Here is a 526,416-nt window from a genome sequence, read left to right on the forward strand (position 1 = left end):
ACGACCAGTGCTGGAAGGAGCTGTTTGGAGTACTGCCTTTGTTCATAGTTAAAGTGTCATATAATTTTTTTTTCCCCCAAACCAAGCTATTTTGAGAGTGAAAGGGGGACTATTAAAAAGGCGAAAGATTTATGCGATCTGAAGAGAAACCAGAGTATTGAAAGGGGGACTATTAATAACTATGCCAGGACAAGTAGAGTAAATGGATTGTGGCCTGACAACCTGGATATAGTCACCTTATCAATAGGATAATTATTCCTCAGCGTTTCCAGAATCTCCAGGGCAGAAATGCAATGATGTTCCTCAGAAGTCCGCTACAGGGAACAGGGTGGCTCCGTGCTTTTGGGAGCTCCTGCCTAAGCGTGTCTTGCCTCCTTGTCAGGTCAATTATTTGAGTTTTGTCCTCAACAGACATGAGCAGCCTCACAAACTGCAAGTCCCCTTGGCTGCCTTTGTGTTCAATAATTCCATATCCCCTACAGCTTTTCCTTACGTGGTTTTCTTACAGCTGTAAACCCATCTGGGGGCACTGAGTCCCCCCAAATCTGGATGTGTTAACGGAGGACAAAAACCACTTTCTGGGGTTTTGCTGAGGGACCTCTAAGGTTTCTCCATCTCTAAGGCTCCATAATTCTATTATTTCTGATTTGTCTTCCTTTAAAGGGCAGGAGGAAATTAACATTTGTTAGGCTCCCAGGATGCGTCAAATATTGTGCTCTTTTTTTTTTTAGATTTTATTTATTTCAGAGAGAGAAAGAGAGAGCACAAGCAGGAGGAGTGGCAGGAAGAGGAAGAGGAGAAAGCAGGCACCCCACTGAGCAGGGAGCCCATGGGGGCTCTATCCTAGAACCCAGGCATCATGACCCGAGCGGAAGGCAGATGCTTAACAGACTGAGCCACCCAGGCGCCCCAAATATTGTGCTTTTGCCTCCATCATCTCCTCAACCCTGTGGCATTGGTACTAAGCAGTCACATCTCACAGGTAAGGAAACTGAGGCCTAGAGAGGTCACAACCCATAAGAGGCCGCGAACCAGGATTCCCTTCCGGGTCTGTAGAGCTCCAAAGCCCCTTGGTCACTTGCGCAGCAGTCTGCCTCTCTTTGTTTTTACAGGAGCACCTGCTCCAGTGCAGGAATCTCTAGCAAGTCCCTTTCCCTCCCTGGGTCTCAGTTTCCTCTTCTGGAAGCTGGGCAGAGCTAGCAATCTTGTGCTAAAGGGCTGCTCCGTGACTGGAGACATTGGGGTCCGTGGGGGTTAGTGTAGGAAGACTCTGGGTGGGGGGCCGTGATCAAGGCTTTGAAGGAAGTAAAGGGGAGTCAGAGGGAGGAGGATTATTTGATTATGTAATGGACACTAGCAAGGCTGTGAGTGCATAAAGGGGAGGGGGCCCAGGAGATGAGTAGGAGCTGCCAGTCCAATTAGGAGAGGCCAAGGGGACCCTGGTGATTACAGTCAGGTTTAAAAACTCTGACCCAACTCATACTCAGCCCACCACCGTGCACGTGGGCAGCACTGCTTCTGCCTGACGACAATAATGCTGAGAAGCGACGGCTGTTCAGCCTCACTTCGGAAAAGGGTCGAGGCCTTCTGGCTTCCAGAATCCAGGCTCCGTAAGGCCTATCGAAAGTGCTGGGCCAGAGATGCCTCCCTGGAATTTTTCCTGCTTCAACCCAGCTCCTCCGCCACACGGTGCCCTTTACCCGCACTTGGAGGCCTTTCGCTCCTGGGGAGACAGATAGCCGCTCCTCCTCTAGGGTATCTCCGGACAGGGTCACTACACACCCGCGTCGTCAACATCTCAATCGGTCCGCCCCGAATACCCGGGACGGATTTCTCAGGCGTGGGGGAGGAGGCGGGAGGCCGGCCTGCGCAGCTCGCGGGGTACAACGGCGACCCAGGCCGCGACGGCCCTCTGGGCGGGGCGAGCGCGCGGACTCCCGGGCCCCGACCGCTCCCTCCCCACGACTGCTCGCGGCGGCGGCCCGGGCCGGCGTGGGGTAGCGGACCGGCGTCGCGCGGACGGTTCGGCGGAGCGGCCGGTCGGGACCCCGCGGCGGGAGGGGAGGAAGGCTTCCGGAAGGAAGCTCACAGGGCGGCCACGCCTGGCCCGGGACGCCGGTGCCCAGCGCGGCCGTGGGCTCCCTGCGGGCTCTCTCCGGCCCGCACGGAGCGGGGCGACCCCCGGGACCGAGTACGGCTCGCTCCCTGGGTTCCGATCCCTCCCTCCGCGATCGAGTTGCTGCCCCCTCGGCCCCGCCCCGCCCCACGGCCGGCCCCGCCCCGCGGCCTCGCCATTCCCGGGCAGGCCCCGCCCCCCGCCGCGAGCCCCCCCACTCCGGCCCCGCCCCCCGTTTCCGCTGGCTGCGGCGTTGCGGGAGCGGGAGTGAGCCGGGACCCCACGTTCTCCGAGCTCGGTGAGTGCGGCCCGGGGCGGTCGGGCGGCGGGCTGGGGACCCGGGAGCGCGAGACCTTGTAGGGCTCGGGCCGGCTGTGGGCGGGCCAGGCCAGCCCGCGCCCGGGTCCCCATCGTGGGGAGCGGCTCGGGGGCGCCCCGGGGAGGGGTGACGGGAGGGCGGCAGTGGGCGAGCCGAGAGGAAGGGATGGGGTAGGCGCCGTGTGAGGACGCGGGAAGCGGCTGGGGAAGGGGTGTAATAGAGGGGCCGGGGCCCCGTAATAGAGCGAAGAGGGCTCTGCTGGGGGAGAGGCTTGGAGGAAGACCCTTTGAGAGAGGGGCTGCGGGAGAGCGGACAGCGGAATCCCGAGTGAAGGGATGGGAGGGCTGTAGGATGCATTAGAAAGGGAGAGCCCCAGAGCTGTCCAGGCTTTCTGACTGTGTGGCCCAGTGGACCGGCTTGGGGTAGTCCCTAGAGCGCCCCCAGGGGAGGTGGGGGCTCCAGCAGGGCTGGGATGCTGCCTGTGTCCCCCCCCCACACACCCCTGACCACTCCTTGGGCCACCGCTGGCAGATCGGCAGTCACAGTGACAGGGCTTTGGCACACCCCGAGTTCCAAGATGTAGTCCATCTGTGCGTCCAAGTTTGGGACTTTAAAAAACTTTCTTGTGGTTACGGGGAAAAAAAAAAAAAAAGTCCAAACAAGAAACTGGCTTGTTATGTGAGCAGAATTTATACTTATGTATCTCGGAACTGGAATCTTTGATTGTCCTCTTTTTGAAAAAGAAGATATTGACCTCTTCCCTGACTCCTCCCCAAATGCCTGTACTGTCTGGGCCAACCTGCAGCATTGGAATAATATGGGGTCGCCTGGGTTGTGTCAACCTTTCCTCCCCATCCCAAAAATGAGGATAAGAGGGCAGCAGCTCACTTCCCTTTGGTTCAGGGGAGCAAACTCATTATATGAGGGTGTCCTTCTGACCTGTAGCTGTCCTCTTCTCTGAGGTGACTCAGGTATTTCCTCCTCCAGGAAGCTTTCCTGGACTAGTGGAGAAAACTGAGGACTCATGCTCTGATCCCTGTATACCCGCCAGCTTCCCTCTCTCTACTAAAAATAGCCACAGAGAATGTTTTCTATGTATGTTCTGCTATAAAGATGTGCAGTCAGCTTGTCACCATAAGTAATGGGGAGGGGAGGCGAGGTATTATGGATAATTTCAAACAATGGACTGGACAAATCATTTATATTTAGCTAAGGAATGCAGCCAGGGAGGCAGACATTCACGGAGCTTCCTATCTTCCACCTGGTCCCGGCAGGGCTGATGCAGCTGGGCTTTGGGTTGGGGATGAGGGGGGGAATGGGACTGGGGTGGATGAAACTGGAGGGTAAATCAGCTCTGTACTTACTCATTGAAGACCTGCTGTGCGCAAGGCCCCCGAACAGCTGAAAATAGACCAGAATGGAATGGGATTTATTTTTCTTTTGGTTTGACTAAATCAGATTTTAATCTTTAAATCTATGAACAGATATTTAGCATTGCTAACAATGACCAGTGTTTATAAAGTAATTTGTAGTTGGCCAAGTGCTTTCCCTGCACATTAGCTGTATATAATTTTATTTGAGCCACACGTTCTTTTTAATTGCCTTCTTACAGATTGGAAAAATGAAGCGCAGAGAGGGTCAATGACTTCTGTGAGGTTACAGAACTGATTAGGTAGAAGAAGCAGAACTTGAACCCGTGGCTTCTGACTCCCCCCAACCCCCTCACCCCCGCCATGTGTTTTGCATTATGCTGTGCTGTCTCTGCCATTCTTCCCCACTGAGTCTGTGGAGTGCTGGGCTCTGCTCTTAGCTCTAATACCATCTGTTTGTGCAGCCCTGGGCATGTTACCTCCCCTTTTCAGCTCTGTGTTTTGGAGGGTTACTGGATTAAAACGTTTCTAGAGTCTCTTCCTGTATTAGATAATTGACCAAAAAAATGCTAATGGCAGCCAATCAGTCAAGCAATAAGTGCACCCTATTTAAAATTTTTTTAATTGTGGTATAAAACATAACAAAATGTACCATCTTAGCCGTTTTAAAATGTAGAGTTCAGTCGTGGTAAGTATACTCACGCTGTTGTGCGGAAGATCTCCAGAACTTTTTCATCCTGCAGGACTGAAACCGAAGGCCCATTAAACAGTAGCGCTCCGTTTCTTCCCCCCACCAAACCACAGTTCTCCTTAGTGTGCTTTATTGTTCTCCTACTGTGTGCTCAGTACATGTTGGCCTTGAGGAATTAGTAAGGCCAGTTGTGGAGAAGCAGCTCAGCTCAAATGGGAGGGCCTTGGGCCTGTGGTAGCTGGCTGGAGAATGGCCCTTATCCCAGCCTCCCCGTCTGTAATTCCAGTCCCTACTGCATTGTTAAGTGAGTGAGTGAGTGCGTGAGGCCTTGGGCAAGTGCCTCACCTCTTGCAGCTTTAGCTTCCTGCTTGCGAAAGGAAGATAACAATACCAAGCTCTCAGGGCTATTAGAAGGAGCAATGAGATAGCTTCGGGCCTCACACACAGCAGGTGTGCAATAAATAGTGGTTGTTATTTATAACCTAGCTGAGGAGATTAATAAGCTCAGAGCAAGAGAGGACAAGACTTCTTTTCTTCTACCATTAAAGCCCAGGCCTCGTGTGATTGTCATCCTCACTGATTAAGAGGGAATGGATCAAATCCAGGTACCCTAGCCTGGCCCTCAGCATCCTTCCTATCCATCCCCAGCCTTCCTGTCAAGCCTTATCTCCCGGCCTTCTCCCCCAGGGACCCTCAGTTCCAGCCAAACTCCTCTCCCAAGCATGCTTTGCTCATTCCTTCTCTGTCCCTGAGTTCACACAGTTCCGGTTTTCTGGAGTGCTCTTCACCACCCCAACCTCCCCCTCTTTCAAGACCCTACTCATGATTGAGTTCCTTCCTGGAGCCTTCCTGGGCCACCCATCCCCAAATCACCTCTTTTGCCTTGGAACTCCTCTGGCATTTTCTGTCTTGGCTTTTACACACTGCCCGGGGTGATTCTTTAGTGAATTCCACAAGCACCGAATGTGTCATAGTACAAGAGTCTGGTCTAAATTCCCATGATGCAAAAATGAAAAAACGTAAAGGCCCTTGTGTTCATGGGGTGTATAATGCAGGAAAGGTTAAGAAAGGGCTTCAAAAAGTGGCAATTCAAGGTATAAGGTGTGTGGCCTACGGTATTGTGGGGGTTCAGACAGGGGGATTGGTCACCGCAATTCTGGAGCAGCACCTCACGCAGCAGGTGGTGTTCGATGTGAACTTGGAAGAGTGGCTTGCAGTTCAGAAGTAAGAAGGATCAGTGTGCAGAGAGGTGCTGAGAGCGTGGGCTGAGAGATGAGTGGGTTGTGTGAAGGGAAGCAGAGGAGAAAAGCCTGGACAGGTAGACAGTGGGTCTATTGTGATGGCCGCACACGCGCAGCCCAGGAATTCCATCCGTCCACCCATCCATTCACCCATCTTTCCGTCCACGCTAAGCCGAGTGCCCACCATGTGCAGGCGCTGAGCTGCTGTTGGGGAGACAGAAGTCAACACTGGGAGGCCCGGGAACTCTGTGGGTTCTGGCATAGGGGCTGCAGAGGCAGGGCTAGGGCTAAGGAGGGAGAGTCTGGGGTCTGGGAAAGGGGAAAATCATGGTGGGGAGAGCACTGGACAGCTGTGAGGAATGGCAAGGAGAGGAGCTGGACGGGGATTGTTTTGGAGGTGGAGCAGAGGGCTGAGTCGGATGGGGCTGGTGAGGAAACAAGGAAGGGGGTTGGACTGAAGCGGATTCTAAGCTGGCTGGCTGTCGGTGGGGAGCGCCGTTTGCTGTTCACAGTGCTTACCAACATTCTCCAAGTAGATCGGAAGCCCCTTCTGGACGTGGATTGCAGCTCCTGTGTGTTCTTCCTGGCCCAGTGCTCACTGCTGAGTGGCACAGAGTGGGCACAGTGTGGACCTCTGAAATGGTCCTCAGGAAATGAATCCTGCACCTTCTGCAATGCCAGATTTGCATCCATGGCAATATGTACTTGTACAGGGGCCTTTTTCCAGAGTCACGTTCTGCCGAGAGCCAAATGTCTCCTGTATATATTTTCATTGCCCGAGTTAACTACCCTTCCAGCCTCGCTCCGGTTTTCTCTCTCCCTTGATGGCCATTTTCTGCTGCAATGTTGTAGCTCCACAAGATAACCGTGGATGTGGTGGAGGTGGGAAGAACGACATGGCCTATTCCTTTCCATCGGCCCCTCAGGTAGGGTTTGTGAGTCAGAGTCCCGTCTCAGTAAAGTTATATCGTCGTACAGATCTTGAAACTTCAGATCATTTGTCAGGGGTCGGAATTACAGATGTTAAACCCTCGATGCCAAGGGTCTACCCAGGGCTGGCATGGATAGGTTTGGCGTGGATAGGTTTAAGGTGGATACAGTACCTCTGTAACTGCCCGTAGCAGACATCACTAATCGATCACACCATCGTAACTGGGGAGCTGGGGCTCAGGTTCTGCGCGTGATTCTTCAGTCACCCACTGTTAGCGGAGTGGCATTGGCACCGCAGTTGAAACCAGTTTCAGGCGCCTTCTGTGTCTGTTGATTGAATAGATTCTCAGGAGGAGGCTGCTTCCCCAAAGGGTGGCCGTTGTTGGACACAATTCACCCTGGAGTGGCTTCCCAGCAGAGTGATGACCTAATTTTTTTTTTTTTTTTTAACCTTCCTGCAGGAATATCCTGGGATCTTCTCTTATCTGTCAGCGGCCAAGGGGTTTTGCAGGCAATTCAAAGGAACAGGTAGGTCTGGGCTGGTTGTGTGGTCTCTGAAAGTGTGTGTTAGAAACCGTCTCAAGTCTCCTGTGCCCTTAACTGTGGATTGGGGAGGGAGGGCAGAATGGGACGCTGATATTTTCTAGATGTCTCTCTGTCGTTGATCTTGACTTTGAATTGATAAGCTCCTTCAATGGGGCTTTGGGGGCTAAGGAGACAGTTATTCCCCTCCCCACTATTTCTGACTGCCAGTTGGGGTAGTGCTCTCAACTTTTTTCCTAGCCATCCTGATTACAGGGAGGAGACCTAGGGAAGTAGGAGAGGCCTATAACTTCCTGCTTCCTGTCTCCTCCCAGCAGGCTTGGGGGCCAGGGTGGAGGACCTCCCCCTAGCTGGCCAGAAAAGAATCTAGGGGAATCTGGCCAATCCTACCTATTTCTGCCCCTTCATACTGGCCCTCTGGGTGGCCCCTGGCCCTCCCCAGGATCCTAATCTCTGCTCGCAGAGGCTCCTGGGGTCTTGCCGATAGCTTCTTTTGTTCTCAGCACTTGCGCATCAAGGGCCCCCCACGCCCGCTGGAGCTAGGCAGGAGCTCTTAGGCAGGTAGGCAGCCCTGGTGGATGGGGCTGATTCAGGTTCCCTGGGGTTGCTGCTTACAGACCTGGGCCTTTTTGTGTTTTAATTTATGTGTGTTTTATCTGGCGGCTCCCTCCTGCTGGGTGATTTGTAAACCTCTCACCTTCCAAGAATTCAGCAGTGTGGGGGTGGGGAGGGGGGCAGAGGGTGGAAGGGTGGTGCTGGCTGACTGCTCACCTTGCCAGAGGATTCCTTTCTCTCTGAGTTCCGGGGGAGGTGCTAAGCTGGCCCCCAGTGGCCGGACCTCTTCTTGTCCTGCCATACTTTGCATATCATACTTAGGATGCCCGCGCTCACATTTGTCACCATCCCCAGGGAGCCTCTGTTTCAGACTCTTTATGTCTACAATGAATTTAACTGAAGTCCTATCACATCTTACTTTAAACTTCACTGATTTCACCCAGATCCTTCGAGGTAGCCCTCGTTTGCCCCCACATTACAGGGGCTGCAGCGGGTCGGGGCAGGGCCAAGACCACATCTGGAGTGGGAGGTGGGGCAGGGATTCCAGGCCGAACAGCCTGACGCCTGCAGCCCCTGCCCTTCCCACTGCAGACCTGCCGCCCCTCCTGGTGGCTCCTGAGAATTGTGCCCGGGTCGTCCTCTGGCCTGCTGCGCGGCAGGAATGCCAGAGCTCCCATTTTAAGTCTTCCCCCCTCCTCCCAGGGGCCGGGGTGGGGTGTCTGCTTTCACGTTGCAGCTCTGGGATTTGGAGCACGGCCTGCGGATGGACAGCGGCACAGGCCCGCCGGGCCCAGCAGCCTGAGCTGTAGGAGAAGTCTGGTGGGGAGCAGGCGGCAGGGAGGGGAAAGGCTGGAGGACTCAGCACCTCCTGGCCGCACGCAGGACCGCCTGGCCACACGCGGGACCGCCTGGCCTGTAGTGGAGACTCTATGGGGCCTGCTCTTGAGGGGAGTCCCGCCAGGGCAGAACATGGGGGCGAGCTTTCTGGGAGACAGATAGGTCCTGACATCACCAGTCGTTTCTGGCCAGAAGACCGTGGGGAGACCTGAGGGAGAGACCCTCCAGACAGGAAGTTTATTTTCTCCTATGGTCTTGGCCTCACAGGGCTTTGGTGTTGTCATTTCTCGTAGTGCTCTTGAGCCTCTGGGATGATGGCCAGCTCCTGGGATGGGGGGTTTCTCATGTGGCTCTGGCCTCTGCCCCTGATGGGCTTTGGGACCTTTGGCAAATGAGTTGCTTTCTTCAGGCTGGTTTCCTCACCTGCAGAATGGGGGCCCAAACAGTTCCTTTAGCTCTGACGAAGGTGGCCTCTGAGTGGGACGAGGGGGTTTTGGCTGCCAGTCCCAGGGTTTCCCAAATACGTCCTCCTCTCACAAGGGCCCTCTCTGCCTGGAGCCTAGAGGTGGATGGAGGAGGAAAGATTGAAGTTAATGATTAAACCGGAGGCCCTGATTTCTGAGGGAAGTCACTGGGGGCGAAGGTTGTTTACAGAGATGGTCTGTCAGGTTGGTAGTAGGGTCCGGCTGCCTGACTTCCGTCCCTTGCTGTGGCTCTGCTGCCGCTTTCATTTTGACTGCCTCCTACCCCTGCCTGATGCCTTTAGGAGCTAGAAAGTTCCACTGCTGTCCTCTAGCCGGATGAGTCAATAATTTCGACTTCAAGTATAGTCCCAGCATCATGAAACGAGAATATCTGCCTGGGTGTAGTCCAGCTTCCAAACCCTTTGCCTCCTCTCAAACCAGCAGCTCAACCTGAGCTGGTTGAGCCCGTGGTGAGCGGGACAGAGCCAGAAGGAGCCGCTCCGCTGGTTTGGAGCATCACCGTACGCATGCTTCAGTTTATACTCTCAGAAGTGAAATGTGAATTGTTTTCTGACTATTCATTGTTTAATACTATCTTTGCTTTTGAGTTTACCACACCCCTTCTCCCCTTGTCTTCCTTCTCACTCCCCACACAGTGGCTGGAAATGAATTGTACACTGAATACTCATTTACTTTTTGAGAGTCTTGTGACCCTTTTTATGTTCCGTGGTCAGTGTTCATTCAAATATCTGACTTTGTGATGGGGATGGGAAAGGAAAGGATGTGGATGGACAGCTGTCCAGGGGGTCTGAAGAGTCAGACGGCTCAGCAGGCCCCCTGGGAATACACCCCCTCCCCGCTTTTTTGGGGAGGCTTGACTCTCCCTGCAGGAAGGCTGAGGGTCCTGTAACCCTGGCACAGGATCTGAGTGAGTCTTGGCCTTGGCCTCAGCAGCGTAGGTCACTGCTAACCCTTACAGTTCCTTTGTGCACATTTGAAAAACTGCCCTTTCTCAGGTTAAAAAGAAAAATTAAAATGAATAAATGATTGTAAAACCTGGACAATGTCCAGCTGTGCCTGGGAAGTCTCCCGGAGCCCCTGTGGGCAGCATAGCCCAGGCTGTCTGCACCGGGATATGCGCACCACCTGCCACCCCATGGGGGCACACGTGGCCCACGGTGGCACAGTCTCCAACCACTCCCAGGGAAGGCTACGGTCGGGCTCTGAGTGGGGGCAAGGGCCTGGGGAGAGGCCTTTGAGAACAATGGCAAGGGGGAGGGAATGATGGGGGGCAGAGAGGGCTACTCTGAGCAAGGCTGGAACAAGGTGCGGCCAGGCATATGTCTGCGTGTGGGGGGGTTAGTCTGTGTGTGTTTGCCCCAGCGTGTGTGTGTGGCTGGGTGTGACTGTGTGGGTTTGTGTGGGAAGGAGTTCTCCAGCATGGTTCTGGGACTTGGGTGAGAGGCCCACCTGAGCCCTTTCAGTCCATCACCGCATACCTGTAATGTGAATGCCTCGTCCTTAGAGGGCGACCGCAGACTCAAACACAGCATCCGGCAGCCATTCCTGAGCACTCTCACTGGGCCGCCTGTCTCAGGGTGGAAACAGGCTGAGGGGCCTGCCACTCTCCGACAAGCCCTGAGGGTGGTGGCACCTGGGACAGAGGGAGCAGATTCTGCCCGAGCAGGTCCCCAGCCCCCATTTGGGCCGTGCCCTAGAAAAGGGCTCAGAGGGGCAGGGTGACTGGCTGGGTTTGAATGGAATGACATGTTGTGTTTTAGAGAAAGCGCGGTAGAGGTCTGGGCTTGCAATTTTCCACTTGTCTTAATCCTGAGAGATTCTAAACAGCTTTGTTTAAAAAACGACGTGCACATTGCAGCTGCCTGAGGGAGGAAGCGCTGTTGGGCCCCCCAGGAAGGCAATTAGGTTTGAAGCCAGAGTTTGGATCTGAATGCCGCCTGTGGGACTGGAGGTTGGGGATAGAGAGCCCTAGAGCATCCCCGAAGGCATGAGTCACTCTGAATTAGCAGCCGTTGCAAATTGGCTCCCACTTGCTGCTGGAGATGGGCAGGTGGGGAGGAACCTTCAGTTCAGGTCATCACCCACCATCCAGGCTGTGGGCACGGAGAAGGACGTGGGTTGGAACTATCTGTCTGGGCTCTTCCCTTCTCCCACAGTTGGCCAGAGAAGCTGGAGATGGTGGTGGTCAGCCTGCCTGTGTCTGTGAAGGCCCCCTTCAAGGGACCGTCGGTACCTGAAGTGCAGAGAGAATAGTATGGTACGCCATCCCATGTGGGGCAGGACTGGCTAGAACTTTCTCCGAGGACCCAAAGAGGAACCTGGGGGAGATCAGCCTGGGCCTTAAGGGAGGGGTGGGATTTCGAGAAGCAAAGGAAGGGGTTCTTTTAGGGTTTGCAGTAGTGGAGGTCTGGGTCGAGATGGGTGTGACCTGGAGATGAGCACAGGGAAGAAGGAGGGACATAGCTGGCAAGAGAGGGGGCTCCACACAGGGGTACCTTGAATGCCACCCAGAGGAGAGTCACATTCTAGGAGGCTAGCAATAGGGAGCCAGTGTTGGTCCCTGAATGGGGGAGTGACAGGCCGAAGGGGATGTTTTAGGAAAAATCATCTTGTGGCAGAATTCAGGGTGAATTTTTTTTTTTTTACATACTCTTCTTTGTTGTTGTTGCAAAAATAACAACAAATTCATTATAATAGTTGTGCCTTACATAAATTGTATAAAAGGAAAATCTCCTATAATCCTGCCCTTCAGAGATAGTCACTGTTAATACTTGGGTTTTTATTCTTTCCAGGTATGTTTATGAGTGACTGGTACCCAGCTGTCCACCTATTAACTTAACAATTTCCATAATAGAATTGTGTTACACTGACTGGCGGCTTCTTTAGCCATTTTTCCACATCAGTGCATAGAGAATGACCTCATTCTTGGGAAGAGCTGTGTGGACTTGCAGGATGAGTATGGTATTGATTGCTGATCGCCGCAGAACAAACCATCCCCAAATGTAGCAGACGAACACAGGAAACCTTTTGTTTGCTCCTGGTTCCGTGGCCTCGCCATTCCAGCCCGGCTCGGCTGGTCTCATTACCTAAGCTTGGTAATGCAGCGGCAGCCACCTGGGGCTCTGCGGGGCCCAGACAGGCTGGGAGCCTCTGCACCTGTCTGGTGATTGGTGCTCCTGCTCACTTGAGTCTGTTTTCTCCCCTCAAGGAACCTGGTCTTTCCGGTGCAAACTGGATCTCCAGGATGTCTTGGGATCTAGGCTCTGAGGTCTCACAGCGTAACATCCATCAGGTGCTTGGTCAAAGTGGGTCATAGGACTGGTTGGAACCCTGGGGCTGGGGAAAAGACTCCACCTCGTGAAGGCCCGTGTATACAGGGCTGGGAGGACAGGGATGTGCAGTCCCTTCATGTCCCCGCAAGGAAGAGAATTAGACTACTTGGGAATAGACCCCACTGGGCTTTGGGATACAGCACAGTCCTCTGCCCTTCCCAGCCCCACCCCCTTTACCATATGGGTCAACGTGGGAACCTGGCAGGGATAGGGCGCTTGACCTTGTTGGTTGACAGGTGTTGTTGGAGGTGGTGCGGGGCTCGTGCTGGCAGGGGCTTGGGGTCAACCTAGAATCTGGGCTCTGGAGCAGACAGCTTCTCGCGCTAGTGCTACCAGAGTTGTAGAAGGAGGGCTGGAAGTTCTGGAAGCTGCCAAGAGCTCGGCTGCTTAGTACCCCTTGCTGATTTTCATAGTGTCTGAAGAATGAGAGTCCCTGAGTGACAGCTCTTTAAGAAGCCAGCTGGCCACTCCAGATCCGAGCCTCGGCTGGGAATTCATTTATTCATCCACCAGCAAATACTACAGCTACAGTGCACCAGACTTTCTCCCCATCCTCTCGTAACCGCAGATGGGAAGGAAGAAGACCCGGGCCTGTATAGTTCACAGGCCTTCCTTCTCAGGCAGTGCGATGGACTTGACATTTGGACTTCCAACAGTGTATTTGTTTTGAAGGTTTTCTTATCACCTGCCACGGTAGCGCTTCTCTCCTGTGAAATGTCACAAGTGGCCAGGAGGCAGAAGGAAACAAGGGAAGAGGCAGCTCCGGGTTCTCAGTGAACCCCCCATTCTAGCTTAGATGATTCCGCAGCAGGACTGCTGGTGAAGTCCTCGTCGGCACTGATCATTCATCAAACTTACCTCTCCCCGGAGATTGTAGAGGGGACTCGATGAAATATACTTTCCTAGCACAACAATGTTCTTTGGCCTGTCATCTGCCTCATGGTTTGTGCATTCATCAAATGAGAACAAAGGCGGAGTGGGGTTTCACATTTGAAAACCCCTTGGTGTTTTATTTTCTCCCCACTGCCTCTCAGCGTCTCTTGGAAAAGAAATGTTTTGTGGCGTAAAGATTCTCTGTGAAAGTGCAGTCCACACTGTGTGGCTCGGTCTCTGGGTCATTCTTCTTCCTCCTGCTCTACCGTGCTGTGGGGACACTGACCCAGCTCGGCGAGAGAAGCGGGTGAGGAGCGTGGGGAAGGGTAAGTGGCCGCACCAGGCTTGGAGCCACCTGGATGCGTCGGGGGACCCGGGATCCCAGCACTGGGCTACTGTTGGGGGGTTAATGATGTCTGATCAGCTCACAGGGTGGACTGCGCACCAGCGTTTAGGGTTGAGGAAAAACGAGCAAAGCTTAGTCTGCAAACCTTGAGAAATCTGGGATCACAGCAAGAAAAGAGACCTCAGCAACTCCTTTTGGCTGAGGAATTGGAAAAAACTGGATGAAAGACCTTAGCCTGCTTCATCTGAGAGTTTGCTTCTTGAAGCGTATATAGAGTAGGTACCTCCCCCATAAGTGGATCCAAGAGGCCTTTCCCTGATTCTCTGCCCATCCCTCCACTCAGTTTCAGGTTCTCTGTAGATAGGAGGGTAGACACACTTCAGCATGCCCTAAGGTCATGCTATTAATTCATCAACAAACAGTTATTGACCATTTTGGTTCCTTTTCTTAATTAAACAGTTTTTTAAAAAATATTTATTTGAGATAGGGAGTGAGACAGAAAAAGTGTGAGTAGGGAGCAGAGGGAGAGGGGGAAGCTAGTTCCTTGCTCCGCAAGGAGCCCAGTATGGGGCTCAGTCCCAGGACCCAGAGATCATGATGTGAGCCAAAGGCAGGCTCTCAACCGTCTGAGCCACCCAGGTTCCCAATTTTTAAAAAATTAAAAAAAAAATTTACTTAAGTAGGCTTCACAGTCAGCGTGGAGCCCAGCATGGGGCTTGACCTCACAATCTGGAGATCAAGACCTGAGCAGAGATCTAAAGTCCAATGCTTAACTGACTGAGCCACCCAGGTGCCCCTGTGCACTTTGATTCTTTTTTTTTTTTTAAAAGATTTTATTTATTCATTTGACAGAGAGAGATCACAAGCAGGCAGAGAGGCAGGCAGAGAGAGAGGAGGAAGCAGGCTCCCTGCTGAGCAGAGATCCCAGGACCCTGAGATCATGACCCAAGCCGAAGGCAGCGGCTTAACCCACTGAGCCACCCAGGCGCCCCTGCACTTTGATTCTTTAAAGGTCTGAGATATCCCTTTTGATCTGAGTGCTCTGTGTGACTAGGGCGCGTCCATTCAAGATGGCAGCATGAGAAGATTCTAAACTCACCTCCTCTCGTAGACACAACAGATCTACAGCTACCTGGGGAAGCATTTCCCCGGAAAAAGACCTGAAAACTACTGGACTGAACTCCTTCACAATGGATAAACAGGCCACATCAAGATGGGTAGGTTAGGCAGAGGCATGGTCTTGCCAAAAATGCCACCCCTAGCATGGTGTCCCACTTGCGGGAGGGATCTCATAAATATAGAGCTTGTCCCTGTGTAGAGAGAAGTTTGTGCTCCACATCAGGTACCTTATTCCTTGGGACCTACTCCAGAGATGAGCCCCCAAAACATCTGGTTTTGAAAACCAACAGGGCATATGTCTGAAAAGAGGGAACCTTAAAGAGTGGGGGCAGTCTTAAAGGGTGCCTGTGTAGACTCACTTGTCCTGGGATAGGGCAGAAGCAGCAGTTTGAATAGCACCTAGACCATAAGTGAAAGAGGTTCATTTGCTCTTCTTGAAGTGTCTGCCAAAAGGGCAAGAGCCTGTTTGGACTCTCTCTGGGGACGGAGACCCTGGCAGGTGCCATTTTGGGTATCCTCCTTCTACCCTGTAAGTGCAGGCGCTGGTGGATGCTGTTTTGTCACTCTCCCTCTACCTTGCCCACACGAGTGGATGTCCCCTGTGCTACTTCCTGAGACCCTGCATAAGCCTGTAGGACAAAAGCCCTGCCCCCACCTGCTGTAGCCCACACAGGGGATGCCTGAGCACCTGGCTCCAGTGACCAAGGGGGATTGTGTTTCTGGGTCATACAGGTCTGAAACAATGGGAGAGACAGTTCTTGGCAGACTGCCATCCCGGCACTGCACAGACAGCAGACTGATACCACCCCCAGATATCTGATGGAAAAGGCCTATTTACCTGTCCTGGAGTTTTAGCCTGGGGCAGGCTTCGGGTTTGCCACATGAATAGGGGCTCTGGAGGTGCTGTCAGGGAATGAGGGGTACCACCTTTGAGCAGAACTTGCTACACCCCAGAAAGCTTGTTGGTACCTCTCAGAGAGGAGCCTCACATTTGGAACTATCACTGAGGGCACATCTCCAGAGTACTTGTTCAACAGGCCAGCAGGATCGTTGATTATGATCCTATAGGACTCTATATTTGCATACCTTAAAACCCCGCTGCGCTGCGTGAGGGTCTTGCTTCCAAACAGCCTGAGGCCAGGTGATGACTTAAATCCCTCTGTCTAGGAAACTGACAAATGTTGGCATACCCTCCAGAACTGAGACCCGCCTAGGAAAAATCAGGCTGCTTAGATAAGCATAAAAGATTTCGAGAGACAAACAAGAGCTAGGGCACAGTTGAACAATAAAGTTCATCTCCTACGTAAGGCCACTCCTGCAAGACTGGGAGGGAGAGCTCTTTTACCTAACGCAAAGAGCTGTTTCACCTAATGTGTAGAAACATGAAAACTTAAGCAAAATGAGGAGATAGAGAGATATGTTCCAAACAGAAGAACAAGGTGAAACCCCAGGGTGGGGGGGGGGAAACTTTAATGAAACAGAAATGAATAATTTACATGATAAAGATTTCAGAGTAATGGTGCTCACCAAACTTGGAAGAAGAATGGATAAACACAGTGAGAACTTCAACAAAGAGATGGAAAATATAAGTACCAAACAGAAATAGTAGAACTGAGGAATACAATAACTGAACTGAAGAATACACTGAAGGGTTTCAACAGCAGACTACCTGAAGCAGAAGACAGAATCAGTGAGCTGGAAGACAGGGCGGTGGAACTCACCCAAAAGAAGAGCAAAAAGAAAAAAGAATTAAAAAAAATGAAGGTAACCTAAGGGGCTTAAGGGACAACATCAAGTGGAGTAACATTCACATTATAGGAATCCCAAAAGGAGAAGAGAGAGAGAAAGAGGCAGAAAACTTAGTTGAAGAAATAATGGGTGAGAACTTCCAGTCGGTTAAGCTGCTGCCTTTGGCTCAGGTCATGAGCCTAGGGTCCTGGGATTGAGCCCCACTTTGGGCTCCCAGCTCAGCAAGGAGCCTGGTTTTCCCTCTCCCTCTGCCTGCTGCTCCCCCTCCTTATGTTCTCTCTCTGTCAAATAAGTAAGTAAGTAAGTAAATAAATAAATAAATAAAACCTTTAATAAAAAATAAAGTAAAAAAAAATACACAAAGCAAATATCAACAGACGTAAAGGGAAAAATTGACAATAATACAATAATAGTGGGGACTTTCATACCTCTCTTTGTCAATGAATAGATCTTCCAGCGGAAATCAATAAGGAAACATTGCATTGACCTTAAATAATGTTTTAGACCAAGTGAACTTAACAGATATGTGCAGAACATTCTATCCAAAAGCAGCAGAATACACAATCTTCTGAAGTGCACATAGAACATTCTCCAGGTTAGATCATATGTTAGGTCACAAAACAAGTCTCAATAAATTTAAGAAGATTAAAAAAATACTCATTAGAGAGAGAGAGAGAGAGAGAGAGAGAGAGAGAGAGACAGCACAAGCAGGGGGAGAGGCAGAGGGAGAGGGAGAAGAAGATTCCCCACTGACCTGGGAGCCTGACATGGGGCTCCATCCCAGGACCTGGAGATCATGACCTGAGCTGAAGACAGACACTTAACCAACTGAGCCACCCAGGTGCCCCAAATTTAAGAAGATTTAAATCATATCAAGCATTTTTTCCAACCACAGTGGTATAAAACTAGGAATCAATTACAAGAAGAAAGTTAGAAAAATCACAAATATATGGAGATTAAGCAACATGCTATTGAACAACCAATGGGTCAATGAAGAAATCAAAGAAGAAATAAAAAAAAATACCTTGAGACAAATGAAGATGGAGCTACAATGTAGCAGAATCTATGGGATGCAGCAAAAGTAGTTCTGAGAGGCACAGTCCTAGTGATAACTGTCTACCTCAAGAAACAAGAAAAATCTCAAATAAACAATCTAACTTTATATCTAAAGGAACTAGAAAAAAATAACAAATGAAGCCCCAAATTAGTAGAAGGAGGGAAATAATAAAGATTAGACTGAAAATAAATGAAATAAAAACTAAAAAGATATAATAGAAAAGATCAGTGAAACTAAGAGCTGATTCTTTGAAAAGATTAGCAGAGTTGACAAACTTTTAGCTAGTCTCACTAAGAAAAAAGAGAGGGCTCAAATAAATAAAATTGGAAATGAAAGAGGAGAAGTTAAACCTGATACCAAGAAATGCAAAGGATCATAAAGACTACTACAAACACTTACATGCAAACCATGTGGACAACCTAGAAGAAATGGATAAGTTCCTAGAAACATACTATCTTCCAAGACTGAATCATGAAGATGTTAAAAAAAAAATCTGAATAGCCTGGTAAGGAGATTGAATCAAAAACTTTCCAACAAACAAAAAGTCCAGGACCACAAGGCTTCCCTGGTGAATTCTATCAAACATTCAAAGAAGATTTAATACTTAACCTTTTCACAAACTCTTTCAAAAAGATGAAGAGAGGGAATGCTTCCAAACTCATTTTATGAGATCAGCATTACTCTGATATGAAAACCAGACAAGGACACCACAAAAAAAAAAAAAAGAAAATTATAGGCCAATATCCCTGATGAACAGCGATGAAAAATTCCTGGCAAAATATTAGCAAACTGAACTTAACAATATGTCAAAAGCATCATATACCATGGTCAATTGTGATTTATTCAAGAGATGCAAGGATGTTTTTCAATGGATGCAGAAAAAGCACTTGACAAATTCAACATCCATTTGTGATAAAAACTCTCAACAAAGTGGGTAGAGATGTAACATACCTCAACATGATAAAGGCCATGAGTGACAAGCCCACTGCTGACATCATACTCAATGACAAAACCTGAAAGCTTTCCCCTTAAGATCAGAAACAAGAAAAGGATGCCTACTCTTGCACTTTTATTTAACATAGTATTGGAAGTTCTAGCCAGAGCAATTGGGCAGGAAAAAGTAATAAAAGTCATCTGAATTAGAAAGGAGGAAGTAAAACTGTGACTGTTTGTGGACATGATTTTATATATAGAAAATCCTAGAGACTCCACCAAAAAACTGTTAAAACTAATATATGAAGTTGGTAAAGTTGCAGGGTACAAAACCGATATACAAAAATCTGCTTTTTTTTTTATAGACTAAGAATGAACTATCAGAAAGAGAAATTAAGAAAACAATCCCATTTCAAACTGCATCAAAAAGAACAAAGTATCTAGGATTAAATTTAACCAAGGAGGTGAAGGACTAATACACTGAAAACTATGACATTGATGAAAGAAATTGAAGACATGAATAAATGGAAAGATATTTTGTGCTCATGGATTTGAAGAATTCCTATTGTTAAAATGTCCATTTTCCAAGCATTCTACAGATTTAGTGCAAAATTCTATCAAAATTCTAGTGGTATTTTTCACAGGAATAGAACAAACAGTCCTAAGGTTTGTATGGAACCAGAAAAGATCCTAAATAGCCAAAGCAGTTCCTAGAAAGAGGAACAAAACTGGAGCTGTTACACTCCCTGATTCAAACTATACTCCAAAGCTATAGTGATCAAAACAGCATGGTATTGGCATAAAAACAGACACAGAGATCAGTAGAACAGAGCAGAGAGCCCAGAAATCAAACCATGCATATATGGTCAGTTGATTTACAACAAAGGAGTCAAGAACATACAATAAGGACAGGACAGTCTTTTCAGTAAGTGTTGGGAAAACTAGATAGCCACATGCAAAAGAATGAAATTGGACCACTGTCTTATACCATACACAAAAATCAGCTCAAAATGGATTAAAGACTTGAATATAAGACCAGAAACCATAAAGCTGCCAGAAGAAAACATAGGCTTCACATTGGTCTTAGTGAGATTTTTTTTGTATCTGAATCCAGAAGCAAAGGCAACAAAAGTAAAAATACACAAATGGGACTACATCAAATTAAAAAGCTTCTGCACAGTGAGGGAAACCATCAACAAAATAAAAGGGCAACCTGAGAGATGATATTTGCAAGTCATATATTTGATAAGGGGCTAATACCCAAAATACAGAGAGAACTCCTACAACCCAATAACAAAGGTACAACCTGATCAAGAAATGGGGACAGGAGCTAATAGACCTTTCTCCAAAGAAGACATGCAGATGGCCAACAGGCCCATGAAAAGGTGCTCGACATCTTTGGTCACTGGGGAAGTGCAAGTCAAAATCACAATGAGATATCATTTTGCACCTGTTAGAATTATCAAAAAGACAAGGAATAACAAGTGTCGGCAAGGATGTGGAGAAAAGGGAGTCCTCGTGCACTGTTGGTGCAGCCACTCTGGGAAACAGTATGGAGATTCCTCAAAAAATAAAAAATAGGACTGCCATATAATCTAGCAATTCTGCCTCTGGGTATTTATCCAAAGGAAACAACACTCATTTGAAAAGATGCATGTACCCCTATGTTCATTGCAGCATTACTTATAATAGCCAAGATATGGAAGCAAGCTAAGTGTTCATCAGTGGGTGAATGGATGAAGATGTGGTGTATACATACAATGGAACAAATGCTCAATAAAAAGATGACATCTTTACCACATTTATGACAACAAGGATGGACCTCAAGAGTATTACGATAAGTGAAATATGTAGACAAAGAAAAATACTTCGTTATTTCACTTATATCTGGAATCTAAAACACAAACAAATAACCAAACCAAACACAGATACAGAGAGAACCATTGGTTGCCAGAGGGGAAAGTGTTTGTGGGTTGAGCCCAATGGGGAAGGAGATCAAGGGTACAAACTTCTGCTTATAAAATCGGTAAGTCATGGGGTTGTAATGTACATCAGGAGAACTGTAGCCAATAACATTGTATTGCAAAATTGAAAGTTGTTAAGAAAGTAAAGCTCAAAAGTTCCTATTGCAAGAAGAAGAATTTTTGTAAATTTGTATGATGACAGATGGTAAATAGACTTTATTGGGATGATCATTTTGCAATGTGTTCAAATGTAGAATTATTATGTGGCACACCTGAAACTACTATAACGTATATCAATTATAATTCAATAAAAAAGAAAAAAACTATTTGAATAGGGTATACATGGTGGGCAGTGCATCATTAAAAAAGAAGAGTGATGGGTTGATTTAGCCGAGGTAGGGTTCTTGGCTACCGACCGTCTCCGTGTGTGTTTCCCTATCCGCCCCCCTCCCTCCCCTCCAGGGCTCAGTCCTGCAGCATCCCTGGCACCCAGGAGTGGGCTCTCATGGCCCAACAGGAAGGCAGGAGGTGGCTGGAGATGCAGCCTGAGCCCTCTCTGTCCGCCTCAAAGGAGAGGCCTGCCTGGACCCAGCTGGAGTCACAGGGCTTTATGGTGACACCTCATGTGGAACAAAAATGATGTTCCCTCACCTTCACCACCCACCTTCCTCACAGCTTATGAGCATGCCCCTGGGTGCCCTCGCAAGTTTGGGAGTAGGAGAAGGATGGCCCTCCTGTGGGGATGCCCAGGGGCCTCTGCCTTGGGTTCCAATGATGGTTCTTTGGTTCTTCGTGCCAAGAGCAGCAGCTCCATCTCTGGAACGTGTGTGTGACTTCCCCAGAGGGGCCACACTTTCCTGGCTGATGGGGCAGCTCAGGGCCGGTGCTGCCGTGCCCAGGGCTAGGTGAGCTGGTGGGTGCTTCAGGACTGGTGCGCTTGGTCTGGACGTCACAGGCTGGAAGATCGGGTAGAGGGGCCCTCTCCCTCCACAGAGCTCCCCTTCTGATGTTCCAGCTAAGCCTGAGGCACCTGGGAAGGCAGAGTCCCTGGAATTGGAGGACCCGAATCAGACACAGTTTCTTCTCCCTGGGAATACTTCTGGGGTGCTAGCCTTTGGGGTGCTCATACTGATCGGAGGACCTGCTTATGCCAAGGGAGGAAAGCCACAGCAGGGTTGTCCCCAGTTCTGGGGCATGGTTGGCATTCTGGTGTCCTGTGCCCTCACGGTGGCTGGCTCTGGTGGTGCGAGTGCTGGTCAGTCCAGGCGGAAGTACTTGCGGGAGCCGTTCTCTGTGGTCTGGGCTGGGGGAGCGGGAGAGGCTTGTGGGGGTGACTAACCTGACTCTGGGGCAAAGGAGAAGGGGAGGTCATTCTTCAGACTGCAGGGCCCATCTCCTTGGGTCTGCACCCAGGAACTAAAGCGTTAGATGCTGCCACATCGAAGACACAGTGGCATAGACCCTGCCGCCACCTGCCTTTCCCAGTGCCCAGGTTCCAGGCAGCGTTCGTGTTTCCAGAGGATGGCCCCACAGACTTCCAGACCTCTGTAGCCTCCACTGGTGTTCTCTGACAGGCAGGGTCTTTTCTAAGGGCCCCAGTCTCTGGATCTTCATTCCTTCTGAAGAGCCGAGCCCTGGATGTTCCCTTCCACCGATGCTTTGCCTGTTTTCTCATTGTCTGGCACCAGGTGGGCACTCTGATATTTTTGGAATGAATGAATATTGCATTTGTGATAGAAAAAGAAATGTATCTCTAATCTAGCCCATTTTCCTGGACACTGAGAGCACTTGCTTGATTTAAAACCATCTGTCTTCATAAACGGGTGTTAGAATGAGTTTGAAATGCCTTTGGGGGAGGAAGCAGGACTCCTAGGTCAGGAGCTTCCTACTCCAGGGCCATGGCTCTGCCGGAGCGATTCATGCTGCCTTTTCTCCTGAGAGGAGGTGGAAAGGAGGCCACTGCTTGGAAATTGCACAGTTGAGGAAACCGAGGCTGGTTTCCCCAGGATCTCCAGGCAGTTGAGCAGAGGAGGCTGGAGCCAGACTTTCTAGATTCTGACCCTGGATTCTATTTTATTCCATGCTCACACTTGCTCCCACGTTCCTCGGTTCACCCAGGGTAGCTCAGAGTTCCTAGTACTCTGTGTGTGAGGTGACCTCATAGGGCCTGGGGGGCAGCATTGTAGAAAAACAAGCACCCCAAATGAGCAGACCTGTGGGGACTTGAGAGAGGCACGCGTGGGGTTATTTTGGGTTTGGTGGGCTGGGCTCAGATCTCTCTGGCATTCCTGGCTGCTGGCCTCTCAGAATTGACCAGAATGGAAGGATGATAAAAATCGAGGCTCCAGGAATAGCTCAAGAATTTGTTCATTCTTAACCCCTGTAAAGAGGTGGCAGCCCAACCCAGAGCCCACAGTGAAGATGGGGCTGAGGGAGGGTGCTGCTATGGAGATGGGGAGAGAAGGAGAGTTCAGATAGCTTCCTCTTCCTCCCCTGGGGAGGAGGAGGGGGCAAGCCCAGTGCATGGCGCAGGGCCAATCTGATATGAGCAGGATTTACAGGCCAGAGGAATGTCCCTCCTCCTACTAGACCATCCCTGCCTCTTGAGGGGGTGGTCTCCTGGGAACTCCCACTGGCTGGGTCAGTGGGTCTAGCTCTCTTGGATCTCTGACTGCCTCTTTCTGTTTCTCTGTCCTTCTCAGACTTAGGCAGGCTTCGGGTCACCTGTGGCCTCGTATCCTCAGGGAGGCTTACCTCTTCCTCCCTTCCCCAGAGTCAGGCCCAGAGTCACTTTTGCTCTGTGTACAAGAGGGAGATGTGTCCTGATCATTTACCCTATAGAAGTTCAGGAGCTCCGTGATGCCAGGAATGTGCCATTGGCCCGAAGGAGCTAGAGTGGACATGTGAGATGGCTGTGTGTAGACATTCACATACCCTCTAGCATCGTCTGGACAGTCCGTAGTTGTGGAGGGGCAGTTGGGGCTGTAACAGGCAGAGCAGGGCAGTGGACAGAGCAGTCCACCGGGAGGCAGGAAGCCTGGCTTGTCCTGGGCCGGTCACGTTACTTTTCTAGGCCTTACAATTTTTTTTTTTTTAATCTATAAAATGAGGAGTCTCTGATCCCTGAAGTCCTTTCTGGTTTAAGAATTATCTGCTTCGGGGCGCCTGGGTGGCTCAGTGGGTTAAAGCCTCTGCCTTCAGCTCAGGTCATGATCCCAGGGTCCTGAGATCGAGCCCCGCATTGGGCTCTCTGCTCAGCGGGGAGCCTGCTTCCCTTCCTCTCTCTCTACCTGCCTCTCTGCCTGCTTGTGATCTCTGTCTGTCAAACAAATAAAAAAAAAAAAAAGAATTATCTGCTTCTGGGGGTTGCAGGGAGGAAGAACTTTCTCAGGTGGGTGCGATGTTTTTGTGCCTCTGCTCTTTGTTCCCCATGGAGTCCAAGGGTGGGCGTCAACTGGTGGCTGAAGGCTTAAGATGTCACAGCTGGGCCTCAAACCTCCTTCTGTTCTCTGGACATTCCTGCTTAGGAAAACCATAAAGTCTGATGTTAGGTCTAAAACATCAGTTGCCCTTGTCCAGGACGAGGTGATCGTCCCTTGACCTAAAAGATGAGGTCCAAGGGTTCAAGGCCTGCACCTGCCCCTGGACAGCCTCACTGCTTCCCATTTGGAGCCACTTTGCCCCTTCTGTTTCTGGAATGCCAAATTACCTGTAGCCCCTGTCCTCTCTCCCCATGCAAGTTCTCATTTCCCATTGTTTCTGCTGTGGTCTGCTTGCTTGAAACGCCCCTCCTGTCCTGCATTGTGCTTTCTCTTACCTGCATTGTTTTTAGCAAGTGGGAAAATTGGCTCAGCCATTATTTCTTTGAGCGTTTTTCAGCCCCCCGCCCCTTTCTCTTTCTAGAATTTCGGTTTCATGTACATTAGCTTCTTGGATATAGTCCTACAGGTTGCTTAATCTTCTTCAGTCTTTTTTCTTTGTGTGCTTCATTTGAGATAGTGTCTATTGTTCTGTCTTCAAGTACAGTGCTGTTTTCTTCTGCAGTGTCTAATCTGGTATTTGTTGCTTCCATCCAGTGTCTTTTTCATTTCAGATACTATTGTCTTCTCCTCTAGAAGTAGGTTTGACTCTTTTTTATATCTTTCATATCTCTTCTCATCACGTGTATGTTTCCCTCGACATTCTTGAGCAGATGGAACTTACTTACAATCTCTGTTTTTCCACCCACGTTGGCTAGTTTTGTCATCTCTGTCATTTTTGAGTCTGTTCTGTTAACTGATTTTTCTCCTGGTTGTGGGTCATGTTTTTCTGTTTCTTTGAATTATGGGTCATGGGTTATAGGTCATGTTTCTGTTTCTTTGAATGCCTGCTAATTTTCAGTTGGATGCCAGACAGTGTGAACTTAACGTTGCTGGAGTTTGTTATATTTCTTTAAAATATATTTATTCTGGCGTGCATTTAAATTGCTCGGGATCAATTTAATGTTTGAAGCTGGCCTTTCAGCTTGTTAGGGTGGATCCAGAGCAGCCTTTAGTCTAGGGCTAATTCAGCTTCACTGTTAAGACACCACCCTTCTGAGGACCCTGCCTGGCGCCCTGTGGAGAGTGGGCACTCTCCACTCTCGAAGGGGGAACGGAACTGCTTTCTGGCCCTGTGTGTGCTCCTACTGCTTTCCATTGATTCTCTTTCCGGTCTCGTGAAGCTTCACTCCACATGTGTGTGGACTCGCCAGAGAGCCAAGGGGACTCCTCTGCATATCTCTAGAGCCCCTTCTCTGTGCAGCCCCTCCTCTCTACGGTTCCACCTTGTATTCAAGCTCTGCAAACTCTGATTTTGGTCTCCTCAGTTTGGTGAGACCACTGGACTCCATTTGGACTTTCCCTTCTGTGCGACTGTGTGCAAGCCACCCCCTGGCAGGCGGCTGGGCAGTCGGAGGACTCACTCCTTTGGTTCTGTGTTCTCAAGGATTATGGTCCTGTGCTGCCTGTTGTCCCACATCTGAAGGAGTTGCTGCATATGTTCAGTTCAGTTTTCTAGCTGTCTAAAGTGGGACGGTAGAGCCAGTCAGGCCCCGTTACCTCACCATGGCAGTGAACCCAAGTCCAGTGTTTCTCGAAGACTTACCTCAGGCATCACTTCCTTCCCCACTGGGAAGGGTGTCTCTAGTCAGCAGTCCTACAAGACCCCACAAGCAGCATATCCTTGTCCTCTTAATTTTGTCTGGGCTTGTTTGTTATCTCTCTAAGTAGGCTGTCTCCCAGAATACAAAGATGAGATGATGTCATTGTTGTTACCAAAGAGAAGATAGTATTTCCCTTGTGCCTAGTCCTGTGCCTGGCATCAATAAGCAGCCCATGTTTGTTGACTGACTGAATGGATGACAAACGAAATAAGCTGTATGTTAACCATGCCGTGTGGTCGCTAAGAAGAACTGTGAGTATGGTGTTCAGACTCTCTCTGTGTTCTGCAATATTGGGTTTTGTTCATCCTGGTTGGGACACTTGGTAGATCTGAATTCATCCAGACAAGGGTGACTAGGTTGCTGGAAACCATACCACATGACAATTGGATGAAAGCTTTGGGAATGTTCACCTTGTCTGGAAATTGTTTTTATGGAGTGTGAAGGGGGACACAATTTTCTATTTATTTTATTTTAAAAATTATTTATTTATTTCACGGGGAGGGGGAGAGAGAGAGAGAAGGGGAGAGAGAATACCATGGGGGAGGGGTAGAGGGAGAGGGAGAAGCTGACCCCCAGCTAAGCAAGTGCATGGGGATAGGACCCATGGGCAGGAGGAGCTGCCAGTCATTTTCTAACATATGTGGGATTGATGTGGAAGAAGAGGGCTTAACCGTGTCATGTCCTATGGCTTCAGAGAGCCAAACCTAGGACCCATGGTTGAGGGGATTCCAGGAGCTCAGATCTGGATCCAGTTCCAGGAAGAACTTTCTAGAGCCATCCAGCAGACGAATGGGCTATCTTGGGAGGTAGCGCACTCTTCATCACTTTTGGGGTTTAAGCAAAAACTGATATTTATGAATCCTGGATTTTGCGTTTGGGATTGTAAGATTACATCTAATATTGTGTGAGATCATCTCTAAGATGGTTTTCTACTTAGTGATGCTAAATCTTACCTCTCCCTTTGAACCCCATGATTCTTCCTTTCTTGTAACTCCCAGTCCCCAACACCCCTCCCCCCACACCCCTGAATATGTGCTACTGTTTGGCGAAACTCCTCACACTCCTTCATCCTTGCCTGAAGTGGCCTTGAGACTAACTGCTCACTGCTGTGCTCGTCACCATCGTTCCGATTTCAGCCTGCCTGGCACCCCCTCGACGGGCTGGTTCCTTATGTCAGTGCCTTGTCCCATTGTCTTCTGTGTCTGGAGACACAGTGCCTTTGAGCCAGCGGATGACTCTGTTAGGCTCTTGTTCTCCCACCTGCCCACAGCTCCTCTCAGAGCTCGTGAGCATCGCTCTGAACTGACCCAGCCACTCTTGACCTGTTCGTTGCCTTGCATCTCTAAGACTGTGTCTCTTCCTCCAAGAGCCTCTCTCCTCCCTGGACGGAAAGCTCCCAGGGAGGCATGTCACCACCAGGTCTAGGATGGTATACCCTGCCTGCTATGGAGGTCCGGTTAGTAGGGGTGGCGACAAGATTCAAGAAGATTCAAGAGAATCTTCGCGCACCTGCCTTTTCCCATTTTTAATGTGGCCTCTAGGGAGCTCCAAATAAGATTCCAGCCCAAGAAGGAAGGGTGAGTATGTAGCTCAGTGGCTGGAGGGGAGTGTAGGGGCCGACTCAGAAGGGACCAAAAGCCAAGGGCCCCATCTTCTGCATCCCTGCAGCTGTTGTCCAACCTCTCCTGGAAGGAACCTTTGTCAGGTCACTGACACATCTTGGTTGTGTGCTGGGGACTCTGTGATGCCTCCCTGGGCCCCTCATTGTTTCTGCAGCAGACAGCTGTGCCCAGGGGGAGTCACAGCCAGGTAGGCTTTGGGGTAGGGCTTTATGGGAAACAGGCCCGAGATGAGAAATCATCAGTGCCCTGGCCTGACCCCAAGTGGCCTTGAGCTTCTGAGAACCTCTCCTCTTCCTTCCACTTGCTAAGGCACCCACCCATGGTCATGGACGTGAGGAGCACTCTTGAACTTGGACTTGGGTTCTCTGATCCTCTTAGCCTCCGTCAGACAAGTTTGACACGGAGATGCCTTGTTTCTTCCTCAGCAAATGGGAAGAGAGTGGCTGCACTGGGGAGCTGGGGGATGGGCTCGTTTGCAGGACTAATGCTCGAGGCTCCTGATCCCAGAGCAGCTTTCACTGCCCTGGGTGGTGTGGGCTAGCCTCTTCATCAGCAAAAGCATAGCACCCCTTGCAAATGGAGAGTCCTTTCTCCCATGGGAACAAAGGGCATTTTATCTGGAAACTGATCTGCCTGGTGGGCTGGAGCCCAGCTACATTTGGGCACACAGGGTCGGTGCCCCACCGGAAAGGGAGTTCCCGGAGAGAAGGCGCATAGCTCTGCACGTTTGCTCTGTATGTCCAGCATGGAGACAGCAACGGGCACAAAGTAGGCACTCGGGAGACATTTGACAACTGAACTTCCTCTGCATGCCAGAGGAAGGAGGCTCAGCATTCATGTGGCTGGGACCTGCAGTACCTGCCCTGTGCCATCTCACAGGTGAGGCAGGTGTGCTGCGGGGAAGGAGTGTGGCAGGCTCCTTGCTCCTAGATGGGAAATTTAAGTGTTCGGTCTCCCAGCCACCTGCTTGTCTGTTGGAGGGCTGCCAAGACAATCATAAAAACAATGATTAAAAACATACAAATTACATACATAAAAACAAACAAATTACAGCTAATATCGACAGAGTGCATTCTGTCATGATGGGTAGTATTTTGGCCTAATTCTTGAAATGCACTCACTGAAACGAGGTTTTCTGAACTTGTTCATCCTTCCCGTGGCCTTCTGCACAATTCCCTAGGGTCTGCCTTAGAACACATTTGCCCTTGATGTGAAGATAATAAAAACAGATTCACTATTCTTGTCAGTGTCTTGCATGGTAGCTGTTGTCTGCATGCTGGCGGGTGTTTATATCGGTGATCTTTGTGGTCTCTAAGTGGTTATCAGTATGGGATTCGCTCCTCTGTGCTTCTGCCGGTCGTCTGTTGGGCACTTCCCATGGGTAAGCAGATCTTTGACACCAGGGGCTCAGTGGGGCATAGTACCCGGTGTGCCCACCTGTCTCAGGACCTCAGACCTGACCCAGCTGGTTTCTCAGGCCAGGAACTCTGTGTGTGTGTCCGTCTCTGTGTCAGTCTCCTCTCAGCACTCGGGGGCCCGTGTTCTGGCACTGAAAATTGGCCTGGGCAATGCCACTGGAGAAAACATTTTGGGGTCTTCCATTTCTGTAGGGTGCCCCACTGTGAAAGCACCAAGTCATATGCCCAGGCATCATCTTCCTGTCATTTGCCCCTGACAATGACCTTGAGAAATGGCTAGAATGAGGGTTGTTTTTTTTCAGAGGAGCCTCAGAGGACTGACAGCTTATAAGTGGGGGCTGGGGACTTGTGATTTCAATCCTGGCCTTGGCTTGCCTCACCCTAAGTGTTCTGAGACTCTCTTAATCCACAGATATTTGAGGGGCTCCCCAGGCCAGGCACTGTTCTGACCCAGGGGATCCTCAAGAGCTTATATTTTGGTGGAGGAAATAGACGATAAACAAATAATTTAAGTTCTGTATTATATTGGGTGGTGACAAATGCTGTGGACAAGAGTGAAATAGGGAAGGTGGTGGGGGATAGGGAAGGGGCCAGAGATTATGGGTTAAATAGAATACTCAGAGAAGGCCTTACTGAGGAAGTGAATTTCAGCAGAGACGGAAGAAGGAGATGGAGCCGATCCTGAAGATAATCTGGGGGAGGTGCATCCCATGGCAGAAGGAACAGGATGTGCAAAGGCCCTGAGGTAGGAGTGCGTGAGGCTTGTTGAAGCCCATACAACTGGAGTGATGTAAGCAAGGGAGAGGTCATGGTACTCAGATCGTATAGGGCCTTGAAAGGTGTTTTGAGGACTTTAGCTTGTATGATGGCAAGGTGGGAGCCAGTGGGGGAATTTGATCAGGGAGAGACAGACCTGCCTTATATTTTGAAAGGGCCAGTGACTGCTATGTTGAGAGTCGACAGACAGTATGCAGTAGCAGCAGCTACAGTAGTAAGTGCTTATTTGAGTACCCGGCAGGGTCGCGTTCAATCCCCCCGACAACTGTATCTCCATCTTCCCTAGGAGGAAACCCAGACTCAGCTGGTAGAGGCAGCTGTCAGTTTAGGATGATCGGATTGCAAAGTTGGTGTTCTGGACTGTTCTCCAGTCTTCAGTGGCAAAGGGACGGATTATTTAGGATGATGGGGAGCAAATGTCCTGGCGTGGTGGTCAGGCTGCCCCCATGTCCATTCTCTGGCTACTGTCCGGTGACTAGCAGGCCGCCCAGAAGTGGGGAGGGGCAGGCTGTCTCGTTGAACTCTTGGTCGGTCATTGGTCGTTGGGTGGAGGCATGAGCAGATTGCTTCCAGATGAGGGAAGGCAGCCTGGGGAGTGGAATTCGTGCCCTGTCTCGGGATAGCAGCCTCTCAGGGCCCGAGAGGGCCCTGTGTCTTTGTGTTTGGCATATTAGACAAGCTCTGTACTTACAGACCTGGAATTTTTGCTACCGGCTGGGGCTCAGCACCCTGAGGTCGGTGGGCCGGATGCCACTGCAGATGGTCTTCCCCCGGAGCCAAAGCCTCCCTCTCTTTCTGAGTGAAGTCTAGGCCAAAGTGCCCTGTATTTTATGTCCCCCCTTTTCTTCCAAGTAGCTTAGATCACTTTCAGAATGTCACTTCCATAATCCTCTTATTTATTGCTCCCTAAGGAAGTAGGAAGATTTTTCCTTGTCTTTCAAAAAAAGTGCTGGGGCGCCAGCAGGCTCAGGCTGTAGAGTGCGCGCCTCTGGATCTCGGACACGTGAGTTTGAGCTTCACATTGGGGGTTGAGTTTGATTAATAATAATAATAACAAAAGAGTGCTGCTGGATGGAAAATTGTGGTCAGGGGGTGAGGCTGGGGTGGAGGGAGGGAGGGAACCTGGAGGCCTGGGCCCAGGCCTGGGTGCAGCCTGCCTGGAGGGGGCAGGGAGGGCAGAGCTGAGCTGAGCTGGGAAACTGGGGCTTCTGGACTTGGGGGTAGTTCCTTTTACCTTTACCGCAGGCTTTGGTGTCTAAGTTTGTGGGAAGTGGGGCTGGCCTGGGGACTTCCTGCCCTCCCCTAGTGTGTGGTCTCAGGGAGCTGAGTGAAGTGAGGGGGATTTTTTTTTTTTAAGATTATTTATTTATTTGAGAGAGAGAGAGAGAGAGAGAGAGGGCGCACAAGTTGGCAGAACAGCAGGCAGAGGGAGAGGGAGAAGCAGGCTTTCCGCTGAGCAGGGAGCCCGATGCGGAGCTTGATCCCAGGACCCTGGGATCATGACCTGAGCCGAAGGCAGCCACTTAACTGACTGGGAGAGTCTTACAAAGAGGTGTTGGAGGGAGCAGTCATATCAGCCTGGACCCTGGTCCTGGAGCTGGAGCTCAGCCTTCTACCCGCCTCCTCCCCCTGCCTTGAATACATACCACCCGCAGTGTCAGACCTCAGCAGTGGTAGGGGAGGAGGATGCATTGTGCTGCAGGATAGAAACGGACCAATTTGGGAAGGAAAGTCTCCTTCTGGGCTGCTCAGATCCCAGCGGGTTACCAGCCACAGATGCAAAGCAAACAGGCCCCTGACTTTGTTTCTATTTCAGAAACCTCACTGCGGCTGACATGCCCCTGTGGCGGACGCGATGTGGTCACAGGGCCGTGGGAGTCCAGGGAGACTCCACTCGGGGCTGCTAGCCATCTCCTCCTGTGGGGCTGGGGGAAGGGGCGCCCAGGGTGGGGGCTCTATCTAGAAAGCTGCCTCCATCAGTCTGAGTCAGAGTGGGGGAGGGGCCAGACGTTACTGGGCTTTGGGTGCTCCTGCCCTGGTGGGCCAGTCCGTGAAAATCTTCATGAAGACCCCGGGTGGCCAGGCAGCACTGTAAAGGGTGGGAGGTGGCCTGGAAACTTGGATTGCATTCCTAGGCGGTTTGGCTGACCAATCAGGGGATGAGGGCCTTCTTTCTAGTCTCTGGGCCCCCAGGATATTTCTGAGCTCAGGCTTTCACAGGTGGGTTTGAGGAGACACAGCCCAAATACAGAGACCCTCCTTGTCCCTGCCCAGCCCCCAGATGCCAGGTCCCTTCATCTGGGCCCTTCATATATGCCCGCTGTTAGGTCTGGCTTCCCCTTTCTTTCTTTCTTTTTTTTTTTTTTTTTTTAAAGATTTCATTTATTTACTTGACAGGCAGAGATCACAGGTAGGCAGAGAGGCAGGAAGAAAGAGGAAGGGAAGCAGGCTCCCTGCTGAGCAGAGAGCCCGACGTGGGGCTCAATCCCAGGACCCTGGGATCATGACCTGAGCCGAAGGCAGAGGCTTTTAACCCACTGAGCCACCCAGGCGCCCCCGGCTTCCCCTTTCTGTTAGGGCACTGGCTTCACGGTCGTCTGTGCCCTCCCAGGCTGACCGATGCTCCAGGGACCCTTAAGCCAGACCTGCAACTGGCCTCCTGCCTCCGTGTCCCTGTTCTTCATGCTCGAATTAGTTGTATTTTATTAATTTGTATATCACCTTGTTGCAGAAAAGAGGGTTCAAGCAAACCCAAACACCTGGCAATATCCCATGCTCCTCGGGCCTGGGTTCGTTTGTCCCTGACTTGCATCTCCCCGGTTGGCTAGGACTCTCGTCTGTGGTCCCCTAGTTGATGCTTCGTGATGGGGCCCCAAGGCTTTGCACGCATTCCTGCTGCTGGAAACAACACTGTGCTGTATGTCCTTTCCTTAGCCTTGATGATCCAATATAGACATCCCTTCTGTCCACCAAGTGTCCCCTGCCTCCCCATTGCTGAGGGCGCCTTTCTTACGTAACCCCGTGGCACCTTGTGCTAAAGCTGTCCAGAGGAACCAGACAGTCTCTAGCTTAGAGCCTGGTGGGATAGGCAGTGAGGAATCTGCCCTTTATACAGGAAATGCAGTGGACCATGTAAGAGGTGCTCTGTAAGTGTTTGTTGGCCTTGGAGATCTGAAAAGGCATTCATTCTGGACTCACATTTTTGTTGCTGTTTGGTTTGGTATAGAAATTCTAGGTTAGGGATTGTTGTGTGTGCAAAACATTGCTTGATTTTCTTTTTAGTTCCAGGGTTACTGTCCAAAAGCTCAATGCCATTCCCATTTTTGAAAAAGATTTTATTTATTAGAGAGCGAGCGAGCGAGCATGTGAGTGGATGGGCAGGGGAGGGGCAGAAGGAGAGGGAGAGAATCTGGAGCAGACTCCTTACTGAGGGCAGAGCTGGACCCCATGACCCTGAGATCATGGCCTGAGCTGAAACCAAGAGTCAGCCTCTCAACCAACTGAGCCACCCAGGAGTACCAGTGCCTTTCCCATCTTGATTCTTTGTGGGTAACAAAGGATTTCTCTCTCTGGGGTCGCTAACATCCTGTGTGAGGGTCGTCTTTGCCTGGTGTCACGGGACATTGCAAGTGACACACCTGAGTGCAGATACATGTCCATCCGGGACACTCGGGAACCTTTCTGTCTCGAAACACATTATCCAGCTCGGGGAAACTTTCTGGAATTACTTCATCGATGATTTCCTCCTGCTGTTTTCTTTCTTCTTTCCTCGGGAGCTCCTGGAGTTTGGACACTGAATCTCTCGGATTGGTCCTGTAATTTATTCTCTTTCTCTTTCCTCTCCTCGCCCCTTGCTGGGAGAGATCTTCAGCTTTATCATCTGAGCTTGTATTGGGGCTTTTATGTTAATGAGCATATTTTAAATTTTTAAGTGTTCTTCTGTTTTCTAAATATATCTTTTTTTTTTTTTTTTAAAATAGCGTCCAGTTTCGGTGTCATGGATGCAATATCACCCTTATTTCTCTGATGCTATTAATGATAGTTCCATTTTGGAGGGATGGATTCTCCCTTACCATTGCCTGAAAAGTGTGTATGTGTGTGTGGTTTTTCCCTCTGTCTTTCCAGTGACGGGCTTTCTCCAGAAGTCTAGTGATCCGTGGTATTCTGCTTACATCTGTGTGGCGTATTAGGTTCTGTGTGTGTGTTTGTGGGGCGTCTTGTGGACTATGGGCCTCCTGTAGGGTGACCTGGTGGGCCTGTCTCACTTAGGAACCACTAAGTTAGTATCTTAGGTGTTTTCTCTTGAGCTGTCCAGACTCTCTAGAGGAGAACCTTCTAGTAGTCTACCTGGAAAGTGTAAGGCTGACGTCCTGTGCCCAGGAACCTGACAGGGAAGAGGGCAGGGATTTGGGTCTTCTGTACCTCAGCTTAGCCTTTTCCGGCGTGGTGCCCAGCATTTCTCTGGGCTCAGTTTCCCTGGTCCGCAGACCTTCTGCTTTGCCTTCTCTAAGACTAAACCCCTGGGGTGGGGAGGGACACCGAGGAGGGGGAGGCGGTCAGGGGCTGGGCCTCTTTCTCAGGCCGACTTGCAGTCAGGCCTCCCTGGTGCTGCCGGTCTCTCAACCTTCTGGGGGTTCTGGGGTGCTAGTGCTTTAGGATTCGGGACTCCCAGGTTTCTTAAGTTAATTCACACTTGTCCTTGTGCCCTCCGGTCTCTAAAATTGTGTGGCTGTCATCTCCCCTGCTGCTGTCTTTAAAATTGTGGGTTTGGGTTTATGCCTTCAAAAGTCTCTTCACTCTTGTTTCAGTGAGTTGTGGGGGGACCCAGGTAACGGCCGTGTTCTCCCTGCGGGCCGCAGCCAAGGCGTAGTCGGCGTGTGCCGCTGCCCTACGTGTTGTTGCACACACCGGCGGGCATGTTTCTTCAGCCTTTGTGGGAAGGGAGTGCTGGGTCATCTTCTTACGTGCGCTCTTCGCAGAACCCCCAGCACCTGGACCCGTGCGACTCTCACACGAGAGCCTCCACAGTCGCTGGCCGAGCGAGTGACAGAACAAATGAATGGATCGCAAGGAGACTTGGAAACAAAAACGGAAACAGAACTACAGTTCACCCCGGTTCAAACTGTTCTGAAATGCAAGCCACTTTAATGTAACTCCACACCTGTTAAATATAAAACCATTTCACAGAGTTTATGGCTAGTGGCGGGGACAGGGTGGACTTCTCCCTCATGCTGGTTTCTTTTCTCTGGCTGCGGTGAGCATGTGTTACTCCTATAATTCTTGACGGGGAATTAAACGAGGAAGAATAAGAACGCATCTGGTTTAGAACGTGAACCTGGGTGCGTTGGAGCATAGGGACGATCTATGGCTTTTGCAACCGTTCAAGGTCACGCTGCTGCCTTGGACCTTGGTGTCTTGCTCTATAAAGCAATTGGCCGGACCAGATGCATCGAAGGTCCCCAAGCCCCTGTCCTGTGACCCCACGACTGTCTTCTCCTGCTCGGATCATGATAGCATAGGTCTCTCGTGGAAAAGAACTGCCCCCACCTCCACCCCCGCCTTTTTTTTTTGGACATAGAATGCCTTTCATCTGCCCATGTGCTCATCGGAATCTGCATTCCTTCAGAACGGAGTCTGAGCTCACCTCCTTCATGAACAGTCCTCCCCTGCTCCAGGGTAGGCCGGATTCCCTGTCCGCAGCAGCCTTTCCTGGTTTACTTTGCAGCTGGGCAGAAAGGAAAGAGCCTAGACCGTGAAGCTGGACAGTGCCAGGTTGAACATGAATTCTGTTGCTTACTCACCCTGTGACCTTGGACAGCTTACCTGGTGTCCCTGAGCTTCAGGTGCCCCCTCTTCCCAAAGGGAATTTGTAATGAGAGCTATATCATGGGGTTTACATGAGCATTGAATGGGATACATGTTTAAAAGGCCTCCGTTAACATGTGACAAAAAAATAGACCCATAACACAAGAGGCTGATGACAGCAGGAATGATCAACATTTACGTGCGTTGCCTTATTTACTCAAAAGTAGGTACTTTTATTGTTCTTATTTTTCAAATGAGGAGATGGAGCCATAAAGAAATAACTTGCCAACTGTCACAAATCAAGGCCATGGACCGTTTTGTGTTTTTTTTAAGTGTTTGTGTTCACACTTATTCCACAAATGCTGGTTTGGCGGTGATGAGAAAAATGGGCAGCTGGGGCCTAGGGAGTGCCTGGGGCCTGCGGGAGGGCAGCAGACGTGAGGTGTTTGTGTCAGGTGACAGGGAGAGTGCCTCTCAGACAGGGATCTAGAGACGTTAAGGAGTCGAGGGAGCAGTCCTCTGTGGGATTTGGGGAAGCACATTGTGGGCGTCAGGGATGGCGGCGACCACGGGAAGCCAAGCGCAAGACTGGGCTTGTTTCTTCAACTCCACGTTTCCTCTTTGAACTCCCAGATTGCCCTCTTTTCCTGTTTTGTGTCCGGTATGATACTGGATAAAGAAAGTGAGGAGCATTTTCTTAGATGATCAAGAAATATTTTTCTGTTAATTAGTACTCCTACCCGTGTGTACGTAGATCATGGGGCATAGGAACTGTACGTAGTTAGCACTCTAGGGTCGTTCTCAGTCCCTTTCCCACAGTCTCCAGGGGAAAGCAGTCTTGGGAGCACCGCTGCCCTGCAAGTCCTGCCCTCAACTCTGTACTGTAGCCTTGGTGGCCTTCTTTGAGCTCTTCACCAGGCCACACGCTCCCCTGCCCCAGGGCCTTTGCACATGTGACTCCCATCTGTTCCTTCAGGGGTCTGTCAGTTCTGCCTGCGGGGAAGCCTTCTGTGATCCCTGGCCTGGGTCAGTTCCCTTGTTCTGGGTTCTCATAGGTCTGTCCGTAGTTTCTTTCCTTCAGAGTATTCCTCTCCATTTATTTTGTTTTATTTTGTCTTATCTTTTATTTTTTTAGTTTTTAAAATAATTTATTTGAGAGGGAGAGAGGGAGAGTGAGCATGTGAGAGAGGGAGAGAGAGAGGACCAGTGAGGGAGAGGGAGAAGGAGAGGGAGAAGCAGGTTCTGTGCTGATCAGTGAACCTGACCTGGGGCTTGATCCCAGGACACTGGGATCATGACCTGAGCTGAAGGCAGATGCTTAACACACTGAACCACCCAAGCGCCCCTTCCTCTCCATTTATAACTGTATACTCACCTGAGTGGTTCTTGTACCCTGACTGTCTTTCTTCCGGGGCCATAATCTCCAGGAGGCAGAGGCCCGGGCCGCTGTAGCTCATCCCTTTCCTCCCCTGCATCCCTAGCATCTGGCATAGGATTGGCAAATTTTATCTGTAAAGGACCTGATAATAAATACCTTAGCTTCTGCAGGCTCTCCGGTGTCTGTTGGGGCTCCTCAGCTCTATCCTTACAGCACAGAAGTGGCCATAGACAATGTGTACATGACTGAGTGTGGCTGGGTTCCAGTAAAGTTTATTTATGGACACCAAAATTGGAATTTCATGTAATTTCCACATGTCGTGAAATACTATTCTGCTTTTGAGTTTTTCCAACCTTAATAAAAATGGAAAAACCCTCTTGGTTTGCGGGCTGTATAGGCAGTGGGCTGGACTGGCCGGCAGCCTCTAGTTTATTGACCTGTGACGCAGAGCGCCGGGTGACTTACAGCAGGCTCTCCGTGAGTATTTGTTGAACAAGTAGATGGCATCTTGGACAGGGTAAGAGGCAAGCAGTTTATGAGCTGCTGCCTTCCCTTGATTTACTCCATAATCTCTATCCCTTGTCAGATTCCCCGTGATCTGTTAAAATTGAAGAAGATAGCCTACTGATTCTTCTTTTAAAAAACTACCTTATTAAGATATAATTTACAAACCATAAAATTTACCCATTTAAAGTGAACAATTCAGTGGTTTTTAGCATATTCTTAGCTGTGTGACTATCATCACTATCAATCTGATAACATTTCATGCCCCGTCAAAGAAACCCCACGCCCACTGACGGTCATTCCCATCCCCCGCAAACAGCCCCACTAACATTCTTTTTTGCCTCTATAGATTGGCCCATTCTGGACATTTCATATAAACGGAATCCTATTGTAGGTGGTCATTTATGACTGGTTTTGCCTTCGCCTTGGCCTTTTTGAAGTTCGTCCTTGTCATAGCATGTGTGAGAATTTCTTTTAAGTCCGAATGATAGTCCGTTGCATGGGCATACCACATTTGGTTGTCCGTATTCATTCATTCCTCCGTTGACAGACATTTGAGTTGTCATGACCTGCTCTGGATGCTTGTGCACAGTTTTTTGTGTCAACGTATGTTTTCGTTTCTCTGGGGAAAATACCTAGGAGTGGAACTGCTGGGCCATACGGTAACTGTGTGTTGAGCTTCCTGTGGAGCTGCCAGACTGTTCTCCAAAGCAGCTCCGCCATCTTGCCCCCCAGCGAGCAGTGTGTGAGGGTTCCAGTTCCTCCACAGCTTTGAAGGTACTCCTCATTTTAAGTTTTTGACTGACTTGTCTACCGTTCGTCTTTCTGATTGGCCACTTGGTTCTGTGGTGGCCACACCTGTGGTTGTGAGATGGTGGGCTGAATCGGACACTTGGATATGTTTTGTTCTTTCTTTGGTAAGAGCAGCGCGCACGCTTCTTGGAGCACATTTGGGCAGCAAAGCCTGATGCCCGTTAGCGATGTGCTCACTGCATTTGGCCACGGCCCACTGACTCCAACAGGTCTCCAAAGACCAAGGCAGCTGCCCGAGCGAGCAGTGCTGTAGATCAGGCAGGACACAGGCCCTGGGGCTCAGAACGTGGAGCATAGCTCGCCCGTGCTGCTGCCCAGATGCTTGACCTTGGGCAGGTGCTTAGTCTCTGCAGGCCTCAGTTCTGTCCTTTTCAAGAGGGGTCCATGCCTGCATTCAGCTCTCATTCAACAGATCTTTTCTGGGCACCTCCTGTGTGGCAGGCCTAGCACGTTCCTCTGCAAGGTTATGGTGAAGATGAAACAAGGTCATGTGTGAAGTGCTGAGCATGCATGAGAATAGGACAAAACCAGCCGACAGAGCCTTCCCTTCCTGCAGTCACCACACTCCTCACTGCAACCGTCGTAACGGAATGACAGCTTCTCAGAGGAGGACGGGTCTCAGGGCTTCTCCTGCTCACGTGTGGCTTGCACTGGGTTCCAGCCCAGTCACTAGCTTCTGCTTGGACGATTCCAGTGATGAGCGCTGCCTCTGATGGCTGGGCAGCCCTGGTTTATTGGATCTGCCTTTCTGGAGCCGGCCTTTGGCCTCATCTCCGCCAGCCAAGACCAAGAGAGCGAACCTGCTCCCCCCGTCTGCATGACAACGCGGGAGTATTTGACAACAGCTTCCCCTCCATCTCTTCTCCAGTTCCACCAGCTGTCTCCCAGATAGCTTCATCTGAGACCCCGCTGCCCTGGTGGCCGCCTTTGGATACCCTCCAGCTTGTTTGTCGTTTCCTGGACTCAGCCAGAGGCTTCCCCATTGGAGATAAACACAGACTGAGTGCCTGAATGAGTTGTAAGCCTCGGAGGGTGACCAATCTTACCTTTACCAGCAGGACGGTTTTATGGAGGAAAGTACTCAAGAAGGAAAGATAACTTCATTCAAGATTATGGAAAAAATAAAATTCCAGCTCTGTGGCTCTCCCAGCTCAGTCTGGGAAGGCAGTGCAGACCACCCTTCTCATCCGGCCCCCTCCTGGGCATCGCAGGGGCCAGCTGCTCTGCTGAAAGAGATTGTGATCGAGGGTCTGACGGTTCCCCACTGTCACCCCCTGTCCTGGGGGGGCAGAGCTGTTGAAACATTTCTTGGGCTCAGTTTTATAAGCTGCTAGAGGGAGATGGTGACAAGCAGCCCGTTGATAAAGGCACTTTAGCAAAAGCAACACGAGGAAGGGAGAGGACTCAGAGCTCCATCATTTGTCTGGCTGATTTTCGGGTCCTAGGGCGTCTCTCTTCTTCTGGTGGGAGAAATCCAAATATGTTTAGCAATTCCTCTGCTGCTGCCCATGGGGGTAAAAGCCTCGTAGCCTTTGTAATCAGGAATAGTCCAGAAACCCACAACAGGCCCAGCTCTGCCCCGAGGCAGGAACAGTGACGAAACACACATTTTGGGCCTTTCCCACTTCCTTAGCCTGAGTTTTCAAAAGCCCATGCCTAATTTTTTTTTCTGTGCTCCAGGCTGATTTACATAACTTTATTCTTCTGTGGTTAGTTACTCATTCAGAAATTCCCCTGTCCATCTGTTCTGGGATTCTGAGTCAGTGGGAACAGACTATCATGGTAAATTCTGGCCTCTGCCTCCCTACCTCCTCTCTGCCCGGAGGTGGAGGCAGAAGGCGGAGGCCAAGGACCGGGACACCTGTGCAGAGTCCGTCCAGCAGATCGGAGTCCGGTTCCTCCTTCGGAGTCCGAAGGAGCACCTTGGGAGGCAGTTGCTACAGGTACTGGAACCTTGGGGCCTGAGTGCTTGCCTCCAGGCTGTTCCCTCAGGGCTTGGGAGGTGAGGGGCGACCCAGAGGTGAGAGGCAGCATAGGGCATGGCTAAGGCCCATCTCTGGTTCAGGTCCCAGCCCCGCCGCTTCCCTCTGTGGCCCTGGGCAAGTTCTTCAAGCCCTTTCTCACCTGTGAAGTGGAGATCCTAAAAGACCTGTTTCACAGGGTTATTGTGACAGTATATGAAGTGAGTTAGTGTGTGTGAAGCACCTGGAACCCACCTGGCACACGGAAGCCGCGGGCAGCTGTTAGCAGTGGTGAGGAGGAGGGCGAGGAGGATTTCTATCCTTCCTATTGGGCTACCTCATCCCTCGTTTTTTCTTAATGGAACAAAGATACCCAGTGTGTATTTATTGACAAGTATGGGAAAACTCTGGTGTGAGCTCAACTCCATGGCATTCCCCTTCAGATTCCTTAGCACTCCCTCCCTCCCGCTCCTGACCAGTGTCCTCACCACTCCCAGTCTCCGAGTGAGAACCAGCCTTCGGCTGATCGCCCAGTAACAGCAGACAATTTCATGTCCCTGCCTCAGTCTCCTCATCAGTAGCCTGTGGAAAAGCATTTACCCCTCCCTCTTCTTCTTCCCAGTGCCCTCCAGAGATGGAAAGAGGCACCAGGCACCATCTGTTAAGCATGACAGACAGGTCCCAAAGACAGAACTTTGATGGATGGTATGGGAGAGCTGGAGGGCCCAGGACCCAGGGGACCATCATCCTGCCCTCAGGAACCCTGGGCCATGGTCTGGAGGGGGTGGACATGTTGCTGAGCTCTTTCCTTGGGATACCGAGAGCACATCTGTGCCCCTTGGCTTACCCCATCGCAGAAAACGTAGGTCAGATGTTGTTTGGAGAGTTCGTCACAAATGAATGTTCTCCTAGCTCATTCTCTGACCCCTGCCTGGACAAGTGCCTATCCTTTTGCGCTCGGGATGCTCACGAAGGGGCAAAGGGCAGTTTAACACCAGAGAGAAAGCCTCAGGGACATGAATAACCATCCATCATTGCTTTCCCGTTATGCCTCAGGTGCTGCTTCCCAAGATGAGGAAAATGAGGCTCAGAGGGGCCCGTGAGCTGCCCCCTGAGGTCATGCGGTGGAATATGCCAGAGAAGGATTTCAACTCCTTTCGGGGAGGATTCTAAAGTGTGTGTTCCTTCCATGAGGGGAAACCTGATTCTGAGCCCCACGAGGCCCTGTTAGAGCCCCCAGACCTTTTCTTCTGACTTTTCTGGAGAACTGTGGTGAAACCCTTTCTCTCAGCCACATTGATGTTCGTGTGTCCTTTTTGCTGCTGGTCCCAGCCTTTCCCCCTCCTCCTTTCCCCTTCCCTGTTGCCCACCCCAGCTCCATGAAGTGTTTAACTTGAGGACCTCCCCGTTGGTGTCTGGTGACACATCCCACCGCCTCTCTGCTATCTCCCGAGATTTGAGCCATCAGCAGGTGAGAGACACGTGTGCTGGAAGGTGTGCATGACCTCGGGCTTTTGTGAGAAGTGTGGAGAGGGACATGGGGAGGTGAGATGTGGCGGCAGTGTTTGCTACCCTCTCGAGGTGTTCTCAGCTGAGAGCATGGAACCCTTGCTGTGGGGGGATGGGGGAAGCGGCTGGGTCCTGTCATCACAGGTCTGGCAGCTGGGGCCCCCGGAGTCTGTCTGTCGGCATCACCCGGCTGTGTGACCTTGGGCCCATCGTTCCCCATTCTGGGCCTTGCTGTAACATGAGGGATTTGTTTTCCTCCAAGTTCTACAACCTGAGATGTCTCCATGGGGGAATAATGGAGCCCAGCTCCCTCTTTCCTCCTTTCCCGGTTGCCTCTTAGAGGTTAAGGTTTGCTTTTCAGCTGGTGTTAATTGCAAAGCTTTAACGTGTGCTATGGCAGGGGCCAAGAGAAATTCCAGGCCATAACTTCCTGAGACATCCAGGGTGAAAAGTGTTCCGGTAAGGTCAGGTTCAAACAGGATACCCTTGGGGCCCGGGGACAGGATACAACCTTGGCAGGCTCCTTCACCTCAGGGAACACAGCTCCGTGGCTTTGGAAGCCTGCTGGTTAAACCTGGCAGGACCTGTGTTCCAGCTGCCTCATTAGTGCCCTTGTGTGGAAGAAGCCTAGCCGGCCAGCTGAGATCCAGCACCCCCTCAGCCTGGGACTCCTTGTCCCACCAGCGGCTTCTCCTTCCTTTCCAGACCACTCTTCCACCCCCTCTGCCATCCAGTCACCGTCTCTCCTCCAGCTCCACCAGCCCACGTGGCCCCTAGTGCACTTCCCAGCCTGCCGGCCTGCCTTCTTTGGTTCAGGCCTCCCATCCCCTCTTCATCCTCTCTGCTTATGGAGGTCACCCCCATCCTTTCATGTCTGGTCTTCCCTCACCTCCAGACCAGGCTGGGATAGGTCAGAGACCGAGCCTGGTGCAGGGCCAGCCCCAGGAACGCAGGGATGAAGTGGGGTGGGGGGAGGAGGAGCCTTAGTGCTGACCTTTGTCCTTGGTCACACGTCACATCAAGTAAGCCTTGTCACCTGCTTGGCGTGAGGCTGAATTCTGTGAGTGTAGCAAAGATGGGCACAGCTCACCCACCTTGGCGAGAGCAGCCCTCATGAGGGGGCAGTTGTGGAACCGTCTGGGATAAACTGAGTCCGTAAGTGGGAGGGGCTGTTTGGGCCTGTGCAACTTAGGTGACAGTCCCTGGACCTGGGTCTGGCTCCCCTCTTGCCCCAGGCTCCTTTGCAGACCTTGGGTCTGCCACAGGCCCCTCCCCGATGTTTCCTCTTAGTAGAATGAGAAGGTTGGGATGGTTGTTCCTCGAGGCCCTCCCGGCTCTGCCGAATTAACAGTCGCTGGCTGTCAGGGGCTTCCTGTATGTCCCATAGTGGGAAGCACAATGGGCCAAGCCCCACCCAGTTCTCCTGACACCAGGCAGTTGTCTTCACCCTCATCTTGCAGGTGAGGACCCTAAGGCTGAGAGCCATGGTTGCAGTCCCGCGGCCCCAAGTCAGATCCAGGCCACAGGTGGATTTTGTTTGGGCCGCCCCCTTTGGGGTTTTTGTTTGTTTATTTGAATTTAAACATGGAAGCGATTTCACAAAAATAGAGATTTGGGGCTTTTTTAGAGATGATGGGTCTGGTTACACCGAGTCTGCACTGCTCGGTGGCAACATTTGGCTGGGTCTGAGTGTCAGCCACTGCCTGCAGATGGGCCTGGGCTCTCCTGAGCCCTCCGTGGCGACCCAGCATGGGAGCGTGCTTGTAAACCCCGCTGGTGTCATTAATTAGCCTTTTCTCCCTGCCTCTGGTTAAGGATGTGATAGAACTCAGACTGTGTAGGTCACACGGCTGCTCTGTTCGAGGCGGCAGTCAGACTCCGCTCTCTCTGACTTTAAACCATGAACCATCAGCTGCTTTTCTGCGTTATTTCTGAGTCCCAGCAGGAATGTTTGGGTCCTCTGCTGGAGCTCGAGAGACCACACACAGTCAAGTCTCTAGATAAGGAAGTTGACAAGAGTTCCTCTTTCCAGAGAGGTTCGAGTCTCTAGCCCCGCCTGAGGGCACTGTTGCTGGGAGGTGGTGTTCGCTAGCTCACGTTTGAGTCCAGAGTAGAGCCCTCCCCTTGCCAGACGGTACGTCTGATCCAGTTGATTCGGTACAACCGTGTGTCATCTGTTTCCTGTTTGCTTGCACCTTGGTTTCTGTTTACTGACAGTGTGAGCCCAGGAGAGCCCACCTCCCTGCCCCTAGGAGTATTGCCAAAATGCCACACAGAGAACGTGTGGCAAATGGAGGGAGGACACAGAGAGGTCTGTTCAGACTGTGGATGCCTTGGGGTTGGTCAGGGGTCTCTAAGGGATAGGCAGGCAGGATGCTGGGCCTCTCAAACAGGGCGGGGGCTCTGAGGGGAGCCCTGGTGGAGGTTGGAGTTTCCTGCCCTTGGTGTTGGTCTGTCCAGCTGTTTCCTCCGATAGAGCATTTGGACAATGCCACGGTGACTCAACTCCCAGCATCTCCAGTGAACAATAGCAGATCTGTCCAGGGTCAGCCAGGGAGTGGCGGCTTACACCCGTCAACCTGCTTCCAGGCTCCCCGAACCGTTTCCCTACTTGCTGTTGGTGGCCCACAGTCCTTTCTGGTTGGGTTAATTTCAGGCTGTTGCTTTTTGGTTTCCCTATAGCGTGTCCTCACTCCTTCTGTGTGCACAGCTGACCAGAGCTTCGGTGGCTCTGTGCTGACCAGCTGCCTGCCTGCCATCCAAGGCAAGTGTTGCCAGACCTCCCTTACCCTTGGTTTGAGGTTCAGTGGGTTTGGCACAATTCCTCAAGGTTCTGAATCTCTACCCAGGCATTCAGGACCTGGATGAGCTTCAGATGGGAAAGACAGCTGTGTGATTCTTTAATCTCCTCCAGTGGGTAGAGGATTAAGCAATTTTTTGGTGGGTTTGTTTTCATGGATTACGATTTTTTTTCTAACAAAAGTGATTGTTTACTGAGTGTTTCTGAGTTCCTGTCACACAAGCACTTTGCATAATTTATCTAACTTAGTCCCTCTGTAGCTCTCCAAGGGATGTAGCATTTTACAGATGAGGCATCTGAGGCACTGAGATTCAAAGTCCTGTGACATGTGACTTCCTCAGGGGGATCACAGGGTGTGCGGAAGAGTATAGAAATCAGTTTGAGTACCCTGGATGGGAGACGAGTGGTTTGAAAGAAGTGGTACAGAGAGCATGCAAGAGTGAGTGGGGCCAAGGCCCTGCATTCTTGGAAGTTTATAGGAAGGCGAGGGAAACCGGTGTGGGGCTGCCACAGTGATTTGGAACCACATTCTCATCTGGTGTTTGAGCACCTGAATAAAGAGACCCTTCAAAACTGAAGTGTGATCAAAACTGGTCCACGTAGAGAATACCGAGATGTGGTGCCATTTATGTCTAGAGTTGCAAAACTGCAACACTGCTCAGAATTAGTTTCAGTAGATATTGGAAGTTTATGTCCAATGTTCATTCTGACTCAGTAATTCTGTTTTTTTGAATTTGTATGAAGGAAGTTATCATATACACATGTGTATATATGGGTATATATGTACACACATGTGAATAAGGTATCTTCATTGTAGCATTATTTGTAATAGATAGTTAGAATTGGAAACATTCCAAACGTGCAACAATAGATCAGTTATGTAAATTTTGACACGTTCATCTGATGCCCTGCTGTACAACCTTTAAAAAAAGCCATGTCTTCAGAAATTATATATGACTAAAGATAATGCTTATGAGAAAGTGTCAAGCAAATAGTGTAGGATTTAAAACCATATAGGTTGTAAATTCTAATTTTTTAAAAACATGAAGAAAAAAAGACTAAAGGAAATATACCCCAAATGCTAATGATGGTACTGATGATTAGTGAGTTTTTTTTTTTATGTTCTTTTATAGCTTCTACAATTTTTTAAAAAAAGATTTATTTATTTATTTTAGACAGGGAGAATGAATGAAAGGGGGGGGCAGAGGGAGAGCGAGGATCTCGAGCAGACAGACTCTCCACTGAATGTGGGGCCCGACATGGTGCTTTATCTCCCCGCTTTGAGATCGTGACCTGAGCTGAAACCAAAAGTCGGCTGCTTAACTAACTGACTGAGCCACCCAGGCATCCCTAAATTTTTTTTTACAATACTGTAATAGCAACAAGAACAAAAATGTCTCAGGGCATTTGTTGCATGAACGTACGCCACTGTGCCCTGCAAAGGGAGTCTCCAGCACTTTCCAGAGCGTGGCCTTCAATGTGTTTGGGGAGGTGTTCCTCTGCTTTCGAGTTCCCTCTTTCTTCTCCATCACTGTCTCCCCTCTCCAGCTCACTCCCTTAGTGGGCCATCAATTTATAACCGAAGGACGATTTTTTAGAAATATGCCTTGTGTTGTATTGGTTCTGTTTCCCGAATACTGTGACAAGAGAGACATTTTATACTTCTCTCCAAAAGAAAACCCTAATTTAAGTTTCTTTCCACTCATGCGATCCCGATTGATTTTCTCTTTGTAGTTCAGATGGCCTTTGTCAGATAGAAGAATTTTCTGCTCCTGCCTTCAACGGCCTTGGAAAGCCCAATTTCAAATGATAGGTCATTGCCAGGGCCTGTTAAGTCACACCAGTCCTGCCTGCTTTCAGCGCGGAGGAATGGGAGCGGGGGGGCGGGGGGGGGGGGCGGGGAGGGGGAAGCTTTGCCATCTTAACTGTTCTGTGGCTGATGAGAAGCTTGAAGCTGACCCCCCGGTGAGCCCAGAGAACACTTGTGATTCGAACTCAGCAACAGCCTTTTTGTTTGTGTTCTGTGGCTGTTGGTCAGGACTTAGCACGTTACCTGGCATTGAAGGCTCCCACAATTGTTGTTTGGATAAATTCTGGCCTTTGCGGCAACATTCACTCCCACCGGTGAGACTTCCTTCAAGCATAGGAGGAAACTGATGTCCTGTCATGGTTAAGAAGACAGGTTTAGGATCAGAGAGATGTAATCGTGGCTCACTAGCCCAGTGATTGGGAGCCCTGCCCCCAACTTGGAGCCTCACTTCCCTCCTCTGTCACGTGGGCATAATGCCGAAACCCCAGAGGGCTGTTACAGGAATTAAATGAGATCCTGCTTATAAAATGCTTAGTAAGGGATCAAGGAATATACAGCTAATATTAAATTAATGATACTGTTGTTTTTGGAGGACAGGTTCCCCCCATCCGGGTCTTCGTTCTTGCCCAGGGTGGAAGGTGGCTTCAGTGGTTCGTTCTCATGGGGACCCAGAGCCCTGACCACTTTCTTCACCCACAGCTTCCACCTTCAGGACCCCCTGCCACTCCTTCTGGATCTGCAGACACGAAAAGGCTGATCCCAACAGCTTTCCTGGCTACTCGCACTCCGTGGGGAATAAACTTTCAAAACACGGAAGTCCCGTTCTCAGGTCATCTTCAAGGAGGCGTTTAACGCAAAAGACTGAATTTCCACATCCCCCGAGAGAGAACGTTCCTGGCCCCGTAAGGACTCAGCTTGCCTGCGCCCCACAACCAGGCGGCTCTGGGTTTCCCACTGGTTAGGGCAAAGACAAAAAATGTTTAAGGTACAGCAGGCCATCACTGTCACCACCGGCCTATTTCTGTTGTTTGGAAAACTTTTTGATTGTGATGAGGTATGCGTAACATTGACCACTTTAAACATTTTTAAGTGTATAGTTCAGTAGTGTGTTAGGGTTCTCTGGGGAAACAGAGCCAAGGGGAGAAACATAGACACACGTGTATTTTATCCTATGATGGCCTACGATACGTGACATACATAGCACGTCCGCGGAGCTCCATCAGGAGGGATTGGCTGGGACCGTAATGGAGGCTGAGAATCCCACTGTCTGCAAGCCAGGGGTGCGGGTGGTGTAATTCCGTCCGAGTCCACAGGCCAGAGAACTAGGGGAGCCAGTAGTGCGCATGCTAGTCCAAGGATGGCGGATGAGAAGTCCCAGCTCAAGCAGTGAGGCAGGGAAAAGGGGGCGAATCCCTCCATCTTCCACCTTTTGTTCTATTCAGGCCCTCAGCAGACTGCTTGGCCTTCACCTGCACCGGGGAGGGGGGCACTCTACCGACTGTACCAATTCAGATGCTGATCTCATCTGAGACACCTCCCAGACACACCAGAAATTAGGTTTCATCTGGGCATCTGGGCCAGTCTGGGTGGCACCTGGAGTTGACCTTCACAAGTGGCGTCAAGGACATTCACGTTACCGTGTGGCCGTCACCACTGCCCGTTTCCTGAACATTGTCATTCTCCCGAACTGCAGCTGTGTACCCCTGAAACCCCAACTCCCCGCTCTCCCCTCCCCCGACCCTGGAAACCCTTGCTCTGCTTTCTGTCTATGATTTTGAGGCCTCGAGGTCACTCATGTAAGGGGTCACCCAGCCTTGGTCCTCGTGTGACCAGCTCGGTCCCTTCCTCCTGTGTCCTCATGGGTCAGCAGTGCTATAGTCTGTGTCTGAACTTCATCCCTTTTTTTTTAGGCCGAATAATACATTCCATTGTGTGGATATGCCCCATCTGTATTTATCCACTCCTCTCTGATGGACATTTGGGTTTTTTCTACCTTTTGGCTCTTGTGCCCATCATATTTTAAAGTTAAATCCCCCTGTCTTCCTTTGGAGTCCTCCCACTAGTTCCCTAGGACATGCCTCTGTGTCCTGGAAGTGATGACCGCACACCTTGGTAATAATACGTGTGTTCATAGGCTCTTTCCCTGTGCACTGGCTCCATTTATCCATTTCCCTCATCAGGCTGTAAATGCTCCGAGGCTGGGAACTGTGTTTAATAATTCTTTTTACTAGCTCCTGAGAGTCTGTTTTAGGAAGCGGTAAAGGATCTTGGTTAAGAGTGTGGGTTCTGAGGTCAGACCACAGGGGTGTATACCCTAATTCTACCACTTCTAACTTGTTATTGCACAAGTCCCTTCCCCACACTCACTTTTTCTTTAGAAATGGCGATGATGGTGATTACCACCTTGAGGGGCTGTTGCAGAAATGAAATGAGATCGACCAGGTAGAGGGTTTGGCACAGTGTCCCAGACATTAGACGCCTTTAAAAGTTAGCTTAAGAACAAATGAGGAGCTCAACATCCTTTAATGGATTAGTCGCTTTTATCCTGTTTCTTCTTGAGGTGGCTGGGTGGAGAGTAAGGTGGCTTCCGGGGTGGGTTGGGATCCCTGGGTCAGACCCGGGCAGAGTTAGACCCTGCTCACCGCCAGTCGCTCACATTTCCTCCCAGTGCCCTTGACCCCTATCAGGTGGTGTGTGCCTGGGGCTCCGGGTCTCCTTCCACGCCTCGCCTGTAGCCTCTTTTCTGAAGTGGCCGTTGAGGAGTGGGACGGACCAGGCAGCAAGGGGAGGCCTTGGGCCCCATATGGGCAATGGCTTCCTCGGGATGGTGCTGTTGGGATGGCCAGCGGGTCACATCACAGACGCTTTACTTCGCCGGCCACTGCAGAGTCAGCCGTGTGCCCATGGCCGGTCCTGCCTGGCCAGCTCGGGAAACTTGAACCCCTATCGTGGCAGAGCCAGTACCCCAGCAGGATCGGGCTGAGCCTTTGGCAGCTGCTCGAAGTGGCCTGTGGTTTCTACCCCAAGCTGATGGAGCTGGTGAAAACAGAAGTGTCTCTTTTTTTTCTTCACTTTACAAAAGTTTCCCAAATATTCACTAGATCTTCGCACAGTGTGTTCTTAGCATTAGCTTCTAGATTTGGCTTCCTGGCCAGAGATGGTGGGGGGTGGGAGGTTCTGCTTGGGGCTGATTTTCTGCTTTGGGTAGACTTCTGCCTGCAGGCGGAAGGCAGGAGCTGGGCGGGTGAAATCCGAAGGCCATCCCCCCTCAAGTCAGGTGACGGATGGGGCTTCTCAGAGGCTGGTGCTCGGGATTGGCCGTGGCCTTGGCAGAGTGGGCCCTTCCTGCTTACGGCACACACCGAGCAAGTTCTTTGCCCCTTTTACCGTCAGCTTCCTCATCGGCGAGATGAGGCTAATAATAGTGTCTTCCCTGCAGAGATGTGAGGATACAGTGAGATAATCTATAGAAAATGCTTAGTATAGTGTCTGGCACACGTGGGGTTGCTCTAAAAGCGGACGTTACTTCTATTTTTATTGGCGAACTTTATTTTTGTTGTTCCCAGCCTCCCGGCTCTCTACACCTTTTTTCTTTTTGTGGGAACTCTGATTCCTCTAGGATCTCTGCGTCCTCGAATGGCTCCCTTCTTTCCTCTGGCATCACCCACTCGGTGGCAGCGGTGGTGGGGGGAATGCTCCCATCCTGTAGCCACCGCAGATTTCAGGGGGCAGACATCAAGGTCGTGACAGTTGTCCTTGCCGAGTGGTGCCTTTGCTGTTTCTCACCTCCTCACCTCCATCAGGGCATTCTCTACCTGCTAAGATCGTGTCCTCTCCCTTTGTAATTTTCTCAACTCTTGGGGGAAAAGAGAGGAACTGAAGGTTTATGGAATCCCTTTATGGGCTGGGAGCTGCTAGACACGTTCATTATTTCATTGTCCCAATGGCCCTCGGAGCCTGCTGTTAGCGTTATTCCAGTGTTTATGGTGGAGGAAACTGAGGCACAACAAGGCTGGGCAAAGAGCCAGAGGCCACACGCAAGCAGGTGACAGTGGGGCTTGCTGGAACCTGGACTTGGGCAGCTGCAGCCATGATCTTTTCACCACGGGTGCTGGGTGGCCTGGTTGCGCCCAGCACTGGGGCCTAGCTCCCCTGCGACTCTGGGCCCCTTGCCTACCTTCTCGGAGCCTCAGTTTGTTCACCTGAAAATGGGCATAAGTGTAGCATCTAATGCTGATAAAGCCATCGCACAGTGCCTGACACTGGGCGAAGGTACAATCACGTGGGCTTTTCTGTCACAATTTGACTTCTGGTAGGTTCCTGATTCTGGGAACTCACAGAATGAGTCCTGTCCTCTGACCTCTCCTGGACAGGCCCCAAGTATTTGCTCTCAGGTATCGTGTCCCTTCCAAACCTCTCTCTGTTGGTTTTTTTTTTTTTAATTTTATTTATTTATTTGATAGATAGAGATTACAAGTAGTCAGAGAGGCAGGTAGAGAGAGGAGGAAGCAGGCTCCCCACCAAGCAGGGCGCCTGAAGTGGGGTTCGATCCCAGGACCCTGGGATCATGACCCGAGCCGAAGGCAGAGGCTTTAACCCACTGAGCCCCGCTCTCTCCATTTTTAAAAAACATTTCTTTATTGTGGCAAAGCACATATAACATAAAGTTACTCTTTTAACCATTTTCAAGCGTATAGTTTGTTGATGTTAAGTACATTCACTGTGCTGAGAATCAGTCCATCACCACCATCCAGTTCCACAACGTTTTCATCACCCCAGGCGCAAATCCTGCACCCCTGAGACCTCATCCCCCGGTCTCCCCTCCCCCCAGCCCATGGCAGCCTCGGATCTGATTTCTGTCTGTGGATTTGCCTATTCTGGACATTTTGTGTGAATCAACTCATAGCACGTGGCTTTCGTGTTTGGCTTGTTTTGGTACTTGGCACAGAATCGTCAGGGCTCACCCATGTTGCAGAGCCTATCAGAACTTCATTCCTTTTTATGGCCTAAATAGTAGTCCTTGGTGTGGATGCAGCATATTTTGTTGATCATCTGTGGCTGGACATTTGGGTTGTTCTTGCCTTTTGACTGCTGTGAGTAGACCTGCTGGGAACAGTCAGGTTTATGGGTAGACACCTGTGTTTGGTTCTTTGGAGTGTCTACCTGGGAATGCGACTGCTGGATCATATGTTAATTCTGGGTTTAATATTTTGAGGCTCTGCCGAGCTGCATTCCCCAGTGACGACCCCATTTCACATTCCCACCAGTGATATAGGAAGGTTCCAGTTCCTCCACATCCGTGCTAACCCTTGTTTCCATTAAAAAAATTTTTAAAAGTCATGACCATCCTAGCGGGTGTGCAGTGCTCCCTCCCTCCTCGTGGCTTTGATTTGCATATCCCTGATGGCCCATGGCACGGAGCATTCTCCTTCCCTTCTAACATTCCCGCTTCCCTTTTGCTCTAATTCTCAGGTCTTCCACCATCCGGCTGATGCTTTTCACAGTGTGGCCCTGTACGTCGAGATCCTGTTTAAAATGCTCAGATCCCAGGGCATCCCTTGCCTCCGGCCACGCCGGGAGCAGGGTGATGCAGGAGACTCCCACTTTGCGAGTTCCAGACCTGCTCCTTTCTCCTCTCTGCGGCATCATCCCTTCCTCCAGCTCACGGAGCTTCTAGAGTCAGGTTCTTTCAGCCCAGGCGGTCACCCTTGTTTCAGCCTGTCCTTCCCAGTCCTGGTCCACTGGCTCTTACTCTTGACCGAAGTCAGGGTGAAAACAGATCCCTTCCTGCAGGCTGGCCTGGAAGTCCCTTGTCTCACCTAAGTGCGGTCATTAATCCTCTGGGTTGTTACTGCCTTCAGCCCGGACATCCCCCGTCTCGTCCGTGGGATTATTCTGAGAGTCTTGTAAGAGCCTGTTCCCCCAACCCCAGTGACCTCTTTCCCTCTGCGTGTGACTTGAAGGCACTGTTTTGCTACTCTTGGGTGGGTTTATGGTTTCAGGCCTATTTCTGACGAAGGAATCAAAGACTGCCCCTCAGGGAAGGAATTTCAGGCATGAATGAGCAGATGGAGGAGGTATTTTGGGGGGCAGAGAGTTTGTCTCCGACCTCCAGAAACCACTCCACCATCTGCCTGTGCGCAAGGGACCCCACCCATTCTGGAAAAAGCCGTGGGCTCGTTTCCTGCTCCAGGGCCCTGTGCCGTGGGACCTGCTTTGCCCCACCAGCTCTCACCTTACAAGCAGCGGCTGTGGGTCTGCCATCTCGCTGCAGAAAGTGTTTAAAATCACGACTCATTTACTATATGAAAATACGCTGCAAAAAGATGAGGTAGCACAAAATAATAGCATAAAATGGGAGAGACTATTCCCACAGCCATCCCTCCACCTTAGTGCCCTTTCCCGGGGCGGGGGGGGGTGGGCGGCGGCGGCGGCGGCGGGATCAGGTAAAACTGGCTATGGATTCTGGATCCTTCCAGGCCTTTTATTCCAGTGCATTCTTCTTCTTCTTCTTCTTTCTTCTTTCTTTTTTCTTTTTTCTTCTTTCTTCTTTTTTCTTCCTGTTATCCAAGGGCAGTTAGGAAGAAACGCAATGGCAGCAGACTGAGTGTAGCAAACAGAATGAGTTCAGCTACACCCCAGGGTGACGCTTCTTCAAAGCTGGGCAGACGGAAGGGGCCGGCCCTCGGGGGCTCTGACTGACTCTGGTGTGCACACGTGGGGAAGGGGCTGCTGGGAAGGACGACGCTGAGTGGAGGGGTGGAGGAATCTCAGGACTCAGCAGGGACAGGTGGCAACGGAGGGCAGGAGAGGAAGGGCCATTTAGCGGCTCCACTCTCACCAGCTCTGTCCCTTTGGGTGACTCAGTTTCTGCAATTACAAACCTTGTTGGCTCCTGGGGTTGCTGGGAGCAGGGAAGGGGGGTCGGAGGTGATGCATGAGACTGCCTGCGGAGAGTGTCATGTAAGGATTAGGCCCTCCATCAGGGGCGTGTGTCAGGCACCGGGTGAGTGCTTGCCTGCCTCCCACTTTGGCGGTGTCTGCTCTGCACGGACATTTTTTCTTCCACACTGGCCTTTCTCCTTGTGGCCATAGCAGAGTTAAGTCAGCCATGTTACTAAAAATATTGATTCCCCCCACAAGCACACGGGTGTTCAGTTACGGTATGAATGAATGGGTCATGGGTCCAGGCTCTCCCCCTCTCCAGATGAGAGGGTTGTGGGCACATTAGCTGTGAATAGTCATTGACACATTAGTATGAATTAGTGTCATAGACCTTTGAAAGAGACCCAAATAATGAGCCTTCATTCTACAAATGGGGACATTTTAAGGCTTTATGGAGGAAGAAGTTGCGGGCAGTCAGTAAGGGGCCAACTGAGGCTGGAACCAGGTCTCCTGATTCTGGCTGGGGCTCTGCTGATCCAAGGGGAGCACCTAATCTCTGGGAGGGCCTGCTCACCTCTGCTTGGGGTTGCTGCTTCCAGGTGGAAAGCTGCCTGAGGCAGGAGGCTCACAGGCCAGCAGGCAGAGGGGCCTTTGGAGGGAAAGAGGGAGCTCTGGGGGACAGTAGCCATGGGGTTTGACCTGGCAGGTTTAGGGTCCTGTACCTTCCATGACAGGAGGTGAGACGTGTTTGGGGTGCTGAGATCCAGCCTGGCTTGGCCTGTGGAGCCAGGCTGGCAGCTCTGAGGGTGTGACGGCTAGCTGACGCCCGGGGGCTGGTTCTGGTGGGACATGCACTCCAATGATCAAGCCCAGCATGAGAGCATGAGAAGGGATGATGTGACTCGGAAGGGGCAGCAGTGTTTGCAAGGTGAAGAGGGACTGGCATGGGCAAGGTCAGGGGCTGGTGGTGAGGCTGTATGGGCCTGCAGAAGCAGAGGGGACTCCCTTTGGGAAGCTTTCTGTGGTCAGAGTCAGCATCTTATTTACTGACTGTTTCTCAGCGCTGATGCGGTGGCTTGCCCTAGAGTCAGAGCACCGTTTTTAAATTGTGTTAAAAAATATTTAAAGTTTTTATTTTACTCACTGGGAAGACCAGCATTTTTATTTCTTACATAGATGAATGAGCCAGGCTCCTCCTTCCTCAATCACTGGAGGATGACCAACAGGCTTTTTTGGGTGCTTTGAACATTTTCTTCTTTTTTTTTTTTTTAAACAATTTTATTTATTTATTTATTTGAGAGAGAGAGCATGAGCTGGGGAGGGGCAGAGGGAGAAGCCGGCTCCCCACTGAACAGGGAGCCTGACTCAGGGCTCAATCCTGGGACTCCTGAGACACCCGGGACCCTGGGATCATGACCAGGCCCAAGGGTCTGAGCCACTTAGGCACCCCTTGGCACATTTTTCTTGTGCCCTCTTCTTTCTGCTAGGTTCTACATCATGGAGCTGGTCACTCCCGGTCCAGGTGTGCAGGGCTGACTACTGGTTGCCCCTTGCGGGTGGCCTTCTGGCTCCTTGCCTGCTCTTATTCATGTTGGCCACTAGATGGCAGCAGAAAACGTACCAATTTCTCCTCCATGTTGATTTATTTAGGTCAAGCCCTTTGCTCTAGGTGGGTCAGCCATCTCTTCTTGGCATTTGGACTCCCAAATGCCATGTCTCACTGGTTCCAGGATGGGTACGAGGAAAGGCTGGGACAAAACTGTGGCAGCCTGATGTCTGACTGTCCCACAACATTCTTTTATTTATTTATTTATTTATATTTGACTGAAATTACAAGTAGGCAGAGAGGCAGGCGGAGAGAGAGGGGGAAGCTCTCTCAGCAGAGAGCCTGTTGTGGGGCTCGATCCCAGGACCCTGAGATCATGACCTGAGCCGAAGGCAGAGGCTTTAACCCCCTGAGCCACTGAGGCGCCCCTGTCCGACAACATTCTTGAGAAGTGGCCGTCTCAGCTCAAGTAGTCCCAGGGTTGGAAGGCTGGCTTTTCAGGAGTCCTCCCTCAGTGCGGCTGGATTCTTTGAAAAGTTCCCACTACTGGGGAAGATCTCCTTTGTCCCAGGCTGGGTCTTCGTGCCGTAAAGGGGCCGGCAGCTGAGACCCAGGGTCAGAGAAGTCCTCTTGCTCCTTGCTCAGTCCCCAGCTTGGCAGCCCGTGCACATACCGAAGGGCAGAGAGGTATTGATGGAGGGACAACAGCGGGACACCAAGGACGTGGGCCGCACTCACAGTGATATGTAGCAGTGGCTGACGTTTGCAAAGCACTGGCTTGAGCTGGGGGATGCCCTGTTGTCCGGCTGGCATTCTGCATATTACTTGACCGCTTATGTTCCAGACCATGAGGCTCTTCCTCCTCTCCCACGGTGGTCTCACTTGGTCTTCCCAAAGGTCTTACCCTGTGTGGGGCACCGGGGTATCCCCTTTTCACAGACAAGAAGACTGGGGCATGTAGAAAGGAAGGCGGTGTCCAACATGTCAAGCACGCGACCGTGCTCCGTTGCCTCCCTGTTTGTAGTGAAGCAGGCATGTGTGCTGGGGTTGGTGGGATTCAGAGACGCACTCCCTCGCTCTCAGGACCAGGATGACCATCAGAAGGCCTATCCCAGTGCTTGACAGTCACAGCCAGCACCTCTGGAAGAGGAAAGCGTGTGCAAGTGCCCCGTGGGAAGCTGGAGGGCCTAGGCTGCGAGTGAGAGACTGGGCGTCCCACCATCACATACCCCGAGCGGGAGGCAGGATGGAGGGCAGGTTGGCCTGGGAGCCGGCCCCGACTCATACCTCTTGCTGTGGGACTGCCTGGTGGCCATAGCTGTTAGAACCTTCCACGGCCATTGTACTATGGAGGCGTGGGTCACTGTGCTGGAGGCATGTGTTCTTGTGCTGGTAATCGAGCTAGCCTTTCGAGGTTCCAGCACTGCTCTGGGCTCCGCTGCAGCAAGGGGGCTTTTGCTCAGAACACCCGCCTTTCCAGCTGGGCCTTCTCAGGTATAGCACATTCCAAACTTGGCGCAGCAACAGTGGGTACAGCTTCTATGTGCCTCTCTGTCTTTTTCCCTCTCTAAGATGAGTCTTCCTGAGGTCCTAGTCCTCTGCACCCAGCCCCACTCTCTCTGGGCACAAAGCCATGTCAATGTTATCAGAACTACAGCAGTTGAGTGACAAGACTCGATGGGAAATTGGGACACTGGCCGTGCCTACCTTTCTCTGCCTGGCCACCCCAGGTTCCCCATTCCCCCTTCACTGGAGGACCTGAGGGTCTGCCTCTAGAGCCAGAGTCATTGTTCTGACTCCCTGCTCTCCCAGAGTCCTGCCTCCTGCTTCCCACCTCCCACCTGGCTTCACGTCCAGCAGGTTCTGCTGGTAGACACAGCCCCCTTGATGCCTCCGACATGCCCTGCTCTGGGCACCCCACATCTGTGCCAGCCTGGATGCGGGCCCCAAGGAAACATTACCCCCTGGGTTGCCGGTTCAAAGGCTTTTGCTTTCCAGCCAGACACCCGCCAAGGCCTGTGTCTCCAGCTCCAACATCCTGCTTGGCGTGTCCTATCCCCTGCAGCCCCCCCAGCTCCAGCTGCAGTCTCCCTGTTATGCTCCTGGCTGTAGGCTTGCTGGGGGCGGGGGGCTCCTCTCCCCTTGGCCTCTCCTCTCTATATTACGTCAGCTTCCAGCCAAATACCCCTGGGATCTGGTAAGGGAGGGCTTTTTATTAATTTTTTTTCCAGGGGAAATAATTCCACCTCTTGTCACATGGATTTCTGCATTCAGCTATGTAGGGAGCTTGACTTCCTCCCCACATCCTATCCCAGCCCCCCTGATGCTCAAAGACGGGGCAGCTTTGTTTCCTTGGACTGGGGCGGCTGTTGGTTCTGGGGCTCAGAGGAAGGTGGGGCCGGGAGTGGGGAGAGCACAGAGCTGAGAGTCAGGTGTCTGCGGCCTGGCTTCCCCTCGCTGCTGTGTGATGTGGGGCTTGGCCCTTCCCTCTCTGGGCCTCAGCTTCTTCCCCTTCCTGCACCTAGGACCACGTCTGTCATCTACAATGGTGTGGTGGCTCCGAGGTTCCCACTTTGGAATGGAGAGCTGCCTTCATCTTGGTGGTGGCCCCACCATCCTGCGCATCCTGCCCCCACCCTGGCCTGGCCCCTAGGCCTGGGGCTGGGTTTGGCAGGTGTGGCAGCGGGCAGGGACACGTGATCCCTGTGTGAGGAGAGGCTGTGTGAAGTACAGGGCTGGGCAAACCAAGGAGAGGGAGCTTTGTCTCCTTGCTGCTTGTCATTCACCATCTCCTGGGGTCGTGGGTGTTAGAGGAAGGAGCGCGTCCAGGGTGAGCAGGACAGAGGGCAGAGGCCCCGGGGTCTGCCTGTGCCACGCTCCTGTAGACCTCTCCCGGGGACCTCTGTTCTGGACTTGCCCCTCCTCGCTGGTGTCTTCTTTGGCTTTCCTCCACGTGCCTCCTTGCCTCTGCTTCCCTCCCTCTGTCCCCGTCACCATGCCCTCCTCTGGCTGCTGACCCCAGGATTCCCCATCCCCACCATCCCCTCCATCTCCATGGGCCATGCCTTTGGGAAGGCAGCAGCCTTGGGCCTCGGCCCCACCCCCTCTGTGCAGGCAAGCCTGAGGCCCAGCTCTTCCCTGGGGCCCACATCTGGCCCGAATGCTCAGTTTTCCAGGCTGTAAATTGCCTCCTGCTGCCCCTTGGCATCTTCTCAGGTTTCAGCTTCAGGAGCCTTTTTCTTTTGGGGAGTTCGGGGCAGGCCGGCTGGCGTCACGCTCCCTCCCTCCCCGCTCTGTGCCTGGCGCAGGGAGAAACCTTTGGCAGGGCTGTCCGTGATCTTCTGTCCAAGTCTTGGGTGAGCTGTGGTTTTTAGCAGGTGGCTGAGCAGGAACCAGTTTTAATTAGATTTTCCCCTTTTCTGTTCACACCTCCCCCCCTCCCCTCTTCCTGCCAGAGGCCAGCCTGCCCGTGAGTCTCCTCACCGTGCAGCCTGAGGGGCTTTCTCCCTGGGGCCTGGCCTTTGTAGCGGGCCCCTCAGGGACAAGCTGCCCAGCCCCACGCCCTCCTTGGCATACCCCTTGACAGAGTTTGGAGCCTCGGGGTCCGTAGACACAACCTTCCTCAGGGGTTCCCTCACGCCTCTGGCCCTCAGATGGATTTTCTCCTGCCAGTGCCACTGCAGTGGCAGCAGGTGACCCACCAGGGGCTCAGATCCTCATGCCCACATCAGCCCACCCAGAAGTATGGGGACCGTAGATGCAGTCAGTCCCTTCGGGCATGCCTTCACTTCCCTCCGTGTGGAATTTGCTCTCTACCATCTTTGCTCTTGGTTATCCACACCTGGGAGGGCCTGTTGTTTGGGCCCTGAAAGGGAGTCTCAGGGCAGCCACCAGGACCATCTCAGCGGGAAGAATCATCTAGACAAGTGCTATTTAAGTGTGCTCCATGGACTGTGGGGACCAGACAGGTTCCAAAATGGAAAGTAAGCATTTAGCAGTGTTTCTAGTGATAGACATGGCCGTGGCATTCCAAGTTAGTTTGGAGTTTACTGGGGGGAAGTTCATGGGAAGTCTTGGAAGCCATACCAGGCTCCTGGGATAGGACAAAGGGAAGAATGGGTTCTTGTGTGACCAGTGGAAGTTTGGGGGTGTGCTGGGAGAGAGGCTAAAGAGAAACCTGGAGCTTTATTCAGGACATTAGAAGGAAATTTGGATGTGGATTGGCTAAGGACCACGGGAGTTCAGGCTTTACTGGGGAAGGCCAAAGGGAAGCACTGGGGCTTTGTGGAGAAGGCCATGGGAAATGTTGGGGTTCACAGTAGAGGCCAAAGGAGAGGTTGGGACTCTATGCAGGAGGCCAGAGGGGAGCCAGGAGATTGAGGCAGTGAGGACCATGGGGCCTTGGGGTCCTCGCCAGAGGGGCAGTTTGGGTGTTGTTTTATGCAAGGGGATCTAAGCTCCCACAGTCTCTAACAGCCCTCAAGTATCCTGTGTCGTGACAAAGTCAAACAAAATCTCTCCCCGTGTTCACTGTGAGCTTGCCGCCCGATGCCAGAACCTTCTCTCTCCCCCGGCTCCTCCAGCTCTGTCAGCATAAGAGCAGCCGTGCCCATGCTGTGGCAGCACACGGGGGTGTCGTCACTCACAGGAGGAGGCTCCGGCCCTTTGCAGTCGGCCTCCAAATGGCTTTTCCAGCCCACTCCCCTCGTCCCCCATCATGGCTGTGACGGATGTCCCGCCTGCCTCCGGAGCATGCTGTGACAGGTCTGGCGTCCGTGCCAGCTTTCCTCTTCCTCTTGCCCCCGACTCTGCTCCTTAGAGCCTCACATGTCTTTTAGAGTCTAGCGAGAGCTCTGCTTCTTCGAGGAAGCCCCGCGTGATGCTCTATCCTCTTCTTTGCCCTTGGCTTGCCCTATGAGCGGTGATGACCCTCCTGTCTTGAGCTGACTTTTCGGTCTGCACTCATCTCCCCAGCTAGGCTGGAAAGACCCCGAAAGCAGGCTCTGTGTGGTGTCTTAGTTGCTTGGGAGACACAGGTGCAGGGGTCTAGAGGCTTTTCTCTGAGTCAAGGTGCCCGTCCTTTCTTAGCACTGCCCCCTCCTTCCCCAGCCTGTGGACCTTGCCTTTCCCCCTTGCAGGGACAGCCCCACCTCTGAACAATCCCCTCTCCTGCGTGGGCAGCGACCTATGCCTTGGACAGAAGGACACTACTCCATGCTGCTCGGCAGTGGACTCTCAACAGTCAGCCTCTTGGGAAACCCATTGGTGCCTCTGTTTTCCACCATGCCCACACCCACTCTGTCCACCTGGCCTTGCTCTGGCCCTTCCCCACGTGGCCAGCAGGTGACCAGCAAGATCGGGTGTCAGACACAATGTGAAGTGCTTAACATGGATCAGTGCTTGTGGGAAGCCTGTGTGACAGGTACATCTCGGGAATGGGGAACACGCTTCAGGGGCTGAGAGCTGGTGGCCACTCCGCCCCACTGCTTCAGGGTCGACCCCGCTCGGCCAGGGTATCCTTCGGGGGAGCCTGGTGGCTGACACACACACACATTCTCTCTCTCTCTCTCTCTCTCTCTCTCGGGCTGGCTTTTAGTTAATCATGGGGCATCCCACCCACCTGCCTATGCCCCCTCCCCTCTCAACAGCTAAGTTTCCCCTTCTTCTCTGACTGGGGGTCTCTTTCTTGGCAACCAGGTGGGGTCCAGGCAGGTCCCTGTGGTGCGGGCCGCGACTGTTCCCAGGCGGGAACCGGCTGGAGGAGGAGGGCTGCAGGGTGAAAGGTGATATGTATAAATGTAAGGCGGTGATTATTTAGTGGACAGGGACAGCTGCCTGCGGTAAAGAATGTAATCTAGTAATCCTTTTGTGAAAATCGGATCCTAGGCTCAGCATACTGCCTGAAACAGCAAAGGGCCATTCTCCCCGCACCCCCCAGATTCTTCCACACTTCCTGGCTTTCCTGCACTCGTGTGCCCTGTGGCACAGATGCGTGTGGCACACGCATGCACACAAGCCCTGGGTTCTTGCTAACATCCTTCATAACCGCAGCACGACCATCAAAATCAAGAAAGTTACACCCGCGTAACGTTGTTCAGTAAACTACAGGCCGTTCCGTCTTGCCCACTAACGTCCTTTTTCTGCTCTGGGAGCCCATGCTGCATTGAACTTCACACCTCCTTGGTCCCCTCCGGCCTGTGACCGTTCCTGAGCGTTTCTTTGACTCTCGAGGCCTGGACGCTACTGGAGCGCGCTGATACAGGGATCGGGTTTGCTGCGGGTTCTCTCGTGGTTAGAGGGAGGCGATGCATTTTTGGCAAGAACACGGCAGATGGGATGGTGTGTCCCCTGTACGTCGAGTCAAGGGGTGTGTGCTGTCAGACTCCTTCTGACCCGTGGCGTTCTCGCTGCTCATGCGGAGAAGGCGGCCCTGGCCGCATGTCTGCTCCCTGAAGTCACTGGTTTTCTTCTGGTGTTTCCTAACTCTCTTGTGCATCTCAAAGATAACTTTGAGACTCTACAGATAGCCCGTTTTTCCTCAAAACTTGGCTCACTAATTTGAGCACATCGGTGGTTCTTAGCAGTGGTAGTTCTTATGGCCGCGTTTGCCTGATGGCCCTTTCTCTTTTCCTCATTTCCTCTGCTTATTTTTTTTATTTTTAATTTTTTAAGATTTCATTAATTTATGGATTTGAGAGAGAGAGGGAGAGAGAGAGAAAGCGTGTGAGCAAGTGTGCATGTGAGGGGAGGGGCAGAGGAAGAGGGAAAGCAAGAGAATGCCAAGCGCATCCGTGCGGAGGGCAAGCCTGATGTGGGCTGGGTCTCATGATCCTGAGACCATGGCCGGAGTCCAAATGAAGAGTCGGACGCTCAGCAGCCTGAGCCACCCCGGCGCTCCTCCTCTGTGTTTATTCATCGGAATTTGTCTGTAGGAAGAGTTAGCCCTTATGCATTTATTTATTTAACCATTGAGTTATTTCCTTTATTGTTACAAACATTAATATTTATTATATTTATTTGATAAAATATGTAGCAAGTAACAAACGTATGGATACTTGCTGTGTGATAGAAGTCCTGGATATGTATTCTGTTCTACGGCAGTAGTTATTCAATAGGGTAGTTGTTTCGGGGTTCAGATTGACCCCCTTTGACTGTCAGAAGCTCTTTCGGTTTGGGTCCTGCGCCTTTTTTTTTTTTTTTTTTTTTTTTTTTTTTTTTTTTTGAGCACTTCCTTCCTTTTGGCACCCTGAGGTTCTCCAGGCTCATGTTCTGTTCCTCTTGCTCCAGCCCTGGGATTGGCCACTTCCCGCAAGAGCCCTGCTTCGTGCTGAAGTCCCCGTGCTCCTCCCCACTCCCAGGCGCACAGGGCATGCATGCCACAGCCCTGTATCCGTGGCGGGCGGTGCATCTGCTCTCTGCTCGCAGTGCGGTCCTCCACGAGGGACTGTGCTCGCCTTGTGCAAAGTGCCCACAAGTGCCAGCACTCACCTCTCGACGCTTGACATCACACCCATCTTTCATTTGCCAGTGCTCTCATTTGGAAAGTAGCTTTTCCTGTAGGTGCCTAACTCACGTTTGCTACGAGTTTTCTCCTTGTTTATACCTGGGGGCACATATAAAGGAACCCCCATCTCAGCACATTTTGCTGAGGATGTGTTGAGCTTGAGGCTGGAGAGTCCCACCTACTTACAGGGAAACTGAGTCCCAGGAAGAGAGAAGCATGCCCATCCCCCAGCATCCCAACAGTACATATACCCTGAGGTCAGGGAGGGTAGGGACCAGGTGTCCTTAGCTTCCCATCGGTCCTCTTTGCCAAAACCATCCTGTCCTGCTCTTTTCTCATTTTTCTGTCCAGATGGCTGGGGGAAGGCATGGCTGGCATCAGCCACAGTGATGTATGACCACATGGGGCTCTGAGCAGAGAGGGCTCGGACGATTAGGGGTATCAGGCTGGGAAATCGGAAATTACAGGCCTGGCACCACGACCCACAAAACCTCCCCCTGGTGCAATGTTCTGAAGTCGCCTGCGGTGGGTTTCATCAACCCAGGCACAGGGGAGGGAAGGCCTCTTGGCAGGCTGCAGAGACAGATGGGCTGTAGGCACCGCCTGGCCCTGAGAGCAAGCTACAGGGCACTGGGGCTCAGCACTGGGCCTTTGCTGTCCAGCTTCTGCTGGTATGGTCACAAGAAACTTCTCCACTTTGGGGTTGTGCTGTCTGACAAGTCAGTTCCCCTCTTATATCTCAGTCTTCTCATCTGGACGACGAGATGATGGGACCCCCTGATCTTTGCAGACTCTCTCAGCCCTAGACCTAGGACCTGGGGTCACCAGGAGAGTGGGGTTGGGGCCATGGCTGCCACAGAGGGGTGGGCAGAGCCCCACGGGCTGTCTGCCTCTAGTGATTCAGAGCCCTTGGGAGCCAGGCTGGTGCTGAGGTCAGGAAGACTTCTTGGACACAGTGGGCTCTGAAAGGGCAGGACAACTTGTCTTTCTCCACAGTTCCTTGCCATTCTGTCTGTTATTCCATCCACCCTTCTGTCTTTCCCACAGGCATTTATTGAGCACCTGCTGTATGCTAGGCTCCCTGGTGTTGCTAGGAACGCGGCGGTGAACAGACGAGGGCACCGCTTTCACGGAGGCTGTGGGCGCATCTAGAAGGACAGGCATTAATTACACTTAGAATGCTTACAGATGCCTCCACGTGCACTGCCCCCTCCCATGAGTTCACTTTTCTGTTCCCGTCACTGCCTTCTTCCTCCCCTTCCTTAGTCAGCTGCACCTGCTTTTTCTTTGGCCTTTCTTCACCTTGCCGCTGCCAAGACTGCCCTGAGATTCTGGGCTCTCTCAGGCCAGAAACTCCAAAAGCCCTAGGTCCCAACCAGGAGCGGCAGTGGCTGCTCCCGCTTTATCGGTTGTCCATGGCCGTGGCTGCGGAGTGGGGGGGTGATAGATTGTAAGCTCTGCAGGCTGACGTTTCTGGGTTTGCGTTGAGACCATGACCTTTAACTTCCTAGCTCTGTAGCTCACATGCCTTCTCCGAGACTTATCTCACCTGGAGAGTAGGTTTAACTACACTTACCTTACAGCATTTTTGGGGGGGTAGGGGTAGGAAAATGCAAGTGAAAGTACCTTCACGTGGTGCCCTGCGTGTGATAGGTGCTTGATTAAAAAGAGCTTTCTCACTTTCCTTCCCCCTCGCTCCGGCCTAGCAGCCAGATATTTTCGAGTCCTCGGTGGATGTAGGGAAGCTTGTAGGTCAGGCCCTAGCTGGAGTTGGGCGGTGGGAGGGTGGCGGCACTCCCTACCCTGAGACAAGGTGTAGACCATGAGATGGGAAGGGCCAGGGAGTCTGCCAGGGTCTGGAGAGAATGACGAGCGTCCCATGCATCCCAAAAATGAAGCGTGGTATGACAGCTGTCCGTGCATTCTCCCAGGTGTCGGGGCCAGGGAGCTGTCCCTGGGTTGGGGGATGCTACCCTGAGTTGGTGGGCCTGCCGGAGCACCCATCCTGGTGGTATGCCCACCGAAGCAGTGGGAAACGGCCCCTCCTCCACGATTGCCCTCTCCCTCACTCTGTCCCCTTGCAGAGTCTCTCTGAGTCTCCTGGGGCCCTCTCTGCCCCTGCCTGGAGAGCATCTTCGAGACCAGGGCTGTGGTGAGGGAGATGGTCTGCTCTGCCCTGTCCAGTACAATGGTCACGAGTTACATGTGGCTAGCAAGCCTTGGAAATGTGGCTAGTGTGCCTGAGGAATGGAACTTCTAATTGTACTTTTCATTAATTAAAATTTTAAATTTAAGTGGGCCCCCCCGTTGCTCGTGGTTGCCACATCGGACAGTACTGTTCTGCACCAGCAGTGTCCACTTACAACGTTGCTGCACACTGGTGGGTCACCTCTGGTGTGAGATGTGTCAGGAGTCCATGAATTGCTCTTGGTAACAAATGACTGAGCTGCATGAATGGTTTGTATATGTGTGGGGGCACGGCTTGGTGGGTGAAGGCCTGGCCCCGGGGGAGTCTGGCCTGGTCACATTTGGAGATTGAGTTACAGGGTCCGGTTGGGGGACTAGGAGGGGCGAAGCCTTGGGCCCTGATTGATCTGGGAAAAACTGCAGGAATCACAGCTCAGGTTGTCTTTAGAGGAGGGGGATGGGTGGCTACATCCTGGGGATGTTGACTAGAAGGCAGAGTCAGTTTTTTGGGTGCTGGAGGACCCCCGAGAGACCATCTAGACTAGCCTGCCCATTTTACAGATGAAGAAACTGAGGCCTATTGTACACGGGGGACCTGTCATGGACCAGGCTGTAGTTCCTCTCCTTAGAAGAATGACTCTATAAAGTAGATATTATCGTACTCATGTCTCAGATGAGGCAACCAGAGATCAAAGTCATGAAGCTTTTAGTAGAATCGGGATTGATCCCGAGTCCATTGGGAGCACACGCTTCATTTGTGATGGAATCTGCATCTGCTGACAGGTGAGCATCCACTTGTAGGTCACTGCATTGCTTTCCACCATGTTGGGATGGGGGTCAGGACTTGGGGCTCCTTCCTGCAGCCTGTGGCCTGTGGAATAGCTGGTGGGGGCTCAGGTCCCACAAGTGTGGAGGAGGCAGAACGTGTGCCGGGAGTGTGGCCCATGGCAGCGTGGGGCTGCCTGCTCCAAGGCCCAGAGTACGCAGCCATGCCATGGAGTGGCCTGCTATTTGTGGAATCTAGAGACACCTGCCCGCCTGGAGGACCAGGAGAGAAAGGGCGAGCAAGGCCAGAGGGGGGCTGAAGGCTCACATTCCACTCCTGAAGGAGAAGTGTGCAGAGGGGACCTGTCCTCTAGTTCCTTAGCTCCAGCGGGGGAAGGGCCCTCCCTCTGTCCAGCTGTTGTTCCCCCCCTTCACCCCCCGCCACTGCAGCTGTCCTGGCTCCATCAATCTCATCCAAGGCTGGCTGGAAGGAGGAGGATAAGGGAAGAGGGGGCCTCTCAGGCCTGTGCCTCCGAGGTGCTTTTGGCTCCTGCCTCTAAGGGGTGTCTCCAGTTAGACAGACCGCCCCACTGCTGGGTAAACTGTGGGCTGTGGGCAGCTCAGCTCTCAGTCTGCCGTCATGTCCCTCCAGGAGGCGGCTTCTTTATTGAGAAGAAGAGAAATAGTTAAGTTCTTCCTTTAACTCCGCTGGGGACACAGCACCTTCCTAACCTTCTCCTCGCTTGGTGCGTCTTCACTGTGCTGTAATTTTCTTTCTTTTTTTTTTTTTTTTAAGATTTTATTTATTTATTTGACAGAGAGAGATCACAAGTAGACGGAGAGGCAGGCAGAGAGAGAGGGAAGCAGGCTCCCCGCTGAGCAGAGAGCCCGATGCGGGACTCGATCCCAGGACCCTGAGATCATGACCTGAGCCGAAGGCAGCGGCTTAACCCACTGAGCCACCCAGGCGCCCCTGTGCTGTAATTTTCATGAATGAATAAATGAACGGCCCTTCGCCTACATCCAGGGCAGGCCTGAGATGAAGGGCCTGGCTGGGGCTCTGTTCCTCCTGATGGTCTGACACTGGAGGGGCTGTGTGTTCCGGGGGCAGCCTTGCAGGTATGCAACCATCAAACAACAGTAGGTTTTGTCCTCCCAGTCTGGATGGGAGGTGGAGAGATGTCAGTCCTGCAGCCAAGCGTGCACCTAGCCTTGTTCTCTCTTCTTCTCTTCTCTTTTCTTTTCTAATTTGGAAGTTTAGCTGGGTCCTTGAAAGCTGTAATGCCCTGCATTCTACTGGAGCTCAAAGGAGAGGTGAAAAGAGGAATTAATCCTTTCTTAGGCAGACCTCAGTTTGCCAGCCTACAGAATGGGGAGGAGCTTTGCCACCCTGTTTCAGTCCGATAGCTAACAGCATGATGACATAAAAAGTTGATGTGAGCTCTTTGGAAAAAAAGCTCTAGGAGAGTCACTACCCCCCAACCCCACCCCACCATTTCTTAGCTTCATCCGGTCCCAGCACAGGACTGAATGGGTGTTAGCCAAATAATATACATCAGTGCTTCCAGACCTGGCGTTGAGTTAGAAACATCTGGGGAGCTTTTTAATAATTCAGACTCCTGGGCCCCCAGCCCAGATCTTCTGAGCCTGCAACTCTGCGAGCAGGGCAGGAATCTGTATTTTGACAAGCTCTCCAGATGATTTCAGTGCAGAGTTAGGCTTGGGAAGGTCCCGCTTTCCTACCTCTGAGGAGGAATCTGGTAAACAGATAATTGTGAGTGCTGTCTTCTGCAACGTGCCTGGCTTCAAGGAGCGTTTCCCCCTGCATTCATTCATCGACTCACTCATTCAGGCAGCTGCCATTAACATTGGACGAGTGTCTGTGGCGTGTCAGGTGCGGCTCTGGGCAGAGGGGTGCAGGCAGAATTAGGTGAGGCATTCTTCCCCGAGGGAGTACACGGCCTGTGGGGGAGACAGGTGAGAACACAAGAAAGCTACCAGTTATAATAAGGCATGAAAGGTGGGGTGCTATGGATCCCCATGGAGGGCTGCTGTGTTTAGCTGGATTCAGAAACCACGGTGAAGACCTGTTCATCTGTTTCATTTTTTTCCTGCCAGAGTCACAAGCTTACTTACACCTTCTGGGCATAAGTGAACAGGAAGGGGCCTTACCAATACCCTTATTCTTACACAGGGGCAGTGGAGGCCCAGAGAGGCTGAGAGGCTTGCCTGAGGTCACCCTGCGAGCCAGGTGGTGTTGGTGTTGGGAGAGGAGCCGGGGGTGGGGAAGGTGTGCTCTTGGGAAGAGTGGGTCATGACACTGGCACTGGAGGGTGTTGTATCTGGAGTGACGTGTGGCCTCAGTCTTGGTTCCAGCCATGTGGCTGAGGTGAATCTCCTGGATTCCTAGACTTCATGTCTGCAGTAGTAGAATAACATACCCACTTCTCTGCAAGTTCTTAGAATGAGCAGTATTGTGCACCTGGTCCAGGCAAGGTGCTTCATATTCTAGCTCTTTCCTCTCCATGGTTTTATGGGTTCTCTTAAGTAAAGCTAGCATGTTTCTTTGGCCTCAACTTTCCGAGTCCTCCTCCTAGCTGGGGGTTGTCTTCCGCTCATTCCCACTGCAGGGCCAGTTCTGGGGGCTAAGTTCCAGGCTCTGCAGGAGAGCGTGCGCTATCCCTTCTTCCCCCTGCCCCCCACCCCCGCCCGGGGGAGCCAAGCCCCCAAGTGAACCCAGTACTCCCTGCACAGCCCCGTGCAAATTGCCCGAGCACTCAGAATGCCTCCCTGCTCAGTAAGGCTCCTTCATCCAAGCCTTTGTCCTTCCGCTTGACATTCAACTCTGTCAACATTTTTTCCCAATGAAGTTCTTCCTCCCCCTGCAGTCCCCAGTCTCTAGCCGGCTTCTCTAGCCAGGGACACAGTTGGATTGCAGTTGCTAGCACTTCCTGGAGATCAGGTCCCTGAAGAGCTATAAAAGTCCAGGAGTGTCTCTGGCCACCTTTCCACGTGGTTCGTGGAGCCTGGCGTGGCCAGCGCACGCTCTCGCACAGCGGTGGAGCCTGGGAGCATGCGTGCGTTCAGCTTGAAGGGAGGCTCTCTGCTGCATTACCTATGTCACCGTCTCTGGCTGCCAGCGTGCATTTCTTAAACGGATTTGCTGATTACAGGCTCCGGAGGGCTCCCCCGCCCCCCACTGGATGGAATTGGGCACCAAGCCCCAGTGGGGTGGATTTGGGTAATGGCTGGGCTGCATGCCTCCCATTCTTTTCTCACAGGAAAAAGTGCCTGGAAATAACCCTGGGGTGGGGATTGCTTACAGGAGGAGCGGCCGGCCGCCTGCTGCTGGAGTCTGTTCCGTCCCGTTGGCCCTCTGCTGCCCTTCCCTCCCCTCTCCCCTCCAGCAGATGCCACCAGCTGGGCAGGCACCAGGCTTGCAGATGCCCCTGGGGGGCTTAATGACCTGACCAGCTGGGCTGTCCTCTTCCCACCCTTGCTTGTTCCTCTGGACTGTGGCCCTGGTCCTGGGGACTCCCTCTGTGAACCTCAGGATAGGCAGCAATGAATGCCTCCCTCCCTCTTCCCGACTCCCTACCTCCACCTTTCTTTTCTTTTCTTTCTTTTTTTTTTTTTTTAAATTTTTAAAAGCAGCCAGTTTTTGGAATTGAAAAATAAAAACCCAACAATTGCGTATAAGTGAATTTCCCTGAAAATGGGATGCCTGCTGGATTTGGGTTGTGATTCTCAAGGAGGTTTCTTCCTCCTCCAGCTCTCTCTCTGGGTCCCAGGGGGATTTCACTGCAGGAAATCTCTCCCTGGGGAGTCTGAGCAGCTTGGAGAGTGTACATGAGAACGTGCATCTCGTTCTGCTCTCTGTGAGTGCTTACGGTAAGGCGGCCACCTCACAGCCCCTCGGCCCCTGGCCACCGGGAGTCGCATCTTCTGGTTGTCCACGTGGCCCTGATACTCTGCCCCTCACTCGCCTTCCCCCGGGCTTGCAGGGGGCTTGGCTTGATGCCATGGGGGTCCCCCTCCTTTTATGAGGTGCTTTGGCGGTCCCCCTGTCCTGATGCTCTGCCTCTTTGCCCAACTGGTTCCTAAGTCCCCAGCTGTGGACACGATGAAACATGTACTGAAAAGCATGAGGGATGGGACTGCTGCTGTGGCTGCTTCCGCCTGGAGGCCTTGGAGCTGGTGTCTTTCCTCAGGTGTCCAGGGCATGGGGGCTCTGAAACCATGGCTGGGCGGCAGAGCCGTGGAGGGCCACACATGTGAAGGGGGGCCCCAGGCGGTAGCCCCTCAGTGAGGAGTGCGTGTGGGGGATGAGGCTTGTGGGGGGTACCCCCCAACTCTGCAGACTGATCTATGGCGAAGCCTCTGACCCCTGCGGGACTCCCAGAAGGCCCCGAGCCAGGGGACGTTGGCCACCTAGCCCTCTTCCTCATCTGCTTTTAGAGCATGCTAAGTTGTCTTGGGGTCAGGAGCTGGCTGGGCGCTTAGAAACAAACACTGATCCTGTAACTAATGCTGTAGGACAAGAGTACAAATCAAAGGAATGAGGAGAAAAACAATGCCTCCCAAACCTGCCGCGGCGACAAATCAACCTTCCATTTTCGAGGGTGCCTTCAGTCCGTATTTACTTGCAGGCATAATTTTCCCATGATTATAGTCGTAGTGGAGATAGAATTTTGCATTCTATTTGCTTTAATATTCTACCACGAGCTACATAATCATCACAATTAGACTTTTAAGTGCCTACATAGTAATCACCGAGTATTTATCAATTTTCCCATTGTCGAACATTTAGTTGGTTCCCACTATTTTTTTGACTTGCCTCACAATGATGTAGGAAACCGCACTGATCTACAGCAATATGTTCTATACAGGGTACGTATGTGTGTGTGTCTATGAATGCGTCTCCTTTTCCTCTCTCTCCCTGCCCCTCTCTTTCTTTCTCCCCCTTTTGTATTATTATCTAGGATGAGTCAAGAAGCCAGGCATTCTTTCCTAGAGTAATGGGAGATCTCATTCCGGGCTGTTAAATGCCTGCCGGAAGTCAGGTGCCCGCAAGCTGCCGCGGGATTTAGCTCAGATCTTGGTCTAAGTCCGGCCTTAGACATGAGCCTCGGAAGTGAGTTAGGTAGCAGGCTTTTAAAGGTGGTAGCTCTGCATTTCTATTGTAGTTCTGGCTCTGAAGCCTGCTGGCCTGGGTACACGGATTTGGACGAGGCATGTTAAACTCCTTGGGTAATTCTGTAAGTGCACGCCCCCAACGGACCCCACTGAAAGTGCGAGAAATAGCTCCAGATCTTCTGCTCAGGGATCTTGTAGCCCAAAATGACCACAGGCTCCCCCGTTTAGCCATATGCAACCAAACCGTATGCAAAGCTGCCAGCTCCAAGGAGGGACACGGGCCAGGGTCTGTGACAGACCAAAGCCTGTCACCCTGTACCTGCTGGCAGATGCCACACTGGAACGTGAGCTTGGTATGGCCAGATCTTCAGTTTGCAGAGGAAGTTGGAACTTCCGAGTCTGGGGTACAATCTCCTGATTTTTCACTATTGATGACTGATTAAAAAAAAATGGGAAACATGGTACAGAGCAAACAAAACATATCTGTGGCTTAGGGTGCTGGCCTGGTAGCCCTGCTTTAATGTGAGGGGTCCGTTGTTACACTGAGCCCTTCGGGGAGGGTACGAGGAGCATAAAGCTGTCCAGTTAATACTGAGGGTGGGGAGAGGAACAGTTTGCACGTAGAACAACACCATGGAGCATGACATGATTGGATACTCCGGTGAGACAGAAGATGGGCCGTTCTGGAAGCGCCCGGGTTGGGGCGGTTGGTTCTGTCGTGAGGGTTTAGGAAATCGTCACTTACTCTCTGTACGCTGGTCAGCGATGAGACCGGCGGCTCTGTGTCTGACAGTCTGTCGTTTTCTCGTCCCTCCAGCCAGGCCGTGGCGAGGAGCTAGGACTCAAGTGAGAGCGGGCTTGAAGCACAGAGTAGGAACTGGGGAAATTGGATTAGGTGCGCGCTGAGTAAATTGCCTTTCCTCCATCTTCCCATCCGTGCAAGTGAGGAAAAATCATCCCCCTTGGGCAGTTAGCGAGTGTTTATTGTAGGCACACTGGAGGCAGAGTTGCTGGGGGCCCTCTCCCCAACCTCCCCGCCCTCCGAGAGCTGCAGAGAAGACGAAGGAGGATCTGTCTGAAGTGCTTTGAACTCCTCAGGAAGGAGAAGGGACTGAAGGACGCCAGCATGACTCCACGGTTTCCCTAGATGACAGCCTTGACGTATGAGCCTAGTGATACTTAAGAAGAACGACTTGCTAGGGAAATAAACACCCTGTGTTTTTTATTATTTATTAAAAAAACAAAACTTTTCTTCGCTGGGAGGTTTCAGATCACTGACAATGTCAGGTCCAATTTTCCTCTATTAATAATAGGTCGGTATCCTTCCCAGCTTGTGTCAGGAGCATCGGGATGTTTGTCTGGGGGAAGCTTTGGCATGTGATGACTACCCGAGGGGACGGGAACATGGTTTTGGAGAATCGAAAGGTTGTGTGGTGCCTGGGCCCGGATCTCGTGAACAGCTGTAAAGACTCGCTACCCTCTTGGTGCTGGGCGCTCTGCCAGATCCTTTATCTGAGTCCTCTCCCGTAATCTCCAGGATTGGGACGAGTGAGGGGCAGCTGTTGTGGGGGGACCCCCAGTGGTCAGGAGGGAGGGAGCTAATTGGGATATGCACTGTCTCCCGATAGGGTAGACGCTTGGAGCTTGGAACCCAGGTGAGACCTGGGCTTTGCTTCTGGGGCTTGAGAGGAACCCAGGGACCAAGAACATCATGGGGGAAGTGACGTTGGGCCAACAGGGTGGAAGGCTAGGCTAGCTGGAGGGTTTTCTGTAGGAGAAGGGCCGGGGGCCAGGGCCTCAGCCGAGGTGTGTCCTAGCTGACTTGAGGGCCTCCACGTTTGGACCTTGAGTAACTACTGTATCTGCAGTACTGAGAGTGAATTCTCCCTGTGGAGCCTCATGGCAGGCCTATGAGGGAGGGAAGAGCAGGCTTTGTTATTTCCACCTGAGTCACGTTAAATGTGATATGGCTTAAAAATGTGGGTTTTGAAGCTCGACAAACCTGGATTTAAGCGTGGTTTTCTGACCTATTTTACTGTTTTGCAGATGGACCCCAGTTGCTCCATCTGCAAAACAGGGAGATTAATACTTACCTTACGGGATGTTTGTAAGGACTAAAAGCCTAACGTAGCCCCTGGCACCTAATAGACACTGAATAATCCGTTGTGGCTATTGCTGTCAGTGAAGACCTAGGGAGGGGCTGTGTCTGACTCAAGGTCACAAAGCTGGAAGGGGGAACATATCCAGGACTCGAACCAAGGACTCTCTCGACCTCTTGTGCTGTCTTCCCCATTCTCTGTGTGTACCTGGGCCCTTTCTCTCCCTCCCTGATCAGGGGGTGCTTGGCACCATGGGCGGGCAGGTGTTACGGCTGTCCCTGCTGCTCTGTAGGGTACAGGCCGTGTCCCCGCATTCCATAAGGGTATAGGGCGCCGGCAGAGCAGCACACCGTGAGGAAAACAGAGTAGAAATATACCAGAGCTTTTTTTCACTAGGCAACTCCATTGTGACTTCCTCCTCTTCCCCACCCCTCCCTTTAGCTCCTAAAAAAAAAAAAAAAAAAAAAAAGAGAGAGAAAAGAAAAGAAAAAAGAGAAAAAAAAAGAAAGAAAAGAAAACCCACCATAGAAAAGATGAAGGGCTGTCAGCACCGGATCACAACATGGGCTCTGGGAGTTGGCGGCTTTTCAGTGCCTGCAGAGTTCCCTCCTCTTCTCGCTTGCCCCAACTTCTCGCTTTCCCAAGTCTAATTAAGGTAAGTCCAAGAGAGCTTCCCTAGAAGCAGGGGGCTCTCCACTTTCCTGAATCCCACTGGCTTCTTCCCATCAGCTGTGCTCTTGGCCATCCTCCCCTGTCCCATGAATGCTTCATCCAAGAGCTCTTGAAGTGACCGCCCTGGCCACTTGCTGGCCGCCGGGGTGCCACCTTTCCCGGAGCGCTCCTCAGGTGATGCCCACTTCTGTCCCAGAACCTTCAGTGGCTCCCTGTTACTTACCTCAAGTTCATGCCTCTAAGCATGGTGTGCAGAGATCTCCAGGATCTGACCTCAGCCTACCTTTGCTTTGTAATCCCCTGCTGTTCCCTGTACAAAGCATATGCTTCCGTTGCTCTGGCCAACTTGCTATTTCCTGAACAGGTCTGGAAATTACCTGCCTTTGGTCACGCGGTTCCTTTTGCTTGGAAAGCCCTCACCCAGTGGAATTGGGCCTGTTCTTCAAGGATTAGCTGAAGTGCCAAATGTTCTGTAGAGCACATCTTGCTCAGGACCGAGCTCCTATTTCACATGGCACACAACAGATACGGAATTCATGTAGAATTTGCTCACGCACTCTGCTGGCGTGGTGTGGCTCTCTCCCAGGGCCTCCCCAGAGCTCTGCTGTCTGCCCCTTTTCCCATAAGCCGTGGAGCATATTTACTTCTTAATTGCACATGATCTAAGTTCTTAGGCATTTTTCTTAAACTTGAAGTTCTCTTACTTTTCCCATCACTGTCTGTTTAGTTTACGAGCCCTTGAGGTTCAGGTGGAAGGAGTGTGTAGTAGAAAGAGAACTAGACTTCAGTGGCAGCTGTGAGTTCTGTTGCCAGCTCTGCCTCTGACCAGCTGTGATCTGGAGCAAGTCGCCCCCATCTCTGGGACTCAGTTCCACATGTGGAAGACAAAGGGGGGCGCCCAGCCAATCTCTAGGATTTGCGGATGGGGTTTTAAAAATGGTTATGTGTCCTATGTTGAAGCCCTAACCCCTCATTCCTGAAAATGGGACTGTATTTGGAAATAGGATCTTGAAATAGGTCATTAAGGTGGAACGAAGTCATTGGGATGGGCCCTAATCCAACAGGATGGATGTGCTTTAAGAAGAGGACATTAGGACATAGACATACACAGAGGAAGGACCATGCAAAGACACGGGAAGAAGACACTGGGCCATTTACAAGCCCAGAAGAGAGTCCTCAGGAGAAAGCAAACCTGCAGACACCTTATTTTGAACTTCTAGCTTCCAGCATAAGGAGAAAATCAATTTCTGTTGTTTAAGCCACCCACTGTGGCACTTTGTTGTGTAGCCCGAGCAAATGAGCACACCCCTTTCATGTTCACAGTGTGGTATAACCATCACCACGTCTACTTTTTCAACACCTTATGACCCGCATATTCAACCCCCTACCCATCAGCAGCACTCCTCATTTCTCCCCAGGTCAACTCTGGGCTACTGCTAACCCATGTCGTGCCTCCACGGACTAGTCCATTCTGGAAATCTCTTGTAAGTGGAGTCATACCATCTGGGGTCTTGGGTGACTGCCTTCTCATATTTAGCACAGTGCTTTCAAGGGTTATCTATGTTGTAGACTGTACAAGTGTATTGTTCCTTTTTATGACTGAATAATAACTTGTTTAGGGATGTGCCTGCCATGTTTTGCTTACCTGTTTGTCACTTGATGGGTGTTAGGGTGCTTCCAGGGTTTTGGCTGATATGACCAGTGCTATAATGAGCATCTGTGTGCAAATTTCTGTGTGGACCTGCTATGATTTTTCTTGGTTCCGTACCCAGGAGAGGAAGTGCTGGGTCATACGGTAACTCTATGTTTAACGTTTTGAGGCACTACCAAACTGTTTTCCAAAGTGGCTGCCCCCCTACCAGCAATGTGTACAGGATCATAATTTCTCCACACCCTTGCCAACACTTACTATTGTCTGTGTTGTTGTTGTTGCAATCCCAGTGGGTGGGAGATGGTGTCTCATTATGGCTTTGATCTGCATTTCTCTGATGATGAGTAATTTTGAGCATCTGTTCATGTACTTGGTTGCTATTTGTGTATCTTCCTTGGAGAAATATCTATTGATGTACTTTGCCTGTTTGGAAATTGAGTTATTTGTCTTTTAATTATTGAGTTATAAGAGTTCTTTATAGATTCTGGATAGAAGCCTCATATCAGATATGTGATCTGCAAATACTCCTTCATGTTCTCTGGGTTGTCTTTTCATTTTCTTGGTGGTGTCATTTGCAGTGTAAAAGTTTTCGATTTGGGTCAAGTCCAAATTATTTAATTTTCCTCCCATTGCTTTGGCTTTTGGTGTCCCAAGAAACCTTTGCTGAAGCCAACAGCACAAAGATTTACTCCTATGCTTTCTTCTAAGAGTTTTATAGTTTTAGTTCTTACAGTAAGTCCCTGGTCCCTTTTGAGTTAATTTTTGTGTATGGTGTGAGGTAGGGGTCCAACTTCATTTCTTTGCGTGTGGGTATAGGGCTGTCTGGCAACAGCTCCTGAAGTGGGTAGGACCTTAAGCAACACTTGGATCAGCCTGCCACCTGAAGGGAAATGTGGGGCACGACTAGCCTGGAGCCTGGTTTGGGGAGATGCTTTAGGCTGCTCTTCCCTTTCCTCTGGCAGCAGCACCAACACGCAGCTTACCTTGCTCCTCCCAAGCTTTTGGAAAGGTGTTGTTTGCATTTGCTTGCTTAATAATTGGTTCTGATGATGGTGAAGGTCAGAGCAAGAGGATGTGGGCTCCCATCATAGCAAGGGTGTCCCTGACTCGTGAACCCACTGGAACCAGGAGCAGAGAAGTAGGCCACTAGAGAGGTGTCTGGAGTCCCAGCATCCAGTTGGTGGCGCTCTTGCAGGCCTTGATCAGGCTGGGGAGGACCTGAGCTTGACCACTGAGACCGGAGGTGATAGATGTGTGGGGGGAAAAGAGAAAGGGGGCATTTTCAGCTTTTTGGATCCTTTAATCTGACTCTGCTTTACAGGCCAGAGGAGGACCATTTTCTTTCCCCTCAGCATTTTTTCAGCAGAGCAGATAGGTCCCCTGGGTAGATTTAAGGGGAGTTAGTAAGGCAGGTTATGGTTTGATCAGCTCTGGGCTGGCTGTCCCCCTGCCCTCCCAGTCCTCAGAGCGCTGTATTCCTCACCACGGAAGCTGAAGCAGGGACTGAGAACCGGGAAGCCTGCTGGATAGAGTGCCCATGGGAAGGCAGTGGGGGACACAGAGGGCACAGGCTTTCTCTTGGCAGGATGGGAATGGGGACCCTTGCTAGTAGTTGGCCGATCTCTCCAGTTGGGCCCAGCTCTCATCTCCCAGCTCATTCCCATCCTCTTCCAGGGTCCCTGGCTCCTGTCAGCACAGACCTCCATGCTTGTTTGTGTCCGCTCCACATGGGACAACTGCCTGGCACCACAAAGAGTTGTTGAGTAAACAGATGGATGGATGGAAGAATGCTTTTCTCCTGTGTGCTCAGTCTGTTCCTTTCTCCTCGTTCCTCAGTGGCCCTCTGGCTGACTTATGGAGCCCATCAGCTGTTCCAGGTCCAGCTTATGTGTCGTTTCTATGAAACGGAGCTACTGCTCCTTACCCACGTAATTGAGTATGACGATCTCTTCTCTTTATTCTCTTCCAACCTCTGCTTTGCCACTTTCACTTCACCACACTCTGGGCTGTGGTAAGATCTTCATAAGTCTTAACCTCAGAATTGAAACTCAGGCCACGAGGCTGGGACCGGGCCTTCTCGTTTTGTATTTTATCGTGTTCCTTCTCCCTGGCGCACCACCACACCTCGCATGGCGTCTTTCAGATGTTCGTCCCTCAGCAGGGTCAGCTCGGTTACAGTGCCTAGGTCAGAGCTCACTGGTGCTGGGTCTCCGCCCCCCAGCAGCGTGTTGTGCCTACACCTTTCTGTTACCCAGAGGATTTTCCTGGGTTTCACATCACCGAGTAGGAAGCATCTGCAAAGGACAGATGTCAGCGTGTGGCCTTCCCTGGCCATTGTGTATAATTTGCATATCTCTGTGTAGGAAGCATCAATGGCAGTCCGGCATTATGGAGGTATTATACTCCACTCCAGGCGGGAAGAATTGGAGCAGATAACACATCAGTGGTAATCCCTTTCTCTGCCCTGGAGGATACAGAAAAGCTCTGGTGTGAGTTGCGGCCTGTGGATATTAGAGACTCACCTGCTATGGTTGCCGTAGTGGCTGGGTTTTTCCCTCCACACTATCAGGCAGCTCTTCCCCAGCCTCCCCTCTTTGCTGTGCCCCTCTCCCCACTGGAGTTCCCAACTGGAAGAATGTCGAGCTACGGAGGGGCCTCTGGGAAAGATGGGCAGGGAGGCTCGGGCTTGGTGACTGCCGAGTCCCTAATGAGAGACAAGGGGATGGAGGAAGTGATGGTGACCCTCTGTCCCTTCAACGGATGGGGCTTTCTGTTCTTAGCACACTTTCCTATAGATTTTCACTTATGAATCTCCCAAGCATCCTGAGAGCTCTTCAGACCTCTGTTTTCAGACATGGGGTCTGTGGGGCAGAAAGGAAGGTGACTTGTTCCTGAAGTCAGTAGCAGGGAGAGGAGGCAGGTGTCCCCATGGGGTGAGGAGGCCACACCCCATGCCTTGCACACAGTGGGCACCTGAGGCATGTTCATCCAGAAAATGAATGGTGGGGACTCAGTGAAAATTGTTGACTTGAGACAAAAGTAGAGTTTTCTGGGTGTGGCTCCCAACTCAGTCTAGTCTCCTTCACTCTTTGACTCCGTTTCTTGTCCTCCTCGTAGGAGACAGTCACTCTTCCTGGCCCTTGCGCCTATTCCAGCCTGTAGAACAACCCTCAGAGTTTCTGGAAAAGGAGATGCAGAGCGTCTGCCCTGGGAGTCAGTGTGGCGTGGCGGCAGGCTGGCAAATTCTTAATGCGAAACCCTCTTCCTTGGCTCAAGGTGGAGGTTGCTAATTGATCACAGCAGTCTTTCTTCTGCATCCGACTAAATCCTTTTCAGCATGGCATGCCACGCCACCACCAGCAAAGGGCCAAAGTGGCATTTGGACGTCAAATAGCCTTTACCTCAGGTCTAGTAAAAAGAGCATTAGGCCGAGCGTCAGAAGACCTAGCTTTGAACCCCGTCCTCTTCATCTTGCTCTGGGAAACTAAGATAATCCCTGGACGTTTTGGAGCCTTGAACTTGATGGTTTCTCAGGTCCCTCACAGCTCTGAAATCCCAGGATTCTGTGGTTCCCTGGCTGGGAGGGAGAGGCTCCTCATCGTGTAGCCTGGCCACAGAGGGTAGGATTAACCTCCAGGGTCAGCAGGCTTGCAGAGCTCAGGAAATGCCTCTCTGTGATCCGTATTTGGTCCAGAGACAGGTGGTGCAGCCTGGAGGAGGGGAAGTGTGCTCATAGCCCTGGGGCTGGGGGAAGGGAGGCCTAGCTCAGCTGCCCCCTTTTTTTTTTCTCTGATGAAATGAAGATCTTCAGGCCGTGTCCTGGGTGCATTTAGATCTTTAGCAAAGAAGCTGGACCCTGTGAGTTAAGTCTCCCAAGTCATGTACTTCCCGTTAATCCCATCGCCCACCTTCTGTTGGTTGGGGGGAAGGAGAGCTGTCCGTGGGGAGTTAGCTGGGAATCAGGTTCGCTCACTCACTTTTCTGTAAACTTGGATGAGATGCCTTTCTTTTGGGCAGACACTGCTGTTTGGACTCGCATCTGGGCCTCTCTTGAGCTATTATTCCCGTACTTTCTTATTTGGTGTGTGAGTCCAGAAATATTTAGAGGGTCATGAACCTGTTTCTTTGCCATCCAGTCAAAGCAGCGTGAGGGTCATGGGGCATTTCTTCCCATTGTATAGAAGGAGCTACTGAGCCCGAAGAGAGTTGCCGGCCAAGCCGTGGTGATTGTGCAGGCTGTCCGGGAGGGAGGCGCCTCCCATTCTTGTAAGCCCTCAAGGCTGCAAGGGAACCTTAGTCTATCTGTTTGTGTATTTGTGAGGCGCCCGTGAGATTAGCCACCGAGCAGAGGTTTTATTTATGACGGCGCCTAGAATTCCCGTCCCGCTGCCATCATTGGTGTTGCCAGGCTCCCAGGGGTGTCTTCAGTCTCCCAAGTAATCTGTGTGTCGGCCGTGTTGTAGGGCAGCGGCTTGCGGAGGACAGCTCTCCAGGCGTGGGATCAGCACAGGGCTCCGACCCAGCGCAGCTTTTCTTCCCAGGTGTGGGGCAGAAGCTCCAGCAAACAGGGCTGGGAAAGGCAGTGGCTAGGGCATGGGGGTTATGGACGTCTGGGTCTGTGTTACCATCAGAATGCTCTAATTTGGTTACTTGTAATAGAGCAGCTGCAGTAACATGGCATTCTTGACTTCTCTTGATTAAAATGGTCGAAATAAGGATTTAACATGGACAAGACCCAGGACGTGAATAATATTCAAGAAGTATTAAGTGGTGTCAGCCTAATGTATAATTTTTTTCATTAACTTCCACTTAGTGGACATTTATATTTTAATTTGTCACGCGCTTGGTTCTTGAAAGCTGTCATACTGCCTTCTTTAGGCAAATGTTCCATATATTTTTATTTTTCACTAATTTGGGAAAGATTTCTTATTACTGATTAATGAGGTTTTACTAAGAATAGGATCAAAGCATTAGACTATCTAGAGCTGGAAGTTTCCTTAGAGATTATCGCATATTTTTCATTTTGGAGATGAAAAAACGACACACACGCTCACAGGTGACCAGTGGTTCCTTTTACGGAAACAGCTTTGTCCCTTCACGTGAAAGGGCTGCAGGGTGAATAAAAGGGACAGAGATGAAACTTCCAGCCTTTGATTGAGGGGCGACATACGTAGAAACGTAGTGTCTGTTGAACTCTTACGAAGTGCATGCGTCAATGGCAGCAGTACACAGATTACAAAACAAAACGTTACCAGCACCCAGAAATCACCCTCCTGCCCCCTTCCCATCACTATCCCTGGGCAAGGGTAGCCACCATCCTGATATCGAATAACATAGCTTTGTTTCTGAGCTGCACATCAGTGGAATCATATAGTGTGTGCTCTTCTGTGTCAGGCTTCTTTTCCTCAACTTTTTTCTTTTTTCCTATCTTGAGATTCACCCGTGTTGTGGATCATTTGCATTGCTGCATGGTATTCAGCCGTGGGACTGACTGGGCCATCATTGATGTAGCTGTTTTAATGCTGGTGGACATTTTGGCAGCTTCTAGACTTTGGTTGTTTTTAGTCAGACTTCTGTGCTGTACGGCTGGTACACATTTCCCATCGAAACTCAGTTTTCTATGTTGACAGTAAAGGGTGGACATGGAATGTGGGAATAGTGCACTTGCGTATGTAGTTCCTCTTTTCCAAAGTGGCTGTGTCTCAATCTGGAGTCCCGGCAGCCATGGATGAGAGTTCCGGATGGCCTGTATTTATCCCAAGGACTTGGGATTTTCTCTCATTTTTGTTTCAGCCCTTCTGGTAGACATGTGGTAGTTAGTATCTGAGCACGGCTTTTATTTGACTTTGCTGGTGACCAGTGGGGTTGAGCAGTAGGAATAGGACTTGGAGCCCACACTGGAACATCAGCTCTTCCATCAGGATGTTACTGAAGGTGAGTCCGTGAGGACGCGGAGCGACAAAGACATGTTCCAGGGGCAATAAGTCAGTGTATCCCTGCAGCCTAGCTTGGGTCAGCCTAGAGTAGGAAGACCATAACCCTTGAGGTGGGGGTTGTGTCATGTGCTTCTGCACCCGCCTTCCCCTTTGGTGGCTGGGATAGTGCCAGGCGCATAGGGCTCAGTGAAGACTCGTGCCTATCAGCCTGAGGTGCAGCTGGAGGGCACAACGGAGACAGGCTGGGGTGGCTCTGGGGGAGTAGAGCCCATGGTGGGCTGGATTTGGGGCGCGCACAGGCCCCTCCAATGTGGCTCCAAGTCCGGGGAGCTGCTGCCTGAGTGCCTACCATGAGCATGGCCACCTTGGGTGTCCTCTGCAAGCTTGCGACGGACGGACTGGGAGCTGCTGGGGACAGATGAAGCTGCAACACAATGCAATGCAAGGACCAAGGCCAACTGCACTTCCTCCAGGGGCCTTCAACTGGCATCACCCAGGTGGGGGGTGGGGGGAACCTCTACTGGGCCTGCAGAGTCCCTGTCTGGGGCAGTGTGCTTGCTTGTACTCACCACCCCCTGAGAATCATAGCGCTGGCTCCTTTGGGATCTCTGGGCCTGCTTCTGGTGCGTCGGGTTTTAGGCATGTGCTTTTGGAGAGAGTGAAGTCAACAGGGATTGTAGGCCTTTGTGGATGAAGGCACAGCCTGGGGTGATTCCTCAGTTTGGTCCTAGGGAGCCCCAGGGTGCAGGGGGAAGGGGCTGCTGTCATGTCACACATAATGCATCAGAAAACATTACAGGGGCCCAGACTTGGGAGAACCCGCAGCCCCATTTTAGCTCAGTCCCCTGCAAAGCGAGGGAGTGGGGACCATCAACCCTCCTTGACAATGAACCATTCATCTTTATCATTAAGAAATCTCCTCTCTCTATGCTGCACCAACTCCTCCCAGATGCTTCAAACCTATTTAGTTGATAAAGTCTTCATGAAATCTTCCCCTCTGGCCTTTTTCTTTCTTTATGCCTCCTTCATTTTAAAGCCAAGAGCCCGTATGCGTGCTTTCCCAGTCTGCACCTTCCGGATGCTTCAGGGGCTGGAAGAACAAACCCTGGGCTCAGCCTGAAGTTCCCCAGCATCCAGCATGCGGAGCAGAAAACAGGGACCCCAGCAATGAATCTGGGGGTGGGGTACCAGAGTCTATGAGGCCAGGAGGGGAGGAGCCTAAGAGGCGACTTAGGCTTACTGTGTCTCCCCTCCCCCACACCCCCCTGCCTCTACTCTTGGAGGGCTACCTCCAGTCTCTACCAGCAGGTGTCTCAAGAGGGGTTACAGGGATGGGGAAGAATAGGGTTTGGGTGCCGAGGATCTGAGGCATCTAGACTCTCTTCCCGGGTCAGGTCCTGCCCCTCCAGGAAGCCAAGATGGCTCCCCCATCCCCCACTTCCCTGTGTGTCTCCATCAGCAAGACCCTTGTGGAGCAAATGAGTGAATGCGAGGTGGGAAGAGGTCTGTTGCCTGGCCCGCCTCCTCTCCTGGCCGGTGCTGGCGTGCGGACAGATGAGCTCAGGTTTGGCCATGACTCAGGAGCCAGGTAGCGGAGAAACATAAGGTGGTGATCTCATGTGGCATTAAATGGAGCTGGGAACACGAAGTGTGTGCATGCTTATCTGCTCGTCATCTCTCTCCTCCTTCCAGAGCCCCTGGCAGGTGGCAGTTGGCCTGGGTGGGACTCTCTACGGATGTTGTTGAGAGGAGAAAACTGGCTCCATTTTCCCACGCTGACCATTCCAGCTTCTGGACAGGGGTGTCGGCGAGGGGCGAAGGCCCTCTGCTCGCAGGGCGCCTTTGCTCGACGGGGCTCTGCCCTTCTTTGTGGCGAGCAGAAGGTGCTCACGGTGTGTCAGGTGGTTCGGGATGCTTGGGGTAAGCGACAGCTTGGCTCTAGGCCAGGGGAAGTTAGGATGGACTCTGGCCCTCGTGGAGAGGACCTGTGGGAGGAGACTTGACTCTGGGAAGTGGGGCTGGAGTGTTCCTGCATCCTAGTGGGAAGACCTTTGGCTTAGAAATGAGAAGCTCTGATTTCTGGTGCAGACATGACTGAGTTTGGTGTCCTGGGAGAAGTCCCTATCCCTGTGTCTCAGTTTCCTCATATGTCAGGTAGCTGCGGGCATCCCTGCAGGTGTCCCTGCCCTTCCGCCTGCCCAGGGCAGTGATAAGGACCATGCAAGTTCACAGTGAGAGTCCATGGAAAGTGAAAAGTGCTGCTTAAAAGTAATATGATAGCATTATTAATAATAAATACTGTAAACACTGAGAGCCAGCGGTGTCTGTAGGGTTGTGAGTGATTACAGCTGTAGACGTAGGGGTCAAGGTCATGCATACAGAGCCTGATATTTGTGAGGTCCGTCTAGCTCTCTTAGCTCACTGGAGAAGGAAGAGGCATGGCATTAGTTTGGAGGGCCTGATAGAGGAGGCAGTTTTGAACGCTATTTGAAGGAGAAAAGAAAACTATATCAGGCAGCCTCGTGGGCAGGTGATTTCCTTGAGGCCAGAAGTAATTGGGTCTAGGAAGGTGCCCGTCCTGGAGAGGGGTGGAGATGAAGGATTCTGGGGAGCCTTGAGATGTGCTCCATGCCCTGACTTAGACTAAGCCATCCCCTTCAGCCTGATTGTGGGGTCCTTTCTTTCCTCATTTCTGGGAGGCAGTGTGGCAACGGAAGGGCTCTGACCGAGGGCTCAGGATGTCTTGGGAGAAGGGGCAAGGTGTCCTGAATCTCCTCTCTGTCATTTTCTAACTTCTTCTTCTTTTTTTTTTTTTTTAAAGATTTTACTTATTTATTTGACAGACAGAGATCACAAGTAGGCAGAGAGGGAAGCAGAGAGAGAGAGAGGCAAGCAGGCTCCTTGCTGAGCAGAGAGCCTGATGTGGGGCTCGATTCCAGGACCCTGAGATCATGACCTGAGCCGAAGGCGGAGGCTTAACCCTCTGAGCCACCCAGGAGCCCCCCATTTTCTAACTTCTGTGACCTTGAGCAAGTCCCTTTACTTCTCCAGCTTCCTTGTCCTTCATCTGGGAATCACAGTACTTGTCTCCCAGGGTTGCTGTGAGGATTGAGTGAAGCAGAGGAACAGCCCGGAAATAGAAGGTGCTCAATAAACGTCACTTAAATCTGAATTTCCCTCCCATCCATCTCAGTGACGGTGTTTGCAGGAACATTCTAGAGCCTTCTGGTACATCCTCATTTGGTCCATGCCAGGGCTTAGGATTTTCCTTCCTTTCTGTGGAGGCAGACCTTACAGTTTGTCCAGTTTCATACCAGCAAACCATATACTTGTGTCATTCCTAACCGTGTCCAGTTTGCATCCAGAAATCAGGTAGCATGGAGTTTGTATTTAATGTCCATTTTTGGGGAAAACCTCAAATTTGTAACAGAGATGCTTCCCTCCTTGGCATGAACATGGCATTCCAGGAAGCTAAGACTGAATCTGTGGGCCTATTAGCGGAGAGGAGAGCTCACTGAGTGGGGATCTGCTACCCGGAGGGAGAGGCCCTGGGCAGGCCGTTTGGCTCCTCCCAGCCTCAGCGCACATAACCTATAGAATGAGGCAGACCCATTGGTCAGGCCTTCCAACGAGTCAAGCAGGAGTGTTGGGGGAGATGACATGGACCCCAGAGTAAAGGAGAAAGGACCGCCTGGTAGTGGCACCTGCTGGGAGAACTTCCAGGTGAGGCTTCCTGGTCACCATCCCATCATTACCTGTTGGGCGAGGACGCCGAGTCAGACTCTCTCGAGTCTGTTCTGTTTCTAAAGTTCTTTGAGTCATCAAATCATGGGATCGCATCTCCACTTGGATGGCTAACAGACATCTTAATGTATCTAAAAGTACGCTTTCACTCCCTGCCTCCCCATCCCACCCCCAGCCCTGTGTCCTTTATAGAATAAGCAGGATCTGTTTCTCCTACTTCTACGGCCACAGCCTTGGTCCAAGCCACGGCCCATCCTCTCTTGCTTGGATTATTCTAATAGCTTCCCCCCTCATCTCCTCTGGTGTACTGCTGAGACCTTCCTTGGCCACCCTGCTTAAAATAGCCACCCTTCCCTCATGCCCCGTATTCCTGGTCTCCCCATCCGTCTTTATTTCCACATAGCACATCAGACATGTATTACTTCTTTCTTAATTTTCTTTCTTTATTGTCACCCCCTTTTCCTCAAATCAGAATGTGAGCCATAAGAAGGGACTTGTTTTTTCCCTTCTGGTTTTATATACTGCCATAAAGCCAGTAACTAGATCACACAACTAATCTGTGATCCTTAGAAATGGTTTGTTATCAGTCTGGGAAGTGCTATCTATGCTCTTGTCAAGTTTTTCTTGATGCCAGCCCAACCCTGTGGCTCCCTCAGCCCTGGACCTCCCATCCCTCCCTTCCCCACCAGACTCCTATCTGCGTTGTTAGTTATTCAGCCCTGGGTATCCTGTGAGCAGATCGGGCAGATAAGACTGAGAGCCTGGTTTTACGCTTCTAACCCCCTTTGCCCAGCACCGACTTAAGATGTAACAGAAGGTGAACAGTAAATTCATTATGCATGACTGGCAAGTGTTTTAATGAAACACTGTTGGCTGGTGATTAAAATTCCACCCTAGAAATGATCTAGGCCTCTAGAAGTTGTGTTGTATAGTCCCGAACAAGGGGTTAGTGACCAGATCATGGTTTGTACTTGTAGGTAGGATGTGGAAGGGCGTGGGTGATGCAGTCTCTGGGGTACATCTCTGGGAGTGCGGCAGCCGGTGATAGGTGCTCCTCGCATCTGCTTCGAGAATGGCCATGGTCCCCAGAGCATGAGGAGTGCACCTCTTTCTTTAAATTTCCTAGAGGATCGAAGCTGCTCCTTGAGATTTTAAAATACGCTGCACGGTCCCGATGGTGTCAGGTAGCTGGTTTATGGGTCCCGTCCTGCTTGTGATAACTCAGGCTAAGCTGGATAATAAACGAAAGTGGGACAGAGCTGGAGGATAAATATTGCTACAGGGCATCTCGAGCGGCACAAATCACGGGGAAAATATCTCCCAGGCTTTTCATTTCTCCTCTTCCTCCCTGGCCCTCTGGCAGCATCTGGCCGTGTAGGATACATCCATCAAGTAGCCCCGCCCATAGCCCTGGCTTCTGCTCTCTGTGCTCTACACTCTGCAGTGGAGGGAGGGAGGCAGGTTGGTCCCTGGATGCGGGTGTGGCTCTGTGGCCACGGTGGCCCAGGGGAGTCAGTGTGGACTGGGCCAGGTCTCCCGTCAGTGGCCATTCCCCGATTCCTGCTATGTAGCTTGGCAAACCTGTTTATCTCTAAAAGGAGAGAATTTTGTAATTGGTTGGTATCTGGAGTGAGCATTTGAGTCACCCAGGGAATTCAGAAGCAGCTCTCTGAGTCCCATGTTGGCATAAGGATCAGTGCCATGGGAGTCTCGTCTTCAGTGTTTTGCATAGAACCTTCCCCTTCCCCGGGCGGTGGTGGGGATGGAGGCTCCTGGTGCCCATGCCTGCTTGGAGCCACTGGCTTCAAGCCAGTTTGTCCAAATGGAGAGGTGAGACGGGTGACAGGTTAGGTGGGGGAGGGGCTGGTCTGAGTGACCCACTCCTGTACTCCAGCCGTCAGCACTGCCACTCGGTAAGGCATTCTTCAGCTTGGGCATCGTGTTTGCATTGTAATCAATGTCAACCCGCAAGTATTGATTGAGCCTGTGGGGAATTCAGAGCTGTGGAAAGCACGTAGGCACACAAAGTAACTAACTGCACGAGGCAGGCGAGTCTATTAAATCAAGTGGGTGGTCTCGGGGAAGGACCTTACCACCCATCCCGGCCCTCCCCTTGCAGACAGGTAGGCGGCATTCTCCGCTTTTGCTCTTGGACCCCATGTCCAACTTCTGCGTGTCTCCACTTCTGCTCCGCCTCTGGATCCCACTTTCCCAGTTTCAGCGCTCCCAGTGTCTCACATGAATGTCCTAATAGCTCGCTCTGTAGCCCCCCTCCAGGCGCCACCTTCTGCTGCATAGCTGAGCGGCCATGCCCATGGACCGGCTGACTGTGCCTGGTGGGTGTGGGACGCTCCCTTGTCTTGGGCGAATTAGCTTCACGGGTGGCCTCAGGTCCGGGGGAAGGCCCATACTCTGCGTGGCCTTCCAGGGCCTTCACATGGGGCTCAGCCCTGCCTCTGCAGCCCTCACGAGCGGCGCGCACCTGCCCCACAGGGCTGACGCACCTCAATTTTGCCGAGTCCTCCCAGTCTCAGGGGCGCATCTGCACCGGTGGCTCTCCCCGGGATGGGGACCCCTCCTCCTCTCTCTATCTGGCAGATTCCTGCTCACCCAGTGGACCCAGCTCGTGCCCCCACTCCCCAGTGGAAGTAGTCCCCTCCGTGTCTGTACCCCATTGGTATTCTTCCACTTGTCACATTCTTGTGTTGTTTAATGAGTTTGTTTTACCTTCAGGTTTTTGTTGGTTTCATATATCTCTCCTTCCATCTCTCTCTCTCTCTCTGTCTCTGTCTCCTCTTAAATTTTAAGCTTCTGGAGAACAGGGACTGACTATGTGTTAAACTGAGCCCTTATGTCAGTGTTTGTGGAATGAATAGAGGATAGCGGAAAAGACACTGATCGCAGAGTCAAGAAGCACAGGCTTTCCTATTCGTTCTGTTCCTGCCTCACTAGATGACCATAGATGAGTCCATTCTTAACTCTGCAAGCTCATTTTTTCTTTCATTGTCAAGAGTGTTTGCACCTGAATGACTTTTAGGCCGCCTTCCAGTTCTGACGTGCCCTGATTCTGGGTGTTAGGTGATGGAGAGAGGCCTGTGTGTCTGTCTCCACCAGCGTGTGTGTCCTGCCATGCCTAAGGCCCTCCTCGGGGTGTCTAGTTCTGGGCCCAGCACCTGGTGGTTCAGCAGTGGTGTTAACCGACGGGGCCGGGGCCTCAGGGCCTCCTGATTTGGTGGTGTAAGAGGGCTGCCTGGCTCTTGGCCTCTCATCTTTCCTTCCTTGCTTTCAGAAGAGGCGGCCAGGAGCACTCACAAGGCTCTCCCCACCAGCTTGGCACCCTGCATGACGTGATGTGTTGGGACGAGCCTCTGACTCTCATGTGTTCTGCAGACATGAGCCCTACTCAGTGAAAGGTGTTGTGTGTGATGTGCTGGAGTTGGGGCAGCATCTGGCCGAGGTGAGAGACTGGGCAGCAGGACTCCAGGACTGAAACCCAGACTGGGTGGGAGGAGCCCAAGAGTGTGGCCCGAGAGAATCCATTTCCCCAGGCCTTGAGTGCCTTGATGGTAAAAGCATCGGGACATCCAGGCTCCTGGAGGGAGGCGGGGAGACAGTGAGCCTGAGCAGGAGCGGGAAGGACGGCACCCAGGCGGGGGTGGCCCCGTGAGCCGCAGCGTGACCACCTTGGAACAGGTACGAGACAGGGTGCTGGCGGATGCCGGGAAGGTCAGAAGCCTGGGCTTGGAAAGCCGGGCTGCTCTAGCTTCCTGTCCCTCTGGGCTCATTTCCCTTAGTGCTTTGTAGACCGGCTCGGAGAGGCCCAGCCTGTCTGGCCGTGCTCATGAAAGCCAGGAGGGGGAGCAGCCCCTTCCGGCTGGTCAGCGGGCCCTCCAGTGTGAAGGCCCCTGGGTATTGGGCAGAGTCTCTCTGGCTTTTCCGGCGACTGTAGTCCTCAGTTTCTCCCTCTGTCCTGCTGTGCCCCAGCTCCGAGGCTGGGTGTGGGACCAGTACTTCACCACTGCAGGCAAAGGTGTTTATAAATAGAAAGATACTTAACACCGACCCTGGAAGCAAGCAGGGAGGGTGGCTCTGGGCAGCTGTGTTTTAAAATGAGCATTGATTTCTGGGAATCTACATGCTGAATATTAAAGAGACCCATGCTGGCTCCCCGGGCTCTGCTCAGCCCTGCGCCTGGTCCTCTCCCCTCACCGGAACACTCACTCCCCACTCTGGTTCTCATAGAGCCCCAAGAGCCACGTGCCTGGCATCTGTCTCCCTTCACCTCCAGGGGCATTCTCTGCCTGGCATGCATCTGATCATTGCCCATTTGTTCACATTCACCTCTTAGGAGGCAGGCACTGTGTAGGCTCTGTGATTCAAAGATGAACGAGAAGCACTTCCTGGTCCCCCCCGCCCCCACCAGTCTCCACATTCCACATTCTCAGCATTGAGACTCACAGAGCAGTGTGCAGGGCAAGAGTCTTAATACGGGAGCTTCAGGGAACGCTGAAGAACATGTCCAATTTTGCCTGGGGAAGGGAGGGAAGAGCGTCACAGTGAAAACAGTGTGGCGTAGAGAGGGGAGTACGTTCCACACAGGGAACAGAATGTGCAAAGGCACAAGCAGCTGGCACGGCATGTAACGGGCATCTCATCACTGGTACCTGAGTCCTGGGTATTCCCGTGGGTTGTGATGTCCATGTAATACTCCTGTTCCCTCCTGTTAGCCTCCTATGCTAGTAGAGGACCCACAGTGTCTTTGGTTGATTATACTATTTTGTCCCTGGGTCCAATCACAGTGAAAAACTTAGCTTAAAAAGAAGACCAAGTAGTTGCATAACCTCACTACCATGGAGACTTCCTTTCTTTTCGTTTAGTGACTTGCACTCCATTCTGGGATCTAGTGACAGGGGAGGAAGTTATCAGGCCAGTGTTAGAGAAAATCCCAGGAAAACTCACAACAGGTGTCCCCTCTCTACAGCATTCCATCCTCCCTGCTCCATCCCCCGACTGCCACTTGGCTGACAATTGTGCATCTTTTAGACCCCACAGAGTTCTGTCCAGTCTTCTCCAAACGGTCTACCGGAGCTTTTCTTCAGATGTTCCATGAGAACTGGCTCCATTGATGTGTTTCCGCAGCAGAATGAAATGGGCAGGACTGAGTGTTAGGAAGATGTGGGGCAGTCTTCTGAGGAGAGACCTGGGGAGGTAGGGGAGCCAGGGTCACGTCAGTGAGACAGTCACAGAGAGGTGTGGGGCACTGTGGGGAGTGGGAGATCCTGAGGAGATGGGCCACATTCCTGCCAGCATTGGGTAGCCTTGTTTAGTTACACACACATATATAACCTGATAGTGTAAACGATGATAGGTTGGCCATTTTATTTTGTATTTCCATGACTTCTAGCATTCCCAAGTTGTTGATGTTGTGTTTTTTAAAGTACGTCTTGCAGTTTGCTTGACTTTCAGGGGGCGGCAGGTGCCATGGGGAGCAGGGAGGTGGTGCCCCCATTTAGTGTTGTGGTCTGGGCTCTGCTTCAGCCTTGCCCCACTGCAGACTTCTTTCTCTCTGCCTTTATCCCCCCTCTTTTTTTTTTTTAACCTTTCGCTCCTTCTTCTTTTTCTCTCCTCTCCCTATGACGTCAGTGTAATATTTGTTGTGCTTGTTTTTCCCCGTTTGCATTTCTGTCTTCAGGGTGCCTGTTGCCCCATAGGGATCAAGAGGTTTCCGACCCTGAGTATTTCGCCAATGCCCGAAACTCAGGCCTTCAATAAACACAGGCGGTTGTCTTCCTTTCCCTGAGAGTTTAGTTGCCGTTTTCACAAAAAGGGAGATGGCTAGCGTAGAAACATTGATGCTCGGAAAGCAGTTTGTCCAGGCCAAGGGCACAGGTTGGAGAGCAGGTTATGCCTATGGGAAGGGGCAGGCAGGTGAGGTTTCTGGGCAAGTCTGTATCCACTGCAGAGGGTCTGAGGGACAGTGCTGGAGACACCCTATGGCTCCCGCAGTCCCCCTTTGTTCCCATCACACATGGGATCTGGTTGCTTGCCCTCTGATGTGGTTTCTCCTGGGAGGCTGGAGGAATGAGAGTTATTCGGTAGCTTTTCATGGCGAGGAATGTGTGATTTGAACAATGCTGGGCCCAGGATGCCCCAGATTCCTCAGTCCACGCTGGCATTAGACAGGAACTATCGGGAGCTGGAAATAGGCTGTGGGGCCCCGGGGGGCGGGCCGATTGTTTGTGGCAACCCCACCATCACCATCTCGCCTCATCCTGGAACCATGGATGCCACAGACAGGAAGGCACCTCTCAAAGTCATCTAGGAAGGAAGGGACCGTGTTGCACTCGGCCGCTCAGACTCCAGGTGGGGCCGGGTTCAGCCTGCCCAGGGTGGTAGCTGGCACCTGCTTTGGTCACCTGCCCCTGTCCTTAACAGTTCTCTTGGGAAGGCTTCCCTTTGCATTTTGAGTCCATTCCTCTCATTCTGCCTGAATGAAGCAAGATAGAGCCCATCGTCCTTTGCACAGAGCCTTCAAATGCAGGAGAGCGTGATGTTTTCCTTCTGTTTTGGAGGACCGGAGGGAGGTGGTGTCCACTTTCGAACACATGAGGCAAGACAGCTGAACAGAATTTGTAATGGATGAAATATTGGCTCAATTCGGAATTGGTTTTCTGTAGTTTAATGGGGGTAGGAAGGTACAGTTCTGTGCTGAGCTAACTTCATGCATTTTTTAAACCAACTTTCAGCGATCGAGAGAGGAATACATGAATAAAGAGTCCGTATTACTCTGTCCATTTGAGATTTCACGTCCCTCAGGAGTGGGCACTACTCTCCCAGTTTTGTAGGCAAGTAGCCTGGACCCACATTTCTAGCCAGAGTTCTGCCAGATGACCCAGGGACACATTTCACAATGCCAAGACCTGCTCTGTCTTCTCATGGCACATGTGACATTTTGGCATACTTGAGCACATTTCTGTCTCGAGGGCGAATCCTGTGTGTTTGCTTCAGCTGGGTAAACTTTCCTGACCAGGTGTGGCCCCTGCAGAAAGTAGCCAGTTCTAAACGTCATGCCTGGAAAACCTCTGTTCTCATGTCCTGCGACCCTCCTGGGCTGGACATGTCAGTACTAAAGATCCAAGTCCACGTTTCTCAAACATTGTGACTCAGTCCATGCCCGTGTGCACATGCTACATCTGAAAAAAGAAAAATGTTTCATGAAATTACCATGTGAGATACATGCCGATATTTTCTGTTTAATTTTTAAAAATACTCTTCCTGACCCACTAAACTGATTTCATAACCCACTAATGAGTAATGACCTGCCATTTGGAAAACACTGATCTTGGGAGTCACTATAGATTAAAGCAAATGGAAACAATTAGCAAGTTAGTGCATGTGGGTCATGGTCACACATCTAATATGGCTTAGATTCTTTATTTCTTGCAATTTGGTTTCTCTTTTCTTTATTGTCGTTGATGCCTTCAAAGCAGGCACCTGTCCAGGAAGCCTTGGCTTTCACGTGTCTCTTAAGGACCCTTGTCAGTCAGTATGTTAACATCATCTTTCTAAAATAAATTCAATGTTACGACACAGGTTTTTACTTAATGGGTTATTTTTCATAATAAAAGTATAAACAGAGCCCTGATTTATGAAACTGCTCATTTACTCAACAGTTTTTGTGGCGTGTTTCCAAGGTTGAATGAATGAGCAAATCCACGAGTTGGAGCCGGGGACTCAGAGGTGTCACCTTCCTGCCCTCAAGGAGCTCACCCCTGGAGGGGGTGAAAGGCTTGTGCAGGAAGTGTGTTGTGAGAAGCACCCCAGTAGACGGGCTGGCAAAGGCTCAGTCGGAGAGACTCCAGGGAGCCGGGGAGTGAGGTAGCAACCAGACCAGGAAGAGAGGAGGGCTGAGTGGGGTCTTGCGGGATGCGCGGGAGTTCGAGTCGCAGGCCTGCTAGGTTGTGGTGAAAGAAATTTGGACTAGAATCAACGAGGTTTTTAAGCTGGAGCAACATAAGCTCAATTTATTTTAGAGAGATGTTTGTGAGGACAGATGGAAAAGGCGTTCTGGAAATGGACGTGCTGGGAAGGGGCCACCAGGCAGGAGGGTTTGGTAAGAGTCTTTTGTTGGTTTTAGAAGAAGGAGGTAGTTGAGGAGCTTGGCCGAGGGAATGGCATGAAGAGAAGAAAGGGGCTGGCTTCTGCAGTGTGGGGATGGCTCAGAACTGCAGGGCAAAGAGGTAAAATAACAGAGTCTGAGGAATCGCTCTGGGTTTTTAGATCAAGTGACTAGACTGGTGGTGATACTGTTAACAGGGTAGAAAATAGCAAAGGAGGAAGAGGTAGGTAGACAGAACAGAGGAGAACAAAGTTAGATTTGGGCCTGCTGGTTTGCATTCCTGGTGGACACCCCAGTGGAGGTGTTCCAGTGCTCAGCAGCCCAGGGCAGGGCTCCTGGAGAAAGGGCACATTCTTTTCCTAGTTTGGCTGTATCCGCCTGGTCTTGTGGTCCAGGATGAATCACCTTAGCTCCGCCAAGTGGGGAAAGCAACGTTTATCTTGCCGGGCTGTTACGAGGACTGGGGAAAGGAGCTGTTGAAATCTTGTCACAAGGTAAGTACTCAGAATCTCATACCATTACTATCAGTGATCAGGGTGGGCTGAGAGGAAGGATCCAGAGCTCCCATCTCAGGTTTGCCACAGAATGACACATGTCTTTGGGCAAGTTACGTCATCAGTCTGGATTTCCTCATTTGGGGGTGGCAGGCGTGGGGCTTGATGACCCCTAACAACAATCCCAGTGTGAAAATTCTGTGATCTTCTGAATGTTGAGGGGAATAATTTACCGATACATTGGTTGATAGGATGGGGACTTGAAATTGCCAGTGTGCGGTCATGCGGTCACAACGGCGAGAAGCTAACGAGACTAACGACAGTGGGCAAACGTCTACAGTTACACCATACCTCGATTTATAAAACTGCAGGAATATTGAAGGGGGGCTCCGCTTTAGCGTGCTCGATGTGACCCCTCCGGGCAGGGCCTAGGGCTGCTCAGGGCTTTATGTTCACGGCGGTCTGATGCACAGTGGGAAGGGAGTTCAGTGCCAGGCTGCATGGATGGAAACAGAGTGTCCAGATCAGGAGCCATCACAGCCTGTAGCCCTCGCCATTTTCAGATGCCGTGAGTATGGTGTTCAGCCCATTCATTGACGGCTCTGTCGTTAATCTTTTACCTGTACCTGCTAAGTGCTGGGTGCCAAGGTGCGTGCTGGAGGCGCTGTATTATTGATCAGATGCAGTGGTCGAGGGAGGGCATTGGCAGCCCAGGACCGGCCAGAAGGAGAGCGGACGGGGCCGCAAAGACCTGGAGCTTGCTGCCAGTGTGACAGCGGGAAGAAGTGGGGATGCACTGCTTGGGAAAGGGAAGGCTCAGGGGCACACGATGCTGCCTTCTTGCTTAGGAAAGGCTGGCACCTGGCTGAGGAATCAGGCCTCTGCTTTACTGCTCCAGAGGGAAGAACTAATTCTACGAGCCAGAATAATGATGATGATGATAATTAAAAGAAATATTATCTACTATTTATTAAGTGCCAGGCACTGAATCAGGCCCTGTGCACAGATCACCGACGCTGCACACTGTTGGGCATTTATTGTACTCATGACTCAGATCAGGAAACTGAGGCGCAGGGCATTTAAGTCATTTGTCAAGAGGCAGAGCTGGGCTTTGATACTGATGGGACTGAGTTCATGGCCCTGGTCTGCCCCATACCCCATCCACGTCTCGAAGGTGGGGAGCAGAGGCGGTTGGGTGGGGCTTTTAAGGCATGGGTTTATGGGAGTTAGAGCTGCGAGATGATGGGTAGTGTCCAAGCAGAGCTAGTTGGCTGCCTTTCAGGGTCTTCCCCAGGGGGCTTCAACCGAGGGACAGAGACTGGCTTACTCTTCTTGGGCTCCCTGGCTCCTAGGACAGCCCTGGAGGGAGGGAGGCAGTGTGCCCATTTTGCAGATGGGGAAGCTGCGCTCACAGGGGCTGAGAGGCTTGCCCAAAGTCACATGGTCCCTAAAAGATAGATCTGGGACTCAGACCTGGGTCTTGTGACCCCATCTCATGTATCCTTCCCACTGCCCCACTCTGCCGTCCAACGCTTTGCAGCAGTCAGACCTTCTGTGGTTTACATCAGTCTTTTGCCTGGATTCATGCTGCCTGCTTCTCCCTGCTCCTTTGCTGAATCTGACAGGTTGCCTGGGATGTCCCTTGGGTGCCAGAGCTCAAGACTGGCCTCAAACTGAGGCCTCAAAACTGAGCTCAAAGGCAGCCAATATCCAAGCCGATGGAGCGGTGGTACCACAGTTGGTGCGCACGCACATGTGTATGTGTGTGTCCTGGAAGGGCCGTGAGGGGGGCTTGAAATCGGGGTGGGGGCTGTTCGTGATGTGGGGTAGGCTGGGATTCCTGGCAAGTTGGGGCTGGTGGAGAAGGCTGACGGATCCCGAGGGAATAGTGGTCTCTCTTCATGCCCCTTATCAGCCCTCCCCTGGGGTTCTGCTATCCCTTTCTGGAAGGCAGGCAGGGAGGGAGCAGATTAGGGAAGTTAATTACTCACATAATTCACCCAGATCAGACAGGTTTTCTGCCTAGGAGATGCTCTGCTGATGGAATGAGGAAATGGCTGTATTTGCCAGTTCTGGTTACTGACCGAGGGTATCGGAGGCTAGGGAAGCTATCGGTACAGCCTACCAGGCTCCCTGGGGAGCTGATGCCTTGTTCTTGGCCTTATGTGAGTGAGCTCATCTCTCTCTCTCTCTCTCTCTCTCTCTCCCTCCCTACCTCCCTCTCTCTCTCTCACCCTGTGGTTCACTCTCCACAACCCTGTCCGCTCCCAGCCCCCTGCCTTTTTCTGGAAGCCCTGGATCCAGCCAGAGGAGTGGGCTGGGGCTAGATGGTCAGACTTGGCTCATTCACTCAACAAGTGCTTCCTGAGTCACAGGCACGTGACTGGATGCTAAGGGGACACAGCAGGAACTGACTCGCGCTCAGCTCTCTTGCAGCTGACGGTCCATTTGCAAAGATGAGCCCTGCCCATTAGGGCTGCCCAGGCTGAGTCAAGACCACCCACGTGACTGGGATGAGGAGGGTGGGAGGGCAGGTGTGTGTCAGGGTCACGAGGAGGGGGAGACCTGTAACTGGGCCATCAACCCGAGGAGCCTCCCTGCCAGGGGAGGGGATACTGACTGAAGCCTAGTAATCAGGGCAGGCTGGTAGAGAGCTGAACAGGGCCATGGAGCCCTCCATGAGGCTGGGACAGCCACTTGGGGCCCAGGTCCATGACAGAACAGGGCACGCAAGGTCAGGACAGATGATGGCGTGCCGTTTGGAGCCGTCTCCAGGGCTGATGGTGGGAATGCTGGGTATCCACTTTGTCAGCTCGGCCGGGGAGCGGGCATATCTGAAAGTGAACAGTCCAAGGCTGTATCTTTGATGACACACGAGGGAGGGAAAGAGAAGCTTCCCCCGAGTGACCTAATCCTACATTCTGTTCTGCCTCCTCCTGCCCCCTCCCTGCGCACGTCTGTGAATATGGGCTGGGGCTGACAGAGTGGTTTTGGCAGATAGGTCCCTGCTGGAGAGGGGAGCTTTTGGCCAGGACTGTCTTCCCAGCTGGTGTGACTTCAGATTCCTGACAGAAATGTCTCAGGGTGACTTTGGTGATTACGTACACATGTGTCTTCAGGAGATGAACCAAAGGGAGCAGTGGGGGTCTTGCGCCCAAACAGTGTCTGGGCCTGGAGGGTTTTGCTGGTCGGACTTGTGGTGCTGCTTGAGTCGGGAAAGGAAGGGCTGCCAGGGGCCCTCCGAGTTCAGCACGCTTTAAGAATCCCTTGGACGTTTTATTAACAGAGGTTATCATGGTCCTGCTTCCAGAAATCCTGACTCCATGAGGCCAGGGTGGGCTCAGGAATTTGCCTTTGGTCTCAGAATGCCCAGGGATTTGGAAGTAGGTGGCCTGGGAACCTTACTGAGAGAAATGTGTTTGGAAGGGAACTTGGCACTTGGAAAGGGCACGGGACCAGGGCTGTGATCCCAGTGTGGCCCCTCAGTGACGGGCCTAGTGCAGGTCTCGTCCCCTTGGATACGGTGATGTGTGTGGCCCTTCTGCCTCCCAGGACTTCAGTGAGGGCGAAATCCTGGCTTAGGTGAAATCCCTTTGTACAGTATATACTTTTCTGTAGATTTAAGTTGCTGTCATCGCTTTTACAATTACAATAAAAATGCTGCGAGGAGTCCGCCTGGGTTGACTGAAGCCAGGGAAGGGGAGGGGAGGAGAGGAGAGAAGTGAATTGGATGATCTCCGAAGACCCATAGCTTCTGGGGTCTTTTTCCAGCCAGAAAATTCAAGGAATTGCCCTCTCCCTCCCCCTAATCCAGGTCGCGAATCTATTTCTTTACCGTGTGGGTGGCTACTTCAGTCTTGAGATTGATGGGTAGCAAGAAGAGAGATCCCCGAGCTCCCTAATTACAGCAGCTTCTGGGTCCCCTTTCCCCTTTCTCTGGTGCTGATGTTGCTTAAACTGAGCAATTAGGGCTGTGTGGCAAGCTCCCGGCACAAGTGACCCAGCCTGCCCTGGGTGGTTTTGCTGATGTCCTGCGGCATGAGGCTGGGATGGGGTTAGCCTCTACTCAGAGCTTCTGTTCTGTGTATCACTTCTCAAGCCAGCTCCTGGCTGCTGGCTGTTCCATGGAAGGGGGTGGCTTAGAGTAGGGCCTCCATGTTGCACAACGTCAGGGGACATGCTGCCCAGAGAACACAGTGTCACTCTTCCCTTGGAGGTGGGTGGTGGCAGCCCTCTCAGGAAGGGTCGCAGCCTGGAGCATCCTTGTTTTGTTGCTAAACTCTTCTGCTTCCTTTCTCCTGTGGTCTTTATTACCAGTTTGGGTGCCTGATGAGGTCACTCGAAATGTATGTGTTTTGTGAAGAATGATAATGGCAACAGTGATCACGACAAGTTTGTCCCCTGACCACACTTGGTTTAGGAATACACATGGAAGCAATAGTTCAGTAAACAAGTGTTTGTTGAGTGTGGCTGTGTGTCCTGCAGTGTGTAGAGTCACTGAGGGGGACTGGAGTCGGGGAGAGGCGTGGAGAGAGGGACCCAGTGAATAAGCCATTCTCAGATGACAGGATGCCAGCTCCCTTCATTCGGTCTGCATTTTTGGTGTCTCCTTGCAATGTCTGGTCCTGGGAGATGGGTACCGTGCTAACTCCAGCTCTGCTGGAATTTCGAGGTTGTCCGGGTGGGGCAAGGAGTTGTTTTAATGTGGAAACACAGGGGGTCATGTTCAGAAATGGAATCTGGGTGTGCCTAACACAGCTCTTGACTCACTTTCCCTGTGGCTGGTGGGTTTGAGGGTGTGGACCGGGAGTCTCCCGTCCCTCCACGGAAGGTCTGGTGGTACGCAAGGTGGCCGACACTCCCTTTCCGAGCTCTCCAGGTCAGCACTCTTAGTGAGTTAGCTGCTTCTACCTTCAGCCCGGGCCTCCGGCCCGCTGTGGCTACATGCTATAGCTGGGCCCGCAGAGCTTAAAATAGCAGTATGAGCTGGCTGCTTTGCATGTGGGGAGCCCGCCTGAGGCGTGATGGGGCAGCTGCTTGGAGTTGGGGCTCCACTGGCTCCAGCCACTGGGGTGGGGAGTACTTTTGGGGAGTTTTTTATAGGCTCAGGGATGGGGGGACAGGGGGTGGTGGGTTGGGGGCTCAGGTGTGGGTGGTGCAGAGGGGAAGCAGGGAGCTTGTCTGTCCTAAGACCTTTTAAAGGAATGCCTCGAACCTGACCACAGAGCCTCTTACCATGGAGCTCAGAGGCCTTCGGCTTGGTGTCCTGTCTGGCCTTCACCCTGGCCCTTGGTACTGCCCAGGGTTAGCCATGTAGGGCCCCATTCTGGCCTAAATGAGGGGAGAAAATGAGGCTCAGAGGTGGGGTTGAGGGTGCTGCTCTGCCTGGTCATGGTGGCAGGATCAGCACGAGAACGCAGGCATCCTGAGCCCAGTCGGGCAGGCGCTGACCACTGGGCTCCCTCACTCCCTGGCTGCCTCCTCTTGGGAAACCAAGATGGCACCCAGAGGATCGGGCAGGGGCGTCCTCCAGGCATTCCTTGGTCCAGCAAGTGCTTACTGAGTACTCGCCCCAGGGGAAGCTAGCGAGGAATGAAACAGACCCAATCCCCGCCCTCACGGAGCTTCACAGGGAGAAAGATCATAAGCAATCAGTTAACCGAAAAGTAGAGGCATACCCTGTTCAGTTGTGTCGTGCTCTGGTGCACTTTGCAGATACTGCATTTCTCACAAATTGAACGTCACGGTAGTACAGGAGCTAATTTCAGTTGTCTTTCTCTGGTGATTAGGCCACCTGTGGGACACCCCAAAAGACCAGACAGAGGGCTGCTCCATCCCTTCCCTGTGACATGTCTGGCCAGCATTCCAACTCCCACACCATAACCGTGGGACTTTTCCTACCAAGGGGGAGGACAGGACAGGGCTGGGTTTCTTCTCCTGGCCGTGGAGTTTTTTCTGGAGGGAAGGGAGCTGGGCTGTGGTTTGCTGGAGCCCATGGGCACTGGCTCTCAAGAGCCTATTAGTAAATGATAGGAAAATTTGCCAGCTGTTAAGGCATGGGTAGCCTGAAACTGGCCATGATAGGAGGATCGACACTGTGGAAATTGGCAAGGACTACAGATCATGGCTTTTCCCACCATCTGTGGTCCTTGCCAGGAGAGCTGGTTGTTACACATTTCTCAGCCCACCCCCAGCTTGTCGTCTCCCCTCTACCCGGACTGTGGCTTTGGAGGACGGGCCTCTGTTTGCTCTCATTGGGTAAAGCACATACATGTGTTCCTGCTGTGTGAAGTCAGAAAGAACGAGGGACATGCTGGCTGAGGGTGTGATGCGAGCGGGTGTTGGCCATGCTGGTGTGTTACCCAGGGTTACAACCCCAGGGTTGATGGGGCTCGTCCCCCGCTGCCACGCTGTGGGGCTTCTCTGTCACTCCTGGCTGGACCATCCCGATGCATGAGTGCTCTCTCATCTCATTCTGTCCCTTCCCTTGACCTCCTTCTGTGTACAGAGCACACCATGTGCAGGCCTCCGTAGGGGTCAGCTTTGTGCGGCAAAGTAGGTCCACTCGCTGTAAGGGAAGATCTGTAGGTTAGAAGTCAGGAGACATGGGTTCAGTCCCAACTCTGCCACTAACTCCTGTGCCTCTCACGTGCGCTTTTAAACATGAAAACCCCTTGAACTAGCTGGGTCACAGGTCTCTGCTCACTGTGTTCGGGCATCTGGGACCCCTCTCCTCTGCCCTCCTTCAGCGAGGATGGGGGCTCAGCATGCATCCCATCTTTTCTAAGAAGCCTTCCCACATAGGCCAGGGCTCCCTGGGCAAGTCCTCTGAGCACTCAGTCTGTAATCCCCACTCTGGCATGTGTGTGTGCGCTTCTGTTGCCCGCCACCCTTTCTCTTATGCTCTTTCCCCATATGGACCATTAGGTACTAAAGGTTAATGCTCCCCAGTAACACCCACAGTGGCGGGCCCAGGATGGGCATGTCAGGGGAGCTCAGGCAGTCATCAGTGATTAGTAACCAGTATAGCGTCCTTTGTGGAGTTCATATGAAGCTGGGATGGTTCCAAAGTGTGTGTGTATGGATGGCAGGTTCTGTCCATTGGATAAAGCGGTTTCCCAGGCAATGCCTCATCTGGTCCTCACAATTGTATCCAGCCCCCTGTTCACAGACGAGAAAAGGGAAATGTGCTTATTCACTCATTTAGACAATATGTACTGTGCTCAGAGAGCTATAAGCCTCTCACCCAGGTCACACCAGTAGTCAGTGCCAGAGTGAGGCCCTGGGCCCCAGCTCTTCATCCTGCCTGGCTCCCTACAGCACGAGGGTTTGTCCTGGGCTCTCCCTTTGGGAGGCAGACAAGGCTGCAGAGTCGAGTGGAGCGTGCATTCATGGAAGGATCGGGGATAAGCCAGGTTGGATGCTGGTCAGACCCAGGCTTCGGGGGTGGAGGGAGAGAGGGGCCGTGCCAGTGCTCAGTGCCTATCCCCGCTGTGTCCGGCCGACCGGCCGAGGCTGCAGGCTGGCATTTCCTCTGGCAGTGGTGTGGGGGAGGGGAAGAGCAGGTGTGCCCTGGCATCTGGCCCGACTGGGATATGAAAGCGCCCCTTGGGGCCAGAGCTTGGGGGATGAGTGACACGCAGCCACCCAGACACACTGGGCCTCGTGGAGCACAGCGCATTCTCTGAGCTCCAGGCTGGACATCCGAGCCCTCCCCTGCTTCAGGAGGTGGCCCAGTCTGGTGGGTAACCCCATAAAGGGCCTCCAGGAGGGAGGACAGATGCTAGTGATTTAGCAAGGGGAGCCTCTACCAGAAAGGCTGAGGGCAGTGTCAGGTGTGTCCAATGCATGGGTTGAGGTGAGTACGTATGGCGGAGGCAGGGGTGAGGCTTGGGGGCCATGTGGATGGTGTTGAGGGATTTGGTTAATTTGTCTTCACATTTCTGGAGTGTTCTCCACATACCAGGCTAGTTCTGTAAGAGGAACACAGGAGTGTTCATCCCCTCATTGTTGTCTTGTTGGAAGACTTCGATGCAAACAGCCATGGTACAAGACAGAGTGAGATTAGTGCCCCAAAGAGAGGTTAAGAACAGAAAGAGGGCCTCTTAGTTTGGGGGATCTGTAGGATCAGAGTTTCATTCATGGAGGATGTGACATTTGAGATGAGTCCTGACCCGCCTACTACAGACAGAGATGGGTGGGGGAGCTGTCCTGGGTGGAGCCGTCCTGGTCTCCACCAGAGTGTGGAGACATGTCCAGAGAACTGTGAGGAGCTCCTACTGTTGGGGGAATAGGGCACAGGTCAGAACTCATGGGAAAAAAGGCCCGCAAAGTACAGTGTAGAAGGTCTTAAATGGCAAGCTCGAGTGTGTGTGTTAAAGCCCCAGGGTGTAGGCAGCAGATTTGGAGCTGGTGTGAGGGGGCGGTATGGCAGCCCGGAGCCCTGTCTCTGGTCTGCGATGGTGGCAGCCTGTGGCAGGGGCCATTAGGAGGAGGACGGGAGGCAGTAAGGGCACTGTGGCAGGTGGGAGGTGGAGTGGGGCTGGCAGTCTCCAGGAGGGGAGGTCGTGACGGGGAACGTGTGTGTGTGCCAACTGCATGCTGGGCATGTGTTGGTCAAGTCTGAGTCAGGGGCCATGGCTGGGTACGCGTCACGGAAGATTGGGTTACAGCAGCTCTGCTGGGACAACCTGGCAGACTTTGGAAGCACATGCAGGACTGCAAAGAGTATGGTTCATGACCATTCTCGTCTCCGCTACTTTGGAGACAAGAAAGGTCTGGGGTGGCTGCTTCTCTGAGGGCCCTCAGTGGGAGGTACCCTGATGGACTCGGCTGCACAGATGTGGGGCCATGGGCAGAGGCAACAGAGATGCCCTGGGGTTTTGGCCGGCGCTGCTGCCTCAGTTTACCGAAGTGGCTGATGGGAGTTTGGGGACCATCAGCGGCTTCATGTACCGTGAGACTCGTGAGTCTTTCGACAGCCAGCTTCTGCCCAGTGGGGTTGCCCAAATATGCCTTCCCTCACCCATTCAGCACACAGCGTTCCCTCCTCAGCTCAGGTGGAACTCGTGCAAGCTCCCTTCCTGTGAGGGGTCAGAGCCGGCGGAATCGGGGTGTGTATCCCCCATCTTCTTTAGAGCATCCCGAGTGCTCCGCACATGCTGCTCTTCCTGACAATGGTCCTAGGCCCAGCGGAGGGATGGAGGGAAGAGAGGAGGCAGCAGGTGGCCGTTCCTCAATCGGTGGATGGGTCCCAGCTGCAGGGGCCGGCTTCGCAGGCGGGCAGGACACTGGGTCAGAGAGAGCTGGCCCAGCCGGCAAGTCAGTGCCCTCCATGGGGTGGTTCAGGAATATTGGATTTGCTGGGTCAGTGAATTTCCACTGGTGCATGGCAATAAACCTCGGGCTTCATCACACTTCCCTGTGCCTGGCGGTCTGGCCTTATCTCATGCTCCCGGAAGCCACCTGCCCTCTTTGATAAGTCCTTATAACAAATCCTTTCTTTCTCTCCGTCTCCCTGGAGTGAATGGCTCAGTGTGTGCACGTGTGAGGGTCCGGGTACATCTGTCCAGCACAATGCCTTGCACACCAGGTCCTTTTAGGGGATCTCACAGGGATGCTGATGGGGCTTAAAAGAAAGATGGTGCTGGTTGGGGACTTTGTTGGGAAAAAGGGCCTGAGAACCTAGGGTGGACAGCACCCCCGTGGGCCACCAGCCTGCGATTCCAGGGCTCGGTCTCTGCTGTTCCCTCCCACTCTGTACACCTGCTCAAAGAAAAGACTGTTGTCCTTTGGGACTGGCCATTCTTGCTCTTTGCATAAAGACTTCCCTGCTCTAAGCCAAGGTCCATTTTTCTACAGTGTGGCTCTCCCTCGCTCAAGAGCCCTGCTGAGACCCTTGCTGCTTCCCTCACGTGCTGGGAGGTGTTTAAGAGCTCCTGTGTGGGAGCCACTGTGCCAAGGGCTGGAACGCAGAGGTGACAGGCACAGCTGGTGCTCTCAAGGAGCACATAGACTCGGGCTCGGGGAGGTCAGTGAACAGGCAGTGCCGTGCTCTGATGGACTCTGGAGCTCCAAGGATGGGCCTCAGACTTCAGGAGGAGGCCACATGGGTGCCATGCGGGCAGTGAAAGTTAGCCACTCAGAGCGTGTGGGGAAAGGGAGTTCCAGATAGAGGACACAGTGACTTTGATGTGTGTTCATCTTGGTGGGCATGTAGGTGGAGGAGGGTGCAGGGGTTGGAGGTGACAAGAGGAGTGGGGGGTGGGGAAGCCCCTAAGCATCCAGGGTCATCTCTGCTCCAGCCCCACCTCCCTCCCATGTGGACTTTCTGCAAAGCTTTGTTTTTGCTGGACATGTGGACATGCCCTTCCTGGATGTCTGGGGCACTCTCTCCCTCTGGCTTTCTCTAGCCGTTTCCCCTTCCAGCAAACTCTTCCTCTTACCTCTGCCTGTCTGGTCCTGCCCATCTTTCCATTTCACAGGTGGAAATAGCAGGGCTGGAAGTTGGAAAAAGCCTTGAAGCACCAACTAGTCCAATCTCCTTGTTTTGTAGTTGAGGAGCTAGAGATCACATAGGTAGCTGGTATCCTGAGGTATTGTTGCTTAGGTGGCCTGAGGTGACCATACAACCAGAAGGTCCTTATTTGTGATCCCGGCTTGCCGTGTGCACACCCTGCGATGAGCTCCCATTCATTTGTTATCAAGTGTTAATTGAGTCCCGCTGCTGGTCAGGCGTTGTACTGGGTCCGCAGTAGTGAGAACAGACCCAGTCCCTGCTGTCCTCAGTTTGCGGTCAAGTAGGAGAATCAGGTCGCAAACTGTCACTCAAGGAAATGGGCTTTCAAACTGGGACGAGGGCTAGGCAGGAAGAGGCGAGTGATGCCGAGACTGTACCATTGATGGGCAGGGGAGCTGCAGTGTAGCCTGCAGGGGCAGCCAGCAAACTGGAATAAACTTCCTTGAAAATCTTTGCAAGAGCTCAGGGATGAGTATCAGTAGGTTGGGCAGTGAGTTGAGAAAGGGTGTTCCAGGCAGAGGGACGAGCATGGGCAAAGACTCTGAGGAGAGGCGAGTTCAGAGGGTTCACTGACAGGCGCATAATGAGCACGAGGAGAATCCTGGCCAACAGAGCTAGACAGGTAGGCTGGGGCCGGGGGTGCCAGACCTTTAGGCTGGATCAGGAATTTGGACTGCAGTAGTAAAGTAGACTCACACACACACACACACACACACACACACACACACCCCTAATCTCAGGAAAACAAGGGAGCACAGTGAGGGAGAAGACAGTGTCAGCTGCCCTGTGAAGAGGACCTTGGGGCCAGGGTGGGGCCGGGGGCTCTGTCCCAGGCTGCAGCAAGAGCCCAGGTGAGACACGGGGTAGGATGGGGTCAGGGCAGTGCCCGTGGAGACAGAAGTAGAAGGTGGCTCATTGGATAGGACTTGTGTTTGATCAGAGGGGGAGCAAGTGGCACTGGGGAATCACGCGTGAATCTTGGGTTTCGGGCATAAACAGCGGGGTGAGTGTTTGGCTGTTGATCTAGAAGGGGAGGCTAGGGCAAGGTCAGTTGGTCCAGGGCACGTGGAATTGGAGCTGCCTGGGAGGCAGCCAGTGGGGCTGCTGGATGGGAGCTGGGTACATGCACTTGGGGCTCAGAAGCTGGGACAGGCCCAGGTGAACATTTAGGGGACATCAGCAGGTGAATGGCCCTGGAACGGATGGGATGGCCAAGTGCAGGTGTGTTGGGCAGAGGAGAAGGGGGCCCAGAACTGAGGGGGAGGTGCTTACCCCTAGAATTGGAGCCACTGACTATTGTGCATTGATTATGTGTTGTATCTTTGTTCCACTGCATTGTACTTCAGTGGGGACTGGGACCGTATTTACTCTAATAATTATGCCAGTAATCATAAGAGTGCCTCAATTCCTTTGAACATTTCTGTTTTGGACATTGTGCTGTGTATGTTGTGGTTTTCACCTTTAATCTCTGTCTTCCTGCCTGGGGGAGTGTGCATTATCATCTCCATTTTGTGGTTGGGGAAACTGAGATACGGGGGGAAGTGGTTGTTCTAGGTCACCCGGCAGTTCTGGAGTCACCTGCTCCAGAAGGGGTTTGGACTCAGATCCATTTAGTCCCAGAGCCCCGAGGGTTTCCACGCCATGACTTTGCTAGAGCCCAGCCCTCCATGGCGGGGTGGGATGGCAGGTTTGGACAGGGGGCATTGATGCCATCTGAGCACACACCATGGCTTCTCACAGAACCGGGCCCCGCTGGCCCACAGCCACTCGGGCATGTGGTATGTGCTGAGTGGTGCTGGTGTTCCTGATGGCCCAAAAACACCTTCCACCTGGTTCCTCACGATCTGGAGGCCTGATGTGTAGCACTCCTGACCGGGTCATGAGCAGTACAGTTGGTCGACAGCCGTGACCCTGTCTCCTCAGAGCGAACTGCCCGCAGGGTCAGCAGCACATGCTCTGACCAGGGTGCTCACCTCACCTCTTATGTGTGGTGTGTGGACACACAGCTAAGGGACCCTTCACAGTCATGGTTTCTCAGTGGCCAGGAGTGGTCCCTGACAGGGATCCTCACAGTCAGCACTTGGGCTCTGAGACGTGACCACAGCTCTGGGGAGCTCACATGGACTAGAGTTCAGCAGGGACTCAGCTGGAGGGGGACCTGCATGGTCCTTAGAGCTCCTCTAAAAGGCGTGGCCCCCCGGGGATGGAAGGGGTCCATGCGCAGCTTGGCCTCTGTCTGGTTCCTGTTGGTTTTTCCTGTTTTCGCCCTCTTGCCTTTCCCTAGTCTTCTTCTAAAATGGCCCCTGATCCAAAGCTTCTTTATCTATCTGTCCCTTTCCTCACCGTCCCGCCCTGCTCTGTGTGTTGGGGATATGGCTGTAAACAAAATAGTTGACCTTGTGGCCTTTCCAGTCTGTTATCTGTAGTGGGGAAACTTAAATTTCCTGAGTTCCCTCGTCAGATTCTGATGGCCTCAGATACCCTGCTTTCCAGGAACAATTCCATAGATTTCTGGCTTGGGTCCCATCCTCTGGTTAATCAACTTGGGGCTTTCAGGCTCTCCTTAGAACTCAGGACTTAGGTATGGTGGTCTTCCCTTCCCCTCTACCTGCTGACACATCCTGAGTACCTATCCCATGGTGGTTCCTGTGATAGGCCCCCGGGTGGTGGGAGGTTGGGGTGGTGCAGGGACGAGGTGATTTAGACACAGTCCCTCCCTCCTTCAGGAAGCCCAGTGGCCAGAGCAGAGGCATGTGGGCAAGCTATAATTGCAGACTGAACAAACAGCTGGGGACTCAGGAGGGAGGATGAGCAAACCTCTCCCCAGAGAATGAAGTACTGGGTCACCCTTGGTATGCTGTCCTGAGCCATTCTAATGGTGGACCCTTCCTCTGCAGCCAAACCCTCTTTGCTTGGGTGTTTTCCTTACGAGTCTCAGAAATTAAACACATAAAAAAAAAAAAAAAAAGAACTACCCCTAGTTCTTTTTTTACTCTGATCTTTTCACTGGCATTGTTACTGTCCTCCCTGAATCCTGGCCAAGTATGGGAACGCATGACCTTGTAGCTGTTTAATTTCCCTGGCATAGAGCCTTGCTCTGGCCTCTGGACCCTCCTTGCCTCCTGAGCCTTCATGCACACATTGTGGGATATGGGCCCCCTGCTTAGGGACATTCTTCTCTTTTGACACCATTGGTAAATTGTTTGTTTAGCAATTAAAGCATTTTCTGTATTGCTGAAAAAGATCCCAATTTTGGAGTTTAAAAACTGGGATGGGCTAAGACTCCCTTCTCCTACAGCGGTGGTCCATCTCACATGTTCCTTAGGATAGCAAGTGCCACCTCGTGTCTAACCTAAATTCTCCGCAAGGCTGCCCCGTTTGAAGCTTAGAGGTACAGGATACCCTATGAGCCATGCATGCTGCCGATCACAGAAATATTCAGTGCAGGTCAGGAAGGGGATCTGTGTGGGCCCATGAGCTCTGATTGCGTGTGGGTGAGAGACCAAAGCTGAGAGTTCTGGCTCACGCTGCAGGCCTGAGAAACTCAGGAAGAGGCAGAGAGAGCTTGGCATTTACTCTGAGCCCACATGTCCCCGGTTGCCAGTCAGCAGAGACGTTGCATGTTGATTTCCCCTATTCACTTCTCTTTCTCCCCTCTGGGAATTCTGGATTTGCTTCACTTTTTTTTTTTTTTTTTTGGTTGTTGTTAAAAAAAAAAAAAAAAAGGCAAGGCAGCTCGGCCCTGTTCACATGCTCAGAGATCCTCAAGGGCAGGCTGTGTCTTCCAGCTCCCCTGAGCATGGCGAGTGGCTGAGGCTCAGGGGTGGGCAGGAGACATGCGGACTCAGGCCGCCTTTGCTCTCTGGTCATTACTTCTGCACCCACAATCTCAGAAACTGGGGCAACCGCAGCGGCTGATCTTCTCACCTCTCCATGCTGCAGGCCCAACTTCCTAGGGCACCGGTGTTGTCATGTGCTTCTACTGCTTGGGGAGCTCCAGGATGAAGTCCAGACTTTTCCTGTGTCATGCAAGGCCATGCCCAGTAGCTCACTTTGACTCCCAGCACCTTCTCCTGCTCCAGGCAGGCCTGGCTCCTCACTGCCCCTCAGTGTACCAAACCCACGCCTTCCGGGGTGCCCTTACACCCCTCTCTCCCTGGCCACACCCACTCCAGGGGGGATAAGGGACAGCTCTTTGCTGGTCCTGTCATGGAACTGGCTGTATCATTCTTCTTTGGGCTTCTCTATGTACAGTCTTGGAGTGGGGGCAGAAGGCTTTTTTTTTTTTTTTTTTTTTAGGTCCTTTTTTATGAAGTCCTTTTCTCTGTGACCTCTCATCAGGACACGAAATTTCAGATTCTCTGTTGTGCTTTTAGATTCTGCCTTTTAGACTGGAAGATTCCCAAGGTTGGGAACTAGGTTTTGAGTCCAGGAGAGTGAAGAAATGGACTTTGAAATCATACAGTTTACTTACCTGTGAAATGGGAATAATAACATCACTATTCTATAGGGTTGGCAGGAGGACTCAGTTGCTGTGTGTGAAGCTGGGTGCCTGGGATGTAATGAGGCCTTGCAATTCTCTGTTGTTCTTATCATCCTGATGATGACTAAGCTGGGTGCCCTGATGGGACATCACTGAACTTTGTTAATGGACTGAAGACCAGTCCTTCAATGCCCTCCCAACACGGGTGGCCAGGAGTGACCAGAACTCTTATACTGAGCAGCCTCCTCTTCTTACCTCCTCTTTCATCCTGGCCCATCAGGGCCTCCACTGCTGAGGAAATAATTACTGGCCTGAATCCACTTATAATCAGGAATGAAGGAGGAACGATCTAGGGACAAGGCAGACGCTATTCTTACTGAACAAGGTGTGAGTTGATGAAAAAAAAAGAAGAGAGAAAGAGAGAGGAAGACATTAGGAGGGGGCCAGCCTGGGAGGGCCCGTGCTGACACCGAGTCTGTCTGAGGCTAGTGACACCAGGCCCTTGAATTTGCTCAGTGATTACAGGGCTCAGATTGGTCTCGCATTTGCCAGCTCACTTTATTCTGCCGACACCTCTCGGGGGGTAGGCTCTATTAATCCCCATTTTAAAGAGGAAGAAATAGTAGCTCAGAAAGGCAAACCACCTTGTCCTTGATCATACGGCTCAACATTGAGCTCAGAGTGAAAAACAGGTCTCCTGACTCACAGTCCAGCTGGTAAACGATCTCTCCTGCATCAAAGAAGTAATGTTATGAGAACGAAGTGGCAGCCGGGAGCCCCTGGGAGCCGGTCGAGGCTGAAGAGGACAAAAGGCGTCAGCCATTCCAGTCAGGTGGCAGTGGGGTCAGTCGGGAGCCAGCCAGACACCTGCCTCTCATCTGTGGATAGCATCCAGAGGGCTGCTGTGCCCAACCAGGAGACCAAGGTGCCATGGCCATGACACTCCCTAGGTTTCACTGTTGGGCTGCCCTCTAAGTGGGGAAGGGGCTTAGAATAGTAACACCATTGCAGGTCCCTTTAAAGAAGCTGAGGGCCAGCCCCTGCTGCCTCTGAGCCAGAGAGGGTGCAGACTCCATAGAGGGCCACCCCAGCTGACCTGTGATGAGGGTCTTCAATTCGTGGGAATAAGTGTCCCTCTCTGCCTCCACCATAGCCAGTTATGTCCCTGCTCACCACCTTGGACTAGATTGTGTGTGTCTGAAGGGCAGGGAGCAGCACACCTTGTATCTGTCTCCTCAAGGGCCTGGCCCCACTCTCAGCACGTAGCAGGTGTGGAATACATGTCTGATGGGATCCAGGTTGGACATATCACACTCCTGCTCCCCAGGGAAGGCAGGAATTCTTCTATCCAGCCATCGTTGTCTAGCGCCTGCTAGAGGCCAAGCCCGGTGTTGAGTGCTGGGGTACTGAACTTCATAAATAGGAAGCCCCTCTCAGGGGCTCTCAGCACTCTCTTCCTGCTGGCAGAAAGGAGACGTGGGCTCCTCACCGCACTCCCCCCCGCCCAAGTCTTTTAGTTTTCTTTGTTTGCCAACTATGGTCGCTCCTGATCAGCTGTGCAGACTTACGCACAAGCCCAGGGGACACAGGTGCAGTGTTTTACGGCAGGGTAAAGGGCTCCTCCTGGGTGTTCCCTAGCCCCTAGCAAGAGCATTCTTCGTGCTGTTTCCCTTGACCAGCCCCTTTTGTGCAGTCCTCACGGAAGAGGACCCAACCTGGGTCCAAGAGCACTCCAACGTCACCCTTGGCACAGGCAGGATTCAGAGGGGCAAGGCAGGACACTACTTCTGCCACCTACTCTTCTTAGCTCAGCTGGGGTCCCAGCGAGCACCGCATCCCACCCGGGAACGCGGGGGCGGTGGGGGTTGGGGGGGCTCGCGCAGCTGCAGGAGTCTCGCGGAGCCGCGTGTGTGCTGGAGCGTGCGCGCGCGCGCGGAGGGGGCGGGGAGGCGCCGCGCGCCCCGCGGAGGCCCCAAGCGCCTTTCCCACACCTTGCGCCTTCCCTGCGGTCTCTTTTCCCTGCGTGCGGTAGCCAGATCCACGTGTGCAAAAGCGTGTGTGCGTGTGTGTCTGTGAGTGTGCGTGCGTGTGTAGCGGAGGGACCGTGTGCCTCGGGTCGGACTGGCCCCGTGTGCACAGGGGGCGGCGGCCAGCTCGACAGTGGCCGCGCTTCTTTCCTCCTCCTGTCCTCCCCAGCCCTCTCCTCTGGTTTCCTTGGGTCGTTGGTATCTCCAGCCATTCCCTTTCTCTCGCCGCCCCCTTTTCTCCCGTGGAAGAGACCAGCGCCTTCTGATGAAGGTTCTGGTTCACCCCCAGCTCCAGGGCCCTTGACATTTAGCGAGGGCTCCCGGCGCACCGGTATAGGCACACAGCAGAACGCTAATCCTATTAAAGATAATGTGTCATTGGGGAGGGGGAGGCTGCCCGCCCCCTGGCAGGCTCAGTGCTCATTGGTGGAATGCAAAGCAGGGGGGCGGGGCCGAGGGCCCGGGGAGAGGGCTCCAGGCGATTTCAGAGTCGGGAGTCGGGGCTGGGATTTCGCAGGGAAAGCCCAGCTGTGGCAGCTGCGGCGGATCCCTCAGCACTGCCCGCCGCGCGCCCGGGCAGCCCAGGGCCGGCGAGCAGCTAGCTCCGCAAAGTCGCCGAGCGAAAGGAGGCGGAGCGCCCGCAAAGTGGCCGGGCTCAACGCCGGGGCTGGGCAGGGAGAGGTGTGCCCGGGGACCTGGATCCTGGCGCCCTTGTGCCTCGCGTGGAGCGGCCGGTGCACCGGGAGGCGAGCTGACGCGCTGGAAAGAGAAATCAAATTGCAGCCTCCCCAAAGACGTTAAGTTACGCAGGCCAGCCAGTTCCCGGAGAGCGTTCGAGAGCGCGCGTAGAGCCGCGCCGCGCCGCACCGCAGAGCCCTCCCGGGCCAGTCGGCTGGGAGCGGGGCGCCGTCCGAGAGGCAGCGGCTCCTGAGCACGGGGTCTGGCCGGGAGTGCGCCCGGGTGCAGAGAGGGGGCGTTCAGGGTTCCGCCAGCCCACCCGCAGCCCGTGCCCGACTTGGGCGCCCCCTCCGTCCCACTCCGGGAGCGATGCCCCCCGCCTCTCGCGCCCCCCGGGAACGACGCGAGCATGGAGAAGTCGAGTAGCGAGGATTCTTCGATTCACCGGAGTCCATCTTTGGACAGCAAGGACTCGGACTTTGCCAAGCCGTCCACCTCGGGCCGCCCGTTTGGCCGCGGCTTCACGGCCGGCGCTTTCTACGGCACCGCGGGCTCCCGGGGACAGAGCCGCGCCGAGGCTGGCGTCAAGACTGACAAGTACAATGCACCCAAAGGCAGCAAGTACGTGGTGTTTTACCTGGACCTGTCCTTTGTTTTTCTCCTAGAATTTAAGAAGTGCAACATGGCCAGGGGCTGCCTCTGCTGCTTGAAGTACATGATGTTCCTCTTCAATCTGATATTCTGGGTAAGTCCTTGCGTTTAGCTAGCTCTCCTTTGCCACCTCTCCTCTTCGGGGTTTACCGTAGCGTGCTCCCCTCTTCCTCCGTGGTGCTGCATTGCCCTGCTTTCTGCACAACGGTAAGTGTGTGTGTTTTTAAAAAATCGTCCTCCCCCCCCACTCTTTCATTCATCTTTCTCTCTCCTTGGTGGCTGAATGGAGGCTCCGAATTGCCTGTCTTCCAGGAGAGACTTACTCTACTCCTCCGTGGCTGGCAAAGTTTGCCACCACCTCCTTCCCCTGGCGCAAGTGCCCCCACCGGGTAACCTGCAGAAATCGGTGTGGGGCCAGAATTTTTAACAGCTGTGACCTTGAGTGGAAGACGCACAAATGTGGATGATTTTCAAGTTTCTTCTTGTATTCTTCTGGAATATACAAGAAGACAGTATGCCCGGTTTTGGGGGCATGAGGTGGGGGCTGGGAGGGATGGCAGAGATCACTTCCTCTCCCTCCTTCAATGAGTCTTTGGAAGAGGAGAGGAGCCCCTGTCCCAAGCCGGGAGATGTGTTTGTTAGTCTGCAGATCTGCCCCTGAGTTAGGGCATGTGTGGAAAAGGAGAGTGAGGGAGGGTTGCTGCCATCGGGCGGTAGGCAGCTGCTTTTGAGGGATTGCAGTGGACTGGGCAGGGAGTGGGCTGGCCATGTGCTCCCACCATGGAACACCAGCCAGCCCTCCCAGGCTCCCAGAGCCCCAAAGACTGGAAGGGACAAAGGGAGTGCCCTGTCCTCGGTGAAGGATGATTTTCTAGAGAAGGGGTCGGTGAGTGGGGCAACTTGGAATGGCTCTCGGTTCTCTGTGCTTCTGAAGGCCATGGGCACACACGTGTGCATGTGTGCAAAAAGGAATACAAGTTTGGCAGATTTTAAAACTTCTTAAATTCCTATCTCATGGCTCCTTCGTCACGACTGCTGCCTCCGGTTTTCTTTGCCAGAGCCCCAGCGCAGTCCGCACAGATGTTTGGCTCTGCCCCACGGCCCGTCAGCCGCCCATGGTCCAGAAGAAGCGCTGGGGGCAGGAGAAAGTCATTCACAGTGAAGCTGGTTAGAAGCAGTTGTGCTTTGATGTTGAACACTTGTGTGAAGTGACCAGCTTTAACTGACAAAACTTTTTTGGGTGTGTGCGGGGGGCGGTGACTGTTCCCACAGAAGGGGATAGCTCAGGGCTGGGTGGGAAGAAGAAGGAATCTAGTCTTGGTTCTGTGTTAGCTTCTCTTGTGACCTTGGGCAAATCGCTTTATCCCTTAAGAACTGGGTTTCCTTTCCAGTCTCAAGGTAGGGGAGTGGAGGCTGTTGTGATGATGGCCTCCCTCATGTCTGATCTCATTAGTTATGGGATGTCCTTCATCCTTTCCTTCTCTCTGGGGAGGGAGCCTCCTTTCCAGCTTGGGGCGCAGGCCGCTACTTCTCTTCTGGGGAGCCCAGTTGGAGATTGTTTGAGTTGAATTTCCCTGGGTGCCTACATGGTCTGGGGCCCTGTGGGCACTGCTGTTAGGTTGTTAACCTGTCCTGTGCTGAGGGTTTTGTGGAAACTGGGGCAGAACCATTGGAATGTCAAGAATGATTTCATGGCCTCCTTGGGCCAGGTGCTCCTGGTCAGTGTCAGCCAAGTGGTGGTGGGTATTTGATGTCTATGATTTACACGAATGCTGCCTTACTCTCATCGCGGAGTTTCCCTCTCTGCCCTTCTTCGTAGTCTCAACCCACCTTTCTGCCTTGCCCCCACCTCTGCATATCTTACCACTCACTAGGAAGCCCTTGATAGAGAAGCGCTCGCAGGGCCTTGGCCAACACCTCCCACTCAGCAGCCCTCCTCCCCACCCCCACCCCGCCACCTGCTGGCCAGAGTAGGTATAGCTGCTTGTGGCTCCTTCCTTTTCCAGCTCAGTTCCTACTTAGTTTCCATCCCCCCACCCCCATACATGGCCCAGGGGTCGGTGCCCTGCACGTTGGAGGCACTCATTATAAGTTTGTGAGTGAATGAATGGATGGCCAGAGTGGTAAATCCACATCTCATTGTGTGGTAGGGATTCCCGAGTCCCGCTCCATAGGGAAGAGAAGTTAGTTCTCAAACTTGCCCGTGTCGAAGGCTCTCCTAGCAACTTAGCTGTGGGGCGACAAGCAACTCTTTTCATCTTCCCTTAAGAGCTTGGCAGAAGTTAATGAGCTGATTGATGGAGTGGCTTTCTTTTTTTGGTTATGGCGAGAGACCTTGCTGTCTCTTCCTAATTAGGAGCTACCTACCGCCACTCTTTAACCAGGCGAGGAGTCTCTCTCTCTCCAAATCTTTGACTTTTCTGATCACTTAGTATTTTCAGAATTCCCGTGACATGCTACGAGCTGGGAGACATTGGATCTCAAAGACCCAGTTCTTTAATGCTAGTCACTCGTGAGATGATGAAGTAGGAAAGGTGGAAATTTAGCAGAAGAGCAATGGAGGCTTGCACATGTAAGAGGGCCTGCTGTTGTGTCCCTGGGAGGTGGAAGGATGTAGCGGGGAGTTAGCCAGGATTCCGGCACAGGGCAGGTCACTGCGCTTTACTTGAACGAAGACGTCCTGCAGGCAGGTGCTGGGCCTGATATGAGGGAGCAGAGGGAAGAGCCAAAGCAAAAGGGTGAAGGTGTCTAGGCCAAGGGCAGGTGGGGTGGGTGATGAGGCAGGACCGCTGGGCCACTTCTTTTGCTTTCCAGTGCACACACGAAGACTGGAGGGGAGTGAGAGGGTCGGGGTGAGGAGGGATGCAGGGCTGGTCAGAGCCCAAGCCCTCTGGGACCCAGAGCAATTGTTAGGACTTAAGTAGCCGTCACTTTTTCTAGTCTCATGGCTCAGATCCCCCAAGGAGGCTTTTCTGAGGCATTAGAGTTGAACCTGAGGCCCACAATCAATAGAGATCTTCCTATAGATCCTGGAGCCTACCTGGTATTTCTCCAAAGCCACCACTGCTGCCACACCCCCCTGCCTCCTCGGAGCCCTCTGGGAGGATTCCCAGGGCCCAGGAGAGGTGCAGCTGTCACCCTGCACCCACTCACGGGCGGGAGAATCCTGGGTCCTGGCCACTGGGTGGAGCTTCTAGGGTTCTGCGTTACTGAGGGCCCGGGTGACATCACCAGGGGCCGGTGGGAGGCGGGGCTATGCGGCCAGCTCTTCTCCTCCTTACCAAGAAAAAGACAGGTGACTTACCAGCTGCTGGGCACCTGCCTGTTGGGGGCAGCCCCCTGAGGGGCCTGTATACCAGAAGTCAAACCCACACCCCAGGGTGTTCCCCCAGCAGTGGAAAACCCCGGGGCGGTTCCCTCCATCAGCTCCATCCCTGAGTCCTCCCAGGGCCGTCTGGGGGATTTCTCTAGAGAGAGGTGGAGTGAATCGGAGCCTCTCCAGGAGGGCAAAGGAGACTCAGAGCTTTAAACCCTGGGCAGGGCAGAGAGAGAGCGCAGGGGTGGGCTTTGGGTGCTGGGGGCCTGTGTCCACCTTCTCCACACAGCAGATTGTGATCCCAGCCCAGCTCCTCCCAACCCAAATCCAGCTCTTATCTGACATGGAGGGGCCAGGGGCGGGCCGGGGTTGCTGGCATAATTGCCACTCGGGATAATGGTCACTTTTCATGGTTGCCAGCAGAGCTGTCCCATCACTTCAAATCAGGGCTGGCAGAACAGTGACATTCCGGCTCCATTGGAAAGTCTATTCCTTGTGGATTGCTCTCTTAATAAAGGCCAATTAACCAAGGAGGCAGTGTTCAGTGTGTCTGCTGGAACGGGGGAAAGGTTGGGGCAGGGCTGCCGCGCCTAGGGTGCTGGGTGGATGCCCTGATTAACCTCCCCTAAGTGGGGTTAGGCCTTTGCGGCTCGGCCCCTCATAGGCTGTTCATTTGCTCTCTCCGTGCTGGCCATTTGGTTAAGGCAGTCTAGCCACAAGGGAGGCTTACGTTCGTTACTGGCTTGGCTGCATCGTGAGTTCCTCTGTGGGCTCCCTGGCTCCCCGCTGCTCCGTGGTGGCCCAGGAGCAGAGCTGGATGGCCTGGCTGTCCTACTGAGCCTGTGGGATACCTTCTGTCAGGGAATGGAAGTGGTAAGCAGGCTGAGGGGTCTGAACAGGGTCTAAATGGGTCTGGGACGTGGCCTCTCCAAGCAGGAGACTGGCCGAGCTGGGCAACAAGAGTTGGAGGCTTCCCGAAATGCTCAGGCGTGAGGCATCGGGCTGTTTCCCCAGAGCGCCCCAGCAAGTAGGCCTTCTGGGTGGGTCAGGCAGGGCTCTGCGTGGGGAGAGGGGGCTGGTGCTCTGAGACCCCAGGACGTGGCCGTGAGGGAATGCCAGCTCTGTGTTCACTTCCTTTCCAAAGCATTAAAAATTAAACTTCCATGTCTTAATATCTATTTTTAAATGATGTCGGAGCCAGCACTGGTGTCAATCAAGAGGGGGCAGGGAGGAAGAGGATAGAAAAGAGAAAGTCCCAGCTGCAACAGGGTGAGCGCTGTCCCCACCTTGAGGGAAGGGCCACAGGTCTGTCCTCCCTTTGGCTGGCCTGTCAGGGAAGAGCCCCGAAAACACCACCGACCTTTTCTGAGGATGGGGGCCTCGCCCTCCCCCTGCCATGCCTCTGTGTGCCTGGCTGCCCTTGGCTGAACTTGGCAGTGGACTCTGGGGCTTGCTGGGCTCTTGGGGTCCCAATTGAGCCCATTCACTCATGCTGCAACTATTTACTGAATGCCCGCTGCGTGTACAGGAGCCTCCAGTTGGTGAGAACAGGCTGACTGGGCTCGCGGAGGGCGGATCAGCTTTCTTAGGCCAGGAAGTCGCGGAATCGAGAGGTCATCTGGACTGTCCTCCACCAAGCATTTGAACACAGGGCTAAGGGCTACTACCCAAGGCAGGGGTTAGAGTCAGGCCATCTCCCCCTCCCCAGAATTCTAGGGAGGGACAGCAGCAGGCCTGGACCCCACCCCTGGGTGGCCTGACTTGACTTGTCCTTCCCTCTCCCCTAGCCCTGCATGGTGGCTGCCCGACGCTCCCTCTCTAGAATGTTTGCGTCCATCAGAAATAAAGGGGAAGGGGGAAAAAACTGTCTGAGTTTCCTTGTTTGGAAAAAAGACTTAGTGAATTATGTGTCTTTTTGTTTCTTCTACTGAAAGGGCTGACTGGATGCACTATGGGTACTGGGCCCTGCGTGCACTGATGGAGCGTCTGCTGTAAACCAGGCCCTTGAGCTGCTCAGAGTCCCACGGAGGAGTCAAACGAACAGTTCTAGTTCTGAGCAGTAGGTGCTCAGTTGAGTTACTTAATAGAAGTAGTTAATACTGCTTAGTAGAGAGAAGATACAGGAAGATATCAGGGCAGATTCAGTGACACCTGGATTTTGCAGGATGGGTGGGAGCTTGTGGGCTAGATGAGGGTGGGGTTCCAGGCACAGGACAAGGGTGGACAAAGACGGAGACAGGTTGATCCAGAGCCTGTGCCTGGGGAGAGCTTGTAGCTGAGGGGGAGAGACAGAGGGTCCTGTGCCCGTGAAATGGACTGAACCCAGAGAAACAATGGGTGCCATCAGTCTGGGTGGTGGCTTCCGGGTGGTGAGTGTGACGTGGCTTCTGACGACGAGGGGGCCCTCCCCTGCTGTGAAGTGTGCACCCGAAGCTGCGGGTGCTCTTGACTTTGTCCCCAGGGGTCGGAGGAAAGGGGTATTTGGTCTTTCCGGCAGTGACCACCATGACAGGCCTCGCTGTGTCACTCAGGCTGCAAGCTGTTGCTGTAGGTAATCCAGCTTACAGCCATGCCCCCGTCCTCCCCCTCCTTCCGGCCTCTCCCTTCCAGCTGCGATATGCCCGCTTATTTGGTTCCAGTTAGGAAGCTTTGAAGCTGAGCTAAACCCGTCGGGCAGAGTTAAGTCTTCTGAGCCAGCTTTGTCCCTGCTCACATTTGAAAGCTAATCTGCCAGCAGAAGTGGGGCTGGGGGGTTGGGGCAGGGACAGTACAAGTGGCACATGGTCCAGGGGATGAGCCAGTCCGCAGCCGGGGGGCACGGGACAGGATGGAGGTAGGCTGTTGCCCCCCTACTCTTTCTCTAAGTAGTCACGGGGCTTCAGGGGATACCTAAAATATCTTTTAACGTCATGAGTCAGCGGTTCCGTCTGATTGGACTCTGCCTTTTCTTCCTTTGGGCTCCAGCAAGCTTTGAAGTCTCCCAGGGGACCCGGAGAAGCCCTTGGAAGGGAAGCCTGTGGGGTTCCAAGTCTTCTCTCTTGTGTTGGGTGGCTTAGTGCACTGGGGCCCGCAGGGAGGTCCTGCTGTAGTGGGTTTTGGGGCCGGGGAAGGGGACTGACCAAGAACAGAGACATGGCTACGACCTTCAGAGCTTTCTGTCTGCTCTGAGGTTCTTCATGACGGTGTAGATTCAGATCAACCAGAGACCTTTTGTACATGCACAGAAGCCATATCCCCTTGCCTGCCTGTCCCTCCCTCCCACCTACCGACCTACTGAGTCAGAGTCTCCAGGAACAATGCCTGTGGTTTGAAGGTTGTCGTACCTCTTGGTGCCTGGATTTCTTTATGCTTGATGGTATCAAGTGTCTTCCAGGGCTGTGATGAGGCCCAGATGAGGCCGTGGATGCATTCTGTAGGAATGCTGCTTAGTTGGGCCTGCGGGATGCACAGGGAGCCCCTCTCACAGAGTCAGATGCCCAGAGGCTTGAGCAACAGTGCTGGGCAGGGCTTTGGAGCCCTGCAAGGGGCCCCACATGTCTCTTTAGGCTGGGGATTTTTCCAAATGTCTTCTGGTCTTAGGGATATGTGCTAGAAATGGGGATCCATGAAGTTTAGGAAGATCTGTTGGGATGGAGGATGGGAAGGGAAGGCGGTGGGGGAGGGGTGTGGTCTCAGCTCCCAGGGCCTGCAGTGGCACCCGCCACCCTGTACACTTACCTCCCACCTTTCTGGGCGAGGTGGCCCACACTCTGCCCCTGTTTCACTTCGTTGCTGGTGCAGTGAATTAGGTCGGCAGCAGACCGGCTGGGCCCATGGTCCTACTGCAGGGTCCCTATGGGCCTTTGGCCCTGGGTGCTGGAAGGGTGGGTCCCTCCCTCTGGCACACTCAGTGTTGGACTCTGTGGGGCAGATGGGCCTGTGACCTGAGCAGACTGACAGGGCACATGGGGTTCCAGGTCCAGGTCACTTTACTAACCAGAAAAACAGCCACTTAAAATTTTTTTAAAAATGTTGGAATACATCATATGAAATTCATGTAGTTTAAAAAATTACTTAAAGAACACATACCAACCATTCAGCTTAAGAACTAAAACACCAGGGGCACATGGGTGGCTCAGTTGTTAAGTGTCTGACTTCAGCTCAGGTCATGATCCCAGGGTCCTGGGATCAAGCCCTGCGTTGGGCTCCCTGCTCGGTGGGGAGTCTGCTTCTTCCTCTCCCATTCCCCCTGCTTGTGCTCCCGTTCTGGCTGTTTCTGTCAAAAAAATAAATAAAATCTTAAAAAAAAAAAAGAGTTAAAACACGAGCTATATCCATGAAACCTTTGCGAGCCCCTTCCTGAGCATGCCCCCAACCTGTCCTAGGGAGAGCCATTATCCTGACATTTTGTGTTTGCTATATTTCTTTGTAGTGCTTCCGCATATGTGAGCATCCTTAAACACTGTATCATCTGATTTGGCTTGGCTTGTTGTAAAACTTTTGTTACATGGAATCATCTGTTTGTTGTTTTTTAATAGAGAGCAACTGCAGATGAGAGGCGGGTGGTGGGGCAGAGAGAATGGGACGGAAGGAGAGAGAGAATCTTAAGCAGGCTCTGTCTCATGACCCTGAGATCGTGACCTGAGCCCCATATCAAGAGTCAGGCGGTTAACCGACTGAGCCACCCAGGTGCCCCTGAATTTTTTTTTTAATTCAGTATTACATTTATTGATTGGTTCACGTTGGTATGTGTGGCTGTCATGCACTTATTGTCACTGTTCCATAGAGTTCTGTTGTCATTCTTCTGATGATAAGCATTTGGATTACTTCCTTCTTTTTAAACATACTTCCACGAGTATTCCTGTACAAGGGTCTTGGTGTACTTACGCAGGGGTTTCTCTAGGACATGGCTTGTGGAAGCATCTGTGAAGGAGCAGCTTCATAACTTCCAGTTGTCAGTCATGGCTCTGCTGTGGATGACCACAACTTAATACTAAGTCTTGGTATCAGTTGGGCAAATCCTCTCATCTGATGCTTTTGCAAGAATATTTTGGCTGTTCTTGGCCTTTGGTTCTCAAAAGAGATTTATGCAAACATAAATTTTGAGATCAGTTTGTCTAGTTTCACCAAAAATCAATTGATCGATCAGTCAACCCTTCTCCCCACCCTCTGCCAGGCAAGCAGCCCTGTTGGTGGTTGGACTGGCTTTGCGTTGAGTCTATTGATCAACTTGGGGAGAATTACTATTTTTGTATTTCCATTCACGAATATCAGTTGTATTCGAGTCATGTGTTTGTATTCATGGACATGGTATACTTTGTATATGAGGCCTTCTTTAATGTCTTCTGTAAGCTGTCATAATGTTCTCCATGAAGGCCTTACATGTCTTTTGTTACCTAGAGACTTTGATCTTCCATCCTTTGACATCACGCCACCCTCCCCTCAGAGTGCAGCAGAACCCCTGTGCGCACGAGGACGGAGAAGGCAGGGCCCCAGGAGGACACCAGCAGGCCTTCTAGCCACTCCCCCTCATGGCGTGGTGGGGCTTCGTAGTTGGCCAGGCATGGCACTGGGCACTTCCCTAGTTGCTTTGTTCCCTTATCAGCTCTCCACAGCAGCTGATGAGGTATGAGCTGAGGTAGGATTTTTCATATTTTGTCTCCGAGAAGTTGGAAGCTCTGGTAGGCTAGGGATTTTGCCCCAAATCAGAACTCAAAAGCAACAGAACTGGGATCTGAAGCCAGGTTCAGAGCACCTATTCTACGACCTCTCTGGGAGGTCATCCCAATCCAGCTCCTTCCTCTGCTGACTTTAGATTGTGCTTTTCTTGGATCTGTGCTTCCAATCTGGCTCAGCACAGCCCTGTAATAACGGGATCAGAGTTACGCATACTTGGATATGACCCACTGACGATTTGTGCCTTCCCTCTGCCAGTCCCAGCGCCAAACAGAAGCGGGTTAGAAGGTGACCACTTAGTGATGATCAGGGCCTTTCTCAGATCGGTATATGGTCAGTTCTGCACAGTCTGGGTTGTTCGAGCTATTTTTGTGCAGTCAGGAGAGTACCCCAGAATGAAGACTGTTTCCTTCACAGCTTCCCAGTAGCCTGATCCTGCATATTGTGCCACTGAGTATTTCAGATTCTGCTCACCTCATCATGGCAGGGTTTACCATATGGCAGGGTTCTAACCATATGGCCCTGCTTGTAGGTTTCATATCTGGTCCCTCCACTCTGCTAGCATCTTCTAGACACTTTAAATCCTTGCAACTACCACGAATGGGCAGTGGTACGTATGTGTGGATGAGGACCCTGAGGCTAGAGGCATTGATCACCCAAGGCCGTGAGCAGGAGGAAGAGGGTGGGAGGGGCCTTTGTCTTATCACCCATGCCTCGCTTGCTCTTGCTCGTGATGGGTGCTCAGTACATGTGCGTTGGTCTGTGGGCTGACCGAAGTGCACAGGAATGCTAGGTAAGGGGGCTTGGGCAGGCTCCTAATGGGATGCCCTTTGCAGGTGATACCCTTTGATTATGATTGGGGTTTATCTAAAGGAAAGGCTCCATGCTGTGGGGGCACATACTGGCCCCCGGATGGAATATCCCACATGGCCAAACAAGACCGTGCAGCCACACGTGCTCACTGCCTTGGATGGAGGCTTTGCGACCAGCAGCCTATCACAGCAAGCCCTTGGAGGATGTCCGCCTGCACAGTGGTTCACCAGTGTGCTCTTTCCTGAATGTGTCACGTTCTCCCCGAGGGCTCTGGAGAATACTGTTGCCTCCATTACTCTAGTTCCCAGAAATGCTGCCCACTCACGGGGTTTGCTGCCCTGGCCCTTGGCTGGCCATTTTGTCTTGTGATGTGGTTCTGGGTAGGCTCGTGGTGGTCTTAACATGGTCGCTGCACGATGAGTGATGAGCGCTCGGTAAATTCCATTTGTCACCCTACGCCTCAGTTTCTCTTCCTGTTGGGGAGTTAGAAATTAAGTGGGATGGTCTGAAAATTGATTTCTGGTGTGAGGGAGAAGTGGGAAGAGCCTGTGAGAGGAAAGGCATGATTAGCTTTGTCCTCTGGCAGGAAAGGAGAGGAGGGCGCATGGATTTAATTGTGTTTCTGCCCGTGTCAGAGCCTGCAGCTGGTGTGAGGGGAGCTGCCAGCCACATTGGAGCAGAACCCGAGTGCAGTCCTGCTCGGTCATGGCAGGCTCGACCCGTGTGCCCATCCGGGGGCTCCGTGTGGTGCGTGGTCAAGTGGGATGGCCCTTCCTACTGCTTGTCCTCCCCCAGGATCAGGGCGGGGGTTGTCCTTTCAGACTTCTCCGGGCCTGAGACACCATGGTGGCAGAGGACATACACTGCTTGCCCGTCGAAGCCAGAAAGCGTGGAGTTGGGGCAGTCAGCCGGTGTCTGCCTCTGGGTGAGGAGTCCATAGGGGGCAGGGACAGTGGGGCAGGTTCCTGGGGGGCTTTAGTTCCTTTCCTTCTGCTGGTCTGGCTCTGCACTTGTGTCTTCCCCTTGGGTCGCTAAGCTGTGAGTTCTCAGAGCTCTACTGCTCTCGCCCCCTAACAGTGCGCATGGATGTGTAGACATATATGTATATGTGTGCATATGTGTGTGCACATATGTGTATAAACACACATCTGGCGTGTATATATACATGTGTATATGTGTATGACTATATAAACTTCAGAAACATTTTCATGATATGAGTGTGTGTGTGTGTATTTATATACACGGTTCACCCTTGAACAACATGGGTTTGAACTGTGTGGGTCTGTTTATAAATACATTTTTTACAGAATAGTACTATAAATGTGTTGTTTTTTTTTTAGCGTTTAGCACATTTAATTTTTTTTAAAGATTTTATTTATTTATTGGACAGAGAGATTACAAGTAGGCAGAGAGGCAGGCAGAGAGATGGGGGGAAGCAGACTCCCTGCTGAGCAGAGAGCCTGATGTGGGGCTTGATCCCAGGACCCTGAGATCATGACCTGAGCCGAAGGCAGAAACTTAACCCACTGAACCACCCAGGTGCCCTTCTCGTGATGTTAACATTTTCTTTTCTCCTACATACTTTGGTGTAAGAACACAATATATGACACATACAACATACAAAATGTGTGCTGATCCACCCTTCATGTCATTGGCAAGATTTCCAGTCAAAAGTAGGCTATTAGTAGTTAAGTTTTGGGGAAATCAAAAGTTATACTCAGTTTTTTTTTGTTTTATACATGTGTAAAATGCATTTCTATTAATAATAGCATTTTGTTCTCTATGGGTAATAGTTCTATGTAAGAAATTAATAACCACAATGTGCTATAATTAATACGCTCTGGAAAGACACAAGTATAAAAGATTTTCCTAAGAATTCTAGTAGCATATTTGAATATGCAGATTCTTGAGTGGGACAGGGGTCAGTGTGGTTCCGGGATCAGTTGTGAATTCGGTTAGATTCCCTCCGAGGGTGGGTGACCCTTGGGTGTAAGCTGGATCCCCGTTTTTAGCTTACTGTTTCCTGGATGGCTTCTGGGGCTCGTGGGTTGCGCATACCACACCCCAACTGTGGCAAACTCAAGAACACAGAGACCTGCCTTTTTATCTCTCTCGGTGACCACGGCCTGGTAGTGTTGTTTGACATTTGGGGGTGACCCACTCTGGTGGGCATCTGTTGTTTTCACCGGCCTGGCTTTCTTTTCCCTTCTCTTGCTGTCTGCAGCCCTGTGTTTCTATCTGCTGAGCTTTCAGTGTCTGTGCGGAGACAAGGTTAGCTCATGGGTTAGGAAGGAAAGCTGAGCAACAGGCCACACACAGGGACAGGAGCCAGGGCTGCTCTTGGTGTCCAGGTACCACGAGCTAATGATGACCTTGGTCATGTTGACTCTGTGTGTTTTTGGCCCCTGGGGCTCACTGCTCAGGAATTGGCTTCCCAGGACAGAGGGTCTGAGGCTGTATTTGGCCAGGGCTGAGCAAAGCACCTTGACCAATGGGACAGGGCTGTATGTACCAGGGAGGAGGGGGATTCCCCAAAAGAAAACAGGGGTGCTGACACCAAAAGAAGGGGCAAAATCAGAAATGGTAGATGTCTGCTGAAGGGTTTTGCCTCCCAAATGCCAGATGCCACTGCTGGGATTTGCTTATCCCCTGGAAGTATCCTCCCCACCTCCTGGGGAGAGAGGTCAGGAGCAGATGGGGAATGGGGAGGCTAAGACCCGCCCCCTCCTCCTGCCGCCATCCAGCAGCTTAGGCTGTGTTTGCCCAGCCACCATGACAGCCTCTGGCGCCGAGATTTGGCAGCCTTGGTGCTCCTGTGATCTGCTCTGTGCCTGGCTGGGCCATCTGGGTATGTCTGAGTTGGTCAGGGGTAGAATCCCCGGAGCCAAGACCCCTTTGGGGCATCTCGCAGCAAACCATGCGTCTCTATTCCAGTGCATCAGCCCCTTTCCACATTCCTCCATCCTGAGTCTCTGAATTCCCAAAAAGGGGATCAGCCAGTGAGTCCTGAGTTGTGTTCATGGTTCACTGACCCCACGCTATGTGTTGGAGGGGAACAAGAGCCCACTGGGTCCCTGCTCTCAAGATGCTCGCAGTCTCACTGGGAGGAGCCGATTTCTGGCCCAGAGGGATGTGAGAAGGCAGTGGAGCATGCCCGGGGGCGCCCACGTATGCAGCCGGCGTCTCCAGGTTAGTGCATCTTATAGACGTCTTGCATGTCCCAGCCGCGGGCTCCTCTTCCAGGATGCTGAGGCAGCGGGGACCGCACTGAGTAGGTGATGTCAGGGTTCCTGCGCACGGCCTCTCACAGTAGTGAGCACTTATAAACAGTACATGTTATTCCATAATCTAGTGTGTTTCCCGCTTGCCTTGGCTCCCGGGGGAGCATGCACAGTGGCAGCACCCAGTCCTTCGGGTGGGGGGCTGGGCGGGCAGGGAAGGCTGCGTGCAAGAGGCAGGACTGGAGCCGATCCTCCACAAAAGAGTGGTATTTCGACACGTGGTGAGGAGGAGGCATGGCCTTTTGGGTGTGCTGGAACACGGGGAGAAGGGGAGCCAGAGGTCAGCAGGACCTCGCGGTCAGGCTCACCGCGGCTGTGTGTACAGACCCGATGAATGAGATGAGTATGGAGGGCAAACTCGTCCTCTGACAGGTGCACGTTGGGGTGGCTGCCTCTCGGGCGCGGGAGAGGACAGTGCATCCTGAGTACCCGCCGTGGCCCAGCCCAATGCTCAGTGCTCTCCTGACCATGGAGGGCGGTGTCTGTGTGTCCTTGTCCAGCACCTGCCAACTGTCTTCTGAGCAGGGTGGGCTCGATGGAGGGGGCGGGCTCTCAGGGAGTATTTGAGGGCAGAAAGGAGAGGGCTGGAGGACCCAGAGTGTAGGAGATGTACAGCTGGGGAGAAGGCAGGCGAAGGGGTTCTGGGTGAGCAGAGGGGGGATGGGGAGGGTGGCGGAGGTGGTGGCAGGAAAAATGAGGTGATATTTGATGCCAGAGAAAGGGGCTCAGACAGGGTTTGAACCAAATCGTGGCGGGCAAGGAATGGCTCCAGCAGAGCAGTTTGCTGCTCATCGAGGACCCCTTTGATGACAGCACTTTACGTGGTACCTGGCAGAATGTTAGAGGCTGCGGGGTGGAAGGTCTGCGTAGGTAACACCCTGGGGTTTGGGGAATGTGGGGAGCCTGGCCTGGGCTGGGCAGGCGGGGGGTAGAGGGGCTCCAAGGAGATTACAGTGGCTGGTGGAAGGATCTGGAGCCTTTTGTGCTCCATCCAGTGTGGAGCAGCTCCCAGTGTGTTCTCTCTGGGAGGTCAGGTGTGCTTTGGGGCCTGATGGTGCCCCCCACCCTCGCAAGGGAGGCTTCTTCCCCTGCCTGTGGGCAAGAGCTCGTGGGATCCAAAGCAGAGTGACAGCTTGTCAGGCTGATGAGCCTGGGTTCTGGGCCAGGGCTCTGTGATGTCTGAGCCATTTGGGACACCCATCGTGACCGTTCCCTGGGGCCTAGGGGGCCTGGTGGGGAGGAGACTGGGGGACCCTCAGGAGGGCGGGGGGAAGGAACGTTGATGCTATTGGAAGAGCTGAGCGCACAAGGTGCTTGATTTGTTACCATTTATGGCAGCCAAAGAGAAGGGCGCGAGGCCCCCATCCCCTCCCCGCTCTGCCTCAAGCCCCCCTTCATCTGCCCCTTTCTCAGTCTGCCTGGTGGGAGGAGGGGAGTCTGTGTGAAAAGTGCATGTTTCATAAAAAGCCACTCTGTAGAGGGTGGCGGGTCTGAATCAGGAGCTGTAGGAGGAAGACTGACAAGATTCTCAGCGTTGCTGATTTGTTTTCTCTTAAGTGGGGCTTCTCAGAACTTGCTGGGATTGGGGGGCAGGGTGGGTTGGATGGCCCCCCCAGCAGCCTGGAAATTCTGCTGTGCCCAGCCATGGATCCTGCATTTCCTCCGCATTTCTAGAAAGGCAGAAATCCCGCTGTTCATGCAAGCCACACACTGGCGAATTCTTGTTGCACTTGGGATCAAGGGGGCAGAGTGAGAAAGAGCTGGGGATGGGTCACAAACACCCAAGTTCTGAGTTCCAGCGGGGTTGCTAACTGGCCGTGTGACCCTGGATAAGTCACTTCCTTCCTCTGGGCCTAAATGTCCACATCTGGACAGTGACAGACTTGGACCAGCCTGTCCCTAAGGTCCCTTCGGGCTCTGATATCCTATGATTTTATACATTTCTTTTGCTGCCTTTGTGTTTTCAAAGAGCTGATGATTCTTGAGATACCTTATCTTCCTTTCCCCATGGGAGCCTTGGTAGAGCGGGGGACCAAGGAGGGTTCCTTCATAGCTCACAAGTGGGGAAACTGAGGCTGGAGTGAGGGAGGACCCACTAAGCAGGGCTGGGCGTGTCCGTGGTGGGCTGGAACTCACAGTCTGAACATCACAAAACAGCCCCAGCTTCTGCTCCACCCAGAGGGTCATGTGCTGGCAGCCAGTGGCAGCTCTGCCGTGGGGCTGGGTGTGTGTGGCTGCAGGTGTTCCTGGGTTCCAGACCGAGCGTTTACTAGGGGGCTCGGACTCTGTGGACCTTGGTTTTCCTGCTCAGTGGCAGGGAGAGGCTCTCTACTGCTCCCCATTTCCTGCTTCAGGGTCATGGCTGAGTCCAAACAAGAGATGGGGACAGCCACAGCAGCTGGCTGTTTTTGCCTGCCTGCCACCCCCGCCCCCAACCGAGAGGGCTGTCACCCACTAAGCAGGTAATGAGGGGTGGGCCGCTTTATTAAGCACCCTCACCAGGGGAGAGGAGCTCAGCACCTTGTTTGACACACACAACTGTCTCGGCTCCCTTCCTATTGTTAGAAGCCTTAATTACGATTGTTCCAATTCCGCCCTCCAGCATTCATCATTAGGAAGAGCTTTCTTTTCCCTTCCTGCATTCCCCGCAATCCGCTGAACAGTGTCTTCGCTGTTCCCTTGCACTACGGTGCCTCCCACCTCTGTCTCTCCCCTCTCCACCACCTACCTCTATCTGGGGCAGTCCCCAGCACCAGCCGCCTGCCTCCCCGTCCCCCGGCCCAACCTCACAGCCCCAGCTGCCAGCCTTGGAGAAAACAAACAGCCCCCTACCCCACCCCACTGAACTCAAGGCTCCAAGCTGAGGAGGCTTTCCCTTCAAGGGGCCTCTTGATGGTGAATTCAGGAACCTGCCTGCCCCTCTGTGTGGTCATGAAGATCGGCAGGGTGGGTGTCGTCAACTGGAGAGCACGCACACATTTCCTGGGGGCTCGTTTTCTATTTTGGGGACTCTTTGCCATTGCTGGCTGTACCTCCATTTCCAGCCCAGAGCCCCTGGGTCTGTCTTTTCTCTGACTTTGTTTGAAGGACCCTTGTCTGGGGGCGGCAGTGGGGGGATAGAAAGAGCCTTGAGTAGGCGCGTGGGTTCCCCTCACAGCTGTGCCATGCCCCCCCGGGAGGATCTTTGACTTCAGTTTCTCATCTGTAGAACGGGGACACACCTCAACACATGGTTGGCCAACCTGGAGGAATTGTTAGGAGGATACCTTGAGATGGCGTTCATGAAGGTTCTCTGAAGTCTGTGAAGGGTGATGCTAATGTAGATTGTTTTTCTCTTCCTGACTCCCATCGTCCTCTGCTTCTGTTTCGGCCACCCCCTCTTTGCCTTCCTGTTTGGGAGTCCACCATCAGGCCCCATGGTGGTTTCTACCCTGAGGCTCTTCTCCATCCAGGCGGCCACCTTAGGTGTGTGGGGTGTGTGTAATCGCTAAGTACGTGATTGCAGCTCCCACAGGCTGCCTGCCGAGGCACCCCACCATGGTTGACACCCCAGCAGAGCCGACTCGCGGCTGTCCAGGAAGTGTGGCGGTGGGAGGCGGACCCCCTCTTTATCTCCAGCAGCCCCTTCCGGCCTTCCCCAACTTCTGTGGTGGATCAGTGGGGAGAAAATGAGTTGGCTGGATAAGAACCACATCTGCCTCTCCAGATACATCTAGGACTGCTCTGTCTGGCTTGGTTAGTCTCATTCCTTCTGTGGGGAGTTTACAAGATGACCTGTATCTCAAGATCCCAGAGAGCTGGTTTCATTTTCCCAGTGGCTGATTCATCAGACCCACTGTTGCCTCGCCCTTCCTGAGGGCAGCTGTGGTCTCTGCTCCCCTCCAGGGTCTGTCTTTTCTCTGGCTTTATTTGAAGGACCCTTGTCTGGGGTGGCAATGGGGGGAGTCCTGTACTGGGGATAACCTCTGGGGAGGACCTTCCCCCACTGGGCCCTAGGGCTGGTGTCTGAGCCCAGCTGGTAAGGCTGGCGCTTTGACTGACAGATATTTGAGCAAATTTGCTTGCTTGGGTTTATCTGCCCTGTGGGGATGCTCAAGCCAGGCCAGTCATCCTTAGAGGGACAAAGCCATCTGGTTTCTACTCTAACCATGGAGATGTGGAAGTAGGTTTTGGGGGCAGGGCGCTGAGCAGAGCTCTCACATTTGCCCACATCACTGGGGATGCCTACTGAGGAAATGAATGGCCCCTTTCCTTCCCCAGAGGTGTGGGGTATACCCACCCTGGGCACTCAGCCCGGTTAAGGTGAGTCTGTCTGGAGGCCAGGGGCTGGACAGGATGAGTTGGAGAACTTTCCAGCTTCAGTCCTCTCTGTGATCAGTATTTTACACTGTCTCTGAGGAAACTGAAGAACATTGTCTCCTCAGGAACGTTTACCAGAGTGTCAACAGCCTTGTTTTGCTTGTAGGGAGACTGAGCTGTGGAGAGAGAAGGTGTTACAGTGAGGGTCCCGGTCACACAGGGAATACATGAGGTTGCTTGTCTGTAGTGAAACGTACTGGAATGTGGAATGCCCAGGTGGGCATGGAAACTGATTTGTCTTAGGTGTTGTCAGGGGGTAGCCTGGCTTCGAGGCTCTGCGGATCTTTCTCTGTTTTCCCAAGAAAGTCCACTGGGGGCTGGTTTCTCCACAGAACTACAGGCAGAAGTGTGAACCTCCTTCGCCGAGGCCCTCACCTCCAGCTTGTCGACACAGACACCCACGGCCCCTTGCTTCAGTGGGCTCTGGGGTCTGTCTGGGCGCACGGCGGCTCCCAGGGCCCTTGGGAAACTCCGGGCCAGGCCACTACTCCAAGGGCCCCCTTGGGTCCTGGGTGAGGGTAGGCTGCCAGAATGGGCTTCTGAATGTGGCTGGAGAAAGGCCTGGAGAAGGAGAGGGGAATGGGCCCAAGCGCTGAGAGATACTTCTGGAAGGTCAGCTTGTTACCTTGCTATTAATGCTTAATTTGTGGGGGTGTTCTTCCTTGTCTTTCTGTTTGGTTTTCCCAAACTTGTCTTCATAATTCTCTCCCTCCTGGGTTCTCTTCATTTTGCTGTATTTTGGAGATAACTAAGCGACCTTTCCACGATGCCCCTGACCCAATGCCTCAGACATCAAGTGCTAGGACCGAGGAGGCAGGGCAGACCTGGGGAGCCCTGCTGGGGAGGCAGTCGTGGGTCTCTGTGCCGATGTCCACTGACTCAGTTGGGGGGTTGGGCTTAGCTCTTGCCTTCTAGGTGATGGGAGAAGGAATTGGGGAGCAGAAGCAACCCCACCACAGCCCGCACCTGATTTCTCCGAAGTCTGTCTGCCTCACTGAGGCCGTGGTGAGGGGCCATGGTGTGGGTGGAGGGCCTGGTGTTTGAGAGGAGAGTGAGGGGCGAGCCTTGGCTCCAGACGCTGTGCTGATGTGCAGACACGTCCCTCTCCCTTCTGCCAGGAAACTGGAAGAGGCTTTTTCCTCTGAGAGGGAAGAAGATCAGAAGCCACGGAGACTAATTTCGCTGGCTTTTAGCTGTCCCTGTCTATCTCTGTAGCCACCCTGCCCTCCTGCGCCCTGCCTTCTGCCCGGGGTTCTCTAGCTGTCTGGTTGGCTAAGTGAAAGGTGGGAGGGTGGCAAGGACATTGGTTTTACAGACAGACAGTGGGCTTGGCTCTTGGCATCAGTGTATCCTGTCTGCAGGAACCTTGCAAGGGGCTTAATTAACTCTTGGAGCCTTGACCTCCTCATCTGTAAAATGGGATAATAATAGAGCTGGTTTCTAGGTTGGCTCCAGGAGTGACAGACACACAAATGAAGAGCTTCAGCCCATTGTCTGGCAAGTGGCGGCTGCCTTCGGGTCAGGCAAGGTGTGCCTGGGCAGGTATGGCTGCTGGGGTGGGGTAGCCATGCTCCTTGGCAGGGCGATATGGGGAACATGTGTTCAGAATTAGAGTGTGGGTGCCTGGTTTGTGTTCTCAGCCCCCACTTCCTCAGCTGGGCCCACTTTCTCTAGGCTTTGTTTTGGCTCTCTCCTCAGCGGAATGAGGCGAGTCATTGTGTCCCTTCTTCTTCCCCCCAGCCTCCAGCAGGGCAGGGAGAGCTGGACAGATGAGGAATGAGCTCCCAGCCTGAGTGCTTGGAGATCTCAGCCAGAGATGGGGGAGGAAATTGAAGGTAGGCTGTTCTGTGCTTTTAGGATGCTCTCTAGGGACTCTGTGTTTAAACTAGGGTTGAAACCTCTTACTGAGCTCTCAAAAGAGGGGCCTGGAGGACACCTCTGCGGCCTGCATTAGCCAGAGACCCGGGTAGGCAGAGACCTCCCGGCTGGCCTTGCTGGTGGGGTTGAGGCAGGTCTATGGGGAGACCCAGTGTCCCAGTTCGGGCCATGGCAGAGACAAAGTGAAAGACAAAAGCAGAACCTGAGCAGGGAGGTGGGGTGTGGGGAGGAAAGGAGAAGGCACAGGGACAGCTGGTGGGGTGGGGCGGAGCGGACGCCGGCAGAGCGCCTCAGGTAGCCAGCACCAGGGACTGAGCCTTCCTGGTCCCTTCCTCTCCGCAGTGATTAAGACATCACCAGCTGCCGGTGTTCTTATCTCCACTGGCTCTCCGCTGCCAATAACAAATGCATCTGGCTAGAATCTGGGTCATTAGAAAAACAACCTGATATTTCTCTTCTTCCTTCACTCCCTGGCAATCCGTGTCCTGGAATATAGCCGGGATCCCCAAAGGAGGGGTCCAGAGGTACAGGGAGCCAGGGCAGATATTTGGCTGTCAGGCCCACTCAGCCCCATAGACAGCCATGCTCGCTGGCTGTCTGGGTTCTGTCGTGGTCAAGTGCGGGCCTTCAGTGGAGAGCGATGGGCTGGGAGCGGGGGTTTTTCAGGTGGATTTTCCTTCCCGTTGGCAGGCTGGGGGGCAGATGGCATAGTGGCTGCGGTGATGACATGAGCACAGAGTCGCAGTCGGGTTTGGAGGTGATCTAGTGAGATTCCCTAGCTGCTCCAGGCTCACTTTGTTTCCACCATGAACGATGACAGTGACGCGCAACCTTCCCCCGGGTTGTCGTGTGGGGTTGTCGGTGGGGGGTGTCCCAGCACAGCGCATGAGGAAGGATAACTCTGGCTCAGTTTGCCATCCTGATGATGTTGCCTCTGTGGAGTAGCACCTCTGGAGGGAGCTGCGTTGACTCCGCCATGGGACCCTGTGTTGGGCTGGGCACCTCACCAAGGCTGACCCGTGGGAGAACGGATGGAGAGAGGCCTGTACCTCTCGTGCTGATGGACAGGTAGCTCTCCTAAACTGAGACCTCTTTTAAGATTGTAAGGGTTTGTTTGTACATTGGATTTACGTATACAGATGAGCAGGGAGAAGTTGAGGGAAGGTGGAAAGGATGGTTTACATAAAGGGAGTAAATCAAGGAAGTTTCTGGGGCTTGGCCTGAATTCTAGTTATCTGCAGCTTCCGCTTGTGGGAGCTTACGTGTGCTGGGCCCTCTGTGGTCCCTTGTCTGATTGATTCCAGAGGCTCCCTTGCTCCTAACCACTCCACAGGCTTCCCCCGCTATCCAAAAGTAGAATCTTCCTATGAAACCTTTCACAGGCGGAAGTGGTATAAAGCGGAGAAGCAGTTACCATTGATTTATATGGAAATAATTCCTGAGCATTCCCAGATGCAAAAAATAGCCTCTTAGGCCTTTCTGATACCTTAGGACACATCTTGCCAATGGATGCACAGAATAAATGGAGATAAAGCACAGATGTTCACAGATAGAGTTCAAAGCCCTGGCAGCTTGATGCCAAGATGCTGAGTATCCCAGGGATGGACTCGGCGGGGCCCCTCTCGCGGCTCTGGGTGTGCTCTCTCTCTGGGATGGCTGGCTGCAAGACGAACCCTGAATGCCATGTTCACTTCTTCTTCTTCTTCTTTTTTGTAAAAGCGAAAAATCCTCTTTGGATTTCTTTCAGTTAGTGAAAATAGGTTCTGATGTAGGTCTTGCATAAAAGCTAAGTGGCACGCTGCGAACTTTCAAAAAATGGGATACGTAAACTGCCCTTTTTCTGTTCCAGGCTGGTAATAGACCAAGGATTGTGACTTCGGGTAAAGCTGTCAGGGTTGGGAAGGTCCTGGATGTCATTGCAGTTGTCCTCCAGTGGCGGTGGGGTGGCTGGGTGGCACCTCACTGGGAGGCTGCAGGTCTCACGGGTAGGGACCCACGTGGCAGGTGCCCCTGCCCCAGGAGCCAAGCCTCACTTTGCCCGTCCCTCCAGCAGAGGGACACACCAGACACACCCAGAGCTGTGTCACAGAGCAGCTCAGCAGGTGTCAACTGGGTGCCTCTTTGGAGTAGTCAGAGGTGACACTTTTGGTAAACCTGGGCTGTTTCCTGGGAAGTGGCTTAATGGCCATCTGCAGAAGAATCTGGTATGGAGGTGTTTTCCTGGGACTGGCAGAAGGGCCCAAGCACCGAGACTTAGCCCTGCTGTCCTGGCCTGTGGGAGCCGTTCCTGGTCTGCCTGGTGGGGCTGTCTCTGTGAGGCCAGGGTGGCCACACCAAGCCACCAGGAGAGGGGCCTCAGGTGGGAAGGGTGGGCCATTGCCGGGGTCTGCCCTTCAAAGGACAGGGCCCTTCTGGTCATAGATCTTAGAGGAGGGACACACTGGCCTTTTCCCGGGAGATCGTTTCTGACTCCAGAGCCATCCTTCACCCAGTGCTCTTTTCCGAAGATTCAAAGAGATATTTTAAGTCCCCTTTCATGGCTCTGGGACAGGAGAGCCCTGGAGACTTGGCATCAGGTTGACCTTTTGCAAGTGGAGCCGCTCTTGGTGGGTGGGGGAGGGGGGAGAGAAGCCCTGGGGACACGGGGACCTGTACATCACCCTGAACACACAGTTGGGGCTTTCTAGGGCTCTCTTGCTTGCTGGCGGTTGGAAGGATGCTCTCTTGTAGGACTGCTTCCTAGGATTTTCACTCTGTTCTTAACAGCTCTTTTCCCTTGTTTGTCAGTTCCTTTCTTCATTCGTCCAAGTACCTCCTGTGCCGGGAAAGACAAAAATGGGGCTGGAATATAGTCCCTGCCGTGTCATAGTAGACTGCCTTGACATATTGAGATATTATTTTTTATTAAAGGGAAATATTAGAGATATCTGAGCACCTAATTGAAACCTGTCTTTTGACGTGGAAAAATGTGTTGTTTAAAGACCCCTGAATGAGAGTGTATTGGAAAGAGAGTGAGCAGCTGTCTTAGGTGCTCTGTTAGGAAGACATTTCCTTAGAGCCGTGTGGGGTTCTCCACTGTCTTTTCCTGACAGTTCTTCCAATAACATTATTGAACTCCTGTGCCCAAGGCAGAGCCTGGGCTTGGCTCTGCTGAGATGCAGAGGGGAGGGGCATGGCCATGATTGCCCTGGGAAGAGGGGGATGTGTGCATGGGGATCCCCACTGCCTGCCCCTAGGGCCCTGGCGCCATCCCGGCTGAGGCCCATTTGACTTTGGTATAACTTGCCCTTCCAGAGTCAGTAGCACCAGTGGCTGGTGGGCTCCAGAGCCGTGCCTGGGCTGGACTATGGCAGTGGCAAAGGGGTGGGTGGCAAGTTCTTCCTGGGTATTTACCAGCACAAGTCTCCAAGCCTAATGCTTTCCCCTTGCCAGGCTAACAGTATCCTCCCACCCCACCCCCAGCACCCCACGGATCTGTATCTGGGAAGAGTCACAGGGGTCTTAGCTCTTGGCCACATCTCCTGAGCCTGATGCCACCAAAGTGACCCTGATGGGATCATGTGTGGGTTCCTCTGTGGTGGATGGCTCATTTTGTATCTTGGTGCCAGAGGCCCACATTCCTGCCAAGAGCATGCCGGATCCAAGGGCCCTTTCTCTAGTGGGTCCTCAAGAAATATTAATTGACCAGAGAGTCAAGTTCACCAGAGCTGGTCTCTAGGTCCTTGTTCTCCCACAATTTATAGTTCTCTTCTTAAATCATCCTCAGGCATCGTGCTGGGATGCAGGACAAACCGACTTCTCTGCACTGCGGGTTTTGTCCTACAGCCGAGAGCAGAGGGGGCCTTAATCACAGCTTTGGCTCTTCGGACCTGGGGAGCTGCTGCTGGAGAGGCACGTGGAGGCCAAGGCTGACAGATGGGTGGGGCCTGGACAGGGGAGCACGGGTCCACCTGGCGGAGATGGACCCGCAGGGACCCAGTGCCCGAGCCGCCCTCCCCCGTCTATTAACTCCCCATTAGCATGCGGCACTGGCGTTGCCTCGAACAGTTTGATTTATGCCACCGAGGTTTTGCTTACAAATTAGAAGCCGCTATTGTGCTAAGTCGGCTTTAAAATCGATGCAGAGTAATTGCAGTACACGGGTAGTTGGATGACATTAACATGAGAAATGTGCTGTCGTCGTCATCCTCGGGACAAACATGACCAATTACGGTGAAATCCCGCGCCCTTTCCCCGGCTAATTTGAACATAGCTCAGTGCCAAGTCCTCCCCTGGCATGGCCAGCCTTCAGTGGAGACATGTCCTGAGTGGATTTGTTGGGAGTGGGGCCGGGAGTGATCGAGTTGACGTCCCGTGGAGGCGTGGGGCGGGGACCCTGTCTGCTTCATTGCCTGTTCTGAACTGGCTTTCGTGGCGTGTTTTCTCTGTGGTTTGCTGCCATGATGCTTTCAGCCCGGAGCCACAGCACTAAGAAGCTTCATGGATGTGGTGTGTGTGTGTGTGTGTGTGTGTGTGTGTGTGTGTCTGTCTGTCTGTCTGTCAGTCCTGCCTTAGAGTAAAACAAAGTGCTTGTGAGGCTTGCTGGGCACTTTGCACCCCGCCTCCCTACTGGTTCCTATCGTCACTCCTGTCTCCTCACCCATAAACTGGGGAGATGGCACTGCATTCACACTGGGATCCAGTGTTGGGAAGGAGAGTGGGAGTCCGAGTGCAGGAATGCCGGAGTGTGGCTCTGCCGGTGGCAGCAGCCGTGGCTTGTTAGAATGATTTCCCGGTGACTGATGGGGCAGCCAGACCTCAGGAGGGTTCTCCGTCTTCTCTGCACAGCGGAGTTGCCCAGTGGATTTCAGGCAAAATGCCGATGCTGACTTCCGTCTTCAGAAACTTTGGTTTAATTGGGCTGAGGCATGCCCTGGACATCTGGATATTGGAAGAGCACCCCCCCCAAAAAGGATTCGCAGGTGTAACCAAGGCTGAAAACTGCTGCTTGTCCACTTCTCTATTTTCAGATGGGTGTGTGCTGCTCTAGGTAGGACCTGTACTGATCATCATTAAAGGTCTCTGGAAGAAAGAAAGGTTTTCTAACTGACAGGTAGCAAGTTCTTCCATCTAACCAGAAGCCCCAATGCTTTGCATTCTACTGCCCCCTCCTCCCTTAGCTGAGTGTGCGTACCTGACCCCTCCATCGCTCTGTCTGGCAGGTGTCAGGCAGCACTGTCCATGGTGGGAGCATCTTCTTTTTCCTGGGACTCTTGCTGACTCATAAATGGGACAGTGAGGCTTTCCACGGGGAGCGTGTCACTGAGGGTTGTCTTGCTCTCTTGGGCCGTTGTGCTTGGCACCTTCACAAACCAGTGAGGTGGCATTCAGAGTTCTCAGGGTCCATAGGGTATAGGAGGGAAAGAGCCCAGTGAGTCCAACCCTCTCTTTTTATACAAAAGGAAGCGAGGACCCAGAGAACGAAAGGCACTTGGCCTGTGGTTCAGGGCAAGTTGGGGGCAAAGGCAGGACTAGAACCCCAGGCCCAGGCTCCTAGTCACAGCTGTTTTCCTGCACCATCCCAGCCCTGCCTGGAAGGAGGTGGCCCCTGGACCCTGTGTCTGGGGAAGCTGTGCCCAAGGAGGCAGGATCCCTCCGCATGGATGGCTCCGAGCAGCCATGCGTCTGAGACAAGGCTCAGTGCCCGCTCCCTCCCAGACACACGCATTGCGCCGGATGGCCGCGTGATGGGCTGGGGGAATGACAGCTGTCGGGTCTGGTTTGACGTCAGTGCAGGCCCCCTGACAGATTCCCCAGTTCTGTCAGCTTTGCTATAGCAGCATGCTTCCTGTTTGGAGAAAGCAGGTCTGCCTGAGATCAGCCCACTGGGCGGGTGGGAGTGGCGGCTGGGGAGCAGAGTGATGGTCAAGTTTACAAGGTGGCCTTGGTGGGGTGGGGAGGGCGGTGATGCTCATCCCCGTGTGGGAGTCAGGACCTCAGAAATCATTTGCCATGGCTCAGTCCTAACTGAGTGTGAGTGTCACCTTTTCCTAGTTCTGTGCTGGGCACCCAGGAGAAGCACCCAGCCTAAAGCTGGGGACTCTTGGAAGAATGCGTTCATCTGCACCCAGAGTGAAGGGAGGAGAGTGACTTCGGGTCAGACAGGGCCTTGTCAGCCCTCCCCACTGGGAGGCCCCCCCCAGCAGTGTGGGAGTCTGGAGGCGCTGGTCAGCAGCTCTTTGCGTCCCTGCCCCTGAGGTGAGGACAGGGTGGTGGGCAGGACGGCACACCCGAGACGGGCCTGGCAGCTCCAGGCCGAGCAGCAGTCACGTGTGCGCCATGCTGGTCTGGGGGCAGTTTGCTGGCAGCTGCAGGCAAGGCAGGGCCCTGTGGGATGTTGGCCGGTGTTGCCTTCTCATGAGAAGATGAGCAATGTCTCCCTGCGCACTGCCTGACTCATGCTTGGTTCCGGAGCGTTAGAAAGGTGGGAAAACAGCCCCCTCCCCTCTACAATAACAGGAAGACAGGGGCAGAGGGATTGCTTTAAGTCTGGGCAAGCGGGGCAGAGGGGGGCTTCTTTTCCAATAGGTTATGTTCATCAGAGGGACTGGGACCTGGCCAGTCTGTAGTCCCGGTCACCAGGCAGAATCCCTGGGAAAAGTACAGAAGTTCTTTCTCGTCTGGGAGAATAAGCCTGGGTCCTGGGGACCCAGAGGGACGGTTCTTCTGTGCTCCTTCCTGCCGGGCCACATGGGCAGCCAGCTGGGAACTGGTTCTCATTTCTTCTGACCACAGTAAAGCATGACAGGCCCATCAGCACACACGGGGAGCTGGAGAGGGCTCAGAGTCACCTGTCTACCGTCTCTCCCACCACCGTCCGTGCTGGCGCGACACCAGAGCGAGGTGGAAGCTGGGGTGAAGGGGCGCAGGGGGTTGCTCTGGCCGAGGGTTGGGGGAGGAAGTCTATATGTGAGGAGGAGAAAGTGGTAGCAGGAGGGGATGGCAGGAGCAGAAGGGAGGGCTACTTCTAATTCCCAGAATCTCACATAAGGGGAGAAACTCCTTTATAGGCCAGAGAAGATAACCTTCCGTTCTTGGTGTTTAGGCTTTGAAAGGAGAAATGTTTCCAGTTTGTCCACAAGTTCAAAGATACTGGCCAGGATATTTCTTAGGGAGCAATGAACTCTTGAAAGGTCAGATCCACATGTCAACAGCCTTAGGGGGCCCGCCTCTGAATCCTCTGGTCATGAGGTCCTTAGGGGCTCACCTAGTGTCTCCTCCTCTCTGGGTAGAACACTGACCGCCCTTTACCTAGAGGTAGAGAGTCCCACGCCTTCCAGCTGTGTTCAAGTTTTAGGGCTCCCTCCTCGTTTGTGACCTTAATCCTTTCCAAGGAGCTCAGAGGTTTCCCACATGGTTGCCTTGACAGGAGAGGGGGCTGGGTCCTCCCCCCCATGATGGGCAAGATCCTAAGGGGTGGTGGGGGCCACCCAGCACTTCCCCAGTGGGTCCAGGTGGGTGACGGAGGCCAAAACGGAACCCACTTGCACGGTTCTCTGCCTGCGGACACCGTCTGTACGCCAGCAGAAAACACCACCATGGGCATAGCCACATGATGGTTTAATGGTGAAAAATTAAATGCGAGAGCTGAGGCCAGCAGTAGTTTTAACCAACACAGGGAGACTAAGAGTCCCAGAGCAGCATTAGAAGTCGTCTGCCATGCATGTGTCCTGGGTTTTTTCCGGGCCCAAATGTGTCCCCCAAGTATACACAGTCTGGGCTTCCTTGCACTGCTGGGGGAAGGTCTGACATGCTCGCTGTACGTGGTTCCCGTGGCCTGTATGCTCCTGGGTTCCCTGAGAACCCAAGGGGACAGAGCTGAGGGGACAGAGCTGTTTTCAGGGGGCAGGGGGGAGGGGTGCGGGCGAGTGGGCATGCGGCATGCTGCCACCTCCTCCCTTGTTCTCCATGTGCCCTTTGCTCCAGCCGGGCCTGTCCTTCCCACACGAGACCCCGTGAGGCAGGTCCTGCTTCCCTTGCATCTGGGGCCCGGCGCCCTGGGGGCTTCATGACCGGGAGGGATCGCGCCCTTTTGTGTGGGCCATGGTGGCCATAAGCTCGGCTTCCACCAAGTTAGACCTACCCACAGCTGCCCCTTGTGTGGTGGCTCCGTGTGCAGCAGACATCTCCCATTGCCCTTTTGCTTCTCATGCGGCCTTTCAAGGATATGACAACGGCCGGTGGGGCTTAGCAAGCGGCTACTATGTGCCAGGCACTGTGCTAAGTGCTTTATAAGCATTAAAAAAAAAAAATTCTCTCCTTACAGCTGCCTTGGGACACAGTGCCAGTACAAGCCCATTTTCTCTGTGAGGAAATGGATGCCCAGAGATGTAGGGGAACAGGGACGCACAGGTTATACCCGAGCCGTTGGGCTCTGGATGCCACACCCCGTCCTGTCCCCATCTCTCTAGCACACAGGCTTGGAAGGAGGTACGTCTGACGCTAGTGCCTGCCCAGAGCCCTGGCTGCTGGTGGGCTGCAAGCGGCACCTATTCCCAGGTGGCAGTGCCCATGTCCAGGTGGCAGTGCCCATGGCCACGTGACAGCGCTGTTCCCAGGTGGCAGCTCCTGTCCAGCACCATGTGGTAGCACCTGTGTCCAGGTGGCTGTGCCATTCCCAGGTGGCCATGCCATTCCCAGGTGGCAGCACCCATGTCCAGGTGGCAGCACCCTTCCCAGATGGCAGCATGGGTGTTTGGGTGGCCGTGCCCATGTCCAGGTGGCAGTGTCGTTCCCAGGTGGCAGCACCTATTCCAGATTGCAGTGCCCATGTCCAGGTGGCAGTGCCCGTGCCTAGGTGGCTGTACCATTCCCAGGTGGCCATGCTGTTCCTAGGTGGCAGTTCCTGTGTCCAGGTGGCTGCACTATTCCCAGGTGGCAGCACCCGTGCCCAGGTGGCAGTGTCGTTTCCAGGCGGCAGCACCTCTCAGCCTGGGCACAGCTGATGCCCAAGCAGGTTTCTTGATGAAAACTTACTCCAGTTCCCTTCTAGGATTTTCAGTGGCTACTGTAACAAGTTACCACAAATTTGGTGGTGTGAAACAGCAGAAATGTCTTCTCACACAGTTCTGGAAGTTAGAAGACTCTATCAAGGTGTTGGCAAGGCCACACTTCTCCGGAGGCTCTGGGCGAGCCCTCCTCCTTGCCTCTTCCAGCTGCCGGCGGCTGCCGGCACGCCATGGCTCATGGTTGTCTCACTCAGAGCTCTTTCTCCATGTTAGAGGACTCGGTCTCTGCTTCCACCTCCACATCACATTCTCCACGTGTCCAGTTTCCCTCCTCCTCTCTCTCGTGAGGACACTTGTAATGCATCGAAGGGCCCAAGAGTAATCCAGGAAGATCTCCCCATTTTAGGATCCCTAACCTGACCACATGTGCAAAGACCTTTTCCTGATAAGGCCATGTTCACAGGTTCTGGGGATTGGGCTGTAGACCTGTCTGTCCACTACCCGGGGCATTCTCAGGTGTAGTGAGCATGGGAGGTAGGGGTTTGTCCTGTTTCAGACCTGGGCAGAGGGGGGCAACTGCAGATCTGTACCTGCACCCCCCCGCCCCCCAAGGGGAAGCCAGTAGAACCAGGAAGGTTACTCCTACCACTCAGTCTCCTCATGCCATGGCCTCTTGGCTTGGCCCTTGAGCGTGCCTCAGACTCTGATTGTGCCCTGGGCGTGCAGCCTTGCTCTCCCTTTTCCCCTTCCATCTCTAAACTCTGGAACCTTGGGGCTGGGGGAAGCACCCATGGGTTGTCTTGCCCTGGCAATCACATTCTCCTTACCTCCGGCCCCATTGCCCTCTACAGCCTTCCTGTCTGGGGGCTTACTGGCAAGGGGCTTTCACCAGGACCTGTCTATGCAGTGACAGCTGTGGCCAAACAGAAAACATGGTGCAGAGGGCTGGATATGTGGAGTGTTTTGCCTCAAGGTTGAGCTGGGTGCAGGTTCCCTGCTGCATTTTGCTGAACTCAGAAAGAGGGGGAAGCAGGCTTGTGGTGGCATCTCTGTCCTGCCGGCCACAGCCCGGGCAGAATGCAGATGCGGCCCCTTGCTGGACTCCCAGACCCAGCCCAGCAGCCTCTGCTCTAGCAGGCAGGCCCTGTGGTATCCACTTCTATTGTGGGAACATTCGGGAGCTCTCTGCTGTGGGAGATGTTAGAGCCAGTCCTGGGCCCTGTGGGCTAGATGAGTTTGCCTCTGGAGGTTCTTGAGCAGGAGATAGGGACCTGACTGTAGGGTGTAGCTCCTTTCCTCATTCTCAGCTCATTCTCCTTCCTTCCTGCTGTTGCTGCCTCTCCCACAGCTGCCCCTGGGGACCTGCATTGGCCCCACCCCCACACTATCTGTGCCCTGCCCAGGAGTGCCCTGAGCCTGCTTGGCCTTTGGTTAGAGATGCTAGGGACCTCAGTAGAGGTGGCAGACATCACAGGTTGTCTGAGAGGGTGAATGGTTTTGTGGATTAGGAGGCAGGGTCAAGTCCCAGCTCTTTCTGTGTGTGCCCTGATGAATAATCCTGCAGCCCAGCTTCCCGGTCCCTTGTGAGCCTGACCCTGCTGTCCCTGTCTTACCATCTCTTCTCTCCCTGGCCTTCTCCTGCCGCCCACCAGGCAGCCCTGTCTGTTGCACTGTTGTGTGCACTGGGGTTTTCCCTTCAGACCCTGGAACTGAATGTTTCTAGAGAGCAGTAAGGCACTTGCCTTGCACCTGCCTCTGCAAACAGTAGGTGCCTACTGAATGCTCTTCAATGCTTTGGACTATAGTCTTCTAAAATGGGGTTGGAACAGTGGTTTCTCAGCCCTTGAGGTTTTTCCCAAGCTGCTGTGGGAACCCAAAGGGGCAGGGGTCCTACCTTGTCAACTGTTCTCCCATCTTCTCCTTCCCTCTCCAGCACATTCCTCTTCATTATTCAGCCACTGCTTCTGGTTCTCTGAGCAAGTGCCAGTTTGTTGGAAGGCTTGCTTATTCCTTGGTCACCCTAGAGAGCCCTTAAGGGTGCCATGGGGCTTCCCTGATCTTATTTGGAGGCCCTAAAACAGTAGGATCTCTGTGTACCCCTCTGTGCCTACAGATGTTGAGATGGGGTGGGACCGTGGGGTGTTCTCAGGGCCCAGCTTGACCTCCAAAAGCCTGCTGTCCCAGAGATGAAGGACACCTCAAGTTGGGGACAGTTCTTGGTCAAGAGAGTGTGCACTGGGTGTGTAAGGATTGTGGGTTTTTAAAAGTCCTTTAAATTTCTCACCGGGTAATGCCATACATTCTTTCTCTCTCTGCCCTGTGGAGCCTCTTATGCCTGCAGAAGGCAACAGGACAGCAGGTGCAGAAATGAGAGAGGCAGATGGGAGTGAAGGGGAGCAGGGACAGTCCCAGGTTCCCTGGCTCTGTGACCTAGGGTCAGGCACCTCTCCTGTCTGGGCCTTAGGATTCCCATCAGTGCCCTGACCCTTTGGATTCCTATAAGTGGAAGATTCTAGTTCTGTTGCCACCACTGCAGACATGAAACATGACTGGAGATGGGGAATGAGCAAGACCGGCACTCCTAAGCCAGGCCTCATTGTGGCCTTGGCCGGCACAGAGCCCCTGGCTTTGGCTCTGTTGCACCAGGGAGACATGCCATGGGTGAGAGCTTGGAGAGAGTTCATCAAATCCAGGCGTTATAACCTGGCCTGTCTCTACCCCATGCCAGGCCCACCCTAAAGAGGTCAACCTCAAGGGGCAAAGACAGGAGCTGGGAGGGGTGGGGCGGGTGGAAATTCACGTGGAATTGGCCAGCCTTGGTGCCAGGGCAACAGATGTTCGCTTTGGAGCCTGGATGGGGTTCGCTCCAGGCCGTGGGCGGGCGGCGCCTTCAGATGATCTCCTGGGTCAGGTTTCTTGTTGGCTCTGGGCAGGGCCTTTCACTTTGGGGGCCGTCTGGCCTCCAAGATTCCTCCCACCCCTGCCTTTCCACCCGCTGTTGCGTGCGTGCCTAGCCAGCAGAGTTGGCCGCTGCGCCCCCGGCGCTGTGAGCTCTCTGAGCTTGGGGCCGGCTCTGCTCCGGGCTGTCTCTGCCCAGGAACGCTGCTCCCCTCCACCCGGCAGCTTCCTCCTCACCCTGAATGCAGGAGCACAATCACGTGCGCCGCGGGATGGCCCTGGAAGTCTGCGGGACCTCAGCCCTAGCTTCTCCAGAAGTCACCTTCATCTGGTCATTAGGGGCACTCCTGGATCTCCCTCTTTGGCACCGTGCTTGCGGGCCTGAGGGCGGTGAGCTTCGGAAGTGAAGTGTGCACGGGCTTTCCAGCTGCCGGAATGCCCTGTGTAACCGGGTACCTGCTCCTGGCACACGTTCTCTCCAGACCCCCAGTTTCCATCATAAGCTTGCTTCTCTTTTTACCATGAGATTGATTTATTTACTTGCTTTTAAAATCCTCCCAGTAGCCAGAGGATATGAAGCCTGTGTAACTTTTTTATTCATCAAGGGACCAGAATGCTGGAGTGGACGGGTTTGGGTTGGACTGTCAGAGCTTCTGAGAACCAGAGCACGGCCTCTGCCCTGACTGCCTGCCACCTGCTCCATACCATTGGTGCCATTGGTCCAGAGAATCCTGAACTAGAAGAATTCCTTTTTTTTTTTTTAAACTTTTAAAGATTTTGTTTATTTATTTGAGAGTGAGAACACATGAGCAAGGGAGGGACAGGGAGAAGGAGAAACAGACTCCCTGCTGAGTGGGGAGCCTGATGCAGGGCTCGATCCCAGGACCCTGATATCATGACCTGAGCCAAAGGCAGAGGCTTAACCGAGTAAGCCACCCATCAAAGGGCATTAAATCAGGCTCAGATGATTCAGCTCCATCTTCTCCCCACAGCCCCCTGCATTGGATGCCCACGGCCTCCTGGGGCTGCTCGCTCCCTTGGAGGACGTGTTAGATGTAGCTAATTCTCTCGTTGGCCCTTCTCTGTCCTCCAGAGCTACCCAGAAAAGTTCCCCTTCCTCTTCTCAGGTGGTAACCACTGTCCTCTGCAGTCCGCACGCCCCTGCTGCTCCTTGTGCTTCTCAGCCACAGGAGCAGGGAGAGGAGACCTAGGGAGAGGTGCCCTGGAGTTGGTGCTGAGAACCCACATACTCAGGACCCCCCACCCCCAACTTTCCCTGTTGCTACGTAACATTGGCAGGTTGGCTCACTGACTTCTTGAGCTTCCACAGCCGCGTTAAAGTATTAATCCGATAAGCTCACAAGCTCATTAAGTTATGTCATGAAGTAGTATTTGATAAATATAAAACACATGTATGAGTTATGAAGCTAATAGAAGTAACACCCCTGGATCCACCGCCTGAACTGAAGCCAGGTCCTCGCCACTACATTGCCCCGGTCATGTCATCGTTGGTCCCCGTGTTCCCCCGGCCTCTCAAGGGGACCCGTCTCCTGACTGCCTTGGTTTGGTGGTGTTGCCACATGTGTGTGTCTCCAAGCAGCACATCTATCGTTTTGCTCGCTTTTGAGCAGTATGCGATGGCCAGGAGCTCTGTGTAGCTTTCAGTAGCTTGCCTTTCTTTGACACAGTGTTACACTTCGAAGATTCATCCTGTTGTCTGTAGCTGCAGTTCGCTCATTTTCCCCGTCTTGGTGATACTTCACCGTGCCCTGTGTGATCTGTCCTTCGTTACCTGTTTTGGCCGTCAGGGGTTCCTTCAGGCAGCCCTGGGTCTGAGCTCACAGCCGGCTTCGGAGAATGGCGGTCCCTTCCCAATAGGGCGGGGATGAATGGGGGGTGTGAGCTGTGTGTGTGTGTGTGTGTGTGTGTGTGTGTGTGTCTGGGGCTGAGACGTTCTCGCAGATCTAATTTACTGCTTTGCTTTCCCATCCCGGAGCCTCTGCCAAGTGCCTATAAAAAAGATGAAATATTTAGCTAAGATCGGGGAAGGAAGGAGTGAGGCAGTTTTCTTCATTAGCCTAGGTGTTGAGGACGTAGTTTGGGTAATTTCCTTCTGTCCCATCCCAGATCTAAATCCTGGCCATCCTTCTACATCTCCTTTGTCGTAGTCCACGGTCTGAATGAAATCATTCTGTTCCCGGAGGCAGGTGCCTTGCGTCCCTCTGAACGCCTCAGCAGCAGTTACCGTCCGGGCCGCAGTTGAGACTGCGGGACTTCCTGCCTCATCAGCGGCTTCTCTTCCCAGATGTGTCTCCTTCCCTCAGCCAGATCATCGGTCCCCTAAAGGCAGGACCCTTGTTTCCCAATCCGTGGTGCCCCCTGCAGCCCCGGGCATGGTGGTGGGCACTCACTAAATACTGTCATTAATTGCCTAATTAATTGGCCGGATCTGCTTTAGCCGCACGCGTGTCCCTGTGAGCCGGGCTATAGGCTGTGTTGTCTTTCCCATTCCTTACTCCATGCCGCCTCCCCAAATACCATTCCCAGAGCCACTTCTGGGACGTTAAGATACCTTTTTTTTTTTTTTTTAAGATTTATTTATTTTATAGAGGGGGGGGCGGGCAAAGGGAGAGAGAGAATCTCAAGCAGACTCCCTGCTGAGCATGGAGTCCAGTGATGGGCTTGATCGCACGACCCTGAGCTCATGACCTGAGCTGAGATCGAGAGTCAGACCCTTCACCGACTGTGCCATCCTGGTGCCCCTGGGAGGTTGAGAAGCCTTATGTGTGGGGCTTCTGACTTCCCTGTGTGGTGGAGGGGTGAGTTCCAGACCAGGGCTGCGGGCTGGGCAGAGCCTGGAGCAGTGTGCTCTGTTCCCAGTGCTCACTCTGCGACCAGCCGCTGTTTGCTGTGTACTGCTGTACTGCTCCGGGAGGGGTGCATTCCTGGCAGGTCCGTAGGCAAGAAAAACAGCACTGTGGTCTCCCCATTTTCTCAGGCAGCAGGGGAATGTAGTAGTGGATAAATGACCTCGAGGGTCAAAAATGTAGGCAGAGCGAATGAAGGATGGAGTGGAGCAAGGGGAGAATGAATGAGCAAGAGAGCCCATGAACAGCATGCTGTTACAGAAAGAACCCTGGCCTGGAACTTGGAGACCCAGGTTTTCCTCCTAGCCCTTTCTTTACTATTTGTTCAACATTGGGAACATTGCTTTATGTTTTCTTAGTTTCCTCACCTGTAAAATGGGGCAAAAGTATGTACTTCTGGGGTGGCCTAGAAGACAGAAAGAGATCATGTCTGTGAAAGTGCTTCCTTCCCTAGAGGTCATTTCTAATGTAACCGGGGTCTCGGGGTTGGCAAGACTGGGTGGGATGGGTGCATGCGTGTGATTGTCAGCAAGTGACCATTGCGTGCCATCTCCCAGCCTCCGGTCACTGATGGCTGTTTGCGGATAGAGAAAGTCTCCCTGGAGCTGGGTTTGCATGATAGCCAGAGTGTTGGAAACAGTTGTTTTCCCATCATGTGTGAAGGCTGATGGTTGATCGCACCTTCCCGGTTCCTGCGTGGGGCGAGCAGGTGCCTATCTAATCAACTGTGGGGGTTCAGCCTAGCTGCTGGAGCAGCATTTAACTTGGGGGAGACCAGCCAAGCCTCTCAAATAGAGACTTGCGAAGGCCATGCCTCAACTTTCAGGGGGCTGCTGAAGTCAGAGAGGAGTGGAGGGACCCGACCCAGGGTCCCCCAGCTACTTGGTTCCCATGACTTGAGGCTGTGACCTTCCCCGGGGATAAGGACACAGCCTGCTACATCTTGGTCCTTTTAGTGTCCTTGGCAAGCCCACGCTCCTGCCAGATCAGTGAGCCCGAAGGCAGAAGACCTGAGTGCAAATTCCCCATCACCGTCTCTTTAGCAGCCGCTCTGTGCCTCCGAATTGCGTTGCCTGATGTCTCTGAGCTTTGCCCTCCTCGCTGGTAGAGAGAAGACGGTAACGCCTCGAGGCGTTGATGCAATAATATTATCCTTTATCAGGAGCTTTCTAAGAATGCCGGCCACTTTGTAAACACTTCACAGACGTGGTTTCAGCAGCAAACCTGAGAGAGAGGGAGAGATGGTGTGGACCTCTGTTTTATGGAGGAGGCAGCTGCAGCTCAGAGAGGTTAGAGAACTAGTCCCAGGTCCCACAGCTGGTGATTACAGAGTTGGTTCACACCCAGCTGCTGCCTGAGCTCCTCCCTGCCCCCACATTGCTCCTCTCAGTAAATAAGATGATATGTAAAGAGCGTCTGGCATGCGGTTGGCTGGCTCTGAATCTGACCAAGCCTGTGGTATTTACTGAGAGATTAGCTGGGGCTTTCTGGGACCGGAAAAAATGGGGTGGGGGTAGAGAAAAGACTTGTAAGCCTGGGTGTGTGCTCCCCAGCCCTTGTAGGGGAATCATCTGTGCGTCCCGGCCTTGGCATATTTTTGGTAGTGGACCGATGACTCTTCTCCCAGCTCAGCAGGAGGCAGAGGGCCAGTAAATCGTGCAGGCGTACGCCTCATGCTGCAGGGTTGTAGGAAGCTCTGCGTGCTCGGATCCCATCACAGAGGTCGTCGTGGGGCACACTCTGGGTTCCTCATACTACAGGGAACATTTGAGAAGTGTCCCACAGATAAGGTATGAGATAGCAGTGTGGTGTGAGGGCTGCCATGGATGGCCCATCAGGGAGGCTTCCTGGAGCAGGTGGGACCACTCTTGAAGCGTGGATGGAGTGTGCCAGGAGAGGAAAGGGCCTGAGGCAGTGAGCTGTGTGGAGAGAGAGGGGGCATCTTGAATTGGGGCCAAGGGCTCATTGATTTATCCTGGTCAACCTTGTCTCCTTCAACGCATGTGTAGAGTATTTATGTTGACTTCACAGATAGTCCTGGGACCCTGCCTCCTCGTGGCTCACCATCAAAGACAGATAGGCTGATGCCTGCTTTGGGGAAATGTGACCTACAAAGCCCTCTGCCAAGCCACGAGCAGGAGAGAAAGTTCTGGTCCCTGCATTTGGCCTCAGAGCAGGGAGAGACCTCAGACGGGCTAACCCCCTCCTGCCAAGGACACTTCCGGAGATGGACTGCCAGAGCAGGCTGGGCTGTGTCCCACCCGAGGAAGCCTCCCCTCTGAGGGGCTTCTGGGCACGCACGTTCCTCTGTCAGGCCTCCTTGTTGGGCAGGAATTGAAAGCCTGACTGATCTCTTTGGAACAAGGCAGGCTTAGGGTTTCACTTTCTGGAAGTCTCCTCGATGTCCGGTCAAGAGAGGGTAGGGTCCATGAACCCTCCATTTCCAAAGCCAAGAGTAAGCATCAGCACCCCCTCCCCCACAGCTGTCCTGAGTCTCTACAGCCAGCAGCTGACTGCTGCGGAGGGACATTACTGCCACCATCTGTAGCCCGTCCCCTTGCACGAACTTTGCAAACAACCTTTTTAATCATGTTTACAAACTTGGCACGCGCGCTTGCCGCAGGTTGGGTTCCTGTGATGACAGAGGGCTCAGCAGTGAAGCCAGCAGGTTGGGTTTCAAACTCTCAGCTTCCCTGGGGACCCTTCCTCTGTCTTCCCACCTTCCCTCCTCTCACCAGCCGCGCCCCTCCCCCACTGCAGGAAGTCTAGGATATTCCCCTGTTTTTGGGTGATGTTTTCAGTTGACACTGTGCTTGTCTCTCTCCTGTAGGGAAGTTGCATTCTTATTTCACAAGTAAGAGAACACGGTGATTGGCCTAAGGCTGATGGATAGAGGTAGCTGAGCTGAGCTTCGAACCCACGTCCTCTGTCTGTATCCTTTGTTCTTCTCACTTTGCTGGACTCCTCAAATCCAGCCCACATGACAGCCTCCTTCCCTAGGCAGCGCTCAGGGATCCCTGTGGTTCCACCCCCCCCAGGACACGTGGGGCCAAGCACGGTCTGCAGCTGCTGGCGCGAGGGGGAGTGGGGGTGGTACTACTTTGTGCTGAATTGCGGTTTGTGGCTTGTGTTTGTTCCCACGTGCCCTTCGTGAATGTCATGGCACTACCAGGACCGGCTCCTTCCCATTGCGAGCAGGAAGACCCAGCCCCAAATGGTGCTCTTCCCAGGGAACTGTGTCAGCTCTTTATGTCTCCTGGGGAGAGCCTTGGCTGGGAGTTGGGACTGCTGGGTTGAGACCCAAAGCCAACTGTCCTTTTATGCCCTGTTCTGGGGCAAAGTCACGTGCCCTCATTTCCCTGCTTCAGGGACGGGGCTAAAGATTATTACTTCAGACCTCAGTCCCTAGCTGGGCCGTGTGTGGATGCATTGGTTGATGTCTGCTAGGGCCATTTAGAACACAGTTGCCGATGGACCAGTTGATGCTTAGCTCCTGGGGAACGTGGGACACCAATGGCCACCAGCCCCTGGGCACGTAGGCTGCACGTGTAATACCTTCGTCCCCAGGGTGTTTCCTGCTGTATTTTCTCTCTAGTGGCCTCAAAGGCCTGGTACTCCCTGAAGAAGGCCAGGAAGAGCCCGGAGAGAGGGAGGTGGGTTTCTCTGCAGTCACCCACATGGCAGGACGCGGTGGAATTAGACTGGAGGGGTCCCAGTTCATCCTGTGATCCTAGGAGCCTCCTGTTTTCCGGGCCTGTCCCCCATCATTCTGATGGGAATGCTGCCTCCCTGCCTCTGGCTTCTTGTCTGTGAAGGAGCACACTCACACACTTCCAGGAAGGGGCGCACCCCTCGCCCCCTCTTGGTTTTTGTTTTTATCCCCTATCCCTGTTCCTATGCTTATTGGGCCCGTGTTCCCATTTCCCTAACCCCTCCCTGTGGGAGGTGTGTTTGCTGTGGGAATCACCTAATCCCCGCCCCATGCCTGAGTGTGACACCCATGGGCAGGCTCCAAGAAGGAGGTAGGGGGTTCCTTTTAGCCTTTGCAGAGTAGCAGCAGTGGCTGTTAGAAATCTGTCCCCTGGCTCTGTAGAGCTTCCACTGGTCCTAAGTGGAGAGAGGTTAGCTGAAAGGTGAGCACCAGCAGCAGTGTGGCTGAGGCTGAAACCCATGTGTTCCCGTTTGTCGTCGGATGCCCTAGACTTGGCCTTGGAGGGTCATCGGGAGCTTCCAACAGCATCTGGTAGGGAGGTGTCGCAGAGGGAGAGTGGGGGAGAGGAGAACAGCTAAGAGTTTGGAAGTTTTAAAATGGCAAAAAGGCAAGAGAATCTTGATTATATTCTAGGGTGTGAAGAAGGAAGGCGTCCCCAGCATCGTAAGAACAGAGAAGAGGTCTGACCAAGTGGGGCCAGGTATTATGAAAGAGCTCCTTGTTTCCTTCTAACTTCATTGTGGAAATTTTCAGACAGGTGCAGAAATAGAATAGTGTAAGGAACCCTCATGTACCCATCACCCAGCTTCAGTGGTTTCCGGCTCCCCTCCTCGTTTTCCTTCTGGGGTGTGTTTGGATTCAGAAGGCCCCACTGCAGGCTGAGGTGTGGGTGGTGTGGACAGGGTGGGAGAGGAGCAGCCCCGGGAGGATCGTGGATAGTCCACAGGAGTCAGAGCTCTGCCCCGGGGGCATTTGCTGTAATCTCCACTCCCCAGCTCTCCTTGGTGAACAACAATGACTTTTACTAATTGAGTGCTTGCTATGTGTCAGGCTCTGTTGTAGGCTCTTTGCATGCTTTACCTCACTGAATCCTCACCACGATCCTATGTCAGCATTCCCATTTTATGCTGGCTGTGGAATGGGGGCTCAGAGAGGTTAGGTCACAGGCCCAAGCTCACACAGCTGGGCAGCAGGAAAGCAGGGGGATTTGAATCCAGGCTGCAGGCCTCCAGAGCTCTTGTTCTTGTGCGTTGTTACGCGGCCCCTCAAGGGTGTGAGGGTGGGCAAACACATCAGAATTGCTTTCTGTGTGGCCCCTGTGTGACTTTTGGGGTAGCCCAGTGTTCTGCCTGGGCAGGGGTGGGATCTCTCCTGCCCATTAAAAGGCTTGTTTTCATGCTTAAAGGGGATGGTTGATGGATCTCTTCTGTCAGATGGGCGGGTGGCATCTTCCCCCACCTGCCTGTGTCTGGGCTGGTTGGCCTCATCTGTCTGTGGCCCCGGAATGACACTTACATGGTGGGAGGTGCAGCAGGAGGGAGGCTCTGGGCTTCCTGGCATTAGCAAGGTGCCAGGTTTGTGGAATAGACACTTTCCACTGCCAGCCTTCAGAGAAGGGAGTTGGGGAGGCATCTAAGCCATAAGGCTGTGTCTGAGGATTGGGTGATGGTTTTCTTCTCTTGCCCTAGCCTGCATGGAGAGCACCCGTCTTTCCTCAGAATGTGGTGGTGGTGGGGTGTCTAGGCCACCCAGCCCGCAGGCATCTCTCCTTCCCTCTGCTCTACTCCATTAGAACTGAGCCCCTAAGTCCGAGAGAGATCACTCTGGCTTCCAGCTGCCCTTTGAAGCTTATCATGACACTGATCTGATTTTTTTTCTTGTCTCCTTGGGAGAAAAAGTTATGGTCTATTCCCCTGCTTTCCCACTGATGACCCTCAGATGGTAAGTGCCCTGCCTGTATAGCGTAGTTGGGAAGACCTCCTTTTGAACGCCACTCTGCTATTTAGCCTTGTACATTGTAGCCCGGTATCATTGGCATCTCCCTCTTTACCCTTCTCATCCCAGGACAGGTGCCCAGCATGTCGGGCCATTCGGTAGCATCCGTGGTGGCCACTGTCTCTGCTTGTAGAGCACCCAGGGGTGTGTGGTCTACACTGAATGGCTTACCTGATTTGCGTGGGGATCCTGAGAAGTAGTTATCATAGTTTCATGTTCTAATTCCAGAGCAGATGAAACTGAAGCTACGAGAGATTAAGTAACTTTCTCAAGGTGACACAGCTGGTGCCTGAGGGTGTAGGCATTTACACTCAGGGCTGTCTGGGTTGCTTGAAGTCCGGTGTTCCTAACCTCTGCCCCACACCTATCTGTACTGTACTCTGGTATTAAATACGAGCATAGTATTAACTCCTGTGATAGAATGTAGATTTGATATATTATAACAGTAACACCAAAATGGCATGGACGTTTGAGAATTGTGGCTTGCTGGCTGTTGCTGTAATTAAGTTTGTGTAAGAAGAAATATTAGTGATCAATAAGCATGAGAAGGAACGTCACTAGTCATCAAAGAAATCCAAACTGTGACGATGACACTGTGTTCTTTTTGTGTTTCTGGTGTGCCCAGATTTTCACACCGATCACTGCTAGTGTGTGAGGCAGCCCTTCAACACAGAGCTGGGGTTGGGGCAGAGGGAGTGAAGGGTCGGGAGGAGGGCAGCATAAAGTTCTGCACCCTTCGCGCTGGACAGCTTGGTAGGGAAGTATGGAGAGCCGTCCTCTGACCAGTGAGTGCACTTCGGAGAATGCACTCTGAGAAACTGATCAGAAGCGCTGTCAGATGTCGAGTGTGAGTGCGTTCATTACAGAGCAATTTGTAGTAAAGGAAAATTGGGAACAACCGGAATGTCTTACGTCAGGGGAACGGTTAGACCGAGTACAACTGGGGGTGAGCGTGTTTGGGGGATGATTACATGTGACGGGGTGGGCGGAGATGTTCTCCGTGTGGTGTACTTCGCACACTGTAAAATGGGCTCTTCGGCAAACGGCTCTGAGCACCACCTAACGCATGTAGTCTCGTCGCAACCACTGCACAAGGGGGATTCAGGTGAGGCGGGATCATTCATTGCCATGGGTATACAGCGAGTTCCAAGATGTCAGAACACGTACGTGTGTGTGTGTGTGTGTGTGTGTGTGTGTGTGTGTGTGTCTCCGCATAGGACCGGAACGGCTCCACGGAATGGAGATCAAGCAAAGGAAGGGATGGCCTGCCTTCCTTCAAGGAGGAATGGGCGGTCTGATTTGGAAACCAGGGTTGTCCTTCGGTTTCTTGCCTACAAAATGGTGATGCCAGGCGCTGGAGCTCTGACTGGTGTGCTTAGCCCAGTCCTGGTCCGCTCCGTGGGTGTGGCTCCAGGCCTGTGACAGGCCCTGACCTTGGGTGGAGGTACTGGCCTTGGGGTGTGCCCAGTGGGGCTGGGGAGGCGGTCGGCGCTGCCAGCCCGGGGCTCTGCTGTGTCACTGGGCTCAGTATAGAATGGAATGCTGCTAGTCACGGCCGTGTCCTGACCAAGAGCCGTGGAGGGCAGAGGCCTCTCCCCTGCCCCCTCCTCACGGCCTCTGCCAGGCAGCTGCATGGAGTTGGGGCTCTGCATGTGGGGGCTGCTGGCCTTGGTGAAGAGGAGAAGCCCCGGCCTCCTGAAGACCTTTCTTCTTCTGGGCAGGGAGCAGTCTGAATCGAGAGAGAGAACGTTCTGCCTCCCTCCCTCTTGCTGCCTCATTGCCCCCTCTGGTGTTACTCAGGCCACCTTCTGGGGGTCTTTCTCTCCGGTCTCCATCAGTCCCCTGGGGTGGCGTTATTATGAATTTGATCCCAACCGGACTGCTCCTCAGCAGGCCTGGAGGAGCCTGCATATGGGACACTGGCCCCAGTGCTTCCGAGCTGCATATGCAAAGCCCTGAGCTAGGGTGGGGGAGGTGAGGGGGCAGCCTGGGAGGGGGTCTGCCACCTGCCATTCCCTGCATTGGGGCAAGCGTACCTTCTGCCTCGTGGCCAGGCGCTCTGGGATTGCACCCAGCCTGCCCCTTGTCCCGGAGCTTCCTCTCCCACCCATCCTAGTGACTACAAGGGCAGCTCCTGTTCTGGGGAGGAACAGCTCCTGGGAGTGGGACATGGCCTGCTCAGGCTCCCACCGTCAGTTCTGGGGAGGGTCCCTGACAGCCAGGTGTTCTGTACCCCACTCCTTGCCTCCAGCTCCCTAGGACAGGGACGGTCCCTGCCCTTCTCTGATGCTCAGCTGCTGGGACGGGACTGCACGGGGAATGCAGTGGTCAGCAGGGCTTGCCTGTGCCCTGGGTGGAGGGGCAGGCTGCTGTGGTGGGGAGCCCCAGCTTCACCCTGAAGGTGCTGTGAGGTCTGCTGAGCTCTGCCTGGGCCTGGGCACCCAGTGACGATGCATGGGATCTCCAAGGACCCTTCGTGCTCAGTCCTTTCCTTGCAGGATTTCCAGCAGCACGGACTGTTGGGAATCGTGTGTCCCTCTGGGACGGCTGCTCCTTGTACCCTGTGTCCATCCCCTGTTGCCCCAAAGTGACATGTGAGCCTGTCCTTAGAGGTGGGGCATCCAGCAGGAACTCTGGAGGAGGATGGAGAGTCCCCGGGCCTCTTAGCACCACCTCGGAATCAGCTTTAGAAAGTCTGGGTTTGGGTGGACTGGTATTTTGGGGGATGGAGTTCAGGATGGGCCTTAAACTCCAAAGCAAATAAAGCTGACTCAGTATGGAAGCAGCGGTCAGGCCTGTGCTTCTCCCTACGTTAGTGTGTGGCAGTTGGCTTCTGCTTCTCATCTTCTGCTGGCCTAACCACCGTGTCTCCTTCTTGCTGCCCAGCATCCGTAGAGCAGCTCTTGTGGGCCAGGCATGGTGCTGGGCCTCTGCCCCCATGGCCTTGTGGAGTTCCAGTTCCAGCCCGAGGTGGCCGGGCTGCCGTTGTCCTTCCTTTTACACGTAGGTTCAGAGAAGCTAAGGAACTCGTCTGGCGTTCAGAGTAGCTCTGGGCACGGTAGCTCTGTCTGGCCGGAGGCACTCAGGTCTCCCAGAGTGGCCCCACTCCCCTCGTGCCCAGACAGCTGAGCCTTGAGCTGCGGAGACAGGGCCGACAGCTAAGCCGCTTAGTGCAGGTCCGGATCCCAGCCAAGGCAGCATCCGTCCGGGACATCTGCGAGGGGTGAAGCCTGGCTTCAGGCCTTGCCTCTGCTGTCCCCCACTCCAGCTCCCCCTCTGTTGGCCCTCCTTCGCCAGGTTTGGGTGAACATGGACACGAACGCCCCATTGCTTTCCTGGCCCCTCTGATACGAGTTCTCAGGCTGGCAGAGAGAATGGCCCTGTGGCCTCTGGTGGGTGGCAGGGATGCAGGAGGTAATTGGGCTCAAGGCCACTGTCTCTGAGAAACATTCTGTGATTGAGTTACCCCTGCCAGCCCTTAGGGGTCTCCTCTGTCCCCATATACCCTCTGGTTCTACGCTCCTGGAGCCAAAGTCTTCCTGGCCAGGCCTTGGTGGGCCAGTTGAAAGCACTCTGGCCTCTGTTTGCCATTCCTGGGCCTCAGGCAAGGCTGTGTCCTCCCAGTATGCTAAGGCTTACACCCAGCAGGGCCTGTCTGCGGCACTTCACCCTACACAGCGTACTCTGAGGAGACTGATGCTTCAGTGACGTGATATTTTACCCCAACGGTCTGCTTGGAGGCAGGGAGATTACTTTGTCTGTGGTTCAACTTTCTTGCCCCGAGCTCTTGTCTTGTCTCCATGAGACTCTGCCGGAGGGACCGTGGTCCCCATGGAGGAGTGAGTTTAGGCAGCTCTCATCCCCACCCTGGGCCTTCCTGTCTTTCCCCAAACCTTCATAGCCTTGTGACAGCCATTCCTGCAAAGAGATGTAGAGAAGTCCCACCTGCTGCTTCTTGGCACTGGCTGGGGAAGAGACCAGGGCTGGCCGGCCACAGCCCTGGAGCTGGGTGCCAGTCCTCCCAGCCCTCTGTGGAAGGAGGCACAGGGCACAGATGTGGGGGCAGGAGAGGCTGCTGCTGGTGTGTGCTGGGGCTGCGGCCAAACGCCCACCGAGGTCCACTTCGGGAGGAGGGACTCTCACACCCCCTGTGCCCCCTTGGTCCCTGTGCTGCAGACAGACAGCATCGGTGGCAGCAGGGCTCACCAGATGGTGAGCCCCCAGTGCCCCCCCCAAGGGGACCATCTGCTTGATGGTGTCTTTAGTCATGGGTGTGAGAGCCCGCATAATGAAGGAAAAAGCATGAGTGGAGCCAAATCTTGCTGGAGTTCGACAGCCGAGAAGGGAGAGTACATGGTTCACTAGGTTTGCGCCGCCCTTGACAGACTCTGGAACATTCTCCCTCTGAGAGTGGCTGGTCTCTTCCCTCTTTTTCCTGACGACAGTTGACCCAGCTTTGTCTCTCGGTATCCAGCACCATGCTCTTGGAGCTCCATGGGCCTGCTTCCGCCAAGTCTCCCTCCCTCCCAGCGCCTTTGCTTCTCCACTCCATGGCACCCAGGCTTCTGGGGCAGACACATGTGTGGGCTGCTTTGTTCCTGGGATGGAGGGAGGAGGATAGACCTCCCTGAGCCCAGGTGCCATCCATGCCCCCTTCCCACCCCTGGGAGGGGCTGCCCTCTCTGCCTCTCGCTGGCGGCGTCTGGTTCTGGAACTCAGCACCACTCTGATCGGACCGTCCTGAGGCGGCCAAGCGAGCGAGCAGATTCCTGGACCAAGGCACGTTTCTTGCACCTGCTAGCCAGTGCAACAGCCCCGGAAGGTGCCAGGCCCGTTTCCAGTTCTCGGGCTCCTGCCAAAGGGAGGTGCCTGGGGGGTGCAGGAAGGACAGACGGATGTCCTCAAAGCTGCTCCTGGGCTTCCGCCCTGAGAATGGAAAGGGAAAGTTGACTCTTGCCACAAGAAGTGTTTTCAGTTTTCTTTTTATCAAGCCACTTTCCAGTGTTGCAGAGGAGGGAACAGGTTGAATGGAAGCCTAGTTGTGTCAGAGGGAAAGGGAGTGACATAGATCAGGGTTTGCCCTCGGTTTGCCCTAGGACCATGGACAGCCTCTCTGGGCCCCTGCGGCCTCTGTGTAGGGAAAGAGCTGCCTGCTCCCCTGTTGTCCCCACTTTGCTTCCTTACAGTATGTTGGCTGCCAAAAGAGTCACAAGGGGGTGGGTGAGGGAGGCCTCGGCTGCATCTCCCAACCCCCCAAACATCCTTTGCTGATGACCCCAAGCTGCAGCAGGAGGGGCCACGACGTGTAGCCAACATCAGGATCGATTCTGTGTCTGTCTTGTGCACTTCAGTGATTGGTGGGGACGCTCTGGTTTTGTGTACTTGAGTTTCTGCTGGGCAGGCTGGGCCGTTCTCCTTAGAATCCAAGGAGCACGGAGGCTGTCCCCCTGCCCCAGTGCCCTTCCTCTTCCCAGATTCAGTGACCCCTCCTGGGACTCTGATGGGCTCAGTATAGCCAGCCTGGGGATAGGAGGACTATGTGGCAGGAGGGATTGAACCCAGGTTACCTACTGAGAACGCTCCCTGGAGTGGAGAGGGAAGAAGGCACGTGGACATTTGGCAAAATCTCCCACTTGGAAGGTCTGGGATTCTGAGTCCGTTCTCCTCTCAGCGCCAGGGAGTGGTAGCCCAGTTGTTCCAAACCCCTGTTATCTGGGTCAGTGCACCCACATCCTTTCTGACCAGGCCCTTCAATTCTGGCCTTGTAATGGCCTCATTTGGGGCAGGGCGGAACCACACTAGGATTGGTGATTCTTCTGAACAACCCTGGGGCCTTCCCGGCTCCCCTTTCCGAGTGCTGCTGGCCACCCTTGCCGGCCTGGTGTTGGGCGGCTTGCAGAGATGGCTATGGGGCTTGGTGCCGAGGCGGTCTCTGCTCCCGAGGGTGTAGGTAAAGAGGCTGAGCCCTGCTCTGCGGGAGTCCTAGGTGACATGGGGCAGCCTCCAGGATAGACTTGTCTGCGGCGTGCGTAGGGCTCCTGGGTGATGGTGGTCTGAGAAGAGCGTGGTCCCAGGGGAATACTGGGTGGAAGGAAGGGTGTGGGCTTGGCCAGAGAAAAGAAGAGGAGTGCAGGGCTCATAGAAGGTGTTTGAGAAATGTGGATTGCTTTGGACACTGATGAGTTTATTGAGAGAGCATCTTGGGAATGACTGTGGGCCTCATCTAGGACCGGCCAACGGGCAGTGGGAGAAAACAGAAACAATCTTTACCAAGGCCCATGAAATTTACTAAAGGTGGAGTCAGAGAGAGAAGATTCGTTCTTCCGGTTCCGGCTGATGGGATTTGCTGGCCCACGTACCCCTCCGGGAAAGAGCAGAGTGGCCAGTCCTCTGTCTTGTGGGGGTGTAGGTAGGTCAGCATGGAGGCAGGAGATGGGCCCAGAAGCCCTCTAGAGGTCTTTCTTGCTTCAGTTCTCTAGATCTTCAGAGCAGAGAAAGCATGGGGAGGCCTGAGAGGACATCAGGCGAAAATGACTGGCAAGGTCTCAAAGCCTCCTCAGAGACAGACTTGGCAGGGGAAGGAGACCCGGAGAGGAATGGGGTGCTCCAGTGCACAGAGAAGCACCCTGGGGTGGGGGGCACCCATGGAGCAGGTGCGGTCAACTCCATTGCCCATGGCGTTCTCTCTTCTGTTCTGGCTGGGGGGGACGGGCTGATTTGGAAGGTTCAGATCCCCCGAGCTGGCACGTCTGCGCAGCTCCTTCTGCACTGCTCCTGGAGCCGGTCCATGACGAGAGGAGGTGCTCACTGCTGTCTTCTTGTGGGCCGTCCCTGCGCTGTTTGCTTCCCGCCGCTGGCTCCCGGGCTCACAGAGAAGCCCCTTCACTCTCTTGCAGAAATCCCCCCCGGCCTCCCGCAGCCCTGCTGCCAGTGGGCTTCGGTTGCTGGAATGGGGTGGTGTGTGCAGTCAGTGCTCGCCTGCTGGCCTGGCCCCTAGAGGACGCTGGAGTAGAAGTCTCCTCTTACTGGAGTGACAGCCCGCCTGATTTCCTCCCCCTCCCAGAGCCATTCGAGCAACAGCCACTTCATTATAATCAGGGAGCAGACGGCCTCTCCTCTGACCTGCTGTCCCCAGAGATGTTGATGAGCAGTCCCTCACTGCACTCACACCTGTCGTTTCTTCTGGGGGAGTTACTCCTCTGAGGGGCTGCGGTTCTCTGTGCACACACTCTACTTACCTGTGACATTGTCCTCCTTTTTAGGCTGGGTCAAGGGCTCTTGTTCCTGGTGGGACCTTGTGGGGTGGTGGCTGGGACTGGCAGTGTGGCTGCGTGAGCCTGGGCTGTGGGCAGCCCGTCTCTGGGGAGAAGATCCCACTCTCTTTCTTTGAGTTTTGAGATGTTGGGCCCTCCTGGTTTTTCTCCTGCTGCTCTTTGTCTGTGGTTGCTTCTCACTCTGAACTCATGTCCCCGAACATTACACCTCTGGTCCATTACACCTCTGGTCCGTCCTCCCTCTTGTTCTTCCCCCTCTCCCTTGGCAAAGCTAGTCTAGCCCCTTGGTTTTAGCTGTGAAGCCCGAGAGTAACATCTCGCGTGTATAAAGTGCTTTGTGGTTTGTAGTGTATCTTTATGTATGTTACATTTGCCCTTTACGACAAGCCTGTAGAGTGGAATAGTTCCTTCATTTTTTTCTGGATGATCAAGCTTGGGCCCAGCATGCTGAAGCCACATTTGTTTGGGTTACACTTGGAGGCCACAGAGTGCATGGCCAAACCATGTCTTCTGATGCCGGCTGCACAGCCCTCCCTCACCGTGCTTCCCACCGAGTGCCAGGGTTTCTACATGCACCTTCCACCGGTTCCTCAAACCAGTTTTGTCTTCCTGCTTCAGAAGCCTTCCTTTGTCCTGTTGCTTGGCTTGGTAACAAGTTCCACCACCTGCCCAGCTCTCAGACCCAGAACTCTGCCTGCCCCCGCCCCATCTGTCCTGCACCTGTCTATTTGTACTGCCATTTCCATAGGTCCTTGGGTGCTCCTTCACTCCTTGGGTGCTCATTAGGTTCTTTTCTGATCTCCCTCGTCCCCACTTTCTCTTAGATCATTGTGTCACAACTGCTGGGTTCTTCTTCCTGGTGCCTGAGCCTTGTTAATAGCCCCCTCTCCACTTCCACGCAACATACTGCTGCTGTCACCATCCCTCAGAAATCAGCAGAGACCATGCTCCCCATCCCCATCACCAGGACCTTCTGAGCTGGAGTAACACTCTCTTAGTGACCTCAGGCACCCTGTGGACCACCACTCCCTGTCTCTGCTCTCTCTCTGTCACACAGCACCCTGGGTAGCCCCTAGGAAGCATTCAGACATCATTTCCTGTTCTGCTTCCTTCCTGTGTTGCCGTGTGACTCATGCTTTCCTTCTTGTCCATGATTCTTCCCATCCCGCTGATCTGTACACATGACAACCCCATCCCCACTCCCTTGAAGATTTGTGCTACTCCTCTTCTTCCGTGAAACCTTCCCAAGCTCCTCCAGACAGAACCTCTGAACTCCTTCCACGTTCTGTCTGTCAGCAATCCTTACTGCTTTCTCCTCGTGCTGGGTTATTTACGTGTGCCTCCAATCTTGCTGTGGGCAGAACCTCGGCTGATTTATTGGTGAAGTGAATGTGGATTCTTGTTAGTGGCTGTTTCCTGCCCACCTCCCACCTAACACACACTGTCCTCGGGGTTCACGTATGTTATGTAGTTTAATTCTCAGATCATCCCTCCGCAGAAAATCTCCTTCTCTTTATTTTGCAAACAAGGGAACAGCCCCAGAGAGGTAAGGTACTTTACTCAGAGCCTCTAAGTGTGAGTGGTGGAGCTGGGATTTGGACTCTGGATGTCGGACTCCAAAGCCTGTGTGCTTTCCTCTCACCCCGTGCCTCGTGGGGGAGCAATGTTGATTGCTTCCATGGCACGTGGGGAGGGCTTCCCGAGCTCGGTGAGTAGCTCATCTGTCCGTTTGCCATAGGGCCGGCCAGCGTGAAGGTCAAAGTGCTCCAGCTACCCTGCTTCCTTTAATGGCCCGGTGTGGTTCTGTCACCCTGGGTTTATGAGTGGCCTGGATCTTACCCATATTTTTGTCCTGTGCCACCTGCATGGTAATGAGCCCCTTGCCTTTGCCCAGGTGTAAAGCTGAATTGCCTTTTATTTGTCCTGAGATAATTTTTTTTAAGCTTCGAGGGATGCCTGAGGTTCTATTTCGGGATCTGTTGGACAGATCTGCGTCAGCTGTCTCATTGTCCTTCAGGATTTTTGCAAAGTTTGATCTAATACCCTGCAAGCTTTGTGTTTCCAGAATGAGGAGTTCGCTGCTTTTAGAATCTCCCCTCATGCCTCACCTTTTCACTTGCTTCTTGTGTGTCTGCTGTGTTGGGTGTGTGCGGGTGAGTGGCCCACCACAGTCAGGCATACTGGGGGCCGGGCTCTCATGTCCCTTCCCCAGCCCTGCCTGTCCCGGCGCAGGCCTGCCCTGGGAAGCCTTGTCTCTGCTCCCACTCCTGGGCCCAGCCTGCCCATGCCGAGGCCAGCTTCTCAGCAGTTGTGGAGGTGGCCTGTGCCAGGGTAGCTGGCTCACAGCATTGCGCCTATGACACCAGAACCCATTTCGGGTGCTGTGACGGAGCGCCTGAGGTATGCAGTGCTCGGTTGTGGGACTCCTATGCCGATCACAGGCTGCCAGGCCCAGGGACAGCCAGGTTCATGGCTGCAATGGGCACGGCGACCTGCCCCGAGAAGGGGCTTGGCGCCCAGGAGGGATTAAAGATGGTGCAAAGTGGACGGGGTGGCAGGTGGGGATGGCCTCCTGCTCCAGCCCTTGGGTTCCCTTGCCCCTTTCGGCCTTGCCTTCCCCCTCGGCTCCCTTTCTTCATCTTTCTTGCTCTCACTTGTATTTCGGGAGTCACCACAGTGACGAGTATGCTGAGAAGAGAGCCTGGGTGTTGGCTCCGTACCCTCGTGGATTCCTTAAAGAGGCTGCCGGCATATTAAGGGTCGAAGGCTGTCTTTGGAGATGGTTGTGGGGGCTTGCTGGTACGCAGAGCAGCAGCAGGGGCCCCTCCAGGACAACGGGGAGGAGAGAGCGTTCAGCGTGCACCTGCTGTGCCCCATGCCAGCAGCAGGTGTCCCGCACCTGAGAAACGAGGAGATCTGGTGCTATGCTGTCCCAGCCACGATGAATGGCACTTGCATGGGGCATTCTTCCCTTGCGGGTGTGAGTGTGCCAGCCCATATGGGGAAAGGAGGGTGCAGGTCTCTCACTAACGATGGGAAGGGTCCGAGAGGGAAGAAGGAAGTTGCTTCATCTTCCCAAAGTTTATTTCTGGTTATAAAATTAATATGTGATTGTTGGAGATGATCGGAAAGGATAGAGAGATTAAAAAAATACAGCATTAATTAAAATCACTCATAAGGCCATTTTTCAGAGATGACCACTGTTCACCTTTTGATGAGTTTTTAGGTGGGTTGGGTGAGGAGATTTTTGTTGAAAAGGACACCTTTACTTATACAGAATGGAAAGACATGGAGGCCAATGGGTTCTTAGCCCCCATCATGCCCCTGGGCTGTTGGGGCGCCCCACTCTGATAGCCACCACTAGCCGAGTTCCCCTCGGGATGGGGCAGCCACTCAGCACCACGCTTGAGTACTCCTGGGCTCAGTAGTACTCAAAGGAAAGAGGACGCTGCTCTTGGAAGTTCCTAGTTAAGGGGGGAGTGGACAGTGACTGGGACAGCAACAGGCTCATAGGACAGCTTCTGCCCCAAAGCAGAGGTTCCCAGCCGGCAGCCATGGCATCTCCTCCTGGACTTCTGGGGGGCAACCACTGTGTTGGTCCGCTCTGGATCTCTGGGTGAGTGAGGCTAAGAACTCACCTTGTAAGTTCCAATTCTGGGTGCCCGTTCTACCCTGAAGAGCTTCGTGGAGTGAGCTGGACAACGTGGGCTGTAGCGGTCCTTCTTGTCTTTAAAACCTGCACCCATGTGCCTTGCCACCTGTCCGCCAACCCCCCGAGCCTCCACACCCTCATAGGTGACATGGTTTTTACACGGTCTGGTACCGGCGTGGTCGGGGAGAGGAAGCCTTGGGCAAGGCTTCTGGGAACAGGTGAGACGAGAATGGTGTTTGGAGGGTACGACGATGGCAGTGAGATGGGGAAGCCCATTCCAGGCCAGGGAATGGCACGCAGGAATGTTCAGCCGCGGCAGGTGTGCGCTCATGACTGTGTGAGCGGGAGCTCTGCCGGGGCCAGGCAGAAATCCCAGCCCCCTGGGCTCCCCGCAGCCCCATACCCTTATATAGCCTTCTTCATGCTCCCAGAGCTCGGGTGTGGGGATGGAGCCCCTCCCCCTACTGTAATCCTGTGGGGAGCCCACAGCTAGCTGGGTGGGAGCCCACTCTCTCAGGATCGTCTTGTCATCACAGCCGGAGTCAGCTGTTGGTTTGGGAAGCCTTCCCTGGTCCAGTGTTTCGCCGTGCGCAGCCAGAAATATAACCCTCCTGTTTGCCAAGAGCATTGGATCTTGGCAGGCATCCGTGTGGCCTATTTTAAACCAAAGGGAGCCGAGAGAGGTGCCTCCCAGGCTGAGCTGAGGACCCTTTTCTTACGGGCCCAGTGGGGCTATGGGGGTCTTGTCGCTTTCTCCCTCCACGGGCTGGTGGACAACAGTCTTGTGGGGAGAGTGCAGGGGATGGGAAATAGGGCTGTTTCGGGGCCTCTAGAAGAGGCTTTATACGATTACATGGGGGAGCCCCAAACAGCCCCTGGGAAGTTCAGTTCGTTAGCTCCCCTGTGCTGTTGTGGCCATGTATGGGTGACCTGTTTGTCACCTGGAGAAAGGGAGCACGCATGGACCTGCCCTCTCTCTCAAAGAGCTCCTCTGACCTCGGAGAGTAGGACATCTCCTGAGCCCCTGTCATCCTGCTGCACTGGCCAGAGTCCCAGGCTGAGCCTTCTCGAAGCAGACCCAAGTTTGTAAGCAAACCAGATAAAAAGACAGCAGGATTCAACTGCTTACACGGCTGCCTGCCGGCTCTGTGAATGGAGCCGTCATGATCGCTTGTGAAGGATACGGCAGGGGCCAGTGCTCCGGATCTTAGCATCTGCATCTAACTGCCTGAGCTTCCCAGTGGGCCAGTTTCTTAATCTCTGGGAGAGCCTCGGTTTCTTATCTGTAAATGGGGATGATCGTGATCCTACGTCATTGATCTTAGTGGGGTGCAGTGCATTAATGGGTCTGAGGGGCAGGCACCTGCTGCGGAGACGGGCCGCATGAGCTTGGCCACCCCAGTGGCTGCTGCTGGGACTTCTGTAGCCTGTGCGGCATTCCCAGTGTATTCCCATAGACCGTGCTTGCAGTGGGGCTGCAGCCTGGAGAGGACAGGCCACTGATGGGCCCAGGATCATCTTAGGTAGAAAATAGGCATCCTCCATTAAGCATCCACAGAGCAACACGTAAGGGTAGGGATCTGCTTGCTGTCCCCAAGGAGTCCCGTCATAGGAGGTTGGATGTCAGTGGTGGTGGCGACGGGGTGTTCATGCCAGACCATACATAGGGAGGGGCCACAGAATGTCCCTGGGGATCATTCTGTCCACTGTGCTTCAACCCAGTGGCGTGCTCTCGGGTGGGTACATGGACGCTTAGAGCCCTGGAGATTCTGATGCATGGGTCTGGGGCAGGGCCTGGGCATCTGCGATGTCACAGACCTTCTTGGGTGACTCTGATGCCCAGCGGGGGAGTGGAGGGGTAAAGAGGGTGGAGTCGCCCAGAGCTGGGGACAGAGCCTGACCGCTTGGTCTCAGGTGATGGTGCCCGCCTCCTCAGGCTGGTGTGGTACTGAGTGGACTTTCAACACCCAGCCCAGAGCCTAGTGCATAAGCCTGTTCTCCAAACAGTGACAGCGGGGGTGATCTTGAAGCATGGGCATGGGGTGGGGGGCAGGGGGCACTCCTCTGTCAGACCTGCCTTGCCTTCTTTGGACCAGGTGCTGCCTGCCTCCAGGACTCCAGCTTCTTTCCTGTACCCCTTCAGTCTTAGACACCCTCTTCCTTGTCCCCACTGCAACTTCCCCACATTGGAGGCCCAAACGTGGGGGGGGCTCCTCATCTTAGAGGTAAGGAGGACGGGGGCCTTGGCCCCCTCCTGGGTCAGGGCGGCAGCTGCCTTCTCAACTGGCTTGTGCCTGAGCTGCAGGCCCCACAGCGGCACTCAGCACATCTCTCCACCAGAAGGAGAGCTAGCGTGAACGGGTTGGGTCTGGCTCGTGCATCTGCGGCGACGCTGATGACGGCGGCAGTGGCGACGACATTACCCAATGCCCGTGAGACCTTTACTGGGCACCAGAGGCTGCTTGAGGCGCTTTCTGTGCTTTAACTTATTTTCGCTTTGTGACAACCCTGGAGGAGGTACCGTTAGCGAACCCATCGAACAGATGTGGTAGGTTGGGTCACCAAGGAGCTGTTAACTGGGGAGGGCCTTGTATCCCTGTGTGTCTTTCCCCAGTCTTGGTTCTTTTCGTATCGAGTTCGAGCCCGTTTTCAGGAGCGGCCCGTGGCTGGGGACAGGCGTGGACGTTTCTCTGGGCAGTCCGTAAGCACCGCGTGGGAGGGATGCTGCGGGCACGCCTGTGGAGCGACTGTTGAGCGAATTGTGTTTGCTGGTTTCCAGGTGACAGGGGAGAGGTGGCAGCTGTCCCATCACCAGGAGAGCCGTGCTGACGCCAACCTGCCCACCCTGTGGGCTTCCTGCTGCCGTTGTCAGCTCCCCTTTGTCCCCCAGAGCCCAGAATAGCCATCCGCAGTCAAGGGAGACAATGAGGAGGGAGGCATGTGGCTGGGCCGGAGGGCTGATGGGCGCAGGACGGTCAACCTTGGGGCTTCCGGCCTGGCTCGGGCTGTCCCGCCAGCTCCAGGCTTTTTATAGCAAGGCTGCGTTAGGCGAGCCCAGCGAGTTCGTGCATGGGCCGCGTCTGATGGCAGCATGTGGACCCTTCGCAGAGGTGGCCTGAGGAGACGTGGCCCCTGGGCTGACCTGGGTTTGAGTCTCTGTAGCAGCTGACTTGCCCTGCCCATAGCCAGTCAGTGCAACTGAAAAAGGAAACGGGCCATGCCCTACCCAGCTCTATTATTAAACTTTTCTCCAGCACTTTCTCTGCACTCAGCCCTTTGCCACCATATTTGCGAGATTGTCCTGGTGCCACCCCAAGGCGATGTGGCCATGGGAAGCCAGGATAGGGAGGATAGAACGGGTGCTGGGTTTGGTTTCCTGGGAGCGTCATTGGGATTTCCTTTTTTTTTTTTTTTTTTTTTTTTGGTGGCGGAAGCATGACTTGTTTGCAGAAGGAACTTCTTCAGGAACCTAGCCCCATAACCCAAAGTCATAGAGCCTTTCCCTTTAGGTTACTCTTAGCATAAGGCAAGTGTCGACTAGACTGGACGGACACGCTGTTGGTGAAATCTTGGTGCAGGCCAATAAACATACCCTTGAGCATACACTGGTACTGGGAAGTCTGAGCGTTCTCATGGGCCCAGAGCAGAGTGTCTGGTTCAGTGGACATGTGGCCCATGCAGAAACAAAGCTGGATTTCCCTTTCATATCTCCGAGGTGTGGCCATCTGCTCTTACTCTTTCCTTGAGTGGAAGGGTGGTCTTTCCCTCGCCTATCACATCCTTGAGGGCTGGGCTGTTAGCTGGTCACTCACCCCTTCCTTCCTTCCTTCCCTCCATCCCTCCCTCTTTCCCCTCTCCTCCCTTCCTTCCTTCTGTCTAGGAAGTTGAGGTTTACAACAGAATTGAGAGGAAAATTCAGAGGTTTGTAGCGTATCCCTTGCCTCCCACACATGCAGAGCCCTGCATCACTGACCAGAGTGGTGTATATATATTTTTTTAACCAAGAATCAACCTGTGTTGACTCAACAATCATCCAGAGTCCATAGTTTACCTTAGGGTTCACTCTTGGGGGTGTGACTTCAGTAGGTTTGGGCAAACACACAATGTCACATAGCCATCATCGTGGTATCATACCGAGTGCTTTTATTGCCTTAAAAATCCTCTGGGCCCCACCTGCTCATCCTTTCACCCCTGCAACCACCCATCTTTTTGCTGTCTCCATAAAGAACGTCGTATGGTTGGAATCACACAGTATGATCTCAGATCGGCTTCCTTCACGTAGCAACATGCACGTTAAGTCTCCTCTGTGTCTCTTCGGGGCTCAGTAGCTCGTTTCTGTTCAGCACTGAATGCGATTCCATTGTCTGGATGGGCCTCCTCTTTTGCAGAGGTGGGGAGACCTGTCCCCCAACTAGACCCATTCCCCCAATAAGACTCACTTACACAAGTGTCTCCACTCCCACTCTCTTCGTGGTTTTGCCCTTGCTTTTCATTTGTTGGGTGTCAGGAGCTGGGGAGGTGATGAATGAGGAGGGAGGAGAGTGGTCAGGGCGCCGGTGGTTGGAGGGGGCAGGACAGGCAAGCCTGAGGCCTAGTGGTGAGCTGGTGGGAAGCCAGGGAGCCAAGGCCCAGCCAATGGGGGGCCCGGTGCTGCCCAAGGGGTGTAAGACGTTGAACACAGCCCTTGGTGCCTTGCAGGGCCACTCGGAACCTGGCAAGGCCCCCCTGCAGGGGTCTGGCACGGCCGAGTCCCCGAGGCCGAGGCCACAGGCCTGGTGCTCGGCACCTCACCGTGACAGGAGGTGTCTGGTTCCCTGCAAAGGCGAGCAGGTTATAAATAGTGGATGACGGGCTGCTGTAGCGTAATCGTCGATTTTGAGAGTGCCCTGGCGAGGGTTAGGAGGGATGGACGAGGTTAAATTCGGTCCCGTTGGCTGATTGGCATTTCTGGAGCGGGGTGCTAATCCCTTCAGGAGGTCAGATAAGCTCTCTCGCGGCGCCCCTGATCTTGACTTTGAGGCCAAGTTAACTCTTTCAGGGGGACTGCCAAAGAACCCCAAAGTCATGACCACTTCATGTTGCCTAAAACAGAGCAGAACGGGGCTTGGGCAGGGCCCATCCCAGGCAGGGTTGGTTCCTGAATTACAGAATACACTTTGCTATGTGGCCATGGCTCCAACCAGGCCATCCAAACAGAGGGCTGTTCTGGGACAGCCTTGTGGTTAATGAGGACAGAAGTGACTTCTCCCTGGGAAGTAGTGGAGGCCTCAGGGACCCTGACTTTGCTGAGTATCAGGGGTGAGGCAGGTGGAAGGCTCTACCACCGGTTCTGTGTGCCAACAACCCCCATAGTCCGATGAGTTGGGAGACCCCTCCCGGTCACGTTTTCTATGACCCGCGAAAGTAAAGGCAGAAAGCTCCCCTCCTACAACTCATTGGGCTTTTGGGGGTTTCCTGCCCCTGCCTGGTCTGCTGGAGGCACCATGCCTCACCCTGAGTGCAGAGTTAAGGGAAGCTCCTGGCCCTGCTTGCCCCCCCAGGGGCTCTGGGGCAGCAGGTGGGTAGTTCTTTGCAGCCAGCTCTGGGGGTGCTCGGTCCTTCCCCTTCAAGTGCATGGGGTTCTGGCCCAGCTTTCCTCTCCGAGTCTGACCTGCTTCCCTCCCTAAGCTGGGGGTCCCGCTCTGTTTCCTTCTGTGATGGATAGGCCATGCTCGCGGGTTTCTTGGAACCTCCTCTTTCTAGGCCCATAAAACCTGGTCCCCGTGGAGTGTCACGGCCCCCAGTGGGCCGTCTTCTGCTTTATGGCTGCTGGATCTCGGCAGCGCTCACTCCCCCGTCACAGAGCTGTGGCATCCAAGAACAACAGCAACCGCTTGTCCCATTATAAACTCAACTAGCTGAAACCCGCTGAGAAGCGGGGGGAATAAATTATCCCCAACAAGCTCTCCTGTTAAAAGCCAAGGCCCCCTCCACTGCTCCCACCCGGCTCCCCTTTGCGGGCATCTCAGTGGGGTTTCTGGAGCCTGCCTGCTGTCTGTCCCCTTCCAATGCCCTTCCTGCCTGCTGTGATGGCTTCTCTCTAGCCACCGAGTGTGACAAGTCAGGAGGCTTTGGGCAGAGGACTAAAACTCCCAGTGCCCAGAAGTGGAGAGGATTGGATTTTATTCTTTCAGTTTCTTTCTGTTCTTTGCCCGAGAAGGATACCTCCAAAGCGGTAGGATCTTAGCTGGTCTTACAGGGTGACTCAGGATGGGGGGATCATCCTGCCAGACAGGGGCTCTCCAGGTGACGATGAGTTGCTCACAATGGGTGTACTTGGAGATGAACCTGTGGTCAGCTCGTGGGGGACCGTGGCTGCTTGGCCAGAGGAACTTGGGCTCCTCATGCTCGCAGTGGGGCAGGCTGGGGGTGTAGCTGAGCTCCTGAGCGTAGAGATGACATGGTAAAAGCCGTCTTAGGAAGAAGAGAATAATTGCGGCAGGGAAGAGAGGGGTGCTGGGGTGGTGTTGGCAAGTATGGGGGTGTCAGGGTCCAGTTGAGAGCTGACCATCTACGCGCAGCTTGACGCTGTCTTGGGCCGAATCTGTACCCCCACACACACTGTCCTTGCCCACAGACTCGGGATTTGGGAAGGGAGAGCCTTTGTGGCTGAGTGCTGTGGGCCCAGGATGTGTTCTATGGACCCAGGAATATAGTCTGGGGCTCACAATCTCTGCTGGGATGGGGAAGGGAAAGGCAGGCCCTCCTTTCCTAGAAGGAGGCAGACCTCATGGAGCATATGTGGTGTTGCTTGTCCTCTCCTTCAGTGAGCAAGGAAGGGTAGAGGGAGCCATGGCTCCTTCCCTGTGGTTCGAGCTGCTATTTGGTATTTGAGATCAAGATGTCCGGTGAGTTGGCTCTTATCCTCCATCTTCCTCCTCCCACTGAGGTTGCAAGCAGCTTGGGGTGACCCCAGATCCCGAGCACTGGTGGGTAACACCAGTGACCTTTCTCCTGGAATCCCAGTGCCTGCTCCAGGGCGTTCTGCCGTGGCTGGGAATGACAGGTCGGTCTGGCAGCGGTGTCCCTTGGTGACTCCCAGCTGCAGTTCCCTGGAATCTGAGTGCACCTGGTGTCTGTGGGCAGTATGGCGTGCTCCCGGAGCCCTGCGGCAGCTTTGCCGCTCCCCTCCCCACTGCCTCTTGGGCTTCAGGTGAGGTCCCGAGATGAGGTGGCTGAGGCGTAAGTGATGGTGACACCCAGACAGCCCAGCACCTGAGGAGAAGGAGGATGAGCTCATTTAATTAGAAAGAGCATGTGGGTCTGATTAGCATCCTTAGAAAAAGAGAATTTTACATGAACGTCCGCTCTCTACCCAGCCCTGTGTTTGCACAGCCTTGTGAGTTTGGCCTGGCCTCCGTTTTGTAAATGAGAAGTTAAGGGCCAGAGAGATTAAGTAGCTTTTCTAAGGTTGGTGGCCAGGGTGCGGATTTTAACTCACTCGAGGCCATTGGCTTTATAGCCCTTGTTTCGTCTTGTTCTTGTTTGCGGGGGCTCTTTACATCCCATGGCACTCTCTCAGCACCCTGCCACTGCTCCCGGGATCTTGGGGATGCCCCAGAAGCTTCATTCGTGTGTCTTAAATGCTACTTTGGAGGAAAGTTCTCAAGGACAGAGGATTTCCAAGTCCTGGTCTCCTCTTTCCCTTCCTTCTTCCCGTCCCCAGATATTTATGGAAACTTTATCGCGGGCCTGCCGCAGTGCGGTGCCCAGCACAAGGAACAAGTCAGAGCTCCCTCATCTCCTAGAATTCGTGTTCTTATAGGGAAGACAGACATTTTAAACAAACACTCTAAGTCATAACAGATTGTCATACAGGATGGGAAGGAAGCAAGGGAAACTTGAAGGGTAAGAATAAACCAACCACGTGACTACCTAAGGAAGAACATTCCGGACAAAGGAAACAACAAATGCAAAGTAGTGTGGGGCTCTTTGGGAGCCGACAGAGGTCGGTATGCACAGAGCGAGGATGAGAGGAAGGCAGAGGCCAGATCCCTCCGGATCTCGCAGGCTGCGGGAAGGATTTGGAATTGGGAGTTTGAACGAGAACCGTTCTGGCTGCTCTCTGGAGAATGGGTTAGAGGAGGGCAAGAGTGCAGGCGGGAAAGCAGAACAGGTGGGTAGTGGTTCAGGAAGAGTTGGGAGCCGTGGACACGGAGAGAAAGGGACAGACCAGAGATGAAACTTGGAGGCAGAACCGGCCACATGGGGGAATGGAGGGCGTGAGACATTAGGTAGGGCAAAGAGCCAGTGGTGACTCTTGGGTTCCCCATGGTGGGAACATCAAGATTTCTCCCATGAAGCTATTAAGGGAGAGATGCCCGTGAGGCATTCGGGTGGAGAGAGCAAATAGGGGAGTGGGCACACGAGCCTGGAACCCGGAGAGGGGACGCCCACTTCTGCCCTGCAGTGGTCCGGCCAAGCCCTCTGGGGTCCTGGGATGCACTCAGTGCTGCTTGACATCGTTTCTGTCATCGTCTGCTTAGTGATGACCATGGAAAGAAAGCAAGATGATTGCGTGACTGAGTCACACAAAAGAAGAACCTTGGTAATCCCTGTGGTCATGTGCCTTGGGGAGGGGCGTGGAAGTAGCCGCATTTGACAGGACATGGCTGGGCTACTGAAGGATTCAGATGCATCTGGTATTCATGGACGGGGCTTGCTTGACCCCTGCGGTCCTTGACAGGGTGAGTGGAGAATCGGCTGGGCACCAAACAGAACAAATTGTACCATCTCGATCCCATCCTGCTGGGATCTTGCCTTCAGGAAAACATAGCTCTGACTTGAAAAATGTTGCCTTTTGGGAGGCTACTCTCTGTGAGGTGCTGTAGGAGATGCAAAACGAGAGTTGGCTTCGGAAGCCACAAGAAGCGAATCGCCGCAGGGCAGAATGTGTCGGGTACCGTGAACTGTCGGGTGTTGGAGAGCACGGACGTGGAAGGATAAGGGAGGGGAGGGCAGAGACCCTTCCTGGGAAGGACGGGCCTTGCTGAGCAGTAGGGGGTGAAGGGAAGGGCATGGCTGGTGGGGGAAGAGCTAGAGGAGAGGTATATGGGTCAAAGGCATGGGAATATTTCACAGAGGGAGGGGTACCCACATTGTAGGGGACAGTCGTGCACTAATGACGAGAAAATGAGCCCATGAAAGGTCTAGAATGAACACCTTGCCAAGGAGTTCTAGCCACCTCGTGGGGGCTGCAGAAGCCCTCCAGGATCTGCACTATGGGGCACCATATGCTCCGGGCAGAGTGTTTATATTGTGGTGACAGAGGAGGTGGGGTGACCAACAGGGGCAGCTCCCAGTGTTCCAGCCGAAGGGGTGAGAGCAGGAAGTGGGCTCTGGGCCTGGAGAGGACGAGGTGGTTGCAGGAGATGGGCAGGGATACGGCCGGCGGGTCTGAGACGGATGAGATGCAGAAGGGCAGTGATGACCGTGACCGTAGTGCGCCTCGATGACGTGAGGCTGTGCTCTTGCGCTAAGAGCTTTACAGTTTAGCTCTATTTAATTTTCACAACCACCTTATAAGGTAAGTCGACTGCGTGGATGTTTTTGGAGCTAGCACTCTTCGCTCCATTCTACAGCTGAGGGTCAGAGTCACAGAGGCCAACCAGCCCCGTTACATTTGGGAAGGGGTAGTACTGGGGTTCACAACCCGTGTTCGCTCCAGAGCCTGTGCTTGTAGCCGCTGGCCACAGATCCAGGTTTTAACTCCAGAAGGGAAGAAGGGGTGAAGGAAACACATCCCCAAGGCGGGGGACATGTGTGGAGAAGCACATTTTCAGGAGGGCAGGATGGACACCCCGATCTGGGAAACGTTCAGAGCACCAGCGACGCCACGGAAAACAAGTACTGTGGTTCAGGGCAAGCAGAGGCTCTCGGGTGTTCTGTGGCCCGAGGGGCGGCGTGGGCACTGGCAGAGGGGGCGTGGTCCTCACCTGAGTCCGGGGTTTCCAGTGCACCCAGCGTCATACCCACAGACAAACACTGTGGAGCCCCAGCATGGACTCGCACCCCTCCCCAACCAGCAGCAGTTTGGGCGCTGGCTGAGCACCCCTCCTCTCTGGGCCTTGGCGACCCGCTTCTGCAGAAGGGGTGGCATCTGTAGGACGACCTGGGAGACTAGCTTTGGCAGAGAGGTCAGAATTTTCCTGAACCGAAGCCAGGCTCTTGCTCCCCTGAGCAGCTGGTACCACGGATGTTAACGGTTCTAGCTCTGAGTAAATTTTTCTTTTTTTTTTTTTTTTAAGTAACTTCCACTTCCGAAGATGCGAAGCTGCCATGCAAATGGGAGCAGCACATCTCCCCGTTAATTGGAGGGTGTCTGTTTTGTGGGTGCTCCTGGTGGCAGCACCCTAAACCTCTCCACTCACAGTGTTATTTTTTTCTATTTCTTCTGGCTCTCGTGTCAGCCTGTATCTCAGGAAACGCTCTTGGGAGCGCTTAAGGGAGGTGAGGAGACGCAGAGTGCCGGCGTTTGCATTCTGCTGTGTCCGCGTCCCTCTCCGGCTCCTGCTCTCTCTCGCTCTCTCTTTTTTTTTTTTTTTTTTCTGTTGAATAAGCAAAAGCAAGAGCAAATTTATTCTTCAGGATCTTGTATGAAAATGCGTAGTAATTGTTTCTTTTTGCTATTGTCAATGCGTTTCTGTTCTGTTTGCTGAACTTCATTCTCAGCATCCTGCCAACTCACGGTTTAACGTGTAGGTCCTTCCCCTCTGTTTGCTCGTTATAAAATGGCATCGTTTGCCTCCTCCAGGTCTTGGTGAAGGGAGTGCTTATCTGTGTGTGTGAGGGAGAGGGGCAGGGGTGGGAAAGGCGAGGGAGGAGCCCCTGGGATTTGGGATTTACTTTAGAGCAAAGCCTAGACTTGATCAAAGTCCTCCCTTTACTCTGCTCCTTCCAGGTATAGGACGCGCCTGAGCTCAGAAGTGATCGATTCTGATTTATATCCAGGTTGGGGTATAATTAGCAGTCTTGATTTAATGTCACTGTGGCCTGAAACCTTGCCATCTCTGCCTTCTGTTTGAGTGGATGTACGTGGCGGGTTCCTGAGGCACGGTGCTGAATGGGCATCCGACTGAATCCTTGGCAGGTGGGTTGGGGGTGAGGCAGCAAGTCTTCTGTCCCAGTGTCATCCATTTCTTTAACTGGGGGTTTAGCTCACAGAGTATGGGTAAACGTAAATGACACAGCCCTTCTTGGGCCCAGCTTGAGGTCTCACACCTTCCCTTTATGCTCCGTTCTGCGAGAGAAGTGGCGCCCCTCTTCCTGAGGTGGGGGGTGGGAGGCAGGCCCCGCAGTGTGTGAGCAGGTCCCACAGCCTCGAAAGCCTTGGCCTCTCCCCTCAGAGAGTGGACTAACTCCGACTAGAGGGAGGCTGGAGCTGAGATGAAATCCCAAGCTCTTAGGGCTGGGAGGGATTTGGGATATTATTAAGCTTGGGCTTTTGTTTTAGTGGTCGGGGGGCGGAGAGAAGCTGGGAGGACAGATCCAGTCACCGAGGTTCGCAGGTGTCCCGTGCACCGTGGTGGGTCCTGTGAGGTCGGTCTCACCACGCGGCTTCAACTACATGCTTACCTGTCGACTAACTCCTGAACACAGGCAGAGCCGCGTGCCTCTCCACGTGTGCTGGTGGACAGATAGCTGGCCTGTCTCCCGCCATATGCCTGGCTTACAGATGAGTGCTGGGACTGAAGGGGGTTGTATACCATCGCACCAGGGTTGGGGAGGCACTCCTGTTGCTGAGCTGAAAACAGGCCTTGCTTCTGCATTCCCACGGACCTCCCTCACTCGGGCTCGCTCAGCTGGTATCATCCTGGCTGTTGATAACGGGGCCCTCTCTACACCCAGTACTGAGCTCAGGGCCCGGGCAATGCACAGACAGCTGTGACGGGAGGCACCTGTGAGTAGCCGTTGTAGGCTGGAACACACACCCGGCAAAGGTCAGCACTGGCAAAGTGGGAGAAGGTCCTAAGGCTGATGAGTAGTCAGACTGTGGAGCCACTGTAGAATGTTGTGGTCAGGGCGGGAGGGGAGGGGGTTGGCCAGGCTGGAGGAGGAGGCAGGACATCAGCTGGGCCTTGAAGGTCCTGGGTTGGATCGAGAAAGGTGAAAAGGAACCCAGTCTACCTGGTTGTAGGTAGGGGGAGAGGCTGTGAGCAAGGCATGGAGGCAGAGGCACGGTACACTTGGAGGTGCTTGGTGGTTCACGGGGGGTGTGGGGAAGCTCCACAGGAATGATGTTTTTGCTTTTAGAGGTGGCTCTCTCATGTTAGTGATGGGGCAGGCCGGTGTCTGATTAGATTTAGCTCATCTCGCGTGGTGACTGGAATCATTCTTTTGGCTCTGAGCATTGCTGAGAACCTGATGTTACCAGTGACTGATGCTTGCTTACCCGCCCTGAGGATGGAATGGGTCCCAAGAGAGGCACGGTGACTTCCTGTGTCTCCCCCTTCTCTGAGAAGTCTGGGTCAGACAGGGCCCTAGAGATCCAGGGAGAGGAGGCTGTGAGCCCTAGTCTTGCTTTGGATTGACTTTGGGCCCCTCTGGGCCACAGAGCGGCTTCTGGCCCGCCCACCTGCCCGCCTCAGCCTGCCTCCTCCTGAGCTGGCTTTCCGCTTATCTTAATTTATTGATGAAAACTTGTTTTACGGTCCAGAGCACAGAAGGCAGCAGCTCCCTGCCAAAAGAAAGCAGCTCACAAATCGGGAAAGTGAGCTGCCTCCCGGAGATGGGTGGCTGGGGAGCGGGAGAACGGCAGGGTGAGTAAAGCATGTCTGGGCAGACGTGCCGGGCCCTGTGGGGGGAGGACGGCCCGCCGAGGCCGGGCGGGTGGGCTGGGGCTGGGACAGCTGGGCTCCCCGGCTCGCCACCGCTGGTCCCGGCTGACAGCCGCCCCACCTGGTCTCTGTGACTGCGGCCCATAAATACTAATAACGACTCCTGTTTGTAGCTTTGTGTGCAGCACCCCGCTGGGAGTTTATTTTCATGAATCTCATTTGATCCCAACTACGGCTCTCGTTGGTAGGTACCACCGATCCCCCCATTTAAAAGCCAGCACTGGGAACGTTGTTTTCTGAGATGCACCCACACCCTCAAGGGTGAATGAGGGCGCTGGGAGTTGGAACCCAGTCTCCTTGGTTCCAAGGCCAGAGCTGTGCACAGCCTTCCTGGACCTGGACGTCAGCCCCGACCAGGTAGTCCCATGTCATGGTTGGCTTCTGTCTCCTAGACTTGCTGGGTCCAGCTGGCTTGGATGTTCCTGGGACAGGGACCCCATCTCTGGCTCGTGTGCTTTGGGGGAGCCTGGTGAGAGACTGACGGCAAAGGGCTCTGTGAACAGGTCACCAGTCAGGCCTTCCTTGTTCGTCCTTTCTAGAAAGTGGAGAGTCTTTGAGTTGCTTCTGTGAGTTGCTCTGAAGCTCCATTCCCTGGGAGGGGGGGGGGGTCAGATGAAGCTCTTCTGCCGACCACATAGGCTGGTTACAGGCACTGCATGAGAGGAGGGCTTGACTCCCTTGGGCTCATTTATAAAGCGGGGTGACCCCTCCTCACGAGGCTGTTGGGACTGTGTGTGTGAGAGAGACCGTGTATGTGAAAGGACATTCTAGAAAACAAACGGCAGGTGATTGTGATTATTTTCACCATCTCCCCTTTTATGAAAATACAGGCTCAAAAAGAAGGCCTCTTGAGCTCCACACTAGTTTATTTTGTTTCTTCTTGCAGAGGTAAAACCAACAATTTCCATAACTGGTGAGATCAGTGAAGTAGGTATATTACCATGGCTGGACTTTGGCAGCCCCAAACCACGTCCACGCCATACACACACCCCTGCCCGTCGATGGGACATGTCTTGCCCTCTGCTCGCTCCCTGTCCTCGCCCACCTTCTCTGCCCCCCACCCCGTTCCACCCAGCCATGGCACGCTTCCTTCCCTCCCTCACGGTGGACTCTCTTCCTGGGTCCCTCCATTCTTCAACACTCCCTTCCTACCTCCCTTGACTCAGATCGGACTAGAAAGTTGTTGAAAAGGTTTAACAAAATGAGGTCTTGGATTTTTCTTATAGGAGTCGCAGAGAGGTTTCAGCCATAGGATTTGGAATTATATCAAATTGGATTAAAATCCCAGGCCCGCCAGCTCCATGTGGGCGCTTAGACAAGATCCGTAATCTCCAATCCTTTGTTTTTCCGTGTGCACAGGGGAGGGGAGGGTAATGATAGTAACTTTCTTGTATGGTTTTTGTGGAGAGGGGTTGGCACAGTGCCTGGCAGGTAAAGTGGGCTCTCTAAATGCTGGCATTCTCATCAGTGTTGTTCTGTCTTCATCATCGTTGTCATCACCCCTGACACCACTGCATCACCACTGCCACTATCCACTGTCACTGCCTGTTCTCTTCCTGCCCCTGCCCCCAGGCACAAGTAGGCTTCCAGGCCATGGAGCCTTGCTTCTGCACACCGTGCCACAGCCAGCCTGCCTTCCTCCAGATACAGACGTGTGTAGACGACATCCTTTCTGGCCAATTTGGGATGACCTAAGTCTGCGCAGTGGGGCATGGCATGTCAGAACACGGTTTCCGGAGCCCGATTTCCTGGGTCCCTTCACCACCTAACCTCCCTGCATCTCTGTTCTCTCACCTGTAACACAGGGAGGACAAAAATATCCCCGCCCCCACCACCAAGAGGGTTAAATGAGGCTGAAGAGGCAAAGCCCTAGGAACTGCGCGGCGCCTGGTCAGTGCTGGAGAACACTTGCGCGTTCCCGTCCCCAGCAGCATGGCGTCGAAGGGCTAATCCAGGGAGGTCAGGGGCAGGGACAAGGAGTGAGGCCTGGCCAGCCCATGGACAGGCAGCTTTCAGGGGACGGCCCGAATCGCATGCACGTGGACAAGAACAGTAGGGCGGGCCGTGGTCTCCTGTCCTGCCAGGAGGACGAAGACATGCTCAGGGCCTGGCATGGGGTGGGAGGGGTCTTGGGGGCTCACTCAACTTAGGTTGCTGCTGAAACCACATCTGACAGAGGGCCGTGACCATCACCAGCCTCTGTCCCTCACAAAGCCTGTCAGAAATGCCAAATCCCGGCATGGGTGGACACGCTCCCATCTGGTGGAGTAAATAATCAGGCTGTGGGCATTGGATCCCTGGAGAGAAGACCAGTCACGTGGTGGCCACGTCCAAGGGTTATAGCGGAAGTGTGCGTGGGTGGCTGTCCCGGGGCCGCAGATGGGCCTGGTGGTCAGCCACGATCTCTCCTGATATCTGTACGTGTAATTACAGAGTGTTATTTGCTGAACTTGAGCCGTAGATGGTTATTAAAAGGGCATGCATTTGTCATTGCCAGAGAGGGACATGTTCGCACCGTGTGACTTCTCTTCGCCTCTCTGGGGTGGGGCAGGGGGCACCTTTCCTCAAACAGGAGGACGGTACCCACCCCCCTTGTCTGTTCTCCAGGATGAGTTATGGTCTCATCTGGGCTCTTTGCCGGGAAGGATGTGATGGGTGTTCAAGGGATCCTTGGCCTGTTCCCCTGCGTTTTCCAAGGAGTTTGAATAATAGCACAGGACCTTGTATGGTATTTATATTCCAAGGAACAAAGTGCTCAGCAGGCACAATCCTATTCATCCTCTCTGTGTCCCCGAGTGCCGGGGAGCTGCTTTCTCTCTCCGAGACCGTTAGCAGCAGAGCATCGTCCCCAAAAGGCCAGGTGGCCCACCAGAGCTGCGCAGCGCGTGGCTGTCCCCGAGGCCACCGCCCTGAGATGCGGGCGGCTGGTGGTTCTGCCTTCTCTGAGAAGCCCCGGTGGCCGCCCGTGTCACTGTGATCCTTGAAGGCTGGTTTCCCAAGCACATCCCTGCCTCCCACGGCAGCCCCAGCCCCAGCTGCACGTATGCCTCCACGCTTTGATGCTGTCAGAAGTGCCTTTCTCCCCAGATGCACAAAATAAAACAAATGCAGGAAGGAAAAAATATGCTGGTGATTGGAAAATCCTTTCTCCAGACTCCTTTGACAGGCTCTTCTGAGTCCTTGGCGCCTTCCCTCCCAATTTACAGCGACCTTGGGAGTGAAGAGCTTGCCTCTGACTGTGGTCCTGCGTGGGTCTGCCCCAGGCTCAGGGGCTCAGGCCATCATGGCCCCGGGGATGCAGATAAGGAGAGCTATACCCCAGCACAGACAGCACCCCTTCCTACACTGGCACCCTGCCTGAGTATGGTACTGGGTGCGGGTGGCCTCAGGCTCCGAGCTGTTTCCTATCAAGTGTTGACAAGTTCCGGAGTTTGGGGAAAAGACATGTCCAAGGGTCATTGCCCTTCCCTCCCCTCCCCCAACTGTCCCAGCAGAGGGCAGTGTGCCAACTGGCTTCAGGGACAGAGCCTCTAGAAGGGACCAAGGACAAAGGACCGTCAGCTTCCCTCTTGGAAAGTTCTTCCCATGCCTGCCTCTGTCCCTTCTGTGTTTTAGCCTCCTTCCTCTTGTGTGTTCCTAACGAGGGACATGAAGCAGCTGTGTGTCCTCCCAGGAGTCCTCTGTCTAGGTCCTCAAGCATTTCGCTGTCAGGGCCTCTGACCTCCCGCTCCAGGACACAACAGGATGGTGGGGTCAGTTGGGCAGCGCCTGGCTGCAGATGCTCCTGTGTGAGTCCCTTCTGCCCGGCACCCTCTCTGTATATTTGGCGGCCACCAAATGGCTGTGACGGCAATGGGAATCGATGTTTATGGACTGGTGAGTGATTGCTGCTGCTTTACGAGGCTGGCTGGGGCTATGCATCACCTGCTGCGCCTCAGCGTCCCGGCCACACATCACTCTGTGGTCCTTCTGGGGGCTGTTCCTCAGGCTTCCTGCCGGGAGCCTCTGGCCCACTTCGGGGCTCCCCTAGGTGCTCCAGGGCTTGTCTCTACCTCCTTTTTTATTTCCCCCTCCCCCCCACAAACCCCCTGCTCGGCTTGAGAAGTAGGAAGATGCTGGCACCTGAGGAAGTTGATCTGGGACCTGCTGTCCACCAGAGGCTTCCAGAGGGTTCTGGGGCTGGGATGCAGGGGGAGCTGTGGCAGGTGAGCCCTGATGTTCCACGGGCCTTTCTCTCAGACAGAGGAGGAGTTGCACAAGACCAGAGTGTAAGGGGGCTGCATTAGAGTAATGCAGCGTGGACCCCCCGTGCTGTCCAGGCATCAGATGAATCAGGGGCTAGGCCCACTCTCAGCACCCCCACCCTGGCCTTTGAAACCCAGGGACAGACACAGACTCTCCCTGCCCCCGGGCAGGTCAGCCTGGAGTCCAGCAGATGCCTTGATTCAAGTGAGCCCCTGGGTGAGACAGATGCTCTTCGTGCTGAGGCTGGGAAGCCCAGACAGACGGGCAGTGCTTCAATAAGGCTGGCCTCCTGCCCTCACGGGGTCAGAGGACACTGAGCCCTCTGTGCTGCTGGCTGGGGGCCAGGACTGCTGGTGCCTGGACCTTTACCCCCAGCCAAGACCTTCGGCAGGGCTGTCCTCAAAGTCTCAAGGGGATTTCCTCATCACAGACTCTGATTTTCGTGTACTTCTTAGAGTTTGGGGGATACATGCAATACATGAGGTATAGCCATAGGACCCACTCTCCACGGATGGGGGTCGGTCTCATGAGCGGGTTACTATGGTCTCAGTGTCTCCACAAAGCTCACTGGGGAGAAGTGGACTCTGGCAACATCACTGAAGAGCTCTGTGCACCTCTGAGCCTTGCAACAACCAGACAGCAGCACCCCTGAAGTTGGGCGTGTTTAAGTGCTCTCTCCTAGAACCGTCTGAGAAAATAACCTCATTCTGCGATAATCAAAATGTAACTGGGTTTTAGATATGCAAATGCTTTATGTAATGTTTATTTGGAGGAAAATTCAGCTCAGAAATATGGGTGCGATCTCCCTGTCACCTATGTAAGCTGGTGATATTGGGGGCTGCGAGGTGAAGTTGTGAAGAAATTGGAGGCTTTGAGAGAAAGTGTGGGGTCAGAAAAAGAATGACCGAGGAGTCATGCTGTTTCACTTTAAATTATGCACAAGCTCAGAGTGAGCCAAAACCATGGGGGGCTGCCCGACAAGTCTGGAGGGCTGTGGCTAGATTACTAGAAGTATAGAGCCCAGAGTGTAGGGGGTGAGAGGGGTATCTTTGTACTCCATGCTGTCCCCTGCATCGCAGGAATCTGACTGCAAGTGTGGGACAGGGATGAGACAAAGATGTAAAAGCCGTGGAATAGACTTGGGAAGGCATGGTCGATACAGGTCTACAAATACTTAAAAGCCTGCCACACTTGTGTTTGGTGCGCTGCTTGAGCAAAACTAGGACTGATGTATGTCAGCCCCGAGGAAGTGCATCCTTGAGTTACTAAGAAAGAATTCTTGATGAACCAGAATTGTGCAAAGGCAGGGTGGTGGGTATGGATGGATGCTGAGCGTTGGGACCCTGGTGCGCCAGTGGGGACTAGTCTGCCTGGAGCCAGGGACAGCCTCACATGGAGACTTGTCACCCAGTGTCCACTTCCCTTCTGTGCTCTGATCTTCCTGCCTGCAGGGTGACTTTGGCAAAGACATTGTCTGGCTCCCCGACCCCCTGCTGCGGGTTATGGCCATGACACTGAATGAGCTGCAGGGCCCCTTGGAAGCAAGGGGTATCGGCAGTACAATGACCGCCCCCTCCTGGGGCAGATGTATTTTCCCTGGGATGAAGTTCTTGGCAGGCTGGTTTCTCCCAGGGCCAGGTTGGACCATTACTAGCAGCACGTCGGGCTGTGAAATGAAAGTTGTTCTGGTTTTCTTTTTTATTCTCCACATCCACTAATTTAGTAAATGCCATTAAATGCTGCACTTGTCTGTGGCTCATAGAGAGTGCTGGGAAGTGCTGAGACCTAGTGTTTGAAAAGCTCCAACGGAGCAGGGGGGGTGAGGCTGGTGGGGTGCCGGGGCCGAGTTGGGGGGCTCTGCAGAGACACAAGAGGCCACAGGGATGAAAACAGCCTGGGGGGCTCTGAGGGGTAGCGGGGTAGATAAGCAGGCGGCTTACACAGGCAAGCGAGGGGCTATGGGGAGTCAGCTGGGAGTAACTTGGGGCACTTAGGGGTTCTAAGAGTAGAGATGAAGAGATGATGGGGGGGATTTTATTCAAGTGGGTTTGCGTGTCTGGGTCTAGTCCTGTTCCTAGGCTGTGGCCTGCTCAGGCCCTCCCACCCCCTCCTACCCATTCATCCGTCCATCCATCCATCTATCTGTCCATGGGGCAAATGTTGATGTGTTTGAGGCATGTTCTAGGCCCTGCCATGGAAGAGGAATAGATGAACATGAACCTGGTCCCAGCAGCTGGTGTTTTAGTAGGGGTGGGTTACTAGTCTACACAGAAGGCTGGACAGGTCCCTGATGGGCTGCCTTGGGGCCAACCCTGGCACAGGAGGTCACTCTCGGGGCAGGCCACCCCTGCATGGGGGACAGATTGCTGGCAGCAGGGAGTGGCTGTCTGCTGTGCTAAGTCAGGGGTAGAAGCTCAGAAGGGAGGTTGGTTTGAAGGGGAAATTATGGGACTCACCCCCAGAGAAATGGGATGCCTGCATGAAAAATACATAAGGACATGAGGCAGAAACACGTATTAAAATTACAAATCAATAGGATTCAAACTAAAGAGGAGGAAAAGTGCCATGGGGACATTTGGCTAATTACAACAGGCTTAATAAGTGAGGCAAGCCTGGAGTGCTTGTCCACTGTATGGCTATAGCCTGGCTAGGGCTCAGTTTGCCCGGTGTGCGTCTGGTGGATGGGCACACGGGTGACGAGGAAGGTCCTGAGATGGCCCTTGGAAAGGGCCTGAACCTTCTCCCTTCTGCAGTCAGTGAAGGGCCGCACAGGAGAGCCCTGCAGGAGGGACACCCAAAGCCATTGCCAGGGATGAGGCTCTGTTCTAGGCTTTGGGGAGTTAGCAAGGAACGAAACTGATCCAAACCCCTGCCCTCACGGAGATCAAGGCCTCAGGCAAATGCAATGGTAGGAGCTTGTTTTCTCACATTTGGATGTGGATTTATTTGGGGTGCGGCATTGAAAATACTTAGAAATGCCCTCAGTTGGGGCGAGGGGCAGGGAGCAGGAAGGCTGGGTAGTCAGGACGGTCGCTGGTCCTCCCCGGCTGGAGAGGGGTGCTGACCAGGCCTAGGCCGTATCATGTTGGCTGATGACCTTGGGTCGGTTGGTGCTAACCTTGGCTAGATCCTGGTTCCCTGAGTCACCCTGCCTCACCCCAGAGTCTCTTCCTGGCTTGGGTTTGACTGTGGCTTGGTCCTCTTGGCTGAGACAGCCCTCTGGTTTGGAAGGGAATTTTCCCGAAGGCCCCCAGCTAGTTCTCTGACACTGAGTGTTGGCTGTGCCACTGCAGGCCTTGTCTCCTTCCTCTGCGGGGCACCTTCCACGTGGGCTCCTCTCCTCCCTCCTCTTTCCTCCCCCATTCCCGCTGCACCCTCCCCAGCCCCTTGCTCTGCTTCAGAGGTCTGCTTCCTGTCTTCCTGCCCTCCTGCCCAGCAAACCTGTTCTGCCCTCAGTTCCTCACTCTTGCCCATCGCCACACACCAGACATCGGCCTCTTCCCTGCCCCTGCCCCGGTTCTCACCAGCTTCCCAGATGGAGTCTTGTCACCTCTTTACTCCTCTCACGTTTTATTGTCCCTTCCAGAACCAGGATGCTGCTCCAGCCCTGGAAGGGGACACACTGGGTTCTTCCTGTGATGGCTGTCTTCTCGCAGTAGCCAGGGGTGGGCTCCTGGCGTGGGGCTGGGGCTGGGGCTGGGGCAGGGTTTCTTGGCTTCTCTCCACACTTGGGACTGGGTTGTTCTCTGTGGTGAGGGCTCTCCGGGCATTGCTGCTGTATGGCGGTAACCTTGGGCTCTCTTCACTCGGATGTCAGCAGGAGCCCCCCACTCCAAGCTGCATGAACCAGAAATGTCCCCAGACATTGCCAGATGTCCCCAGAGGAGCAAAATCGCCCTGGGTTGAGAACCACTGGGCAGGGATGCGATGGCATCGTGTCTCAGGCTTGGCTAAGCCCTTGCTGGCAGGGACCTAAGAAGTTCTCTAGTCTAAAGCCCACATTTTAAAGGAAATTGGGCCTCAGAGAGCTAATGAGATGTAAGGTCACACAGGGGAACGGCCTGATGAAAGCAGCATCTTGGAAAAAGGATTTAGGCTGCTCCGTCCATGCAGGCTGAGCTGAGAAACAGGCCAGAGGCAGGAAGGGGAGCGTGGCTGGGACCTGGGCGTGAGGCAGGGGCCGAGGCAGTGCCTTCCCCCTGTCGGCCCAGGCTCAGTGTGCACTCAGCGTTCTCCTGGACCGAGGGTCTGGGAGAGGCCCCACACCAAAACCCCGGAATCCAGGTGTGGGTCCAGCCTGGCAGTGGGATGGCTGCGTGTCCCCTGTTGCTGTCCTTATCTGTGAAATTAGGGCCTAATTGTTTTCTTCCTGCCTGGGGGGGTCTGCCCGTGGGTCTGAGAGGGGAGCAGAGGCTTCATCTCAGCAGGAGAGCCCTGAGGGTATGGAAGAGCAGCTGTGGGGTTTGCAGGAGGCCCCCCCTTTGCATGGCTGGGCTGTCATTCACTCAGCAGACTTTGCGTGCAAAGCCCCCTAGACCCCAGGACTGAAGCACAGGCAGTATGTGGGCACTGCCCCACCTGTAGGCAGCAGGGCTCACCTGGGATCCAGCCCAGGGCATGGTGGGACCTCAGACCGGGAGTGAGAGGGCAGCAGGAATGGGGCCAGAGCCACGGGCCCTTCTCCTGTGCAGGAAGGAGGCTCCAGGGTGGGGGTTTGGGAAGCTTGTAGACCAAATCAAAGAATGTGGAGCATGAAGTCAGAGATCTGTTTTGCGAGAGATGACCAGGTGCTGGGAGTGTCTGAGCCATGAAGGTTTTCCCAGTTAGAGGCTCTTGGACCTCACGGCTGTTCTCCCCAGGTGGGAGAGGGAGAACAGTACAGAGGGGCCCCTGCCCGGCCCGCTCCCCATGGGAGCTGGCTTCCAGGGCAAGGTGTGCCGGGAGAACTTGCCAGGGCCAGGGTGGGTCCTGGGGGCCCCAGAGTCCCCATGGCGGGGCAGTGGCGGTGTCCTGCATCTCCAGGGGTCCCAAAGCCAGTCCCTTTAGCAGGCTCCTCAATCCCTGGGGAGTGACCTGGCAGCCGTGGGCTTTCCTCTCAATCATTCCAGTCTCTGGCTTTTTGAGCCATAAATCTTCAGCATGAAGATCATGAATTTCCATGGTATGATTAATGAAACAAAAATTGAGACGGCAGTATAGAAACTGACCAGACTGAAAAAAGTCCCTGTGAGAAGTTGGAGGACCATTTCAGAGCTTCTGACCCGGCCTGGATCGCCACCTAGTGGTCACAGGGGTGGTGGCACCCACCCCCTGGAAAGCTCTGTGGATGCCCGTTGATTGGGTGGATGCCCACACCTTGGGAGCCTTGACATGGTTCCATTGGGACTGCTCCTGGGTACAGGGGCCACAGGAACCCTCCACAGCATGGGCGGGCAACCCAGGAAGCTGCTCCACTCAGTCCCACTCCTCCCTGGCTGCTTGAGCCATCTCTGCTTTAGGAATGCATGGGAATACCCCCACTTCTTTCATCATGCCCCAGTCTGGATCGCCTTCCTGGTTCTTCATCTGTGAAAATCCTACTCATCTTTTAAAGCCCAGCAAGTCCTGTCAAGCCTGCCTTGTACTGCTGCTCACCAGTCCTCCAGAGCCACCTGGTAGAGGTCACCACCAGCCTGTGCCTAATCCCTGCCGTGGCCTCCTGATTGCTCCCCTGGCTTTCCCCATTGCCCCCTCCCCTGGAGGCCATCCCTGAACAGCAGCCAGAGTGATCTGTCGGAAACATACATCATGTCACTCTCCAGCCTTCCCAGCATGCTAAGAACACCACTTGCCTCATCATCAGTAATGATGCCTGCAAGATCTCACCCCACCTGTCCCCTGCCACCCCGCCTCCTGGTCCCCTACCACGTGTCACCTCCTTCACTCCCTTGCAGCCACATGGGCAGCTTCCCGCTCCTGGGGAGGGCCAGCCTCCTTCCCAACTCAGGGCTTTTGCACGTGTTGTTCCCTCTATCTAGAACATTCTTCCACCATGTGCCCTCTTTCATTTGGGCCCTTAAGAATAAATGCCACCTTTCTTAGAGGGCTTTCTGTGACTACTGTGTCCCCTGAGACTTTCTAACTCCTTGCCATCCTTATTTTTCTTCATGGCACTGCTTGAAATCGTGTTGCTTGTTTGCTTATGGACCATCATGTCCCCTATAAGAAGAGCCTGCTCATTGGAGTGGGCGGGGCGGTTTGCCTGTGCTGCTCATTCCTGCCCCCCCCCCCACCCCAGCACTCAGAACAGGCCTTGGCACTTGCTAAATGGGGGCTCAGTTTGGGTGTGTGGACTGAAGGAGGGAAGAAAATGCCGCCTCCGAGCAGCCTCTCCCCCACCCCCACCCCCGACCTTCCCTGCACGCATGTGAAAACCGCTGTCTGCCTACTCACAGGCTGCCTTGTCTTCCCTGGTCCTTCAGGGTCTCTCTCTGGACCTAGAGCTGCTTGAGAACAGGGATGCACTAGATTTTTGGGGTCACAGCGTAACTCCTGGCACCCAGGAGCTGCTCGGTCAGGGCCTTCCTGAGACCGGCACCTGGTGCTGGCAACCCACTTCCCAGGCTTTCTCCCCTTTAAATTCTCACAGCAATCCTGGAGGCAGGCGATTGTATGCTCTTTGGGCCTACAAGGCGTTTGCAAGGTCGCACCAGCAGGAAAGGCTGGAACTGAGGGGTCAGATCCCTGTCTGTGCCCCGCCCCCCTGGTCCTTGCATGTCTGCTTTCCCCCTGCCTGGAACATTCTCGTCCCCCACCAGCCCCGAGTCCGCCCGTCCTTTGGGGACTAATTGCCTCCTCCAAACGACATTACCGACATTACTGGCCAGAGCAGAGTCCCAGGAAGGCAGGGCTCTGAAGAGGTTGTAGCTCTTCTGGCTCAGGAGGCAGCAGGCTGCAGGTACACAGTAAATGTGGGCTGGCTGATGGATGGGCTCCTCAGACTCTGCATACTTCCTCGGAGCTGCCAGGGCGGGGTGGTGGGGGGTAGGTGGTGGGGGCTGCTCTGTGGAGCATAAAATCAGGCAGCTGTGGAGACTTGCAACCAGTGAAAGCGAAGTGTCCCCAGGTGAAGCCAGCTGCGTCGCAGCCCCAGGGGTGCCATGGAGAGAGCCAGTTTTCCGGCTCACGTGGATGGCTGGCCGAGGCAGTGATGGGTTTGCATGGCCTGTGTGTCAGCCAGCGGGATGGGTCCCCTTCTCCTGCATCTGTGGGAAACCTATTCTTCAGGCTCCTGAGAACAGCGGGCCTGTGGCCCTTGTGTACAGGGCAGCAGGACACAGGTGCCTGGGGGTCTGGCTCTGAGCTTCCCCCCACCCGCCTGGTCCTGACTCTCTTTCCCTGCCCGCTGTGCCCCACCTCCTGGACTCCCTCTTGAATGCTGGGGCCTCTCCTCTGACAAGTGGAATAACCGTGACCCCCTGTGTGTGTCTGGGACCCTCTGTAGTTGTTACAGGATTTTGCCTGTGTCTTTCAAAATCAGATCCCCAGAGTGATTTAAAATCGGATCCCCAGAGTGACTGTAGGAGGTTTGTGTCGTGCTGTTTGCCGGGCAGGAAAACTGAGGCATGGAGAGACTCAGGGCTTGTCTGGGTTTCACAGCTGATGTGCACAGGCCCATGGCCCTATCTGACCTGTAGCCCTGTTCTCCCCCTTTCCCAGTCTCAGAGTTGGGGCGTGAGGCCTTGCAAACTTCGGGGCCATGGGGATGAACCCCCAAGCAGTGCTGATCTAACTTCTCTCCTTTCTCTCCAGCTCTGTGGCTGTGGGCTGCTTGGCGTGGGCATTTGGCTCTCCGTGTCCCAAGGCAACTTTGCCACCTTCTCCCCCAGCTTCCCCTCGCTGTCTGCAGCCAACCTAGTCATCGCCATTGGCACCATTGTCATGGTGACAGGCTTCCTCGGCTGCCTGGGGGCCATCAAGGAAAATAAGTGCCTCCTCCTCAGTGTAAGTTGGACCCCAGATCCCTCCAGCCCCCAAACTCTGCTATCCCTGCATTTGGGCCACTGAGATGGGCAGGTCCTGGGACAACCATCAGCTTCCTGGATGCCCAGCCTGAGCCCGCGGAAATTGTTTCAAGAGTGTTCCTTGCCTGACCATGCCCCTCATCCTCATGATTGGGTATCCCTGCCCTACTTATCCCTCCCACTCCTTGATTGGCTGTCTCCTGTATCTCCGTCCCTTACCTCTCTGGGATTCTGCAGAAGTAGCTGGCCTCTCCCACACCTGGGAAGCCCAGTCTAGGGGCCAGTTGTCCCCTGCCCCCCTGCCATCCTAGTGTGCACCCCATCCCCAGCCATGGCCACTACGATGTGCCCACACCTAGGCTTTCTCTTTCCAGTTTTTCATCGTCCTGTTGATCATCCTCCTAGCAGAGCTGATCTTGCTTATTCTCTTCTTTGTCTACATGGACAAGGTGAGCCTTATGAGAGGGGAGGGGGCATATGAGCGGTGGGGTGGGGACAGGGCCAGCCAGAGGAGATGCACTGACAAGAAGGACCTCTGAGGAAGGGAGGAGGGAGAATGGAACCAGGGGAGCTAGGAGAGGCCCCAATGAAAGGTTTGGTGGGGGCAGTGTGGGGAAGGCATTTGGGGGGGCTTGGGCGGCTTATTGCCTATGTAGACTTGGGAAATAGAATCCTCTGAATCATTGGCCATGGACTGTCTCTGGCATTACTCCCCATTACTGGGAGCATTCAAGCATAGTTGTGTTGACCCCTTGGAGGAGGGATTCAGGTGTCTGCCCTCAACCTGACAGGTGAATGAGAACGCCAGGAAGGACCTGAAAGAGGGTCTGCTGCTGTACAACACAGAGAACAACGTGGGGCTGAAGAACGCCTGGAACATCATCCAGGCTGAGGTGAGGAGCCAGCCGTGAGGAGGGGGCGGGGCCTCAGACTACCCAGGCCCAGGGCACCGGGAGAGCTGCTGGGGCTCCCCATACAGGGAATGCCTCTGGAGAGGGGCCGCAGGGGAGTGAAGGAGGGTGAGCGGGATCTGGACACAGGAGTGCATGCCTTAAATGGGCACAGGGAACTAGGGAGGACAGATCATCTTTATTTCAGCAACAGAGATGCCTCCCTGATCGTGGGTCAGGCAAGGAGGTCCCTGTTCTAAGAGGAAAACAAGTCCGTGCAGCCCAGAGCTCCATAGCAAGCCCTGGAATGGGGGGGGGCAGCAGCTGGCTTGGGACTGTCCCCCACGCAGAGCAGGTGGGGTGGGGCGGGTGAGCAGAGGGCTGAGCGCTCCTGGTCGGGGGTCGTTGCCCAGCTCAGAGAGGCGGGTGGGCGTCACCTTCTCTGTGCTCTGGCCTCCAGGGAGGGGCTGTGGCTTCCCTTTTAGGGCGAGAGGGATGCTCTTTTCTCCTCTGCTGACCTGCAGAGAGGCAGCGTTTGTGGGTTGGCTTGGGGGGATGGGAAGGCACAAAGGGGGACAGCAGGCTGCGGGCACCTGACCCATGGGCTTGCACCCCCAGATGCGCTGCTGTGGTGTCACCGACTATACGGACTGGTACCCAGTGCTGGGGGAGAACATGGTTCCTGACCGCTGCTGCATGGAGAACTCCCAGGGCTGCGGGCGCAACGCCACCACCCCTCTGTGGAGAACGGTGAGGCTGGACACCGCTGCCTCGGGGCCTCCTCCCAGAAGCCTGGGTGCAGGATGGTGTGGCCAGAGGACACCCAGGGCGGGGGGCACTGGGGACTCCAAGAAGTTGGCTTAACAGAGGTGGGGTTGGGGACACAGAGGTGGGGTTGGGGACACACAGGACTGAAGCCGAAAGGCAGGTGGACCTTTGGGCGGGGGGGGGGTTGGACCCACAGCTGGGAGTGTCAGAAGGTAGGGGTTGAAGGGGGTCTGAGGGTGTGCAGTGTGGCCTTGTAGGTGGAACCCTGGGCGGGGAGGGGTGGGGCCAGCTCCAGGGCAGGAGGATGAGGGCTGAGGGACAGGGAGGGACAGGAGGAAAGGGCAAGGGCAGGGGCAGGAGGGGAAGTGAGGTGGGGGCTGGGCAGGGGGTGGTAGTCACTGTCCTGTCCTGCCACTGCCTTAACCTGCGGTCCCTGCTCCCCAGGGCTGCTATGAAAAAGTGAAGATGTGGTTTGATGACAACAAGCACGTGCTCGGCACGGTGGGGATGTGCATCCTTATCATGCAGGTAAGAGGGTGGGCTGGAGCCGAGCCCCACGCACCCCACACCCCTCACACCCCTGCACGCACCCCCACACCCCTGCACGCACACCCCACTCCCCTACACTCACACCCCATGCACCCTATGCACCCCCCGCACACACTCCCACTCCCCCCCCACATCCCTACACGCACCCCACACTCCTCCCCCACACCCCTACATGCATCCTCCCACACACACCCCTACACATACTCCCTGTACCCTCCTTGCATGTTCCTGCCCTGCTGCATCGAGAGGCCTTCCCATTCACTGCCTGTCCCAAGCCAGCAGGCACAGTGGGGCCTAGCTTCCTCTGCATTCCCTCCGAGTCTTGGGCCTGGTGTCAGAGTTGCACGAAAGCCCTGGGTGGGTTTGCATGAGAACATGCCCGCCCTCCTGAAAGTGGTGTCCCCAGGTAACAGGTCTGAGCACAGGCTGGTGCTCCATGGGCAGCCTTCCTGGCCGTGTCGCCTGTGAGGTGTGCAGGAGCTGGGCGGGCTGCCTTGCTTCTTTGCCTTAGTGTCCACTTCAGTGTAATGGGCATGGTCATCATACCGCCTCTTTGCATTCAGTGGTCGAGCAGGGCCAGGCGGCTGGGAAGAGCTCCAGCCCAGACGCTAGAGAGGAACAAGGAGGGAGAACCTGCCTCCCTTCCTGAAGAGAGGCCAGTGTGGCTGGAGGGGGGCCAGAGCCCCCTGACCTTTCTGGGACGAGCCTTTCCTGGCTCCCTCCCCTGTATGGCTCTAGCCATTTCTGAATGGCTCCTCCAAGCAGGAGTCTTCAGTGCCAGATTCCCCTCGGAGCCTGGAACTCAGCTGGCCAGCCGTGCGAAGTGGCCCCCTGCAGGAAGTGATCTTTCTTGCTCTCAGCTCTCGGGCCTGCAGGTCTGACCATGTCTGATTTATGGAAGAGCCTTCAGGCTTAGCAGATGAGCCCGCTGCCATCCTCGCGGTGCTCTGAGAGGATATGTGCACACAGGGGCAAGCCTCCGTTCAGCACTGGGACCAGGGTGCCCCTCGGCTGCCTGTGACCATGCCTGGAGCCAGACCAGCCAGGGTCTCCTCCAGTTAGGCCCCGACACTGGGAGCGCCAGCGACTCGGCATGGCCTTATTGTTCTTGCCACCTTCCCGTCTGCCGCCTCAGTTCCTTGGTAGCTACCACTTAGGACACGTCCTTTGTGTGTCTGGTCCTCACCACAGCCCTTGGCAGTAGCCCCATTTCCGAGCCTCTGAGGAGTGTGTGACATTCTGTGCCGGCGGCTCTGAGGCGCTGAGCTCCTGGGTGCACAGCCTCCTGCTGGCAGTCCTCAGGCCCGCAGGTGGTCGTCCCACTCATTCCGGGTGCCGTGTGGCAGACCCCCGCTGCGGGCTCCCGTTCCAGGCCCTCTCCCCATGTCTTTCAGATTCTGGGCATGGCCTTCTCCATGACCCTCTTCCAGCACATCCACCGGACTGGTAAGAAGTATGACGCCTGAGCCGGCTGGCTGGGAACACCCTGGCCCGCCGACATGGACACTGTGCCCGGGAAGAAGATTTGAGCTTTGTATCGCCTGCCCACGCTCTCCAGACTGCTGACCCCTGCACCCACCTCCCCAGCCCGCCCGCCCCCAGCCCACCCCGCCTCAGCCTTCTTGGTGGGTGGAGGGCCAGGGAGGAGGAGGCGTGGAGGAGGCGCACACAGACCTTGGGGTGCTGGAGGCGCCTGGATTCCCGCATCTGTGTATTTGCCAAAGAAGACAGGGCGGGCCGGGTTCGTGCTCCTGGAGCCCCCCAGCACAGATGTGTTTCTGCCCCTGCCCTTCCTCACCCTGCCACTTTGTCCCCGTGGGGGTGGGGAGCAGAGAGCTCCCTGCTGGTGGAGAGACTGCGTAGTGGAGGCCACTGGCGTCCACGGCCACCCCCAGGGCGAGAGCTTGCAGGGGCGGGATCTGACTGCCTCTGGGTGAGGCCCCTGGGAGCATCTTGCCCAGGCCTTTTATACCTTACAGTGTAACTTTTTTATTTTATTTTACTCTGATTATGATTATTCAGGAGTATATCTCTCAGATAAGTTTAGGGTTAGCTTTCTGATTTGTAACTTTTTACTGTGTTGATTTCTGTAATGGTTTGATTTTTTTTTTTTTTTCCTTGAGGGTAGGGGACAGGTGGGGAGAGAGGATGTCCATCAGGTTTCAGTCAGGACAAACCGCTGTGCCACGCTCAGGAGGCCCTGCGGTGAGACACTCGGGGGCCAGGCTCAGGACGTGCTGAGCAGGAGGGACGGTGGGCGGGGCAGTGGGGGCCTGGCGTCAGTGTCCCAGGGGCCTGGGAGAGGCGCATGCGTGGAGGGGCAACCTGTACAGGGTTGAGGCGTTTGCTGATGCCAACGCCTGTGGCCAGGGCAGTTAGGGGTCCTCTCGGGGGCTGGTGCAGTGCTTTACCAGGAACGTGGCCAGGGCTCTTGTGGGTCCTTATTCTTCATGGATGAGCAGTCTTTCTTGTTTCCCTTCTTCCTTCCTCCTGCCCTCTGCTGGAGAGGGAGGCTCCCCCTTCCGCCCCATGTGGGCATTCCCGCGACAGGTTCTGCAAACCCCAGTTACTTTCACAGACATTCCTGCTAGAAACTCTCGGACAAATACCTCTCTAGTTCAAATGCTGCTCACTTTCTCATATTGCTTCTGGAAGGGGAAGCGGTCCTTATGTTTTGCTGCTCAGACAGGGGCAGAGGACCCGTGACCATCAGAAGGGGAAGGCAGAGCTGGGGCCCTCGATCATTCCAGCCACATTCACTGGGCAGCAGAGTCCCTGCTGAAGGGGTAGGGGGAAGATGGCCATGGGGCCCCAGGACCCCCATTCTCTTCCTTGGAGTTCACTGATGGCAGAGTGGTGGTAGTCATGTCCTCCAGGGCCCCCCGGGAGAAGCCCAGAGAAGTCATACTGGGTCTTGCTACAGCTGTAGGAGGAAGCAAGCAGGGGAAGAGGAGCTGAACAGGCAGGGTAGGGGATCTGATTGCCACTGGGGCCCCCATAGGACTTAACGCTGGCCTGAGGGAGTGTTTTGTAGTTTTGAAAAAAATAAAGTCAAGAATTCACACAACAGAGCTCAAAAAGGCTGTCCACTAGCCAGCTAGGGTTGGTGGCCTCCCAGGTCTTCCGGCGCTGCCATGTTCCTAGTTAGGAGACACAGCTGCCACCCTGGGGCCTCCCTGCTGCAGGGCTCAGGGCAGACATGCCACCACGCCACCGCAGACCGGACAGACTGGCAAACGAGCCCCGGAGTCGCTGGGTGGGACGCGGTGCATAAGGACTGTGTGCTTGGGGGTGGGGTGGGACGGGGCCGGTTCGTTCATGCCTATCAATGCAATTTCAGTTTTTGTTCAAATCCACAGCAAAATCCTAACACCTGCGTGCAGGGAAGGTGTATAGCCTCCCGGGCAATCTTACGTTTCTGGAGCTTCAGGGTTGTCCTCTGGCCCCAGAGCCTTGGCTGCAGTCCCCTTCTCCCCTCCAGTGCCCCTTCCCACCCCTCACCTGTCTGTCCTCTTCATCCAGAGTCCCCAGACTGCCTTTTAGCCTCACCCCATGCGGGGCTGTGTAGGCATTCAACTAAGTCACCGCTGGCTGGAAGGCACGAGTCTCGAGGGGTGCTCTTCCAAGCCCCCGGTCCTTCCCGCAGGGTGGGACACAGCCCACGGAAGGCAACGTTGCATGATGTCTGTGTGGTGGCCTTCTCCATTTCTTCCGACTGATCTCATTGGGGCAGGGTTCCCTGAACGAACCCTCTCACTTGGGGGTTCCCTTGCCAAAGTCCAAGTGAGTTCAGTCAGCTCTGATGCAGGCAGGTTACAGATTCGACAGAAAGTCAAGGTTCTATAGCCAGCTTCAAGGGAGTGCGGGCCAGAAACTAGGCCGTTTCCTGCAGCCATCTTCCAGAGGACGTGGGCGAACAGGGACTGAGAATTACCCTTGGGGGTTGCTGGAGCAGGTGTCGGGGGCCCGTCTCCACCTCCACGCCCCAGCTGGAGCATAGTCACCCCCTCTCTCCACCAGCATGGGCCTGCATCTGGGGCTTTCTCCCCAGGGAGGTGGCTGACCCCACCCCAGACCCCCACACGGATGTTATGGTGTCACGTGGACCCAGGTGGCCATCCCTCCTTGCTTTGGTGGCCCCAAAGCAGTCCAGGTGGCTGGAAATGACTGTCTCCGCCTCTGCAGCCCCCTGCCCACCCACACTGGTGGAGGTGCTAGCTAGCAGGGCCCTGGTGTAGGGCGGGAGCTGGGTGCCTGGAGCCCCCCTTTGTCCCTCCACCCTCCCGCATCCGGCTTCCCAGGGCCCTGGCCTCCCATCTCGCTCCTCTGCACCTCCATGAAGCCTGGTCCCTTCCAGGCCCCTGAGGGCTAGAGCCAGGGCTCACACCCACAGGGGAGCAGGGAGCATAGGGAGCTGGAGGGAGGGAGAGCCGGCCCAGCTAGCTTGCTGGGTTCAGATGCACTTTCCTGCTTGAGATGCCCTATCTGTGCGCTCCCTTCATCCTGGTCCTGGCTTTCTTGAACACCATGTTTTTAGCATGTTTTTAAATAAAAACTGATAACGTGTCAAAAGCACAAACAGGCGGTCTCCTGGTGGGGTGTTTACGTTCGTGTGGCTACAATGGTGTCTGGACTTGTGGTGGGACAAAGACGCGGGTCAGGCACTGGCCCTACTATTTGCTCAGGATACCCCACAGCAAGGACTTTCTCTCCCCTTCTCAGGCCCAGGTTCCAGGCCTGCTGGGCACAGTGGGGCTCAGTCCCCTCCGGGGTGCCCCTTTGCCTGGTGACTGAGTGCAGGCCTGTCCGGGGACCAGTCCCAGAGGCCCAAGCTCTCAGCAGGAGAGGTCAGCTCCCCTCTTGGTGTCTGTCACTGGTCACACGCTGCCCGGTTTGCAGGAAGGTCCACAAGTGTGTTGGGGGAGGGGCAAGGAGTATGTCATTCATGGCTTCCCTGAGGGGCAGGGGCCATCGGTTTTAGGTACAAACTCTCCCCAGTCCCTCTGACGTTCCTGGGGTCCATTTGGGCCTGAATGTCTTCCAGGAGTGGCGAGAACTTACAGCATAACTTGGCCGAGGCTGTGCTCTCTTAGGTGAGGGCCCTGAGACAGTCTCAAAGAAGGCACGGGAACAGCAGGTCAGGAGTCACCAGACAAGAGGTGGAACCCCAAGGTAGAGTGGCCTCCTGGGTCCCTAGCTTTCAGCCAGGGGGCCACTCTACCTTGGGGAGTAATCTGGAGAGGGAAGTCGGTACCTGGGGGGTGGTAGTGAGTTCTGGAACCGGGATGTGGAGGCTCAGGGTGGTGGGCAAACTCCCCCCACCCCATGCCTCCGTTTTGCTCTGGAATGGCCCAGGAGCAGCACTGAAGACACCGAAGAAACAAGAGGGAAGTCAGATTAAGTGACCGTCACTTTGGACGCAGACGTAGCGGCATCGCAGTGGCCCTTCTAGCGCGCTCAGCAAAGAGGAGAAAGCGATTGATTGAGCTGCCGCGGTTTTGCTGAGTTTAATGACAGCAGTGGAGACGGACTGCCCTGGCTCCTTAAGCTAACAAAAAGCAGAACCCCACGCCGCAGGGCTTGCCGGGGCCCAGGCTCTCGGGAGCTGCCTGTGGAATGTCCCTGCTGTGCCGGTCCGGACTGCGGGGCAGCAAGAGCCAGGCGGGGCAAATGGTAGGCGCTATCTGCTTTCCCTGGCTGGCCCGTCACGCAGAGCAGGGCGGGGACCCCCTAGAGCAGGGCTGCACAGTGGTCTGTGGCTGATCCGGGTGGGTTGAGCCTGTGGCTCAGAGATTTTCCTTCTGGTGGCTGTGGAGTTCTAAGACCTAGCCTTGCCCAGCATGCTGAGCGGAGCTGATCCATGTGGGAAGGCAGACCGGAGCCGTCACTCCGTGGCCTCAGGAACCTCCTTGCCCTTTGCCTCCCTCCTTGAGCCTCCCACTGACGCCCCCACCGGAATTCCTGGGATCCCAGTGTATTCCCAATACACGTCTCTTCTCTGGAAAGGGACACCAGTTCCTGAAAAGACTCGGCCTTCTTATTACAGGTTGGCAACTCAGGGAGACACATCAAATTTGACCTAATCCCCAACTTGGGGGTTCTCTAAACCGCAAGTAGGGACTCATGAGCTGCTTTCAGTGTTTTAGAAGTCCAGTGGAAATTGCTCAGAACCCCTTCACGGGTGCCCAGGCTAATGGGAACATAGCCCTCATAGCTCTGGCTGCCCTGGACACATCCTCAGTGCAGTGACGTTGTTGGCACCTTGCTGATGGCAAGGGTCAGATGGAAGCTTTCCTCACCACCCTCTTCACCCCTGGCTTGATCCAAAGGATCCTCCCAGGTCCGGGTTCCTCACAGCACCCTCTCCTTTGTGCTCAGTCTTTGTTCCATTGGGTTTCAGCCCGAAGACAGAAGCAGGAGGAAAGGGAAGTAAGGGGTTCTCATGCATTTGCTTTAAGAAGAAGGTAATGGAATGATCTAGGCTTTTGGACCCTGTGTCTCCTCCACCCCCAATGACCATCTCTCTATTCTCAGTTGGGGAGAGTGAGCCCACCTTGTGGTGACATGACAGCTTGGCATTGGGGCTGACATGAGGCATTGGCACCTGCTGGGAAGCAGTAGCTGTGGACAGGACAGGGCCAGCTGGTGGAAAATTTCACAGACCTTGCTGCTGCCCACCTACCCGAGTCCCCTACTGGCTACCAGAGCCTTTCTAGATGGCAGTGACACTCACCCACTGTGCTGTGCAGGAGGAGGAGCCCAGATGGAAGCTTGTCCCTCCCAGGCACCCTCGTGTTCTTCCACGTATGTGCACATGCACGCACACTCACAGTGGTGCTGGAGGAGACCAGATGTCTGGGTCCAACAACATAGGTGACCTTGCACGGGTCCTGGGCGGGGTCCATTCCCTGTCTAATATGCAAGCCACCAGAGGGCTGATGCTGCAGCTGCTCAGGGAATCATCTTGACCCAGGGTGCCGGGGAAACCCATGAGAGCTGACCAGGCCTGCAGACGAAGTCTGCTTACATAGCAAGGGAGCAGGCCCTTCCAACTTCTCCCCAGGTCAGAGGCTCACTTCCCATCTGCTTCCCCAACCCACCCCAGTCTCACCATCTTGGGACCCCCAGCTTTCCCAGGGACTGTTCAGGCTGGCCCTCTTACCCACCCCACGAAGTTTCCTAGACAGATGAGTGGATGAGATCGAATGAATGGTTTGTGTCATCAAAGCATTGGCCTGTGGCTCCACACTGGGCAACCTGATGCCCTCCACTCCCCTGAATACTAAGATTGAAGTCTTTTTGCATTTGGAGGAAAAAGGGTCCCACTCTGGATTTGGGGATGGGGATGAATTCGCTGGTCCAGGTGCAGAAACACAGTCACTCTGGAGTGAGATGGGCTGGGGGTCCGGGTAGCGGTTAAGAGTGTGTGTCTTGGCTTCTGACACTCAGCCGGGAGCCTGAGGGCCAGCCGCTGGGGGCCCCTTGCCCCCTACCCCGCACCACATGCAGCCTCTACGGCAGCCAGCCCCGGGTGATGCCCGCAGCAGGACATGCAAACGGCAGGTGCACAAACAGAGCCGTCCGTGCATCGTGGTGAGTGGTACAAGGACACCGGCTGGCCACCGGCAGAGAGCTTTCAGAGGAACGCGGTCCAAGCCACTTGTTGGAGCCTGGCTCTTGCCTGCAGAATGGCACGCGTATAGGCAAGGCAAGGCCTGTTCAAACAAAGAATAGGTGAGAGCCAGACCAAGAAAAAGGGTAGGCAGGACCCCAATCAGTGTGGTCAGTGGGTTTCCTAACAGGGCTCCCCCTTCCTCTCCTCCTCCCCATGACTAATGTCTGCTCCAGCACATACAGCGGGTTGAAAGACATCTGATGAAATGATGATCTGAGATTTCCCTGCAGAGCAGGAAAAAAGCAACAGAAGGTAGTTCTAGATACAAGTCCTTTATTGTCTTGCCTCCCAGCAGGTGAGGCCAGGCTTACACGGAGGCCAGCTAAGGACAGGGCCACGTTCACAAAGACACAGTAAGTTCTCTATATGCAGTAGGTTAAGGCAACTTCTCAGTTTCTAGAATATTGTGGCGACCCGTATCCATGGGCCAGCCGGTTCCAGAAGCCCGTCTCGCCCACTACTGGGCCGCCTGGAATTACTAGTGGCACTTGCACGGGGTGTCTCAGGGGCGGAAGCAGGAGGGGAAGGGGGCACACGGGAGGCTGCAGGACAGGCAGGGCGGGGCCCTTGTGCTACACTAGAAAGTGGGGGCGATGAGAACGGAGCCGAACTCTCCCAAGGCACACAGAAGACGGGGCTGGGAACCTAATCTGCTCCCTTCCAGGAAGATGACCCAGGCACCTGGTCTCCCAGCAGGGTGACAGACCCACACAGAGGGCAGAGCAGGCGCCCCAAGAAGGCACGGCAGAAGAGGCGCATTCGCGGTCTGCACTTGCGCAGCGAATGGGCTGGGCTCCCGCCAGACATCCTGGGGATGCTGAGGGTTGATGCGCATACAAAGGAAGGTGGCCAAGCGTCCTTGGTGGGGTGGTCTGAAGTAGCGGTCCTCAGAGGGTGGGTCCAGGGGCCAGCAGTGCCAGCATCACCTGGGAACTTGTTAGGAACGCCAAGTTCTCCGCCCAGCACCTGCAGAGGTGACGCTCTGGGGGTGAGTCCTCTGGGTGACCTGATGCATCCTTTGGCTTGAGAACGTCTGGTTCTGAGACATCACTAGCACCCTCGGCCACGTGAGCGCCACCCAGCAGTGATACAAAGGACGCGTTTTCTCCGTAGCTAGTCAACCACCTTCCCCTAGTCCTCCCCTTCTCTCCCCAGGCCCCAGGTGGCCAGAAGTGGAGAATGTTTGCAAGGCTGAAAGCAGGGTGGGTGGGGATGAAGGTGTTTCAGTCCACTTACTCTGCCTCCAAACCCTGGGGTGGACCAGAGGGACCGATTCGAAGACCCAGCCTGACTGCAGGGCACGAGGATTCTGGGAGCACATCACTGCCCCACCCCCACCCCCAAGGGTTGCACTGGTCCTTCCAGGCCTAAGTGGCTATGACCGTGCACTGGCTGAGGGGCCTGAGAAGATTCCAGGCCATCAGCTCTGTGAGACAGAGACCACACTCTGCACCCCCCACCCACCCTGGAACCCTGCAACAGCAATACGGGGAGGGAAAGGTAGCTGAAGGTGGTTAACATGGCACCCCAGGGGGTCTCCTCCCCACCTAGGGTGGCTCTGAGTGCCTGTGTCCTGGGACTTTCCCCCCGGGGCCCCACAAGGGGCAGGGACAGGTCTTTGCCATGCCCTCACGCCAGCCCTCCGTGCCCCGAGATGTGCTCTCTCCTAGGTGCCAGATTCCGCATGCCCTGTGCAGTTCCCTTGCTGAGGTCCCGTCTGCTCTCACCCAGTGTCAGCACCAGCACTCGAGGCGACAAGCAGGCCATTCCCCTAGCGGTGGTCCCCAGGGCCCCCGCCTGCTGCCTGAGCCACCGCCTGGATGTCCATGGGAAAGAAGCCAGGCCGCTCTGCTGACTGCAGATGCGGTGGTTTGTCTGCCCTGGGAAGGAGGGCAGGCTGCTGCTACTGGACGGTGACCCCCGAGGGACACACTGTTCCTGAACGTCAGCCTGACAGCTTCCTGCAGAGACAGAGAGCAGGAGGACAACGAGCAGCGGGGGCTCCCAGCCCAGCTCCCCTGGCTGCCACCCGGCTGCGGGTGCACGACAGCAGCCACGGCCACTGACTTGCCCATCTCTTAACAGCTCGGAGCCTTGATTTTGTTGTCTGTAGAGTGGGAGACTGTAGCTTGTTGTAGCGATCAGTATGAGAGAAAGCACTTATGTGACTAGCACATTCTAAGCGCACAGTAGGCCCTCAGTAACCACCAGGACCTGGACGCTCCCCTTTGGCGAGGCCTGAGCACTGCCCCCCTCAGCGCCCCCCCCGCCCCCCAGATGTGGGGCAAGGCTCCCGGGAGATGTAAGGAGAAGAAAGTTTCATAGACCTTTGAAGCAGGTCTCATTCCCTCACCAAAGGCTGAATTTCATTCCTGCCTCCCCAAGAAAATGAATGAGTGAAATGAATGAGACGGGTCATCCCGAGTGGGGGACAGGCCATGCCCTCTGAGGGTGGCTGCCCCAGGGCACGGGCAGAGGGAAGGGTCAGGATGTGTGACTCAGGCCGTGTGGTTTTCCAGCCACTGCCTTGGCTTCTTTTCTGGGTCCCTATGTGCTCACGCACGACTGATAACAGCTTTCAACAGTCGTGATGCCCTTCTCTCTCCCTCCAAGGAACTCGTGAGCACGTCAGCCTCCAAGCAGTGTCCTGGGTGCAGATCTGCACCCTCTCAAGTAGGGCGGGCGCCTCCTGGGCTCTGGACTCCAGCCTTCAGCGTGTCCTGAGCCAGAGCCAGCTGTATCCTGGGCCTCCGTTCCCTCTCACTCTGCCTTCCCTCCGTGCTGTGGGCACGGATAAGCAGAGGAGCGTTCTCTAAAACTCTGGGTCATTCTGTCTCTGCAGCTTGGACCCTCTGTCCTCCTGCTGCTGTCAGGTTGGGACAGTGCCCAGGGTAGAATCACAGCTAATCCCACCCTCTGCCCGGATGGCCTAATCCCACGTGGGGCCGGGGCCAGGATGTCTGCCAATCTCCCCGTCCCACCTCCACAAGCCCCGCTGACCTCAGGCACCACAGGACCCAGACCTTCCCAGGGCATCACTGCCTCCTGCAGGCCGCTCCAAGAGAGAATGCATCTTTCAGCCCTCCCTGTCAGTCTGCCTCCTAGCCCTGCGGAGAGCTTGCGGATCAGTCATTTCCCAATTGCCTGCACGAGTCCCAAGGAGTTGGAGGGTAGCAAACATAGCCCCTGTACTGTTTCTTCCAGCCTTGGTGCCGTCCAGGATTTCTGGAAAGCTGGTCTCCCTGTTAATGAGTTTGCATCAGCAACCCCAGGGCCCTGGGGGCAGAGGGGATAAGCCAGCTGGGGTTCCAATAGCTCCCGGAGGACCTCCAGGGTTGGGAAGTCATCTGCCCTGGGAAGCTGGTCCTCCCTCTGTGCGTGTGCGTAATCCGTGTTCTGAGGGGACAGAGCTTCTGTCCAGCTGGGGGCTGTGTTTGGGGGCAGCAATGACCTGTGTTTGGGAGAGAGAATGCCCTTCACCCAGGACTGATGCAGGTTACCAAGAGCTGTGGTCATCACACTGGGACCTAGAAGGAGTTGCGAGGCAAAGTATGACTTTTCTTGGCCTTGATCTTAGCAACAAGGGGCCACCCTCTCATGGTGGGGTGTGAAAGGTTCCCCAGCATGGGCAGCATGGGACCTGGAAGATATAGGAGCTGGGTGCCGGCTTCTCTGGCTACAAGCTACCTACCTGGGACAGCTCCCCCTTGGGGGAGGTGGGGGTCCCCGTGCCTGACTTTCAGGTTGACACCTGTTCGTTGGAAGACTGCCAGCATCTGTACTGTCCATTTTCCAGGGTTTTCCTTTTGTTCCATTCTCCCTTAGTATGTGAGAAACTTCTTCCTGAAAAATTCCCTGCCTGATTCAGGGAAGCAAGGGAGAATGAAGGAAGGGACTGCATTCACTCTGGGAAGCGGAGCGACGGCTCCTGGAGGCGGCTCGGTGGTGGCCATGTGGCCAGGGACTGTGGTCCCTGGAAAAACGGGGTTCAGGGCAGAGCACCCCTCTACTCAGAGCTGCTCCTTCTCCGTGGCTCTAGCTTGCCGGGTCTGTGATTTGGCCTAATCAGGAAGGGTTTCTCACTCCCACCAACAGGAAGAGCTGGAGATCATTTTAAAAACCTGGCATTCCTGAGAATCAGGCCATAGAGAGGAGATCCCTGAGGGGTGTATTACTGTGGACTGGGGCTCAGGGTCATGGTCTCCTGGGGGACTTCTCCCAGGGATGGCTTCTGGGCAGTACCCAGGGTCCTGGGGCAGCATGTGCCCATGTGGTGGCCACTTTACCTGCCTTGGTCCCCTCCCTGGCTCTGCCACCAGCCATCTCTGCCTAACCCCAGCTCCAGGGTCCTAACTGCACACCTAACTGCTGGGCACTATGGGAAGGAACCAGTGGCCCTGGAAGGGCACTCCCTTACAGGTGAGAAGGTGTGGGGGGTGGGCACATCAAAGGGCTGGGTCTTCTGAGGGCAGAGCTGACCCTAACTGCCCCCACCCTAAGTACTTCCCAATGGGGAGAGAAAAGGACTCCAAGCAGGGATAAGAGGAGGGGTGGTCAGCACCAGTGGGAGCTCACATGCCCAATGCAAAGAGTCCCAGGGGGGCTGGAGTCTTCAGATCTTCATTCCAGTTTCCGGAGCTGGGAGGGAGCAGAGGCTCTGATTCTCACCCTCCTGCAGTCCACGGACCCCCCACGGCTAGTGAGGGGAGGGGCACTGATGGATGGGTTCCCCGCTCGGGGATCCTGGCAGTGAGCATGTGGAAGTGGAGGGAGGGAGCTGAGGGACCCTGACCTGGTGGGGAGAACCACAGCGGTCACGGTCTTGGGCACTTGGTAGGTCCAAAGGGGCTCAGCAAAGCGGAGGGGCTGTTTCTGGGAGTTTCTGGGCAAGCTGAGGCTGACTCCGCAGGCCTGGAGGGTGGGATCTGGGCCCCTGTCCTTGGGAAGGGCCGTCAGAGGGGGATGCAGTTGGTGGTTAGTAAAAATGCAGCTGGAGCCTCTGGTGTAGGCAGCAGGTAAGAACCATCCCGCAGATCTGCCGGGTGGAGAGAGCAGAGGAGCAGAGAGAAGTCAGAAGCCCAGGAAGCTGCTCTCCCCGGACTGCCCTGGGGCAGGCTGCTCCCACTAGGGTGCACACGTGGGGACCTTGACAAAGGGCAGATTCCAACTCGGGAGGCCTGGGGTAGGGCTGGGAGATTCTGCATTTCTAACAAGCCGTCCACTACGGGTTTGCGGCCGCCAGAGATGGTCTAATTTAACTAGATCCTGCAGGGTCTTCGTTTCATTCCTCACGGCTGTCTGAAGCTGTTCTTCTCTAGGACAAATTCTGTCTGTATCTTGCTGCTCTCAGACTCCAGAGCAGAACTAAGGTTCGTAGTCAAATCTCTGACGGACAAAAGCCGCAGGGGAAACTGAGAGACATCCAGAGCTGTCACCAACTCACCCTGGAAGTCAGCTTGCAACGCGGCCCGCGCCAGCCCAGGGAGCCGGCCTGACAGCCCCTTGTCACGTCCACTAGCTGAACAAGGAGGCATGAGAGCATCCTGCCCAAAGCAGGATAGTCCAGGAAAGTCACTGTCCCCCTGCAGGGCCTCACTTTGCTGATCTCTAAAGCTGGGGCTGTGTCAGGCCCAGGAGGCCCATGACAATGGTCTTGCTGTGACAGCGATGCCATTGGATCCCGACTCCCTGCACACAGGGCGGAGGTGCCATGAAAGCAGCCACGTGACTCTCCTGTGGCACGTGGGCAAAGGTGGACTTCCCTAGAGACGGGGAACACGCCCCCATTGCTCCCAAATGTTTCCAACAGCTGCTGCTGACCGGATCTTGCCAGAGCATGTCTGGGGGTGCCTGGAGCTCTGACCAGTGGGAGGAGGGGAGGCTGGTGGAGCCGCCTAGGTGCTCGCAGGCATCTGGCTCCTCCTTGCAAGGCTGGCTTAAGGAGGGGGCCCAGGGGGAGCGCTGCTTCTCGCCCCTTCTCCCGCACTCTCCATGCCTGCCTGGGAGGATGGTGGGGCCCCGCGCGCACAGCTTCCAGCTTTCAGACTCGGTACTCAAAGCTGTGCTAATCCACATCTAGACTCGGGGCCCCAAGCTGAAGGTGGCCCGCCAGGTCGTCTCCTCTCCCACAGGCTTTAGCAGGGGCCATCACAGCCAGGCCACCCAGGCGTCGTGAGGCACGCCCTCTTCCCTGTCCCCGCCTTGTGCTTTGATGGCTAATCTGTGCGGTTACCTGGATCTTTCTGGCTCTTGCTGAGAGGGAGGCCATATGGGAAGAGTTGGCCCAGCACAGACTTGTGGCCACATCTTCTATGGTGTATGGTCCGTGCCAGGGGCTTGGGGGAGTGGAGCTTCCTCCCAGGGAAGGCACATGAGCGGGGAAGGCGTATGGGCCAGAATCTTATCATGCGTGTCCACACACACCACCCCCACCCTCCGACACATGCAGAGGGGTCAAGGATGCACTCATCAACACACATGTGCACACACACAAGCACCCTGATTCGTACAGAGGAGTACTGGATGCCCTCTGATCCCTGAGCGAGCCCCAGTGTCTCCTTCCTGATGGAGAAGCACCAGTGGCTTCAGGTGGCCAGCAGGATGAGCAGAGAAAATGTGGGACAAGTTGAGCGCAGAGGCAGGAAGGGTGGGGACTGGCTGGGGGTGGTGCGTGACCCAGCCGGTGGGAGCAGGGCTGCATGGTGCCCGGCGCCCTCTCCCGGCAGCCTGCCTAGGTACAGCATTTGTCCCTGATGGGGCCATTTGAACAGGGAGGGGGTGTGCTTTCAGGTTCTTTTGAGATTTTGGGGCCAATACCTGATTGTTATCAAGAGCATCAAGGAAGGGCCAGGGAGGTCCCAGGAAGCCAAGCCAATATGATCTTTCAGTTTCCCTTTTAATGACCTGCAGACCCCAATGTTGGCTATCTTGTGAATTTTCCTGGCTCTGTGACATTCCAGTCTGGAACCTCGGAGTGGGAGTAGGGTCATTTCTCTTTGGGGCTGTGGGAACTTGGGCACAGTTATATCCCTCTCTGAACCTCAAAGCTCCCTTTATCAATAGGAAAACCTCCAGACTATTCACTGGTTGACAGCCTACCCTGGAGAGAGTCTTTAAAAACGAGGATGATAGGAACAAAATCACGGTTCCCCTTCCACACCCTGAGCCTTTGAGAGGCCAGAAAGTGGCTCTCCTGAGCCCTCAGGATAAAGCTCTTCCCCCACAGCAGCCAGCAGGGCTGTACAAATCCAATTCCCTCACGCTACCACTCTTCCCCCTCTTGATTCTTCTTCTCAGACTCCTTCAAGATTTAACTACCACTTCCTCCAGGAAGCCTTCCCTGACTGCCCATGACAGGTTATAGCCTCCTATGAGCTCCCCCAAACACCAAGTCTCACACTTGCACAGCACCCCTGACTGCAGGCGACAACCCATGTTCTGTGTGTCCCCTCCCTTGAGTGAAAGCTTGCTGGGAGAAGGGGACACATCCTGCCCACTTGTGGGCCCGGCACTGGGCGCAGAGCAGCTCTCCCTTCAGCCCCTGCGTGGAGGCTTCCAGAGTGTGTGTGTGAGCAGGGCAGTAGGAAAGGGAGCTGAGCCACTACATCCTTTCAGGACAGAAGTTTCCCTGCCAGAGTCCGTCCATAAGAGGGGAAGCAGGTGGCTGTGTGACCGTGAGCCGGTGAGTACACCATGGGGCTGGGTGTCTTCAGAGGCATAGGAACAGGGTGGGCCCAGCGTTCTCTACCCCAGGTGCACAGTGGGATTGCCTGCAGGGCTTTAAAGAACACCCACGGCCAGGCCTCATCCCAGACAGTCTGAGCCTGAACCCATACGACCAGGGCTCACTGCATCTTCTAGAAGGAAGAGTCTGATTTGGAGGCACCTCAGTGCCCCAGTTATCCCTTTCCAATCTGAAAATCCCGAGTCGTGAATCCCATGCCTGGGGTGGACAGAGGGGCCCTGCAGGGTCTTGCTGGAAGGAACAGGTGCATGCCCAGAATGTCCGGCTGCAGCGTGGGAGGGACGAGCCGCCTACCAAGGGCAGGGCGCCCCGCTGCAGTGTCCTGGCCAGACCCCCGGCTTTGCTGCACCTGCAGCCACACACAGCTTTGTGCTGAGCAGGAACTGCTGCTAGAAAATTCCCATTGTTAACAAATTTTTCTGTCTGTCTCCTTATAAATTCTACCCGTGGCTCCTGTCTGTCCTCTGGTCCCTCCTGGGAATGTCCCCTTGCCCCCTGACCCCGAACCTGCCTTTGGGTGCTTAAGGACTTCAGTGATGGTGCCATCTTCTCCTGGCCCCTGACCTCTCCCACGTCTGACTTCCAGGTGCCCCATGGCTCCTGTCACTCACATGGGCCAGTGTTCTCAGCCTGGCTGCACATGGAACAGGGAGCTTTACAGGATGTTGGTGTCTGGGTGCCAAGCCCCAGATGGTGTGATTTGACGGTGCTGGGGTGTAGCCTGGACAGTTCTAAAGCTTGCCAGGTGGCCCCCTTGTACAGCCAAGGTTGAAGCCTGCGGCCACGGAGGCTCTGTGGAGATCCTGTGTCCCTCCTGCCCACCACCATTATTGATGTCTGGTCCATACCACCACGGGGCCAAACCCCAAACAGTCACATTTTCTGCTTGGCATTCACAGCGTTTACAAGACGTGCTTTGAACTTCTAGAATATTGCAACACATGAGTCTCACTGAGGCATCCACACCTAAAATCATGGAACCTTAGAGCCCAACCCCTGCTTCAACCCGAGCAGCTCCTCCCCATGTCTCATCTAGGTGAGACTTCCGCAGATCAGAAAAGACTGCCTCTTCACGGAAGGCTTGAAAACGTCCGCCTCCTCTGTTTTATAGGAAAGAAACCCGAGGCTCAGAGAGGGAATGTGACTTCCTCAAGGTCACATACTAAGAGGGAGGCCCTCTGACTTCATGGCAAGGTCTCCTCTGGTCCTGGAGACCAGGGAAGCAGGACACCGCCTTATCTGAGCCTTGGGGGTCCTGGAAGGACCAGGCTGGGGGCATGGGTGGGGAAGGTGCCTGGTGCCTGCTCTGGTACACGAGGACTGGGAGCCCGGGCCCAGGCCAGGCCTGAGCCCTTCCTCCCGGCTGGCGGCCAACCTGAGTTTGGGGAGCTTAGTTCCAGCATCGGCCAGCAGAGGGAGCTGTGACCGAGGCTTGGCTGCCGTAGCGCCAGCAGGAGCCGGAAGGAGGGGAGAGGCTGGACAATGGTGGAGCCCACAGCGGAGGCCAGAGGAAGCTCCTTCTGAGGGACAGTGAGCTGAGGGGGACCGAGATTTCATGGGGGTGTGTGTGTGAGGAGGAAGCCTCTGCAGGCCCGCTGGCAGCCTGCCTGACAAGATGGTCCCTTGGGCAGCATCTGCCTCCCCCCTTGTTTCACCTTGACCTTAGGCTTGGGGTACTGGCAGATCCCTCCCTGACCCGGGCCTCACTGGCCCTGTCCTCAGCTTCTACAGGCTGCCAAGGCCAGAGAGGTCAGGAAGAAAGGGGTGGAGAATGTGGCCCCGGCCTGGTCAGTGTTCACGCTGCACAGGTCCCACACACCTGAAGCAGACGGCAGGTTTCTGGAAACTTCAGTGGACCCAGGGGCTGGAGCACACAGCAGCCCTTCCTCAGGCCCCGGGGGCAACTGCCCAGCTCAGTATGTGCAGCAGAAGGCCTGTGCTAGGGAAGTGCAGAGAGGGGGCGTCTGATGTCCCCCCGGGGCTCCTGGCCTGCCTGGGAACCAGTGGGGTGGAGAGGCAGGAAACAACTTTCTGAGAAGGCTTTTTCGAGAGACAATGTGCCCACGTGGAAATGATCAAATAATGATGGATACCATTTATTGAACACCTGCTATCTGCTCAGCGATGAGCCAAGTGATTTACATATATATTGCTAATCCTCTCACCAAACTAGGGATAATTAGCCCCATTTTACAAATGAGGACCTGGGGCCCAGAGATGGAATAACCAGTCCCGGGTTGCCGGGTGCCCCCCTCCAGCGGGTAGAGCCCCGAGGGCGAGGCTGCTGCTAGATCCCCTGGGCACACAGGCGGACGTGGCCGGGCCGCGCGGTGATCTGGGAGGAGCCTCACCAGGGCAGGTTCTGCACGCCAGCTGCTGCTACAGCCCCGGCTTTGCTTTCCATGGAACTCTCTGCTGGGGTGGGGTGGGGGCGGGGCTGGAAGGAGCTGGGGAAAACGAAAGACCAAGAGCCAGGAGACCTGGGTGCCTGTTCAGGACGTGACACCCTCGGGAGGTCTTTCCTCTGGGTCTCAACTTTCTGATCTGTAAAATGGGAGAATGTGGACACTCGCTGGGTGCGGGTCTCAGGATGTGGCGGGGATCCGATGACAGAAAGTACCTGAGACTGCTCTGAGGTCTGCAGATAGCTGGACAACAGCCGTGTGCACTTACGGGGAGAGCTTCACGTGTGCCGGGCACAGAGAGTGGGTCACATTCATCACCTCATTCTGATCTAGACCTTACGTGTTGGGGACATGATCCCCATTTTGTGGAGGAAGCCGTGGTGGGGCAGGGATGTAAGGGCTCTGAGGGGCACAGGACCAGAGGCAGGGTTGGCCCCGGGCCTCTGATGCCCCAGCCACTGCTCTCACCGGTCCCCTGGTCAGTGCCTGTGGTCCTAGGAGCGGGAAGGGCCGGGCAGCCTGGAACTCCCTCTAGCACCCGCTGGGCCCTTGCCCCCTGTATCTGCCCCACCCCAGGGTGCCCCTCCTGACTCCCCTCTATGGACCCTGGACTGGAGCCACTTCGAGAGCACCACTGACATCCTGGGGGGTAGCGAGGGGCCAGACGGAGCCCTGAGACAGCAGAAGGCCTAGCTCAGAGCGGAGACCTGGGTATGCACAGGGAGCATACATCCATTAGTACATGTGCGTGTGTGCGCACATACACACAGGGACGAGTGCACGTACATGCACATACACACACGTGCACAAGCACACCTATACACATATCCATGCAAACAACCCCACATACGCTGAGATGCATGCGGACAGCCCGCGGCCCACACATACCCCAGCAGGCTGTGCATACACGCCCACGTGCGCACACACGGTGCAGGCACATACCTGAGCCCACACGCACGCACACTCCTCCCAGGTCTCTTACAAGTTCAAGAGGGCCCCCGGGGACCCCGGGCATTTTCCTTCAATTTTTCTGGGGAAAAGAGTGACTATGTGAGTCACCCTTGGCTGCTGAGGGAAGGTGGAGAGAGGAGGAGGGGAGGGGAGGGCAGGGCAGCAGAGGGGTGTGCAGACGGTAGGTGATTTGCTATCCCCGCCAATGGGAGAGGGGTTCCCAGATCTTCTAGACACCCCCCTGTCCCAGGTCCACCCCCCCCACAGAACTCACCTGCAGACAGGCCACCCCGATGCCCACCGCCCCCATGAGCAGCAGGTGGTCAGCCAGGAACTGTTCTAGCTTCGTGATGCAGCCTCCCTGTCAAGTAAGGGCAGGTGACACAGGGTGGCCCAGAAGCCAGCGAGGCCGGGGAGGGGAGGGCTGGCCGGGGAGCTGCAGTCCACCCAGCTGAAGGCAGGCCAGAGGCTTAAATGGTCTGGTCCAGCCTTTCAGTTGCCCACAGGCTTTGCAGGTGACCCAGGGGCCTGCCACGATGTCTCAGAATTCCCCAGGGCTTTGTGCAGACCATTGAGGGCCTCTTCTTGCCTCAAGGCCAGTGTGTAAGTGTGTCCTGCGCCCCCGGTCCCCGTGTCCCTGTCCCTCGCGGGTTGGGGGAGGGGGCTCCTGGATGGCCAGGACCTTGGGCGCTTACCTCCACCTTGTAGATGTTGGAGGGATGGGCCCGCTGGCCACAGCGTGCCACCACCGTCTTGCAGCAGCTGTCCGGCACCTGGCGGCCCTCGGCCTCCCGAGACAGGATGTAGGTGCTGTGCTGCCAGTCGGCAGAGCTGTTACTCCCACAGCACTTGAACTGGAGGCAGAGACAGAGGCTGGGGGCAAAGAGCGCACATGGGGCCCCTCCAGCCCCTCCATGGCGGGGCCGCAGGACGCATTATTTGGATATTAACCCAACCCCTCTTTGTTCTCCCTGTGAGTTTTCCTGTGCCTATTTTGAGCAAGGAGCTGGTCTCTTTGGGGCCCTTCTGTCCCTGCAGGTACAGAAGCCAGCTGAGAGACCCCTTCTGGCCACCCAAGTCCTATAAGGAGATGATGCTGGGGGTCCTGAGGGCAGAGAGGGTCTGTGAGAAGATGAGTGGGGAGTAGAAGCAGGTGGGTCCCTGAGAGAGTGGGGCTGTATATTCCTGGGCAGAGCCCAGGGCAGGGCCAAGACCATACAGTGGCGGGAGTCACCCAGGGGGCAGGTACCCAGCCTCGCTAGAGGCTCCTGGGCCCTCATTGAAACCCTGAAGCCTCAGAGCCCTCAGACCTGCAAGGACACAGAGGGTCCCAGAGCCCCAAAGCGGGCAGGTCAGTGCTGGCCGGGGGGCTCCAGACCAGGAAAGCGCCCTCCTGGACTCCGGTGACACACAGGACATTGCTTCTCTCTTGCCCTTCTGAGAGGAGGAGCGGAGACCCCAAGTCCCCACGTGAGCCACAGAGCCAGCTGTTTTGAGTCCATCTCTGGTGTGTGGGCAGCAGGCAGGGTGAGAGGCACCTTTAGTTACCAAGCATGTGCTATGCACCTACTGTGTGCCGGGAGTGAGGCTAGCTGGGGCTCACGTGAGCCATGTGGTTCCCGGCTTTCTGACGCGTCTCGGTGGCTTACTAGGAGGGACCCGGGGAGACGGGGCTGCTGAGTAGCTCCGAGGAGGAGAGGTGAGCGGCTCTGTTCGTGGGCCCAGAAGGGCACAAGGAAGAGGAGGAGCTCCCAGGAGTCTGGCAGGACGGAAGGGCACACGGAGCTGGGTACGGCAGGGGGTATGCCAGAAGTCATGCGGGATTATACTTCTGCGTGTCCCCTGCACAGGTGACTCAGCCTCTCTGGACTCCCGTTTTGTCACCTGTCAACAGGGCTAACGATGTACCCCCACACTGGGTTGTGTGAGGGCCAGGAGAGGTGGTTCTGGGAAGCCTGGAGAAGAGAGCCCTGCAGGGCTGAGCCGTCAGGAAAAGACTCCCTCTCGTGATGCTCCTTTCCTGAATACAGGTGTGTGGGCGCCATGGGACATAGCGGGGCACAGCCCACAGCCCAGATGCTGGCCCTGGCCTCAAGCCACCGCCTTCTCGGGGCTGTCTCCTCAGGCCTAGGCTGCAGGCCAGAGCCCAAGTTCCCTCATGCCCCCTGGTTCTGGCTGTGGCTGGCACATGTGGGGCGAGAGCCACATGTTCTGGTGCCCATGGAGGCCCTTGGCGGTGGCAGACGCTGGCTCCCAGCGGTGCCCTTCCTCATGCTGTTCTCCACTCTCTGACTGTCCCTCCTATCCTCCCCACAGAGGCAAACCCAGGCCCTCCTTCCTGGTCCCCCCAGTTGGCCTCCCCAGCTCTTTCCTCCACTCAGAGGGGCCTCCCAGCCTAGTGCTGGCTGCCCGTGCCTGCTGTGTGCGGGGCTCCGGGCAGAAGGCCGTGAGGGCAGGGATTCAGGCTCAGTTTCTCATGAGGGAGGCCCCACAAGTGCAGACTGAGCTTTGGACAGGGCTGACCAGCAGGGTGTGCGTGGGCTGAGCACGTGGGTGTGGGTGTACCTGTGTGTACACGGGGGCCCTTAGCCACTAGAGCAGAGCCCAAGAGATGCCTCTGTGCAGAGCCTACTGGGAGCTAAGTCAGTCTTGGGGAGATGAGGCAGGTGCCTCTCCCACTGAACTGAGATCCCCTAGCACTCCGAGCCCCACTAACCTCGGCTCTGCCGACTTCCCTGGTATTCCTGGCAAAAAGACCTAGGCCTCAGGCCCAGGGAAGGGTCTGTAGTTACAGAGGTGGCAGGCTAAGGCTAGGGGTGGGTTGGCAGGGAGAAGGGGGAACACAGCGGGCAGGTGGAGCTTCCTCAAATTCGCAGACCCCAAACCATCGGGATCCTGGAGCCACACTGTCCCACAGAACTTTCTACAATGATGGAAATGCCTTTTACTTTTACTTTTACTGTGCTGCCCAATTTGGTGCCACTAACCATGTAAAGGCTATTGGGCACGGGAGTGTGGCTAGTGACTGAGGAGGTGACGTTTATATTAAATTTAAATGTGCATGGCCACAACATGGCTAGCGGCCACCCTACAGCCCAGAGAAGGTCTGAGCTCCATCTGCCCCTGCTCTATCCCTGGCAGGACCCCGGGCCTCGCTGGAGGGATTTGCTGAGCCTCTTCTTGGAAAGACCCCCTTTCTGTCCCGGGGCTCACCACTGGGAAGCTCTTACAGCGGCCGGACTGCCTGTTACAGATTCCACCTGAGGGACCTCAGCTCTGCTCCCAGAGGAGGAAGCAGGCAGCACTGCAGTGGAAGGAGCCCAGATCCCTGGCCAGGAGGAGGGTCCTTCCCCTCCCACAGCTAGCTGGCTGCCCACAGGGGCCCAGCAGGGAAAGGCAGCAGGGGTGGGGCTTGGAGGAAGCAGTGAAGGGTGGCTGTGGGGCCGGGGGGCTATGCTGGGGGGCCGGGCACAGGATGGGGCAGGACAGAGTGTGGGTTCAGTACACACTTTTCATGGCGATACAGACTTTTGCAGATGTGATCGTACTGAACGCCCAACATGCCCTATGAGGTCGCACCTTAGAGGCAAGTAAAGCTCAGAGAAGGTAAGTAACTGGCGCGGGGTCACACAGACAGGAAGAGACAGAGTGGGGATCTGGACCCACGTGTGCACGGCCTTCAAGCTGGCGGGGCGGGTGCTTACGTCCTGCTGGAGACGGTCTACGGACGTTGTAATGTCCGCGGCTCCGGGCTGCCTGTAGTTCTCGGCCAGAGTCCGGGCCAGGTGCTGCTTTAGTTCGTCACTGAGCTGGAGAGCGGAGAGGGAAGGCGGCATCAGCGGAATCGCTCAGGCCCGTCTTGCCCCCTAGGCCCACCCCGAGCCAGGCCAGCTCATTCCCAAGCACAGGGCATGCTGAGCGGTGTGAGGGCGGAGGGGTCCCAGTGTAACGGAAGCGTCCACAGGAGACGGTATGGGACACGGGGTTCCTGGGGAGAAGGTGCATAAGCTGGGGCCCCGATGTTAAGGCCAGAGAGGAGATGGGCAGAGCTGCGACGTGGGCTAGGGAGGGGCCAGTTCAAAGCCAGTGGGAGGGCAATGATCCTGGGCCCGGGGAAGGGGGAAGTTTAAAATCTTTTTTTCATGGGCGCCTGGGTGGCTCAGTGGGTTAAGCTGCTGCCTTCGGCTCAGGTCATGATCTCGGGGTCCTGGGATCGAGTCCTGCATTGGGCTCTCTGCTCAGCCGGGAGCCTGCTTCCCTCTCTCTCTCTGCCTGCCTCTCTGCCTACTTGTGATCTCTGTCAAATAAATAAATAAAATCTTTAAAAAAAAAATCTTTTTTTCATTTGATCATGAGGTGATACTCAAAATATTTACAGTTGTTACCCTGTGGGAAGCCATCGGTTGTACGGGTACTGGCTTAAAATAACCGGTGCGGTCATCTGTCTCATCCCGGTCATGATCTCGAACCCCTGACTCCCAGCACCCGGTGGGAGGGCACCTGACTGGCCACTTTGTCCTTGACCGATGCAGGTAGGCGAGGCCTGGGGTGGTCTTCATAGTCCGGCAGGCAGCCCCGGCCCCAGCCTTGGTCCTTGGATGCCTGACAGCTGGTTTCGTCCTCTATCTCTGCTTTGGAGGGGAGACGGGCCACCCCAACTCCCGTGGGGCGTCCCCACTCTCTGACTCCCACGCTCAACACATTGGCATCCCCAGATGGGGCAGAGAATTGCCAGAAGTGGGACAAGAAGGAGGACCTGATGTGCCAAGGACTGATGGGGCCCGGGAGACAAGACCCCTCCTGGGGTGTCACTGCCCTAGCTCCCCCATTCCTGTTCACTCCGCCCCATGCTGTCGCCTCCAGGGTGGGGGGGGGCTGATGGGGAACCTAGCAGGACACTTGCACTCACCCTTTGGTAGTAAAGGTGGGCCAGAACCCCCGCCACCAGCTCAACCAGGAAGATCACCAGCAACAGGCAGAAATACTAGGAGAAAGGAGTGAAGGTGGTCACCATAAGGATCAGGCCCCAGTAGGCAGATGGTTCTTCCTATGACAAATGTCTGCCCCAAGCAGTGAGGGGGGTGGGGTGACCCGCCAGGGACCCCATCACTCATACCATCTTCCACCTCTTCCCAACAGCTCTGGGTAGACTCGCCTTTCCCAGCTGCTGGCATGGAGTTCCCCACTCACCCCTTCATCCACTGGTCTACTGTCAGTTCCTTAGTCCACCCACCCATCCAGTGCTCATTAAACACCCACTACGTGCTGGATATCCTAAGTAAGACAGTCATAGCCCTCAAAGTTATGGGTCGGCGGGGGCGGGGCACAGATAAGTAAGTGATTATAATGCTGTGTTACAAACATTACAAAGGGGCAAGCCCCAGAAAAGATGGGCGGTCCTGGGTGGAGGAAGGCAGTCAAAGAAGGCTTCCTGGAGGAGGTGACACCTGAATGGCGTCTCTAAGGAGGAGCTTCCAGGTGAAGAAGGCAGGAAGCGTGTGCCAGGCAGAGGGGAGAGCATGTGCAAAGCCCAGAGAGCGCAGAGGGAAGTGGAAGGAGCAGAAGAGGCTGGCAGCCGCCAAGGCTCAGGAAATTGCAAAAGGCACCTGCCCGGGGAAAGGTTTGGGCCCTTCATGGCCCTGTAGTGGGTTCTAAATTCCGGTCGCCACCACTGCCTGGCCTTGTCCAGGCTTGCGGCTGCTCTGCACGCTTCCTAGCCTGTGGGCTGGTTTCCTGGCTGTGCTTCCGGCTGTGACCTTTCCTGTCTCTGCGAGGCAGGAGGCTCTGGGACACTGTTCCATCCTGGGGTGTTCTTGCAGCGGCCAACAGGTCAGACATGTGTGTTAGGCCCATGTGGCTAGGAGGGGACGGGGAGGGGCTCCAGGCAGGGGAGAGGGGACAAAGGGAGGGGGCAGAGGAGGAGGAGCAGGGGAGCACTGCTGCCTGAAACGGGAGCCCTCTGTAGCAGCCCAGCAGCGACCCATGCCCCACGCACAATAGTTGGCGACGCCTCCTTCTCCCCCAGGCACCACCCATCAGCCTGGCCATGGTCACTGGGATCCCTGGATTGCAGGACACACACAGCCTCTGAAGGAGCCCTGAAACTCCAGGGCTCCTCCAAGTAGGGGAAGGAATACCGGCAGGAGGGGACGTGATGAGAAGACAGCTGGCAGGGCAGGGGCTGTCGGGCCAATTCGGGGGTGATGTGAGTCCACGGGCCTAGAGGCCTTGCCTGACTATCTCCCAGAGCCCAGCATGGAGCCTGGCATGGGCAGGACTTAAACACAGAGGGAGGAGAGGATATTTCTTTTCATGAAGAACATTCCATCCACGGCCAAGTTAAGTCAAGTCAACTGTGCGCCTCACCCACAGCCATTTTACTGAGCCCAAGTTCTCTCAGGCTCACAACTGCCCACCCCCCAGGGTGAGAGAAGCATTCCAGGCTCTGAATGATGGTGGCAGGCCTGCCCTTAAGGCAAGAGTCCAAAAGGAGGTCCCTGGTACCTCCTCCCCTATATGCCCCGGGCTCCGTGCCGCCCCAGGAAAGGCCTCTGGCCTGCATGTCCGAGCTCGGTCCATCCCCCACCAGGATCACGCACCCCCCGGCCACCCTTAGGTGAGGCTGTGGAGAAGGCTGGTGCGGTGGAGTGTGGAGGACACAGCAGCCTTGTCAGCCCTGTGCGGCCTCTGGATGGAGGCTCAGGCTGCCTACAATCTCCTAGGCACCTGGGGTGAGGTCTAGAAATGGGGGAGGAAGCTGCAGGCCCACGAGGGCATATTTCCTGGGCCTTGGGGGTTTCTCAAACCCCGGGAGAGGTCTGCTGAAGGAAGGCCCTGTGTGCCTGGGGCAAGGGAACGTGTGGGGTGCTGTGCAGGTCAGCAGGCAGGGGCTGACGAGAGGCCTGTGGACGGGCCCTCTCTGCCTGAGGAGGTCTGGAAACCTGAAGAACGGTGGTGGAACATCAGTGGGCTCTGGTGGGCCTTGGGCTCTGCCACCTGCAGGCTCTGGGAGACACGGGTCTGGCGTCCCAAAGAGAACACGTGGCTCTGAGAGTCAGATGAGCTGGGTTTTGGCCTCCTCAAGTCCTGCACACAGCGCAGCACCCAGGGCCACATGTGGTGGCCGTACCTATGGGACCGAGCCCGTGGATGGGGAGAACGGCCCCTTCAATGTCCTGTCCACCCCGAGCAGCTGGAAGGACCCAGAGGGAGGAAATTAAGCTTCACGGTGGTCTGACCTGCTTCCCACTCCCAGAGCTTGTGGGTGACAGACAGCCCGAGGGGAGCCAGACTTGTCAGCCAGTGGCAGGCCCAGTGGCCTGGGCCAGGCTGTTCCTGTCCTGAGACAGCCCAGAGCGGCACTGACATCCCGCAGCTCCTCTCGGTCTCGGCTGCCCTTCCTCTCACTCCAAACTGCCCCCCACAGCCCCCTGAGCCCAGCGCTTGGAGGCTACCCCTCTCCTGCCACACACGACCCTGCGTGCAGGGACCGCCAGTCGGCGGCGCCCAGGCTCCCTGCTGCACCCCCAGCTGCCCTCTGGGGCATGGGAGGCAGAGCCGAGGGAGCTAGTAACTGAACGGAACCACGCTGGCCGCTGAGAGCAAGGAGGACAGCATCTTGGCGTCTGGCCGCCTTCCCTCTGTGGGGGTGGGAGAGGCTCCTCTCCCCCCACTGCTCACGATCCCTGATCACGGAGGACTGTCAGCCGAGAGTCACACTGGATGGTGTCATGAGGACTCGGTAGTGACATGCCACTCCCCGGGGAAGTCACTGCCACCGCTGGTGCTGACGCTGCGCTGGGAAGGGGGTGATGGGAAGGGAGAGACCTGAACCACATCCCTGACGTCACGGCAGCCTGCACTAGTACATGCCAGCCCCTCAAACCTCTTGGGAGGCATCACACGGGCTACCCCACTGGACGGAGTTGTCAGGAGTGGGGACAGGGCTCCCTCCCGCCCAGGAGCCTCAGCTGCTCAGAGGCCCTTGGGGTTTCGGGGGGCCGACAGCGGGCTGCCAGGGAGAGGACAGGCTGGGTGGCTGGGAGGCATGGGCACGGGCCCCAGGCAGCGGCTTCGGTGGCGGGAGAGCTGCAGGTGCATGACTCACCTACTCGGGGGAGGCCATGAATCACGGCTCCCAGGAAGCAGGCGAAGGTTCATGCTCGATGGGATCCTCCTGCACGGAGGGTCCTGGCGGCTCTGTCTCTGGAGCTGGCGGGCTGGAGCCCTGGGGAGTGGGGCCAGGCTAGTGGGGGTTTGCCACGAGAGGCCACGAGCTGTGACAAATGCCTTGCCTTTGCCACTTCACCTTCCACTGTTACCAAGCCTTCCTGACCCCCTCAGTGTGCTGCATCACCCCAGCATGTCTCCGGCACAGGCTAGCCGGCCACAAATCTGCAAAGCACTGCTGTTCCTGCACACGGTTCCCTAAACACGGGCCGAGCCGTCCGGCCTCCGGGTGTTTGCCCGCAGTGTCCCCCTGCCTGGAATTCCAGGGCCTGCCTGTCCTTTGTCACCCAGCTCGGCCGTGGCCTCCCCTGAGCCCTCCCTGGGTCCACAGTGGGTGCTGGCCCCCAGCCCACAGGGTGCTTCATCTGCTCCCCCTTCGACACAACATTCTGCATGGCTCCTTCTCCCCAGCTAGACTTTGGCTCGTCCCTGCATCAGCCCTCGGCCTGCCACACTGTTCCTCATGGGCGGGGTGGGCGACGCGACCTTGCCTACTACTCTGTGGAGGTCTCCCTCGCTTCAGGTGTTATGGCCCCATCTCCCCAGAACACCTGTGGGCTTCTGGTGCTTTTGGGTTTTTCCCAGTGCCCGGAACGGGGTTGGGTCTAGACGCATGCTCGGTAAACGTCACCAGATCAAGATCTGTGGGTGCCCTTCTTACCAAGCATGGTGTGGGGCCGAGGGGACAGGCCATCGCATGCTGGCCCCATGCTGGGGGGCAGGAGCTTGGCCATCTTCTGATCCGTGGGGGGCACGGAATTGTTACTGTAGTTTAATTGATACCGGTGGTTCTCAAGGGGGCACGATTTTGTCACACCTGGGGAAAGGAGGCCTCCAGGCATCTTGCGGGGAGAGGCGAACATTCCCCAGCACACAGGACAGACCCTGTGGCAAAGAACGATCTGGACTAGAGTGTCACAGGTGCCAAGACTGAGAAACTGGTTTACACATTCAACTTCAGATCTGAAGGCTTCTGATTTGCATATGTGCCCCTCTGCCCTCTGGGAGACATGAAAAGGAAGGTCTGAGGCAGGCTGTTTAGTTCCCGAGAGGCCTGGGACTGAACACGCGAGGGGCTCCCTCTGTGCCTGCCTCGGAGGGGACTCTAGCAGGAAGTGGCTCTCCCTGACTCCAGGAAGGGCCAGGAAAGCCTCCAGGGCTTCGGTTCCCAGGCCCTGGGGTGCTGGGGACTGTCGTGGGGATGCTATTAGCCCAGGTGCCTCCTGAAATGTCACAGCTGGCTGTCCCCTGGCTTCCCCCATGGGAACCCTGGGAGGGCTAGGCCGCCGCTGGCTCCAGGAAGCGTGAAGACAGCCCCGGGGGTGACAGACCTCAGACACCCTGTGTGTAACTCGGAGGTGTCCCACTTCAGTGTAAGTCAGGACTTACCGGGCCCTGGGCTGTCCGGCTGCCCCGAGCTAACCAAGCCAGGGCAGGGCCCATGGGCCTAAGGTGCAGGAGGCAATAACCCAGCTCAGGGTGCGCCGCTGCGCCCAGCAGTTGCACTACTGGGTATTTACCCTAAAGATACAAACGTAGTGATCCAAAGGGGCACGTGCACCTGAATGTTTATAGCAGCAATGTCCACAGTAGCCAAACTATGGAAAGAACCTAGATGTCCATCAACAGATGAATGCAAAAAGAAGATGCGGTATATATATATATATACAATGGAATACTATGCAGCCATCAAAAGAAATGAAATCTTGCCATTTGCAATGACGTGGATGGAACTACAGGGTATTATGCTTAGCGAAATAAGTCAATTGGAGAAAGACAACTATCATATGATCTCCCTGATATGAGGAAGTGGAGATGCAACGTGGGGGGTTTGGGGGGTAGGAGAAGAATAAATGAAACAAGATGGGATTGGGAGGGAGACCGACCATAAGAGACTCTTAATGTCACAAAACAAACTGAGGGGGGCTGAAGGGGGGTAGGGAGAGGGTGGTGGGGTTATGGACACTGGGGAGGGTATGTGCTATGGCGAGTGCTGTGAAGTGTGTAAACCTGACGATTCACAGACCTGTACCCCTGGGGCTAATAATACATTATATGTTTATAAAAAAATTAAAGTATGAGAAAAAAAAAAGCAGAGGAGACATCGCCCTCTACGGCGGAAGGTGTGGAAAGGCAGCCCTCCCACCAGGGCTCAAGGGAGAGCCAGGACCCTTCCTTGGCAGGGTCAGTGCCCTCCACCTCAGTGGCCCAGAGCGCACAGAGTGGGGGCCCTGGGTGCCCTGGCCCGCTTGTGAGCACTCCTGCTGCCGGAGATGAGCACAGCCGCACTCACCATGTGGCCAGGCAAGCACCGACGACCTCAGCCTCCCGGGAATCCCGAGACACGTGCACCGGGAGACAGAGCCGCTGGTCTGAGGTCACACGGAAAGGACATGGCTGAGCCCAGAAGCCGGACCCGGAGATGGCATGCTGATTCACTGTACTGTCTTCACTACCCAGGGATTGGTGGTTGGATGGGCTCACTGGAAACCCCTGGGGTGGATACAGTGAGATCCTCAGCCGCAGCCCCCAGTCCCCAGCAGGGCAGGTCAGGTGTGCTCCAGGGGTGCACACCTTCCTCAGCAGTGGCTTCTGCCTGCTCGGCGCCCTACCTTGCTGGGCCAGGATCATGGCCACAGCTCTCATCTCAGAGCCCGGTGGGCTCCCGGGCTGTGCGACACTCCCCAGCATTATTCCCTGTGTGTGTGTGTGCGTGTGTGCACAGTGCACAGAGTGCCCTGCATACCAGCAAGGCCACGGGCCTCTGGGCTGCTCTCCGTGCCCCGGCCTGGGACTCACTGTCCCGACCGCATCTGTGTCACATGTCGTTGGCCATTGAGTCTCAGCTTAGGTGAGGCCTCCACAACACCCCCACCCCCCTGTGCCAGAAGTTCCTGACCATGACCTCACTGTGGACATCCTTGTTTCTGAGCCTCCGTCGGACTCCTGGGTCTCACATGTGTCCTGCTCCCCAGCACTACGGCGACTTTGGTCCTCCTTCGCCCTCCTGCTCTGACCTGTATCTTGTTCGGTCCTCACAGACCCTGGGGAAACTTGGGGTGAACTGGACCCACCCTGCCCTAACTCCTCCCTGACCTCCAGCCACACTAGGATTTTTGTGACTGGCTGGTCCCTGCACTCAGGAGCCTGCCCTCAGTCCTTCCAGAAGCAACCACTGAGGCTTGGGCTGAGACAAACCAAGAGTGAGACTTGTACAGGAAGTTCTTGTAGCCCCTGTCCCCAGCGCCCTGTAGGAACGAGGCCACTTCAAACTCCACCACAGTGGACCCCGAGCATGGAAGGAACCAGGCTGCTAAGCACAGAAGGGGACCCGAACATTCATCCTCCCTCTGTACCCTCCACCTTTTTTTTCTCTTTAATTTTTTAATGGTACCGTTTGGACTAGAAGCGAAGTTGGATGTTTTCTAAAGCTATAGATCCAAAACGAAGCTGGAACAGCACAGCACTGTCTAAACCAAACCAACACTTTCTTTAATGAGAAGCTCGGCGGGAGCTGTGTGGAAACATTTCTCATGGTGACACTCGGGTGATTAATTAGGGATTGACTCTTCAGATGGACTAATACCGCATCGGGGCAAGCTGGGCCCCAGACACCATTTCTGGGGCATTGTCACACTTGTCGGGGGGAATGGGGCACGAGTCCAGGCAGCTTGGCACCAGCTGGGGCCCTCCCTGCAGTTAGTTTTAAGAACTTTATACAGTTGGGCTTTTGGAACTCCTCCTTGGGCTGATTCTGCCGCAAAGAAGGGAACTTCGCCCAAGCTTTCCTCCGCTGCCCCCTGCCTCCTCCGCTATTCCGCACTATCAGAGACAGAAACCCAGAAACGGAGCCACAGCTGGAAAACTGAGGAGGCATGGCAGCCCCGCAGGTGCTGGAGGGGGTAGAAGCCCATTCTCAGAGCGGCGCAGCAGGGACGAGGAGAGGAGACGCAAGCTGCTGAGGAGGTTAAATTGCAGGGAGAAGGGCAGAGCCAGAGGCTCCCCACATGGCTGTGTGTGTGTGAGAGAGGGTGCTAGTGGCAGGCTAGGGTCAGGGAGCTGCAAACAGCCAAGGCCCAGCTGGAAACAACGGAGTCAGCTGTTTCAGCAGCGATGACCGCAGGGCACATCATTTTCTGGCTATTAACCACCGGCAGGCAGTCAGGACTCAGAGGTGCTGCTGCCGGACTGTTCGTGCAGGAGAGAGAGGATGTGGGCTTGAGAGCCTGAAGCCATTCCTGTAAGGAGATGTCACTGTTCGGAGGATGAAGGTGACCTCTAGCCCTGCGGGCCCCAGCCCAGTGCTCACAGCCCCCACCATCCAGCCCCTCAACCCTGGGGGGCAGGAAGAGGCCAGGCTCCTGGGTGGGGTGGGGGGGGCATGGCCCAGAGAACTCAGAGGCATGCTTCTGCCTGACAGATTGGGCACGGGGGAAATGGCTAACTGCTGCTCCCTGTTGTCCCCCCAGAACGACCCAGACGTTTCCTGTTGGTATCTTCTCCCAGGCTGTAGGAGAGATGGGGTGCAGCCCGTAGGACCCTGTGCAGGTTCTGGGGAAGATGAGAACAAATGAGATTGCACATGGGGCCAGGGCAGGACCATAGATGGGGCCTGTGACAGGTCCCCAGTGATGGTAATTCTAGGGCAAGTTTGGCTACAGGGGAAAGGGAAAGCTGAGCAGGAGAAATTCCTACCAAGTCTGGAGGTTAGGAGAAGTCCTGAGGCTCAGAGAGGTCAGAGGCTCTGACTGGATGGAAACAGGAATTTAAACCCCCCAGAAGGTTCTTTGCTTTTTGATACAGATGTCTCTTGTTCCTCACTAAACTCTTCCCTGCTTCTCGTGCCTTGTGCCCAGTAGAGCAGGAAATTCTGGGAATGGGCTTTCCGACAAGGAAAACTGGCTCAAACAGGCAGGTGGTGATCGTTTCCACCTGCTGCAGCCTAAGAGAGGGGGATCTAGAACCCAGGAATGTGCCAGTCAGAGTAGAGTGATGCCACACAAGGTGCCCTGGCCTAGGGGTCTGGGTCCAGCTCGCCTCTGGGACAGGAGGCTGTGTGACCCTGGGCAAATCACTCACCCTCTCTGGGCCTTCTGCATAAAATGTGGGGCTTAGATGGGGAGAAACATCTCTGTGCTGCAGCTTCTTCAGTCTGTGATGTGTAGGGGCTTTGCCACCACCCCTCCACCCCTGCTTCTCTCCTCCTTACTCACTGCTTGTCCTATCTGTCTGGGGAGTGGGCCTTCCTTCTTCACCTCGGGGCCAGCCTGTCCTCAGGATGCCACATTCTCTGCTCTCCAATATGCCGTGAGTTTAGCGGGGCAGTTCTTAGAAAGGCTTGCGGGCCTGTCTCAACCAGAGCCGACCAGCGGCTAAGGCTTCTGGCCGCAGCTGTAAAGCCACACACTCCAATCAGCCTCCTCAGGAATGAAGCCCTTTTGCTGCCATCTCTCTGCCTCCTGGGTCTTCCTTTTCAATTGATAGTCAACTCCTCTAAAACCTCCGTGTGATGTGCAGGGAGAGAGAGCGGAGCACTGCAGGCCAATATGGAGGTACGGCTTTCCCAAAGCCGGGGCCACGACCCGGCAGGAGAGGAGCCCAGCAGGACGCCTGTGCAGCCACCACTTCTGTTCCAGGCCCAGGGGCACAGGAAGGCCCGTGGCTCCACGATGGGAATGAGGTGTGGATCAGAAACCTTGCCTCCTGGATGGGAAGGGGGGGGCTCCTGCGCTCTGTCTGTACCCAGGACCCTTGGTAGGGCAGGAAACTCTCCAAGCCCGACAGTGGCCACTGCCTCGGCCTCACTGACCATGTATCTGGGGCCTCAGGATGAGGAGAGTTTCTACTACAATCAGCTTTCCTCAGCGGCCAGCCATCCTCGTGGGTGTGAGCTCATGCTGTAAGAGACACCGTCACACCAGTGGGGAGGAAACGTCCCCGGGAAGGTCGAAATACCTGTGTGGACCCACAGGTTTCCAAGTAAGTTGTGAAGGGTTATGTGGGGTTCAGATCCCCTTCACACCCCCAGTCATCAAGGCCAGACTGGGCTTCATTAGGGGAGAAGGACTGTAGCATGTCTCCTTCCTTTCCCGTGACTAAACTCAGAATCTGCTAAGGAAAGCAGCAGCAACCAAAGGACAGAGGGCATCATGGCAAGCTAAGTAAACTCTTGGATTTGGGATACGAAAGGCTGATTTCTAGCAGCCATCCCCTGCCCTCCTGCCACACACACACACACACACACACACACACACACACACACACTCAGTGTCTCTGAGTCTCCTCGGTCAGCCCTACTCTGAGGGAGAGGGGCACAGAGAGCCCCCACTATGGGATGATCATCGACCCACACACGGCCAAGTTGGGCTTTCTCCAGCTAGGTCAACGCGTCGTCTTTGGTACACGAACAGAGCTGCTGCCTGTCACGCTGCCCGCAGCTTGAAGCTTGACCTTCACTTTTGACTAGATCAGGTGACAGGCAGCCGGGTAACTGACCCGCAGTCCTCAAAGGGCTTTTCTTTTCACCTGAAATGCAAACCATAGGTCCTGAATCCCATGGAAAGTGAATGCCCATTCCTTGTGCTGGAAGCATGCAAAAGGAGCGGGGCAGGGGGCGTGCAAAGCCAGCCGGGGGCAGCAAAAAGGCCCAGGACCACGACTTGGGTGTTGACCAGGCTTTGCCAATTCCTGGCTCTGCGACCTTAGGCAAGTCTCTTTTTCTCTCTGGCTAAGGGGGTAGGTAGAGAGTTCGTGTCTGAGCACCCTGGCAGTCCCTTCTGCACAGCCCCCGAATTAAGTAAGACTGTTGAGAAGGAGGCTGATGGGAAAGATTTGCCAAGGTCTTGAGAGGAAGAGGGGCCGCATTCCATCAGGCAGCTGTGTGGCTGTCCGGCATGGAACAGGCCTCTCTCGAAGGACCCCAGCCGGCCCCAGATGGGAGAGGTGGGGCATGGGCTGACTGACTGGATGGGTCTCGGGAGCCGCCCTCTTGCCTCAAGGCAGACTCTTGAGGAAATCTGCATCCTACTTCCTCCTAAGGAGTCTTGACAAGAGTCATTTTGCCCATTTACCGGCCTCCCCTGCACCAGACCATACAGGGCCAGGAAAGGCTCTCTTGCTCTGACAGAGAGGAGTCGGGGCTCTCCAAGCCTGGGGCTCAGAATCCATTCTTTTGAAGCATGTGGGCAGCTGACTCAAAGGTCAACGTGCCACCAATCAGATAAGGCTGTGACCACCGTGCCTGGGTGGCTGATGGACACTGACAAAGTAAGGTGAGGCTGAGAAGGTGAGGCTGAGAAATGAGCAATGGGGAGATGCGGTCAACACCCAGTCCTTCCCGGGCAGTGGGATCCTTCCTCCATGACCAGCTTCCATCAAGGAAGTGGTCCCGCCCAAGCTGTGGGGACCTGGGAGGACTGGCCCTAAGAATAACTCCATTTATTTAGGTTCCTTCTCAAAGGAGCTTGGTCATGGTGACGGTGATGTAAATGATAATTATAGCCGCATTTGATGATCTTTATATAATGTGGTGACTCGTTTCCTCCTTACAACACACTCTCATCCTCGTCATACCTTACTCCCAGCAAAAGACAGGGATCCCAAGATGGCCAGAACTGGCCGAGTGACTTTTCCGAGTCCCAGAGTAAGTTGGGCAAGCTCTGCTACAACTCGCTTTTGAACCACAGTCCTTGACTCTAGACTTCCTTGCCCTGATGAACCAGCTCCGGATATACTGGATGGAAGTGTTGCAATCTGGGGTCTCCTCATTATCAGAAATTGGTTCTAGCACTTCTTCTGTTCTAATCCATCCCCTCAATATAAAAGAGCCCATGATGAGGACCCAGTTTAGCCCAAACTATCTATCATCATCTTCATTTGGCTTAAGACATAAAAGTTTTCAGAGCCCGTATTCAAAACTCTAAAAATATCCCTTCCGATCAGGGTGGCGTCTGTCCTGGTCACCGGCCTTAGGCCTAGATGGCCTGAATTATCTGGGTCCCGCACGCAGCTTTTGCTAAAACAGAAGATCTGGTGTGAATAATTTAAATCCCATTCCCTTTCCCCTCTGCAGATTTCCTGTCCCTGATGAACGCTTCCCTCTTGGGAAAGGGACTTTAGGGGCTGCAGATATGCTAGGAGGAAGGGCTTGGACCGGGGCGAATGTCACTACGCCATGTGAGCAGGACAGCCCCACCCGTCCCTGGCTCATTCTCGGGGAACGTTGGATGTCCAGCCTCGCCCTCCGCCTGATCCCGGCTGGACGCACATCACTTGGCTGGCTGGTCTTTCATCTTTCCCTTTCGTCTTTGGGGATCACTTTGTGCAAAGCCAGACTCACAGCATTCCTCCTCTGGAGTTGTCTTCAGCCTTTAGCTGAGGAAAGATTTCAAAGGGAAGTTAGACGAGGAGGGGGGAGAAATGAGAGCAGCAAGGAGCCTCCAGGAACGGCAGAGCCCTTTCAAATTGCCTTACCCACATCGCTTGGCCCCGATCGAGAGCCTGGCTTGGAAATTTCCTACTTGTCTTAGCCACCTTCATGGGGAAACAGTAAAGGGCTCAATGATTCAGGGGCTCAGGGGCCAGAATGGGGGTGACTCAGAACCACCACTTCACCTGTGTTTCTGTCCTCAGGATGGTTCTGTCTTTGGTTCTTTTGGTGGGGGGAGAGCAAAGGGAGAAGATTCCGGGCTTCGAGGTTGCTCTTTGCTAGCCTGCTGCCCCCAGACCCCTGGGCCGGCGGCTGTGCATGGGCACTCTTCCCTGCCCTGGCTTCCAAGCCGGTGATGTGTCTGGTTAGTGACACTGGGCCACAGAGGCCAGAGGCGCTGGATCAGTTCTGGAAGTGAGAGCAGGCAGGGGGGGGGGGGCAGGGGGCTGAGGTGGAGCTGAGAAGAAAGAGGGCATCTAGCACCAGCCCCTGTGCCCCCAGCCCTGCCTCGAGGCCCAGGGGGATGAGAAGGCCTCTAGTTTGTTGACCTTCTGAAGCTCAGAAGGGAGAGCTGAGAGGTAAGAGGTGCACTGTCGTGCAGGCAAGCCTGAGGCCCTGGCCTTCCAGAAGTCCCCATATCTTCCCTGCACAGAGTGTGGTCCCCCCAGGCAGGCTGGGACTGGACGCTGGGGACATCAGTTATCTTAATGGCTGGGCTTGGAGGGCGGGCAGGCCTTGCTCATGGATGCTACAGGATGGGAGTAAGGGAGAGGGAGCCGTGACGTGGCTCGCAGAGCAGAAGACTGCCCGTTAGTGACGCTTAGTCTTTCCTTCTGAACTTCAAGACTGCCAAGGGGAAGAGCTCTTATGATTGGAATGGGCTCCACAGAAGCCGAGAACACTGAGCACCCCCATTAATCCCTGGGTGACCCACGCTCTCCAGCCCAGTGTCTTCAGACTCGAACATCTAATCTAGATGGAGCGTTAGAGCCAATGGCCCTCAAGTTCCTTCCTACATGGGTTATGTTCTGACACACACTGTTATTGTCATACTGTAATGAGCTAATAAGCGCAAGAAACTTTTAGGTGCCCCCGCTCCCACCCCTGGTCTCCTGCCCTAGTCTTCTGGCTAGGCCCTGCGGAGAGCCCCCTCTTGTCCCCACCCAGGTCTCTGAGAGCAGCTGCTCTGCACTGACATCTGCAGATATGGAGAACGGTGTGCCCTTCCACCCACGTTACCCACTCAGCCTCCAGTCCCCCTGCCCCCCATCCTGCCAGGCCTCCCTGGGATGTGTATTCTTGTTGGCAATTCTAACCAACTGGGCTTCACAATTCAGGTCTGGCACTTACACCCTCCACACCTCTGGGGCCAGCTGGCTCATGGGCATGGTAGGGTACATAATGCCCCCTGGAGGCAGGCTGGCTGGGGGAGGGTGGTGCGGGGTTGGGGAAGGGAGCTCTGGCCCAAGAGACAGACCCAACTGCCCCTAGCAGTATGGCCTCTGGGAAATTGCTTAAGCTCCTTGTCGGCCAGCTTCCTCCCCTCAAATGCACACCGTGAGAGCAAGTATGTTGCCGGGCTGGGTGAGGAAGAACAGAGCTAGAGGCATCCGTGTTTAGAACAGGGCCTCGTGTTGAGCTCACAGGGACTGTAGCTTCCCAGGGCTCTTGTTGTGAGGACAGAGCCAGGACAGACAGCTCTGAGTGAGAAGGAAGGTTCCCCAGTGAGCATCTCTGTCTTCCTCCCTGGGCTGGAGAGGTGAGTTTGGTTTCTTCCATGGTAAAATCGGCTCGTGGAAGGAAGGGGCAGTTGGTGATCGCACGGCTCCGTAGCCCATCTCCGTGGACCAGAGAGCTCAGCCTGAAGCCCGAGGCCAAGCTCAAGGCCCCAGGTGCTAAAGGGTCAGGGCTGAGCAGAGGAGATGGAGAATGGAGGGATCAGGATCTCTCTGGGCCCGACAACACTGGTCCCCATATGCCTCAGTCCCCATCAGGGCAGAAGCTTCTCCACCGACCCCTTCTACCTGCCCAGTGACTCCACTCAGCTGAGGCCGATCAGACCAGGATGTCCTGCAGGCTCGCAAGGACGCATGCCGGGCCACGTGAGGGCTGGCTGCTGGTGTGGGGGTGGCCCGGGGCACACCTGTCCCACTGCTGTTAGGACAGCGCACGTCAAAGCCTACGCGCTGGTGGCTGGGTCCCTGTGGGACTTCCCCCCACTGGTGTGCCGCCATCCCTGTGAGCTGCACCTTGGCTCTGGGCTAGCCCTCAGAGCAGAATCAAAGATTTTTCTCTAAGCAGGGGAGAGCCATCCTACTGAGCCCGAACACAGGTGCTTTTATAGCCAGAGTTAAAAAACTAGGTCACCACTGGTGAGAGAGGTTTCCGGGGACGGCCCATCGACTTCTTCCAGCTCCCCTGGTTGGATGCGCAAAGGGTACAGGGAAGCAGGGTGGGGAGAGCACAGCCTTCAAGGTTCCTTCCTGTGACCTGATTCCATGCAAGCTCAACCTGATTTCTCAGGGACACTCGGACTTGTCCTGGCTCTGGCCCTTCCCTGCTAAGTCCACATGTTCTGTAGCCTCTCCTGCTCCCACTGGGTTTGGTTCTTGGAAGGACATTAAAGTGGGGAGATGTCACCCAGCTGCCAGGGAGCCTGGTGTGGCCAACAGTGCATGGGTGCAAGGGGGTGGGTCTGCCTTCTGCCCCGGCCGGTTCTGCCCTGGCTTCCTTTCCGGACATGATGAACCAGCTATGGATGGACAGTCTTCCCAGCTTCAAGGAGCCAGAGCTGCCCACAGCATCACCCATGACATCCTCTTGCCCCGACAATCAAATCTGTGTCTGATCAAGCTTCTAGATTCAACTTCCAGGAGAATACGTTAAACAATGTCACAAGGATATAATCAAAAAATCCATAGGACAGATGACCTGGTTCCTTCAACAAATAAATTGCAAACAAGGAGAGAGACAGAGAGACACACACACACACACAAAGGTGGTATAGCTGAGAGACTGAAAGGGATTCAGGAGACAAATTGCCCAATCTTAATACATGGGCCTAATTTAGGTTCGATTCAAACAAACTGAAAAAAGAAAAGAGGAAGGGAAGAAAGAGAAAGGGAAATTTGAAACTGCCTGGTTATTTCATGATATTAGGGATTGACTGGTAATTGTTCTTAGATGTGATCATGATGTTGTCATGTTTTCTAAAGAAGGACCCTTCCATTCTAGGGGGACACATTGAAATATTACAGACCACTCGCTGTCTGGGAGCCAATGGGGGAGAGGTAGGAAGGAGTGAGTGAAGAAATGAACCAGAAGATGGTAGCTGTTGAGTCTGGGTGATGGGACAGGGGGCTTCATTATCACATTCATTTCTGCATATCTTTGAAAAGCACCATAATAAAATCTGGAAGGAGGAAAAGGAGGAAGAGGAGGAGCAGGAGGAGGAAGAGGAGCAGGAGGAGGAGGAGGTAAGTGGAAAGGTAGAGTAGAGGGGCCACCAAGTCTGGCTTAGGTGTTAAGAATCTGGAGACTGTTACCACCACCAGACCTGAGGGTGACTGTTCCTCTCTGGCTTTCCTGAGGCCTCAATTCCAGGGACCTCTACCGTGTGTGTGTGTGTGGGGGGGCGGTTCTCAATATAGGAACCTGACAGGAGGCAGAGGGAGGGCTGGGGGCTCCAGCAAGGCACTCACCGTGGAGAGGCAGCTCCTATCCTCCCGGATGACGGCGCCGAAGCCCAGGAAGCCTGTCACCATGACCAGAGCCCCGGCAAAGATGAGGATGTAGGCGGACGCAGCGAAGGTGCTGGAGGCCAGGACGCTGAGGTAGCCGCTCTTCTCTACCAGGGTCCAGACGCCCACGGCCATGACAGCCGCCCCGCCCACCTGCAGAAAAGTCCAGGTCAGGGCAGGTGGCTGCCGCGGGCCCACAGCTGCCATCGACAGAGTGCCTACCACGTCCCAGGCACTTCTTTGTACCACCTCATCTGGTCTTTCAAAGAGCCCGAGAGGATAGTTTGGTCACCCATTTCACAGATGAGGAAATCGAGGCATGGAGAAGTTAGGAGACTTGTCCTCAGTCACACACCTGAGCAAGATGCAGGAATGGATTTTGAATCCGAGGCTGACTCCCAGTTGTGGTACTTCTTACTGGGATGCTGTTGTGTCCCCATGAGACACGACCCCCTTCCTCTCCCGGTGCTCCTTGGGACTGGCCCATGTTTGCAAGTAGGGTGTGTTCATATGCGCCCCATTTCAGCCTTATGTTTGCCCATGGACGAAGCATACTGGGGCTTCTCATCGTGTCCCTTCTCATCTTCAGATGACAAAACTGGGGCCCACCAAGGAAAGGCCAGCTGCTCGAGTTCCTGCCTCTGGTTAGGGGCCGTTTGGGGTCTCGGCAGGGCCAGGACACGGACTCAGAGCCACACTGCCTCCCCCTACCCTGAATGGACACACGCTGCACCAGCTGGAGTCAGTCTGGGGCAGCAGGACTGGGAGAGATTTCTTCCTAGTTAATGATCCCATTTTTTTCCAGTCTCGAGAAGGAGGCAGGGACAGGGCACTGCTGACTGGCAGGTCAGGCCACTGGCTCCTGAGGAAGGTTACCTGGGACACAGAGCTGGGGTGGCTCTGTAGGGTAGTTCTTTCGGCACGGAGGCTGAATACCCTTCCTGTGACTTGTATGCTCAGCAGAAGCGTGTGTGTGTGAGTGTTTCCACATCCTCAAGGTGCCAGACGGGGTGGTATTAGGGTGTCCACCCAGGGTCTTGGTGGGGGGGCAGGACTCCCGGGACCTCTGACCATCTCTGCCTTCCTCCTGGGAAGGCAGACTTCTGTCTGGCTCCCGTCTCCCTGCCTCACTTAGAGGTGGGTTCTCTTCCACAGACGGATAGGGAATCTGCCTCGGGTGTGTCCAATGCTACAGAAGCCCCCCCACGCCCCCGCCCCGTGCCGCCTAGCTTGGTCTATGCACGCTCATCCTGCCAGGGGGCTTCCATCCATCCCAGAGTGATTCTGTAACCCACCCTGTCATTTCACGGTGTCTGTTCTCGGCACTCACAGATGTCAGCTGAGTGAGCAGAAGGGGGTTGCGGCTCTCACCATGGCCGGGGCACACTCTGTTCTGAGCCTTGCGGCAGTTCTGTGTGTGGGGGAGGAGGGCGGGGGTGAGGAGCACGTAGCTCCATTTGGCAGATGAAGAAACTGAGGCTTGCAAAGAAGAAGAAGGTGCTCAAGTTAACACCCTTAGAAAGCTTCAGAATTGAGATTCAAAGCCAGGTTTTCTGAAGGTCGACTGAGGACTCCGTCCTCTGATTCCACAGGTTGGGCTGGGTCTGGTGTGCTACTCACTTCACTCTTAAAATCGATTTTCTTCCAAGTGCTCTTTGTCCACCTCAGCACCTCCAGCAGGTGAGAGAAACAGGTAGCAAGACATCACACAGCCTCGCCGCTCCAAACGGAATGGGAGAGGCTAAGGTGCTTGTTTCTCCAATTCCAGGATGCACGTCTCCCCCCACCCCTCCGCCAAAGCCCTCCCTCCCCCACGTTAACATCTCTACAAGGGAGACGCGTCTTACAAATATACTTGGCCGCACGTTTTCTTGGTAGTGCAGAAAACAATGGCGTTTTATCTCACAGTTGGCGGTATTTCAGTGAAATCCTGGACTATGATAGATTTTTTTAAAAAATTTTATTTTATTTTGAAATTCTCTGTGAGTGTAGGGTCTTTCTGGCCCGTACAGCCTTCATGACCAGGAAGGGGGTTCCTGAGTCTGGCTCAGGGGCACTGTGTCAAGTGAGGCTTTCCAGAAGAAAGCCTACACGGGTTCTTTCCGTGCCCCCTGCCCCAGTGTGGCTGAAAGGCTTGGGTGAGGGTCCCAAGTTTGCAGAGCTAACTGTGTGGCTTAAGAGTGTCAGTTTCCTCATCTCCCCAATAAGGGGGCTGTATCAGACTCGTGACGCCCAGCCTACAACCACCAAGAGCTCCTTTGATTACTTTTTCCTGCGGATCTTATATTTTGAAGGCTTTTGCCTACCAAATACAGTACATTAATTAAGTAATAATTTATTTCTCATTTTTTATTAATCAAAGGCACATGAGAGTGCCAGGAAGAGATTTCGAGCGGCACCAGTCAATGTGACCACTTTGCATTGATCTTTTAATGGGTGTATCTCTTTATAGAAATATACACACGATCCATTATCCGTTAGGTTTGTCAACCCCACAGGCGAAGAATCAGATTCAGGATGCCCCATCTGGGCATGTGTGGGCTTGAGTGGAGACACCCGTTGGGGGACTTGGAACCCAGTGAAAATCTGATAAGAAGCTTTGGACACTCTGGCCAGAGAAACGATAAGCCACGTTAAATAATGTATTCAGGTTTGGGGTTTGAAGTCTAATCCTATAGCACGCAGTGAGCCCTGGTGTCGATGGGTCTCTAAGGCCACCTTCTCAGCCTGGCTGCACAGTCCGCTAGGAGTTCCCTGAAACCCAAGCCATAGCCCGGGGCCAAGAGGGATTTCTGGGAGGAGGGTCCGCGCGGGACTATTTTACGAAGTTCCTGGGTGGCTGCGGAGAACAACCGCATGGGTTCCCTATTTAATGTGGGGTCGGAGTGCCCTGCCCCCCACCCCGAGGTGGAGCGGTGATAAATCTCACAGAAGACGCTGCTTCCTGGAAGCTTTGGGGCCCTGCCCTGGGTGTAGCTGCCTGGATAGCTCTTGACGCTTGTTCTGGACTTGAACTCCATCAAACTTTCCCTGTCTGGGTGAGGCTGTTTGCTTTGGTAGGACCTTTGAGGTGGAAGCTGGGGTAGTGAGGAGCAGAGTTCCCAGTCCAAAGGGATGAAAGTCCTATTAGGAGAAAAGAAAAAAAACAACACGACCCATGGCGCTCCCAGCGAGAGGAGGTTGTGGGGGGCGCATAAGAAATGCAGCCCCAGGGGAGGAGTAGTATTGATCCCACTAATGGAGCTGCTCTCTTGCAGTCACAGAAAGGGCTGGGATCCTGCAAAGCAGGGAGAGCCCACGAGTCAGCCAGGGTGGCAGCAGGGCCCCCAGCCATGAGGGAGGGTCTGGAAGTGATCTGAAGGGACCCACTGCCCTGACTGAGGTCCAGAGGACACATTTATACTCGATCTGATGTCGCTGGGGACACCACCCCTTCCCTGGGATGTCACATTGGGTGGAAAAGTTCGTGTCTGCACGGGACATGGAGAGGGATTTACCAGCAGGAACAAGAGGGTTTCAAGTCCTCAAGGGCTTCGGTCTCCTTCAGCTCTTTAGAAAACAATCTTGCATCCGGACAGGAAGAGTGAAAGCTGCTAAATGTTGGAACGGGTCACCAGAGGAGGACGGGGAGGTAGAAGTTAGTGGGCCCAGGTTCCAGCCCTGGCTATGCCCCTGCCTCACCATGCAACTGGGTACCAGACACTTCACTCGGCTAAGCCTCAGTTTCTTCATCTGTAAAATGGTGCTGCGGGTTGAGAATATCTCCGAGGTCTCTTCCATGTGGGTAAAATATCACTGTTAGTACGGGAAGATGACCTTCTGCCAACATTCCTCCAGCAAGATGCTTCTGGACCAGCGGCTCAAGGCTTTCACTCCAGCGGTGTGGAGACTGCCCAGCTCAGCAGGAAGAGCAGTGGAAGGGGAGCCGCGAGGAGGACTGAAGGGGCGCGGAGAGAGACCTGACCCCAGTGAGCTATTTCAACTGCTGTTTGCATGCGGTTGATTCAACGGTATTGGGCTCTTTATAGAAACTGTGGAATATTAACTCTATTTTTCAAAACCAGAGCCTGTAGCCAATTAGCCAGAAAGCCCCGCAGAGGGTGAAGCTAGCCTTCTTGCCAACGAGGACCCCGGTGGTCCAGGAGGCGCAGGGCAGGTCACCCACGCCTCGCAGTTTTAGGAACTTCCAATCTATAGAAGAGAAGCATTGCGAGGAGAAGGGTTAGCCTGAGCTGCCACACATGGCTGGGCCTTGACAGACAGTAGGCAGAAGCAACCCCCCTCCCCCAAACCCTAAAAAGCAGGCAGAGAATATAAAAGTAATTGCAGGATTTTCTTTGTCAGGCTACTGAAGGGTTTCTGCGCTGGGATCCGGGGGCAGGACCGGTTGCGGAGGGCGGGGTGGAGAAGCAGGGACCAGGATGGCAGGGCTCTCAATAAGGAAGGGTCCCCCAGGCCAGAGTCCCTTGCCTTCAGTGAGAAGAAGCCCGTGACAAGGGGAGGCAGGAACACACAGGGGGGCCATGCGTTCACTTTTTTTTTTTTTTTAAAGATTTTATTTATTTATTTGACAGACAGAGATCACAAGTAGGCAGAGAGGCAGGCAGAGAGAGAGGAGGAAGCAGGCTCCCCGCCGAGCAGAGAGCCCGATGCGGGGCTCGATCCCAGGACCCTGGGAGCATGACCTGAGCCGAAGACAGAGGCTTTAACCCACTGAGCCACCCAGGCACCCCCATGCGTTCACTTCTGTATGTGTTTGCCAGGCACCTCCTAGCTGCCCAGCTCCACGCTGGCCTGGAAAGGTTTTGGGGCTAAATGGGTATTTGCCCATTTAGAGCAGCACTGGGAGCACCTTCTCCCTTGCAGAAGGAGCTCCTTCTCTCTCATCAGTGGCACCGCCATCTGCTCAGATGAGAGCCCCCAGAGTCACTGTGGACTCCATACTCTGCACCTCAGCGACCGTGGTGTGTGGGCCCCCAGCCGTCCTCCTGACCCAGCTCCAGGCACTGTTCCGGCTTTAGCTCCCTGCCTCCCCACGCCTGCGTCACCGGCTTCCCGGCCCTTGCTCACCCCAGAGGTAAGCGTGTCCTGCTTCCAATGCTGAGCCACAGGCAACCCCACCAGAAAGCTGCCCCTGGCTCCCCAGCCCCCAAAGCATCCAGCCCAAACTCCAGCCTGTCTCCCTGGCTGGCCCGAGCTGGATCAATGACCAACACCTCCAGGGCCTGGCCAGCATTTCTCCCAGCTCCCCCCATGTCCCTGTGGCCCGAGTGCCAATTCTGTTTGGGTTGAATCTTCAAGGCTAGGCTTGTTGTGCTAAAAGCCACTTACAGCTTCGAGGCATTCTTTTCCTGGCTCTTGGGCTTTAAAGAGTCCTTGGGAAAAGAAATCACGGCACTACTTTCCCTCTCTCCCCAAAGCAATCTACCTCTATGACAAGAGCAGAGGTCAGGGGATTTACTGAGGGTTGGAGCTGGGAGGGAACCTGCTCCTTCTTCAAACCCAGCTCAGAACCTGCAGGGAACCTGCCCTCAGTCTTACAAATCATCATGTCCTCCCCATGGCTTCCCCGCCTTGCACGGGTCTCTAGAACGATGAGTGTCACGGTGTACTGTTGTATTTGTCACTTTGTCTAGCTCCCTTTTAGCCTCTGGGTGAGATCTTACTCATCTTAGTGTCCTGAGCAGAGGCCCTAAGCAGCGTAGTGCCTGGTAGCTCCCTCGGGAAGGAGGGAGGGAGGAAGAGAGGGAAGAATCAAGTCTGGCTCCTTCTATATTCTGGATGAAGAAACAAAGGCCCGGAGAGAGATGACCTTCCAAGGTCCTGTAACCAGCCAGGGGCCAAGCGGGGACTATAACTCAAGAACCCTATGGGCCGGTTCAGTGCCCGTGTTACCAGCTGGGCTGCTAATTCATGCAAACTCTGTTCACCACACAAGCCACCTTGCCCAGGGCTGTCGTCTCACTCACAATGGCCCACGCAGACCAAATGTGCATCCCCACCCCCGCCATATGAGCCTGGCCCCTGAGCAGAGCCAGACAGCAGAGAGGGGAGGGATGCCTCCCCCCGCCCATGGGGGTCCTGTGACTTCAGCATCTTAAGGGGAGCCCTAGAAGAACCAGCCATGGGCCCTGTTCTGTCACAGATGACATGTCCTGGGAGGCAGGCGGAGGCCCGGTTGGTGGGATGGCGATAAGGAGTACAGGGCCTTCTTCCCTCGGCGGGAAATTGAGCAGAGGCTCTTCCTTCCTAGCCTCCCCATGGGAGTCTTAGAGAGATGTCCTCAAGTCAGCCCTACTGCCGCAGTGGGGTCACAAGTCCTCCACCATCCCTGTCTCCTGTCCCCCCTAAGGGATCCCAAGCCCCACTGCTCCCCAAGGGAAATACCAGCTCTTCCCGCCATTCTCCCAGAGCCTGGCATAGCTCCTGGGAGGCTGGGAAAGTTTTGATTATTAACACAGCCAAGCAGCTAATTAAAATAATAAATTAGGGAACAACATTTGCAAGGGTGATGGGAGCTGTAAAGAGCCGTGCAGGAAATGGGAGGGAAGAAAAGCATTCCCTAGGCACCACATAGGGGAGCCGGACCTCATTTTCTTTTTAGGGTCAGGGAGGGGGCATGAAAGTGTTGGTGTTTTTGGTTCCTGACCCAGAGCTGTATCCAAGGGGGCCTCCCCTGCCCAGGGAGATGGTCCCAGTCAATACTGGGTTAATCAAAATCAAGGGGTGGGGTGGGGTGGAGTCAGGGATCGGGGGACAGGGAAGGATGGGGGATCAGGTGTAGGTTGAGCATTGGGGGCCAGGGAAGCCAAGGTGGGACTGAGTTCAGGCACAGGAGAGGAGTATCCACTGTAGTGTCTCCTAAGTCTTCCTTAGATTTTTCATAGTCTGAGTGTCTGGATGCCCACACCCTGGGAACATCCTGATTCAGGTTCAACCTTGAACCTTGGGGACATTCTGGATTCCAAGTACGCATCAGAGCAGCGAGTCTACGGCTGTGATTATTGGTCAGCGGTCTCCACAGAGGGGAAGAGCCCTGGACTTTGAGTCAGAAACCCCAGAAGTGACATAGGATTCTGCCAACCACGTGAGCCCCGCTTTCACCTCTACGAAACAGGATGGAGATAGTACAGAGTGGTTGTAAGAATCAACGCAAAGTGTAGACTGATTCATGACCTTCAAATTGTGCAGGCATGGCACGGTTGACTGGGAGGCGGGGAGACTGGGTTTAAAGTCTGGTTGAAACCTCCAGGCCTGGCTCGTGACCACCGACAAGCACCTGCTTCCTGTCCCTGTCAGGGAGGAGGTAGGGGCCTTTCACGCCATCCAACTGCTCTAGGATTTGAAACTTTGCCATGTAGTCTATTAGGCCTGGGACATAAATTTGGTGGGTTGTAGACTGCATCAAAAAAACAGATCAAAATACCACAAAATAGACGAGAAAATAGGCTGTCTTGTGCACAGTAAGGGTAAGCTTGCTTTTCTGAACAATTCTTCCCGAGTCTTAAAGCTGGTGCTATAGGGATAGAAAACTGTGACTTATTTCCCTCAACGAGCTACACACAGTAGCCAAGCACCAAGTTGGGTCAGAAACTGCTATTTTCCCAAATGTTCATCTTTAATTCTTAAGGGGCTTTAAAAAATTATTTATTTATTTGAGAGAGAGAGAAAGAGCAAGCACGAGTCGTGGGGCGGGCAGAGGGAGGTGGCTCGATCCCACGACCCCCAGTTCACAACCTGAGCTGGAACGAAGATTCAGATGCTTAACCAACCGAGCCACCCAGCGCCCCCCATTCTTACAGGTTTTGACACTCCTTTTGACTGTACCAAAAAAATGAGTCTCAGTGAGATTAAGGAATTTGGCTAATGTTTTAGTCTGCTCAGGCTGCCATGATAAAATCCCATAGCCGGGCGGCTCCAACACCGGAGTGTACTTCTATTGCTCACAGTGCTGGAGGCCGGGAGTCCCACCATAAGGGGCTGACCGATTTAAAGTTGGTGAGGACCCCCTTCCCTGATGACTGACAGCAGCCGTCCCACTGGGTGCTCATATGGCCTTTTCTCGGTGCTGCTTATAGAGAGAGATCTCTCTCTTCTCTACTGGTGGGTCCCCAATGCTCTTGGATTAGGATCTCACCTTTCTGACCTCATTTAACCTTAATTACCTGCTCAAAGCCCTATCTCCAAATATAGTCCCATTGGGGTTTAGGACTTCAATGTATGAATTCTGAGCGGTCACAATTCTGTCCCCAGCACGGGACTCATGTCCCATGGCAAATAAATAAGATCTGAATTTGAACGCAAACTTGAGCCCGAGTCTTCCCAGCATGCTCTGTTGTCTTACTGATCCACGTATGCCCCACAGACACTGTGGGAGAGGGACAGGACTTGAGGCTGGTGGCCCCCTGTGTAGTCTTAGGGGTGAAAGCTGCTGGGATCCAGCTCTGGGTCTTTGAGCACATTGCCCCTCCCTCCTGGCACAGTGGGGCTCTAATAGAGCTGCTCAGGGCTGTGGGATGCTGGGAAGATGAAATGGAATGATGTAGGTAAAAGGCCTTCCTGAGAGGAAGCCTGAAACAGGAAGTGCCGTGCACCCTAGGGACTCCGTCCGCTCATGCACCCAAGCACCTAGAACAGTACTTAATAAACATCGGGGCTGGACTTTTCCATTGTTATCACTGAGCAGAATGCCTGGGGGTCAGCGCTAGCTTTCTTTCTCACCACTCTAAGACATGGAGCAAGATTCTGAACTGGGTGAGCCTGTTCCGTGCCTGAGGATAATGGCCAGACAGACCCTCAGGGTTGATCTGAGGATCCTGTGAGATAACCGGAGGAAGGTCTTTATCCGGCAGTGGTTCCCAAACGCTAGGTATCATAACTGCCTGGAGGAAGGGCTTCTCCAGCCTCGCTATGCTGGATTGGGACAGTTTGGCAACGTGATGTATGGGGAAGAAACACTGTCGTGGGGGAGAAAGGAGGACTAGCAAGGGCAGTCTGCCTCTGCTGTCTGGGTTCACTCTCTGTGCCTATGCAGGGGCTTAGTAAGCAGGAGACTGGCAGCTGTCTGCAGACCCTCCCCCACGCTCTGCAGTAGAGTCTAAGAGGAAGGCAGAAGGAGTGTGAGCACATTGCTCAGTGTCTTGAAAGAGGGGCTCAGGTGGAGGGCTGGCAGCTGGACTCTGGGGTGTGTGTGGGGGGAGCCCTTCTCTCGTGGGATGGGACCCTCACTGACACGCCCCCTTCCCCGGAACTCTGGTAAATTCCCAGGGGCTTTGCTCACGGCAAGATGTGTGATGTTGTGCTCCGCTGTGGGAGGAGATGGGCCAGCAGTCTGTCCCTTGTCTACTTCCGAGGAGATCACGGTGGTCTAGGGGACAATGCCGGGACACCCCTGGACTCAGACTGAGGCCTGAACATCCTCAAACGGACCATCTGTCATAAGGTGGATGACGCTTGGTCGAATGGGTCCCTGGGAGGCTGGTCCATGTCCATCCAGGCCCCCAGGCAGGGGTATTTTTAACCCAAGGTGGGGAGCTCGGTATGGGGGAGGCTCCCTCTCACTCACTGGAAGCTGCTTGGGTAGCATGCCTGTTGGCCATCTGCCTGTGCTCCACCCCCATGTCCCTCCCCCTGCCACTCCCAAACGGAGGCAAACCTGAACAGACTCCCAGTCCTCTCTGGCTGGAAGGGCCCCAAGGGTGCTCACAGGCAAGGTCAGGGCCCTTCCACAGATATTCTGGGCTGAGCTCCTCGAAACAGCCTTCCGGCCCCGCCAGTTGTGGCCCACTCTCTCTGCTGGTGCCCAGCAGGTGACTGTCTACACTGACTGCCTACTTCCTCCACCCCCGCCCCCACTACTCTCCCGAGAGTTCTCATACTGCAGCCACCAATAAACTGTGGGGTCAACCCAATGGCCTCTCTCTAGGCCTTAAAATACTTGATGTGTCCCCTCCCTTGAACACGTATCTACCTACCCCCTCCATCTCCAGCTTCTGGGACCCTGTCCCTCCTGCTTTGCCTCTCTCCGCTCTGACAGCCCCTCCCTCAAGCCCCCCTGGTGGACGGCTCCTGTCAGCTTGCCTGGGCTCTCCTGGTGGGAGAATGAAAGTCCCACATCTCAGGAGCTCTCTCGGGCAGGGCATAAGGGGGCCGCTGTTGAGCTTTGACTCACCCCTGCCCTTGGGGCTGCTCTGCATCTCATTCTCGCTTCTCTTCTCAGTCTCCGTGGGGTTCCTCACCTACTTCTGTGGCTGCAGCTACCATCAGGGTGGGAGCCAACTTCCCACGGGGCATCTCTGCTCAGATGCCTCCCAGTGACTCAAACCCACCATGCCTCCATCTGACCTCGCCATTGGACGCCAAACTGCTTGTCCTTCTGGTCTACCATTGCAGTGAAGGGCTTCACTGCCCACCCAGGTTACATGTTTTCTTTCCTCTCTACAAGTTTGTGACCTAATATTACCTCCCAAATCCCTTGACTCTCTCCAAATATTTCAATCCCCACTGTCCCTCCTATGGTCCAGGTCACCACCAACTCCTGTCCTGATCGGGGCCATATCTAGAGGGAATGTCAACAGGGGTCATCCCTGGATGGTGAATATATGGGTTGAATTGTGTCCCCAAGAAGCTTTGTTGATGTCCTAACTCTGGTACCCGTGAATGGGACCTTATTTGGAAATAGGATCTTCACTGATGTAATCAAGTTACAATGAGACCATCAAGGTGGGCCCTTATCTGATATGAGTGGGGTCCTTCTGAGAAGACAATGCCACGTAAAGACAGAGACACATAGGAACAACAGTATGGGATGGCAGAAGCCGAGATTGGAGTCATGCAGTGCAACCCCAAGATGATAAGAATAGCCAGCCACCACCATAATTTAGGAAGAGTCAAGGAAGGACTTTACCCAGAGTCTCAGAGGGAGGATGGCCCTGACGACATCTTGAGTTTGGACTTCTGGCCTCCAGAGCTGTGAGAGGATATATTTCTGCTGTTTAAAACCACCCAGTTTATGGGGCACCTGGGTGGCTCAGTCTGTTAAGCGTCTGCCCTTGGCTCAGGTCATGAACCCAGGGCCCTGAGATCGAGCCCCAAGTCGGGCTCCTTGCTCGGTGGGGAGTCTGCTTCTCCCTCTGCCCTGCTCATGCTGTCTCTCTCTCTCTCTCAAATAAATAAAATCCTTAAAAAACAAAACAAAACCACCCAGTTTATGATACTCTGTTATGACACCCCTAGGAACCTAATACACTGAGATGTGGGCAATTTTTATTTTCTTATTTATACTTCTCAGTATTTTAGGGATTATCTATAGTGGAGACATATGATGTAGTGGAGACTTTTATGATTGGGGAGAACATACTTATTCTTAAGAAAAAAAAAATCCTCACTCAGCAAGAATCCTAAGCACTCTATTGCATTCTTCTCTGAGAATCAAAACTATCTGCACCCACACAGCTTACTGATTACATCAGCGTTGACTGTAGTAGTCCATTGGCTTCAACAAGCCAGCCTTAGTATTCCAGGAAACTCTTGCCCAGGAAGATAAAAGTTGCAAATGAAATAAATTTATTGTCCATCTCAGGGACTTTGCAAAAGACATTTAAGCCAACATCAAAAAATTCGACTTTGTAACAGACAGCATCAAATGGGCATCTACTCTCCAAGGCTCTCTCCCAAACCCTGGCCTGGCCGTGCCCACAATCCTTAACTCCTGTATCATGATCCTTCCAAGTCTTAACACATTGGCCCATCTCAAGCAATTTAATTAGCCTTAATGAAAGACCCTGGACATGCAGATATAACCTATCTTTGCCTTTGCCTTTCTGAGATGTTTCTAAGACTGTCAAGGGAGGGCACTGCTTCCCAGGGGAGGCAGGGACCTCCACTCTGCTCTATCAGCAGGTTGATTCAGTGGTATTTGCAAGCCGTCTGCAGCTCGCATATCTGAAATGTTGTATTTACTGAATGCCTTCTATGTGCAGGGACTGCGCTAAGCACTTACCATGAACCCTTCTAGGGCACCTGCTCATCGAATCGCTAAGAGATAAATTGAGGTATATTAAACATTTTAAGAGTTTCTTTGAGCACAAATTGATTCCAATTAGGCAGCATCCAATCTAGCAGATAGAAAGGAACTCCGATGTGCCTGCACCAAAGGAAAGACTTTCATAGCCAGAAGGGAGCAGGACTAAGGATGTAATGCTAGGCAAAAAAAGCAGGATGGTTACTGCAAGCTTACTTTCCTTTAGGGAAAGGCAGCAGCCTAGCAGGTGGGTTACCTAACTCGTGATTGTCATTCCTGATTGACTGGTTTAAGATGCCACTTCTGGGAGAGCTGAGACTGTAATTAAGTCTGGTTGGGTGACATGAAGCTTAGCATTAAGTGACTTCATTTGGGGCCTGTTGTTTCCTTTTGAACAAATCCCAGGTAGTTAGAAATGATTTGCATTTTGTAGCTGGGGAAAGAGATACAGCCAGTGTTAAGTGGCCTGCCCCAGGCGGCGCCATCGCCATCTGTAAACAGCAGAGCCTCGCAAAGCCTGCTCTCCCAGCCCCCTTCCAGCTCTCCAGATCTAGGGAGATTGCAATACAACACACACACATTCCAGCATCTGGTTATTTTGGGGGCACCCATGGCATTCTGCTTCCGATTACTTCGATAACTGCCTCATGTGGATGGATCCCGCTCCTCCTAGCAGACCTCCCCGGGGCAGACTTCCTGAGGGGAGTCACCATGAAGGCTTTTCCCACCACACCAGCCCCAGGGCCCCACGACTTCTGTTTCTCTTCCCGGGCCGGGAGAATGTTAACCATGAAAGGCAAATAAATGGTTTTCGGTGGAGCACAGGCAAAGAGCAGGCACATTTCCCACAAGGCACTAGTACAACAAGTTAGTGGGGAAGAAAGAGCCGGACCCTTTGTACAGCAGGTGGGAACACAACGCTCCTTGTGATGTTTATGTGTCCCCTATTTCAAATGCCATGCGGTGCGGACTCCACGCCAACCTGCAGACCAGATTCTTTTCTTCCCCCTCAGTAGCAAATGTACATCTTTGCTTTAAAGTAGGCAGCGTTTGCCCATGGGTGGTCTTTGATTAGGAAGAAATCAACCCGAGTGGTGACTCACAAAAAACAAAGGGGGTTTGACTCACTCTGTGCTGGGCCAGGGCATGGATGCATGTGCAAGATTCACTTACCCAGAAAAAGAAGTTAAAGACGAAGAGTAAATACTTCAGGTAGACAATCAGCCAGTCATCCTGCTCTGCCTTGTAATGGGCCATGGTTGCTGGGCCTGCAAAGAAGATAGAGAGAGCTGGAGGGGGGCCCCCACAGGGAACCACCTCGCCCGTCCCAGAGCCAGAGCTCCTTCCTAGCCTGTTTGGCCAAGTGGGTCTGAGGCTGTGGGTGTGTAACCTGGAGCAAAGAGCAAGGAAATGCAAAGGCTATTATCAGATGCACAATAGAGGTGAAGTGCGCAGAATTTTCTAGAACCTTCGGATCTTGGTTTTGCCCTTTTGCCTAACTCTAACCTACAAGTCTTCTACCATAGGAAGTGCCCTTATTCCCCTCCCCTGTCTCATCAGGGTTGCAGGGCAGAGATTTACCTCATAATCTGCATCATTTGAACGGGACCTGTGTGTGCACAGGGGAGGCATGAGCCCCAAATCAGACAGCCCACGCTGGAGAGGATGTGAGCCTCATCCAATCTGCCCCGCTGGCCCCCTGCACCATGACTTTCCAAATGAGGAAACAAGGCAGCAGGCCCAGTTGTTTGGCAGGAAGAAGCACAAGAGCTCTGGAGTCAGACTCCCTGGGTTCAAACCCACATCTGCCACAAGACGCATGAGGTCTTGGGCAAGCCATGCACCTCCCATTCCTCCCCTGTAGCAGAGAGAATAACGATGGCTACATCTCGGGCCTGTTTGGAAGATTAAGTGGGATGGTCTGGGTAAGGCATTTAGCATCATTGGGCACACAGTAAGTGCTCAATGGACATTAGCTATTAGTAGTAGTCTGTGTGGCAGGGATTAGGACCCAGGCCTCCAGCCCCAGAATTCCTCATTTTTTGCCTGGGGACATGCTCCCTCTCCTTGTCCTGCTGCCCCCTGCTGGAGTCTCCGGGAACCGTGTGTGACAGCAGTCAGGTGGCACAAACAGGGCAGGCTTACTGTGCCTGTAGTCCTGTGTGCTTCTGGTAGTACGGCAAGTACAAGGGTGCAACAGCCCTTGTACCTTCTGCTTCTCCTGAGCTCCACGTCCCCTGGGCACGCGCCTGCGTCCTAACACTCACGGAGAAGCTAGCTGCTCCTCGAGGAGCTTGTTCTCTCGCGGTGACCTCTTATTCTGGAACCACAAGCAACGGGGCACTGATTTTGCTCACTTCCATCTCTTTCTCCCTTATTCCCCACCTCCGTCGGGCCCTCTTTGTCACCGCCCCACTCCTTTTCCTTGGCCAAGCCCAGATCATTCCTCCTAAGTCACCATCCTGCCTTTTATTTCAAGCTCCTGGGCTCCTAAGACAGGGAGAGGGAGGAGAGAGAGAGAGAGAGAGAGAGATATGGAGGGAGGAAAAGGTGGCTGTCTTATTTGGGATTTCTATTTCAGAACTTGAACAAATTACCTTGAAGAAGGTAATTTAAGAGTTTTAGTCTTCTGGTTAAAAAAGGACAAAACCCATTTTTCTCCAATTTCATCTGAGAGGCACTGTGGCGGAAAGAAAAAATACAGAAGGAGAAAAAAGGAAGCCTACAAAAAAGTGTGAAAAATGATGACAGATGGGGTCAGCCGGGCGAGTGGAACAGGAGCTATTACGCGGCCATCCCGCAGGTGGCCTGACCAGAGCTCCACTGGGCCACCGCGGGCCATTAGTAAATGGACAGTTTGGGGCCTGGCTTTCCCTGTCTGCATCTCTTCTCGCTTTGCCTGCCCCTCTCCTCCCAACCAGGGCCCACAGAACCACACTACAGACACTTCTATACTGGTAACCCCAGGGCTCAGGAGCCTCTAAAGGAAAACTGTATTTCTACAAAGGGAGATGAGGCCAAAGACAGGATTAAACAAAAAGAAACACATTTCTAATGGTAAAATTTCAGCCATCAGTGGTAGAGAAGTTGGAACCACAGAACATCAGGGTCATGGGAAATCCTGGGCTCATTACGTCAACCTTCTGCAGAGGGAGTGGAGAAATTAACACTCTCTGAAGTGACCTGGCTAATGGGTGGTAGCAGTTTCCTATCCCCCCCACAACACCCCCATACACCCCCACAACCTATAGTGCTGGGGGTGGCAGAGGCCCCGAAGGGGTGTCAGTACCAGTGTGGAGCCAGATGCTTGGATCTGAAAGTTAGCCTTGCCATTTATCAGATGTGTGACCCTGGGTAGGTTACTTAACCTCTCTGTGCAGCTAACATTTCTTGAGCATATATTATATGCCAGGCACAGAACTAAGTGCTTGACACATGTTATCTTATTCCATCTTCCCAATAGCTCTAGGAAGTACAGGTTATTCCCATTTTGAAAGATAAGGAAGCTTGAGGCTGAGCAAGGTTACATATACTGTCTAGAGTCACACAGCAAGAGTATGTGTGTGTCACTTGATTTTAAAACATTATGGGAATATTTTAGTAGTCTTTTTCTTGTGGATTTCTGGCTTGATTCTACTGTGGCTGGAGAAAATCCTCTGTGGGATTTCAGTCCTTTGAAATGCGTTGAGACTCGCTTTATGGCCCAGAAAACCATTTCTTTCAGTGGAAGTTCCATGTGCATTGAAAAGAAAGTGCATTCTCCAGCTTTGCTAATCATGTTACTGAAATAATAAATCATGTTATGAAATAAATAGAAGTGGGGGGAAGGCAAGGGTTAGAAGGATCGTGAAACATTTCATTTTGGCAAGGCACTACAAAAGGAGTACCTTCAGTGGGGTGGGAGTCAGAGTCTTTGCTGTATAATGTTCCATTCCAAGAGAAGAAGGAAGGCAGGCCTGCTGGAGCTCCCTCCCTGAGAGCAACGAGGTGGTCCCCAAGCACACGGGCGCCCACAGCTAGGATGTGACTGCGAGCCTCGCCTGGAAGCCACGCACACTACCTCCCAAGTGATCCTGCCTCCTGTCTCCTTCTCAAATCATTGCCAGACCTCCTCCTCTTCACCACTGGGGCCTAAAGCTTCACTTCCCTGTCCGGTCACTGTGCAGCCCACCACAGTTAGGCAACCCCCTCCCCTCCACGCATCCTACACTCACTTCTGACTGCCAAAGCCAGAGGCAGTTTTTCCCACCTCATCCCGCTTCACCTCTGCCGAATTTGAAACCACTGAGCATGCTGCACCTTCCTTTGAAGCTCTCTCTCCCCGGCTGGTGTCACTGCCCCACCCTCTCCCAGTCCTTCCGGTGTCTCCAATTTGCTCTGATCTGCACATCACGACCCCCAGTCTCCAACTCTGTGCTCTCCTCAATCTCATTGGCTGGGTCCTCCTCTTGGGGTTCTCCTTGGTCCTCCTCCTTGGTGCTCCCTCTGGGGCAAGGTGGGGATCATTCTTTCTGCTTTGCCTTCTCTCTCTCCTTTTCAGCCTCACTCATACCCAGCTCTGCCTGCCTCTCCCAACCTGATGACTCTCAGAAACCTGCGGGGCACTAGGCTCTCTCCTGTGGCCACAAGTCCCTGACCACCAGCCAGGCAGAAACTAAGTCAATATCTGCCCCGCCGACCCGGCCGTCTGGTATCCCTGACACTCCCATCCAGCCACCCATCCAGGGCACCAGTCTTCAGGATTATGTCCCAGTCCTCATCTTTCCATTGTCACTAATTCCTGCCCCGCCCCTTTCCACTGCACCCAGATGTCCCCCGTCTGCTGCCCTCCTTCATCAACCTCTAGTGTGTCCACTCACTCTGCTCTTCTGCGACCTGCCCGCTGTAGGCCTACCCCTCGTTTACTGCTGTGGTTGTCTGGCTGGTGATTCACGTATCTCTTTTCCTTTTTGAGATCGGCTAATTAATTCATCTGTTAATTCACTGAACACTCGAGGCCTGGCTATGTGACATTATGGGCTGGAGATTAAAGAGAAGAGAGTGAATGAAGCAGGCCCCAACCTCAGAGAGCTCGTGGCAGGGGAGACAGTCAGAATCAGCATCATCCAACCCAATGTATGAAGTTCAGGGAGAAAAGTGTGTCCAGGAGAGGAGTCACTAGTGAGAGTTCAAGCACAAGTAGGAATTAGGCAAAGAAGGTGACAGAGCACCTGTATGCCAGGCTCAAGATTCTGGACTTTATTATGAAAGCAATGGATACCAGTGAACTTTCCAATTCGGGGAGTGATAGGAGTAGAGTCACTACTTGTGAAATTAGGTTAGATAAATCCAAATGGCTTAACAGGTTATAAACCAGATCCTAGGGTTTGGAAGGAAGCATTCCTTTAAATAAATTTTTAAAATCCACCATGGAACCTGGGCACCTGAAGGGAGAACCAAGCCTGTCTGGTTGATTTGCTGTGGCTCTCTGTAAGGCCGCAGTAGACATGGTGTTGTCTAGGATGGTCAAGGGCGGGCCAGCTCAGCCCACCATCAGGCCAAGCCACTGGCCCAGGCTGACTACCTGCACCGGCAGACCAAGCTAGAGGAGCTGAGGAGCCAGTGATGAGAAGTAAAATCCTAAACCCAACAAGGAAAATCAGTGCCTCTCTGAACAAAGAACACAGGGTTTTAATTTTGACACATTAGGTCTCAAAGACACCTTTAAAAAAGAAAAATGCATTGCCTAATATACTTACTGCTCCCTCTAAAAACCAGCTTAATTATAGTGAAGAATACAGTCTATAATTTTTCCCACACTCGGAGATGGATCTATATTATAATTTCCCCAATCTTCGTGAATGAATGGATGTATGATTTCCACCCAGAAAGAGCTCCTCTTTTCATCACCCATGTGGAGACACGTATTCGAGGCCCTGGCTGGGTGGGGGTCATCACCCCCAGTGGATGACATCCCCCTTGGCATGAGGGGGATTTGATCGGGTAGTGTGTGTGTTCCTAGAACCCAGGAGGGGACGGCCACTAAGGGAGGTCCTCCCTTTCCGAGATTCCCAAAGGGTAATTGCCAGAAGGATGCTAGGCATGTCTGCTGACACTGAGGGATGGTATTTATGGAGGCATTAGCAGATGGGGTTTGGCTGGGGGGTGAAGGTGGGCAAGCAAAGGCCCAGGGGTCAAGGGGTCTAATTCAGGATTTCCCTCACTACCTGTCAGCACTTTGGGCAAATCACTGTCTCTCTCCATGCCTCGTTTTATGAGAAAGTCGGTGTTCTCACTACATTCTTTCAAAGAAATTTGTATGTAGAACCTAACATATAAAGCAGATAATTGCTTCTCTGGCTGAAGGGGTGTGCTAAACCCCTGAAATGCTAATCCCCAGTTAAGCCCACCTGATCACTGTCTCCCCTTCCCCACTCACCGGAAAGCTGGAACCACAAAGAACTGCAGCTCTAGCACTCTATGAGACCAAGATGTGGGCATTAGCTTCTTAAAATTTATTTTTATTTTTTAAATTTATTTGACACAGAAAGAGAGAGAGACAGTGAGAGACAGCACACAAGCAGGGGGAGTGGGAGAGGGGGAAACAGGCTCCCGCTGAGCGGGGAGCCCGACGCGATCTCAGGACTCTGGGATCATGACCTGAGCCAAAGACAGAAGCTTAACTGACTGAGCCACGCGGGTGCCCCGGCATTAGCTGTTTTATTCTTTAACTGCGTATTGTCCCCAGTACTGGTCCCCAGTCAAAAGAAGCAAGGGGAGAACTGTCAAGGTCTACGTCGTAGAAATCTTCATTCCATATCATACGTTCACAAGATATTTTTAGAACTGGAAGTGACCTCTGACATCATGAAAAACCCTTCATTATTGATGGCTCCAATTCTGTTGACCCCCCACCTGGCCCTAGTTCCACCCACCGTTTTCCTTTTATTTATTTATTTACTGAGGGAAAACACACATAACAAAATTTACTCTTGTAACCATTTTAAAGTGTACCATTCAGCGGTCTTACGGGCATTTACAATGTTGTACAAGCATCACTACTGTCAAGCTCAGACCTTTTCATCACCCCAGATGGAAACCTTGTACCCACTGAGCGCTTACTCCTCATTCCCCCTCCACCAGCTCCTGGAAACCTCCACTGGCCTCTCTGTGGATGTGCCTACTCTGAAAACTTCACATCAGTGGAATCGTACAATATATGATTCTCGGCATCTGGCTTCTCACCTAGCATAACGTCTTGGGTTCATGCTCGAGCATGGATCAGTGCTTTGCTCTTTGTTACAGCTGAACAATATTCATTGGTGTGTATAGGCCACCTTTTGCTTATCCATTCTTCTGTTGACTGACATCTGGGCTGTTTCCACCTCTTGGCTCGAGTGGATGGAGAAGCTATGAGCATCCAAGTACACGTGTTTGTTTGGACACCTGTTTCTAATGCCTCTGGGTAATGCCTAGCAGTGGAATTGCTGAGTCACGTGTTGAACTTACTGAGGAACTGCCAATTGTCGTCCACAGCCCTACCTCATTTTTTTTCAATATGGCGTCTGTCCTGGGCAAGTGGGTCCAGCCCACTGGGGAACAGCAGCAGCCCTGTATGTAGGCATGGGGTTTGCTATTTCTGTCCTCCCCAGGCTTTAGCTCACTGCTTGCATAGAGGATGGGAATAATAACAACAATAATAATACTTATAACTGTGATGACATAATTATTATGTACTTCTTGAGGTAACTCAGAGGTGGGTCCTCTTAGGAGCCCCATTTCACAGACGGAGAAACTTATTCAAAAACACACAGCCTTGTCTGAATACAGGGCCACCCTCACATCTACCCCCCTGTGCTGTTCTAGAGGAGCCTCCCAACTCCCCCTCCTCTCCCCTACCCTCCCACCCCCCCCTCCCCCCACCCCATTCCTCCCCACCGACCTCCAGCCTGGAGAGCCTCCTGCCCCAGCTCCTTGTGCCTGCCTCCCAGGAGCCTGCCCTCGTCTGGCTTCTGCCAGGCCATTTCATGAGCTGGGCTGCCTTCCAGATTCTGCCGGCACATCAGGCTTCTCTGATGAGTGCCCAGCTCCCAGCTGATGATGAGACCCCCTCTGCCCAGCAGGCTTCTGGCACAGACGAATGCTGCGCCCTCAGCTAAGGCTCCAGGGACACTGAGGTACGACGATGATGGATAGCGCTCCTCTTCCCCAAAGTAGCTCCCAGTGCATGTGGGCTCACGCTGCCCATGACAGCTTTCCAGACCCTGTACACAGCCAGGGACACTGAGCCTGGGCTGGTCTTTGGAAGCTGCCCCTGAGTCCTGGCATCTGAGGCCACATGATTATGGCAAGGCAAAAAAGGCTGCCATGACAGACAGGCCCGGGGCAGGAGGCTGGCCTGGGCTGACCTCCCTGGTCTGTTCTGTTCTGCTACCTCAGGTGCAGAGTTGGGATAGAAGCAGCAGGCCCTCCCTGTCACCCCACCATCTACCCACAGGTGGTCCAGCCAACAGGCAGCCGAGGGTGCCTGACACGCCAGAGGGCTGGGTGGCCATGACTCTCAGAGCAGAGGCAGAAACTCCCAGACATCCCCAGTCCCCAGTGAGCCAGAGAGAAGTGAGAGATGCTCTGGGCCCTGTGGGCCTCCCAAGCTTGGATTTAGGGCTCAGACTGGAGCCGGAGACCCATGGGCCATCTCTTCTTAGGGACCAGGGTGCACTCACTGTCGTGTGCCTGTGAGGGTGGAGGGGGTGAGACACAGCTCCCTGACGCAGCCTGGAGGATGTGGGTGGTGCTCTGGGCCCCACATCAATGCTGACCACCCCCCCTGAGACTCAACAAGGACTCCAGGGGACCAGGTCCTCAGTTGCACAGGGCCCCTCTGCCGTCCCCTCCCCCAGGGTGGGATCCCCAGCAGAGTGCCAGTCGCCTAGAGCAGCCTCCTCCCCATGTCCCCATCTGCAGCCACAATTCGCGTGATCTGAGGGTCTCATGCGAAATGACCCTGCTTGAGCCCACAGAGGACACCTCGGAGCTTCAGGGAGGGGGTCCTTGTGCGGCAGCTGAAGGATGATCCTGAGTGTGGGTGGGAAGGGGCTTTTCCTCCCTCCACCATCCCTCGTGCTAGGAGGAGGGAGCTGGGCGTGAATGGGAACGTGAGCCTGCTTCCCTGATGCTTGGTTTGCGCTGTCACATCTATGGAGGGAAAATTACAGTCTCTCTTACCAGCTGGGTGAACTTGCGCAGGTTGGTCCTATGTACGTAAGCTAGTGTCCTCCTCTGTCCTCTGGGGATAAGAAGGCCCTTAAGGACCCCAGAAAGAGTGACCTTGAAGGCCAGTCAAGCACTGGTGGACTGTGTAGCCTGCTCCCGCCTGACCCTGTCAGCGGTTAGCAGCCTCCATGGGGGGTAAGAGGGAAGTCAGCAGGCTCTGTGCTCTGCAGAGGTGCTCTGGGGTAGAAGGAGGGGTGCCCGCGGAGCAGCTTTCATCATGCTGCACACTAATTGGGGCTTAAGCACATTCACAACCTGCTTGCTGGGACTCAGAAAGGCACAGACACTCCCTCCCAGGCAGCAGGAAATTAAAAAAAAAAAGCCTGAATGACATAAAAACTTGTCTCCTTTCCCAGAGAGTAGGATTTGTACAATTTCTCCTTTGCTTTCCAAATAGTGCCTATCTTGTCTCTGGAGCAGGACACCGTGGCGTAGCAAGTAAGCCTAAAAGACCATTCCTTCCAAGGGGTCCTAAGTTGGAGGCCCCTGAAATTATATGAAAAAATGTTAACCATTTCTGTGCTGGGGTTCCATAGGTGTTAGCAGATCCCCAAAGAGGTTTATGACTTCCCCCAACAAAAGTTCAGATTCCTGTTTCGGGTGGTTATAGATAAGACCTGGATTAGCAACTCCCAAGAGAAAGGCCTCGTGTTAGGCACGGGTTCAGGGTCCCCGTGGACCCCAGGGATCCCAGAGGAGGCAGAGCTGGGGCTAGAAGCCAGTATCCCAGGTATCCAGACCCTGGTTCGGCTTGCTTTCTCCCATAACACGTGGACCGACAGAACCGTGTGTTCGTGTATAGGAGGGTGAGGGAGAGAACACTGATGCATCCAAATTTAAATTCCAATTTTCACTTTGGGACTTGGATGTAAATCTGCTAGGTCTTAAGTCCAGAAAGTGATGTAATTTATTGAAGAAAGTGTGGAAGCTGCTAAGCTCCCTGATAAATAAGCCATGTTGCTTCAACCCAGCCCTGCGGAAACCTAGTTTCTAGGGACATAGAAACCCCCTTGGGAAGTATTAGAATCTTCCTGCAAGAGAGCCAGACACACAGATTCTTGTCTTTTTAAAGATATGTGACCCTTCTGGCAAGGAAATAGTGCACTCACATGGCAACTAACCAACACCCCCCACACTGTTACCCTAATTCTTTCCAAAGAAGGAAAAAGAACTTTAGTTCCATGAGTTATAGAGGATGTTATAGAAATGGACTTGGCATCCGAACACTCTAGATATTGCATATATCGGCTCCCTACCCTTGTACTAATTTCTTCATCACCGTTAGCATCTCTGTGTTGTTCCTGGAGTCTGGAGAGCTGCCTGCGTGTCCCAGGACTAGAAGATGGAGAAGGAGCCCGTCCACTCCCATATGTTGGCCAGAGAGGCCTGGAGGGTAGAGGTCGTTTCTCCTTTCTCCCTGAGTAGGTCTGAGAAGAGCTGGCCCTCAGGGGCGCATTTCTGGTTCTCAGCCCGGTTCTTGGGCTTCGGGAAGACTGCAGGCTCCCAGTGCCACCAACGGCCACGATCTCTGAGTTGCCACTGCCTTTGGTTGTTGCTGAATCTATTAATATGAGGACATCAGGAAACAACAAGACTCCAGTGCTTCGGAAGTGTGAAGAGCTCTAAAAGGATGCCTCATTATTATTGATGGTGATGATAATATGTGGTATGTAATCTTATGTGCCACTTTGGCTGCTAATTTCCAAAATGAGGAGGGAGGAATTTAAAGACCCAGCCCGCTCTGGGGGTAGCAACAGCATTCTCGACAACTCACATAGAACCTTTAGCTTCTGGTCCTTGAATTCCTTCTAAGGTGGCACGTTGGCAATCCAGCCTTTGGATGGTGTGGGCTCACCTCCTGCCATGGGTGTTCGAGACACTGGGCAAGAATTAGGAGAGAGGGAAATAATTGCTTTCTAGGTCCACAAGCTCACCCAGTGTAGATTTACTGAAATGCCTAATATATGGACAAGTTTCCCCACACCTCCCCACCCTCCCCAATTTTGAGGCCAGACCTCCCCGGGTTTGAATCTCAGCTCTGCTGTGTGTTAGCTGTGGGATCTGGGGAAGGTGTTTAACTTAGGTGTGCCTCAACATTCACAACTGTAAAATGGGGGTAATGGCACTGATTCTGTAAGGTCTGTGATGACTATAGGAGAGAGCGTATGTTAAAACCTCACACAGTGCCTGGAACGTAAATCCTATTACATTCTTAAAGGCTCCACATGCCACATTGTTGGAGGGCAGGCAATTGGGCCAACGACCCTGTGGGACTCCCTAGAGAGGGCAGCTGGGATAAGAGAATGCGGCCATCCTTTACGGGGTGCCAGTCCGCAGAACGGCTTTCCAACTTCTTGGGCACATATGTGTTTATTTACATTATTTCGACAGAGTTCAGAAGTGGGCTTAAACCCCTGAATTGACCAAAAGGCTACCTTCTGTAAGTTAAGAAACAAAAACATATATAGCAATGAAAAATAGAGCCCAGGGCTACAACTACAGTTAAGGATAACTTTCCTAAGGGAGGGATTCATGATGGCTGCTGGAGGTGTTATTCTTATCCCAAGCTCTGGGTCCCGCAGCTCACTTCACCTTCCAGAACCTCAGCTGTGACGAGAAGAACAGTTCCAGTGATTTCCAGCCTTAGATTGCAAAGCAAGGCTTGGAGGCCTTGCTGTGCCCCCTGGCCAGCCTCCCCCATCCTCTTGTGCTCTCCCCTCTGCACTTAAAACAGGATGTTTGCCTGGCTTGGCAGGTTTGGGTTGGTTCTCTGTAGGTACTCCACTCTGAGAACAACTCCCTCGGGGCTGTGCTTTTTAATCTTAGCTGCACCAGAACCACCTGAGGACTTTGTAAAAGTCCCTATTCCCAGGCTGCACTCCTGGGGGGGAATGAAAGCAGGATCTCAGAGGGAGTCCCCTGAGAGACTATGGTTCCAAGGCCAGGCCTTCCTCTAACTCAGGCTAGCCCCTGTGCCCACGTTCAGTGCTTTGGGGTCCTTCAGCTGTCCGTAACCACAGATGGGCGGACTGGGGCTCTGCAGACAGTTTCTGTTAAAACACGGGTTAGCAAGTCTCCCAAGCTCTGTGGGCCCCACGGTCTCAGCCGCGTAGTCCTCCTTGTTCTTCTGTTCGTTTCAGCCTTTTAAATACATAATTTTGGCTCATAGGTCATACAAGACAGTTTGCGGACCGCTGGAGAATAGCATGTCATGCAACTGTCAAATGTAATAATGAAAATAGTTGTTTACAGCATTACTTAGATAATAAATTAAAACCCAGGTAGAAAGTAGGCCAACTTGAAAGGAGTAAAGGTACAAAGTAAATGTGGTTTCTTTGCTGTCTCTAACTACTTCTTCTAACAGGTCTTTCTATATTAAAAAAAAGAGAAGAAAGAAAGAAAGAAAGAAAAGAGGTAGAAAGAACTCCTATTTCAGTTCACGGTGCTAGTAGTTGTTTCCTAGTACTCACTGGGAACTAGAGGTTTCCAGCCCACTGAAAAGCTCTTAGCGGGCAGCCATGCTATCAGAAAGTGTTAATTGCTTTCTGAGTATTTCATTCTGGCCCAGCACTGCTAGTCCTAACTTCCAGTCTCCCTGCCTCACCTCTCTCCCCACAGAGAGAGGGACTTATTTCTTCTGGAAGGCCCGGCTTCCCTAAGCCTCTCTCTGTGCAAAAAGCACCCCAACATGTGGAGTCACCCAAAGAGCACCTGCTTCTTTGTAAACCAAGCCACACCCTTCCCCATCCTGAACCATCAGCTTGGTTTCGGTATAAAAATGGTCATGCCTAGAACAAGCCAGCCAGTATCTTTGAACACACACAAGAACTCCTAGAAGCTTTTCGCTTTCTGGTGCATTCCAACCCTCAGACAAAATGCCCCCCCGCCCCCCCGCACTCCTGTCCTTTGTTCCTTTCTTTTGGGTTTCTTAAACCCACTAGAACCTGTGAGTAAATGATCCAAGCCGACTTTTTGAAAATGTAAATGATTTAAAGCAGAAGGATGGAGATGTGAACAAGGAGATAGAAGCCTTTTCTGTTTTCCAAACAACTAAGTGACTACCTGGAATCCGAGGGCACTTGAATGGCCCACTCATTTAAAGGACGTGTTCTACCCCAAGTCGGCCAGAACCATCTAAAAATGGGACCAAAACAGGTCAAGGGTTGAAACCCAGCTGGCTTCACGAGCAGGCTTCCAGCTTAGACTCACAGTGCCCTGTGCTGAGAAGGGCCTTGTGCTTGGTTTAATGCGAGGCTGTTGGCATCTTGGAATTTTTAACAATTTAATCTTTGAGCTTGTTTTTTTTTTTTAAGATTTTATTTATTTGACAGAGAGAGATCACAAGTAGACAGAGAGGCAGGCAGAGAGAGAGAGAGAGAGAGAGGGAAGCAGGCTCTCTGCTCAGCAGAGAGCCCGATGCGGGACTTGATCCCAGGACCCTGAGATCATGACCTGAGCCGAAGGCAGCGGCTTAACCCACTGAGCCACCCAGGCGCCCTGAGCTTGTGTTTTATAAGTGAAGCCGCATGGGACGGTGGGCGTGACTGTGAGCAGAGAGAAATTTGGTGCGTGTCCACTTTTCCTTGCTGATCTCCTTGGATCCACGATGCCCCACGAGCACAGAGTTCCTGGGGGTCCTCCAGACGTGGCACTCAAGGAGCCTCCAAGAGTACAAGATAAGGTGTTTGGTTTCCGATGGAGCAAGCGGGGGGCTGGTGGCCCAGGGAGGGCAGGCTCTCTGCTGGAGCCAGAGCAGGGTTCAAGTGCAGAAAGCAAGTGATGCATTGTAAGAAACGCTAGCAACCAAGGATTCTTAGGATACACTGTCCTTCCCTGTTCGTGGCACTTCCAGCATTAGTCACCTACTAATGCTGAAAATGAACAGAAGGGAAGCGGAGCCGTGTCCGTGTTGGGCATGGTTGCTTTTCCTTTCAGCCGTTTCTTTCTCCTTAGGCTGAAAGTGGGGTGTGATAGTGTGTTGACGAAGGTGCATGTATCAAGACGGAAATAAAAACGTTGAGGTCATTTTGTGCATCATTTCCAGTGTGGAGAAGAACAAAACATGCGCTACAACATATGAATTGTGTGACTTTGGTGATTCTACATAGGAGTTAAGTGCTATTTTATTTTGTTTTGTTTTGTTTATTTAAGCAAGTCCCTACTTAACACGGGGCTCAATCCTATGACCCTGAGATCAAGAGTCGTACGCTTTTCCGACGGGGCCAGCCAAGGTGCCCCTACTTGCATTTAAACCTGGCATCACACACTATCAGGATGAATTAGTAAAATTCATGCTAATAATTAAAACGAAATTAAAATTAAATTAAAATTAAAATTTTAATTTCTCTTTACTTAGAATGCCATTGAGTAGCAAATAAAACCTACCATGACAAGTCAAGAAAGAGACCACGGAAGACAGGAAAAAGCTGTATATTTTAGTACTTTAAGGGACATTTTTCCTGCTTTTTGAGCGAGGGGTCTGCCATTGCATTTTGCACTGGGTCCGACAAATTATGTAGCCAGCCCTCCTCGAGGTACTACTTCTCCCTGAGGCCCAGTCTCAATGATGACTGATAACCTCCCTCCTGACTCCTACTGTTTGCCCAACTTGGTGCTAGTTGCCAGGGACAAAAAAAAAAGTCAATAAACGTAAATTTCTCTCCTCGTGCAGTGGAATAGAATTCTGAAACCATGGTATAGGACATTGTTTTCCAGGGGTCAGAACCCTAGAACTTGTCTGCCGAAGAGGGTCAGAGAGAGAAAGGTCTTTACAATTTGTCCCGAGCACTTATAGAAACGTGGGCCTTTGCTTGTCAGAAAAAAGCTATAGCGGCTAGCTACCACACCTACGCGATCAAACAGGATAATGGGAAAACTGTTCATAATTTTGCAATCTGTCCCAAACCTCAGAAAAACTGGACAACACCAGCCCAGTCCTGCTCTTTGTCCTTTTTGCTTCTGATCTTTGCAACACACTAGAATCTGTTGGTTAAATGGTCTAAACCGATCTTTTAAAAATGTAAATGATAGAAAGCGGAGAAGACGACACTGGGTATTGAAATCACTACCGCTTTATGGTCTTTGATCAATTGCTTCCAATGGAGAAACAAATTTCCCTTTACACTGAAGTGTGGCTGACAAAAATCTTTCAAAACATGAGATCCCTGTTCAAAGAAGAAGAAGAAGAAGAATCTGGAAGTCAGGACACAGGTGGGAACCACTGCGGGGTTCTCCCCCGCTGCCTGCCGTCAAAGAGGGTCAGGGCACTCTACTTCAGTTCAAAACTTACTACTTCAAAACAGATCACGGGACGTCAGAGAAATTTCCTTTAACATTTCCCGAACCTCTGTAATAGCCTCAATCCTTGAATTCTTGGCATTCTGCAGTAAAAGCCCTTAAGCCTTTAAGAAGGGCTGATGCATACACGGGGCACTGAGACACTTAAATCCAGCTGTAACCTGCACGCAGCTGTGTGGGGAGCAGAATGGCCCAGGGGGAAATGCACCCAGAGGAGGAAAGGGGTGGCCAGCTGGCCCGGGCGTACCCCCGATGCCCAGCATGCAAGATCAGGGTTGGGATGCGTGGTGCAGCAGTCACCACCTGGCGGGTCCCCCGGTCACCATGAACACTTGTCCAGAGTGCTCACCTCTCAGCCCACGCCTGGGCACTCTGTGCCCCTCAGCCATCCATCCATACCCAGGCCAGCTGGGAGTTAGAGATTGTTCTTTGGTTGGCAGAAGAGGAACCGAAGCTCAATGAGGTTGCATAACACACGGAGGGTCCCCTGGGAGGAAGGGACAGGGCCGGGATTCCAGGCTGGAGTGCCTGACCCAGACCTGGGCTCTCTGCCTTCCCTACTCCTAGCCCCACGGCCCTGGTGAGCGTCCCCCCAGGTACTGTACGTTCAGCTGTTCTCTCCTCTCTTCCCCAGAGGGACTCTAATCTCCTCACAACTAGATGCCTGAGGTCAGGGGCCAGGCCTTTAGGTACTCGCAGGCCAGGAGGCTCAGAGGAGGTGCCGGGTATCTGTGCACACAGGCCAGCCACCCCTTCGGCTCTGCAGCGCACCCCCTTGTAAGTACAAACCTCAGGAGCCCAGGAGCCCACGAGCAGCCAGAGCAGGGATAGCTACAAGAAGCAAGGTCAGCCGTCAGAAGAAATTGGTCGGGGGAGGGGGATGTCTGTGTTCCCTATCTCCTTTCCACTTCTTTCCATAGTCTCCCCCCTCAGCCACGGCCCCAAAACAACCCTGAAACAAGTGAAACTCCTTCTCCATTGCACGGTGTGCTATTAATATATAATATTGCCATTACATGTTATATACTCTTAGTACATACTATTACATACTCTCTGTATACTACTAGATACTATACATATTATTAGGTACTATGTTTTACTATATACTAAATAGTAACATAAATAATAATAAATAACAATATAATAGTAATAGTATATATAGTATTATATACTATAATATGTAACTATAAAATATGTATTTATATATTAATAGCATGTAATATTTAGCATATGATATTACGTATTATATACTATACGGCATTAATGCATCGGAACATAATTCATATATATAATATTATACATTATATAACTACATTAGAGTATACATGTCTTATATTAATTCTCATGGGGTTTAACAAAGGTGGTGGTCAACATGGATTCTGTGCCGAAAACCTGAGCACAGTGCTGGGGACGGGAGCCACAGGGCCACCTGCAAATGTATTTACAGGAAGAGATGACCTCGGGGCCAATAGGGCTGCTGTAAATGCGGGTCAGGGTGCACCATCACGTTGCTGTCTCCTAGGCTCAGGAATGGCTCAGAGAGAGGGCTCCGTCCCACCGCCAACGGCTCAGGAATAAAGCACACTGAGTGGATATCTATTGGGCAGGAGGCCCGTCTGGACGGTCGGCCTGGGAACACACGCCCCCACCCCAGGGAGGATGATGACAGACACACTCACCCTGAACAGGCAGCTCTCCAATATCAGAGTGTGGTTTATTGGCTTTGTAAATAGTCAGTGTCCCCCCCTGCTCATCTCACACATGGTTCAGAGTTCCCACGGACCGCTGGCTGCTGCTGGGCTGTGTGCAAAATCATTTTCATATTAACCTTGTCCAAAAAGTCAGGAGGTTAAACCGGTTGCGAGAAAACAACCCTATGTCGATTTCCCTGGCCAAGCAGAAGCAATCTGTGGCATGTGAGTGTCTGAATCACGGCCATTGGTCCTCCTTGAGGGCCAAGAGGGCACTATTTCCAGCTGGAGAACTATGATTTCAACTTGGACTTGAAAAGGCCCCTAGGGGTCTTCTGATACAATGGGTTTCTAGTTTTATCTTAGTGGGAGGGCCCTTTCTTCAAAGGAAATCCTACCTGGACACCAGCCCATAACTCAGATTAACCCCCAGCTGTTGGAGTGAGGGACCCAAGGCCCTGCTTATGGAGCTCGTTCCTCCCTCAAAAGCTCCTAGGAACACAACTTGAAAAGCATGCCGCAGTTCCTTGCTTAGTAAGTTATTTGCTCCCTCATGGACACAACCTTTTTTGAGTACCTACAGTGTTGCAGGGGCTGGTGAGCCACTGGGTGGAGGACTGGGGCAGGGCCCTGCTTTCCTGAGTCTTCCAGGTATGGCAAACTTGGCAAAGCTAAGTTCAGACCATGTAAATGCTGTGAAGGGATCAGATCAGGGAATGTGCTTGTGGCCCAGGAGGAAGCTGCTTTTGATAGGGGATGGGGAAAGGCCTCTCTGAGGAAGTGGAACATGAGCAGAGGGCAGAACAACTGACTGGACAGATGCCCTGATTTTGACCAGTGAGGAAGCAGACCCAAAGAGGTGAAGGGACATTCTCCAGGACACACAAGTTGAGAGCCGAGCCAGAACTTGACCCCAGGTTTCCAGGCCCCCTGGCCAGGGCCTACTTTCCTTTCTCAGTGTTTACTACACAGCTGCTACACGCAAATAAGGCTCTGTGATGGGGGAACATCCAAGTGCCCCCAAAACCCCAACCCTGCCCTGGTGTTCAGGGCTACCTATCATGACTCTTAACTTCTCAGCCTTTCTCGGCTGGTTTCAGCCTGGCTCTGTACCCCAGAAGACAGAACCAGGCAGCTGACATCCCACACCCATGACGTTGCTTGGGAAAATGTCCTCCTCTCCTATCACCCTGGCTTCAAACTGTGGAAAGGGCTCCTTACTGCTTTTGTTGGCTGCATGAAGATAAAAGCAAGATGGTGGCTCACTTGGAGGAAAGCTCTCTGGAAAGTCAAGTTGCTCTAAGGTTACACAACTCGAAAACCAACCAAGCCAGTTTTCCTTCTGGGCTGGAGAAGGCTTTCATACAAAACCCCTGGTACCGCCAGATCTGTACGTATCTCACACACCACGAGTCCATTGCTGGGCTCTGAGCCCATACTCCTCTGATGCTGAATATCAAGGGAAGGAGTATGCAAATGGCTCCCTTAACTACCCCCAACCAAAGAGCTCCAGGCCCTCAAAGTGTTCCCCAAGCCTCAGACTCTGCCCCATGAGCCCACCATTTGCCCTTCGCCCTAGCAGCCTAAGGCTGTCCCAGCCCTTGCCCAGGCATTAGCCAATTTGAGCCTGAAGACACCCCCTGAGGTAGACAGGACAGCAGTTTTAAGTCCCATTTTGCACACAAAGCTACTGAGCCCCAGGGAGACCTTTGCAGGGAACATGGCTAGTAACATAGTAACAACCACTGAATTCTGATTCAAACCCAGGGTGCCAGACTCCAAAGGTAGCTATCGTCATGTTGCTCACAAATTAAACACTCTGGTCTAATTCCACACTCTTCCCTCTCTCAGCCTTCCACCTGCATCTTATGACCTGGAGGGTACTTAGGAGGGTTTCCAGAAGCTGCCTCTTCTCTCTGTGCCACCCCTGCCTCCTACTGTGTGTCCCCAAGCTGGAGAGGTCTGGAGCAATTTAGACCCAAGGTGAGATGCTCTCCTGCCCAACCCGCCTGACCCCTCGTCGTTTTTATATTTTTCAGCCAGTTCACGCTTGTCAGTACCGCACATACCACTGGGGAAACAATGCACCCTGGAACCCTCCATATCTTCCTTCTTCCCATACCAAACCAGCCAACTGCACCTGCAGGAGTGGACAGGCAAACACAGGTGATGGGGCCTGCATAGCCATGTCCCCACAAAGACAGATGTGTCCCCATGGGACAGAGAAGGCAGATCTGTGCCTGCAGAAGCCACACCAGCTGCCGGCATTTAGCAAACTCTATTCTGCAGGGAGTACTGAGCCAAGCTCTATACAATTCTAGTCAGGATTACTCTGGACCGGTCGCCCCGGGGGTTATGCCCAAGAGCCAGCTACTAGAATTCAGGTGGACAAAGAGAATGACATTTCCAGGAGAGAGGCCTTGAGCCCGCTGGGCCGGCAGGAGGCACTCAGAAGCCCAGAGCCCTGTCCCAAGGCCCTAAGTGCAGAAAGGCGGGCTCGAGAGTGTAATTAGGGACACAAACGCTGCGACCCCGGCAGAGTCCGGTGCGCGCCCGCGTCCACCTAGAGGGATCCGAGGCCTCCTGCCCCCCACCAAACCCCTCCGCATCCAGAGTCGGCTGGCCCCCGCCCGCCCAGGCCCCGCTAGCGTCCGGCTAGCCACGGCTGGCCACCGCACCGGGAGGGAGGTGGGGATGCCTCCTCCCTGCGGAGCTGCCGCGCGACCTACCTGCCGCCCCCCCCTCCCCTATCCCCGCGCGTCCCCGCCCCGGCCGGCCCTCCCGGGCCTCGCGCCCTGCTCCGCCGCCCGCACTTACCGGGCCGCGGGATGTCCGCACGCAGCGACGGGAGCCGAAGCCTCGGGAGGCGCGGCGGCGCTCCGGGCCCTCCCAGCGGGACAGGGTCGGGGTGCTGGCCGCCCGGCTGCAGCCCAGCGCCCCGGCACTTCCTGCCCGTCCGCCCCGCCCCGCTTCCCGAGCGCCCACCCTCTCCGCTCGCCCCCCCTCAGATCCCCAGGCTCCGTTCCTCCCAGCCGGGTCGGCCTCGCCCAGAAGCCCGGAGCTGGGCCGCGTCTTTGTTTGGGAGTTGGCCTCTCTTCAATTCGGAGCTCGCAGAGCCAATTAAGTCGGAGTTAGGGGCAGCTGTGTGGTTGCCCGGGATCCCTGCGGGGAGGGGAGGGGCGACTCACAAATCTCCCGTCCGCCCGCAGCTCCCCGCCACCGCTCCCCCTTCCCCCGCCCTGGGGCCTCTCCCGGGTCTTACTTTCCCCTAGGCTGGTGCAGGGCTCAGGCCCCGGCAGAAACTGGCTTATGGGGGATCCCAGGGACTCTAGGCTCAAAGCCCCTCTCCTTCTCCCTACCCGCATACATAAGGAAGACTCCCATCAGGACCTTGTCCCAGCGAGAGCCCTGTGGTCCGCGGGCTTGGCTTTCTGTTTCCTGGGCCCAGGGAGCATTAAGACCTCTTCCCTGACTGGAGAGAAGCGGAACGGTAGACACAGAGCACGGGCCCTGCTCTGGCTGAGAACAGGTGCAAAGCTGCCCAGAACCGGGCTCTGCTCTTGCCCGGGGAAGCCTATTATTTCTCAAAACAACAAAGGCCTGTGCTTACCCAGCCACGTTCTTCTGAAGCTTGGCTGCAGGAAGCAAGGTTACCCATTTACCAGGGGGCGAGGTCAGGGAGGCCACTGGAAGCCGGGATTGCTGACAGAGGCATAGCCCTGGAGCAGAAATCCGCAGAGTGGACCAGGTGGAGGTTGCAGGAGGTGACTACAATGGTCCCTGTGAAGGGCAGGCCTGAAATGGGGGTGAATGTGGAAGATGCAGGGGCGGGGGGTGCCACTGGGCTTGCCGTGTTGCAGATGGAGGGGTAGCCAGGGGGTCTGAAGAAGTACCTGCCCCTGCCAAGCTGCAAGTCTGGAGGAAGACCCGGGGTGCTGCGAAGCAGAGGGAAGACAAGATGGAGGGAGTCTGGACAATGCAGAGAGGGCCAGGCTGAGACCAGAGCCCAGCTCAAAACGGAGCCAGGGAAAGAAGCTGACACCATCCAGGAGGGTGAGCACTTCTGCACGATGCCCAAATCCAGGAGAAGCCTGGGCTACAGGGACACTGAAGAGGAAGGTGCCTAAGAAAGCAGGTTGGAAACAAAGAGATCTTTGGGAGACTTTTGAGAGGATCATCTCAGGAGTGGGGAGTATAAGCCGCATTGCCCTTCCTTGGGGACATCTGATCCAACAGTTGATGAAGGGATACAAAGGCACATCCCTTGGCTTTCATACCGGAGGACCCCAGCTCCTGATCTTCCCAAGGGATCAGCGGAGGCCTTTGTGGAAACCGCACCTCAGTTCAAGTTTGCTCTCTGTCCAGTCCCATTTCCTCAATTTCTTACAGGTGTTGTTCCCAGCTCTTCCTGATAGACCTCCTACCTGTAGATCTCCATCTCCATGCAAAGTCTATTTTCCAGAAATCTGACCTGAAATGTAGGGTCAGAGAGAATGGGAGAGTGACGTAGAGGGGGCGAAGGCAGAAGGCATGAACTTCTGGCACCAGCGTTAGGGAGGGGAGGCAGAGCATATGGCAGGAGAGAGGCCTGAGCAAGCAAGGACTCTGATGGCCTCTCCCTCTGAACTTCGTGCAAGATGTCTAATGAAGCAGACCTCTCGTGAAGACCTTGACCTCTACTGAAGTAGTTTCAAGAGATGCAGGTTGTCAGAAAAAGTCAGAGGAGGTGGTGTTAAAGGATAAGACAGAAATGGGGAGGGAGAGAAGAACTCTTCACAGTAGAAAAAGGTTTTCCAAAGCCTGGCAGAAGAGAGAAGGGAAGCAGGCCTGAGAAGAGAGAATGCTGTTGGTGGGTAAGGATGAGGGGAAGTACGTGTTCACAGGAAGTAACATTAAACCAGTAATTCAGAAAGAGAGGGTTGGAAAGTGTTCTTCAGGGACCTTGTAGCAATATGAGAGGGCAGGTGATGAATGAGCCCTGGGACCAGGATATCCCCTCTCCAGCACTATCCCCAGGAACATTAAACATCTAGAGCAGAGAACCAATAGAAATACGATATGTAATTTACAATTTCCCAGTAGCCACATTAATAGATGTAAAAAGAAGAATTAGGTGAAATTAATTTTAATGATACAATTTTATTGCACACAATATATCTAAAGTATGTATCGTTTCAACATGCATCAATATCAAAATTATTAATGAGCTATTGTAAGTTTTCTTTCTGCTAAGTCTTCCAACTCTGGTGTGTATTTTATGCTCAGAGCACATCTGAGTTTAGACACTACATTTTCAACAGAAATGCTTGATCTGTATTTAGATTTCATAAGGGTCATGGTCAAAGAAATAGAGTTACAAACCTCAGTTTCTCCGTGCGTACTTATGCTTTCCAATAACGAAAACCAAATGGTCAGGTTTAAATGGAATTAAAGTGAATTGAAATAAAAAATGTAGTCTTTCTGCTGCACTTAGCACATCCCAAGAGCTCGACAGCTGCACGTGGCCAGTGGGAACCACACCACAGAGGTCTAGCATACGAATTCCTGAACTTGTGGATTTTGTCTTGTTTTGTCTTCACCTCCTGTGAAAGGACGGGCCTTGCCCCCACCATGGCTCCACTAACAAGATCCTACTCCATTCCATTTTATTTCACAGGACCCACTTGAAAAAGAAGAGGGAACAGGTGGAGAATCTAAGATCTGTGGGAAGGGAAAGGGGGTCTGGCTTGGGCCAGGTGAAGAGTGTAGAGAATGGGACATGAGTCGGTTGGTTCAGTTACTCTGTGTTTACGGGAAGAACGTTGTCATTTCTTTGCCCAGGGATTGAACTGAGAATGCAAGAGACAGCTCTTGTTGTCATGGTCTCCCCAGTTGGTGGTTTCCCCTGAGCTCCAAGCACTGGCCTAGTCACAAACGTTTGGGTGTGAGACCTGTGTTCCTCATCTAGGCCCCCCTGCTAGGGGTCAGCAGCTTCTGCTTTCAGTCCTCACTCTGGCACCATATACCTGTCTGACATCTGATAGACTGATCCAACAGGGAGAGCTGGAGTGGAGAGGTTGTAGAGACTTTCTGAGAGATGTAAAAATAATATTAATAACACTAAGACTCCATTGCTCTGAAATGACTTGCCCCTATCCCCTCCATGCCGGCATAGGGCCCGATATCCTTGCTCCCCGCCAATGGTATCTGTATACGTTCCTAGAAATAAAATTTCTATATCTATTCCTTGAAATAGAATAGAGTCACAGAAAATACCTTTGTGTGCATGTGGTTGGTTAGACATACGCATACACACAAACACACACAGGCACACCACACCACACACACAAGAGTACGATCTGTTTTTGGTGTCCTCGGGATGTATGGCACATTAGCTTAGTTTAATATTCAGGTTTTACAATTGCAGGCCAGGAAACATAAAAGTTGGACGTCTCCATCCCCTGAGCATAAGCCTGTCTCTGAGAGCAATTTCCAGTCACTCCCTAGGAAGGTTGCAAGGAAATGAAGGAGCCCTTCATGGTCTCTTCTCCTACCTCCCTGACATTCCCGCTGGGTTAAGCTCCCATGCTGCTGTGTTCCTGATAAGAACTATTTGTACAGACTCTGAGCCATTCCCAAGAAAAACAGCTGTGTTCTTGGAGGTAGAAAAACTCGGGTAGAAGTCACACCCACTGTGTTCCCGTATGCTGCGTGTCTGGCAGCCTGTTTCCCCTTTAAATCCTTAAAAACGGGGAGAAACTCCTCCTGAGAGTCTTTCTACCCTTTTAGAGAGTGGAAACTAGCCTTGGTTTAATCATCCATGTGAACAATGGAGCTACGTAGCATCTGGTCAGCACCTTTCCTCTTCCGGAAGTACTGGCAAATGATCAGATGTTAAATATTGATCAGTTTCGACTGGCTTGAATTCAACCTGAGTTTGACTATGAACATGGTGGCTTAGCCTACTCATTTTTGTGATGATATCTGGTGTTTTATAGGAGCTGGCAAAGAAATGGTCGTGGAATCGAACCATACAACCTCAGGTATAGTTCCCACGAGAAGATGTTATACTAAATGTAGGAGTTTTTAAACTGTTGTGAGGTAGACTTCTAATGACATCAGGAATACTCATTGTGCTAATTAGTGCTTAAAATAATTGTTGATCTTTATTAACAGTGTCAAAATAATCTCTTAGATGTCCAGTTGCTTGAAATGCTCTCTTGGCATTCTATGTGAAGGACTTTATAGCCTGGTTCTCTCCCAGGAGAATATTATTTAAGGCAAAACATAGAAAAGCACATCTAGGGCACAGCAAACATAAGTACCGACAGCTGAGCAAATATATAAATAACATACAAAGTGACACTTAAATATTTACAGCTTGAATTTTTTAGTATGTGTAGCACATTCAGCTAGTCGTCTTCCATCTTCCTCAAGTTTTCTAGAAACTGCTTCTAGAACTGGGGCAGAGGCTTTTCCAGGCATCCAAGGTCATCTGCTGGGGAGATAGAGAAGCCTTTGGATAAACATGGTGAATATTCCCAGAGCATCTATGTTAAATTTACTTGGGAGGAATAAATTTTCAATATATTTTCAAAATATAATATCTGTATATGCTGATTATAGAAGAATTTGATCAATATAAAATATTAAGGAAGAAGGTAAAGTTATCTGAAATCGTAGCCATCAGAGATAATCACTATATTATTTTAGTAAATTGTGTCTGTGTGTGTATGTGTAAGCAGATTTATTTCATTTTAGAATATATTCAGTTATCTTTTTATGTCAATGGATTTAAGAATATATTATATCATTTTTGCTATAATATATGGATGTACCAGAGTCTATTTTACCAATCCTCTCCCTTATGGATGGATATTTAGGAAGTTTCCAATAAAATAAGTATTTCCAATATGGTTATGCAAACTTTTTTTCACATGAATCTTGCTTACCTATTCAACTGTTTCTTCGTGATAAATATCAAGAAATAGAATAGCAGAAAATACAATTTTTTTGTGTGGATACACACACACCACATACATATATACAAGTATATACATTTATATATATATATATATATAATGTAATACACGGAAAAGTTGGTAGAATATGTTTAAAAAAATGTTTTTGGTAGGACACGTTTCAAATGTAAATACAGTCACTACCTTTGGAGCGAGGACTGGGATTGGGAATATAGTTAAAGAGGAATTTGATCAAACCTGTAATGTTAGTGTTTCACAAGGAGGAAATACCTGTGTAACTTGAACTTAGTTAGCATTAAAGGTAAGAATAACAACAGAAAAGGACAAGATGAAGTAGTTACCAGTTGACTATCACACATCATTGGAAATAAAACTGTATGCTTTCTTCCACTGAAGAAAAATGAAAGGTAAATGTTGGAAGAATAGAAATAGGATATATAGGGACACCTGGGTGGCTCAGTTGGTTGGACGACTGCCTTCGGCTCAGGTCATGATCTCGGAGTCCCAGGATCGAGTCCCGCATCGGGCTCCCAGCTCCACGGGGAGTCTGCTTCTCCCTCTGACCTTCTCCTCGGTCATGCTCTCTCTCACTGTCTCTCTCTCAAATAAATAAATAAAATCTTAAAAAAAAAAAAAAGAAGAAAGAAATAGGATATATAAATGGCAAAACACTAAGAGGAAAAAAAAAAAGAAAACAACACCTGGAATTTTGATTAACCCAACAAAAGTAAGGAACAAAAGAAAGAATAGGAACAACTGGAAAGTGTAGTAAGTAAAAGATACAAGTATACAGACAAAATAAACCCAAAGATGCAATGCTTGCGATTTCATATGATTTGGTTGAAGTCTCCATTAAGAGGTAGCAACTCTCACATTGCGTAACAACACAAAATTCAGTTAACTATTGGTTTCAAAGGGATACATAAAAAATACAAGGCCAGAAAGTAGCAAAGTAAAGAAATGAAAAAGATGTGTTAACCAAGGAAATGTTAACACCAAGAAATAGGTGTATCAATATTAACATAAATGAAATGGAATTGAAAATGAAAAGAATTAATAGTCCAAAAAGAAGATTTTTGTTTTGTTCTTGTCCACTCATGAAACTTTGTGCAGTTTCAAAACAGAACAATAGCTCAAGGAGACAAAAAATAACCGAGGATTTAGAACTGTACTGTCCAATTCAGCAGCGACCAGTCATACACTATAGCCAGCAACCAAGAGGCTACAGAACACCTTAAATATGGCTCGTTCAAACCGAGATGTGCTATCAGCAGAAAACACATATCAGATTGCAAAGATTTAGTATGAAAAATAATACACAATATTTCATTAGTATTTTAAAATAGTAAGTGTTGAAATATCATATTTTAGATATATCAAGTTTAACAAAATCTATTAAACTTCATCTTAGTAGTTTTCTTTTGACTTATTTTGATGTGGCTACCAGAGAATTTAACACACATGGCACACATTGAACAGAGGTGAAGAACATTTAAATGATACAATGAATAAATACAGGCCAATAGCTATATAAAAGGAGCATTTTGAGTTATCAGAGATTTTATCATCTTTTTTTTTTAAGATTTTATTTATTTGAAAGATAGAGATACAGTGAGAGAGGGAACACAAGCAGGGGGAGTGGGAGAGGGAGAAGCAGGCTTCCTGCCAAGCAGGGAGCCTGATGCGGAGGTCGATCCCAGGACCCTGGGATCACAACCTGAGCCGAAGGCAGAAACTTAACAACTGAGCTACCCAGGCGCCCCTTTATCATCTTTTCAAACATTCATGCAATATTTATAAATTGATCAATTACCTAGACACACGAAGATCTCACAAATATCTGAAAACTCAGTCTTACACAGGCTGATATCTGACCACAGTGCTTTTTCACAACCTTACTGGAAATCCCTGGTGCATATTCCAAATGCTGTTGCCCTCCTCAGATACTGTGGGGAGTTGTCCGTGCAGGGTGAAGTCTGCAGGCGTAAGCCCCTGGAGGTGGGGATCTCTAACCCTCTCAGGAGCGGGTTAACTGAGGTCCTATTCTGCCTATTGGCCCCAGCTCACAAGATTTGTTGAGTCAGAACTCCCCTTTAGAGAGCACTGATGATGCCTGCCTCTCTGCCTACTTGTGATTTCTCTCTGTCGAATAAATAAATTAGAGAGCACTGATGACAGCTTCACCGGGGAGGAAATGCCCAGTCTTCAAACTGCTCCTTGTTTGTGGACAGCTGGGAGGGACAGCCTTGTTCAGAATTATTCAACTGATAACACTGAGGAGGGGCTCAGGCACTCTCCTCCATACAGGTGCCATCAATCTGACCGTGAACAGCTGTTCTTACTTTGAGTACTTTATTCTATTCATGTTTGGCTTGAATATTTTTTTCTTATTATTTCTTTATCAATTCATTTCTATTTTTTAAAAAAAGTGGTCTTTAGTATTTCTGGTCTGCAGATAGGCACCCTTCCTTGATTTCCAGCAACATAACAGATCTATTTCTTTTTCAAAATAACATCTCTGTAATTTCATGGGATTGGAGTAGGTGGGGATGTAGAAGCAGGTATCTTGTCTGTCTGACATCTTGATTCCATCCCAGGATGTCAGTCTTTGTGTATTTTTCTTATAACTAGCCACCTTACTAATAGCATCTCTTGTATTAAAGTAAACATTAAGAAGAATGTGGGATGTGGAGAAAAGGATATTCTTATGCACTGTTGGTGGGAATGTAAATTGGTACAGTCATTATGGAAAACGGTACGGAGGTTCCTCAAAAAATTAAAAGACAAAAAGTAAAATCACCATTAATTTCACCTCTGGGCATTTAACTGAAGAAGATGAAAACATTAACTCAAAAAGATATCTGTACCCCTTTGCAGCATTATTTATAATAGTCAAGATATGGAAACAAACTGTGCCCATCAATGGATGAATGGATCAATGGAAAAAATAAATAAACAAATAAATAAATATATGGATGTATATAAATATATATATGAAACTAATGGAATATTATTCAACCAGAAAAAAGAATGAAAGTTTGCCATTTGCAACAATATGGATGGACCTTGAGGGCATTATGCTAAGTGAAATAAGTCAGAGAAGATAAATATCATATCATGTCACTTATATGTTGGAATTAAAAAAAAAAACAACCCAGACAAACCCAAACCAATCTCATAGATACAGAGAATAGATTGGTGGGTGCCAGAGGTGCGGTTGTGGTGGGTGGGAGAAATGTACAAGCTTCCAGTTACAATAAAAAGGTCATGTAGATGTAATATACAGCATGCTAGCTCTAACATAATACTGTATCGCATATTTAAAACTTGCTAAGAAAGTAGATCTTAAAAGCTCTTGTCATCAGAAAAAATTTTTTTATTACTATGTTAAGTGACAGATATTAACTAGATTTATTGCAATGATCATTTAACAATTTATACAAAGAATGAATCATTATGTTATATACCTGGAACTAATATAATGTTACAATGTCAATTGTATCTCAATTAAAAAAAAGAAGGCAAATGTGCATGCATTTTTCAGTGACATGGGAACACCCAAAAAAGTTGTAAAAAGAGGGTTGCTATGCCCCACATTTTTCTTGTTATTAGGGTTACTTCGAGGCTGAAAAATGTTGAAAATTCAGCTAAAAAAAAAAAAGATTTTTGATGTCTTCAATTGGCCTCTCAACCTCTCCCATCCCCTGTCTTTCTCTCTTACCCAGAGAAATAAATCCAATTCCAATAAAGAGAAAATGTTCTAACAAGGCTTTTGGTCTCCCTCAGTCATAGGGCTAGTCATTATGGGCGGGCCACCTGAACAAGGCCTCATGCTTCAACGGGACCTGCCCTTCATTTAATGCTCTTCTGTGGCTGTCTTAAAATCCCTAATACTATTCAAAGAAGAGCCACAACATTTTCATGGGTCACACAAACTAGGAAACTGACCCTGAATATAGGTTTCTACTGAGCAGAACCAGGACCTTGGTATTTCTGCCAACTACTTAGCTAGTATTATGCATTTTCTACCCAAGTTAAAAAATTAAGGCTTATGGCATTTTGTTGATCCTGGAGAGATTTCCATCATATATATCTTCAGCATAATCTTACTTTTTCTGCAGGGGTGGGGTGGGAGTTTGAATTTGAAGGAAGAATATGACCAGAGTCCCACCGTTAGTACTCTTGTGTGAGCTGGCTTCACCTTCCCTTCTTAACACTCATACACTTCTGTCCTCTCCAGCCATACTACCACGTACAGGTGAGTACAGAAGACTTGTTCTTCTTCCACACATTTGCCCAACTGGTTCCCATGACTGAGAAGCCTTTCTTGCCCTGTTTACTTGGTGAACTCATTCTCAACCTTCAAAACTTGTTTTAATTGTCACCCCCTCTAGGAAGCAAGCCCTCCTTGGCCTCTCCAGGTAGAACTAAGTGCTTTGCTCCTATTGATCTCATGTCTCCAAGTAAGAACCTAAGCATAGGGCTGGAATTATGTTCTTACACATTTCTTTTCCACTAGATCATGGTTTCCAACCTTCTTTTTGTTTGTTTGTTTGGTTGGTTATTTTCCTAGTTTTATTGTGTGTGGCACACTTGAAGGCATTAAAATATTAAAAAACAAAAGTCAAAAATAAATTACAGTGTCATTATTGCTGCTGTAGAACAGGGGCTCGTAGTGACTTTGAAAGTGTCCACTGTTACCACACTGTCATTTGCTCTCTCTCCAATACCAGTTTGCTGTTATGGACACCTGCCCCCGTATATCTCATATGCTACATTTTATGTTCCAAGAGCTGCCATTGGATTGACTAGGTTTTGCATCTCTCACCTCTTCTCATAGCCAGCTTACTCCCCTCTCCACTATTATGTGACTTTTGGGGGCTGTGTTCCATTTGACAGACTTTGCTAACATGCATTATACATTAGAGCAAAAGTATATGCCAGACACTAATTGAAATTTGGCCTCTCATCCTGACATAACCAGATTGTTCACTGTACCAGGGTGCTCAGCTGAAAAGGCAAGGGGAGACCAATGGCCAGCAGTCATCTGCTCACCAGACTTGTGCCCACCAGATTTTGCCTGCCCAGAAGGGGTTGTGCAAAAGGTACCATTGGGACTAATGGTTCAGGACGCACGGTGCTCTAGCAGGTCATCTGGGAACCGATGGAAAGCAAGGACCGGACTCTATTCGTCTTTGCTTCTCTAGCACCTAGCACAGTGATGACACACTGTAGTTAACGTGAAATAAATTATAAGACAATCAAGAGACTGTCGATAGCATGCAATATGATTTGGGCTTAGTCTAAAACACTGTTAACATGAATTTCCCAAATCTGGTCAGCTGGGGCAGTGGCTCTGAAGTGTATGGAATATGCTGGGGTGATGTGGGCTGCCTTGGCCCCAGCCCCCAATGTCATGAATAGCCCTGGATCCTCCACCTCTGTGCCGAAGTCCGCCAAAGTCTCTGGGAGGGCGTCAAGTTCTCAGCCATCACTCATTAGGTGTACTACTCCCGAAAGAGCTGGTCAAGGGCAACACCAATGCATGCAGTTTTTATCAAACAAGGATCCCCACAGTCTGTCTCCTGCCCCATTTCCTACACGGTGCATGTGTGATGAGCACAGCTCTAGAAATTAGCACTTACCAAGCATTTTGACAGTTTAGAGCTGGAAGATAACTTAAAGGTTGTCTAGTGTGGTCTCATTTCCCATCAGGAGAGGGACATGGTGTTGGTAGAACAGCAAGTAGGGCCCAGACTAAGACTACTCCCTTCTGCGAGGCACACATATGCCCCCATTCCTTCCTTTCATTCAGGTCCATATCAGTTCCCCTCCCCCCTCTCTCCTTCCATGAGCTGCCCTCCTTGGCTATTCCCCAGTCCTACTTTCAGAGATGGCAGAGCTGAGCCCAGGAGAGGCAGGAATAGGACATGGCAAAAAAGTTTATCTTCTTCTCTTCTTGCCTAGAGCTAGAGCGTAGGCCTCTGTCACCAGGAGTCACATTGCCACTGTGGGATTTTGTGCTGATGAAGACTACTTTGCGCCAGACTCACAGGATAGAGGCTGAGCCAGAAGACTAGAAGTGTCGTAGTGTGAGTAATTCCTATCTGACTTTATGTCAAGTGCTGCATCCAGAAACAAAATCCACACACTTCTGTGATCACCTTGTTCCTACCACATTCCTCATCTGGTCTCTAGGGCTTTTTTCTAAAACCTGGAGGGGAGAAATGTCAGGGGCTAGCAAACAGGTTTTGTAAACCAGTCTTCTGGGAGCCCAGCGTGGGGTGTGGCCCTGCCCCAGGCTCAGTCTATAGGTGACTGGGAGGGATGAGGGCTTTTTCTTCATGCTCCCAGCCTCTCTGCTCTCAGTCTGGCCTGGAGGTCCGCCAGTCAGCTCGGGGACCCTCCAAGGATGTTTGGGAGCTCACCTGGGGATTCTAGGGACAGTGCTCCCTTCCGCTTGACAGATGGGGGACGCTGAAACTTCTGGAGAGAGAAAGCAATGCTCAAAGGTCATAAAAGGTGTGAGACCCTGTGTGAGAACCAGATTGAGAAGCTCCATGCTCCTTTCTGTCTGGCGCCCTGGCTCCTGACTCCTCCTTCATCATTTCCACGTGATGGCTCTAAGGGCTGTCTTCTTGCCCTTGGGGTCTCAGGGTTTGGAGGCCTTGAGGTTGGGAGGGAAGGATAAGGGGGTAATGGAGTAAGTCCCTGCACAAGTATTTATTTGAAGAGAGGTAAGAGATAAGGGTGAGGGGGGAGCCACGGAAGTGTGTCAACCACCATAGTGGCCCTTGGCCATCTTAAAGCTTCCGAGAGAGACTTTCTCCAACCTCATGATCGATATGAGAACCTCTCCATGATTCTCTCTGCTCTTTTCTATCACAGGCCTTATTACAAATTGTAGCTGCCTATTTCTGCGTGTTTTTCTGTCAATGACATTGACATTCGGTTCACTGTCTGTCCAGCCATTAGGATCTAAGATCCACAAAGGCAGGGAATATATTGGTTGGTTGTTGGCTCCAGGACCCAGCAGGCATGGTGAGTAGTGGGCATGCAACAAATATTTGATAAGACAATGAATATTTTTTTAAACATTTATGATTCAGTTTGGACACTGAATAGTTCCAACTTGCCTCTCGGTACTCAATCATCAGGTACATGTTTAACCCAAATGCAAATTACAGAACTGATTTTTTTGGGGTCATCCATGATTTCTTCTCTAAGCGCCACGGCCAATAACCAAGGGACTCATATACTTTCCGATGGACAGGAGGTAATTAAAGTACAAGGTTATTTTAGATTTTATTATTCTGCATACTTACTTCACTGCATAATTAATGATCCAGTCCTAGACGCAGGTGATTTGTGGTTTGTCTGTCTTACTTTCATGCAGAAAATAGGGTGAAGGAATTTCTATTTTGCTTCTTTGACATGAGGACGTGAGGGTTGTGTCAGTGAGAATCCTAAGGGCCTAAAAAGCCAGACCCACGATGTACAGCTTTCGAGGGTGGTGTTCACAATGCAGTTCGGGTGACAGGGACGCTGGCCTCAGGGCAGCTGGTACGCTGTCTGTGGCAGCAGCTTTGGGAGAAGCCAAGCTTCCTGGTTTAAGGCGCCTAGGCCCTGAAGGACGGCTGGCATCACTTGACCACTTGTCTCCCTCTTCCCATTCTTGCCCCCTTTTCTTGTTCTTTCCACAGCATCCAGAATGATCTATTCAAAGCTTAACTGAGACCATGGCACTTGTGTGCTTAAAACTGTCCAGGGACCTCTTACTGTACTGAGAACAAAAACGAATTCTTGGCCTGGCCGAAGGGGGCCCTACAGGATTCACCCGTGGCCTGGATCTCATACCTTGCACTTTTAATCTCTCCCTTGCTCTCTGAACTCAGGCCCCAGTGGCCTCCTTTCTCTTTCTTACTTAGCCAAGTTCATCCCCCAACTCAGCAGCTTTCACCTGCTGTGTCCTCCTTGTGAAGAGCTCCCCGCACCTCCACCCCACCCAGATCTTTACCTGTTACTTTCATCCTGTCATTCAGGTCTCAGCTTAGACGTCAGCCCCTGGCGAGCTTGTCCTTGATCCCAGTTCTGAAGCCCCACACCAGTCACTCTCCGTGTCTTCTCTCTGTGTTGTTCTCTGCGGAACTCATCACTATCTGCTATCTGCTATCTGCTATCTTCCTGCTTCTCTCCATTCATTTACTTCTGCTCTGTCTGTCCCAGGAGGATACAAGCTCCATGAGCATCAGATCATTATCTCTGCTGTTCTTTGCTCTATCTCCAGTGCTTGGACTGCAGTAAGGGTTCTAGAATAGTCAGTGAATGCATTCAAGTCTATAAGTAGGCTCATCGGGGTGACTTCTCAGCCTGGCCTGCTGATTGACTGGGGGAGTCCACCTGGGAGGCTGGAAACCATCAGGAGCCTGCTTTGAAGGAGAAAGCAAATGGCCTACAAGTTTAGAGGCCTGAGTTCTCGTTTCTCTTCTTCCTGTTGCCATTTGCCCGCCTCTCATTGTCTCTGCTTCCTCATCTGTCCCCTGAGGTCGTTGGACTAGGTGACCTCTGAGGTCACATTCTAGTAGTTTCTGCCACTCCAGCACACCACTCTGCAGGCACACAGTCTGAGGCCGGCCTCTCTGAGGAGCAGAGGTCTTAGGGTAGCCACAGCCCCAACACCCCCACTTTCCACAGTAACTCTGACAATCTTTCCACCAGTTCCTGATGTTGGAGGAAATACCTGACTGTTTGGGGGCCTCAAGTGGAGAATGAAACAGAAAACAATACTTCTGGAGGCAACAGGTTGCGCTGGGAGGGGTAGAGGTCCCTGACAGAGCTGGGTTTGTGCCTTGGCTCTTTGCCTACCAGCTGGATGACCCTGAACCTTTGCCCTGAGCTGTAGTTTTGGCAAAGAGAGATGCTTACACCCTGCTTTCGATGTGCAGGGAGGATTACATGGGCTAACAGATGTGAAACCGAAGAGAGGTCAGCTCCCTTCCCATTAGCTTAGAAAGCTTGAGTGTGTTCACAGGAATGGCAAGGTTACAGATGCCAGCCTGTGGCTTGATCTCACAGAGGCCAATAGGGGCTGCAGGCGAAAGGGTGAGATGGCTTAGCTTGGTAAGGGAAAACAAAACAACAACTACAACAAAAACTAAAGAAACCCAAAAGCAAAAACAAAAAACAAACCCAAAAAACAACCCCCCCCCAAACAAAACCACCCTCATTTGTGAGAAAAGCAAAACAGCCTGTTTATTTCTTTTGCACTAGAAGCTTCTGGTGCATAAGCCTACAGAGATGGATTTGCAGAGCTGGAAAGGAGAGAAGTGTTTCTCGCTCTTTCCTGGGTAAACCACATTTGCATTCCTAGAGAGTGTGGATTACAGGGCTCCAAGAAACGAAATTGCTTGGTGGGTTGGTTTACTTCAGCCCAGACACAAACCATGTGCAGTTCTGTTTGTGTGAGGAGGTAGAGAGCTGCTGTTTGGAGGGCCTCTGTACCTGCCAGAGACTGGGCTCCTTATTCTACATACTGAGCAGACAGGATAGGTTGGCTCACTCAGGACCTATCTTTCTCCCTTCCTTTCCTCTTTTATAGAGTTTGGAAACCTAAAACTTGACTTCTCAGCACCCTTCGGAAGGTCACATGACCCAGTGCTGGCCAATAACATGTAAGTGCAAATGTGTTGGTGGGGACATCTCTTCCTAACTGAAGAAGACAAAGTTTCACGAAGAGAAAGCCCATCATCTCCTTCTCACCTCTCTGTTCCTCTTGCTCGTACTGTGGACGTGATGGTCGAAGGTGTAGCAGCCATCTTGCAACCATAAGGCAAAGTGTGAGGATGAAAGCCGCTAGGTTGAGTCTAGCCCTTTGTCATAACGTACTCTCACTGGAGACACCATCAGTATTGGAGGACACACCTTTATTTAAGTCCTGGTAGGAAAGACAAAACACTGTTCATTATAGTACAACTTGTTTGTAAACCACTTGCAGATTCCCAAGATATTACCATGGGCAAGAAAATAAAAAGCAGGTCTTAAAATTGATGAGATTTGAACACGGTCTGAGCCCTGGCATGTCTGCCTCTAGACTTACATGAGAACATTTTTTAAAAAATTTATTTTTAATTAATTAATTTTACTTATTTATTTGATAGAGCGTGAGCTAGAGAGCACAAGAGCACAAGCAGGGGAAGCGACAAGCAGAGGGAGAAGCAGGTTTCCCACCGAGCAGGGAGACCGATGCGGGACTCCATCCCAGGACCCTGGGATCATGACCTGAGCCGAAGGCAAACACTGAACCAACTGAGCCACCCAGGCTCATTCTTTTAGGCATGGCTGTCAGGCTTTCTGTTCATTTCAGCAAAACATATTCCTGTTGACTCCTGACAATCACCTCTTGAGATGGGTATTAATGCCCTTATTTTACTAACGAGGTACGTGACACATAGAAGGACACGGACTGTGGATCTTATAATTGCATACATTGGAAGTGAGAGCTAGACCACTCAGGGGCCCCCAAGTGTACTGAACTTGGCCCTGTACCTGACCTGCTCTGTTGGTTTTCCTGCCATAGACATGGCCTTCACGGTGTAGCTAGAGGGATGATGGGCAGCTCTGTAGTCACACTCTTGCCTCCTTCCCTTGTCCTGGAGGCCACTGCCCTGTCATTCACCAGGACACACAATTCGTCCCTGTGAGTTGGGAGCTCAGTGGCCTTCTGTCACAGGTGTTTCAGTCACAGGGGCAGTTTTTTTTGATGTGGGAAACAAAGGCAGAAGAAAAATTATTAAATTTCCTTGCTACCTACAGCCCACTGACAAATCCTTGAAACAGGCAGAGTGACATTCCTGTAGGGACTCAACTGCCCCAATGTTGACCCTTTGCTAAGGGCAAAAGATAATCCTAGCCCAACAATGCCCCCCCTTTCAGCCCCATCCTGTAAGTCCACTTTAACATATAAAAATTCCCTTATAAATTTCCTTTATCTCTAAACCCCCCAAGATACATGTTGGCCATCATCCTCTAAGCATATGGCCCGCTGATATGCATCTGAAGGGTCTCATGACTAAGGTTTTATTAGACAGTAACAAATGACCTTTTCCCAACAACAGCCAGCCCCCTTAAGGTCCTGGAAACCTTGCTTCCAAAATTCTTTAGAGACTTATGCTCTCCCTAACCCCTTCCTAACTTGGAAGTATATACTGGGCCACGCCTCATGACCCCAGTGGAGCTCTTTCTGCCCACGGGTCCTGACCTCAAGCTTTAATAAGACCACCTTTTGCACCAAAGACATCTCAAGAATTCTTCCTTGGTCTTGGGCTTCAAACCCTAATATTCTTCCTGACATCAGTTTTTTTGTCCAGTTTCTTCTTGCCTTCGCTCTGTGCCCTTCCCCATCCCCTCTGCAATAAGAGTATGGGACTGGAGAAAGCAAGATGTCTCTGTGGGAGAACTACAGATTCCCACTCTCCTGGGCTCGATGCTGGTGTCTGGTTTGCCCACGGGTTTCCCAGGTGTGGGGCCCACAGGTCTGCAGGTGGTGGGACAAGACTTTGGCAGAAGAGGACTTTCCGGTCAAGAGCCTCTTGCAAATTAGCCAGTTGGCTTTCCTTTGCCTTGGAAGCTGGCCTTGGAGAACAGCTTCCTGGAGACCAAGGGGCGGGGGAGGGGAGGGCTTAGGGCTCTCCTCCAGACGGCACAGACAGAGTGTTTGTGCCTGTAGCTTAAGGAAGTGTTCCCTCCTGACTCCAATTTGTCCTTCCTGAAGCAGAAAAGAGAAGCAATGGTTAAAAGGGTGCTGGCATGAAGTAAGAAAGGCCTGGCTTCTGCAGCTGTCTGTTCCCTGCTGGGGGTGGGGGGTGGGGTTGCGGAAAGGAATGGAGAACAGTAGGGGCAGATGAAATAGGATATGGGTCAGACAAATACATTAGAACATTCATTTTTAGTGTATGGTTTAAGGAATCACTTGAAGCGCCTAAGAAGCACGGTGGGAAGAGAACTGCTCCTTTGGGAGTCACTCATGGTTAAGCACGCAGAAGGTAGGGCCAGCGGGCACAGCAGCTATCCAGGGGCGGGGAGGAGACGCAGTGGCTGTCCTGCCTGTGGGGACCTTCATGCTGGCTTTCTCTGCTTTCTGGCGGAGCTGGAGAACTGGGGGCGGGGTGGGGGGTGAGGCCTCGTGCCATCTCCTCTGGCTTCCAGCAGAAGTAGTGGAGAAGTGGAAAACTCCTAGGGGGCTTTTCTTCTCGGACATGAGGGAAACACACACACAGGATCTTTTTCGGAGAAAACCCGCTGGGAGCCGCCTTCCCCTCTTCCAACCCCCAAAGCCTAGGGGCTGGAGAACTGACCTTGAAAACCCTGGTTTCTACATGGCCCAACTTTAGTCCAACCCCATCCTGGCCTGGCACCCCAAACCACACAGTTCCCATAAGAGCGATGAGTAAGGGCCTGTGTACCTCACAGGAAGTCTTAGATTGCAAACATCTGTCCAGACTGCTGACTTGGTGTAAATGGATCCAATCGCTAAGACTGTGTTTGCGGGGCGGGCTTTTGTATGGTGAAGCCGTGAGGACTTGGCCATTTGAGCCTGTGCCAGGCTGCAGGGAGCCTCTGGCTTCAGATGGATTCTGGCTGCAAGAGCTCCTTTTGTGAATCAGCCTTAGGGCAATTCTTTGCCTTTCTTCTTTCTGCAAGTGAAATACCAGGGCACATTCTTTTGGACCCCCTGCGGAGCTGGTGGCTTTTCCCCTTACTCATCTGCTGGGCTCCTTCTTGCTGTTTCCAGTATCCCCACCACACTGCTCTGGGCTTCCTGATGTACCAGATTTATTGAGGGCAGTCTGGCGCAATTTTTTAAAATTAAACTTTTTATTTTGAGCTCACCGGAGGTGCACACACAGTTGTCAGGATTCATACACAAGATTCCATAGAATAGTGCACCCAGAATGTTGACATTGACACGTGAAGATGTAGAACATTTCCACTGCAAGAAATCTTGGATGTTATTATTTTATAGCTACACCCACAACCCTCCTTCCTGTCACCCCCTCCCTACTATCCCCCTCGTCCCTCCTGTCACCGCCCCCCTTACCCTTGGCAACCACAAACTGTTCTTCATCTCTCTAATTCTGTCATTTCAAGAAAGCTATATAAATGGGCTCACACAGAATGTAAACTTCTGGGGTTGCTTTTTTTTTTTTGCTCTGACTTGGCAGAGTTCTGTGGAGTTATGTTTTATGTATCCAAGTTGTATGTATCAAGACTTTTGTCTTGTGACACCTGGGTTGCTTCCAGTCTTTGGGTGTTGTCAATAAAGCTGCTATGAACAGTTGTGTACAGGCTTTTGTATGAACATAAATTTTCACGTCTCTAGGATAAAGGCCCAGGAGTACGAATGCTGGGTCACATGGTAGTTGCATGCTTAGTGTTTTTTTTTTTTTTTTAAGATTTTATTTATTTATTTGACAGACAGAGATCACAAGTAGGCAGAGAGACGGGCAGAGAGAGAGGAAGGGAAGTAGGCTCCCTGCTGAGCAGAGAGCCTGATGCAGGGCTCGATCCCAGGACCCTGGGATCATGACCTGAGCGGAAGGCAGAGGCTTAACCCACTGAGCCACCCAGGTGCCCCTACATGCATGCATGCTTAGTGTTTTTGAGAAAAACCTGCCAAACTGTTTTCCAGAGTGGTTATACCATTTCACATGGGCACCGACAATGTGTGAGTGGTCATCTTGAATCCTGGCCTGCCCCAGATGTGACCATGACTTTGTATCGTAGTCATTCTGGTAAGTGCGTATGATATCTGAACGGGATTTCAATGTGCATTTCCCTCCTGGGTAGAGGCGTTGCTTTCTTCATGTGCTTATTTGCCATCCGTATATCCTCTTTGCTGAAATGTTTGTTTGCATCTTTTGCCCATTTTTCTAAGAGGGCTGTTCTGTTTTTATTGTTGAGTTTTGAGAGTTCTTATATATTCTAGATGCTAGCTGTTTGTTGGATACGCGGTTTGCCGATATTTCCTCTGTTTTGTGAGTTGTTTTTTTCCATCCTCTTAACAGTATCTTTTGTGGAACAAAAGTTTTAAATCTTGGTGGAATGCAGTTGATCAGTTTTCCTTTAATGGATCATGTCTTTGGTGTCAGGTCTAAATACTCTTTTCCTAACTCTGGATCCTAAAGATTTTCTCTTGTGGTTTTTTCCTGAAAGGTTTGTAGTTTTACATTTAAGTCTGTAATACATTTTGGGTTAATTTTTGTATGCTGTGTAGGACTTAGGGCAAGGTACTTTCATTTTTACCCTGTAAATTTCCAGTTTCTCCAGGACCGTATGAAGAAGGTTTTCTTTCCTCCATTGAACTGCTTCTTGTGCATTTTTCAAAAATCACTGGGACTTCTTTGTGCTGGTCTGTTTCTGTGTTCCAGTGATCCATGTGTCTATCTCTCTACCAAAACCACATAGTCTTGATTACTCTGGCTATTTATTATGATATAATATTTTGAAATTGAGTAAACCGATTCCTCCCACTTTATTCTTCCATTTCAAACACTGTTTTAGCTATTCTAGACTCTTCCCCCTTCTGTATGTATTTTAAAATACTCTTGCCTATGTCTATAAAAATCTTGTTGGAATTTTGGTTGTAATTGTTTTATTTATTTCTTTTTTAAATGTAAAAGTTTTTTATATTAACATATAATGTATTATTTGCCCCAGGAGTACAGGTCTGTGAATCATCAGTCTTACACACTTCACAGCACTCACGATAGCACATACCCTCCCCAATGTCCATAACCCAGCCACCCTCTCCATACCCCCTCAGCAACCCTCAGTTTGTTTTGTGAGATTAAGAATCTCTTATGGTTTGTCTCCCTCCTGATCCCAACTTGTTTCATTTTTCCTCTCCCTACCCCCCATAACCCCCACCCTGCCTCTCAAATTCCTCATATCAGAGAGCTCATATGATAATTGTCTTTCCTGGTTGACTTATTTCTCTTAGCTTACTCTCTAGTTCCATCCATGTCATTGCAAATGGTAAGATTTCAGTTTTTCTGATGGTTGCATAGTATTCCATTGTAGATCTATACCACATCTTCTTTATCCATTCATCTGCTGATGGACATCTGGGCTCTTTCCATAGTTTGGCTATTGTGGACATTGCTGCTATAAACATTTGGGTACATGTGTCCCTTCAGATCACTACATTGGTATCTCTAGGGTAAATACCCAGTAGTGCGATTGCTGGGTCGTAGGGTAGCTCTATTTTCAACTTTTTGAGGAACCTCCATGCTGTTTTCCAGAATGGCTGCACCAGCTTGTGTTCCCACCAACAGCGTAGGACGGTTCCCCTTTCTCTGCATCCTCACCAACAAGTCATTTCCTGACTTGTAAATTTTAGCCATTCTGACTGGTGTGAGGTGGTATCTCACTGTGGTTTTGATTTGTATTTCCCTGATGCCGAGTGATGTTGAGCACTTTTTCATGTGACTGTTGGCCATGTGGATATCTTCTTGGCAGAAATGTCTGTTCATGTCTTCTGCCCATTTCTTGATTCAATTATTTGTTCTTTGGGTGTTGAGTTTGAAAAGTTCTTTACAGATTTTGGACACTAGCCCTTTATCTGATATGTCATTTGCAAATATCTTCTCCCATTCTGTCAGTTGTCTTTTGGTTTTGTTGACTGTTTCCTTTGTGGTGCAAAAGCTTTTGACCTTGAAGTCCCAATAGTTCATTTTTTGCCCTTGCTTCCTTTGCTTTTGGTGATATTTCTAGGAAGAAGTTGCTGTGGCTGAGATCAAAGAGGTTGCTGCCTATGTTGAGGTCTTTCATCTATTTTGAGTCTGTTTTTGTGTGTGGTGTAAGAAAATAGTCCGGTTTCATTCTTCTGCATGTGGCTGTCCAATTTTCCCAACACTATTTGTTGAAGAGACCTTCTTTTTTCCATTGGACATTCTTTCCTGCTTTGTCAAAGATTAGTTGACCATAGAGTTGAGGGTCCATTTCTGGGCCCTCTATTCTGTTCCATTGATCTATGTGTCTGTTTTTGTGCTAGTACCATACTGTCTTGATGATATAGCTTTGTAATAGAACTTGAAGTCTGGAATTGTGATGCTGCCAACTTTGGTTTTCTTTTTCAACATTCCTCTGGCTATTTAGGTCTTTCCTGGTTCCATACAAATTTAGGATTATTTGTTCCATTTCTTTGAAAAAATTCGTTGGTATTTTGATAGAGATTGCATTAAATGTGTAGACTGCTTTAGGTAGCATAGACATTTTCACAATATTTGTTCTTCTAATCCAGGAGCATGGAACATTTTTCCATTTCTTTGTGTCTTCCTCAATTCTTTCATGAGTACTTAATAGTTTTCTGAGTACAGATTCTTTGCCTCTTTGGTTAGGTTTATTCCTAGATAATCTTATTTTGGGTTTTGGGTGCAATTGTAAATGGGATTGACTCCTTGATTTCTCTTTCTTCTGTCTTGTTGTTGGTGTATAGAAATACAACTGATTTCTGTGCATTGATTTTATATCCTGACACTTTACTGAATTCCTGTACAAGTTCCAGCAGTTTTGGAGTGGAGTCTTCTGGATTTTCCACATAAAGTATCATATCATCTGCAAAGAGTGAGAGTTTGACTTCTTCTTGCCAATTCAGATGGCTTTTATTTCTTTTTGTTGTGTGATTGCTGAGGCTAGGACTTCTAGTACTTTGTTGAATAGCAGTGGTGATAATGGACATCCCTGCCGTGTTTCTGACCTTAGGGGAAAAGCTCTCAGTTTTTCCCCATTCAGAATGATTTTCTCTGTGGGTTTTCATAGATGGCTTTGATGATTTTGAGGTATGTACCCTCTATCCCTACAATGTGAAGAGTTTTGATCAAGAAAGGAACTGTACTTTGTCAAATGCCTTTTCAGCATCTATTGAAAGTGTCATATGGTTCTTGTTCTTTCTTTTATTAATGTATTGTATCACATTGATTTGTGGATGTTGAACCACCCTTGCAGCCCAGGAATAAATCCCACTTGGTTGTGGTGAATAATCCTTTTAATGTACTGTTGGATCCTATTGGCTAGTATTTTGGTGAGAATTTTTGCATCCGTGGTCATCAAGATTATTGGTCTGTAATTTTCCTCTTTGATGGAGTCTTTATCTGGTTTTGGGATGAAGGTAATGCTGACCTCATAAAATAAGTTTGGACGTTTTCCTTCCATTTCTATTTTTTGGGACACTTTCACGAGAATAAGTATTAATTCTTTCTCAAATGTTTGGTAGAATTCCCCTGGAAAACTATCTGGCCCTGGGCTCTTGTTTCTTGGAAGATTTTTGATGACTGCTTCAATCTCCTTACTAGATATGGGTCTATTCAGGTTTTCCATTTCTTCCTGGTTCAGTTTTTGTAGTTTATATGTCTCTAGGAATTAATCTATTTCTTCCAAAGTGTCAAATGTGCTGGCATATAATTGCCATAATATGTTATTATAATTGTTTGTATTTCTTTGGTGTTCATTGTGATATCTTTTCTTTCATTCATGATTTTATTAATTTGGGTCCTTTCTCTTTACTTTTTGGTAAGTTCAGCCAGAGGTTTATCAATCTTATTAATTCTTTCAAAAAACCAACTCCTAGTTTTGTTGATTTGTTCTACTGTTCTTTTGGTTTCTATTTCATTGATTTCTGCTCTGATCTTTATTATTTCTCTTCTCCTGCTGAGTTTAGGCTTTCTTTGCTGTTCTTTCTCCAGCTCCTTTAGGTGTAGGATTAGGTTGTGTACTTGAGACCTTTCTTGTTTCTTGAGAAAGGCTGGTATTGCCATATACTTTCTTCTCAGGACCACCTTTGCTGTGTCTCAAAGATTTCGAGCAGTTGTTTTCATTTTCATTTGTTTCCATGAATTTTTAAAAATCTTCTTTAATTTCCTGGTTGACCCATTCATTCTTTAGTAGGATGCTCTTTAGCCTCCCTGTATTTGAGTTCTTTCCAACTTTCTTCTTGTGATTAAGTTCTAGTTTCAAAGCATTGTGGTCTGAAAATATGCAGGGAATGATCCCAATCTTTTGGTACTGCTTGAGACCTGATTTGTGATCCAGGATGTGATCTATTCTGGAGAATGTTCCATGTGTACTAGAGAAGAATGTGTATTCTGTTGCTTTGGGATGGAATGTTCTATTTGTGATGTCCATCTGGTCCAGTGTGTCATTTAAAGCCTTTATTTCTTTGTTGATCTTTTGCTTAGATGATCTGTCCATTTCAGTGAGGGGGGTGTTAAAGTGCCCTACTATTGTATCATTCTTGATGTGTTTCTTTGATTTTGTTACTAATTGGTTTATATAGTTGGCTGCTCCCATGTTAGGGGCATAGATACTCAAAATTGTTAGATCTACCCATTGGACAGACCCTTTAAATATGATATAGTGTCCTTCCTCATCTCTTATTATAGTCTTTGGCTTAAAATCTAATTTATCTGATATAAGGATTACCATCCCAGCTTTCTTTTGATGTCCATTAGCATGGTAAATTGTTTTCCATCCCCTCATTTTAAATCTGGAGGTGTCTTTGGGTCTAAAATGAGTTTCTTGCAGACAGCATATTGATGGGTCTTCTGTGTGTGTGTGTGTGTGTGTTTATCCAATCTGATACCCTGGGTCTTTTGATTGGGGGCATTTAGCCCATTTACATTCAGGTTAACTATTGAAAGATATGAATTTAGTGCAATTGTATTGCCAGTAAGGTGACTGTTACTGTATATTGTCTCTGTTACTTTCTGGTCTGTTACTTTTAGGCTTTCTCTTGGCTTAGACGACCCCTTCAAATATCCTGTAGGGCTGGTTTGGTGTTCACAAATTGTTTTAGTTTTTGTTTGTCTTGGAAGATTTTTATTTCTTCTTATATTTTCAATGACAGCCTAGTTGGATATAGTATTCTTGGCTGCATTTTCTTCTCATTTAGTGCTCTGAATATATCATGCCAGTCATTTCTGGCCTGCTGGGTCTCTGTGGATAGGTCTGCTGCCAATATACTGTTTGTATTGTTATAGGTTATAGACCTCTTGTCCTGAGCTGCTTTTAGGAGAGTCTCTTTGTCAGAGACTTGTAAGTTTTACTATTAGATGACAGGGTGTTGACCTATTTTTATTGATTTTGAGGGGGTTTCTCTGTGCATCCTGGATTTTGATGTTTGTTCCCTTTGCCAAATTAGGGAAATTCTCTGATATAATTTGCTCCACTATACATTCTGCCCCCTCTCTCTTTCTTCTTCTTCTGGGATCCCAATTATTCTAATATTGTTTCATGTTATGGTATGACTTATATCTCGAATTCTCCCCTCATGGTCCAGTAGTTGTTTATCTTCCCTTTTCTCAGCTTCTTTATTCTCCATCATTTGATCTTCTATACCACTAATTCTCTCTTCTGCCTCATTTATCCTAGCAGTAAGAGCCTCCATTTTTATTGCACCTCATTAATAGCTTTTTTGATTTCAGCTTGGTTAGATTTTAGTTCTCTTATTTCTCCAGAAAGGGATGTTATTTCTCCAGAAAGGGATTCTCTAGTATCTTCCACACTTTTTTTCAAGCCCAGCTAGCACCTTGATAATCGTCATTCTGAACTCTAGTTCTGACATCTTACTAATGTCCATATTGATTAGGTCCCTAGTTGTTGGTACTGCCTCTTGTTCTTTTTTTTTTTCTTGAGGTGAGTTTTTCTGCCTTGTCTTTTTATCCAGATAAGAATAGACGAATGAGAGAACAAAATACTAAAAGGGTAGCAAGGACACCAGAAAAATATACACCTACCACATCGGAAGTGTGGTAAGTGTATAAATAAACATGAGGAAGGGATGGAATATGACTGTAAAGATGAAAATTTAAAAGATTCTAAAAGAAGAATTGATAAGAAGTTGGTCAAAAAAAGAAAAGGAAAAAAAAAAGGGAAAGAATGTGATCAAGGTGGAACCAGAACAAAGCCATGTGCTAGATTTAGGATATATTTTGATCTATTAGAAGAAATTGTATCCCAAAATTTTAAAGAAATAAATACCTCTATGTATACAAACAAAAAGTTAAATACAATGAAGGGATAAAATATGACTATAACAATGAAAATTTAAAAAGATTTTTAAAAATGTGTTGATAAGCTAAAATAGTTAAAAAACATTAAAATAAGAAAGAGGAAAAATTAAAAACAATAGAATAAGAAAAAATAAAATTAAAAAAATTTAACTTTGAAAGGCTAAAGGATCATAGGAAAAAAGCCATGAATTTTTTGTGTTCCTTTCCCCTAGCTCTGGAGTGCTACAGTTCTCATTGATTGGTGAGGTTGGATGTTCTTGCTGATCTTCTGGGGGAGGGGCCTGTTGTAGTGATTCTCAAGTTGTCTTTGTCTGAGGCAGAATTGCAATGCCTTTGCCAGAGGCCAGGCTAAGCAATTTGCTTGGGTTCACTCTCGGGAGCTTTTGTTCCCTGAGTGTTTTCCGTACAGCCTGGGAGGACGGGAATGAAAATGGTGGCCTCCTATCTCTGGCTGCAGGAACTGAGAGCTTGGGGCACTACTCCTCAGTGCACCCTCAGAGAAAAGCAGTCAATCCCTCCCGTCTCCCTGGTCTCCGGCTGTGCGCCAAGCTCACCTGGCCTATGACCACGTGTTTCTGTCTCTGGCACACAGCTCTGTTGGGAGTCTCCAAATCCAGCAGATTCCTGCAGCCCACTCTCTTAGTGCTCCTCCTGGAGGAGGAAGGAGGAGGTCTCCCCGAATCTGCCTCCAGCGGCATCCCTGCTTGAAGAGCAGTGGCTTGACTGTGCCTCAGATCACAGTTTAAGGTAACCCTGAGCTGAGAGCTCACTCCTCGGCTCCATCTCTGTTGCCAGTTTCCCCACTCTGAAACCTGGGAGCTCTGCCACACTCAGACACCCCCAATCATTCTGGTACCCTGTGTGACCTGAGACCACACTGTCCCTGCAAGGGCTGCACTCCCCCACTTAGCCTCTGGAGCGCCATCCCTCAGTGGAGCAGACTTCTAAAAGTTCTGATTTTGTACTCTGCTGCTCTACTGCTTGCTGGCCACAGCCCTCTTACGCCCCCCCCCCCCCCCCCCCACTGGTATATCTACCTGTAGCTTCAGATTCACTTCTTTGCACATTCTACCTCACTCTGGTATATCTACCTGTAGCTTCAGATTCACTTCTTTGCACATTCTACCTTCTGGAAAGTGGTCACTTTTCTGTTCCTAGAATTTCTGCTCTTCTTCTCTTCTCTCTCCTGTTGAGTTTGTAGCTGTTCAGAATGGTTTGATAGCTGAACTCCTGGGACCCGATGATATTTAGGTCTCCTACTTCTCCGCCATCTTGCTCCTCCTCTGAAATTGTTTTAATCCTGTATGTAAATTTGAGAGCTAATCAATATCTTTACTATGTTGAGACTTCCAGACCATGCAAGCACTAAGTCTTTTCATTTATTTAGATCTTTGATTTATTTCAACGGTGTTTTGTAGCTTTCAGCATGCAAGTCCTACACATGTTTTGTTCTATTTAAACCCAAATATCTACCATTTTTTGGAATGATTGTAGATGGTAATGTATTTTTAACTTTGGTGTCTATGTGTTCATTGCTAGTCTATAGAAATATAATAGAATTTTGTGTGTTTATTGTGTATATTCCAACATTGCCCCAACACACTTACTGATTCTAGTGGTTCTTTGTAGGTTTTTAGGAATTATCTACATAGAAAATTATGTACTGTACAATAGGGAAAGTTTCATTTTCTTTTTTCCAGTTTGTATGCCTTTTCCCCTCTTTTAAAAAATTATGTTAAATTACACAAAATACACAATTTACCATCTTACCCATTTTTAAGGGACAGTTCCATGGTATTAAATACATTCATACTGTTGTGTAGCCATTAACAACTGTCCATCCTAGAACTCTTTTCCTTTTGTAAAACTGAAGCCCTATGCCTATTAAAAACTACCTTCCTATTCTCCTCTTCTCCAGCCTATGACAGACACCATCCTCCTGTTTGTCCTTACAGTTTTGATTACTCCAAGTACCTCACTTAAGTGGAATCATGCAGTATGTGTTTTCCTGTGATTGGCTTATTGCACTTAGATTAATATCCCCTAGGTTCATCCATTTTTTTTTTTTTTTAAGATTTCATGTATTTACTTGAGAGAGAGAGATAGCATGAGGAGGGAAGAGAGGAAGAAGGGTAGAGAGAAGGCTCTACCTTCCTGCATTAGCAGGCTCCCTCCTAATGAAGGACTCTATCTCAGGACCCCAGGATCATGAGCCGAGCAGAAGGCCAAAGCTTAACAGACTGAGCCACCCACATGCCCCATGTTGTAGTATTCTGATTTTCCTTCCTTTTTAATGCTGATATATTTGAATGCTAATAATACACCATTGTATGTTTTTGCTAATCTGTTCATCTGTTGATGGACATGGGCTGCCTCTGCATTTCAGCTGTTGTGAATAATGCTGCTCTGAACAGGGATGTACAAATATCTCTTAGAGACCCCACTTTTCATTCTTCTGGATTATACCCAGAAGTGAAATTTCTGTATCATATGGTAACTCTATTTTTAATTTTTTGAAGACCCTCCATACTCTTTTCCACAGTGGCTGCACCATTTGATGTTCGCACCAACAATGTGTGATGGTTCCAATTTGTCCACATGCTTGCCAACACGTGTTGTCTGTTTTCTTAAAGGCAGCCATCCTTGTGGGTGTGAGGTGATGTCTCCCTGTGGTTTTGATGTGTATTTCCTTAATGATGAGTGATGTTGAGCATCTTGTTATGTGCTTATTGGCCATTTGTATCTTTGGAGAAATGCCTACTTGAGGCTTTGGCCCATTTTTGCCTTGAGCTTCTTTTTGTTAAGTTGTAGGAGTTTTATATGTATTTGGATATTCATCCCTTATCAGATACATGACTAACAAATATTTCCTCCCCTGCTGTGGCTGCATTTTTATTTTGTGGATAGTGTCTTCCAATGTACACATTTTAAGAATTTCCATGAGGTCCATTTTGTCTATTTTATTTTTCTTTTGTTACCCGTGCATTTGGTGTCAAATCCAAGAAATCGTTGCCAAATCCATTGTTGGACAATGTTTGTCTTGTGTTTTTTTCTAAGAGTTTTATTTTTTTAGGTTTTACATTTAGGTCCTTGATCTGTTTTGAGTTATCTTTTGTGTGTATATGGTGTGAGGTAAGGGTCCAACTTCATCCTTTTATTTCCTGTTCTTGTTTTATCATACTGAAGAGAACTTCCAGTCTTATGGTGAATAGGAGAGGTGAGAGAGGGTGTTCCTGACTTCAGGGAGAAGCATGTGGTTTTTTATCACTAGGTATATTGTTAGCTTTATATACTATATATATTTTGTGTATGATTTTATCATATTTATAAAGTTTCCCCCTCAATTACTAAGTGCCACTGGAGTCTTCTGGGCACTGTGATAGGCGTGGGGGCTGTGCCACCTTCCATTCGGAAATATCAGTTTAGATCTATCATGATTAACTCTCAGTGGCGAGGTCACTTCTTACTTTGTCTTATCTCCAGGAAAGAGAAAGAAATGGCTGTTAAGTATAGATAGCCAAAGCCAACAGTGTCAGCCATTAGAGGGGAAGGAGCATCTTCAAGTGGAAACAGAAGCATTATAATTGGATCCAAAGGGACCCCAACATGTCTCCCAGGGCCTCCAAGTCTAGTGGGACTTAGTTTTTCTGCCATCACATGCATCCAAGTTAGCAATATGGGCCGACTTACTACCAACTCTGACCATGTGGTGAGATCCTGCAATGGGAGAGGGCACTTGTTCATTTTTTTTTTAAAGATTTTATTTTTTTATTTGTCAGAAAGAGAGAGAGAGAGAGAGAGCACAAGCAGGGGGAGTGGCAAGCAGAAGGAGAAGCAGGCTCCTCACTGAGCAAGGAGCCCGATGTGAGACTTGATCCCAGGACACTGGAGTCATGCATGACCTGAGCTGAAGACAGATGCTTAACCAACTGAGCCATCCAGGCATCTGAGAGCACTTGTTCTTAACTGTGCTGATTTCTTTTTCTCTCTGTGCTCTTGTTCTAACAGTAAAACATCTTAGACTGGGAGGGACTTTGGAGATCATGAAAATTATTTTATAGATAAAGACACTGAAGCCCAGAATGGAGAAATAATTTGTTCAAGGTGAACCAGTAAATGACCAAGCCAGGACTGGGTCAGCCGAGCACAGCAAATGGAGTTTGCAGTTCCCAGCTTTTCTTTTATTTCTCATCTCTCAGTGATATCCAGTAGTTATTGGGTGCTTGGTTTGCGACACAGAGTGCTAACTGACATATCATTTTTAAAAAACTTAATTTCTATAGCAACTTTATGAAATAGATACTTTTATTGCCCCCATTTTGTAGATCAGGAAATTGAGGCTTAGAAAGATTAAGGAAAGTGCCAGGGCCTGGTTCTAAAATCAGCAGGATTAGCTACTACACCATACCACTCTCCCAGTAAGATAAGCCTTTGTTTTCTCTTGTTGTCTTCTGTTCTGGATAGATTAGGGAGACGTCCTCCCAAGGTCTGGCAATTTCTCTTAGGTGTCTTCACATTGTTGGTGTCTCCCTACCAGTTGGAAGCAATGTGGTGGAAAGACAAATCCATTCATTCCAGTTTTCTGTGACTGAGAAGGGGTAAGAGATGAAGAGCATGATTCAGCCATATTATTTTGCTTTTTCTAGAAAGAAAACTCCTTATTAAAACAACAGTGTAAGTATTAGGCTATGTCTTAATTATATCCTAGGGTTTACAGTTCTTATGGAAAGATATGATTAGGACAAAATTAAAATATGGCAGTGAGTATAAGTTTTCCCACTCAAGTACTGTTTTCAGTTACTCCCTATTTAAGCATTGGCTTTCTTTACTCTTTTATAAATTTTCTCAGTGATTCCAGGATTTCCACTGTAAATCTATTGGCTTCCAGGAACCCAAACCAGCCACTGGTAGCTTTGGTGTAGATATATCCTGAAGCAGGCAATTCCCTGGGCACTACTATTCTGCCTGTGTTGAGAGTTATTCACAACTGACGTCTCTATTCTCTTGTCTGCTTGTTCTTCCATCCGTCCATCCATCCATCCATCCATCCTCCCATGCTCCCATCCAACCATGCAACTACTCTTTCATTCAATAGCTATTTATTAAATGCCTATTTACAATGACCCCATTATGTTTTACATGCCACACAGTGTTCAACAAAGAGTTCATGTGGCTTGTCTGGTTTCTTGAGTATGTGTTTTTTCCTCTGATATTCTATGAGCCCTTCAAGCAGGGACAAGAAAGGGTTTTATTGCTTTCTGTGCCAAGTGCTGACACAGAAGAAGGTATTCAATCAATGTTTGTAGAATTGTATTATCCATCCAATGGTGCCTGCCTTCTCTTCAAGTCTTCTTAAACAGGCCTTTCTTTTTCCCTTTAAAGTTTCATAGGATATTTAGAAAGATTTTATCAGAGATCAGAGTCTGAAAGTGAATGCAAAAAGAGAAAAAAAGCCAGGAACAGGTTCAGGAGTAATCAGGAATAATCAGAATAATCAGAGAGTTGCACTGTTACGACTGTAGTAATGTAGATGGATTTATCCCAGCCTTGAGCGGAGTTTGATTGCTTCATTCTATGTATAATCTTCATCACCCTTTGGGCGCCCCTTTTCTCTCCTGTATTCCACATATGGATCTCATGTCCCTCCTGCCTTTGAGATGGGGAAACTGACTCCAGAGTAGCCTAGTGACTTGAGCCATGTCACATGTCATGCCGGGAACTGAGATATGGGGAGAAAATAGTCATTTTTAGATTCAATAGTCAAATCCAGATATCATCACCATCATATCACATTTACTATTTATGAGCTCTTATTAAGTGCCAGGAACTTTGTATGCATTATCCTTTGCCCTAAATCTTTCTTCTGATAATATTTCAAACCCATAAGAAGCAGTAGGAATGTACACTGAAACATCAAATTTCACTAGTTGCTTTAACTCTTTTTTTTCTTTTTAAAGAGCTTATTTATTTTTTTGACAGAGATCACAAGTAGGGAGAGAGGCAGGCAGAGAGAGAGGGTGAAGCGAGCTCCTGCAGAGCCAGCAGCCCCATGTGGGAATCCATCCCAGGACCCTGGGATCATGACCTGAGCCGAAGGCAGAGGTTTTAACCCACAGAGCCACCCAGGTGCCCCTTATCTCTTATACCTACTTTCTTATACCTAGTTTCACATTTTTACTTTCTCTCTCTTCCTCCTTCTCTCTCCCTATTTTTGAATCATTTCAGTTACTTGCAGACATTGTGACACTTCCCTCCTAAATATTCCAGCAAATATCTCCTCAGAACAAGAGTCTTCTTCTACATTAGTAAAATAAAATTATCACACTGAGGAAATTTAACATTAAAACAATTCCATTATCTATTATATAGTCATTATTCAAATTTTTCTGATTTTCCTAATAGTAATTCTCTCTCCCTTCCCTCCCTCCCTCCCGCCCTCCTTCCCTCCCTCCTTCCTTCCATCCAGGATCTAAATAAGGATCACATATTGCATTTACATTTCATACCTCTTTTAGTCTCCTTTGATCTAGAACACTTTCTCAGCCTTTTTTTTCCTTTCATGCCATTGACAATTTTGAAGATCCCAAGCTAGTTATTTTGCAAAAAAGTCCCTCAATTTTGGATTTGTTTGATGTTTCCTCATGGAAAGACTTGGGGTAAATATTGTTGGCAAAAATAATTACATAGGCAATGCTCTGTGTTTCTGAGTGCGTCATATCAGGGGGCATAAATTATCACTTTGTCTCATCATTGGTGATGTTATGGTCACCTGGTTGAGGTAGTTTTGCATGATTTCCACACTGTGGAGATATAATTTTCCTTTGTAATTCGTAAGTAGTCTGTAGGGTAATACTTTGAGTTTGTGTGAATATCCCCCATCACTTTTCACCCAGTGGTTTTAGTATTCATTGATGATAATTATACATGATCTTTTCAAACTCACATAATAACCCTGTGAGATAGATACTATTATCCATATTTTTACAATGAGAAAACTGAGACTCAGAGAGATAAAGAAACTTGCTCAAGTCCCCACAGTTAGTTAAGGACAGAGTTGAATTTTCTTTTAAGATTTTATTTATTGGGGCACCTGAGTGGCTCAGTGGGTTAAGTCTCTGCCTTCAGCTCAGGTCATGATCTCAGGGTCCTGGGATCGAGCCCCGCATTGGGCTCTCTGCTCAGCGGTGAGCCTGCTTCCTCCTCTCTCTGCCTGCTTCTCTGCCTACTGTGATCTCTCTCTCTCTGTCAAATAAATAAATAAAATCTTTAAAAAAAAGATTTTATTTATTTATTTTGAAAGAGAGCAAGAGCACACAAATAGGGTGGGAGAGTGGCAGGTAGAGGGAGAAGCAGGGTCCTTGCTGAGCAGGGAGCCTGATATAGGGCTCAATCTCAGGACCCTGGGATCATGACCTGAGCCCAAGGCAGACACTTAAAAGACTGAATCACCCAGGTGCCCCCAGGAGCTGTTTTATTCAACTTGGGTCTGTCTTGGTCTCTACTCTTACTACGTACTACACTATACTATCTGGAGGTAGAGAGCTCATTTTTTTTGCTCCAGGCAAGACAAGAAAAGATGATATTTAAGATCATATAAGACACAATTTATTTCAACTTGAATCTCTTCCTTCTTATTCCCTAAGCACTTTTTTTTTTCTTGCCGAAGTCTGATGCTTCTCAATTCACCTTTCCTGACTATTACTTGAAACGTAGTGAATAAGTTATGTTTTTGTCAAATGGTCCCTAGACTGTGGGATTCTGCTTTGGTTGACCCCAGGGTGTCCAGGACCCTGATGGCTGCCAGTGTATCGCTGTGATGGGTGCAATTATATATGGCGGTGGTCCATTCAGGTGTGAGAAAGACACCTGCAGAATGATTACAGTGAACTTCTCTCTGGGATCTTTCATAAACGGGGCTTGGGGATTCTGGCAACGGAAGCGGGAATATATTTTTCTGTGAGTGCTAAATTTGCCAGTCAAGGATTGGATTAAAAAAATGTGACATGTCAAAGCTAGAAGAGATCACCTAGCTCAACTCCCTTTTCCCTTCCTTTGTAGATGGAGAAACTGAGGCCTGGAATGGCAAGTAGACTGCCCAAGGTCATAGCTGGCAACCCACAGATCTGGGGCTGGAACGAGGGATTCCATGCATGGTAAGCTCAAAATTGTTAAGGTTAGGTTCTTGCCTCACTCTTCACCCAGGACGATGGAACCAACCAGCTTGGCCAGCCTTTGGTCTTTTTGTGGCCCTTTCCCATCTGTTCCTTTCTTGGATTTGTCCTTTGGAAAGCGTTTGCTCATTCTTTCCTTCCTTCCGTGGTTCGTTCATTCCTAACAAAGGTTTATTATCCTCCTGCTGTGTGCCAGATCCCTGGGCACAGGGGTACAAAGCAAAGAAACACTGTCAGCCTCGAAGGAGGTCGCAGTTTAGGTATAGGGGAAATACAGTCCAACAACTGTGCTATTATGTGCCAAGTCATAGAACCACACTGCTCATCTGCTGCTCTGGGGATACAGGAAAAGCAAGGATGCTTGAATTTGTGTTGGTGTGGGGGACTTCGCTGGTGAAGCTAGGATCTCCGAGGGAAGGGAGGAAAGTGTGGGAAGGAAAGGAAGGGCAGGGCAGATCTTGCTGGATGTGTGAAGAGAGGATTCTGGAAGGCACCCAGAAACACACCCTATCACGGACTCAGCAGTACTTGGGTGGCTGGGGATGACTGCAACTGTCACCGGCCATCAGAAGCCTGATGCTGGTTATTGACTCAGCTCATTTCCGCCTTCAGGCAAGAGCTTCCAAGTCCTCCATGGCTGCCCGGGGTCCACGGCCATTTGTGCAGTAGGCGTGGGGGAGGCAGCCAGGGGAGGAAGTGGTGAGGACGCTGAGGGGTGGGGACACATTGGCCCTGAGGGTGCTAATTGCAGCTCCAGCTGCACAAGGTCCCTGTGATCTTCGCGCTTGCCGCTCAGTACACTGCATAATGGACACTTCGTTACAGAATCTAAACTAAGCCCGAATCTCATTCTGCACAAGGGAATGATCACATCACAAGCTGGAAGGAAGGCGTTTGCTGCGCTGATTAGACCAAGGCCTACACAGGCAGGGACAAGATCTGGCTGCTGTTTTTCTGCTCCGGCCTCTGACCAACTGCATAATGCGGGCCAATTAGGAAACAGCTGCATACCTATCAGTGAGCTGGTGTAATGACTTCATACAGCATGGCGCTGGGCGGCGCTGGGCATCTCGGTGCCCTTCTTCCCTTAATGACAGTCAGCAAAAACAGTGACAGTGAAATGACATTTTACTCGGCCAGGGTGCTTCAACTTATTTACACGGATTACATATTTCATCCTCACAGGAACCCAAACAATCAGGCACAGGAAGAAACCAAAGCTCAGAGAGGGTAGGTAACTTGCCCAAGCTCACACAGCAAAGAAATTGTGCAACTCTGACTGAATCAGGCAGTGTGGTTTCTGAGCCCACACACATGCCCGCTCGGTCACATGGCTTCTTAGTCCCAGGAAGATGGGACTCGGGCTGGAGTTCTAGTGCTGGTTACACGTGTAATATGTTGTTCACCCACTTTATTGTTGTTCGTTAGCCAATAAACTCCACGAAGGCTGGGGGTGGCCATTTTGTTCATTGTTGGGCCCCCAGAGCCTTGTACTGTTCTTGGGACACTGTAGAGGTTAAATACATATTTTGGGCCGACTGACAAGCTATGGATCTAACCACAGAGACTATTTCATATTTTGCCAATTATACTAGCAGGGGAAGCCAAGGAAATCTGGCTTTCTTGGATCTCTGTTTCTCAGTGTGTGAACTCTCTGGGCTCTGGGGGGCAGTCTGTGGGGAGATTTACCAGAGCTGTTCCTTCCTTTGCCCTTTGCCCTTATGCTTATGCACCCAACCATGTTTTGATTGATTTATTCAGCAGATACTTAATGAAGCACTATAACATACCAAGTCCTGTTTCAGGCAGAGTGATAAACAAGACTGAGAAAAACTCCCCTCCACATGGAGTTTGCAATCCAATGGAGTAAATAAACAATAAACAATAAATAAGTCAAATAAATCAGTATATACAGTGAAATAGATGTTTAGGAAGGGCTGTATGATGGGTTAGGAAGAGAGTGAAATTTTAGACAGGTGGCCAGTAAAGGACTCAGTGAGAAAGTGATATTTGACGACATATTGGAAGGAAGGACGGAGAAAGACCTGCAAATACTGAAGGAAGGAGTTTTTGAGGCAGCAAGTGTAAATGTCCTGGGGCAAAATCATGCTGGATATTAGAGGAACAATGGGGAGGTCAGAGGTTAGAGGAACAGTGAGTGAGAGAGAAGTGATGGAAGACAGTTCACGAAACAACCACAGTCAGGCTGTTCTAGTTCTAGAGGCCTTTACTCTGAGTGAGGCGGGACCCCCCTGGAGGAGTTTAACAAAGGACATAATTTGACTTTCCCTGTTATTCCGTAATTTTACCTCCGTGCATATCTATCTCCCCTCATCATCCCAAAGTTGGGATCATGTATATATTCCCAGTGCTGAGCACAGTGCCTGGAATAGAGCTGATGTTTCAAAACATGGCTATCAAATGAATAAACACACAAAAAATACAAAACAGAACGCAACGACCTCAGTCAGGGTGCAGACAGAGGCCCAGGGGAAGGACCAATACATTCTGACTTGAGGAGAGAGGGATGTCTTATGGGGCAGGTAACTTTTTCATCTAGGCCCGGAAGAATGAGCGGCTTTCTCTAGGTTAAGAGAGATGAAAGAGTATATTAGGCTGAGCTAGGGACAGAAGCAAAGGTTTGGAGGAATGAAGATGCAGGGCAAATTGAGAAAACACGGAGTGGATGACTGTCTCTGGAGCTCAGGGTGAGAGGAGGCTCACAGCGGGATGGGAGGCCGGAACAGCGGACTCGGGCCAGGTTACTGAATGACTTGCGTGTCCAGGTAATGAGTTTGGGGTTAGGACTGCAGGCAATGGGGAGCCACTGTAGGATTTTACAGGTGTGTGAATCCGTTTTGGAGGGTGGGAGTCAGCCCGTTAGGTTATTGCTCTTAACTTGATCATGGCTTGTAGCCAAAGCAGGTAGCCGGCCATGCCGAGGATGGTGTCTGGGCAGGCAGTGCCACAAGCCGGCTCTGCAGTTTGCACGGGCTCTACTTGCAGAAGGAGAGAGGCTGTGGGGGGGGGGGGGGTGGGAGGGTGGGGGAGCGGGGCCTTCCCACATTGCACTATGGAAAATGTAGCTCAGCTGTGCTCCATAGGTGCCTGCTATGATGACATCATGCTGCTCAACCTACCCACCCGCCCTTAGGTCAGATCTGCCAGCTATGAGGCCCCCGGGGTTCTCCAGTTTCTTCTGAGCTGAGGAGGCTGTTGGAGTCCATGTGACCTGCCCTGCCCTGCACGGTGTGTTTGCTCCTATCTAGTCCTGAAGCAAGGGATTTATGCTAATGATTGAGGTGTTCCTTCTAGAAGGAGGAGCTCAGGCCTTTCCTTCTCAGCCAGGAGGGAGAATGCAAAGGCGCCATCGGACAGGTCAGGCCTTGAACTATTCTCGCATCTAACTGTTGAGGCGGAGGTGCTGCTGGGTGGTGGGAAAATGGCCTTCTAGGAAGCCCGTTAAAAATGGAGACGGAAGGACATCTGAGGTGAGAGTTGTCAGCCATTCCTTTGAGGGAATGAGCTTGTTCCCAGGCTGGAGGCCCAGGCTCCCACCTTCCTGCCTGGACCATGCACTCTCAGGCTGTCCTACCCTGTCACCTTTCTGCTCCAGCTCCGTCTCTCCAGGTTAGCGGCAAGGGCTCCTTGCTCCTCAACCCCCTCAGCCCCAGCTCCTGCTGCTTCCTTACAGACCCGGCCTGAGCACAGTTCCCCAGTATATTTGCAACCTGGGCTCCCCACCTGGAACTGTCCCAGGACAGCATACTTCAGGATCTCAAACCCACAAAAACACAGGAGCAGATGAGCACGTAGTTTTTGAGGTCAGGAGTGGGGGAGCTGGGGCAGGGCCAGGAATGGTGCTGTCAGAGAAACCCTGGATTGAGCTTTCGATTGGGAAGTTGGGGCAGTGGAGAGAGAAACTGCTACCAGTATTTCCCAGTTCCTTTCCCACTGCATTCAGTGAAGGAAAACCAGTCATCCTCTGCTGAAGACCCCCTGGTTTGCCAAGGTGGGAGGGAGCTGGGCCCCAGTGCCTTCAGGGACGCCATGTACAGGAAACCACATGAGGAGCCTAGCTCTGAGGAATGACGTACTTGGATGAGTCCAATCAGGGTCAAGGTCACCAACTGTGGCCTCCCCCGCTGTGCAGTGAGGGGTAACCACTCTCTCATTATCTTGGGTTCCTGTGGTGGTCCATGTTCATTATGTACATGTGGTGTGGATACTAAGGGATTAGCTGAGCTGGCCCTTCCTTATTAGCTCCTTCCAGGTAAACAACAGAACCCTCATTACCGAATCAGATTATGACAATTAGCTGAAAGTGTTTGGGGGTGGGCACAGGTGCGGTGGACCCGTGAGTCAGATTGAGAATGGGTCTCTGACTTTACTCCAGGCCCGGAGAGAAAGGATTTTCTTGGTTTCCATCCTTCTGTAAGGGTTAATGGATGACCATCATGCATTAAAGGCTTTAAGAATGCTTGTAAACTTTGACTTAAGAATTGGACATCTAGGAATGTCTCCAAAGAAATTAGAGGTACCACAAATATTTAAAATAAGAACACATCAGAGTACAAGTCATAGTAGTAAAAAAACTGTAGCCATTAAAAATTCCTATTTCAGAATATTTGCTGACATAAGAACATATTTACATTTTTTTTTAAAGATTTATTTATTTATTTGACAGAGAGAGAGATCACAAGTAGGCAGAGAGGCAGGTTGGGCACGGGGGAAGTAGGCTCCCTGCTGAGCAGAGAGCTGATGCGGGCCTCGATCCCAGGACACCGGGATCATGACCTGAGCCGAAGGCAGAGGCTTAACCCACTGAGCCACCCAAGTGCCCCCATATTTGTATTTTTTAAAACTTTCAGAAATTTTGAAATATTTTATATAGAAAATCACAACAAATATACCACTCCAGCCATATTTAACAAATGTTGACATTTTGCCATATTTATTTAAGAACTGTTGAAGAGGGGTGCCTAGGTGGCTCAGTGGGTTAAGCCTCTGCCTTCGGCTCAGGTCATGATCTCAGGGTCCTGGGATCAAGCCCCGCATTGGACTCCCTGCTGAGTGGGGAATCTGCTTCTTCTTCTGTCCTTCCCCCTGCTTGTGCTCTCTCTCTCCTCCCTTCTTTGTCAAATAGAATCTTAAAAGAAAAAGAGTACATTAAAATTTTTTTTTAAGAAATCAAAGGTTACAGCTATAGTTAAAACCTCTTATATTCCTCTCTTCCTTACTTCCCCAGAGGTGATTCTTTTCCTGAAATTGGTATGTACCCTCCCATCCAGAAATCATACTTTTACTATACATATTTCCATAAAATTATAAAGCATTTTTTATGATTTATAAAAATTACAGTATCCTGTAATGTGCTATTTTCACTCATAACTTTTAAGATTTAATCATTTTGATGATAGCGATGACATGGTTTTTTATTGTCCTAGGTAGTGTTCCAACTACACAACTATATTTAATAAACTTTTTTCACTGAGTTATACCAGTCCCATGAGTCATCTCTAAACGAATATACCCATCTAACTACCACCCAGTTCAAGAAATCGCATTGCTTGTACCCCAGAATCTCTGTCATGCCCACTTCCAACAACTCTGTGCTTTTTTTCCTCTCCCAAAGTAGTCACCATCCTATTTCTAATAACATCATCTGGCCTGTTTTTGAGCATTATATAAAAGGAAACATGGTGGGGTGCCTGGGTGGCTCAGTGGGTTAAGCCTCTGCCTTCGGCTCAGGTCATGATGCCGGTGTCCTGGGATCGAGCCCCGCATCAGGCTCTCTGCTCAGCAGGGAGCCTGCTTCCCTTCCTCTCTCTCTGCCTGCCTCTCTGCCTACTTGTGATCTCTCTCTGTCAAATAAATAAATAAAAATCTTAAAAAAAAAACAAAACACGGTGCTCTACATTTGCCAGTTAGCTCATTTGTTAATTATGTGGTTCAAATCTTTTCTTTCCTTACTGACTTTTTTTTTTTTTTGGTCTGTTATTAGCTGTGGAGAGAGATGTATCCGCTTCACTGTGAGTGTGGATTTGTTGTTTCTCCTTTTAATTCTGTCAATTTTTGCCTTAAATATTTTAAAGCTATGTTATTGCATGCATATGAATTCAGAATTGTGTTGGCTCTCTGGTGAGTTGACTCCTTTATAATTAAATAAATCTTCACCAAGTATTGTTTTGCTGTGAAGTCTACTCTCTCTACTAGTAGAATAGCCGCCCTAGCTTTCCTTTGGTTAGTGCTTGCATATCTTCTCAGCTCTTTTATTTACTTCCTTTCTGTGTACTCATATATAAAGAGTAATGCTTGTAAGCAGCATATGGCTGGATTTTGAAAATCCATTTTTACAACTTTAGTACATTTGTATTTTCAATTAACCTATTAATATTTAGTATTCTGCCCATTTACAATAATGCAGTTACTGAGATTCCTGGGTTCTTATCTACCATTTGCTATAGTCGCTTTCTATTTGACCTACCTGCATTAAGTCTTTTTTCTCTCCTTGTATGTCATCTTTCTGAGCAAGTAAATATTTGAGCATTTCATTTTTTCCCCTGTATTGACTTGGTGGTTATGCATTCTTTATTCTTTTATTCTTTATGCATTCTAAATCCAATATAGGATTTAGTGATTGGCTACAAAATGTACACCCTTGACTTATAGTCTAACAGAAACTATTATTTTCACCACATCCTTAAAAATGCTAGACCTTGGAATATTTTATCTACATTCACTCTTCTACCTTTTACATTGTCTTCATGCATTTTAATTCTCTATATATGTTAAACCCTATGATACATTCATGTTATTTTATCTTGTAAAGTCAATATTCATTTGTCTTCCCACATTTTTACCTCTTCTGTTATTCTTCTGTCCTCCATACATTTCTGTATTTTCATCTGGGATCATCTTTCTTTTGCTTGAATAAACTCCTTTTAGATATCATTTAAGACAGACCTTATAGTAACAAATTCACCATTTTTATTTGTCTAAAAATGTCTTTATGTTGCCTTCGTTTTTGAGGACTAGTTTTGGTCTGTGTAGATTTCTGGGCTAGCAGTTAACTTCACTTTAGCACTTTCAGGCTTGCATTCCATTGTCTTGTGGCTTCCATCATCTCTGTGGGAAGTCAGATAAAAGTCTTATTGTTGCTACTTTGAAGATAATGTGTCTAACGCTTTTAAGATTTTTTCCTCTTTTGTTTTCTGTAGTTTTCCTGCAGTGCACCTAGGGATGATTTTATTTATAGGATTGAAATATGTTCTTGAATCTGTGAGTTGACACTCTTTATTAGTTCTTGGACATTATCTTTTCAAAAGTTATTTCTTCTTTTTCATCATGGGACTAACTTGTCATGTATATTAACTCTTTTGACCACAGCTCTCAGTGTTTTATCCTCTTTTGCATATTTTCCTTTTAAAAATATTATCTTGTTTGGGGGTACCAGAGTGGCTCAGTCAGTTGAGTTTCTGACTTTTGATCTCAGCTCAGGTCTTGAACTCAAGGTCATGGGCTCGTGCCCCATGTTGGGCTCCATGCTGGACATGGAGACTACTTTAAAAAAAATTATCTTGTTTGGATATTTTCTATTGCTGTGTCTCTATACTCATAACCTCAATCTTCTCTAAACTGCTTGTCCAAATTACTCTCAAAAAGTTTGTTGAGTTCCTCATGTCAAGAGATTAAGTTCATAATTTCAGATGTTTTATTTTTTAGTTCCAGAATTTCCATTTGATTCTATTAAAAATAGATTTTAGTTCTCAGGTGAAAATCTTTATCATTTCATTTATTTTCATCATCTTCTGTTCTTTTTCCTTAAAGGCTTGAATCATATTTATTTTGTGGTCTATGTTGGTTAACTACAGTATCTGGGTAACTGTCAGTCTGTTTCTCTCATTTGTTTTTATTCATGGTGTTTGGTGCCATGGTCCTACTTCTTGGCGTGCCTTATAATTGACTGAATTCTGGACTGTTATGTGTAACAGTTTTTAGAGATTCCAGAAGTTGTAATCAACATTAGGAAAGGTTTGCCTTTCCTTTCTGAGGCAGGATCTGACCTCCTGGCTCTATCCAGGGATTAGGCTGAGTCAAGTTTGGTAAGACTCTGTCTACCCCTGGTTTGCTCCTGGCCTTCAGGGTTAGACCTCCAAGATTTCCAATTGAGTCTCTGGAATGTTTACTGGGGCCTTTTCCCCAAAATCTAATCTTTGTTTCTTTAGCACTGTGAAACTGCCAGAAATCCTTGCTGGGAATTTTAGACTCTGGCCCTCTGCAGTTCTAGAATTTGGCAAATGTATTGTGGCAAAAATCAGACATATTTGAGGGTCCTCAGATCTCCAATTTTTGTCACTGAAATTCCATGAGACTTCTGGAACTCTGATGGTTTCTTGGTCTCCTGGCAGTGACCACCACTTGGGAAAAATATTCTCAGCTATTTCCACAGACTTGACAAAGGCCCCCAGAGAGCAGTAGCTGCAGGTCAGCAACTTCCTCTCTACAGCTCTCCCCTTCCTGGAATCATATCCTGTAATGTCCTCATTGGCCCACAGGCTCTATGATGCCTTTAAACAAGATGTTTGCATTTTATCTGCTTTTCTAATTGCACTCTGCGGGGCATTGGTCTGCCACAGCTTTCCATCCTACCGGTAGTGAAAGTCCTCCAGGCCTCATTACCATATATGTGTTTCTGAATGCCTCACATTTTGTTCTGAAAAATTACAGAGACAAATTGAGGTTCTGGGTGTTGTTATCTTCCTCCAGAGGAGCTATAGGCTTGTGGCTGGCTGTTAGCTAATCTGGTGGTAGGTCACTTTGACTCCATCAGGAATTGACATGGTTCAAAGCTGGGCTTCCGTCTTTGTCATCAGAGCATTGCCCTTTGGGGTCCCCTCTGAATTCCTGGGTGTTTACCAGGCCCCCTCCTTCTAAGTGGACCCTAGACTACATTTGGGTTGTACTGGCCCCACAAGACTGCCGAAAACTCATTGATTTCTCAGCCTCTCCATTACTGCTTTTGTTGAAAAACTCTAGCTATTGCTTTGAGGGGTAAAGAGGCCCCACATTCTGAGTTCCTTTCTCTGATTCCTTCCTCTTTCAGATGATAGCATCATAAAATTCACTTCCTTGATCGTCTTTCACATGCTTTCAGATTTTGTTTTATGCTCTCCAGTTTTTCTAGTTCCCAGAGTTGGTCCAAGTCCAACCCAATCAATCAATAACAGAAATAGAATTCTCAAACACATATGTGTGTGTGTGTGTGTGTGTGTGAAAAGAAAAGCAATTTTCAAAACAGTATGTGTTATGTGCTAACTTGGTTAAAAATATAAGTATGTGAATAGGGATATAGGTCAAGTTGTTAACGGTGTTTCTCTCCAGATGACTGGTTTATAGATGACTTCATATTGTCTCTCTGCCTTTCTGCGTTTTCCAAACTTTCTATGATAACAGAGTTCTTTTCATATTTAAAAAAATGCCGTTTTGGAGAAAGACAATGGTCAGAAAACAGTGAACAGAGGAAGGAAGAACACTAGAGGGGAAAAATGAAATCCCAGAATAGTAGAGGAAGGAAGTCGGGGCTCCAGAGAGATGGCAAGATAGCGCTTTCAAGCTGGGAGGGACTTAGCTCATCTTATTTAAACCCCTCATGGTTCAGATGAAGAAATCAAAGCCCAGGAGGCAGCACAGCTTGCCATCTAGTTGAGACAGCACGGGTCAGGAGCTGGGTCTGCTGGAGAGGCGTGAGCTCTTTCCAGAGGACTTTGTCGAGTAACTGTGAGCTGCTGGAAGTCACAGGTGGCTCTCCCTGACAGCTCGGACCCTAGCCTTGGGCCAGGGCTGAAAGTCATGAAGTCGGCTTGGCTCAGCTGGAATTGCTGTCGATTCCCAGGCAGAGGACCATGGCTGTCAATGGGAGGCCCCGTCACCTTTCTTCTGGTTTTGATTTGATTTTGTTGGTGAGCCGTTAGCTTCAACAGGGCTTGGCCCTGTCTACAAGACACATTTTTAAGCTTTGCGTTTGAACGCCTGCTCAGTCTGCCCAGGTCTCCCTACTGCCATATACTTCTCTGGCCTTTTGTACAATTGCTCTAAACTCCCATGACCCTATTCTGGCCATTCCATGCTGTGGAACTTACTGCTTTCCAGTAGGTTTGTGCCTTTGCTCACGCAGTCCCTTTGGAGAGCCTCTTTCCCACTCCCCTTCTCCTGCCCTAATTCTACATTTCCTCCCAGGTTTAACGCCACTTGTCAACTTCTTCAGCAGGTAGAATCCATGCCTCTCATTTGGAAAGGGTTCTCTAGGCTTTGTATTTCCTTTTGCTGAATGTCAGGTCTGCTTATTGAGATTGTCAATTCTGGAAGGCAGGGATCACTTCTCCATCCCCTCGCATCTTGCCCGGCACAGAACATAGTGTCTTGCATGAGGTGGGCACTCAGTAAATGCTCGCAGAACAAGTGGCAAGTGGTTTGAAAGAAATGTGTCTGTGAGGGCTGGGGCCGAGCTGGAAGGAACCGACAAAGAATTTCGGTGAGCAGCCAGGAGAGGGGCGGGCAGCACAGAGCTCATTATCAGAGCCTGGTAAAAGCTTTCTGCTGGCTTTCATTTCTTCCCTTGATTCTGACGTTGGCTTCAGAAAGACATAAAAGGACCCCAGGTTGGGAGGAGACAGATACTGGAAGGAGAAAAACAAGTTGTACTGTTTGAGGTGAAGATGATTTGAAGAGGAAGCAATGTAATGGGAATACGGGTCTGGAGAGGTGGGGGTACCGCTTGGAAAGGGATGGGCTTCTGCAGTTCGAATATGTTTTCTCAGGTATGGGGTGGGCTGGCCTCCTGAACAAAGAACTAGAATCTGGGTTTGGGCAGAGAACAAGCAGTATGTGAATTTCGGTGTCGAATAATAACGATCAGTGAATGTGTGTGGGGGTGGGGGAGAAGGATACTTCCAAAGGGAAACTTAACAAGGGAACTATTATACTGATGTGAAGCCAGCGTTTCTCAGGTTTTCAATAGCTTCCATTAGGAACTTGAGCAGAAGTGTGTAATTGAATGGGGAGTCTAGGAGATTTATAAACCAAGGACATCTGAATGAGAGATCTGGAGTTCATAAATTTTGGGGTCTCTTCTTTGGAGCACTGAGGTTTATTGGGAGAAAGGATTTGTGGTCTATGGTATTTGAAACAGTTGATGTAACCATCAGATGTCAGCCAGTAGCATAGGAATTGAGTGAGAGAGGGAATCTTGCCTTTACCTCCCCTGAGGGGTTTGGACAGATGCTCAGAGGCTAGGCTCAAAGGAGTTCCTATTCAGAAAACTGGTCATGCAGCATAAACTCATTCAAGGAATTGCTAGGGATGGAGAAGAGCATCTGCTTCTCACATTATTTACAAACAAACAAATAAGGTCCCTGTGAGTTTTGGAAGTAGCTTTTGAAGGGTATCCAAAGTGTTCTGTTTTGGGGGTGGGTCTGGGGACGGTGAGGGAGAAGCCCTAGGGCAGGATGAACCTTACTTATCAGAGATGTAGCAGCACATAATTTAAAGGGGGCTGATGATTTTGTTCCAGCTCAAATTATCTTGGGCACAGTCCTTGAGTTTCACCCAAAGGTGTTCACCCCACTCCGTGGCCCCCACTTTACTTCAGTGAGGTTTGCAGAATCCCCTCTCCTGTCACTAAGGGGGCTCCCAATAGCACCTGGAAAGAGGAAGGGTGGAAACAGAAGATGGAAGTTCTACCCATTTGACTTCTTTTGCCTCGAGAGCAACCTTGGGCTTGGTTTGTTTTCAGAGAGGCCCTGTATGTAGCTGTCTGTCTGGTTCTGAATCCCACTTCTGCTCTTACTAGCTGGGGGACTTGGGGCCAGTTACCTGCCTCTCTGTGCTTTGATTCCCCCATCTGGAAAATGAAAATAAGAACAGTATCTACTGCTCGGGGTGGTTGTGAGGATTAGATGAGCTAATGCACGTGAGACACAACAGTTCCTGGTGCCCAGCAACTGCTCAGTAGATGCTTCTATCATTATTCTTATCAGCTCTTGGCATGCTGGCACCTGCTGTTTAAAGGGACGTGCCCATCTCACTCCCAGCCAGGTGTGAAGGGGCCCATGGCTGAGCGAGAGTAAGCCAGTGGTTCTGAGTTCTCCCTTTCTCAATGGCAAACTCTTTGAAATGTCCCTTGGCCCTTAGAATGGAAGAACTCCTATGGGGACACGGGTAAGTAGGCAGGGAAGGAAGATCAAATAACCCAACAGGTTACAGGATGAGGGATACTGGACTAAGTCATTTTAAAAGAAGTTTCCTTGGAACAAAAACTTGCACATCAAATTTAGCCATTAGTGAATGAGGGGTTGTTGAACTTCTACCTCTCTGCCTGTGCATTCTACAACCCTGTGTTTAAGATCCTGGCAGTGCTGGACGTTATTGAGGCCATGTTGATTTCAGAAGGTGGCGTCAACTGAGTGTGGCTAAGGCAAATGCTCTGACAGTGCCAGCTTTGGTTCCTTGCTGAGCTGCTGGTCCCAGTGAGCAGTAGGGTGAGTGGAACTCCAGACCACTGCTGGGATGCCAGTGCTCTAGCCAAAGACCGGAGAGGCTTGGAATGTCTGCTGAAATCGGCATCTTATGGAGACCTTCCCCAGATCCTGCCACTTCAAGCTCACAGTGTGTGTATATGTGTGTAGCAGGTATGCGGGGAAGGTACTCTAATTGCCAAGTTTGAATCTAACTTCCTGGGGCATCTGGGTGGCTCAGTCAGTTAAGCATCTGACTCTTGATCTCAACTCGGGTCTTGATCTCAGGGTTGTGGGTTCAATCCTTGCATTGGGCTGGACATGGAGTCTATTAAAAAAAAAAATCTAGGGGCACCTGGGTGGCTCGGTGGGTTAAGCTTCTGCCTTCTGCTCAGGTCGTGATCTCAGGGTCCTGGGATTGAGCCCTACATTGGGCTCTCCGCTCAGTGGGGAGCCTGCTTCCCTCTCTCTCTCTGCCTGCCTCTCTGCCTCCTTGTGATCTCTCTCTCTCTCTCTGTGTCAAATAAATAAAATCTTAAAAAAAAAAAAAATCTAACTCCCTTGCCCCTCCCTTCACTGCGTCCAAACTTCCCCTTTCCTCCCCTGCCCGTGTTCCCTTTTGTTCCGATGCCCTGCTGGTTTCTCTTTCTGGAGGTGGCTGGCGCAGACCCAGTGAAGCTGTGTCCCTGGTGGCTTTTGTCTCCTCTGGAGGAAGGGTGGGTGGGGCTGGGCTCCTTGTGTGAAGAGGAAAACGATGAGGGTGTGCTGGCGGAACAGGTGATGCAGAAATGGAGAAGTGGTATGGAAGATGGAGGAGTTAAATGTTAAGGGGTGGGTAGAAAATGTACCAAGATATTTTGAGGGCTAAATTTGTTCTGGGAGTTAAATGCATAGAATGTGATAAATCAGAACAAGAGCCACTTAAGACTTTTAAAGGCGTTGGGTTGCCCAGGCAATACACGGACGTTCTGCGGATGATTTGTTATTAGCAGTAAACATTTACATAGCACTTCACCTCCTCAAAGATTCATCCACAAACCCTGGAGTGTTAATGATGGCCAGGAAACCAAGACCCAGGGAGGACAAATGATTTGTTCAAGGTCACTAAACTAGTTCGCCGCAGAGCCGACAGGAGATCCCAGGTCTCTGAGCATAGCGCTTCTACCTGCAAGGAATTTTCACTTGGCTTGCTTTCCTTGCCTTTCAATGGCCATCGAGGAGTGCTGAAGCCGATTAGTCACAGCCTCCAGATCCAGGACCAGGGAGATGGGAAGAGGCGTGATCCACACCGACCAACCAAGAGGCTGCATTAGAGCTTTCAGCTTCAAAACCTCCTGCCTGGGTCCTCAGTGCCTGGAGCCTCATGTCTTGCTTTTCCCTGCTCATCCACCAGTGTTGTCTCTCTTGGAGAATGGCCCCAACCGACCCCCCGGTTGCCTGAGCAGTTCAGCTTTTCCCTTTTGCTCTCTCCCTACCAATGTTGTATTTATTCAATCACCAAGACCTTTTCATTCCCTCTGCTTAATATTTCTTGAAGCTCCCCTCCCCCACTTCTCTCCGTCCCCATTCTGGTCACCTATCTACCATATCAGCCTACTAATTGTCTCTCCATATCCACTCTTTATTCTTTCCTACCCACTCCCCTATTCCTAAAATTTTTTTCAGGTCTCTCTCTTGCTGAAACCCTGCTGAGGCTCCCAGCAGCCTCAAGGTAAAGCCCAGGCATCTTATTACAAGACTCCTGCTATCTCTCCAGACCGTCCACTGCTCTGCTTCACATGCTACTCCAAGTTCCAGAATGAACTTGTGTTCCCTGAGCTCGTCCTATTGGGCCAGAAGGAGCAGAGCAAGATCAAAGGAATGAGTAGGAGAGAGAGAGAGGAAGGCTTAGAACCTGGGTCTGGGCTGTACCAAACTATTTGCCCGGGTTGAAGTGCTGCCTTTCTATAGGATTTTCTCAACCCACAGAGCACTGTTGTCAGACTCAAAGGTGGGTAGGATCTCTCAAAGCAAGACTGCAAACTCAAAGCCTTCTCTCTCCAGACAGTATGTCCTCACTTGTGAGCAAAGCACAGTCACCCTTAAGGGACTTGACATTTCTTACTGGCTACGTGACAATGAGCTAGTCACTTAAAGTAATGAGGCTGTGAGCCTTGGTTTCCTCATTTGTGAAATGGGGATGACAGCTGTCCTACTGTGTAGATGTCTTTTTTTCTTTTTCTTTTTTTTTTTTTGGCTGCACAGCATATGAACTACCTTCTTATTTTGGGAAAATCCTCTATTGGATGAGCCTCTGTGGGACAGAAGATATGCACCACACTGGGAAACTGAAAAAGCTGTATATTGTGACCAGCCCCTGGTAGTGAGGGAGAGAGAGGTGCTCCTGCTTGGGTCTTTGTACCCTGAGAATAACGTGGAGGCTGAGGCACAGCTGAGAATTGTTCCTGTAGAGGAGATGGAGTAGCGGTGACACTGACAGTGGAGGTGGCCTCAGCGGGTCTAGACTAGACTCCTTGCAATATGAACTTGCTGCCTTTCTTCTGTGCCTTCTAGTCAGTGCTGTGAGCTGCCCGATCGCCTCTCAGTGAATTCCATTCATGTTCAGTTGGCCAGTCAGTTTCTGGAACTGAGGCTTAACTCAGAAACTCACCTACTTCACAGCACGGCTGGGAACTAACAGATGGGACTTCAGTGAAGGTAAAGCACATCTCAGTTGGGGGAGTGGAGATGGTTTGGGTCTGGGATAATAGGGTCTATTGCACCCATGGTTTAAAACAAAAGCTGGAATTATAATGGTGAAAAACCATATCCAGAATTAGGCATGTCATTGAGGGGATGAGATATGGTGAATAAGCTTTGTAAAGGACAAGGAACATCTAAGACATTCTCCTCATCTTCCCAATAGCGAGCCCTCCCACTCCTCCTCCTCGATGTCTTAAATTTAGCTTAAAAACATAATTGTGCAAAAAAGATGAGAAAGGCATAGGTCCATTTTCAATAGACTGTTAGCATTGAGGAACGACATTGACGTTCCACTTTGGCAACCTCCGGTGTCAATTTCTCTGGCGGTGCAGAAGGCTGGACAGACACCCCACAAGTCGTGGTTCCAGGCTTCCTCTGGTGATGGAAACCTGGAAACTTCACTTGAGGGGACACCCCTCTAATAAGCTTGCCCCTCAGCCTTCCCCACCCTGCCCAGAGATGATCCCTGAGCTCATGTCTATTGGCTCCACTCATCATCTTCAGAAAGCAGGTGCCAGGGCAGCAGGAGGCCAGGCTCTAGGCAATTTTTCAAGTTAACTGGTCTGGGCGGGCCCCAAAGCTGCTGTTTCCTCCACTTTGGAAAACATTCAGGCACAAGCCCCTGGGGATAGAAAAGATATGCTGTTGGTCCCCACCCAGGGGACCCATCCCCTTTAACTGCCATTTCTGGGAAGGAGGCACTTTGAAGGCACAACACTTAAATTACGGTGCTTAATTTTTTCCTTACATCTGAAAGAGCAAGTTGTCAGGCAGACTTATGTGAGAGCAGAGCCATTACCCTCACAAAGAACTCAGCACAATAACCAAGCCAACCCAGGCCAAGACTGCCGCAGAGGGGACTTTGCACGATCTACCTGTGCTTCTGCAGAGAAACGCTACCACTTGCCAGCCTGCTGCTGGGGTAGGTACTTGCTTGGGGCAATGTGGTCTCTGTCCTTAGTGCTTTCTCTTCTAGTTTCTGAGTTTCCCGATTCTTTGGAGGCAGAGGGTCAGGTGGGGCTGTGGGGAGACAGGGTCTGAGCTGGGGCTCTGGAGTTATGGAGCAGCCCATTGCCAGCTCTCCCTTTAGCTCCTGGGGCTTTGGTTTGCTCACCTGTAAGATGAGGGAGGAAATATCAATGATTGCTAAGCTCATTTCTAACCAGCTTGTCTTTGGTGGCTCTGTAGTTTCCCCCTAGGCCTCTGAGGTGTCAGAGGCTGGGCTGAAGTTCAAGGGTTTGGACCGTAGCTATTCTCTCCCTTCTCATCCATTACATGAGCAAACGCTGCTGTCTCCCCTGGGTCCCTGGACAGATATCCTACTGCCTCAGGGGAATGCCTCCGTGGAACTATAGTAAGCAAGAAAAGCTGGAGGAGCAGGTCATGGGTTGTTCTACCTGGAAATTAACCGGCCACCTACAATTATCTCAAACCACATTGATGGGAACTCCAGGGCCAAGTCACACTGTCCCTGGATCCCAGACGTCAGACCATCAAAATGCAAGGGGGCAAAGAAGGGCAATTCGATTGCTTAAAAAACAAACAAAAAACCCCAGCAAAAACAGAAACCCTAGAAGCTGTTCCAAAAACATTCCATTTTAATAAAATCCATTTATTTGATGGAATTTAAAGGAAGCTAATATGAAAGTTTGTGTGTTTCCTTCCAAGCACAAGGCCAGAGGATATAGAAAATGTTGTTGGGGCAGCCACAAAGTGCATGGGAAGGTGGCCAGATTTGCCTGAGCTCTAGTAGTACAGCTTTGAGGTTCATCCGTCCTCTCAAACTGCGTTAGCCACCTCCACCCCACTCCCCCACCATCTGTGTTACCTTTATGTAGGTTGAGGACAAGCTAAAGAAGAAGTATTGTTTATGTTGCCCATTCAACGCCCATTGGAGTGAATCAGACCCTGGACCAGCCAGAAGGATACACCTGCAGAGATTTCCCAGCCCAGTCATCTCTTGTTGATGCTTATACCTCACTGTCCACCATCCCTGCCAGGGGGCAATAAGCATCTGCACTTCTGCAAGCAGTCCCTCTCCTCCTGGCCAGGAAGCCGTTTGCAGAGAGCAGGAGACTGCCTTCCTCCTATATCATCCTAAAGGCTGTGGGAACCAAATCCCCCTCTGCAGCTACTCCTTTGTCCATCCACTTGCCCCAGAAGTCACACTCGCTCCTCTGGTCTCATCTGGACGTCAGATTGTGAAACAGTCCTCAGAGGAGCCTCTAAAATCCATGCCCACTTCACCATCCCCATGTTGGCATCTCTCTCCAGGACCGAGACAGTAGTCTTCCTCCCCCTGCATTCTGACCTTCACCATTACCAAGAGTCCTTGGGCAAAATTTTCATGGCGATAGCATGGGTTTTAGAATCAGAGACCTGTGTTTAAGTCTGGGCTTTGCCACTTAGTTGGGTAGCCTCAGCCAGTAAATATTTCCATGCCTTATTTCTCCATCTATAAAATGAAAATAGTATTGATTTCAGATTATTCTTACAGAGTTTGGATGAGACAACATTTTTTTAAAAAGTGCTCACTAGGAAGCCAGCAATAACTACCCAATAAACATTATGTCTCTTTCCCCTTAACCCTACTCCCTATCCCTTTTAAATTTGTCAAGTGACATAGTTTTAAGTCACTCCATTGCACCGGTTGACATTATCTAAACCTTTCCAGTCTGGCACCAAGAACTAGCTGTAGTATAATGTACTTGAGGCGGGATAGGACAGTCATTCATCCATGCACCCATCTACCTAATATTACTGGAGCAATTGCTAGGGTTCAGGCACTATAATATGCATGGAAAAACACAGAAGGAAAAGACAAGTACTTTATAGCCTTCTGGGGCACATGATCTAACATAACATCAGAAACATTGGAGAGTGGGGAGCCCAGGTGGCCTCCTGGAGCATGAGGGAAGAGCTCCTAACCAGGGAGTGTCCTGGAGATGGGACTGTCCAACTCTCGAGGGATGAAATGAGTCAGAGACTTGAGGCCTTCAAGACTAAGAATGTCCAGTCTTGCAGGGCCCCGTGCACCATGAAAAGGAATTTAGATATGATTTCAATGTCAGTAGGTGGCCTTAAACAAAGGACTGGATTTTTATTCTAGAAATATCCCTTTGCCTGCATGTCAGAGAATGTAAGACTGGAGGCAGAGGGACCAGTGGTGAAGTCCCAGCAGTGGTTCAGTTTGGCAAGGAGGAGGCCTGATCAAAGCAGTAACCTTGAGCACAGAGAGAGGGGGTGGATATCAGAGAGGGGTGTGAAGGTAGAATTGCGAGCTCTTGGTGACCAATTGAATGTGGGTCCTAGGGAAGAACAATGACTCGGAAAGACTCCACAAGGCAGAGGCCGCTGAATCTGAGGTCATTCGCCATGGTGGGGAGCTTGGGAGGTCAGGATCAAGGAATTAGAGAGGAGCAAGGCTGAGTTTGGGATTTGGGGAACACTCCTCTTTAAAAGTTGGGGATGGAGAGCAGACCACAGAGGATTACAAACCAGTGAGTGGTGTCCCAGAGGTCAAAGAAAGGTCAAGCTTCAAGAAGTAGAGATGCATAGTATCAAAGGCTGCAGTCAAGCAAGGTAGGATTCAAACATGTTAATGACCACAGTGAAGGTCACCAGTGATATTGGCAAGAACCATTGCCCTGGATGCTCTGAGCCAACAGTTATGTAAGAAATAGGGGTGAGTGAGCAGCCTATTCGATCAGTCAAGATGCTTGTCTCTTAGGAGGAGGTGAGGCATGGGGTTGCACGCAGGGGAGCTTGCTGGTGTAGTGGCAGAGGAGGGAGGCTCGAGCATATTGATGGACTTGGGAAGCAACCAGGAGAAATGAGAGTGAGCAGTAGGTTGTCAGCTGGCAACAACCAGGAGAGGTAGAGAATGCTCTTGGCAGGTTGTGTGCGCATTAAAGGAGCAGGAATTTTGTTGGAGTCTGGAATGGGCTGCACAGTTTAAAGGATGCAGAAGCTTTCTTCACAGCCTATGGGGTGGGTGTCCTTAGCATGGGTCATGAGGGGATGTGGCATCCTCAAGGTTCCAGAAAAGGGTCCCAGTTGAAGAAGAAGGCCCAGGTTGAAGGGGCCTTTGGGCCAGGGCCTTAAAATGCTGAGATGATGGTGCTGTCAGAGATGAGAGGGATGTTAGTGGTAGGTCCCACTACCAGTTGGGGCTCCTGGTTTTCCTTTGGTTTCACTTTCTATCTTAAAGAAAGCAAAGGTCAGCCCATCATCAGTCTAGTTTGTTGAGGCGTTTCTGGATTATGATGCTTTCATCCAACATATTGGCTAACTGTAGAGTTACCATCTTGTTGGTGCAGAATGGAAAGGCTTTGAAATAACTGTTCAAACTAATATATTATAGTCCAGGGGGAAAATGGAAATAGGGTCAGAATGCAAAGGAGGTGACATGCATCTGTATCTAATCCCAAGACAATAGAGAGCATTCTGGAAAAAAGACCTGGAAGCAAGGAGGTAGAAAGGGCTGCAGGGAGGGAAACTGCTCAGGGGGCTGTGTGGGGCTGGGAAGAGGTAATAGAAAGGGTGAGAAGGGCTTGTCTGACAAAGGGTCTGCGGGGCTCAAGGCCTAGTTGGCCTTCCATTTTAGGCTCTCATCTTTACGGACTGCTCATAAGATCCTAATTGGTTTCTAATTCCAGGAAAGAATTCTTTGGGTTTTTTTGTTTTTTTTTTGGTCTTTTTTGGTTTGTTTGCTTTGTTTTGTTTAAAGTAATTCAGCCACGAAGTACGGTGGCCAGAGTATGGAAACAGATCAGAAATAGAGCAGGAACACTGAATCAGTAAGTGGAAAGAAACCATTCCATTCCCAGAAGAAATGGTCAAGTGGGATTGATGCCGTCCCCCTATCCAAAACCAACCTGGAGAAGGTAAGTGGGTCCGAGAAATTCTGGGGGAGACATCAGGAAATTGGGTGTCAGTGGGGAAGAAGTTGGAAATGATGGTTAGATAGGAGGTAGGTCAAATGCCACTGACACCCCTTTCAGATGAGTCACATTCTCTCCTCCTTGTTGCTCTGGCTGAATCATTGTCTTTGACTTTGTCTTGAAGTGTGAAAACAGCAAGCCCCACCCAGGGTCCAGCCAGAGAAGGGAGGTGACCATTAGGACAGAGATAAGCCAGACTAGGTTAGTGTGAAGGTGAAAGGTAAAGGTGGTTGTTAATCCCCCTGAGACTGGCCTTCTCTCCTCCCCAGTCACCTCAGAGGGTAGTAGGCTGGATAATCAGCCAAAGAAAGAAGCAACTCTTAAAAAAGAAGTACCCAGGGAGAGTCCTCTAGGGGCAGGATCTCCTGGCTGGGTTGGGAAGGAGCAATCTGAGCCCAGACTTTCCTGCTTGAGACTTTGTGCTCTGAAGCAAGGCTCTCCTCCCTCCGGTTCACCAGCAGGACCACAAGGATCCCATTTCTTCCCTGAGTTTATATTAACCAACAAGTTAGTCGATAGTCTTAAGTAAATGCTAAATTCCAGGGGAAATTATCAGATGTCCAAAGAGAATAATCACTAGAGGAAAAGGTTTAACACATTGATTATGTTTTGCTGGAATGGGCAGGATTAGTGTAGCAAGTGAACAAGAATTTAAAACAAACGTTACACCTACAAGGAAATAAGTAGAAATGAACAGTTATGAAGAACTGGACAATTTATTTAGAATGGTGGATGATATAGGTAAAAATATAAAAATTAATAAGTCATCACTAGACGTGTCAGTCGTGAAATTTAAGAACATCAAACTTTCAGAGAGGAAAAAAAATAACCTACAAAAGAATAAGAATTAAATTGACATCCATCTTCTCAATAGAAACACTGTTTTCAAGAGGAAGACAGAATAACATTTTCAAAGTTTCAATATTCTTTTGACATTTTTAATCAATTGCTTGGGCAGTTATTTTCCCTTTCTAATCTTTCATTTTGTTCACATGTCATTTATTTTAAATTATTTTTGCCAGGGATTTGCTTTACAGAGAATGAGCTTTAGTTTTGTTAATCATTTTTGTTGTTGCTGTTCTCTATTTCATTTATTTATGTCTTTGACTTTATTATTTTATTTTATATTATTTGTATCTTGTAACTCTGTTGTTTTTTTTTCCTCCTAAATACCTGAACTGAATGCTTGACTCATGCTTTCAGTTTTTCTGTTTGGGTGATAAATGCATTATTTAAAGCTACACAGTTTCCTCTAAGTATTGCTTTAGCTAGGTCTCTCAAATTTCAACTCATAGTGCTTTCATTATTGTTCATCACTATTTTGTATTTTTATATGGATTCTTTTTAAAAATAGGAATTATTTCCAGATTTTTAAAGCTACATCTTTATCAGTAATTTCCTGTTTCATGGCACTATGTTCAGAGGACAGTGTCTCTACATCCACCCAACCATGTTAGCATCTTTCATTGTTATAGTATTGTTATACAATTAATTCTATACATATTGTTATGGTATTAATTGTTATGCAATTAATACTATACATATATACATAACAATTAATATTATACAATTATAGTATTGTAACAATACTATACAATTATAACAATTAATAACAATTAATACTATACAATTATAGTATTAATTGTTATGGTTAGATCTCTATTTTATAAGTTCCTTTTAACACAGTTCTAGGAGAAAACATGTGTAAGGATGGCCTTTAAAGTATTGTTTAGGATATCAGAGAGCTGTCTCATCAACATACCCTATACTGGGGAAAGGGGAACTAGTTATTATTAGCTAGCTTTTTTTTTAAAAAAGATTTTTATTTATTTATTTGACAGACAGAGATCACAAGTAGGCCGAGAGGCAGGCAGAGAGAGAGAGAGAGCGGGAAGCAGACTTCCTGCTAAGCAGAGAGCCTGATGCGGGGCTCCATGCCAGAACCCTGAGATCATGACCTGAGCGGAAGGCAGAGGCTTAACCCACTGAGCCACCCAGGCGCCCCAGCTAGCTATTTTTTAACAGATGCTATGTGTCAAGCATGTTTCAAAGCTCTTCAGATACACCAAAAACCCATTTAATTCTTATAACACAAAGATACTTACTCTTCGTATCTCATTTCTATGTTTGGAAACTGAGGCTCAGAGCAGGTAAGGAATTTGCCCAAGGTCACACAGCTAGTAAGTGGAAGAACCAGAATATGGTAGGTGAATATAGCAGACCACCGTGTGATTGTCAGAAATTTACATTTAGGGCAAGACTGTTAAAAAAAAAACAAAAACAAAAACCAGAGCTGAGTGAAAAAGTGATGATTTAAAATGTGGTACCGCTCATAAAATAGAAGCGTGTGTGTGTAAGGGTATTTCAATGGGTCCCTATAGGTAGGAGCAAGGAGGGAGAAAGGAAATGAAAGGAAAATGGCGGGGGGGGGGCTTGCACACAACAATGATGACCATCTGTCTTGACCTAAAGTGCATGATGAATGTAGTCCTTGAGGTCCAGGCATGAAAAACCCATTTAGAACAGTTGAGGAAGCAAGGACAATGCAACTTAGAAAGAAGGCTGGAGGTGCAGTGCCTCAGAGAGGCCCCACATCAGCCTTCCTCACTGAGGGCTACCAGGCACAAGCAAGAAAAGAGAGTAGGGAAATGGAAGATTTTGTCAATTACCGTTCACTGTATAGTTTATCCACATGCACAAAATGAAAAGCAGGCCAAGGTTCTCCTTGCTATCCAAAAGGGTTTCTGGGCCACCTTTCCTCGCTGCTATTTCCTGGATATACTAATTTTAACATAACCCTAAGCAACATGAAATTGAGGAGGAAAAGCTATTTAAAATCTCTCTCACCATAAAATGGCACCGCTTCCAGATTCTCCACAGTTTCATGGGCATTTTTTCCCTTTCATAGTGGGACATTGCTGATATATCAAGTTATGGAAGGAGCTTCCCAGAAAACTCAGCTGATGGCAAGAGCTATTTCCAGACACTGATGTACAGAAGCAGGTGTTCAGGTGTGATGGGGCTTTGTGTGGGGTAGGGTGGGGTATGTTTTGGGGAGATGGCGAACATGGGTGAATTTCCATTCCAGCTGAGATTTCCACATGGGCTGAAGGTTTACATGAATCCATGATGAAAAGACAGGATTGGCCCTTATGCAGAGCACCCCAGTTTGCTGCCGGATTGCTGTGGCCGGTGGAATTTCTCACTCTTGGGCAGGGCAAAGGTGTCACAGGTAGAGCAACTCTCGAGAGGTTTTCTTCGCTTCTCTAAGTCTTGCAGAAGAGCATGGGGCTGCGGAACAGAAGGGTTCCTAGTCTTGATTCTGCCTGCTCCTAGCTGTGTGAGAGTGTTGGCCTGTATTAAGCAAGGGTAATTAGGCCAGCCCCACCTACCCCTCTGGGGAGGGGCACTGTGTATGAGGGTTATGAAATTCAGCCTGCAAAGTGCTTTCAAAGCCATAAAGTGCTATATGGCCATAGAAAATGATTTCTTCCTTCCTATAGTAGCATAATGTGTTTTGTGTTTTCATCTACACCTTCTCTAAGCTCACAGATTTGTGGGTCCTTGCTAAGTCCTACCAAGGGGGAGTAAGCTTGTTATATTCCACTTACAGGAAATCCAGGGATCGGTCCCAGATACCACACTGTGTCAGCAAGGCAAGTGAAGCTCCGTATCGAATTGATTCCTCCTTGCTTGTTGGGAAGGAGGAGCCGGGATGCTATGGGTGTAGGATGGAGTGTTCACACCTGTAGTGAGGTTGCTCTAAGACGTGGCCTTGGCTGTCGTGTGACTTTTTGTGAAGGTTGCTGGATTACTTGGGTCCCTCTTTATCTACCTACAAAAAAAGGTCATGATTTGGTAAGGATGGGTAGGATCCAATTAGGCACAGAGTGCATCTCAAAGTCCTGGAGAAATACTTAGCTTTTCTTGCCAAATATCTTGATCACAGTTGTCTTTGATGCTTACTTGCTTTTAAAACACCTTCATATGGTTACCACAGACGGGAACACTGGGTAACTTTCAAGTTCATGCCTTTGAAAGGCAAAAGCTCTCCACCTTTTCAATGTCAGCAGCCCCTGGTTAGCCAGGGGCTGAGCTACTGTGACAAAGCTCTGGTTTTAGCCAGAAGAACGCAGATCGCCACTCTCTTTTTTTGAGCTGCTATTATCAGAGCACAGGAGATCTCTATTAATAGACTGAAGATTTCATGCTGCCGGTGATTTTTCTAAAAAGAGGCAGTAATGCAGCCAATGAGGCTTGGCAGCCCACTTTTGCACTGGGAAGTTTTGGCTGGGTGCATGGCCATCATTGGGTTATGGGGCTGCTAATAGGCTTGTGCTGCCCTGAGATGCAAAACCCAGCAGTCAGTTAAACATCTGATCAGCTGTGGCACCTCCCAACAGCGTCGAGGCCTGGGTATTGGGAGAGCTGGATTTTGCAGGTAAGGCTGCTCCTTCTCCCCATCAGTGCCCTAGCCTTTATCTTTGGAAACACAGACTCCATATTCCTGCTCTGGGCAGCCTGACTAACTGGTGGGGGTCCAGGAGATGGAGAGGGTTCAACTGGCAAAGTTTCATTCAATTCAGCAAACATTTACTCAACTCTTACTGTGTGCTCAAAGTACACAAAAGCAAGGGTCTTCTTCCTTTTAAATTATATTAAATATTCTTGTTCTAACAATTCAAATGATAAGCTAGAAGGTCCCTCTCCTTCCAACCCCACCTCCCAGGAGTATCCAATGTTGAGTTTGCACTATACGCTTCTATAGCTTTTCTATGCTTCTACAAACACATTCACATGTGCAGGAATGTTATCAAACAGAAATGGCACGATACACTAGTTTTTCAGTGGCTTCTTTTTTTCTTGCCTAACCACATAACACACAAAGTTTCTAGATGAATACATCTATAAATCTAGCTCACTTCTTATCACTACCTGCATACAGTTACGTATTATGGGTATTGCATAATGTCTTTGGTCATTGCTCTTCTAATGTGCATTCAGGTCATTTCTTTTTGCCAGATACTGTTCCTCAGCGTATAATGAGCCCAAAACAGGAAGTAGACAGACCCAAGTTTGAATCTCAGCTTTGCCATTTACTCTGTGACCTTTTGAGGTGCTCTCCAAGCTCCTCCAGGCTCGAGGTCTCCCACTGCAAAATGGGGACAGCAAATAGCTTAGAGCAATGAGGTGAGGATGAAATGATCCACACCAGGGGTTGTAAGAAGGGCTTGACACATGGGATTGTCCAATACATGTGCATGGTAACTCTGGGTTCAGAGGCCTTCCACTGATTTGCCAGATTTCTCACTGCTGTGACGAGACGGTAGGACTCTACATGGTCTGGGTCCCTAAGGAGGAAGTCAGTGGAGAAATGCAGATTCAGGTTATTCTAACTCTACAACATCTGCAGATAAAGATGCAGCCTCCACTGCAAGGTGGAGCCTGGGGGTTGGGGTGGGGTCCCTGGGAGGCCCCAGGAGGGAAGGAGGTGGGCTTCCTGCTTCTGCTATGTGAGCTAAACTCCTTTGAGGTTCTCAGTCACCCCAGGTGGGCACACTGTATTCAGAGATGTGGAGGGGTCTTCTGCAAGGTCCTTATGCAAGGATCCTCTCTGATTCAGTCATGATACCAGACACTCTGTGCTCTGCCACGTGTCAGTTACTGCAGCCACGGCCACTGTCTGGGTGAAGGACTATAGCCACTGGCAGCTATCAGGGCTTGACATTGTTTATCCGGATGGCCTCAATTCTTAGTGATTAAAACATGTAAGTGCCACAAGGCTAGTTCTGTACCATTTGCCCTCCTTGTTGAACTTTGAACCCATGGGATCTGGGTGTGAGCCCCTGCATCCTATAGATCAGGCCTCAGGGTAGAACATTCTCTCACCCATGTTCATAGACTGGCTCCCCCAGAACCCAAGGTGTTGACATTTTATGTTGAGTCCCTTCAGTCAGGTAGTCCCAGAGTCGTCGTCTTCTTTCTCTCTGGATGCTCCAGGGCCATCAAAGAAATGTATCCCTGATGGCCTCCGCTGATATCCCAGCAATCCCTGGGTGTTTATGCAGATTAGGGCCCTCCAGCAATTTGCACAGGCTTATCTATGTACTCAGAATTTTCTAGGTCAGTGGCTCAAATACTGTTGCATATACTGGGTTCAGCAGTTGGTTCTTGGTGAAAGGAGAAAAATGAGTGAATTTTCATAAAGCTATGCATATTTAAAGGTCTGCTCTTTACCCTTTGAGATTGAGAGATTACCTTTTTGGCATTAAAATGTCTTTTTCAAAATGGCGATCCTTTCTTTTTTGATGAATGGAAACATTTAATTTTCAGTGATACTTTGCGATTTTTTTTTCCATTCAAGAACTTTGTCCATATTTCCATGGATGTTAATGTTTTTTATATTGCTTTGTAATTTATTCCACATTTTAGAAACATTAACCCCTACGGAAAATATTTGCAAAAGTATCATTAACGTGTCACATGTCACTTAATTTTATGTATCATGCTCCCTACATGTATTTTACATTTTTATGTATTCATATTCTTTTTGCAATTTAGGTACTAATTTGGAAAAACAAATTTCATTTTATCTCAAATTTGTGTGATTTTTTTTTCAGTTAAATATTGATTTCTCCCTTGTTTTTAAGTCCTCACTTGAATGATTAAAAAAACAGACAATCCCATATGGCGTCCCAAACTTTCAGAATTTTCATTATCTATAAAATCTGACAGTGGTGAACACGGCTCTGGGTAGTCTGTTTCCTCCTTGCCTCTCCTTGGTAGCACTGGGCTCAATGGAGTGCGCTCAACAGTCGTGTCGCGGCAACCTCTTGTAAGCTTGAGAGATGTCATGGACGCCGCTGGCTTCATGCTCTATCATTCTGTGACCCATTTTGTAAAAATGTGTTTTCTAATAAGTTCTTTATTTCTCCGAAACCTTAGATTCACCCTTCCTCAGCTTACATCTCAGTGTTTTTCCTGATTGACTTATTAGCATAAAAGTTCATCGTTTGCTCACGGTTACCATGTTCAGGCTCAGTGTCAGTTACTACAGCTTACACTTTTCAGCAGACTCTATTCAGTAGGTTGTAACTTCCCTCCACTAGGACTATTGTTACTAACTCAGAGTGAGTCACATGAGAAACAAAGGTGGGGGTGAATCTCTGGGACCTGACATTAATCCCATAGTGATAAAGTTACTTTCAATGTCCCCCTTTCTGCTAGATAAACTAGCTCTCAGCTACCCATCTACTGTCACACATGAAGTTAATGCCTTAATTTTGGAGCACTCATGGGTTTTGGTGGGAATTACAGGGGTCTCAAACAGGGCCAGGGACAGAGAGGCCAGAAGTTTAATTGAGGCATTATGTTAACTTAGGGAGAGCGCTGGGTGTTTGGTCCAGCAGACTCTTACCCTGTGATGTTTAATTGTGTGACCTGGAGCAAGTCATTGGTCCTCTGTGCCCCGCTTTTCTTCATCTGGAAAACAAATAGGTTGGTTTTTACGTGGCACGCCTGCATGAACCACTGAGCTATGAAATGAAAGTATTAGACCTTATACTGTACTGATACTTGGTCTTTAAAAATTACCTGGATAGTAGCTTGTGCCCTAGGTCAGGCACTGTACTCACAGGCACTCACATCCTTGGCACTGTACTGCGAGAAGGGGCAGGTCCATTAGGCAGAGGTGCTGGCAGTGGCCTCGTCACTGGTTTGTGTGCTGTCAGCATACTGTAATGTTCTATAATCTACGCATGCCCCATTACCATGTATTAAGTAGTTTGAACCAAATTAACCCTCATAGGACAGTTGAATAACTTAAAGATCCCTCAAAGAAATGCACAGATTAAAGATAACAGTAATTTTGCAAGAACAACAGCAAGAAAAGCAGCAGGAACCGCCCCCCCCTGCACTGAACAGTCTCTCCATCAGTATCATTATGAAAACAATGAAGGATCTGATTGGATCAGATAAGAAGTTGACTTAAAACTCCCAAATTCTCTACGCTTTCAGTAATATGGACTTATTTCTTGTCAATGGTACACTTTGTGTGGTGTGTCCATTGTGCCCTTGTGAGTTATCTTCCTAAGTTCTGATGATCATTAAAAGCATGAGTTAATATATCAAAAGTTTGATATTTGAGATATTTAAATTAGTGTATCTCAAAGTATAATACTGAAGTTTTAAAAAATGATGAAAATTCTACCACATTGTTCTCACTAAAAATATAACGGATGGTATTTTAATGAGAACAAAATTTGCATAATTAACTAGTTTTAAATATATTGGGAATATTTTAAAAATTTTATGGCATCTTTTCAAAAAGTCTATTTTGTTTGCTTTACAGTGAACATATTAGTACAGAAGTACATCCATGTAACTTATATATCATGAAATATATATTTGGGGGTCTGCTGCAGTATTTTTATAGCTATCCAATAAAAGAAGGGTAAAGATGTGGATTTGGAGATTGTAGCACAATCTTCTGGCTGTGATATTTTCTCTAGGAAAACTTCCCTTCAGAAGTCAGGTCACAATTATAGGAAGAAATGTTTGGAGGATATGTCAGGATCTAATGTCCAACACTAATTTTTATTTTTAATTTTTAAAAATTTTTTAGAGAACAAGAGAGGGAGGGATAATCTGAGTGTGTGTATGTGGAGGGAAGTGTGTATGGGGGGTAAGTGTGTGTGTGTGTGTGTGTGTGTGTCAGGGGGTGGAGAATGGCAGAGAGAATCTTAAGCAGGCTCCAGTCCCAGTGTGGAATCCAACCTGGGGCTCCATCTCACAAACCCAAGATTGTGACCTAACTTGAAGAGTCAGACTACGTAACTGACTGAGCCACCTAGGCCCCCTTAACACTAATTTTTAAAAGATTACTCATAATTCACTGAGACCGACAAATAACTTCCACCTGTTTATCACTGTGGACCACAGAAATATTAACAGAGGGATGCAGTCTCTGCTATTTTGAACGTCACTCATTGCTGAACTGTGATATATAAGTGCTATAGATTTTTTTAGGGAGTACGAGGATGAATCATTGAATGAGAAGTCACTGCTTATATTGTCCAAGAACTTATTATAAAGGGAGGAACTTAAAAGATCTCAATCTTCTAAAACTGTCCTGAAATTTATCATATGATCAAGATGCAAGTTGAACAAAAGTATGGTTGCTATTTTTTAAGTTTTTTAAACTAAAATGTAAATAATTCAACAATATTTTGGGAAACAAAGTACTGCACAGCCTTCTCGGTGCGTGTCGAATTTGACTATCAAGGCCACGTGGAGACTCAGTGACCCGGGAGGTGACTCACTCCTATTTTCAGATGAAGGCATCCAGTGGGAAGAGCAGGCCCTCCAGGGAGGACAAGGGGAAGCAGAGAACCTGGACAGGAGCCCACTGCTGGGGGGACGGCGGTCCTCCCAGCCTTCCTGGAGGGTGGGAGTCCTCTTCCACTGGAAATATGGGATTTGAGGATGAATGGAGGAGAGGGAAAGCAGGAGGAGGGAAGAGGAGGAAATTGTGGCTGCCAAGAAGAGGTTCTCAGGAGAGAGGAGTGAATCCTTCTGTCTCAGACAAAGCCCCACCCTATGCCCAGGGAGTGGAAAGCAATGCTCTCTGTTGGATGCTCTTCCTGGACTATCAGATCCACTTCTAGAAGCTTCACTTTACTGTTTCAGTGACTCTTGTTCTCAGTTCTGCAGTCTCCTGTCTGCAGGTGATGAGGTGTCTGCCGGCCTCCCCAACTCTCAGCCCATGAGCAAGAGCTTTTCAGCTCAAGGGGCAGAATCTGGCATTGAGAAGAAGAAATGCTTCTTTGTTCCCCAAAGTCCTGGGATCACTTTCTCCAGGCCTCCTGCTCTTCATCTGCATGGCTTGTCTTGTCACTTGTTCTGAGCACTCCTTGCGTTCCGAGTCATGGTCTCCCTTTACAGATAACATTCTGAGAAGCTCCATTTCTTCTTCTTGACAAGGCTCAGTCACTTCATTTACTGTCTCCTGAACATTCTGGTCTGCACTTTTCACTGAGGCTTGAAGTGCTCTGTCCTCTTCTTCAGCAAAGTTGTAACAGATGGGATTGTTCTCCTCACCCTGGGTGTTTAGATGTGCACTCGACTTTGCCACATCAGTCAGTCTCCTCCTGGCTCCAAGAGGAGGAGATGGGTCATCGACATGCTTCCCACCTCTGGGCCCTCGCCCCTGTCTCCTCTCCAAGGGAAGCTGCCAGCTCTTGATCTTTAGAGAATACTGCTGCAGGGTCTCCGTCTGCCTTTTCACACAGATCCGAGAGATCAGTATGGAGAGCCTGTGTGTTTCTTTAGTGCCAGCAACAATTTTAAGAGTGTTTTAAGCTTCTTATTCTCATGGATTTGACATCTTCTTTCAGAACTTAGAACTTTTTTTTTTTTTAAAGATTTTATTTATTTATTTGACAGAGAGAGATCACAAGTAGGCAGAGAGGCAGGCAGAGAGAGAGAGAGGGAAGCAGGCTCCCTGCTGAGCAGAGAGCCCGATGCGGGACTCGATCCCAGGACCCTGAGATCATGACCTGAGCCGAAGGCAGCGGCTTAACCCACTGAGCCACCCAGGCGCCCCGGAAATTAGAATTTTTGCGAAGAGTCAGACTTCTGCCCTTTTTGATCAGAGCATTAAGGTTCCTCTTTGGCCGGCTGGTTTGCTGTAACACATGTGATGGAGCACATCACAGGATTGGGTGTGTCCAGAGCTTTGATCTTTTCTCATCACAGGGTAAAACTTGAGAGCTTTACATTTCACCAGAACAAGTGTCCAGCTGTTAATGATGTGTTCCTTGTCTCCCTGTGCAGAAAACCTTTTTGCCTAGAATCCAGAAACACATGAACTACCATGGTACACGCCACTCTCCGTCCTTGATACCCAGAGAGCAAGACTTGATGTCCTTGTCAGGTACCTCTTCTGTGAAACTTTGCAGATGGTGTCTCCTGAGTCCACCTACCAGGACAAAGGATGCCACAGGACTCCAGGCTGCCACTGAGGAAGTACCCTGTGGCCCACCAGGGACAGTTGCACTACCACATGGGCCCAGAGCCACGCCTGCACCAGGCAAGCAGACTAGACCATGACTGGAGAGAGTGGGGAAGGAAGTGGAGAGGAAAGAAACCATGAAGGATTCCCTTGTCCTTAATTCTGCCAGGGGCTCCTCTTTCTTCTACTTGAACTTCCTTAATGGCCCTCTGTCCTCTGTATCTGCTGTCTCTTCCACCTGGAAAGCCTTTGCTTTTACTGCCCATGTGACAAGTGCCTGTCCAGCCATACCACTGGGCCTCATCACTCATGTGTTCCCAGAGGGAGGGCCTGGTACAGAGTGGGTGCTTGGAGCTCCAGATATTTGTGGAATGAATTGTGAAGGAGAGGAAATGTAATCTTTGACCATCTCTCTAGATTCACATACAAATCTCTGCTGGTTCAGCAGATGGTTCCATTTGGGATGTTTAAAAGTCCTATGGGTGTAAAAGTATGTGTGTAACATAATCTGTGATATTTAACAAATGTTCAACATGGGCTGACCACGAACCATTCCTCAATATTCACCTCTTAACTACAAAGACCACCTCAGGATTGCTTGAAAAAATTTATCTGTGAGAGATTATTTTCTGTAACTATATTTTAGGAAATTCAGAAACAAGTAACAAAAACAAAGTAAAAACAACTGTGGAAATTTTAAAACTCTTGTAAGTAAATTTTGGGTGAGAAAAATCACAAAAAACCCAAACTGCACAATTATTTTGAAAATACTAACAATGAAAACACTTTATATCAAAATCTGCTGACGAGAGCCAGGATTATACAAAGAGGAAAATTCGTAGCACTCAACACTTAACTCAAAATAAAAAGTGTGGAATTGAACTGGACAACTAAGCATCTTGCTAAAAAAAGTTAGAAATGGAAGAAAGAAACACAAGGAAAGGAGAACAATGGAAATAATATCGAAGCAAAATGTTTTGGAACTTGGAAAATCTGAAGAGTTGATAAAATCACGGAAAACCTAATTATAGGGTGGTTATTATTTTTTCTTTTAAGCAGAGAAGGCAGAATATTAAAAATGAAGGGATAAAACCCCCAAAGACATAGAGGAAATGACTTTTCAAGCCTAGCTTCCAGAATACTGTTCAGGGAGGTGGAGAGACAGGAATCTGACGGCAGCGGTGGCCTAGGCTTTTGAGCAACCCTCCATTCCAGACCTGTCGCCAGCACCGCCCCTCCCGCCCCCCATGTGAGCAGCCCAGTCTTTTCAGGTGTGCCTTCCTAGTTTCTTGGTGATGGGAAATACTAATCTCCTGTCCACACCTCAGGGTGGCTGACATCCTAGGGCTGGGCCTGGAGCTAAGTCTATGAGAGCCAGGCTGGGACCACCCCTTGGGAATCATCCTCTGCTGGAGGGTTGGCTGTGCTTTGGGTTGGCTGTGCTTTGGCCTTGTTTGTAACTTTCTGTGCCTACTATTTATTACTACAATTTTTAAACAGTGAAATGACAGATCTGGATTTGAAGGCCTCTATAGGTTGAATTCTTACACAGATTGAAGAAGTGCAGACTTTCCTTCTGGGATACACAGGGGTTTGTGGGATGAATGAATGAATGAGTGGACCAAGGACAAAGCCATTGTCTGATGACCTTGAAGATGGCCTATAAGCCTGTGGACCCTGCAGATGGTCCTCTCAGTAGAGCTTAAGAGCCCAGGGAAAAAGCCACAGCTCCAGGAGGCATTATAAGGTCTAGGACAGCATTATGTTTCATAAGCTATGAATTCTCGAATATAGCATATCCAAAACCAGAGTTCTTAATGATGACTCCCAGACCCGCCTCACCACCTCCTCTGTCCAACTAAATGGCCCCACCATATGCCTAGAGTTGCTCAAGCCAGTACCCTAAGGGTTGATCCTTGATTCCTTTCTCCCCTCTGACTCACATCCCCTCTATATGAAGTCTTGTCCAGACCACTTCCAAAGCCTTCCCCAGTGAATATGGTGCTCTCTCCCTCACTCCACTACTTCTGCTCAAGTCAAAGCCACTATAATTTCTTGCCCACCGAAAAGTGCTGCAGCACCCTCTTCTATGGGTTTCATGTTTCTGCCTGTTCTCCCTTTGGGTGTTCTCCATGGACCATCTGGAGTTATCTAAGAGTAAACTGACCCCACCCCCCTCCTGATTAGAACTTTCCAAGGGCTGTCCATTAGATCTGTGGTCAAACGCAGAGCCCCCTCCCTGGCCTGGAAGGCTCCACAGAAAGTGGTCCCTGCCATCTCTTTAGTGCCAGCCCCTTGTCATTCTCCCCACTCACACAGTATGCTCTGGCCACAATATCCTTTTTCCCCGCTGATCTCCAAGTTTATTCCTACCTTAGAGACCTTCATTAGCCTCCTGTCCTGTGATGTGTGCCCCCAAATCTTCTTATAAATGAATCTTTTCTAATGGTGTGACTTCAGCTTAAACATCATCTCTTTGGACTCAATTCAAGGTGCCCCCCTCTTCACTCTATCACATCTCCCTGTTATAGCTTCAATATATTATATATAGGGTGATCTCAAAGTCTTCATACACTTCCATACATTTATGGAAGTGGCCAGTAATGAGGCGTTCATTGTCCTAGTCCTTCTTAGCCTAGCACCCAGACAAGGATTTGGGTTAATTTCCTTTCTTATCAGAGGTGCTATAGAGCTCCTTTCCCAGCCATTTTGGATCAAGGGAAGTACTATTCCCAGATATTGGTAAATGTTCCTACCCAGCACACAGTGCCTTCCTGGACCTCATGTCTCTACACCTGGCAATCGTCCTCCTAGACATCTTCTCCATTCCAGCTCTCACATCTTGCTATTTGTACTATTTTGGCCTGTGGACCTCTAGGGGGATGGGGACAAGGGGAAGGATACCTCGTTCAGATTGTTGTCTGGAAATAACCTCACTGGGGCAAAACCCACAGGAGGCAAACAGCTTTCCTCCAACATCAGCCACTTGAAGTGTTTTTGCAAGATCTGATTTTCCAGCCATGGTCTCAGTTCCCTCTAGACATTTTTTTGTGATCAACAAATGTTGAGTGAAAATTTTGGGTCAGAGGGACAATTTAGAGGTCAACTCTCTATGAGTGGGGAGGAGAGGCACTCCAGTTATGCCAGTTAGCCCAATTCTGATTAAAGGAGCTGGGCTGGTACATTTCAGGGTAACTGTGCAGGCTGCAGGAACTCATGGGACAAGAGAGCAAAACAAGGAGAAAACCCAGGCAGTTCAGTGGTGGGTTGCCCTTCTTCTAAAGGCAAGAGTGAAATGGACCAACGTGGTGGGCAGAAGGAACGTTGAAGCTGCCCTGCACAGTCTCTTTCATGGTGGTCCCAGCAACGGGCCCTGCCTCGTACCATGGCATTACAAGGGAAGACCACGGGTAATGGAAATACGGTTTTCAAAAGCATTGTCACCAGTGGTCCCCCTAAATCCCTTTGCGGAAGTTCAGAGGTGATGGTGGAGGGAGGGCTTTGTACCATAGAAATGAATGGTTGTTGCCAAGGGGCAACTTTGCGTGAAGTAACTTTAACAGGGTTATTTGGTGCTGTGGGGGGTGGGGTGGGGAGAGAACCCCCATGTGGCTGCTGACCTCCCAATCCTACTTTGAATCTGATCGGGAGTGTAAATAAAGCCAGAGATACATCCACGTTATTTCATGTGTTCCCGTTGTCATAGCCACCGACACAAAACAAGCATCTAAAGAGGGAATGCTCATCCTCCTGGGGCTTCGGAGCAAGCTGGGCAGCCTCCCTCCCCGCCAGGTTGGGCCCACTTAGTGCGTGGAGCAGTTCTGAGTCGACAACACTACCTTTCTGCTTCATTATTAGCCCCCACATGCTGACTTCAGGAAAGTCGCTTTGTTGATTTCAGTTACTAATAAAAGGCTACTATCAAGGCCTGCTAGTTAAATGAGTTAATGTTTGTGAAGAGCTCAGTACAGTACCTGGCATTTCTGTATCACTTAAAAAATCATAGTTATTATGGCAGCTGTGGTGTTTCACCCTCTGGACGCCAATGGCCTGGGTCGACAAACACTGCTCAGGGTTCTTCCAGGGGGATCAGGGAAGGGCTGACAGGTTCAGCTGGGCTGCTGGGTGGGTTTCACCGGCACACAGGAGAGAAGGCCCAAGCTGGCACATGCAGAGCTGTGTTTGGACCTAGGTCACCCGGCCCTGGTGCCTTCTATAAATGCAGTGCTCTCCAGCCTAGTATCTCCCTTTAGCAGTGCTATATGTACCCGCATGTGCTCTAGGATGTGTGTAAGCCACACCTCTTGTCAGTGGTTTGCAATGGTGGAGTACACACCGGGGCAGTGTTTACTGGGGTCGGCACCCACTTAGGAGAGCCGTCTACTTCCTGGCCCCACCAACAGGGGTCCCATATAACTCCACTCGGATTCATTTTATTATTATTATTTTTAAAGATTTTAACTGAGAGAGAGAGAGAGTGCACAAGCAGGGGGAGCAGCAAGCTCCCTGCTGAGCAGAGAGCCCAATGTGGGACTTGATCCCCAGGACCCTGGGATCATGACCTGAGCCAAAGGCAGACGCTTAACCTACTGAGCCACCTAGGCATCCCTTCCGCTTGGATTTAAAGACTCTACTGATAAGCCTTCACCTCAGGCCTGTATCCTGGACTGGGAGGGAGAGGAAGACGTTCATGAAGTCCAGGAGTGATTCTCAACCACTGACTTGCTGGCAAGAGGGTTGCAAGCCAAGGTCCCTGAGGGTGAGCTCCTTCCAGCTAGGTTGCCTGCCCCCGAACCAGGTAGATTGTAAGGCTCCACGCACTCGCTCACTGCTGGTATCCTCGCTCTTTGCTGTTTGTCTCTAGTTCGCTCTAAGAGTCCCAACCCAACATGCCCCTGGGCCTCCTGCTTCTCTAGATAGTTTCCTTCTCCTGTTTGTACAATCCCCTCCACCTGCAAATAATGCAAGCCGGCTCTCCTGCCCACTGCCTTAGCCCCCCATCCTGACCACAGCGCACCGCCTCCCTCAGGCTGCGTGGCCTCAGCTGTGTGCTATTCTGGGAAAACACCCATCCTGATTGAACGCCAGCTTGCCTGGGCCCCAGGTGGGGCACTTGACTGGCCCTCCTTAATTCGAGGAATATCAATCAATCAGACTTCTATTGAAAGCAGTGTCCCAGATGTGTGTTAAAGAGGCTTCTTCTGCAGCCTACCAATGGAAAGGGCAGGCTCTCCGCTGGGATCCTGGGCAAATGCCAGAGTGTCCTTCAGATTAGTTCAGCCTCTGGTGAAGGCTGTTGGTAGCAATAGATGGACAGTGATGACAGTTAGAAAAATGTGCCTTCTCTCTTCTTTCTCTTCCTTTATGTAACTCTGGAGGGACTCCTCCCACACCAGTGTGCTTTAGTACTGCACAATGGCCCCGTTTTTCCAGAATGGTGTTGATGTACTGCTTCTGAAATAAACTTCAACCACCTCAACCGACTTCCTTGACAGGAAAGACAGTATCTCGTCTCTTTACATGAACTAACCACATAAACCCTTTCTGAAAAATGTAGAATGAATTTCTGGGACAGGGAGGTTCATGCTAATAAGCCAAGAGGGCTCCCCTTGTCTATTTCCCAGCAGAATGCGTTGACCCATAGTGAGCATCCTGAGAGGCCCTCCAGAGCCAGGGATAGAAATCGTGTAAAGACAGAGAAGAGCTTGTAAGAGGGAGAAGTGCGTGCAGAGGATGCAATGTCTCATCCGGACAAGACGGGGAGGTCTCACTTTTGTTCTCCAAAACAGGTACTTTGTATTAGTATACCTAACTTTTGAACCCACCTATCCTCTTCCAAAACTAGAGACACTTGGTGTTACTAGAGTTGTTATTTCTTGACTTTAAAATATCTTAATTTTATTGGGGGCATAAATTTATTTTGTTGGGGGTGCATATCTAGTACATTTTACATTTTCTCTACAACCGTTCATATCTTCTCCAAATCCCCAGTGCTCTTTTTATATGTCTGTGTGTTATTGCTCATGCTGTTCCCACCGCCTGGAACACTACCTTCTCTTCAGTGACCCTCCTACTCTAAGTAACCAAATTCCTACTAATTCTTCAAGAGTCAACTCTACTTTCTCTGGGGAACCTTCCCTGTCTCCCTCACCTCGCCCCACCCCAACCCTAAGGCTCCATTGTACTGATCTCACATACTCCATGCATATACTTCCTTCTTCCCACCCACATTCTAATTAAAAATTTTGGTCAATGTGTCTCTCTTCCCTTCTAGACAGTAAGCTTTTTGGGAACAACGGGTGCAGTTTAGTTATGGTTGCATTTCTGAAACATACTGGATGCTTAAATTGCTGTTGTTTACCCCTGCACTGACCTCTTTCCTTTGCCTTGCTCTAGATACTTTCCTTTTTTGAGAAGAAACTACATGTCTGTGGGCACACCTGCCATAAAATGCTCTTATTTTTAGAATGGCTAATGCATAGGGTTGCTCAACAAATTGAGTCCATATCAAAAATTCGTAAACTCTCTGGTTTCAGAACCCCTCGGTTATCTTAAAATTATTGAGGACACCAAAGAGCTTTTGTTTATGTGGGTTATATCTATTGATAGTTATCATAAATTAAAACTATAAAATTAAAACTATTAACTCATTTAAAAATAACAATAATAAACCCATTGCATGCTAACAAATGTTTCTGAAAGCCAAAGACTTAGAACAGTGGTATTATTGTACATCAGTTTCTCAACCTTGGCACTATTGAAATCTTGGACCAGGCAATTCTTTGTGGTAAGATGCTGTTCTCTGCATTGTAGTGTATTTAGGACATCTCTGGCCTCCATCCACTGAATGTTAGCTTCATGCCCTCCAAAAATTATTTAATGTCTCCTTGGGGCTGTGGGGTGAGTGGACATTATCACCCTGGTTGAGAACCACTGTTTTATATTTCTGCAAATCTTTTCAGTGCCTTGATTTATAGAAGACTATCTGCTTTTGCATTCAGTCCACTATAATACATTGTTTTGGTTGATATATATGGTGAAATTTCAGCCATATTTCCAGATATGTAGTTGGAAAAGAGATAAATATTTTATACACCAGCAGTAAGACAGAAGAAAGAGAAATTAAGGAGTTGATCCCATTTACAATTGTACCCAAAACCATAAGATACCTAGAAATAAACATAACCAAAGAGGCAAATAATCTGTACTCAGAAAACTATTAAGTACTCATGAAAGAAATTGAGGAAGACACAAAGAAATGGAAAAACGTTCCACACTCATGGATTGGAAGAACAAATATTGTGAAAACGTCTATGCTACCTAAAGAAATCTACACATTTAACACAATCCCTATCAAAATACCATCCATTTTTTTTCAAAGAAATGGAACAAATAATCCTAAAATTTATATGGATTCAGAAAAGACCCTGAATAGCCAGAGGAATGTTAATAGCTTTTAAAATAATAGTGCATAGTCTTTGATACTATGCCAAAAATCCACAAGTGGGGATTTTTCAAAGGTTAGATGTAATGTGGAATCTGAACCATATTCATATTAATGAACCTTTCCTACTCTGTTACATTAAAATATATTAGTTTGGCTTAAACTTCAAATGGCTCTCTCACCCATGAGAGGTTTTAGAACATCATACATTATTTGGAAAATATCTATGCAGTTCTTTTAAATGTTGACACATCTAATTGCACAGTATAAAAAAATTACATTGTTGTTATTAATCTCATTAGTAAAGATTTAAGTACTGTCACAATGACAGGGGCAAGTTTTCCAAAATTCCAATTTCCTCTTGAAAGTTCAAATTTTGTCACTAGCAAAAAACAGTATTAACTCTTCTCCTTGAAGTAACTGGCTTACTTATTTTTGAAAAACAAAATGGCTGCCAAATACCAAAGTCCACATATTCGGACTATAAACTGTTCTTTCAAAAACTAATGTTTCTGTAAGAAATGGCTAGTTTAGCTTGCAACCCAATCGCATATGTCCTTTTCCTCAGGACAACCATTCTTACTCTGATACGCAACCCAAGTGTTTTATGTGTACTTCCCTTATTGTCTCAGAGACTATTTTTAAAACTGTGTTCAGTAGCTGAGGTTTCACTGAATCGTTTACTGCTTCATCAAGGATGGTCCTAAGTGAAACTGTTGTTTTCTTTAGTTGTGCAGGCCCCCAGCTGCGAAGGACACAGTGCCCAGCTCTGCCGTGATTGTGCTCAGGCACAGTCTGCTCCCCATGGCTTTTGCACCATCAGCACAAATGTCAACACAGTGACAAAGGCAAATAACATCTTAGTTTTATTATGAAAATAATTTTGATCTCGCTGACCCTGAGTTTTGGGACCCAGGGGTGAACACACCACATTGCTGGTCTATGCCAAAGTTGTTTTACTTTGATCATGAAATGAAACAACTCCAAGAGCCAGTCTTGAGAGAAGAGGAGCTCTATTGATATGATTACCTCATGAATTGTCAAGGAAATAGTCATGAGTTCAAAGTTTCAGGTTGGAAGGGCCCTTGGAGGTGGTCTAATCTAGCCTCTTCAGTTTACAGACCAGCATAGCTATTAGGCCCAGAGAGGGGAAGTAACTCACCCAAAGGCCCACAGCTAGTTGTGACAGAAATGGACTTAGAACCCAGGTCTTCTGATTCCCAGTCCAGTGCTCTTTCAACCACACCCCCCTGGTAAGTAGTCTTATGTGGTGTCTAACACAAGCCCAACTGCAAGAAGATCCTTGGGATGATAGGATGAACAATGTTTCATTACTCTTGGTGTATTTGCTGATGGTCGTTAAGTTTGTTTTTACCCAGCCAACACCTAGGAGGCTGTTTTCTCTAGTCGCTTGACCTACAATTATTCTAATTGGCTACCAGGTGTATGGAGGTGCTTAGTTATGCCTTTCTGCTCTAACAGTCAGAACCCCTACAGAGTTGGTTAACCAAGAGACCATGTGGATTTTTCCACTCAATTAGGTCACCTCACAATATGATTACTTAAGACTCCATGTTTTCACTTTCCACCTGCACCATGGCTCACTTAAGGGATGCCTCTGGAACATTTTCCATGGGAACTTCCTTAACTGGGTTGCTCTGAGGTTACTAATTTCCTTATCCCAGTCCTTACACTGATCTATGGTGCCTCATGGCATTTCATGAGAAAACTGTGGCCATTTTTCTCTGTCTGGCAGTTGGGGAGTGGAGAAGATGGGTGTATGTTCTCCACATACATAGCTGCAGAACACAAGTCCAAATTGTTAATGACAGTTAAGATGAAAACCTCTTCCCAGTGACCTGCAATTTTCTTTGAGAAGAAAGTGTTGGGTCTGCTTGGCTTTCAGACAGCTGAGCTGAGAAAATGGTGACCCTTTCCTATTGGTTTCATTCACACACTACGAAGAGTTCACACACTTATTGGAAAATTTTAGAAGAATCTGAAATGGAACTTGAAAGTTATTTCTGGCCATTCTGTTTTTCATTTTCCCCACCAGACAGATTCAAAGAGCTAATATCTTGAGTGCTTCCCTGAGCTGGGTTTCCCCTGTCCAGGGCCAGAGGCTGGGTGAGGTGGACCTTTTGGTCACTTTGGGCACTTGGACCCTTCCACTGGTACTAAGGGCTCACATCCCAGGATTGTAATGTAAAGGGCAGTGGTGGGGCCTGGACACTCCTTGTTTCTCAAACAACTCCCTCCAGTGGTCTCCCAGATGCCTCAGGCTTAGGAACTGGGTCTTCTGTCTTCCAGGTGTCTTCCCAGGACTCCTGCCTCCTTGGGCTGGGCTTCCTGAGCAGGTCCCTCAGGATGGTGAAGCCCCCTGGATTGCAAAACTGGCTGATCTTAGGGACCACAAAGGGCAGCGGAGAATTCACACCATAGCCTTGGTCACTTTGGGCTCCTCTGGAGGCTGCTGTAGAAATACCTGAGGACCTGAGAAGCAAGCATCTGTGGAGGGGGGCGGGGCGGGGGGCAGAAATGCCAATCAGAGGGTCGTTCAGCAAGTCCCATATATCAATAGGCACAAGCTCAGTTTTGCCAGCATTTCAAAGAAAATGAAACCAAGTAACAACAAATAAACAAAAAACCCATACCTGCCTGCTTAGAGTTTACAACCTGATAGGGGAGAGAAGTAAAAACTTCTGGGTGGGATCATATGTTCATATGGTCAAAGATCATCTCTAGGACTCTGGAGGCCTCATCCCTCAGTGGTTGTTTTACTGAGCTCCTGCTGGGTGGTGGGCCGATTGCCAGGTCCTGAAGGATGATGGTTCCCAAAAGCCGGCAGGGTATTGGAATCAGCAGGTAAGGGAGTGTGTTGGAAATACGGACTCCAGGCAAGCCCTTGCAAAACGTGGGTGGTTAGGATGCCACTGGTGCTGGGGCTGTGAAGAGGGGTAGGACACATGGAAAGTCCTTGCTTTCCAGTGGGAGAGTCCAGAGGCTGCACTCTACATGCCAACACGACCTTGAAGTAGTGTTGGGAATGCTGTGTCTGGGTCGAGACATGGGGGGCACTGAGTAAAGGGACATCCTTAGAAGGTGGACTCCACTGTTCCACAGTTGGGGAGAACTGAGCTGAAACCAGCTCATTCAGAGGGCGCCATGCCTTGTTCGCACTGGTCCAGTGGTTGAGCTGGGAGTTGGTTGGGATTTGGCCACACTGGCTTGCCTCCCTGTCCATCCCACCCACATGTCCCGTATATCAGGCCCCCTAGGATTGGGGTCCTGATGTGGCCCAACTGTTGGTACCCCTGTCCATGTATTTTCCATTTCTCAGGCCCAATGCCTATGGCTGGGCTTCCAGCACCTGCCCTGTGCCTGCGAAGGGGTCTCATTCTAGCCTCTAGTGGAGCGTTGTCCGGAGGGCTCAACATGCGTTGTCCCGTGTGCTTCTCACAGAAAATTTGTAACAGGCTCTTTCAGGTATCAAGAAGCAGTGATAGATTCATGCCACCTCGGGTAATGGGGGCTTATTGTAAGGATACATAAGGGAATAAGCCAACTCAGGCAACAGTCTAGCTCTTAGCCCCATTGAGACCTGGACCTTCCCGGGGACCCAGGGCAAGCACCAGCTCTAACCGGGAATCCACTCGTACTCTCTTCTAGCCCTGGCTGGCTCTTCAATCTCTCAGGGCTGAATGTCTGCTGCCCCCATGGTGCCTTTTGGCTTCTATTTTGATCTCTTGTCAGAATCTCTAAGTTTCTTTGAACTCCTTAAGGAGGTGGGCATGTCAAGGCCCTGGGGCCAGGTCCCCAGCAAGGCCACCTCAGGGGCCGCTAGTCTCAAGGTGGCTACTGTCAGCTCAGGCACTGATCCCAAGTCCAAACCTCTGTGGTCAGGGTGGTGGTGTCACAGGGTACAAAGCGTGGTGACCCGTGTGGAAGAACAGGCTGCTGTCTTCATGTCCACGTGTATACTTGAAAGGGAGTGGAGGCTTTAAGAAAAGCCTGCCCAGGGGCACGTGAGAGAGCTGAGAACTTGGGCCAAAGCCACACTGGGGGCAAGGGCCGGGTCAGTGTTCAGATGCATCAGAAGCTCTAACGGTGTTAACCACGTCGTAAAACAGAGCCATACACACATCTCTGCGGTGTGTTGAAAAGCTATGTGGGTATCTCCCCTCATTATCAGAGGTCCTCAGAGGTGCACCAAAAGCCCATAACAGACTTCTTTTTTTTTTTTTTTTAAGATTTTATCTATTTATTTGACAGAGAGATCACAAGTAGGCAGAGAGGCAGGCAGAGGGAGAGGGAGAAGCAGGCTCCCTGCTGAGCAGAGAGCCCAATGCGGGGCTTGATTCCAGGACCATGAGATCATGACCTGAGCCGAAGGCAGAGGCTTTAACCCACTGAGCCACCCAGGCGCCCCTCATAACAGACTTCTAAAAGTTGGGGCTGGAAAGGCTGGTTAGGGTCTCTGGGTCCAGCAACCTATCCCATACCTCATGGTCTCTACTTCAGGATGCTCAGCTTCCTGGACCCACAGGCCTGCATCAATTCCCTCCCCCAACTCTGGCTCCTGATTCAGCCCTGGGCTCACTTACCAAGGCTTCTCCCTCTTGCTTTTCAAGGCCTTATATGGGGAAAGACAGGAGGAGGCCTCGGGAATCAGATAGAGGCGGGGCTGTCACTGCGTGGCTCTCTTCAAAGTCAGAATTACTCATTTCAGAGGCGAATATTTAAAGTTTGATGGGAAATGAATCACTGCTCTTAATGAAAGACCATGTTTTGTGAAAGTGCTGTAGAGGAGGGGCCAGGGGGCCTCAAAGGAAGGGAAGCCCACCACAAAGGAAATCATTCAGGCTGAGCTTTGGGAAGAGGGTGAGAAGAAAGGGCCAGGAAGGGGAGGGGCTGGGGAGAGCTGCCCATTTTGACGTTTCTCAAGTGGGAGATTACGTTCAAGTGAATGAATGGCTCCCAGACCCTCACAAAAACATTATGATGAACTAACTCACCCTTTGTCACTGGTAGGTTTGACATGGAGGGTGGAGGTGGGGGAGGGGCCTTCACACCTGTGGGGAGAGGGGCGCAGAGAGGAGATGTGAGGACCTTCAGACAGGACAAAAGGAGGGGGGAGCTGGTTGAGAGGTAGGCACTGCTTGCCTTCTGCTTCTGCCTCCTACTCCCCAAACTGGATTGACTCTTCTCTGCCCTTGCCACTCTGAATGAAGACATTGCCATTCGCTCAGCCATGAGGAGGCTTTCGCCCTGCCAGGTGAGGGCTGCTGAGCGGGAGCCTTAGGACAGCTGTGCCCCCTCGCCATTCTTGCTTCTCATCCGGGTCTGAACCACCACTCCAGTTTACAAGGAGGTGCGGGAGATGTAAATTGCTCTCTGGGCTCTGTGCTTCCTGAGGCCGTACCTGCCCAATGGCCTTAACCTTTCTCCTACCCCCTTCCTAGTGGTGGCAGGTTGTGGGGAGGAGTGGTGGAGTTGAGCCCGCTAAACGGAATATGTCTAGGTCCTCTCGCCTCCCTTAGCAGCTCCTTGGCAAACAGCCAGACTGGTGGAGGGAAGAAGGGCAGACTCAATTTCCATTTTTGCAGTTAAGGGAAACTGAACCTCCAAGAGGTGAGGTGACACAGCTGTGCCCTCTCTCCACCCCGTCAGGGTGAGACTGAGCTAAAAAATGTAGTGAAAGAGAGCATGGAGATTTGACCACGCGGCCCTGGTTTTGAATCCAGTTCTGTATCTTGCTAGCCAGGTGACATAGGGGAAGTTCCTTAACTTCTCTGAGCCTGTTTCCTCATCTGTAAAATGAGGATAATAAGTCCTACTTCACAAAGCAAGTGTGAAGATAAAGCAAGAAAATGTATGTGAACGGCTTAGCCAGGCTGTGGGCCATGCAGTAGGCACTCGATAAATGTCACTTTCCTTCCTTCTTTGAACCACATCTCCCAATGACCACATCAGTGTGTATGCTAGGCTGCCACACCCCACACCACCCCCTTGACTGCCCTTCCTCTGGCTTCACCATCCTCGATGGCCCAAGCTACAGTTTCTGCTGGGATGATTACTTTCTGTATAACCTAGGGGATGGAGCCATTAGATAAATGTTCTTGACATTTTTCTGGATGACGGACCTCTTTGAAAATGTAATAGAAGCTATGGATCCCCCTTCCCAAGTAAAAATGAACACCCACACATCCACCTATGCCATTTTCTGTACAGTACCAGAGGATTCCTGGAATCTCTGAAGCCACACACACAACTCCAGATGGAGAGATAGGACACGGAGGCATACATGCAGCAATGTGCATAATTTGTTGTATAGCCCAATTGTTCCCCAATTCACAAAGTCTTTCCCTTGCTAAATGACCAGGATGATCCTTCTTAACCTACCCAATGGGGCAGGAATAGAGAGTCAAGGAATGTGCATGGATGTTCCAGAGGGCGACCCCAGAGGGAGAGTTACAGAATTGAGCGGGCTTGGTGTTGAGGAGAGATATCGAGGATCAGAGGATATGGGACCGAGACGTTGTTGTTGGCCACCAACTCTTCCCCCTTAACTCAGTATTGAATGAGAGAGAGAGAGAGAGAGAGAAAAGAATGTTATCAGGAAGAAATGAAACCCTCTAGCAGGGAAAGTAGGTGAATAACAGAACAGAAGCTGTGGGTTCTCTTAACACAAAGGCTTTAGAAACCAAGGATAGATGTGTGTTTTCTTGGTGCAGCTCAGGTCCTAGCAGTGTGAGGTCAGGGCTGACCTCACTGACCATACCTGCCATGGAAACACTAAGGCCAGAGAAATAGAGTCCCAGTGGGATTGTGCCCCGCCGATTTAGAGAACAAAGAAGTATTCTCTCTCTCTCTCTCTCTTTTTTTTTTTTCAGAGGAGGTGTCTCGTAAAGATGAGATGCTATTTGGTGTGTTTGTTCCTCCAGGATCTAAGTGAGTTTTGCAAGGCCAAGTGAGGGCTTCTAAGCCCAGGCCAGCACTGTCACACTCTCAGAGCTGTGAGAGAGGACAGACAGGCCTATCTGGCTTTGATGGAGCCCTGAGCTGAGCCGGCATGGGGGTGCCAGGCTCAGCTGCAAGCTCTGAATTCTGAACTCCTGTTGGGGAGAATGTCCTGATTTTGCCAAGCACATACACGTTTACTACAGTCACCTTGACCTTGAGCTCATCCTTGCTGCATCAAACTTTTCAAAAATATGATTTCAAAACCACACATACTAGAAACTTTGGAGAATATATAAACACCAACACAGAAAAGAATAAAAAATCACCTACAACCCCACCACCCAGATTTAAGTACAGTTCACATTTGGTTAGATCTTTCCAGTTAGCCTTTCCCCACGTCCGCTGCCCCCAGATTCAGCAGCGTTTTATTCATATGTGCCCCAACTTACTGGGGCTTGGGACTCCTCTGTGCCTCAGTTTTCCTGTTTAGAAAATACACCTCGCTGCCTGCTAACAAAAGTACCCAATTGCTTTCTTGTGGTTATCTCATCCGCTTAGTCAGGAGACAGGGGTGTTTCTCCATTATAGGAAGTGAGAGTAAGAGAGCGGGAGTAACAGGCACAAAGCCAGGCAGCAGCCAGTGGAACCCCAGGGACCCTAACTCTTCACCAAAGTGGGTGTCTGCGAAAAATTTCACCGAGGTGAGAGCAGGCACATTCGCCAGCCTACTAGGGCCATGCACAATAGGGGGGTCTGGGATCTGTGGAGACCTGTACCCACGCCTCTGCAACACAAAAATCAGAACAGCAGCCAACCCCAAAACAGAGTTTGCAATCTGCTTTTTTAAAGATTTTATTTATTTATTTGTCATAGAGAGAGAAGCGAGAGCGAGCACAGGCAGACAGAGTGGCAGGCAGAGGCAGAGGGAGAAGCAGGCTCGCTGCCAAGCAAGGAGCCCGATGTGGGACTCGATCCCAGGACGCTGGGATCATGACCTGGGCCGAAGGCAGCTGCTTAACCAACTGAGCCACCCAGGCGTCCCTGCAATCTGCTTTTTGAGCCAATCAGAAGCTCAGACAAAACTTTGCCACACCATCTCTCTCCTATTCACCTCCAGTTCAGGCGGACTTGCTGACCTTTCTTAATGCAATGGGCCTCTCTCCTTGCTAGGCAAATAATACCTTGTCTGCTTTATTAGACTGCTGGGTGGGCTCTGTGGTCTTTTCGGCGCTGTGGGTCTCACTCCACTTATCCCTGTGGTCAGCGGATAGCTAGTCCCTTTGGAGGTTGTAATCTGAAGACCTCCTTCATGTCTGGTCATCACAAGAGGTTTCCCACACCTTCTGGAAGAAGGTCAAAGCCTGGTTTATCTGCCAACTTGTCCAGGGGTTCTCCACTGGAAAATAATTGGCCCCACTTGGTTCGTACTCACCCATTTGCTTTTCTAGTTAAGAACTTTTCTTAAATTATATGCACATGCAGTACAAATGGGCACGGTAATGAATTTTTGTGAAGGCGGGCTGAACGCTAATGGCAGGGTCAACTGTTCCAACTTCCATCTTTCATTCACACACCTTCATTCCCTGAGCTGTTCTGGCAACAGTTGTTTTGGAAATCGGAGCCTGGTTTGGCTGACTAGCACCCAAGAACTTCTGGGTAGTCACCAAACATTGACTGTTTGGAGTGAACAGCTCTGAACTTGGGCTTTCAGCTGCCGATGCTCCTCTTTGATGGAATAAATGGATCCGCCCACCCCCATTCTTCCTCATGGCTGGGCAAAGCTTTTTTCTACCTACTAGGCATGACTTCAAGCCAACATTGAAAAAGCTCTGGTTTCTTGGACGTTGCTGTTGTCTGGAAGGGCAGGTGTTGGGGCTACAGTATGGGCATCCCAGCCTAACCTAGTTAGCATGACTTTCCCAGCACTCCACGGCAGATCAGGTGTGCTCTCCCCAAAGTCACTTTTCACTGCAAATGCGGTCCTGTTTCCTCCTGCATAATTGGAGTCAGGGCCTCTTTAACCCTACCTGCAAATTTATGCAAACATTATGCAAAAGCTTGCATCAAAAACTGGCAAGGGAAGACCTTTGGCAGGTGAAGTGTACCTGACACCTAATACCTGGTGGGAGGCTGTTTTGGAGGTGGGGGTGCAGGGGAGAGTCAAAGCCAATGAGAGGGGGAGGGGCTTGGTTGGTGTCTGCAGCAGTGATGGAAGACCTCCCTTGGTGGTCTTCCAGATGGAAGGGTCTCCCTTCCCTTTGCCTTTCAGATTGAGAGCGGTCAGTGAAGGGGAGCAGAGAGTTGGGGGCTCCCTTTCTCTTTCTCACTGTGGAGACCTCTTGAGAGAGGAGGTGGGGATAGAATCTCTTGGCCTCCCCTTGGTCTGTTCCAGGTGCCACATCTGGTGCTAAGAAAGCATTTGAGAGGGACTGACCTCCTCATGCCATTATGTTTCTATTAAACAATATCACCTTATAAGTTAAGTTCAAATTGAAACATTTTTATTGTTCTTCTGGGAAGTTAAGCTTTGTGTATTTTATCTTTCTATGATCCCTCTCTATTGTGGAACCAAGTCTTAAAATGTAAAGGTACTTCAGTGAGCATCTATCTAGTCCAACACATGTGTTTTTGCACATGAGGGGACTAAGCCATTAACAAGTGGCTTATTCCAGTTCACAGACCTAGACTTAATCTGCCCTTCACCTCTCTGGGTGACATTATTAAATAACAAGCCCTTAGGAGTCTATGTGGGCTTATAGACACCATCGGCTACTAATCACACATTTCAAAACACCAGGCAGTTGGGCAGGCTACAGTGATTGCTCTTAAGCTTGTAGATAACTTCCGGGCTGTCCAAAATTACCTAGTTTTTCTGGTCATTCTACTCTCTTGGCTGTTCATAGACAATGATATTATTAGAAGTAACGGAGAAGAGGAGAAAGAAGGGGATGGCAGAATGGGTGCAGGAGTAATAAAAATAAACATTAATTGAACATTAACTATATTCCTGACATTATGCTTAGTATTTTACCCAATATTATCCCCATTTTACAGACTGAGGAAATTGAGGTTTAGAGAGGTTAAGTAATTGGCCCAAAGTCTCACATCTAGGGAGTAAGAGGACCTAGGATTCAAGCTCATCACCACCATGCTCATGGGGCAATGGTTTGGAAGAGAGCCAGGTTTCCAGGAAACTTCTAAATGGCCAGAGCAAAGAGTAATTCTTTTATATCCTGCTGTTGCTGCTTTGATGACTAACCTTGATGGGATTTTTAGCACCACCGTGCAAGTGAGGGCAAGAAAAGGAGGAGGGAAATCCCCCGTGTTAGCCTTGTTGAGGATCTGCTTCTTCTTGCCCACTTTCCTAGGGCTGACACTGGCATTCTTCTGGCAGGTGTAGGCTTAAGGCTGCTGGGGCTTTACTTCTGTGCTGGTAAATGCAGTTTTTAGGCTCAAACATTCATTTAGCTGTGTATTCATCCATCCATCCAACAGGCATTTTTTAAAAAACATCTCTGTCAATTCCTGAGCAAGGTCACTGACCCTACAAACCCAACTCAGATTCAGAGATCCATAACCTAATCCAATGAAGCTTTTTGTAGATTACCTAGGGTAATTTTTACAACCCTTTATCTTGCCAACATCTCAGCTATTGGTTTGCAAGCAGGAATTTCTACCTTGAAGGAATCAGGGAGAGATGGAAATGTTGGGCGGCTTAGCACCCGAGCTAAAATTTTAGGGAAGGATATGGAAGCCAAAGACTAACAAGAGTTTTTGGCATTATTTGCGAATATCCCTTCTCCCTGTTATTCCATTTCCTTGGGCACTTAAGCTAGGGTCATGATGTAAGGGCCAACTGTGCACTTAAAAATCCATCCCAGCGTCCTCAGCTGAAACTGAGAACTAACTGCCAATCACCACTTGCCTGCCCCAACGGAATTAACGGAAGTTGCCAACAGCCCTGCCCCGACCTCATTGGACGAAACCACCTGCTTAGTGGACATGATTTCCTCTCTCTCCTGAGTATCTCTCTCCCATCTTACAGCAGGAAGTCCCTCATGGGCAGTCCACGTTTCAGACAGAGAAACGAGTGGGGCCAGTCCTTCCTTTGGTCTCATTAGGAAACTTATTATGTGGTTTGACATGAGTGTTACGATTGCTCCTATGAAGAGCTGCTGGTGGGGGCAGGTGGAAGCCAAGTTCAGGGTGTGCGAAGGAATGAAAGTGCTTGAGGATGGCCGGCAGTCCCCTGGCTGGAACCAGTATCAAAAAACACTAAGTTTGTGCTGAATGGGGAGAAGCCAGATTGTTACGTCACAGAAATGTCTTTGTTCAACCTGGCTGGTCCTTTCCTGAAATCTTGTAACAAGATGCGGGCAGATGGAAAAGACAGGGAGAGCATTAACTGCCGCATATACTTAGCGATCACCCTTCCTGTTGGAAGTGGTGGGTGATGGGAGTCCCCGCAGTGTGTGTAGAGAGCGGGAAATTAGCAGAAGACCCTAAGATTCAGGGTTTGATTTTCGTAAAACCAGAGGCACTTGGGAGGAGGGAGACGTTAGCCCCAATCATAACTTGCCCTGAAAGTGAGCCTTTGTGGCTGAAATGTTACTCTTGAGAATTTCTAGTTTCTGGCTTCAGAGCTGAGATTCAGGTTAATGGGTGAAGGCTGACCCATTCAGGTATGTGGCACGTGGAGCTGTCTTGGACATTTAGAAGATTTTCTCCAGACTGATGTTTGCTAGCTAGGTTAGAATATCAAGGAAGGTTATAGTTGCTTTTTCTGTTTTGCCAAGAATCAGACTTTCAGAAAACTCTAGTGGAGGTTTGCTGCAGCATGGAGGCAAAAAGACTGCATTTTAAATTAATTAAAGATTTATTAATTTGTCAGAGAAAGAAGAGCACAAGCAGGGAGAGAGGCAGGCAGAGGCAGAGAAAGTAGCAGGCTCCCCACTGAGCAGGGAGTCCGATGCAAGACTCGATCCCAGGACCCTGGGGTCATGACCTGAGCCAAAGGCAGAGGCTTTAACCCACTGAGCCACCCAGTATTTTGGGGTGCTCCAGGAACAGGCCATCCAGTATTTTTGGCTGTGCTGTAGAGAGTAACACCTATCTTGCTTGCAAGATGGTTTTAATGACCAAGAGGAAGAAAAACCAGGAAAAAAGATAATGTGACCTGTAAAGAGCTGTCATCACCTTACCTTGATGATGGTGACCTTTATACGCCAAGAATGTTGGTACCCATTCTTGCCTAGAGCAATTGTATATACAAGATAATCCCTTCAGCTTCAGGATTCTCCTAGTAAGGTTCAAGGATGCTGATATTACCTGATGCTTAATAGAACTAGACCCACCACCTGCTGCTTTATCACAGAAGCTATGGGGCTGAGGGGGCCTCCGTTAGCAACACTCAAGACCTTGGTTACAAATGAGTGGAATATGCATTCCTAGGGGGAGGGGATCTTTAACAGTCTTTGAGAGCAATATGAACGGCAAGTTATTTTTGTTCAGGAACACAAAGCAAACAACATTAGCACTGAAAGGAATGCAAACCACATCTTGCCTATTTAAAGCAATAAAGGGAACAAAATTATACAGGCAAAGAGGTTCTTTTGTTTCTCCAGCCATGAATCCTGGTTTAAAAGTGCACACAAGCCACAAAGATAGTCGATACCATCTCAACTCCTGTGTAATGTGTTTCTTATTCTTTAGTGTAATTCTTTAAGAAAAAAAAAAAAAAAAGATCCTACCAATAAAGCAATGGCATACTTCCTTCAACTTGCTTTCTCATTTGAGCTTTATGTTTATATTCTGTTGAGAAAATCTGAAGACATTATCTGTTTCCAGTAGTAGTTAATTCTTCCCAGACACAGAGGGGGAGGATAAATGCAATTTTTTTCAAGCATACACTCATTTATTTACTATTTGTTAAGATTATCATATGCCAGGCTCTCTGCTGGGTGAGGATAACAAAAATCAATGGGTTACCCTTCCCTTAGGGAAGGAAAGACATACATATATGCTAGTGTGTGTATTTGATTTGTCAAGAGAGAGAACAGTTTGGGATTTCGAAAGAGGAGGAGTTCTTTGTAGTCTGTCTGATCTGCTGAAGGGAAAGTACATGCCTACAGAAGAAGTAGTGGGTGTGGGCACTAGAGGTAGAGTTAAACCAGATAGCCGGTGGCTTATAATACCAGGTTAAGGATTTGTGACTTTATTTTGGGAAGACATAGGGAGTAATCAAAGTTTTTGGGGTAGGGGAGTAGCATGATCTTCTGGTTATAAATAGATCTGAAATTTGGAATTTCACTTTTGAGAATGGACTCAGAAGATCATTACATAGGTAGATTGAAGGATGCCTTGAGAAGGTTCAAAAGGGAACAGCACTTTCAGCTTGCCCTCCTGTAAAGGTTATGTGCTGCTGCTCATTCTCCCTTTATCATGAAGAACTGTGCACGTGTACCCATGAGAGTTGAATTCTTTCCAGGTTATCTCAGTCACTGAAGAAACCGAGATGACATTTCTAACTAAAATGACAAGAGAGAAATTCCACACGGCTGAAAGGGAGAAACTAGTCACCCCCGTCCCCCGGTCTGGAGATGTTTCTTTCTAGGAGGAAGGGCACTGAATCAAAACATGATAACTTGTCCAGCAACCAGGCAAGATGTGACCATGCATCACGCTCTGGTGATCTTGGTTCAAGTCTGGACATTGCCACTAATTTGCTGTGTGACCTTGAACAAGTCACTTTTCTTCTCTGGGCCTGTGTTTCCTTACCTATAAACTGCGAAGTTAGACTGGATGGTCTCCAAAGTTCCCTGAGCCTCGAACATTGTGAATTTATGGGACTAAGGAAGGCTGTTGTTAGTTCTGCCATGGCAAGTCTGATGATCCCCCAGTTTCTCTTGCCTCTCACTGGTACTGAAGGAGGCAACTCAACAGGATGCACTTTTTTGCTCAGACCCCTGGGCAGGGCTTACAACCTGAGTTCAAGTTCTGGCCTTGCTGTAGGTTAACAGTATGAACTTGAGCAATTCACTTTATGAGCCTTCGTTTCCTTTTCTAAAAAGAAAATAATGTGTCAGTGCCCTCCAGCCAAAGATTATTCCTTTTGGCCATGGAGATAGAGCCAAGCTGTAGGACATTAATCCTTGATATCCAGATCTTGACCTTTGCTGAATTTCTGCTGATCAGAATCATGAGGGTGTCCAGAGAACACAGTGTGTAGCTGGATGAGGGGTTGGTCTTCTTCTGGTTCGCTTGTTATAAGGTGAATTATTGGCTCCTGTGACTTGATAATTCCTACACAGGAGGCCCAAAGATCCTGCACAGAATATATCAGTCTACTGCAACATAGGCCATCATTAGAAACAAAAGGATGATGAGTTTTTGTGACAGATCTCAAAGTGAAGGGGCCTAGATTATAAAACTCAGACAATGAAAACATGTGCCAGAATCCATCTGGGTCTGAGAGTCACATGGCTTTGTCTTTTACTTAATCACCTGCTGGGGGGAGACAAGATGGCAGGGAAGTAGGAGGAGGCGCCCTTTCAACCTGTACCCTAAAGTGAGCTGATTACCTTCCAAAGAACTCCGATCACCCACGAAATCAGCCTGAGATCAGAATTATACACGTCTGGATCTCTACTGGAGCAAAAGACGCCAGTGGGCAGGTAAAGCGGAGTGGGAACGTCGGACTGATACCGGAAGATAAACAAAAGGGGGAGGGAGCCACCAGAGGCGACCCATTGGAAAGTAATATCCCAATAGAAGAGTGCCCTGCGTCTGGGGAACAGCATTAACTTGGAGTCTGGTAGAAAGCACTCAAAAAGAGCCAAGGATCACAGGGGGATTGTGGGAATCGGGGCGGTTAGGGACAGGGGATTAAGTCCCCAGACCCAGGACAGCCACCCCCGGCACAGAGCCAGAGAGAGTGCGGCGGAGAAACCAGGTCTTGGTCCCTGAGCCACCAGCGTGCCTGAGAGCGCATGGGGTCTGGCTCCCGTGAGGGGCTGGGAGCCTCGCTGGCCGGCAGAAGCACAGCCTTTTTGCAGTCCCCACTCGAGTGCCGTGCCGTGCTTCAGAGTCCGAGTCAAGCCCCGTGCCCTCCCCTGAGAGAGGTGCGCACAGGCGTCAGCCCTGCTCTCGGACCCGGAAAGACCAGGCACTCCCAGCCCAGGCCAGCGGGAAAATCTCAGTGTGTGATCTCTGCTTGGAACCTCTCTGGCAATCTGGAGCTGCCCAGACAGCCGCCGCTGCCCTGGTTTTGGGTACAAGCAGGAGATCCTGCGTCCCCAGGGACCGCGACTCGGAACCTGCTCTGCCAGCAGCTGAGGGGGAATTTATATGGACTCTGCAGCCAGACTGAGGCTTCTCTCTGAGACGGAGGTCAGGGTGCAGTTTGCTTTCCTCTAAACCTACAAAAACCATCAAAAGCGGTCAAGGCGAGAGGGAAAAACAAAAGTGAACAAACATAAAAACCTCCAGAGAACAAAAGCCTGAAAAAACAAGTTTCCTCAGAGCCCACCCCCTTGAGGGGGAGCGGGAGGGCTTAACTCAGGGAATATCATTGACTGAAAACCCACGTGACAGGCCCCTCCCCCAGAAAACCAACCAGGAAAGAAAAAAAAAAAAAAGACTACGAGAGAACCACCACCACTACTTCATAGGACAACTTTTATTTTTAATTCGTTCTCACTATTCTGGCTCATTTTTTTTTTACATAGATAATTTTTTAACCTATTTACCATCACAGTGAGATGTCCAGTACATCAAATTCCATAATAACCTTCTAACCTGAACTTTTTGATACATACTCCTGTGTTTTTCTTTTGCATTTCTATTAAAAAAAAATTTTTTTTTTTTAAGTTTTACTTAATCACATGCTGCCCTGCTTGTCCTATAGTATCGACACAGGGATAGCAAGACCTGTTTGCTGTAACATAAATTTCTCTCTGACTATCTGAGATGAACTTCAGGGCCATGTGATTATCCAACTCTGGCTAATGAAGTTTAAAATGAGCTGCTGTCATTTACAGTGTCTGTTAGGGTCAGAGAAAAGCTTGGACCACCTTCCTCAGTTGTATGAATCCCTACTGGGGAAACTGTAGTTCAGAGTATGCATCATGTACTCTGCGCTTGCCTGTTTTGGAGGTTTCTGAGTATAGTTTTCAGGGAAACTCGATCCAGTGGAAGGATGGTAATTTGAAGCACCTGAAAGTCTTTAAAAGCAATCCTGAATACATAGGGTAATAAGTTAGTGTGTTGGCAGATAGGTGTAAGCCCAAAGTCCACATGAGAAGTAATCCCCTATTGTGGCACAGACTGCATTGGGAGAATAAAGTATCATTTAGCATAGTAGCAGTGAGCCGAGTTTTTGCCCCTCAAGGTGGGCAGATCTCTTGAGTGGAGTCAAGTAGTTCCTGCAGAGATTGGCTTTTGTAGAGAGAAGAGCTCCAATGTTAGTTCCCATTCCCGATGGGCTAGGTTTTGCTGATAGGGTTGCTATAACCCCAGCAGAAGCATCTTGTTGAGGTGAGGTAAGGTTCAGTTTTTATAGACTCAAGTCTGGAATTAATTATGCAGGGAGACTGAAGAACCAGAAAGAACATGTAGAAGAAGATCTACCTTAAGTGTTTAAAGAAGAGCTAATTAAATTTATAAAAAATCAGTTAAATTCAGAGCAGTAGCCAAGGTTGGAGAACACTGCAAGAGTTTCATTTTTTTCTCAAGTGGCAGAAGACCACAGGATTTCAAAAACAGCAGGAGGTTTGTAAGGGGGCTCACACCGAGAAAGAGGGGTCAAAATACAGTAGTAAGCAGTAGATGACCTGCACATGAATCAGAATCTCAGTGTCCTTTGCGTGTCTCCCAAACAGGTCATTATCATGCGTCCATTTAGTTGCCATGTAATTTTATATATATGTGTATACAATTTTTATTTTTAAACAAGTTATGGAAACAGTGGAACTTACCTACATCATAAAACCAATGTGGAAAACTTGGGAAGTATGAACCATGAACTTGAACCATGACCTTGTTCAAAGCAAAATATTATGCTGACATATTTGTGCATGGTAAATTTTTTAAGGACTCTGAATCAAGCCCAGGACTCTTTATCTTGGAGTTAAAACCTTATTATCTCACAAATGTGGTAAAAAGAGAGAGAGACTATGATCTAAATATGCTTTTCAGTGTCCACAAAAAAGGAACACAATTGAATAACTTCCTTTGCTGACATTTTTGACTGTTTATCTGGACTCTAGATAGTGGTAGAACACACACACGAAGGAATGATGCTTTTGATCAGCTATCTTTACCCTTTCCAAAGGGAGGGAAAAATAGAAGGTTAGAAATAAACAAAATCAGAGGGAGCTGGCTTCCAATATGTGAAGTTATCACTACAAAGGTAGTTAGATTCCTTCTGCAAGGAGAGGTAAAAAGGCTGACTGTAAAAAAACAGATTTTGACATATACACTTGAGAGTACATCATACTGCTTGAGACAATAGCTTGGGCCCTTGATATTTTATTAAGCTGACAATAAAAAGCCAGCACTTAATAATCCCTGAAGTATGGCAACAAAGGAGGAAGGCTGCATCTCTTACATTAAACAAAATCTGTCTTTTGGGGCATGACAAGCTCTTCCTGAGGGTTTCTTCACTTTCTGTACTGTATCTGTACCATCTTGTTCATGTCAAAACTCCCTCAAGTGGCCATTGCCTTTCCAAAGCGTGTGTCCTACTGTATTAGAGAAATAAGGAGATGCCTTCACACATTAGAAAAGAAGAAAGCAGCAGGCTTCTGGCCCAGGAGAATGCCATTTTACATAAAGAAGACCCTGAGAGAGCCAGAATAGACTGTAAGGAGACTTTCTGTCTCTGGAGCTTGGTCGAAGGCCAAAGGCTGATGGTCACCAATCAGGGGCCAGCTGAAAATCCTCTAGATTCCAGACAGATGAGGCATTGGCAGAAGCAGTTTTCTGGAACAACACTAAGACCAAATTGGGGAAGAAGCCTTTTTGAAATGGTGATGTGTTGTAAAATCTGACCCAAAGAATTCTGATCTGAAAAGATCTCCTGAATTCCTTTGCTACGGAGACCAGCTTAAGATTGGACTTCTTAGGCCTGTGTCTGTGCTCTTCCTGTTGACTTCTCCACCTAAAAACAAACAATACTTAGGACGTTAGACAGACAGACATATGAGCAACTGTTAGAAGGCTACTCAACAATTTCACTGAGGAACAGTTCAGAACTGACCAGGTAACTGAGAAGTTTCACAACATCAAATTTCTAGGAAAATAGAATAAGCTCAAAGCAGAGGGGCCTCAAAGAAACATGGGAATTCAACACATTCTGAGCTTACCTCCTAGCCAGGAGCCACGTAGTTCCCCAAACAGGCACAGAGTCAAGAGGTTTCAGATGTATGCATACCATAATGGAGACGGGAGTCTCTTGGTTCAAGGAAGGGAGTGTTTCTGCCAACTTTCAGCAGAACTTTGATTTCTGCCAATATTCTCCAGTTAAATACCACCACCAAGAACATACCTGTGGGTTCATTGCCTTGTTGCAAGAAGGAAGAGCGTGCACCAGTAAAGGGAATGTTAGAACATAATAAATTTTGACTTGTGTTTGGTGATTTTCCAGGAGTGTTTAGGAAGGTGATGGGGCTCTTCTCTCTGAGTTGACTCTATCAGTAAGCAAGTGTAATGCTGTGATTGTGTATCTTGATAAATCTTATCTAGAAGGTGAGAAGGTTGAGCAACGCTCCAGTCGTGATTTAGAAGCAGAAGTCACTCGTATTATCCAGGATGGGGAGGTGTTTGATAGTTCTGTGATTTGCACAGTGACCTGATTTTTTGTCTGGGCTTCGACAAGATTATGAAGTAGCGTTGGTTTTTTCTCCCTCCCATAGAGGGACTGTGTCTGATGTTGGTGTCCTGTGAAATTATGTTCAACAGAACATCATGGCTAGCTCTTAACAAACTGAGCCCTAGTCATGAACATCAGGCCCATTCTTAAGTGTCGGGGCCACTTTTCTCTTTCTTGTATGAGCCAATTCTTCAGTACCAGTGGGAGACTCAAAACAGAAAAGAGGTATAAAAGGATTTGTAAAAATGGGACAGCACAATGGAAATGAAGTGAATGACTTTTGACCCTTTTCTCACCTGGGAGGCACTAATCCAGAAACCCTGGCCGTTGAGAAAACAGTCGGGAAATGGAAAGCAAGCAGGTAACACTTCTGGGTGCCTGAAATAAAAGTACCCAAATACCCCACATTTTTACAAGATCTTAGAGTTTTCCTCAAGGTCTATTAGTTTGTTTTGCACACATCCTAACAAGTTGTGCTATCATGCTCCCAGAAGATTAGAAACACAAGGGAGAAGGTGAAGGGAATGCTTAGAAGCAGGAGCCAGATGAGGAGCAACAAGGTCTGGCACACAAAAGGGCCCTGAAGACATTATGCTAAATTAAGAGTCCAGACACCAAGGACCACAGAGTGTATGATGCCATTTCTAGGGAAGTTTCCAGAATGGGCAAATCCAGAGAGAGAGAGAAGGTAGATTAGTGGTTGCCAGGGGCTGGGCTGGAATGGAGAATGAGGAGTGACAATTGATGGGTATGGGATTTCCTTCTGAGGGTGAAGAAATGTTTGGCATTAAAGGTAATGATTGCACAACTTTGTGAACTTACGAAGAACCTCTTTAAAAGGATAAATTTTATTTTATGTGATCTATGCCTCAATAAAAAATGTTAGAAAACAAAGAGTACTCAGATAGCACTATGGATAGAACCTGATAGCAAAGCAGGATTCAGGCACTAAAGAAAAGTTGACTTCCAAAGCAGGGCCAACAAGAGCCACGAGCTCTGCCTGCCTCCCGGTCCTTAACCTCTGGAACCTTCTTCCTTGAAACCCCACACATGCAGCCCACACCCCTGCATGACCGCATGCCAGCCAGGGTGTCGAGGGATAGAAAGACAACTAAGACATGGTCCCTGCACTCTGGACGGAACACATCTCAGGGCAACAAATGGTGTTCACACAAATGACCCCAAGCAAGTCATCACGAAAAGGGGACATTATTTTCAAAATGCTTACATTAAAAAGGCAAAGGAGTGGGTCATACGGAATTTATATTTAAAAAAATTCTTTCAAAATTGCCAGCCTTTTAAAGGAATCTTAAAATCTCTGGTGTCAAATTTCAGGTAGCTAGAAAGATAACGCATGTGAAATGGCTCATTTCCCCCCTGAAACTAGAGAATGAGGTGCCACTGTATTTGTGGAAAGGCAACCAGCCCTTTACACCTCAATAACCCCAGAAAGCAGGTGTGTCAGAGTGTTTCAAATCCTGTCTCCTGGGCATCAGGATGTCGTGGCGGTGACAGCAACAGTTATACTAACTTTTGTGATTTTTCTACAAGATTTGATGTGCCTCTTACTCTGAGGGCCAAGGGCAGCACTAAGCTACAGGGGAGGGAAAGAGATCAGTGCATAATGGAGGGCTGTGGTTGGGGCTGGGATCCACTGATGGGGGAGACCTGCTCAAAGCTGTCCCCTTCCAGCAGCTCTCTGTCATTTGTTTTCTCTTCTCAGTGGAGCGGGGGGTGAGGGAAGGTGGGAGAACATACATGCTAGCCTTACCTCCATCTGGGCAATTACTGCTGGTGTAGCCATATCTACTGGTTTTCTGGGTGGAGGACATGGGTCAAGTGGGAAGTGAGCACCCATCTTAGAATGATCTCTCTGACTGTAGGAATTAGGCACCATCACAAACCATGGCCTCCAGTGCCCAGCTATGTCCACGAGTGCCCTCCGAGGGAGCCTCAGGGACAGAGGGAGAGGATAAGGGAAGCCCTCCTTCAGCTAAACATGAACCCAGCGACTTCAGAGGAACTCCTTAGGTCTAAATTGCCATGTCCATTCTCAGGCTACTTCAAGGGACCCAAGCTTCCAACTTGTCACAGGTCTTGGGACACAGGGCCTACCCTTGAAAACAAGCACTTAGGAGTTTTTTTTTTTTTTTTAAAGATCTAAGTTCAAGCCCACTACTGGAAAAGATACATTTCAAGGGAAGACACTCTGCTTTAATGTAGTGGCTTTCCACTGGGGCCACTCTTGGTGGACTCTTGAGTTCTGGCAGACTGTCTATGAGGGGGGTCAGAAGGAAGAGTGGTTTCTTCATGGAAAAGCAAGGGCAATGATGGTGGTCCTTGGGAAGCGTTTCAGTGGTTGTGCTCTTAGAGACTGAGAGAGCCAGATCTGGGCTGTGCAGTTGGCTGTGCTTTTTGGCAGAAATGAGAAGGGCAGGAAGGAGTGACAGAAATGCCAAGAGCCTTTGTGTGGTGACTCACCCATGCTCCCCGTCCTCCCCCATCCATTCCCGTGAATCTGCATAGGTTTAGAGAGTATTAGTCAGCCTTCCTTGGGGGCACAGAGACCCTCTCAGAGGTGACTTCAAGTAATGGGGATTTATTGTAAGGATATTTCTGGAAATTGGGAGGTTGCTGGAGCCTTGGGGTTCCATAATCACTGAGGGCAGATTGGCTTCTAGGAGCTTGGAACAGGATTCTGGACCTCAAGCAGCTCCAAGTTACCTCATCCTCTCTACCACAAGGTAGAATTCCTCAGTCCTAAAGCTTAGCTCTCTGCTCCTTTGTCTCTGCCCCTGTGGATCCTGGATCCCGCTGCTCTGCACGACAGCAGGTGGTTTCTGCTTATTCATGGTTTCTGCTTGCTTGTAGCTTCTCTCTGTGTCTTTTAAGCTTCGAGTCACACGACCAGCTGCCTTTTCTTCTCACATTCAAACTTCTCCGGAGAATTCAATTAGACCAGTGTTGCCATGGCCCATGTTATAGTAGTCCTTTCGTGCTAGGCCACCTCCTTGGGCCACTGGCCAATAAATGGGGTGTCCGTAAATCAGATGCCTGTTCCTGGTCCAATAAGCAATTTCTGGGATAACAGCCTTTTCTCCTGTATGGAAAGAGACTGTTGGTGGTAGTGTGTGTGTGTGTGTGTGTGTGTGTGTGCGTGTGCGCGCGCGCGCGTGTGTAGTGGGGGCTGGGGGGGCGCTCAAAGAGGGGAGTAACAGGTCTTTTAAGACTTGGCCTGTCTGAACTTCTGTCCTGGCAATAAGAAATATGAAGCACTTGGCAGTGGGGGAGAGGGGTGCTTTGAAGAGATTCCAAAGGCCTCTGCAGAGTGTGTGTGGGAGACAGCAGTGCCTATAGCACTGCTTTTCAAGTCACATCTCCCCATCAGGTTGCAGAGAGCGGTAGACTTGGAAGGTACTACCTCATTCTGACTCTCTCTCCTTTTCTGTCCTGTAAATGAGAACAAGAAAAGGTGACTGGAAAGGTTTGCAGAGCTCTTTTCTGGCTCTAGGAGGTGACGTGCAGGTTGCCATGAGAAATGGGTCCTCCCGTGGCCCTGGCTATTGATACCTCAGCTCATCCAAACTTTTTCCTTTTTATGCTAAACTTAACATTTTTAGTCTTGAAGTAGTATTTGGAGCTTAGCAAGTGCTCACGTGTTTAATAAATGAATGAATGGATGAGAATGAAAATACGAATTTGCGATCAGCCCTTCAAGGGAGGCCGGTTAGGAGAAGGTCGAGGTTCCCGGCTTTGGTAGAACGAAGGCCTAGCTTTGAATCCTGGCTTTGCTACTTGCAAGCTGTGCAACAACGGGACAAGTTACTTAACTTCTCTGAGCCTCCCTTTCCTCAACTGTAAGGTTAGGATAATGCTCGCTTCAAAGTTCTTTGGGAAGTCCAAGGGACTACATACTTTCCTAGTGTGGGCTCTGACACAGGGTGCTCAAGCGTTGAGAGCTGGAAGTATCAGGGAGCTCAAGGGGCCTGGAGGGTAAGAGCAGGCCATCTCCTACCTGTGGCCATGAGTGCACAGTTCCATTGGGAAATGAATGTCTTGCCTGTGACTATGGAGAGGGTATCATGAAGGGAAGCCCACACCCCAGCTGCTTGTCTTGCCTCCACTTCCTGGGGAGTTAGAAAGGCTGCTGTGCTTGGTACTCAGTACTCAAGTACCAGATCCAACAGGGTTAGGCTACAAATCTGGCAGGCGTAGGCTGTTTCCAAAAGTCATCCGATTTAGAAGCAGCAAGAAAACATCTGGATCAAATACTGGGTGATGCCACCAGCTGTGTCAAATCTATATGGGGTAAATGAAGGCTTAGTCAGAGAACAAGTCTGTGGGTCAGTTGGGGGGAAAAGCTAAGAGCCAAGAGGCAACTAGGTCAGATAGCGGGAAGTCCTGGCGTGGGAGGGGGAGGACGCTCTGCCGGGAGGGCGACCTCTGACTGGAGGCCAGGAAACCTCCCCTTTATGTCTCCCCCCCATCTATCTTCAAGACGCAACTCTGGAGTCTCAGTGAGGGCCAGCTCGTGGCCAGGCAGGCTCTTTTGGTCTGAGTCTGTGATGGGAGGTGGGGAAGGGAGGTTCTGGGCAGGGAAAGATGCTAGGTTCCTGGAGAAGCTCCAGTGGTGACACCTTGCTGCATGTGACTGTTGCATGCTTATGTTCTGGTGGAGACAAGGCTGCTGTGATTGCGAATGCTTGTCACTCCTCCGTCAAAATCACCACCTTCCTCCCCACTCTCCAGAAGTGCTCCACCTCTTAATGCTGAAATGCTGGGGTCTCTTCCATCCCGATTTCTGGTCTTTGCAGTTGTCAGCCTTGTGACCTCGAGGCCTCACTGTATCAGAGACTAAGCCTTTCCATTTCCTCCCAAGACCCCAAGAAGTCCCCTCACGCCATCACTTGCTTCTCTGTGACGCATTGTGCCAACCACCCCGGTGCCCCTTCTACTCCTTCACCTCACTGTCTGCCCCTGTTAGCCTCTGGGGAGGAGCCGACTCCGTCTAGCTGGATGCCTGCTTTGGTCCTGGCTGGGGTGGAGAACCGCTGCCCAAGGTCGCACCACCTCCTGCATTTGGGCCAGCACTGGGTTTCCAATCTGCACTTGGTCCTCAGTGCTGCCGCCTGCCCAAGGCCCTTCCTTGGACCTGGCCAGCTTTATGCATGGGCCCCACAAAAGCTGTCACAACCCCCTGCCTCCTGCCAACTTTGCTTTCTTTCCTACTAACTCCTCTGTTCCCACTCCCAAATCCCAGCAGCCTCACCTTGTACTTCAAGGTCAAAGTGAAGTTCATTGTGTGGAAGGGTCTTGCTCACTGTCCAGTCCCTCTGGCCCACTCTTCCATAGCAATGGCAGGCAGCTCTTACTTTTGGGTAAAGTGTTCCTCTGTGAGCTTATTCCGCCGGTGCTCCTTCTTTCATAGAGACACAGCCTTTTCCTCACCGCCAGTGGTCTCCCGTTTGCATTTAAATGTGCTCCTGGCTCTTTCAATAAAAATGACAAAACCTCTGTGAAGCAGGGCCCCACTCCCCCCCCCCCTCCACCATGAAGCTATGGCCTGTCACTGCTTCTCTTTACAGCGTTCTTGAAGGTATTGTCTGCATTTACTCTCTGCATGGTGTCCCTTCTCATTCACTTCTCAACCCTCACAGTCTGGTTTCCTAGACCTAGCTTCCATGAACACTCTGTGCAACCCAGATTTCAGCTGAAATCACTGTGGACCTCTGGATCCTAAAGCCCAGGGGATACTACTTCTCAGGCCTCCCAGATCTGCTCTTTCTCCTTTGTTCACTATCTTGATAACTATCGTCTCCAACCACTCAACTGGCCAAATTAACTCTTATGTGAGATCCAGCTCCCACCAACCCCACTGGGTGCTTTCTCTGTTCCTCCCGCTTAACTTCTGGCCGTTCATTCTCCTTTCGACCCAGACCCGGTCCATCACCAAGGTCAATCGATTCTACCTTCTTACTCGCTGTGGAGTTCATCTTCATCTCCCCGGCCACAGCCATACTCCAGACCCCCATTGTCTCTCACACAGGGAGCAGGCTCCCTGCTTGCACTTCTGGCCTTGATGTGTGGACCCTCCCGTCCATTCTCCACACAGTTCTCAGAATGAACTTCTAAAAAATGCAAATCCGTTCATGTCCTATCCTCTGGCCTAAAATTCTCCAGGGCTTCCCCGATGCCTTCAGGATAAAGTCCAAACTCCTTAGCGGGGTGTCCAAGGCCCTTCACATCCTGTGGTAATATAAACATGACTAGTGTTTGGACTTCGACAGACTCGGGACAACTCAGATAGACTCCTGTTTAAATTGTGGCAGCATTTTGGCTGCGTGACTTTGAGTAAGTTACTTAACCTCTATGAGCCTCCGCATTCTTATATATAAAATGATGGTAATATGCCTACATCAGGCGGTGCTGTGAGGATAAAATGAAGTAATATATACAGTGTCTTTGTTTTTATACTTGTCTAGCAAAGTGCTTTTCTCACTGTAGGCATGCAGCACATGGAACCTGCTATTTATTCCCCCTCTCTGCCTCTTGCCTGTTGGCTTTTCACCAGATGCCCTCTGATCCAGTGCCCGATAGCTGCTGTCCTCGACAGAAGACACCGCACTTCCTTTTCTCCTTCTTCCCAGTTTATACTGTCTGCAGCTCTGTGCCCACCTTAGCCCCTTCCTCTCTTTGCTTGAATAACTTCTCATAATCAAGTTAGGGTTCTCCTCTGGAAGTTTCACCTGAGCACCCCAAGACTAACCGCTGGGCCGGGATGTTTCCATAGCAGTCATTTCACACTCCTGTCAAGGCCTTCATTTTCTTAAAATTACCTTGTCAAGTGCTCTTCCCTGTGCGAGGCATCCCCTCCTGGGTAGGGATCATGTCTTACTTATCTTTATATCCCTAGGACCGGGCGGTTAGTAAACATTTGCTGAATGAACAGACTTAAACTTGAAACTCTATCCGGGTGGTATTCAAATACTTACTCTCATTATTTATTTGCTAGTAACATGTGCATTCTTGTTTATTTTTCTGTTCCTCTTGGGAGTAGGGCCATCCGTCCTTCAGATTGTAAGCTCCCTGAGGGCAGGGTCCCTGGCAGAATGGTGCCCGTAGAATTAGCATGCAGGCGGCTCTCCTCAGGTATTGCTGACCGCTTGGCCTCCGAGAGGAGGGAAATATAATGATGAGGTAACCGGGTCTTCATCTTACTTTGTGCAAATCTCAAATCAAACTTGGTGGTCATGGAGGGTCCTGGGCTGGCTCTGAGGTACTGCAGTGGCAATGGTCACAAAAGGTGGCGTTGGGGGATGAGAGCAGGGAAGATTTGAGAGGGGGAGGTGAAGAGCAAAGTCCTAGAGGAAATGCATGATTTCTTATTCTGGTTAGCTGGGAGAATTGTGGACATTTGCCCTGGGGACTGTCAAGCAAGGACTGACCTTTACCACTGAACTGGTTTTAGCTTTTGTTTTAAAATCAGTTTTCAGGCGGGTGAGAGTGTCTGAAGGTCACTTCCCATCACTTCATGGGTGAACCTGCCTGTTTTTAGTGAGTGGGATCCCTGGGGGTTTCTCCCGCCTGATGACCTGGGTTGATCTTGCTTGCTAGCTCTCAGCATGGTAGAGTCCTTAGGTCTATAGAACCCTAATATCTCCTGAGTTGTTAGGAATGACTGGGGTACTCATTACTTTTGATCTCTAGTAGAAGTGGAGATAGACTACAAGCCATCTGTAGACACCCCTGTCCCCCTACCCCATCTGTTGTCCTGCAAAAGCCAGGGCATTATTATCCCTGTAGTCACACTGACTGATAGGACAAGCTTGCCTCCCTGACCACCCTACCCAGTAGGGTGTCAGACTGCTGAGTGCTGGGGAGATGAAGGTGCAGACGGCTGCTGAGCTCCCCTCCTAGGAGAGCCCAGTGCCCCAGGACACTCTTGTTTGTTAGGTTCACTCTCTTCCACGTCCTGTAAGTGTATGAGGTATATGGAGGATGAGGCGCCAAAGACTGATTAATTTTGCACCTTAGGTTCTTTTTAGACCCCTTTTCCATGTTAGAGCTCTTAAAGTTAGCTTTCTGATGACTTACGAAGAAATGGGGTTGGGCTGGGTGCTCAGGAAATGTTTTAAGAGTCATGTATTTTGTCCACTAAGAATCTAAGCATGTTTGAGGAGGGAAGACCTCATTTGAGTAACTGGTCTTAAGACTGACTTTAATTAAAATTCCTTTATCCTCTCTCCCAATACTGTGAGTTTCTAGAGCAGAGGCCCAAACATTTTCTGGCCCTACCAGGAGGCCAGCCCCTTAAAGGGAGTTCGAGCTGTATGTGAGAACTGATTAGGTTAGGCAGACACTTCTTGCTAGGAGTCGGGGTGCTTGGGAATGACAGAGGTTGAAGCTGCTTTTCCAGAGGCTTCTAAAGAAGATAAACTCTCCTCTGTGTGGAGGGACAGAAACGTGGGCCTGCGGAGCAATGGAGGACTAAACCATCTGGTTTTCCTGAGGGTAGACCCTTTCTTAGACATCTGATTCTCTACTTGAATTAGGTTTTGCTATTAGCAGGTTTATCAACAGTGAACCAGGGAAGTGTCTGTGAGTGGGTCTGCATTTAGAGGGAAAGTCCACAGGTATTCAAGGCCCCTCATTAGTATACATATGTTTTCTCTCTTCCTCTCCATCTCTTAAGGCAGGAGTTTTACTCAATGCTGTGCAGGGAGGTCACGAAATGAGGCAGATTGAACGGGTCTCTGCAAAACCCCTTCTCAGACAGAGGCTTCCATGGCTGGGTTGATCAGAATCGTCAGTTGAGGGACGACTTCCCCGGAACATTGATGGCAATCTCTTTCTCTACTTTCTGCCTAACAAAACGTCTGCAGCTGTTTGCAGTTCTGGGACTTGAGTATCCTAGCAGGCAGGTAAATAGGGACTAGGCTTTGAGTCTGCCCATTGGGCAGGTGGTGGAGAGAAGAGGGCTTCTCGGGAGCTGGGCCCCCAAGGCTCCAGCCTTGGAGAAATCAGGCAGGATTTTTAAGGGAATCAGCATCCTGTATTGTCTTTTTTTTCCTTCAGGAATGTATATCTGTAGGGTCAGCCTAGAGTGTGTTTTATTGTAAGAGAAAACATTTTCCTTATGGTAGTGCTGGAAGTGAAGAGGAAGCTAAAAGATGAGTGGTGATGAGCGCTGTGAGGCTGCAGTGGCTTATTTACAAGGCTTCCTAGTTGTTCAAAAATTATTTTAAAATACCCATGTCCTAATCTTCCTCCAGAATAACAAAGACTGTGAGCCTAATAATAAAAGTTAGAGGAGGGGATCAGTTTTTCAGATGCATTCATTCATTCAACTAGCATGCATTAGCACCTTCTATGTGTTTAGCACTGAGCCAGACATTGAGATGGAAATGAAACAGAAGGTTGTGACCCTGCTGTCTTGGAGCTTACAGCTGAGAAATCAAGAGGCATAGCCAGGAAATGGCTAAGTGTCTGCAGCACAGAAGGGGAAAGTGGTTTGACTTTTCTTTATTCAACTTGGTTTGGACATGGGGTGTACCATGTACTTGGATTTTCCTGCAGCAGATATTTTTATAACTTTTGAGTTCTGAAACGTTTCATTGAATACTTTTGATGGGAGAGCTTTAAAAAGATAACCTCTTCTGCCTTTTAAAACAATTCACAGAAAGCAATTTCATCTCTTTCTAATGGTTTGGTTCTAACTCGACCTTTCCTTGAATATTCCCCCCAAATTTTCTAGTTATTGGTTCTTTCTTCCAAACCAATGGTAGTCATTTCTTGTCAAGTTCTAGCTGTTCTAGCTGCTACTATACCCTAATTGTCTGTAACCATTAGAATTGAGGATGGACTGGAGAAATGAGAAAGCTACTTTTGTTTGATGAGCAAGCTTAACTTCACATTCAACTTAAGGGTAATAAGCTTTGGCTTGGTGGTTGGGGTATTGTATGGACACTGTGATAACTATTCTCCTTTTCTGAGTAGCGTTTTCCTTTCCTATAGCTGTGTTCTGCATAATCACAGTTGTTGGATCTAACTTTTGGCTAAGTAGGACAAAATCATATAAGATGAGGTATCAAAGTCAGTGATACTATCTATTGCTGTGAAAGTTTAAAGAAGAAAAAGATTCCCTCAACTCCCTCTCCTCTCCATCTCCCCTTGTCCTCCATGCTATTTGTTATGCCCCACAAATAAGTGAAGTTGAGGGAAATTGGAAGGGGAGGTGAACCATGAGAGACTATGGACTCTGAAAAATAATCTGAGGGTTTTGAAGGGGCGGGGGGTGGGAGGTTGGGGGAACCAGGTGGTGGGTGTTAGAGAGGGCATGGATTGCATGGAGCACTGGGTGAGGTGCAAACACAATGAATACTGTTACGCTGAAAAGAAATAAAAAATTAAAAAATTAAAAAAAAGAAAGAAAGAAAGAAAAAGATTCCCCATGGGCTGGGAGGCCACAGGAAGATTTTCATGGAAATGAAACTTAGTGAGACCTTGAGGACATGACAGGGCTTTGGTGAGTTGTATGGGAGTGGCTACATTGTTCAGAAAGGGTAGACTGAACTCTCCAATGGAATCAGAGAGTTTTTATGGTATAACACTTCATGAGCTTAACTGTAATGCCATGTCATCTACCCTGCCACTCTGGGTGGGGATTTAGTCTACAGAATTTGGCTAAGTCCCTTCCACACTCTGTGGGAAGCCATGGTGCATTTGCTAGCCATAAGGGCTTCGTGCGTTATGAGCATGAATTGCAGGACAGAAATGTGTACCCTGGCTTTCAACAAGAGGACATAAAATGAAACAGTATCACTGAAATTCTATGTGTACTTCAAAGGTAGAGGAGGAAGAAGACTGGGTTCCTCTCCTCCTTGTGCTGTTAAAGGCCCATCCTCTTCTCTAGAATCCAAAGTTTCCTAATACTTCATAAAGATTACAAAATTACACTCAACATCAGGAACCACCAATGGGTATTAATATTAGCTCATGTGGGCATCTGTTACGAATGAAAAATATTAAGGTCTTTTTTTTCGACTTACCAGTCCTTGGAAAATAAGGAAAGGCAAGAAAAACCATGCCACTTGGTCTTGATTAAGACCCTACTAACTGGGGCGCTTGAGTGGCTCAGTGGGTTAAAGCCTCTGCCTTTGGCTCAGGTCATGATCCCGGGGTCCTGGGATCAAGTCCCATATCGGGTTCTCTGCTCAGTGGGGAGCCTGCTTCCCTTCCTCTCTCTGCCTTCCTCTCTGCCTACTTGTGATCTCTCTCTGTCAAAAAAATAAAATCTTAAAAAAAAAAAAAAGCCCCTACTAACTGACACCAAATTCTGCATCCACTTAAGATGGGGGTAGGGGGATGTCAAAATCAGTCTCTAAGTCAATCAACAATTTTTCAAATGTAGAAAATTTTAAAATTAAACTTACCGTGAAACAGGAGAGTCCATTCAGTCATCCAATAACCCTTTATTGAGAACATATCATGTCTTTTTGTTTAAGATAAGGGATTAAACAAAATTGGCAATCTCACCCTTCCATCCAAAATTCACATATGTAATGATAACTATTCTCATAGAAGTGACATGTATTTTAAAAATATACCCAGTGTTAGGGGTGCCTGGGTGGCTCAGTGGGTTAAGCCTCTGCCTTCAGCTCGGGTCATGATCTCAGCGTCCTGGGATCGAGCCCCACATTGGGCTCTCTGCTTGGCAGGGGGCCTACTTCTCCCTTCTCTCTGCCTGCCTCTCTGTCTACTTGTGATCTCTCTCTCTCTGTCAAATAAATAAATAAAAATTTAAAAAAATTAAAAAAATATATACCCAGTGCTAGAAAACAAGAAATGATGTCTTTGGTAGATCTGAAACTGAGGAATCCCTGAAGGACAAAAAGTAGTCAAGATCTGATGAAGGAAGCCGTAGCTCCAAATGCTGCCATAGGATTCCTAAAAAATTGGTTTCAGGTCTCAAAACAGCAAATATGGAGCAGAAGGAAGGCTCAGGCAGGAAGGTGATTCCCCAACACTCTACATTTGACTTCCTTAGGGTAGGCAGTGAGAAATAGAGATTGCTTGGACACTTGAGTTAGAGAGTCAAGTGAAATCTTCTCCCCTATACTCCCTACTTCACTCCCTACTGGCTCACTATACCGACAGCAGCCACCTTCTCTCACTTATGTTGGACAGGCTGAAGTAAAACCTGCCCCACAATACATCCTACTCTTTCCCTCTGTTGACCAGGTTAACATAAGTTTTCTATACAAAGATGAGCATGGGTGTAGGATTTAACAAAAATGTGTGGAAAACCAATAATGTGAAAAAGAGATACTGATTGCAGGAAAAAAAAAAGTTCACACCCAAGGAAATGTTAGTAGTGCAAGCAGAAGAATTTTCTGGAGCTTTTGAAATAAGTATTGCTATAGGTCTATTTAAAAAAAAGTCAGCCAAAGACCTTGGAACCTAAAAATATTCACAACAAAATTTAAAAACCAAGAAATGGACAGGACCATGGACATAGCCAAACAGTAAGTTAGTGAACTGGAAGATGAAATGGAGGAACTCTCTTGTGTCACCTAAAAGGATCATAAGATGAAAATATGGAAAGAAAAGTTGAGATTTGGAGAACATGAATTCAGATATTTTGGTATCTGTCTACAAAGAATGTCAGAAAGATAGAATGAAGAGACTAAAGAAAAGAAAATAGAAAAGAAACAATACCATAAAATTTACCAGAAGGTATAAAATAATCAGTAGAAGACAAAAGTCCCAATATTCAAAGATGATGAATGTGTAAAAAAGACCTGTAGCTGGATACATCACAATAATAAAGTTAAAGGAAAACTACTACAAAAGAGAGAGGAAAGGAAAGAAAAAGAAAAAGAAAAAAAAAAAACTTCCAAAAGGGGGAAAAAAATGAGAGTGACAACAGACTTCTCATGGGCAATGCTAGATGCAAAAAGGCAGTGGAACTGTATGCACATAACTGTGGGGGGGTGGGGGAAGATATTGTACTGGAATTGTATACCCAGCAAAACTATCATTTAAGTGTGTATGTGAAAAAGAGTCATTTTGGACATTACAGATCAGTTTACCATTCACTGGTTCCCTCTATAAAGATTACTAGAGGTCATAAAAATGAAAGAAGTGGGAAGGAAGTCAAGGACCTACTCTGTGCTAAATGCACATACTTCTGTCTTAGAGGAAGGCAGTTTCAATTAGTTCACATCTGGTTGAGGAAAAGTGAATGTATCTGTCCTCTCCATAGGACAATTAGTCAGAAGCAACAGCCCAGACAGAAGGTATGAGCTGAGCTACCTATGTTGGTTCACTGTATTAAAGAGTGGAATGGGCAGGACATGCTGGCAGTCTCCTCTCAATCCTGATCCAAGCCCTTGGTTTTATCTCTGGAGCCTAAAAAGGCATGGCTGGAGGTTGCCATTATGTATATTCTTTCTCTTAATTCTCAAATCCATCCCATTAGTATTCACAGGGGCTGAGGTTGGGGAAACTATCTCTCTCCCTGTACTGATGGTCTGGATTGCAGTAAACCCACCTGTGTGACTTTTCCTGATAAGAAGCACTACAGTGGCAGTCTTAAATTGCTCAGAACATCAGGCATATGCCCAGCTGAGCAGAGGGAACATGGTCTGGGCCTCTGGGAACTCTGCCCAGTGGCCTGTCAATTTGGGACACTGCCAGTTCTCCTGGATGAAGGAGGAAGACCAGTAAGGAAGAGGCCCTGGCAGTCTTGGCAAGGAAGAGAAAAAAATTACTGTAGGAGGCTGTATATACCAGAAGTCCAGGTGAATTCACAAAGTGCTACTTTGGGAAACCTCCTGGTGGGTATGAAAGGGGCATATGGGGCTGCCCCACAGGTCAGCAGAATCTGGGCCAAGACACAACAGATTCTGGCTGGGAAGTGGTCTGGGTCTGGATCTTCTCCACAGAGGAAGGTTGGGAAGCTTTTAAAAAAATTCATATGTTATTAAAGTAATTTTTTCCCCCTCAAATTTCTGTCCTCTGTATAATTGTGTTTGAGAAAACCAAGTGGGGCTCATGTTCTCCTCACGAGTTTGTGCTTCCCTGTCAGCTTCTCCTATTCGAGGTTGGGCCTGGTCTTATCCTCCCTCCACCTACATGGGTCTTTGTCTGGTGATTCTCCCTGACTCTCCAGATTGGAGGGAGGCTGGGAACCAACCACACTCAACCACCTGACTTCAGAAGAGTTATAGGAACTTGGCTAATATTTTTTAGTCCTTTTATTATAACCATAGGTTGTATAACTTAGTAGTGGACACTTGGAACCCACATGTCCTGTCCCCTGGCTCTAGGCAGGATGGAGTTGAAGTTATTTTCCTCAAATAACACTCTTCTCTGCTTTAAAAAAAACAAAACAAAACAAAAACAACAACCCCACCCCCCCAAAAAAAAAAATTCCAAAGAAGCAGCTACTGCAGCATCTCTTGGGAAGGCTTTCCTGTGTTTCACTTGCTGTCGGGCAAGAAAGGTTGAGACACTTTTCTGAAGACTCACTGGGGAAATGGCCAGCCTGAGAGTTCCTCCCCCACTCCCAAAGAACTTTGAGGGCACATGAGCTCATGCCATATTTGCCTAGGAATAAAAAGACCTCTTGAATCTTGGACCTACTGTGGGGAGTTTTTATCTGTTATATGTTCATGCCAGGTTAGACCCTCAGATGTTTTTATCCATGCTTCAGGCACTATATGCCACTTAAATGCAACAGTACAGGACTACAGCAAACTATGACAGCAGGGGCAGAGGGTAAGAACTGTGATGGGAAGGTGATGGAGGAACAGGCAGCTGCTTAGGAGTACCAGTTGACAGATGCATTTCACCAGCCTGGCCATAGCATGCGCCTGGATAACCCTAGCTGACATGTTTCTCTGTAAACTTCCAGCTAGACAGATCTTTTCTGCAATTCTAGCGTAGACACAGTATTTCATTTTATTTTTTTGCAAATTTTAAAAATTTTTAATTTAATTTTTTTTTTAGCATTCCAAAAGTCATTGTTTATGCACCACAACCGGTGCTCCATGCAATACATGCCCTCCATAATACCCACCACCAGGCTCACCCCATTCCCAAACCCCCCTCCCCAAATCGCCAGTTTGTTTCTCAGAGTCCACAGTCTCTCATGGTTTTTCTCCCCCTCCGATTTCCCCCAACTCACTTCTCCTCTCCATCTCCCAATGTCTTCCATGTTATTCCTTATGCTCCACAAATAAGTGAAACCATAGGATAATTGACTCTCTCTGCTTGGCTTATTTCACTAAGCAGACAAAGTATTTTAAAACAGATGATTTCTAACAGGAGACCATGAGCATTTGAGCTCCTCAAGGTGACATTTAAAGCCTGCCTTTTTTTCCCCCCCTAAACAAAAACAACTACGAAGATAGGTAGGTTTGGGTATTCTTAAGGCCCACGTACCTGAGACTTTGGAGCACAAACTTTCCTAATATTTTTTCCTGGGGACAGCATCTCTTCTCTGAACTCCAGCCACAGGGTTCACCAAATAGGATGAAAGAATTGAAAGTGACCCATGAATTCAGCTGGTCCAAACTCCTCACATTACAGAGGAAGAGAGAAAAACCAGAACTACAAAGGGCTGTGAGGGCAGAAACGAGCCTTAGTCACCCCCTCCTTTTACTCAGAGGTCTCTGTCTTGACACCTCTCCACCCCAGGGTCTTCAGTAACTTGTGACAGAAGTGGAGCTAGAATTTGAGTCTCCCTATTCAAGTTCAGTGCTTTTCCCCCACAAGGAGCTAGTTCCATGCTTTCTCCGTAGCCTGTAAGCCAGGCCAGAACTCACTGGCAGGAAGAAGAATGAAATAAGTGTAATGATTCTATAGAGGGCATGGTGACCTTCCACAAATCATGTTCCCACCAGTCTGTCACTGATGCTTGACCTTCCACCATTAGAGATTCATTCTTTTGTAACTTGGAGGTGAGGTAGACTTCCAGAGTCTCCTCTTGAAATGTAAATACCTCTGGGAAGGCCACCAACAGTTGATAGCTAAGAAACTGCCAGGCCTGTTTCTCCAAGAGCGTTAATAACCAACAGTGTGGAGGGGAAGCAGAGGCAGAGAGATTTCAGAATTCACTGAAATAGGAGGACGAAGTTGGGATGGATGTGAGAATGAGTCCACCCTTTTGTAGGCATTCCATAAATGCTATTTACCTATCCAATTAAATATGTAAGAACATGGCCCAGACACGTTGGTGAAAAATTCCCTTCTCAAGGCATGAACAAATGTTTGGAATCCCAAAGGGAAAGACTGTGCTGCCCACACCCTTCTGCCATCAGAGGGTGTCCAGGTTAGGGCTTTCTGTGTAATGGGTATTGAGACTTAGTTGAAACCAGACCCCCACCTCTACTTCAAGGCTTCATTTGCATGAGCGGACCTCCATGGATACTTTTGTTTATGGCTGAAGAAAAGAGGAGTTTGTACTACTCTTCTGTGGGTAGAAGACAAGGGATGAAGAAACTGAACAAGAGAGGGGATGGTATGTCATCCGGCTACCCTGACACTGGCCTTTGTGCCCTTGTAGAACAATGGAAGAGTTCAGACCGGAAGCAGAGGGGCAGTTTCTCCAAGAGGCTTGATGAGACACAAAATGCAAAGAGTGGGTTTGGGGGCTCAGTGAATCTACTCCTGCATTTCATGACATCCGGAAGTTGCTGGGTATGCTGGAAGATAACAGTCCTGGTGCAGCTGTCAGCATCCTCATGAGGGATGTTGTCGACATGGGCAACGGCAAGTCTCCTAAGAGCCCCCTCAAAGTCAGTGAATATGCGCTAAGGGAAGCCAGAAATGCAGAAGAAAGAGGAGGAAGAGACTCAATGTGAGTACATATGATGTGGTCCTACAGGGTCTCCTGGAAAGCCTTGGGAGGGTCTTTGTAAAGGGAGAGGGTGCTAAGGGATTCTCTGTAACAAGAGGGCCTAAGAAGAGGAAGTTTGGGTGATTTTTATTTAGTGTGACACAGGCTGGAGTGGCCTGGTTATACTGGAGTTCCTACTACATCATTTGAACCCTTCCTGGCATGCCAATAGACAAAAACAAACTCTGATCCCAGGGCCAGGGAAAGAAGACCTTTGTTCTGATTAGAGAAAAGTCCAGTAGCTCACTGGTCTAATCTCCCTCTTTCTTACCCACCCAAATTTAGGTCATGATTCTAGAGGACTGGAAAGTTTATTCCAAACTCAGTCTGGGAAAGGGCAGTAAGAAGAACAGTGTCAGAGACTCTATCATCCAAACACTAGAAGGAAGGAAAAGCCCAGTCTGGTCTTAAAACTTGAGATAAAATGAGGCACAGGGAAGAAGACAAGATTTGTTCAGAGCCTCCCAGCAGGAAACCACAACCCGAAACTTCCAGGGTCTGGTTTATGGGCCAGGAGGAAAACATACAGATTTTTAAAAGATTTAAAACAAAAAGGAAGAAAGAAGGAAGGAAGGAAGGAAGAAAAAGAGAGAGAAAGAAAGGAAGGAAGGAAGGAAGGAAGGAAGGAAGGATGAAAGAAAGAAAGGAAGGAAGGAAGGAAGAAAGGAAGGAAGGAAAGAAAGAAAGAAAGAGAGAGAAAGAGAGAAAAGGCTATCTTTGCAGGCTGGAAAAGAGCCAGGGCATACATGTAAAGTTGTTCTGGTATCATTCTCTCCCTTCTTCCTCCACCATCCACCTGCTAAAGTTCCGGGTCTTTCCTTCCTTCCTGTGATTAATCTCACATTTGTTCAGCATGCATTAACTAGGTCCTGATGTAGTTGTGTGGCTGATTTGGCTACTGAATAAGCGGAGTTTTCCAGAAGTTAAATAAAAAATCAACATCCTCCATACCTGCAAGTGTGGTATGCAACCCGGACTGACCCCACGCAAAGCACTTACTAAGTGGATGTGACAGGAAGAACCGCAGCAGAATACAGGTTGATAGGTGCCATTTCGATGGAGTGACTCTGTCTAGAGCCATTCATTGTCAGGCTGACAGATACTCTGGCCTCTGGGAGTGGGGTGTACTTTTTATACTTGTGCCTGTGCTGGAGAATAACATAACAGCAGGTGAAGTTTTGCTGAGTTAAGTCGATCACATCCGGCCACATGCTGTATACCATCACACCCCTTTACTGAGGTCTACAGTGAGCCTCATTCTGGGTCAGTCACTTTATAACAACCCTGGAGTAGGTTTTATCAGGCCCACCTTTTATTTTTATTTTATTTTATTTTATTTTTTGCAGATGGGAAATTAAGGACTCCAAGAAGTGAAGCCATGTGCCCAAAGTCAGAGTTAAAATGTAAGAATGTGGACTGAAAACCAGGTCTGTGAGGCTCTGAGGTCTGGGCTCCTTCCACTGGTAGAGTCAGAAAGACATGGGCTCTGAGCAGTCTTCAACCCCTTACCAGGTTTGTGACTTGAGCACAGCTCTTTAACCTTTCTGAGCTGTCCTTTCTTGTTCTATAAAACAGGGGCGAAGATGTAGCTAACTTCCGGGGGCGGTGTGAGGACTCGGTGGGTAGTTTGCAGAATGCACTTAGCACAGTGCCTGGTCTGGAGTGGGCACTTGGCCTGAAGTCACTATTCTGAAGTCACCAGGCTCCTTCTCCCTTCTGTGAGGCATAAGAGACTAAGAGACAGCTCTTAGCTGTCTTCTTTGCAAGCAGTGTTTTCATCCCAGGAGAGGAAAGCTCTTCCCTCTGGGAAGCCACAGCTGCATTTGAATTAAAAGCATACCTGGATGGTCCAAGAAATGGAAGCCACTCTTCCCTTGCCATGTGATTTTTTTAAAACATCACCTAACCCTTATGTTGTTTTTCCTGTGGAATAACTTGAATAATCCATGACTCAGACAGGTGTGTTAGGACGATAATTTGTTTTTGTTCTCCCGCAGGTAAATTAACCATAGAGTGGACTCGTCCTGGTAAGATGAAGACTGTGGCTGCTTCTCCAGCAACTCAGCTCACTGCTTTCTGGACCATCATCTGTGACCACTACTGTGTACTGTGAGACGGAATGTTAATTGGAATACGTTTCGGAGCCAAGAATCATTAGACAGGTAGAAATTCTATTTGAGTGTACCTGGATACATAAAATCACTCAAAGAGAAGTGATTTTTGGATAATCTGCTGATTTGCCACATTCAGGCGTCGATATGGACCATTGAGACTTGATGGGGTTTTGCTGACTACAATCTGAGAGCCTGTGTTGCCACGAAATTCACTGGTACAGGCATCTGGGTGGCTCAGTCGCTTAAGCACCCACCTTCAGCTCAGGTCATGATCTTGGGGTCCTGGGATCGGCTGGAGTCCAGTCGCTACTCAGTGGAGAGTCTGCTTCTCCCTCTCCTCTGTCCCTCCCCGCTGCTCATGTGCTCTCTCTTGCTCACTCTCTCTCTCAACTAAATAAATAAAAATCTAAAAAAATAAAATCGCTGGTTCTCCCATTGAGCTCTATCCCCTGAGAAGTGTTGGAGAAATGAAGTGATGACCATTTATAATGACTGTTTGGCTATAGTCTTTGAGGCTGCTAGAATTAGGAAATGCTGTTAAGAAAAAAAGAGGGGGACTCCTTTTGACCTCTAGAAAGCCCTAATGATAGCCCAGTGCTGGAAGGAACATTGTAAGGAACATTATCTACAAGTCTCTTTTGTAAATCTCTGACCCGACAGGAATGTAACTTTCCACTCAGTCACTCTTATGAGTGGGAGGGAGAGGCTGATCTACTACTCCTCAGCCTTTGTTTTGGCCATCAGAGTTGAATTTTGGTTTCAGATGCATGTGACCAGTCTTCGTTGTGATGGGTGTGATTAGATTCATAGTTTACACCATGCATAAAATGACAAAGCAGAAAAGGGATGTAGAGCTTGTCTCCTGCAAACCTCCTCTTTTTAAGAAATGGGCTCAAGACGTAAAGTGACTTTCTCAAAGCCACCCACCCATTTAATGCTGGAGCTGGGACTAGGGCACGGGTCTGTTGACCCCTGCAGTGACACTCTTTCTCCACATGGTGCTGTGTCTTAGCTGATGTAGGTAGATACATGGTCTTGTATGATGAGATGCTGGGAAGGAAACTGACTTTTATTAGAATGCTGTTTCCTAGGAACCATGTTAGATGTTTCATCTACACCGGCTCATTTTATTGTCACACCCTTCTGTCAGGGCGAGATCACCATTAAGCCATTTTCCCACAGATGGAGAGAGGTTAACCTACTGGGCTGTAAGACCACAAAGCTCTTTCCTCTGGGAAGAGAAGAAAGAGATAAGGGTGGTGAAATGGCCCAGAAAGGAGACAGATGGAATCTCGCACAGTTTTGTTCAGCTACCTCCATACGTTGTGCATTTTCAGGTGGGGTTATCCCTGAGACACCAGAGATCAGCCCTGCCCTAGGGCAGGCCGTAATGTGTCATGCCTCAAGTGACATCAGTATATAATGTATCTGGGACAGGGACAAGGCTGAAAAATTTTTACCCGTAAAAGTTGCAGAGGCACACAGGAACTTTAGAATCTTGAGAGAGAGTGTGTCCCCAGCTTTACTTGCATGGAGGCTACTATGTTTCTGATCCAGACCCTATCGCCTCCAGGATCTCTCTGTCCATATCAATAGATATATTTTTTTGCAGGGCCTACATGACCATAAACCAATGATTATAGCTATATCTAACCTATTAGAACCAATCCTATATCTTGATAGGACCTGAATCCATTACCAACTTTTCCTGGGAGAAGAGGTATCATCAAGATAGGTATAGTCCTTTCATCTTTTAGTCCAGAATGCCTAGCACAGTGCTTGGATCCTAGTACTTAATATAAGGGCTAATGGAAGCAAATGTGCATTGATCTACTGGACTGGATAAATGGAATCGCTTTCTAGTTAGCCTTGGAAGATTCAGGAGGAACTTTCCAGAAAAGGGTGTCTTTATGAAAGTTTTGAAAAAAGAGGGAAGAAGTGGAGTATACAACTTCTGCCAAGAGGAAAAAGCCAATTTCTATTGTGATAGCATTTTAGAAGGACTATTTAAGTATCTTTATGTTTCTGCTACTATATTCCTCTTCCAGGGCCCTTCTCTGAAGAAGGTTCTGTTCCATCATAGGTCACCGAGAAAACCTAGATGTCTTTTTGAGTCCTCCTCACCCTGAAAGAAAGGCAGGTAACAATGGTATTCAATTTTTTTAGGGGTATAGAACACCAACGATTAAGCTATTAATGTAAACCTACTGAGAAAATGCCTCTCAAGTATTGTTAGAATAAATAATGAAACCAAACACTTTCATATCCAGCACAAAACAACAAGGAATTGATTTATTCAGACATGATCAGAGCAAGAAAGAAATAACATTCTGGTTTTAATGGACAAAGGAAAGGGAAAAGAAACCCAAACTCTGCAGGTGCTGGTGACATTCTGGCAAGTTGTCCTTTGGGATGTAATTTAAGAAATAACGAGCCCTTGCATTAGGGAGAAATAGGACTGCAGAGGCTTTTGTGCAGGAGAACTGCCCAGGTGTGGGGATGGATGGAGGCTCAGCCAGGTAGCTAGCTGGCTGCTGCAGCCTTGGCGTGGCTCCCATCTGGCCCAGAAGACACTAAGAACACTGCTGGGTGAGCTGCCATGAGGTGGTGATGGATCACGTCTGTGGCCTGATTCTTGAGGAGCCATGGATTCACTGCAGCGTGCTGTGGCCATATGTAAGCCCAGGCCACATGTGAGGTTCTCCTAGGAGGAGGAAGGAGAAGCCACATGACATAGCTTATACATCTTTTATTGTAGCAATCATATTTGAATGAGCCAGAGTCTGGGCTTTCCCAGACAGCATGGTCTGCAAGTTAAGAGACACTGTACCCTGATGGCAGGGCTATGGGATTTGGGGAAGCCATGAAGGGTTGACCGGCTCCTGAAGTTGAGCGACTACATGGTCTTCACCTCCTGGAGGGCTCAGAAATGAAAGGAGACAATTCTCGAGCCACCACATGGGATGGATGGAACCTTCGAGGTCTTGTTCAACCTTCTAGGGTTTGCAATTCCCCTGCAACAGCTATGCCAAATGATTACTCTGACTGAACCCTTCTAGTGGCAGGAAATGCACTTCTCTGGGGCATCTCACAAAGCTAGATAACTTTTCCAATTAATAGTCCTTCCCAAGAGTCCCATTCCAACCTTTGTATGCTGGTTCAACCATCAGCGGCGCATTTTCACTCTCAAGAACTTTGTGGCTGTCAAGGTGTGTGAGAGGTGTGCGAGCATTGGACCTTTCCATACTGGGAGGGTTCCTATAGTTTTGGGGGGTCCTTTCTATAATTTAGGGACCTTCTTTTTCTGTGGGTCCTTTCATCTTTTCCATGTATACTTATCCAAATTGTCCTCAACCATGACTGCACATTAGAATCAACTAGAAAATTAGAAGAAAAAAAAAATCTTAATGGCAGACCTCATCAAAGCATCCTGTCTGGGGTTTGAACCAAAGCACTGGTATTTTTAAAGTTCCCCAGATGATTCCACTGTGTTAAGTTTGAGAACCACTTGTTCTATTCACAGAATCTGGTTAACCTCTTTAAAAGGTCATGCTGTAGAATAAAGCATCCCAGATTTGAAGCCTGACTCTCTCATTTGGGTAGCTCTTTGTGTTGTTGTGTTCTCATGTGTTCTTTGGGGATAACAGCAGTCCTGTCTGAAAAGAGTTGTCAAAAGAACTGCCTGAGGACAAGCTAAGTCTAGAGGGTCTCTGGCATGCAATACGTGCTTTATAAAGTTTGACTCAGGGCCTAGGACAGGGCCTACCCAATGTTAACGCAACATTTGTGGTCTTACCACAAGCCAAGCCTTAGCCTACACAATTCACATGTACTGGTTAACGCACTTTGTCGCCTCGAAGACATAAGCAAAATGTGTCTTCAGGACATTTTACCTGGCAGGGCATATTGTTCCAGATTATCTATTTAATGTACATCTCAGTGAAAAACCTGTATCTCTTGTCATCCCATATATCTTCTTGCTTCCCACCAAAATCCCTCCTAAAGCTCTTCTATGAAAATTCTATACACTTTCAAAACTAATTTCCGAGCTCCTCAATGGTCAGTCAACCTTTTCTTGTCCATTGTCAAGCCCACTGTTTGTTAATGAGCTAGGCATATAACAGAGGCCCAGTAACTTCTTTGTGGAATGATGAAATTGACCTTGTAATAACTATGCTAATATTTTTAGGCAAAAGAGAGGGAGGAAGACTGAATTCCCGTGAATGGTGAGGTAGTGGGGATGCCTACTTATGTTCTAGGCACTTTTCATGCATCGTTAATTTTCACAACTGTAGGTGATGAATGTTCAGGTAATCTTTTGCTGTGTAACAAAGCACGCCAGGACTAAGTCTCTTAAGGTAACAATTCTTTTGTTTGTGAATTTGTAATTAGGTGGGAATGCAACAGGGATGGCTCCCTGCTCCCAAGACAGCTCAACAGAGGACGGTAGTATCCACTTTTTCTTTCTTTTTTTTTTTTTTTTAAAGATTTTATTTATTTGATAGAGATCACAAGTAGATGGAGAGCAAGCAGAGAGGGGGGGGGGGGGAAGCACGCTCCCCGCCGAGCAGAGAGCCCGATGTGGGGCTCGATCCCAGGACCCTGGGATCATGGCCTGAGCCGAAGGCAGAGGCTTTAACCCACCCTGCCACCCAGGCGCCCCTAGTATCCACTTTCAAGACCGCTCACTCCAGCCATTATGGAACAACCTTGGTAGCCTAGGGTCCCCACTTGCAACCCCAGGTTGGCTCTGGGTTGGATGGATTGGAATAGGAAACTTGCCAGGAGAATGAAGCTCCCTATCTTAGCCTCTCTACTCCCCATTCTAAGGGGAGCTGTGTCTGTGCTTGGGGAGAAGCCAAGCGAAGCAAAAGATTTCAACAGAGAACGGAGGAAACACACCCACTGAGGTTCTCATAGCAACACAATCACGCACAGGCAGCAGCCTATTTCGGTGGGAGCTTGTCTCAGCTCCCCTCCTCCCTGGTTAGTCACAGAATGGATGCACTGCACAGGCAGAAACAGTGTGGGGTGGGGTGGGGGGGAGAGTGGTGTACCGAAAGTCAAGAAGCTGGGGAGCTGCTCTCAGATGTTCCCTCAGCTGACCAAAAGAACATGGACAAATGTTGTCCTTTCTCTGATCTCTGGGTCATTATTTATAAAATGAGAGGACGAAACGCCGTGAGGACCTTTCCTTTCTGATTTTCATTGATTGTATGAATACCGAGGCTCTCTTGGTAGGGGATGAGATGTCTCAATCTTTTGTTTCTGAGAAAGATGCTAAGAGAAATTTGGGTTCAAGAGGGTAAAAGTCATTCTTCAGATTCATCACATTCATCCCCCTGTAACTTTCTGCCTGTTGGCAGGATGTGAACAGGAAAGAGGATGACCACATGTTGCAAAAGATTCTGCTCATTCACCCCAACATTAGTCAAGGTCTGTGGTCTGAGAAAGGAAAAGGTTAAGGAGTTAGGCTCATTCTTTCATTTATATTCACTCCTTCTACAACACACACACACACACACACACACACACACACACACACACACACACACCCCACATTCCCAGGAGCCCATTAACTCAAGCCTATTGCCCATTGTCTCGTCACTCTTTTTCCTCTCCACTCCCACTTCTCTCCCTCCTCCACTTATTGCAATGAATCCTCTCTTTCCCCTAGGATCAGGTGATGGAGGCATCTTTAGATTCTGGCCCATTTCTTCAATGGACTCTGAGGTTAGTTGAGGACAACCAGGCTCCCATTTCCTGGCTGTCAAAGGTGATGATAAAAACAAATAGGGCATGCATGCGGGACTGATCTCCCTATGTAAGTACAGGGTTGAAGTGAAGAGAGCTAGGGGGCTCAGGAGTGTCTTTCAGGTTCCTGTCCTTGACTTGTGGGTTGAAAGCTTGAAAGTGCAGCTGTCTTTGAAGAAGTCCAGCCTGACTGGCCTGTTGCAAAGGGAGAGACAGAGTGCCTCCCCCTTGTTCTATTTCCCACCCGCCTGACAGATGGCCAGTAAGACAGAGAAAAAGAAGCTCTCAAAGTGAAGACAAGAATGCATTGTATAAAAATTCACACCCCCTGCTGCCGCCCAAACTCCCTTAAAAAAGGATCAAGAGAATCCTAATGGGTATGTGACATCCTCCCTCTCTCCCATAAAAGGGACTTCAAAATCTGGTGACAATGGGGGAGGGGTGAAGAGGGAAAAGAGAAATGTGTGGGCAGGGGCCTGCTAGGGAAGACTGAGGTAGGGGGAACAGGACTGAAGGCTCATCCATTTGACTTTCTCCTACGGTCTTTCCCAAACCACCTCTGGCTGAACCTCTGGCCCAACCTCTCAGCCTGACAGAGGCTTGGAGCTCTGAGTGCCTGGACAGGGTCAGTGGGAGAAAAGGAGAGATGATCACACACTTAGTCCTAGAGTTGAAGGAGTTAAAGACCCTTCCTCACCCAGACACCCACCCCTTCGCTCCCGAAACCATAATTCGCCAAGGAAGGAACCCAGAACTGACGGAGGAGCTGGGGAGTTGGGGGTGGGGTGGGGTGGAGGCGAGGTAACTATGGCCCAATCTTGCCCAGAGCTGGTCTTCGGTGGGAGGACGAACACCCGGGTCTAAGAACCTGCAAGAGCCCAGCTCCGGCGCCTGCTTTCTCCGAGCCTCCCGCGTGCCCCTGCAGCGTCCGCACGGCCCTTGCCCTCGCTCAAGTTGTCCACAGCGCCCGGGAGTGGAGGCGGCCAAGAGACCCCTGGAGCCGGGGGGGGGGGGAGGCGGCGGGCCCGGGGGCGCTGGGGGCCCTCGGTCTGCGCCCAGCCGCCGCCCGCTCTACCGAACCTCCTACCCCGCCCCCACTCACCCGGCTCAGCCCCTAGGAGAGACGCGCAGGAAGCGTGTTGCTTCGCCCAGCCGATCTGCAGAAGTTGAGAGGAGTTGGTGGCTGCCTCCGGCCGGCCGGACTTTGAGATCAGCGGGGAGAGGAGACGCCGCCGCTGCCGCGGAGCCTTCGGGGCTGCCTCCCTCCAGCTTAGCCCGCAGCGCGGGTGGAGAGGGGCGGGGAGGGGGTCGGGTGCGCGAGAAGAACTTGAAACTGTGTGAAGGAATCCGAAGCAGATGAGAAGGGAGGAAAATAAAACAAAGTGGAGACTGCAGAAAAGACTCAACCGTAGTTGATTGTATAGGCTGACGCTCCAGCAGAGGGGCTGGGTTGGTTTTTTTTTTTTTTTTTCCTCCCATTCTCTCTCTCTCTCTCTCTCTCTCTTTTAAAGCTACACCAGCTCTCTCTTTCTCTACTATCTCTGTATCACCAAACCCTTGCTGGCTCTTATGGGCATGAAACACTCCTCCCGCTGCCTGCTCCTAAGGAGGAAAATGGCGGAGAACGCTGCCGAGAACACCGAGGTAAGGAGGCGAGAGGGCCGGGGCTCTAGGCGACCCCGTCAGCCCACCCCCGACCACCGCGCCGCCGCCGCTGTCGCTACCGCCGCTGCCGCCGCCGCCGCTGCTGCTCTGCACCTAGTGCCAAACTTTCCCCGGCTCCATCCCGCTTGCTTCTGCCGGCCGTGTGTGTGTGTGTGTGTGTGTGTGTGTGTGTTGGGGGAAAGACAGTGCATGTCTCAGGTCCCCTCCCTCTTGAAAATGCAAAAGAGTCGCTCTCACCCCATCTCCCTCTCCTGCCACCCGCTGCTCGCTTCTCTTTCCCCAAGTCCCAAACCCTGGGCAGCAGCGCTCCCCTGCCCTCTCCTCTGGGCTGCATTAGGGGTCCAGAGTCCCGGCTTTGTGCAAAGCTGGGATGGGTGATTCTGGGGCCACGTTTGCTCCCTGCAGTGCCTTGACAACATCTCCAGACGCTGCCTCAGCTTTACCCTTCAAGCTCGTGTCAGTCCCCAGCTCTCGGTCCCCGCAGCACCGCGGGAGAGCTCCGGGCCGTTGGGGGGTGGTGGGGGGGCAAACCGCGCCGGTGGTGGGACCTGGGCACCACCAACAGACCCTCCCGCCCAGATCCGGGCCCGGGAGAGGTCTGCAGTCCTCGAACGTTTGAGCCGCCTCGCGGGCTCTAAACCCGGGTAGGGAGCACTGGCCGCTGCCACCTTCAGAACCAGGGACAGCGCCCGCTCCTGCCGCAGCCGAGCCCGCGCGGGGTGGGGGCTCCGCGCCGCAGGCTGCAGCGACAAATGGGTCTGCAGCCTCTGGTCCCGCAGCAGCTTTGGAAGAGGTCGCTCTGGCTCCGCAAGTTGCGTTCTTGCCCCCCGCCTTCGGCAGCCTAATAGCTGCCCTTTCTCTGCTCTCGAGTTGGCGGTGAGCCTCTAAGAGCCCTGCTGGGTTTTGCGTCCCGAGACTGGAGGCTATGTTGCCTAGCCTCGCACTGACCCTGCTGTCGATACAACTGGACTAGTCCGTCGGCTCTAGGCACCTGTAGTCACGAAGGGGATCAGCGTGGGCAGCCCCCTTACCTTCCTGGAGAAACGGTGCGCCGAGGTGGGGGCGGAGTGGGGTATGTGTGTGAAGATCATCCCTTACTCGGTGGCAGGAAAAAGACAAGAGAGCAAACTCCCGGGCTCTATTAATAGCCGGGTGTCTGGTGGGGCTGCCGTACATTTCACATATGGTTACCCATATGCAGCGTGGGGCGGGGATGGAGGTGTGGCGCGGGGATTGTCCCTCTGTCTTGCTGGAATGCAAATAGGTGCAGAGACCCTTCCGATCTTCTTCAGTAAGGTCTTAACTGCAGCTAACCCTTACCCCACAGCATAGGCAACAAAGCTTTTGCAATCCCAGTTCTCTGAGAGGCTAGAAGCAGCATGCATCTGGCAATTGTTGATTTCGAAAAACAAACACGCTGTGGGGCTTGAAAACAGTAGGGCATTCAGTAGCTAACGCTGTCTCCTTGAGTTAGGGCAAAGCCAGCATGCCTACCATCCCCCGGACACTTCCTCTTCCCAGCCAGCAAAGACGCCTAGGCTCACAGCAGAGAGTTAGCCTTACCAATCCCCTTGCACTCCTCCCTCTGATCGCCCACCCTCTGAAGAGGTTGCTAAAAATAGCTCAGAGTCAAGGCTGCACTTCTGTAAAGTGTTGGACCAGTGGGCACGTAACAGTCCCTGCAGCCAGGTGGCTGGAACAGCTTTCTCCTGCTCTTCCCTCCCCCATCTCGGTTTCTAAAAAAAAAAAAAAAAAAAAAAAAAAAAAAAAAGTTTTCACGGGTCTCTAAGCCCCCGCACCCCGGCTGTTGCGCTTGGTCTGGGGTGCAGACCCCTGCCAGATTCTGCAGTGTGCAGTAGTGGCTGCTGAGCTCCCCACCTTGGCCAGGGTTAAAGGCGTCCAGAGCAGGCAGAGCGATGTGCGCCAGGCTATTTTTACTTGCTTCCCCCGCGGCTCCAAGCTCCCCCTTCTCAGCAGTTGCACATGCCAGCTCTGCTCAAGGCATCAATGAAAACAGCAGTAGAGGCGGCCGAGTTCCTGGGAGGAAAAAAAAAATTAAAACACGTTGCATGCCTGGCACAAAGGTGGGGTGGGGAGGGAGAGACCCAGCTGGGGCTCTTTGGAGAGGAGTGAGTCTGGGGGTTCAGTTCTTAGCAACTTCCCTTGAGAAGGAGAGGATTCAGACTTGGTCAAACGTGCCCAGTGGAGGCATCCAGGCGCGTGACAATCACTTGGTTTTCCTCCAGGAACTGGCTGTTTTTGGAATACACCAAGACTAGAGCAGTATTTCCAAAAGTGGAGGTATTATGGGTTTGCCTGCATTATGGTGAGAGAGAGAGAGAGAGGCAAGGACACCTGTGTGTGTGTGTGTGCGCGCGCACACGTGTGCGCCCAGGGAATGCTGCTGATGGTGGTGGTCCTTGTTGCCAATTCAACGTCTTTATCAGACACTGTCCTAGGAATAATAGGTACTTTAGAATGAAAGATGAAGCCAACCAGGTCCCGGCCCATAAGGAGCTCGCAGTCTGGTGGACCACAGTGCCCAATAATTCGGATAATTCTGTAGTGCATTTTCCTGCCTTTTGTTAGTGTTGTTTGCAAGCACTTTATCTCCTTTCCTCTTACAATAATCCTGTGAGGTAAGCAAAGGTTAGTATTCATTTCATGTCCGCATATTATAAATGAGGACACGGGGGCTGGGAGGTCAAGCAGTTTCTGAGAGTCACCTGATGGGCCAGGACAGCCCTGGGACACAGACTGCTGCCACTTCTGACTCATTGCCCTTTGCCCTACACTTGCTACTTTAAAAAAGATGGCATGTGTGAATGGAGTGGGTGAGGAGTGGGGAGGACAGAGATACTTTGGAAGGGAGAGATGCAATGTTGGGGGTAGGCAAGGACGATGAGAGAAAGCATTTTTTTTCACAAGGTAAAGATAGGCAGTGGGAGAGGAGGGAGAAAGTGAAGAACAAAGAATAAAGCTACTTATATTGTGAGCAAAGCCTCCCTCATTAAGTGAAGTTCAGGGCTGGGGCAGTGGGAACATCAAGGGCGTGGGCTTGGTGGGCACAGTATGTTCTGGGTACACTCTTTAACTCCTGTGACTTCAGTCCCCCCACGGGTTCCCCTTATGGTACAGACTAAGGAAATGCTCTGACAGCCCCTGGCACAGGGTATACACAAAGCAGTGTTAGATCCATTTACGACGCTTTATCAGGTTCCTTGATATGTTTGTCCTCCTCAGCTAAAGGTATTATCACCTCTGCTCCCTACACATCATCAGAAACTTTCTGACATGGCCTTCTGAAAGGTCTGCAAACCTCTAGTCTGACTGTTCCGTTCTACTGTTTTATTCAGCTCACTATCTGTGCCCAAGGCCCGTCATCTGCACTTTTGCCTTTACCACAGCAGTAGTGTATCAGCCACAGGTCCTCTTCTCTAAACCCGCCCCATTATCACTCAGAAGCACAAATATGCTCAGGATCACACATCTCTTTAAAAACTTGCCATGCACTCTGAAAAACGATCTGAGAATTTTGAAGCGGTGGGGGGTGGGAGGTTGGGGGCACCAGGTGGTGGGTATTGTAGAGGGCACGGATTGCATGGAGCACTGGGTGTGGTACAAAAATAATGAATATTGTTATGCTGAAAAAATAAAAAAATTAAAAAAAAAACTTGCCATGCTGTCCTACTGCATACAGTATACAAGATAAAGCCCAGTTTCCCTAGAATAGCGTACAAAGTCCTTTAATATCTCCCCAGTGCAATTCGCTGAATAGACCACTTCCTGCCCAAATGCTTTTGTGTGTACTGGTTCCTCTGCCTGGGCTGCCCTTTCCCCTTCTTCTCTGGAGAAAAAAAAAAAAAGTCTTCCTTAACTGGCAATACTCAACTCAAAGGTCATTTCCTCTGGGCAACCTTCTGGGATCTCCTCTCATGGGGAGTGAGTACTCATTCTCCTTCTTCTGTGGTCTTACCACATGTCTCATTTTTCCCATTGTAAGCTGATTGGCTTTTTATATGTCTATTTCTTCAGTTAGATAATGAACTTTTTTTTTTCTTTTTTTGGTATACGCTGTTCCTAACACTGTGCCTGACACACAGTAAATAATAAATGGTGATAAATATTGACTAAACTGATTCTTATGATTATGCACAAGCAAGCTCATGAGCCTTCTGGGTTTTAGTTACTCATGACTTTCTGAAAATTGGGCTTTCTATATCCTACCCCTTTGCTGCACTTCTGCTCAATTGTGGACATTTAAAACTCGAAATGAGTAAAGATTCTGGGAATCAAGTTGCTGTAGCAACTCGAAACATGGGTACCTTTTGGATATTCATGTACCTATTCAACATTCTGTAATGACTGACTCTTACTATGGGGTGTTCATCTGAATAGCAGATAAATTGATGAATCATAATGCCCAATTACGAACCATGGGGGAATAATGGACTTTTCTGAGCTGCTGCTTGCTTTGCTGATTCTTGGTGAAGGCCTGATGCATTATTTATGGTGATGACCCCCTGATTGGGGTTTTAGCACCTCAGAGGAGAGCCCCCAGGGGTGAGAAAAGAGTTTTAGCAAAGGAATCATTTTGAAGACCTTTTTTTTTTTTTTTTTTTTAATGTTCTATTGACTTACTGACCCAGGGAGAAAGAATAATTATGGGTTGGGGAAAATCTTACAAGGGGACAATAGGGTTAGGGTACCAGTGAGTGCTGCTCTATGAGTTGTAGGGGGCACAGAGCTGACTTCTGACATGGTGTATGTTGGTGGCTGTGGCTAATGGATTCCTCTCCTCTGGAAGTTCTTTTCAGCTGAAGGGTGTGGTTCTATAGTGTGAAGGTCAGTGAGTTGAGGAGGAAGAGAACAAAAGATATCAGGATACAGGCCCACTTCTTTGAGGATGGTCTGCATCCATGTCTCTTTCCAAAGAGCATGGGAGCTAACTATCTCAGCTCTAGAGTCAGACTGCTTGACTTAAAATCCAGCTCGGAACTCAGTAGATGTGGTGTTAGGTTGAGTATAACTTAATCTCTCTGGGCCTCATAAAATTGTTGTGATGATTAAATGAGTTAATTCATGCAAAGGGTTTAGAATATGGCGAGTGCTCAATAAATGTTTATGATTATTATCCTGCTAGCTTTTAGGAGTCTTGCTGAAAAAGTGCAAACCGGATGAACTCTCCCACTTCCTTATTTCTCCAGCTGAAATGATCCATAAATGATAATCCACATCGATGTTTCCTCCCTCAGCAAACACCGATTTCAATCCTTAAGTGAGCTCAGGAGAATTAAGAAGATACCCACACTCCCCCCCGCCCCCCGCCCCGGGAAATTCGGCTTTTCAGAGTCCTAAATTGGCTTTTGGCTGTCAAGAAGGGTGAAACACAACATTCTCGTCTCCAGTTCAGGAGTGGGCTTCATTTCCTCTTCTTTGCTAACTGCAATGCACAGCGATTATCACATACCAGTGTGGAACGTGCAAAAACCTATAAAAACAGTGTGCTTACACCTTGGAGTCTACTGTGCCAGCAGGGGAAAAGTGGGCAGCATGACAACGTGTGAACTGCCAAGGTAACTGGAAGCCGGACTGTTGTGTGACTGTACTTACGATTACATCGTTGTGAAATGACTTAGTGAAAGCACGGAGAGAACACCGGCAGACAGGGACCTCTAAAAGGTCACTCTGTCCACACTCTCACTGCTGAACATACTTACTTAACCCAGGATACCAAGCTGGTTGCTTGGTCTCTCACTGGAAAGCTCAGGAGAAGGTGATTTCTCCATCTTACGTATTTTGTATCCTGGTGGGAAGTTCTCCCAGAAGTGGAGTTCAGTCTCTTCTATTATAAACCCAGTCACTCTTGTTTATATTATTTCAAAAGGAGATAAAAACTGTCTGGTTGCCTTTGCATTTGGGGGCTGTGTTAGGACTGTCTAACCCTCACTACTGGCTATTGTTCCAAGGTGTTTCAGCCTCCCGTGTCTCTGATATTCTGACATTAGCCTTCTCCTATGAATAACCACCTGTGATGGAGAGGGTTGTTTGTGAAGACTTGCCTTTCCTGTTATCCAGCCCATTGGATAGTTCACACATCAGATGGCTTTTCTACTTCACTTGTTATTAGAATTCCCTCAAGCATCACAGCTTTCCCCAGATTTGTAATGGGTGACCCGTAAGTAAAGAGCTCTTTTAAAAGTGTAATTTTATAAGAGCAAACAGCTTTTCATTAAGTCATAAAATCTTAGAGCTGGATGGAAACTCAAATCATTTAAACCAAGAGATGGAAAATCTTCCCCAATATCACAGAGATTGTCAGTGCTGATGTTGAGACCATGTTTACAGCTAGGTCAATGCCATTTATACATTGGCATTTATTCATTGCCTTTGGTCCTTTAAATGTAGCATCTGATTTATTGTTCTTATTTTTTGTGCTAATTTTGTAGTATGTCCTGACATGTAATATCAAAAACCAGAGTTTCTATACATATCTAGGAACTGTGTATAATGAGATCGCGGTCCTTTCCAAATGACATTGAAAATGCTTTGGACAATATCATCATGTTCAGTGTATGACATCACACATTACACACATACACACATGCAGAATATAGTGTATGTCAGACATACATACATGACATTATGAGTCACATATTATCCCCATTGTACAGATTAAGAAGCCAAAGCATAGACGGTTAGTGTTACTTGCCCAAGATCCTACAAGTAGTAAGTGATGGAACCGGGATTCAAACTCTTCTAGCCACCAAGACCTGTGCTTTTTTCCAGTCTACCAGGTTATGAAGGCATCAGAGGAACAGAGTAGAAAGTTAAAATATGAAGAGAAAGAATGGAGAAATTAAGAGGAGAAATGAAGAATGGTGGATTTGGAAAAAAAGGAAAACAAGAGTTCCACTTTCCTTTTTCCAGGCTTTCTTTCCCTGCCTCCCCCACCACCCTGCCATCCTCCTTTTCACAGTCACCAGTGCTATGCCCTGTGGGTGGCAGGGACCTGATATGACTTGTGGCTGGGACAATCCTCGTTCCACACCGCCTACTCATGTAAGATATCCTTATGCCTAGAGTCCTTGTGGTGGGCTAGGGGAGAAACTCTTGTCTAACACAGTATGCCTCTTTTGGGGGGGTGGGGTGAAAAGAATAGCAAAGACTTCAGAACAGGAACTTTGGGCTTTAAATGTCTCTTTGTGGTTTTATCACCTATGTTTGTTTTCTAGGGATGCTGTAAGAAAGGATAGCAAACTGGCTGGCCTAAAACAACAGTAATTCATTTTCTCACAGTTCTGAAGTCCAGAAGTCTGAAATCCAGGTGTCAGTAGGGTTGGTATCTTCTGGAGGTTCTTAGGGGGGAATTTGCTTCTCACTTCTTTCCTAACTTCTAGCTGCTGCCAGATATGCTTGATATTTTTTGGCGTGTCAACACATTGCTGCAATCTCTGCCTTCATCTTCACATGGCCTTCTTCCCCATGTCGGTGTGTGTCTGCATTTCTGCCTCTTTATAAGCACACCAGTCATACTGGATTAGAGCCAGTATGACTCTATAACTCAGACGAGATCTGAACTTGATTACGTCTGCAAAGAACTTACTTCCAGATAGGTTCATATTCTTGGTGCAGGGGTTAGGACTTCACATTTTGGGGGAGGGGGACTTGATTCAACTTGGTTCAACCCACATCCTCTGACACAGGGTCCACATGTATTAGGTCTGAGTTGAAAATGAAGATGAATGACTGAATGAATACATATTTCGGCCTGAGAATCGTTGCAAAGTTGATGAAGGTAGTTTCTCTCTTTCAAGTCCCTTTCCCCCTTTCCTTCTGCTCACTCAGCTGTCCACCTTGCCCACTGGCTTCTCATTGTCTCGACTGGGTCTTCCTCCCTTACGGAATAGAAATAATTATAACAAGAGCTGCCATTTTAACGTCCATATTGTGGGTTGGGCACAGTGTTAAGTGCTTTTAAGCATCACTTTATTTAATTTACACAAGAAGATTACAATGCAGCTCTTTCTATTTCTATTTTGCAGTTAAAGAAGTGGGAAGTTGCAGTGGTTGATTACAGAGCTAGAAAGTAACCAAGGTGAGGTATTCTCAGAACTGGAATGTGCTTTGCTGTTGACTTGGGTCTCTCTCCTGTTTTTAATCCACATCCCCAACTTTGAGCTTATTCTCGTCTTTGCCCCACACCAGCTTCCACTTGCTGAAAGCTTTGGGGGATTTGGGAAGGAGCTGATACACTTCTATGCATATTCCAGAAAGGACCTATGGTGAATTGGAGCCCCTCATTCTGTAACAGGCTCCATGTATTAGATCGCCTCAGCCTCCTAGTAGGTTTGCTTTGTCATTGCCAAAGGAATTATTTCAGAGGTAGAACTGCGAGCCATTACTAGTTTCTTTGAGGGGAAATTCTGGAGGGCAGGAGGGATAAGGATTTTCTTGGTACCTTTCAGTTAAACCATGTGGGCTGCTGACTTCTCACCGGAGGTGAGAAGTGAAGCGTGCAGCCCCTGGGACTGGGTAGGCCTGGGGTGGGATCTCAGCTTACCAGCCTGTGCAAGTTACCATCATTGTCTGTGCCTTAGCTTCATCACCTATGATGGTGAGAGCACTTTATCCTGTTGAGTTATTATGGGGATTAAACAAATTATTTCACATAAAGCTCACTCCTGGCACATGGTAAATGCTCAAGAAAAATAAGCTATTATTTGTAATCTGGGCTTATCCAGTGCTATCCCAGAAGGGGGGTAGATGGATAAAGGGCCTTTACCACTGATATGATAGAGCCAGTTTTGGCAGAGCTAGAGCAGAACAGTCAAGGAAGGGCATCTTTGATTCAAATTACTCAATCTCTGAATTACCAATTCAGCAGGAGCCATGAAGACAAGGCTCTTTAGCCCCCTAGGGCTCAGGGACCACTAGCCTCCATGTGAAGTGTTTCAGTCACAGGAGGGACGAGGTTCTCTGTGACCCACAGGCTGGCCTACCCTACTCCCAGCTCTCGGAAGCAGGTGTTTGGCAACATTTAAAGAATGAGATGGAAACCTCACTGAGTACCTACAGATGTGAGAGAAATGGGAGAGGAGAGAGTTTCAATCATGCTTGGTTGTAGACATTCTGAGGGAAGGCCCAATACCTCAGACTTGTCTGTGCCCTTTGTAAGACTTGCTGCTAGGAAGAGAGCAATTCCTTCTTGATTACTGGATTGATCAATAACTTTCCCCCATGTTCCTACTGAGAGAAGCTGAGGCACAGGAGAGAGGAAGAGAGAGGATAGAGATATTGCCCAGGCTCATGTGACAAATCAGATGTTTAATGAGTGAGTTAAACTCCCTGTCCTCTTTGCCATAAATCTAGTAGAATATATTCCCTGCGTGTGAGGCCTGACCCGAGGGAGGTTCAGCTTAAAGAGAACCAGGCTAATGCCACTATAAAGGGAAGGGCCATTAGCAAAATCATCAATTAGGGCCCTATTTGTAGCTCTATTGTGAAAGGTAATCTCTTGTTAGAGAAGTAAAGTACAGTGGTGGCCTTTGAAGGCTGGGCCTGCTGGAAAATGAAAGGCTACAATTCCCATAGACGTCTTAAATTCAAGGACTTCATTTGTCCCTGACAAGCAGTTATGACAGCTGCTCTCTAAGGAGGCTCCATCAGACAGTCCCACAAAAATGATTACAGCCCATCAGAAGTGTAGACAAGATCCTAATTAAGGAATGTTCTCTACTTATGCACATTTGGTCAGCTCTTACCTCCAGGTACATAGTAGGATGATGATGAATATTTATAGAGTGAATAAAGGTAACAAACCTGCATATCACGCATATACCACACCAGCTTCTTTTTGTTAGAATCTCTTTCTCCTCCCCCTTTTCCAGAATCAAAGTTTTTCCAGGCTGGGACAGGGGAGCTTTTTGGAGTCAGACTTGAGTTCTCATCTTCATCCCTTTGGGATTCTAAAACCCATTTTACGGTTAGCCATGAGGATTAAATCTGATCATGGAGTAAGATATAAAGAAGAATCTCAACAAATGTTTTCTTTTTTCCCCCTCCTGTTATAAATGTTTATCTGCCCAGGTTTTGTTTTGTTTTTAGGGGGAAATCTGTAGTTCAAAGTGGGAACAGTCCGTTCTAACATTCAGCTGAGTGGCTATAAATGACCTAATCCAGACTGGAGGGTGTGTGGGTGTCTCTAGGCAGGGATGTTTGTGTACACCTAAGTCTGGAGGTCTTATCATGCAGGAGCACATGCCTGTACGCTTACATACTTATCCTATGTGGTTTGCAATCTGTAGTAGGAGATACGTAAGGTACACATTTAATTACTAGCCTGGAGCTTCTGAGCCTGACCCAGGATCTGATGAGACAAATGGGGGAGTATGTCATATGTGGGACCCATGCTGGGGTGAGGCTGAGTGTGGGAATCTGACGGAGAGTCTTACAGAGACAGATCTGACTTGCAGGGTCAGGAAGGTTATGCAGCCCTGACTTTGCTGATGGGTAACATTGATTATGCAACTCAGGTGCTGTGGTTTTCCTCTGGGCTGGGTTCTGAGTCACCTTCTTTTCTTACTACCCACCTAGGCCATCTTATCCCCTCTCTTGGCTTCATTACTAGTTTATATGCTGATGATTCCCGGACTCCAAGCTGCAGCCTAGATCTCTCCTCTGAGCTTGGACCCACATAGCTGACTGCCTACAGGACATCCCCACTTGGGTGTCTCACAGGCTTTCCTGAGGGATAGCATGCCCTCCACGACCCTGCCTGCCTCCCTTCCCGCTAATCCTCATCCTGCTCGGTGTCCATTCACCCGTCGTAAGCCCTGACTCTCCTATCACCCTTTTCCCACAATGAGTGATGATTCTAGATCCCACGGGTTTGTCTCTTTGTCCTGAACTTGTCCTCCCATTTCTGGTTCCACTTTTGTAATCCTGGTTCATGGCCCCCTGTCTCTTGCCTGGATCTCCACAGTGACATCCTGGACACTGTCCCCACACCCTCCCTTTCCTTGCTTAGATTTATTCTCCCAGCAGAATGAATGTGTGTTCTAATGTGGAAATCTGATTCTACTTCTCTCCTCTTTAACCCCCTTCAGTGACTTTTCCCTTATTATTAGAAAGGTCCCCTCCTTAGCATAACTCATAGAGCTCTATGAGTCATGCCCCTGAGCACTTTTCCATTTTCCTTTCCTTCATTTCTTATAAGTCCTTTCTGCCCACTCCAGCTATGCTCAACTTCTTCCCTCTATTCTCTGGGTACCTACCACCCTTCCTTCAGGTCTTTGCTTAGACAGCACCACTTCCTGGAAGCCTTCCTTGATACTACCCGCTTATCCAAGTCTGGCTTAGTTCTGCCACCCACGTGATCCCATAGTACCTGTGCATTCCTTGTCATGGCACATATCACACTATACTTGCTGATTTCCTTGTCTATAAGCCCCCATAAATTTTGTGAGAGTAGGAAGTCTCTGCTGTTCACCATTGAATCCCAGTGCCCACTACAGTGTCTAGACCTATTAGAGGTTTAAAAACATTGAATGATCAATTCAATCAATGATCATCAATGATCATTCAATCAATTTCAATCAATGATCATTGAAAAATCAATGAATGATCATTGCTATATACACCTCTCCTGTATTGAAAATATTCTATGGATGCTATTATTTAAATGGATATCTATTGGTCCCTTCCTAACTCGCTGGTCTCAACTATGTCACATAGGATCCCCTATAACAAGAAATCCTCCTGACCCAAAGCATGCTGTAGTTAAGCGTCCCATTTAGATGTCCCAGTAGTGTAGAAAGAGTTGCTGATGAACAAAGCTAGAATTGTAGGAAGAAGGTTTATAGTCAAGGCAAACTGGCTAAGAGGAGATTTTTGAATAAACAAGGATGTAAGTTTAATATCCTCCTGAACAGTCAAGGTGTCTGCTCCAGAAAGGGTGAGGGTCAGGATTTTGCCTGGGTGATTGGGAATTCCCTGTACTTTAGCATGGCAAGATGCAGCAGAGAGACCATGGAGCCTCCCCTGAAAACTTTGAGGCACAAGAGTTTGGGGATTTGGATCGACAATATATTTATTCCCAGCCTCACAGGCTGATGTGAAAGGAGACCTAGTGGTGTATGTCCTTAGATAAGGGATTCTGAACTACCCTGAGGCTCTGGCTCCTAACTGCAGCCTCCTGCTCTGGGGCTCAGCTGCTTTGTAGAGTGAACATGACTCCTGCCCCTAGCTTTGCCCAGGCTCCTTTGTTCAGGGTTATATTGGTCCAGCACTGCTATTCATTCCTGTGTTTATGAGGTTAAAAACAAGATGCTCCATATTCTAAGATGTAGAGAAAACCATATCAATGTCTTGAGCTGCCAGTACTGCAGGGTCCTAGGACTTTAGCCACAAAATCAGATCTGGTGGCTTCTCTTGGAGGCTTTGCTGAAGCTCTACCAGGCCTGCACCCACCTCCTTTTCTTCTTCCAGCTCTACTCCAGCATCAAAGATCCACAGTCTCAGAGTTCTTGAAATCCACTCCCCCACCCCTGCAGTGTACTCTACTTAATCTCGTCAAGACAAACAGGCGCTGTCCTAAGACTAAGGAGGGACTGCCTCAACTTGCCCTGATTATTTGTTCCAGTTCCTCAGGCCCTCAGCTCATGGTAGGTAGTACAGAAGGAGTTGAGAACAAAAACAGGCAGAGCCCATGATCCTGACTCTTTTGTCATCTGTCTTCTACAACTCTCAGCTTCCAAATGAAAAATGGATGAGGTGATCCTAATCTATCCTACTTGATAGGGGTGCTTTTGAACTAAATGAGACAAAGGGAGTAAGGCCATTTGGGAAAGGGAGGAGGTATTGTGCAAGACTCAAACTTTGTTGTGATTCACTTGCTATCTCAAGTGCCTCCCAGAGCAGCCTCATGCCAATTTCCCCTTATTGAGTTGTCAGTGGAGTTGGAGACAAGCTCATCGCCATCCTCCACATGGCTTCCCCTTCCAGACATGCCCACGTGTGCTAAATTCGTGCTGTGCAAAATGGGAGATGTTTTCCCCCTCGGTGGCAAATGGCATAGAAAGTGGAGGTTTGAGGAAAAGCAAAAAGATGCTGTCAATCTGGACCTTGACCTGGTGAGGAGCAGACCTTTTTTAGGGTCCTGATCTGAACAAACGGTGTCAGGATAGAGCTTTCAGGCAACTACTTATCTGGGAAACAGTGAATCTTCCTCCAGAAACCTCTGCCTTCGTTTTTGTTTTCCACCTGCTGGCTCAGTCTGCTCTGTTCTCTCTCATTTCCCAGGCATGGCTTCTAGGCTTCTAAGAGTAATGGCTCTTTCTTTTTCAGGCAGGAGAGAAGATGAAGGGCTTATCATTCAGGTGGCAGGGGGAGACAACCTCAGCTTCTTGGTTCTGGGCTCTGTGGGCCTGGATGTTGGAGAGAATCCAGGCTCTGGGAGCAGTTCTTTAATACCCACTCAACCAGGCAGCTGAGCATAAACTTACTGGTGTCACAGGTCTGGCCTGTTCTGAATGTGTGCAGGGCTAAAAGGGGAAAAAAAAAAAAAAAGGAAGATTTGAGTTTCAGATTTTTTGAAGCCATACTTCTTTATCTTCCCCAGTGTGCAGTGCAAGACCATCATTTCTAAAGTGCTGGGACCTGGCTTATCTCCCAGATACAAGCCCTAGCCAGGATGTCATACTCCTTGGTGTACCCTGGCTGAAGCAAGAAGCTGAGCTTCATACTGAGGGCCTGGGGAAGGGCTGATCCTATGTTACGCTCTTCTGATGTGACCTCACCACCGACCTTGGAGACCCGCTTCCCCTATTACCAAATGTTATGGATTCTCATTGCACGTGACCAATCCATGATATTAGACACTGTTGGTAGTTGTGTTTTTCTTGATAGCCTCTCCTCTTTGGTGTCTGAAGCCCTACTTTCTCCTGCCTCTCCCACATTTCTGATTTTTCTCCCAATATCTCATGTGGATTCTTTTCCCTTTCACCTCTTAGTGATCCTCTTTCCAGCTTACTGTCCCTCTTCCACGCCTTGTAATGTCCAGACCTTGGCTGGATTTCTCTTTCTCAGGGTTTTGCAGGCACTTCAATTTCAACATGACCCAAAATGAGCTTATGTTTCCTCTGAACTTGCTCATCTGTGTCTCCCCATGTGTGCCTGTCTTCATGAAGGCATTTCCATTCTCTCCTTCATTCTAGTCAGAAATCTGGAATCATACCAGAGGCTTCTCTTATTCTCACCTCCCCTACCCTAATCCCAGATGATATATAACAAAATCCTTTTAACTCTACTTTTAATTCTACTTTAACATCTCCTTTTCCTTATCCCTATTGCCTGATCTAAGGCATTGTGTCTTGTCTGAGCCACTGTAACTGGCTTCCTTCTTCCCAGCTTCTGCTCTTGCTTCTTGCCAGTCCTTTGGCTACACCAAAAGCACAATGCCGAGGCCGTGGAAGGACTCAGTGATGTTCGCTGAATGAATGAATGAGTGAGTGAATGAGTTATGGGTAGAGATTGCCTACTCAGAGGAGCAAAGCAGGGTGATTGTTCTGAAGCTGGTTGCCTTTGTGAGTTAACATCAGGGATTCTCTATCTCATTTGGCATTGGTGCTGAAGGTTGGGTATTAAATAATTTTAGGATGAGGTCTAAGGGATTTGGGAGACCTGGTGATAGCCCAGGCTCTGCAGCTTGCTTGCTACGGGACAGTTCTTTTCTGAGGCTGTCCTTGACCTGAGAGTACTGCAAAATAAAGAATCAGGGAGTTCGAAGTTCTCAGTTTGCTCTGCATTTACCATGTAGCATTATCCTTTAGGAGGGAGAAGACCAAAGATTACAATAGTGTGACCCTGGACAAGTGGTTGAAGCCATAAGGAAGTAACCAGGTATTTCCTTACATGAAACATTGTTCAATACCCCCAGCATCACCCAATTCTCTCAGAAAGTTCTAATGTGAACTTCCATGCCCTCTTTCTTCCTCTTTTCCTTGTGACAGAATGGGCTTTATTCCTGGGGAATCTGGGAGCCTTTTGTCAGAGCTCTGACTGGTAAACCAAATCTAGTTTGTGCCTATTGAGTAAGGATTTTACATTTAGGTTGAGTAGCTGTCTGGGTGACCCTAAGAAGTCCCTTAGGCTATTTGGGCTGAGTTAAAAACATTTTACCTGTAGCCAGGGAACAGAACTTCATGACTCATTGAGGTTGCTTTCAGGTCTCTATCTGTTAATTCAACTTTCCCAACTACAGGTTTTAGTGAATATAATCGTGCTCTATACTTGTACATAGTGTCTTCTCTATCCATGGTAAACTCTCTGTGATATCTTCTATACCTTGTTGTGCCTGGATCTTTTTGGAGAGTTGGCTACTTGCCTTTTCCAGGTCATTTCCCACCGGTGTCAGGAAAGTGCATCACCTCAGTCCCTCTCAAGGTTTCTGGAGATGAGAACCAGGATCTGAGTAAAGAAAGCACCAAAAGTTACCAGTCTTAGGAAAATATTTAGTAGCAACTATTTTAATTCAGTCCATCACTTCAACAGATCCATTCCTTACAGTATATTGTTTTGCAGTAGTTCATGCTACCCAATTTCAGATAATGAATAATCACTATTATATCAGGTATTGCTCTAAGATCCAAAGAATCTAGGGTGACTTAGCACATCTTGGAATTCTTTTCCAGACACCACATCTGAAGAATAAGGAGGAGCCAGGTGGAAAAGAGGGCAGGAATGAGAGTGACTCTTTCAGATGGGGTGGTTCTGAGTAGAGGCGATTTGTCAAGGTCAGAGTCGGCTTCAGGGCCACAGCCAGGCTCGAGGCACGGATGGTGCTATGTGTCAGGTTACTGTGTTTACTTTCCAATCTCTGCTAAATTCATCTTATCTTTTCTGCTTATTGAAAGTTGGTCTATTACCCCTACAGAAAGCCAAGGAGTTCAGTTTTCTCCATACTAGGTGCCTAGACAGCTCAGTGTCAGAGCCCTGGCTAGGTCTCGAACCAGGATCCTCTGGCTCACTTCTCCAGGAATGCCAGTGATGAGATTGATATTGGGGTGTGGCTTGCATTTTAGGCTGCAGGATGTGGACTGAATGCATTAGCTCTTTCACTGGAGGTCACCAATATGAGTTGGATTAGGGGTCAACCTGCTTCAAGTCAGGTGTAGACCAAAGATATCTGGAGGCTCTTTTCTAAGTGTGTTGGTATCTTACATTTGTTCCTCCAGTTTGCTCTCATCCTTTTCACCCTGATTTGTGCCCTGAAAGACTGAATTATATTGGACTGTATCAACAGACTCCCTTTCCCCACTCCCCCAGGACTCTGGCTGGTAGAGTTCCACTAGAGGGGAGCATCAGCAGATCAGAGAAGGGAGGGGAGTGAAGTCAGAGTAGTTATTCTTCCGGCTCCTTCCCTATGGGGTCACTGTCTACTCTTTCTGAGAACTGAAGTTTTCATGTAGCCCACTCCATATAGCCATCACCATCTCTGGCTTCCAGTAGCTTCTCTCCTGTTGCCTCCTTATAGCTAGAGGTCATCATGGAGCTCCTGTGTTTACCAGTCCCAGTGTACTGCCACTGTAGCTTCTACTGAGCTACTTTTACAAACAGAAATCCTTGATGACATTCATTGAGTACTTACTATGCTCTAAGCACATTTCAAAGCTCTTTACATGGACTATTGAATTTAATTCTTCAATGATCTTTTGAATAGCTACTAATAATGTCCCCAATTTATAAAGGAAGGAATTGAGACACAGAAAAGCTTAATAAATTTCCCAGGGTCACATAGCTATTACATGGTGGGCCTGGTTCTGAATATAAACAGTCATATACCAGAACCCAAATTGTCGCTGGTTACCAATGTGGTCCCTGGACCAACCAAATCAGCATCATCAGGGGACTTGTTAGAAATACAAGTTCTCAACCCTACCTCAGACCTACTGAATCAGAGACTCTAAGGGTGGGTCTTGTAATCTATTCTTCAGGTGATTCTGATGCACTCACGTTTGAGAACCACTGCTCTACACTGTATCTGCACATCTAAACACTCATCATTTTCTTTGAGAGCAATTCACTTTTTCTGTACCCACTGAGACTTACATGGCTAAATTAGCACAGCCAACTTCCATTCTCCAGCCTATCCTACGTTACCTTAAATACCATGCCTTGCCCTTGGTTTTGGCAGTTTCTATCTTCTGTATTTTGGTTATTCTGATCAGCCAGAAGCTCAGGTTTCCCTCATGGTTGGTTTCTCATGGCTGTGTACCTATTTGTTCTGTTTTTGTCTTTCACTGACCTTCTCCTTTATCTAGGCCTCAGCTCTCTAGCTGAGAACACAACAGTGAAAAATAATGGGAAGACATGAACCAAACCTGTGCATAATTTGTTTCACTTGGCCTCATAGAGGCAAGCATTTAAAAATCAAGATATTTATGATCAGAAGATAACGTCATGGGATACTGGCCACCTCTTAGAGAAGGTGCCCATCCTCTCCCTGCCATAGTCCCTTGCTTACCTGTGGTGGGTGTCATCACCCACTCCACTGGTTCATGTCCCCAGCTTGGTCCCCTTGGACATGGCTTTTAGATCCCTGGGTTCTACTGTATTGAATCTAGTCACTTCTCTTTCTATAGGTGGGAATCCAAGGCCAGGGAGGGTAAAGACTGTCTGAAAGATGCACAGTGAGTTGGTGGCAAGCTGGGACCAGAAATAAGAGCTGTTGGATCCAAATATGGCCCTAAGTGGATGACTTTGAATGGGAAATGTTTTGGGCAGGGGCTGTCATCATTGGCCCTATAGCTGAGGATCTTGACCTTAGAACAATACTGTCTCTCCTAAGTCTATGTTAAAATTTGGGAGGCAGGTTCCTCTAGGCTTGGTTCTATGTTCTTTCAATTTCTAATGCAATGACCTTGAAATAAGAATTATATATTCTTTCTTCAAAAGATTGGTGTAAAGATCAAGTGAAAATAGTGAACATGCACTTAGCATTGTTTCTAGTTAACATGGTAGCTCTTGTATTGTTCGTGGTGGTGAGTGCTGATCAGGATTGCTACATGCTCACCTGTTTTGAGTAAAATCAGAAAAGCAGACCTGGTTTGTGTGTCAAAGTTAAGCCCAAATGGGTTTGAGTTCACATATGGGTTCCAGCCATCTGGGAAGACGCCGAGAGAATGGAAGGGGAAACTGGACTTGGAAATCCTGCCTACCACCAACTCTGATGGCATGGAAGCCCTGACTTCTGCCATTTGCTGACATCAGAGACCTGGGGGGAAGCCACACAAACCCTGAGCCTTGGTCTTCTCTACTGGGAATGTTTGTCCACCCATTCATCCATTTTTCCATTTAATTAGTTGCTCCTTCAAAAAGCATTTACTGAGAATAAACTATGTGCCAGCCCCATGTCATGCATTATGATAAGCCTTGGGAATGCAACCAAGTAAGAAACAGTCCTTGCTTTTGAGGTATTTATGCTTTAGTAGGAGAGTCAGATAAGATACCAGCTATTACAAGGGTATTGTGGAGACTGAGGGGGGGCGTGCCAAGGGAGCATTTATAGAAGGGTGCTGTTGGGGACACCTGGGTGGCTCAGTCAGTTAAAGCATCTGTCTTTGGATCGGGTCATGATCCCAGGATCCTGGGATTGAGTCCTGCATTGGGCTCCCTACTCAGTGAGGATCCTGCCTCTCCCTCTGCCTGTTGCTCCCCCTGCTTGTTCTCTCTCTCTCCCTCTTTCTCTGACAAATAAATGAGTAAAATCTTTAAAAGAAAAAGAAAAGGAAGGGTGCTGTTGGGGTTTGAAAAAGGACAAGACTTGTATTTAAAATAAGACTTCACCATTTGCTAAGAACTGCAACACAGGAAAAAGAGAAGCAAAGTCATGCACCCTGAAGGCTGTATGCTTCAGTTCCCTCTGTTCCTTAACATTTCTTAGCACAGCAAAACCATAGGCTTTCTTCTATACAGAGATGAAGGCTAAGTCTTCCCCTCCCTTATCTTGCTGTTGTGTAGGATAGGAATTTCATGACATTCACCAGTGAAAGGGACTAGGGCTTCGTGGAGGGGGAAATCCCATGATCCATTTTTTTTTAAAGATTTTATTTATTTATTTGACAGAGAGAAATCACAAGTAAGCAGAGAGGCAGGCAGAGAGAGAGGAGGAAGCAGGCTCCCTGCTGAGCAGAAAGCCCGATGTGGGGCTCGAACCCAGGACCTGGGATCATGCCCTGAGCCGAAGGCAGCGGCTTAACCCACTGAGCCACCCAGGCGCCCCCCATGATCCATTTTTTAAAATTTAATTTATTTATGTGTGAGAGAGAGGCAGAGAGATCATGAGTGAGGGGAGGGACAGAGGGAGAGAAAGAAGGAGAAGCAGACTCCCCTCTAGTGGGGAGCTCACCAGGGGCCTCAATCTCAAGACTGAGTTCAAGACTTGAGCTGAAGTCAGATGCTTAACTGACAGAACCACTCAGGTGCCCCAATCCCATGACTCTTAATAAGAGATCTTAGGACCCTCTGATTAGTAACCTTAAAAAGATGTCCTTAAAAGGAATCTTGTGAAGCATTGAGGACCTATCATTCTGCAGAAATTTATCTTTCTGTGACAGGCAGATTGCATGTTCTGTGACCATTTTTTTTAAGGAGGGAGTTTATGTGGTGGGGAAGGTGATCAAAGAAGACTTGCTCTAGGGAATGATATCTGAGTTTCCTTGAAGGATCACTGGAGTTGCCAGGAGTGGGCTGGACAGGTATGTGGTAGTAGACAGGGAGGAGCTGGTGATTTTAGGCAGAGGAATAGCGGGTACCAAGGCCAGGAGGCCTGGGCACAATGCATCAGGAACACATAGAAGGGCAGTAGGACTGGAGCAGCCCTGGAGGAGGAACCTAAGGAGGAGAAAAGGTTCAGATCATGGCAGAGAGTAGAGAGCTCTAACTCTTGGTAACAAATTTGGACTCTATCTGTAAGGACTCTGGTAGCACTAGCTTCTGCTTAGGCCTCATGAACAAAGTGTTTGTTAACAGCTAACCCAGTTTTCCTGGGCTCTGGAGTGCTCGACCTCCTTTGAGATAAAGCAGGGCAGAACAGGACATTCATGTGGGGAAACATCTGAGAGCCAGCCCAGAGTGGGGCCAGAGTCAAGCATGGACAGGTGGCAAAATGTGCCCTGGGGGCTCTCTGGGATGGAGCTGCCGGGTATAGGATGAGAGTGGGCCTCCAGGACTGACTTCCAACTCTCTATCATGGCTATTCAGCACTTTTCTTTGCATAGCTCCTCCAGACACTTTGTCAAAGGAATCATTCATTAATTTATTTACTCATTCATTCATGCCTTCAACAAACATTTAATGAACACTCACTCAGTGTCAGGCACAGTTCTATAAACCGGGATTACAGTAGCACCTGATGGTGCCTGTATTTATAGAGCTTTCATTGCACGGGGAAGACAGACATAAACAATATCTATTATCAGGTACTAATAAAAGTTCTGAAAAAAAAAATGAAGCAGGCAAGGGGATAGACTGTGATGAGGTGGTTTGCAGATTGGGTAACCTGGAGAGGCCACTCTGCAAAAGTGATATTTGAATAAAGACTTAAATGAGGTGAATGAGGGAATCCATTCAAATATATGGACAAAGCAGGTGGGGCAAAGTTCCTAGGTGGAGGCAAGTTTCAGGTGTACAAGGAGTAGAATGAAGTCCAGGCCGACAGAGACTAAATAGTGGAAGGGGGTTGGAGAGGTTGCAGGTCCTTATAGGTATGAAGGGGATGCAAAATTTGGGGATAAAAGTTTGAACTCAGAACACTGAGGGGATGTCAGTTGGACTCTGTGCCTTCCTACTTCAACTTCAGCATGTGGCATTTCTTTCCTTCTAGATACTACCATCCCAGACTCCAGGACCCATAGGTGTTCCCTGGGCAAATGGGCTCTTCATCTTGTCCTCGTCCTCTTTCCTATCATCATTCCTTTTCCCTGCTTCAACTTTATTAGTAATGAGGAAGACATTTTGTTCTGCTTTTCTCAATTTTCTTCTTTTTTTTTTGTTTTTATCTTATTAATTTTAAAAATTAACATAAAATGTATTATTTGCTCCAGGAATACAGGTCTGTGAATCAGGCTTACACACTTCACAGCACTCACCATAGCACGTACCCTCCCCAATGTATATAACCCAACCACCCTCTCCATATGCCCCTCCCCCTGGCAACCCTCTGTTTTGTGAGATTAAGAGTCTCTTATGCTTTCCCTCCCTCTGATACCATCTTGTTTCATTTTTTTCCTTCCATACCCCCCAACTCCCCCACTTTGCCTCTCAAATTCCTCATATCAGGGAGATCATATGATAGCTGTCTTTCTCTGATCAACTTATTTCACTCAGCATAATACCCTCTAGTTCCATCCATGTCATTGCAAATGGCAAGATTTCATCTCGTTTGATGGTTGTATAGTATTCCATAGTGTATGGTGCAGCCACGCTGGAAAACAGCATGGAGGTTTCTCAAAAAGTTGAAAATAGAGCTACCCTACATATCTATTCTGTTCCATTGATCTATATGTCTATTTTTGTGCCAGTACCATACTATTTTGATGATGACAGCTTTGTAGTAGAGCTTGAAGTCTGGAATTGTGATGCTACCAACTATGGCTTTCTTTTTCAACATTCCTCTGGCTATTTGGGGTCTTTCCTGGTTCCATATAAATTTTAAAATTATTTGTTCCATTTCTTTGAAAAAAATTGATGGTATTTTGATAGGGATTGCATTTAGACATATAGATTGCTTTAGGTAGCATAGACATTTTCACAATATTTGTTCTTCCAATCTAGGAGCATGGAACATTTTTCCATTCCTTTCTCAATTTCTTTCATGAGTACTTAATAGTTTTCTGAGTACAGAGTCTTTGCCTCTTTGGCTAGGTTTATTCCTAGGTATCTTATTTTGGGTTTTGTGTGCAATTGTAAACGGGATTGATTCCTTAATTACTCTTTCTTCTGTCTTGCTATTGGTGCATAGAAATGCAACTGATTTCTGTGCATTGATTTTATATCCTGACACTTTACTGAATTCCTGTAAGAGTTCTAGTAGTTTTGGAATGGAGTCTTGTGGATTTTCCACATAAAGTATCATATCATCTGCAAAGAGTGAGAGTTTGACTTCTTCTTTGCTGATTCAGATGCCTTTTATTTCCTTTTGTTGTCTGGTTGCTGAGGCTAGGAGTTCTAGTACTATGTTGAATAGCAATGGTGATAATGGACATCCCTGCCGTGTTCCTGACCTTAGGGGAAAAGCTCTCAGTTTTTCTCCATTCAGAATGATATTTGCTGTGGGTTTTTCATAGATGGTTTTGATGATATTGAAGTATGTACCCTATATCCCTACACTGTGAAGAGTTTTCATCAAGAAAGGATGCTGTACTTTGTCAAATGCTTTTTCAGCATCTCCTGAGAGTGTCATATGGTTCTTGTTCTTTCTTTTATTAATGTATTGTATCACATTGATTGATTTGCAGATGTTGAACCAAACCTGCAGCCCTGGAATAAATCCCACTTGGTTGTGGTGAATAATCTTTTTAATTACTTTTGGATCCTATTAGCTAGTATTTTGGTGAGAATTTTTGCATCCATGTTCATCAAGGATATTGGTCTGTAATTTTCCTATTTGATGGGGTCTTTGTCTGGTTTTGGGATCAAGGTAATGCTGGCCTCATAAAATGAGTTTGGAAGTTTTCCTTCCATTTCTATTTTTTGGAACAGTTTCAGTTTAAATGTTTGGTAGAATTCCTCTGGGAAGCCGTTTGGCCCTGGGCTCTTGTTTGTTGGGAGATTTTTGATGACTGCTTCAATCTCCTTACTGGTTATGGGTCTGTTCAGGTTTTCTATTTCTTTCTGGATCAGTTTTGGTGGTTTGTATGTCTCTAGGAATGCACCAATTTCTTCCAGATTGTCAAATTTACTGGTGTATAGTTGCTCATAATATGTTCTTATAATTGTTTGTACTTCTTTGGTGTTGGTTATGTTCTCTCCTCTTTCATTCATGATTTTATTAATTTGGGTCCTTTCTCTTTTCTTTTTGATAAGTCTGGCCAGGGGTTTATCAATCTTATTAATTCTTTCAAAGAACCAGCTCCTAGTTTTCTTGATTTGTCCTACTGTTCTTTTGGTTTCTATTTCATTGATTTCTGCTCTGATCTTTGTTATTTCTCTTCTCCTGCTGAGTTTAGGCTTTCTTTGCTGTTCTTTCTCCAGCTCCTTTAGGTGTAGGGTTAGGTTGTGTACTTGAGACCTTTCTTGTTTCTTGAGAAAGGCTTGTGTCGCTATATACTTTTCTCTCAGGACTGCCTTTGCTGTGTCCCACAGATTTTGAACAGTTGTGTTTTCATTATCATTTATTTCGGTGAATTTTTTAAAATCTTCTTTAATTTCCTGGTTGACCCATTCATTCTTTAGTAGGATGCTCTTTAGTCTCTATGTATTTGGGTTCCTTCCAACTTTCCTCTTGTGATTAAGTTCTAGCTTCAGGGCTTTGTGGTCTGAAAATATGCAGGGAATGATCCCAAACTTTTGGTACCAGTTAAGAGCTGATTTGTGACCCAGGATGTGATCTATTCTGGATAATGTTCCACGTGCACTAGAAGAATGTGTAATCTGTTGCTTTGGGATGGAATGTTCTGAATATATCTGTGATGTCCATCTGGTCCAGTGTGTCATTTAAGGGCCTTTATTCCCTTGTTGATCTTTTGCTTGGATGATGTGTCCATTTCGATGAGGAGGGTGTTAAAGTCCCCGACTATTATTGTATTATTGTTGATGTGTTTCTTTGATTTTGTTATTAATTGGTTTATATAGCTGGCTGCTCCCATGTTAGGGGCATAGATATTTAAAATTGCTAGATCTTCTTGTTGGACAGATCCTTTGAGTAGGGTATAGTGTCCTTCCTCATCTCTTATTACAGTCTTTGGCTTAAAATCTAATTTATCTGATATAAGAATTGCCACCCCAGCTTTCTTTTGACGTCCATTAGCATGGTAAATTGTTTTCCACCCCCTCACTCCAAATTTGGAGGTGTCTTTGGGTCTAAAATTAGTTTCTTGCAGACAGCATATCAATGGGTCTTGTTTTATTTTATTTTATTTTATTTTATTTATTCAATCTGATACCCTGTGTCTTTTGATTGGGGCCTTTAGCCCATTTACATTCAGGGTAACTACTGAGAGATACGAATTTAGTGTCATTGTATTGCCTGTAAGGTGAATGTTACTGTATATTTTCTGTGTTCTTTTCTGGTCTGTTACTTTTAGGCTCTTCCTTTGCTTAGAGGACCCCTTTCAATATTGAAAGGGGTATTTCAATATTGAAAGTTGGTTTATGTTTGCAAATTCTTTTAGTTTTGTTTGTTTGTTTGTTTTGTTTTTGTTTTTGTTTTGTCCTGGAAACTTTTTATTTCTCCTTGTATTTTCAATGACAGCCTAGCTGGATATAGTATTCTTTTTTTTTTTTTTTTAAGATTTTTATTTATTTGACAGAGATCACAAGTAGGCAGAGAGGCAGGCAGAGAGAGAGGAGGAAGCAGGCTCCCTGCCAAGCAGAGAGCCTGATGCGGGGCTTGATCCCAGGACCCTGAGATCATGACCCAAGCCGAAGGCAGAGGCTTTAAACCACTGAGCCCCCCAGGCGCCCCTGGATATAGTATTCTTGTCTGCATATTTTTCTCATTTAGTGTTCTGAATGTATCATGCCAGTCCTTTCTGGCCTGCCAGGTCTTTGTGGATAGGTCTGCTGCCAATCCAATGTTTGTATTATTGTAGGTTACAGACCTCTCGACCCAAGATGCTTTCAAGTGTTTGTCTTTGTCACTGAGACTTGTAAGTTTTACTATTAGATGACAGGGTGTTGACCTATTTTTATTGATTTTGAGGGGGATTCTCTGTGCCTGCTGGGTTTTGATGCTTATTCCCTTTGCCAAATTAGGGAAATTCTCTTGTATAATTTGCTCCACTAAACTTTCTGCCCCCTCTTTCTTTCTTCTTCTTCTGGGATCCCAAATCTTCTAATATTGTTTCCTCTTATGGTATGACTTATATCTTGAATGCTCCCTTCATGGTCCAGTAGTTGTTTGTCTCTCTTTTGCTCAGCTTCTCATCATTTGGTCTTCCATACCACTAATTCTCTCTTCTGCCTCATTTATCCTAGCAGTAAGAGCCTCCATTTTTTATTGCACCTCATTAATAGCTTTTTAAAAAAAGGTTATTTATTTATTTGACACAGAGAGAGAGAGATCATAACTAGGCAGTGAGGCAGGTAGAGGGGGAGGGGGAAGTAGTATCCCCACTGAGCAGAGAGCCTGATGTGGGGCTTGATCCTAGGATCCTGAGATCATGACCTGAGCCGAAGACAGAGGCTTAACCCACTGAGCCACCCAGGCGCCCCATTAATAGCTTTTTTGATTTCAACTTCGTTACATTTTAGCTCTTTTATTTCTCCACAAAAGGATTTTATTTTTCCAGAAAGGGATTCTCTAGTATCTTCCACGGTTTTTTCAAGCCCAGCTAGCACCTTGATAATCATCATTCTGGACTCTAGTTCTGACATCTTACTAATGTCCATAATGATTAGGTCCTTATCTATCGGTATAGCCTCTTGTTCTTTCTTACTTCTTTCTTTCTTTTTTTTTTTTTTTTTTTTTTTTGCGGTGAGTTTTTCTGCCTTGTCCTTTTATCCAGATAAGAATAGATGAATGAGAGAACAAAATACTAAAAGGGTAGTAAGGACACCAGAAAAATAGACACTAACCACATCAGAAGAGACCCAAAACTGGCAGGAGAAGAAAAGAGGACAAAAAAATAGATGTATGCATTTATATAGACTGGTGAATAGAACAGAGCCACACACTTGATTTTGGCTGTATTTTGGTCATATTTTGGTCTGTTAGAAGAGACAGCCTCCCAAAATTTTAAAGAAAGAAAAAGCATATATATATATATATACAAAAATAAGGGTAAACACGATGATGGGATGGAATATGACTGTAAAGATGAAAATTTTTAAAGATTCTAAAAAAGGAATTGATAAGATAGGAAGTTGGTTGAAAAAAGAAAGAAGAAAAAAAAAGGGAGAGAATGTGCTCAGGCTGGAGACTAGAACAAAGCCATATGCTAGATTTAGGGTATATTTTGACATTAGAAGAAACTGTATCCCAAAATTTTAAATAAAGAAAAACCTATATGTATACAAAAAATAAAGTTAAATACAATGAAGGGATAGAATATGACTATGACAATGAAAATTTTAAAAGATGTTTTAAAAAGGTATTGATAAGATAATATGTTTAAAAAGGTTAAAATAAGGAAGAGGAAAAATTAAAAACAATAGAATAAGAAAAAATAACATTAAAAAAATTTAACTTTGAAAGACTAAAGTATTGTTGGAAAAAGCCATGAATTCTATGTGTTGCTTTCCCCTAGCTCTGGACTTCCCCAGTTCTCATTGATCAGTGAACTTGGTCTTGGGTGGATGTTCTTGCTAATCTTCCAGGGGAGGGGCCTGTTGTAGTGATTCTCAAATGTCTTTGCCAGAGGTAGAATTGCACCGCCCTTGCCAGGGGCCAGGCTAAGCAATCTGCTTGGGGTCGCTATTGGGAGCTTTTGCTCCCTGAATGCTTTCCGTACCACTTTGGAGGACAGGAATGAAGATGGTGGCCTTCCGATCTCTGGCCCAAGGAGCCAAGAGTTTCGGTCCCCTCTCCTCAGTGCGCCTTCAGATAAAAGCAGTCAATCTCTTCCGTCTCCCTGGTCTCTGGCCGTGCTCTGAGCTCACCTGGCCTGTGACTGAACATTTCTATCTCTGGCCCACGGCCCCTTTTGGAGTCTCCAAACCCAGCAGATTCCTGCAGCCTGCTCCTTTCCTGCTCCTCCTGGAGGAGGAAGGAGGGGGTCTTCCCAGATCTGCCACTTGTGGGGTCCCTGCCTCCAAGAGCAGTGGCCTGACTATGCCTCAGATCATGGTTAATGGTAACCCCGACCTGAGACCCCACTGCTTGGCTCTGTCTCTGCAGCCGGCTTCCCTGCCCTGATACCTGAAAACTCTGTCACACTCAGGCAACCCCGGTCTTTCTGTGACCCTGCAGGTCCTGAGACCATATTGTTCCTGCAAGGGCCCCACCCTCTCTTAGCCTCTGGAGTGAAAACCCCCAATGGAGCAGACTTCTAAAAGTTCCAATTTTGTGCTCCACTGCTCTACTGCTTGCTGGGAGCCAGCCCCTCTCCCCATTATCTCTCTTCCATTATGTTTCCTCAGATTCACTTCTCCACATGGCCTACCTTCCATAAAGTGGTTGCTTTTCCGTTCCTAGAATTGCTGCTCTTCTCTTTGATCTCCTGTTGAGTTTGTAGGTGTTCAGAATGGTTTGATAACTATCTAGCTGAACTCCTCAGACCTGTGACATTTGGGTCTCCTACTCCTCTGCCATCTTGCTCCACCACAGAATTGTTTCCAACATCACCATTGCATGGGCCATCTTGGAGCTTGAGATGAAACTCAGCTGACAATTGTCATAAGATGTGGTTTAAAGAAAATGGTCACTACTGTTCTTGAAGTTTCTGGAGAAGACCTTGTGGAAGCTATATAAGTAACATTTTGTTTATCCATTCATTCATTGATGGACACTTGGTTTGCTTCTACATTTTAGCTTTATGAACAATGGGTGTATATATATTTGTTCAAGACTTTGCTTTTAATTCTTTTGACTATGTACCTAGAAGTGGAGTTGCTGGATCATATGGTAATTCTATTTTTAATGTTTTTGAGGAAATGCCACACTTTTTTTCCATAGCGGCTACCTCATTTTACATTCCCACTAACAGTGCACAAGTGTTCCAATTTCTCCACATCCTTACCAAAACTTTATATTTTCTTTTTCTTTCCTTCTTTTTAAAAATTATTAGCCACCCTAATGAGCATGAGGCAGTATCTCATTGTACTTTCAATTTCCATTTCATTAATAATTGGTTTACTTGGTTTTGCTTGTTATATTTTATATATCTTTTATTAGATGAATATGCATTTGAAATTATGTTCTCTTCATGAATTGATCTTAATCATTATGAAAATATCCTTTTTCCTGATGTTATTGGATTTTACATGTATTTTGTCTTATATTAATATAGCTACTTTAGCTTTCCTTTCCATAGAGTTAACATAGTATGCCATCTTTCATTCTTTTACTTTTTATGCTAAAAGTAAGTTTCAAATAGGGTAGCATATGGCTGTGTTTAAATCTAATATGACAACCTTTGCTTTTCATTTGGGGTGTTTAGACCATTTATTTATTTTTTTAAAGATTTTCTTTATTTATTTGACACAGAGAGAGTGAGCAAAAGAGACAGAGAGCAAGCACAAGCAGCAGGAATGGCAGACAGGGGAGAAGCAGGCTCCCTGCTCAGCAGGGAGCCCAACGCAGGGCTCGATCCAAGGACTCTGGCTGGGATCGTGACCTGAGCCAAAAGCAGCTGCCCAACTGGGTGAACCACCCAGGCTCCCCATAGACCATTTATATTTAATGTAATTATTGATGCTATTGGGTTCAAAGCTACCATCTTGCTATTTGTTTCTATATCATTTATCTGTACTTCATTACCTTCACCCTCTTTTTCAACTTTTTTTGGGGGAGTAATACATGAGTATTTGTTATGATTTCTTTTATACCCTTTCCTGGATTGTTGTTTATAACACTTTTTTTCCCTCCTTATGTGGGTTTTATTATTTATTTATTTGTTTTTACTATATTATGTTAGTCACCATACAGTATATTATTAGTTTTTGATGTAGTGTTCCAAGATTCATTGTTTGCGTATAACACCCAGTGCTCCATGCAATGAATGCCTTTCTTAATGCCCGCCACTGGGCTAATGCGTCCCCCCCACCCCATCCCCTCTAAAACCCTCAGTTTGTTTCCTGGAGTCCATAGACTCGCATGGTTCATCTCCCCCTCTGAGTTACCCCTCCCTTCATTTTTCCCTTCCTTCTCCTAATGTCTTCCATGTTATTCCCTATGTTCCACAAATAAGTGAAACCATATGATAACTGGCTTTCTCTGCTTGACTTATATTCACTTAGCATAATCTCCTCCAGTTCCATCCATGTTGATGCAGAAGTTGAGTATTCATCCTTTCTGATGGCTTAGTAATATTCCATTGTATCTATGGACCACATCTACTTTATCCATTTGTCTGTTTAAGGGCATCTTGGCTCCTTCCACAGTTTGACTATTGTGGACATTGCTGCTATGAACACTGGGGTGCAGGTGGCCCTTCTTTTTACTACATATGTATCTTCAGGGTAGATATCCAGTAGTGCAATTCCTAGGTCATAGGGTAGCTCTATTTTTAACTTTTTGAGGAACCTCCACACTGTTTTCCAAAGTGGCTGTACCAACTTGCATTCCCACCAACAGTGTAAGAGGGTTCCCTTTCTCCACAGCCTCTTTAACATTTGTTTTTCTTGTCTTGTCAATTTTTGCCATTCTAACTAGTGTAAGGTGGTATCATAATGTGGTTTCAATTTGAATTTCTCTGATGGTTAATGATTATGAAAATTTTTTCATGCATCTGTCTTATTTGGAGAAGTGTCTCTTCATGTTTTCTGACCATTTTTTGACTTGATTATTTGCTTTTTGGGTGTTGAGTTTGATGTTCTTTATAAATCTTGTATATCAGCCCTTTATCTATACTGCCATTTGCAAATATTTTCTCCCATTCTGTGGCCTGCCTCTTTGTTTTGTTGACTGTTTCTTTTGCTGTGCAGATGCTTTTTATCTTGACAGAGTCCCAAAAGTTCATTTCACTTTTGTTTCCCTTGCCTTTAGAAACATGTCTTGAAAGAGGTTGCTGGGGCCGATGTCAAAAGGTTATTGCCTATTCTCCTCTAGGATTTTGATGGATTCCTGTCTCACACTGAGGTCTTTCCCCTATTTAGAGTTTATCTTTGTAAATGGTGTAAAAGAATTGTTGAGTTTCATTCTTTTGCAGCTGTCCAATTTCCCCAGCACCATTTATTGAAGAGACTGTCTTTTTTTTTCCATTGGATATTTTTAACCGATTTGTTGAAGATTATTTGACCATAGAGTTGAGGGTCCATATTTGGACTCTCTCTTCTGTTCCATTGATCTATGTGTCTATTTTTCTGCCAGTAACATGCTGTCTTGGTGAACACAGCTTTGTAATATAGCTTGAAATCAGGTAACGTGATGCCCCAGCTTTGTTTCTCTTTTTGAACATTTTCTTGGCTATTTGGGGTCTGTTATAGTTCCATACAAATTTTAAGATTGTTTGTTCCAGCACTTTGAAAAATGCCATTGTTGTTTTGATCAGGATGATGGTGAAAGTATAGATTGCTCTGGGCAGCATAGACATTTTTTTAAAAAGATATTTATTTATTTATTTGAGAGAGAGGAAGAGAGAGAGAATGAGAGAAAGGACATGAGAAGGTGGAGGGTCAGGAGAAGCAGACTACCCCACTGAGCAGGGTGCCCGGTGCGGGCTCAATCCTAGGACTCCAGGATCATGACCTGAGCCGAAGGCAGTCCCTTAACCAACTGAGCCACCCAGGCATCCCACTATAGACATTTTTAACAATGTTTATTCTTCTGATCCATGAACATGGAATGTTTTTCCATCTTTTTGTGTCTTCTTCAATTTCTTTCAAAAGTGTTCTGTAGTTTCTGAAGTATAGATACTTCACCCCTTTGGTTAGGTTTATTCCAAGGTATCTTAAGGCCTTTGGTGCTATTGTAAATTGAATCAATTTCCTGATTTCTCTTTCTACAATTACATTGTTAGTGTATAGGAAAGCAACTGATTTCTGTGTTTTGATTTTGATCCCCAAACCAGGCAAAGATCTCATCAAAAAGGAAAATTTTAGATCAATATCCCTGATGAATATGGATGCCAAAATTCTCAACAAGATCCTAGCTAATAGGATTCAACTGTACATTGAAAGGATTATCCATCACGATCAGGTGGGATTTATCCCTGGGATGCAAAGGTTGTTAACATTCACAAATCAATGTAATAGAATACATTAATAAGAGGAAGAAGAAGAACCATATGGTTTTCTCAGTTGATGCAGAAAAGCATTTGACAAAACATAGCATCCTTTCCTGATTAAAACTATTCAGAGTGTAGGGATAGAGGGAACATTCTTCAATTTCATAAAAACCATCTATGAAAAGCCCACAGCGAATATCATGCTCAACGGGGAAAAGCTGAGAGCCTTTCTCTTAAGATCAGGAACATGAAACAAATGCCCACTTTCACCACTATTGTTCAACATAGTACTAGAAGTCCTAGTAACAGCAATCATACAACAAAAAGACATAAAAGGTATTCAAATTGGCAAAGTCAAACTCTCTTCACAGATGACATGATACTTTATGTGGAAAACCCAAAAGACTCCACCCCGAAATTACTAGAAGTCATACAACAATTCAGTAATGTGGCAGAATATTTTCTACAACATTTTGTGCTTTTATGAAGTGGCTGCTTTAGACAGTATACATATTTAATTTATCATAGTCTATCTTCAAGTAAAATTACAGCACCTCACATATATTATAAGAATCTTGAAATACTTCCATTTCCCCCTTTTGACCTTTGAGCTACTGTTACCATACATTTTATTTCTGTATATGTTATATAAGTACCATAGGATTTTTTTTATTTAAACAGTCAGTGATCTTTTAAAGATATTTAAATAATAAGAAAAAAGCGGTTTTTTTTTTTAAAGATTTTATTTATTTATTTGACAGAGAGAGATCACAAGTAGACAGAGAGGCAGGCAGAGAGAGGGGGAAGCAGGCTCCCCACCGAGCAGAGAACCCTGATGCAGGGCTCGATCCCAGGACCCTGAGACTATGACATTAGCTGAAGGCAGAGGCTTAACACACTGAGTCACCCAGGTGCCCCAAAAGTGTTTTTTTTTATATTTACCCATTTTCAGAGCACTTCATTCTTGATGTAGATCCAAATTTCTGTCTGATGTCATTTTCCTTCTGCCCAAAGAATGTCCTTTAACATTTCTTATAGTGTGGGCCTGAGGATGATGAAATCTTTCAGCTTTTCTTTTTAAAAGATTTTATTTTTTTGACAGAGAGATCACAAGTAGGCAGAGAGGCAGGCAGAGACTGGCGGGGAAATGCGCTCCTTGCTGAGCAGAGAGCCTGATGCAGGGCTCGATCCTAGTTTGCTGAGATCATGACCTGAGCTGAAGGCAGAGGCAGGCTTAACCCCAGACACCCCAATTATTCAGCTTTTGTAAGACTCAAAATATTTTTATGTTGCCTTTATTTATTTTTTAAGAATTTATATATTTGAGAGAGTGAGTGAGTGAGTGAGCGAGAGAGCAGGAGCTGGGCGAGGGAGAGGGTGAAGCAAACTCCCTTGCTGAGCAGGGAGACCAATGCAGGGCTCAGTCCCAGGACCCTGGGACCATGACCTGAGCTGAAGGCACACGCTTAACTGACTGAGCCACACAGGTGCCCCCATTATGGTGTAACTTGCTGTAATTTTTTCTGCTTCATATTTCTTATCCTCAGGGTTTGCTGAGCGTCTTGGATCTGCAAATTTATGGTTTTTATTATTTGGAATTTTTGAGCCATCATCCCAATATTTCTTTAACTATTTTTCTGTTTCACCTTTGGGTGCTACAATCACACATCCAGTAGGACACCTGAAGTTGTCCCACAGCTCACTGATGCTGTTTAACTTTTTTTGTTATTCAAATATAGTTAATGTGCAGTGTTTTATTAGCTTCAGATGTACCATATAGTGGTTCTCCAATTTCATACATTTCTCAGTGCTCATAAAGATAAGTGTACTCTTTGTCCCCCTCATTTATTTCACCCATCCTCCCATCCACCTCCCCTTTGGTAACTATCAGTTTGTTCTGTACAGTTAGGAGTGTTTTTACTGTTATTGTTGTTCTCTTTTATCCTTTGTTTGCTCATTTGTTTTGTTTCCTAAATTCCACATATGAGTGAAGTCATATGGTATTTGTCTTTGACTGTCTTATTCCACTTAGCATTATACACTCTAGGTCCATACATATTGTTGAAAATGGCAAGATTTCATTCTGCTTCACTACTTTTCAGTATTTTTTCCTCTTTGTGCTTTATTTTGGATAGTTTTTGTTATCTTGTGTCAAGTTCACAAATACTTTTTTCTTTAATCCTTAATCTGCTATTAACGTAATCCAGTATATTTTTCATCATGTATAATTTTTATGTCTAGAAGTTCAGTTTGGGTCATTTTTCTATCTTTTATGTCTGTACTTAACAGGTTTTTCTAATTTTTCATCTAGTTTCTTGAACATATGAAGTAGTTACAGTAACAGTTTTAATGACCTTGTCTACAAATTCTGTCATCTGTCTCCTTTCTGGATTGATTCCATGAGATTGGCTTTTCTCCTCATTATAGGTAGTATCTTCTCAGTTCTTTGGTAAGTCTGATAAATTTTGACTGAATGGTAAACACTGTAATCCAGACCTTGAGATATTGTTGGGTACTGGATATTTTTTGATATATTCTATTTCTAGGCTTTGTTCTGGGATACAGTTAAATTAGTTGAACAGTTTAAACCTTTCAGGTCTTGTTTTTTTAAGCTTTATTTGGTGGGATTAAAGCAATCTTTAGGGCTAATTTCCACTACTAAGGGAAAAAACCTTTTCAGCATATTCATGAATTATGAAGTTTTCTACTTCATAAGGGAAGTAGAAAGGCTTCAAGGGAAAGAAGTATTCCTGTCCCTCTGTGAGAACAATAAACCAGTCCCTCTGTCTTCTCAGTAATTCTTTCCCTGGAATCAGGTAGTTTCTTCACATGCATTGTTTGATCCACCTCAGCTGAAAGCTTGATTGACATTCTCTCCAGGTCTCCAAAGCCAGCCGACTGCCCGTAGTCTTCTACCCTCCAGTATTTTGTCTTGTGGACTCTCACTGCCCTGCTATCTCCAGAGTCCTACCTCCATCTCTTCCATTAAGACAGATTTCTAGCTGGGCTTCCACTCCCTACACTGTAGCCTGATACTCACAAACAGGAAACAAGCTGGGCTGTTGTAGAATTCACCTTTTTTGTTTGCCATCTCAGGGATACAGTATCCTGAAAATTGTTATTTCTTATGTTTTGCCTAGCTTTTAAACTGATCATGGGCATTGCCTGGGAGTGCTTTAAAAAATCCAGATTCCTGGAATCTGTCATTGGCCCATTTGAGGCCACCTTTGGAATAGTGGCCAAATATATACCAGATGGCTGACATTGTTCTCTTTCTAACTGGAATGCCAGTATTTCCTGTGCACACTTGCATCAGAATCTCTGATTAAAGGAGTCAGTCATTTCTGCTCAAGATCTGCGTGGAAATACATTTATTTGTTGTAAATGGGTTTGCTAGAACTAGATAGAAAGTGTCTGGAAGAGTCCATAGAAACCAGATGAGAATCTAATGCTGTGGCTATGGTCTTGAAAATAACTTGTGATTTTCTTTCCGATGTATGAGCTCACTTTTATTCAGCCATCAGTTTAGTGGCCGATGATGGGGACTGAGGCTCTGTGAGGGTCAGGTCTGAGGTCCAGATCAGGTATGTTATATGGGCTGAATCTGTCAGTCAGCTTCCCTGAGCTACAGTATCATTACCTGCATTTCTGGCACTGCATTACTTGGCATGAAGAGGTTGTTGGGAAAATGTCTAACAGATACACTTGAATCTGTACTTGAAACCACTTGTAGTCTGTACAGATGGAATTATGGGTACTGAGTAAATCCATTCCATATTTGAAAGATATTTTCTTCTTCTAGAAATCTCAGGAGATCAGGAGATAAGACACTTCTCGATAAAGACATTTGGAGTACCCTTGAACCCTCTAAGGAGTATTAAGTATTATTAAGATTCTGATAATTATTTTTCTCAGTTTTGTCTTTTTTCCTGCTGTCTCCTCACCCTTTCAAGGGGAATGAAAGGTCTCTGATTACATGGTGGGGAAAAAGTCTCCTTCACTCCACTTTCATAATATATTTATGAAGGACAACATCGACCCAATTGAAGTGTAAGGATACTGTAACCAACACATCTTTATTGAGCCCCAGCTCTATACCAAGTATTAAGGGAGAAATAATAACACATAGGATATGGCTACTGGTCTGAAGGAATTTACTTCTTGGTTGTAGAAGCAACACCTACAATTGTGAGACCATATTTCAACAAAATAGCACAGAATGTAACCAGTAGCTTTAGACCAGCAGATGCCATATGAGCTCAGAATAGTAGTAGAAGAGACCAGGTGTCAGGGGCTGGAAAAAATGACTGACTTTCCATGATGACCATGTTCCTGAAGATAGCAATTGCATAATACTCAGAAAGTGCCAAGGAAGGTGGTAGAATAGAGCCTAGAGAGTGGACAATGTGGAGGGGGAGGACCAGATTCAGGCAGGCGGAAGAACAGAATGCTAAGAGTAGCCAAAGCCAGTGTCTAGTGCCAGTGAAGAGCCCAGAGGACATCCAAAAATAGCATAAGGGCATAAATTCAGACTGCCACAAATGGAAGTCTCATACTCCTTTACCACATTTTAGAATTTCCTGAAAATATTTACATACTCAGCATCTTTCAGTCATCACAGTAGGCTCATGAAAGTAGCAAGACACATAATTGTTGTCACTTGATAGAAAAAGAAACTGAGGATAGGAAAGGTTAAATTGCTTTTGCATAGTGACCTGACTAGGACAAGAAAGAACCAAGACCAAAACCCACAGATGTTCCATCTGTATAGTCTCTGCCGGATACGCCCTGTTCTATGGATGACCCAGTCTGGGGTGGGAAACCATGAACCCAGCTCAGGTCCTACAGGGATGGTTTGACCCAAATACAAAATTAAAGCTTAGTCCAACTCTGGGTGAGGTGTGGGTGTGAGGACATTGGCTATGTCTTTCTGCACATGTGCCCGTACAGGAAAGCATAGAAGGAAGCCAAGTGAATGGTGACCTCTTGGAAGTCAAAGGAGAGAAAAAAATCTCCTGTTGCCTTGGGGAGGGAAAAGGGAGGAAGTGAAGGGAGTGGGGGAGAATCTGCTTTTTAAGCCCATTAAGGAGGCAGAGCCAGGAGCCAAGCATCCAATTAACCTGACATCTCTTGCAGCCAAAATATCTGAGGATATAAGAAGAGAATTTAATATGTGGAGGCTTGGGAGAAAAGTGACTAATAGCTGGAAAACAGCCCCAGTTTACTTAAAAAATAGGTCAGGCCCAACAAATCCAATAGATTCCTTCCCAGCAGTTACTGATCCAAGAGACAGAGGGAGTGCCGTGTGGGTGCAATACCATTTTGACTTGAAGCAGGCACTGCTGTTGTACCACAAAGAGACAGCCAGGGGCTGATGGGAAGCGCCCAGACACAGTGCACAGCTGCGGAGGACTGCCCTTCGAATTGAGACACATCATGACCCTGGCAATGACAGCAGGTGAGGGACTGGCCCAAGGTCACCTGGCCTAAAGGTGATGCAGCTACACTCAATCTCAGCTCTTTCGTTGTGGGAGCTAAGGGGCTTTCTCTGAACTGCTGCTGCCTCTGGTCCAGGCGTCCTTGGCCTGGCCCTGACATTGTTTGGGGTATCACAGTAGCACCAAGGCTATTCCAGGCTGGCCCTGGGGACTGCATTAGGGGTCAGAGAATAATGCAGACTGCAGGTAGCTGTCCTCAGCTCTGTATGGACCAGGATTTCGTAAGGATCACCGGGGGAGCTTGTTAAATGTGTAGCTTTTTGGGGCTCGCTCCCACAGGCTCTGACTTCCATTGGTCTGTGGTGGGGCCTGACTCCCATCCCAAGGTGGTAGATGGAGATTTTAATAGAGAAACACTGTCCTAAATCAGAGTTCCCCAGATGGTTTCCTCAGAACATTAATTTCTAGAGATGTTTATAGATTGCTCAGAAAAGAAGGGTGTCACAGCCATAAATTTGGTAGCAAAAGACACCCTCTCTCCCTCTTGGAGATTCACAATTTGTTTTAGCAAAGTAAAGGTTTAAAAGTGTTGCCATTAGGAAATCTCTTAACATGTTTAGTATATAGATATATCAAATCATTATGTTGTACCTTAAACTTACATGTTACATGTCAATTATACCTCAATGAAGCTGGGGGGGAAAGAAAAAGAAATCTCTACAGCTTATTTGTCTAAACGTACTTGACCACAGAACCCCTTTTCTAGGAATATCTGGTCTGTCGAATACAATGTGGAAAAATGTAACTCTCTAGACCAGTGGAGCTCAAACTCTGTGATACATCAGAATCACATGGAGGCTTGTTGGAACAGATTGCTAAACCTTACCACAGAGATTATGATTCAGTGGTTTCTGGTGAAGGCTGAGAATTTGCATTTCTTACAAGCTCTCGGGAGATGCTGATGCTGGTGGTCTGGGGACTAGTCATTGAGAACCACTGTCTTAGACCCCTCTGTAAGCCCTGGCTCAGCCAAGTGTCCTGCCAGGCCTCCTGGCAACATTCCTCAGTGCAAAGCATTCCCCAGTCGGAAAGTGGGGACTGACAATAGAGGGTGGCAGGACCCGAGGGAAGAGGATTCCAGGAAGGGCAGCCTTGGAGAGAACTTGAGTCTGAAGTAATTAGGCATGTGAAGATAGTTTCTGCCAAAATGCCAGTCATAGTCAGGGATACTGTAAAACAGGATGATCCCAGTGGGTGACAGCAGCTGACGCTCTGTGACAGGCATCAGTGCTTGGGCTTGGCCCAGGGGGTTCTAGAGAGAGTCTATGACTTTAAAGAGCCAACTCTAGTGGGGGACATGAGGGTGAGTGTTGACATGTACAGTCCAGGGTGTCCTGGTGGCCATGTACAGGAAGGCAACACAGTTTTGTGGGACCAGCAGCATCTAGATGCCTGTCCCCCAGACTTGCAGGTTTCTGACTCCAAGAGTGAGAAGCCATGAGCTGGAACTACATACCCTAGTACATGTGGGACTATGTACTCTAGCATAGCACTTCTTTGCGTGGAGGCTGACTTCAATATTGCTTTGCTGGGGCTCAGCCCAGATGATAGGAAACATGGCTGCAGAAGGGTAGATGCAAGGGTGGAAACAAGGTTGTTTTTGGCCAAAGGCAGACATGAAAGCTATGTATTTTGATGTGATCTTGGACAACAGGAGAGGTCCACATGCCCAACAAAGCACTGTTGCCTGACATTCTACCATTAGAATTTTCTCCTTTCAGTTAAAGCTCTGGTCCCTATCTAAAGGCAGACAGATGGTGCCAGAAGAGCTCACCCTAGGTGATTATCAACTACATGGATCACAATATCACAATATTGTGAGTAAACATCAGAATGAAGAAAGGGCGTGATTAGTATCTGGGGGTGACCCTGGGGCAGGGGCCACATGTGAACATGGGCTAGAAGAAGGTGGGAGAGAGAAAGAGGCATCTGGGAAAAAAGATGTGGTGAGAACTGGTGAGGGGCTAACCCCTCCTCCCACACTCTCCTCTGCAATGACCCACCCTTTGGAGACCCCTTTCTGTCCCCTCCATGGGACCTCGGGCCAGGCAGGCTGCTGCTAAGGACAGACGACTCAGGTTAGAAAAAGCTCTCTTGACATTTGGAAAACAGAGCAGGATTTGGCTCCTCCAGTGGAGCCTCTTGTTCTCAGGAAAATCGTTTTTACAGCTTGGGCTAGTGCCAGTAAGAGCCATTTATAGCCCAATGGGCTTGGGTTAGCTTCAGCTGCCTGGTGCAGAAAGTGCTGGCTTCTCTCTGCCCCCTGCTGCCTAGCTTCCCCCTTCATATCTCCTTCACCTCCATTCTCCTTCCAAAGACCTCCTTCCCCACTTCCCCACCACTTCTTCTCTATTTTCTTAGAGGTTTCAGCTCTGGAGTTGCCTGTGTGACCCTAGACACATTTCTTTTCTTATGTGGGCTTCAGTTCCTCCTATAAATGGGAGCTTGCTGTTTGTTCCCTTTTGAACTCAGTTACCTTGGAGAGGTACTTACCTCTGCCTACCTTCACCAAAGCATTTTCTTCCTTTTAGTCATTGCCTGTTGACCCTTCTTTCTTTCCCCAGGACTGGGGCTTCCTGTCTGGGGCAGCTTTGCCACCTGTTTCTGAGCACAGAGGTTATAGCAGTAGCTCAGTTAAGCTTGGTGCGACTGAACTGAGCTAAGCACAGCATCAATGTCAAGAGGATGACTTTGGGGTCCAACAGATATCAGTTAGGTCCTGGCTCCATTACTTGTGAGCCCTGACTGAATTTTTTTGAGCATCAGTTTCTTTGTCTGTAAATTTCAGTGCCTCATTGAGTTATCATGAGGCTTTTATGAGATGGTGTTTGTAAAGTACTCAGCACAGTGCCTACTCTTAGGGATCTATCCATGTTAGGGATCGATCATGATCATTATCATTACCTATCATCTACCCTTATTTTCAGATGGCAGTGAGTTTGGGAAAAAAATGCCCTCCCTAAATCCCCCCCCCCCCCAAACCCCTCGCCACCCTTCAAGGACCTGCTCAAACACTACTTCAGGAAGCCATCCTCCTTTTGATGTCCAGCTTTGGTGTTTCAACAACCTTTTATCTTATCTCAGGATCTAGTGGGACCTGGGCCCACTCAGCCCAGCAGAATGGGGTAAACTAGGAAGATCACTGATGATTTACTGCTGAGAAAAACTGCCGAAGATGCCTTGGGAAAGACCAGGTCTAGAGGCATGGCACAGTGTTTAAAGAGTCCCAATCAGCAGTCGACGCTAAGAGCAGAAGACAATGTCACAAATCCTGACAGTGACAAGTGCGCCTCAAAAGATCAGGAAGGCAGGCAACATGCTATTCTGCAAATAGTGGTGCCCTGAGTCCAAGGCCCTTGGAGGAGGTGGGAGAGCGAGGGAAGGCTGTCTGTGTGCACCATGGTACCAAATATCCCACTGCACCAATGGACCTCGAGAATAATGGGAGCACAGACAGGTCTCATACTGCAACACTAGAGTGTTTAGTGGGAAGGAACCTGGGCACAGGGAGAAAATCGGAGCTGTGATAGCCACAGCTGTGGGGAGGCTGGGAGTCAGTCTGGCCTCCATCTCCCACTGTGATTCCAAACCCTTGTCTGACTTCCCAGCCAATATAGACAAGGTAAGTTGAAGTTTGAAGCTGCCTTCACTCAGAGCCTCTGGTTGGCCTATGGAGGAGTCAGGGCTTCTGACTTCCCAGATGAACTCACCATCTTCCTCTAAGATCCAAACTCTACATTGCTCGAGTCTTTCCAGGGCCATGCAGGGTAGGTAGATGTGGCAAAGACTAGGTTTCCAGATCCCCTCCAAAGGACCTTCCAGTATGGCCTAACCAACTTTGATAGCTTCCACAGAAAAATCTGGATTCCTATACTGGTTCCTACATGCCCATATGGGGATCTGGAGGATTTGTATACACCTCGGTTCTTCTGCAGAAGCTGCACAGCACCTTGCCACAGCTGATATTCAGTAGGTATTTATGGAATGAAAAGCAGCACCCCAAGTAGCCGAATGCCTGGGGACCACAGGCCACCGCTGTTTCCCGCCCTACTCCCAGCCTCTAGGGATAGGACACATCTATCAGCTAACGGACAGAGGGCAAGTCCCCTCTGCAAGGGGCTGAGCCAGGCTGACAGCCTTTGGGACCAGGAACTGTGCCACAGTCACCTCTTTGTCCTCATGGATTGACCTGTGGTTATCAAAGGTAAATGCCACCCCCCCTCCCCGCCCCTGCCAATCCATTCACCTGCTTACCTTATGGGTGAATGCATGCATGGGACATGCATGGGACATGGTAGACACTTTGTAAGTTGGCCATGGAGGAAAGAACCTCAGGAACCCTATGGAGAAGGAACATCGGAGTCAGAGCTAAGGGGCGCAGGAGGCCCTTGTGATCCTGATTACGTATGCTGCCCGAACCAACTAGGACCTTTTCCTCTCTTTAATGTATTTAAATTGAGTCAAGATTGGACTCTACTTCATGCATGGAGACTTCTTCAGCTCTAGACGTGACGGCACATCTAGCCGTCACTAGCACAGCGTCCTTCTGGATAAGTGAAGCTAGATAGAAGTTGTCTTTGCTTTGGTGCTATTGACTGACACTGGAGTGCCTCACCTGGGTTGCATATCCTCAAAGGAGGGCAGACACAGAACTGGAGGGATGAGGACACATTCTCCCTAAGCCTCTTCCCCCCAGGTCGCCAGGTGCCTCCAAGGTCCTCAGAGAAGAAGGCTTCTGGCTTCTCTCCCTGGCCCAGCCTCATTCCCCTCTACCTCCTTCCCTGGGGTTCTCTCCCAGGTGATCCCCTCAACCTTTCACTGAGTAGATGGTCTCCATCTAGAGCGCTAGCCTCGGCTTCTTTTCAGAGGTCTGGGATCACATTTCTTTCTTTTTTTATTTTTTTAAATTTTTGGCCGATGTTATTATGCTTTGCTCTTTTCAGAAGAAGTACCTGTTAATGGCATACATTTTACAAAGTGTCAACAGGCAGGAAAGGAAAGAATTAACTGTTTACCGTCCAATACCCTGTCGTAGTTGCTTCCAATTCTGGTGACTTCTTTGAGTCTCCCCCTTAACACAGGCATGGATAGGTTTTAATTTTAAAAATGTGATCACACTGTCTATTCTTCTCCCACTTGCTCTCCTCAGCCCACAGTTTATCGTGATCATATTTCTTTTATTAAACACTCTGCCACAACATTACAAGCGGATGCATAGCTTTCTGTTGTGTGGATGTACCTTCCTTTATGTAATCAGTTCTGTTTCATGGAACCTCTAGGTTGACTCCTATTTTTGTGTTGTCTGCCATGATTCTTTCCTCAGGATGAATTCCAAAAGAAGTAATTACTGGGTTTAAGGATTTGTGCTTTTAAAGGCTTTTCATGCATCTTTATCAAACTGCCTTCCAGAAAAATCCTCTCTAGAACTGTATAAAAGTACCTCTTTTTTCTATAGCCTTTACAAATGCAGTGTTACCATAGTTGTGGGAGGAGTCAAGCTTATTTAATAATTAAAAATGATAACTTTTGTTTTAATTCGAAGCTACCTGGTTTCTATAGAGGCTAAATATTTTTGCCTCATGTTCATTTGCCATTTGTGTTTATTTTCACGTGAATTGACCATAAGATTCTTTGTCCAATGCTAAATGAGGGGTACTCGCTTTCCTTTTATTTGTTTATAAGAGCTCTCTACATATTAAGGATATTCATAAAAAAAGATAAAAAAAAGATTTTATTTATTTATTTGACAGAGAGAGAGAGAGACAGTGAGAGACTGAACAGAAGTAGAGGGAGTGGGAGAGGAAGAAGCAGGCTTCCTGACCGATACGGGGCTTGATCCCAGGACCCTGGGATCATGAGCTGAGCTGAAGGCAGATGCTTAATGACTGAGCCACCTAAGTGCCCTGACTCAATGACATTTTAAACTTCACAAATCTGGAGTACCTGGGTGGTTCAGATGGCTAAGCATCTGCCTTCTGCTTAGATCATGATCTCTGGGTTCTGGGATTGAGCCCTACATCAGGATCCCAGCTCAACAGGGAGTCTGCTTTTCCCTCTCCCTCTGCCTCTCCCCCTGCTCATGCTCTCTCTCCCTCTGTATCTGTCTCAAATGAATAAAATCTTCACAAATCCAAATGGAAATTCATTATTCCCCCTCTCGCCCTAACTGCTCTTCCTGCTGACTTGCTTTTTCCTGTCAATGTCACCACTGTTTTCCTGGTCACCCAGGCTTGAATTGTTGAGGTCATCTTGGGTTCCAATGTTTCTCTTTTCCTCTCTATCCCGTCCATTGCCAATCCATAGGCAATCTCTATGGAGATTTGATTTCTGTGGTTTCCCTGGCGGGCAGACCCTCTAACACAACAGTAGTTCCCGTTCTCATTATTTCTTGACTGGACTTTGAAAATGGCCTCATAAGTTCATATCTTGCTCCCCCAACCCCAGTTCCTTGACTTGTCATTTCTTCTTGCCCTTCCTGGACCCTGCCACCACATTAATCTTTCTAAAGTAGAGCTCAAGCATGGAACTCTCTGGTAACAAACCACCACCAACTCCCCCTTGTCTTGTATTTAATTACAACCTGTTAACCTGGCCTTAATTTCCTTTCAGTGGAATCTTCCACTATCTCGGCCAAGTTGCTCCTTAAACAAGCCCACAGTTTTCCCGCCCCTCTGCCTTTTTCTCCAGCCATTCCCTCCTACTGGAATTCCCTCCCACTATTTCCACCTAACAAAATCCATTCAGAAAGCTCCCCACCTACCCCACTGCCAGCTATCCCAAGATTTTTCTATTCTTTAAAGTGAATTCTCTCTCTCTGAAACTCCCAGAACAGTTTGCTTGAGCTTTTCTTGTGAAAAAAAGAATCCTATTCCCTCATCTAGCGGAGCCCTCAAAAGTCTTACGTTCCTACCAGAAAGCAGATCCATTTGAGGGCACTCTTCTTATACATCTCTGCTCTTCCACAGAAGCTGCACAGCGCCTTGCCACAGCTGATATTCAGTAGGTATTTATGGAATGAAAGGCAGTACCCCAGGTAGCCGAGTGCCTGGGACCACGGGCCACCGCTGTTTCCCGCCCTACTCCCAGCCTCCAGGGATAGGACACATCTATCAGCTAACGGACAGAGGGCAAGTCCCCTCTGCAAGGGGCTGAGCCAGGCTGACAGCCTTTGGGACCGGGAACTGTGCCACAGTCACCTCTTTGTCCTCATGGTTTGGCCTGTGGTTATCGAGGTAAATGCCGCCCCCCTCCCCATCCATTCACCCGCTTGCCTTATGAATGCAATGCGTGGGACATGGTAGATACTTTGTAGGTTGGCAACTGAGAAAAGGATCTTGGGGACCCTATAAGAAAGAGAACCTTGGAATCAGAGTTGAATGGCAGCTAAGGGGTGCAGGAGGCTTCTGTGACCCTGACCATGCACGCTGCCTGGACCAGCTAGGACTTTTTCTCTCTTTAATATATTTAAATAGTGTCAAGATTGGGGTCAGCTTAATGCATGGAACCTTCTTAGCTTTAGAGGTGACTCTGCAGCCAGCACGGGAGTATGCAATTGACACAGTCTATTTTTAGCCTCCCAGAGACCGTGACCAACATCCCAAGCCGAGGGTGGGCACACCTGCTGCATTCTAATGAGGCAGCCTCGATTGCCTCTGCCAGCCAGCCGGGATCTCACCGACCTCAAATCTGATGTTGCTAAACTGGGAAGTCTGCTTATTTCCCAGAGGCTGTAGCCTAGATACACCAGGAAATGGGACCATCACCCTCCCCTGAGCTCACTCCTCTCCAGCCCAGGACACAGGGCAGTCTGGGGGCTATTCGCACAGCATAATGGAGAGATGGAGTCTCTTGGGTTTCTTGATCTTGCTCTGTCCTAGGGCTTCCCTATTTCCCTTGTTGGGAAGAAGATTAATAAGTCTGAGCTGATTCAGCTCAGAAATGAGAAAATCATGGCATGAAACAGAGACATGTTTATGTAATATGAATAATAATGGCAGTAATAATATTAGAGCTTACTATTGCCAGGCACTGTTCTGAACACTTCACAGGTATGGACTCACCCAAACTTTTTGACCGCTCTCTCAGAGGAGTTTCATCATGTTGTCTATTTTATGGTGGAAGAGACTGAGGCACATGGTGACAAATGACTTCCGAAGGTCATTCGCCAGCCACTAAGCAGCAGGGCCATGTTTTAAAGCCAGGCAGTGTGACCCCAGGATCTATGCTCTACACCATACCACCTGCCTCTCAATAGTTATTTTTAATTTTACTAGCGGCAGACTGGGATCCAGGAATCCCAGAGGACCAACTACTGGATAATACTGCTTCTCAGTATTTTAAACTTCTGCCCTGCTTTGAGCCCTTTGCTGTGCTGTGCACACCTGGATTCCTATGCTCCGGGGAGAGAAGCTTCTTCTCCTAGGTTGACTTCCGTGTCTGCAGTCAAGCTAAACGTTTGGGCCCCATAACTCCCCGAATTTTCTCTCCTTCTCCCACGTCCCCTTAGCCTGTGAAGGAGGAGGGGCTGGCCACGGACCCCCAGCAGCAGTGGGGTGTAGAGCGGGGCTTCGTGGCAGGGTTGGGAACTCAGAAAGAGCGAACGTGCTCGTGTGCAGGCAGGAGGCCCCCATCAGCGTGGGCTTTTGCAGTCCAGAGGCAACTTCTGCCAAAGTTCAGAGTAAAGTTCACAGAAAGCAGGAGGGGAGACACCAGGTGCGAGGCCCCAGAACCTCAGAGACCTACATTTTGGAGGACAAGTGCTGCCTGCTGGAGAGAAGCCCAGGAACTCAATCTTCCTAAGGGCACAGGCAGGTTTCAGTTTAACAGATACTGATTAGGGGCGCCTGGGTGGCTCAGTGGGTTAAGCCTCTGCCTTCAGCTCAGGTCATAATCTCAGGGTCCTGGGATCAAGCCTAGCATCGAGCTCTCTGCTCAGCAGGGAGCCTGCTTCCCCCTCTCTCTCTGCCTGACTCTCTGCCTACTTGTGATCTCTCTCTGTCAAATAAAGAGATAAAGTCTTTAAAAAAACAAAACAAAACAACAACAACAACAACAAAAACAGATACTGATTACATGCTAGGCCCTTTTATAAGCACTTTACAAACACCAACTATCTGATCCTAGGGATGACTCTAGGACATGGGGATCATTTTATTCCCATTGGAGGGATAGGGAAACGAAGGCAATGAGAAGTTAATAATTTTGCCTGAGGTCGGGTGCTAAACTCGTAAGTGGCAGAGCTGGGGCTCCGGTTTTGGCAGACTGGCTCTGGGAGCTAGGCTCCAGCCTCAAGCCTCTGTGATGATATACATCTCTCCCTTTAGTGTGTGTTCACTATTCGCCTGTTAAGGAATGTATTTTTGCCCTTGTTTAGCAGATCTGGAAACTGAGGCCTAGATTGGCTCAGATCGCCTGACTAGTAAGTGATGGAATTGGGTTAATTTGAGGTCTTTCTGGCTCCTCAGTAGCATGGAACCTCTCTACAAGTCACAGCCCTCAGCTGGCCTGCCAGAAAGCCGGAAGGGTCCATGGCACCTAAGGAGTGGCTGCTGAGCAGACAGGAGCTGCGGGGCTCAGGGAGGGGAAGGAAGGTGGGGCGGCATCTCAGAGGGCAGGACCTCATTGCTTCTGTTGACACCAAGTTCCTTCTCTTCCCCTCAGGTGAACAGTCCCCCACCGCAACCCCCTCAGCCCGTCGTCCCACCCAAGCCTGTGCAATGTGTCCATCATGTGTCCACTCAACCCAGCTGCCCAGGACGGGGCAAGATGTCCAAGCTGCTGAACCCAGAGGAGATGACCTCGAGAGATTATTACTTCGACTCCTATGCCCACTTTGGGATCCACGAGGTAAACCATGCTGAGCTCAGCCCTGCTGTTCCATCACTGTTATAAAACAGTGTTATGTGTTCAACTGTCTGCTGTCATAAAGTGGGTTTTCCCAGTGGCCCAAGGTCCCGGGCCCTCCCTCCTGAAAGCCTCTCTGGGAGAGGGTCAGGGCTAGGCTTGCAGCGGGTGAGTAGCTGGAAGCATATGTTTGTGCGTTTCTCTGCCAGAGAGCAAGGGCTGGAGGGGGGCAAAGCTTAGGATTTCTTTCTTTTATGGTCCAGCACCTGTGTCTTCTCAATCCTAAGCCCAGGTGATCCAGGTGGACCAGACGTCTTTGCTCTAGATCCCTGCTCTAGGAGCTCAGATGCTTTGCAGCTCGAATCCTGTGGCTGAGAAGACCTTCCAGAGGCCATGCTGTCTGGTCTTCAGGGAGGCCTTAGGAGGCCTTAGGTCCTAGACCAATGAACACCTCCAGGGGAAGAAATACAGCAAGCTTCCTTGGAAACCTGGCCCAGGTCTGCCATCCTGATTGATTCTCAGGAAATTCTTGTGTTTCAATGCTTGTCTTGTACCATAGCAGGGAAGATTTATGTTCCTTGTCGAACAGAACAGAGCTTCCCTGCAGCCAGGAAGCCTGCACCCTCCTCTCCTCCAGCATTTTCTCCAGCCACCCAGCCTGGGGACCGTTCACTCATTAACTAGTGCTTACGCAGTGCCGGGCACGGTTCTAAGCACATTATACGTATCATTTCACTTAATCCTCCTAAGAACTCTATGAAGTAAATATTTCTATTATCCCCTTACCGTATGAAGAAATACTGAAAAGGGAACAAAGCCCTGCTTGCTTTGCAAATGCGTTTTTGAAGTGAGACTCAAAGCTCCTCTTTCAATTAGATGCCTGTGTACACCCTCCCTGTGACAAAATGGTAACACTGTCACTGCCGGAGGAGTATTTAAAAATAATAGCCAGCACTCCCCCCACCCTCCCTCCCCCCCTTTTTTTTAATAAGTGCTTGCAGCATGCTGGGGATTGTTCCAAGATTGTACCTGATTGGCTCATTTAAATTCCTCAGGTCAGCCCTAGGAAGTTGGTATTATTATTTTTGTCCCCAATTATAATTACTTGTATGTTTGTTTTTAGACAAACCAAATTTGTATTATTTAGTATTTACTTTTGGTGTTTCTGTTTTAATTTCATGTATTCCTTTTTTTTTTAAAGATTTTATTTATTTATTTGTCAGAGAGAGAGAGAGAGAGCGAGAGTGAGCACAAGCAGATAGAGTGGCAGGCAGAGGCAGAGGGAGAAGCAGGCTCCCTGCCGAGCAAGGAGCCTGATGTGGGACTCTATCCCGGGACTCCGGGATCATGACCTGAGCTGAAGGCAACCCCTTAACCAACTGAGCCACCCAGGCGTCCCTCATGTATTCCTTTTTTAAAGACGCACATTGTCCCCAATGCCACCAACCCACCGACTTATAAAATAATACAAATTTATTATAATGAACTTGGAGAATACAAGATCATTGGTCCCCAGTTTGTACATGGGGGTGTGAGATCTTAAGAATCCAGGTCAACTTTCATTCCTTGTTTCTTTTGCCCACGTCACAAGATAATAAGTGGCAGAGAGCTAGGAATGAAGCCTTCACGTTTGGGGCCCAGGGGCTTCCTCCCTGACTACCATGCCGTATAGACTTTAAACCAAGTCTGTCTTTCTTTCTGGAAACTTTGACTTTGTTTGTGGTCGTTCCTTTGCAATTCCAGGTGGAGACAGAGAGTGAAGGAGGGGTGCCTCAGTTAATTCTAGACTCAGAGGTTTGCCTTATTCACCTGAGGGAGACTCAGGGTTTGACATCTCCCCCCCACCCCAGAACTGCTGTCCACATAAAAGTGTTAAGCTTGGGACCTTCAGGGAGGAAGACTGCGCCCTGTGTTTCTTCTGGAGGTCCTGGCTCAGGGGGCCTGAGCAGCTGAGCCTGCTGTTCTTGGTGGCTCACATGTCATCTTGGGCAGATAAGTAAGCAGCTGTACCTTCCCTGATCCTACTGCCCATGGATGTGGGAGTCGGGGTGAGGTGGTGCACTGAGCCCTGTCCTAGGCCTGTGAGAGGTTCTGGGAGGCAGAAAGACATCTTCAAGAGCCTACCCTGTCCCTAATTAGAGGACATGTCACCCACAGGCCAAATTCTAATAGGCATGTAGCTCTGGGCACCTATTTCAATGAGGTAGATTCCTAGGTGGACATGTCAATTCCAATAAATGCCTCCCCTGGGGCTTGCCTGAAATCCCTCCACTAGAAACCAACCAATTATGACACACGCACCATGCTTATCCTTCCCGGTCTTCAAGCTCCACTCCCCCATGGAGCCTTCTGTGATTGACTTCTGGGACACCTCTCTCTGAATAACTAAGTTCCTGCTCTGCCACACATTTGGCTCCTGGGATGGGCTTTCCTCTGCTTTGATTAACTTCTATAATCCCCTCAGGACTTAGTTCTCTGGCCTCTAGCCACCGGCATGACACGCTGATTTGTGGTTTCTTGACCTGGCAGCTAATCTGATCACTCAGGTGATGCCCGGTCAGTACATGGCTGGGCATCCTGGAGGGTGTCATCTCCAGTGGGAGAAGAAACCAAGGGGCATCACATAAATACTATACCAGCTTCCCTCCATTTCATGTATTGATAGAAAGCCCAAACTTGAACGTAAACATATATAAGTATAGAACAGACTGAGCTAATAAACATGGAGCAAGTGATCCTCAGGTCATGTAACATTTCTTTCCTTAGTAACCTGCCTTGGAATAGTTTTAGCAATGCTTTGCCTCTGGAAGTACTTCTGATCACCTACCTTGAATCCCTCCTGCTGCCGTAGGCCATCCGTCTCTAGATCTGGCTTCTGGGGAAATGCATAGGTCTTCTTGTTGGGGCAGCTACCTAGCCTTCCTTCACCCTTGAGGTTTCCCTCCACCCTATTTGGTTTCCAAGATCATCTGATATAAAAAAAAAAAAAAAGTAAGGGGGGTTACATATGGATGGACTCTGAACATTGTTCTTTGCAGAGACAGGGCCTGCTCGTCTCTCATTATCAAGCACCAGGGATCCCCGTTCTATGCCAGTGGCTAGTGCCTTTGCCTCCTCAGTCTGGACAAGACTCACACCTCACCATCCAGAGCTGAGCTGGCCGTTTGGCAGTCTTCTCCCATCATTAGCAAGATGCTCACAGGGCTGGGCAGCAACACAGCCAGCTTGCTGATTAATAGTGATCAGTGAGTGTTTAGGAAACGTGATGCAGGGTAGATTGGGTTTGATTAGTCTGTAGATGTAAACAAGAAATGTCGAGTTTGGGGGAGGGCACTCCTGGAGGCTGAAGAGCACAGTAAGAAGTGATTCTGGACACTTCTGTTCTTCTATCCCTGTTACGGGGCATTTCTGAGAGGAATGGAATCTTGAATGGGAGAGGAAATGACAGATGGGTGCTTACTGAGGCTTCTGCTCAGAGGGGAGGGGACCAGATTCATGACCTCCCAAATCGCACCCCTGAATTCCCAGAGTCTTTGGTAGTTGGCCCCTGGGCTTGGTTCCTCAGCAGCCAGAAGAATCCCTGCCAGTGGGGCTGTGTTCCCAGCCCCCAGCCCTGGGCTCTGATCCCACTCCTGGCCAGCTCTCTTCTTTTGACAATCTTGCTACAGGTTCTTTTGAAATAGATTTCTTCAGGGCCTCATTTCCCAGCAATTAGTCAATGTGCTGTCATGTGTTTAATAGGCAGAAAAGCTGCTAGACAAAGGCATCCACAGCTGGGGGCTGGGAATTGTTTTCAACAAAGAGTGGCAGGCTCTTGTCTGAAATGTCTGGAGACTTCTTTGGACTTTTCTCTCCTAGGGATGATTAGAGCAGGGGTAGAGGCACAGGAGAGAGCCTCTCTTTTGAGGGGCTGAGCAGGGGAAGCCTTGCTAAGTCACAACTCTTCTCCCAGAACTTGCACCTTTGAACCAAACTCTTGTGGTCTGGAGCCTTAGAGGAAAGAAGAGGTCGAAGCAGTGATGGAAAGCATTGAATTAAAGGCAGGTATCTGGGAAGCTCTCCTTTAGCAACAACAGAATCTGCAAAGGCACTGGGCCAATCTAACTCCATCAAGACAGGCAATAAGGACTTCCAACTGTAGCTATGGCTGATGAATCCCGAAAACTTCGCTCCTATTTCACCTCCATTCCTCAATTATGGCTCATCTTCAACTCTTTCCTTGCATGGAGGAAAACGGTGACAGTTGTCACCAAAAGCCAGAGCTAACACTTTTGTAACACTTACTACATTTATTTAATCATCACAACAATCCTATGAAGTAGGTACTATTATCATTCCATTTTCCAGAAGGGGAAATTGACACACAGAGGCTAAATGATGCTCTAGGTTAAAGACCTCAAAAGCATGGGAGCTGTGATTTGAGGAAATACAGGTGGATCAATTTCTAAAACTGACAACAACACACCAGCAACACTCTGTATGGATTTTCTCAAGCAATAAAATAACATCTGGAACAGCTGCTGTAATTGGAATCACCACCTGATTATGTTTATGATAATCAATAGTCATTCTCCAAGATCCATTTCTGTTTTCTCACAGGAAAATAGGCCACTTGAATGGGGATGTGGGTCTTCTGGAATTAGTCTCCTGGACTAATGGGTCTCCTGGAATTAGTGTCAGCACAGAGCCAGTGTCCAATAATCCTCAAAACTTTGTTTATTTTCCCTTCTCCAATGCAGTCACACTGTAATGTGGTAATGGCTGCAGATCCAGTTGGTGAAGACTGGAAGAAAGATTAACAGCATCCATTTTTGGCACTGTAACAGAGTTTTTCTTCATAGAACATGGCCTTTCCTTCATTCAAGTATTCTGGGTCTGTTAACTGTCTCATGTCTCTGAATCACTTGAGCAGTATGACTCTAGATTTGGTGATTCAAATCAATTTGATCACCAAACCAATTTGGTGATTCTGTTCACTAGACCTATAATTTTTCTGCTTCAACAGATCAAGTAAGAATTCAGTATGCTTCCCAGCTATTTCTTTTCTAGACACTCTATAAACTCTTTTCTAGAGACCTATGGCCAACACCATAGGTCTCTGCAAGTCAGAGTTCTGAATACTGCTTTGGCTCCCAAGTCCTTTGCAGTAACCATACCCATAGAATACACGGTGATTAGGTGCTACAATTTGACTTGTGCTTCTCCAGAATCCCAGTTTGATATTATTCCCATTGCCATTAGGGGTCTCAGTTTGATGGTGGCCCTTCCCACTATAATTTCTGACCTATAGAGAAGAGCAACCAGAGAGCTCCTCAAGGATGCTGGACTCCCCCTGCAAACTTATTTTTCACAACTGTGGTGAAAATCCTGTTCTGTGATGTTGGTGAGTAGGTCTCACATGACAAATGCACTCTAACATTCCAATCTTCTAAGGCTTTGGATACCTTTCTCTTCAGCATACCAAGGAAGTTCCAGCATTTCGACTTTGTGTAGTGGGGCTAACCTTGGATCCGTATTTCAGTTACCCAAACAAACCAACCATTACAGGCATTCGAAGCCTCTAAGAAAAAAACAATGAATCTGGAATTTCTGTTTAGTGAACCCATATCAATAAACTTGGCCCCATTCAACTTTATATTCCTTCCATATTGATCCCACAGCCTTAATACACATCCCTATACATATTCCCCAGGATTCAATCTAAACAAATGAAAAATACCATGTAGTTCTTTTGGAGTGTATCATACCTCCTCATGAGTCGCATTTTATACCTCACCCTTTGGGGTCTGATTAGAATGGAATCTAGTTACAGAGCTAGCAGCAAAGAAAGCAGGGGTAGGTCCTGAGGGGAATCAGCAGTACTTCCAGCTACTACCTTAAGGGAGGCCAATATGATTCTTCAGGAAAAGGTAAACAAACTCCCTCAGGCAGGGGTAGAAGATTCTTCTACTGGCAAAGAAGAGTCTGTGATTTAGGAACTTGAGGTTCCCTGTTCATCATATGTTTCCTGTTTCCATTCCAATTTTTAGGATCCTGTTCATTCCCGACAGATGCCTCGACTTTAACAAAAGAGGCCTTGCAAGGATGGGAATGCAATTTGTGTGCTAATTCAGGCACTTGTAGGATTAGATTTTGGATTTGGTTTTTGGAAATCTTGACCCTGTATCTACAGGAAATGTTTTTGTTTGTGTCTTTTGTTTTTTCCCAGGGAAATCACAGAAGCTTTTGGGTGCTATATGCAGACCTTGAGCTGGGAATTTAAGTTCTTAAGGTCATTTTCTTTCTCCAAGTTTTTTTTTTAGAATAGTTAGTAGCAACCAACCAGCTAACCCACCCATTATGCCTCTTATGTTGACTAAAATGTTCTAAGATAGCAAATACTTAGTCGTCCAGAATCTGGTCTTTATTAATACTTTATTACAGGTATCTAAAGTAATATTTGAGTAACTCATTCACCATTTCATGCTGTTGACCACTGGTGTTCTCCTTATCAGTGGCAACAGAGGCATTAGTGCCTTTAATTCTAATCAGATTCCAGAAAACTGAAAACTAATTCAGAAAATACATCAATATACTCAGGAGACATTCTTAGCATCAAATTCTGTATCAGTCAGAGTTCAACCATGGAAGTTGATCCAGATATATATATATATATATATATATATATATATATATATATATATATATATATCTCCACACATACACACAGAGAATTGGCTCATGTAATTGTGTAAGGCTGTGTCTCCATGCCTGATGCTGGAACTTGAAGTCCACAGGGCAGGTAGTCAGAAAGGAAGATGAACGTAAAATATGGGGAACTCAAGACTAGCTAGGACGAATAAGCATAAGCTTGAACCCTATGAGGACAGACTGAAAGATATGCCCATTCTATTGCCTTTGACCAAACTTGGTGGTGAGCATATCCTATAGAGGCTGGGTGTTTCACCACGGAGCTAAACACACACGCCCAGCCCAGGAGACAGAGAAACGGAAGAAGGCTCAGCTGCTCCTTCATGCCAACAAAGTGAGTCAACACATCGTCAATGACACGTGTGCACTACAAGATGATTCCTGCCTCCTTTTTACCTTTCGAATCTCACAAGAATCTTCTCTGTGGCCAACTTTAACTGGTAACATAGTAGAAAGAGAATTCTGGGAAATGCAGAGTAGCCAGCCAGGGTGACACATTACAAAGCTGTCACACATGTGTGCACAAAGTTTCAAAAATGTGAAGCAAAATCTATAGAAGGAGAAAAATACAAACCTCCAACTATAGTTAGAGATTTTTTAAAAACACTTATCTCTTGATAGTTGGTGGAACACACACACACACACACACACACACACACACACAAGATTAGTAAAATGTAGAAATTTGGATGATACAACTAAATAACCTGACCTGATAGGATTTTGTAGAACATTGTTTCCACAAACTAAAAGAATACTCTTTACTTTTAAGAACACAAAGAAACGTTTGCTAAGATAGATCATATGCCTAGACCATAAACAAATCTTAATATATTTCAAAAGACTGAAATCATGCAGAATACATTATTTTGATCATAATGGAATTAAACTAAACCAAAAATAATAAATTATTAAGAAAAATCTCTAAATGTTTGGAAATTAAGCAACACTGAAAACAGGGTCAGAGAAGAAATAACAAGAGAAATTAGAAAATATTGCAAACTGAATGATAGTGAAAACACAAAGCTGTGGACTGAATGTTTTTATCCCCTCAATATTCATATACTGAAATCTTAATGCCCAGTATATTGTTATCAGGGGGTAGGGCTTGGGGAGGTAAGTGGATCATGAAAGTGGAGTCCTCATGAATTGGATTAGTATCCTAAAAGGAGACATGATAGGATAGTCCCAATAAGTGAAAGAAGAAGGCAGGAAAATGAGGTTAGAGTCAGAGAGGGAGATGTGAAGACAACGGAGACAGAGGTTACAGTGAGGAAGTTGGGGCTTTGAAGATGGGAGGAGCCATGAGCCAAGGAATGCAGGTAGCTTCTAGAAAGGCAAGGGGATGGATTTTGTCCTAGAACTTCCAGAAAAAACACAGACCTGATGACATCTGATTTTAAGTCTGTGAGACCTGGATGAGACTTCTGACCTCCAGACTGTGTGAAAACAAATCTGGGCTGTTTTAAATCACTAAGTTTTGGCTGATTTGTAACAACAGCAATAAAAAACTAATACAGTCTCCTAAAAATTCTGCTAAAGTTATTTTTTTCCATATTTAAATATTTATTTAATCTTTATTTTTAAAAATATTTAATCTTTAAGTAATGTTGTATATCCTGTGAGATTATGGTCCAGACATATTTTTATATAGATCGTTAGGCACTATGGCATCATTTATTAGATAATCTATCCTCCTCTCAGCAAAATACATTTATAATGTATTCCGGAATCTTGAAAAAATAAAAAGAGACATGAAGGCTTGCTTTTTCACTCTGCTCTCCACCACGTGAGGATATGAGGAAAAGATGACAATCTGCAAACCATGAAGCAGGCCCTCATCAGATAATGGATCTGCTGGCACCTTGATCTTGGACTTTCTAGTCTCCAGAACTGTGAGAAATAAATGTTTGTTTTCTAAGCCACCCAGTCTACAGTTTTTTGTTATAGCAGTCTGAACTAAGATACAGACACATGGAAATTTGTGGGATGAAATGAGAGCAAAACTTAGAGGGAAACTTATAACTTTATTTATTTATTTATAGAGAGTGGGGAGGGGCAGAGGGAGGAGGAGAGAGAGAATATTAAGTAGGTTCTATGTTCATTGTGGAGCCTTATGCAGGGCTCGATCTCACGATCCTGAGATCATGACCTGAGCTGACATCAGGTGTTGGACACTTAACCAACTGAGCCACCCAGGTACCCCAGAAATTTATAACTTTAAGTGCTTATATTAGACTAAAAGCAAGGTACAAAATCAGTGATCAAAGCTTCTACTTTATGAAGCAGAGAAAACAAATAAACGCAAGTAAGTTTGAAAAAGCAAATAATAAAGATGAGAGCACATATCAATGAGGTAGACATAAAACAACAGAGAAAATCAACAAAGCTAAAAGTTAGCTTTTGAAAAGACTAATAAGATAACCCCTAGTTAGACTGATCAAGAAAAAGTCAGGTGAAATACAAATTATTTATGATAATTTGGGTATCATAAATGAAGACAAGGATATCAGTACAGATAATATAAACATTTGAGAGACAATTTGAGAATATTATGACAATTTTATGCCCATAAATTTGTTCTCTTATCTGAAATGGATAAATTCCTTGGAAAAACACTTTGTCAGAACTGATGTAAGAATGCATGGAAAACTAAAACAGACCTCTATCTATTGAAAAATTGAGTCTTCCGACAAAAAGGATTGCAGACCCAGATGGTTTTACTGGTGAATTATGTGTCAAACATATTTTTAAAAGATTTTATTTATTTATTTGACAGAGAGAGAGAGCACAAATAGGCAGAGAGTCAGGCAGAGAGAGAGGGGGAAGCAGGCTCCGGCTGAGCAGAGAGCCCAATGCGGGGCTCGATCCCAGGACCCTGAGATCAGGACCTGAGCTGAAGACAGAGGCTTAACCCACTGAGCCACCCAGGTGCCCCTACATGTCAAATATTTAAAGAATAAAAATACCAATCTCATACAAACTTATTCAGAAAGTATATGAGAAAGCATTTTCTAACTTGTATGATGAGCTCAGTCAGCATAACTTATTACCAGAGAAGGTAAGAGAAAATTAGAGATTAACATCTCTCATAAATATAGATAGAAACTTGTGTAATAAAATATTAGTAAGTAAAACACAGCATTATTTAAAATGGATTATACATCATGACAAATTATTTGTTCAGCATTCAAAACCAATCTATGGAGTTTAACATACTATCAGACTAAAAGAGAAAAGTCACATACCATTTCAATAAATGTAGAAAAAACATGTGACAGAATTCAATGCCAATCATGATAAAAGCTCTCAGCAAATTATAAATAGAAAAGAATGTCTTCATCTGATAAAAGACATTTATAGAAAGCCCACAGCTAACATTATGCTCAATGGTGACATTTATATTATTGGAACAAAGAAAGAATGCCTGTCTTCTCCTATTTTATTCAATGTTTTATTGCATGGCAGTCCTTTCCAGTTCAGTAAAACAAAAGGAAAGAACAAAAAAATATAAGGCATACAGATAGGAAAAAGTAAAATTGTCTTAATTCACAAGTGACAAGAGTTTTCATGTAGAAAAACAAAGGAATCTACAAAAAAAATTATAAGACAATTAATATGTGAAGCGTGCTCGCTGAAAAACACAAGGTCAATATGTAGACTGACATAAAGCAATTGGAAAATAAAATTTTAAAATATCATATATAATGCCATAAGGTAAAATAGTTGAGAATAAATTTAATGAAAGAAATGCAAGACTTCTAAAATCTATAAAACATTGCAGAGAGAAATTAAAGTAGACCAAAATAGATGGAAGGCTGTGTCAGTGTTCTTGGATTATAAGATAATATTTGTAAAATATCAGTTTTTTCCATATTGATTTATAGATTCAGCGCAATTCCTGAGGGGATCCTGAGGGGGCTGTTCTGTGTGAATTCACAAGCAGACTCTAAAATATAGATGGAAATGCATAAGCTCTAAAATAAACCTTGTAAAAGAAGAACTAAAACTCACACTATTTCAAAGTTAATATAAAGGTACAGTGATCAAGTTAGTGTTGAACAGGTATATTAATGGAAGAGATCAGAGAAGCTGCAAATATATAGTTAATTGATCTTTGACAAGGATGGCAAGGTAATTCAATGGAGGAAATGATAGTTTATTCTACAAACGGTGCTTACATCATGTTTTGTACATGTTTTATATATGTTTTATATAAAAAATAAACTCACATGCCTTATTTTTAGGAAATAGGAAAAAATTAATTTGACATGAATCATAGACCTAAAGTAAAAGCATAACTATAAAACTTCTGGAAGAAAACATAGATGACTATCTTTGTGAACTTGGGGTAGACAAAGATTGGACAGAACACAAAAAATTCTAATCATTAAAAAAAACTCCTCCTAAAATTTGGCCTTTATCAAAACTAAAAACTGCTTTTCAAAAGACAACATCAAGAAAATGAAAAGGCAAATCTCAGATTGGAAGAAGATATTCATAATACATATATCTGATAAAGGATTTGTTTCTGAAATATATAAATTCCTACATTTCAATAAGGGAAAGATAAATAGGTCAAAGGTGAGCAAAAGACTCAAACAGACATATCATAGAAGATTTATATGACTAGCCAATAAGCACATGAAAAATTATCTATATCAGTAGATATAAGCAAAATGCAATTTAAAACTGCCATGAGATACCAGCTCATATGTACAAGAATGAATAAAAAAATTTTTAAAAGATTTTATTTACTTGAGCGATAGAATGAGAGGAGAGAGCATGAGAGGGGAGAGGTCAAAGGGAGAAACAGACCCCCCGGCCAAGCAGGGAGCCAGATGTGGGACTAGATCCTGGGACTCTAGGATCACCACTTGAGCCGAAGGCAGTTGCTTAACCAACTGAGCCACCCAGGTGCCCCAAGAATGAATAAAATTTTTTAAAAGTGATAATACTAAGTTGCTGGCATGTGAAGCAGCTTGAGAGCTAAAGCAATGCTGGTGAGATCATGAACTAGAACAACTATTTGGGAAAACTGGTGATTTCTTATGAAATTCAACAACTACCAGGAAACCCATTTCTAGGGAAACCATTTCCAAGGAAAATGAGGACATACCCTCAAATATACTTATTCAAGTGTGTTTGTACCTGCCTTATTTGTACCAATCCAAATACCCATCAACAAGTGAGTGGATAAACTTCCATACAGTGGAATACCAGTCAGTCACAACAAGAACAAGAAAAAAGGAACAAACCTTGGATATGTGCAATAAAGTAGATGAATCTCAAAAAACCTTATGTTGAGCAAAGGAAGCCAGACACCAAAGTGTACATACCATATGATTCAATTTATATGAAGGCAGAAGGAAGCTATAGTGATACAAGTTAGATGATTGGTCATCTGGGTGGTGGGGGGGATTGAATGCCAAGGGGCATTAAGGACTTTCTAGGGAGTTAGAGATGTTCTATGGCTTGATTATAGTGGTTGTTACACAGGTACACATTTGTCAAAACTCTTACACCTAGGAAGGCAAGTGATATGATGAGCACTGGGTATTAGAGGCAACTGATAGATTGTTGAACTCTACATCTGAAACTAATGATGTACTATATGTTGGCTAATTGAATTTAAATTTAAGAAAAAAAACTCTTACACCTAACCATGCATTTAAAATTTGTGCTTTTTATTGAATGCAAGTTGTACTAAACATTATACTAGAAGTGTACTATAAATCCCAATACTACTGATGATGAATTAGTCAAAAGCATTTGGGGCACCTAGGTGACTCGGTCAGTTAAGCGTCCAACTCTTGATTTTGGCTCAGGTCATGATCTCAGGGTTGTGAGATTGAGCTCCATGTCAGGTGGGGAGCCTGCTTAAGGTTCTTGCTCTCCATCTTCCTCTGCCCCCATTCCTCTACCTTGCTTGCGTGCTCTCTCTCTCTCGAAAACAAAAAACAAAAAAAAATAAGTGTTTGCTGATAGCTTGAGTAGACAAAGGTCTGTGCCTCACTGCCATACACAGATCAATCATGTTCTCCTTAGGCTGGAGACAGCTATAAGGGGTAACCTATTTTCTTTTTGGCCACAAAACACTTAACTAATGGTGGACAAAGAAATATGTTTTCCATTCTTTAAAAAAAGCAAATGGAAAAGGTATGCACACACACACACCACAAAGACTCCTCTAATAACCTGTTGGATGACAATTCTCTCACCATGGCAGAAGATTCTGCTTCAGGTTTAACTTAAATCCCTCAAGTTGCATTGCACTGATCTTTCCTTTTATTCTTTGGTAGATGGGGCTTTTGGTCCAGGGCTGGACATGAGTGTCTTTTCTTATAGTACAAAATTATCTTTCTTGGGTAGAGTTTTAAGGCTGGAGTTGCTTGAAAGTGTCAGGTAACCCCTAGTCCAGCTGCTCTATAGTACTCTCCCACAGCTTGGGCTAATGACATCATTGAGATTTTTGTATTTTTTTTTAAACATTTTATTTATTTATTTGACAGACAGAGATCACAAGTAGGCAGAGAGGCAAGCAGAGAGAGAGAGAGGAGGAAGCAGGCTCCCTACTGAGCAGAGAGCCCTATGCGGGGCTCGATCCCAGGACCCTGGGATCATGACCTCAGTTGAAGACAGAGGCTTTAATCCACTGAGCCACCCAGGTGCCCGAGATTATTTTTTTTTTTTTTAAGATTTTATTTTTAAGCAATCTCTACACCCAACATGGGGCTCAAACGCATGACCCTAAGATCAAGAGTCGCAGGCTCTACTGACTGAGCCAGCCAGGCATCCCCATCATTGAGATTCTTGAAAAATTTGGCAGGACAGTCCTGGCACCAGTCGTGACCTTGGTGTGTTCCTGGGTGGCTTGAATACACTGACATTGCCTTTCCTTTCCTTTTACAGGAAATGCTGAAGGATGAGGTACGGACACTCACCTACCGGAACTCCATGTATCACAATAAGCACGTGTTCAAAGACAAAGTAGTGCTGGACGTTGGGAGTGGTACCGGGATCCTTTCCATGTTTGCTGCTAAAGCAGGGGCCAAGAAAGTGTTTGGGGTGAGCACGTCCCTCCTTCCCTCCTGTTGGCTTCTGTAGAGCCAGTCCCTGCCTCCCACCTTCTCCTGCTCCTCCTACAAGTACAAATCCGGGTCCATCCCTTGCTGGGGCCACACCTTCAAGGAGAAGTAGAGAAAGTCAAGTGTGACTCTCAGGAGTGAGGGCAAGTTCTCATGGCTCCCTCTCACTCAGGCCTTGCTTCTGGCTCTTTGCCCTGACAAATGTTGACATTTACCAAGGATTTTTGGCTTTCTGGAAATCATGCCGGTGTCATCATTACCTTAGAGTGCTTAGTCCTACCATCATCTTGAGACGCGGTGCAGTATGGTCATATGTGGGAGCTCTGGCTTGAATCTCTGCTCTGTGTGACTGTGGACAATTCGCTTCTGTGCCTCGGTTTCCCCATCTATAAAATGGCCCTAGTAACAATACCTTGCCCATGGAGTGATTGTGAAGAATGAGTTTAATACATATGTAAAGTACTTAGAACAGGGCCTGGCATATGACCAATGCTCAGTGTCTAATACTAATATAGTTGGGATGAGGCCCTAGGGGATAATAACAAGACAATCTCCTTCCTTAGCTCGTTAAAGGGCAAGTCGGGAAGTTTAAATTTGCTGCTCTGGCTGCTGCAGCCCATCCAGATAGAAATGGAGGCTGGTGCTCTGGGGAGGCTCCCAACCTTCCTCTGGCTCCCACTACACAGCTGGGCAGTGCTTGATGACAGGGAGGTCTCATCTCAGCCCCTGTCTGGCTGGGGCATGGGTAACTGAGGTCTGAGGAGTGAAAGGGCCTGGCTGCCCCTCACTGGCTTCTAAGTGGCCAGCGCTCCAGCTAAGGAGCTGTCAGGAGGTGCTCACGCGGCCCCTCCCAGCTGTGGTGACTATCCCAACCCTCCTAATCTGTCTACCTCCTGGTCTTTTGCTGTCACAGCTCTTTTATAAACAGCTCCCACATCTAGCTGGGCCTCTTCCCTGATGGCTCATTTCATAGTTTCTCCTGTTCCAAGCTCTCCCTTCTACCCACTGTTCTTTTCGAGAGAGAGAGTGAGAGGGAGAAAAGGAGAGGGATAGAGGAAAAGAGAGAGGGGAAGAGAGAAGGGGAGAGTGAGAGAAGGAGAAAGAAAGGTAGAAGGAGAGAGACAGAGAAAGGGAAAAGGAAAACGGGTGTAGGGGGCAAAGACAGGAAAAGAGGAAAGAGGGCTCTAAGGCCACCTGGGTGCTGGGGCTTGGGGGCCCATCAGTGCTCTGAGGGGTTCACATGCTTTGGATTACCTCACAATGACGAAGAAAACAGGGACTGTTTCCTCACTTATGAGGAAACTGAGGCACAGCTGGAGAGTGGCTGAGGCCGGGTGTGAATCCAGGCTGCTTGGCCCTGGGTCACACATTCTTCACCGTGAAACCCCTCAGCCTCTTGCAGATGGAGGTCAACGTTGCGAGCAGGGGGAGGAATTGGAGGAACACAGTCCCAAGGAAAGTGGGATCGAGGCCACAGGACTGGCAGTCCAGGAAAGGGCCCAATCTCTGGGGCCCTGAGCCTGACAGAGGTCTGTCCTCTCTGATGGAGCCACCCTTCCTAACCCTGCAGGCACCCTTACCCATCCTCAAGGCTTGATGGAGGCTGTGGGCAGCCCCCTCGGGTGTTCCTATGCAAATACTCTCTGGGAGGCCCTGGGAGCAGTCTGAGGGGAGTCCGGAGTGTGGAGGTGAGTGGCAGCCTCTGTGGGGAGGGACCAGCTAAGGAGGTGAGGGCAGCTCTTAGCAGCTGCCCCTCTGGCTCCAGCACTTTCTGGCCCTCCCCTGACATGTGGCCCAGTCTGGGGCTGGATCTCCCACCGTTCCCACAAGGTCCGGCTCTCAGCTGATGGTCAGCTGATTTCTCACATATCCTGGCCCTTTGCTTAGGAGAATTTGGGAGCTCGGAAAGTTTTGTAGATTAAAAGGAATTAATTATCTCAAAGGCGGACACCACAGAAGGGGTGAGATTCCCTTGTGTGTGATCTGTGTGGTGGGATGGATCTCAAGACTGGCCCAGAAGCCCTGTTGTGACATTTCTCTCTCCTGGAATGCACCCCGTTGAACAAAGAGGATTAAGGGTTGAGAGTAGGGAGAGTCATGTCCCAGGAGACTCATAGCAGCTCTGGCTGTGGCTTGCCTTCCATGTCCTTCCCCAGGAGGACGGGAGCTATGCAACCTCATCCCATTCTCTGGCCAGGAGGAGGCCTACCAGCTCCTTCTGAATCTCCTAACTTGGACACCAGGCCCTCCACTGTGAAGCAGTGACTGGGAATCAACCTCATGACAAAGGCAGACAGATTCAATGCAAGAGCCACTGGCCTGCAAATCAGGACGGCTGCCCTGTAGTTTTCAATCTGCCGCAGGATAACTATATGGCTGTGGGCAGGTCGCTGTACCCCTCTAGGCTCAGCTCCTCCATTGGTTAAATTGGTACTGTTGGAACATGTAAATTGGTAAATTGGGACATGCTGTGATCTTTTTATGCCTCATTCCTTTGTTCTGTGCCCTTTCTAGATTGAATGTTCCAGTATTTCTGACTACTCAGAGAAGATCATTAAGGCCAACCACTTGGACAACAGTAAGACATACCTCCACGTGTTTTCCCATGGATGGAGGGGGTGAGGGGGCTTGCACTTTCTTGTTTGGGTGGTATAGACGGACGTGGCCTTGGGATGGTGGAGCCCAGCTGAGGCCCTATTTGCAGGACTGTGCCCACAGGGTTCTGAGGTTCCCCATCCCCACCGTGTCAGCCAAGGACACGTTATCCCCAGCTCAGCTTCCATGGCTTAGCCGCCATCCCCCTGCTTGGCCCCAGCTGTAGGCATTCTGTTGAGTTTTGCAAAATAGCAGCTATTCCTCCTCTTCTTCCCTCTCCACAACCCCCAGCCCTACCTCTCCCCATCAGCCAACCAAGGGCATCCATGTAGACCCCAGGCTCTGCCTCTGGAGAAATGTGGTCCTCTACTGCCCACAGGCCCTGTTGCTGATGATGCTGTCTTGGCAATTAGGCTGCTCTTGGGAGTGGGACCTTCTCCAAGCTGGAGTCTGATTATAAAGAGAGGTGCCCTCTCTTCCCTTCCTCCCCTCACTCCTTCCCCATGCATTGCAACATTTCCCAGGCCCTTCCTCTTGGAACCTATCTTGGATACACTCACACCCACAAGTGTCCTCAGTCCAAAGAACTCCTTGTGTCTTTTATCAGTCAACCTGATGAGATTTAGGCCCCAAGTCCTGTGCTGAGCTGGGCCAGGTAATGTAGGATTTTTAAACTAGGAAAACCAAGTTGATTTTTTTTTTCTAAGGATGATGGAGGCATTTTGGAGAATTTTATGCAAGGGAGAAGTGGTTCCTATGGAGTATGGATTAGAATGGGTTGTAAGCACAGACACATTCGGAGGCTATTTCAGTGCCCAGGAGATGTACTGTGGCATGGCTGGTGACAAGGGTGGTGCAGGGAGGTGAAGAAAGGTGACCACTTTGGGCTAGAAGCAAGGGGCCAGCTGATGGGATACATATGGGAATGATAAAGAAGATAGGAGCAAGGGCTATTTTGTTGCCTTGAGTGATGGGGGGGATGGTGGAAGACTGAAAGTAGAGCATTCCTAGGGATGATAGGAGGGAGAAAGGAGTCAAAAGTTCTCTTCAAACGTGTCAGGTTTGAGATGGACATCCAGTAGACATGTTGAGTAAGACAGGATATATGAGTTCCAGGGAGAGCCAGAACATGGCATATACAGTTGGGAGTCTTCAGTATATGGATTTTATTTGAAGGTATAGCACGATGTCACTTAGGGACAAAGTAGAGCTGGAAGAAAGAAATGGGCCAAAATAGGGCACTGGGGCATTTTAACATCTGGAGGCCAAGCAGAGGAGAAGAGGCAAACAAGAGGCAGAGAAGATACCCCAGTGAGGCTGGTGGACCTTCAGGAGAGAAATGTACCATGAAGCCAAGGGAAGGAGGAAGGGACAAGTGTAGGGAATGCTAAGAGATCAAGTAAGGTAAGAACAGAGAAGTAACCATTGAGTTTGGCCACATGGAAGGTACTGGTGTTCTAAACAAGAGAGGACTCAATGTGGGAGTGGGGGAGACTGAAGTCCAGTTAGAGCAGGTTAAGGACAGACTGTGAAGGGAGGGCTGTAAGTAAGTCTTCTCGCTGTGCTGGGGAACAAAAAAGTGGAACTATAGCTACAGGCAGGTGTGGGGCCAAGGCAGTGAATTGTTTTTTAAGGATAGAGATGGCAACATGTGTGCTGGATTCAATTGTCCAGTACAAGGGGGGATACAGGAGAAAGGTACAGGATCGAGGCCCTTGAGTTCAGAGCATAGGTTCAGAGGTTGGTCTTTTCCTTGGAGTGGGGTACCAGAGGGAAAGTGGGGGTGTGGGTCCAGATAGAGGTAGGCTGGTAGCGGAAAGCCACTGGTTTATTGCCTCCATTTCCTTTTTGAAGAATAGGACAATCATTGGCAGAGAAGAGGGGGATGAGAAGAGACATGAGAAGGAATGGAATGGTCTTTTAGGAGGGAGAAAGGCAAATAGAGTAGTAGGACGAGTGGGGACTGCTGGGGAGGGGTCAGTGCCCGCTGGAGATGAGTCAACACAGTTTGGCAGTAAGCTCGGTCCGTGTGTGAATTTCTGCTTACCATGGTCACCAGCTTGGGTGTGAGGAGAGCTGCCTGGACGGGACCTTCGATGGGAGAGCACAGAAGTTGTTTGCAATAATGAGTCATGGACTCTAAGCTGGGTAAGGCAGGAAATGGAGAAGGGAAAGAGGCAATGGTGAGTGAATGACAACACCAAAAGTTAGGGATATTGGGTGGGCCATAAGAGGGGTCCAGAGGCTTCTTTCCAGCCTGAGTAGGGAAAGCATTGCTCAGACACCCCCAACCTCTGGCTTTGGTGTCCAGCCTCTCTTGGTTCACTAAGAAAAGCCAGCTGTTTTGTACATTCCCAGAAAAGTACCTGATGTGGGCAGAAGGAAGAGAGAGGTGAGCGCTCTACTTGCTTATTAAAGATGGAAAAAGAAAACTGGCCAGTTCTTTCTCTGCAAGGGTGAACCAGCCGGCCATCTACATGTTTTCATCTGATATCCCTTCCTCCAGCTCTGTGCTACAGCACTGGAGGTTTTCCCCATTTTACAAATGTGGACATTGAGGTTAGGAGAGCGAGGGTAGAACCTGCAGCTTGGCTCTCGCTCTTGTCCTCTCTCCTGAAGGGTGTTTACATTGAGGTGGAAACCCCAGCAGTGGCTGCTAACCCCGAAAATGAGAATCAAAACCTCTTAGGAGAGGAGGGTGAGTGCAAATAGATATCTGACCAGATGTCCTCTCCGTCCCATCCCTGGGCCCTAAGGGGCCTTCGAAGAACGTTTAGACCATTCCCTGCCCCTGTACAGGTTCACTTGCACAGGGATGCCTGCCCTCGGAGGGAAGCTCTGCCCAGCCCCCCTTACTTGTCATCCGTCTCTTGCTGCCAGCTCTCAGGACCTAGAACCATAGCCTCCCTGGCTTGCAGAGGGCGGCTGCTGGCAGCCATTGGTAGCAGCGTGTGGGGTGGGCCTGAGTGGGAGAGGTGAGAACGTGAGCTGAGGAGAGCCTGACCTCAGGAGAAAGGCGGTTGGGCTCTGAAGGCTGGCCAGGAAAGAGAAAGACCACAGCTCCTCATCATGCCCTCTGGTTGCCCCTTGAGGGCCCCCCTTTCTTCCCCCTCCTCTGCTTCAGATTCCTGTAAATTGTTTTATTCCCTTTCCTTTCCTTTCCCCTTCCTTCCTTTAACCCTCAGAACACTCCACTTCCTAGAAAAGGTGCAAGTTTCTCTTTTCTCCTGAATGCTTTGAGAGCAAGTTGTTGACATGACGCTCCATCAGCCCTGAAGACACGAATGTGTGTGTCCTACAAACAGGGACTTTTTTTTGCATAGCCACAATGCGACCATCAAAATCAGGGGACTAGCGTTCTTCTATGATCATTATCGAGTGTTCAGATCCTACTCCTATTGGCCACTGGTCGAAATAACATCCTTCGCAGCAAAAAGATTCTGTTTCAAACTATTTAGTTGTCACATCTCTGGTTGCCTTCAGGCTGGAGCAGCCAGACCTTGTTCGACTGTTGTCACCTCGATGCTTGAGGATTGCAGACCAGAGTTCTGCAGGATGTCCCTCTGTCTGGGGACATGGGATGCTTCTGCACTAATGCGTGCAGCTGAGATGCTGTGTCCATCTCCCTGCACACTCTCGGGGACATGCAGTCTGGATTTGTCCTGTCACTGACAGCATTGACTTTGATCCCTGCTTCAGGGGATGCCTGCCAGGCTTCTCCACGGTCAAGTTGCTCCTTCTCCTTTTGTAATGAGTAGGCTTTTCTGGGGGAGGCAGTTGGAAACCATGTAAATATTTCATTCCTTATCATTAATTTCTTATTTTATTCAATAGGTTATGTCTATTATTATCAATATTCATTTTGAAACCCAAATTTTTCCTAATTTGGTCACCGGACCCCCTTCAATCTGGCTTCTGCATCCTTTTGACATTCCTTCTTCATTTTTTGTGTGAGCCTTCTTATTTTCTGGCACAGATGTTCTAGGCTCATCTTGTACTTTACATGGCTTTGTTTTAGAATCTGTATTTTTCCCAAGGAGCCTTGAAGTCCATTTAGTGGACAATGGCATTTAGAAACTAGGACCTGGGGCTAAGTGTGCTCATTGATTTTAGGGCGTTGATGTCCCCAGGCTGCTTCAGTGGAAAGAACTAGACTGTGTAGTGTGTGTGTGTGTGTGTCTGTGTGTACATGGGCATTTGCATAACGTGTGTTTCTGAATCTATTTATACATACTGTCAAGTGTGAGTTCACGCAATACCCCGGCTCTAACCCATACCACAGGGTCCTCTGACATCCTCCCTCCCTGTGTTGGATGTTCCGTTCTCTGACAGTGAAAAACCTGGCTCCCGCTATCGTACTATGTTTCCTTATTGAATCAATCCCCCCGTATGAGCACCATCTCCCACTGTTGCCACCTCCTGCTCTGTGTAGATATGTCTGTCACCTGGTGCTGGGCTCTGTCATCTGCGTGGGCCCTCTCCTCTCCCTGCTCGACTCCAGTCCCCCGAGCCAAGCCCCTTCTTGTGCAGAGACCCCCTTACCCCCTTGGACTTCCCCCCTCGCCCACAGGCCACTCCTTCATAGGGATGCCCTGCTTACCTCCCTGGGGCTCTGATGTGCTGTTCAGGGCCACCCTCACGCCCCCCACCCCAATGAACCATCATGGCAGCCACACACCCCTCTTTTTGCTCAGTCTCACCTTATGGCTTTAGGAGGGAATCATTCCATGCTCTGTATTTTGGTGGCTCACACTTGATTCCGTGCTACTGAGCAAAGGCCCAAGAGGGCAAGCCATCGTCCCCCAGTAAACAGCGTCCCCCCATGCCTCCTACCTATTCCTACCCTTCCCAGCCTGTGTACTGAGGTGGAGGGAACTCTAGGGCCAGGGGCCTTTCCAAGGCAACGTTTTTCCCACATCTTCCTTCCTGGGCACAGAGCAACAGGCAGCTGGAGCTGGGGAGGCCGCCGAGGGCCCCGTGTGTGGCACCTGTTCGCTCAGTCTTGGCGTGTGTACTGGAAAGAGGACAGCTTGACTCTATGAATGCTTCCATGGAAATGCTTTTGAAATGTTGCAACAGCCAATTGTGTGGGGCTCAGGAGTGTAGGTGTAGAGACATAAATAACAACACAGGACATAAAATACCTTCTACCCAGAGTCAGTCAGGCCCTCTCCCCCTCCACCTCCACGCAGCTCCTGGGGTGGGGTTTATTCATGTGGAGACACGCACCTCCACGAAGCCACCTGCCATGGTCACGCAGCTTCACGTGCCTTTTGCCACACGCATGGCCCACTCACGTGCGCAGAGGCTCCTCTCTAACTGAAGAAACGTTATTTCCTCAATTTCCCTGCCAGCGAGGCTGGTGGGCTGCCGAGATGCTTCAAAAGGTAGATCTGTTTGTGGAAGTTGACATAGGTGCTCAGGGATTGATGAAACTTTATGGTTCTGAGAAATTTATTTCTCAGAAAACTAAAGGGAGAAAGCGTATCCCTCCTCTTCTCTCTCTTTTTCTACCTGTGCATGTCCTAAAGCAGGAGTATCATGGACAGAGAGGCCTAAGCATGATGTAACCCAGCAGAGTGGCAATGGACACCAGCTCTGTCACATCCCAGGAGGGGTGGCTTTGTCCCTTCCCCTCACTGGCCGCCCAGAGAGGAGCTCTTTCCCCACACAGCCTGGGTTCCTGGGGAATGCGAGACAGTGTTCATGGAGTGCCCGGTGCTGGGCTTCCTGCAGAGTAGGCACCCAACAAGCATGACGTGTGGGGTCCTTTCAGGCACTTTGCTCTTTCTTGGCCCAACACTCCAAGACTTGCCTAGATGCTGCTTGCCTTCTCCATTGTGGCAGGTTTCCTCCCATGCCCTGGGGTCACACAGTCCTGGAGATGCCCCTGACAGGGAACTTGCCACCAGCCACCTGCGAGCCATGGTTGGGAGAAGCATCTGCTTTTCGGGGGAATCTGCCTCCCTGCAGCCTTGCCCACACTCCCTTGTTCTCCTCTGGGGCCACACAGCTGGGGCTTCTAACATTTGTCTTGAATCCAAATGAAGAGTCGCCCTTTTTATTCATCATAGACTTCATGCTGGTAGATTTGGACCTTCCTTACAACTGCTAGGGACTCCCAAGGGCCTGGCTCTCCCAGAGTCACCATTCTGTGCTTGCTGTTCCTGCATATCGGGTGGGTGCCCTGGGGGGAGCGCAGAAGCGCCTGCAGGCTGGTCTTCCTTCAGGTCTTGATCAGTGGTGTGGCGGTGGATCAGTGGTGAACCATAGAGTGACACGGCATATCCACGAGGACGCCACGGACGCAAGGAAGTGCCCACATGGGGCACTGCAGGCATGGGGAGGGGGGGCCAGTGAAGAGCAATGACTCTGGACCCAGGCTTCCTGGTTCACACTCAGCCTGTGATCTTGGATCCCTTATTTTCTATGCCTCAGTTTCCCCATCTGTGAAATGGGAACCATAGCGGACCATACCTCCTAGGGGCGTCGTGACAGTTCCACGTTACTGTGCAAAACCGTGGTGTGCCGAAACAGGCTCTTACAGGCTCCTGGGGGTGGACTGTGAAACTTTCAGTCTATTTGTGATGTGGATGGAGTTACTCCTCTGGCTTGAAATTGGCCACCATGGGAATATTGACACCCGAGAGAGCAGCAAATGCTACAAATCAGGGCTCCTTCCCCGGGAGCCCCCGTTGTTCAGTATCTACTATCACGCTGCTGTGTGAAACACGACGGTATCCCGTGGGCAGTAAGCAGCCTATAAATATTAGCTAGCGTTACTATTATTTCATTTATTAACTTGACTAATAACCCTGTCCAAAGAAGAAAGGAGATTACTCAGATATAACTGTTTTTAATGAACCTGTATTAGTGACTCCTGGCAATTGCTACTTCTGTTCCAAACTGCTCATGAAGCAGCCGAAGCTGGGGGCTGGTCTTCACACACTCGATCCTTTAGGCATTGCTGTGCCCCACTCCACACTCTGTGCCAGGTTCTGGGGGTCCGCCGCAGAGCTGACAGACAGGCTCTCTGCTCTGGTGCAGCTCACCGTCTCACGGAGAGGACCCATATGGACGCCAGCGAACAGACATCACGGTAGAATTACAGATCGTGATGGGTCTTAGAACAAAACACAATGGGTTCGTTAAAGAGCCGGCTGCCCGCTTCTGACTGCAGGGGTCATAATGGCATGCCGGGGCCGGCTTACACGGCTCACAGTGCCTTGTTCTTTTCTTCCTACCTGTGCATGGGTGATGTCCGGGGGGTGAGCAGGAATCAGCCACGGTGGAGTTATTTATACTGCAGACACCAGCAAACACATTTGCCCCGCTCCTGGAGCCAGCTGTTAGACACGGACTACAGTACCGGAAGTGAGGAAGCTTCCAGAGGGAGGGCACTGAGTCACAGACCCAGTGGACCAAGAGGCCGCTGCTGAGTGGACAGAAATATGACAAGCAGAGGGATGGCCCATGCCAGCTCCCTGAGATGGGAGACATTTTGTGCCTGTCCCATGTGAACTCTGGGTGGTAAGTGACTGACACTTGGGATGATTTTCTGAGTTCTGGAGTCTAGGGGAGGTTTTGCTGCCTTCTACATTGGCACTGATTCAACCACCCTGTTCCGTAGCACTGCCTTCCTCATCCCTGCCCCACTTGGCCAAGCCGTACAGTCCTCTGCCTGTGGCCAATGTGTGAGGTTCCAAGGGTCCTAAGTGGTGGGTGATAGCCCGGGGTAAGGGTGAATCCTGAGGTGGTTTTGGTTGCCTGAGTGTTAGTCCAGCTGTGCAGGGACTAGCTAAGCAGACAAGGTCCTCGGTTCTCAAGGGAGCCAGAACAGGCTAGGACGTGAAGCCAGGCAGACGATATACTAGGGAGAAGGCAGAAGCTCAAGCCCCCCCTGTGTTTCTGGGTGAAAGGGGAGATGGGGATGAAAGAGGGTACCATATTGAAGTTTCTACTATATTGGGGCTAAAAGCACCTGTGGCTCATCTCTGCCAGTCCCGTTCTGGGGTCTGTTGGCTGTAGGGTTTATTCCACGTCCCACCAGATATTGGGGATATTGTTGTCGTCTTTGTCCCACCACTACTAGCTCAAGAATGGGCTGGGTCTGACCTTGTAAGAGAGGTTTATCCATGTACTTGGACCCTGGGAAGCCAAGGAAGAGCTGGTACCAGGGAGATGAATGGGATCCTCCTCCAGCGGCCTGATGGGCTCATGAGGGCCCTACCACTCCCCATTCTACTAACCAGTCTGACAGCCGTCAGGAGAAGGACGAGCCAGTCCTTGACCTTCTGTGATTTCTTTCCCTCCCATCATTCCCAAGCAGTTGCTTGGTGTCCACAGCAATCCCACGAGGTAGGTAAGTCAGATATTATATTCGCTGGCAGATGACAGAGGGGAGCCCCAGGGAGGCTGGAGACTTGTACCAGGTTATGCAACAGACCTTGTTTTTTGGCTCTACTTTTTGCTTTCTCTAAACTCCAGCTTTCTCATTAGGCAGATGGAGTAATAAAACCAACACACGGGTTCCTGTGAGGGTTATGGAGATAATGTAAGTGAAATCACTCTGCAAAGCTGCTATTCAAATGCTAGTAATTTTTTTTTTTTTACTATACTAATTAGAACTGGTTTGAGGATCTTTTGTCTTTGAACCAAAATACCCTTTTTTTTCAAAATTGCTTATTCACCCATTCATTCATTCAGCCATGATTTCTGAATGTTTGTGAGGAGGCAAGTGCTCTGCTAGGTCCTGGAAATAGGAAGCTAGAATCGACAACTAAGAGAAGGAAATCATAGCCTGGAGGCGAGTCAGGCCCTTGGAAGGTGTATGGCAGCTGGCGTGGGTGTCCCCAAAATAGACATGTGAGCAACATGGCAAGGCAGCTGGGGGGTGGCGTGTGCCCGTGCTGTGGTGGGGATGGCATCAGAGAGACCCTGCAGCCTCAAGATGTGCCCCCTGCCTCGCACTCATGACCCTCATGCCCACTCCTCTGTGCTACAGGATCTGCTCTGGGGAACATAAGAGTCTAAAGGGGGGAGACCACTCTCTTCGGACCTGTGGGGTCAGTTGACTCTGATGGACATGCTGGAAGCCCAGAAGACATCAGGCTGGCCTGATTGTTTTGTTTTGCATTTTTTTTTTTTTTTTAAGTCAAACGAACAACCGTGAGTTAGTTTGGCTGGCTCTCTGTAGTAAACACTCCAGATAAAAAGAAAACAAATCCAAAAAAAGAACAAAAAAATCCAGATGTCTAATTGGCAAACTTGAAATTACAGAAGGATCTCCCAATTTAGAGTTTAGAGTGCATTGCTCCCTGTGGTACATTTGGTTATGATTAATCATCCCAAAATTTATGAGCCATGGTCCTGTTGTTGGAACAAACTTCCCATCATCTCTATGGAATTAGAACATAGTTTCCAAGAGGGACCTCAGGGCAACCTTGAACTGACACAGGGTTGGTGATGTGGGGTCCAGATTGAGAGTGGGGCTCTGCAGCCCATAGCTTCTCAGAACCTGGGTATCAATGGCTAAGATTCCCTCTTGAAAATATTGACGTGGAGGAGGTTCAGTTGCCCACAAAGTTCTTGGAGCGAACCCACTGCATTGCACTGACCAGTAGCCCCCCATTTAGTTGCCATACAGCCCACCACAGGAGGTAGCATTTTGCAGACTGGGACACTGGATCTGGGAGTTTAAATGGTTGCTGGTGTGGCTGCAGAAAACAGAAAGACCATCCCTGATGATTCAATTATATTTGGGTCCATAGAAACAACATAGCCTCTTAAAAAAAAAATTAGCCTCAAGGGACTGGTGCAAATTTGAGTCAAACTGGACATTGCAGGCTCTGTTTCTTTTTCCATGTCAGCTACTTCTCCCAGTAAACTTTGCAGAATGCCTTTTACATGCTTAATATGTGTCTGAAGAATCAAAGCATTTTGGCACAACCCAACATCTTAGGGATGTTTGGGTTCAATCCCCTTCCTTTTTTTCCCCCACAATAAGAAAATGGAGGACCCAAAGGGGAGGAAATGTTTGACCAAGGTTGATTGTCACCTGGAATAAGAACAGAAGTTGTCTGGCTCTCGGACACTGGCAGAAGGTTGTGAAAATCGAGCATTGTAGAGAAACACCCAAGCTAGGGGATGAAGGGACTGAGGGGAGGCCTGCCTTTTTCCTCTCACAAAGGGCCCATCTACTCACCAAGCCAAGCCAGGGCTACACCTGCTCTCAGAAATGTTTGGATGCAGAAGGGTGACATTAAGCGAAGTGAAGCACAGACTAATTTTTAAAAATAGGGTTAGTTGATTCCTCCTGCCTTTCTACGACCCACCGTGTCTCTCCCTCTCTTTCTCTCTCTCATTTATCTATCTACCTGCCTGTCATCTATCGTATCCATAGTGATCCAGATATAGCAATGAATGTAGAGAGCACTACTGCAGAGGACAGGGACAACATTCACTTATCCTGGGGACACCCCAGGAATATTCTGTACATACCCATCTGTCAGACTAGACTATAAGTCCTTGCCCATCTCTACTTCTTGCAGTCCTACTGGAGTCCTGTCCATGGAACGATCCCCAGTGAACCATGTACTAGGCATCCAGAGTGGAGGCTGTGGGGCCCCACAGGCAGGAGAACACACCTTCCTGAGCCACATGGAAATCATGATCTAACGTAGGAGAGGGAGCAGACCTATAGTCCCATACACAGAAGCAGATATTAGGGAAGAGCCTTCAAAGAATGTGCAAAGAGAGAAGAAAAGGAGTCCACCTTGAGGGCATCACAATAAGTGAAAGAAGTCAGAGAGAGAAGAATAAATATTGACTGCATGATTTCATTAAGAAATAGAATCTACAAAACCAAACCAAACCCAGACTCATAGACACAGAGAACAGACTGCTGGTTGCCAGAGGAGGGGTAGGGGGTGGTGAGGAAAGGGTGAAGGCATTTAAGAGGTACAAACTTCCAGTTATAAAATAACTAAGTCATGGGGATGGAATGTGCCACATGAGAAATAAAGTCAATAATTTGTACCAAGTTTATACGGTGACGGATGGTAACTAGATTTTTCGTGGTGATCAGTTTGCAATTTACATACGCAATGTCAAATCACCGTGTTGTGCACAGGAAATTAATATAATATGATATGTCAGTTATTCTTCAACAACAAAGATTTGCAAAAGTAAGACAAACCAGGCTTTGCACTCAAATAATGAGGCAGGTGGGGCAGGCGTTAATTGTCAGCTCTTTCTCAGGCTGAGAAATAAGGTAGGCATTCTCTTTGCATTTTCAAAAATCTCTTACTTTGTCCTCTTGTGAATCCTCTCAAGTCATCCCGGGCCCTGCCCACTTCCTTCCTGCTCTTGGGTTGTGGAGTACCCCCAGAGGAGCAGAGTTTTGATACCTACTCCTCCCACCCCTTCTGAAACTTTTGGAGAAGACTAGGCCTTCCTGATCTTACCACTTAGGGGTAGGGCTCTACAAGTAGTTGCCACCAAGTCTGGGCCTCACTCTAGAGTGATCAGAACTAAGGTGCGTCTGCAAAGTGTCTGACTGCTTACGGAGCAGGACTTAACCTGATTAAGACTTGATTAAACGCCGGTACTGGAGAGCAAAATCATCATTAGAAACTGCTAGTGGGCACTTCCTCACCTGCATTATCCAATGTGAGGACATGAAACAAAACACTTTTGTTTTGTTTTGTTTGCCCTTTGTCATCCAGGAGCCTCTAATCCAAATTCATTTTCGTGAAGCTCAGATTCAGGACAGATGTGTTCTCTTTGTGTGTATAAGTTTTTGTTTTTAGTTTTTTTTTTTTTCACTCCTGAGTACAAGCTATTGTTCAATTTTCCCAGCAAAGCTCAGGCACGGTGTGATTTTTCAGAAGATGGTGCAGAAAGAGAATTTCAGAGCATGAATATGTGTATCCTTTCAGCAGAAATGTTTGGATGGATTCAGCCAACCGATACATCACCCGTCGATTTCATAACATCATCTAAGATAGTGTTTGCTGTGATCTTTAGAGCAACAAATGCAAAAAGAGACTCCAAAATTATGTGTACGACTGTGTCAGATGATCAAAAACCCAGCTAAGAAGCTTCTCCTGCCCTGGAGGGATTGGAAGATCTAGGAAGTGACTCATGAGCAGAGGTCACTAAGAGCAGGAGAGTGGTCCCGGCCTTATGCCCTTCACTTCTCCATCACTGGTCAGGAAGGGGGGACATGTCAGGTGATGTCTACCTTCCCTTGAGCCCTGGCTCTGAATCTGGCACTTCACATTTGCTATTTCATCGTATCAGTTCAACTACCCACTAAGTAGATACTACTTTCCTTGGTTGTTTTCTAGGGAATCAGAGTTCAGTTAGGTCAAGTAACTTGTGCAAAGTCATATAGTTAATAATGAGAAAAATCAGGACCTAAACCCCTGACTACAGAGCCCATGCTCTTGTCAAGACCCCAAGTTGCGTTCCTTCCAAACCTACTGGGAGGTGAGCCCTGGACATGAACATCCTTACCCTTTGGGTCTGAACCATCATAGTGGCCCAAAATGGGATGGGGACTGTGATCACAGTGTTAGAGTCATAGCATATTAGACTTGGTCTCTACTTCTACATCGACCGTTGCACCCCTCTAAGCCTCACTTCTAAACGAGAATAATAATAATGTGCTTACTTCATGGAGTCGCTAAGAAGATGACATGATAAGGATCACAGGCTCGGCACAGGGCCAGGACATAGTCAATGCCTCATACATTTCAGGGAGAAAACATGCAAGTAGTTTGCAGTTCTCTGTGTACAAGTAGCTTGGTGAAGGGTGAGGTATGTTGCATTCTAAAAGCAGGATCAGAGCAAGGCTAGGAAAAAACAAAACAAACAAACTAACTAACAAAAAAACAGGGCTAAGACCTGTAGGTCTGGCCCTGATGTGGGGTGCTCGTGGTTCCAGGCTAGGGTCCCTGCAAAGTGTGGCCGTGGGGTTCCTATTTTCCAGTCATCACCATATTTAAGGGTAAAGTGGAAGAGGTGGAGCTGCCTGTGGAGAAGGTAGACATCATCATCAGCGAGTGGATGGGCTACTGTCTGTTCTATGAGTCAATGCTCAACACGGTCATCTTTGCCAGGGACAAGTGGCTGGTAAGTGTCCTGCATGCTGTGCCCTTGTTGGTCTGCTGGCTGTCCTGCTGCTCTGCCCCCGGCCGACAGTCTAGGAAGAACACAAGGACTCCAGAAAGGGCTTGGGCTGGAAGGTCACTCCCTCCCTCTCCCTTTCCTTAAACCAGATCTGCTTCAGAGGACAGAATGATGGCACCCAGGTCCAGCATGTCTGCCACATTGTTCTATAGGTCTAACCTTGGCCTCTGGTTATAATCAACACCCATTTTCTGTTGTCAAGACAAAAATCTATTCTGGTCAACAGGTACTTAGGACTTGTTTCTCTGCCAGAGAGCTGAGCATGCTTCTGTCTCTGGCTTGTCCAAGCTTAAGGGTCATTATCACCTTTCACTGTTCCCCATTGAACTTACCTTTGCCCCAGTTCATTTGTCTTATGGTCTCTACCTAGGTCCTTCACATTTTCCCCTCTCCCAAATAAAAATTGAACATTGCCATCCTAGCCCTAACCCTGGCCAAGGTGACAGTCTGCTGAATGAGAAATGCTGGCAAGGGGGTGCCTGTCTGGTGACTCTATGTGCAGTTCAAAATGTGATGTCTTTGTCAGGTGAATAGATTACGAGACCCATTTCCCCACAATTCATCAACAGAAACCTGGAGGGCTTATGTTTCCAGACCGGGCAGCTTTGTACGTGGTAGCAATAGAAGACAGACAGTACAAGGACTTCAAAATCCACTGTAAGTTGCCTTTTAAGTTTTTGTATGGCTTTTTGTTTTCTTTCTCACATTTGGGGTGGGAGGTACTACAGTGGTCCTGAGATGAGCATCCTGTCTCATGAATACAGCTGCTATGCTTATGGAGGAGTTTACCTGTGACTTATTCTGGATTCTTCTAAGTGTTTTCCCCTGGTCCCAAGGGTGGGAGGGCTACAGAGAGAAAATAAGCAACGCAGTTGATTTAAGAGACATATCCTGGGGTGAGAGAATGAATACAATGTGAATGAAAAATGAGCTGAAGCAGCAGAAGCTGATTTTTGTAGGGAACATCAGGCCAGTGGGCTGGGAGCCTGTGGAGGTTTGGTTATCTCAAAAGTCCACCACAGGTGTCAGAAATGGTGGGTCGCTAGCCAGCTCTGCCATTCTAAATCCTGCCTGCATGCTACTTGAATTTATCGGAATGATAGTGACTCTTCTTTACATTAAGTATATTTTTTACTTTGTGGTTCTTTTGGGGAAATGGATGGCAGTGGGAGTGGGGAGGGATGGAGACTCTGCACATACGCATATGGGCACGTGTGCACATGGGTTGTCAGGGACTCATATCCAAACCTATATTCATACTGCTTTATCAGCTGAGAATTTGTTCTTTTAGGGGGAAAAAAGCCAAACAAACAAAACCCTCTCCAATGTTTTGTCTGGTCTGAAAAGGATGCTTTGTTCTTTTAAATTTAGAGGGTAGCATTTCTCAGTGACACAGGCTAGGTCCTCAAGCTTATTCCAAATGTGTTTTCATCACTTAGAAACAGCTATGTCTCCTCAGCCTGAAGAAAACATGACAAAGGAGCAAAGAACCCCTCACACAGGCAAGCACACACACAGTCCAGCCCAAAGCAGGAACTCCACACAGTGCAATGGAGTCGGCAGACTTGGGGTTCCTGTCCCTGCAGTGATCAAACCCTCCTTGGCAAGACCACTGCAGAGGGGCTCACAGACTGAACACATGATTAGCGCCTTCTGCCCCTAGAGGCTGAGACTTGATAGTTTAGTTCGACAAATCATTGCTCCATTGAGTCACCCAATTGCCATCTAATTCTTGCTAGTGCCATTCATGACTCCCCAGTCAGACTGCACCATGGAATGTGTATATTGGTGTGTGTGTTCACACTCTTCTGGAAATAGAACATGAGAGCACAAAATTCAGAGTCAGGTTCAGGAGATGACAGAAGCGGGACAGTTACGCAAAGCTCTGTGCCCTTTGCCTTCAGCCAGTCCGTTGTCATTTCTGAAATTTGATGAGCAGGGGGAGGGAGAGCAGCCTATGTTAGATGATCATGTTTCAAAGTCTGCCAGCCCTGGGTTCAAATCCTACCTGGATGACTTGGAAGAAATTACCTAACTCCTTTGGCCTCACTGGTTATATCACCAATCCTATACACTAGCCAAGAAGATCAAGTGAGATAATGTATATGAAAGGATGTGAGAGCTCCTGGAGGTACATGGCATCAGACTGGACCTAGGCACTGAACACATCACTAAGCCCCTTTCTGCTTGTAGCTCTGGTAAGCGAGCCTGACTGCCAAGCTTGTTGGCCTCCAGTGGCTCAGAATCTAGGACAGATGTGCTCTCAAAGTAGATCGCAGAAACAACTCAATGGTGAGCATTGATCAATGTATGTATAAATAGGACATATTTTGCCCTGAAGCTTTATTATAATGCTGCTTTTGGAGTTCTGGATGTCAACTATACCAAATCGTGTTTTGAAGAGAACCTTCAGGTGCATTCTTCGTTCTTATGCACAAATATTTATTGAGCCCTGACCCTGGGCACTGCTCTTTAAGGGACTTCTCATTTCCTAAAAGCCAACGTACCTAACCCTCTTCCTTTCTCTGGATTATGTTTGGGCCCCTGTGGCAGACGCACCTTGTAGCAAGGTAGCTGGAGCTGGAGAGGGATGCATGGACCCTGACAGGTGCGAGAGGGTGGTTGATGCTCCTCATGTGCTGGTCCAGGACTGGAGAACATGTGATTTAATCTTACATTGCCCACTGCAATTTTGATAGGTTCTGGGAAAGAAAGAAAAAATTAAATCAGCTTTAAAAAATTTAAATCCTCTTTTCTTGTGAAGTGTTTGCTCTAGAGTCTTCTATCCAAAACCACCCCCCCAAAACCCCAGACCTAAAAAATAAAAATCAAACATACATTTAAAATTTATTTGAAAAACTGTGAAGTTTTCCATTTAAAAATTTTTTAATGATCTGTTTTTGTTTTTAGTAAAGGAAGCAAGGCTGTTTAGAAATCTGTTTCAAATAAACAGAGATTTTGGTTACTCTGAGTTTTAAACCAAAGTAAAGCATAAAGGATGCTGGTTGCTAAGGGAACAATTGTAAGCAAATTTCAGTTGATTCAAGAACGGGCTAAAAAAGAAAAATCTTAAAGTGGGGCAGGAGAATGAGACAAGCCCAGACTCTTTCATAAAGTAAATTGTTATAAAACAGCTTCCTCCCTGCCCCTCTCCTCCTTTCCATGACCTTCCCCTTCCCTCTCCTCCCTTTCCCCCTTCTTTTCCCTCCCCTCTCCCTTCTTCTCTCCTTTTCTTTCTCAACCACATGCAACATGGAAACACAAAAATGAGTGAAACACAGAAGTTGCCCTCATTTTGCTAACCGACTTCTAGAGAACACAGAGAAAGAGAGGCAAATGATTGGCATGTACTAGGCTCACAAAACACATGTTGTTGAGTGAATGAATGAAGAAACAAATGAAGGTGTAAAAGTAAGCAGTTGAGGAATGTTCAAGGCATAGTGTTTAAACACGAGAGAGAGGAGCAATCATTTTTTAACATATCTACTATGGAGGAGATTTAAAGAATCTTAAAACTGGAAGGAAGCGTGGTAAGTGTTCTCTCCAATACATGAACCTGACCCAATACACGAATCTCCAACCTGCTGAAGGTCAGAGTTACGGACATCAGCTTCCTGGCTCACGAGAAGATGAAAAGGAAGGCCTCCTGTGGTGTCAGTGGTGGTGCAGCCCAGAGTGGGGAGTGCAAAGGCAGGACCACTTGGAGGGCTCCGTTATTCTCCATATGGTTCTTTCCTACCTTCTTCCCTAACACCCAGAGTTCTAGTCTCTGGCTCTCTTCTATTTTAGTTTACTTTTTTAAAAAGATTATATTTATTTATGTGAGAGAGAGAGAGTGAGTGAGAGAAAGAGAGAGAGCACAAGCTGGGGGTGGGAGGGAGTTGCAGAGGGAGAGAGAGAAACAGACTGTCCGCTGAGCAAGGAGCCTGATGCAGGACTCGATCCCAGGATCCTGGGATCATGATCTGAGCCAAAGGCAGATGCTTAACCGACTGAGCCATCCTGGTGCCTCTCTCCCCTATTTTATACAAGGAGTTGCCTGTGCCTGAGAGACTAAAATGTATGAAACTATTATAAACACCTTCCCTTCTGTCTAGAGGAGAAACTGTAAGAAGTGCCTCATGGCACTTGCTCTGTTTCCTGTTAACCCATCCAGAGGCAGTGCCCTTTACCCTAGTGGAGAAACTGAAACTGTGGGGCCAGGGTGGGGGAGAAGGATACAGCTCCAGCTCTCTCCAGTGAAACGTAAAGTTGGTTCCCCAGTACTTCATATTTCTTTTTCTGCAACTGCTTTTGAGATTTTTCTCTTCATTTTGATATTCATCATATTGATGCTGACATGTCTACGCTGTATTTTCCTTTGTATTTATCCCGCTTGGGGTTCTATAGCATTCTTGGATCTATAAGTTGATGATTTCATTGATTCAGGAAAATTTTCAGCCATTATCTCTACAAATACTTTTTCCTGCCTGATTCTCTTTCTCTTCTCCTTTGGGGACTCCAATTACATGTATGTTAGATACTGATTGATATTGTCCCATGGATCTTGGGTACTGTATTTTTTCTCTCTCTGTGTATAAGTTCGGATAATCTTTTTTGACCTATTTTGAAGTTATTCACTCCTTCCTCTGATATATGCATTCTTTTAATAAGCACGTTGAAAGGATTCTTCACCCTGATACTGTGATTTTCTTTTCTTTTCTTTTTTTAAAGGCTTTATTTATTCATTTGACAGAGAGAAACACAGCAAGAGAGGGAACACAAGCAGTGGGAGTGGGAGAGGGAGAGGGAGAAGCAGGCTCCCCACTGAGCTGGGAGCCCAATGCGAGGCTTGATCCTGGGACTCTGGGATCATGACCTGAGCCGAAGGCAGATGCTGAGGCACCCAGACACCCCTGATACTGTGATTTTCATCTAGCCTTTCCATTGGCTCATTTTATAGTTTCCATCTCACCAGTGAAATTCCCCATCTGTTCATGCATGTTTTTCCATTGGATTCTTTAACTTCTTTATTATAGATACTTTAAAGTCTCTATTGGATAATTCCAACACCTGAGCTATCTCTAAGTCTGCTTCTATTGATTATATTTTCTTCTGATCATGGCTCAAGTTTTTTTCCTTTTTCATCCATCTTGTAATTTTTTTCTTAATGCTGGGCAATGTCAGTAAATGAACAGTAGAGACAGATGCACAATAGTTATACCCAGAAAAGAGTATGCGTTTTCTCTGCCAGGCTGTTAGAGTGAGGATTTGAGTCAATTTAGTCTGTCATAATGATAGGTTGGGGCTTGGCTGTTGCTTTAGTTACATTCATTGTGCTACAATGCAGTCCTTTCTGAGAGTTTGTTTTTAATCCATAAACAAAATCACAGGTCCTTCTGATGTTATTGTTTAAATTCAAATAAGAAATTAATAACAATATTTCTTGGTAGCCAATGGCCCTCACTCCACATTCACTCAGTCAATAAGCAAGACAGAGTTGCACAACAACAACAACAACAAAAATCTGTTGGATTAGTGCTGGCTCCCATCCCTGCTCCACTTCTGCTAAAGGAGCTAGTGGGAAATAAATGGTTAGCAGAAAAAAGAGAAAACAAATTTAATGTCCTGGGTAAACTTTTTCTTGAATAACTAAAGGCAGGGTGGTCTAGCTGGGAAGAAAAACATGAATTAACCTCTGAAAATGTAACTAAAATACTGGGCATTGCAAAGCAGTGTAGAGCATTAAATATTTGGGAATGAATTTCAATTAAAAAAGCATTACCTGTGTGCTTGTATTGTGCTAGATACTGGGCTATAGGTGTTGAGGATATAGAAGAAGTAATCCCATAGTTGGGAATAGTTAGGAAAGGTTTCACAAAAGCAGGGGATATTAAGCTCATCATTTCTTGACTGTAAGGGAATTTCCTTTCTTCCTTTCTTTCTTCCTTCCTTCCTTCCTTTCTTTCTTTCTTTCTTTCTTTTTTTCTTTCTTTCTTTCTTTCTTTCTTTCTTTCTTTCTTTCTTTCTTTCTTTCTTTCTTTCTTTCTTTCTTTCTTTCTTCTTTCTTTCTTTCTTTTACAAAGAGAGAGTGTGAGAAAGAGAGCATGTGTATGTGGTAGGAAGAAGACCAGAGGGGGAGGGACAGGGGGGATCTCAAGCAGACTCCCCACTGAGCACAGAGCCTGATATAGGGCTAATCTCATGACCCTGAGATTATGACCTGGGTTGAAATCAAGATTGGACTGTTGACTGACTGAGTCACCCAGGCACCCCTACTTACATAGATCTGTAAAATTCCACCTTCCTGGATCCCAAATCTGGAGATTCTGATTTAGGAGGTCTGGTATGGACCCAGGAATTCATATTTTTAAAAAAGCATTCCAGATGATTCTGGAGCACAGAACCACTGGACCCAACTCCTCACTTTACATGCAAGCCTGGAGAAGAGGCTTGATCTGTCCATGGCAACACAGCTCAGATGGTGACAAAGCCAGAGCTCAAATCACATAATGATAACAACCACTGTGTATCAGCTGCTCTATGTTCCAGGCATCTCCTTACATACTCTACTTATATTATCACATTTAACCCTCATGACAACCCAATAGAATAGCTGTGATTATCATCATCTCTATTTTAAAGAAGAGACCAACTCTTTGAGAGCTAAATTTTTGCTAATATTACATAACAAATAAATGGCAGAGCCCAGAGTTGAAGTGTGAAGCCCAGGTCTTTAAACATCATGCACATAGACTCTCTTCTATATTTGCCCAAAACGTGCCCTGAGCCTCAACTTAAGGCAGGGCTGAGAGAGAGAAGGAGCAGGAACATGGCAGCAGCAGGTATCTTAAGGAAAGATTTTAAATGAAGACAGTGTGTTTAGTGTATATGTTTTATCCAGGGACTTCCAGACTCTAGAAGGGGGTCTCCCCTGAAACACGTCCCATTGCCAACCGAGCAGCTTCCTTCTCCAAATGTAGGTTTCAACTGGGAATTTGGCACCAACCTCATGTGCTTTAATGGATATGACTGGCATCTTATCCTCAAGCCAGAATTTCGTAAGTGCTCACCCTCTGGGAGATGATTATTTTTGCTGCCTCTTCTCCCTGAGAAAGGTCTTTGTGTGCCTTAGAAAGGAGTCAAAGAAGCACAGCTTTCACTGACTGTTCCGACCTCCTTCCTCACACACCCCCTCTCTTAAACATACAGAAACATAGTTCCCAAAGGTACTGTTTGCTTGATGCAAATTTTAAAAGGAAATTTAATCCTATAAGATTTTAGAGAAAAGCATCTCTCCTTCGATGCATTTCTGGACCCATCTGCATAAACAGACAAATGAGATTCAGCTGCTCAGTAACTAAAGCTGCTGCTTAGGCCACACCCTCTGCAGTACTGGGAGAGGAAATTGCATTCCTGGTTGCTGTCACAACTGGGTCAGTGCAGCTGAAGGATCAGGGGACAAGCTAGAGTGAGCCCTAGCTCTTCCATCTCCCTAATGCAGGATCTGGACCCAGATATTATGTGTGAGCCAGATGCCAACTTCCCCCAACCTATTTCATTGACTGTCAATGGAAGTATCCCCTGGAGGTTGCTGGATAGATTAAATGAAGAGTCTGGCTTGAGCTAGGTGATCAGTCAATGGTAGCAATGATTGCCGTGAATTAAGAATGGTCTTAGGCCATCAGATGTGCATTCCTTCACTCACCACCCTTGCATCCTACATCTTTCTCCCTCTCAAAGCATCTTATAAGCAGCCATAAGGGGCCAATGAGCACCACTGGGCTGGTTGTGCACTACCTGGGGGATATTTCTTATGGGATGGATTCTTAGTGAGTACATTATGGCATGTGAGAAAGACAGACTCATGACCCACCCTCCCCCCTCATTTTGCAGTTGAGAAAACAGAGGTTCAGAGAGGTTAGGGAATTAGCACAAGGGCCTAGTCAGTAAGTGCTGGTGCTGGGATTCAAACTAGTCTATATCATTTTAAGAGCCCATGTTTCTCTTTGCTTTGTTGAAGATTCAGTGGGTGGAGACAGGAGAAGGGAGAGAGATGGATCTTCTAAGTGCGCAGAATGGCCGAGCAAAGGCACCAAGATAGAAATGTGGGTGCCAGATAAGGGTTTGTAGGAGATGCTGCTGGCTCAGAGAGAGGGAAAATAGATCCAGGAAGAGGCAGGCAATCTGGATTCCAGTCTTGATCCTGTGGCATTCTAGCTGTGTGACCTTAGAGAAGTTTTTCAGCCTCTCTGAGTTTTAGTTTTCCTAACCATCAAGTGGGATCTGTACATCCAGCCAAGCTCTCCACTCCATGAGCAATTCTTCTATTCTGATTTCAGGGGAATGTGGGCTGTCCCTTCCCCCGCTTGGGGATACTGTGCTCTAGCACTCGGGAGGGCTGGGAAGACTTCTGGGGGTCCTGCTGCTGGCCCTCATGGCTCACTCTGTTTTCGCAGGGTGGGAGAATGTCTATGGCTTTGATATGACCTGTATCCGAGATGTTGCCATGAAGGAGCCTTTGGTGGACATCGTGGATCCAAAGCAAGTGGTGACCAATGCCTGTTTAATAAAGGTCTGTAGACTCCTCCTGCTCAGGCCCAAGCATGCTGGCAACCCAGCTGTGCCACCCTGGAAAGCCATGGGCCTGGAGTACCCCGGCCTGGCGAGGCAAGGCCAACTTGGCCAGATCCCCTGGCACCCCAAGGTGACTGCCCATCAGAGAGAGGCACAAGGCAGAGGCACAGAGAGAGCCACTGGACTCCACGGGGGCACAGCTGAAGGGAGGGAGTCGGGTCACATCCCTCAGTGATTCAGGGGGAAGGGCCTGGGGGAGGGGGCATCAGTGGAGAGGCAGGAGGGTATGCTTAGGTTGCGGCAAGTTCCTCCATTCAGAGGTGGATGGCACTCTTGGGGAAGCAATCCAATCCCTCCAACGGCTCTGTAATCGGCATTACACTCCCTCCTCCAAGCACACATCTGACCTGGCCAGACAGAGCTCCTCAACCCCTTTCCCGAGTGTTCTTATTTGCACATGCTCTAACAGCTTTCCTGACAAGACTTTCTTCCGTGCAAATGAAGAACAGCTGGCCAGCATCCTTGGCGCAATGATCCTCCGTGTATTCTTATTATTAAATATTCAAACATATCAAATTTGATAGAGTGAAAACAAAAGCTCCCCTTGACCTTCCCTCCCTCTCAACCCCACACATGTTTTTTCTGGAGGTAACACTGTTCACATGTTGGCTTGCTCTTTCCAGCTCTTTCCTACGAATTTACATCTATAGACACTAATATATTATGTTGAACCATATAAACTACTGATACTTGGTCTTTTAAAATCTGGAAAGACATCACTTTCATATGGTTGAAGCTAACTTTTTAATGTAAAAATCTGGGTTCATTCTGTAAGTGTTCATTGGCCCACCCAGCCCCCATCTTAATGAAACAGACTTGCGGGCTCTGGTCCTGGACGTGTCACTTCTTTGTGGGGAGTATTGGGCTGGAGCCCAGCAGCATCTGCAGTGGATAAGGGGGAAGAGTCCAGTGCCCCTGGGGATGAGGTTCCTGAAGTTCTGATGTAAACTGCTGCTCTGCCAGGCTCACAGCTGTCCTTTGTCGGTGGGCACAGTCCTCCTAAGAAGAAACACAACTCTTGGTCCCTAGTGTCCCTGTGGCATTTAGAAGGGACCTCCGAGGACTAATAAAACTAGCTGAGCCTCACATAGCTCATCAGCTGATGCCTCCTTCTTATGACATTCTGCCTAAGAGGTATAGCTGGGAGTCTATGTCTCGGCTCTCTGTTGACAGGGCTCTCGCTACTTCTTTTTTTTTTTTTTTTTTTTAAGATTTTTTATTTGTTTATTGGACAGAGAGAGATCACAAGTAGGCAGAGAGGCAGGCAGAGAGAGAGAGGAGGAAGCAGGCTCCCCACCAAGGAAAGAGCCCAATATGGGGCTCGATCCCAGGACCTGGGATCATGACCTGAGCCGAAGGCAGAGGCTTTAACCCTCTGAGCCACCCAGGCGCCCCGGCTCTCGCTACTTCTTAACTCGGCCCGTTCCAAGTCCAGGCAGGATCAACTGCAAGCAAATGTGTCCTTTAAGTTTTTCTCCTACCAGCCTATGGTCCCTGAAGCCTCTCCCTCTCCCTTCCCCAAACAAGAAACAGGGAAGTATACCCCCAAACTGGTGCAACTGAATTTGCCCAAATGACATGGGGCAGTTTTATGGAACTGTTAGGCATCTGTGCACCATGGCCTTGGCCAAGGGCATGACTGTTTCAAAGTGCAGGGGCCCCAGGAGGCTTTCCACCTTTGATGGTAGGCGTGGCCACTGTGCTTGCCTGGGTCTACTGCAGGTCACGTGGTGGGCTGGCCTGCTTCTCCCCCACCGCAAGGCCACTCTGGCCTCCCCACTCCCACCAAGGTTTTTTCCCTTGGTTATACCTGAGTGCAACCAGGGGCAAAGCAACAGAACTTGGGGAAGGGGACGCAGATGGGCACCCACACTCCGGGCCTACGAGTTTGTGTCAGGATGGGAGCTCGAAGCTGAGGTCCTGACCCCCCTCCCTTTGCCCGCACCCCTTCTTTCTCTCTTCCCCGGGAAGGGTAAGGACGGTCTGTGCATGCTTCTGTAACCAGGAGAGCCCCTCCATCAGCTTGCCTGCGGATGTGCTAAGCAACATTTTGCCAAGCCTGTTGGGAAAACACTTGCCCTTCTTCACACACTTAATTGCTACTTTCATCGCTATTAACATTGCAAAGTGTGACACTTTATTATAATTAAGACTCTGTTTTGACCAGACTTCTGTTCTGAGACATCCATTTGTAACGTTATTTAGTGGTGGGGATAACGAAGGCCAGGGCTTTTCTGAGCAGTTGATGTTTCCAGAACCCTCCGCTTCCTGGGGCTTCCCTGAGGCCGAGTCAGCAGGAGGCCTTCTGCGGTGTCAGAGACGCTGTTGGAGCAGGAAGACAAAATCCTTCCAGAGCAGGGCTCTGGGCCCTAGGGAGCCAGGGTAAAGGGTTTGGCTCTGTAGGCTTTGGTTCTGACAGGAGGGTGGGCGTGAGCTTTGAGGGCCTCTGCATCTCCGAAGCCCAGCCACAGCAGGGCCACCTTCGCAGATGGCTCCACCCCTATTGCCAAAAATCAACCGCCTCCATTGTCACCATTTTATGTCATGTCATGTCATTTTAGTGAGCTCTATGCCCAGTGTGGGGCTCGAATTCACAACCCAAGAGTTGCACGCTCTACTGACTGAGCCAGCCCGGTGCCCCTCCATTGTCACCATTCTAATGTACAGCTTCATCACGTCTGTCTCGAAGCCTTTTGCTCCTTCGGGGCCCCTATTAAGATGCAAATGTCCGTAGGATGACGTGAACCCTGTCAGCTAACAGAGGAGTCGATAGCTGACGGTGGTTGATACATGTCTGGGAGCAGGACTCTAGGGAGGTGGGACTCCTGATCCAGGGGGATGGTGTGTGTGTGAGCACATGCCCTGATTGTTGTGAAGAAGTGAGGGGGCTGCCCAGAGAAAGGAGCCAGGTCCAGATGTGTCCCGGAGCCTACCTTTGGGGCTCACTGTCTGTGTTCAGGCCAACAGGTCCACGATCTGTAGGTAAGCCATATGGAGTCATGTAAGGTTTTGGATTCAGAGAGCAGTGCAGTCTGAATGGATCTGAGGGATTAGGGGGTTGGTTTGGAGAAGAGGCCTGGGGCTGGGAGCAGGAGCTCTGTCGAGCAGGGAAGCCAGTAGGGAGAAGACTGAGGACTGTCAAGTGCTAGGTTACACAGCGGGAATACACAGACCCATCACGGGCAGTCTCTGCCCTGAACTCCAGTCTGATGTAGGTGGGGGCAGGGAGGCAGGGAGCAGGCTGCTGAGACAAGCCAGATGTACTGTGGAAAGATCAGGCGAGGCTGAAAGCAGAGGGACCAAGAGAAAAAGAAAATGAGGACCTTGGAAAGAGCCTGGAGCCTGGTCATCTGGCCCTGGCGAAGAAGGAGATGGTAGTCGGTGAGTGTGGGCACCGGAAGCCTTGTGGACTATGCTGATGCCATTAACATACATGGTTAACCACATCTGGCTCTGGGTTGTGGACCTGAAGAAACCATGGGCAGCCTGTGGCCGGAGGGCTAACGGATGTCATATATGCTGACAGGTGCCATGGACCACACATAGCAGGATGACATAGAATGGAGGACCCTACACTCAGTGTCCAGGACAAAAGGAAAAAGGAGCATGAGTGAGGATGTGGTGAAGGGAGGAGGCTTGGCTGACTTCGTGCTGTCTGAGCCAGCAGTGTGCTTTTTGAGATCAGAAGCTGCTAGAAGTATGTCCCAAACAAGGAGGGTGGTGGAGTCAGAAATCATGACTTATGAGAAGTGAATGAGAAAACAGACACAGTTTATGTTGGAGAAGAAAAGGTTTAGGGGGCCCCTGTGAGGTGGAAGAGGCATTAGCCATGGGTGGAAGTTACAGAGACTAGTGGGTACTCTCCTCACTCATTTTGAAGAGGGAGCTGACCATTGGAGATGTCAGGAGATGGAATCAGCTGCCTGTCAGGTAGTGAGCACATCAGTCCCACAAAGGTGTTCAAGCCAGCACCAGATGGCCACTCCCCAGGGAGGCTACCAAAGGGGCTCTCACACTGATGGTTTTCTAATCCCATCAAATTCTGCATGCTTGACCCATGGCTTCTCATTCCCCTGATTCTTGTTCCCCATCCTTGGTTCTAGAAGCACAGTAAACTTGCATCTGAGGTGACATCACCAAGAGGCTCCCCATTTCCCTACATCTGCATTTCTATCCTGTTCCCAACCAACACATCAGATCTGCAGCTTCCCCTGGAGGACATGATGGCTCCACACTACAGACCACAATAGGGCTCTGATCGGACTTGCCTCCTTGACCAAACTTCTTCCTCTGTCTCTTTCAAGTCCCTGGAATGCTTTGTGTCTGCTCTTTATTTGTTCTAGAAATATGCAGAGATAAAAGCCATTTCTGTTATATCATTTTGTGTCTTCCCTGCTCTAGTTTCCTTCCCCACCTTCAGACCCCTCTCCTAATTATCCCCAACATATTCCATCATCCGGGTCTCAGGAGAAACCCCTTGGAACCAGTCCAGGCACAAGAGTTTCTGTCTGGTTCTTACAGTCTTCAGGACAGAGGTCCTTGCTATACAAACCCAGCAATGGGAAGCTTCCTTAGACCTCACAGAAAGCTGTCTGGATGCCTCTAGGGCTCTTGGAAGGTTTACCCTGTCTCACCGGAGCCAGCAAACAGCAGGTCAGCATCCTTCACACAGAAAAGAACAGCACATTGCAAACTGTCTTTCATTATACTTGCTCCCCACGCAACATTGATTTTCAGCTACTTCCCAACTGAAATTGTTAAAATTATTAGTTCTTTGTGTTTTCCATTCCCCAGTCAGAACTGAAAAATTCTTATTTCTCCCCCTTTTTTCTTTCTTCCTTTCTCTTTTCTCCCCCTTCATCTCCCTCCCTCCACCTCTCTCCCTCTCCCTTCCCCTCTTCCTTTCCTTTTTCTTCCTTCCTTCTTTCTTCCTTCCTTCCTTCCTTCCTCTCTTTCTCTCTCCTTCCTTCTTTCCTTCTTCTCTTTTTCTCTTTCTCTCTCTCCTCCCTCCCTCCCTCCCTCTCTCTCTCTTTCTTTCATCCAGGCTAGGTGTAGATGGTCAGCAGAACTTTCCTCAGTTCAGCCTGTAACTGTAGGTGGGCTCCTATCTTCAATCCCAAGATAATACTTAGTGTCTCCTGTTGCTCAGAACTTGAACATCAAAAAATGGGGAAATGATGAATCTGGTTCACCCAAATCCCTGGGAGGGCTTGAAAAAGGACCAATCAATCGCTGTGTTGATTACAGAGGTCTGAGCTGCCGTCCCCACCCCACCCCCACTCAGAATTTGTATCCAGGGGATGCTAATGCCCTTCATCTGGGGCTGCACTCGGAGAACCACTAGATGAAGGGAGTGATGCTGAGCTAGACTGCTCTGAGGCCACTCAGTTAGGTTCAGGAAAGCTCTGTCTCATTCATCCCCGTCTCCCCTCTCCTCCCCTCCCATTCCCAGAAGGCTGACCTTCCTAATTCTGTTCCCCTCACATTCAAATGTGTTTGCACCATTTCCTGAGCATACCCCACCATAGAAAGGATGGAGGAAGTCACTGGGAGGGCGATGGGTGGACTGGGGAGCCACCCCGAGGGTAATGACCCCACCCCCCACCCCGAGAGTCTACTGTGGGTGGTCTTCCAAGGGAAGGAAGCTGCTGACCAAGACCCAGACCTGGTGGGGGCGCTAACTGTTGGCATTCTCTTTCCTCCGGGCTGTAGGAAGTGGACATTTATACGGTGAAGACCGAAGAGCTGTCGTTCACATCTGCCTTCTGCCTGCAGATACAGCGAAATGACTACGTCCATGCCCTGGTCACCTATTTTAATATTGAATTTACCAAGTGCCACAAGAAAATGGGGTTTTCCACAGGTGAGCCTTTTGTGGGCACTCACTCCAGACCCTCCTCTGCCTCCCTGTAGAGGCTTTGCTGAAGTGGCAGGGGCTGGCCTTGTCGTGGGGGCAGGACCTGGGGCCAGAGCAGGGTGTGGGGGGCTTGCTTGGCATCTCGTAAGCCTTCTCCAGCACTTCCCCAGGCTTTTGGCTGCCAAAGGAGAAGGTAGATGGAAGTGGGTATGGTAAGACCAGAGCCGAGAGTGCGTGTTGGGCAGGGAGAGGCAGAGGTGAATGGCCCCATTTCGAAGGCACATTTGTTCATTGAACATCTACTAAGTATATTCTGTGCAAGGGGCAAGGATACAGAGTGGAGTAAGGTTTCCCTGTCTACACTGCCTCACTCTCCCACAGGATTCAATGGGTCTCTCCCTAGGCTGCAGACCTAGGGAGCCCATGTCTCCCTGTCTCCTTCCTCTCTTTGCTGCTTCTACCCCAATCCTTCCTTCATTAAGCTCCTGACACTGTTCCCCAAAGACCATCTGTGCTCTCCCTCCTGGCCCAGCTTCAGAGGTGTTTCATTTCCTGCAGCAGATGAGCCCAAATTTCTTAGTCTGGTAAGTGGGGGTTCCATGACCCAGCCCTAGCCCACTTCTGTCACCTCATTTCTCACTGCCCCTCCTTTGCTTTGCCTTCCTACCATGTCCCTTCACTGCACACACAGCCCAGTCACACCAAGCACCTTGCAGTCCCTGAGCTTAGCAAGGCTTCTTAAGTCTCTAAGCCATTGTCTCTGCCCACGCCAACCCCTGTTCTAGGTGCGTCATGGGGACAGGAAGATCTTGTCAGAGACTCTTGTCATCTCCTTCCTCCCATATTTGTCTAGTAAGGCTGCCATAATGAAGTACTACAGACTGGTGGCTTAAACTACAGACATTTATTTCTCACAGTTCTGGAAGTTCAAGGTATGCGCAGGTTTGGTCTCTCCTGAGACTCTCTCCTTGGTTTGCAGGTGGCCTCCTCTTCTCTGCGTTCTCACATGGCCTTTCCTCTGCTGTGTGCCCTCATCCCCTCTTTCTACAAGGACACCAACCATACTGGATTAGGGCCCACCCAAAAGGCCTTATTTTAACAGTCTCTTTAAAGGCCCTATCTCGAAATACAGTCATATTCTGAGGGACAGGGGCTTAGGGCCACAGCTCATGAATTGCAGGGGACACAGTTCGGCCCCAAACACCTCCTCCATCCCACCCCTTGCCTGGCCAACTCCAGCACAGGCCTCATCTCCCACCTCAGCTGTTAATGAATGCCCTCCTCCCCTCCTGGTCAAGGTTAGGCATCCTCCTTGGGGCTCCCTAATATCCTGTGTTTATGTCAGTCAGTCATGGCGCTGTAAAAAAAAAAAAAAGTGTAAAAAATCAAGGAAAAAGTTCTCTTTCCATTGCATCTCAACTCTGGCTCAGAGACATATGTTAACGACTTCTTTTGTATCCTTCCCAAACATTTCAATGGTGGAGAAGCACCTGCATACCTATATACACCTTTGTATTTTCGGCTTTTTATTTGAAATACTTCTCATATAAAGTTGCAAAAATAGTACATAGAGTTCTGTGAACCCTTTGCCCAGCTCGCCCATGGGTGGCATCTTAGGTAAGTATAGTACCACATCCCAACTACACCATTTTTAAAACACCGGTTGGCTCATAGGAAACGCACAGCCCTCTGCCTCCTTGTCTTTATTTAACAATATACCCTGGAGAGCCTTCCACAGCCTCACAGGTGTAGCTAGTGTATTTTTTTTTTTTTTTGAGACAACTACATGGGATTCCTGTGCCAGATGTACCATTGTTTAGTCAGTATTTTCACTCTTTTTATGCAATTCTCAGTCTCCCTGTGGGCTGGGGTCACATCTCCTGAGTCTCTGTCCTGCTGCCGTCTAGAGGAGAGCTTGGCTCTCAGTAGGTCCTAAACACATCTCTGTCCAATGAGTCTATCAAGATCCGAGTCCTGCCCTTGGGAAGATGTTCCTATTGATCACGCCTGCGAAGTCCTCCCAGGAGGTGGGAGCACGTCATTGGGGGCGAGGGAGCTTGCATGTGGCAGGGGTGAGTGTGTTCTATAAGAATCTGAGGATATGATTATTCACTTTTTGGAGCCCTGGTGACAGTGATCCTCTTTTACTTGTGGACAGAGGGGCAAAAGACTTCTCTAACCCCTCCTAGAAGGGTTTTTTCCAGAACTGGTGTCTCTTGACCACCAAGACCACAATCTGCTGGTCCCCACCATCTAGGGCAGGGATGGTACCCCCCGTCTTGGGGAAAACCGGAGACCCCCCAATTTGGGTCATCTTCAGCTACTGCCCTTCTTAGAGGGGCAGCAGGTGAGATGGCCTTCCTGGTAGTCAGGAGGGGGAAGAGAGGTTTTACCTGGACTTTGAAGGGTGGGTGAGATTCAGACTCCCCCACAGTAGTGGGGCAGCATGGTAGCAGTGGGAGGGCTGAGCAGGAGCCTGCTTGAGGACCGTGCTGTGACTAGAAGCTGGGGTTGGAGCCATCACAGCTGGGCCTGCCTCTACTCTCTCCAGGATGATGCCTCCCCTGGGGCCTGCCCTGCTGTAGGCGACGAGGAAGGGTACTAGGGGTGCTCTGGAAAAAGTTCTTCTTGTAAAACCTAGGATCCAGCCCTATAGCTTGTAGCCCATCGCTACCCCTTATCCCTTCCCTGAGTTTATTTCCATTTCTTGAGGTCAAGTAGATAGCCTGCCAGACCGCTGTCCAGAGATGGCTCTGTGGTGGCAAGGACAACACTCCAGATGCCCCCATATGAAGGAGGATTGTTTAATCTCAAATTCAGAATCAAAGAGGTCAGCCCTGGGCGGAGGGATGGTGAGGATTTGCTCCCAGCATTCAAGTCTCCATCCAACCCACTGGTGCTGTTTTGCCCCATTCTGTGGTCACAGCCCCCATGTAGTTCCTCACAGGTCCCGGGGAGAGAGATGATGAGGACTGTGTTTCCTAGGCTCAAAGACTAGGGGTGTAGATCAAGGTCTGAGCTCACTCATCTGTCTTTTTGCAACTATGGTGTTATGTAGACTCCTTTTTGCACAGAACCCCAGAAACTTAGGTCTGAAAGGTCACCCGGAGGTCCTACAGCCTTCTGTTCCCCACGCTTGGTACAGAGATTCTCAAAGTGTGGTCTGTGGCTGGCAGCATCAGCATCACCTGGAAACTTGTTAGAAATGCAAATTCTCAAGACTTACCCCAGATCTTCTGAGTCAGAGACTCTGGAGTGGGGCCCTCGAGGTGACTACGATACACAGATCAGTCTGAGAGCTCCTGCTGCCGTTCATGACTGCTTGAACAAGATGATGGTCAATGCCTTTCTGGAAAGATAAATCCATATCCTTACTGTGTGTGATACGCCCTTTTTTCTCTTCAAGGTCTTTGCCTTCTAGCTATTGTAGGTCCCTTGTGCTGCAGCATCCCCATATGGTTAGAGATCAGCGGAAATAATTTCCTTATCTGTTTCCTCAACCAACTTGGGGGGTTACCATAGGGGGTTTTGCTTCCAACACATGGCATACATATTTACCAGGTAGTGTGGGCTTGGCAGTGGGCTTTTCAGACTCTCTGCACTCTGACCACCCAGAAAAAGAGTATTTGTTTTTTGTTTTTGAGGACCTCAGATGCACAGAATTAGATTAACCCTAATTCCTGGTTCATGACATCGTTGGGTCAGTCACTGTTCAATTTTTGCTTGTTTATTTATTAATATAATGAACACCTGTGAACTCACCACTAACTCAGTAACTAGAATGTAAATAAAGTATTATTAACTAGAACGCAATAGTAACTAGAAAGAAATGTATTACTGTTATTAGAATGTAAATGCATTAGTTAATATCAAGAAATGAACTATTACTACTAATTAGAATATAAATATTAACCTGAATTACATTATTAATGGATATAATGATGCTATTTATAATGAATAAGTAAGTTAATTCACAGTTGCATAATTAATCCCTGTGAGCTCGCCACATAACGAAACGGATGCTTCATCCCATCCCATCACCCCCCCATATAGCCTCTAGATGAACATTACTCCGAATAATTTTGTACTCCTTATCCCCTTGCTATTTTTTTTAAAGAAAGTTTGATCACATGTATGTGTATGTCAGAACACTGTATTGTTTAGTCTCAGCTATTTTCAAAATTCATGCAGAGTGAAGCCTGCTGTATGTGCCACCTTCCCATCAATTATCTGCCGAGCTTTCTGTCTCAGCCCAGCCACAGCTGGCTCTGGGGGGCCCACTCGAGAGCATATCACGTGGTGTGCAGCTTGAAAACAATCCTTGTTAATGGCTCTGGCGTCTCCTCTCTGCAGCTCCAGGCAGAAGCTGTTGCAAATGGGCACAGGGGCCCAGCGTTCCAGGCTGTGCCCGCCAGCGGGCATGGCTGCCCCCCCATCCTCAGTGGGTGGGGCAGGATGTGGGAACTGGGACCCTTGGGGCAGTTGGAGTGGGTGGAGGGGCAGTTGCTTGAGTAGAAAGCAGGCCTGGGCTGGAGTCTTTGTTTTTCCAGGAGTCCGCCAGGTAGGATGGCCAGATACAGGAGATGGACCTTGATTAGGTTACCTTCTGGACTCTGGCTTGTTATCTATGAGATGATGTGGCTGGACTGCAATGCCTAGCAGCCCCTTCCAGCTTTGACATCCAGTGACCATGAGTCATTGTAGCAGGTCAAAGAAACTTCTTGGTGCATAGTCTTTCATTCTCCAAAAAGCTTCTGATCCTCTAGGGACTATATTACAAATTGATAGCTAGAAAATATTCTAAATTTCAGGAAAAGCTACCAGGCACTTGGACACCGGGAAGTGAAACAGGAAGCAGGATTCCACTCCCTTTCTGAAAGCACCGGGAAAGGAATTCTTGGGAGGGGCCTTTGCCATTCGTTCCCCCAACCCCCTGAGCTCTACCGTCCTTGTCCTTGGTCATGAGGATGACCCAGTAGCCTGAGTGCCTTCTCACTGAGGCTGCAGGATGTGAAGGGGAGGCAAGGCTGTACAGGTTGCTGTTTCCCAAATTTAGGGCCATAGCTGGCACATGAAAAACATCCTGAATTGATGTCTTTTGAGTGGAGGAGTGCCTGCTGGGGACAGCACTGGTCACACTCACTTCAAAATATAGAACAAAAGCTGTTCACAATCCAGAGCCCAGAGAAACTGGGAAGGGGAGGGAGAAAAGGGGAGGTTGGCGTGTGGGGTCAGGGTATTAAGAGTATAAAGATATCTTCATAACAGGGAAAACTGAAAATCAGGTGCATGATTTTGAAGATCAGAGTTGGGGCAGGGGAGGGAGGGAGGGACTTATTCCCTGATGAGAGCTCTAGATGTCATCCACAGCCCTGTGTTGCATGCTCATCCTTGCACCTGCCACCATTCTAGATGCTTCCCGAGGACATTCTGCACTACTAGAGTGAGGCAGCGTATCTTTGCAGGTCAGCACCATAGATTATGGATAAACAAAATGATATCCACCACTTCCTATAGTGATGATATCGGAATGATATCATAATGGCTTATTATATTATAATGGCTTAGTGATACCCTCCCATTGGCTTAGTGTGTTGTACAGTGACCGTATAATTGATCTTTCAATTAAGGACACTTTCATAGTGAAAGGGAGAACTCTTCATAGTTAAACCACAAAGACAAGTAACCTGGAGCTGTCTATGGTCACCCTTTGTATCCCCTTTCCCCTTGTCATCCCATCTAATCCTCAAAGGATTATAAATATCACACCCCACATTCTATAGATGTAGAAAATGTGTGCCAGGGTCATAGTGCAAACACATGGCAATGGGGAGGCAGGAAACTGGGCCTGCTGTTGCCTCATTAAATGTCCTTTCCACTCTTGCCCATCCAGAGATGTTACTAGATGCAAAGACTGGGTTCGCAGCATGATTTCAGCCATGCTGTGTGTCTACGACACCTGGGGGGAGATGTTTAAGTCTTGGCAAGTCTGCCCCCTTCACGTCCCCCCAGAATGACTGAATTCAAGTTTCTAAGAGTAGGGTCGAGACATCTGAATTGTAATCAATTTCTCCTGGACATCTCGATAGAGAATTAGTATTTTTGAAACCTGGTTTAGATAATTAGCCCACAAACAATGGACCCGTCAAAGAAATGAAATGTTTGGGGAGGTTCTCAAACTTTGATGTTGATGTCAAGGGGGGAAAAAATCACTTTCCTCCAACCCAAGCCTGGTATACATTTGGACAACCATCAGACACACCTAGGCTTGATGGCTGCCAACCCTGAGCGGTGAAATCCCTGGGACTCTTCTAAGGCATCCGATTAGGTGACAGAAGGAAGCTGCTTGAGTCTCCTTGCCTGAAGGTCTTTAAGAACAGGAGAGACACCTGTCTGAGCTGGTGTAGGAGGAAGTGGGGGCGAGAGTGCTGTCAGTCATAAACTGCCATTCTCCACACACACCAGAGACTATCTTTTGACCATTTATTTAGATGTAGTTGGCAGGGAAGGTGCTGGGATGGATGGACATTTTCCGTAGATTAGCAGTATGGCTTAGAGGCCACCAAGGCTGGTATGTTTGGGGATCTAGGATCTAAGAGGCACAGACTGCATATTCATGATCCTCCTTTGATTCTTTCTAAGTGCTCAGGCTGCTTTTCCCCCACCATGACCTTGAGTTTGCATTGATTTCCCAAATGCACACATTGAAGGCTACACAAATCTTTAACCAAACCACTGACATTTGATCAAGCCAGATTATTGCAAAGGGTGAAGAAAGACAGACCCTTCACCACCATTTAAATAGGTCTTGGGGTTTGTAAGATCTCAGAAGTGACCTGGTCTGACTCAGCGCACGATAAATCCTGTTAGTGGTAGTTGTAGTCACACCTCAAGGCTGGACCTTGGGTAGCTCAGACGATTGCAGAACAGCCCTAATTTTTCCCGATGGATTAAAAATTTGCATTCTAGTTATTCTATTGACTAGCCTTTGTTCTGCCTCAAATGCCATATATAAGGCCATGTATGAGACTTTCCATATGATGGCTTCTGAAGTATTTGAAAGGCGCTTATTATATTCTCCCAAGTCTCATCTCTAGCTCTGGTCCTAAGCAAAGAGAAAATCGGTATCAAGGAGTCCTACATCCAGGTGGAGGAAGGTAAGACCCTAACGGGCCAAGAAGAACTTACTAAAATGGGTTCCTCTACTACTTATAGTTTTCAAAGCCTCCACTGGAATTGAACATCTATGGTACCTTGAAGCATAACAAACTTATTTGGGTTTTTGCCCTCGCTCATTTATTCAGTACTTACAGATCTAGCAAGTGTAGGTGCCAAGGATATCACAGTAAAGAAGCCTGGCCTGGCACCTGTCCTCATAGAAACTGCAGTCTTATGGAGGAAGCAAACAGCTGAGAAAAGACAAAGGCCTTTGCACTGCAGTGTGATAGGCTCTGTGGTCACATAAGCTCAGGGTGGGCCTTGGGCAAGGATTCCCAGAGGAAGTGACCTTGACGAATGAGGAAGGGAGAGCCTACTGAGGCACTGAGGAAGATGGCCCATACGCAGGACCCCTCATTTGGCTCTTGAGCATGTAGTGTGTCGAGAGAGAAGCTAGATAGGATTCATTGGCTAATACAGGGAAGGCCCCAGCATTGGTCTGGTTTGGGATCCTGCAGGAGGCGTGGGCTGTGTACCAGTGGTGGATCTGTGGGATGAGAATTATCCCACATTTCCTTTTTTTAAAGATTTATTTATTTATCTGAGGAGGGGAGGGCAGAGGGAGAAGGAGGAAGAGAATCTCAAGCAGACTCCCTGCTGAGCATGGGTTCTGACACAGGGCTCGATCTCATGATCCTGAGATCATGATGTGAGCTAAACTCACCTTGGTTGGTTAGTTGGACGTTTAACCAACTGATCCACTCAGGCACCCCATCCCTTTTCTTTTTGATCCAGTTAGGAGGACACTGCTGAAACCTCACAGCAGGCTTGGGTCAAGGAGACTAGGTTTAGTTCTGGGGCAGAGAAGTGGCAAGGAAAGCTGTGTATAGGATGGGCTGTCGGTGGGACATGGGTTTAGTTATGGAATTTGCATACATGATGTCACTTGAGGGGAGCCAGGATGGCTTACCTCCAAATCTCCCTGTTACACTGCTTGAATATCTTCCTTCTGTTGAACTAATTAAAAACAGTAGCATTTTGAGTTTCATCTGCATTAATGAGTTCAGTTGCTGAGAGGGTATTCATCCCACCCCTTGGAATGATCTTGTGATACCAGTCTTTCTCTTCTGATTCCCTGGAAGATCAGGAGCTCTGAGAAGATGGGAATTCGATGGAAGCAAGAGCACGGGGGCTGAATGAGGGTTTCTGGGGCAGCAGGCTATGGGGGTTGGGCCCTGACCCTGCAAGAGTGCTGGGTGTTGGTTCAGTGAATCCCAGAAGAAGCCCAGCACTTTTAGGCAGGGTCTCGGCCTCAGTCCTTCTGGAGATATCTCCTGTGACCCTTCCTTCCCACCTGTCCTGTTCTTGTCCCCTCAGCCCCCGATGCCCCCTACACCCACTGGAAGCAGACTGTCTTCTACTTAGAAGATTACCTCACTGTCCGGAGGGGGGAAGAAATCTATGGGACCATATCCATGAAGCCAAATGCCAAAAATGTGGTGAGTGCTGAAGCCATCTCTGCCTGGGGCAGGGTCAGAGAGAGGAAGGGACCCACGGAGCTGGCTCCCCGCAGCTCCCAGGACCCCCTTGCCCAGGTGCCCTAGTGCCTTGTGTACCAACAGACCAGGTACTGGGGGAGGGGCAGTAGAAAGCCAGACTAGGTGTCACTGAAGGCCTCTAGCTATGGTCTCTTAACACTCAGGGATGAGAGATTTTTCTCCAGGCCCAGCTCTGGCCTCTCAGCCTCAAGGACAGTTTCCAGTTCTTCATCTGGGGTCTTTGGGCACAGAGGCTGTGGTACAGCTCATTTAGAGCAAGCCAAGCCAGGAAATAACAGCTTCTGCTGGCCTGGAAGATGTTCAGATCGCCTTTCTTCAGTGGGCCTGGTGGGTCGGGGATTGTGCGATTCTTTCTGAGTAATGGCAGGTGCGAGCCTGTGTGTTGAAAGAGTCTGAAGAATGTTCTGAGGGCTGTGCTATGGAAGACTCAAGCACCCCACTCTGTTTTCTCTCAGGATGAACTCAGAGGGAATGCTTCTGTATTATAACAGGAAGGGTTTAGGTTGGAAATCAAAGCACTTCCTGTCAGGATAATGAGACACCAGAATAGATTCCCAAGGGCTGCTCGTGGGAACCCCTTCGCTAGAAAACCTTAGAAACACGGTAGTCACCCATCCCCCTACTGGCAGGAGCCGGTGCGGGGGGGGGGGGGGGGGGGGGAGGACGACTCCCGACCACGCTAACCCCAGGACCCTTCGCCCCTCCTTTGCAGCGAGACCTCGATTTCACGGTAGATTTGGATTTTAAGGGACAGCTGTGTGAAACATCTGTATCTAATGACTACAAAATGCGTTAGCACACGTGGGAAGCTGCAGAGAGCGAGCAAGAAGAGAAACTCTTCCCTCCATCTGCGGCTCCGTAACAAGGACTCCACGCTCGAAAACCAGAGTTTTAAATTCTGCCTTGAAGATTGGTGAACTCACCAGGGCTCCCGTGGGCCCTGCCACGGGACACAGAGCCTCCAGCTCCCCGACTCTGCTCTGGGAGCCCTTCACCGAGGCTTTGCTGTCGCCCACACAGACCAGCCTCCAGTGCTGGGGCTGGGGCCCCGAGGATGGAAAAGTGCACACGTATACCCATTGTCCTCCTTAACTGTGAATCTCCGGAACTTCCAAGTTTTGCATGCTGCAGGCATCTAGGACAGACTGCTTCACTAGAACCTGGACACGTAGTGTCTTTGATAGCGTAAGCCAGATCACCCGTCTGTGCGGTGGCGTGTGCGTGCGCGTGCGCGTGCGTGCGTGCGCGCCTCCAGCAGACCCATTAGTTTCTCTGCCCACACCACCTGTATATGCATGCATATACAACCACGTGGGTATACGTCTGTGTTCATTCAGGGTGTGTGTGTGCGTGCGTGCGTGCGTGTGCGTAGAATATATATTACTCTCAGAGGAGATTCTGTTGCTTTCGAATAGGAATTTGTTTTGTGATTAGTTTTCCCCCTTCCCCATCCCTTACAGATGTTAAGCAGCTATGAAACGTTCTCTGTACCGGCTCTGGTCTCCTTTTGATAGACTGTGTCTCTGAACCCTGAGCATAGTACCACGCACTCTGTTGGCGCTCAATAAATGCACATGAGAGCGAAGCAGTGGCCCGGCTGTGTTCTTGGGGCTCTGGGTGGGAGGGCTCAGGGTGGACATGAGAGGCCACGCTGGAAGGAGAGATCCAAGGAGCAACAGATGCTGCTGCAGGCCCCCAGAGGGCAGCTCCTGGTTGAAGCCACCATGACGACAGGCCTGGTCCAAGGGCATGTTCCCTGCCAACCCCCCAGGGGGTGGGAAGATGTGAGCTAACCGAGAACACTCTAGAACAGGAAGCTACCTGTAACCTGGAGGGAGGCCAAGCTCAGGAACCAGAGAATCTGGGTACGTGTCCTGCTGGGAGGGCCTGGACAAAGCAGGAGACGGTGGTCCCAGATCCCTGGGGAGAAACTGGGGCAGGGTCTGAATGGAAAGCCAGCGGGGAGATTGTTCTTGTCCCAGGTGCTGAAAGTTTGCAGCACTGCACAGGGGCTCATCCCTGCTCCCTCAACATGGTCAGTGACTTGCTGGCCCTGCTACTCTCCGTGCCAGCCGGAGCTCACCCACCTCGAACGGGGCCTTCCCACTGAGCCCCGGTGAGACACTGGGTTCCAGGATGGTACCCCAGGTTCCCACTGCAGCTTCTCCCCCCCAGCATGGTTGGGGTGCCTTCAACATCTTCAGACCTGTCACCTCTTAGATTCTAGACTCTGGTTCCATCGTGGAGAGGGCAGGACCAGGTTAGAGAGTTCTGTGGCTGCAAACAACCCCCTGAGGGCAGGGACCCAGGCCCTGATGCCTTGAAGATTCAGTTGCCAAGGAGTCTGAGGGCCTGCTTCTTTGCCCTGTGGGAGGAAACAGGACCTGGATCCTGAGCTGTGGGGGTGTAGGTTTGCCCCCGTGGGCCTTGGGCAAGTCACATCACCTTATCATGGCTGAGGAAAGGGGGCTGGACCAGGTGAATGTTTTCCACACTGTGTCCTGGGGAGCCCTCAGGCTTGGGGGAGGGGCCAGGGTCAAGGTGGCCAGAGCTCTGGATTTCCCTCTCCCAGGTTAAAAAAAGAAACAACCCAATGCTTCCCTCGTCTGTTTTAATTTTCTTTGGGAAAAGGATTCTACTACTAAAACTGAAAATGAAATAAAGAAATATTAAGGAACCAAGACCAAAATCAAACACCTCTGAAAATGATGTATGCAGGTGACCCTGGAGTCCCCTTGGCCCAAATACTCTGAGGTCAGTGGAATCTTCGACCTTCTCTCTCTCTTTCCTTCTCTCCTGCTGCCAGTTCTGCTCGCTCTCACCAGAAGCTGCCCTCAAGCAATATTTGGGTCTCGGTTGGGTGCCCACCACTCGGCCCAGAACCACATTTTCACCCACCTGCATCTTTATGTTATCTCTTGCCTCCATCAGTTCTGAGATATTCTCTCTGGGACCGTCGTCACTCAGAAAGGGGGGCCGGCTCTCTGGGCAGATAGGGGTTCTTTGCCTGGATTTTAAAAGGGGCCTCCTGAAGGCACACATAGTTCTGGGGATGTTCTGCTTCGCAGGCAATGTGAATTTCGGTCCCCCCTGCCCCTTGGTCTAGTGTGAGCACTGCACAACAGTACTCAGGGGCCCCAAGAAAAGCTGTGCTGGGCCCCTTGGAGCCCATGTATGTTTCCCTCTAGCTAGTGAAAGGCTGCCCTGTGTTCCTGGGCTGAGCCAATCATATTACCCTATAGAGAGCTGTGAGCAAAATTAGCAGCCTCGGTCCAAGTGTGGTAACCGACTCTCCGTAGGTTGGAAGCCCATGTACTGTGCCAGGCGTGGTAAGGTGTTTTGATTTGGTTTCAGGGGTTATTCTTAAGCTTCTGGGACAAGTGATCTCATCTGCGTCATCTCCCCTGGGAGACATATCCCAGGTGCTGGGAAGGAAGAAGGGCCCTTTAGAGGAGTTGGTGGGGCCTACTGGGCCCAAGATGGGAAGGAGGCAGAGGAGGCTTTGGCTTGGCTGTAGGTGGGGTGTCCGGGGGCTGGCAGTGCCATTGAGAATGATCAGTGAGTCCAGCAGCGATGGTCCCTACCCTTCCATAATGTACTTGTGGGCTTCCACAGAGTCCCAGGAATTAGGGGCAGAGTAACCCCACCCATTCTGTAGCCCCACTGAGGCCCCATGAGGAGGAGCAGAGTTGTAGCGGAGCTGGGAGGTGAACTCAGTCCTGCCCATGGTCCCTCCACCGCCTGTGCTGGTCCCTCCGAACCCAGGTCTGGAGGCCTCCCCTTGTATCTGGACAAAGACAGCTCACCTCATGTAGTCCATGTGTTAGACAAGAAGGACAGGAAAACTGGAGGGGACAGCAGTGAATGTGTTAGGGGAGAGAAGGGGGCTTGAAGAAGGACATGGGAGCAGAGGCTCTGTCCGAGGGCATTTGAGGGAAACTTATTATTGGCTTTTCTCGGTGGTGGCACTTGGGGAACCCTTTCTGCCTTTCATTGGGTAGGGAGCCCAGCCAAGTTCACAGAGGATTCCATCCACGGTCAATGGGGTAAAATTGTACATTGGCAGGAGCCAACCAGTCTGATGACCCCGCCCCCCAGGGGCTCCAGGCATTTGGGGCCTGTAGGCATCCCTGACATTCCTGGGGGACAGGGGAGGACTGGGCTGAACAGAGAGGTCCAGAGGTCTTTTGGACCTCTCCAGCCACCAGAAGGGAAGGTCACCTCTGAGGCTTGTCCTGGCTCTGGGTCTCCAGCCTCTGCTGCCCCATATTCCCATCTCTGCTCCTGGACTGCTGGGGTGAGGCCTGGAGAGGCACGAAGGAGCACTTCCCCAGAGCAGCCCCCTCCTCCTGCCCACGGGAATGCTGCAGTGGGAATTGTAATTTCCCCTGATCTGCTTGGAGCACGTTCTGAATCGAAGTCAGCGTGTGAGATGAGGTCTTCGCGTGACAATAGGGACACTGCAAAGATGACTTCACGTATGAAACCTCTTCTGTCCCTGACTCTGCTTTTTTTATTTTTTAATTTTTTTAAATTTTTTTAATTAATTAATTTATTTTTAATTTATTTTTTATTTATTTATTTTTTTTTTCCTGAGTCTGCTTTTTAAAATTTTTTCTTAGAGACTGTACAAAACCTATTAGTGGTACTCCTGTCTCTCTTCTTCCCTTCTTCCTCTTTGAGGGAACTTCTCCCTTCCACTCCCAGCCAACTTCTCCCCAGACCCACAGCCCTGGGGCCTCTTTGGAGGTCTTATCCGGGCTGAGTCACTCTGAGGGCTGTTGTATGCGTGATCCCTTTTCCCCATAGAACGAAGTCTCCAGGCATGGGAACTGGCCTCTCTCTGTCCATCCCCTTGAACAGCATGGGGGTGCAGGTGGGAGGAGACAGGGTGACAGCTGGCCAGCTTGACATCATAGAATGTGTCCAGCGGCCGTTCAAGGCCGTTTGGCTCCCTGTCCTTCTATCTGTGCCCCTGGGGAGAGGCTGACATTTTCCTTACTCGTAAAAACCACCCCATGGAGTCTCTCTCCCCTGTGCCAGGCCCTCCCTTCTTCCCTGTCTCTGCTGCCTTCCTCCCTCTTGGCACCACAACTGGCACCCCACCCCAAAGCCCAGCCTGATCTGGACCTCTGGCACACAGTGAAATTAAGCTGGACGTCTCAGCCCATTCTCGTGCCTAGGATGGGTCACCAGGTTAAGGGTCTGTCCTCATGGGGTAATTTCCTATCTTTCATCTTTGATCTATCTCATTCTCGCACCCCACTCTATCCTCGCCCCTGTACAGAGGGAGGGGGGCCCACCCTGGGTTCTGGAGCTCTGTTCCTGAAGACAGATTTTTTTCTAGGTCCCTGCCTGGAGTCTTGAATGGCACCCCCTGCGCACCTGGCTCCTCGTGCCACCCCATCTACGTGGCCCTCTAGCTTGCCTTTGACCCTTGGGCCACCACAGGCTGTGCCCCAATCCTTGGCCTATGGTCTTGGGACTGCCAGAATAAGCCTGCTTGGGGTTGGTTGATCTCCTCACATCTGTCTAACCACATCTGGAGCCTTCCAGGGTGCCCGGGGCCCAACCCATGGGAAGCGATGAACTCCTATTCAACTAAGGCTCAGACGCATCACGGTCGATGACCAGAAGGTTGGCCAACAAGCGTCTATCAGCTTCTCAACGGGCTCCATCCTACCACACCCACAGTCTGAGCCCAGCTCAGCGACACAAGCTCTGTGTCAGGGAGGATGGTGAAGTCTTAGCCTCCTTATCATCTCTCAGTTATCAAGCCTGTGAAATGGAAGGAAAATGCGCTCTCTGTGAATCCCATAGAAAGATCCAGCTGCCCCTTTCAGAGAATGGAGCATTCAAAGAAGTCCTTTTTGATCCTAACCATAAGTAATTTATCACAGCAGAAGTGAAAAGGGTTTCCCAAATTCTAGGCACCAGCTAGCATCTCGGCCTCAAGGGCGGAATGAACTGGCCAGAAGAAACTCCCCAGGTGTTGGGTCACTCAGCCCAGGCCCTGTTGTCCCCTCTTCCAAAGGGAAGCACCAGTCACTGGACAACTCTGCCACACGCCGTGAGGGTTGGAGCCAAAGAGGGAGGCAAACCCCAGTGGGGCCGCTTCCTGACTGTGTGACTTCGGGCAAGTCACTCCACCTCTGTGAGACTCAGGAGGAGATGACCCGGATGGAATGAGATTAATATAAAGCATGTTTGGAACCTGTAAAGCACCATCGGAATTCCAGTTATAATTGCTATTTTAATCATATTTCTGCCCTGTACGCCAACTCTGTTATTGAGAAGCCTGTATGGTTGCCAGTGCCTGCGGGCCTTGGAAGGTTCTGGGGCAGCAGGCTCTGCGGTCAGAGCCAAGGTCAGCAGCTGGAGCGGCCCCCTGACTGCAGGCTTGTCGCTGCAGGTGACACACATGTAGGGTTTCTGCCAAAAGCCCTGGACAGAGTGGCCTGCTTGGTGGCTCCAGTCCATTAGCTCTTTAAAGGCCTCACAGGTGGTTTGTGGAGATCTCCCAGACCCCAGCAGGAGGTGACTGACTGACACCAACAGCACGTGTCCTTCCATTAGAACGAGAAGTTCCTCGATCAGGAAGATGCCATAACCCCACCCGGGGCACTCTGGGCAGGCCCCCTGTCCTTCCGGCTCTCTCCACCCACATTTCCAGACACAAGGACATCCTGGTGACCTTGAGACAGAGCCTAGAGCCTACATCTAAAGCCTGGCTCGTGTCCCGTGGAGAACAACCATAGCTAATCCAAGAGGTTCTTTCTCCTCTACAATCTGACACACGGTGCCATTCCTGGGAGAGTTTTCCTCTAGCGGTAGTTGGTTTTGATCAATAAGGTATTGAGTTTGTGTACTCAGAGGACCTATTCTCTTCGAGGGCAGTGTGGTAGCTTGGAAGCATACTCCGGGCCTGGCAAGAGGGTTGAGGTGGGGACCCGGCTGGCATCCTCATCTGGACACACCACAGACATGCTTAGATGAGAGCTGTCTGGCTCCACTTAATCGGCAATAACCAGCCACCTCCCCAGTGTCACAGATTGTCATTAATGTGGCTGAGGCACATGCCACTGTGGCATTGTGAGTCAGAAGGCAATAGAAGAACAGAACAATAGGAAGCCTTCTCTGTGCCCAGGGCAAGGATGGAGCCTCCCAAGAGAACATCTGTGCAGGGAGGAAGGAGCAAATCTAGAGATGCAGAAATATCTGTTGCACACACTGTTGGGTGTTGCCACGAGACGTGGAAGATCTACCCTTGCCACCTGTTGTCTGGAGACTGTGCATGGCTTTTGGATCAAGCACGGGATGCTACTTCATCAGCAGCATGAGGGCTGTGGGTCCAGTCCCAGCTGGAACGAGAAGAGCCAAGCAGGTAGTCGTTCCTAACTTCCCCCGTTCCACAGAGACTTCTCCAGCCCCTCCCATGTAGCAGACACGACACTAGGCGCTGCGAACACAGGAGTGAGCACCACAGATGTGTCTGCCCTCCCGGAATGGACAGGCGACCGGAGAAGCAGAGCCTGAACGAGAATGACAAATATGATGAAAGAGGAAAAGCAGAGGCTGCGGGAGGCTGTTGTCACGGTCATGATCTTATGGTCATGGGATCAAGCCCCACGGGGGCTCCGTGCTCAGTGGGAATCTGCCTGTCTCTCTCTCTCTCCTCTGCCCTCTGCCCCTTCCCCTGTTGCACTCTCTTTCCCTCTGAAACAGAAAGATCTTTTTTTTTTTTTTTTTAAGAGAGCCTCTCTGAAGATATGACTTTAAGCAGGAACTTGCAAAAACAGTGACAGAGGGGCGAGGCAAGGGAGGGAGGGAGGGAGGGATGGGGAGGCATCTATGCCAAGGCCCAGCCCAAAGGCAGCCAGAGAGCTGGACATATTTGGAAAAAGAGGAAAAGAGAAGAGCAAAGGCCAGGCAGGCCAGGGGAGAGCAGTGAGAAGATCCGGGGCCCACGGTCAAGAGTCCCAGGGACCACCGTGTCATAGAGGTGTTTGCCTTGGACACTGAGAAGCCGCTGAGGGTTTAATCAGGAAACTGACAAGATAAGATTTGTACCCGGAACATGCTCGCCATTTAATGAGCTCGAGTTGGTAGTTCTTTCCCTGGAATCTGGTAATAGACTTAACCTACTGCCTACTTCAGAAAACCACAGACGACCACAGACAAGGTCAACGTAAATCAGGCAGAGCCTCTAGGAGCCACGAGGGGAGGGTGGAGATTGAGGCTTTCTCTGGGACGCTGCTGTGGAAAATGGCTCGAGTACAAATCGCTTCATTGTAGGATTGCCTTGTTCACCAATCAGGGATCCACAAAGGGGCAATCTGTGCCACTCTGAGATTATTTGCATTATCCTTTCTGGTGTCATGTCATACTGTTCTCCCCACAAGGATGGCTTCCCTCAGCTCAGAGGATGTAATTGTCTGAGAGGCGAAAGGGGGTTGGTAGGGTTTGTACGAGGCAGGCTCTGCATCTCGGGTTGGTTCTGCTGCCTCCGAGCCCCAGCAGCAGTTTGTAAGGGAGCAGAAGGCTCAGCATCGCTTCCAACTCACAGACTTTGTGGGCTTCGTGGGTCATAATAGGTTTCTGATATTATGACAGTTGCTTCCTGGCCACGGTTGGTTAGCTCAGTTGGATACAATGTTGTGCTTAAAGCCAAAGACCCAGGCTTCCCAGATTCCCCACTCAGTTTCATGGTAGTGGCTGATGCCTTGAACTCCAGCCAGAGTTAGAGATAAACAGACCTGGGGCGGGAGGCTGACTCCTGCAGCCAGGGGCTCTGAGACCTGCTGCGAGTTACTGGGAGTCTTTGTTTCTGCGTGAATCCTTCCTCTGTTAAATGCAGATGAGAGGAACGCCTTTCTGCAGGGTTTACAAGTGGTGGATGAGATAGTCTGAGATGGCCTGCTGACTCACCCCACACAGCATGCGGCACATGATAGCTGCTTATAAAAGGGGGGTCCCTGTTCATGGAAGCGAGGGCCCCAGATGAGAACATGCAGGTGACTCTGGGCTCTCTTAGGGAGGAAGGAGGGAGAGAAAACTTCCAGCAGAGTCTCTACCCACAGTAGATGGGAATGCTTGCTTTGTGGGGCCAAAGAGAGAAGGCACGCGATCCTGTTGCTTGGAAACAATCCTGAAGGTGGTTTTGCAGAGGTCTGGATGAGAGACATCCTGGGAGGTCAGAACAGGGCTAGGACTAGGGGAAGCTGAGGTCGTTAAATGTGACTCAGGCCTTAGGCCACCAGCTGCATGGGGCATCGTTGGACCAGGAGCTCATAGTTGGCCGTAGCGGCAGGAGGCTGCCCACAGTGTCCTAATCGAGGATCCACAGTCACCTGGGAGCAGAGGAGCACGGGTCACGCTAGAGTGTGGACTCTGGAGCGAGGACCCCAGTTCCTCTCCTGGCTGTGTAACCACAGGCAAGACAGCTGGCCTCTCCTTGCCTCAGTTTCCTCGACCTGTAAGCTGGCGGTACTATTCTCCATGGAGGAAGGTGGGAAGGATGAAATGAGAAGAGTGCCTAGGACGCGGTCAACAGAACGATGTCCTCTATCATGGTCGATTACAGGCTAAGGCTTGGACTCATGCCGGGCTCTGAGGGCCTCCGGGATTCGGACATGTTGGCCTCTACGAGCCTCCCCACTCTGCTCCATGTGTCTCTGGGCCACTCTCTGTGCCCACATCTACGATGCTGTCTGTATTAGCAGTATCTGGTTTCGTGCCTGGTCCCTTGGCCCCGAGACAGCGGTGTCCTGGAGGGAAGCTTCTAGAGCTCACTTAGCCTTGTGCGTCCGCATTGAGTAGAGTCCCAGGCCCCATCAGAGACCTGGGATCAGTACTTGCCGCAGAGACAGATGATGACTTGCTGTTGTGACTCTCTTGTTCGTTGCCAGTTACACCTGTTGCTCGGGCTATTGGGACCTCCTGTATGGCCCCCTCTAGGCCCGAGGGTTCTCGTCTATGTAACCAAGGTGCTCTCTGGGCATGATCTCCAGGGGCCCCCCTCCCCGGCCCTCCTAGGGGCCTGAAAATCTGACTCTCCCATTCTGCACTTCCACGGATCTTATTTTGTGACCCTGGGCTCAGAGTTTTCCGAGAAGATCCTGTGTCTGACGTTTCAGTTGGGGAAAGGAGGAGGGATGCTGGGCTTTTTTTGTGGGGTCCAGGGTCAGGGTGAGAAATAAGGCTCAAAGGGAAAAATGAAGGTCCCTTCAGGACTGCAGACAGACCGAACAGACGCTTTGCCGGTGAGCAGCCAAAGGAAACAGGACAAGAGGCTCGGGTGCGGGTCTTCTCCGGGCGCTTGACTGCACTTCATTAGTCTGTGACTTTCCTGCGGTGGGACTATCTCTTGGAAAATCATTTTAATAACCAAGAGGAAATGGAATTAGGGGTCCTGGCTGCCTGCTAGCTGGGGCTGACCGACTCTCATCCAGGCGGGGACTTCCTCTGGCTCTGCTAACATTGCTTATTGATGATCTCTGATTAGATTTCGTGCGTCGCTCCCCAGAGTGTCCCCAAACAAGGAGGCCTTGGAGAGAGGTGGGCTTGTGAGGAGGGTGAGGGAAGGGGTTGGAGGAGGAGGGCTGCAGAGGAGTTCGGGATCTGGGTTGGACGGGCAGGGAATTGATAAGCAGCAGATGGAAGTGGGGGGCAAACAATGGGTCACATCTAAGTGCGGTGACTCTGGCCCCTGACTTCAGAGTTGGGGGGCTGGACACGTCCTATAGCTCTGCTGCTCACAGCCTGGCCCTGGAGGAGGTCCTCATGCTAAGTCCCCAGTTCCACGGACGGAAGATGATCCGCAGAGGGTGTTGTGGAAGAATCTGGTAAACTCAAAAATTCTGGGTGCTCCTGGGTTTCCTGTTACTCCTGCCCAGTCCCCAGATCACATCTAGCTTTGACTATTTATGTGCATGGGAGGAAATCGGGACCTGGAGAACTCAAAGTAGTGGATGACACAAGATGTACTTTTATTTGGTTTGAGGTTTGCAGGGTATAAGCCCTAAGCTCCCACTTCCTTCTGAGAAACCACCTTTCCTAAAGCTCGCTGGATTTAATCGGAAAAAAACCCGTGGTTGAGATTTAGTGACTCGGGGTATGGGATTGAGGCAGGCTGGCAGGGTCCAAGGACACAGCCGGGCAGGGTCCAAGTCCTTGGCTAGGTACAGGACAGAAACCAAATGCAAGCCAGCAGGAAGGGAGAGGAGAGTTTACTGCAGTTACAGAGAGCAGATACAGACGGAGCATGTGGGAGACTCCAAAAAGAAAAGGAGAGAGTCTCATCTTTGCTTGGGGCCTAGGGTTTTTATTGAGGATTGTGGTCCAGCATAAGCATCCTCTCAGGCATCCTGGAACTGGTTTGAACAAGGGCCCGGGTGTCCTCTGTAAGGCACTCATTCCTTGGAGCCAGTGGGTCTTGGTGCCAAGATGTCCGGCACCCGTGGGCTGAGATATGCACGTGATGGCTTCATGGGGGCGTTTCTCTCCCGGTTCTTCCTCAGATGTGATCTGTTGTGCTCGATGACTTCCAAAGAAATCATTAACTCCTTGTCCCTTACAAGGAGGACACACATTATTTGCACTAAGAGGCACGTGTACAGTGGGGGTGCAGGTCCTAGCGGGGTAGAAGCAGGACAAGGAGTCAAAGTCAGATTTGGATGGAACTTTTCAGTTTCCCTATCCCAGAAGGAAGAAGGAATGGCCAGCCTGGGACCACACTGGGCTGTGGGAAGGTAGAGAGAAAAGGCCAAGGTTGAAAATGTGGTCTGGCTCATGGGCAAACACAGGTCATGTTGAAAGTTGAGGTTGGTTGGTTATGAGGTTCTTTCTCCCTACTCGCCACACCCAGGTCCTCTCAGCACAGGGTCCTGGGACCAGCGCCAGAAAGCCTCACCTGTCTTTCTGCCCCGAGTCACAAATCTGACCCTGTCGCTTCCCTGTTTAAAACCCTCCACGGGTTCCTCATCACTGACAAGGTATTTGTCAGAGAAGCATTTAAACTTCTCTGGTCCAGGCAGGCTCTCAAGGTTTGGCCTCATCTGCTTTCATCCCCAGATTCATTCTCCACTCCTGACCCCAGAATCCTCCTCCCACATCTGCCCACAAGTCGGGCAGCCAGCCCTGCTGGATCCCCAAACTGCCTTCCCTCGCTTTCTTCCTGTCATCACTATTCCCCACTGTTCCCCTTCCTTCTTTGCCTGAGGGCACAAAAGGCAGCTTCCCCCCCACAACTCCAAACCCAGGGACAACTTAGTCTCACTAACTTCCCACATCCCAGGGCATCTCATCCCAGATGAGATTTCCTGTCTCTCTGCGAGGTAAGTCCCACTGACTTTGGGCTCCTTGATTTTTTTCTCCTTTTTTATGGTCCAAGGCCATAGTGTATTGCTTGGCATGATGGCACATATTCAAATTCTCATGGAAAGTATTTCAAGCCATCAATGGTGGGGACTACTGAGGAGGGATTTGGGATGAAACCAGAATGGGTAGAGTGTGCGGTTTCCTCAGTGTGTGTGGTGTGTGTGTGTGTGGTGTATTTGTGTCGGATACAAGCATGAGTGTGTGGGGTCTGAGTCTATGGTATGTGTGGTACATGGGTGTTTAGTGGATGTGTGGTGTGTGGTTGTGAGGGTAAGTGTGTGGTGTGTCTGAGTGTGTAGTGTGTGTGGTACATGTGTGGTGTGTGGTGTCTGAGTGTGTCATGTGGGGTGTGTGTGTATGGTGTGTAGTGTGTATGGTGTGTGTCTGAGTGTATGGTATGTTTCCATGTGTATGTGTGTGGTATGTGTGTGGTGTGTGTGATGTGTCTGAGTGTGTGGTGTGGTGGTGTGTATGTGGTGTGTGTGGTACAGGCATGAGTGTGTGTGTGTATGAGTATCTGAGTGTGTGTGTGTATGGTTCTGTGTTTATCTGTATGTGTGTGAGTGAATTCGCTCCTGAGCCCCAACTGTCCTCTTGAGTATTGAGCATCGGCACATGGCTGCTCTCGAAGGCCTGGTCACAGAGAGGGTGTGTGATACCACAGAGGCCTCAGAACCCCCTTAGGCCATCGGTCTCCCTGAGGGCCTGCTGCATGGCCATCAGCAAGTCCTTGAAATTCTCTTCAAGAATCCAGCCAGAGGGGAACAGCATGGGCAAAGGCACGGAGGCACACCAGAGAGATCCAAGGTCAAGAAAATGTTCACACACAAGCAGAAGCCTTTTCACTATTATTCCATATTCCATTATTCCATTATTCCATTATTCCAATAATGCCATTATTTTTTAAAAAGATATTATTTATTTGACATAGAGAGAGAGACAGGGAGAGAGGGAACACAAGCAGGGGGAGTGGGAGAGGGGAAAGCAGGCTCCCTGTTGAGCAGGGGTCCTGATGTGGGGGGGTCGATCCCAGGACCCTGAGATCATGACCTGAGCTGAAGGCAGATGCTTAACGACTGAGCCACCCAGGCGCCCTTCCATTCCATTGTCTTTTATTGTTAATAATGGTAATATTAAATTTTTTAAAGCTCTTTTAACTTCTACTTATGTCAGAAATTTTGATGTGTGTGTAGGGGGAGCAAGGTTCAGCATTATTTTTTTTTTAAAATCCTAAAACAAGTAGAAGTAGCATAAATAAAAATAAATAAGCTAGTAAAGAAAAAGAAAAACTTCTCAGGTGATCCCAGTGGGCATCCAAGGTTGAGGACCTCCAGCCGGAACCACCGCATCTGCCTGAGCCATGGGCAGAGTGGTAGGGCCGTTTCCAGGTGAGGCAGCTCTCCTTGTCTCCCCATTGTAGCCCCAGAGCCAGCTGCTGCCCCACAGGCAGAAGACATGCTGGGGGTGGGAGGGCATTTATCAAGTCTCAAAGGATGACACCCAGGGCCTAGAGGGATTATGACTTAAATTATAGCTGGAGAAAAACTGGCTAGGTCAACCAAAGTGAAACAAGGCCCCAGAGAGGGTCCCCAGTGAATATCGGTGGAGGGGGCAGAGCAGGTACCTGCTGTGACTGGAGCCTGAGAAACTCTCATGCAAGGATTACTGGGAGCGGTGGGGCTCTTGGGTAGCAAATATCCTTCCTGGAAAGCTGCCCCCAAACGCTTGGGAAGGCGGGCTGTGGACTCCCGGGGCAGTGGGCCAGGAGCCAGCACAGTTGCTCACGGACCTCTGAAGCCCGCAGGTCACCCCTTTTGCCTGGGCCACAGCCTCCTCATCTGGGACAGGAGGGAGGTGGGTGAGCCCGTTCTGGGTTCCGTCTGGGGCCGCATTTGCACACAATGGTCAGTGCAGAAAACCACCCCCGTCCGCCTCCCGCCAGCCACACTGGGAGCAAGGGGTGCCAGTGTTCACTGCCCAGTTGCCTTATTTGTGTCCCGCTGAGTTGAGGCAGGAACATAGACCCCGGAGGCTCCCAGCCATTGCTCAGGCTGAAGACTGCAGTGCCAGCTAGAGAAGGGAAAGGATAGGGAGGGGGGAGATGGGCCTCGTGAATGAACACAGCCTTGGGAGGGGGCAGGAGAGAGTGGGAGGAAGGGAAGAGGGTGGGGCGGGCACAGAGGGAGGAAAACGCAGCCTCATCTGCTTGTTTGTGTTTCTTGTACTTAAGATGCTGACTTCTAGCATATTTTTAAATCCATCAGACAAGAAAGGCTGATTTAAATAGACCCGCAGTGTGAAGCTGGTAATTTCACTTGCCACAATAGAGGAACTGGGCAGGACGCGAGCAAAGACGCAGCACCTTTCCCATGCCAGGCAAGCTGCAGAAAGCACGGGGAGACTTTTGGGCCAGGTGCTTCCAGCTCCCTGCCCCAGGAGCCAGCTGGAGGAGGGGGGTGGGGAAAGAGAGAAAGATAAAGAAGACGGGAAAGGGAGGGAAAAGTAGGGCAGAAGTGGGACAGGGGAGAAAGTGGAGAAGGGTGAGTGCGAAGACGAAGTACAGAAATGGACAGGCTCAACATTCTCCTGGTCCACGGATGCAACCTAGTCAACTCATCTAGACTACCAGGCGCGCCTTATCCCGTATACTTTTACTCTAGTCTCGGTTCAAAACATCCCAGACTCTCAGGTTTGGTGGGGTAGAGGTAGAGGGAATCTTAAGAGCAGAGTGTTCAACATCTGCTTGAATACCTCTAGTGTTAGGGAGCTCACTATCTGGTGAGGCAGCCTATTCCATTGCTGGGCAGCGCTCAGAGGGACAAACTTCCTTAGGATAGGTCACAATCCCCATGCTCGGTGCTGGCTGTCCTAATCTGGGCCTGTTTAAGTCACTCAGAACAAGCGAAACACCCAAGTCAGCTCTTCATCATGGAACACAGTATTCGGGTCCTCTCCTACTTCAGTCCTCTTACGCTAGTTCCTAGTGTCCTTACCATAAAGAATTACTGCATAAATCTTGCTAAACCAAAGTATCTCTGGATGCTAATGAGTGTATTTCCCACTGTAGTCAATGCAACAAAATTTCAGGAATAATAAAAGGCTTTTGCCATTCATTTTTTTGTGTCATTCAACACATTCTTATTGAGTCCACACTCTGGGACCATGTTAGCCCGTCCTGTTGGCACAGAAGATATGGAAGTCCTTTCTCCAGGAGCTTATCTACAAGGAATGGAGCTAAATTCCTAAAGAGAGGGTGAGCAGGGCAGAAGTGGTCAGCAGAATCCAGGGTGGGGTGGGGCTGGTGGAGACCCTTACGGGAAAGGGACCCGGGGGATTGTGGTCACGGCATTTTTATGAAATGCTACTGTATACTTGTGGGTTTCTAGGTATTTCTTCCCCTTGAGTACACTGAAGCATCAAGGGTGTTAAGTAAGCTTGTCTTCCTTTCTTGCTCCCTTATCTCTGATAAAACCTAAGAGAAATGTCTTAGACCCTCATTGTTGGGCATTGAAGAGAGAATCAGTCCTATATTCATTCATGGAACATAATTGTTTGTAAAAGTGTTTTCTGAAAAAACACTTGGGGCATTGAAGAGAGTGAATCCTATATTCATTCATGGAACATAATTGTTTGTGAAAGTGTTTTCTGAAAAAAAAATGTATTATGATAAAGTATACAAAACATAAAATTTGCAGTTTTAAACCATTTACTACTGTACAGTGACATTGAGTACAGTCACAATATTGCATGGAACCATCATTCCCCTCCAACTCCAGAGCTTTTCATCATCCCAAAATGAAAGAGTCTATAAACCATATATGTAAAGTGGGTCAATTAGCAGTGCACTATCTGAAGTCTGGACTGGGCAACAAAATCTACACATCCATACCTAGCATTTATGATGTAAATAGAAAACTGATGAGACCAGAACCATGCCAGTGAGAACCCTGTAGTCTGCGATGCTGGGTTCCTGTCCCATTTTAAGGCAGAGTGGAAAGATACAAAGCATTCTTAGACAGAAGTCTGTAGCCTGAAGGAATGCAAGTTTCCTTATTCTACTAGCCCAGAGAAATGGGAGATGCTCTCCCCTGAGGCCCCAGCTTCTCCTGGTTACCAAGAAGTGTGGAACTTTCTTCTTGCTTATTCTGTTTGGTCTTTTGCACAGGGAGACAGATGATGTAATAGCTGACATTTATCTACAGGTTTTCAGTTGACTTAATCCTTCCCCAGAGTTCTTGTTTGACCTTCACACTAGCAGACAGTAGGGCAGAGAACACTATTTTATGGATTTGGAAGCTAGGGCTCAGAGCACCAAGAAGTTCCAGGTTTTGCCCAAGGTCACGCAACTGTGTTCATGTTCTTATTCTGAGCAGATCGTTAGGGATTAGAGAAAACATCTGGGAGAGGCACAGCCTGGGTAAAGTTGGTCAGTTCCATACCAGGAAGGAAGAGAACCAGGCAGGGAAGCATCTTTTATGCACAGAAGCATGGAGCCTAAGTCAGATTGAGTTGTTGAACCGCCTGAGGGTAATGGATTGCTACTAGCAACAGCTGGGAGTCTGCTGGGGTGATGAGATGGAATGCTTTGATGGGCATCACACTGTCTGAAATGCAATTGAATCACAGCAGCTGGAATGCTTCTCAGCACTCTGTTTTAAGAGCCAGAAGCAGCAGCTCATTTTGAACCAGTGAGGCAATCCCATGGGTCTACCAGACCCCAAAGCCCAGCCATCTAGCCTCCGGAACTGGGGCTCCAGCGGACTGGCTCACCAAGTGGTGGGCCTTGTTCTTGAGAAATGATGCTCTGTTCTCAAGGGCAGCCAGTGTTTGCCAGACACTGTGCTGAGCATGAGGCAGAGATGAATGTTCCTGCCCTCGGGAGTTCAGTCCAGTGCATTTCACTCATTACAGCCCTGTGGGCACTGTGTATAAATAACCACAATACAACATCATTACAGAATGGCCTTGGGGAGCCTATAGACTGGATGTTAAAGCATATACCCTGACACTCTGTCCTTGACCTGGTGCTGCAACATGCTCAATGAATTCTACTTCCATAGTCAGCTTACTCAAATTCATTAGGAGGCTCCTTGAGCTGTACATGTTTCGATTCCAAGTTAAAAAAAAAAAAATCCTTCCTTCTGTCCATGTTCTTTGGACATTTTGCTTAGTAGTGCAGAGTTTTTATGGGTAGTATTTACTTTTATAGGTCAGATGGATCCAGTCATAATTCATTATGATGCATGCCGCACTGGCCCTAAGTGTCCTCATTTTCTGGGTGGAGAGTCTCCTGGTGGTTATGTCGACAGCCTGCAAGTACCACTTCCAAATCAGAGCCAAAGTGTTGATGAAGTTCTAGCCCTGACAGAGGCGTCTGTTCTTGGACTTGACTCAGTCCTGCCCCAGGATGATAAATGAACACAACCTCATTAATGAACAAGTGCTTCTCAGTTTCTACATTGAGTTCAGGTCCTCAGCCAAGCACCATATGGTTTCCCAACCCCCATCATTTCCAGGAAGTTTCTTCCTAAGTAGGACACTTTACTGAAACTGGCTCCACTCGAATCGTGTGAAAGTTGGAGTTATGATGTTCTTTGTTACTGTTACTGTTTATAATTAACATATTTATTAATAGGGACATTAATGGAGGTAGGAAGTGGGGAGGTTTAGAAAGATCCTACATCATGTTAACCATCATCATCCTTACCCTCCCTCTGACACACACACCCCAAGGTAAGAAGGGAAGAAATAACAAATAAAGGGTAAATCTTGTAGATTTTGACTGAACTTTGTTGGGATTTGTGTAGCCAATTTCTTTTCCCCCAGATAATGGGAGGACAGTGCTCTTAAGCCCAGTCAGCAAGAAGTTACTTAAATCTTTGTTTCTGTATGTTTGCGAACTGTAATTTCATTATTTTGAAGTAATTAAACACTTCTGATCTGTAGTATTCTCCCACCTATCCCTTCTGAGTGAAACTTTGTGAAATGTCTGGCTTCCTGGGAGGAAAGGGAACACTGCCTGAGGGTTTTCGGCCTTCTTTCACTTCCTCAAAGAGAGGGATATTTTCTTGGGCAGCTCACTCTGCAGCAGGACATCCAGAAGCTCAGGTGAGGGAACAGTTTTCAGACCTGAAAGATTCTGACTTTATATCCCTCCTCCAATCCAGAAGATAGGAAAGGGCTTTAGGGAGAGGGTTGGAAGTGGGGCTAAGGCATGAGAAAATCCTGGAAATGTTGTGTGGAAGTGTGAGGAAGGAAGCAAGAACTGGCAAGCAGAACTTGTTTTGTGCACAGTAGAGAGGGCTAGCAATGTGAGGTCTTTGAAACTTTAAAGCCGCTATGTTAAATATGTTCAAAGACCCAAGGAAAGTCTGAGAACAATGTCCCACCAAATACAGAGAATCAATAAAGATATAAAAAATTATAAAAGGGACCAAACAGAAGTCCTGGAGTTGAAAAGTACAATAATGGAAATGAAAATTTCATTAGAAGGTCCCAATAGCATATTTGAGCAGGCAGAAGAAAAAAGTCACTGAACTTGAAGATAGGGCTGTTGAGATTATCCAGTCTGGGGAACACAAAAAATAAAGAAGGAAAATCAACAAAGCCTCAGAAAACCCTCAAGCATATCAACATATGCATCCCAGAAGTTCTAGAAGGAAAGGAGAGGGAGAAAGGGATATAAAGAATATGTAAGGAAATAATGACTAAAACCTCCCTGAATTTGATGAAAGCCATCAATCTACCCATCCAAGAAGCTCAACAAACTCCAAGTAGGATAAACTCTAAGAGATCTATAGCTAGATACATCAAAATCAACTGTTGAAAGACAAAGAATTTTGAAAGCAGCAAGACAGAAGCAACTCATCACATACAAAAGAACCTCAATAAGATTAACAGCTACTTTCTCATCAGAAACCATGAGGCCAGAAACAGCGGATGGTATATTCAAAGTAGCAGGGGAAAATAACCCGTCAGGCAAAAGTTCAATATCTGACAAAACTATCTTTCAAAACTGAAAGGATAAATCAAGACATTTTCATCTAAATGAAACTGAGAGCAGTGGTCTTTAGCAGATCTTCCCTACAAGAAATACTAGTGAAGTGAAAGACACTAGATAGTTACTTGAATCAACATGAAGAAATAAAAAGCACTGGCAAAGTAATTACATAATTAAATATAGAAAATAGTATGAATGCATTTTTTTGTAACTTCTTTTTAAATCTGATTTAAAGAGAACTGCATAAAAGCAATAAAAATAAATCTATGTTGGTGGAAGAAAATGTATAAAGATGTAATTTGTGACAATATCAACTGACAGGAGAGGGGGAATGGAACGATACAGGAGCAAAGTTTTGTGTGGTATTGAAATTAAGTTGGTATTAATCCAAACTAAATTTTATAAACTGAGATATTAATGGTTACGTTCAGGGCAACCAACCAAGAAAAATAATTAAAAAAATACTAAATGAAACAAGAAGATAATTAAAATAGTATACTAGAAAATAACTAACAAAAGAAGGTGGTAATGGAGAAGCAGAAGAACAAAAGACATATGAAATATAGAAAAAGATATAGCAAAATGGCAGACACAAATCTTACTTTATCCAATATATTAAATGTAAACAGAGTAAACTTCCCAGTGAAAAGGCAGAGATTGGAAGAATATATTAAAGACATGATCATACTATATGTTGTCTACAAGAGATTCAGTTTAGATTCAAAAGCATAAATAGGGAGAAGTACAAGAATGGAAAAGGTTATAGCAACAACAACCAAAAGAGAGCTGGAGTGTCTCTACTAATATCAGACAAAATAGACTTTAGACATAAATTGTTACCAAAAGCAAGAAGGACACCTTATAATGATAAAAGGTCAATTCATAAAGAAGACATAACATTATAAACATATATGAACCCAGAAATAGGAGTCCCAAAATCCTTGAAGCAAACCACGTTAGGAGAAGGCAGCTCTGTCCTAAATACTTGAACCCCATGACCACTAGGATTTATTCCCTTGAGCTAGAATTTTGCCTCCTTTAAAGTTCTTTCTTAAAGTATACATATATAGCCCTTAAGCCACAATTTGCATTAATACTTTAGCTGAAATTGGTTTAAGATCCTTTAGAGCATTGACTGCTAGTGACAGAGACAAAGGGTTGAGCTATTTTTGATAGAACGTACAGGTGTGACCTGGAATGGGCTCAAGGGGTAGAGTAGGGAAGAGTGGAGTCCAAGATTGGGTTGAAGTGTTAAGGAAAGACAAAGAGTATCAGATGGAGAGAAGTGGAAGAAAGCTAGTATATTACAGAGGAACAGAAAAGACCCCCAAAAGACCATCAAACAAGATAAATGGTAGACAAATAGCAAAACAACTGGGGCCGGGACTCTGGGTGGCTCAGTACGTTAAAGCATCTGATTCTCGGTGTTGGCTCGGGTCATGATCTCAGGTTGTGAGATCGGCCCCACATATGGCTCATCAAGGAGTCTGCTTGAGTTTTCCTTTCCTTCTCCCTCTGTCCCTCCACCCTGTGCACGCTTGCTCTTTCTCTCTCGTACTCTAAAATAAATAAATATATCTAAAAACAAATATCACAAAAAACAACCAGAGTTTTGGTTTGGTGCTGAAGCCCCTGGTTTGGCAACACAGGGCTGAGGGCAGCCAGAGATGACAGAAGAAGTGAAAGGAGTCATCATAGGGAAGAAAATGTGGGGTCAACGATGGTGGCGAGCAGAGGTCATTCTTAGGTAAATACCCTAACAGCAGGTCTCAGGTGCTGTCTGTGTCCTGGAGAACCACAGGAAGGGAGCAGAGTGAATTATGTGGATTATGCAGAAGCAGACCACATACACTGCAAGATATGGTACTGACTGGAAAACCAGGAAACCCATAGGAACGAAGGAGAACAGGGCCAGGAGCAATGCCAGAAACAATCTCATATGCCAAGGAAATGGGCTCAGCAATTGGGTACTCAAATAAGGTAGTGTTTATGAGAACACCCACTTACAGGGCTTAGTAAGTGTTAGCTGGTTCTCAATCTGAAATTAGGGCAAGGTTAGTGGTCTGGGCAGTGACTTGATGTTGACAACAAAGGTAGCCCCTACCTGTTAGCACCTACGTGTACTGGGCACTGTGCTAAGTATTTCACATTCATTGCCTCATTTAATACTTAATGTGTCCATGTGAGGTAGACATTGAAACCTCTGATCTACAGATGAACAGGAACCCTGGCCAGGTGACTTCAGTTAAGCTATGGAAATAGTTTGGAGCCCGAGATTTCTCTGACAGCACTCTGCCAGGCTGACAGTCACCGGGGTGACTTTGATCACCTTGATAGCTTAAGGGGAATTTGGAGAGAAGGGGAGGCTCTGACCTTGGGACACAAAACTTCTCAGAGGCTCTCTGAGGTCCCATCCTGCATACTTGTTTCAAGTGGGGTTAGAGAAGAAAGCAGCAGGGGCCTAAAGACCATCACTGCCCTCTCTTCTCTGCCTGGACTTTTGAGGTTTTGTGGGGATTTACCCTAGATGCTGTAGGGTCAGGAACTAGGGTCACTCCACCCTGTTCTAAATCCTGAATGCTTTTCTCCTAAATGGAAAAATGTAGCCCCAAGCCAGGGACTTGGTATAGGATATAAGGCATCTGCGGGCTTGGGAAACTCCAGGTATAGCCAGCTTGCCCCATAAGTTCCAACCGCCATCTCTGCTTTTTTGTTTTCAGAAGCAGGAGACTCAGTTTACTTTCTTTATGGTGATCCCTACCTTCTATCTGCCCCCGCCCTGCTCAACAACACATACTCACACAGCAACACACACCCACACAGATGCTGGAGGGCCACTTCTGGTTGACCCATCACCCCCTGCATCCCACGAATGAGACAATTGCCATGGTCCTTTCTTAGAGAAAGGAGTTTCCTGTGAGTTCCCTTCAAATTTGGACTGAAGGCAAGGCCAGCCTAAGTTAGAAAATGAAGTTATCATCACAAGGACCCTGAGCAGAAGAACCAGAAGCATCAAAGAGCCCAACTTTCATTTTACTGATGAGATGGTAGCTCAGACAGGGAGCTGGCTTCCCCAAGATCATGGGGCACCTCCTGGGGCTCAGTGCTGGCTTTTGTGCTGAACCATCCATGGGCTCCCTGGTGCCTCCAAGCACCAAATGAGGGAGAGAAAAGCCTGAGAAAAGGAGGTAGGCACTTGCCTGGTGACCCATGGAACTCTGACACTTCTAGGAGTCTGGGGAGGATTCTACAGGGAACACCCTTAGGAACTCTGACCAGCAGACACTCTACTACCAAGCTGGCTGTGTACCGTTGTCTTGAATCTTCTTGGAGGCCTGTAGACACTTTGTGCTCCTCTCCCTTCCTATGTTGTGCCACTTAGTTATGGATACCACTCACTTTCCTGTAGGGCTGGGCCTGCAGCAATGAGTGGTAGAGGGCGGTGAGCTTTATGATCTTTTCATCCAGGCTCCCACCCGGGGCAAGAATGCCCTCCCCTCGCCAGCCCCCCTGACAGCCAGCCAGGGATGCCGGAGCCCAGTTGGGGCTGGGAACTCACCACCACCCAGATGAAGGGACCACACACGGGCCCAGATCATGCCCCATAATGCAACATCCCAGGGATGTGAAGTCTGCAGCTACGCTCTGCTCACTTCTGAAACACCAGCTATATGTCAACAACATGGCCGCACTTTCTTTTTTTAAGTATAGTCTTCTGGAAATAAAATAATAAAATAAAATGAAGTCGGTAACTATGGACCCAGTGCTGGGCCTCACTGCCTGCACGTCAATCTACCCCATTAATCATCATGTACAATTTTTCGAAGAGCTATTTTGAGAAACATTGGAAAATGGCTTTTACAGAGCTATATATACCTTATTTATACACCAGAAATGGTCGCTCTGTTTAGCAGCAGATGGGGTTTTCCCCTCGTTTTCTTCTCGTCTCTTAGTCAAAGTTAAGTAGGAACTAAGCCCACTCACTCACCCCAGGCACACATTTATCACCCACAGTCCACCTTGGAGTCAGGGCTGTGGGTGGGGGGTTGAGAGGAAGGGTGTGGGTTTCTCATAAGGCATGTTCCAGAGACTGCGAGGGGCCAAATACAGGAGGCATGGTGGCTGCTGAGACACGGGGTTCTGCAACCCAGCAAGGAGCAGGACCCCTGCGGGTGGGGTGTGCAATAGAATGTGGACACTTTTCTCAACACCACGTGGGCATCTTGAGGTCTATGAAGCATATGCCAAGAGCATCCCATTGATATCCAGAGAACAGGAGCCAAAGGAAGTCCCACTGCCCTGGTCCTGTGTCTTTGGCCTACAGGAAGCAGCAAGTCTGCCCTTCGTGGTTGCCATGGCAACCATGGTGCTGCATTTCTTAAGGGCAAGGGGAGCAGAAGAGAGGTGGGAAAGGCATGTGGTGATTTTTCTGGAAAAGCCCATCTGTTTCTTTTCTCCACAAAACTAAGCTGGGGGAAGGGGTGGGAAATGGGCACCTGGGTCTAGAGAGAAGATAAAGAAGACTCCAAAATGCTCTAGGAGCAGCTTTCCTGGCTGGATGTGCTTCCCCTCCTGTTGATGGAGGCAAGTCGCTGACAGAAACAAGGGCTTAGGCGGGCTGTGGTGGCAGCATCCAAGCGGGAGCCCATGTGCAGGAACCAGGGTAAGTCCTGTGACCTCATATCCACACGGAACAGGGCTGGGAGGACTCTTATCAGCCACAGCAAGATTTCTTTTTGGCAGGGCGGTCAACTTGTATTGTGTCCTCCCTGGCTGTATCTTCTTGTTTCTTGAGGATCCTGGGAGAGGGGAAGGTATAACATCAGTAGTGGAGAGCACTAGTCCTGGGGTTACAGGCCATTTGGAGGATAAGGAAGGAACTCAGCCTCCTCACCAGAGCATCAGAGAATTCAAAGTGTCCCTCTGGGAAGTACAGGTATGTAACCATAATTTGTAAAGACAACGTTTAGGCAATATGGATCTTTCATGACACCTCTTCCAAGAAGCCTCGCCTGATTCTCCAGGTGGTGTAAGTGTCCCTGACAGCATTCTAGCCATTTCTCTGTTATAACCCCATCACCCTGTGTCAGAAGGTGCTTTCACCCTTCCGAGGGTGGCTCCTTCAGGTGAGAAAGCTGCTTGAAGCCAGGACTGTATGTTTTGTCTCCGTATCTCTGTAGCCTGTCTAGTACCTGGCACACAGTAGAGACTCAAAAAGTATACTTTTGCGTTATTAATCCCATAGGAGGTCTGTCCCATGTCGCTACAGTTCCAGATTAAATGTAGGAGGTGAAGGATTAAAAATAGTGCTAAGGATCTTATCCCTGCTTTATAGCCTCAGTGTGTTTTCACCTTTAGCATCTCTCTGGATATTTACAACAACCTGAGTCAGCAGGGATGCTATGACGGTTGTTTCTGTGTTACGGGCAAAGCTCAGAGAGGTAGATTGACTTGGCCTAGGAATCAGTGTCAGAGAAAAGCCTACGTGGTCTTCCATGACTCCACAACCTCGCCAATGCATAGATAAAGTGGTTCTGGATAGACGGGTAGGTGAGTGGATGGGTGGGTGGATGGATGCATGGGTGGGTGGGTGGATGGATGGAATGAAATGAATGCCTATAAATACGTGAATAAATGAATGAACGCCCAAGTATTGAGAATAGGGCCTTCTTCTATGGTTTTGGGATTTTTAAAATTTTGGTGTAGGGAGAGGCTTATGAAAACAGTCTTTTGGTGGAACTAACCCTTTAAGCACTGCCCCCTTGGTGCCTCTAGTTCCTCCCAAACAGCGCCCCCCCCTGACTTCTGCCCTCTCCCCTAGAGCCTATATTATAACTGTTGTTGTTCCCAGCTAGATGCCAAAGATTCCCTGCTAGATACTGGCCAGTGTTCGGGGACCTGTGACGTGACCTTTCCCAGAAGCATTTGCATTTTAAAAGAAGATCCCTGGGGGAAAAGGCAGCTTTTAAGCTGCAGAAGAAGAAGGCAGTGGGGGGTGAGAGGCAGGGGAGGGTTTCCTTTTTGTCCCTATTGTATTTCAGAGGGCTGTCTCTGAACCCCACACAAAGGCCTTGGCCTCCAGCCCCTTTACCCAGAAGGCTCCCGCAGACAGAGGGCGGGCGTAGGGTCCGCACAGAGGTGAACGAAGGTGCTTCCCACCAGACCACGTCCGCGGGGATGCACCTCTGTACCTGGCTAGATGGAGCAGGGACTCTTTGGTGTTGTGACCGGAATAGGCACTGCATTCATAGAAGATCAGATTGTTCTCCTGGAATCATAAAGCAGAGGGGACAGAAAGAGAGTGCTGGGGGAGCTCGACAGAACCATGGGAGATGGGAAAGCAGCCTGTCTGCCTCTCTGGGCATCCCTCACTTCTCCTCGAAGACCCTCTTCATTCCTCTCCCCATCCCCACTCTGTATAAGAATGTTGATTTCCCTCACTGCTCTAGGCTCCCTGTCTAAGGCAAGTTCTGTAACCATCTCCCAGGTGAGCTATAACAATTGTAAAACACAAAACAGTGCGCCGCCTTAGTGCTTTACACGTTCCCATAATTGCTCTCAGGTATGTACATGCTTGTTTCCTTTTCACACCAGCCTGTGATGCAGGCAAAGATACGAAGGCTGGGGTGGGCCATGTTCTTCCCACTGCACAGGCAGGGAAACCAAGGGCACAGTACAGACAGGGTCTGTTCCTTCAGTGACTTATATAGCTAATGGCGGGGCTTTTCCCAGGACACTGGCCCTGGGGCAGGTGTCCCTAAGGCACTCCAGTAGAAAATCTCCTTCACACCAGTTAATGAACATTCCAGCTGCCTAGGCTGCCAGCGTTGGTGCCACAGGACAACTGTCCATCACCTCAGTAGGCAGAGGCCATCCTGCCTGCACAGTGGGGGCTCTTGGCCAAGGCTCTTCATTATGCCCATTTATCAATCCTGTTAGTAGATTTCCTGCTTCCTCGGTCGGGGACAGTGCTAATGGCAGGGAGGCTGATGCCCTGTGGGGATGCAGGCAGCCGAGGGAGGACACTTCTGCTGAGGTTTGCAGATCAGGAGACTCTAAGGACACTGGCTCCCAGCTCAGCTTTCCTGACTCGCTGCCCCAGGGACCCCTGCTCCATCCTTGGTTCTCTTCACCCAGTCCCCATCCTTGGAGCCTGACTCTGGGACAGTCTTCGGAAGAATAAAGCCTCCATGGTGCGGGGAGGGAGAGTTCACAGGATCTAGAATTCGAAGATAAGCTTTGCCTTCCAGCTGGCTTCCTGACTCCACCGTGAGGACCCCTGTGAGAAACTGGATCAATACTAGTGTCTCGGAGCCTCGTTTTTGTTTGTTTGATTGCTTTCAACTGACCGAAAAGAGACAAAAGGGAAAAAAAAACGGGGTGATAAAAACACAAGCCTGCGGTTCATTAATCAAAATCCTTTGGATCCAGATGTATTTTGGGATGCAGAGATTCTGAGTCTCAGAGACACAGCAGATGTCTATACTGTGTCACCCTCCGTGGATCTGGGACAGCACCCTATAATCAAACATATTAATACTTCTTTGGTGAAACATTTGAAAATTCATTCAAGCAAAGTAAATGAAGACCAGCTCCCCATCAGTTCTGGTCAGAGTTTTCTGCCAGATGAGACATGAGAAATCTGTTGGCAGAGTTCTTTCGAATTTCAGCACTGGGGGTCAGGGAGGGCAGACAGGCAGTTAGCTACCTCGTCATCCTTCTTCCCCCTTTTGTCCTTGACCCTTAGCCTCTGTGCCCATTTGCCCAGCCTCAGGGGCCGTGAGTCCCTGTTTAGAGCAAGCACACGAAAAAGTATGGAATCCTGGGCCTGGAAAGTACCCCCATTTTCCCAGACGTAGAGTTTCCTGAAAACCACTTGGAGGCAGGAGAGACAGCTAAGAAACGAGCACTGTTTGCTGCCTGATTTCCATCGAGCCTTATAGGTCCCCAGCTTGGGCAAGAGGGCTGATGCCTATTTTAATGCTGTGTTTTTGAGTGCATGCTCTGAGTTTATCTCAAGTTCACAGCTCAGGGCTCAATCTTGATAGAATGGATAAGCTCTCTAACAGACCTGTTCAAAGAACAAGCTGTCTTATAGGTAGTGAGTGTTTCATCCCTGGAGGTGATCAAGTGGAAATGCAGAAGAATGGATTTGAGTATCAGATAGGGGATTTAAGTAAGTAAGTAACCTCTTACTATCTATCAATTTATCATTCTGTGTCCCAAGGAAGAGAGTCTGGGAAAACTCCCCCTACCCTAGGCATCCCCTGCCAACTCTATCTTGCAGTGCGTGGCTTTCTACAGAAAGTACCACGTGTGCAGGCGATGGGCCATTCCCATGATGCCAGGACACCAACCCTGCCCGCTTGCTTCCTTCTCAGGGGGCTTCCAGAGAAAGTTCCTTCCCAGGTTCTTGGGGACAGGCCTGACTGCCCTCAGGGTCCCACCCTGTCCAGAGAGACAGAAACGTTTGCTCTTTACCTTGGCAAGCCGCTCTCCGAGGCCTTGCGGAACTTCCCGCTCTTTCTCGTTGTCAATTTTATTGCCCAGCAGAAGAACAGGAATATAGTCTCCCACAGCTTCCTGCAGAACAGATAATCCCCCAAATGAGAGAAGGATCCATGAGGAAACCCCAGAAGGGCAGGCTTAAAATGCTGGCAGGAAAGTTACAATCTGGCTTGAGAGTCCCCTGCTGCCCCAATAGACCAGACAAGAATATGGTCATCCCAAAAACTGAAAGGGAACGTCACCTTCTCCGATAGCCTCAGTTTACAAAGCTTCTGCAAGGTGCCTCAGGCCTGCCTCCCGGTGCCCCCCAGACTGGGCTGTACAGTGACTCCCTCCCTCCTTCCCCACTCATCGCTGCTGGGTGGGACATGCAGGCTCCCCAGGTGTGCTGTGGGTAACAGGATGAGGGGACAGCAGACACTGGTGAACTATGTGTCCCTTTCCAGGGCTGATAGCATCCCTGAAAACATTCCTAAGTGACCAGACTTAGTCAAAATGAACCAGAATGAAGCAAAGGAATTAAGACAATGTGGTTCGGAGCAGTTCTAGGGGCTGCTAATACTGGGGCCTTATACTGGGCACATAAGCTCCCTGAGGGTTGGGTCCAATTCTGATTCATGGTACTGGGTCCCCAGTACCCAGTCTACGATGTTGTGTATGGAATTTGAGGTGACCATGCAGGGCAGTACAGACACCTGTTGCCGGGCGCTCTGGCTTGGACAGAAACCCATGTGGGAAGAGCTCAGTACCCTAGAAACTCCACTTCTGGGGCCAGAAGTAACAGGTGTATTCACAGGGTCAACTTTCTTTACTCCCCCGGTGACCGTGGCACAGCAGCCAGGGGCCTGCTCCCTGGAGTCTCTGCACCCTGGGGTGTCCTCCCTCATGAAATGTGTGTACTTCACGTGCCTCTCAGGAGGGCAAACAAAGGGCCCACGGCGCACAGCTATTAAGTGAGTTAATATGGTAATATTCACATGTAAGCAGGTTGTTATTTTTACTTAGCAAGATATTTAATTAGGGGCTTTTAATAATAATTTGGTAACCAATAGTTATTTATTGTAGCTAAAATGTTTTACTGAATAGAGGGTTGGGGGATGACAGAAGCCGAGTTTTGCCAAGAGTTTAACCACTAGATCGCACCACTTCAAATTAATGTCCCACGTCCATCCGACAGGGGCGCATGTTTTAAGTTTGAATGCAATTAGATTTGAAATTAAGCCTCCACGGCTCCTCAATGTACATGTTCATTTTTACTGCAGTTCTGTAGTGGAAAAAAAAAAAAATTCTCATTTCCTCCATGAGAATGTTAAGGCTCAGAGAATCCAAAAGAACAATAGCAAAGTCAGAGTTATGAGGACCCTATAGTATACAGGTCCACGATTCTCCAATGGTTTTCTCTAAATTCTGATTTCCAGGGAACTTTCTGCTATTTAGTGTCTTATTAACTAGAACTCTCTCAAAGTGGTATCTCCATTTACCCATGGTCAGATGGCAACGCGTGTGGGTAATGACGGCTCAGAGGCGCTGCCTGATTTGGAATGCATCTTCCGACCCATCAGAAAGAGATCAGATTATGTACACTGTAGTTGAGGCGCTAAGTGGATCTCACTCTGTTCCAAGTATCTGCAAATGAGAAACGACTTCCGGCATGGAGACCTGCTGTGGCTCCCTATTACCAGAGTGTTCGGGAATGGGAAGAGCCCCATTTTCGGACGGTGTGGTGCCAGAGAAACTTGTGTGAGGACTTTTTCAGAGAAAAGGAAAAAAGAGAAGGAAGCAGGGAAATGGGCCAAAAGGCTTGCTGTTGTAGAGCACATGAGAGTTATTTGTAGATTTATGTGTGAGGGATGACTAAGGCTTGTGGGATTTCTTGACATGGAAACTCCGAAAATATGAGCATCGGACTTGAAATCCCCAGGCAGAATTCGAACCTGGATACAGGTATTTTAGAACGAGTGATGGTTTCAGTCTCCTCGCTGGCCAAGGTGGTGGTGGGTGCCTAATGGCCACATGGGGTCAGATAGGGAAGAATGACAAGCCCAGCATCTGACCCCGGGCACCACAAACACAGGGGTGCCTCTGAGGGAAAGGGGGGGCAGTCTTCTTTTTTAAAGCAATGCCTGGATATAAAGATAAAACATCTTAGAAGGAGTGGAAAAAAGCTACCTCTCTCCCCACCCCACCTCCACCCCCCAGCTAGAGTTGTGGCTTCTGTTTCCCGCCCCCCCCCCCGCCCCCGCATTGTTCCTCTCTAATGCAAATACTGTGGACAACTGGCTTCCCCCTCCACGGGCCCACCACTGATGAAGAATTAGGCGTATCTCCAAAGAGATAGCAAAAAAGTAGGCACATGCACAAGGCCAGAGAGTGCTATCCATTGGGGGTCAGTCTTCATCGCCAGGGCCCAACAACAGGCTTTGACACAAGGCCATGGGGAGGACTGGGGCTGGGATAGATGTCTCGAGGTCTTCTCTGACTTGAACCTCAAGTTTTCAACTCTCTGCCCAAACCTTACGCTTTTCACGTACCCACCTAGCTGTTCGGCCTGTGCACCGCTTGGCACAAAGAGGCTCGATCTGACCCACCAGATGAAGCAACGCTTCCTGTTCAAAGTCTAAAGTCCAAAGCCCATCCCCTTTGGCAAACCTGTTGAAGGTCCATCCCACCTCTGGTGACATTTCTATAGATGCCGTAGGCATGGCAGGGCAGAGGGAAGGAATCGAAGTTGTTTATCTGGGCACACAACCTCTGTTGGGGGGGGGAACCACCCCTTTTCAAAGACTCTATTCAATAAGGTATGAGATGGACCTACGCAGCGGGTTCCTATCACTGACGCCCAGCACAGAAGCCTCTCCATACCTCCAACCATTTTAGTTGCCTTTCTTTGAACTTGAGCTTGTTGGAAGACAGACGTGTTGAAATTCACAAGATTACCCACCTCTGACTTTAAATAACGCGAGCTGTCAACTTGGAGCAGAGGACTGGCATTCAGCTCAGAACGTGCAGCTGTTGGGTTTGCTTGGCTGTAGTGTGTGTCTGTGTGTGCGCGCATGTGTGCGCGCGTGTGTTAATATCCATTTGCTGGGAGGCAAGAGAAAGCACTTAGCCAGGATAGTGCTGTTAGTTCCCTGGAGCCAGAACAAAAAAATTTCTCAGCACATTAAAGCATGTAGTTATGCTAAGAAAAAATGACTGCAAAATTATATCTTGGGGGTTTCCATATTTATCCACCCCCTGGACTATGAGTCAAAACAAGATTTATTTGTGTAGTCGTTTTAAACTGCCAGCACTTCAAGCTCAACTTGGAACATGGGGGAAAAAATCAAACTGCTATTTTTTGCTCTGTGCTGAACATGGCCACCAATGACAGAGATTCTCATTCGAGAATTAGCTCGTGGTCCATGAAGGGAGAGGAGAGGGGGCCTGGCCCCTTTGAGCTATAACGGAGCATTGTGCTTTGAGGCAAAGTGGGAAGGATGGAAAAGAGAAATGAACACCTATTTTTTAGAAGCAGATTTCAACCACAGACCATGTGACTCTCTTGTCACATAATGCATAATGCAGCATAATGAAGTGGCAGGGCCCTAGATTCTAGCTCTGGCTGGGCGTCTGGCAAGCTGGGGGTACTTTTAGAGAAGTCACTTCCTCTCTCTGGATTGCAGGACTTTTCATCTCTGAAACAAGAGGCTGCATTAAATTAATCTCCATTTTTTTTTTTCCCCCAGTTTGGAGATGCAGCTCCTGTTGGCTTAATGACTTCTGTCATTTTCCACTTCCTTGACTTACAGGCCTAAGAATTCAGGGCCACCAGAGTGACAAAAGATTGAAACAAGAAGTTCAACATACCCGGACTGCAGACATTGGGGACCCACAAACTGGGTTTGAGGAAAATACCAGTCCGTTCAGGCTTGTGCCAAATTTGATTTCCCCTGATCCAAGCCCCAAAGTCTCCAGATGTCCAGTTGGTCCTATGGTCTAGACACGGGACACTGAGAATGCCACCTGTTTCTTCTCTAGATTAAACCAGTCCTCCCCAGCAGAGATGAGAAGGAGGTAGGGGAGGGCTGGGGATACCCAGGTGACTGGAATGGCTACCTGTTTTGATTTGCTATAAGGTATATAGGGAATGTAAACCGACAGAAGGCCTGGGGGCGAGGTAGGAAAAACAAGGGTGGGTGGGGCAGGGGACCAGCCACGGCGGGGGGGGGGGGGGGGGGGGGGGGAGTTCTCCCACCTCATAAAGCATCACAAGCCTTAGTCAGTTCTCTCTTGCGCCAAAGGATATGGGTTCTGTAGGGACTGGAAGGATCTTCTAGGGTCCTCTCATCTGTGCCCACTCCTCCTCCATCCTGACCCCCTCCCCCAGAGGATTAAAGGCCATACGCTGTAAGAATGTGGGGGTCAGGAGGAACCTTTCAGAGCCTCCGGTCCACTCTGTCATGGGTGACTGGCCAGTTTCGTGGGAGCTGGGATAGTAAGAACTTATTTTTCAGGGACCAAAGTGCCCCCCACCCCCGCCTCAAGCATCTGTTCCCACCCCGCACAACCTATTCCAAGAGTGAGTCTTCGGCAAGTATAATCTGTGACAATTTAAGCCCTTTCTTCTTATACTGCTTTTCAGGTTGCGGGAGGAAGGGGCGCTGCGAACAGCTGGCCAGCATTCACTTAATAATAAGGCTTCAGGTTCTGAAGCCTGTTATTAAAGCTCCCCCTCCACCCCCCCTTCTCCGGGTGAGGGAGTTCGCAAAGTGCTTGGAGTTCTATGGAAAAATAAGGTGCTCCGCAAATACAAAGTACTTATTATTTTCAGTTCCCTCTGATCAAATTATGTGTCAGGTTTTAATCTGTCACCTGACACCCCTGATTGCTGGTTGCCAAGGCAGAATGACTTCAGCTTTTCAAGAATCTTGAGAATAATTGCATTCACGATCCCACTGTTCTGCACCTTCGACACACACTCCACCATCTGACACTTGTTCACGTGTTCACATAACCGCCCCCCACCCCCCGCCACACTTGTCTCCAATCCTTGGGCCACTGGGCTGGGTCCCCGGACCAGGTCCCCCCAGCACCTCCCCCGTGCCAGACCAGGTGGGGGACACATGGCAGAGTCTTGGGGGAAGGCACACAGACATCTCTGCAAGTGATTGAGAGCCTCACTTCTCCAAGGGTGGTACCCGGCCTGGCCACACGGGCCTCCCTGAGAACTTGTTAGAACCTCGGGGCCTACCTAAGGTTTTGACCCTGCGGAGTCAGATTCTGTATTTTAACGAGGCGCCCAGGAGATTCCTGTGCATATTAAACTTCGAGAAGCACTTTTCAGGCTTGGATCATGGCAGCTGAGAAGCCAAATCACCCAGGGGACTGATGCTTTTTTTTTTCCCTTTTTTTTTTTTTTTTTCTCCCCCTTCATTGTATTTCCAGGCCCTGAATCATTCTATTTAGGAGAGAAGGCCTGGCCTCTGTTTTGTCTGAAAGCACCCCAGGTGATCCTGACCGTCTGGGTTTGGCATCCCCATTTAGAGTTTACCCGAACCTTCTGCTGATACTCCCGAGAAGGAACATTCAAAGTCCAAATGATACAGAAAAATCCCACCCTCACCTGGAGAATTCTTGGTTAAGTGCCTTTCCGTGTGGCTTCCCCAGGGGGCCATCGAGACACTAGGGTTTCCCTGAGGTCTCTTGCTGGGTACGTGTTGACAGTGCTTTTCAGCCCTGCCCCACTTGGGAACACGCCCAAATTCTCCCGTTTTCGGGAGAATGACCAAGCTCGTGCTTCCAGCTGCAATGGTGGTCCTCTGTGATTTCTCGGCCTCACTGCTGCCAAATTCCACCTGATAATCCACCTCTCCAGCTAGATCCTGGGCTCTGGGTACACAACCAGGGCCTCAGAAGCGGCAGCCCCTACTGAGGGCAAAGAGCATGGTTCTGTAAGTTTGCCTCCTCTCTCCATCCCTATTCATCCCAGGCTACTTAAACTGCCTCTACTTGCTCCAGTCTGTCTCACTATGTTGCTATCTGGGGACAATGAAATGTACATAGCTGGCTGGGGCGCCTGGGTGGCTCAGTGGGTTAAAGCCTCTGCCTTCGGCTCAGGTCATGATCCCAGGGTCCTGGGATCGAACCCCACATTGGGCTCTCTGCTCGGCAGGGAGCCTGCTTCCTCCTCTCTCTCTGCCTGCCTCTCTGCCTACTTGAGATCTCTGTCTGTCAAATAAATTTAAAAAAATAAAATCTTAAAAAAAAAAAGAAATGTACATAGCTGGGAAGAGAATGGGTGGTACAGAGGTCACGGCCTTGACGTCTTCCTTTGAGAATGAGATGGCTGTTTTAGATCAGTAATTTTTCACAGGGAAACCCTCTTGTCTAACAAAATTGGGCCTGGACTTCCAGTTGAGAAAACTGAATGAAGCAGAAAGGGCTCTCAGTGATCTGGGGGATGAGCCCTCCCCAGTTCCTGGGGGGAGTCTCTATGCTCCTAGGGTTCCCAAGAAGAAAGTTTGAGAACCAGCAGATAGCTAATCCCCAGTGTCACTCCTGGGGGCTTAATTTCTGTGAGGAAGATAAATGGGCCGCACTATCAAAAAAAAAAAACAAAAAAAAAACCAAAAAACCAACAACAAAAATCATGTCCTATTGCTTCCAGATTACCCATCCCATTTGCCTCCTTTGTTAGCTTGGCCTGTAGCCATTCACTACATGTCAAAACTTCCATTTTCTCTACTGTAAGTTCCTCAAGCACCATCATTTTGAGAAATAATTTGTATGAAACAAATTTCAGAGAAACCTTTGAATTTGGTTTCCACTCTTGTTCCTTCTTTTTCCTGGAAATGAAGGATGTGGATTCACAGAAGAAAGGAGTGGCCCAGCCAATCCAAACTCCAAGAGAAACAGATTTTGGTGGGAGGAATCACAGATCTTAGGGCCAAAAGGATGAAGAAATGAACAACTCCAGGATTCTGCCCGCCAAGGATACCGTATCCATTCATGCCTCCCACATCTGTTGAGCACTAGTTCTGCGGGGCCCCATGCCAGACGCCTGTTACACAGTGTGACAGAGGCACAGGGTCAGTTCTCAGGAGACCCAGAGGCAGGGAGCTGGGCTGGCAACTGTGTCCTTCACAGCGGTGTTACAGTGTGGTAAGCAGGTAAGGACTATGCCAGGTCTTCCAGGCTTGAACAGAGGGATGAAGGTAAACTCCACAAGGACCGGAACCTTGTCTCTTACTTGCTGCTATCATTCCCAGAGCCTAGAACAGTGCCTGGCCGTGCTTTAGACAAATGCATGAGCAGTACATGGATAATGCAGGTGGAAGGAGGTGGGGTATCCTAGCTGATCGTTTTGTTAAAGACTCCTTGGAGGCCCTCTCAAATAAGTATGTGCCTTGTCCACCCTGACCTTGGCCTTGAGAAGGCTGCATCTGAGTGGTCAAGGAAGAATATGTAGATGGCCAGAAAGTACAAAACACTTGCAAAGCAACTTCCTGCGAGTATAAATCAAGGGAGTTGAGTTTTACAGCTAATCCAGAATTCAAAGAAGAGGGCTGTTGCCTGTGGGCCCCACCCAGGGTGGCCTTGTGGTGAGTTGGGGGGGGGGGGGCTCACATTGTAGATCAGCCTCCCCTCTAGCTGAGGGTTGTGACAGAGGCCCCAAGACACTGTGTGGAGCCCCTCCTGGGCTGGGCATAGCTGGGAGCCACGGGAGCCAGAGCAACACAGAGGGCCGAGAGAGGGAAGAACACGGGTGGGACTCCGCTTAAACACTGGTTTCTTGCCATTCTGAGCCCCTCCCCCAATCTTAGCCCCTTCCCTCGAGGCACTGATGGCGACTGTAATGACACAGTCAGGGGTGTGATCTGTTTCTCAAGTTCCCACCTCCGTGAAGGCAGGGACTGAGTCAGTCTCATTCACCCCAGTACCGAGGGCTGGGCTTGGGTGAAGGGCCATATGGACGCGGGAACCCATGTGTTGCTGGAGAAGGCGGGTTTGGACTCAGGTTTTAGAAGTGCAGAGGGCTGGGCAGGAGATGGGCGGGACAAGGGGGAGGCAGGAGTCAGCGTCAATGCTTTAGAAGGTCATCAGCTCACCTCCACGCTGCTCAGCCACTGCCGGACCGACAGGAACGACTGTCTGGCTGTGACATCGTACATGACGACAACGCCATCGGCCTTCCTGAAGAACTGCTGGGTGATGCAGCGGTACCTGTCACCGAGGGCCACATGTCAGGGGCTGCAAGGCATCCCGGCGGCCCCTTCGGTGGGTGGTGGAGGAGGCAGGGTTGGGTCAGGGGCGCTCCTCACCTCTCCTGTCCCGCTGTCCCACAGCTGCAGTGCCACGTATGAGCCATCAACGTGCATCATTTTCACCTGATAGTCGATGCCTGGAAGGAGGAGGGAGCCTATCACTTCCAGATCAGAGAACTATGCCCAGACTCCCCGCATGTCCAGAAGCCCGTGAGGCCAGGGGTGACAAACCTCCCTGAGCAGGTGCCCCCAGACCCCAGGGAGGGGATGTGGGGACCTGGACGTGGAGGTGCGGAAGCTGAGCTCTGGTCCTGTCTCTGCCACTGAGCAGCTGTGGGGTGTGGATCAAATTGCTTAACCTCTCTGAACTGTAGTTTCCTTGCTGCAATGTAATTCACACCCTCTTTAGGGATTCTATAATAAGGCTCAAATGAGATCCCATATGTAGAAACGATACACCAAGGTGAAGATATTTGTTATTTTTCATGAATTTACTCCCTCATTGCAAAGATAGAGGAGGAGGAGACTGTCCTCCTATTTCTTTCTCCCGCTACTCCCTAAAATCCTTTTCAAAGTTCCCATAACAAAGTTCAATTATTCCTGGGGAATGGATCATACTTTCAGACTTCCATCAGCCAAAGCAAAGGATAGGAGAGGGTGAGCAGTGGCAGGTAGAGGGAGGTTCAGAAGAGAAGTGGCAAGGGAGGGAGTCAAAAGCAGCAGTCACCCCTGAGATGGGTTTTGAGCTCCTAATATGAGCCACTGGGCCAGTCAAAACCATCTCTCTGTGGCCTTGACCCTACCCAGAGTCCTGCACCAGAGAGACAAGGTCTGTACCCTACAGTGGCCCTCAGAGAAAAGAACCTTAATGCAGTTTCTCTAAGAACATATTCCTCTTTCCTACATCATGTAAGAATGTTCACAAATGTTTAGCACTTTTCAAAAGTCTTGCTCCCTCATGGTATCGGATCTGGGTTCTAGAGGGCATCCCCTGCCACCTTCAAAAAGACCCAGGGGAAAGGAGTTGGGCCATCCTAACAGATTGCTGTGGACGGGTCAGTAAGGGACAGCAATAGAAGCTTGGACACAGAGACAAAAGAGAAGATAGAGAGGCAGTAAATAGGAAAGGGCATCCCAGCAACTGTCTCCAGGCAAAGCCGAGGGCACTAGGGGCCCCGGAGTGGCAAGAAGTGGGAGGGAGAGTCGTCCACTTCTAGAATGTCAGACCTAAGTCCCTAAGCAGGGACTCTGGACGCCCTCTGCTTCACAGGCTATAGTGAGTTACAAGCCCAGCTCTGAGGCTCATTCTTTTTGCAATGGTGCCCTGTACCCAGGGACACCTGGCAGCCTCATTTCACCTAGAAAGGCCAGGGCTTAGTGCTCCCAACAAAACAGATTATGACTAGCTGTGCTGAATCTAGGAGGCTTCTCCAGTCTGTGCTCTGGGGGACTAAAGGAGCTGCCTCCTTTCCTTTCCTTCCCTTTCCCTTTCCTTTTCTTTTCTCTTTTTTAAAGATTTTATTTATTTGACAGAGAGAGACACAGAGAGAGGGGAACACAAGCAGGGGGAGTGGCTTCCTGCCAAGCAGAGAGCCCAATGTGGGGCTCAAACCCAGAACCCTGGGATCATGACCTGAGCCGAAGGCAAACACTTAACGACTGAGTCACCCAGGCGCCCCTTTCTGATAACAACTCAGGAAAAAGTCAACCATGGTTGACACACCTTCAGGGTCTGATCTGAAAGCAGGCTGATGGTCCAAAGCCCCCAGGACAGAGCCCTCTCCTGAACAGAAAGGCAGGCAGGCGGAGGGGTAGGTGGTGCCCCGTGGGTCTTGGCTGTGGTCATGATCTTGCTCTATCTCACTGGCCAAATACTTTGCTGGAGGACAGGGAGCTTGTTTTACAGGGAGCAAAGTGGTTTCTGTGTCCTGGTGAGCTTGCTGGGACTCCCAGCTGGGTACACGATGTACTTGTCTCTGCAACCTCAGACAGAGAAGCCCAAGGGGGAGCCCGGGGCGGTGGCAGGAGACACAAGGAGTCAGAGACCAACCGAACAGGCAACACACAATGACGTAGGACCAGAGAGCCTAGAATAAACTGCTTTCTAAGACCACAGGCAGTTCTAACATTTCAAGAGCTGGGCAACCCACACTGTGTGTCCCAGTCTCAGTTTTGCCTTGACTCGCTATGCGACCTCGATGACATTATGTCATTTTGGGGTGTCTTCACTCCTCATCTGCAAATGAGGGATGATGGAGGATGTAGAGGGCTAGGTCAGAGGTTCATAATCTTGAAATTCAGCTGTAGCATTCAAGAAACACATGGCAGTGACACCCAACTTGCAACCTGTCTGGTTCCTGAATGACAGTTGGACGTCAGGGGTCCCCGTCACTGAGAATTGTGTCGTGTCTTGTCGGGGGATAGTGTGGGTTATAGCTGGGCTGATGGACTCCAAGACTGACATTAACCCTTCTGGACAAGACAGGCTCGAGTTATCATTTAGAGTAGGGGGATTTGGGGAGGGGGGCTGAAAGTTGTCGTAGAGAAAATCTCCAGGATTTCTCTCAGAGATGTGGAGTGGGATAGAAAACAGACTGGTGGCCAAAAGGGGAGGAGTGCATTCTGTTAGAAAAAAACTTCTGGAAGAAACCTCTTGGGCGGTGGCCTGTGACTGATGGCAGGGGGCTGTGAATCAATGTGGGGCAGTGGAAGGAGCATAGGACTCGGAGTCCCAGTTTCCAGGGAGGGTTAGCTTCTATTAATCAGTCCTGTCACGTACAAAATGAGCTCCAGCGTTCTACAGAAACCATCATTTGACATCTCCAGGACACCCACGGGCTCAAGCACTTGCCTTTGAAGGAATCCGCTGGTCCTAAGGTGGGGTGGGCATGGACCTCAAGTCACACTGCCATATTAGAGCATTTACATTGTGTTCAAGCCAAGAGTCCAGGAGGGATCATGTCCATATGAGGGAGCGGTAGACCTGAAGTCCCCTTTGATGGGGCTGGAAAGATTTAGGGAACTGCTGAGTCTCTCTTAGGACTCTGTTTATGCTGGTGGGGTTGCTCCTGACAGGGAATGGATGGCCGGAGCCCCAGGCTAGGGTGAGAGAGCTCTGTTCCCCTAGAGCAGAATCCTGGGCCTCTGTCTCTTTAAAGGGAGCATCTTTCTGGTGGCTGGTGTGACATCTGTTACTGACATGTGTACCAGAACAAGGCACGTTGTGTGGCAGGGAGACTAATTTCAGCTGCTGTTCCAGCATGTTCTGCGCAGTGTGATGAAGGGCATTCCTGATTTGGAATCTTTGATATTTTTCCCTTCCTAAATTGTAGGTGTTTCCATAATTGGTCTCCTGGGAAGTGCAAATTAGTCTGATTTTTCATTTTTCAGAGGCTTCCAGCTCAGGGGTACAGGTTGGAAATGTAAACGGCCCTTGATTCCTTGATTTCATCTACGGGGGAGGTGCACCGTGCGCGTCGCTCAGAGGGATGCTTCTGAGGGCCGAGGGCTGGCACCCACCCCGTCTCCCACGAACCTGTGCCGGAGCCCTGACTTGTGGGGGCCTCCCCCATGGAACGCCCCCAGGAAGGTGAGTCCTCCTCCTACAGCCATTGGTTCCTGCAGGACACTGGGCTCACCCAAGGCCTGCAAGCCCAGACTTCTCCAGGCTTGGGTCATAGCCTCCCCTTCTTCCTGTTAGGGGCCTGATTCTTCATCTGGGGTGGGGGGCTCAGTCTTTGGGTAGAATGAGACAGGAGGGAAGGGACAAGAGAATATTCCAGATGTGGTACCAATGGAGGAAAAGACCCAACAGTACGGATGGGATGCCTGAAGCATGTGGGAAGAGACTCTCCTCCAGGCACAAATTTGGAAGGAAGGGAAAGAACATGGAGCCTTCCCCAGGCAGAGTTCTGGAGCAGGGGAAGCCTGTCTTATAGAGCCAGCCTGTCAGACAGCGGAAGGTCCAAGATGGTCTGAACAGAGAACCAGGCTTGGAAGCTGTCTTCGGTGACCTAGTTCGAATCTTCCAGGAGGAAAAACTCGAAGCACCCAGGGGTAACATGTCCTCCTAAGGTCACACAGCTGATCAGTGGCAGAGCCAAGATGAAAATCCCAGGCTCCTTAAGTCCCACTGAACCTCAGCAGCCTCCCCTGCCTATACCAACCCGTGCCCACCTCTCAGGATGGGCAAGTGTCCTTACCCCTCCCCGGGTGCTGAGCACACACCACTCCGTATGCTCAGGAGATACTGCGGAGTGGTACAGAAGGGGCCAGTGAGGGACCAATATAAGCACTGAATGAGCTGAGGGAATGTGGACAAGCTCTCAATCTCTCTGGGCCTCAGTTTCCCCATCTGTCTATTGGGCTGATAACAGTACCTTCTTTCCCCCCAGGGTTGTGCGAAGACAGACTGAAGTGATGAATACAAAAGCCCCATGGTAAATATGCTTATCACATCAGTATGTTTTCAAATTCTGGACAGCTACCTTATCACTGTGGTTAAATGGTACATAGTAATCTCTCAGTGGATTTATTTTTGGCTTGAGTGATTCAAGCAAAAGGTAGAAGCTAAAAGGTCAGTACGCCCTTGGGTCTTGCCACATCTTCTAATGCAATGAGCAAATTTGGGTGAAGAGAGCAAAGGCCTCCATCTGAATAAAATATTAGTCGTGTGTGGGAACACATTAAGCCAAGATCATCCATTAATAGCTGAGCCTAATGAGCTTCCACGATGAAATCCAGCTGTCACCCAGCAGGCCTGGGCCGCAGATGGGTAACATGTGCTGGTAAAAGGAGTCACCCAGGGCACTGTCCTCCACCACACCCCTCTACACACACACACATGCACGCACACACACGCACACATATGTGCACACTTAGGGAGGGGCAGGGCAGGAAGCTGCTGGCCCGTTGGGGAGGCAGGGGTTGTGATGTTGAAGTGCACAGTTCGGGAAAAGCATAAAGCCGTGCTGAAAATGGAGAAAAAAAATGATAAAAAGATGGGCTTAGAGATGCCCGGTGGGCTCAGTCGTCAAGCGTCTGCCTTCAGCTCAGGTCATGATCCGGGGTCCTGGGATCGAGCCCCTCATCATCGGGCTCCCTGCTTGGCAGGAAGCCTGCTTCTCCCTCTCCCACTCCCCCTTGCTTGTGTTCCCTCTCTCGCTGTGTCTCTCTCTGTCAAATAAATAAATAAAATCTTTTAAAAAAAGATGAGCTCAGAGGGGAACGTGGGCCCTAAGTCCACCTTTGCTGGCTGCAGTTCCCCTCAGGCTGGACAAAGGAAGCGTTCAGGGGCTTCACTCCACGTGGAATGAGCTTAGGCAGCTGGCACTGTGCAGGAGGAGGATTGACCTTGCTCCTTCGGCCTCGCTGGGGAATAAGGAGGGCGAGGGCCCTCTACCAGCAAGACCCCACGGCCACTCCCACCGGACCCCCAGTCCCTTCCTGGGCTCTCTTCTAACTCCCTCCCCTTCCCGGGGCGAGAACTCACCCACGGTGGCTGCCAAGCCGGGGGCAAACCGGTCCTCACAGAACCTCCTCAGGAAGGACGTCTTCCCCACAGCGGAGTTGCCCACAAGCACAATTTTGAAGAGCCGGTCTGGGATGGAGGGGGAGGCTTCCTCCTGTGGATGGCAGACAGTCTGGCCCACTGCTGGCATGGCCACCAGCCCCACCTCCTGCTACGACCTGTCCTTCGACCAGTCCCTACCAGTCCGGGGGAAGGCGCGGACCTGGCCTGTGGACCAGCACGAGGGAGGGCACTCCAGTCTTGGGTACAAGGTGCTTTGGGCTCTAGGCATAAGGGCTCCTTCTAGTATCAGCAGGAGGGAAGAGAGAAACTCAGTCAAACATTTGTGGTCCTGCGGACCCTGGGCAGAGGACACGGGACGGGGAGCCAGGCCTGGGTGGCCGTGGATGGATGGAGGCAGCCATAGAAACAAGTAATTCAACACAAGCTTCCAACTGCTCCAGGAGCGTGGAGGGGGAGGGGGAGTCCAGGGTCCACAGTGGAAGGGAGGGTGGACACACTGTGAGCGGGGGCTTAAAGAGAAGGCAGAGATTCTCTGTGCAGGGGAAGGACAGGTGGGATGTTTGCAGGGGGAAGGGAAGAAAGAAGAAGACATAGGTATATCACGGGGGCAGAGACGGCCCAGGCTAGGGGGCCTTTATCTCTGCCCTATCACTGAAATCCTGGGCTGAATGGAGCATGGTCTTGCTTGCCTCCCTGCATGGCACTCCTCCTTCCACCTCATCAGCTTCCAGTTAGGGCCCCATCTGCCTGGGAAACAGGTTGTCCACTCAGTAGGCTGGGAAATCCACCAGGCCGGACCAGACCCCTGGGCGGAGCTTTCCAGACTCAACGGTTACTGCGCTCTTTCTCCTTGCCCCAGTGGCCCGCAGGGGCTGGGAGCATGTCGGCCGGTGAGTTAGTCTGGGACCCTAAAGCTCGGTGGGAAATGGACTTGTTCTAGGACAGCCGGATCCACAGAGCAACCAGAGTCTTCTTGCCCGCAGGATCGTTCCTTCCCACTGACTGCTTGTTTGCTGGCCCAAATCCTGCCCCCAGGCCCAGCCCAGCCCTGCCTGGCCAAATGAGGAAGCTCTTCTGGATCTATTTAGAAGCGGATTTGGGGGAATTAGCTCCTCTTGTTCAGCAAATACTATAATGGAGTGGAGGCAGATATTTGCAGTACTTGAGCCGTGGAGAAAAGCCATTAACAGCCTTTTGGGGAGAAATCAATTCCACACAGTATTTAAGAGGGAATTCAAGGTCAATTACAGGGGTTTAATCTAAACTTAAAAAAAAAAAAAAAAAAAAACGGGCGCCTGGGTGGCTCCGTGGGTTAAGCCTTTGCCTTTGGCTCAGGTCATGATCTTGAGGTCCTGAGATTGAGCCCCACATGGGGCTCTCTGCTCATCCCCCACCCCCCCATGCCTGCCTCTCTGCCTACTTGTGATCTCTGTCTGTCAAATAAATAAATAAAATCTTAAAAAAAAAAAAAACCAACAAAACCCCCACTCATAAACTATACCCTCTGCCCCATTTTTTATATTCTTTAAATGCATAAGGGCATCAACTCTGCAGGTCCCTGCTCAGCCTCAGCCTCCTGTTGTCATTTGTGTGACTAAATCTCAGGGCAGCAATCTGTGTATCCCTAGGCCTGCCACCAGGCGGAGAATGTGAAGCCCAGAGCAGGAGGAGATGGTTCTGGCTGCAGAGGCTGTGACAGCCCCATTCTAGAAGGAGCAGGGGTTTTGTAGGCCAGAGGAGATCAACACCCTGATGGTCCAGCTCTGGGCAGGCCCCACCTCCCAGGCGCCGTGAACTCCAACTCATGTCTACTCATATGCCCTGTGTCCCCTCTGGGGGACAATCCTCAGCATGATAACCAGATTGGGGGGAGGGTGCTAGAGTAAGATTTGTTCTCATTCTCTGTCCTGCCACTTTTAAAAAAAAGTAATAATAAGCTTTAAAAAATAAAAGTAACACATGGCAATTTTTTAAAATTAGGAGAAACAGAAAAGTAGAGAAGAAACTAATAGTTATTCATAGTCTGTCTTGCCACCCAGAAGTGGGCACTATTCATATTTTGATGCATTTCTTCTAGGCTTTTTTCTATGTGGATGAATGATATATGTTTTATTTAAAGCGGTTTGAAATATTATACACAATTCTACTCTTTCTCATATATTATTAAATTTTAAATATATCTCCAAGTCAGAAAAGTTTCTTGAAAATGTGATTTTATATTTTTTAGATTTTATTTATTTATTAGAGAGAGAGTGTATCTGTGCACACACGAGTGGAGGGGCAGAGAACAAAGGACAAGCAGGTCGCCCGCTGAACACAGAACTGGACACGGGGTTCCATCCCAGGACCCTAGAATCATGACATGAGCTGAAGGCAGATGCTTAACTGACTGAGCCACCCAGGTGCCCCTTGAAAATGTGATTTTTAACAGTGCCATAATATTCTATTGAATTTTTTCAAGTATTTGCTAATATACAGGGCCATTTTTGAGTTAAATTTTTGTCTGAACTTGGTTATTAGGAAAGACTGCTAGGAGTAGAAGTGCTGGTTTAAAGGATGTGGAATTTCTAAGTTCTCAATTCTTGTTATCAGACTACTGTCCAGAAAGGCTGTACCAATTGATGCCTCCACAGCCTTGCATGGGAGTGCCGGCCTCACAGAGCTCTTGCAAAGGGCAGACCCTCTGGGGAAGCTGCCCCGTGATTCTCTGAGAGCACACTTCCCATCTGCGGCAGCTCCTGTCCTGGGCTAGTTGGTAGCACACATGATGGAATCAGCACCCATGTGAGAGCATGGGGCGAAGAGGCTGTGCTCCTGTCCCTGGGGGACCGGACCAGACCTCGCTCCTCTGGGCTTCTACTTTCCCACCTGCCACAGAGGAAAAGACACTGCTGACACGCCCCATCCGCTCATGTGGCCCAGCACCCCCGGAGGCTTCGTTCTCCCCTTCACCCTATCTCCTACTGACCTCTCGACACTTTTTTACATTTGGGAGCAGAGCTTGGGTATTTAAAAGCCCAGTGGGTCCCCTGCCCACACATGTAGGTCTGTGCGGAAGGGAACGTGGAAGGGCGTGGAGGAGGGAGGGGTTGCTACCCACCACTGGTGCCATCCAGCTCTTACTCGTCCCCTGGCCTTCTTTGGAGAAGGGATATGTAGCCATCTTAATCCAGGCCCAGGAATGACAACTGGTGCCAAGAAGTCCCCATGGTGGTTGGAAAGGTGTCCCAGTACACATGCCCCAGTAGGACAAGTTCTTGCCACATGAGCCATTTGGAAATGCCCAGATACCCATTTGGGCCACCCGTGTACAGGGAGGAGGCTCTTTCACACTGTCATGGGTGTTTCTGTAGACTTTCAAAACGCCCAGTGGGAGGTGAGGGACTGGAGGGGTCTATACCTGGGCCTGGGTCACAAACAAGGTGGGGAACATCATCACCATGAACCAGAGGAAGATGGTTACTATGGCCTCCTTCTCCCGCAGCACTGAGCAGGAAGCCCTGGTGGGGAGTGCAGGCGGGATGAGGGACAGGAGGAGCACCCTCTAGGGAGGAATAAGCAGGACATTTGGGAATGAAAGGATGGTTAGCCAGTTGGGGTGATGACATAAGCTTTACAGAGCAATGATTGGCCTTGCTGAGAACAGTTACAAAATATAAGAAGATTTATAATTTTTAAAGTATGTGATATGTTATGCTAAGAGCCAAGCAAGGTGTCTGTCTAAACTAGTCACTCAATAAATGCTTCTGATCCTAATCAGAAAAACAGAACACAAGGGCAAGCAACAGAAGTTATAAGGAGAATTTACTAGGACCCCTGAGCCTCCCTGGTGACACTCAGTTCCACAGGGAAAGCTGGTATCTGATGGAGGCAAATAGGGTGATTCATAAGACCAGCCACATCTGACTTCCTGAGCTGCCTTTGAGGTTCTTGGGTTCAAATGCAAGAGACAGGCATAAAAGTGACATCAAGAAACCAACATAGGATGTGTCCTTACCTTAGACAAGGCTTCTTTTCCAACAGGCTGCCTTCGGGGAGATGTAGGCATGGGTTCCAAGGGTCTGGCCTGCTGGCTTTGTCCTTCCACCCTCTGCTGGGAGACCGCCTCCTCTTTTGAGCATTTGCTAAATGGCTGCTCAAAGCTGCCATCCAGGAGCTGGGGCAGGGGGTCTTCTTCAATGGAGATGATTCTGCGGAGTGCCCGGGGGAGCGGACCCCCAGCCCCTGGCTCCTCTTCTGGAAGGGGATATCCACTCAGGCCAAGGGAGCTTCTCCTCCTTGGGAGGCCAAACACATCTTCTTCCTCCTCTGACTGGCTATTACGGGGTAAGGAAGAAAGAGAAATGGGGAGAATATCGTAAAATATGTCAATATGGGAACTAGAGAGATGTGTAATAGCTCTGTGATAAACAACTAACAGAAAAGCATCACACCTTGGCGGTGGAAAGCTCCAGGAAAGGAAATAAAAACAGACCCTGCATTCTCTAGCTCATTCACCCAACACACTTCTGAAAGTGTTTAATGAATACGAAGGTGATAAGGTGGTGGTGATGATAAGGAAGGTGGCGGTGATGATGATGAGGAAGGTGGTGGTGACAATGGTGATGAAGGTGGTGATGATGATGATGATGGAGGTGGTGGTGATGATGATGAAGGTGGTGGTGATGATGATGATGGAGGTGGTGGTGATGAGGAAGGTGGCAGTGATGATGATGATAGGGTGATGATGAGGAAGGTGGTGGTGATGATGGTGATGAAGGTGGTGATGATGAGGAAGATGTTAATGATGATGAAGGTGGTGGTGATGAGGAAGGTGGTGGTGATGATGGTGGTGAAGGTGGTAATGATGATGAGGAAGATGTTAATGATGAAGGTGGTGGTGATGATGAGGAAGGTGGTGGTGATGATGATGGAGGTGGTGGTGATGATGATGAAGGTGGTGGTGATGGTGATGGAGGTGGTGGTGATGAGGAAGGTGGCAGTGATGATGATGATAGAGAGGGTGATGATGAGGAAGGTGGTGGCGATGATGGTGATGAAGGTGGTGATGATGAGGAAGATGTTAATGATGATGAAGGTGGTGGTGATGAGGAAGGTGGTGGTGATGATGGTGGTGAAGGTGGTAATGATGATGAGGAAGATGTTAATGATAAAGATGGTGGTGATGATGAGGAAGGTGGTGGTGATGATGATGATGAAGGTGGTGATGATGAGGAAGATGTTAATGATGAAGATGGTGGTGATGATGAGGAAGGTGGTGGTGATGATGATGATGGAGGTGGTGGTGATGAGGAAGGTGGCAGTGATGATGATGATAGAGAGGGTGATGATGAGGAAGGTGGTGGTGATGATGGTGATGGAGGTGGTGGTGATGAGGAAGGTGGCAGTGATGATGATAGAGAGGGTGATGATGAGGAAGGTGGTGGCGATGATGGTGATGAAGGTGGTGATGATGAGGAAGATGTTAATGATGAAGGTGGTGGTGATGAGGAAGGTGGTGGTGATGATGGTGGTGAAGGTGGTAATGATGATGAGGAAGACATTAATGATGAAGATGGTGGTGGTGGGATGAGGAAGGTGGTGGTGATGATTACGACCAGGTATTTAGCTAATGACACAGTCGAGCACAGATGGACACAGCCCTGTCCTCACAGAATGCTCGGCTCAGTGGGGGCTGAAGCAGTAATGGCACAGCTAAATACGCTGCAACAAGCTGTGATAAGTGCCACAAAGGAGCAGTAAAGGATGTGACAAAAGGAGTATAAAAGATCTGGAAATAAAGCATCTTCAATTAACAATCAGGTGGCCTTGGCTGTGGTCCCAATACCAGCCCTAGGTATTGTGCCACTAGGGAAAACACTTCAACTCTTTGAAGCTTCAATTTCCTCACCGTAAAATGTGGCTCCTGCGGCCTGCCTACGTCACTCATAAGACAATGCACAAAAGCAGATGTGCTCACAGAACAGCCCTGAGCTAAGTGAGTGAGGGGGACTGCTGGTCTGGGAAGAGCTCTGAAGCAGCTGCCTGTTTGTGAATGGGTGAGGAAGCCAGGCTGGGCACCTCTACCTGCCTTTCCTACCTTCCTCTTTCAATGTCCCTGCCACAGGGTCAGTGTCAGGAGTAAGTGGCCTCAGAGGCCTATGTGCATATTTGCTTCCAGAAGCATCTGACCATTAAGAACGAGGAAAAGCAGAAGGAGGTGGAGGGAACTGGGCAACCAGATGTGAGTCAATGCTCAGGCTGTATTTTCAGAAGGTTTTCAGGGCAAAAGCCTTGTAGACCCTTCCTGGCATAGGAGTTCAGGTCTCTGGAGACAATTAAAGCTGAGAAAGGTTTTAAACGGAACTCGAGTTCCCAACGGAAACACGCAGGCACACACACATGCAAGGATTAGAAAGGAGAACAGAAAGCAAATCAGATGAGGAGGTGACAGGGCCAAAGGAGACGGAAGGGAGGCGAAGGTCGCAGAATATGCAGAACAGGGAGGCTCCCCTCATTTTGGCCCCTGGCTTATACTATTTACTCTTCCTAAGGACCAGTAATAGGAAGGGAAAAGAAAACACTGCATGTATCATTGTTCTGAAGTTAAGTGCAACTCCGAAAGATAAATTAAGATAGAGTGCTCACAAAAATGGTGACTTAATTTGGGTCCCTTGATAGAAAATAAAAAATTCTGTAGCAATTCAGGGACCTTCCCACTTATTTATAAAAATCATAGTTTTTAATAGAAGCTGACTGTCTTCTTCCCAACACATTTCTTCTACAGTCTAACAAGCCTACGGACTGCTTATCCCCTCAGACACAATTAGTATTCCAACCACTTCCACTCTGCTTACACACATGAGTGCGCGTGTGCATGCCCAAGCAGAAAAGCGTGCACATACACACACAGCATGTTTCTCGAAAGACCTTGCAACCAGAAAAAAAGAAACGACCACTGAAACAGCCCTAAAATGAAGCATTTCTTGGAAAAAGCTTTGGATTTGGGAAATTCTCAAACACAATTGACATCCCCTATGACCCTTAGATCAGCACAACAACATTTATTTTTGGTTTTGCCACCAAGCACTACATATGAGCAGCAGAGACCAGTGGCCTCTGCCAAAGTCTGTTCTGGAATTCAGGGTGCACGATTTGTAACCTACCTGCTTCTTGTCTGTTTCCTTTCCTCCACCCAAAGCTCTACAAAACCCAGGGTCTCTTTTGCTCACCATTGTATACCTAGCATGTAGCATAATATCTTGCACATAATAAGCACTCAATAATGGATGTTGATGGCAGAACTCATGTTTAATTTACTTTTGGAGACTTCACAGAATTCAAAAGAATGTCTGGTACAGATTAAGCAATCAGTGAATGTTTGTTGAATGAATATATTCTGTGCTGAGCAACCAACAGGCCAACCATTACCACAGAAAACTGGATCCCAAATTGTATCCTTCTGTTGAGGATACAATTTTCTTTAAGATAGATTTTATTTTAAGATTTATTTATTTATTTATTTATTTGAGAGCGAGAGAAAGCAGTGGGAAGAACAGAGTGAGAGGGATAAGCGGAGTGTGGAACCCGACACAGGGCTAACTCAGGACCCCAAGATCATGACCTGAACTGAAATCAAGAGTTGGATGCTCAACCAACTGAGCCACCCAGGCCCCCTCTGTTGAGCTATTTAGAGGAAGAATTCAGGATGATTGCGTCCAAAGACTTGACCAATGAGCCCACTGACATCTCCAGGGTCACTTTCGTTCCTTCCTTGTATTGTGTATTTCATGCCTACTGTCCTCAGGGTCTCCTGGATGAGCAAATTCATTCACTTTCTCCCTGGTTTTGATACTTAGGGGTCTGGTTGCCTTTACCTTTCTGTGGCCGTCTATGTGAATGGAACATGCCAAAAAAGAAG

At 49.9% G+C, this 526,416-nt stretch overlaps 5 protein-coding genes and 1 long non-coding RNA gene across 14 annotated transcripts in view; 4 read left to right on the forward strand and 2 right to left on the reverse strand.

Moving 5' to 3' along the window:
* Positions 1–2,274: 2,274 nt before the first annotated feature.
* TSPAN9 (tetraspanin 9) lies at positions 2,275–192,189 on the forward strand. Of its 5 annotated transcripts, XM_047740919.1 has the most exons (10): positions 2,275–2,414; positions 7,129–7,195; positions 83,472–83,563; positions 111,150–111,229; positions 186,734–186,925; positions 187,320–187,394; positions 187,737–187,838; positions 188,454–188,585; positions 189,048–189,131; positions 190,547–192,189. In XM_047740919.1, exons 4-10 carry the CDS (start codon positions 111,167–111,169, stop codon positions 190,616–190,618), a joined length of 720 nt encoding a protein of 239 aa, XP_047596875.1. In that variant the 5' UTR covers positions 2,275–2,414; positions 7,129–7,195; positions 83,472–83,563; positions 111,150–111,166; the 3' UTR covers positions 190,619–192,189. The 5 variants fall into 5 exon arrangements, with proteins under 5 accessions (XP_047596875.1, XP_047596873.1, XP_047596874.1 ...); XM_047740917.1 differs by lacking the exon at positions 83,472–83,563 and having other exon boundaries at positions 2,276–2,414; XM_047740918.1 differs by lacking the exons at positions 7,129–7,195; positions 83,472–83,563 and having other exon boundaries at positions 2,344–2,414.
* A 4,891-nt stretch (positions 192,190–197,080) lies between these two features.
* On the reverse strand, positions 197,081–261,214 carry TSPAN11 (tetraspanin 11). Of its 5 annotated transcripts, XR_007129496.1 has the most exons (10): positions 260,404–261,027; positions 251,330–251,337; positions 241,520–241,614; positions 228,286–228,477; positions 212,837–212,911; positions 211,632–211,736; positions 208,623–208,781; positions 208,202–208,288; positions 207,919–208,006; positions 197,081–201,862 (listed from the first exon to the last, which is right to left on the reverse strand). XR_007129496.1 is itself a non-coding variant. In XM_047742151.1 (9 exons), the coding sequence occupies exons 3-9, from the start codon at positions 241,601–241,603 to the stop codon at positions 201,803–201,805; spliced, it is 762 nt and encodes a 253-aa protein (XP_047598107.1). In that variant the 5' UTR covers positions 241,604–241,614; positions 251,330–251,337; positions 260,404–261,017; the 3' UTR covers positions 197,081–201,802. The 5 variants fall into 5 exon arrangements, 4 of the variants coding, with proteins under 4 accessions (XP_047598107.1, XP_047598104.1, XP_047598106.1 ...); XM_047742151.1 differs by lacking the exon at positions 207,919–208,006 and having other exon boundaries at positions 260,404–261,017; XM_047742148.1 differs by lacking the exons at positions 197,081–201,862; positions 207,919–208,006 and adding an exon at positions 201,873–207,018 and having other exon boundaries at positions 260,404–261,042.
* Positions 261,215–366,533: 105,319 nt separating this feature from the next.
* On the forward strand, positions 366,534–370,557 carry LOC125107138 (uncharacterized). Its single transcript, XR_007129467.1, has 3 exons — positions 366,534–368,135; positions 369,521–369,686; positions 370,172–370,557. It is a non-coding gene; the product is annotated as an uncharacterized LOC125107138 (long non-coding RNA).
* Positions 370,558–376,457: 5,900 nt separating this feature from the next.
* On the forward strand, positions 376,458–478,405 carry PRMT8 (protein arginine methyltransferase 8). Its single transcript, XM_047742943.1, has 10 exons — positions 376,458–377,686; positions 423,912–424,097; positions 437,697–437,852; positions 440,387–440,450; positions 453,462–453,604; positions 454,231–454,318; positions 462,100–462,215; positions 467,990–468,140; positions 476,670–476,791; positions 477,564–478,405. The coding sequence occupies exons 1-10, from the start codon at positions 377,612–377,614 to the stop codon at positions 477,645–477,647; spliced, it is 1,185 nt and encodes a 394-aa protein (XP_047598899.1). The 5' UTR covers positions 376,458–377,611; the 3' UTR covers positions 477,648–478,405.
* A 21,881-nt stretch (positions 478,406–500,286) lies between these two features.
* Positions 500,287–513,087, reverse strand: LOC125106848 (EF-hand calcium-binding domain-containing protein 4B-like). Its single transcript, XM_047741467.1, has 5 exons — positions 513,041–513,087; positions 512,828–512,942; positions 504,711–504,812; positions 502,421–502,497; positions 500,287–501,028 (listed from the first exon to the last, which is right to left on the reverse strand). The coding sequence occupies exons 1-5, from the start codon at positions 513,085–513,087 to the stop codon at positions 500,944–500,946; spliced, it is 426 nt and encodes a 141-aa protein (XP_047597423.1). The 3' UTR covers positions 500,287–500,943.
* Positions 513,088–523,845: 10,758 nt separating this feature from the next.
* The window catches only part of LOC125106849 (protein arginine N-methyltransferase 8-like), a 16,731-nt gene continuing 14,160 nt past the window's right edge, over positions 523,846–526,416 (forward strand). Inside the window, 2 exon segments of the mRNA XM_047741468.1 lie at positions 523,846–524,037; positions 524,677–524,739. Of these exon segments, the coding sequence (XP_047597424.1) occupies positions 523,846–524,037; positions 524,677–524,739 (255 nt within the window).

Source organism: Lutra lutra, chromosome 8, assembly GCF_902655055.1.
Source record: "Lutra lutra chromosome 8, mLutLut1.2, whole genome shotgun sequence".
Lineage (NCBI taxonomy): Eukaryota > Metazoa > Chordata > Mammalia > Carnivora > Mustelidae > Lutra > Lutra lutra.

Bases quoted from the DNA above. Each gene is read 5' to 3' on its own strand.
- TSPAN9 (XM_047740916.1), top strand. From the start codon at position 110,894: ATGGAGAAGTCGAGTAGCGAGGATTCTTCGATTCACCGGAGTCCATCT. The intron at 187,395-187,736 runs GTGAGCCTTATG...TCAACCTGACAG, and splicing joins TCTTTGTCTACATGGACAAG to GTGAATGAGAACGCCAGGAA. The intron at 187,839-188,453 runs GTGAGGAGCCAG...TTGCACCCCCAG, and splicing joins GGAACATCATCCAGGCTGAG to ATGCGCTGCTGTGGTGTCAC.
- TSPAN11 (XM_047742150.1), bottom strand. From the start codon at position 241,603: ATGGCCCATTACAAGGCAGAGCAGGATGACTGGCTGATTGTCTACCTG. The intron at 208,782-211,631 runs GTAAGCACCCGC...CTCTGCCTCCAG, and splicing joins TAGACCGTCTCCAGCAGGAC to TTCAAGTGCTGTGGGAGTAA. The intron at 208,289-208,622 runs GTAAGCGCCCAA...CTTACTTGACAG, and splicing joins CCAACATCTACAAGGTGGAG to GGAGGCTGCATCACGAAGCT.
- PRMT8 (XM_047742943.1), top strand. From the start codon at position 377,612: ATGGGCATGAAACACTCCTCCCGCTGCCTGCTCCTAAGGAGGAAAATG. The intron at 437,853-440,386 runs GTGAGCACGTCC...TGCCCTTTCTAG, and splicing joins GGGCCAAGAAAGTGTTTGGG to ATTGAATGTTCCAGTATTTC. The intron at 454,319-462,099 runs GTAAGTTGCCTT...CTGTTTTCGCAG, and splicing joins CAAGGACTTCAAAATCCACT to GGTGGGAGAATGTCTATGGC.
- LOC125106848 (XM_047741467.1), bottom strand. From the start codon at position 513,087: ATGGCTCATACGTGGCACTGCAGCTGTGGGACAGCGGGACAGGAGAG. The intron at 512,943-513,040 runs GTGAGGAGCGCC...CCTCGGTGACAG, and splicing joins GGGACAGCGGGACAGGAGAG to GTACCGCTGCATCACCCAGC. The intron at 502,498-504,710 runs GTAAAGAGCAAA...TTATGATTCCAG, and splicing joins TCGGAGAGCGGCTTGCCAAG to GAGAACAATCTGATCTTCTA.